Genomic DNA, 496,603 nt, shown 5'->3' on the forward strand with positions numbered 1-496,603 from the left:
ATAAAAAATGCCTTTTATTCAGTAAACTTGAATTTGTACAGATACAAATTATTGCATAAATTGAACTAAAAGATAATAAAAATCAGAGGTTAAAGTTATTCTGTGTTCTTGCCTTCTCTTAACTATAGTCAAACAAAGTTTTTTAAATCTTAACATTCTTTGAGGGTGAGAAGAGAATCCTTAGGTTATTGTTGTTGTTGCTAATTTTAATGTGGTAATCCCTGGGCAGTCTGGGTAGAACTGTGTTTGTGAAAGGATATGTACCTTTGGAGTTTCAGTTGGTTTATTCTTCTGAATTTTATTCCAGGCAAATTATATAGTTGTGGTTATATCAGTTTCCCTCACCAAGATAGCAATAATAGGCTATATCCAAAAAAGAAAAAAAATATGTAATTTAATAGAGATAAAATAAGTTCTAATGATATATGCCTTTGAATTGAGTTGAATTTTTCCACCCCAAGTACATAATTTGAGTAAATAGGATTAAACAGCATTTCATTGCAGATTTGGGGCTGATTCTGTGGATTATCTTACTTCTGTTGCTCAATAAATGCTGGTGTGCTTTCTTTTACTGTATAACCCAGACTGCTTGACATCAGGGTTTTGGGTGTAACTTGTTTTTTGTTTTGTGGGTGTGGGTCATACAGATGGAGTGCTTCTGGAGCTTGCAGTTCTCTTGGCTGCCCTGTTCCTGGAACAGGCTAGAGGTTGTTTCTTCTATGCTTGCGGGGATGCTCTACGCCATTTAGTTCCCTGCAATGTAGTCATTTCCATTTGTGGGTCACGGTCTGTTAATGAATCATGAAATCAACTCAGTTGGCTATAATCAGCATTTTAAAAAAATTGAATAGAAAGACAGGTTAGTACATGTCAGAAGGGTAAATATTGTGAAGGTTGTTTGAATTACATAAGTATGCATGTGTGTACTAGGTGCACGTGGTATAATTATTTCTGCAGTCAATAAAATTTAAACACTGCTGTAATAAATACTTTTCTGCTAAACTAGCCAGAGTGAATTCTGTTCTCCAAAACTGATATCCCTCACCAATGCATAGTAACAATTGAATAAGAAGAAATAGTGTGTGGCTACCAAAAGATATGGTCTTAGTTTACACTCTTATTGTTACCTCCTACTGAAAGTCTACTATATTAAACACTTGACAAACAGCTCATTTCTTTCTCATAGTGTATCTGAGAGAACAGATAAAACATCTATTTTATAGATGACAAAATTTGGCTCAGAGGCCAAATAGCCAAATCTATATTTCAAAAGAAGAACACATTTGGAGGTCTCACTTGCCAATTTGAAAACTTACTGTGAAGCCACAGTAATCAAAACATTTTGGTACTGATAAAAATATTGACATATAGATCAATGGAATAGAAATGAGAGTTCAGAAATGAACCTGTACGTTTATGACCAAAAGATTTTTGACAAGGGTGCCAAATATAATTGGGGAAAGAATGGTATCTGTAACAAATACTGGGAAAATTGGATATCCACTTGCAAAATGAAGTTGGACCTCTCCCTTCACACCATATATAAAAATTAACTCTCAGTGGATCAAGGACCTAAATAAAAGAGCTAAATTCATAAAATATTAGGAACTAAAAAGAAAAAGTCTTCATGACCCTGGATTTGGTAGTGATTTCTTAGATGTGACACTAAAAGCAGGCGCAACAAAAGAAAAAAAAAATAGATAAAGGACTTCACATTAAAACCTTTTTGTATGTCAAAAAACAATATCAAGAAAGTGAAGGGAAACAGATGTGGCTCGACCAATTGGGCTCCCGTCTACCATATAGGAGGTCTTAGGGTTTGATGCCCAGGGCTTCCCGGTGAGGGCAAGCTGGCCCACACAGAGTGCCTGCTCATGCTGGAATGCTGCCCCGCACAGGAGTGCCAGCTGATACTGAGCTGGCACAGCAAGAAGACTCAACAAGAGACAGAGGAAATAAAATAAGATGCAGCAGAACAGGGAGTTGAGATGATGTAAGAGTAATCGCCTCTTTCCCACTCCTGAAGGTCCCAGGATCGTTCCCAGAGCCACCTAATAAGAATACAAGCAGACACAGAAAAACAGACAGCAACTGGACACAGAGAGCAGGCAATGGGGGGAACAGAGTGGGGGCGGGGGGAATACATAAAATAAAACTTTGGAAAAAAAAAAGTGAAAAGAGAGCTAACAATGGGAGAAAATAATTGCTAATTTCATCTCATAAAGGTCTAATACCCAGAATATATAAAAACTGCTACAAATCAACAATAAAAACCCAATTTAAAAATGGACAAAGGACTCAATCATTTTTCCAAGGAAGGTATATAAATGGCCAATGAGCACATGAAAACATCCTCAACATCATTGGACATGGAGGAAATACAAATTAAAACCACAGTGTGATGGCACTTCACACCAACTAGGATGACTTAGTTAAAACAAAAAACCAAGTGTTGGTAAGAATATGGAGAAATTAGAAACCTTACACAGTTGGTGGGAATGTAAAATGGTATAGCTACTGAAAATCAGTTTGGTGTTTCCTCAGAAAGTTAAACATAGATTATCATATGACCTGGCACTCCTACCTTTTACATACCCAAAAAATTGAAGGCAGGAACTTGAACAAGTATTTGTACATCAATGTTTGTATCATCTTTAGTCACAATGTGACAAGGTGGACGCAACCCAAGTGTATTATGGTTCTCTAGGGGAACAATCAACAGGAGATATCTATAAATAGTATGGGATTTTATAAGAGTTACATGATCATGGGGATGCACAAGTCCAGGTTCTGCCGGTAGGCTGCAAACCAGGGACTCCGCTGAAAGTCCAGTGAAGGTCCTTGATAAGTTTCCTGGAGACATTGGCTGTCCAAAGATGAGCTGGGAAATTCTGAATGCTGAAATCACTTTCCCTTTTAAGGTATTCAACTAATTAGATAAAGCATCACTCATTGCTGATGGCAGTCTCCCTGGTTGATCATAGATGTAATCAGACATCTATGCAGTAGACTTATTTTAATGAGTACAGCCCATAAATGTCCTTGTATTACAATTAGCCCCGTGATTGCTTGACCAAACAACTGGGTACAGTTACTTGGCTGAGTTGACACATTAGCCTAAGCATCACAGTCCACCCCTTGTCAACTAGGCAGCCATACATGTTACCTTAAACCATACTTAGTCTTTAAGTAAAAACAGTAACAGACATGCATATCTATATATGTATGTATTTCTGCATAACAATGTTCAACTCTCCTGCATACAACTGGAAATGCATTAATTCTCTACAGAATAGGGTGCAAGTCCTTAGGTAATATTCACTCTTGACATCCTTAAATATTATGAAACTAATACAACTTGTCATACGATAAGGGAAAAGTTTGGGGAAGAAAACATTCGTTTTCTGTACATACACAATCATACTCAACGAAGCAAGGAAGAAAGATTCGTGACTATTAGTCCTCATTTCTGTCACTGTTCACGTGATCGAAGTTAATATTTATCACTACCTTCTTCCTTTACCCATTCCATGTTCCCATTACCCTCAGCAAGTGCTTCAGCTGACCATGGCTCTTTGCCTAGTGGGGTGACGCAAACTTTCATTTCTGAAGATTCTGGGCCCTTGTTAGTTCTGCTGGAATGGGTAGTTGCAAATTTCCATTGACTAGTCACAGGGCATGGCAGTACTAGGAGACATCCTCGAGGATTTCCTATATTCCAGGCAAACTCTTTACCCTCATTACGTAAATGAAGTCCTATTTCCCCTTCATAGTCAGGACCAATTACCCCAGCCAGTATAGTAATTCCCTTCTTTGCCTGAGGATTCAGGGGTAAGAGGAGCCCAAGTGGCCAGGTGGGAGTCTTAACTTCCAGTTCAATGGAATCATTGTTGTGTTCCCTGGTGGAACACACTCATCCTTCGGAAGTAAGACATGTAGACCAACAGAGCTTAAGGTTGCAGGGATAGGAAGCAAAAATTTCCCTAATGTGTCACTAGGGGTAATAGTGGTGCCACTCCCATTTACTCCCCTTGGTTCCTGGACACATGAATCCTGGCTATGGGAGAAACAGCACCATACAGTGGGTGCTGGTTTAGAGCATACACAACCTCCTGGATAACATTGCCCCAGCCCTGCAAGGTATTGCCACTAGTTGGTGCTGTAATGGAGTCTTCAAAATGCCCTTCCACCATTCTATTGATCCAGCTGTTTCAAGGTGATGGGAAATGATAAGACCAGTGAATTCCATGGGCATATACTTATTCCTGCACATTATTTGCTTTGAAATGGGTTCCTTGATCAGAAGCAATGCCATGGCTGTAGAGAAGACATTTGGTAAGTCTGCAGATGGTAATTTTGGAAGAAGCACTACATGCAGGAAATGCAACTCCTATCTGGAGTATGTGCCTATTCCAGTTAAATTGCTGCCCCTTCCATGGTGTAAGTGGTCCAGTGTAATCAATTTGCCACCAGATAACAGGCTGATCACTTCAGGGAATGGTGTCATTGGGGGCTGAGTGTGGGTCTCTGCTGCTGGCGGATTGGACACTCAGCAGTGGCTGTAGCCAAGTCAGCCTTAGTGAGGGGAAGTCCATGTTGCTGAGCCCATGCATAACATCCATCCCTACCTCCATGGCCATTTTGTTCTTGAGCCCATTGGGCAATGACAGGAGTGGCTGGGGAAAGAGGCTGAGCATTAGCCACAGAGCAAGTCATCTTATCCACTTGATTATTAAAACCTTCCTTTGCTGAAGTCACCCTCTGGTGAGCATTCACATGGGACACAAATATTTTTATGGTTTTTGCCCACTCAGATCTATCCACATACCTCTTCCCCAGACCTGTTTGTCACCAATTTTCCAGTCATGTGCCTTTTAAGTCCCTGATCATCCAGCCAAACCATTGACATCAGCCCATGAATCAATGTACAAATGCACCTTTGGCCATTTCTTCCAAGCAAAATGAGCAACCAGGTGCACTGCTTGAAGTTCTGCTTACTGGGAGGGATTGCCCTCACCACTGTCCTTCAGGGATGTCCCAGAAAAAGGCTGCGGCACTGCAGCTGTTCACTTTTGGGTGGTACCTGCATATCATGCAGAACCATCTGTAAACCAGACCCAAGTTTTCTTTTCCTCAGCCAACTGATTGTAAGGGACTCCCCAAGAGGCCAAAGCTGGACACTGGGAAGAAGGGCTGGTGATCATGGGCATTTGGGCTACTTCATCATGACTTGTGCCTTCAGGGCCTGCTCGAATTTTATCATATATACCACTTGCACTTTATTATGGAGTGCTGCTGTGCACACCCAACTTTATGGTTTGGTGGGTCAGACAATACCCACTCATGATAGGCAACTCAGCTTTCATGGTAACTTGATGACCCATGGCTAAGTGTTTAGTCTCTACTAAGGCCCAATAGCAGGCCAAAAGCTGTTTTTCAAAAGGAGAGTAGTTATCTGCAGAGAAAGACAGGGCTTTGATTCAATATCCTAAGGGTCTGTGTTGTGATTCTCCTATGGGGGCCTGCCACAGTCTCCAGACAGCATCTCTATTTGCCACTGAAACTTCCAGCACCATTGGATCATATTGATGTAGGCTATGGGGGGGGGGGGGGCGCTGTTCATCTCTTCATAGATAACCTGAGCTGTATGTGTCCTGAGCTGTGCGTTTTGGGACAGTGAGAACTGCAGCCCTGCCGTTTGTAACCCTGACAACAACTCCAGTCCCAGAAAAACAGTTTAGCAATGCAAACTCTATAAACCTTAAATATTCAGGAAAAATGCAAAACCAAATGTGCTAAAAGCTTACCTAGAATATATGAAGTCCATACTAAAAGCTTACCTAGGATGTGGAAGATATATGTTAATTCAAGCTTATTGAGCACTGAAACAAAGAACCATTTGGCCCTTCCTCTGAATAAAAAAAACTCAAAATCTTGTTTGGAAGCTCCGAGCCTGGCTGGTCATAAATAAATCTTTTTTTCCTTCCCAAAATTATTCCTGAGTCCTGGCCTTTCTATATGTAAATAATTGAGTCTCTCTCGACTTCTACAGCAATATGGCCCCAGGGATAGTGCAACTTGCACAGCTGCACCTGTTGCAGAGCTTCCTCTTGTTCTGGTCCCCAATCAAAACTAGCAGCCGTTCTGGTCACTCGGGAAATGGTTCGGTGTAACACACCCAAATGAGGAATGTGTTGTCTCCAAAATCCGAAGAAACCAACTAAGCATTGTACCTTTTTTGGCCGTAGGAGGGGCCAGATGCAACAGCTTATCCTTCACTTTACAAAGGATATTGCAACTTGCTCTACACCACTGGACACCTAGAAATCTCACTGAGGTGGAAGGCCCCTGTATTTTTGTTGGCTTTATTTCCCATCCTCTCTCACACAAGTGCCTCAACAATAAGTCTAGCGTCTTTGCTACTTGCTTACTAGGTCCTATCAACATGATATCATCAATATAATGGACCAATGTAATGTCTCGAGGAGGGAGAGACAATCAAGGCCCCTGTGTACAATATTATGATATAGTGGTGGAGAGTTAATATACTCCTGAGGCAGGACAGTGAAGGTATATTGCTGGCCCTGCCAGCTGAAAGCAAACTGTTTCTGGTGGTTCTTACCAATGGCAATTGAGACAAAAGCATTTGCCAGATCAACAGCTGCATTCCAGGTACCAGGGGATGTGTTGATTTGCTCAAGCAATGATTCCACATCTGGGTCAGCAGCCGCAATTAGTGTCACTACCTGGTTAAGTTTACAGTAATCTACTGTCATCCTCCAAGATCCATCTGTTTTCTGCACAGGCCAAATAAGGGAGTTGAATGGGAATGTGGTAGGAATCACCACCCCTGCATCCTTCAAATCCTTCATGGTGGCACTAATCTCTGCAATTCCACCAGGAATCCAGTATTATTTTTTATTTACTCTATTAATAGGTAGGGGAAGTTCTAGGGGTTTCCACTTGGCCTTTCCAACCATAATAGCCCTGACTCCACAATTAAGGGATCCAATGTGGGGATTCTGCCAGTTACTGAGTATGTCTATTCCAATTATGCATTCTGAAACTGGGGAAATGACCACAGAATGGGTCTGGGAAACCACTGGACCAACTGGGAGATGGACCTGAGCTAAAACTCCATTAATCACCTAACCTCCATAAGCCCCTACTCTGGCTGGTGGGCTATGGTGATGTTTTGGGCCTCCTGGAATTAATGTCACTTCTGAGCCAGTGTCTAATAATCCCCAAAATATCTGATCATTTCCTTTTCCCAATGCAGTTACTCTGGTAAAAGGCCATATGTCTCCTTGGGGAAAGAAAGGTGGGAGGAAGATTAACAGTATAAATTTTTGACAGTTTAACAGGATCCTTTCCCAAAGGGACCTGACCTTCTCATTTAAGGGGCTCTGGGTCTGTAAACTGTCTCAAGTCTGGGTATTGATTAAGGGGTCATGATTCTCTGAGTCTAATTTGAGTTAGGGTTTTGTTCACTCGATCTAGAACTCTTCTGCTTTACAGATCGAGAAAAAATTTAGTAGATGCCCATCTATTTCACTTCTAGGTACCCCACGATTTATTAGCCAATGCCATAACTCTATGCAACTCAGACTATTTTGAGTGCTGCTTTGAGTCTGCCTTTCATTGCAGTAGCCACTCCCACTTTGTCTTTGGTGATTAACTGCTGATACTTGACGTTTACCAGACTGACATCTGATCATCCCCATAATGTTAAAGGATTTTAATTCCATTACAGTCCTCCCTACAGTAATATCTGGACTCCAGAGAAGAGTAAACACAGAGCTCTTCAGGAAAGATGGAGCTAATCTTACAAATTTATTCCTCACAGTCCTGGTTAAAGATGTGTCCTCTGGACATTCCTGGGTTGGGTAGGCAGATCTTAAATGTTAAATCCATTCTAACATTCCAATCTCTCTAAGCTTTTGAACTTCCTCTTCTACTATATACCACGGCAAATCAGGCATCTCAACCTCAGACATGCTAAGCCATCTTTTGGTCCATGTATCAGTCAGCCACCCAAACAAATTGTTAGAGCCCTTTCTAATCTCTCGAGCATTGAATCCAGAATTTCTGCTTAGTTCACCTATGTCAATAAATTCAGCATGATCCAACTTTATATTCCTTCCACCATTATCCCATACCCTTAGTATCCGTTCCCACACATATTCCCCTGGTTTTGGTCTATATAAGTTGGAAAACTCATGATGAAGTTCTTTTAGAGTATACTGTACTTACTAATGGGTCACACTTTGTGTTTCACTTTTGGGGACTTGTGATTTTAGTCTAGTAATAGGTTTCGAAGACAAGAGGGGTGGTGGGATAGGTAAGGAGAAGGATTAGATATATCTTGCAACCTACTGACCTTGGGGCATTCCTTTGCATTTCATTCTGCTGAATAGGATTAATCTCTTGAGGCAGGGTTTGGAAGGCAGGTTCCTCAGTGCAGGATGGAGGTTGGGCAGTGCAGGCTTCAGTTTGGCTGGTACCCATCTCAGAGCTGGAAGGAGGTCTGGACTCCCTGGTGCAGGCTGGAGGCTGGGTGATACAAGGTTGACAAGGTGTGGTCTCCACAGGGCAGCCATCACAGATTTATCTGCTACAGTCTCAGCAGCATTTAGGGTTCCAATGACCCACCAATATTATCATCATCCCATGTCTCCATCCCAGTCCTTGGGGTTCCACTCCTTTCCAATCAATGCCTTCACATTAACCCTGTAGGGTTGAGATTTTAGTTTCCTTTGTAACTCTGCTACTTGTACAATGAGAGTCTGAGTTTGTTTCTCAGATATCTCAAGTCTGTGGCTGCCAGAGACAAGATTTTCTTTCAGAGTATACATAGAAACTTTCACATCATTCATGTGGCCTTTAAATTTCATATTTGAAGGCTTTAGCTTATCTTTATCTTTTGTAACTGTATCTAGAGTATCTAGGAAGAGCCAGCCAACATAAGTATACCTTTTGACTTCACAAAACTCTGTTATAGTGTTGAAAACACTCTCACCCAGATCCTTACCTCTTATAAGCAAGGAAATAGGGGAATCCAGTGGTGATGTTTTGTGTATCTCCATTGCCAACTCACACCATGGACTCATTATTGGAAAGGGAGTCATTAGTACTCTTGAGTCCAATTAGAGTAGAGAACCAATTGCAAAACTCCCAGAACCACCTCAGACACCCCATGTTTAAGATTCTGTTCCTTAAGAACCACTCCTTGTACCAAACTATATTAGTCAGGGTTCTCTAGGGAAACAGAATCAATAGGAGACATCTAAATAGTATGAGATTTTATAAGAGTCTCTCACATGACCATGGAATGCACAAGTCTAGATTCCGCAGGCAGGCAACCAACCAGGAGTTCTGATGAAAGTCCAGTGAAGGTCCTTGATGAGTTTCCAGGAGACATTGGCTGTTCAAAGATGAACTGGAGGGAAGTGGATGTGGCTCAACTGATAGAGCTTCTGCCTACCATATAGGAGGTCCAGGGTTTGATACCCAGTGCCTCCTGGCCTGTGTGGTGAGCTGGCCCATGTGCAATGCTGCTGCATGCAAGGAGTGCCGTCCCATGCAGGGGTGCCCCCATGTAGGGGTGCCCCATGCACAATGAGTGGCCCCTGGGCAAGAGCTGTGCTGCGTGAAAGCTCAGCCCACCTGGGAGTGGTACCACATATGGAGAGCTGATGCAGCAAGATGACTCAACAAAAGAGACACAGATTCCTGGTGCTACCTGACAAGAATGCAAGCAAACACAGAAGAACAAACAGCACATGGACACAGAGAGCAGACAATGAAGAGGGGTTAAATAAATGAATTAATTAAAAACAACAACAACAAAAAACAAAAACAGAGACGAGCTGGAAAATTCTCTCTGAATTCTGAAATCACTTCCCCCTTTAAGGCATTCTACTGATTGTCATTCATTGCTTACGGCAATCTCCCTGGCCTGTCATAGATGTAATCAGCCATCTATGCAGTAAACTCACTGATGACTACAGCCCATAAATGTCTTTGTATTACAATTAGCCCAGTGCTTGCTTGATCAAACTGGAAACAATTACCTGGCTGAGCTGACATATTAGACTAACCACACCAAGCATCCATCAACAGATGAGTGGGTTAGCAAAATATGGTATATACACATGTAGTCAGCCAAAGGGGTGCTGATGCAAAATACCAGAAATTGATTGGTTTTTATGAAGGATATTTATTTGGGAGAGGACCTTACAGATACCAGGCCATAAACCATAAGTTACTTCCCTCACCAAAGTCTATTTGGAGCAAGATGGATGCCGACGTTGATGTAGGTTATGGGTGGGGGGCTCTTCATCTCTTTGTAGATAACCTGAGCTGTATGTGTCCTGAGCTGTGCATTTGGGACAGTGAGAACTGCAGCCCTGCTCTTTGTAACCATGACAACAACCCCAGTCCCGGAGAAACAGTTTAGCAATGCAAACTCTATAAACTTTAAATATTCAGGGAAAATGCAAACCAAATGTGCTAAAAGCTTGTCTAGAATATATGAAGTTCATGCTAAAAGCTTACCTAGGATGGAGATATATGTTAATTCAAGCTTACTGAGCACTGAAACAAAGAATCATTTGGCCCTTCCTCTGTATAAAAAGAACTTGAAAATCTTGTTCAGGGCTTGGATTTTGGAATGAGAAACTCCGAGCCCTGCCAGCCATAAATGAATCTTTTCTTTTCCTTCCCAAAATTATTCCTGAGTCCTGGCCTTTCTATACGCAAATAATTGAACCTCTCTCGACTTCTGCAACAACATCTGCGAGGGTTCAGTATTTCTGGGTTCCTATGTTTCTGGGGCTTACTTTTCTCTGGGTTCAAGGATCCTTCCTTCCTGGGACTGGCTTCTCTTTCCTCTGCATGCTGGCTTCCTGGGGCCCCAGTTTAAGTCCAACATTAAAACTTCAATGTTAAAAGCCCTTGCATCAAAAGCTCCAACTCTTTCCTTTGCCATGCCTTTTATCTGTTAGTCCTCATCCACCAAGGGGTGAGGAATCAGTGCCCTATGATGTGGCCCAATCAAAGCCCTATTCATAAGTCAATCATGCCCAGATATAGATCAGATTACAAGCATAATCCAGTATTTCTTTTTGGAATTCATCAATTATATCAAACTGCCACAACACACAATGGATTTTATTCAGCTCTGAAAAGGAATGAAATTCTGATACTTGTGACCACATGGATTAACCTTAAGACATTGAATAAAGGAAGCCATACACAAATAGACACATACTGTATGACCTCACTTTTATGAAATAACTAGAATAAACAAATTTCCTAGAGACAGTAAGCTACCGGTTACCAAGAGTCAGAGCAGGAAAGGACGGAAAGGGTGAGTTATTGTTGGTGATGGTGGTATAATATTGTGAATAATTAATAGGACTGAATTGTACATTTGAAAGTGAATAAAATAGGAAATTTTGAATTGTATGATTGTATATATATAATAAAAGCTTTTAAAAATAGCTCAAAATTATTAATTTGCATAACATTTCAGCAAATGAGTGAACATTTTTAAAATTCAGGTCCTTCTGGCTTCAAAACCAGGTTTTTTGTATTTAGTACCTTAGATCTCCTCCAAGTAATAGAAATAGAGAATATTAACTGGAAAAGTGATAAAAGTCCTACTGTGGCTTGTTCATACCTAGAATATTTCCATTTGGACAGTTTTAGTTTGCTAAAGGCTGCCAATGCAAAATATCAGAAATGGGTTGGCTTCTATAATGGGAATATATTAGGGTAAAATCTGACAATTCTGGGAAGCAGTTATGGCTCAACCAGTTGGGCACCTGCCTACCACATAGGATGTCCTGGGTTCAGGTCCCAGTGCCTTCTAAAATAAGGCAAGCATGTGCCACCTCCTGCCACAACAAGCTAGATGCCACAAGCCAGCACACACCGTAGTCCTTGAGGAGCTGATGTGGCTCAGGCCTTTGGGCACTTGCCTCTCATGAGGGAGGTCCTGGTTTCAATTCCTGGTGCCTCCTGGGGAAGGTGAGCAAACAATGAGCAGACATTTAACAGATGTTTCTATTCCTGTGTCCATCCATGTAAGTCCATTTATATCAGACCAAGCAAGGTGATGGGGACACAACATCTTACTGACAGTTGAATCAAAACAGCAAACAAATGAGAGAACCATCTGTCTGGGTGTGGGGGGGCAGATAAATAAAGAAAAATAAGGTTAAAAAAAATAAAATTTTTAAAAAATCTTGCAGTTCCGAAACTGTGAAAATGTCCAAATCAAGGCATCATCAGAGATACTGTCTCGCCAGAAGTCTGCTGCTGGCAGACTTTGGGTTCATGCCACATAGCAAGGCAAAATGGCAGCCATTTTCACCTCCAGGCTCACTTTCTCCCTGTGCTCAGCAGTGGATGATCAGGCATATGGGTCATCTCTTAAGCTTCAGACTGCTCAGATGGTTCCAGCCTTTGGCATCTCAGCTTCTCTGGGTTTCTCTTTCTGTGGCTGTAGGTGATCCTAGAGTCCTCTCACATGGCAGGGTAAAATGGCAGTTCTCTTTCTCTGTGTGTCACTTCATGTTTCTCCCACGCTATGTCATGCCTTACAGAAATATATGCCATTCAAAGGTCTCCAACTGAATTCAAATCAATCAAAGGTTCCTACACCCACAGAAGTGGATTAGCTCCAAGAACATGGATCTTTTCTGGGGTTCACAAAAGCTTCGAACTGTCATGAGTGTGGTACAAAAAAGATGCTCAGATCTGACACTGATATGGACATTAGAGTCTTGGAACTATATACCAGGATATAGGCGAAAGACCTGGAGAAGTTTCGTTTAGAGAAATAATGTGTGTGATGGGAATAGTAGAAATTGCGGGGGGGGGGGGGGAAGAGTGTCTAAAGGAGGTCCCTGAGATATGATAGATATATGATAGATGTTCTTAGAGTCTTAAAGACTCAAAAGGAATTTGACTTGTGTGTGACCTGAGGGATTGAAACTACAATCAGTAGATTTAATGTTTAAGAAGATAATGGGGGAAACGGACTTTGGCCCAGTGGTTAGGGCGTCCGTCTACCATATGGGAGGTCCGCAGTTCAAACCCCGGGCCTCCTTGACCCGTGTGGAGCTGGCCATGCGCAGCGCTGATGCGTGCAAGGAGTGCCCTGCCACGCAGGGGTGTCCCCCGCGTGGGGGAGCCCCACGCGCAAGGAGTGCGCCCCGTAAGGAGAGTCGCCCAGCATGAAAAGAAAGAGCAGCCTGCCCAGGAATGGCGCCGCCCACACTTCCCGTGCCGCTGACGACAACAGAAGCGGACAAAGAAACAAGACGCAGCAAATAGACACCAAGAACAGACAACCAGGGGAGGGGGGGAAATTAAATAAATAAATAAATCTTTAAAAAAAAAAAAAAGATAATGGTATAGGGGCAGACTCAGGAACTTCCCTAAACCAGCAAAATTAATAAAATGAAATAGAAGCAAGGAGTGTGCCATATGGGAGAATATAACGCAAATGTCTTGGGCTGGGATTATTGGAGACTAATTTTCTATGTTATTTCTGTGAAGTCTAATTATGTTAAAGTATTTTTACTTCATTTTATTGTGAAATATATTTAGAAAAGTACATACATAAAGCATAAGTGTACAGGATAATGGTTAGCTCTGAAATATGAACAACCTAAATAACCATTACCAAAGTGAAGAAATAAAATTTTACCAGCACATGAGAAGTGCATCCTCAATCATACCCTTCTTTGTCTCCTGAAGGCAACCATTCTGTTGATATTTACAATGCCATCTCCTTTTCTTTAAAGTTTGCCAAGACTATGTAATATACTTTTCTTTTGCCTCATTTTGAACTTTATATAAATTGAACCAAACTATGTGAATTCTTATGTCTTACTTCTTTGCTCAACACTAAGTTACCCATATTCTATGTAGATGTAATTTGTTTATTTTATTGTGTTATAGTGTGTACTGTGTGTATAGTGTATATTGTGTTAATGTGCCACCTTATATTAAGATGTAATTTGTTTATTTTATTGTGTTATAGTGTCTATTGTGTGTATAGTGTATATTGTGTTAATGTGCCACCTTATATTACTGGTATAAGTCTTGTGTAAACCCACCTTGATCATGACATATTATTTATGACTGAATTTGATTTCCTCATATTTTGTTTAAGGGTTGCTTTTTCATCTATATTCAGAAGAGAGAGTAGCCTGCTTTGTTTTTCTTTTTCATACTGTATTTGTCAGGTTTCGGTAGCAAAGTTTTGTTTCTCTGTTCTTCCCTCTCATTCTCTAGTCTGTGTGTCTTAGTTTGCCAAAGGGCTGCCATGCAATGTACTAGAAATCTATTGGCTTTTTATAATGAGGGTTTATTTGGGGTAAAAGCTTACAGTTCCAAGGCCATGACAAGTCCAAACTGAGACACTATCAGAAATACTTTCTCACCAAAGTCAGCGACTATTGATCCTAGCATGTTGCCACATAGTGAAGCAAGATTGCTGCCAATCTCTGCCCAGGTTTTAACTTCCCCTTCCTGCTTTTCTCTCAGGTTCAGATGTTCTATTCTTCCCAATTTCAGCTGCAAGCTGGCATAGGGCTTGTCTCTGAGGGCTGCCTATATCAGTCTCTGCTCTCTTTCCAAGTTCAGCTGTAATCTATCAGGAAATGGCTCATCTGTCGCTGGGACCGCCACTATTTGAGCCTTCCTTCTGTCATGTGGCAGGATAAAAAATGACAGAGGTTTCTATTCCTGTGTCCATCCATGTAAGTCCATTTATATCAGACCAAGCAAGGGGATGGGAACTCAACACCTTACTAACAGTTGAATCAAAAGCCCTAAAGCAATCTACTCAAAGACCCCTCAACTGAATTTAATGCAATCAAAGGATGTCACACCATGAGGAATAAATTAGTTTACAAACATAATCTTTCTCTTTTGGGGATTCATAAATAATCTCAAACAGCCACCCTGTGTATAATTAAAATTATTTCCTTTTGACTGATTATAAATCTCACCAATGAGATCCTTTGGGCATGGAGATTTCTTTATAGGAAAATCAATTACTAATTCAATTAATTTATTGATTGTTTATGTTTTCTATTTCTTCTTGAGTCAGTTTTGATAGCATATCTTTATAGGAATGTGTCTATTTCATTAAAATTTTCAATGTGGAGATATAGGGTTGTTTAAAATATATGTAAACTTATAGTGATGTCTCCATTTTTTTATTATACTTTCTCATTAATCAAGTAGAATGTAAGAACTTCCTAAGTGAGTAGCTTTCTTTTTTCCCATTTAAAAATTTTTTATTGAAGTATATCATTCATACAGGAACATACGTAAACAATAAGTATATAGTAAAAGTTGTGAACTTACAAAACAAACATGCATATCATCACACAGGCCTCCCATACTTCACCCCACCATCAACACCTTGCATTATTGTGAAACATTTGTTACAAACTATGAAGTAGCATCATGAAAATATTACCAACTATAGCCCACATCATACATTTGGTGTATTTTTCCCCAACCCACCTGATTATTAATACCCTGTGTTAGTATTATACATTTATAATAGTTCATGAGAGCACGTTACCATAATTGTCCATAGTTAGTCTTTCACCACTGAATTCCTTGTTTTGTATAGCCCCATGTTTTGTACAATCCAATAAAGTGTATACTCAGTGGTTCTCATTTTCATCACAGAATTGTGCTGTCATCACCTCAGTCAATCTTAGAATATTTTCATTACTCCAAAAGGAAAAATCCCATACCCTCTTATACCCTCCCTAGAGTTGTCTCTTAGAATTAATGTAATATCTTCTTTGCCATTGCTGTAAAATATTATAATATTACTGTTAACTATTATCTGTAAGTTACATTAGATGTAATTTTCCCATGTGTATTTGTCAGCCAAAGGAGTGCTGATGCAAAGAAACAGAAATCCCTTGGCTTTCATAAAGGATATTTATTTGGGGTAGAAGCTTACAGTCACAAGGCCCTAAGGAGTCTAGCTCAAGGTACCAGAAGAGATAATTGCTCACCCAAAGTCATTTGCCACATGTTGAAGCAAGATGGCAGGCAATGACTATGAGGGTTCAGCCTTCCTTCTTCCTCTTAAGGCTCCATGGCTCCAGCTTCTTTCAATCTCAGCTGTAGCCTATCATAAGGCTCATCTCTCTCCCTGTGGCTCACTTCTTTCCAGGTTCAGCTGCTCTGCACTCTTCACAAAATCAACTGTAGACTATCAGGCTCATCTCTTTCCAGGGCCTCTGCTGTGTCTTTTGGAACTCTTTTCCTTTATGTGCGTCTTCTCTGCATATCTACTTCCATGTGAGAGTCTGTTTTATCAGCCCACCAAGGGTCTGGGACTCAATGCCAAGTCACAATCTAATGATGTGGTTGAATCAAAGCCCTAATCTCAACATAATTTAATCAGATGTCTCAGCTGAATCTAATGCAGTCAAAAGGTTATCATGCCCAGAGGAACAGAGCAGTTTAAAAACATAATCTATATTTCTTTTTGGAATTAATAAATAATATCAAACTGTTACACCATGCATCACCATATTCTTAACACTTTGTAAAAGAACATTCTTATATTTATACTACTAACCACAATCTTCATCTACCATTGAAATTACTATACCATCCCTACTTTATTTTGTAGTTTCCGTTCAGTTGACATTTATATCCACAGACTACCCCTTTCAACCACAACCTCATTTATAAATCAGCAGTGTTAGTTATACTCACTATAATGTGTTACCATCAACTCTATTTCCACACTTTTACAATAAACTTTATTAAAAAGTCTATGAACATTGAGCATCAGTGCCCAATCCCAACCATATTCTATTTCCTAATAACCTATAGTCTAAACTTTACCTCACTGAATTTACTCATTGTATTTAGTTCTGTTAGTGAGACCATACAATATTTGTCCTTTTATGTCTGACTTATTTCACTCAACATAATATCCTCAAAGTCCATCCATATTGTCATCATATATATGCCAATTTCATTTCTTCTTACAATCGAATATAGTTCATTGTATGTATATATCCTGAGGGACGAAACGGGGTCCCTGTTATGGGACGAGCAGGGTCCCTGTTATGGGACGAGTGGGGTCCCGTTGTGGGACAAGAGGGGTCCCTGGTGTGGGGAAGAAAGCCTCGTACGGCCGCTGAGGCTTCCCTCGGGGGCTCCGAAGGCGTGGAGGGCGCACGGCCCAGGAAGGAGTCGCGGAGACAGGCTGATGGCACAAGTCTGGTCTATTGTGAAGGGGATGCAGACTTATAGGATTGGGGAGTGGTGTGGTGGGTTCTGATTGGCTAGGGCAAATGCTGTTTCCATATAAGGCAATGTTCTGGCATTGGGCTAGTGATTGGCCAGTAGAGTATGTGCTAACTCTTGATAGGCTGACACTGTTACTAAGCTGATAGGTGGTTGTAAGCTGTTGCTGGGCAAACAGCGTACTAAGAGATTAGGTTTAAGGGAGGGGGGAGGGGAAGTGAGAGCTGGGCTAGGCGGGAGATAGGAAGGGGGAGGGCGGTGCCGGCTAGCCGTTAGCAGCAAAGGCCTAGTCAGGCATGGTCACCTTGTCTAGGCCCAGTGGGCAGAGGCGGTGTCACCTCTTGCTGCACTGTTTGCCACTGAGGCAAGCTGGGTGCCCCTCCTCCCACAATATCCCATTTTGTTTAGCTATTCGTCAGTTGAAGGACACTTGCGTTGATTCATATATTTTAGCATTTGTGAATAATGGTACACGTATAGGTAAGCAAGGGTCAGTTCATATCCTTGCTGTCAATTCTTCTGAATATATTCCTAGTAACAGGATTGTTGGATCATATGGAAGTTCTATATTCAGCTGCTTAAGGTATTGCCAACTGTCTTCCACAGAGGCTGCACCATTTTACATTTCCACAAACAAAGGAGAGGAGTGGTCCTATTTCTCCACATCCTCTTGTAGTTTTCTGTTTTTTTGATGATGGCCTTTCTATAAGGTGTGAAATGGTATCTCATTGTAGTTTTGATCAACATTTCCCTAATAGCTACTGATGTTGAGCATTTATTTCTTCGTGTGTTTTTTGGCCATTTGTATTTGTTCTTTGGAGAACTGTCTGTTCAAGTCTTTTGCCCATTTTTTAATGAGTTGCCTGTTGTTTTATCATTGAGTTGTACAATCTCTTTATAAAACATGTTTATCAAACCCTTGTTAGATATGTAGTTTCCAAATATTTTCTCCCATTTAGTAGGCTGCCTTTTCACTTTCTGGGCAAAGTCTTTTGAAAAACAAAAGTATTTAATTTTTTAAAAAATAAATCAATTTTGTTGATACATATTAATAAAGCATACAACTCATCCAAAGTGTACAATCAATGGCATTTGGTATAATCTCATAGTTGTGCATTCGTCACCTCAGTTTTTACTAGAGTATTTTCATTATTTCTGTAATAATAATAATAACAAACAAACAATTAAATACCTCTCAATCTTCCTATCCTTCCCCTGCTGTACATGGCTCTATTTCTAGCTATTCTTGCACATTTATTTATTTATTAAGCAGTTTTATTGAGATCTATTCACATACCATATGATTTTTCCAAAGTGTATATTCATTGGCTTTTAGTATAATCACAATGTTGTGCATTCATAATGCCCCAAATTTTTAGAATTTCATTATTTCAAAAAGAAAAGCCCCACACCCCTTAGCAGTCCTTCCCCAGTCCTACATACTCACATTTTCCAACCTCTCACTTTTATCCTGGTTGTGTCCTTACATCTGAGGAGAGTCTCTTGTAGACAGTATATAAATGGCTTATTTTTTTTAAATCCAGTCTATTAGTCTATGTCTTTTGATTGGGGAATTCAATCCATTAACATTCAGTGTTATTACTCTAAAGGTATTACTTACTTTGTCCAGTTTATCCTTTTGCTTTCCATTGTCATATCTTACTATTGTCTGTCTTTTTACCCTTTAAGTTACCCTTACTAATAATTTCCATTTCTACACTCTTCTCCAAGTCTTCCACCCTTGTTTTTTCCTTTCAGCCTTAGCACTCCCTTTAGTATCTCTTGTAAATCTGGTCATTTGTTAAGATATTCTCTCAACCTTTTTTTGTCTGCAAAACTTTAAGCTCACCTTCAGTTTTGAAGGACAGTTTTGCCAGGTAAAGAATTCTTGGCTGGCAGTTTTTCTCTTTCAGGACCTTGAATACATCATACCACTTTGTTCTGGTTTCTGATGAGAGCACTTAATCTTATCGAGGTTCCCTTGTATGTAATGTTTTGCTTTTCTCTTGCCACTTTCAAAATCCTCTTTTTTTATCTCTGATATTTATCATTCTGAATAGTAGTTGTCTTGAGGTAGGTCTATTCACATTTATTCTGTTTGGGGTGTGTTGTCCTTCTTGGATATTGATATTTATGTCTTTCTTAAGAGTTGGGAAATATTTGGTCATTATTTCCTAAAATATTCTTTCTGCCCCTTTTCCATTCTCTTCTCCTGGGACCCCTTTAATGTGTATGTTTGGGTGTTTCATGTTGTCATTCAATTCCTTGAGACCCTGTTCCGTTTTTTCCATTCTCTTTTCTTTCTGTTCTCCTATCTTTTTCAGTCCAGGTGTTCTGTCTTTGAAATCACTAAGTCTGTCTTCAAGCCATCCAAATCTGCTCTTATGTGCCTCTAATATATTTATTTTTAAAGATTTATTTATTTATCACCCCTCATTGTTTTGTGCATTTTGTCTGCTCTCTGTGTTCATTCACTGTGTGTTCTTCTGTGTCTGCTTGTCTTCTCTTTAGGTGACACTAGAAACCAATTCTGGGACCTTCTAAAGTGGGAAAGAAGTGCTCAATCTCTTGCACAACCTCAGCTCCCTGGTCTGCTGCATTTCTTATTGTCTCTTCTCTGTATCTCTTTTTTTGCATCATCTTGCTGCACCAGCTCTCCATGTGGGTCACCTCTCTGTGCAGGCCAGCACTGCTGCATGGGCCAGCACTCTGTGTGGGCCAGCTCTTCACTTGGGCCAGCTCACCATGCAGCTAGCTTGCCTTCACCAGGAGGCCCTGGGAATTGAACCAGGCCATCCTATATGGTAGATGGAAGCCCAATCATTGGAGCCACATCTTCTTCCCTCTAATATATTTTTAAAATCTCATCCAATAAGCCTTTCATTCCCATAATGTCTGTTACTTTTCTTTGAAGACTTTCAAATTGTTCTTTATGTTCACTCAATGTCTTCTTAATATCCTTTTCTTCTTTAGTCATATTTTCTTTTAGTTCTCTTAATTGATTTATGAGAGTTGTGTGATTATCATTGATTAATTGTCTTAAATCCTGTATCTCTTCAAGATAATTGGTTTGTTCCTTTTCTGGGCCATCTCTTCCTGTTTCTTAGTATGGCTTGTAAGTTTTTGCTGATGTCTAGGCATATGAATATGTTGGTGAATTTTCTCTGATGGCCTTTTTTTTTTTTTTCACAGCTCTTCTTTGATTTTTGGTTCAACTTGTTTTAAGTCTTTAAAATTGCCCAGCTTAAGTTATCAAAATTGGTCCAGGGAATCACTAATGGGGTGCAGATTTTCTCCCAGGAGTTAGTGTACAGAGAGAACCAAAAGCAGTTTTTGTCTATGCAATTTCCAGACCAGCCAGCAGATGACGCTCATTGGTGCACCTTTCCACAGAGGTGTTTCTAGCTCCATTTTTCCTGTGTTTTGGTCTGTCCAGGGCCAAGATTCAAATAGCCTCTGCTGGCTGAATTGACTGAAGAAAAGCCCCCTGATTCCTCCCTTTTCCCTGTTAACAATTGAGAAGGAGAAAAATGTCTTTTCCCCCTCTCAGTCAGCAGCTGTGAGCCAGGGGTTTTATCCCTGCTTAATACCTTGGAAGTAGGGAAGGGGAGCCCTTCCCAGCTGCTACAGGGGTTTGGTAGCTCAGATTTGTTGTTTTGGGTTCTACATCTCTCTGTCCCCACCTCCTAGGACTTGTGTAGCACTGTCCTGGTCTGCTGACCCCCAAAGCAGGTCCTTTGGACAGCTTTTGGCTCTTTCTCCATTGTTTTTGTTAGAGATTTGAGCCCCGCTTGCCTAGTCCAATGCCATCTTCCCACAATTGCTAGGAGTATTTAATTTTGAGGAGGTCCTCTATTTATCTATTTTTATCTTTTCTCATGCTTTGAATGTAAGGTTTGAAAAACTATCACTTACCCCAAGATCTTGAAGTTGTCACCCTGCATTTATGAACTTTTATGGTTGTAGCTTTTATATTTAAGTCCTGATACATTTTGAGTTAATTTCTGTATAAGGTTTGCAAAAAGAAATTTCTTCCTCCCTCCCCTCCCCTCCCCTCCCCTCCCCTACCCTCCTCTTCCCTCCCCTCCCCTTCCCTTCCCTTCCCTCCCCTCCCCTCCCCTTCCCATCCAGTTCTCCCGACTGCATTTGTTGAATATACTGTTCTGGCTCAGCTGGGTGGGCCTGACTTCCTTGTCAAAAATCACTTGACTATAGATGTGAGTATCTGTTTTCAAGTACTCCATTCATTTCTATCTGTCTATCTTTATATCAGTACCATGCTGTTTTATACCACTGTAGCTAAGTAATATGCTTTAAAGTAATACTTTAAAGTCAGGAAGTGAGTGTCTTCCAACATCATTCCTCTTTTTAAAAACATATTTGGCTATTCAGGGCCCCTTAACCTTCCAAATAAATTTGATATTTGGCTTTTCCTTTCTTCAAAAAAGGTATTTGGGATTTTTATTGGGATTGTATTGAATCTGTATATCAGATGGGTAGAATTGCCATCTTAACTATATTTAGTTTCAATCCATGAACATGGAATATCCTTCCATTTATTTAGGTCTTCTTTGGTTTATTTTAGCAATGTTTTGTAGTTTTCTGGATACATGTCCTTTAGGTTTTTGTTTTAAGTTTATTCCTAAATATTTTATTATTTTAGTTGCTGTAGCAGTTTGGTATTACTTATGAATTCTGAAAATAGATACTGGATTATGTTTGTATTGGTCTGTTCCTCTGGGTACACTAGATCATATTGGAGCCAGAGGTTTCACTCTTACATGACTAAATTATGATTAAGGCTTTGATTGGGCCATGTCAGTAGGATATTGAGTCCCTGTCCCCTTGGTGCATGGGGACTCACAGAGAAAATGACAAGGCAGAATAGACAGTCAGAATGTTAATGCTGGAGCCTGGGAAGTAAACACAGGAGAAGAACACAAAGGAATAAAGACAGCTCCATAGACAAGGCAGAGGCCCCAGGAAGAGAGAGGGCCTGAGAGTCTACAGCTGAACTTGTGGAGAGAACAGAAGACCTTAGCCTAGAGAGAAATGAGCCCTGGGAAATAAATACACAGGAAAAGAACACAGAGGACTAGAGATGGCTCCATAGACATGGCAGAGGCCCTGGAATGAAAGAGAGTCTGAAAATCTGTAGCTGATCTTGTTGAGAGAATAGAGCAGCTGAGCCCAGAGAGAAATGAACCCCAGGAGAGAGATGAGACTTATCCCAGCCTACAGCTGATATTGGAAGAAGCTGGGACTGTGGTGCCGTAAGAGGAAGAGGAAGGCTGGACCCTTGCAGATGTCAGCAGGCATTTTGCTCCAACATGTGGCAACAGACTTTGGTGAAATAACATACTTTAGGGCCTGGTAACTGTAAGTTTCTACCCCAAATAAATATAAAAGCCTTTATAAAAGCCAACAGATTCCTGGTACTTTGCATCAGTACTCCTTTGGCTGACTAATACAGTAGCTATTTATAAAAGGATTTTTTTTCTGACTTCCTTCTCGGATTGCTCATCAGTAGTGTATAGAAACATTACTGATTTTTGCATATTAATCTTGTAACCTGCCATTTTGCTGAACTTGTCAATTAGTTCCAGTAGCTTTGTTTTGGATTTTTCAGGATTTTCTAGATATAGGATCATATCGTCAGCAAATAGTGACAGTTTACTTCTTCCTTTCATATTTGGGTGCATTTTATTTCTTTATGTAGCCTAATTGCTCTAACTAGAGCTTCTAGCACAATATTGAATAACAGTATTGACAGTGGGCATCCTTGCCCTGTTCCCAATCTCAGCAGGAAAGCTTCCAGTATTTCACCATTGAGTACAATGCTAACTGTGGTTTTTTCATATATGCAGTTTACATGTTGAGAAAGCTTCTCCCTATTCCTATTGCTTGGAGTATTTTTATTAAGAAAGTATGCAGTATTTTGTCAAATGTCTTTTCTGCCTCAATTGAGAGCATCATGTGATTTTCTTCTTCAATTTATTAATGTGATTTATTACAAGAAATGATTTTTTTTGTGTTGAACCACTCTTTCATACAAGGGATACAATTTATTTGATCGTGGTGTATAATTCTTTTACTATGCTTTTGGATTTGGTTTGCAAGTATTTTGTTGAGAATTTTTGCATCTATATTCATTAGAGAAATTGTTCTGTAATCTTTCTTTATAGTATCTTTATGTGGTTTTGATATTAGGGTGGTGTTGGCTTCATAGAATGAGTTTAATTTATCAAAATAGGGTGAGGAACACAGTAATGGGGTGGAGACCAGATCAATGGGACTGGGACAAGAAACACCTAAAAGCAGTTTTTCTCCTTGTAGTTTCCTGGCCAGCCAGCAGATGGTACTCTTTGGTGAATCTTTCCATGGATTTGACTCTTTCAGCCTCCACTTTCCTGTAATTATGGTCTGGCTGGAGCTGAGATTCATAGTGGGCTCCGGTGGCCCAAATGCACTGAAGAGAAACCACTCTCTGCCCTGTGCTGCACCCTTCCTCTTCCCAGGGAATAAGACATTTATTCCTTTCTTAGTTGGCTACAATGTTCCACAGGTTTTATCCAGGCCATTCACCTTGATAGTGGGGGATGGTTGCCATTCCTGGTGGTGGATAGTGTCTCATGGTTTTTGTTTCAGCTTCCTTATCTCTGTGTCCCTCTCCTTCCTGGATGATGCACAGCACCCTCCTGGTCTACAGAGCCCCAAAGTAGGTCCCTCAGACAACTTTTTTTCCCTTCCTCCATTGTTTTTGTGAGAAAGTTGAGCCCTGCCTACCTATTCATATGCCATCTTCCCAGAAGTCTGTGATGTCCACTTCTTATTCCTGATTATATTAGTTTCTGGTGGCTGGTGTAATACATTAGCACAAACTTCATGGCTTAAAAAAATACAAATTTGCTCTCTTAAAGTTATGGAAGTCAGAAGTCCAAAGTCAGTCTCACTGGGCTAAAGACAAGGTATTGGCAGGACTGGATCCTTCTGGAGGCTCTGAAGGGAGAATCTGTTCCTTGCTTTTCTCATCTCATAGAGGAAGCATCCATTCCTGGAGTGTGGCCCCTTCCTTCTATCACTCCAACCTCTTGCTTCTGTCATCACATCTCTACTACTACCTGTGATTCTCCCCTCCCTCTTATAGGGACAACCATGATTACATTGGATCACTGTGGATACTCCAAGATAATCACCTGTCAATTTGAAATTCTTTTATGAATCCCAAAATGAGAAAGATTATGTTTTGAACTAATCCATTCCTGTGGGTGTGAGACCCTTTTTTTTGGACTACATCAGTGAGTTTTGACTCAGGTTTAGCCTCCACCATTTTGCTGGGTCTGATATATATGGAGACATAGAAAGACACAGGAAAAAGGAAGCTGCCATATTTGATTCTGCCATGTGTGAGAGATGACTGCAGGGAAGCAGAGAGGCCCCAAGAGGTTGAGGGAGATCCTGGAGTATGGAACTAGCAGAACAGAGAGGCACGGAAAGATGCCCCCATGGGGCAAGTTCCATGGAACAACTCATGGCTGAGAAGACAAGCCCTATGCCTGGTTGCTCACAGTTGAACTCTGGGACACTGGCTTATAAATTATAAGGATAAGTGTTGTGTGTCATGCCTGGGCAGAGATTTAAGAACCAAAACTTTGTTTACTATGTTATCTTTTTATTCTTGCCTCTCTAATCATGGAAACATATGTTGATATGCACCTCTGATATACAGTTCTGAGGCTATGAAGTGTCCAAATCAAGGCACCATCAGAGATGCTTTCTCACAAAAGTCAGCTACTGTTGATCCAGCGTCCTGCCATGTGGTGGGGATGGACGCTGATCTCTGCTTTCCCCTTCAGAATCTACAGTGTCTATTATTGTCACATATTTTAATTTTATAAGTTTTAACACTATATAAGATATTTTTAATACTGTTTTATGTAGTCAAAATTCACCCTTAAGCTGCCTTTGTGCTTCAGTCCACATTGCATCTCTGACCTGTCTGAGATCATTTTCCTTCTGCCTAAAGCTCATTCTTTAGAATTTCCTTGATTATTGGTCTGGTGATAGTGAGCTCTTAGTTATATATCTTAAAATCTCTCTCCTTTTTACATTCTCTTTCTTGAAAGATATTTTCAGTGGGGTATAGTCTTTAGTTTGTAGTTTGCCAGATGTTTTTCTTTGCACATATTGAAAAAATACCATTCCACTGTCTCTGGCTTCCATTGTTGCAATTGTAGTCAGTTGTCAGTCTATCAATCCTTTGAGGTAACTGTGCCTTTTCTCCATCTGGATGGTTTTAAGAATTTGTCTTTGTATTTGGTTTCTCACAGCTGTACTATTAAAGGGGTAGATTATTGTTTGTTTACCCTCTAAGGATTCATCGGGTATCTTAATCTGTGTGTTGATAGCTTTCATCAGTCCTGCAAAATTCTTTCTCTTTAAAATGTTTTTATTTTATTTAATTTTCTTATTGTGGTACAATCCATATACCATAAAATTTACCCTTTTAAAGTTTACAATTTAGTGATTTTTAATATAGACAATGTCCAAAATTGAGGTTTCAGCAAGGTGATGCTTTCTCCCTGAAGACTGTGGCAATCTGGGACTGCTGGTAATTCTTGGGTCCTTGGATTTCCCATCACATGGCAATACACATGATGGTGTTTTCTTTCTCTTCTGGGTTCCATTGACTTCCAGTATTTTGCTTCTCCATGTTTTTTTCCCTGTCGCCTACTCTATAAGGCCTCCAGTAATAGGATTATGACCCATCCTGATTTAGTTGGCCACACCTAAAGAAAAAAAACCTCAAAAGGTCCTATTGACAATGAGTTTGCTCTCTCAGGAACGTATTAAGATTAAAAACATGTTTTTCTGGTGTACATAATTCCATTTACTACAGTGATTTTTTTGAACTAATTCTGTAAAGTCTGTTTTCTTTGTCCTGTGTGACCTCTCCTTGGCTTGTTTAGTGGTTAGCTATCAAATGGACAGAGGTTTCCTCCAGTGCCTTATACCTATAAGTTTGCTAGCATTTGTCAAAGGCCTGTGTATGTGTGTGTGTGTGTGTGTGTGTGTGTGCTGGTGCAGGTTTTCAGTACTCCAGTTGTCAAGTTTATAATTCTGTTTTGGCCTTTACTTCCTTCTTGCATAGAGTCTTATGATCAGCCAGATGTGAAAAATTAGGGCCTTCTCAGATCATTCTTGATGCAAACAGTCAGTCTTATGCTTCCATCTTCTAGAGTTCCAGGAAAACGTTGGTGCTTTCAAAGACCCTTGTGGACATCTCATACTCCAGATTTGCCTTTAACATTTTTTGGTTTGTGTGGCAGTTTGAGATTATTTCATGAATGCCCAAAAAAGAAAATATTATATTTGTAAATCAATCTATTCCTCTGGGTGTTACCCTTTGATTGCTTTAAATCCAGCTGAGGGTACTTTAATTAGATTACTTGATAAGATCAAGTAATGATATAAACAGAAACACAGGGAAAGACTCACTCAGATAGATGCAGGAAGACAGAGCTCTGCCATTTTTGATCCCAAGATGCGACAGAAAGGAGAGACTCAAACAGCTGAGGCCTAGGGGAGAGGTGAGCCGTTTGTCTGATAGCTTACAGCTGAATTTGGGAAGAGAGCAGAACAGCCGAAACTGATACAGGAAGTCCAGAGAGAAAGAAGCCATATGACAGGAAAGAAAGAACTACAGGATCGCGTAAGCACAAAGTCCCACAAGACTGGGCCCATGGAGCAGCTCAAGAGTAAAGGATGAGCCTGGAGCGGGAGGCTGAAACCTGGGCTGAGATTAGCAGTCATCTTGCTTCACCGCGTGGCAACATACCAAGGTCAACAGTAGCTGGCTTTGGTGAGAAAGCATCTCTGGTGGTGCCTCAGTTTGGACTTTTCATGGCCTTGGATCTGTAAACTCTTACCCCAAATAAATCCCCTTTATAAAACCCAACAGATTTCTGGTGCTTTGCATGGCAGCCCTTTGGCAAACTAAAAATCAGTTGGCTTCTTACTTTCCTCAACTGTTGTTAGCCACAGCCTCAAGGCAGCAGTGACATTAAACAACTTCTGCTGATAGTGTTTGACAAGAGACTCGGGGGAGAAAAGCAGTTTAAGCTCTGACAAGCCCTGTGAGTGCGTGTTTCCAAGGAATTGCTAGACAGGTCATATACTGGTCCATGTTTCCCAATTGCACCCAACGTGGGCTACGTTGTGCTCACCTCTAAGTCATATATTAGATGGAGGTAGAATTTTCTTCTCTCCTCTTATTCTTTTTGCTAACATTACTGAGTTTCATGGAAAGGAGTCATACCAAAGATCACTCAGTGCCATCTTTATTAAAAGCCATCTTAAGAGAACTGTATGCACTCCTGAATAGAAAAGGCAAAAAGAAAGAAAGAGACAGACAGATAGGGACAGATGCATACACATGGGGGGGGGGGGGGGGAGGAAATAGGTCTTAAAGGAGTATCTTCAGCATTATCTGAAGATGGAAGGAGCCCCTCTGAAGTAATTCCAGAGCACTGGCAAAGTGAAAAAAACAACAACAAAAAACATATAGGACAAACTGGACAGTTAATCTTTGTTCGATATCATTATAAGACTTCAAGTTATTTATTGCATTTATTCATTAATATCCATTTTATTTAATTTTGTACTGGGACCTCTTAGAGATCTGGAATGCTTTATTAGGAGGTGAAAACCCTGAGCCCATTTCAGGTTTGCTTCATTCCAATCAGCTAGATCAGTTGATGGCAAAGGGAGACTTTGGAAATGCCCCTTTCTCAAGGCAAGTTCTTCCTCTCCACTAGAAATTCTAGGAAACCAAAATTCTAATGTCGAACTAACGGCAGACAAGGAGCATCATTTTCACATGTAGGGCTGCCCCATATGAGTTTCAGATAAACTACAAATTTAATAGCAATAACAACTCTTATCAGTCTTCATAACTTCACAGGCAGAAACAAGGCAGTTTCCCTCTTCTCTGACAGTTCTGTCTCACCCGCTGGTGATGTTCCACTGCCCATTCCTGTCCTTGGTGCTGTATCTATATCAGTAGTGATAATCAGAGAGTTACCTACAAACGAGTCTAAGGCTCCATTTATTAATACGCCTCCATGGCTAGCTGCAGAGAAGCCATATAGTAGTACTCAGTCTGTTGGCTTAGGGGTGGGGGATGGGAACAAGGCACAAGATTTGGGTTTCATATCATCTCTGTGACCTCCCTACACAGTACTTTCTGCCACCTGACTTTTTATACCCTTCAGGCAGGAGTTATCAAATGAACACTTCCTCAACTTCATTTTCCCTCTTCCTATATCGTATCAATGGAAGAATGGTGAGAGGCTGGAGGATTAGTATATGTGGGCACCCAGAGTTATATGAGGTAAATATGTCAATTTGGGATTAATGGGCCATAAATATAAGTAGCATAATTACATGAGTTTTTAGTCCAAATTGCCATATAGAACATTCTCAGCACGGTTTCTTCCCCAATCCTCTTGTGTTCACTCTTTCCAAATCATCCCTGGTCCTATTTCCCATTTCCCCTTCTTTCCCCCTGCAAACTCAACTTGAGCTCTGCTTCCTCATAGTGGAGAACTGATAGTTTGTACTTTCCTGCACCACCAGATTTCCTTTTCTGCCTACTGCCCACCTTTTGTGTGGTCCCTTAAGAGTGGTAGAATATTAGTCACCAGAACTGCAGATTACAGAGAAGGCTAGAAATTATATGGATTAAAATTCAGTGATAGTATTAGTGGTAATACTTAGAGAATTCTCTTGGATGTAGAGAAAGTTTTACATGCAAAGAGGTGTGTGACCATTTTAGTAAAGATAATGGTGTTATCCTTGATCAGATATTTAAAGCCATTTATCTTCTGTTCAAAATGTAAAATGCACTGTTGTACATAACTGACTTTGTCCTAGCTGATAAACACTCTTTAGTATTGCACCAACATCTTAAGAAGAGAGGTGGGGGTGGAGAAGAGTAACTTCTCAAAAGTGAAAATGAAATGGCTTTTGTTGATAAGACACCTCTCCACCTGGAGGTGGATTATGTAAACCGTGTTTTGATATTGTTCTTTTCCTTACTGAAAAGAGAATGAGAAAAGGGGGAAAAATTAAATGAAACTGAAAATTTCATTGGGAGAATCTCCTCAAGAAGTCTATGAAAAAGTCTCCTTATTAGCAATAAACATGGTTAAATTGGGAGGATTTTTAAACCAATATAAAATCCAGAAGGTCTCATAAATAAAAAGCTTAATAACTATTTGTAAAAGTAAGATTATAGGGAAAATTTAAGATTAATAGGAAAATTACTAATTATGTCTTGGTTTATTCCTAATTTTTAAAAATGGGTTTTATATATGGGATAAAATAAACCTCTAGGAGATTATATACCAAAATAATGATTACTTCTGGCTGTTGGATTTGTTGATAATTTTTTCCATTTTGAATCATCTATATTTTATCTTTTTTCTTTGTATGAAAACTATATTACATGGTAAAAAAACTTAAAATTTGTTATAAAATACATTATTTGATCACATTTACTACTTTGATAAATATTTGTTATGTTGAAAATATTTGGGAAAATTATGACTCAGTTATAAGTTTTGAATAAAAAATACGCAGTTTGGTATAACGGAAGAATGCTAGCTTTGGTAACGGACCAAGTTTAATTTCTGCTCTTCTACTAAATAGATAATCTTGAATAAAGAACATAATACTCCCAAACCTTAATTTCTTCGTAATAAAATAGGAAGAGTGTATCAGATAATCTCTGGAGTCCCTTCTTGTTCTCTGATTTCATTTTAGGAATTTTAGGAAAGATCTAACTATATGGCCATGGCAAACTACTGCCACCTGGTGTTAGTTATCTAGAGCAAGGAGCTGTATTAAGGGATAAAATCACATTCATTCTTAGATTTGTGCAGCATCTATGAGCCAGGTAGCACCATCATTCATTCAATTTTGTGTTTTTCTGGATGTTTTTCTAGAAAAAAAAGTGTTTCTCTAAATGATATGGGTGGTAGCTTGAGCTATGTACCCCAGAAAAAAAACTTGTTCTTAATCTGCATTCCTCTGGGTTTAAACCCATTGTAAATAGGACCTTTTGAAGATGCTATTTTTAATTACAGTGTGGCCTGATTGAATGAGACTGGGCCTTAATCCAGATAACTGGGATCCTTTATAAGCAGAAGAAATTCAGACACAGTCAAAGAAAGCCACAGGGAGGAGCTGGAAACCGCAAGTCATCAGGACTGAAAGAAAAAGGAGAGGACATTGCCGTGGACATCACCATACAATCGGAAAACAAGGACCCAAAGGATTGCCTGCCAGACAAAACACAACCAACCAAGGAGGCAGCAAGCCTCCTAGCTTCCAAAATTGTAAACCAATAAATTCCCATTTTTTAAAGCAACCCATTGTGTGGTGTTTGTCATAGCAGCCTGGAAAACTAAGACCGTGTGGGTGAACCAACAAGACAGGAGCTCTCACATACCAGCTATGCAACCTTGAGCACATCATTGAACCTTTTTTGTGTTTGTCTTCCCATCCGAAAAATAAAGATAATACTCACTTTACATTGTTAAAAGATCTAGTGATGATGGATGTAAAGTATCTCACACAGCTGTGACAAAGACTGGTTGGTCAATAGAAGGTAATGATTATCCTCAGGAAGCTTACCGGCTAGTAAGGGAAGTAAGACAAAGGAAGAGCTATGTGCCGTTTGTGATATCCAGAAAAGGTACTATAGGAGTTATGGAGGAAAGGAGGTTAATTTTGGCCGAGGTGTTAATGGAGGACTTGGCATTTGATCTGAGCCTTGAAACCAAGAGAAAATAAGCAAGGGAGGGTTTTGCAGGCAATAAATAATGCATGAGCAAAGGTACAGTGGTAGGGAGGTACAAGAAACATTCAGAAAATGGTAAAATCAAAGTTCAGTTAGATTGGAGAAAAAAGGACATGTAAAGAAGTGTTGAGAAATATTTTGGCAAGGCAGGTTGCAGGTCCATGTTAGAGGATTTTAAATGCCAGGGAAGCAATGGCCAGCATTGGGGCAAAGGGTAACATTACCAGAACCGAGCCCCAGGAAGATTGCTATAATCCGATGTCTGTGACAATGAGGTAAAGAGGCCATGGCCAACAGCCAAATAATAAGCCCAGAGGATGGCAAAGGAAAGAGATTGAAACAATACCAAGAAACTATAAAACCAAAGTTGCAAATGAATCTAAGATGGATTTAAGGCACTATGAGGGAAGCGGATGTGACTTAACTGATAGAGCATCCGCCTACTACACGGGAGGTCCAGGATTCAAACCCAGGGCCTCCTGGCCTGTGTGGTGAGCTGGCCCATGTGCAGTGCTGATGCGACAAGGAGTGCTGTGCCATGCAGGGGTTTCCCCCGCATAGGAGTACCCCATGTGTGCCCCGCACGGAGAGCCACCCCACATGAAAAAAGTGTGTCCTGCCCAGGAATGGTGCCGCATACATGGAGAGCTGACACAGCAAAATGACACAACAAAAAGAGACAGATTCCCAGTTCCACTGGCAAGAATGCAAGCAGACACAGAAGAATACACAGTGAATGGACACAGAGAGCAGACAATGGGGGTGGGGGGGTGGGGCGGGAGGAGAGAAATAAAAAATAAATCTGAAAAAAAAAAGACACTATGAAATTATGCCTGAACAATCTGAGACAAATGAAGGCTAAGACATGCTTGGTGTCATGAAGCCAACCAAACCAGAGCAGTTGTAGGACTAGACGCCAGGGTTCCTAATTTTCGGTCCAATAACCCCTGCACTGCCATGAAAAATGTTAACCCAGTTTTCCACTGATTCATATACACTGAACCAAATATGAGGATACTTTCACTACACACTATACAAGTACACAGAAAAGAAACAGTTTTTGTGACTGTTTTCTAATGTGCCAGGTGCCAAAAGGGAAATATTATGATAAAACAGAAGCCCATTCACTTTTAGTATTTGAAAGGGCATTATACTTAGAGAAAAATAAAATCCCAAGTGTGCCTCCATTTAAAACCCCTGTGGGATTTATAATGGCTTAACTTTTAGTTGACATGAAATATTTTTCTCTGGCATCTTAGAGAAGCAGGCAATTTCAGAAGGGATGTTTTGACAAATAGTAGCATAGATCAGGACAGATGACAGGAAACTCGCATATAATATACTTGACTAGAGAAAAAGTAAATAGTAATACAGTCCCCTGCAGCTCTCTGTTTAAAATGGAAATGTTATATTGTTGCAGATGATAAGGAAATAATACTAGAGAAACACTAATGCTGTACGTGGGTCCTGTCAAGTAGGGAGTGTAGAATAATTCCATAATCTGTGGAATAATGCGGTTCAGAAAAAAAGTTGTCCGTTGGATGATACTGTTTGATTATCACAGAAGAGATGAAACACTTTTTCGTAGTCAGAAAAATCAATAAACAGCCAAAGAAGAGAAGTCGTTTGATGATAAAGCAATAAAAACTTCAAAGGGTGACTTAAAAATGTTTCCTAATTCATTTCAGCCTAAACTGATCCCTGTACCCGTCTCACGCTCTCCGCCAGCTCTTTCACTGGAATATGTTACCCAGTCTGTTTGGAATCATTACCCGGTCTCCTTGGAATGGAAACTGTGTCAGACTCTGGGGGTGAGTGGGAGGGAAAATGGTGCTGGCAGAAAGAGAGGAAGTGTTTTTTCAATTTAGAGCCAAAAGTGCTGACATTGTCTCATGTGTGTTTGGGGACAATGGCACATGCCAATGGTAACACGTCTTCTTTTCCAAGTCCCTTGCTCAGAGACATTTGGCAAGAGGCTGCAGAAGTCACAGCTACTTCTGCCCCGACCTCAAATCTCTGAATCTCTTTCCTCCCCGCTGGGAATGGGAAGGGGGGCCAACTCACTCGGTTTCCACCTTTGTATTAACAACACAATTATCCATAGTGAATTCTCTTATTCTTCTCCCACACATATTTTGAAATCTGTTTTTCCTTACATAATTTAACTTCCTCTCTTCCTAAACACACCTTTTAGGGGATTAAACACTAACCCCTGCTGACTTCAGAGCTGCCCTAAGCAAAGCCGATGTTAAAGGAACAGTTGCCATTTGATGCTGAAGTAGAAGAGAAACGTGCTAATCAGCTCAGCTTCTTTCCTGGAGTTCCCTCTCCATTCTCACCACAGTTAATCTGGCAGTTCAGATTCATCAGGCTTCTGGCTCACCTCTGATGATCCAGGGTTGTGAGAGCTGTCTAGCCCTTTGGCTTTGGCAGTATAGTTAGGTAGCAGAGACAAAAATACATTTTCTATTTTAAAAAAAAATACTTTTATTTATGTACCACACAGTGTCTACATGGAACGTCTTTTCTTCAGAAGACAAAATCATCCTGTTTGTCACATTTTACTGGTGCTTTTTCTCCAAGGCTTATTTGCTGGCATAGATTCTGATATAATAATCTATGTCAACCTTTGGTAGAATCATTTGAATTAGAGTACACATAGCAGGAGGAAGAGAACTCACATTTTCAAAAGGCTATATGTGCCTGCCACTATACTAGCTATATTACTTTTACCTGAACAAGATGTTTTGTAAAACAGAGGTAGAATTCCTCTTAGGGTGAAAAACAGCTTTGTTAGTTTTTTTTTCCCTCCTATGTGTGTGTCTGTATGTTTTTTTTGGGGGGGGAGGCGGGAGGGGTTGGGGGGAGTGCCAGCAAGCCATTTTGATGTGTTACCCCAGTATTACAGAGGGATACCAAAACTTTAAAAAGGCTTGCTGGGGCAGCCTGAGAAGGAGGAGAGGCAGAGAGATACCTGCAAGGGACTCAGAAGTTAGGAAGGCGATTCTACAAGTAAGGGAGGAAGTTAACTTGGAAGAAGAACTATAGCCAGTGGGAAATGTCCTACATCACGGATAGAGGGAAATTTTTCCTTTTAAATTTTTATTATGGAAATTTCAAACATATAAAAATTGAGTGAGTGGTATAAAGAACCTCATACATTCATCACTCAGCTGCAGCAATGATCAACTGATTACATTTCTTGTATATCCCTTCTTATTCAAGCATCCCTAATCCCCAGCGGATTATTTTGAAACAAATTCCAGCACTGATTACATTTTCATCTGTTTGCTGAGCCATCTGTGCTGTAGTTTCCCTACCATTACCCACAGTTCAATGAAGTCCACTGCACATACAACTTTCACGTCAGTGATACTTTGAAGAGGGACTAAAAGCATAGCAGGGCTTAAGTTTGCACTTGGGCTAAAGTGGGTGAAGAAAAAGATGACAGCAGTATGAAGCAAGAGGCAGCGCTGAAACTAAGAATTATAAAAGCTCCTGAGAATCCTTGAAATATTGGGGGGAAGGAGGGAAGAAGAAAAGATGCTGGCTCTTCTACAGAAAGTCAGATAAGGGCTTCGCCCAGGGTTGAGAGAGTGTGTGTGTGTGTGTGCATGTCCACCTGTGTTTTTTATTTTTAAAATGAAGAGTAACTCTAAAAGACTGGAAGACTTGGGGACAGCCAGACAGCTGGCGTTTGGGTTACAGCTGCTTATTCCAAATTTCCTTTCCTTGAAAGGAGAGAAAACACTAAATTTAAATACCATCTTTAAATTTTTCAGTCAATAATTTCCCTTTCTGTCTCTTTCACAAGTGTAGTCTCTAGCCATCAGTTCAAGACATTTGTTCTACAGGATGCCTTTCAGAAACATGAAATCACAAAAGGAGAGGAGTTGTCCAGCAGTCCCAACATCAACTAAGTTTTCAAATTGATTTCTGCGTAGCCCTGATTAAATCTCTGTTCTTTACCAATTTGAGGTGAAAAATACCCAAACTTATCCAAGGTTATAGAAAGTTTCCCTAGATACTTGCATAAAAATTCTTGCACACCATTCTCAAGGAAAAAAGGGAAAGGAAAGTAGTGAAAATAACTGGACTAAATATGAATTTATCTAATTAAAAATGCTCTTTCAGTTTATAAGAGCAATTTAGGATTTAAAATGTCATCTCTTAAGTACCATCTACACAGTTGACAATTGCACAAATGTACAATGTTGGATAGACAGTGACTTTTTTTTGCATACTTATAGCATAAGATATAGGTAAGTTATTTCCAGGATACTTTATCTTGAGAATTATTGATAATATTCAATGAAAAGAGTTGTTTTTTCTTTGAGAAAAGAAAATGACAACTTTCCAAAAATGTAACAACTTTTCTGTTTTAAGAAAAGACAGGGGAGGTATCTGAAAGACAAAGATTATCAACAATATTCAGACAATATATTGTTGAGAATATTGCTATCTAGAAGCTTTAGAAAAATAATAACCAGACATCCACTAGATGTCACTTGATGTTTGCTTTTTTGTAAAGGTAGTAGAATTCATAAAAAGGTTTATCTACAATTATGAATTGGCAACTCCCAGGGGATTCAAGCTGGCAGAAAACAAGATGCAATGATATTTGAGTGAAAGCAGGCAAAAGTTACTAAATGAGAACAACGATTATAACTTTAAATAAGATTTGGGTGGTTAAAGGGTTTGCATAATCCCTCCTGGCATTTGTAAGGATGAAAAGAAGCCAGCAGCTTTGCCCTCCTGCTGTGTTTAAACAAAAATGGAAAATTGTAATGAACAGCTAGATTTTTCCTATCTTCCATTTTCTTTTTTCTTCTTCCTGCCTCCCCATTTTTAGGAAAATGCAACTTCTAAAATATGTGCCCTTTAATGAAGTGAGTTTGCAGCACTTTAAGACCAATTCTTTGTTCAAATTTATACTGACAAATTAAAACTGTTTTAATCCTCATCTCAGTAATTAGCTGGTGACAAAAGTGAATGAGGAAGATCTCCGGAAATTTTGAGGGTTCTCTGGGGTTATCAACTTCCTGTATTTGCTAGAAATCTAATAATCAGTTCTAGTAGAGACCATGTCTCCTGAAGTTTTGTTTTGTGTAATAGTTGTTTATTTTTTTTAACAGTCATTGTATTTTGGTTTCACGATGGTTAAATAAGTCTCCGTATTAAGTAAACTTTTCTGACCCTGCCTATTTCCTGTCTTGTCAAACCTTTCCTTGTAAGAAAAACAGTGTTCTTTTATTTGGTAGTGTGCAACATGATGTTTTTGGCATGCCCAACATTTTTGACTTGCAAAAATTTGTGACCTCAAGTGTGAGAGAAGTGAATGCTTGCTTCAGTACTTCATAGGGTCCCAAACTTAAAAGTGTCCTTTGGATACATACTAGCTAAAGAATCATTAGCATGTTTATTCCCCAAATGTCACAAATAATTAATAAGAAGTGTTTTTTAGTTTTTTTTACTAAGTTACTTAAATTATTAAACCAGTGAGTACTTGATGAACAGTTTGCTGCTACTAAAATTGCATAATTCCTCAAACTGGCCTAACTATGCAAAACATTGTGCTTTTATTTACTGTGTTCTAGCTAAATAATCCATATTTTGAAAAATATATTTTCAAACCAACACACATTATGTGGCAGAGGTGTTATTGCTATTCCAAGTAAAAGAAGGACTTTTTTTCCCTACCCATACCTGAGCCAAGAAGAAATATCTTTGTTACCTAATCTTTACAAAATCAGATCTAAGTGGTTGCTGAATGGATTCTATAACGTAAGAACCAACAAAATCAAAAGTCTTAATCAAAGACCCCTTTTGATAAGAGTGGCTCTTTGCTAACATTTTATTCTGGCTTTTAGTTCATCTCTTGTTTTCCAATAATGTGGCCATTATAGGAATAAAAGCCATGGTAGATATCTCTTGTGTTTAAACACATAACAGCTCCTAAATATTTATCTTTTTTTTTTTTTAAGATTTATTTACTATTTATTTTTTATTTATTTCTCTCTCCTTCCCTGCCCCAACCCCCCAGTTGTCTGCTCTCTTTGTCCATTAGCTCTGTGTTCTTCTGTGTCCCCTTATATTCTTGTCAGAGGCACCAGCAATCTGTATCTCTTTTTGTTGCGTCATCTTGCTGTGACAGCTCTCCATGTGTGTGGAGCCACTCCTGGACAGGCTGCACTTTTTTCGTGCTGGGCGGCTCTCCTTATGGGGCACACTCCTTGTGTGTGGGCCTCTCCTACATGGGGAACACCCCTGTGTGGCATAGTACTCCTTGCACACATCAGCACTGCACATGGGCCAGCTCATCACACAGGTCAGGAGGCCCTGGGTATCGAACCCTGGACCTCCCATGTGGTAGGTGGATGCTCTATCTGTTGAACCAAATCCACTTCCCTAAATATTTATCTTGAGATGCTAAGAACTAATCAGAACCTGCAGAATTATGGACTGGATCCATTCAAAGGTATGATAGGATAAATTCTTATAATCACATATCAGCAATTGCAAAAATTTTCTAAAGTTTCAGCTAACAAAACTCCACTAAATCTTTGAAGTAGCTGGAATTTGATAAAAATACTAACATCTACCAGTTCTCTGTCTTTTATCTTTAGCCTAGAAATATTGTTCTGCCTGTGATAGGCAATAACAAAGAAAAGGCTAAGGTCTGAACACATCGGTTCATCATCCTGACCTAGAATCCTTTTTCTCTACGGGTCTGATGCATGGAGCTAGAAAGGTGACTCAAGATTTTCTTATACTGGTCATTTCTACCTTCCTTCTATTGTTCACTGCCATTAGGATTTCTTCTTTCCCAGAACTGAATGCAAAGAGATTTAAATAGTATTATCAAGATTTACTTCAACTATACCACACATTTATGCTTTCCTATATTGCAGCCAAAAGATACTATTGTATTCTGTCTTCCTTTTATATAAATAAAAATGAAGTACAGTAAGACTAGAAATTGATTTATCCCCTTTTGCTTTTTAATATAAAGCAATACTATGAAATAATAAAATGAAAAGTATTTTAAAAATTTAAAGCCACCGTGTTTTAAAAGTTAAAAGAAACACTCTTCAAGTAAAAAAAAAAAGAAAAGGTAAAAGAAAAGAAAACCCAAAATATATCCCATAAGTTATTGGCAATCCTAGCTCTTTTTTTTTAAAGATTTATTTTTTATTTACTTCTCTCCCTTCCCCCCTTCTCCCCTCCCCCCAGTTGTCTGCTCTCTGTGTCCATTCGCTGTGTGTTCTTCTGTGTCTGCTTGTATTCTTTGTCAGCAGCACTGGGAATCTGTGTCTCTTTTTGTTGCATCATCTTGCTGTGTCAGCTGTCCGTGTGTGCGGCCACACTCCTGGGCAGGCTGCACTTTTTTCGTGCAGGGCAGCTCTCCTTATGGGGCGCACTCCTTGTGTGTGGGGTTCCCCTATGTGGGTAACACCCCTGCATGGCACGGCACTCCTTGTGTGCAACAGCACTGTGCATGGGCCAGCTTTACCACATGGGTCAGGAGGTGCTGGGTTTGAACCTTGGACCTCCCATGTGGCAGGCAGATGCTCTATCCATTGAGCCAAATCCGCTTCCCAATCCTAACTCTTTTGTAGTGTAGTTGTGGGTATGGGCTTGGCAATCAGACTGCTTGGGTTCCAATCTCATTTTTTGTATGTGCATGATTTATTGTATGAGTTCTTAGTAAGCAAAGAGGTGTTGCTGATACTTTTACCAGTACTATACTGATAGTCCATGGCATGCAGATGTAGTGACAATTTCCATAGGATTTTTAAACAGAAAAATAAGTAAAATGGAGTTGCCTGGTTGCTTCTAAGTATGCTGGAGAATTTTGGAAAGAAAATGAGCTTCAGCTCTTTTTCAAAAAGCATTTATACCAAACTTATTCATAGTAAATAACATCTAGAAAAAATTCAAATGCCCACCAACTTGTGAAATGATTGCATGTATACACGTAATGGAAAGAAGGAACAATCAATATACACAACATGGACCAATCTCAAAAACATGCTAAATGAAAGAAGGAAGCCCCCAAAGATGACATATTATATTATTCTATTTATTTGGTATTCTGGAGAAAGCAAAACTATAGAATCAATTTTCAAATTAAGGACTGAAAGCGAGCAGAGGATTTTTTTGTTGTTGTTTTGTTTTTAAATTTTTATTCTAGTAACATAGATACAACCTAAATTTTCTCTTTTAACCACATTCATATACATAATTTGGTGTTGTTAATTATCCTCAAATTGTTGTACTGGCATCACCATCATCCCTTTCCAAAAATTTACAAGCACTGGTTTAAATCTTAGTACCACCACTTACCAAGTATGGACTTGAGCAATTAATCTCTATGTTTCAGTATCCTCTTCTGGTAAAATGGGGAAAATGAATCTTTTATATTATTTTCTTTGAAAAATAAATCCTATTTCTAAAATGTTTAGCACAGGGCCTAGTCCCTTATAAGAAAGGGTCTATTATTATTATTATTAGTCCAGACAATTATGTCTTAATAGAGTTTGCTGCTTGGTATTTTATATTGTGTTATAGTTCTCTTTTTTCAACACATCTTTCTTTATTTAATTATAGTAACATTTACATGATCCAAAATTTTCCCATTTGACCACATTCAAATATATAACTCAGTGTTGTTAATTACATTCACAATGTTGTGCGACCATTAGCACCATCCATTACAAAAAGTTTCCATTTTCCCAAATATAAACTGTGCATTTTAAAACTGCCTATTCCCTACTCATACTCTATCCCCTGGTAACCTTTATTCTAGATTCTAACTCTGTGAATTTGCTTATTCTAATTATTTCATATTAGTGAGATCATATAATATTTGTTCTTTTGAGTCTGGCTTATTTCACTAACATGATGTCTTCAAGATTTGTGCATGTTGTTGTATGTATCACAACTTCATTCCTTTCTGCAGCTGAGTAATATTCCATTGTGTGTATATACCACATTTTGTTTATCCATTCATCAGCTAATGAACACTTGGGTGGCTTCCATTTTTGGCAATTGTGAATAAGGCTATTATGAACATTGGTGTAAAAATAGCCGATTGAGTCCCTTTCAATTCTTTTAGACATATACCTGTAAGTGGGATTGCCAGATTATATGGTCATTCTATATTTAACTTTCTGAGGAACTGCCATTTGTCTTCACGGTGGCTGTACCATTTCACATTCTTCCTAGCGATGAATGAATGTTCTATTTCTCTACATCTTCTCTAACACTTGTAATTTTCCATTTTTTAATAGTAGCCATTCTAGTGAGTGTGAAATGGTATCTCATGGTGGCTTTGATTTGCATTTTCCTGATGGCTAATGAGGTTGAGCATTTTCTCATGTGCTTTTTGGCCATTTGTATATCTTTGGAGAAATGTCTACTCAAGTCTTTTACTCATTTTAAAAATTGGGTTGTTTGGCTTTTTGTTGTGGAGTTAAAGGATATGTGATTTCCAAATATTTTGTCCATTTTGTACATTGTCATTTTACTTTTATGATAAAGTCTTTTGATGCACAAAAGGTTTTAATTTTGGTGAGGTCCCATTTATCTATTTTTTTCCTTTGTTGCTTGAGCATTGGACGTAAAGTCTAAGAGACCATTGCCTAACACAAGGTCCTGAAGATTTTTCCCTACACTTTCTTTTAGGAATTTCATAGTTCTTGATCTCATATTTAGGTCTTTGATCCATTTGAGTTGATTTTTATAATGGTCTGAGATAGCGATCAACCTTCATTCACTTGCAAATATGGATCCAGTTTTCCCAGCACCATTTGTTGAAAAGGTTAGCCTTTCTCAATTGAGTGGTCTTTGCCACCTTGTAAAAATTGGTCATAAATGTGAGGGTTGATTTGTGAACTTTCAACTTGATTCCATTGGTCTAATATGTCTGTCCCTATGCCAGAACCATGATATTTTGATTCCTATAGCTTTGTAATTAGTTGTAAGATCAGGAAGCGTGAGTCCTCTAACTTAATTCTTCTTTTTCAAAATGGTTTTGGCTATTCAGGGTCTCCTTTCTCTTCCATATAAATTTGATTATTGGCTTTCCCATTTCTGCAAAGAATGTTGTTGGAATTTGTATTGGGAATGCACTGAAACTGTAAATTGCTTTGGGTAGAAATTACATCCTATTATTTAGTTTTCCAACTCGTGAATGCAAAATGTTCTTCCATTTATTTAGGTCTTCTTTTATTACATCCTTGGTTAGATTTATTCCTAGGCATTTGATTCTTTCCTTGCTATTGTAAAAGGAATTTTTTTCTTGATTTCCTCTGCAGATTGTTCATTGCTAATGTATGGAAACTTCTTTTTTTTTCAGAATTTTCTGTATATAGGATCATATCATCTGCAAATAGGGAAAGTTTTACTTATTCCTTTCTAATTTGGATTCCTTTTATTTTTTTCTCTTGCCTAATTGCTCTGGCTGGAACATCTAGTACGATGTTGAATAACAATGTGAAAGTGGGCATCCTTGTCTTGTTACTGATTTTAGAGGGAAAGGTTCCAGTTTTTCACCATTAATTATCATGTTAGCTGTGGGTTATTCATATATACTCTTTATGATGTTGAGGAAGTTTCCGTAGGTTTTAATTTGCTAAAAGCTGCCGAAAGCAATATACCATAAATGGGTTGACTTTTACTATGGGTATTTATTAAGTTGCTAGTTTATAGTTTTTGAGGCTGTGAAAGTGTCCAAATCAAGGCATCATCAGGAAATGCTTTTCTCTCCATAGACAAGCACATGGAGACACCTGAGTCTCTTCCAGGTTTCACTGCTTCAGCTTCTGGCTCTATCTCTACTGGATTCCATTGATTTCAGCTTCTGGCTTCCAGGGCTTTCTCTCTTAGCTTCCAGGTGTTTCTTTCTGTCTCTGTGGCTCCCTCTCTCCAAATTCATCTCATTTATAAAGGACTCCAGTAAGAGAATTAGGACCCACCCTAGGTCACCCCTCACTGAAGTATCCTAATCAAAGGCTCTTAACTGAAGCAATTTAATCAAACAGTCCTACTACAATAGGTAGGAATGGATTAATTTAAGAACATAATTTTCTGGAGTCCACAAAAGCCTCAAACTACCACAGCTTCTATTCCTAATTTTCTAAGTGTATTTATCAAGAAAGGGGTGCTGGATTTTTCAAATGTCTTTTCTACATCAATTAAATTGATCATGTGATTTTTTTCTCTTCATTTTGTTAGTGTGGTGTATTACATTAATTGATTTTCTAATGTTGAACCACCCTTGAATAACTGGGATAAATTCTACTTGATTATGGTGTAAATTCTTATAATGTGCTGTTGGATTCAGTTCGCTAGTATTTTGTTGAAGATTTTTGCAGGTTTATAATTTTCTTTTCTTTTGGTATCTTGTGGGCTTTGGTAAGAGTGATTTTGGCTTCATAGAATGAATTAGGGAGTATTGCTTCCTCTTAAATTTTTTGGAACAGTGTACCCAGGATTGGTATTAATTCTTGGAATGTTTGGTAAAATTCCCCTGTGAAGCCATCTAATTCTGGGCTTTTCTTTGTTGGGGAATTTTTGATTACTGATTCAATCTCTTTACTAGTAATTGTTTTGTTGAGATCTTCTATTTCTTCTCAATTCTGTGTAAGTAGTTTGTGTGTTTTTAGGACTTTGTCCATTTCATCCAGGTCATTTAATTTTTGGTGTAGTCATAGTTATTCAACTCTTATGAAAGTTTGAGATTATTTATGAATCCCCAAAAGAAAAAGATTGTTTGTAAATGAATCTCTTCTTCCAGTTGTGATACCCTTTGATTATATTGGATTCAGTTGAGGGGCCTTTGATTAAATTACCTGATAAGATTAGGGTTTCTATTTGACCACATTAATAATGTGTAATTCAGGTTGAGTCCCCGCCCCTTGGTGGGCTGATGAAAACAGACACTCACTCAGGAAGACACAGGGGAAGAGAGAGAGCTCTGTCATTTATTATCCTGTGGCCCCAGGGAGAGATGAGCCATTTGCCTGATAGCCTACTGCTGAGATCTGGAACAAGCTGGGCCCATGGAGCCTCAAGAGGAAGAGGAAGCCCAGTAAGGAAGGCTGAAACCTGGCAAAGATCGCCCGCCATTTTGCTTCAACATGTGGCAGCTGACTTTTGGTGAGAAAGTACCTCTTGTGGTACCTTGAGTTGGACTTTCTATAGCCTTGTACCTGTAAGCTTTTACCCCAAATAAATGCCCTTTATAAAAGCCAACAGATTTTTCTTACTTTGCGTTGGCACCCTTTTAGCAGACTAATACACCTCTTCTAGTCCTTTTTATTTCAGTGAGATCAGTAGTAATATCCCCTTTTCATTGTTGATTTTAGTCATTTGTGTTTCTCTTTTTTATTTCATCAACTTTTGCCAATTTTATTTATCTTTTCAAAGAACTTTTTATTTTATTGATTCTCTCTAATGTTTTTTAATTCTGTATTTCATTTATCTTCACTCTAATCTTTGTTGTTGTTTTTCTCTATTTCCACTCACTTTGGAATTAATTTGCTCTTCATTTTCTGCTTCTTCTAGTTTTGAAGTTAAGTCTCTGATTTGAAATCTTTCTTCTTCTCCTTTTTTTTTTTAACCTCAGCAACATACATTTATTTATTGAACACTTTCACATGCCAAACACTGTGAAACATGCTTTGCATGGATAATCCCATTTTATTTTCACAACAATGTCATGGGGAAGATATTAAGATATCCATTTCACAGGTGATGAGACTGAAGCTTAAGGTTAAGTAGCTTTTCCAAGGTCAGAAGGGAGCTAATGTCAGAACATGTATCCAAACTGAAGTATATATGACTCTAATAACCTCTCAATGACTAAAACCCTAATCCTCTATATCTCCCCACTCCTTTCTTCCATGCAGCCCTCGAGGTTCCTGCACTTCCATCATAAGGTAGATATATCCATTTATCATGACTATTTAGCTGTTAAACTTCCTGTTAAAATATGGGCTTCCTGAAGAGATGAATTTTCTATCTATTTTGTTTGTTTGTTTTTATTAACACTTTTTAAAATTAAAATTAATAGATAACAAAGAATGTTACATTAAAAAACATAAGAGGTTTCCATATAACCCACTCCCAGCCCCCCACCCCCATCATTTTTGTAAGTTTTTTTTTTTAAGATATATACATCTCAAAAAAAATGTTACATTAAAAAACATAAGAGGTTCCCGTATAACCCCCACCTCCCCACCCCACTCCTCCCACACCAACAACCTCCCCCATTATTGTGGCACACTCATCGCACTCAGTGAACATATTTTGGAGCACTGCTGCACCACATGGATAATAGTTTATCCTGTAGTTCATACTCTTCCCCAGTACATTCAGTGGGTTATGGCAGGATATATAAAGTCCAGCATCTGGCTCTGCTTTAGGACAACTCAAAGTCCCAAAAATGCCCCCACGGTCATCTCTTCTTCCCTTTCCCTGCCCTCAGCAACTACTGTGGCCACTTTCTCCCCCTCAATGCTACAATTTCTTCTATTACTAGTCACAGTATTTTTATGGTAGAATATCAGTAAGTCCACTCTAATCCGTATTTTATTCATTCATTCTGTGGACCCTGGGATGGTGATGTTCATTCCACCTCTAGATCAAGAGGAGGCTTAGATTTCACATGGATGATGGAGGCAATTCTTCTGCTTGCAGTTGTAGGCACTCTTAATTCTCTGGTGTGGTGGTTGGTCATCTTCACCTCCCTCTGTACACATTTTAAAATTTTTAGTGTCCTTATGTTTTACATTTTAGCTATTGACTTTTATACAATTTTGGTGTAAGTTATCATGCCCTATATCCATCATTACATGATCTTATGGAGCACTTCCATTGTCCCCCAGTTGCCCTGCTTCCATCTGTTCTATACCTCTCTCCCTCTCCCCTCAGGGCCCACAGTAACAATCAATCTTCACTACTTGAGGGACCAGATTTACAGATACTTAAACAATGCTGAGGGCTTGACATACTAGACTGCCCTAACCGATTGGGAGCCCCTGATTCTCTCAAGAGACACAATTCCCTCTGCTTGAGAACATCAGGTCTCCCCAGGATGTGGGTGCACCTTCACACTCATTGTATGGGTCTCCACCAATGATATAACCTACTATGACAAAATGAGCCCTGGCACACTCCCTAGAAGCCTGCCCCTGTAATAGATCCTCCCTCCCCCTTAAGCACTTTAGGCATATAATCCTTCCTTATTATATTTCCTAAAGAGTTTTCTCAACATTATAGTTTCAACCATATACCTGACATTCTCCCATATTCAACTGTTCCCCCTATCCCTCCCCCCAATTCCTTGGGCCATCTGACCCATCCTCCCTACCCAAGCCCCTCACAAGCCTGCAGAGCCCCACCCAAAGCTATCCTTATGCCACCATCTTATGCCCTCCCTGTACAAATACTTACTTCCAGCTTATCATAGACTCACCCATGTAGGCATTAGCTCACAACCTTCCTCTTCCACTCAAATTCCTTTAAGCCTATCTTCCAGTCTCTAACTCTCTGAGGCAGCTTGGTTTGCTTGTTTCATATCAGAGAGGTCATATAGTATTTGTCCTTCAATGCCTGGGTTGCTTCGCTCAATATAAGGTTCTAAAAGATTCATCCATGTTATCACATGTATTTGTACTGTATTCCTTCTTATAGCTGAGTAGTATTACATTGTATATATATACCACATTTTATTTATCCATTCATCTGTTGATGGGCATTTGGGGTGATTCCAACTTTTGGTAATAGTGAATAGTGCTGCTATGAACATTGGTGTGCATATATTGGTTTGTGTCCTTATTTTCATTTCTTCCGGGTATATACCCAGCAGTGGAATTGCTGGGTCATATGGCACATCTATAGCTAACTTTTTGAGAAACTACCAAACTGTCCTCCAGAATGCCTGGATCCTTCTGCATTCCCACCAGCAGTGGCTGAATGATCTCATTCCTCCACATCCTCTCCAGCACTTGTAGTCTTCTGTTTTTTATAGCTGCCAGTCTTATCAGAGTAAGATGGTATCTCATTGTAGTTTTGATTTGCATTTCCCTAATAGCTAGTGATTTTCAGCATTTTTTTTTCATATGCCTTTTAGCCATTTGTATTTCTTCTTTGGAGAAGTGTCTGTTCAAATCTTTTTCCCATTTTTAAAAAATGGGTTGTTTTGCTTTTTATTTTCAAGATATAGGAGTTCTTTATATATGCAGGATATAAGTCTCCTATCAGATATATGGTTACCAAATATTTTCTCCCATTGGGTAGGCTCTCTTTTCACTTTCTTAACAAACTCCTTTGAGGTGCAAAAGGCTTTAATTTTGAGGAAGTCCCATTTATCTATTTGTTCTTTTGCTGCTCGTGCTTTGGGTGTGAAGTTCATGAAGTAATTTCCTATTATAAGGTCCTGTAGATGCTTCCCTACATTGTTTTCCAAGGTCTTTATGGTCTTGGCTCTTACATTTAGCTCCTTGATCCTTCTTGAGTTAATTTTTGTGTAAGTGTGAGATGCTAATCCTCTTTCCTTCTTTTGCATATGGATATCCAATTCTTAGGCACCATTTGTTGAAGAGGCCATTCTCTCCCAGTTGAATGGGCTTGGTGGCCTTGTTGAATAGCAGATGAGTGTATATATGAGGATCTATATTAGAACTCTCAATTTGGTTTCATTGGTCAGTGTGTCTATCCTTGTGCCAATACCATGCTGTTTTCACTACTGTAGCTTTGTAGTATGTTTTGAACTCAGGTAGTGTGATTCCTCCAATTCCATTTTTCTTTTTCAAAATGTCTTTGGCTATTTGGGGCCTCTTTTCTTTCCAAATAAATTTCATAGCTAGTTTTTCTAGTTCATTAAAGAATGCTGTGCTGATTTTTATTGGGATTGCATTGAATCCATAGATCAGTTTTGGTAGGATAGACATCTTAATAATATTTAGTCTTCCTATCCATGAACAGGGAATATTCTTCCATGTATTTAGGTCTTCTTTGATTTCCTTGAACAGTGCTGTGTAGTTTTCTGTGTATAAATCTTTTACATCTTTAGTTAAATTTATTCCGAGGTATTTGATTTTTTTTTATTTTTAATTTTTTTTATTTTTTAAAGCATACTTAGATTATATAAAATGTTATACAAAAAAATGTAAGGGATTCCCATATACCCTACACCTCCCACACTTCCCCACATTAACAACTTCTTTCAATAATGTAGTACATTCATTGCAATTGATGAACACATTTGGAGCAATGCCACTAAGCATGGATTATAGTTTACATTATAGTTTACACTCACTCCCACTCAATTATGTAGGTTATGGCAGGATATAAAATGGCCTGTATTTGTCATTGCAGTGTTATTCAGGACAATTCCAAGTCCCATAAATGCCCCCATATAATACCTCTTTTTCCCTCTCCATGCCTTCGGCACTGTCTACACATCAATGATATAATTTTTACCATTGCTAGAATCACAATAAGTCTATATTACAATACTAGTAAGTCCACTCTAGTCCATATTTTATTCCCCAGTCCTGAGGATTCTGGGATGGTGATACCCACTCCACCTCTAATTGAGAGGGCGTCTCACAACTGATGGATTGAACTCTCTTGCTTGCAGTTGTAGACTTTCTTGGTTCCTTGGTATGGTGGCTATTCTTTCTCTCCTCCTTGCTGGTTGTCCTGGGTGTGTCCGAGTTGTCCTGGGTGTGTCCTGATTTTTTAATTTACTATTGTAAATGGTATTTGTTTCTTGATTTCCTCCTCAGTTTGCTCATTATTGGTGTACAGAAATGCTAATAATTTTTGCACATTGATCTTATAACCTGTGACTTTACTGAAGTCATTTATAAGTTCTAGAAGCTTTGTTGTAGACTTCTCAGGGCTTTCTATGTATAGGATCATGTCATCTGCAAATAGTGAAATTTTCACTTCTTCCTTTCCTATTCGGATCCCTTTTATATCTGGTTCTTGCCTCAGTGCTCAAGCAAAACTTCTAACACAATGTTAAATAGAAGGGGTGATAGTGGGTATCATTGTCTTTTCCTGATCTTAGAAGGAAAACTTAGGATTTCACCATTGTATTCGATGTTAGCTGTGAGTTTTTCATATATACCCTTTATCATGTTCAGAAAGTTTCCTTCTATTCCTATCTTTTGCAGTGTTTTTATCAAGAAAGGGTGCTGTATTTTGTCAAATGCTTTTTCTGCCTCTATAGATATGATCATGTGATTTTTTCTTTCAATCTGTTTATGTGGTGTATTACATTAATTGGTTTTCTTATGTTGAACCATCCTTGCATACCAGGGATGAAACCCACTTGGCCGTGGTGTAAAATTCATTTAAAGTGTTGTTGAATACTATTAGTAAGTATTTTCTTGAGAATTTTCACATCTAAGTTCATTAGAAAAATTGGTCTATAATTTTCCTTTCTTGTGGTGTCTTTGTTTGGCTTTGGTATTAGGGTAATGTTGGCATCATAAAATGAGTTAGGCAATGTTCTTTCTATTTCGATTTTTTGGAAGAGCTTAAGCAAGATTGGCGTTAATTCTTTCCGGAATGTTTGGTAGAATTCACCTGTGAAGCCATCTAGCCCATGACTCTTCTTAGTGGGGAGGTTTTTAATGACTGATTCTGTCTCTTTACTTGTGATTGGTTTGTTGAGATCATCAATTTTTTCTTTCATCAGTGTAGGCTGCTTATGTGTTTCTGGGAATTTGTCTATTTCCTCTAAATTGTTGTTCCTGTTGGTATATAGTTTTTCTTTATTTCAGTGGGGTCAGTGATAATATCGCCTTTCTCCTTTCTTATTTTGTGTAGTTGCATCTTCTCTCTTCTTTTCTTTGTTAGTCTAGCTAAGGGTTTGCCAGTTTTATTGATCTTCTCAAAGAACCAGTTCTTTGGGTTTGTTTTTTTTTTTTGAGCACTTTCTTATTTTCTATTTCATTTTGTTCTGCTCTGATCTTTGTTATTTCTTTCTTTCTTCTTTCTTTGGGGTATTTTTTGTCTTTTGTTTTTTTTTTACTAATTCCTCCAATTGTGCAGTTAGTTCTTCAATTTTAGTTCTTCCTTCTTTTTTGATGTATGAATTTATAGTTATGAATTTTCCTCTCATTACAGCTTTTGCTGCATCCCATAAGTTTAGATATGTTGTGTTATCATTTTCATTAGTTTCAAAGTAATTACTGATTTCCCTTGAGATTTCCTCCTTGACCCACTGTTTTTCTAAGAGGGTGTTGTTTAATTTCCATATATTGGTGCCAAATCTGGGTCTCTGGCCCTTGCAGATTTCCAGTTTCATTCCACTATGGTCAGAGAAATTATTTTGTATGATTTCAATCTTTCTGAATTCATTGAGACTTTCTTTGTGGCCTAGCATGTGGTCTATCTTGGAGAATGTTCCATGTGCACTTGTGAAGAATGTATATCTTGCTGTATTTGGGTGTAATGTTCTGTATATGTCTGTTAGGTCCAAATCCTGTAGTATATTGTTCAAAGTCTTTGTTTCCTTATTGAAACTCTTTTGAAATGTTCTGGCCAATGATGCTAGTGGTGTGTTAAAGTCCCCTACTATAATTGTAGAGCCATCTATTCCCTCCCTTAGTTTCTCCAGTGTTTGTCTCATGTACTTGGAGGCACCCTTGTTAGGGCATAAATGTTTATGATATTCCTTTCTTCTTGAAAGATTATCCCTTTCACTAATACATATTCATAGTGTCCATCTTTGCCTCTCACAATAGTTTTGCATTTAAAGTCTATTTTGCCTGATATTAGTATAGCTACTCCTGCCCTTTTTTTGGTTATTATTTGCCTGTAAGATTGTTTTCCAGTCACTCACTTTCAATCCCTTGAATCCCTGGGTCTAAGATGTATTTCTTGTAGACAGCATATAGATGGGTCATATTTCCATATCCAGTCTGCCAATCTGTGTCTCTTGACAGGTGAGTTTAATCCATTGACATTCAGTGTTATTATTTTCAAGGAATTATGTATATTAGCTATATTGTCTTTGGATTTGTGCTTGTCATATGTTGTTTGATTTTTTTCCTCTTTATGTCATTTTAGTTGTTCTTACACTCTCCTCCAACCTGTCTCTCCTGTTTTTTTTTCTTTTCTCCTGCAGAACTCCCTTTAGTATTTCTTGAAGGACAGGTTTCTTGTTGGCATACTTTCTTAGGTTCTGTTTATCTGTGAATATTTTGAACTCTCCATCATTTTTGAATGCTAGTTTTGCTGGATAGAGTATTCTTGGCTGGAAACTCTTTTCTTTAGTACCTTGACTATGTCATACCACTGCCTTCTTGCCTCCATGGTTTCAGATGCGAAATCAGCACTTAATCTTATGGAGCCTCCTTTGTATGTGATGGTTTGTCGGAGTCATGGACCCGAAGGGTATCAGGAATGAAAGACAAAGAGAGATTGGGATCAGGGGATCTGCGAGCATTGAAGCCTCAAGCTCATCAGACAAATTTATTAGTCTCAGGGTCCTGCTTATATACCCCAATAGGTCTGGAGAAGCAGGAACTATTCTAGATAACTATTACCATTACCTTATTCTTACTAACACAATGAATTAGATAGTTACCAAAGCTCATAATGTTTTATTATATTATTGAAACAAATATACTCATTAATCTTGTTGCTCAGGTCGTTCTGTTCTAGCAAGTCCTTGTTCCACCAGAATGTTACATTTCCCTGATAGATTTATGACCTGCACCTATATCTCCAAGGACAGCATGACTCAGTGGTTAAGGAGGTAACTTGCTATTATGGAAACAACATGCCTTTGTTTCCCATATTTCCCCCTTTTTGTTTTAGTCAGGGTGACTGTGCCTGTCTTAGGTTGCCCTCCTCTGAGAGTCTTACCCATCATTGGCCACCAGCCAAGCGCTCTGACCATGAGGAACTATATCAGATTTTTTGCAAGTACCAAATTATTAGCTTGTCCCATCACATCAACATGGTGCAATCTTCGACAGATTTCTCACCCCAGTTAGTAACAACAATGAGCAACAAGATTAACACACAAAGTCCTATTCCTAATGCTGACAAAAAAATGTTGAGACTTCCACCAATTTACTGGATTAAACTTATTAAAATAAGAAATTAAATCATTAAAGATACCTTTATCATCAGCTACCTCAATTTGATTATGAGACATTTTTAATATCTTTTTCTGTAATTCTTCTATTTCTAATGACATATTACCTTTATGACCTATCAAATGATTTTTATTCTTTCCCAGTCAAACATAGAATTATTATAAGCAAGTGGAGTAATACAAAAGTTACTTTCATTCCAATCACATTTCAATCCCTTAAGTAGATTTAAGTTATATACTTGATCTCCAAGATATAAAACTACTGATTCTAAATCATTAACTCTACTGTTTAATTCTCCATCAGTATGTTCTTGACTAGGCCATAAGTCACTAGCATTTTTATGCCATTTGTGCATGTATTGTTGAGTCTGTACCATCTCATGCAAGGCCACGGTAGCTGTAGCAGCAGCTGCAATGACACCAATCAGTCCTAATATGCCAGCTATTATCAGTCCCACAAATTGCTTTGAGCGCTTCAGGATTTCTCATGCCATATGGAACAGCAGTTGACTCTCACGTGACGATTGCCAAATTCGGTTCAGTTGCACTGGAATCCACACTCCCCGCCACCTTTAAGCCATTGTAATGAAATCTCCATTCTTTAAAATGTTCTCAAACAAACAGGTATGCAAAGCCCCACTTTTATAAAATAGAGCATTCTTGGTTATAGTTAATTTTCTGACCACAAACACATAAGGATCTCTTACACATGATTGAAAATGATGAGTTTGATCTAAATGCAGATATTGACCATTCTTACTGTTATTCCCAATCCATTCTATAGTAGGAGCTATTCTTAGAAAAACTTTCCACAAATTCTTCTGTTTATGTATAGATGTAATGTTATACTATGGAGAAGGGATCCATTTCCCTTTATATTTCCAAACACTATTGTTTTTAGTAAAAATTATTTTTTGTTATCCTTTACTGTTTAGACCATACCAAATAAATCTGCCATTATATGGAGAGGGACTCCCCATTGGGGCACTCTCCCACACTATTCCATGGAATCATTAAAAATGACAGATTCTCTTCCCATATGGCACTCTTGCCATTCTTCTTTATCCCTACTGTCTTTTTGCATACAATCATAAGAAGGATTTTTGGTCATGATAAAATTGTAAGAGGGGAAATAAAGTCACAATAAACTGAGTATTATTATTTTTGAAGATAATTATGACCCGATTTTTAACATACGTACAGAAAGGATGGTTACCAATGCATAAGGGTTGATGATCAAATGGTAATACAAGATTATAGATTCTTTGTCCTTCTTCAGGGGGTTTAATTGGTAACCAATCATCAATTGGTCCAGGGAATATATGGGTTTTATTCAGATATATAGGAAAGAATGGATCTTTCCAGGTTAACACTCTAAGTAATGGGGGGTTAGGTATATAGACCCAATAAGTGTAATTACCGGCAGCTTCCTCATTACTTACGATCGCCAGCATCAGAAGTTGTAGGAGACCCCATCTCTTCATTCCGAGGTTTAATCCTCATTGCAGGTAGCCAAATTTGTTCTCCATTTTCTGAAATGATAAAAGCATAGCCTCACCCCCATACTTTAATCCTGCCTTTTTTCCATTCATTACTTAAAATATCTTTCCAGAATATTGGTTGATCTTTATTTCTTGCATTCACTGTAGATGTTTGACATTTTCTAAAGTGACATTCTGCAGATGTCAATGAATTATAAACATTAAGAAAATTTAAAGTAAACAAAGCTTTTGCCAATTGATCTTTTGGTGTTATAATACCATCATCTCCCCCTTTTTGTTTTAAAAGCATAGTTTTTAGGGTATGATGGCTGCGTTCAACTATGGCTTGACCTGTAGGATTATAAGAAATACCAGTAACATGCTCTATAGTATACATAGAACAAAAAGAAGTAAAAGACTTACTAGTGTAAGAAGGGCCATTAGCAGTTTTAATTTTCAAGGGGCATCCCATCATAGCAAAGGCAGACCATAAATGTGAACGAACATGATGAAAATGTTAACCACTTTGTGCAGTAGCCCACAAAAAATGAGCATAATTTACCAAATGATGGTATGTGAGTAACATCTATCTGCCACAATTGATTAGGAGCCAGGCCTCTGGGATTAGTCCCAGCCTGAAAAGGCACTGTAGCTAAGGGTCCACAGGTGGGACAGGTACAAATAATTTCTTGAGCTTGATGTTTTGTTAATTGAGGAAATTTATGTCTAAGTCCCTTAGTATTAATATGAGTTAGTGCATGATATTTACTGACATCTTGCAAACATCCTACTAATAAATCAACTCTTGCATTTTGGGTAGCTAGAGGACCAGGAAGGGAAGAATGAGACCAGATATGAGTAATATATATGGGCTGATTTCTTTGCTGAATGAGGGCTTGAAGGTCAGCAAAAAGTTGAGACAATTCATCAATAATAAAAATACGAGCTGTTTCAATATGACCAACAGTTAAACACACATACTCGGAGTCAGAGACTATATTCAAGGGCTCTTGAAACATTTGTAAAACCTTAATGATGGCTGAAAGCTCTGTGCATTGAGCAGATGAATAAGGAGTTTGCCAACCCTTTTCTTTTTGAGAAGTAACGTATGCTGCTTTTCTATTACTACTACCATCAGTAAGTACTGTACAAGATGTTGGGCTATGCACATAGCCCTGAAAAGCACTGCAAAAGTTCATTGTTGGGTTTTTTACAGAGGAATGCAGCTGGCTTGACTTGTTTAAGAAGACACTAAAGAAAGTTTTAGCAAGTTTTAAAACAAAGTGATAGCAATACAGTTGGACATTAACTTCTTGCAACAAACTAGCAGTATTTGGGATAGCTGCATACTACAGTGTTGTTACTTTAATCTATGATAAGAGGTTGTTTCTGTGACACATACTCTTTTATAATAATTAAAACCATAATTGGGAAACGGACTTTGGCCCAGTGGTTAGGGCGTCCGTCTACCACATGGGAGGTCCGCGGTTCAAGCCCCGGGCCTCCTTGACCCTTGTGGAGCTGGCCCATGCGCAGTGCTGATGCGCGCAAGGAGTGCCGTGCTACACAGGGGTGTCCCCCGCGTAGGGGAGCCCCACGCGCAAGGAGTGCACCCATGAGGAGAGCCACCCAGCGCGAAGGAGGGAGCAGCCTGCCGAGGAATGGCGCTGCCCACACTTCCCGTGCTGCTGACGACAACAGAAGCAGACAAAGAAACAAGACACAGCAAAAAGACACAGAAAACAGACAACCGGGAAAGGGGAGGGGAATTAAATAAATAAAAATAAATCTTAAAAAAAAAAACAACCATAATTAACCACATTGTACTTCTCTTTAATATTATGCTGAAATATTGGTAACTTTATACACTCTTAAGTATTTATTTGAAATTTTTATTCATACAACTTTAATTAACAGAGAGTTGAAGGAAAGAAAAATCTTGTTAATTTTATAACACTTTAACACACCTTCTATTTGACTTATAACATATTAAATGAACTTAACTATTTAATTTTTCTTTCAAGGTAAAAGAACAAATCTTTTATAATTAGTTTGGAATAAAAGGCTACTGTTCAGGATTTGATTTTGAGAAAGCAGATTTGAACGTTATGTTTTTTTAAAAGAGATAAAACTTTTCCTTCTTGGAACACCGAGGAAATGATGAGGTTAAAGCACAAGAAAATATTTTGATAAAACAGACTTTTTTGTATACTGATTATTTAGGATAAAAACTTTTACAAAAATAGATTAATGACTTGAGAGGCTTTGAGAAAGAACAAAATTTTAACTTTGCATTAGTATACTACTTGATACCAAACCTTTTAAAACTTTATAGATAGACCCATTAAATTTTATTTAACTTTAATCATAAAAATTTCTTTTCTATGAACCTTCTACACTTTAGTATTCACCTAGGTTTTGTTCCATACTCTACTCTTTCCCAATAATCAGTCATTTTATCTTAGGACAAAATCATCTCCTGTTTCCTTAATAATAAAAACACATTCCATATAGCCCACATATGAAGTTATCAAGCAAACTTCTTACAATATAATACCATCAACACTAAACAAGCTTGTTAAAATAATAAACTTTTCTTCACTTTAAAGACTTAGTAGCATGCAATATTAGAAACAGTTCCCTAGAAGCAAGTTGGCAGGGGAAGCTGGCTGCTGACAAGTTTTCCTGTTATAAAATTACCTTTTATTATTATTATTATTAATTCAAGTTTGTTTAATAATGACCTTTTGGAATTACCCATTTAAACACTTTAATTTAAACAATGCTTCATAAAACTTCTTATAATTATTTATAACAATGTAGACTATAATTATATTATTTTAAGACAAATTTTACCTTCACAGAACACATTTCCTTACTTAAAATTACCACAATACCTTCTACAACTTGCCACATGCATTTAAGTTCCAAGAGTTTATGAAAATTAGCCATCCTACTTTAGAACAAAACACACTTTTTAGAAAAAACTTATTAAATTTCAGTCAGCATTTCCACAAACTTTTAACCTTCTTTAATATTCATTTAAGTTTACATCCTTCATTTTATCCTGTGAAGAAAAATAAACTATTCATTTCAATCTAGGCAAGAACAACTTTTTATAAAAAGACTTATAGTAATTTTGTTAATCAAGGCTTACAGTTTTTATCATTGTAGAGATCTTATTAACATTTAAACTTAAGTATTATTATAAGTGCTTTTTAAATTTTTGGCCATTTTAATAGAGCTCTTTTTAAAATTTTTATTAATTTATATTACCATCCAGAGGTATCAAAATATATACTGACATTGAATGAACAGACAGACACAGAACAATCACAACACATTAACAGAAACATACAGTTTGCAATTAACTCATAATTCTTACTTTCTTGGTATAGCTGCTTTTAAGTTCTCTGTTATATCACATTTTAGATTTTACTTTTTAAGATTTCTTCTGGAATCCATGTTGCCTGTAACATGCAAGCTTGTGCTTGGAAACATTTTTATTACTTATCAGCAATCAATTAAGATAACTTGAGACAGACCGTTAACACACATTTTTGGATTATTGCTCTGTAAGACTATACTGAGACTTGAAGTTCAGGAGTAAATTATGGATTTAAAAATGAAAATTTCTTTTTAAACCTTGATAAAAATTTTGTACTAATTTTATTATCTTGGTTAAATAAGCCCAATCAGAATTAGCATGGAAACATGGCTTAACTCTGTTAACCCCCACTAGCCCACAGCTACATTGTCATGTAGACAGCAGGGGGTTTGCAGAGTTGCTGCCAGAACAGTTTCCTTATCTTAATTAACACTTTAATAGAGAGTTTTCTTACAAGCCTGATTTCACTAACAAGGACTTTATTTAGTATTTTTACCTGTTTTAAATCTTTCAGTAGTTTAAAAGTTTTTGGCTCAGGATGAAACTTGACACTCCCTTGCAGATTATTTGTATCTGGTGGTATCACATGTAATATTACGGGGAAAGCAGATAATAATTGTTTAACATAAGGCAAAGCATCAGCAACATCTGAAAACATTTCTAACTGAGGCTTAGTAACAGAAGGCAATTCAGTAGGTGCAGAGGGTTGTACTGGATACACAGAAGGTATTTCATTAGGACACTTCACTGAGCTTTTGTTGATGAAAGGGTTAATATCAGGATGAGGGGGAAAACCTGATGGTTCCCCATTCACCTCAAGCTCCTGTTTTTGTTACAATTTACTTTCTTTCATTTCAGATTTACTTATGGGCTTAGAAAATACAGTAATTTCATCTTTCTCTCCTTCTTCAGACTGTAAAGGATCTAAGGCTGCCACTCTCTGGTGGCATAAGGCCCATACTGATAATGGAATGAATTCTCTTTTTTGATATGCTCTTCATAAAGCTTTCATTACATGTTTCCACTGTTTTAAATTTAAAACATTATGTCCCTGAGGCTGAAACCAACCACAATACTTTTGTATTAAAGCAAACAATTCTATTAACTCACAATTTTTTACAGGCACCCCACTAGCTTTTAATAAAGTTTTTAACACTTGCAAATATGCTTCCACACATCCCATTTGATTATCCATTACCCTGATGACTTCTCAGAAATGTTACTTAATCTTGAAGACTCGAGTCACTCTGCTTTGGATGTCACACATGGCCCTTGATGAGGTCTTTTCCGTGGTTCCTGATACTGATTTGGAAGTCTCACTAACTTCTTCAGGCCCCACGTTGGGTGCCATATGTCAGAGTCACGGACCTGAAGGGTATCGGGAATGAAAGACAAAGAGAGATTGGGATCAGGGGATCTGCAAGCATTGATTCCTCAAGCTCATCAGACAAATTTATTAGTCTCAGGGTCTTGCTTATATACCCCAATAGGTCTTGAGAAGCAGGAACTATTCTAGATAACTATTACCATTACCTCATTCTTACTAACACAGTGAATTAGATAGTTACCAAAGCTCATAATATTCTATTATATTATTGAAACAAATATACTCATTAATCTTGTTGTTCAGGTTGTTCTGTTCTAGCAAGTCCTTGTTCCACCAGAATGTTACATTTCCCTGAGAGATTTATGACCTGTACCTATATCTCCAAGGACAGCATGACTCAGTGGTTAAGGAGGTAACTTGCTATTGTGGAAACAACATGCCTTTGTTTCCCACAATGGTTCTCTTTTCTCTTGCTGCTTTTAGTATTTTCTCTTTGTCTTGGATAATTTGACAAGTATATGTCTTGGGGTTGGCCCATTGGGATTTATGCTGTTTGGGGTGCTTTGTGCTCCCTGGACATGTACATGCATCTCTCTCAATAGATTTGGGAAGTTTTCAGCCATTATTTCCTCCAACATCCCTTCTGTCCCCTTTCCCTTCTCTTCTCCTTCTGGGATGCCTATAATGCATATGTTTGTACTTCTTGCATTGTCATTCGGGTCCCTAAGTCCCTGCTGGATTTTTTCTATTGTTTTAGCAATCAATTCTACTATCTGATTTCAGATGTACTGTCTTCCACATCACTAATTCTTTTCTCTGCCTCTTCAAGTCCACTGTTATTTGCTGAGAGTGTAATTTTGATTTCTTGTATTGTGCTGTTGATCCCCATCATATCTGTTATCTTTTTGTGTATGATTACAGTTTCTTCTGTATGCTCTCCAAGTGTTTTCTTAATATGCTTAATCTCTTCCTTCACTTCATTAAATTGGTCCATATTACATGTTTTGAGAGCTTTAATTAGTTGTTTGATGTTCCACTCCTTTTCCTGGTTTTTAGTTTGTTGTCATGTATTTACTTACTGATCTTCTGTTTAGATATTCTATCCATTAATGGAAATGGTATATTAAAGTCTCTTATATTAATGTAGAACTTTTTTTTCTCCCTTCAAATCTGTCAGTATTTGCTTCACATATGTTGGGACTCTACTGTTAGGTGCATATGTATTTATAATTCTGTACCTTCTGTTTGACTTGGTCCCATTATCAGTATATGTGACCATCTTTGTCCTTCATAGCAGTTTCTTCTTAAAGTCTATTTTATCTGATATTAGCACAGCTATGCCCAGTTCTCTTTTGGCTACTATTTACAAGGTAGATATTTTTATACCCTTTCACTTTAAACCTACTTATGTCATTTACCTTAGGTGAGTCTCTTGTAAACAGCATATTCTTGGGAAAGTCTTTTTTATCCATTCTTCCAGTCTCTGCTTTTTTATTAGAAATGATTTTTTAAACAAATCAATTTTATTGATACATATTAATAAGGCATAAGTCCATTCAAAGTGTACAATCAATGGTATTTGGTAAAATCACATAGTTCTGCATTCATCACTTCAATCATTATTAGAGCATTTTCATTATTCCAATAATAAAAAAGTAAAAAAACAAACAAGAACTCATCACCTCTCAATCTCTCTATGCTTCTCTGGCCATACATCGCTGCTATTCTGTTCCCATCTCTCTAGTTTATTTGTATTTATATTTTGTAAAACCAGCTTTATGTATACAATATCATCCATATTTGTATTTCACATGATGTCTCACTATGTTATAGAGTACTATATTACATTTTAAAACTTTCCTTATAGTATTATACATATCCTTAGACTTTCCCTTTCAACCACTGTCATACCCACATAAGCTCTCCTAGATAAAAACAGTATGATGTGCTTTCACCATTTCTACTCATTTCCAAAGAAATACAACCTTTTTTTACCAGTTCTGCACAAATTAAACCTCAGCTTTCCATTCTCTACCCTCATTCTATTTTCTGGTGACCTATATTCTAATTGTTAACCACAACATAATGTTCTCCAGGTTCATCCATGTTGTCGCATGCTTAATGACTTCATTTCTTTTTACAGCTGCATAATATTCCATTGTGTGTATATACACCACAGTATTTTTATCCATTCATTAGTTGATGGACATCTGGATTGTTTCCATCTCTGGCAATTGTGGATGCTGCTGCTATGAACTTTGGGATGCAGATGTCTGTTCATGTCACTGGTCTCACTTCTTCTGGGTATATACCTAGTAGTGATATTGTCAGTCACATGACAAGTCTATATCCAACTCCCTTAGGAACTGCCAAACAGTCAGCCACAGTGACTGTACTATATTCCATATTCCCATCAACAGTGAATAAGCATTCCTATCTCTCCACAACCTCTCCAACACTTGTAGTTTTCTGACTTTTTAATAGTGGTCATTTTAATAAGTGTGAAATGATATCTCATTGTACTTTTTTTTTTCAAATTTATTTTATTTATTTATTTCTCTGCCTTCCCCTCCCACCCAGATTGTCTGTTCTCTGTGCCTATTTGCTGTGTCTTCTTCTTTGTCTGCTTCTGTTGTTGTCAGCGGCATGGGAATCTGTGTTTCTTTTTGCTGTGTCATCTTGTGTCAGCTCTCCGTGTGTGCAACGCCATTCCTGGGCAGGCCACAATTTCCTTCGCACTGGGCAGCTCTCCTTAGAGGGCTCACTCCTTGCGCGTGGGGCTCCCCTACGTGGGGACACCCCTGCATGGCAGGGCACTCCTTGCATGCATCAGCACTGCGCATGGGCCAGCTGCACATGGGTCAAGGAGGCCCTGGGTTTGAACTGCAGACCTCCCATGTGGTAGACAGATGCCCTAACCACTGGGCCAAGTCCGCTTCCCTCATTGTACTTTTGATTTGCATCTCCCTAATCACTAGTGATGTTGAACGTTTTCTCATGTGTTTTTTCATCATTTGTATTTCTTCTTTGGACAATTGCTTTTTTAAGTCTTTTGTCCATTTTTATTTTATTTTATTTCATTTTTCCCTTCTTTATTGTTTTTTAAATGTTACATTAAAAAAATATGAGGTCCCCATATACCCCTCAGCCCCTTAACCCACTCCTCCCACATCAACAATCTTTCATCATCGTGGAACATTTATTTCATTTGGTGAATACATTTGGGAGCACTACTGCACCACATGGATGGTGGTTTACATTGTAGTTTACACTCTCCCCCAGTCCACCCAGTAGGCTATGGCAGGACATACAATGTCCAGCATCTGTCCCTGCATTACCACCCAGGACAACTCCCAAGTCCTGAAAATGCCACAACATCATATCTCTTCTTCCCTCTCCCTACCCTCAGCAGCTACTGTGGCCACTTTCTCCACATCAATGCTACAATTTCTTCCATTACTAATCACAATAGTTCCATAGTAGGGAGTGGACATAACCATCCCAGGGTCCACAGGTTGGAGGAATAGAGTATGGATTAGAGTGGACTTACTTTTCCCCATTTTTTAATCAGGTACTTTGTCTTTTTTGTTGTTGTTGAGTTGTAGTATTTTTTTTATATATCATGGATTTTAAACTCTTACTGGATATGTGATTTCCAAATATTTTCTCCCATTGAGTCATCAGCATTTTCACCCTTTTGACAAAGTCCTTTGAGGTGCAAAAGTGTTTAATTTTGAGGAGGACCCATTTATCAATTTTTTTTCTTTGTTGTTCATGCTTTGGATATAAGGTTTAAGAAATTACCACCTACCACAAGAGATTGAAGATGTTTTCCTATATTTTCTTCTAGGAGTTTTATGGTTGTTTTAGTTAATTTTTAAGTAAGATGTGATATAGGGGTCCTCTTCCTTTCTTTTGGTTATGGATATCCAGTTCTCCCAGCACCATTTGTTGAATAGACTGTTCTGGTTCAGGTGAGAGGACTTGACGGCCTTGTCAAAAATCACTTGACTGTAGACGTGAGAGTCTGTTTCTGAATTCTCAATTTAGTTACATTGGTGAGTATGTTTGTCTGTTTCCATGCCAGTACCATGCTGTTGTTGTTGTTTGTTGTTGTTTTTTTTTTTTTTTACCACTGTAGCTAAGTAATATGCTTTGAAGTCAGGAAGTGAGGGTCCTCCAACTTCATTCTTCTTTTTGAAGACATTGTTGGCTATTCAGGGCCACTCACCCTTCCAAATAAATATGATAATTGGCTTCTAAATTTCTTCAAAAAGGTTATTAGAAATTTTGTTGGGATTGCATTGAATCTGTAAATCAGTTCAGGTAGGCATAATGATATTTAGTCTTCCAGTCCATGAACATGGACAGTCCTCCCATTTATTTAAATTGTCTTTGGTTTCTTTTAGCAATGTTTTGTAGTTTTCTCAATACAAGTCCTTTATGTCCTTAGCTAAATTTATTCCTAAATATTTGATTATTTTTGTTGTTATTATAAATAGATTTTTTCCTGATTTCCTCTTGAGATTGCTCATCAGTAGTATATAGAAACACTACTGATTTTTGCATATTTTCTTGTATTCTGCCATTTTGCTGAACTCATCTATTAGTTCTAGGGGCTTTGTTGTGGATTTTTCAGGATTTTCTAGATAGAGGATCATATCATCAGTGAAGAATGAAAGTTTTTCTTCTTCCTTTCCTATTCGAGTGCCTTTTATTTCTTTATCTAGCCTAATTGCTCTAGCTAGAACTTCTAGAACAATACTGAATAACAATGGTGACAATGGACATCCTTTTCTTGTTCCTGATCTCAGCAGGAAAGTTTTCAGTCTTTCATTGAATACAACGCTAGCTATAGGTTTTTCATATATGCACTTTACCATATTGAGAAAACTCCCTTCTAACCTATCTTTTGGAGTGTTTTTATCAAGAAAGAATGCTATATTTTGTCAAATGCCTTTTCTGCCTCCATTGAGAGCATCATGTGACTTTTCTTATTCAATTTATTAATGTGGTTTATTACACTGATTGATTTTCTTGTGTTGAACCACCCTTACATAACTGGAATAAAATTCACTTCATCATAGAGTATAATTCTTTTAATTTGCATTTGGACTTGGTTTGCAAGTATTTTGTTGAGGATTTTTGCATCTATATTCACTTAAGATATTTGTAATTTCCTTTCTCTTTTTTTTTTTTTTTTTTGTAGTATCTTTATCTGGACTTAGTGTTAGGGTGATGTTGGCTTCATAGAATTAGATTAATAGCATTCTTTCCTGTTTGAATTTTGGAAGAGTTTGAGCAAAATTGGTATTAGGTCATCTTTGAATGATTGGTGCATTTCACCTGTGAAGCCATCTGTCTATGGGCTTTTCATCGTTAGGAGGATTTTGATGACTGTTTCAATCTCTTCAATTATGACTGGTTTGTTGAGGTCTTCTACTTCTTCTAGGATCAGTGTGAGATGATTTGTGTGTGTCTAGGAATTTGTCCATTTTGTCTACATTGTGTAGTTTGTTAGTGTACTGTTGTTTACAGTATCCTCTTATCTCTTATTTCTGCAGGCAATGTCTCCCCTCTCATTTCTGACTTTATTTATTTGCATCTTCTCTCTTTCTTTGTTAGTCTAGCCAAAGGTTTGTTGATTTTCTTGATGTAATCAAAGAACCAACTTTTGGTTTTATTGATTGTATTGTTTTTGTTTGTTTGTTTGTTTGTTTTCAATTTCATTTATTTCTGCTCTGATCTTTACTATTTCTCTCCTTCAGATTGGTTTGGGATTAGTTTACTGTTCTTTTTCTAATTCCTCCAGGTGTGCAGTTAGATATTAATTTTAGCTCTTTCTTCTTTTTAAATGTAAACACTGAGGGCTATAAATTTCCCTGTTGGCACTGCATGTGTGGTATCCCATAGGATTTTGATGGTTAGGCTAATGTGTCAACACAGCCAGGTAATTGTGCCCAGTTATTTGGTCAAGCAAGCACTGGGCTAACTGTAATACAAGGGCATTTATGGACTTTAGTCACCATTGACTTAACTGCAATGGTAAATCATAGATAGCTGATTAGAACTACATCAATCAAGGAGATTGCCATCAGCAATGAGTGACACTTTATTCAATCTCTTGAATGCCTTAAAAGGGGAAGTGATTCCAGCATTGAGTGAGAATTTCCCAGCTCATCTTTGTACAGCCAATATCTTCCAGAACTCATCAATGACCTTCATTGGACTTTCATTGGAGTGCCTGGTTGCACCCTTCCTGCAGAACCTGGACTTGTGCATTCCCACAACCATGTGAGAGACTCTGATAAAATCTCTTACTATTGACAGATATCTCTTGTTGATTCTCATTCCCTAGATAACCCTGACTAATTCAGGTTTCATATGTTGTGTTCTCATTTTCATTGGTCTCAAGGTATTTACTTAATTCTCTTGAAATTTCTTTGACCCATTATTTAAAAGTATATTGTTTAAATTCACAAATATATGGAGATTAAGTCACACACTCTTAAATAATCATTCTTTTGTAGATAGCATATAGATGACTCATTTTTTTAATGCATTCTATCAGTCTATGTCTTTTAATTGGAAAGTCCAAGCCATTAACATTCAAAGTTATTTCTGTAAAGGCATTACTACTCCATCAATTTTGTCTTTGGCGTTCCATTTCTATATCTTCTATTGTCTATCTTTTTACCTTTTCAGTTACTCTTACTAGTAATCTTCATTTTTACACTCTTCTTCAAGTCTCTTGCCCTTATATTTTCCTCTCAGACTGCAGCACTCCCTTTAGTACCTCTTGTAAATCTGGTATTCCCATTAACATACTCTCTCAGGTTTTAGTTGTCTATGAAGACTTTAAACTCACCCTCATTTTTGAAGGATAGTTTTGTTGGATATTGAATTCTTGGCTGACAGTTTTTCTCTTTCAGTACCTTAAGTACGTCATACCACTTTCTTTTCATCTCCATGGTTTCTAATGAGAGGTCAGAACTTAATCTGACTGCTGCTTTCAGAATCCTCTCTTTATCTCTGATATTGTTCATTCTGAGTATTAGGTGTCTTGGAGAATGTCTATTAGGATTTATTTTGTTTGGGGTTTATTGTCCTTCTTGGATGTTGATATTTATGCCTTTCATAATGGTTGGGAAATTTTCAGTCATTATTTCCTCAAATATTCTTTTTACCCCTTTTCCCATTCTCTTTTCCTTCTGGGGCACTGATAATGTGTATGTTTGTGCATTTTGCCTTGCCATTCAATCCCCAAGGCCCTTTTCCAGTTTCTTCCATCTTTTCTCTTTCTGTTCTCCTGTCTTTTCCAGTTTATATGTTCTGTCCTGAAAATCACTAATTCTCTCTTTGTTCAATTCAAATCTGCTGTTATGTGCCTATAATGTATTTTCAATCTCATCCATCATCTTTCATTTCCACAAGCTCTATTATTTGCCTTACAGGCTTTCAAATTGTTCTTTATGCTCATCCAGTGTCTTCTTAATATCCTTTATCATTTTAGTCATATTTTACTTCAATTCTTTGATGTAAGATTTGTGTGATTATCTTTTATTAAGGGTCTTAAATACTGTATCTTATCAGGATATTTGGTTTGTTCCTTTGGCTGGTCCATCTCTTCCTGTTTCCTAGTATGGTTTGTCATTTTTTCTTTTAAAATTTATTTATTTATTTCTCTCCCTCCATTGTTTGTGCTTACTTTTTGCTCTCTGTGTCTGTTTGTTGTGTGCACTCTGTGTCTGCTCATTTTCTTTATTTTCAGGTGGCATCAGGAACCAGACTCAGGATCTCTCATGTGGGAGGGAGGCATCCAATTGCTTGAGCCATATCTGCTTCCTGCTTTATTGTATCTCTCATTGTGTCTCCTCATTGTGTCATCTCATTGCATTATCTTGTGGCATCAGCTTTCCATGCCAGCCTGCTTTCTTCCTTGTCTTCTTTAGGAAGCACTGAGAACTGAACTTGGGACCTACCATGTGGTAGGCTGGCTCCCAGCTGCTTGAGCCACATCAGCTTCCCAGCTTGTAATTTTTTGATGATGTCTAGGCTTCTAAATATGTTAGTAAATTTACTCTGATAGTCAATTTCTCTGTCTTGCATGCGCTTTTTTTTTTTTAATAGCTCTTTGATTTTTGGTTCAACTTATTCTAAGTCTTTAAAATTGCCCAGTTTAAGTTGAAAAAATTGGGCCAGGAACTCACTAATGGGGCACAGATTTTTCTCCCATGGAGGTTCTAATGAGAGACCTAAAAGCCATTTTTTTCCCCTGGGAATTTCCTGGCCAGCTAGCAGATGGTGCTAGTTGGGGAACCTTTCCACAGAGGTGTTTCTTTCAACCTCCACTTTCCCATGTTTTTGGTCTGGCCAGAGGCAAATTCAAAGCAGGCTCTGCTGGCCAAATTCACTGAAGAGAAGCCCTCTGATTCGCCCTCTTCCCTTGTAACAGCTGACAGGGAAGTAGATGTCTGTTCCCCTCTCAATCAGTTGCAGTGAGCCAGGGGTTTTATCTAGGCTTAATGTCTTGACAGTGGAAGATGGGGTCCCTTCCTGGACACTGTGCAGATTTAGTAACTCACATTTGTTGTTTCAGATTCTTCATCTCTCTGTCCTTCACTCTCCTGGGAGTTGTGCAGCACTGACCTGGTCTGCTGACCCCCAAAGCAGTTACCTTAGAGAGTTTTTTGCCCTTTCTCCATTGTTTATGTGAGAGAGTTGAGGCCTGTCTGTCTGCTCTGATGCCATCTAACCAGAACTCTGACTGGAGAGTTTAATTCATTTACATTTAACGTTACTACCATTTTGCTATTTATGCTTTATGAGTCTTAAATTTTTATGTCTCTTAATTCTTCCATTGATACCTACTTTATTTATTTGATGTTTTTATATTGCATCGTATGGAGTCCCTTCTCATTTCTATCTGGTAATGGCTGTATGTATAATGACCTGTGAGTGTCATTGCAATGTTGCTCAAGACAATTCCAAGTCCTGAAAATGCCCCCATATTACACTTCTTTGTTCCTTTCCCTGATTTCAGCACCTCCAGTGGCCACTGTCTCCACATCAATGGTACAATTTCTTCCATTGCTAGAATCATAATAAGTCTACAGTAGAACACCAGTAAGTCCACTCTAGTCCATATTTTATTCCCCCATCCTGAGGATTCTGGGGGTAGTGATGTTCACTCCACCTCTAATTGAGAGGGGACTTCAATCCCATATGGCTGATGGATGGAACTCTCTTGCTTGCAGTTGTAGACTCTGTTCCTTGGTGTGGTGGTTGTCCATCCTCCCTTGTTAGTTGTCCTATGTGAGTCCAATGAACTGGAGAGTATGTTTTGCAACACTGCTGAGGCTCAGGGCCCACCTGGCACATGGACAGCCCAGAGATTCAATTCTCTTGGATACATACCTACTAACTCCAGCACCAACTATAGGTTCAAATACAATCTCCAGAGCTATCTGCCATGACTGTAATACTTGGTTATCTCCAGAACCCTCAGGAGCCCCACTATTTGGGGTAGTATCTACTTTGGCAGTCTATGAGATCCTGCTGAAATGTGCATAAGCATTACCTCTGGGAAGACCTCCCGACTCACTTTGTAGTCTCTTAGCCATATACATTCATTTGTCTTTACCTTTCCCCCCTTTTATTCAAGGTCTTTTTCCAGTTGCACTGCTCATTGGTGCTTCATAGTGCATTAGTCAGCCAAAGGGGTGCTGATGCAAAATACCAGAAATTGGTTGGTTTTTATAAAGGGTATTATTAGGGGTAGGAGCTTACAGACACAGGTCATAAAGCATAAGTTACTTCCCTTACCAAAGTCTATTTCCACTTGTTGGAGCAAGATGGCTGCCAACATCTGTGAGGGTTCAGGATTCCTGGGTTCCTCCCTTCCTCAGGCTTCTTTTTCCTGGGCTCAGGATTTCTCTCTTCCTGGGGGGTTCCTTCTGTTTCCTCTGTGAGCTTACATCCCAAGGCTCCAAATTAAGGCTTTAGCATCAAACTCCAACATCAAAACTCCAACATCAAAAACCCTTAACTCTGTTCTTTGCCATGCCTTGTATCTGTGAGTCCCCACTGACCGAAGGGTGGGGACTCAATGCCCTACTGGCACAAGAGGTTTTCACAATTACTTAATCAAGTAAACCTATGAATCCAATATAATCTAATATGCCCAGAGGAAAGGATCAGTTTACAAACATAATCCGTATTTCTTTTTGGAATTCATCAATAATATCAAACTGCTACAGGTAGTAATCCCTTGGTGCCAGGGAGGCTCATCCCTGGGAGTCATGTCCCATGCTGGGTGGAGGGGGGACAAGGTAATGCATTTATATGCTGAGTTTGACTCAGAGAGAGGCCACATTTGAGCAACATGGAGGCTCTCCGGAGGTAATTCTTAGGCACCTACAATACTAGGCTACATTGCAACTTCAAGAACAAAGGCTAATAAGGATATTTGTAAATACCAAGGGACCATCAATTGACACTAGTCATTGCTCCTGTATTTGGGTGTTTGTTACTATTCCATTAGAGAATATGGTAGAGCTCCCAATATTCTTTCTGTTGTGTGAATCTCTACCTGCTGTGGCAATGCCCCATGAACACTTGAACACATGTATATACCTTAAATATATGCCCAGGTGAACTTCTTCCCATGTATCCCCCATCACTGGCACTCCACACCAATGATCCTCCACTGCCATAGTTGTAACCCTTCATGATCCAAAACTTCTTCAAAAATGAAGCCAAGAATATTGCCAAATACAATTATTAGGAAAATGAAATAATGATATGTTTAAACATAAAAAATAAAATACATAATAATTTAGAAAAACAAATTAAAATAAAGTAAAAAAGTTGGGATATTAAAAAAACAATGAAAAATATTTTTAAAAATTTTTTTACATTTTCCCTTTCATCACTGTAATATCTGTCATCCTGTATGGAAAGTGGCATTTTCTTCCATTTCGTCCCCAGTGTCTTACTTTTTTTTCCATTTTGCCTTAAAAGAAGCTTTAGGTCACAGTAAAGTCATGTATAGAACATAGGAGACTCCTATACATCCAAAATCCTCTCCCCTTTCCCCCCTCCTGTATCAATAATCTTTTTACATGTGTTTGGTACATTTGCCAAGAGAGCTTTCTCAACATTGTAGTTTCAACCATGTACCCACCAATCCCCAATATTCACCTGCTCCCTCCCCCAGCCCTCCCCCCAGTTCCATGGACCATCCAACCCATCCTACCCACCCTATTCCCCTATCAAGCTTGCCCTGCCTAACCCATGTATCACTACATCCCTATCATATACCTTCACTGTACAACTGCTCAGAGATTTTGCCCAGATGGGCATTGGCTCACAACCTTCTTCTCCTTTTTTATTTCCTGTAAACCTATCTTACAGTCTGTAGCTCTCTGGGTTGGCTCAATTTGATTATTAAGGTCCTCAAGAGTCATCCATGTTATCCTGTGTGTTAGAACTATATTCCTTCTTACAGCTGAGTAATATTCCATTGTATGTATATACCACATTTTATTTATCCATTCATCAATTGAAGGGCATTTAGGTTGATTCCAACTTTTGGCAATAGTGAATAATGCCACTATGAACACTGGTGTGCATATATCTGTTCATGTCTTTGCTTTCAGTTCTTCTGGGTATGTATCCAGCAGTGGAATTGCTGGGTCATACAGCAGATCTATAGTAAGTTTTTAAGAAACTGCCAAACTATCCTCCATAATGGCTGAACCATTGTACATTCCCACCAGCAGTGGATGAGGGTTCCCATTCCTCCACATCCTTTCCAACACTTGTAGTCCTCTGTTTTTTTAATGGCCACCAGTCTAATGGATGTAATGTGGTACTCATTGTAGTTTTGATTTACATTTCCCTAATAGCTAATGATGTTGAGAATCTTTTCATGTGCTTTTTAGCCATTTGTATTTCTTCTTTGGAGAAGTATCTGTTCAAATCAGTTGCCCATTTTTAAAATGGGTTGTTTGTCTTTTTATTTTTAAGATATAGGATTTTTTTTTATATATGCTGGATATTAGGCTATCAGATATATGGTTACCAAATATTTTCTCCCATTAGGTAGACAGTCTTTCCACTTTCTTGACAAACTCCTTTGAAGTGCAAAAAGCTTTAATTTTGAGGTGGTCCCATTTATCTATTTTTTCTTTCACTGGTTGTGCTTTGGGTGTGAAGTTCATGAACCCATTTCCTATTACAAGTTCCAGTAGATGCTTCCCTACATTGTCTTCCAATGTTTATGGTCTTGTCTCTTATATTTAGATCTTTGGTCCATCTCGAGTTGTTTTTTATATAAGGTGAGAGATGGTGCTCCTCTTTCATTGTTTTCTATATGGATATCCAGTTCTCCAAGCACCATTTGTTGAAGAGGCAATTATCTTCCAGTTGAGTGGGCTTGGTGGTCTTTCAAATACAGATGACTGCATATGAGAGGATCTGTATCAGTACTTTCAATTCAGTTCTATTGGTCAGTATGTCTATCCTTGTGCCAATACCATGCAATTTTGACCACTGTAGCTTTGTAGTATGTTTTAAAGTCAGGTAGTATGATTCATCTACTTTCGTTTTTCTTTTTCAATATGTCTTTGGCTATTTGGGGCCTCCTGCCCCTCCAAATAAATTTCATAGTTAGTTTTTCCAATTCAGTAAAAAATGTGTTGATTTTTATTGGGATTGTTTTAAATCTGTAGATTAGTTTGGGTAGGATAGTCATCTTAATGATATTTAGTCATCTTATCCATGACCAGGGAATATTCTTCATTTATTTAAGTATTTTTTTATTTCATTTAAGAGTATTGTGTAGTTTTCTGTGTATAAGTCATTTATGTCTTTAGTAAAATTTATTCCTAGGTATTTAATTTCTTTAGTTACTATTGTAAATGGTATTTTTTTCTTGCTTTCCTCCTCAGGTTGCTCATTATTTGTGTTTAGAAATGTTACTGATTTTTGCACTTTGATCTTATGACCTGTGACTTTACTGAACTCATTTATAAGTTCTAGAAGCTTCATTGTAGATTTCTCAGGGATTACTATGTATAGGATCATGTCATCTGCAAATAGTGAAATTTTTACTTCTTCCCTTCCTTTTTGGATGCCTTTTATGTCTTTTTCTTGCCTCAGTGCTTGAGCAAGTACTTCTAACACAATGTTAAATAGGAGCAGTGATAAGAGGCACCCTTGTCTTGGTCTTGATCTTAGAGGGAAAACTTTTAGGATTTCACCATTGTATTTGATGTTAGCTGTGGGTTTTTCATATATACCCTTTATCATGTTCAGAAAGTTTCCTTCTATTCTTATCTTTTGCAGTGTTTTTATGAGGAAAGGGTGCAGTATTTTGTCAAATGCTTTTCTGCATCTATAGAGATGATTGTGTGATTTTTTTTCTTTTGATCTGTTTATGTAATGTATTACATTGATTGATTTTTTTATGTTGAACCATCCTTGCATACCCAGGATGAAACCCAATTGTTCATGGTGTATAATTCATTTGATGTGCTGTTGAATATGATTACCAAGTATTTTGTTGAGGATTTTAACATCTAGGTTCATTAGAGAGATTGGTCTATAATTTTCCTTTCTTGTGGTGTCTTTGTTTGGCTTTGGTATTAGGGTAATGTTGGCATCTTAGAATGAATTAAGCAATGTTCCTTCTACTTTTATTTTTTTGGAAGAGTTTAAGCAGGATTGATGTTAGGTCTTTCCAGAATCTTCAGTAGAATTCACCTGTGAAGCCATCTGATTTGAGCTCCTCTTATTTGGGAGGTTTTTGATGACCAATTCTATTTCTTTACTTGTGAATGGGCTGTTGAGTTAATCAATTTCTTCTTTTATCAGTGTAGGTTGCTTGTAATTTTCTAGGAATTTGTCCATTTCCTCTAAATTGTCCTTCTCGTTGGCATATAATTTTTCAAAGTATCCTCTTATGATACTCTGTATTTCTGTGGGGTCAGTGTGATATCCCTTCTCTTTTCTTATTTTGTGTATTTGCATCTTCTCTCTTTTTTTTTCTTTGTTATTCTAGCTAAGGGTTTGTCAATTTTATTGGTGCTTTCAAAGAACCAGATTTTGGTTTTGTTTATTTTTTCTAGTGCTTTCTTATTTTCTATTTCATTTAGTTCTGCTCTAATCTTTGTTATTTCCTTCTTTCTACATCCTTTGGGGTTAGTTTGTTCTTTTTCTAATTCCTCCAGGTGTGCAGTTTGGTCTTTAATTTTAGCTCTTTCTTCTTTTTTGATATATGCATTTATGGCTATGAATTTTTTTTAAAGATTTATTTTTTATTTATTTCTCTCCCTTTCCCTCCCCCCCCCCCCCCCAGTTGTCTGCTCTCTGTGTCCATTCACTGTGTGTTCTTCTGTGACCACTTCTATCCTTATCAGCGGCACTGGGAATCTGTGTTTCTTTTTTTTTTTTTTTTAAGATTTTATTTATTTATTTAATTCCCCTTCTCCCCCGGTTGTCTGTTCCCTGTGCCTATTTGCTGTGTCTTGTTTCTTTGTCCACTTCTGTTGTCGTCAGCGGCACGGGAAGTGTGGGTGGCGCCATTCCTGGGCAGGCTCTTTCTTTCGCGCTGGGCGGCTCTCCTTATGGGGTGCACTCCTTGCACATGGGGCTCCCCTATGTGGTGGACACCCCTGTGTGGCATGGCACTCCTTGCATGCATCAGCACTGTGCATGGGCCAGTTCACCACGTGGGTCAGGAGGTCCTGGGTTTGAACCCTGAACCTCCCATGTCGTAGGCTGATGCTCAATTTGCTCAGCCAAATCCACTTCCCTCTTTTTGTCTCTTTAGTTGTTCTTACACTCTCCTCTAGTTCTCTCTTTTTCCTGTTTTTTCCTTTCACCTGCAGAACTCCCTTTAGTGCTTCTCAAAGAGCAGGTTTCTTTTTTTTTTTTTAAAGATTTATTTATTTATTTATTTCTCTCCCCCCCCCCCCCCCTGCCCTGGTTGTCTGTTCTCTGTGTCTATTCGCTGCATCTTCTTTGTCTGCTTCTGTTGTCAGTGGCACAGGAATTGGTGTTTCTTTTTCTTGCGTCATCTTGTTGTGTCAGCTCTCCATGCGGGCGGTGCCATTCCTGGGCAGGCTGCACTTTCTTTTGCACTGGGTGGCTCTCCTTACGGGGCGCACTCCTTGCGCGTGGGGCTCCCCTACGTGGAAGACACTCCTGCATGGCACGGCACTCCTTGAGCACATCAGCACTGTGCATGGGCCAGCTCCACACCGGTCAAGGAGGCCCAGGGTTTGAACTGAGACCTCTCATGTGGTAGACGGATGCCCTAACCACTGGGCCAAGTCTGCTTCCCAAGAGCAGGTTTCTTATTGGCATACTCTCTTAATTTCTGTTTATCTGTGAATATTTTGAACTCTCCATCATTTTTGAATGCCAGCTTTGCTGGAAAGAGAATTCTTGTCCGGAAGTTTTTTCTTTTAGTACCTTAACTATGTCATACCATTACCTTTTGCCTCCATTGTTTCAGATGAGAAATCAGCACTTAATCTTATTGAGCTTCCCTTGTATGTGATGGTTCTCTTTTCTTTTGCTGCCTTCAACATTTTCTCTTTGTCTTGAGCATTGGACAATTTGACAAGTATATGTCTTAGAATAGGCCTGTTGGGATTTATACTGTTTAGTGCACTTATTGGTATGTATGTCCATCTCCCTTAATAGGGTTGGCAAATTTTCAGCCATTATTTCCTCCGACACTCCTTCTGTCCTCTTTCCCTTCTCTTCTCCCTCTGGGATGCCTATAATGTGTATGCTTGTGCATCTTGTGTTGTTGTTCAAATACCTAAATCCTTGATGGTTTTTTCTATCTTTTTATCTATATGTTCTATTATCTGTTTGATTTCAGATATACTGTCTTACAAATTACTAATTCTTTCCTCTGCCTGTTTAAATCTGCTGTTATGTGCTTCCAGCGTATTCTTGACTTCTTGGATTGTAACTTTAATCACCATCATTTCCACTATCTTTTCATGTATGTTTACAATTTTTTCAGTATGTTTTCCCAGTGTCTTCTTAATATCCTTAATCTCTTCCTTCACTTCATTAAGTCAATCCATGATATTTCTTTGGACAGCTTTGATGGTCAGCATCTCTTCCTGTTTTTTGGTTTATTCATTTGACTGGGCCATGTCTTCCTGTTTCTTGTATGGCTTGTAAATTTTTGCTGCTGTCTGGTCATCTTTTCATCTTGATGGGCTTATTCTGTTAATTAGCTCTTCTCCCTAGGGTTTTATTTAGCTGCTGGTTTTTTGTGTGTGTGTTAAGTTTTATCTTTGACACTTAGTTCTTCTTGTTGTATTTCCATGCTGACATCTATGTTCCCTTGAAGGAAAAAGATTAGGGCCAGAGAAATAAAAGAGGTGAGAAAAGAAAAGGGATAATAGTAACAATAGTAAAAGTTAGAAGAAGAACTTAAGACCTAGGAAAATTAATATTTAACTCATATAAGCAGTGAAGAGTAATAGGAATAATAAAGTGGAGTACCTACAATGAAATGGGAATCCAAATAGAGAAAAATATATAGAATGAATGAAAAGGCCAGAATGATGAGGAGAGAGGGAAAGAGAAAAGAAAGGACACAAAGAAAAAAAGTTAATAAAAGAAAAGAGAATAGATGAGTTAGAAATATACACCAGAAAAATTGAGGGCTAAACAGAAAGGTGGGATGTAAGAATAACAACTGAAAGCAGAAGATAGGAAAATGAAGGAATGAAAAGAGATAGCATTAGTAGACAAAATAGGTGTACACAGAAAAGGGGAAATCATGGAAGAGGAAACAGAGCAAACAAGAAACAAGCCAGCAGCACCTAATTAAAGAAAAGAAAAAAGAAAAGAAAAGAAAGGGGGCAGGGAGAAAGAGGAAAGAAAAACAAGAAAACAAAAACAAACAAACACACAATCAAGCAGTCAAACAAACACTAAGCAAGAGCAGCCTTCCTTCTTAGGCCCCTGTGGAGCTCCTCAGGCTGTAGGTGTTCATCAATCTGTTACCCTGAAGCCTTCCCTCTGCAAGTTTTAAAGTGAGTTTTAGCAAGTAAGCGAAATTAAATTTTTTTTTAAAGTAACCTATTTTTAGGAAAAATACGAGACCCAAGATAAGGTGGTACAAATACAATGTCCATGTTTTCCCTCTCCTAAAGTATCAGCTGGGTGTTTGATATCCCAGTGGATCACTGCTCTAAGAAGATCTGGGAATTGAACTAGGGACCTCTTATATTCAAGCCATAGTCAAGTCCTCCACTGAACTAAACTTTCTCATTAGGTCAGTTAGCTCTTCAGAAAAGCGATCCAGTCACTTTCCCCTGGGCAGGTTTGTCCCTGCCCCCTTTCTATTCTTACTGCCTTTTCTTCCAGGGCAGCAGGATGCAATAGCCTGTGGGAGGGAATCCTCCCTCACCTGTCTGGGTCAGGTTGATCTCGCTTTTGAAATTCAAATGGGACCCTGGTGACTGAGTTTGCTGTAGAAAAATGACTCTCAACCCTCTTCTAAACCACTCCCTCCTCTCTGGGGACCCTAAATATGCTCTTGGAATCTTATTAAGCACTTCCTGGTGTCGGCCTCCCTTAGGGGAGTTGAAATCTTGTTAGTTTTCAGCATGGGACTAGTCAGTTGCCTGACTCTCCCCTCTCCCAGACCAGGTTCCTCTATCCCAGGTTGGCTAAGTAAAGCAGCCTGCCTCAGCAGATTTGCCTCTTCGCTCTTCCTGGTGCCACCTCAAACCAGCTGGTATGCTCCTCACAGCTCAAATGGGTCCAGGCAAACAAACCCACAGAAAGGAAACCCCTCTCCACCCTTTGCCAGAACCCCCCCAATCTTGAAGAACACTCAGAGAATGCTCCCTCATGCTGGGTGTCCAGTGGGAGTTGGGGCTCACTGCATCTTATTGTCTTAAGGGTGGGCTTAGCCTTCCTTTCCCATAGTTTCCAGCCTTAGGGGCTAGAAACTCAGGGTTTTACCTTGAGCAGTTTATTTGTCCAGTTCTATCCTGATCAATACCCTGAAGCCTCTTGCTCTGTGGTTCCCAAAACAGCTTAGTTGGGCAGGATGTTGCCCCCATTCAGCTGTTGTTGTTGTTGTTGTTTTTTTGCAAGAGCAGTGATGAGTGTATACTTAAATAGATGTCATCTTGCCCTGACTCTCTCCATGGAAGTTTGAATGCCCCCTCTACTTCTTAAGAAATAGAATTTCTCCTTCTCTACTGTGGAACCTAAAATGGATTATCTTTTGCCCAAGCCACCCACCTCATTTGTTTTTACTCTGATTTCATTGTCTCAATTGCCTAGAGGGCAATTTCTGGGAGGCAGAGCACACACACCAGAGAGGAGTTTCTCAAGTCAGTCTTTCCCAACTGAAATAAGACCAGTGACCCACAAAGACAGCATTGGCCAATCCAAACTTTCCTGGGGAAAGCGGTGCTTTCTTGGCTAGGCATATGATTGGCAAATGCAGCCCTTCAACTGCTCTGAGAAAGTGACCCATCTTCAAGTTAACTCCACTGCTTTTGTCAATGGTGGGTTGGAACAATAGCAGCCCTCAGAGCCAGGCCCCTAGTAATCCTAAGTAGCTGATATAAAGGAATGATCAGCAAACGTGCCTCCCTGCCACAAACCTTAGGTAACTGGAGTTTTAAACCCCCTATGGCATCAGCAAGATACGCCAGGGGACAGACCCCCTTCCTGTCTGCCGTGAGAGTGGTCGACGAGCACTAGTAACGATTGCTCCAAGAGAGCAGTTTACTAGTATTTACTGTAATTTACCAGTCTCTCTTTCCTGCTCTTTCTTGGATGCTCTACAGTATTCTACTGGATCCTGGAGTTTCAAAATAGTTGACTCAGGCAGGAAGAGATGAGATGTGGAGGCGCCTTTGGGACTTGGAGTTGCCCTGGATGGTGCTTCAGGGGCAATCACCGGACATTGTAAATCCTCCCAGGGCTCACTGGATGGAATGGGGGAGAGTGTGGGCAATGATGTGGACCAATGACCATGAGGTGCAGAGATGCCCAGAGATGTACTTATCAAATGCAATGGATGTGTCATGATGATGGGAGTGAGTGTTGCTGGGGGGGGGGGGGGAGGGGTGCGGTGGGGGTGGTGGGGTCGAATGGGACCTCATATTTTTTTAATGTAATATTTTTACAAAATCAATAAAAAAAAATAGTTGATTCAGACAGTTTGTGATGGAGGGGCTGATTTCTGGAGCTTCCTACTCTGCCATCATCCCAGAATTCAAGTTACAGTTTTCTGATAAGAACATTGCAAAGAATCGAGTATTTGGGGTCAAATTTTCTATGTCCCTAAACACTGTTAGGTAGAAAATAAGTCCCTCTTAGGTAGAAAAATATTATTTTTAGAACATCTATTCCTCTAGAGAATATTTTGCAAAATAATTGTTTAAGGCAGACACGAAAGGACAAATACTGTATGATTCCACTTCTATGAAATTTCTGGAATAAGAAATTGATAGAGACAGAAAGTAGATTATAGGTTACCAGAGGCTGGTGCCAGGGGCAGAGAGGAAATGTGGAGTTATTGCTTAATGGGTACAAAGTTTCAATTTTCAGTGATGAAAAAGTTTAATAATGGAAGGTGGTGGTAGTAGCACAACATTGTAAAAGTGATTAATGCCATTGAATTGTACATTTAAAAATGGCAAATTTTATGTTGTATGTGTTTCCACAATATAATTTGTATATACACATAAAAATACTTTCTCGCTTAAGAGAAAATACAATAAGATATTGGGCAAAATGAAATCTAGTCACTTGCTATTTATTCTCTACTTCAAAAGATTATTTTAAAACATCACAGGTATTTTGTAAAGCATTGACTAGTGATAAACGCAATCCCTTCTTACAGTCTTGTTCATTACTACCATACTTGAGATTGTTCAGCAATCTTAATGCCTATGGGTTAAAAAGTCATATGATTAATAGTAGAGCAAATTAAGTACTGTGGTTCTACTGTGGCAGCAATCTATCCTAAACAACAGTGGTGCTCATCAAATATTCTGCTACAGTATTTACAACAAGCATATTGACCAAAGTTAATGCAATTATAATAAAAATGATGAAACAGAAACATCTTAAAATGATCACTCTTCTCTCTTAAACACGTATGTATTCCACAGTAGTGTTTTTCACATTTATTGAAATTATGGAACCCTTCTGTGGTCTTCCAATTGTGTGACATTTTCCTTCACTCATTGATTTGCGTTTGCAAGGCTAGTATTATAGATGCTATTTATTTCCTCCTTGGCACCAGACTTGCAATTCCAGTGGACCTCCAAGAGGGCGATGGTGTCCCCTTAAAATAGGGGTGAGTTTCCATGCTGGCAGGCCGGCCTCAGGAGTGAAAAAAGGAGGCAAAAGTACTGCAATTTTCCACAATTTTTTATGCTTAAGGGCTTTACTAAAACAGCTAAATGAAATGTTTAATAGACTTCCTACTGTATGTAAGTGTGTAATATCAAAAAATATAGAAAGATTTTAGTAATTATGAACCTAGGTAGCTTGTTCAATCTTCAGGAATTAATTTTTCAGAGTTTCTCATAGTTACTGCCAGGAACTTTCACGGATATGTTTTAATCCTCATGACCACTATGTGAAGTGAGTATTATTATTCCTTTTTTTTGTTCCTAAAAGTAACTCAACTCAGGAATCTCAGGATAATCCAAACTTACATCATCTGACTTTTAGAAGAAACTATGTCTGTTGTAGCATAACTACTCCTAAGTTACAGCAGTTACAGCTTGATTTACCATGGTTTTCCCCCAAGTTTGAATTGATTTAGGGACTTTCTTTGGGCTTATTTATTATTCTGAGATCACTAAAGGGCCTTTCCATTGTTCAAAAAATCTAAAAACTTTGTTTCACCATAGCATTATATTATACTAATCTTTATTCACACAGAAGAGACCTGCTATTTCCTATGTAAAGCTTATCAGGATAAAGAGCCCATTTGTCCTTTCAAATATCCTGCTCTTATGACTTTTCTCTTTTCAAGGTTCAACAGGAATTTAAAAGATAAGAGGTTTGCAATAGCAATATATTGCACTGCATGACAATTTTAAGATGGTCTTTTGCAGCCAGAGGCAGTTTGGTAACACATTCTGAGCTTCCTTCCTTTTTTCACTATCTTTGGGGAACATTTGTGGTTGTTTCTCCAGATCTCCCCTCTTTGTCTCCCAACAGCTCCTTTTTCCCTTGTAAGGATCCATGTGGTTCCAAAGACAATGCTCTCACCAGGTGCTCTGGTGCGTTTCATCTCCTGGTCAATGATTGGCTCAAGGGTAAGTTTGTGACTTAAGCCTGCCCAATCCAATTAGAATGTGGGAACCTTTGCTTGAGTTAACGGACAAGGATGCTCACTTCTTCTCACTAGATTTGAAAAAGGAAACATTTAGCACCAGCAGAGAGTAACCATCTTAAAATTAAGAGAGGTGTCAGGAGTGCATTACTTACCTTAATTCTTAGCTTGTTGGATACAGTAACTGGGACCTGGTGTCTGCTCCTGTCATCTTGACCTCCTAACCTGTAGCTACCATGCATCTCCATCCACATCGGCCAGGCTGGTGTCGAGATTGGCAATGCCTGCTGGGAGCTCTACTGCCTGGAACATGGCTCTGAGCCTGATAGCCAGATGCCAAGAGACAAGACCACTGGGGGAGGAGATGGCCCCTCCAACACCTTCTTCCACAGTGAAACAGGCCTGGCAAGCATGTGCCAGGGCAATTTTGTTGTTGTTGTTTTATTTATTTATTTTTTTTTTGAGGTACTGGGGCTGGAGATTGAACCCAGGACCTCATGTGAGGGAAGCTGGTGCTCCAAGCCACTTCGGCACCCCTGAGTTGATTTATTGCTTGTTTGTTTTTTTGTTTTTTTTTTAAGGAGGTACAGGGAACCGAACCCAGGACCTCCCATGTGGGAAGCAGGTGCTTAACTGCTTGAGCCACATCTGCTCCCTAGAGCAGTGTTTGTAGATCTGGAACCCACAGTCATTGATGAGGTTCACACTGGCACCTACTGCCAGTTCCTCCACCCTGAGCAGCTCATCACAGGCAAGGAAGATGTTGCCAATAACTATGCCTGTGAACACTACACCATTGGCAAGATCATGCACTTGGTTCTGGGCAGAATTTGCAAGCTGGCTGACCAGTGCACAGGTCCTTAGGGCTTTGGCGGGGGGATCAGTTCAGAAGTCCAAGCTGTAGTTCTCCATTTACCAACCCCTCTAAGGTCTCCACAGCTGAGGTCAAGCCCTACAAACTCTATCCCCACCATCACTCATACCACCCTGGAGCACTCGGATTGTGCCTTCATTGTAGACAATGAGACTACCTGTGGCATCTTTTGTAGAAACCTTGATATTGCATGCCCAACCTATACCAAAGTTAACCGCCTTTGTTGCCAGATTGTGTCATCACTGCTTCCCTCAGATTTGATGGTGCCCTGAATGTTGATCTGACAGAATTCCAGACCAACCTGGTACCCTATCCCTGCATATAGTTTCCTCTGGCCACATGCGCCCCCATCATCTCTGCTAAGAAAGCCAGTCATGAACGGCTTTTTGTTTTTTTCTTCTCTGTTTTCTTTTAAAATTTACATTAAAAAAATATGAGGTCCCTGTACACCCTCCACCTCCCTACCCCATTCCTCCCACATCAACAACCTCTTGCATCATTGTGGCACAGTCACTGCACCTGGTGAATATATTTTGGAGCACTGCTGCTCCACATGGACAGTGGTCTACATTGTAGTCTACACTCTCCCCCATTCCACCCAGTGGGCCATGGCAGGACACACAATGTCCAGCATTTGTCCCTGCAGCACCACCCAGGACAACTCCAAATCTTGAAAATGCACCCACATCATATTTCTTCTTCCCTCTCCCTACCATCAGCAGCTACTATGGCCACTTTCTCCACATCAATATTACAATTTCTTCCCTTACTAATCACAATAGTTCCCCAGCAGAACACCAGTAAGTCCACTCTAATCTATACTCTAGTCCTCCATCTTTAGGACCCTGGAATGGTTAAGTCCAGTCCCCCTCTACATCAAGAGGGGGCTTAGATTCCTCATGGATGATGGATACAATTCTCCTGCTTGCAGTTGTAGGCACTCTTGGCTCCCTGGTGTGGTGGTTGATCATCTTCACCTCCCTGTCAGCTGGCCAGGGTAAGTCCAGTAAACCAGAGGGTAGGAGTTGCAAGTCTGCTGAGGCTCAGGGCCTGGCTGTCACAAGGACAGTCCAGAAATTCAGTTCTCCTGAGTATACACTAACCCAAACACCAACCACAGGTCCAGTAAAAGAAACAGAAGAGGCATGTTTAGAAAGGTCATATCTGAGTCCAACTCCATCACACTCAGGAACACAAACTCCAAAGTAGGGCCAAATGACATGGCCCTGAACTCCAGAGCCATCTACCTTGACCATAGAACCTGTGGGTCTCCGTAGCCCTCAGGAGAACCGGTACCTGGGTTTCTATCTACTTTGACTGTCTCTGGTACCCTGCTGAGGCATGCATAAGCATTACCCCTCTGATGATCACCCAACTCTTTTTTGGAGACTCATAGCTATATAAACTCATTTGTCCTTTCCATTTCCCCTTTTATCCCAGGTCAAAAAGCAGTTTTTAACACCTGATATTACATGTAGGCTAAGATATTCTGCTGGTCTGAGTTGACCCTTTTATTCAAGGTCTTTTTCTAGTTATGTCATCAGCTGGTGCTTGGTAGTAATCCTTCAGCACCAGGGAGGCTCATCTCCAGGAGTCATGTCTCATGCTCTGGGGGAAGGTAATGCATTTACATGCTGAGTTTGGCTTAGAGAGTGACCACATTTGAGCCACATGGAGGTAACTCTTAGGCACCCTGCAGCTCTAGGCCTTGTTTTTATTTCAGGTGCACAGGCTCATAATCAGAGCCGTCAGTATCAAGGGCTCATTGTTGGACCATCCATCTTTATTGGTCTTTGCCATTGCACTTGGGGAATTGTTGCTGTTCCATTGGGGAATGTGATAGAGCTCCCCTGGCTAGGAACTCAGCACTCTCTCAGTTGTTGTTTTTAACTGAAACCACTATGAAAATATCCAAACATTTTTATGTACCCTATATACATGCCCTGGAGAACTCCCTCCCAACCATGTGCCCCCTATCAATAACACCCCACACCAGTGTTCCTCCTTGCCATAGTTGAACCTCTCTGTAGTCCAAAACTTCTTTAAAAAGGAAGCCTAATATATTGCCAGATTCCATTAACAGTAAAATGGAATATAGTGATGGGTTTAAAGGTTAGATATAGAATACATAGTAATTTAGAAAAATTAAAATAAAGGCAAAATAAATTGGGGTATCAAAAAATGAAAAAATGAACAAGTTTTGTTTTTGACATTTTGCCTTTCATCACTGCTATAGGTGTTGCCCTGTATGTACAGTGGCAAGTTAATTTCTTCCATTTCTTCCTCAGTGTCTACATCCTTTCTTTTTTTTTCTAATTATTAAGTTTGTCTTCACATAGTTTTAGATCACAGTAATTCACATATACAATATATGGTACTCCCACATATCCAACATCAAACCCTTTGTCCCTTCCCCAGCAATGATCTTTTTACATGTTCATATTATATTTGCTGCAGCTCATGTACAGATATTGGAACATGGTTCCATTTGAGTTTATATTATTGTTTATATTTTTGACAATACAATTTTCTAAATTTTTAGTTATCTTATGTTTTACATTATGGTTTGCATTTTACCCTATAGACTTTTATACATTTTTGGTGTAATTTAACATGTCCTGTATCCATCATTGCATGATATTGAGGAACACTTCTTTTGCCCCGCAGTTACACTGATTCCATCTATTCAACATCTCTTCCCCTTCCCCTCAGGACCCACCACGACAATCAATTTTCATTACTTGAAGGACCATATTCAGAGATACTTGCAACAATGAGGTCTTGACATACTTGACTGCCCTAACCCACTGGGAGCCACCAATTCTCTCAAGAGATACAATTCCCTCTGTTTGAGAACATCACTCCTCCCCATTGTATGGGTCTCCACCCAATGATATAACCCACTATGACAAAATGAGCACTCACACACTCCCTAGAAACTTGCCCTGTGTCAGATGTCCCCCTTAAGCATCTGAAACAGGTAACCTTCCATATTATATTTTCTAAAGAATTTTCTCTACATTATAATTTCAACCACATACCTGACAATCTCCTATGTTCAAATGTCCCCCCCACTGTCTCCCCAATTTCTTGGGCCATCTGACCCATCCTCCCATCCCTAGCCCCCCTCAAGCCCACAAAACCCCACCCAAAGGTATCCCTATGCCCCCATTTTATCCCTTCCCTGTACAAATACTTACCTCCAGCTTATCATAGATTTCACCCATGTAGGTGTCAGCTTGCAACCTTCCTCTACCCCCCAACTTCCTTTAAGTTTATCATCCCAGTCTCTAGCTCTCTGAGACAGCTTGGTTTACTTATTTCATATCAGAGAGGTCATGTAGTATTTGTCCTTCAATGCCTGGGTTGCTTCACTCAGCATAAGGTTCTCAAGATTCATCCATGTAGGGAAACGGACTTGGCCCAGTGGTTAGGGCATCCGTCTACCACATGGGAGGTCCGCGGTTCAAACCCCGGGCTTCCTTGACCCGTGTGGAGCTGGCCCATGCACAGTGCTGATGCGCGCAAGGAGTGCCGTGCCACGCAAGGAGTGCCCTGCCACGCAGGGGTGTCCCCCGCGTAGGGGAGCACACGCGCAAGGAATGCACCCAGTAAGGAGAGCCGCCCAGCGCAAAAGAAAGTGCAGCCTGCCCAGGAATGGCACCACCCAAACTTCCCATGCCACTGACGACAACAGAAGCAGAAAAAGAAACAAGATGCAGCAAATAGACACAGAGAACAGACAACTGGGGGAGTGGGAATTAAATAAATAAATCTTTAAAAAAAAAAAAGATTTATCCATGTTATCATGTGTTTGTAGTGTATTTGTTCTTAAAGCTGAGTAGTATTCCATTGTATGTATATACCACATTTTATTTATCCATTCATCTGTCGATGGGCATTTGGGTTGATTCCAACTTTTGGCAATAATGAATAGTGCTGCTATGAACATTGGTGTGCATTTATCAGTTTGTGTCCTTGTTTTCAGTTCTACTGGGTATATACCCAGCAGTGGAATTGCTGGGTAATATGGCAAATCTAGAGCCAGTTTTTTGAGAAACCACCATATTGTCCTCCAGAATGGCTGGATCCTTCTGCATTCCTACCAGCAGTGGATGAGTGTTCCCATTTCTCCACATCCTCTCCAAAAATTGTAGTCTTCTGTTTTTTTTGATAGCTGCCAGTCTTATGGGAGTAAGATGGCAGCTCATTATGAACAGCTTTCTGTAGCAGAGATTACCAATGCTTCCTTTGAGCCATCCCACCAGTTGGTGAAATGCAACCCTTGCCCTGGTAAACACATGGCTTCTGCCTGTTGTACCGTGGTGACATGGTCTCCAAAGGCATCAATGCTGCCATTGCCACCAACAAGACTAAGCGTAGCATCCATTTTGTGGATTGGTGTCCCAAAAGCTACAAGTTTGGCATTAATTACTAGCCTCCCACTGTGGTACTAGTGGAGATCTGGCCAAGGTCCAGGGATCTGTGAGCATGCTGAGCAAACCACCAGGACTCACCTGGACTAGAAGTTTGATCTGATGTATGCCAAGGATACCTTGGTTCACTGATACATGGGTGAGCGGATGGAGGAAGGAGAGTATTCTGAGGTCTATGAGGACATGGCTGCCCTTGAGAAGGATTATGAGGAGGTTGGTGTGGATTCTGTTGAAGGAGAGGGTGAGAAAGGAGAGTAATAATAGTACCCATTCTCTCAGCTCTATAGCATATCACACTCCCAGCGCTTCAGCTTCTACATTAGCTGACAAGGCATTTATGCTCTCTAGTTAGATTGTCTTCAATTAATTATGATCATGTCTTTTTAAACACATGTACCACTAAAGTTTTCCATCATGTCTCAAAGTAAAGGCTTTAAGAAAAGTTAAAAAAAAAAAAAAAAAAAGATAGGTGCCAGGCTTAGGATGGAGCTGACACTGTGAAAGGTGAAGCAGAGATCAATGGAAAGGAACTGATTTTTGGTGATATCCTCTGTCCATTCTAGTCTGGTGTCTTTCTATGTCTGAGCATTTTGTCCCTTTCAAAATACTGGTGTGATATAAACATTTTTACATAAGTATAAATGTACTTTTTATATATAAGTGCTATCTGAACTGATAGAAAGAGGCCTACTTTGGTCTGGAAGAGTCAAAAGAATGCTTCACAGGAAAAGCAAAGAATGTGTAGAGATTTTGTAGGAAGAGGAAAAAAGATTCCAAGTGATAGTAATAGTCTATACATAGCCTTAAAATTAAGAAAGAGCAGGCGTGTTTGAAAAATAGCAAATAACTCCATATGTATGGATTGTTTAGGTAAAATTAGAAAAGTTACCAATAATCAAATCACAAAAGATCTTGTATGCTAAGGTAAGGAGTTTAGAAATAAGGCTGTAAATATTTGGGTTCTGGGGACAGATGTTGAGCATGGGGGTGACATGACTGTATTTTAGCATTAAGAGGTAATTAAGCATCAGATTAAACATGGAAAATTAAAAATAAGCATTTATGGGAAGCAGCTGTGGCTCAATCATTGGACTCCCATCTACCATATGGGAGGCCCTGGGTTTGTGTCCCAAGGCCTCCTTGTGAAGGCAAGCTGACCTGTACCCACGGAAAGCTGACAGCCTGCGCCCACGGAGAGCTGATGGCCCACACCCGTGGAGAGCTGGCACAGCAAAATGACACAACAAAGGGAGACAAGCAGATACAGAAGAATGTGCTGTGAATGAACACAGAGAGCAGACAGCAAGCAAGCCACAAAGGAAGGGGGGTGATAAATTAAAAAAAAAAAAAAAAAGACATTTATATATACTCTCTTGAGAAACCTACCAAAAATGACAGTGAAGGATAAAAAGGGGGAAACTCACAGTCAAAGACAACAGTGGAAGAGATATCAGACAAGTTATCTGTCAACTACATTTTTTGTAAGATGGAGAGCAGAAAGGAGGACTGGGCAGAAGAGAAAGCTAATAAAACCTAAAAGCCTAATAAAGTCAAGAAGAGGAAGCCAAGAAGAAGCAAGAAGATTTGCTCTAAAGAATTCTGGAAAGGTCAAGAACTGTTGGATCCTGGTACTTACGAAGAGCCCAAAACAAAGAATTTGTAAAAGCTCTGCATAAATGATAGACCCTCCCCTGTACCCCAAAGCCAGGTGACTAGCACTCTTCTGCCCTGGTAGAAGGCAGGATTTTCGTTCTCTGGAGATACTGAACCAGCAGGGAGCAGTGTGAGAGGCTAGAAAGAAATAGGATTAAGTGAAAGTCCACTATTGAAGGATGAGACTTGGAAACCTTAACTCCATGAATGTTGACATCCAAGCTTATATTCCTCACAGAAGAGATTGGTGAATTCTTCTTTGAAGAATGTGACTAGCTTAAAAGAAAATACCTACTAATAGTGATATGGGAGTTGCCCAGCAAAAGAGCTGGGACCAACCTCTCACTGTACAGTGAAACTCATCTGTCAGAAAGTCCTACCCTTTACATAGGGCTTCCAGTCAACCTTTAGTCTGACACCTAATTATAAAGAGGCAGTCAAAGATATCCAGATTTATGAGGAAATTCTCAAATATGAAAGATAAAAACAAAAGCAACTATGAAAAAAACAGAAAAAATAAGCCAAGGAGAAAGCAGAGGTAATGCAAGAGACAAAACCTTCAAAAAAACATTTATTATAAGAGATACTACATCCATAAGATAAAGGGAATACTATGTGAACAAGAAAAATCTCTTGGAAATTAAAAATATATAACACCTGTAATGTTTTTTAAATCAACAAAAGGATTAGAAGGTAAAGTTTAGGAAATTTTCCAGAAGATAGTATAAAAAGAAAAAAATGATGAAAAATAAGAAAGTAAAATACCCATACTTAGGCCTTTCCTTGTGAAATATTAGAATAGTGGGGATAAGAGAAAATGCTAAAAACTTCCAAAGAAGAAAAAATAAGCTGAAAAAAGGGGGGAGGGGGAGAATAAACAAAACAAAACAAAACTTCCAAAGAGGAAAACAGTTCCCACATAAAGAATCAGAATAACATTCCACTACTTAACAGCAACACAGAAAGCTAAATTACAATATTGAAATGACTTTAAGATTCCAAGGAAAAGAATTATTTTCTACCTAGAATTTAATATCTAGCTAAACTTGCATTTCAGTGTGAAATTAGAATAATGTTATTGCTAGCTATGGAAATGTGGTAGACATTACTTATGCTCACCTATGTCTGGCTCCCCCTCCATCCTTTACTTCCTAGAGCTCTCCAAGTTAGGTGGGCCCATGTGTTCTGTTTAAGTAGCCGTGAGCAGTGTGATATGTGCCACTTCCCAACTGAGAAGTGTGATTTCACAACTTCTCGTTAACCTCTCCCATGCTAGGTGCTATACGTGTTTTTTAATAATTGGAATAAATAAAAATGTGCTTTGAAATGAGTTATCTTCTTTAATTTTGGATTTCTTAGAATTTTCTAAGATGGTTTTTGATTGCTTCACCATAGTACTCTTACTTAACCTATTTTAAAATGGAGTTAAATTTGAGTATCAAATTACTTTATGTGGTTTTAGAAATCAGTAGTACAATAAGGTTTACAATGAAAATAGAGGTTTTCTTCCTACAATTCTCTTCTGAGTCAAAACAATTGACTGCGCCAAAACAATTTCAACTGTTTGTGTTTTATTCGCATTCATGTTTCTAAGGAATATGCTTATGCAGCTATTTCATGTTTTGTTTTGTTTTTCCCCCAAATCTAGGATATTCTCTATGGGTTTTCTCCTGTGACTGATGAGAATTCAGCTTTCCTACCATACCCTCTGTAACACCTCCAGCTCTCCCTCCTCTGAACTTCCCAACTGTATCACAATATTTTGCTAAATTTATAGCTGAGTCATATAGTGTAGTATTGTAATATATTTATGTAACTTTTTGTGGGTTTCTTTTTCCGTTAATAATGCCTCATTTTTGTTGTTGCTTGGTTTTCTATGTATTTATCATTAATTCTTTCCCAAATTCTTTGAAAGAACAGTAACATTTGTTTGAAGAGTCAAACAGAGAAAATCCCCCAGTTTCTCTTTTCCCCTGAGGTGCATCACAGCTCTATACCTTTGTCTCCCATTCCAGTCAGGAAACATTGCTCTCCTAGCCTGCCACACAACTCTTATCCTGTGACTCATCTTTTTTTTAGGAATTCCCTTCATCTCTGTTCCTTGTGGGATTTTCTGTTGCCTGGATCCCATGTTTTCCTAGATTAAGCCCTCATTTTAGTAAAGCACAGTCTCCAACAGCATTTTCATGTATTTTTTATATATTTTTAATTTAGTTTCCCAAGGTTGCCATAGCCAATTCCCACAGACAAGGATGGCTTCTACCACAAGCGGGGATGACTTAAAATAACAGCCATTGTTGGTCTCATAGTTTTGAAGGCTAGAAGCCTGAGATCAAAGTGTCGGCAGGGCCATGCTTCCTCTGTACTTTCCTCTGGTACCTACCTTTTGTTGGACAAATGTACTCATTTGTTTTGGGTGTATCACCTAGGAGTAGAATTGCTAGGTCTTAGAATAGCCATTAACTTCTTTAGAAATGGTGCAGATAAAAATATTTTTGGTATGCCCTCTATTAGGTAAGGCTAGATTATGCTACAGTAACAAATAAACCACACATCATACTGCTTTCATACAAGTCTTTTTCTGGCTCACACAAAGTCTGTGCTGAGGTCAGACAACTCTCCAAGGCAGCAGTCCTCCATGCAGTGATTCAGTGATCCAAACTGTTCAATCTTGTATCTCCACCAGCTCACCACTGAGATGTCTTCAGAGAGCACGGAGTTCACACCTCTCTCTTCAATGCTTCGGTCATTTTTCCCAATCCTGCAGTGTACAATTTCCCAATCCCACCAAGGAGGGCTGCTGCACTAAATGTCAGCTCCTCTAGGGCTAGCATTATATCCTAATCTTCTTTGACTTTTCTACCATTTAGCAAAGAGTCTGCCCTATCTCATCCTCTCAGGTATGTGCGAATGAATGAATGAGGAAGATATCATCTGAGATCCCTTGAGTGTTGTAAAATAAGGACATCAAAGGACAGAAACTGCACCTGTGAGTCAGGATTTCTAGGTTCCAATTTTTGCCTGTCATGGGCTTTCAATATATAATCTGGCATAATTTATTTCTACCTTTTTGCTTTCAAATTTGTTCACTTGTAGAACAAAGATAGCTCATCAAATGTCATCAGTTTTAGAGAGAGATTGAAAAAGCTTCAAGCCCTCTTAGACCACCTACAATGAAGTCACTGTGTCTCTGTTGCAAACTCTGTAGTTGAATTGTTTCCTAAATGTGCTGGATAAGGTCCTTCCTCCCAGATCTCAGGAAAGCAAGGGCACCGTCATTGGTGAATGTCCCCCATCTAAGCAAGACAAGCTACCTGCTCCCTAAGCCATGTTATTCTCATTGCCATTTCCTCCTTTGGTAAATATTACAAAGACTTTTTTACAAGATGCACCCTATTACCCCGATCTTGTATGCTCAGCACTGATCTCAGATGAGGCTACACGCACGTCCCACCCCACAGCTGTCTCTCTTGGTAATCAGGTCTCAGGCCAGGATTTGTTTTATAAAAGATCCAGCTGTATGGAAAGTCCCAACAATTGTAAACAGTCAATAATTCTATTGAATCCTCAGCTCTCTGTCCCTGAGACTTCCAGGCAGGAAAACCTGCTAAAGATCAGTTCCTTTCGGGGCATGTCATCTCAATGCCTATGTGCCTTTTCTGACAGTTAACCTGATTAGAGACTGTTGAGCTAAACAGGGTTTTCCTTCAGGGTGAATAGGTAGGTATAGGGAATTTGGTTCTTATCACAAGCATGAAAACTCAAACTTAAACTCCTATTCTTCCTTATCTCTTTCCATTTATTAAATCTAAAATGGTATACTTAGCCTTCCTATTAAGATTCAAGCAGGAGCGGAGGTGGCTTAAGCAATTAGGTGCCTCGGTCCCACATGGGAGGTAACAGGTTTGGTTCCTGGTGCCTCCTAAAAGGAAGAGGAGCACACAACAAATAGTCACAATGAGCACAAACAATAAGGTGATGGGGAGGACTAAATAAAATAAATATAAAAAAAAAAAAGATTCAATGGTTTCTGTGTCCTCTTTAAGAAACAAGGATTTAGGATACTTCTCTCATCAACGACAAAGAATTATTTCACTAAATTTTAATTTATAAAAAAATTACCCAAAATGACAGTATTTTAACAAGTGGAGGAGAAATGCCAGATGGAGAAGGAGCTATTTATTTATTTTTACTAATTTTTCTCCTATTTGGTAAGAACCATTTGAAAGAAATGGGTCAGTCTAATACTACTGTTGAAAAACATCCCAAAGACAGTGCTAGTTAGTGTTTTAGTCTGTTTTCTACATAGTGTAAGACACACCCAAACAGCACAAGACCAGAGCATGGGAACCTCAGTCTGTTCCAGAAACCAGAGTTCTCACATAATTACATAATGTGCTGCTATCAGGTTACGGCTCACCACGTGGATTATGCCAGTGAGGACCCGACTCTGCTGTGGGAGGTGTAATTACCAGGGGGGATGACTTAGGCTGAGTGGTTGCTGTACTCAGGAATTAACGTGCATAACTCATGGACTGGCCAATGCTCCACCTAAATATTCAACTCCAGGTCCAGGATATCCAGAATTAAACTTTTTAAGGACTTGTACTCTTTTCCTCCTTTCCAAGGTAATATTGTATATCAGCTGTTGTTTCTATGACAGAAGAAACAAGAAAAGGATAGCATTAATTGCACTGCTGGTCTTGTTTTCATGATCTTGTCCTGCCTCTGACATGTCTTGACTTCAGAAGTACCCAAAAATCATTTTGGCAATTCTGTTTTTATGTTTGCAGTGCCAATATTGTTTATTGACTTTCTATAACAGGCCCCAAAAGCTAATGGTGATGATAACAAGTGACTACTTTTAGTCATTTTTTTTAGATCAAATTTCAACCTGTATTGATTCTTGTTCCTAATTCTTGACCCAGTCCTAGCTCCTGATCTGGCATGAGCCAGGCTTGCTGATGAATTCATGGAGTTCATCAAGTCTAGCTAGATGACAAGGTTGATTGTTGATTTCACACATTTATGCAGGTGAAGGGTAAAAGGGGAATGCTTAGACAGCAAGACCAAGTTCTGTTTAATGTGGTTGTGGCATTTCCAATTCAACTGAGCCCATTGAGGCTCCTGGGAGCGAAGCCCAACCTGGTAGGGCTTTGGCATAGGTATGAGAAAAATCTCAAATTTGATTCCCTATAGCCATAGTTCTTCTTTGCACAACCCATATTTCCTGATGTGGTCCTGCTCAGTTCAGAGTTTCCACCCTCACAGCCTTGAGGGGTTACCTACTTTCACTGTAGATGACCAAGTTCTCTGTGGCTTCTAACCCCATGGTTTAAGCCTGAGTAACATCCAAGCTCCAAGCTGCCTCTGTCTCATCTAGGTCATTGTTTACCTCTCCTCAGCCAATTTATTGGCTGAAAATTATCCAGATATCCTGGAGAACTAAATGGGCAAGAGGTTAAATAATCCTGTATAATGATTTTCAAAGATTTTTGCTAAGCAGCAGCATAATTTTTTTCTTCAAATTAAATCTTATGGAGCTGCCCAATATCTAATACAGATGAACTTGACACTGAAGAGATGTCCCACCATACTGTCAGGTCAATCCTGAGGAAACTTCATAAACATGAAGATTCTGCAGAACATGGATTGGAAACCACTATCATACTAGATTCCAAAAGGGAAGAGGAAACCACAAAGTTTGTGGCCTTTGAACAGCTGCTTCAGTCAGTAATTATAGTTTCTATCCCATGACCTGTCTCTGAACCCCAGCTTCTTGAATTATATTCAGAGCAAGTGGTGGTGGTGCACTATAGTAAAGCTATAGTAAACGATACTCCCTTGTTCAATTTCTTGTCCAAGTTCTTTTTTTTAAAACCAGCTTCCAGCTTGTGTAAGTTCTTTGGGCCTCTAGTCAAAGAATCTGGACTTCAGTGTCAGTTCTGCTTCCCAGCTATGTGTAAGGATGATAATTTGAATATACCCTAAATCTTGATTTCTTCCTGAATTGGTGGAGGTAACACCCACATTACCTTTTGTGAGCATGAAAACCCAAATAGCTAACTGTGTAAAAGTATTTTGTAAGTTAGCACTTGATTAGCTAGCTTCCTATGGCTACTGTAACAAATAGCCACAGTCAACGGAGATTTATTCTCTCACAGTTCAGGAGACCAGAAGTCCAAAATTAAGGTATTGGAAAGGTTGGTTCCTTCTGTGTGCCCTGAGAGAGAATCCATTCCATGCCTCACTCCTAGCCTCTGGTGGCTGCTGAATCCTTGGTGTTCCTTGGCTTGTAGATACATCACTTCAGTCTCTGCCTCCCTCTTCTCATCTGTCTCCTTATGGACTTCTCTTCTCTGTGTTTCAAACTCTGTGTCTTCTCCTTTTTTATAAGGACACTTGTCATTGGAGTGAGGACTCACCTGAATAATCAAGAATGATCTCATCTGGAGATTCTTAACTTAATAATATCAGCAAAGATTCTTTTTCCAAATAAGACCACATTCACAGGTTCTGGGTGTGCATATCTTTAGGAGGCTACCATTCAACCTACTTCAACAATATATACTTTTAAATTATTTTTGAGTTATTATTAATAATAATTAGCCATAATAAGCCAGGGTACTGGAGACAAAAAAGAAGTTTGGTTGTCTGTAATCATTGGTCTTAAAACCAGTGCTTTCCCTTGAAGGCTGTGGGGACACATACAAAGGATATAAACGAAGAAGAAAAATCACGTGCTTTTTAAAGCATCTGCCAAGTGCTATGAATGCAGTGTTGACTTGTAACACACAGAGATTAGTCTTGGCATGTGCCAGCAGGAAGTTTAAGGAAGACTGACATCTCCCTGGTAATGTGCCAGAGAGCAGAGGATAGTCACCAAACTCAGGTCCTTGGCAGCAATGGGAAAATGATGTATTTATGGATAATCAGCCTAGGACGTTTGACTTAAGCACTTATATGAGGCCAGCAGACACAGCAAGGTGAGTTTCAGCATGTCTTCTGGGCCAGCAGGGTAAAAGCAGATCGCATGGCTGCTTCAACTAATTCAAGCAGAAGCACTTCGGATGCAGATGAGAGGAATGAGGACCAACAGTGACAGAGTGACACCTGTTGGGACAATAGCCTAAGGCATTGCTGAAATCATTCATATATTATAAGATATTTAAAAGAAAAAAAAGAAGGAATTTTAAAATTATCTGGGGCAGAAGTCAAAAATAGATAGTACCTCTGCTGCCTCTTACCTTTTTCAAGACCATGGCAGACAAAAACTAATCAAAACCTTCTACAGTTCAATTTCTTTATCCATAAAATGGGGATAATAATGAGATAATATATGCAAATCATTTAAAACAGTACCTCTCACATGATACTCAGAAAAATTCTATTATTCCCATTGAGTCATCTGCACTTCTACGTTGAGTCATAATGTGGTCTCAGAATTCCTTTTAACATAGTGTTCTACAAAGCCACTCCTAAGATGCAAGAGGAGACCTATGAGCCATTTCTACTCAAGGTGGCTTCTACCCCCACCCTTACTCCTTGTGGCCATTTTACAGCTCAGGAAACTGGAGTTGTGGGAAAAGGAGAGGCTGCCTATCCACTGAATTCTGCTGCCTTTAAATTAATTGCATCTGCTTTCTAGAGTGTTAATTTACAGTATCTTAACCTCCCTTTTAAATAGTCCTCCAAAGGCAAGAACCTCATCTAAGATTTTGGTAACTCACTCTCCCCATGCTGAAGTCACTGATCACTTGGTCAAATGACTGTGAGGTGAAATGAAGGAATGCTCAAGTTCTAAGGAGAGCAATAATAGTAAGGAAAGGAAACCTCAGGACTTTAGAGGGGAAGAAAAATGAATGACTTAGAGTCTGTGGATTCTCTAGTGAAAAGATGGATTCCATAGGGCTGAAAAGTGACTGTTATAATATTAATCATAATAAAGTTGGCAACAATAACTGGCTCTACCCTTGATATTTTTAATAACTTCTTAATTTGCTAAACTTTTTGGTGATTTCAAATAGTTATTTGCAGCTAGTCCCCAGCATGAAAGATGGTGAGTCACTGCTCTGAGCCTTCCCCAGTGTGTGCTTTTCTGGACTTGGGCCATCCTTTCTTCTGTTAATTCATAACCTCTCCCCAGACGGATTAAGTCCCTTCTGATGGTCCACTCCCTGAATGTGGCCTGCCTGTCTCCACTCCTGTGATTGCCTTCCCCAGGCTACCATGATCTGTTTTGACCCTTCCTTTTGGCCTCTCCCTTCCCAGCATCACTGTCTGCTCATCGGCCATCTCTCTCTGCTTTCACTCCCACCCTCCTTTCCTTAGTCCATTTCTTTCCGTTCTCCTCACTCATTAGTTTCCTGAATTCCACCCTTCCTCATTCATTCCACTTCTTGTCTTTGATGTTTATTCCTGCAGCCATTTTTTCTCTTTTTAAACATCACATTGCTGAGATGTAAATGTGAAGGAAAGTGTCCTTTCTACCTGCACTTCCCCTTCATAACAAATCTCTAGGGTTGGAATTTCTCATCAAGATCTTCATTTGAACTTCTAATTCTTTTGTCCTCTTATAGGTTTTCTTCAATATCTTGTGGCTATAAAATCCAAACTATTCTTTTTTTTTCCTGGAAGGACAGGTGAGGGTTAAAGAACAGTGAGCGTATGAATCTAAAAAATATCTCTGTCATGCCCAGAATAACTGTAGCCTTGGAAGTAGCATATTACTTTCCCATTTGTATTCATATCTTCCCACATTATTTCTCAGAATACACTAATTCCTTTTAGCACAGAAAACCTTCTGGATAGGAGTATAGAGAGAGTGGTCTTCCTAATGAAAATCTTGGGCAAATATCTATTTGTCTATTGAATAAGGGGAATAAAGGGATTTGGATAGAAAGGAGTGGAAGAATGTAATTCAGCTCTCTCTCTCTCTCTCTCACACACACACACACACACACACACATCCTCTTCTACCAATCTGAAAAATGAAGAGTTGGGAGCTGAATTATGGAGATTGGACCATCTTAATCTGGTTCCCAAAGATTGGGTTGAGGGAAGTGGACTTGGCCCAGTGGTTAGGGCGTCCATCTACCACATGGGAGGTCCGTGGTTCAAACCCCGGGCCACCTTGACCCGTGTGGAGCTGGCCCATGTGCAGGGCTGATGTATGCAGAGTGCCCTGCCATGCAGGGGTGTCCCCGCCTAAGGGAGCCCCATGTGCAAGGAGTGCACCCCGTAAGGAGAGCCGCCTAGCATGAAAGAAAGTGCAGCCTGCCTAGGAATGGTTCTGCACACACAGAAAGCTGACACAACAAGATGACGCAACAACAACAACAACAACAAAAAGAAACACAGATTCCCGTGCCGCTGACAACAGAAGTGGACAAAGAACATGCAGCGAATAGACACAGAGTACAAACAACTGGGGCAGGGGGAGGGGAGAGAAAGAAATCAATCTTTAAAAAAAAAAAACAGATTGGGTTGAATTGGGACAGGGTATCTTGGTAGCATACTACTTGTCACTAGGGAGAGTCATTAAATTTTTTTTTTCCAAGAAGCAAAGTTGTTTTCCCTGCCTTATCAGTTTGAACTCATAGAACCATCAGTTTTCCCAACCTACAGGCACAGAGCTGAACTACCAGCCAGCTACCATATGCATGAAGCAGGACCTCAGCCTCACCCAGGTGTCTCTGGGCATCTCCATATGTTCACACCAAGTTCTCATGATCATCCACTTGTGTCATCATCAAAAGGTTCAGCCCTGGCCCCTGTAAGAATTCCTTTACCAAGTGTCAGTTGCCTTCCCTGGGGGCTATTTTCAGATGCTCCCAAAGCTGGAACCCTCAGATGCTTGTTGTAGTTTCCCTGTTGTTCAAGCAAATACCATGCAAGGGGTTGGCTTAAGCAAAAGGGATTCATTGGTTTACAGTTTTGAGGCTAGAAGTCCAAAATCAAGACATCATCAAGTCGATGCTTTCTCTCAGAAGACAGAGGGATTCGGGGACTAGCCAGCAATTTTCAGTCTTTGTCTTTTCTGTCACATGGCAATGTACTTGTTTGCTTCTCCTGGCTCTCCCTTCTCTTCTAGCTTCTGTTGATATTCAGCTTTTGGCTGCTCCCTCTGGCTTTCTACCTCTCCGTGACCTTCCTTACAAGGCCTTCAGTAATAAGATTTAAGGTCCATCTTGATTCAGCTGGGCCACACCTTAAGTGAAGTAACTTCATCAAAAGTTCTTACTGCAAGTGTTCACTCCCACAGGAATGGATTAAGTTTAAGAACATGTTTGTTTTTCTGGGTATTTTAGTTTGCTAAAGGCTGCCAAAAGCAATATACCAGAAATGGGCTGGCTTTAACAATGGGAATTTATTAAGTTGCAAGCTTACAATTCTAAGGCCATGAAAATGTCCAAAGTAAGGCATCAGGTAACACTATTCCTGAAGCCCAACTGCCGTCGAGCCGGGACACCTCTGTCAAATGGAAAGTCACATTGTGGTGTCTCCCTTCTCCTCTGGGTCTCGTTGCTTGCAGCTTCCTGGTTTCCATGGCTTCCTCTCACAGCTTTCATGGATTTCTCCTTGTGCTTCTGTGTTCTGTTGGTTTTAGCTTCTGGATTCTGAGACTCTCTCAGCTTCTGGGGTTTTTCTCTGTCTGCGCATCTGTATTATTCCCATTTATAAAGAACTCCAACAAGAGGATTAAGCCTTCTCCTGAGTTATGCCCTACTGAAGTAATCTAGGCAAAAAGTCCCATCTTCAATAGATTTACACCCACAGGAATGGATTAGCTCTAAGGATATGATCTTCTGGAGTGCATCCAGCATCAAACCAGGTAATTGGGTACACGTCTCCAAACCACCATAGTGCTAAAATGGCCACAGGCACCCTGGGTCCTCACTGGACTCATTAGCCATTTTGTGTTCCCTGCACATAAAAGCCCTGGTCTCCATCACATTTGTTATCTGGGTCTTGAAGCCTCTCTGCTAATGGTCCCTCTGTCTGTGAAACCAGAGAAGGAGAGGGAGTACCTCCTGATATCAATTTCCCTGCTGCTGCCTTCAAACCCCTTGCACAAATAGCCTGTTGAGCAGAATGCCCTTCTACTCTCACTCCCACTTTGTTTCTGCGAAAACCAGCACAGGAAAATAGTTTGCCAAATAAACTCCCAGATAGGCCTCTAACTCTCTGCTTTTCTCTTTCTGAAAATTTCCCTTTTTCCCCTCTGGTTTCTTCCTCTTCTCTCAGACTCTCTGAGCTACTATTCTTCTGGCTCCCATTTTGATCCTGTCCTCTTGCTCTAAAGCTTTCCTTGTTCTTTCTCATCTTACTCAAAATACTCAATTCCTGAGTGCTCAAAATTCCTACATATTGAAAAGTACTTGCTCATTCCAAGAGGAAGGAACAGTTTCAAGGTTGGTCATTACTGTTACATCATGCAGACTGAAAAGAACTTGTTAGATGAAGCAGTTATTAGTGAACTTTGAGAGAACAACTTCCAAGAGTGGTCAAGGGCAGAAGTCACAATTGCAAGGAGACTTTACTGAAACTGCACATTTGGGAAAGCATGTTTGTTTATGAAAAGGTACTCATAATTTTCCATAAGTAAATAATTTTGCGGCTGTCTGTGAGGCTAGGGATTTTGAATCTTGAATTCAGTCAAACTATCCAATTAGTGTAAGGTCTAAGTAAAGGTCTTTTCAGACAAGTAAAGGTATCCTTTCTTGAATTTATTTAAGATATACTTAAGGGGAAAAAATCAAAGTAAGAGGAAACATGGGATTCAGGAAACAGAAGGTCTAAGCCAAGAATGCAGTAAAGGGAAGTCTTAGGATGTCACTTGTGAAACAAGAGGATGCACTTTAGATATCAACCTTGCAATATAATGCAGAGGACGAAAAAACTGGGGAAACTATGAAAGCATTTTATTCTTTTGTCAATAAGTAAAAAAAGTAAAGGCCATTAGAAATGCCAGGAAAAACAAAAATCTACACAAGGAAGTCATGGTTCAAACAGGAAGAAAATAATAATGTGGTATGATTTTTAAGCAACCAGTAATAAGTAAGAAGTAAGAACCCATTTTGTCCTTGATGCCAAAAAACATTTTCCCCCACATGGTCCGGAAGACCTGTTGAGAAGAAAATGCAATACTAGCATGCTTCTTGGTTCAGCATTTAGCAATATGTACTCACAGTAATACAAATGCTGTGCATTCACATTTCTCTTTTAAAATTAACCAATAAACAAAACACAGACACCTGATAATTCAAAAGAAAGAAGTATTATAGCCTTGGTAATGCAAAAACTTTGTAGATACAGTTCATTCTACAAGAAAGAGGAATTAAAATGTTAACTAAGTTTGATGGAAGATGAAATAGTGATATAATTTTGTTATTTAAAATAAAAAACTAGCCAAAGGAGGAATTAAAGGTAATAATAAAACTATTAAAGATAGAAGAATAAGGAGGAAAGGAGGTAAAAAAGGTGAAGGATAGTGTAAATGAGCTAAAATGTCATTTTAAGATTCAGTAGATCTTAAGAGTTGATAGCTCAAGAAATAGAAGTCTATGTCTAGTCCAGGATTATGGATGTCAGAGTTTTTGCCTCTGAGAAATGGGGTGGGGGTAGGGAAAGGGCAAAGAAAGACTAGTGTTTTAAATCTCATCTCTACTTTTAAAAAGAAAAACTATGTATCTTATGTTAATAAAAATATGAAATAAAATTTAAATCATACCCCATTTTATTTATGTATTTATGCCTATTAAAAACAGAGAGCACTCAGGAACCATCAAGATTTTTTTTTCTTTTTCATTTACCACACAATTCATGTTCATTTTCCTGTTTCTTTTCCATGTTTCCCCCAGAAGAAAATGGATGAGGTGGTGACTTCTGGCACAGGAATTTCATATCTTAGGGAAAAAAAAAAAAAAAGAAAACAAATATGACTGTTTCCAAGCTAAGATTTTATGACCAACTAGGAGAGCAGTTTATTTACCAAGTCCAGTGAGGATAGAAATGGACAAGAGGGCAGGGAGCATTGTCCCAAATGCCCACACGCCTTAGTTTTATTTTCTTGAATGATGAAAATTTTGTTTTCACAGGTGGTCTTCTTGCTGAAATATGGTAGGGAAATTGTAAACACGCATGTATACAGAGATGCAGTGTGCTTGTGGTCATGGCAACCTGGAGAGGAGGCTGGGAAGGAAGTGTGGTGCTTGCTTCCCCTTCTAATTTCCAATGGCAAACCAGGAAGCAGTTGAGACTCTCATGCTGCCCAATGAGTGCTGACCTTGGCTCTGGAGCTCAGAAACCAATGCAGAGCATCACAGAACCCCATAACCTTCCCAGGCTGCTGAAGGTCATGTGTAATCACGTTGCATAACATCCTGCCGCCCTTGGGCATGTCCACCTGGCCCATTCAGTCAAAGCAGCAGCATGACCTGTAAGCCTGGGCAAAGACTTAGGATGCCAAGGGCCTGCAGAGGGTAGCGCAGGCCCTTTCAGAAACTCAAAAACAAAAATTAAGTCATTGGTACCCTAGTAGCTTTAAAGTGTTAACATCATATATTAGTTGGCCAAAGGAATGCTGATGCAAATTACCAGAAATTGGTTGGTTTTTATAAAGGGTATTTATTTGGGATAGGAGCTTACAGATACCAGGCCATAAAGCATAAGTTACTTCCCTCACCAAAGTCTATTTGGAGCAAGATGGCTGCTGACATCTGCAAGGGTTCAGGCTTCCTGGGTTCCTACGTTCCTGGGGCTTGCTTTTTTCTGGGTTCAAGGTTCCTTTCTTCCTGGGGCTGGCTTCTCTTTCCTCTGTGTTCTGACTTTCAGGGCTCCAGTTTAAGTCTTCAACATCAAACTCCAACGTCAGAAACCCTCAACTCTGTTCTTGGCCGTGCCTTTTATCTATGAGTTCCCACCCTACAAGGGGTGGGGACTCAACACCCTAATCATAACTCAATCATGACCAGGTACAGATCAGATTACAAACATAATCCAATATCTACTTTTGGGTTTCATAACCATATCAAACTACTACACATCACTTCCTCAAATCCCTAACTTCCTCTAAGGGAATCATTTCTACACCTAGTTCAGTGTTTCACAAATCACAGATAGAGAAGTGCAGCATTAAGTAAATTAATCTTATATCCTCTGAAGCTACCACAAACTTCTGGGTTGCCTCATATTGACATAACACCAGTTGGCCAAATAAATTAGAACACCATAGACTGCATTTTATATCAAATGATTTCAGACCTGGATAGTTTCTCAGAGAGAGGAAAAGTGAGAAACAAGATTTTTAAGAGTCTGAAAAAATAATAATAATAATGGGAGAAAACTATAGAGCCACAAATCCAAATAGGAATTCTATTTTTAAAAGTTAAGTAGAGTTAGAGATAAACTACATTGGACTATGGGGCCTTCTAAGGGCAGGGAGAAATGGGTAGCCTCTATCCCATTCCAGTCTACAAAGTTCTTGCTGATCCAGGGGCCCCTCGAAGGAAAAGCAGTCAGGGTGAATGCTCATGCAGAGAGCAAGACACGCCTGAATAAGAAAAGCCTCTCTGCCTAGCCTGTGAGGAGAGCAGCTCTGCTTCAACTGCTCCTTGACAGCCAAATGGTAGTCTGGTGATGGCACTGGAGTCTTTTATGCTAAAAATTTAATTTGCAAGTGTAGTTCATATTTCCTTAGGGAATGTCACCCTAGGGCAGGGATTCTTAACAAAGTGTCCCTGAGCTTGAATTGAAATTCAAAAAAACATTATTCTTGTGGGTGCAGGTGTGATATATTTATTAAATAATACACAGTATAGTATGGATTTAGTAGGGGGTCCATGGTTTTCACCTAAGTGGCAAAGGGGTCTACAGGACAAAAAAGGTTAAGAAGCCCTGCCCTAGGGTGTCATGGGACACTTGTATTGTAGAGTGTTCAGACCCGAGAAAAGTGGCTCCCTAGCATTTCTGGGAAACCTCAATGTCTTCAATAGCTTCCACTGACTGACAAGATTCTGTTGCTTATCACTGACTAGATGTCAGGGCCTGTCTCCAGCTGTGTCACTCCTCTATCGGAGTTGTCAGCATCCACTACACCACCAAGGCCTCTGTTTCTGGTGTTAAGGGGATATTGTTACTCCTTTTGATACTGAAAAGTGGCTGCTCAAAGAAGTTCACATCCTAATCTCTAGGACCTGTGACTGTGTTTGTTTTTGGCCTCATATTCCTCTAATGGCCAAAGATGGCTGTGGCAGCTCTAAACATCATATTCTCACACATTCATATCTAAGGACTGGAAGAGAGAGCCATCCTTTCCTGAATCTCCTTTTAAGAGTGAGAAAAACTTTCCAAGAAACTTCTCGTCAGACGTCACCTCCATCACAGTGGTCAGAATTGTGTTACACTGCCATTCCCAAACCAACGAATGTCAAAGGAAAATATAATTTTATAACTGGTTTGGGAGGAAGGGACCCATACTTCCTGAAGCCCATGGGCTTCTGGTACCTGAACAAAATCAGGGTTTGGTGAACATGAAAGGAACTGGGGGAATGGCCATTGGATACGCAACTAGCAGTGTCAGCCACAGTGATACCATTGGAGTTGTGCAAGCAACTCAATTTTGCCCTAAATTTTTCACATGTATATGCATTAGACTCCTTGAGAATAGCCACTAAGTCTTCTTTAACATTAGATTCTCCAACACCCCACCCCCACCCCGGAAAAGTTCTCAAATTTGAATTATTTTTATAGTGGTGGCAATTATATGTTTTTCCCAGAGTTATGGCTTATTTTCATTATGGGAACTGAGAGCTCATCTAGTTAATAAAAATAAGATCTCCAGTGGTTTCTGTTTCCTTGATGACTTTTTTAACTTCTATCCTGAGTTAAGAAAGCCTGGAACCATCCTTTTTTAAAAATGAGGTTGAGTATTAGTGTGAGACTATAGGGCAGAGAGCTAAGAAAAGCTCATCATCAGTATGATTTATTTCCAGTCTTTAAAAGTATTCTTATTGAAGTTTCAAATGTAAAGAAGGTAGTGGAAAAGGTGAATATTTTTGCTTGATAGAATCAAGATATGAAAAGTTCTTACTAGAATTGGCCATTGGACTAAAATGACTAAAATTACTTTTCATGAGGAAAACAAATATAAGTCCCTGAATCAGATCCAAAAATTAATTACTGAAATATAAAAAGTTGGTGTGGGAGATGTGAGTAGGGGTGGGAAATCTGATTTTACTTTTGAGAAAAAATTTACACATTGAGTCAGAAAAGTTTAGAGTATGCTATGATGACAAACAACCTCAAAATCTTGTGCATAATGGAACAGAAGTTTATTTTTCACTCAAGCAAAGTGTTCTGCATATCCAGGCAATGTTCCAGGGCAGCTATCACCTGCGTTTTGGGCCAGCATCAGCTTGATTCAATCTATGTGACCTCCATTTTGATGCATATATTGACAATTGCCACAGCAGGGAAAGAATGGAATGGAACACTGAGAACAGGCACTTAAGTACTTCAACCCTGCATTGGCACATGCCTCTACTTATTTCTCATTGGCCAAAGAAACAGCCACAGCTGATGTTAAGGGGTGGAGAAGTGTGCTCCTCCCATGTGCCTAAGTAGTAGAGGAGAACAGGAGGTTGATGATGGTGAATAATGACCATCACATAAATATTAGTGGGAAATAAATTCTTTATGAGCCCAAAATACCATAGTGCTTTTAGAAACATTTAAATATAAGATTCATTAATAGAAGTAAAATTTCCAGATGAAGGCCCTTATAAGGGTAAAGGTAATAACTTACCTTCCCTGAACAGAATTTGCATTGTGTTATGCTCATTTGAAGGACTAAAATTTAAAGTTCTTTTGGAGGTGTTCAGAGGAGACTATCCAAATGCAAAACGATCAAGAACACTTTATATTTAGACTGGAGAAGTCTTTAAGTGCAAAATAGCCATTCATCCTCCATTACATGAATATTTGACTTGTAGAGGTGTTGTGGGTGGTAATTTACAGGAAGACAGATTTTTGCTCCTTTTAAGGAAGAGGCTTTTGCAGTCAGTATGGGTTGCAAATGGACGTTATTGGGACATTTGAAAAAAAAATTGGAATACAGACCAAAGCTTTATATCAATGTTAAATTTCTTGAATTTGGTAACTGTACTTAAAGTGCTTACATAAGTGAATATCCTTGTTCATAGGAAATGTCCATGGAAACATTATGTGTTCAAGGAGCATGATGTACACAACCTACTCTCAAATGTTCCAAAATTTGATAGATAACTAGATAGATAGATTGACAGATGGATAGATAGATACAGCAAATATGGTAAAATTATAAAATTGGTAGACCTGGGTATCTAAGGTATATATTGGACTTCTCTTGTAAGCATGAAATTATTTCAAGATAAGAGTTTTTTAAAAAATTACAGGGAAGCAGATGTGGTTCAAGTGATTGTGCTCCCATCTACCATATGAGAGGTCTAGGATTCTATTCCCAGGGCCTCCTGATGAAGTCAAGCTGGCCCGCATGGCAAGCTGGCCTGAGGGGAGTGCTGGCCCATGCGGGAGTGCTGGCCTGTGTGGAAAACAGGCTCAAGTGGAGATCTGGGCAGTAAGATGACTCAACACAAAAAGAGACACAGAGGAGAGACAATAAGAGATGCAGCACACTGGTAGCTGAAGTGGTGCAAGAGATTGAGCACCTCTCTCCCATTCCAGAACGTCCAAGAATTGGTTCCCAGTGCCATCTAAAAAGAAGATAAACAGACACCGAAGAATGCACAGCAAATGGACACAGAAAGCAGACAATGATGGGAGGGGTGGGGGAGAAATAAATTTAAAAATCTGAAAAAAAACCAAAACTATGGAGTGATATCAGCAAAATGGTGGAATAGGAAGTTCCAAAATTCCAACTTCTCCCCCACAGAAACACTGAAAAACAAGCAGAAACTGGCAGAACCATCTTTCTCAGAACTCTTAAAGAGTCAAAGGTTTATGGTAACCAAGCAAACACTAAATCAAGCAAAACTCAACTTAAAAATGTTAGGAGAGTCCCATGGTGTTTTATTAGCCCTTTCCCTACTTACTTCCTGATTTTGTAAAGCAGCAGCTCATGCTTCCAGTGTAGATCCCTGGTACCATGTCCACAGTGCACAGAGCCCACCTAATTCACAGATTGGGCTGTATGTATTTCTCTTCCAACCTGTCTGGTGGCATTCTAAAAGTCTTCTCCAAGATGGTTATCTCTGTTTCATGTGTCCCAGAACTCACTCTGGATGGAGAATTGGAAGGCATGGCTGCTAAAACACTGAAAAAGAACAATCAAACAGCAGTCCCTTGAGGCAAAAGATTATCTCGTTGAAATATGATAGACTGCCTAAGGCCCAGGATGAAAGATGATAAGTGGGGCATTTAGAGTATTTGACTGTACTTAGGAATTTTTAAAACCATGTGCAAGGCAACTTGCATACAGGGCAACACTTATTTCAGTGATGGAAGGTGAAACATCAAAAACAAAGCTTTTGCATTTTTAAATTTTTTTGATACCCCAATTTATTTTTACCTTAATTTTTCTAAATTAATATGTATTCTATATCTAACCTTTAAATTCATCACTGTATTCCATTTTACTATTAATGGAACCTGGCAATATATTGGGCTTCATTTTTGAGGAAGTTTTGGATCACAGAGAGGTTCGACAATGGCAGGGGAGGAATACTGGTGTGGGATGTTATTGACAGGGGACACATGGTTAGCAGGGAGTTCTCCAGGGCATATAGCCAGGGTACATAAAAATGTTTGGACACTTTAGTGGTTACAATTTAAAACAACAACTGAGGGAATGCTGAGTTCTTAGTCAGAGGAGCTCTATCAAGTCCCTAAAGGAACAGCAACAATCCTCCAAGTGCAACGGCAAAGACCAAAAAGAAGGAAGGTCCAACAATGAGCTCTTGATACTAATGACTATGCTTATAAGCCTGTGCATCTGAAATAAGAACAAGGTCTAGAGCTGCAGGGTGCCTAAGAGTTACCTCCTGAGAGCTGCCGTGTTGCTCAAATGTGGCCAGTCTTGAAGCCAAACTCAGCATGTGAATGTGTTGCCTTCCCCCCAGTGTGGGACATGGCTCCCGGGGATAAGCCACCCTGGCGCTGTGGAATTACTACCAGGTACCAGCTGATGATGTAACTAGAAAATGACCTTGAATAAAAGGGTCAACTCAGACCAGCAGAATATTAGTCTACATATAATACCAGGAGTTAAAAATGCTTTTTGACCTGAATAAAAGGGGGAAAATAGAAAGGACAAATGAGTTTATATGACTATGAGTCTCCAAAAAGAGCTGGGAGGTTATCAGAGGGGTTGCCCTTATGCACACCTAAGCAGAGTCCCAGAGACAGATAAAAGTAGATACAACCCCAAGTATTGGTTCTTCTGAGGGCTACAGAGACACACAGGTTCTATGGTCATGGCAGATGGAGTTCAGTGCCATGTCAGTTGGCCCTACTTTGGAGTTTGTGTTTCTGTGTGATGGAGCTGGACTCAGATGTGATCTTTGTTCACAAGCCTCTCCTATTACTTTTACCGGAACTATAGATGGTGCTGGGGTTTAAGGTATACCCAGGGGACCTGAATCTCTGGACTGACCATGTGATAGTCAGGCCCTGAGCCTCAACAGACTTCAGCTCCTACACTCTGGTTTATTGGTCTTACCCCACTCGGCTAACATGGAGGTGAAGAAGGTCAATCACCACACCAGGGAGCCAAGAGTGCCTACAACTGAAAGCAGGAGCATTGCATCCAGCATCTATGTGGAATCTAAGCCCCCTCTTGATATAGATGTGGAGTGGACACAACCATTCCAAGGTCCACAGGATGGAGGAATAGAGTATGGATTAGAGTGGACTTACTGATATTCTATTCATGAACTATTGTAATTAGTAATTGGAGAAAATGTGGCATTGGTGTGGAGAAAGTGACCATGGTGGCTGCTGGGGGTAGGGAGTGGGAGGAAGAGATGAGATGTGGGGGCGTTTTCGACTTGGAGTTGTCCTGGGTGGTGCTGCAGGGACAGTTTCTGGACATTGTATGTCTTTCATGGCCCACTGGGTGGAATGTGGGAGAGTGTGGGCTATGATGTGGACCATTGACCATGAGGTGCAGCGGTGGTCAGAGATGTATTCACCAAATGCAGTGAATGTCTCATGATGATGTAGGAGGTTGTTGTTATGGGCGGAGTGGGTGAGGGGTTGGGGGGTATATGGGGGCCTCATATTTTTTTTTTTTTTAAAGATTTATTTATTTATTTAATATCCCCCCTTCCCCTGGTTGTCTGTTCTTGGTGTCTATTTGCTGCGTCTTGTTTCTTTGTCCACTTCTGTTGTCGTCAGCGGCACAGGAAGTGTGGGTGGTGCCATTCTGGGCAGGCTGCTCTTTCTTTTCACGCTGGGCGGCTTTTCCTCACGGGCGCACTCCTTGCGCGTGGGGCTCCCCCACGCGGGGGACACCCTTGCGTGGCACGGCACTCCTTGTGCGCATCAGCACTGCGCATGGCCAGCTCCACACCGGTCAAGGAGGCCCGGGGTTTGAACCACGGACCTCCCATATGGTAGACGGACGCCCTAACCACTGGGCCAAAGTCCGTTTCCCCATATTTTTTTAATGTAACATTAAAAAAATAAATAAAGTAAAAAACCAAAACACAACCATGTCCACATCCAGGGCAAGATTCAGACTCAGAATGAAATCACCAAACACAATATTATAACTTTCAACAATAAGGGAAAAAATGCCAGCAAACTCTGGGGAAAGGGGACTTCCAAAGTTAGCACATTAAAATACTCAAATGTCCAGATTTCAAGACCAACAAAAACACACATGGCATTAAAAGAAATAGGAAAGTATGGCCCATTCAAAGGAACAAAATTAAGTAACAGAAACCATCCCTAAAGAAATTTAGATATTGAAATTACTAATCAAAGAACATAAATCAATTTCCCCAAATAAGTTCAATGAGCTGAAGGAAAACATGAACAATGAACTAGAGGAAGTCAGGAAAATGACAAATGAACAAGAAGGAATTCTATAATGAGATAGAAATTTTTAAATAAACCAAACAACAAGGTAAGAGCTTAAAAGTGTAGTAATTGAAATAAAATTCACTAGAGGGATTCAAAAGCAAATTTGAACAGGCAGAAGAAAAAATTAACAAACAAAAGAACAGTTAATGGATAGGACAATCGCCTACCACATGGGAGGGCCGTGGTTCAAACCCCAGGCCTCCTTGACCCATGTGGAGCTGACCCATGCACAGTGCTTATGTGCGCAAGGTGTGCCCTGCCATGTAGGGGTATCCCCCTCGTAGGGGATCCCCATGTGCAAGGAGTTTGCCTTGTAAGGAGAGTCGCCCAGTGTGAAAGAAAGTGCAGCCTGCCCAGGAATGGTGCCACACAAACATAGAGCTGACACACAAGATGATGCAACAAAAAGAAACACAGATTCCCATGCTGCTGACAACAACAGAAGCAGACAAAGAAGAAGCAGCAGCAAACAGACACAGAGAACAGACAACCAGGGCGGGGGGGAGGGAGAAGGGGAGAGAAACAAATAAAACTTTAAAAAAATAAAATAAAATAAATAATCACAAATATATGTTATTGGTCACACAAATTATAAAGATGTAATTTGTTAGAAAAACAACATAAGTGGGGGGACAGAGATGTATAGGAGTAGAGAGTGTATACACTATTGATGTTAAGTTGGTATCAATTCAAAATAATACTTTATAGATTGTAAATCCCAAAGTAACTAAAAGAAAATATCTAAGAAATATACCAAAAGGAAAAGAGAAGAGAATTTAAATGGGACATTGCAAAAGATTAACTAAACACAAAAGACAGTCATGAGGAAATGAGGGACATAAAAAGTATAAGAAATACCAAAAAAATGGCAAAACAACTGAAGTGAGTCCTACCTTATCAGTAATTACTTTGTTTTTTTTTTTTTTTTTTTTTAAAGATTTATTTATTTTATTTAATTTCCCCCCCTCCCCTGGTTGTCTGTTCTTGGTGTCTGTTTGCTGCGTTTTGTTTCTTTGTCCGCTTCTGTTGTCCTCAGCAGCATGGGAAGTGTGGGCGGCGCCTTTCCTGGGCAGGCTGCACTTTCTTTTCACGCTGGGCGGCTCCTCACGGGTGCACTCCTTGCGCGTGGGGCTCCCCCACGCGGGGGACACCCCTGCGTGGCAGGGCACTCCTTGCGCGCATCAGCACTGCGCATGGGCCAGCTCCACATGGGCCAAGGAGGCCCAAGGTTTGAACCACGGACCTCCCATATGGTAGACGGACGCCCTAACCACTGGGCCAGAGTCCGTTTCCCAGTAATTACTTTGAATCTAAGTGGATTAAATTTTCCAAACAGGAAGCGGACTTTGGCCCAGTGGTTAGGGCGTCCGTCTACCACATGGGAGGTCCGCGGTTCAAGCACCGGGCCTCCTTGACCCGTGTGGAGCTGGCCCATGCGCAGCGCTGATGTGTGCAAGGAGTGCTGTGCCACACAGGGGTGTCCCCCGCGTAGGGGAGCCCCACGCGCAAGGAGTGCACCCATAAGGAGAGCCACCCAGCGCGAAGGAGGGAGCAGCCTGCCGAGGAATGGCGCTGCCCACACTTCCCATGCCACTGGCGACAACAGAAACGGACAAAGAAACAGGATGCAGCAAAAAGACACAGAAAACAGACAACGGGGGAGGGGAGGGGAATTAAATAAAATAAAAATAAATCTTTAAAAAAAAAAATTTTCCAAACAAAAGGAAGATAGTGACAGAATGGATAAAAAAGTGTGATCAAACTATATCTTGTTTACAAGAAAGTCACTTTAGATCCAAAGACACAAATAGATTGAAAGTGAAAGAATGAAAAAATATTTCATGCAAATAGTAATCAAAAGAGAGCTGGGGTAGCTATACAAATATCTGACAAAGCAGACTTTAAGTGAAAAAAAAAACTTGAAAAGAACAAAGAAGGGAATTATACATTGATAAAACGATCAATTTATCAAGAAGATATAACAATTAACAGCATCTATGGAACAGCAGAATCCAAAATATATGATAACAATTAACAGCATCTATGGAACAGCAGAATCCAAAATATATGAAGCAAATAATGACAGAATTGAAAGGGGAAACAATTCTACAATAATAGTTGGATACTTCAATAAACCACTTTCAAAAATGGATAGAACATCTGGTCAGAAAGTCAACAAGGAAATAGGGAATGAGAACAATACTAAAAAAGCAACTAGACCTAACAAACATATATAGACCACTCCACCAAGCAATAGCAGAATACACGTTCTTCTCAAGTGCACATGGATCATTCTCCAGTATAGATTATATAGTAGGTCACAAAACAAGTCAACAAATTTCAGAAGACTGAAATTATACACAGCATCCCTCCATTCACAGTGGAATGAAATTCAGAACAGAAGGAAAACTGGGAAATTCACAATTATGTGTAAATTAAGCAACTTGTTCTTAAAGAATTAATGGACCAAAGAAAAAATTACAAGACAAAATAAAAAATACTTTGAGATGAATGAAAGTGAAAAGACAATATGCCCAAAACTCATGGGTGCAGCAAAAGCAGTGTTCAGAGGGAAAGTTACAATTGTAAATACCTACATTAAAAATGAAGAAAGATCTCAAATTAGTAACCTAACTGCATACATTGAGGAACTAGAAAAAGAAGAACAAACTAAACCCAAGTCAATGAAAGGAAGGAAGGAAATGATTAAGATTAGAGTGGAGATAACTGAAATAGAGTATAGAAAAACAATAGAGAGAATCAGCAAAGCCAAAGCTGTCTAAGTGAAAAGATCAATATAATTGACAACACTTTAGCTAGATTCATAAAAGAAAAAAGGGAGGACACAAATAACTAAAATCAAAAACAGAAATGAGAATATCACTACCAATCTTACAGATATAAAAATAATTATAAGAGATTACTTGAGCAATTGTATGCCAATGGATTAGATGACTGAGATGAAATGGACAAATTCCTAGAGATACACAACTTACCTAAACTGACTCAGGAAGAGTCAATAACAAGTAAAGAGACTGATTCAATAATCAAAACCTCCCAAAAAAGAAAAGTTCAACATCAGATGGCTTCACTTCTGAATTCTACCAAACATTCAAAGAAAAATTAACACCTATCCTTATTAAACTCTTCCAAAAATTTAAAGAGGAGGTAACACTTCCTAACTCATTTGATGAGGCCGGCATTACTGTGATACTAAAGCCAGGGGAAGACATCATAGGAAAAGAAAATTACAGACAAATAGCCCTTATGAATATAGATGCAAAAATCTTTTAACAAAATACAAGCAAGCTGAGTTCATCAGCATATTGAAAGGATGGTACTCCATGACCAATGGGATTTATCTCAGGGATGCAAGAGTGATTCAACATAAGAAAATGTATCAATATAATACACTATATTAATAGAATGAAGGAAAATTAAATACCATGTGATCATCTCGATACAGAAAAGTTATTTAACAAAATCCAGCACCCTTTCTTTATACAAGCACCCAGGAAACTAGGTCTAGAAGGGAACTATCTAAATAGATATAGGGCATATATGAAAAATCCAGAGTGAACATCATACTCAGCAGTGAAAGACTGAATTATTTCCCTTGAAACTCAGGAGTAAGATAAGGATGCCTGTTTTCACCACTGCTGTTCAACATTGTACTGGAAGTTCTAGCCAGAGAAATTAGGCAAGAAAAAGAAATAAAGTGCATCAAATTTGGAAAGAAAGAAGTAGAATGATTTCTATTTGCAGATGACATGATCCAACACATAGGAAATTCCAAAGAATCCACAGGAAAACTAATGGAGCTGATAAATGAATTTAGCCAAATTGCTGGTATACACATCTGCAATGAACAATCTGGAAAGGAAATCAAGAAAATAATTCCATTTACAATAGCATCTAGAAGAATAATATCTACAAATAAATTTAACAAGGATATGAAAGACTTGTACACTCAAAACTACAAAATATTGCTAAAAGAAATTAAGGAAGACCTAAATAAATGGAAAGGCATTCTACATTCATGGATAGGAGAACTTAATACTGTTAAGATGTTAACGCTACCCAAAGTGATCTGCAGATTCAATGCAATCACAATAAAAATTCCAGCAACATTTTTTTTTACAAAATTGGAAACTCCAACTCTCAGACTGACACAGAATTTCAAGGGGCCCTAGATAGCCAAAACAACCTGGAAAAAGAAGAATGATGTTGGAAGACTCAATGTCCTGATTTCAAAAGTTACTATAAAGCTACAGTTATCAAGACAGTATAGTAAACTTTTACACTAATGTTCACAGCACCATTATTCACAATAGCCAAAAGATGGAAACAACACAAGTGTCCATCAACAGATGAATGGATTTAAAAAACCCATACAATGGAATATTATTTGGCCATAAAAATGAAGCTCTGATATATGATACAACATGGAAAACCTTGAAAACATTATGCTAAGTGAAGTAAGGCAGATATTATATGATTCCACTTATATGAAATATCTGGAATAAGAACATTATAGAGACAAAGTAGATTACAAGATACTGGGGAGCGGCAGAGAAGAGGGAGTTACTGCTTAAAGGGTACAGAGTTTCTGTTTTAGATAATGAAAAAGTTTAGTAATAGACAGTGTCGATGGTAGCAGAACATTGTAAATGAAATCAGTGCCACAGAAATATACACTTAAAAACCATTTCAATTCATATATATATATACACACATAAATATATATATATATATATATATATATATATAAACTATAAAAAGAAAACCATTTTGGTTGCCTCTCATGGGGGGTTTATGCATGAGCTGAACATCCTTCTTGGCACAAAAGTTTGGTGGGTGGAGGAATTCAAGCATCATATGGTTCATTGGACTAGATGAACCTTAAAGATGCTTCCAGCCTGAAATTTGATTGTTTGATGGTTCCCAAGTGGCCACAGCTCCCATGTGGGTCCTCCAAAACCATTGGCCCTTGCTTGCACTTCCACTTAAAGTTCTGGGGCTATACATTCCTGGGATCTGGTTACATAAGAAGAAATTGATGACTTTTATCTCAAAAGTAAAGAGCATGGGATGGGGTTCTGAGCCCTAGTTGCTCTTCTCTGTTCAGAATTGTATTCACAAGGAGGGTCCAATTCATTTCAGAGCTAGCCATGGAAGCACATGAGAAGCCACACACCCTATTGTCTTCCTGCAATGAATCTGGAATAAATTAATGCAACCAAATTTGATTTAGGTAAACAAAAAAATCAAGAAATTCTTGTCAGGCAGAGAGTTTTTATGTCATTTTATCCTTGAGTGAATTTTTACAGCTGGTTGGAAACTCTATCAAATAGGGATTAGAATGTCTTTGCCAATTCCTGATGTACATCTCAGTCAGGGTGTGTGCACAGCCTATCCGGAGCCACTCTATCTTAGCCACCAGGGGTTAACTGTTTTCATTACTCAGTAACCATTTCCTGACATCCTCCCTCCTCACTGCACTTACACATATATGTTTTTGCTGTTGTTTTTTTATTCATGAATTACACTTTCTTGGTTACTATGGCTGTAAATAGTTGATACTGGATTTACAGTCAAGTTTTTATTCTTTTTTTTTTTTAACTTTTCCCATGAACTAATAAGTCACAGTGGAGTTAAAAGTCTGAGCAAATGTGAACTATACAAAGCATTTTTATGCTCTACTGCCATTTCCTTCTCACCCTTAATCATTTGGAGCTGTGAACATAAGAAAATGAAAACGTTCGGCCTCCTCTTTTCCCCCTCCTCCTCTTTCCTCTTATTTCCCAAGTTTAAGAGGGGAATAACCACAAACTATTTCCCATCAAGACTGTTTGCAGAGTAACACATGTCCTCAATTAGTGGGATCAAAAACTGAAGGCACCTTTTGGGTGGGAGATGGATGACTGGTTGGCCTCTGCCTTCTGTTGGATATGCACCATGGATGCCACGGTGGGAATGGCTTAGCAGGATAACATTTTTCTCTCCTGTGATTCATGTGGCTTTCATCCTGGGCCATGGACCCAGTTCACTGTGGGTGCAAGCCCAATCTCAGCTTGTATAGGAGCCACTCCACAGAAAAATATAAGCTCAGAGCCTGTCTCATGTAAAAAAAAAAAAAAAAGTCAAGCTGAATCAAGAGGGGAAATGCATGAAGTGTAACTTTCCATACTGGAAAAAGAGTGGGTTATACAAGTAATACTGTATGAATTTCATATATATGTATCTACAACTTACAAAGTGCATGAGTTTGGCTAAGCCATACATCTTCTCTTAGCCTCAGTTTTCTTATCTTATTCTTATTGAAAATAATAGACCCTACATCATGGATTTGGCATGAGGGTTAAATGAGATCATCCATGAAAAGCATTTAGCATACTGCATGGTATTGAGTAACTTCTAAATAAGAGTTAGCAACTGTACTAACTTTAAAAATAGTCAGAAATACAATGTAAAGCAACTTAAGTGGAAAAGGTATTTGATCTATTTAAGGCATGGATGGTCCAGGAGTTCAAGCAATGTCAATAGGACTCAGTCTCCCACTCCCTCTCTTGACTCTGCTGTTATGGTAGCCAGCCTTCCAGATAGCCCTAATGAACCCTGCTTTCTGCAATCACACCATGTGTCCTCTCCTACCACATTGAACCAATAGAATACTGCAGAAGAGATGGTATGTCACTTCTAAGATTAGGTTATAAAGGCATTGTGGCTTTCATCTTGGTCTCTCTATCTCATCATTTACTCTGGGGGAAGTCAGCTGCTATGTCATGGGCAGCAGTATGGGGAGGCCCACATGGTAAAGAACAAAGTCTCCTGCCAATAGTCACCTCAGTGAGTCATCATGGAAGTAGATCCTTCAGCCTCAGTCAAGCCTTTGGATGACTGCAGCCTCTGCTGACATCTTTTTTTTATTCTTTATTTGCTTTACTTTTTAAATTTTTATTTGTCTTTTTCGTTTACAGTTATGTAGACCACTAATAATGCTACATTTAAAAATATAAGAGGTTCCCATATACCCACACCCCACCCCACCCCACTCCTCCCATATCAACAACCTCTTTCATCAATGTGGCACATTCATTGCATTTGGTGAATACATTTTGGAGAACTGCTCGACCACATGGATTATAGTTTACCTTGTGGTTTACACTCTCCCCAAATCCATTCAGTGGGTTATGGCAGGATATATAATGCCCTGCATCTGTCCCTGCAATATCATTCAGGACAACCTACCTGCAAGTAAAGCCATTAGAGCAGACTGCTGCATTAGGTATCTACTGCTGCATAAAAAGTTATCCCAAAACTTAGCAGCTAAAAACAACAAATTATTATCTCAAACAGTTTCTGAGGGCCCAGCATCCAAGAATGGCATGACATCTTGACAGCAACTCATGAGAGACCCTGAGCCAGAACCATTCTGCAATTCTACTCTTGGATGTCGGTCCCTTATTTTATCTTTTGTAGGCAAATGTGTTTGGTGGTAATAAAAATGGCTCCTCTTCTATCCCTTACATACCAGAATATACCTGCTAGATCCCACCACCCTGACACTGCAGCCTTCAAGGCCCTGCAAAACTCCTGCACTGCTCCAGCCATCCCTTCTCCAGGAGGGAAAAAATACCCCAGATGCTGCTTTCCTGAGAGATTAGAGGAGGGGCTCACTTTATGCCCTTGCCTCCCTTGCGAGCTCTGGGATCCTGGTGTGAGAGTGCTTATTTTCCATTTCCTGGGAGCCCAGCCCTGTGCTAGGCACACATAGAAGGATTCAGTGGATGTCTGCATTTCCTAGGCACCTTACTCACACGATGTTGCCAAGGAGCAGGGATTTCCTTATCCAATAGCTTTTAGGCTTTCTTATTTTTTTAAAGCATCTTTTCATTTTAAAATGTGAAATCTACATTTTAAAATGAAAAGATAAAGAACTTCAGAGAATAATAAAATGAATCACATTTCTACTACCCCAAATTAAACATTTCTACCACCCCAAATAAAAAATTTCCACTTCCAAGAATTAATGATATATGTCACAAATCTGGGTTTTTTAAAAGAAATTAATTGTCAATACAGCAAAAATAAAATATAAAACCCACAGCTAGTATCATACTCAGCAGTTAAAGACTTAAAGCTTTCCCACTAAGATCAGGAACAAGACAAGTATGCCTACTTTCATCTCTGCTAGTCAATATTATGTTATACTAAAAGGTCTAGCCAGAGAAATCAGACAAGAAAAAGAAATGAAAGGAATCCACATTGGAGAGGAAAAAATAAAACTGTCCTTATTTATAGATGACTTAATCTTATGTATAGAAGAGCCCAGGGAAACCACATGAAAACTATTAGTGCTAATGAATGAGTTCAGCAAAGTGGCAGAGTTGAGATCAACACAAAAATAAATTGTGTTCTTATACAACAGCAATGAATAATCTGAAAAGGAAATTAAAAAACAATTCCGTTTATAATAGCATCTAAAAGAATAAAATATCTAGGAATAAATTTAGCCAAGGATATAAAAGACTTGTACATTGAAATCTACAAATCACTGTTGAAAGACAGACATCCTAAATAAATGGCAAGACTTTCCATTTTCATGAATTGGAAAAGTTAATATTATTAAGATATCAATATTACCCAAAGCTATTTACAGATTCAATGCAATCCCAGTCAAAATTCTAGCAGCCTTTTTTGCAGAAATGGAAAAACCATTTCTCAAGTTCACATAGAACTTGAAGTGGCCCGAAGAGCCAAAACAATTTTGAAGAAGAACAAAATGGAAGACTCACAACTCCTGATTTCAAATTGTGCTATAAAGCTCTAATAATTAAAAGAGCATGGTTCTGGCATAAACAGACAAGTAGAACGATTGGACAGAACTGAAAACCCAGAAATAGGCCCACATGTCTACGCCCATTTTCTTTTCTTTTTTAATTTTCAAAGAGATTTCTTATAAATAATATATTCAAAGATTTTGATCCACTAAATAAAATAAGAATTCCATTCCTTAAGGAAAACATACATGTTTTGGTAAGACTTTAAAGTCAAAGATTCAAGCTTGATACCGAGCCTTTAGAATTCTACTGCTTCAATTCCAAAGCACCAATGGCCAACAATTTTATACATAAAACTCCACTCTGTTGTATAGTTCTTTGTCTCCTGGGTCAAACTGCTTTATTCTGCTTCATTAACCCCTTCTTTGCTCCTTGATGTATCTTGGAATCCAGTTGCCAAGTAGATTTTTGGATTTCCTTTAAGGAAACTTCACAATCATTTCTGGGGATTTGTGCAGATAAATGGAGAATCACATTCTTGCCTGATGTCTGGACACTGTTACTTAAATTGTTTCTGGGAAAAGCAGTCAGTTAGGTTCATACAACCCAGAAGACAGCCTGATAGGAAGTCACTGGGAAATTCTATATCATTCCCATGAATAAGGCAATATGAAGCCTGTAGTTCTGAGTCTTCTTGAGTGGAGGATTTTTTAGCTGTGGCTGCTATCCAAAGTTGTCCTCTGTGAGGGATGTTCCAGGTTCTGCCGGCCACCATTTTAATCCCTCTGACAAGTAGAGAGGCCCAGGGCTGACGCACAGAGAGGCACCAGCTACCATCAAAGCCTTCCTGAAATTCTTGGTCCTAGATTTGTAACCAGTGCCAATGTGAGTTGAGCTCTAGTTTCAGTCCTGCTGAATAGAATGCCTTCCTTTATGAAGCTGCTCCTGTCTGGTCTACCCACTGAGGAGGGGGCTGTTGCAAGTGAGGATTCACAAGAGCTCCCAAAGGCTCTTCAGAAGATCTATCCAAGGTTCCACTGGCAATGGCCTGTGTTGTCTCACCTAGTTTGCTGTGATACTCTGCTAGTGGGTTTTGTTCTTTTAGGATTTCCCTGCCTGCAAAGTCAATGGTGATCTTCTTAGAGAGGTGAGAGGCATGTTGAAGTTCTGTTAGCTCTTCCTCTTGCTTCTGCAGAGTATCCCCTCTCAATTTTGGACAACTACTGGTTAGAATCGCTGGCAAAGAAATTTGACTTGTCATCAATGACCTGTGTCCTTTGAACACTAGTTCTGTCAAATTCAAACAGTTTGCCTTTATGTTTCACAGCCTTTCCCAGACTTAATTTGAGTTTCCTAATGAGAAAGGAGGTCCTTGGTAGAGATTTCCACCTTTCCAGAATTCTCTGTCCCTGACATGAGCTGCTTCAGCAGGTTCTGCCTTTTCTTGAGTCATGCTGCAAAATATCCTGTTCTTCATGAGTACACACCAGAAAGCCACAGAATATGCAGGGGCCAGCGCCCTCTTGTTCACAAACAAATCAGAGAGTTATTGATGAGCTTGTGTTTCTGGTCCAGGTAGTCACAAGGGTGGCGATCAGGGAGCAAGACTTCAAGCCTCTCCTGTTCCTCTTTTGTATATAAATTGACAAACCTCATCTTCTTCTTAAAGGATTTGCTGTTCTCTCTTGTGCCTTGGCCAAATCAAAAGGTATTTTAACCTCTATGGTTCTGCCCGCTTCAGTAAATGCAGGAACTACCTGTCTGTTTCTCCCTTTCCACTACTCCTCTGTAGTTGGTCTCCTGATCTCTGCCCATTTAAATTTCATCTTTTTTGAAGCACTGTTGCACAGGATCCAAAATCAATTCCTGATCATTCTTTTGCCATTTGATTATAAGCTTTTCTATGAATTGACTTTTTTGCCTTCATTTCCCTGGAGGATTTCAGGAACCCATGCTTGTATCTCTTTAGCACTCTGAATTGACAAAATATACTGCATGATCTCCTTGCTGACATCCAGGTCAAAAGTTTTCCACAACTGCTGGGAGCACCAGCATACCAGCTGCTCCCCAGGTGCCCCCGAGCCACTGCCATCTCCCCCAGCTGGAAACAGCTGACCATTTGATATTTAACAAGGACACTAAGTGCATGTGATGGAGAAAGAATAGTATATTCAGCAAATGGTGCTGTGAAAACCGGATATCCACATGCAAAAGAATGAAATTAGACTTGTACTTCACACAATATACAAAAACCGACTGAAAATGGATCAAAGGCCTAAATATAAGAGCTAACAGTATAAAACTATTAGAAGATAATGGGGACAAAGCTTCATGATCTGGAATTTGGCAATGGAGTCTTACATATGACACCAAAACCACAAGCAACCAAAGAAACAACAGATAAAATTGACTGACTCTTAACAAAATTAAAAACTTTTGCACGTCAAAGGAAATCATCAAGAAAGTGAAAAGATGACCTATAGAATGGGAGAAAATAGTTGAAAACCATATATTGATAATGACTTACTAAGCAGAATATATAAAGAAATTTTACAATGCAACAAGAAAAGCATAAAAAATTATTAAAAAATAGGTGAAGGACTTGAATAGATATTTCTCCAAAGAAGTGAAACATACAGCCAATACACATATGAAAAGATTTTCAATATCATTAGCCATCAGGGAAATGCAAATCAAACAGAAGGCACTCCTGTTCCCCAAAAAAGAGAGGGCTGTTAGGAGGGTGTACAGAGGGTGACCAATACATTCTCCTTCTTTAAAAGTGGGTCTGGGAAGGTAGATGTGGCTCAACTGATAGAGTATCTGCCTATCATGTGGAGGGTCCAGGGTTTGATACCCAGGGCCTCCTGACTCGTGTGGTGAGCTGGCCATGTGCAGTGCTGCCGTGCGCAAGGAGTGCCATGCCACACAGGGGTGTCCCCTGCATAGGGGTACCCTACATGCAAGGAGTACACCCCGCAAGGAGAGCTGCCCCACACAAAAAAAGCACAGCCCACCCAGGAGTGGTGCTGCACACACAGATGTGTGTGTAAGATGACACAACAAAAAAGAGACACAGATTCCCGGTGACGCCTGACAAGATTGCAAGTGGACACAGAAGAGCACACAGCGAATGGACACAGAGAGCAGACGATAGGGCAGGGGAAGGGGAGAGAAATAAATTTTAAAATCTTGAAAAAAACGCACACAAAAAAAGTGGGTCTGTGGTTGGCTAGCTCTAGATTCTGTTCTCACTACTATATACTAGGTATTGCCCACCATTTATGTCACTTTTATAGAAAATTTAATTTTGAGTTGAATGAAAATTTGGGACAACTATATTGATTCAGCGTTAGGAGGAAGATGGAAAGTTACTAAACCGATTGGTGTCCTTGCCTCAGGATCTTGAAACTCGTAATTATTCCATCTCTATGCCCCAATTTCACTGGGAAAAAGAGGACATCAATTTCATCAGTTATGAATGTGTAAGTAACTTACATAGTTGGCCATGTTATTTCAGGAATAAAAAGGACCAAATAAAGAACTAGGAAATGCCAAAATTATTCAAATGACCAGAGCTGAAAAGGGACAACACACCGTCGTTTTCCCTCCTCCTTTCTCCTCTTTGCTTCTGTACTTGCTGCTTTGGGTGAACATATTGCTTATTGTTAAGGATTAAGATCCTTGGCAAACCATTTCCCTTTTGTGGCAAGGCTAAGAGTATTGTGAAAGGTGTAAGCACTAAGCTAGTGTTGATGATTTTCCAGCAAATATGAGAATTTCTAATTAAAAGTTGGCAGCTGCACAAAACAGCCTGCACCATGTGGGAAACGAGGACTCAAATGTTGGGTGGGATGAGGAGGCCTGATGCAACTACATTCCATTGAACGCAAATCCTTTCCTGTGGGTAAATATTGTCCTGGGAATAGTATGTTCTGTTCCTAATAAATTTCAACAGGCAAAGACACAGACATATCACCTAAAAAAGATCTTCAAATGACTGTGGTTCCTGCAAGCCAGGAAATAGAGACGATTTCCCATTAAAGCAGGCCTGACTGTTCAGCAGGGTTCCTAGGTCGCTGTCATGGAGAAGTTATTTGCTGACTCATCTTGAAATTGGAGAATTTTCAATTTTCCATTGCACATAGTTCTGTTTCTTTCCAGAGTAGTTTTAAAAAAATAATTTTATGTAACATATGCGAACTATGTTTCCCTGGTTTATATTCTAACAAGAAATGTTACTTCTTCCCAATCCTAATAAAGGGGAAAAACACCCTCCGTTTTTTAATCTTTTTCAACTCATAGTATAAAAATGCATAAGCCAAGGCAATTGGTGGCCTAGTTTTTTAAAACAACCTATTAAAAATATGCATCTTTTCTTTAAGTTTTTTCAAATTTTATAATGCTTCTTAAAAAAAATTTTTGTCCTCAGAAAGTTTTTATTCTGTTTTTTGTTAAACTCTTGGAGCTCATGTACCTATGTGGCCAGATAAATTAGTTTCCAAAAAATATATTAATATATATCTTTTTTTTTTTAATAGGAAAGAAAATAACTTCCAATAACTTTTCATTACTTTTAAACAAATGCTTTCTCCCTGCTCAGACCCAAGATTCCACGTTGTCACCCTGCCCCCAGTCCTGGCCATGGCCAGGTGACTGAATCCTAGGCATTTGGCAGTAGAAAGATCCCCTATCCCAAATCACAACCCACACCCTTCACAACTGGTCTTGAGGCCTCTACTTAGACACTCTGTGGGGTCAGTATTTTATGAGGCTATTTCCTGGAAGAGTCAAACTCATTTTCAAAGATGGCAAGGGCAGATAGACTGGGTATCTTTGAATTATTTGTTCATTCATTCATTTATTCATTCATCCCTTAAACAAATATCTGTTGAGTATTTTCTTTCTGCCAGGCAAGCTTTGTTGTTGTGGGACATATTGACCTTGCAGAGGACTGCAGACACTCAAAGGGACTAGTGGAAACTTGCTATGCCTCCAAACTTCTGTTCAGTTGCTGCATATGACAATTCTGCTTGCATTCCATTGGCCAAAACAAGTCAAATGATTAAGCCCACAAAAAAGGGGCAAGAAGTATATTCCTCCTGTGGAAAGCACATGGGAGGGAGAGCAGAATGAATACTTTGCTGAGTAATAATACAATTTACCACAAGCACTTCTGTCGTTTCATTGGCCATTTGGATTTCCCCTTTTATTTATTTATTTTTCTTTTTTTTAAAATTAAAGTTAATAGATCACAAGGAACATTACATTAAAAAACACACAAAAAAACAAAAAGCATAAGCGGTTCTCACATAACCCACTCCCCACCCCCCCACCTCATCATTTTTGTAAATTATATTTTTTTGAAGATATATACATCAAAAAAGTTACATTAAAAAATATAAGAGGTTCCCATGTATCCCCCACCCCCCGACCCCACTCCTCCTACACCAACAACTTCTCCCATCGTTGTGGCACACTCACCACACTCGGTGAACACATTTTGGGGCACTGCTGCACCACATGGATAGCAGTTTACCTTGTAGTTCACACTCTCCCCCAGTACATTCAGTGGGTTATGGCAGGACATATAAAGTCCGGTACCTGACCCTGCAATATCATTAAGGACAACTCAAAATCCCAAAAATGCCCCCACATCACATCTCTACTTCCCTCTCCCTGCCCTCAGCAAATACTATGACCACCTTCTCCACCTCGATGCTAAATTTTCTTCTATTACTCATGACAATAGTTTTATAGTAGAACATCAGTAAGTCCACTCTAGTCCATATTTTATTCCTCCATTCTGTGGACCCTGGGATGGCGATACCCCTTCACCTCTAGATCAAGAGGGGGCTTAGATTCCACACGGATGATGGATGCAATTCCTCTGCTTGCAGCTGTTGGCACTCTTGATTCCCTGGTGTGGTGGTTGATCATCTTCACCTCTCTGTTAGCTGACCTGGGTAAGACCAATGAACCAGAGAGTAGGAGTCGCCACTCTGCTGAGGCTCAGGGCCCAGCTGGCACATGAGCAGTTCAGAGATTCAAGTCTCCTGAGTATGGACCATCCCTAGCACCAACCACAGGTTCAGTAAAAGTGACAGAAGCGGCATGTGTAGAAAAGTCACATCTGTGTCCAGCTCCATCACACTCAGGAGCACAAATTCCAAAGTAGGGTCTTTATTAAGGGTTATATCGAGGTTTTTTTTTTTTTCAGGGCGGGGTTTGGAGTTTTTTTTATTGTTGGTCAATTTTCCTGTTGTGTTGACTGTCTTTTTTTTGTTGATTCATAGAATTTCTTTATATATTCTGCTTAGTAGCCCTTTGTCAGTCATATATGTTGCAAAAGTATCCTCACACCAGTAACTTTTACCTTTGTGCTCTTTATATAAACATAACTTATGACTAAAAGTTCTTAATTGTAATGTATTTGAGGTTATGGATCTTTTCTTTTAGGGTTAGTGCTTTGAGTGCCTTATTTAAGAAAGCTTCCAGATACCAAGATAATGAAGATATTCTTCCATTTGTTTGCTCTAGGCCTTTTAGATTTTAGACTTAGAACTTTAATCCACCCAGATTTTTTTTTTGATGATGATGGATTCAATTTCTTTTCCCAAACGGAGACCCAATGATCCCATCATTGTTTATTGAAATGTTCACTTTCCTCCATTGATCCGTACAGGCAGTTTTATTATAACATAAATTTCCATATAGTCATGGGTCTATTATAATAAACTATTAAGTTAATAAGTAAATGATTTCCCTTTTCTTCTTCATACTTTTCTGTATTTTCCAAATTTTCCACAATGAAGGTATGTCACTTAAGTAATTAGAAAAAAACACATTGTATCTAGAGGGAAAAAAATAAAGATCAAGGGGGCGGACTTGGCCCAGTGGTTAGGGCGTCTGTCTACCACATGGGAGGTCTGCAGTTCAAACCCCAGACCTCCTTAACCCGTGTGCAGCTGGCCCATGTGCAGTGCTGATGCGCGCAAGGAGTACCGTGCCACATAGGGGAGCCCCACGCGCAAGGAGTGCGCCCCGTAAGGAGAGCTGCCCAAGAATGGCACACCGCCCACACGGAGAGCTGACACAACAAGATGACACAACCAAAAGAAACACAGATTCCTGTGCCGCTGACAACAACAGAAGCGGACAAAGAAGATGCAGCAAATAGACACAGAGAACAGACAACCGCGGGGGGCGGGGGGGGAAGGAAGGGAGAGAAATAAATGTTAAAAAAATAAAAAATAAAATAAAGATCAAGCTTGCAAGACACTTAGGTATCTCCAAATTTCTAAGGAACATTTATCTTTTGCTGCTTTTTGCACCTCATGTCCCATTATTCTTAGCACCAGGGACAAGTAGCCAAGAACCTGCTCATCTCTGTAGCATGGAACAGAGACAAAGCCTCCTTCCCAGCCCTCTGACGAGACTGAGTCCCACACACTTGTTTCTCCAGGTTCAGACCGAAGTGTCCTTCCCCACTCTCTAGAGCTGCATTTATTTTCTGGACTTTGGCTCTTATCTAGGTCCAGAATTTGTGACTCTAGGAGCAACCCAGTGTCTTCATTAAGTAGAAGGTTCTCACTCAGTGCCCAGGTTCTACTAACCTAATAATTGATCCATCTCTCACATCCACACTGCTCCCCTCCCCCATCGTTCCATCTTCTGCTTCTCACTAAAACAGGAGGTTCTTTCCTCCTGTTCCTCACACTCTCCATCGATGACACTTGGACTCTTCCAGGGGATCTAGACAGGCACTAATGGTGAGCACAGGTCTGGAGTCAGACTGCCTGGGCTTAAATCCCAGCCCTGTTATTTATTAGCTGTGTGCCCTTGCAGAGGTTACTTACCATTTAACCTCTTAATAGAATGTACTAGTCTGAAAAATGGTGATAGTTGTGAGAATAAAATGAGTTAATCCACATGCATTTCTTAATAGTGCCTTTCACATGGTGAACTCCTAATAAATGTTAGCTGTAATTGTACCTATGATATAAAATAGTTATACTAAAAAATCCATCAGCCCAGGGTCACATTTAGGCACATGTGGTAGCAAATTGTTCAGTACTTAAAGAAGTCCAAAGCAAACAGATGTAATAAGAATAAAACTTTGCCCTAGATAACAACCATTTTACATCACTGTGATGAATCCTCTCTCTCATCTACCCTCCAAACAAAACCCTTTAAAGTCTACTTTGGGAGGGGGAAGGCAGAGGTGTAGAAATTGGAGAAGGGTCATTTTATTCCACACCTGGGTCAGTATGGTGCACATTAGAGACAACACACTGCAAAGTAGAAGCTTAAGTAACAGAGGAGACTGCAATAATTTAAGTCCTCTGGAATTCATAGAAATCCAGAATAGAGTTTTGAATTTCCATCGGCTAGGGAGGAGTGTGGGATAGGACTCAAGCCCATTGTTCCCATATGTAAGGGGCAGAGACTCCCCATCTGAGTTCCTCAAAAGGGACTGCCCACGATTCATCACTGGCACCTCCTCTCCCAGCTACTGGCTGCTAAACCAAGGTGCTGCGAATCTCCCACTCTTCTCCTTGCTGTGTTCTCTCTTGGCAACATTCCTTATGGACAGGCCATATGGGCAGCTTTGGATACTGTGTTTGCTTTGGCCTGCTGGTTCGCCACTTACTTCCTGTTAACATTCCTCCACCCCCCTCCTCAGAATATGGGTCTCTCTCAGCCCCACCTGCTCAAAGCCTCAGCTCTTTGATTTCTCCATCAGCTACTTGGCTCTTGACTGGGACACAAATCTAACTTCTATTCAAGTATTTCCCATCTGAAATTCTTCTTTGGAACAGATACTGTTTCACAGTGGTGGGCCTTTATTAGGATAGAAGGGGATGATCAGGATTATACTTCAGAAAAGTCAAGTTCATATATCCAAATGACTTTCAAGTGAGACCATAAAAAATCCTTCTTCCCTTGGCTTTCTGTCCAAAAAGCATCAGGCTCCGTGCAGAAACAATTATGGCCAAGGAAGCTGGTGCTGAGTATGAGGCCAAAAAACAGTTTAGGAGTGGACAGAGGCTCAGAGCTGGCACACATGCCTTTGAATTTGCTTACATTTATCCTCCTGTGTCGTCTTAACCCAGGCTCTTGGCGTAGTCAGAGTGCCAGGCCAGACCAGGCCACTGTCCAAGGCCAACACGTGTGCTAATCTGCCACACCCCACATGTGGCATGCCATGTTCTGGCTTCTCACAACTGACTGTGGAGTTCAGATAAGGGCTTTCAGCTTGGCTGCCTTCATCTGATTTTCTTCATCTTTCCCAGGTCCAGTGGCCTCATGGAGAAACACATCTATCTACCCCAGCAACCTCTTCTCTTTACACTCAAATGGACATCCTGACCAAGACTTCTACAAGAGGAAGCAACGCTGTGTCACGTTTCAGAGTGTTGGTTTAAATCCCTGCTCTACCATTTATTAGCCATGTGACCTTGGGCAATTCTCTTAACCTCTTACTACCTGTTTCATCATTTGTGAAATGTTGCTAATAAGGCAAAGACCTGTGATTACTCAAAAAAATAATCCACAAATAATAAGTGGGATGATTTCCTGAAAAACATACCCACAAACCTGAGACAGGAAATGGGGTGTGCATGATATCTGGAGAGGTGGTGCCTTCTCCATTTAGGGAATAGAAGTCATAGCTCCGTAGAGAGTATGATGGGTAGCTAAGTATGGAAAAATGATTTTGTGTGTGAACCCAGAGAGCTGTGTGAAAAGAGGAAATCTGTGTCCGGGCTCTTGGTGTATGACATTTAAGAGTCCATGAGTTGAGATGACATAGACAGGGACAGTGGAGCATAGCAGGGACATGTTCTGACATCCACAGGGGTTTGGTTTTGTTCCCATTCCTGGAACAGCCTGTTTACAGGGGTCTGGCTCCTGGAATGGACTGAGGCTGTATTAGGCACAAGGTCATTGGTTTCACTGGGGAGATATCTCCAGTGGGGGACTCCGTGGGATCTGGGTCTCTACAGTGACTTCTGGCAGTGGCAACCACCATCAAAAAGAATGAGGCTACTTGGGGGACTAACCACTATACAAAGTTTAGGGTGAACGCCCTAAAACAATATTAATCTGGGCTGATCATTTGGACCAAAGAAGCCTTCCTAGGGTTTTGGATCTTTCACGTAGATATAACAAAAATGGGCCCTTAAGCATTTAATTTTTGTGTTTGAGAGAACATGATGGCTTTTTATATGCCAAACTGGTGAATCGGGTTTGTATAGTGGTTAGCACTCTGCTTGGAACCTTTACAGGGCTCCAGAAACAATGGTAGTTAGTAGTAAGCACGTGTGCTGCAGCAGCCAGAGGGAGAGCAGTGCTTGGCAGCTGGAGCACCCTAAGGGGAAGGCCAGGGATGGGAGAAGAGAATGGAATTAATTAGCAGTTGACACATACCCAGTTGCTCCAAGGAATCTCCTGTTCCCACACAGAAGTCTGACCCAGTTCTGCTCAGCCCTTCTCCTGAGACTCTCAGGTTCCAGCTACCATTCGGAGCCTAGGAGCTCCCTTCCTCTTAGCAGGCTGTGGCTGGGTGGAGGGAGTAGGGGCATCCTTGAGCTGGACAGCAATTGAGAGCCTTGAACACTAGCTCATCTCCTCCACCATTCCCCAGGGGCAGGGCGGCTATGAGAATGAGAGGAGAGAGGGTGTGAGTCTCCTCTCTTGGTGAGGGAGTCTTCCCTTCCTTGGAACACTCAGCAGCCAGGCCATGGGCTCATAGGGTTGTTTATAATTCTCGGTCTCAGGGAGAACATGCCAACATGACGGTGCTTTTCAAGAGGGAAGGTATTTTCCAAAAGTTCAAGACCTTGGCCTGGGGTTTAGCTGTATGATTTTTCAAACCTTGGAGCGTAGGGTCTTGTATCAATTCCCTCAAAAGGCAATTCGCATTGCTTACGTCACCTTGGGGTAGAGGTGCCACACTAGCCAACTAGGTAAGGGTGGAAAATCTGAGACAAATATTCCTGGATTTTGTCTAGGTTCTTAACTAAACTACAATAAATGAATTTCAAGAGCACGTTAGTTAGATCAATAATTTATTAAGGAATGGTGAGAAGAGAAATGGGAGAAAATAACAGATCATAGGTCCCAGGTAGAGAGGAAGGGGCTGAAGAGTGATAAAGAGGGCTGATTCATAGAATACAATTTTCCATTATATATTATAAATCCCCAGGTTTACTTACATAATGATCCAGGCAAGGGTGAAGAAGGCCAGAATAGGGCACAAACAGGCACTGGGACAGGCATCAGAACAGGCACAGGGACAAGGCGAAGGCAAGAGGGAGCAAAAGGCCTTTGTGCTTGTTTTTTAAACCATTAATCATTCCACCCATTTGCTAATGGTATGGGAGGAATCCCAGCTGTTTGCTGTTTTGATTTATTATCCAACCCACCAATCCCCAGGAGGACCCAATGATAAGGTCCCTGGAGAATATCCTGGGCTTCTTCTGGCTTCCAGAGGAAATCTCAATCTGACTGGTATTTCTCATGAGGATCTTCCAGCAGCCATCTTGGGGGTACTGAAGAACACGTGTTCAATGGCGGCAGTTTTTCTGCCAGGTTCCAGATCCATCTATTGATTCCCTATCTGACCTGCTTCACAAGGAGAGAAATGACTTTCTCAAGATCCCTCAACAACAGGGCAGGGGCAAAGACCTCTTAATTCACATGTATCCAGTTCTCCAAGCACCATTTGTTGAATAGGCCATTCTCTCCCAATTGAGAGGGTTTGGTGGCTTTATCGAATATTATACGACTATATATATGAGGATCTACATCAGAAACCTCAGTTTGGTTCCATTGGTCTGTGTGTCTCTCCTTGTGCCAATACCATGCTGTTTTCACCACTGTAGATTTGTAGTATGTTTTGAAGTCAGGTAGTGTGATTCATCCAATTTTGTTTTTCTTTTTCAATATGTCTTTGGCTATTTGGGGCCTCTTCGCTTTCCAAATAAATTTCATAGCTAGTTTTTCTAATTCCTTAAAGAATGTTGTGTTGATTTTTATTGGTATTTCATTGAATGTGTAGATCAGTTTTGTAGGATAGACATCTTAATAATATTTAGTCTTCCTATCCATGAACAGGGAATATCCTTCCATTTATTTAGGTCTTCTTTGATTTCCTTGAACAGTCTTGTGTAGTTCTCTGTGTATTAGTTTTTTACATCTTTAGTTAAATTTATTCCTAGGTATTTGATTTTTTAATTTACTATTGTAAATGGTATTTGTTTCTTGATTTCCTCCTCCTGAGCTTGCTCATTGTTGTACAGAAATGCTACTGATTTTTGTGCATTGATCTTATAACCTGCGACTTTACTAAACTCATTTATGAGTTGCAGAAGCTTTGTTGTAGACCTCTCAGGGTTTTCTATGTATAGGATTATGTCATCTGTAAATAATGAAATTTTGACTTCTTCCTTTCCAATCTGAATGCCTTTTATTTCTGATTCTTGCCTCAGTGCTCAAGCAGTACTTCTAAGACAATGTTAAATAAAAGAGGTGATAGTGGGCATCCTTGTCTTGTTCCTGATCTTAGAGGGAAGGATTTTAGGATTTCACCATTGTAAACGATGTTGGCTGTGGGTTTTTCATATATATTCTTTATCATGTTCAGAAAATTTCCTTGTATTCTGATCTTTTGCAGTGTTCTTATCAAGAAAGGGTGCTGTATTTTGTCAAATGCTTTTTCTGCATCTATAGATAGAATCATGTGATTTTTTTCCCCTTCAATCTGTTTATATGGTGTATTACATTAATTGATTTTCTTATGTTGAACCATCCTTGCATACCCAGAATGAATCCCAAAAGTTGGAATCAACCCAAATGCCCATCAACAGATGAATGGATAAATAAAATGTGGTATATACATACAATGGAATACTACTCAGTTTTAAGAATGAATACACTACAAACACACGTGATAACATGGATGAATCTTGAGAACCTTATGTTGAGTGAAGCAACCCAGGCACTGAAGGACAAATACTACATGACCTCAATGATAGGAAATAAGTAAACCAAGCTGCCTCAGAGAGCTAGAGACTGGATGATAGGCTTAAAGAAAACTGGGGGGTAGAGGAAGGATGTAAGCTGACACCTACATGGGTGAAATCTATGATAAGCAGGAGGTAAGTATTTGTAAAAATAAGGGATAAAATGGTGGCATAAGGTTACCTTTGGGTGGGCTTTGTGGGCTTGAGGGGGGCTAGGGATGGGAGGATGGGTAATATTGCCCAAGAAATTGAGGGGAGGGTGGGGCAACATACGAACATAGGAGATTGTCAGGTATTTGGTTGAGAGTATAATTCTGAGAAAACTTTTTAAAAAATATAATAAGGAAGGTTACCTGTTTAAGATGCTTAAAGGGGATAATTTGATGCAGGACAGGCTCCTAGGGAATATGTGAATGCTCATTTTGCCATAGTGGGTTATATCATTGGATAGAGACCCATATAATGAGAGTGAAGGTATGCCCACATCCTGGGGAGGACTGATGCTCTCAAATAGAGGGAATTGTATCTGTCGAGAGAAATGGTGGCTCCCAGTGCATAAGGGCAGTTGAGTAGGTCAAGCCCTCAACACTGTTGCAAGTATCTCTGAACATGGCCCTTCAAGCAATGAAGATAGACTGTCACTGTGGGCCCTAAGGGGAGGGGAAAAGAGGTATTGGATAGATGGAACCAATGTAACTGTGGGCAATAGAAGTGTTCCACAAGTGTACGCAAGGATGGATATAAGACATGTAAATTACAACAAAAATATATAGGGGCTGATAGGCTAAAATGTAAATCATAATGTAAAACATAAGATAACTAAAAATTTAGAAAATTGTATTGTCTAAAATATAAACCACAATGTAAACCCAAACGTTACATTGTTTGAAAGCTATTGTCTCAATATCTGTACATCAGTTTCAGTAAATATAGTATGAATATGTAAAAAGATTATTGTTGTGGAAGGGAAAAGGGTTTTATGTTGGATATGTGGGAGTACTGTATATTGTATATATGAATTACTGTGATCTAAAACTTTTGTGAAGATAAGCTTAATAATTAGAAAAAAGAAAAGAAAAAGATAGGACATAGACACTGAGGAAAAGACGGAAGTAGTTGCCTTGCCAATTTGCATACAGGGCAACACTTATTGCAGTGATGGAAGGCAAAACATCAAAAACAAAGCTTTTGCATTTTTAAATTTTTTGATACCCCATTTTTTTTTACCTTAGTTTTTCTAAATTAATATGTATTCTATATTTAACCTCTAAACTCATCACTATATACCATTTTACTATTAATGGAATCTGGCAATATATTGGGCTTCACTTTTGAAGAAGTTTTGGATCACAGAGAGGTTCAACAATGGTAGGGGAGGAATACTGGTACAGGATGTTATTGACAGGGGACACATGGTTGGCAGGGAGTTGTCCAGGGCATATATCCAGGGTACATAAAAATGTTTGGATATTTTCATAGTGGATACAATTAAACACAACAACTGAGGGAGTGCTGAGTTCCTAGCCAGGGGAGCTCTATCACAGGCCCTAAAGGAACAGCAATGATCCCCCAAGTGCAATGGCAAAGACCAAAAAAGAATGACGGTCCAACAATGAGCCCTTGACTAATGACTATGCTTGTGAGCCTGTGCACCTGAAATAAGAACAAGGCCTAGAGCTGCATGGTGCCTAAGAGTTACCTCCTGGGAGCCTCTGTGTTGCTCAAATGTGGCCAGTCTCAAAGCCAAATTCAGCATGTAAATGTGTTACCTTGCCCCCAGCATGGGACATGACTCCCGGGGATAAGCCTCCCTGGCGCTGAGGGATTACTACGAAGTACCAGCTGATGATGTATCTAGAAAATGACCTTGAATAAAAGGGTCAACTCGGATCAGCAGAATATCTCAATCTACATATAATATCAGGAGTTAAAAATGCTTTTTGACCTGAATGAAAGGGGGAAATGGAAAGGACAAATGAGTTTATATGGCTATGAGTCTCCAAAAAGAGCCGGGAGGTTATCAGAGGGGTTGCCCTTATGCACACCTAAGCAGAGTCCCAGAGACAGATAAAAGTAGATACAACCCCAAGTATTGGTTCTTCTGAGGGCTACAGAGACACACAGGTTCTATGGTCATGGCAGATGGAGTTCAGTGCCATGTCAGTTGGCCCTATTTTGGAGTTTGTGTTTCTGTGTGATGGAGCTGGACTCAGATGTGATCTTTGTTCACAAGCCTCTCCTATTACTTTTACCGGAACTATAGTTTGTGCTAGGTTTTAATGTATACCCAGGGGACCTGAATCTCTGGACTGACCATGTGATAGTCAGGCCCTAAGCCTCAACAGACTTCAGCTCCTACACTCTGGTTTATTGGTCTTACCCCACTCGGCTAACATGGAGGTGAAGAAGGTCAACCACCACACCAGGGAGCCAAGAGTGCCTACAACTGAAAGCAGGAGCATTGCATCCAGCATCTATGTGGAATCTAAACCCCCTCTTGATATAGATGTGGAGTGGACGCAACCATTCCAAGGTCCACAGGATGGAAGAATAGAGTATGGATTAGAGTAGACTTACTGATATTCTATTCATGAACTATTGTGATTAGTAATTGAAGAAAATGTGGCATTGGTGTGGAGAAAGTGGCCATGGTGGCTGCTGCGGTAGGGAGTGGGAGGAAGACATGAGCTGTGGGGGTGTTTTCAGGAGTTGGGGTTGTCCTGGGTGGTGCTGCAGGGACAGTTTCTGCACATTATATGTCTTCCCATGGCCCACTGGGTGGAATGCGGGAGAGTGTGGGCTATGATGTGGACCATTGACCATGAGGTGCAGCGGTGGTCAGAGATGTATTCACCAAATGCAATGAATGTCTCATGATGATGGAGGAGATTGTTGTTATGGGTGGAGGAGTGGGGTGAAGGGGGAGGGGGGTTTATGGGAACCTCACATTTTAAAATATTACATTATATTACATTATAATATTATAATGTAATATTAAAAAAATAAATAAAGACAAAAAAGAAAAAAAATTTCACATGTATCACTTGAACCCTTCCCCTTCCTTCTACTCCCCAAACTTTGCTTTAGGCATTCTTACCTGGACTCCTGCAGGATTTCATTCTTTTAAGAAATGAATGAGACAGACACAGCCCCTGCCTTCATGGAATGTTAAGAGGCCTCTCAACTTGGCGCACTGCTTCAGACTCTCAGCTTCTTGGACTTATCCTACACCCTCCTGCTGGATTAATATTCTAATATTTCTAAAGCAACCTGCTGTATTTCAAGTAAAATCCAAGCTATTCTATTCTTGCCACAATCACAATTTCATGACTTTACTCCCTTTACACACTGTTCCTCCCAGCCAACCTGCCCTACTGCCCACGCTATTCTTGCGCCCTTCAGTGTCATCACTCAGGATATTCTTTCTATATAAAAGCCAGCTTGGTGGGAAGCAGAAATGGCTCAACTGATAGAGTGTCTGCCTACCATGTAGGAGGTCCAGGGTTCAAACCCAGGGCCTCCTGGCCTGTGTGGTGAGCTGGCCCATGTGCAGTGCTGCCATGCGCAGGAGTACCATGCCATGCAGGAGTGCCCCCCATGTAGGGAAGCCCCATGTGCAAGGAGTGTGCCCTGCATGGAGAGCTGCCGTGAGTGAAAAGCACAGCCCGCCCAGGAGTGGTGCCGTACACATGGAGAGCTGACGTAGCAAGATAACACAAGAAAAAGAGACAAAGATTCCTATGCGCCTGACAAAAATGCAAGCCAACACAGAAGAACACACAATGAATGGGCACAAGAAAGCAGACAATGGGGCGGGGAAAGATAAATAATTAAAGAAAAAAAAGCCAGCTTGGCTGCCACAGCTCCCAGATGCTTTCACTGATATCTCTACCTCTCACCGATTCCTTACACTCCTATGCAGATTTTTAGGATTTCTGTGGAAATGTTACAAGATTCAAGGACTTTATAACTCCTTTCAGGTAGTGAATAGCCCAATAGTAGAATAAAACTGAAGACCTTGGGCCATCCATCTTTCACCATATTTCTTTTTGAAAGCCCACTCTTGTCCATAGAATGCTCACAATTTGTCTTTTTTGAACAATTGCCAAGTTCTGGGTGTTGAATAGCAAAATACAACATGAAGAGCATGGTTCTTGGCCTCTGAGTTTATATTTCAAGAAGTTTCTGGAAAGGCTAGAGTCAGAATCAGCTGTAAAGCATTTATAAAACCCTATTTTTGCAGAGAGCTACCCTCCCTGGGAGTTTAGCCTGTGACATAGTTAATTGCATGTGATATAACTTACAAACATATCTCATAGCATGATCTGTGATCTTTTATCTTCCCCATTCTGTATGTTCACTCTGGTTCTTCTCAGCCAGAAACATCTTCCTCATTCACACTTTCCAGCACATTCCTCAGGTTTCCTTCTACCTGCTCTAGCCTATGACCTCCTTTGAACTTCTATCAGTACTTGTAATTTTGCATCACGTATGTTAGCTCTTCTTTATACATGGTTTAGAGCAGTGATGTTTTGTGACTTTGGAGTTTGTGGCAGAGAAAGCTAACTGACCAACAGAAGGTGTGTGCTCTCCTTCCAGTAAGTCAAGTTGTTTTGGGAGCATAGCTACCGAGCCTCTGCATTTCCCACCCCCTTGAATCTTCTTGGGCCCTTGTAACTAATTATGGCCAATGAAACTGAAGTGCTATAGATCATTTCTGGGCAGAGGTTGTTACAATATCTATTGTGCCTTTATTACTCATTCTTCCCCTCCTCAAAAATTTTGATACAATATATTGGAAATAGCAGAGCTTCAAAATGGAAAGGACCTGGGAAGCAGCTGTGGCTCAATCAGTTGGGCTCCCGTCTACCATATGGGAAGCCCTGGGTTTGCATCCCAAGGACTCCTTGTGAAGGCAAAGCTGGCCCGTGCACTGCAGAGAAATGATGGCCTGTGCACCATGGAGAGCTGATGCAGCAAGATGACACAACAAAAAAAAGGGAAACAAGCAGATACAGAAAAAACACACAGCAAATGGACACAGAGAAGAGACAGAAAAGGAAGGAACAAGCCGCAAATGGTGGGGATGGGGGGAATAAATAAATAATTAAATCTTTAAAAATAGAAAATAGAAGAGACCTGGGTGCTTGAGTTACTATTTGGAGAATAACCTCCCAGGAAAGCCCATCTAACCAGAAACATCTAAAGAGGACCCTGGGCAAGAAATAAACTTTTATGAGGTTAAAATACTGACATTTTCCCTGACCAAAAACAGAGATAAATTTTGGACTGAACCCCATCTCTGCCACTTATTAGCTGTGTCATGTTCAGAAGATTACTTACCCTTTCTGGGTTTCAGATTCTCTATCTATAAAAAAGGATCAAAAGTACTTAACTTCACAGGACAGTTGTAGGAAGTAGATGTTTCTGAAGCGCTTGAGATGTTGTAGAAACCAAATACTTTATCTCTTTCTGTGTATGTATGTCCTCCCATGCAGTACTTCATGTGTGTCACTGAGTAGCTATTCAATGTAGGTCTCTTTCTCCATAAGGCCTAGCACAGTGCAAAGCAGATGGAAGGTCCTGATACATATTTACAAACAACAACAGCAAACAAACAAGCAAAACCTTGGTTAAAGTCATAAGTAAAACTACCTTGCCACCTCTTTGATGGCATCCCAACCTATGCCATCCACCACACACCCCGCCACAAATCTCTCTCTATTATCTTGCACTTATTACCCTCTCCCACTGGCCCTGTACTTCCCTTGGCTTCTCATTGACCCATCCTTTCAAAAGTTGACTTTTGTGTATACTTGTTGCTCAGTGTGTGAGTAAATGGGCGTGTATCTATTTGGATAAAGTGTTTTTGTGGTTTGAAATGGAGTGGAGGCCAGGAGGAAAGGAGGAGGCAGATTACTGAACTCTTTGTAAGTAGATGGTGAGGGAACCATGCTGGAGGTGACCTTATTTCATATTTTTATAAATGAGCTGTGGACACGAGCTGCATGATGAAATCTCTAAGTTGGAAGATGTCTCTAAGCACTTCTTCCCAGTATAAAATATCAAGTTGATGAGGATCAACCATCTCATCAGATTGGTATGTTGAGACTTTGGAATTTTGTCAGTGTGTTTTTAAAGGGAGACACATATTTAAAAGATAAGACCAATGAAGGAATGATGAATTACATGAGGTAATCTTAAACCAACACAGTTTTGCTTATCTTAAAAAAATAATTCGGACTCTGCCCTCCACTATTGAAGAGGCAATTGAAGCTCCTTAGGTGTGACAGTGTTTGACATGCTTTTTGATATTAATATTTCTAGCCTCTTCTAACAAAAACTCTCTAAGAAATGGAAAGTAACAACAAAGAATATTCTGATGATAGTAGATACAGAATAAGTGCTTAAACAGTACGTAATAAAACGTTTTTGCATGAGGTATCACTAAGGAAAAAACTTTTTAAGTACAGGCTTCATTTAAAAAGGGAACATGCACACACACACACAAACCAGGAAATGTAACAGCTGCAACTGTTTAAAAAAAAATTCTTTCTCTGACATGGAAAAGTTTTCACTGAAGCAAGATACAATTTCAGAAATGAAATATAATTAGCATACATTCAAGTGCCTTCTTGAAATCTGGATCTTTGAACTTATTTTGTGTGGGATGAGAACTGGTGGTGTTGGGTAGAGGCAGATGGGGGGATTTGGGGAGGTGGAGTGTGAATCAGTCACAGACCAGGATCAATAAACCAACAGCCAGTCCACCAGATCTCACCACCCAAACTGTGGTCTGCAGGCAGCACGTGGGGCTGGGACTAGGGTAGGGCAAGTGAGGTTGTCTTCTGGGAGTGCAAAAGTAGAGGGAATGCCAAAATACCAGTAATCAAGATAAATAATATTTCAATGCAATGCTAAAACAATTCAAATCAGCACACTATAAATTGTGGGCTGGTGGCTACCTGTTTTTGTACATGAAGTTTTATTGGAGCAGCGTTTGCATCACCTGTGTGTGTGTTAGAAATGCAGAACCTTAGGCCCCACTCCATAACTTCATACTTAGAACTGCATTTTAACAAGATCCAGAGGTGATGTTTGTGCCCAATTAAGTCTGCTATAGGAGATAATAATCTGCTATAGGAGATAATAATCTGGTGTATCTTAAGTGGGTATTTAACATTTTTTTTTGACATTTATTTAGTAGGGGCAGGAAGAAATTGAGGCTTGTTTTTTTCTCAATTAAAATGGATCTCTTTCTTCATATTCAACATAAGTAATTCATTACATGCATTGAATATAACATAACACTTAACATTATTTGGAATAACTTTATTTCATATCTTCTCCATCATTTATACTTGGACAGCATTAGTCACTCACACATGAAGCACAGAGGCACAGGGTTATACTTAAGCATTCTATTCAAAATGTATTTTAAAGTTTCTTTTTCTGATTTTTATATTGACAACAACATCCCACTTTTTTGTCTCCAGTTTTTGTCTTTTTCTGAATCAGAAAGCTTTGTGGCGGACATATTAAGGAGTTTGAAATTTAAGTATCAAAATTCAACACCTTTTCCTAGGAAATGGCACTGTGAGGTGTTCAGCATTTCAAGGTTGGGTGACTTGAGCCCGGAGGCAGGTCAGCCAGCTACTTGGTGGCCCAGCCCCTATCCTACCATGTAACTTGCACAGACTTAGCCAAAACTCATCACATCGGAGAGGAAAGAATTTCTATTTTTACTCCAGAGAAACTGCTTCCAAGGAACTGATTTATATTCTATATATTCTATATATATATAATATTCTACCAGTTCTTTGTAGTGGTATGAGAAATTCTGAGTTAACTGGACCATATTTCTGATTGAGATATTTTTTAGAAGGTTTCCCCAACATTTTGCTATAAAAGATCTCCCACTGGAGATGTTGACTCCTGAGAACTACTCAGTATGGAGGCAAGAACTACTCAGTATGGAGGCAAGAATACATTTCCTCAAGGCTAATGTGAGACAGTGAAGGAGCAGGTTGACCCAAGCCAAACACTATGCAGTATCCACAACTCACGGCTGCTTACCTGTTCTCTACTCATGGCACACCCCAGACTCCAGTGAAAAGATACAGTATGCAGAGTCAGGATATATCATGGTGAATGTCATTATGTGATAACATGATGTCCTCTAGACTAAGAATGTCAACAATGGATGGGGTGCATATCAGAATTACCTGGAGGATTTCCATAAGAAAACACTCTCATCTGCCTGGACTTCAAAATGGGCCTAAAGATTTAGAGCAGTGGTTCTGCAAATTGAAATCATCTAGAGAGCTTTAAAAGTGATAATGGATGGGCCTCAATTCCAGAGATTCTGAATTCATTGGTCTGGGGTACAGCCTGGATAGCAAAAAAATTTTTGAAGCTCCCAAAATTGAGAACTACTGTGTAGATTCTTTGGAGTGAGAAAGAGGTATATATATTTGTATTAATCAGGGTAAATAATGGTAGCTACTATAACTAATAATGCCTGAGTATCAGTGATTAAATGCAATAAGGTTTATTTCTTGTGAGTATAAATGATTGCATATGTGGCTTTCTGAGTAGAACTGGGAATGGTATATATCCCTTCTAATAGCATGCCATTGTTCAGAATCCTACCACATAGTCCCAGCCTAACACAGAGAAAGTTAGGAGATGTAAAGTTTTTGTGGGCCCAGGAGGGAAAAGAGAGGATTGGTGAGTGTATTAGCCAGGATTGTCCAGAAGGGCAATTTGGACTTGCCAGTCCCCACAATTGTGTGAGTCAATGTCTTAAAATAAATATATATCCTGTTGGTTCTGTTTCCCAAGTTTTGAGTCCAAATTTCTTAGAGGAAGCTGGCAGACTGGAAACTTAGAGAGCAGTAGAGGACTTAGTCTTGAGGCACAATTTCTTTCTGGAACCTTCAGTTCTTTGTTTTTAAGGTCTCCAACTGATTGCATGAGGTCCACCCACACTACCCAAGGTAATCTTCACTTAAAATCAACCATTGTGGGTTGCCTGCCTGAAGGGAGCCCACCCCTGGGATGCCTCTGCATCCCCAGGAGCTGAGCTAGACCTCCTGCCATGAACTCCAAGCAGCTACAGCAGGAGCACCCCTAAACTCCCAGGGAGACTATGCATGCAACCCCTAGAGCTCCAGGAACTTCCCTGCCCCCGCGGGCTGCTGCCTTACCCCTACCTTGTCACACAAATACCCAACAACACCCCAGGGTTGGCATGTTCACAGTCGACCTGTTGCTGGGTACCCGGCAGATTCCATCGTCCTTGGAGGCTGCCCAGTCTGTGAAGTCCGGGTTTTAGAGGACTCCTTCGCCTTCCTAAGCATCTTTTTGGCCACCATCTTGTTTCCCTTTGGATTCATCTGCTGTTTTGCCTTGAAGTGAAGATGCCCTAACCATGGCACAAACTTTGCTTAAAGGGAACAATACACCAAACTTTCCTACATTCAGTTATAGTTTTCTAATGTAAATGTTATGTGCAATAGTTTTAGTTGATTAAGCTTTCACCGGACTGTTTTGCAAAGTGCCATGGGATAAATTTGGTATTTTCCAGTTGAAGTCTTACCAGCATGGAGAGGACAAGCATGGCACACAAGATTAATAATGACTCGATAAAAACACTGCTTTTATTTTTTGCATTCTTCAATTTTTTTGAGAAGTACATTTTAATAAATGAGATTATTACCATAAAAAAAGAGTCAATTGATTGTAGATGTAATATCATCTACAAAATACCCCCACGGCAAGATCTAGGGTATTGTTTGACCAACTGGACACCATAACCTAGCCAAATTGACACATAAAATTAACTATCACAGTGAGTGTCAAGTGAGTTTCTGACACATACAAATATCAGGAAAATATTTGTAACTCTCTTATTTGAGAACAATATAGGCTTAGTTTAAGGAGCAACACTGAAAAAAAAATATATATGTTCTCTTACATTTGTAGAATGAATACAACTCTAAAGGATGTTTCAGTTATATTTTTCAATAAGGATTTTCTTGGAGGGAGTGAGAGAAGAAGAAGGAGAAGGAGAAGGCGGCTGCTTCTTCCTGTTTTCCCAAGCAACTCTGCCTTCATTTTATATATTGGATTATTGGATTTCAGGGTAATATTTATTTAAACTTAGGACTCTAATTCTAAAAATGAACTCACCACTGAAAATCACCCCTTTTCAACATTTTGTGGGGAGAGATATGTTAGAATGGCATTTCTAATTTTGACAATTCACAAAGATCTAGACGTGGACTTTGTAGATGTCAAAAGTAAACTTACTATAGGATCATCTCTTCCCTCCTGTCTCCTTCGACTGTGGGAACTGAGACTCCCAGCATTCTCCTACTTCCTACTGGAGCCTGCAGAGTCTAACCATGTCTCCGCTGAAGCTACAATTGGGAGACAGTTGGTCAGTTACCCCCTAATTTTAAAGTTCCTATAGATTAAGGAATCTGGCTTTGGTCATCTTGTCCCTATTATGCAACACTGGCACAGGGAAGGACTTGAAAAATATTTGTTTAGAAAAAACAAAGAAAGAGAGTCAGAGGAGAGGGGGAAGAGGCTTAGAAGAAACGGGTTGTTCTTCTGCATTGGTTTTCCCGATCTCCACTTGTGTTTTTATTGCCCCACTCGGTAACTGATCCAGTCAATACATATTAAGTGGCCCCTAGGTGCCAGGCACCAAGCTGGGTGAGGGAGAAGCCCTGTCTTTGCTGCCAGAGACCTCGCATGGCCCAGTGGGGGCAGCTTGGAGAGCACAAGGCTGTGCAGCTGCGGGTTACAGGTGCCATGGCGAGCCTTTCCTAGGAGGCAGAGCAGCGTGCGGCTCACTCTGTCATTGGTCTTTTTTTGTGTGTGTGTGAGAAAAAACTGAGGGGAGGTTAGTTCTTGAATCACAGATGTAATTTGCAGCTTCACAGTTCCCATTTTCTTTCGTATATTGTGTTTTATTCATTCCTTTCAGCATGGCACTGTGAATTGCGTACACGCTGTGTCCATGGAAGATCTGAGTTTTTAGTCTCAGCTCCACCTCTTCAAGGTTGAGAAACTTCTGGCAAGACACCCAAACTTATGCAAAATGAGGATTATAATAACCCAGAATTTAAATAATAATAATAATAATAATTGAGGTTCAGAGGGTCCATGTTTCGCAAGTGCCTTTTTAAGCCATAAATTTTAAAAAATATTATGGTGATTTTCCCAATTTCCTGAAGTGGAAAGTGAGGCTTAGGGACTTCGAGGAGTTGCTATGGGCCAAATAGCTAGGAAGGCGAGGAGCTAGGACTTGAACACACCTCTGATTCCCAGCAGGGTCAGGACTCTCCCAGGGCCCTCCTCACAGCACCAGGCTGAGCCCTCAGCAAACTTGCTTTGCAACTCCAAGAAAGGTCAAAACTCTGTAAACGGATTCAAGGAAAAAAACCTTGAGATGAGCGCTTTTAGGAACCATGTACCAGGCTTCCAAGTCTTCTTGTGGAGGGAGGCGTGGGTGGGTGGGCGATTTTTCACTGGGGGTGCCGGGTCCACCGCAGGCTGGTGGCTCAAAGCTAGACGTGGATGTCCCACAGGAGAACCTGCTGGGGCCACTCTGCAAAAGTGTAGAAAGCGGCAGGCCTCGGGGCAGAGCTGCAGCCATGGTCAGGGGCACCGGATGGCTGGAGCTTCATTAAGGCACTGCCCTGGACAGATGCAGTTACACCAGAAGAGGGTAAACTCGGTGGGACAGAAGAAAGAAAGGCATGGCAAGCTGATTTTATGTAGTTACAAAAACACACAAAAACAAACCCTATGCCATCTGTGGTTCCTTTGCACTTCTGAAATATCAAGATCCCATTAACCCAGGAACCTTTTTTGTTCCATGGAGCCTTTCTCAGAATGTAGTGGCAGATGTTATAGTTTTATAAAACTCAACATTGGCATGTCTTTAAATTAAATTTTGGGATTATTCAGAATTAATTCAAGCTCACGGACCCTCTGAAATCCTTTGGGGGTCTGTGGACTCCTTGGTTAAGAACCCACGCCTTAATCTTTCCTGACAGGCCTGGTCTTCTACTTAGCTGAGCTGTTGGGGACACCCAGGGCTAAGCTCACTGTCTAGACACAACTGCTCAGACCTGTGGCCTTCTTCTGTCAATGACTGGTAGATCAATGGGATGTGTGATTTCATCAGGATGTTTTGAAATGTCTCCATTTCCAGGAGAAGAAAAGCTTAATCGTTTAGATTTAATTCTCCCCAAGAGAGTATTTGATGGTAAAAATGAAACAGACCTCTTCTTTCTGCAACTCCAAGCACAGCTGCAAAGAACACATCAGGTGGGATATGGAAGATAAGCAGAGCTGTTGAATGGAGTGGCTGCTTTCTGCCAAAAGTCTCTACCTCTGCACTGCTTAATTTTGAAGCTGAGTTACAGAGTCTAGAAGGCACTGAGCTACCAAGGGAAAAGGGGAACATGGACACAGGATGATTGCATTCATTTGTGAAATGGGAATAATCACAGGGATCCAAAGCAACAATGAATTCTCTTTTGTGTGTAAGAAAAATGATTAGTGAGTGGCTGGTTGAGCAGGGTTGAGGTAGCAGCAAATGGCACTCACTTACCTGCTATGACAGCTCAATTAAAAAGGATGTACCTTCCACAATCCAACAGTACAATGAAGCTGTCATCCATTTTTAGAGGACATAATTCAATTTGGGATCAAGAATGCATAACAGCCTATGTTCTAAAAAGAGGTTTATGACTTTGCCAAGAAAAACATTTTAGATTAATTAGCAGTTAGTTGAAATAACTGATTTTGTGATATAGCCATGTCCTGCCAAAAGTATGTCGGATGTCAAATATACATGATACCATTGTAAAACCCTCATGTTTATGCAGACATTTGTAAGTATGTCAGAACCTTCATTTGAGACCCAATTCTGTAAATGAAACCTTTTACTTTTACACGTGGAAATGTGCAATCAAATCCACAGCCTTCTTTCTCTGAAACTCAGAACAATACTGTGCATGCTTTTCTTTTTTAACTCCTATATAATGTTAGGCTCACATTGATTTTCAAAAGTTTAATTGGTTTGCTTTCAATAAAGTGTTATTTAAAATTGGCAAGTTGCAAATATCTTACTCTTCGGCTTTGTGAAAAATAATCTTTCTACTAGAAACAACACTCTAGTATTAAAAGATATTGTCCTTAAACCATTTAATAATTTTATTTCTAATATAAAACCAGAATAAAATATATCATGGGAAAGCAGACTCTGATATAAAAACCTCTAGCAGTTTGTGGGTATATAGCTTTTAAGTATTCCAATTAATATAGTATCACCCTAATTGTCCTTAATTTTGGCTCATTTAATTTACAAACATGATTTCTGAAGTTTAAAAAGTATTTATAATAGTAATGTCCAAAGAAATTTTGGCTCAGTAAAGAGCTATTTGTTGAACAAAATGTAGTTGCTTGTGCAAGTTTAAACATTTCACAAGGCCAGCTAAGATCATTTCAACCCTACTCACGAAATAATTATTGGCAAATGAAATGGGCTTGGGGTAGAGACAAGATACTTTCAAGCTTCTGAAAGATTTGCAAAACCAAGTTCTTCAACCGTTGGAAGTAAAATTGAAAGGTCACAGACAATTAGAAATCATAGGTTTACATCTCAGGATTAAAAGGGTTTTGACAAGATGGATATTTACAGTGGAACAATGAGGAAAATGTTTTGTTACAATACAGTCAGATACATGGAAAATATGCTGTTCAAAATTGTTGGCTCTGGAATAAATAAAACCCAGACTTAGACTATTAAAAATATCAAAGTGATCCTTTATGTGCCAACTCCATTTTCTCTTGTTGTTTGTTATAAAGAAAATCCATTATTGAATATAATGTAGTTCTGGTTAAATTTTCAAAGACCTTTTCCATATGCAATCTGCTCTTTACCATATGCTAGATATTCTTCTGTAACATTTTCAGCACATTCCCGCTGTTGATCCATAAGCAGAATTAGAAAGAATCTTTGAGTCAAATTCTAGCCTCCTACCCAAGATGAATCCCTTCCAAAAACAGCCATTCAACTCGTCTTTTTTGAGCACCTCTTATGAGCAAGATTTCATGGATGGCAAAATAAGAGATAAAAACGAAACAGAACAAAAAACTGAAAAACAACTTCAAGACCTTCCCAGCTGGTTAGGTGAAAGAAAGCATCCCTGTCTAATGGCTGCTGGTAAGCCTACATTAACACCCCATGACAGAGAGCACATACATTGCAAGGAAACATTCTCCTCTTCGGTAGATCTATCATCAGGGAGGTGTTTGCTATATTGGGACACACATCAACATGCCTATTCCTTTTTCTTAAGCCTAGCTCTTCAAAGAGTTTGATAGCCCTTTCCTGTGTCCTTTAGGGTTTTTTCTCTTTCATGCTAGCAATCTTATTTCACTTTTATTTTCACTACTACAAAATGCTTTACTGCTCACAGGGATTTTTCACATTGTTTCCTATCATTTGCATGAACTCAACTTGCTAAATATTCAATATTACCTTTAAAATAAAACAGCATTCTCAAATTATGACATTCATAAAATAAGAGTTACAGCTTTCAATTGGATTCAATTTGGGATTATCCCTTTGTAATTAGACTAGCATTGACTAACAACAGATGTTTAAGGGCGTAAGCTTGCCAATATTGTGTGTATATCTGAAGGGAGGGGGGGCATGATAAATCTTTTATAATGAAACACATGTGTTCTAAGACAACAACTGAACTTGATATTTGAAACTATTGAAATCTACGGTGATTTAAAAGTCAGAGGATTAATCAGGTCATGTTTCAGAAATGATACTACAACCTCAATTTCTTATTTGCACATCATGTTAATGAAGTTGTTTCAGAGGCTATGGCACCAGATTCTGCTATCTGCAATGAATGAGACAGGGGATTGACTCAAATACGTTAAATTAATTTTCTCTAGTGATTATACATTTGACACTTTTAGAAGCTGCAGCTAACAGGCCCAGGATAATTTAAGTCCAGGAGACTTTCTTCGTCTACCAATTGGCCCCTCCAACCCCAAGTCCATGCAAGAACACAAAACCAAGGGTAAACAAAAAAAAAAAGAGACAGTTTTATTGTGACATTTATGACATTGACCCCTTGTTGACAGGAATGAGTGAGGGTAATCTTGTCATATTGCACAGGTCACGATGAAGGATGTATTGGTGATCCTCTGGCAGCTAAAGCTTCTTTCTGGTCCTTCAAGACCTCAGTGAACATGTGGGCCAGTCACAGAAATTTCATAACCACTTGGTGTATACATTTAACAAGTCTTTGGTCTTAATAAGCACCATTACAAACCCTCACATTAAGGGCATTATTATTCTAGTTTATAAATGTTTCAATGATAAAAAATAGCATGATTACAGTATACACACACTTAATTTACATGTAATGTATTATACTCATAACTGAGATAAGCTACTGAACTAACTTTGGTTGATTGAAATTAATGGAAGTATTTGAACTGAATACTTGTAATTTGGGTTCTAAGTTGTGTAAATATTACAGTGCATTTATAAATCTAGTTTGAAATTTACTAGCACCAAATAGATATTATAAATGGCTGACCTAGTACTTGTATTTGGAGAAGCAACACTTACAAATTTGAAAAAATAGAACAGTCCATCAACTGAAAGCACATTCCATACATTTGCTATAGGGGTGGCATATCAGCATGAATAGCCAACCCCCAATGGAAATACATGTCCCAGTTTTCAAGAATCAACATATATGACAAGGTAGCTTAGCTACACTCATGAGAAGCCTGAGAAAGTGGTTGCTTTGAACTAGGGTAGTAAACCTGTACCTTGCTTTTGTAATACAAGAATTGTGCTTATTTATACAAATTTACTTGGCAAAAGATTGTACCTATGACATAGAGATTCTGATTGAGAGAAAAATTCAGTTCTACCTATCTATCTTTGTTTTTTTAATTATTTGGTCTCTGGATGGTGAATTAATGAAGCAAAATCTGAATTTTCATCTTCAGATTATCACCCAATTCACCACTGAGGTAGTCTTTGTCATATTTGTCTTCTAGCTGGTTAAGTTCTTTTGTTTTATAAAGTGGAGTACTACTGATTTGTAATGAATAGGTTCCAGCCACTGGCTTCTTCTTTGTGAAGTGGAGGTAGCTGATCCCTTCCTTTTGGTTGATTTTAAAAAAGCCGTCTTCGTTTCCAGATTCAATCAAGTATCTGTTGTGATTTGTCAGAGTTGTAAGGGCTGGAAGGAGTTCTAGAATTCGGACCTTCTTACTGACCCGGGAAATATTGAAAGCGAAGGTGGCTGTCTTCTCAATGTCCCAACTTGCAAGACTCATGCTGGCTTCTATCTCAGGCTGATCCTGGAAAGAAACATGAAGATGTGTTAAATAAGATGAAAGGGTGACACTTGTTGCCCATATTAAAGAAAAAGTGACTTGAAAGTCACACTGATACAACTTTCTGCCCATGTCGTATATACCATATTGAAAATGTATATTTCTAAAACACTTTGTTCAAACCACAAATATGTTAAATAGGTCCACATTTATAATATTTAAAAATATTAAGCTGATGTCAGGAAGTAAGTCAAGTTGAAACCCCTTGTATTTGGGATATTTAATGCCATGGGTCACATAGTATTATTCTTGGACCAGGGGCATCAACATCACCTGGGAATCTGTTAGAATTACAAGTTCTCGGCCCCACCCATTCCTACTGAATCAGGAACCCTAAGGGTGGTGCCCAGAATCTGTTTTAACAAGCCTTCCAGGTGATTCGGACATGTGCACAAGTTTGTGAACCACTGTTTTAACAGATTATTTTCTCTTCAAAGATTTACCTCATTTCCAAAACCACAGCAGATGGGTTGCAGCACCAACAGGAAGAAAGAACTAGTCTATTTCAATTTTGTTCACTGACACAAAACCACCCCCTCCTATGGACACACCTATCGATGAACCTACTTCCTGACTCTGATGATCTGCTAATATCCAGGGCTTTTCAGCAGGCTTCTTGCTTGCCTCTCTGGGACCATATGGGCTGGATTCTATGGGCCTGGAGCCAGAGGTCTGGGTGAATATCTGTGCATCTCGGAGTTGACTGAGAGGCTGCAACAGTCATAGGCAAAGAAAACTGGGCTGCTTCAGCCTCCATGTTGTTTCTGTTGATTGTCCAAGTTCCCTCACACTCCACATGGCTCACTTTAGTAGAGGAGCCTCTAGCCTCCAGGACTCCCTGTGCACGCAGCACTATGTCACTTCACTATTCTGCCTACTTGCTCTCCTGGATCTCAGACCTTGTCCTTTCAGCAGACTTTGGGTGGGTGTTTGACTTTCTTTTTGGCAAGACAGAGAAAATGAGCAAGTATGTGAAAGCCTTCGAGGGACCACTCCTTAAAAAGAAACTTCAGGAAGGCCCACAGACTCTTGTAAAATGCAGCCTGGAGCCCAGGGAATGTCTGGATTTTTTCCCTGGGGAGCTTTTTCACACTTTGGAGTATCCTTGGAGGAAACCACAGGAATCTGAAAGACCTTGCCACAAAAGGAAAATCAGAGGAGAAATCACCTTCTGACCTACCTTGATAACGGAGGCATCTGTTTCATTGGTGCTTCTCCGTTTCCTACCCCTTTTGGGGTAGCCATTGATCTTACACTCGTAACAAGCCTCTGGGGAGAGTGAATTGTCATCCATTTCACCACTGACAGGCGACTCTGGACCTCCTCGGCTCATGCCCATTCCAGAAACACAGTGCCTGCAGCAGAAGGGAAGAACAGACGGTCTTCATTACAGCTGGGAGATAACAAGGAGGCAAGGCAAGTGTTCTGGTGAAGTCTGGCTCTTGCACCAGTGACATATTCAGCTGTTAATTATCTGACCATTGGATGCTCTGCTGGCTCTGAGAACCATACCTGAGGTCCTCTGTGTTTGGCCTCTAATCTCCAGTGCTCTGAGTTATTGATTTTTTTTCTACTATCGCTAAAGGCCCTGATTTGCATATTTATTTAGCCCCGTTTCCCAAACCTAATGTGGCAGGTATTCTGCTCTACTTATACTGGAGAGGTGACATGGAGTGAAAACAAGAGAAGAACAAAGGATGAGGGAGGCCATGGTGATTTGGGAGATTAAACGAAAATGTCTTCTTTTTTACAAAACAGACATCCACAGGAGTGAAAAAGACATGAAAACTCACCATTTCTTTCCTTAACTGAATCCCACTTAACTGATGCTATCACTGTAGCCACCATTTGTACACCATTCTTATCAGTACCACCACCATCCCCATCCTGACACCACCACCACTATCATCACCACCAACCACCACAGTCATTTCCAAGACCACCATCACTACCACCATCCCTCAGCATTCTAGCCTTCTGAGCAATCTATTATTTTTCTGAAGCTACTGAGGAAAGAAAAAAAGCTCTAGGTGATAACTGAGGGTTGATTTAGTAATCAAGTGTAAAGATATGCAATATATAAAATACATGTTTCAGAGCTCGCCCAATTGTGGGAAATCATTTAAGGCATTCAAACCCAATAGGGCCATTGGTCTGACTCATGAGAAACTGGAAAAACAAACCCATGCCCATGAGAGAAATAGTTCAGCTGTTTTTCTTCAGCTTTCAGTTATTAAAGCCAAGTTATAGTGGGAGGCTTGCATGTTTCATAAGTCCTTTGTTTTGTTATTTTGCTTACTATTTCATAGGCTACTTGGAATGTGTATTTACCGGGCTCCTTCTTCAAAGTGTGCTGAAACATTTGAATGGTTCTAAAAGAATCTTTATTTTGGGGCAGGGTTTACTCTAGTAATTCACAGAGACCAAAACTATTATAAATAGGCAGATTTCTATTAATGGGCCTTAAAGTATACCAAATATTATTTACCTATTTTCTATAATAACTGGCTACTCTTTATAACCCATTTTCCTTTATGCCCTTAGGATTCAAAAGTTGATGCCAACAAACATAATTTTTTTGTTTTTTGTATTTTGCAGCAATTGACAGGTCCCTACTATTCTTCTCAATCTTGCCAAAGTCCGATACATTTTCTTTCCTCTTTCTTTGTCTTGTAACATGTAAAAGTTAAAATTTAACTTTTAAAAATCAACTTGAAGAAAGAAAAATGAATGAAATGATACTCATTCTGTTTGTATGTATACCCCACATAATGATTAAATTATTGGGAGGCAACCCCTAAATTTGCAATCTTCAGTTCCTTTGTCAGAACTTCTTTTCAGTATTTTCATTTCTCAGGAGCACCATTTATTAGAAGTGTGACTATAAAATCCCACTGGTCATGAGCCAGCTTGGAGTGTCACAATTTTTTGCTGGGAAAAATGGTTTTGGCATTGCACTTATAAAGAATGAGTCTACTGAGAGCCAGACACAAACATCTGGGAATTTTTTTCCAATTGCTGGTATTTGTGTGCTTCCCATGAAACATTCTTTCACCTTCAAGCCTACACAAATCCAAAATGAATTCACTTGATATCTGTGTGCCAAAAAATCAAAGACCACTAAGTTAATTTGATGTATGTGGGTATATGTGTGTGTTGGGGGAAGTTATGTATGTGTGTGTGGGTATATGTTTTGGGGGAAAGTGTCTAGAATATGTGAATGTGTGTGAGGGTATACGTGTGTATGTATATGTGGGGAGTATATGTGTGAGTGAGGGAGTACATGTATGTTTCGTGTATACTCAATGTCTGCATATTTTTAATTAAAAAGTAAAATTTTTGAGTTCCTTCCCATATAACCTCAGAAAAGCTAAAACAAGATGGAGGGACAAAGTATTTGCAGATATCTAAGGCCAGATTAATTCAGCAGGGATAAAGGCCTAAACTTTAAAAACTTAACTTTTTTTTTTAGGTACCAGGGTCAGGGATTGAAACCCAGGACCTCATGTGTGGGAAGGTGGCGCTCAATTACTGAGCCACATCCACTCCCCACCATTAAGCTTTTAAGTCACTGAACAAAATAAAAATATGTCTTTTCCCTACTCCAACTCTTGTACATAAAATTTGGTAAAGTCTTCTACCTGGCGAATAACAATTATAACTCTCACATTTAACATCTTTTTGGTAATTTTTAAATGTAAATTCAAGACTGAAATGTAAAATATATTTTAAAACCCTAAGGAACACCCCTCCCCGCAAAAAAGGTATCCCTTCACCTTATCCTAACACAAACTAGAAGAGAAGGCATTTTATGTCAAGATAGAATCCCGCTTGCCCCAGGGAAAGGATGGCTGAGCAGTATGTAGTGTAAGCCCAATTCTGTCATGGCTGGACCTCTGTATTTCTGGGGAGGTGAAATCACTTTCCAGTAAGTTATGACAACCAAAAGAATAAGATGGAGAAGCCACTTAGCAAGGTATTTACAATGTGGCTACATTATTTTGTTTGATGATTTATGAATTTCAGAAATCCAGATGTTCCCTTTTAAATAAGAATAACCTAAAAAATATAAAAACTTTTGCAAAGCTAACTGGAATTAACTCAAGGATGATATCTACTGAAGTTCCATTTAACTTTGAGTTAAATAGCCTTCATTATACTATGACTGAGGGAGTCTCCAAGCACAACCAGGAAGAGTAGTGCTTACCCCTGGCCAATTCTGAAGTAACCAGGCGGACAAGCGCACAGGTAGCCGCCCTCAGTGTTGGAGCAGCCATAACTGCAGGGGGCCTGTGAGGAGCCACACTCATTGATGTCTTGGCATCCTCCGCTGAACTGCTCATACTGGAAGCCGGCGGGACACATGCACTTATAGCTCCCCAGGGTGTTGTGGCAGGAGGCTCCTCCGCAAATGTGCGCGCTGAGGCACTCGTTTTCATCTGTGGGGAAAAGAAGAAGATACACTATGTTTGAGATGGGCCAGTGATTTCTACTGAGGAGTCCTGGTCAGGCCACCTGCTGTGGGGCAGCTGGGTCCTTGGCTTGACTCTCAGGAAGGCAAGGCAGGCAGAGGTTGCTGGGTTGGGGGAGAGAAGCAGGACAGATAAAGATGTGAAAATGGATGTGGCCACTTGTCGTGTTGTGACTAGAGGTGGTAGATGAGGTCATATACACCAGGAGGACAGTATTAGAGGATGTCATTCTGAAGGATTGACGGGCTCCAGTCCTCCTCTTAATGCATCACTCGTATGCCCTACTCCTCATGAACACGTCGTAAAGAACTGTGGGGCTGAATCGGGGCAAAGATTCAGGCTTCAGGGTGGAAGGGAAGGAACCATACAATTGTCTGGGATTTTGCTGCACAAGTGCCCAGCAATGGGACAAATACCTCAAAAGCAAAGGACAGCCATATTCCTGGAGTCTGCTCTCCCTGACCTCTTTTTTCAGGATGTGCAGACCTGGCAAGGACTGGTATCCTGTAGGAAGTCTGTCCCTCTTGGACTTCCTTTAAAAGAAAATCAGCAAAAGCCCCCAGGTGCTTGTTCCGGGGGATGAACAGTGTCTTCTGGCACGTCTGCTCCCTTCTCTGATGCCCCCCACTCCTTATCCTAACCAGCCTCCTGCCCACAGTGTCTGGGCTGCGTCAAAAGCTAAGTGTGCCTGGAAGAGGTCTGGCTCAGACTTCATGAGCAATAACTGGAGAAAACCCATGGGAGAGACAGATGCTGCGGGTCTGACTACCACAGGGGCCTGCTAAGTCTGAGGGGAATAAGCAGGAAAAAGAAATTTAACTTTTAAAAATCAACTTGAAGAGAGAAAACCTTGAATTTCTCATTCTTTCTGATTTATTCTTTTTTGAAATCTCCAACATATTTTGCAGACCTGCCTTTGTGGAGCAGGTAGGAAGCTTGCTGGTAAGGTACTTCCTAACTGCTGCCACCCATTTTCAGATGTATGTTCATTTGTATTTGGGTAGACTGGCCTTCTCCTCGCTTAAGGAGTACCTACATCCAATGCGAGGGAGGAAGGGCAGGGACATGAACGTTCAGGAGGTACTTCATGACACCTAGCATGCTAGGTGCTTCACATTCCCTAGTCTACTTAACCCCCCTAACAATCATGGGAGGTAGGTATTATAATCCCTGTTTAACCGATAATGAAAGCGAGGCTCAGGAAGCTTCTCTCAGATCTAAGTGAGCAGCAATATTCATTCACACCCAGGTCTGTCTGACTGCGAAAGCTACATGCGTTCCTTTATTCCACAATGTCTCTCAAGAGACTCACTTGTATTTAAACCGGCATTTCCTTTCTCCTTGAATTAGTTTTACCTTATTACAGTAGATTCGTCTATAAAGAAAAAAGTTGTATTAAGAAAATCCTACAGTTTTTATTCTTAAAAAAATTGGAATATAGGTGGAGAAAGGTGGTGGGGGCAGGGTTGCTTGCTTATACATACTTATTATATACTCATCTCCTTCCCTTACTTTCTCCCTTTCATCTTTTCTGTGTTTCTGTGTATAGTTACAGTGAGAAGAAAAAGCTTGGTGCACAGTAAGAAAGCCATTCATTGAGCTGCCTGCTATGGCTCAGTGCCCAGCTATGGGTCCATGAGCTCAACTCTGCCTTTTTGAGAATCCTTTACGACTGCAAAATCTCAAGTCCCACCAAGGTCACTTAGCCTCCGGGGTTCCTAAAACAGAAATAATTCAACCTCCCAGTATCTGTGTTCATTTCCCCTTATTTTCACTTCGAGATGAGGAGCACATAGAGCCCAATGGAGACCACGAACAGAGAACCCTCCGACAAACAAGACAGGCTGAAGAATGGAGGATGTCTGTTTGGGAGGAGAGAACACCTCTGGGCTGGCTGTCTTCTCCTTGACCCCCATGTCCATCCTCCACCCTCTTCCACCTGCCGTGGGCTCCAGAAGGCTGACCTGTATGGAGCATCAAGAGGTTCCAATCCTGGCCTCTCTGTTTAGCTGGGTTCAGCCAATAGGGAACACTGGCAGGAGATGAGTGGGCGGCAGAATGAGGTCAGGGTGTTTATTCCTCCAGCTCCTTCCCTGCACAGTGACTGCCGTTTGGGGGCTCTAACACACAGTAGCTTTCCCCTGCCCCTTCACACCCACTGTGGGCTCCCAGCTCTTGCTAGTTTGGGGGCTGCTGCACCATGCACCACAGGGTTCCCTAATACCTACCCACACCTTACATAGCTGATTCATTCAATTGTCCTTAATTATCCAATTTCAATGTGCCATCTGTTTCCTGCTGGGCTCCTGACTGATAAAATCTCTCAGGATGGGTGTATGTGGGGGAAGACCTGTCAGTACAGAGCTTAGATTTTTCTGTTTAGTTCCAAGGGGCAGAAGTTAGAGAGGGGAATAGTCTAGTTCCCAAAGAAAAAGGTATTTCCAAGAATTGAAGCTGTCTATACATAGTTTGAGCTATACTGAGAGAAAGTGAGTTCCATTTAAGGTGGTGATCAAGCCAAATTAGGATGCCCACAGAGGTTGGAGAGAGATTTATATATTAAGAAAGAGGTTAAGATAGATAATATCCAAAGTTCCTTTTAACTTTGAGCCTCTGCATTACTATAATTAATAATATTTATTTCTGTCTAAACTCTCTTCCCTTTCACATCTATTTTTGAATTTAAAGTAATTTTACTTTACTTTTTACTTTACTTTTTTTTACTTTATTATTTTCTTTTCTGAGAATCTAATGAAATTTAAATTAAACTTGCTTTTCCAGATTGGAAAGGTGGAGTGGAGCATCAATTATTAGATAAGAAACTGGCAAACATTTCGAGTGTTTACTGCTTGGAAACAGTGTGGTTGTGCACTCATGTATTTTATCAATATATAAACACCACAATTTGGTTAACAGGCTTTCCATTTTTCCTGAACTTTTTTATACTGTGCACCATGGAACAAATGGATCCATAAGGAATTTTTCTCTACTCCAAAATATTTATTTTATTATTTTAGTTGGTACTTAAATTGGTGAGGCTTAAAAAAAAATTTTTTTTTTTTAAAGAGACAATTCTAATTTTATCAAAAGAGTATCAGAGTTTCTAAAGAACACTCCCTGCCAGCGGACTGAACCCTCCCCATGCTGGCCTCTAAAATCAAAGGCTCCAGCATCAGGTTTGCAGGCTGTGTGTCAGCTCTGGCATTAAGGGGGTACCACTAGGAGAATTCTGAAATACTGAATGGACTTTCTTTAATAAATCTTCTCCAGGTCAAAATGGGCCTACTCCAACTGTATGCTGGAAATTTGATATTTTGTAGAAAGCAATGAAATCAGGGGCCTCTTGCGCCAAACCCATCCATCTGGGAAGAATGATCTTCTGATTGCCTACAAGTGAGGATTTCAGGCAGGGTGGATCCAAGAGATCTGCTTTGCAGGGCTCTGCGGAAGCCACCCTGGCCTCAGGAAATGCTCATTGTGGATAACTATCCCCTCTATGAGAACTACAAGGCCAGACTGGATCAGTGTCTTCTGGTCATCAAGAACCCTCCAACGTCTTCTTAACTTCTTAATCAACTTATCTTCTAGAACCCCCAGCCAGCGGAAGATTATCATGGGATCAAAGTAGAATCTCCAAGCAGCTGGACATGGCCTGGCCATCTTTGGCTATTCTTGGATTTAGGGTAGCAAGTGGAGGGCAAGTTGCAGGCGTGATGTACCTCACCTCTTTTACATTTCCCCCATAGCTGCAATTTCATTAATGAGGCTCATATCATAAGAGCCAACAGGCACATATACTAGATATTGAATCAACAAAGCTTCTTCTGGAAATTCTGCAATGTCAGAAACTGGTGATCAAAATGAAAGACCTCCCTAAGCTGAAATGAACAAAGGCACTGTGATTAAAACCAGATACCTAGTCAACAAGTTATGTAGTCTAAATTCCTCTAAGTACTGGGATCATTTTAACTAACTCTACTCACCTCCGCAAAACTGTCTTGTATGGAAACAAACCAGATAGAGACACAAGTTTGACAAGTGAAAACACACCAAATGAGTCTTCATTTGGAGTACAGCGAAACCTTGCAATGTGGAACATTAACCCAGGAAGCAGAAGTCCTTTGCATTTTTGCTAAGGAGGGCTCTCTACCCAAGGGCGTGGCAGCTGGGCACTTTCTAAATGCTTGCTGTATGAAAAAACAAGAGAATGTGATGCTGAAAGGCTGGCCAAACCAGGAAGGTAAGAGACTTAGGTTCTAGTTCCAAGCAGGCCATGTAATAACTGGGTAATGCAGATTATCGTCCCTCCCTGAGCTCAGACTCCTTGCCAGTAGAACAAAGGGCTTGGGCTAGACTGCGGTGCCTCCAAACTCTTGAGGCTTTGGTTCTATGGTCTCCATTAAGCACTATTATCCCATGGCACTGCTGAATCAGAGATAACTTAATTTTAATTTAGTGACAGTATCTGTGGATCTCCCTTAATTATCAAAAGAATTTAGCAGTCCTAAACAAAGTTGCTGTGTCTGCCTTTTGTACTCTGCCCCCAAAGATATACAGAGCCGAATGGAACCACTGCTGAGTCTTCAGACCAAAAGTTGATCCAAATAGTCTCTGGCTGGTATTTTTCAATCACGAGTAGGATTTTTTTGGCCTCTGATGTGAACAGAACTCAAGTGGGAGTAGATTGCTAGCAATGCAGCAGAAGAGCAGGGGAATATTGGGAGGCAAGGGATACTAGGGGCATTTCAAAGCAGAGGATCTTAAAGTACCCTCTATAATGAATATTTTCTTGGTTTGCTGTTTTGCAAAGGCTGTAACTGCCCTCTGGTTTAACCCAGTAAAATCCATCTTAATTGAATATTTGCTTCTTCAAGAACAAATTTACTTAGAAAGAAAGCAGAATTTTGACACTGACAGCAATTCATCTCGTGAATGAGAAGAAACTACTTGCCAACACACTGATTCCACTGGTAGTGCTGAAGATAGCCCTGGGGACAGCTGCACCTGTATCCCCCGATGATGTTCTGGCAGCCGTGTTGGCAGCGGTGGTTTCCTTCACACTCATCCACATCTGAAAAAGAAGGCAGAGTTGCCTTGAAGCCACGCTGACACTTTGTCTTCTGAACTGTCAAAATGGGCTCAGAGTAGCTGCCTGAGAGGCTCTCTGCAGCAACATTTATATGCATGCTAAGGGGAAAGGCAATTTTAATTAGAAATCTGACCCCTAATAAATTATTCTGCTACCTAAAATTTCAACTGTAGCTTCTGTATGGCTTTTGATAAGTCCAATGAGAAAAACATTAAGGTGTCCTGGGTAAAAATCCTCAAATAAAAATGATAAATTAATGCAAAGCACAAGAGCACTCTAAGGGATGGCTCTTATTTGCAACAAAATTAGAAGCCAAATGGTGTAAATACAAAGATGAAATCCTAACTGAAAAAAGCTTCATCTTCTAATTACACATTATTGGAAAAGTCACTCCTCCTATGTTTAATTCAAATTTGAGAAAATTATTTTATGCCTCTGGACCCAATGGCCACAAAAGTATTGAATTAAATTTAGAGATCTAGCTCTTTGTCTTGACTGAGTTATTCTATATTAGATTAAATTAATAACTGAGCAGAAAAAGTCTTGATATGCCTAGGAAAGGCATGCATTACAGATACAATCAAGCATGAAACAAAAGATGAATCTCTAAAATATGGGACTTGTGTAATTCGGACAAATTATTTCGATCTTCAGTTGAGTGCTCAGTTCTGATAGCTCATAGAGGATAATGATGAGGGTGTTGATAGTCACGTAAGCCACCACCACCACAATCCACCAGCGGGATTACAGCTGAGGCTCAACCCACCTTCACAGCTGGCGCCACTCTGATCAAGTGAGAATCCCCGCTGGCATTCACAGGTGAAGCTTCCGGGAGTGTTTTGACAAATGCCCTTAGCTCCACATAGATTGATGTCAGAGGTACATTCATTATTGTCTATGAGAAGCAGTGGAGGAAAGGAAAAAATTAAAATGGTCCCTCTTTGTGTGGTTTAAAAGAAAGTGAGAGAAGAAATGAAATCAGGATGCATATGACAACATGGATGAGCCTTGAGGACATTATGTTGAGTGAAATAAGCCAAATACAAAAGGAAAAATATTGTATGGTCTCAGTAACATGAACAAAATAGGATAAAAGTAAATTAGTGGAGGTAAACTCTATGGCATAGGTTATTAGAAGATAGAGTGTGGGTTAAGAATGGGAGCTGATACTTAACATATGTAGAATTTTTAATAAGGTTGATTGTACAAGTGTGGAAATGAATAGAATTGATGGTAACACACTGTAGTGAATATAACTAACACTGATGATTTAGGAACGTGATTGTGGCTGAAAAAGGGCAGTCTAAGGACCTAAATGTCAATTGAAAGGAAGCTAGAGGATAATCTAGGGATGGTAAAACGGTGATTTTGGTGGTGGATGAAGATTGTGGTTAATAGCACAATCTTAAATCTTTAAATATAAAAATGTTCTTCTATTATAAAATGTTAAGAATATGAGGATATATGGGAAAATTACATCTAATATAACTTATGGACAACAGTTAACAGTAATATTTTAACATTTTTGCAGCAATGGCAAAGAAGGTACTGTATCAATTCTAAGGGTCAAAAATAGGGGGTATGTGGGAATATGGGATTTTTCCTTTTGGTGTAATGAAAACTTTCTAAAATTGACTGAGGTGATGACAACACAACTGTGTGATGAAACTGAAAGCCGCTGGGTGTATGCTTTGAATGGATTATACAAGGCATGGGACTGTATAACACTGTGAATCCTGTGGTGGATGATGGACTGTGGTTAACAGAACAAATATGAGAATGTTCTCTCATGGACTATAACAAATATATAACACTAATATAGGGTGTAAATAATAGGGTGGGTTGGGGAAAAAATACCCAAATGTAAGATATGGACTAGAGTTAGTAGTAATATTTTGATGGTCCTCTTTCATCCTTTGTAACGAATGTTCTACAACAATGTGAGGTGTTGGTGGTGGAGTGATGTATGGGAGCCCTGTATGATATGCATGTTTGTTTTGTAAGTTCACAACTTTCACTATATACTTATTGTTTATGTATGTTAATGTATGAATGATAATACTTCAATATAATTTTTTGAAATGAAAAAAAAAAGAAAGTGAGAAAGAGGACTCAATAAGAAGCCAAATAAGGCCAATGTAATTTCACATGTGCGCACACACACACACACACACTCATATTTTTGGAGTTTTTGTCTTCTTATTCTAGCAGCAGAGAAAAACAGGAAAAAAAGTAATCTTTTAAAGGACTAACTACATTTGCTATTGTTTTTTTCCCACTCCCACTTACCAATGCAGGCGGTATGATGTTGCGTAAATCCAGGAGGACATTTACATGTGAAGCCACCAATGGTGTTAACACACAGGAATTGGCAATTGTGCTGCTTAGTTGCACATTCATCAAGATCTATAGAAAAGCAAGACAGACATTAGATTTGAACTGACAACACTGACAGATACAGGAAGTAGCTCTGAAGTCTGATTTCTAATTCTCAAGTGACCCTTGACAGAAGAGAGTCCCCCAAAATGGCTAGGAGGAACCCAGGAGATAAACTTTTGAAAAGATAAAATGTGGTCTCATTAAAGGAATTTTAAATAAATTATAAAGTCTTAAACAAGCTATAAAATGAAGTGAGAGCTTAGGGATTTTCGAAAATTTCCAGAGCACTGGAAAGAACTATTTAAGTTGAAATATAAAAATATAACATGAACCGTTGAGGCTGGAAATCAAATTGTTCACTTAGTTCTCTGTTTGCTGTTTTTAATCTGCTTAAATGAGGTCATAAAAAATTTGACTCCGTTGGTTAGGGATTCTCCTTTGGATAAAACAAAACTGAAAAATCAGGAAAGGAAAAATGGAAAGAAGAAACACATTCTGTTAAGCTAAGAGCACTTAAAAAAACAAACAAACCAAAAAAACCCACAACTGTCCAGGGCACTTTTCCAATATTCTCCCCCACATCTCAATAAAATTCTCTGCTTTGAAGAGGCCTCTTTCCTCACTGCCACAAGTTCTAGACTCATTCTCAACTCTGACATTATTTTAAAATATTAAGAGATACAAAGTTCATTATAGTTTTTAGTTGAAATTTAGCCAAAAATCCCCTAAAAACCAAAACGAAACCCAAAACATGGGTGTGTATTCAGGAAGCTTTCTTTCCTGATAGTGCCCCTTCTTTGTCATAAATTTAGTTACTATGCACCCACTTCATACAGAGTTGTGCTTGGAGTGGCAGCTCAGGCCTCCTTTTCTGGTGACTGCATCTACCCCACAGATCCTGGGCCAGAGTAATCTCTGGAGTGGACACAAAGTGTGAGGACACTCCTACATTTCTCCCGGTGCTGACTTCTTTTAAAATGGAGCCAGATGTGCTCTTTCCATGGAAGGAGGCTGACTGATGCAAACTCTGAGCTCAGTTTCCTCAGCGCCTCACTGACCTGCCTGAGCGGAGCAGAGGGGAGATGGAGCGCGGTCTCTGCATTACTGATCGCTTTGCTCCTCCTGCCAGTAGGACAGCTTCCCTATTTCTGACCCTGAGTACTTTTCGAGAGCATTGTCACACATGGCTGAAGATGACCTGCAAACAACTTGCTATTCTTAACTCCCAGAATGTCTTCTCTCCCCTTCTCCTTTTATCTGGATCCTACCCATTTCACAGGGGAAGTGCTGTTCCCCATCTCCCCCAGAGCCTGCCTCCCAGCCCCTTTCCTCTCAGTTTGAACAGTATACATACTTGCACGCACATTTTGATTTTTAGTCGTACATGCTGAACATGTGGAGTAATTTAGACCCTATGAGAAAAATAGGAGAAAGGGACTTACGTTTTAAAAGGACCTGTAAAAGGTATGTAGTTATTTTATATTCCTACAACTATAAAGAGAGTGTTACTGATGCTTTTTACGTATTGTGAGAGAGTATAATGACCACTAAACATTTAATTTCCATTTTTCATCTCTTGATTGCTATCAACTTTTGAGGATTCTCTGCCCCCTCAGTTCAAAAAAGTGCTGTAAATTTGTTCTGTTACAGATAATGTGAACAGTGAGAGGCATTTCCCCTGAATTTGGCTCTTCACTCACATGAAATTTATGGCTCCAAGTTATAGATTCACACTGCTTCAAGGTCACTGTGATCCACAGATATAAAGAAAGTCCCATGTTTGAGAAAAACAGAGCTATAAACAACTTTTCATTTAAGATGGTAGGGATTTTTGAGTAGGTATCTCAACTTCCTCTTCCCAAACTACAGGATTATATAGGATTAGTGCTGCAAATGAAACTTCAGAATGTCACCCATTCAATCAGTCTGTATTACAGACTTCTTGATTCTCTCTTTTCCAGCAGATACAGGGAAGAGGTCTCCCTTCTCCCATCCTACCCTTTACTTTCCCCTATTGTCTTCTCTCCCCTTTAAAGCTTCACAATAAGGACTCTGCCTCTATTCTGCCATCTGGTCTACCCTTCCTTCGCCAAATTCCTCATTTTCCAAATTATCATTAACAAGTATGACTCACTTTTCCTGTTCACTCAATGTGAAGTACTTATTGTTGAGGAAAGTGTTCACAAGAGTAAATTTACACCTAAAGAATTTTGCAAAAAATAACGTCTGGTTGAGAAGGGATATTCACAGATAGTTTTGCTCTTTCTTCATTCTTTGTCACATTTATATCTCATATAAGCTCTTACAAAACAGGAATGACCTTATTTGGCAGACTACAAACCGGGACACAGTGTTTAATTGGGCACAATGTCCTCTGAGGATCATGGCACCGATTATTCTGAGGCAGGACTTTGCCAGAGATCTGGGCTCTAAACTTATTGAAGAGATAGATGGAATAAATGAAATAAATAGGAAGCAGAAGAAGAAACAAGCCAGTCAAAGAGGAGGTAAACAATTTAGGATCCTCCCCACCCAAGTCCTGGAGAGCTGGCTCTGCCATCTGAGACGCTGGTGGGCGGCCCCCAGGAACGTCCATGGGGCATGCAGTGAGGATAGCTGCTGTGACTGTTCTCTGCAGCCTCCAGGCCTCAGCCCCCCTCCATCTAGCATTAGAGGTGAGGAGAGGAGGCCTGAGGCAGGCACTACCCTAGTTGTACCTCTTGCCTATAGAGCATGGCGTTCAGCTTGTCTGTTCCTCAGAGGTGTGAGGAATGCAAAGATACGCCCAGGTGGCAGGTGAGTGGGTGAATGCAAAGTCTACATTACCCTTGCAGCTCCTTCCATCTTCCTGCAGAATGTAGCCCTTCGGGCATGAACACTGGTAACTCCCTTGTGTGTTTTTGCAGATAAAGTTGCAGGGTTTCGGAGCCTGGCTGCACTCATCCAGATCTACAATCAAAGAGATATGTTGTGACTGCCCATCTAAAGAGATGTCAAAATGCTCAAATTTTTTTCTATCTGGTTGCATCATCATGTTTTTGGTATGTTGCTTCGCCGTGCGGGGGCCTGCACCTCTCTGCACCACACAGGTCTGGAAAGCCTTTTTTCTTTTTCCTTTTTACCAGGAGGTCCTGGGGATCGAACCTGGGTCCTCCATATGGTAAATGGGAGCTCAACTGCTTGAGCCACAGCTGCTTCCCCAAATGCTCAATATTCAGAGTCTAAACAAGAATTTTTGTTTTGGGAAAAGAAAAATCAACTCTGTTTTATGCTTCTCTTAAGGTTTAACCTTTGGTCATTTTCCTATGGAATTACACAGGTTAAGGTAAGGGCCTACAAAGAATTTTAGTTTGGGGATTTTATTTTTTGCTTGCCCAAACCTAACATTTCCACTAGGAATAACACCAGAAACAGAACACTTACCCACACAGGCAGTCCCAGTTATATCTGGAGTGTAGCCAGTTTTACAAGTGCAGTGATAGGATCCTCTATCATTGATACATTCCCCATTTCGACAAACGTCATGAATAACCTTGCATTCATCGATATCTGAGATTTAATTAAAATAAATAAAATAATAAAGATATAAAATGGACAGAACTTACTGCATGGTGAGGCACCAGTACAAGTACACCCCAAGTGAGTTTTTAGCTGTTGATTGCCAGGTTTTATACCGACAGTTGGGTGTACCTGATCTTTTCAAGTTTGCTTTGAAATGTAATTTAGTACACCCACACTGGTCTCAAGAAATGTGTCTTTTTCCGCCACCTCATTTTCACCTCACGTCCTCCAAAGAATGATAAATAGCTTTTGGTTATGCCATCTTATCTGCCCGCTTCTGTCTTTTCCCACACTCACTTCAGTTATTCCACTTTCAGCCACATCTTTCTAACATGAATAGAAATTATTCTTAAGCTCCTTCTTTCCCTCCTGCTTACAGTGCCCTCCCAAAGAGTTCCAGAAATCTCTCTCTTTTTCTCAGGCTTTTTATAAATTGAAAACAATTACAGTTACTGCTGGTAACCAGAGGAAAAGAACTGGTGATAGGCCTGGAAGTCTCCCTCCGAGCTGCCTCAGACATTTGTGACAGTCGCCTCAAATTTCTCTAATTAAAGTAGCTTGTGCTTTTGTCAGATGCAATTATGTTTAATTGCCAGGATACCAGCACTGTTTATACTTCTTTTATGCAGTCAATTCCAGCCACCGTTATGAGTTAAAATATGTATTTATTGACTTGTTTGGGAATTTACTGAACCCTTATTTCAAGGTTAGTCTAAAAATTATATTCTGGTAGCCACAACTGACTTACAACTTCCATTTAAAATGTTGGGGACTCCTTTTAATGCAGACACAGAGACCCAAGCACAACTTAATAGGAGGGCCAGGGACAACTTGGCAGTGTGGCTTTGAATGTCTAAAAATACCATAATGAAGAACTGTTGGCCTCAACTATACAACTGAGCCTCGACCCATACTGTGGCTTCCATATTCTCATCTTTCTTATAAAACAATGGGATTCCCTGACAAGAACTTTCACAACAAAAGTAGGCACGCCATTGGTCAGACATCAGAACATAATGAAGTACCTGCTCCATTGGTCATAAAACCTCGGCCATGGGGGCAGAGTTTTTTGAAAGCCACGGTGCCTTGGAAAGGGCAGATCTCACAGTGTGGCCCCCAGCCTCTCCCACCATCACAGCAGCATTCAGACTTTGTGACGGGGTTCCTGTTGCTCGAGCCGATCTGACACATGTTCTGCAGCACCTCCGTGAAGCAGTACCCTTCCCGATTGTCTAGAAGGGACATTATATTGCAGAGAGGATTTTGAGAAAGGGACTTTTATAAGTGTAACAGGAGAGTAATAATTTGGTCAGAAAAAGGATGTAGCACTTTACCCTGGATGAGAAGGAGCGAGAAGGGGAAGCTGGAAACAGCAGAAGAAAGAAAGGATGGTATCTGAGGGAAACGAACGAGACAAGCATATCAGTAAGTAGCCAGAGAGGCATTGGCCTAGACAAGGTTATAACTCTATTTGCTCCCAGACATATGGGGAAATAGTTGTGCTATTGAGAAGGACCCGCAGAAAAGCATATTGAAACTGATGCCGATCACCAGGGGCTTAAAAAGGCAGCCAAGAAAGAAATTCCAAACAAGTGATTCATTGATACAATTAGCAAAGGAAGAATTTAGTTGCAGGGTGGTGCTAAGCCCAAAGGACACAGAGTCACTGAGTCATCTCCAAAATATGAATGCTTTTAACCCTTCCTCAAATCTGACATGTTTACTTATTTCAAGTAAAAGGCCTGGGTTTAAAGGTCCCAGAAAGGAGGCAGAGGTTACAGAAGCCTCCTGCACTCACCAAGGCACTCGTCCTGGGTGGGGCTGGCCGTGAAGCCGTCGTTGCACTCGCAGGTGTAGCTCCCCCGCGTGTTGAGGCAGCGCCCGTTCTCGCAGATCCCAGGCTTGGTCTGACATTCGTTCTCATCTGTTCAGTGTAAGGGAAGGACCAAAAACAAAAGGGTTCACCTGGCTGCTGTGCAGAAGGATGGCTCTTTTCTTTCTTTCTTTTTTTAAAAACTCAGGTTCTAAAGGGTGTCCTGCTAAAATCCTTCCCCCCGGCTCCCCAGCCACCCAATTCCCCTCCCTGGAGGCAACCAATGTTGCTGTTAGTTTCTAATGTATCCTTCCAAAGATGGATTATGCATGTAAAAGTAAAAGCAGATGCTTACGCCTGTGTGCATCCACCCACCTCTTAAAAACATAGTTGATAGCATTTTTAAGTACATAAACATAACTGATACCATTTTATGTAACACACTTTTCCACTTGATAATACTTAAGCCTTTCTATGTCAGTGCATAAAGAAGATTCCAAAAGGATTATTTCAAGTGATGACAAGAAACCATTATAGTTAAAACATCAGAAAAATGTCAGCGATGGTCAGTCTTGACCGGGAGGAGTCTGTCTGGACCAGGCGTTCTTAGTCAGGGGTCCATAAGCTTGAACAGAAGTTTAAAAAAACATTATTCTTGTGGGGACATGTTGGTCCAGGTGTGATATATTTATTAAATAATATACAATACAGTGTGGGTTTAGTAAGAGGTCCGTGGTTTTCACCTAACTGGCAATGGGGTCCATGGAATACAAAGGTTAAGAACCCCTGGTCTAGACTAATCTTCAGAGTCAATACTATCTCTATCATAATTTTTTTTTAGGTACTGGGGCCAGGAATTGAACTTGGGACCTTGTATGTGGGAAGCCGGCACTCAACCACTAAGTGCTCAACCACTACGCCACATCATTTCCCCTGAGTTGGTTTTTTCGTTTGTTTGCTTGTTGTTGGTTTGTTTTTTTCCCTTAGGAGGCACTGGAACCAAACCTGGACCTCCCATATGGGAAGCAGGTGCTCAAATGCTTTAGCCACATTCACTCCCCTATCAAATATTTTAATAATATTAAGATAATAACCATAATTGTCTCCTTAGTTAAACATTAAAATGGTTGGAAACTCTTAGAGTTATCTGAAGATTATTTTAAAAGGTCACAGAGTAATTTGCCTAGGTGTTTCTCATCATTAGAGAATAGTTCAGAGTCTCTGAGACAGCGATTTCATTATGAGACTAGAGAGAGTCAGAAGGTAACATCTAGAACAGTGTTAAAACAGGTTAAAAATCTTGATTCCCACCCAAAAAAAAGATCCCAATGCCTGGACCATCCATAGAAGCAGAGGTCAGGAAGACTTTTCTGAAAGGACCAGATAGTAAATATTTCTGGCTTTGTGGGCCATCTGGTCTCTGTTGCAACCTGTTGACTCTGCTGTTGTAGCACAAAAGCAACCATACACAATATGTTGATGAACGGGTATAGCTATGTTCCAATAAACTTTATTTACAAAAACAGGTGCCGGGGTTCCTCAGGAAGCTAAATATATAAATGCCATATGATACGGCAATCCCTCTACTGGTAAGGAATAGATCCAGAAGAACTGAAAAAAGTGATGTGAAAAGACAATTTGCACACCAATGTTCATAGTGACATTATTCACAATTGCCAAAAAATGAGAGCACCCAAGAATTCATCAACCAATGAATGGAAAAACAAAATGTGGTATATACACACAATGGAATATTATGCTGCTATAAGAAAAAATGAAAGTGGGACACATATTATAATATGAATGAACCTTAAGGCCATTATGCTAAGTGAATAAAGCAGACACAAAAGGACAAATATTTATGGTTTCATTAATATGAACTAAACCTGAAGAACATACACATAGAGTTTTAACACAGAGAATAGATTACTAGGAGACAGGATGAGGGCTGAGAAGGGGTACTGACGTTTAATGTAGGTAGAATTCTTTTCTTTTAGGAGGTACCAGGGATCAAACCCAGGACCTCATACATGGGAATCACGCACTCAACCACTGAGCCACATCTACTCCAATGAGAGTTGGCTTTTTGTTTGTTTGCTTGCTTGTTTATTTTGTTTTTAGGAGGTACCAGGGATCAAACCCAGGACCTTTACATGGGAATCAGGTGCTCGACCACTTGAACTACATCCACTACTGTGTATAGAATTTTTAATTAACTTGACTGTAAAAGTTTGAAAATGGATAGAGTTGATGGTAATACATTATAGTGAGTATAACTTACACGGCTGGTTTATAAATGGGACTGTGGCTGAAAGGGGTAGTATAGGGACATAAATGTCAATTGAAAGAAAGCTAGAGAATAATCTAGGGATTGAATAACATAGTGAACCAGGAGGTGGATGAGGATTGTGGTTAATGGTACAAATACAAGAATGTTCTTCTACGAACTAGAACAAACGTATGTCATTATTACAAGGTGGTAAGAATATGGTGATACATGAGAAAAATACAATTTATGTAACTTATGGACTACAGTTAACAGCAATATTGTAATATTTCTTGTGTCATTGTCAAAGAAGATACTATATCAAAGCTAAATATTTATAATAGGGATGTATGGGATTTTTTTCTTTTGCACTAAGGAAAGTGTTCAAAAATTTACTGAGGCGATGACTATACAACTCTGTGATGAAAGGAAGGGCCACTAAGTGTACAAGGCATGGGACCACATAAAACAGTGAACCATGTGGCAAAAGATGGACTATGGTTAACAGTACAAATATGAGAGTGTTCTCTCATGAGCTATAACGAAAGTACAATACTAATACATGGTGTTAATAATAGGGGGTGTACAGGGAAAAAAAACCAAATGTAAACCGTAGTTAGTGGCAATAGTCTGATGATGTTCTTTCATAATCTATTATCAAATGCTCCATAACAATGTAAAGTGTTGTGGAGGGATGATGCATGGGAATTCTGCACATTATGTACGAATTGTTTTGTAAGCTCACAGCTTCATTAATAAAAATATATATTAAAAATAATAAGATAAAATAAAATAAAATGTTTAAAAACCAGGTGCAAGGCCAGGTACTTTGCCAAACCCTGGTCTAAAGGTGTGATTTTCAATGCTGGATCCACATCGGAATCATGTGGAAAGCTTTAAAAAATACCAGGGCCAGGCCCCATTTGACTCAAGACTAATTTCTCTGGAGGTAGATCCCCTTGGTTTAAAGAGTCTCCTAGTTCAGAGAGACCTGACATTAGTACTCAGTGCCATGGCTCTCAGCAAAGCTGGAGCAACTGGGAGGCAGTCCAATGTGGGGAGAGAGCTGACTCTCCCACCCACACAACAAATGAATATAAAAATTCAAGAAAAGAAATGGAGAAAACACTTGGTGTTCCATTCCGGGGAGCAAGTTGGGCTGAGAAAGGAGATAAAGCCCAGCTCAGAAGACTGAATGACAGTAGTCATAGAATTCATAGATAATCAAGAGGAAGGTTTTCCATGGAAAGTCATGACATAGAAGAGAGGCAAATGGTTTCAGCCAAGAACACAAAACCAACAAGTCCTTTCTAGCACCTCTGACTCACATAAACTCCTTCCACAGGGATTCACTTACCTATGCAGGCTTCTCCATCGGGTCTCCGCTGATAGCCAGGTCCACAGATGCACATGTAAGTACCGATGAGGTTCTTGCATTCCATTTGTTTTTCAGCACAGTCATGTTTCCCCTCTTCACACTCATCCTCATCTGTAAAGAATGTACAATCACAGATTTTATAAAGGAAGCTGCATTAACTACATGTCTTTTAAAAATAAAATGGCATTTGGTAACCAATTTTCACTTGTTATTTCAGTGCTGGCCTTTATGCCTTTTGCATTTTTTTGATGTTGGCTCCTGAAAATGGGGTTGTCTTTTCTCCACTTTGAACTTGAATCATAACATCAATCTCTTTTTGATGAATTGAACTGAAAAGGTTTTGTACAAAAATTTCATAATATAACCATATATTATAACATATAATAGGATCATAATTACAATGTAATAATTAACCAGAGGTTTTATTAAATGATAATTATAATACAATAATTTTAATATTGTAATATTAGGGAATATTATATATAATAGTAATTATTATTATATAACTAAAGTTTTGGTGTTTCTACTTTGATGAAAAGAGAAGCATCCACAAATACCTTATTCTCTACCTGCTTTTCCCACCTTTACTTCCTATTCTTTGGAACAGGGTAGATCTTCCTTATTTTTTACTTTCATACCCACTGCGTTTTCCTTTTTCTTTATTCTCTCCCTTTACATTATCTAACCTGAGAAACTTGGATTTTAAAATCTTCCCACCTTCAAGCACAATCATATTTAAACCATTTTAAGAGAACAGGTGTCTCCTTATTTTAGACCCGGGGAGAGGCAAATCAGAAATTCCTCAAGAGCTTATTCAGTTTTGTTAAATTGATCCTACTTCAGTTCCCTTTTTTTAAGATGCCTACCATGGCATAGGCATGAAATACATAGTGAACTAATAAAGGATCCCCAATTCAGCTTGATGATGCTGGGGGAAGGGTGGCAGTGACAACCCCCATGTTATCCACAGAGTGAAGAAGCATGCCCCAAGCCCCACCCAGCCTCCACCAATGGAAGATTTGTAGGAAGCATATACCATATGCCATATGCCATAAAGAAAGAGCTGGGGCTCTCTGGTTAGATGACTGTGAACATGGATGTCTCACCTTTGCACATCCTCCTGTCTTCTCTCAGAATGTATCCAGTGGGACATTTGCATTCATATGACCCATAAGTGTTTACACATCGGAAGGCACAGAGCAGAGGATTCTGGGCACACTCATTTATATCTGCAGCAGATGGTAGTGAGAAAATAATGGAACACAAGCAGCAATAAAATAAGGAACCTGCTTTTTTAAAAAGTTGAGAGACTTCATTGCTTTAAACAAGGATAGACCAAGCAATCTCTGATTTTCAGGGGAATTATAAGTGAGTTGATTACTTTATAATTGATAATGTTGGGTGACTATACATCTTAGATCTCCCAGCACAGTACTAGTTTATGCTTTTTGTCCTGGTATAATTACTAATTATTATTTAGGTGGATGATAAATTATAGGCCACCCTACATATAAGAGATTTTCCTGAAATTCTGCCTCTGGAACCTCAAATTGATGATTTTCTATTCTCTAAAGTCATATTGAGAGGGTATCAGTTTTATACCATTCAGTCAACACAGCTGCAAAGTGAGCTGTTGTCTGAATAAAGCTGACCCCTCCAATATCATTAACCAACTCCCTTAACACCCTGCTGCCCCCTTTAAAGGAGGCCCTGTGAAATAACTGCAATTCCTCTGTCCAAACAAATGGTATTTTGGATCACATTACACTCACGGAGATACTTAATTCACATAGAAGCTCAGGTTCTATCCTTCAATAAACACAATTATAGCATGAGGAATGGACAAAAATGATATCTGTCAATTTCAAACTGAAAGCATCTGAATGTGCTTGGGAAAAGCAGGGTTTAAAGAGACCATCTCTATTATCATGTTGCTCTGCAAGGCCAATGATGCTGACTGGGAGCATCAGTGAGATGCCAGATCATGATTTAGTCACAACCTTCAGAGATACACCAACAACTCCAACAGCGGATATCGATGGGTCATAGCTCTAGTGAAAAGCTTACTTTAATACCAACGGTATCTTTGCTCTTTACCTCCCCCTTCATTTTTTTTTTCTTGTTCAGTGGTTCTCAGCCTGAGAGTTCTGGTTAAAACACAGATGACTGGGGCCCACCCCACTCTTAGAGTTTCTCTGCTGATTCAGGAGATCCGGGATGGGGCTACAATTTTGCATTTCTAACGAGTTCTCAAGTGATGCTGATGCTGCTGGTCCAGGGACGACACTTTGAGAACCACTATTCTAGCGCCCCCCTTTCCTTCTTCACCATGTATCCTACCAGGCATACTGGGTAGACAGTTTTCAGATACTTATATTGAATAGGTAATCTCTTTAGCTGTGATCGCCCCCCAGCGAACAGGATGTTGGTGGGTATCGCAGTGTGCACGTGTTTCTATGAGTAGAGAAGAGGAAAAGATAGAGAGAGAGAAGGAAAAGAAAGGGATCATGGTAGAAGAAAAAAATTGAAGGGGAAAATAGAAAATAAGAAAGGAAGTAGTTAACAAGAAGGGAGTTTTATTCAAATATAAGTAGCAGGGAGACACCACCAAGGGTATACTTCATGACGTATGACATGCCTTGTGTCATGAGCCATCTGCACCATTGTTGGATACTCCCTGCAGAGAGAAGGCCACACAGAAAAGAAACGAAGAAATGACACATCAGGCCCAGATGTTCTTTATTCTAAACACCCTAAGTGGTATTTAATATTAAGAATTGTAATCAACCAACTGCTATTCCCACAATCAGATCTTGTAACCAATTCTATGTTTAAGAGGCTTACCTTCACAAGTCATCATTGGACCAGGCTCAAATCCCTCCTCACAGGTGCATTCAAAACCTCCAATCACATTCTTGCAGGTTCCATTTCCACAAGGATTGCCCACGGAACATTCATCAGTATCTGCAAGTGAACAGGAGTGTATGCAACAACTGATGCATTGAGGTAAAATGGACTTGGTCTTGGATAATACCTTTCATGCTATGAGTATTTTAGTCTATAGTGTCTCATTTTGTTCTCATCTGGTCTGTGCCTTGTTATCACAGATTTATAGCCATGAAAATTGACTTGCTCAAGGACTCCAAATGGGAGTGACAGTGACAGTAGCTGGAGTGACAATGACAGTATCTGGCTCATACAGTATTCTTTTCCATTAGTTTCCCCAGTATCCCACATTATGCACAAGTAAATCCTCTACTGGGAATAGATTCTTTAAGGGTTAAAACATAAATCCTCTCACCAGTCAAATTTTTTTGCTTATTTAAAGCTGGAAATACATCTCCAGTTTGGCCTTACATTACATCACTCTCCAAGAAGCCTTAAACATGATGGATTTTTGCCAGATATAAAATAGAAGACTAAACTTATGCAAAATAAGAGACCAAGGGTTAAGCAAAATTAATACACTGGATAAAATCAAGATTCAAGTAGAATTTGTTGATTCTGTTGAAACCAGATGGTTTACATTAGTCAGAAGGAAGACTAAAAAGAAGTATGTTTAGGGTTTGATCTCTCTAAACAACTGTGGAGAGTGAACTAGTCTTACTAGGAAGACTTGAAAAAGTATATATGCCTCCTAACCATCCATTTAGAATACTCACTGTTCCTATTCTGACACAGCCCTTGGGAAGAATGTCTTCCCTTGGGAAAGGAAAACTGTTGAAAGATAACACTGTTATTTTAGTTTTCGAGGGGACAGAAGAGTAATGGGCTACAGTAAAGGGTTATATCTTATGTTGTCAGGTTTTCAAGTCTGAAGGCAAGAGGATGCGATGGAGAGAACATGGGGAAGGAGGCTCATTTCTCAGGTACACAGTAGCAGTAACTATAGATTCCAAAAAGTAAAAAGACTAGCTTTATTTGCTTTGTTTCTGCTTTTAAATTTTATTTCACTGTCAAGAATATAATTTCCTTTCAAGTAAATCACAATACCATTGCTTTTTAGAGCTGTGGGGGTAGTTAGAAATAATTTAGTTCACCTGCAAACCATTATATTCTAAGCCCTAGAAAAGCAAAAGGACTTGTTTAAGCAACCACAGCTATAGCTGGGCTTGAAATCTCCATGTACTAATTTCTTGAATGGAAAGAACACCTTCTAATCTACACAGCATCTATGCTATTATTAAATCAGTTTACAATGAACTACGTTGGAACCCTTGCACAAATAACATATAGTACATGCATATGACTTGGAGTTAATATGAATCTATAATATGGTCAATCATAGCCATTCTTTGACATTTTAAGAAGAAGATTAAAACATGAAGAATTTATACTGGGTACATAGCCCTTCTGTCTGCCAAATGGAATAAAATCCAGATACATTTAAAAAATTTTATATACTGAGAAATAAGAAGACTATGGCCATTAAAATTTTTCTTTTAATTTCACAACCTTCATTACAATGTTCTCTTTTCCACTATCCCTTCACACGTGTCCAGTGTCTGCCTGCCCCCAATAAAGTGTATATTGTAAGCAAGGAAGGCCCAAGTCTGCTTTGCTCACTGCTACAGCCCCAGAGAGTAGCAGTGCGCCTGGTACAAAGTGGGGATTCAGTGAATATGGCTAAATTAATGAATTTATTTAAATTAATGAATGGATAAATACTTATTACTGTTCCATTTTGGTATTTCTTCCTTCCAGCATGAATGCTGTATAGCTTAATTTCTAATTTGCAGAATCCCAACAGAAAAGACCAACTTTTACTCACCCACACATTCATTCCCCTCTAGAATGTAACCAAAAGGACACTCGCAGCGATAGGAGCCATCCGTATTGATGCACTGCCCATGTTTACAGACATCAGGCTCTTTGCACTCATCCATATCTTAAGCAAAGGAGGAAAAAATTGTGATTTACAAGGTACTTTAAAAAAAAATAAAAACACTTCAGTGTTTAATCAATGGAACACCTAAATATCTAATTGGTATCCAAACAAAAAGGCAAAATGGTAGAGTTTAATTTTCCAAGATAGGTGTGGAAGAATAACAACAACTGTTCAAAGGGTAAGGAAGAGGCTGGTTGAGACTATTAAGAAAAGCTGACAACTCAGCACAGTCCACTCACCCACTGCTGAATCATCAGGTCCCACAATGATTCCACTTCCATAGGGACAGATCTGGCGAAAGGCCTCTGCAGTGGAGACACACACTCATTAATCCAACGATACACTTGTTAATACCAACGGCAGTTAGCCATAGTCTCCTCCCCAAGCCTTCTGTGGTGGTCAAATTGCCACATGCTGCCCTATTGAGAAATGATGAACCAGACAACCCTAGAAGCCAGAGAAAGTTAGCAAGGCTCCCAAAGTGGTTGTGCCTATTCCTTGGAAGGCTCTGATTCACAGCATAATTAAAAAAGAACATACCTAGCTCCTGAGAAAAATAACTTTTAAAGAATATTTTAATTAGATTTACAATAAAATTGAATTGTCCCATTATCTTTAAGGCCTATAACCTTACTTATTGCATGGCCAGGCTGCACCTTGAATGGTCCAGAGAGAAATGCAGATGAAAGACATACCATCAGGTTCAGTGGGGCACAGCTCACAGGGATCTCCCCAACCTTCGCCCTTCAAGGCACAGCAGCATTCTTGTTTGGAGTGATTTCTGGATTTGGGTGATGAGCACTTTCCTCCTTCAAACTTTGCATAACAGTAGCTCATTCGCAAATCTGCAGGATAAATTAATGATAACCTTCAGTTGATTTCCCCACTAAATCTTTATTGTATAATATTGAATAAGAAACTACCCACTATATTAAATGTGCTCTCCTCTCATTACCATAGCAATGCTCCTTAAGTGGTTAACTATAATAACTGAGCTGATATCATAAAGTCGTAGGTAACTTCTGTAGTGAGATCTAATGAACAAGTCCATGTGGCTTTAACTATGTGATGTGAGTGATAAAATTCAATACTGTCACTCTTCAAAATTGATATCCATTAGGGACTTCAGGATTGGAATATTCACAGATGAAATCAATCACAAATTCCCTTCATTGAGTACTTTGCTTGCAACACGTTTTGGATAACATTTGGTGAGAACCCTGGGTCAAGGTAGCCTTCAGTTTTTGTACTTACTGTGATATGATACTTTGTTGTTTATTCTGAGTCCCCTAAGCCTGAGCCAACTTAAAACTGCAGATCCCAAGCATAGAGCAAATAAAGAGGTGGCAACTTTGTAAACTGACGAAAACACAATATAAGGGTTTCACATTGAAACAACTCATTGAGTTCCTGGCTACACATGTATGAGGGACTTTCTGCAGATCTCAGACACACATAGCCATGGGCAATGTTAAATTTTCAACTGCAGCTTCTTTAGCTCAACAGAGAAAGGAAGGAAAGAGAATGGCAGGGAGGTGAATGGGTGGGAGGGAGGGAGAATAAACCTTCTTTCAAAGAAAGTATTTCTTTAATATCAATTATTGCTTAGTGGCACCAAACATGGAAGACAGGTCAGTTCATACAAAATTCTTTAATATTGCTTGGCATTATTTTAGAAACTGACTTTCCCAATATTTTTACAGAAAACTGGGTGACTCAAAAAAGAGAGCTCATCCAAGGGCCTGGAGTGTGATTTCCCTCAAAAACTCTGCTCTCATAACACAAGCTAAAATCTGCAGGTGTTAAGGAAATGCTTTCATAGCCATTTTGAACAATTCCTTTTTTTTTTATGACTGACCAGGCCTGCTTTTTATTCTCTCCTGTCACTGCTTTTAAATTTCAGTTAATATAATATCATAGATACCAATTTTGTTTAGAAAATTTCACCACCTCTTATTCTTACAACTGACAAGAGAGAAAATAATTGACTTGCCAACATTTCATGAGTCAAATTAAATATCTACCTATAATCTATATTGCCTATCAAATATACAAAGCCCTGGTAAGACAAATTCAGCAGGACTCCCAAATAAACTTGTTCAACTCTTCATGGCTATCAACTCTTTTGGGAAAATTCTCTCTCTAGTTTTTACTCCCTTTTCACATCTTTTGTGTCCAGGACCTACCAGGTACTTTTCTATGAATTATTCTGAAAACCAAAGCAATAAGTTAATCCTTGCCTGGAGCATGATGTGTGTCATTCAAATTTATGCTTTGCTAAGAAGCTTCAAGATTTAACACTTATTCTTGGTGCTCATCTTGTGGTTTCTTTTATTCAAGTTCATTGTCACAATGTTTTGTGTTTTTCTGCCCTGTTTTTACATTTGCCTGCAACTGTCTAAAGATAAAATTCAGTAACTACTCACAATAATGTCTCAACAAATCATTTAAACCTTAATTGTCTCCTTTGTATCCTGCTTGTAACATGTTTCTTTTAAGCCTAGATACATGCATGTTCTTATATTGGTCTGTTAAAATTCTCATTCTCTTTTCATTTTATTGCTGACCATGCTCCATACCCCAGCCCTAACCTTCCCCCTCCCACCACATGCCTGCACTCCCCCCTCCCCAATCAAGGCATTATATAGAGAATCAAATGCATAAGTTTAAAGGGAACCTAAGTGACAAATTCGCTTCACTGAACTTGGCAAGAGGGGGTGGCTCATTTACAGCTGTGGCCTTCAGGTGACTCGGTCCACAGAGTTCCATGCCATTTGTTCTTTCAAAAATAGAATCCATGCTTCCATGGAATTTTCTTATTTTATGGTCAAAAGAAGCCTGACTCCTAATTTGTCATCTTACAAGGAAACCTCGGCTCTTAATTCTCTGGATTCAGCAAAATCTGTGCTCTGTGGGCAATTTATATTTCCTTGTGGTGATCCACTAGAATTGGTTTATTAATCAAAGATGCCTTGCATTGGGGGAGAGAGCTGTGCTCGCCACATGATTTAACCAGGGCTTGCACCCTAGGATGCCTGTTTACCAGCCCATCTGCAAAGAGCCCTTTAGGACCTCTGGAATTTCATCAGAACAACAAAAGTCACTTTCCCTGCTTACATTCCTCAATTCTGGCTCTGCCTCCTGGACCTGAGCATGTGGCAGGGCTGTTCACAGCTGGGCTGATTCTTCCTGCAGCATGAGCTTGCTCTGTGACAGGCCAGTGCAAATTGAATTAATAGTCTGAGTTTCCTCTGGCCTGCCACATCGGCAGATTCACACCTGGTTTCTCACTGCTTTCTTTCCAAACTCAGACCAAGCCAGAGGCACACAAAAACAAGGGAGTAGGAGTTCAAATTCATCTGGCTGGTCTGTACCATTTAGACAGAATATCTGTTTGCACCAAGTCCCACCTCAGAGGCAACCCTGAAATCCCTGGGGGCCTCTCACTCTAGCTCTGTGAGATTCCTCAATTTGCTACCTACAAAGATTAAACCATCCAGAGAATTCATCACTTCCACCCCCCCTCCCTGCCCTGTCACCCTTCTAAATACTGGGAAACAAAACGACCTGCTGAAAAGTGAAAAGTTAGACTATTATAATAACAAGAGTTTATAAAGGAACAAGTAATTAACAAAGCTTTTTCACATATTGAATAAGATTGACTGGGCAGGGAGGAAACTGAGTTTGGAAAAGGTTAAATGACTGCCCAAAAGACTAAACAGCATAAAAACGTCAGAGTTGAGATTCCCCCAGACCCAACTTCTGGACTCTTAAATTCAAAGCTTTTGCCTGAAATACCAGGAAAGAAATATAAATATATGTTTGTGGGTTTTTTTCTTATTGAATTTATTCAAATTGGTTTGTATAAGTAGATAGATGAAAACAGTTGCATTATTTAGAAATATCTAATAGTCCCCTTCTGGTACTTAAGCATTAAATGTATTAATATTATTCTTAAATTCAGGTTCCCAGTAGATTTTTTTTTTTTTTCATTTGAAAACCCACCTGGCAAGACCTTCAAAGTCCTTATTGAAACAATTCACAAGGATTATCCCTGAAAACAGAACATGGCCCAGCAAGAATACTGGTCAGCTAAAATTTACTTCTCTGTTTTCTTAGAGAACTCTTCTGTCCTAAGAGCATATGGGCAAATCTGCATTTTTCTGTCTGAAAGTTTTGCCCCATTTATCCAGGTGACCTCTTCAAGGCTGAGGCTGTGTCCTTGAATTTTCCCCAGGCTTTGCTGTATTCACTGGCTAATGGAGAGGCTAAGTGGCCTATCAGTAGCTGTGTTCTTAGAAAGAGATAGGTTTAAGTGCCAGGAAAGTTGTATAAGTAACCATAACTTGATGGATGAGCTTTTAACTATAAAAGTAAAGCAGATACTTCTGACATAAGGTAATTATGAGACATCTGGGTGAATGAAAATTCTCCATCTTCCTTTTACAAACAATCAGAGCTCATTCATGTTTTAAAAGAAAACCACAACAAATACACTCAGAGCAATAAAAGTCCAAAGTCTTCAAAAGCACTAACCTTGGCATCTTCTTCCAGTGGAGGACAAAGAGAACCCTTCTGGACACAGACATTTGAAGCTGCCTTCAGTGTTACTGCAAGTGCCCAAGGCACAAATTTCTGGTTCTTCAACACACTCATCAATATCTAAAAGAATTACACATGTCAAAGTCAAAGCACAGAGGAGACACTGTCAGATACCAAATGCAAAATGAGGAAGTATAAAGTGCAACTGACCTTCAAAACTGCCAGCAATAAAAACATGCACCTGCATCATAATGCTGTGAGCTGGACTACTAAATTGTGATGGCTTTTTCAAAATGAGTTTTGACAGTTCTTGATATACAAATGGAATCTGCAAGTGTCTTCTAAGGGGTGCCATGAGAAACTTTTCTTAGCCAAACTGAGTTCTGCTTGGCTATTTAGAAAAGTAGTGATTATTTCATACCACCTTAAGCTAGGAAAGCAGCAAGAAATCAGAGTCCTACCTTATCATTTTACCGTAAGTGGAAGTGCTGGGATTTTACATATGTTGACATAAATCTAGGCCACTGAACCAAATTTATTTTTCTCCACCTCATTCAATGCTTTTCCCAATTCCCCATGCTATAGTCCTAAAACTAAGAATTTTACAAGAACACCAATAATCTTAAAAATTATGCAAGACAAACTAAAGATATCAGAGAAGATGAGGTTCTAACCTCTCATTTACAGGATAATTTGTCTCAACTCACAAAAATATCCTCTTCATAGAGCAGAGGATGTATTTTTTCTTTCATCTTACAGATAATAAGAACGAGATACATTTAGATTGTGGCATCTTTCCTTCACTATTTCCTACTTTAAAACATCTTAGCTACTACAAAGGAGATGGAAGAATGGTTCAGCCATGAAGTTGTGAATGGCTTGGACAACCATATTCCTGGTTTGCCTGAGAGAGGCAAACTTATGCCGTTGGCCAGGCTTGATTATTAGTAGTACCCTTTTCACTTTCAAAATTGTCTTGGTTTGATCAATAATTTACATGGTCACCCTTCTTACAGAAAATGTATGTCCACTCTATTCTGACAAACTCACCCATCTTTTCTCCCTGACTTTCAGTGGGAATTTGTAGTGAAGAAAATAATAAATCTTGACTCGAAACCATGTTATTTTTATGGAAGTATTTTTTTCAACAAAACACAAAACATCTCCTGTGTTTTGGGGCCCTCCCTTTCTCTTCACATGTTTGTGCAAAGAGTTCTACCCACAGCAAAACGTATTTGCATTACTCAACTTTATTCTCAAGAGATCCAACTGAGGGGAAGTTAAGAAATTAACTCCATTATTTTGACTTAATATTTAAAATACCACACATTACGCATTCTAGAATTGTGTAATATAAAGGGGTTTTCTTTCTGTACATTGCAAAATTAGCCTCTTCATCACTCTATGTTACTAGGTTGTGTTTAAAATTGTGTTGTTTCCTGTAGTTCATTAATGAATCTTAGCTGCTGGTACACTCCCTCTGCTTCCATGTTCAACTTCTTCTTAAAAGTCAGCTTTTGTAAAAATGCTCAATTACTCTGCTTGGGATATTGTTTTTTGTCATTGTTCTGATTCCAATATGATAGAAATTAGTTTGAAGGTGCCAACTTCTTAACAGTGGATAGAAAACTGAGAAAATGGGAAAATTTATTGTCTATTTGAGAGTTTATTTTTTCTTTCTGTACATCTCTATTATGTTCATTTTAGGGGAACTGTGTATTTACTGTGGAGTGCATAAAGGCAATCTTTAATCAAAGTAAAATAACATTTTAAATAGTTTGCATTTAGTACTAACTTCAATAAAATGTTTCCATTTAGAATATATCACTTGATTGTGATTTAAAATATATATAATAAAATTATATAGCCACATTCATCAAATCTGGAATGTGGTCATTTAATGATTGCAACTGGAATCAGTAAGTTATTTTTAGCTGTAATCCACTGGAATTTGGAAATGTGCAATTCATGAATACTGCAAGTGGGACATGGTAATTTCACCAGCTATATAAAAGCCCAGTGAATGAGTAAGGGTCATATGACCACCCAAACGCCTAGAGCAAAACAACTTTGGCAGAAATTCATTTGAGAATTTGATTTCTTATTTTTTCATCTAAAGATGAGGTCACAAGTCACACCTTTTGGACTTGTTTCTGAGCGAACATTCCAAAACGAAGATACCATCACGAAAGCTCTGACTTTGGTAATTCCAGGGTAGTGACCGATGCTGCTCATTTCCAAACACTGTCAACTTTCCTACCTTCACACTTGTCATTCTGCAGGCTGTATCCAGGTGGACAAATGCATCTGTAGGACCCATCCAGGTTCTGACAGGTGCCTGGAGCACACTTTCTAGGGTCCAGAAGACATTCATTGATATCTTAAAAAGAAGAAAAGAAACTGGAATCAAGTCAAAGAAATACAGAAAAAAAAAGTCCACCAGGAACAAAAATACAAGACTAATAAAAATAAACTTATCAGGGAAGCAGACTTGGCCCAATGGATAAGGCATCCGCCTACCACATGGGAGGTCCACGGTTCAAACCCCGGGCCTCCTTGACCCATGTGCACCTGGCCCATGTGCAGTGCTGATGCGCACAAGGAGTGCCGTGCTATGCAGGGGTGTCCCCCGCGTAGGGGAGCCCCACGCGCAAGGAGTGCGCCCTGAAAGGAGAGCCACCCAGCGTGAAAGAAAGTGCAGCCTGCCCAAGAATGGCGACGCACACACAGAGAGCTGACACAGCAAGATGGCGCAACAAAAAGAAACACAGATTCCCGGTGTCGCTGATAAGGACAGAAGCAGTCATAGAAGAACACACAGTGAATGGACACAGAGAGCAGACACCTGGGGGGGAAGGGGAGAAAGGGAGAGAAATAATTCTTAAAAAAAAAAAAAAACATAAATGGAAAAAAAAAACTTATCAGCTTTCTGAAGTGTGCAATTTAACAACAATATTTTATGTTGCCCACCACAAATTATTTCTAGAACAATATCATTTGAAAAGTCAGTGGGTATGAAGAATTTTAAGGATAACCAAAAGATTATAGGATTGAAGTATTTTGAAGAAAACATAATTGTTCTTTGAGAGTACAACTTAATTTTAAAGCTGGAAAGGGGAAAAGGTGATACTTTTATATGTATGTGTATATATATTTAAAAACTAAAAACAAAGTTTTAAAAGGCAGCACCAGTGTAGTTCTACTCTGGCTTTTCCTTCAGGCTTCCTGAGAAAGGACCGGGATAGAGACCGGACGATTCCTGCAGTGGGGGTCTTCCGAGGCTGTACTCACCCACGCAGGTTCTACCGTCTGGAGCCACCTCATAGCCTTCATTGCACTGACACTGGAAGGACCCCACCGTATTGATGCACTGGCCATTTCTGCAAAGGTTCCCATTTCCAGTTGCACATTCATCAACATCTGTCAAAAAATTAACCACTGATACATTGCAAAGAAAATATCACAATCCCAACAATGACGAAAATCTCTCAAGGGAAAAATATTTATTCTGAATTTCAGTGGCCTTTTCTGGCTCCATCAAACTAAGAAATTCCAATGAAGATGTAGATTGTAAAAAGAGATCTAGCTTTAAATACTGATCACAAATCTAACAACACAATTACCTTTATACTAATGAGGAAAAGATAATTTATATTGAAATTTTATATCATTTTCACCTGGATCTTCCATTAAATTTTATTTTTAAAGGCTAAAACTGAATTTACTAGTATACAATACAGCTGAGGGCATTATTAACTATTCTTGCTATTAGAAATATATAAAATTAGCGGCTAGCACAAGATTTGGTTCATTGCCCTTGCCTACATATAATAGCATGTTTTATAAGGTGGATTTTATCGATTCAATAATTAATTTCTTTTAACAGAGGCTCTAGTGAAATATTTGGACAAGGAGATCCACATTATTCCTCAATATATAATTTCTGTACAAAGAATCCCCTTTACATGCTTTAAAATATAATCAATTCAACTTATTTTGAAATTAACTTACTTTATAGCAAAACAGACATAAAAATTCTAATGAGCATTTCAAGAAAAGGAAAGGGTATGGGTACTATATTTGACATTTAATTAGCACATTATGTTTGGTGAATACACTAACCAATTTTTATGCACGAGATGGTATATATTTTAAAAAGACAGCTGGCACATTGGAGATGATGCTAATGATGAAGAATGCACATAAAATGGACTTCCTTTGCTGGTGTCCCACCCCTCACACGTACCTATACAGTCATTGTTGTGAGAAAGGATGAAACCATGATTGCAGCGACAGTTGAAGGAACCAATTGTATTTCGGCAAGTTCCGTTACCACAGGCATCTCTTTCACATTCGTTTATATCTAGTAGGAATAAAGGCCACAGAGAAACATAATTTTTAATGGTAAAAGAGAGGTTACGTGCTTATCTGGGGTGAAAGGGCATTTGGGGGTTCACGAAGTCTCCACCATAGACTTAGAAATTCTTGCTGTTGGCATTAGCTCTATTGTGGTAGCTTCTGTGAGAAACCAGTAAGTTTCTAAATCTTGGGAATCAACTATTTCCTTGGATGGCTTGGGAAAGGAGGCAAGCTAAGGACAGGAGAACTGGACAGGAATTATTTTACTCTATTTGCTTGTAGAATTCACCACCCTTGCCACTTTTCTCAAATATTTTCACTTGAAAATGGAAAAAAAAAAATCTGTGCACATCTGGGTCTTGATTTTCTTCCACCAAATTTCAGCCTTTAAGATTCTCATTCCAATACCAAAAAGCACTGACTCACCGCATATTACCCCACAATCAGCAACACAGCTTTCTAACTCACCTACCATTTAAGACACTTTTTGCCTTTCCCCAGTCTACCTCTCAAAACATATTACCCCTCCAGCCCATGATGACTCCTCATTCTTCTAAACTATTTCAACATGATAGCACTGACTTCAGTTCTTCTCATATACTCTTGCATTACTTGTATTTTAATTTGTCTATGTCTCTTCTTTTCAGTATTATATAAAGCTATTCTGGCGTCTTGTGCTTTGCATCTCCCACAGCAGTGGATATGTATCTTATAAAGAGTTGGTGTACATTATATTAAGGAATAAATTTTTAAAAATTTTAAAGTGAAAGAAGGTCAATACCACTGGTTTGCAAAAGTAAGGAAGAAAGAGGAGGGCGAGGATGAAGGGAGGGAGAATAACATCTAAGGCTAGCAAAATGGAGTGTTTACAGTTAGGATTTCTTTTCCTTTCAAATTTTGGACATGAAGACAAATTATCTGAGATCCTAAAGCAGGAAGTTATTGCTGACCCCAAAGTGACTACAATGTGTGAATGGTTAAAGACTGCATTTTGGGTGAGTCACCCTGCCAGCAACCAAAACCTTCATCCTTGGTTCATCTTTTGCCAAGTTGGTGAAGTTCTCTGGTAGGGAAAGAGGTGGGTTCCAAATAATTTGAATGGAAGAAGGAGAAAGCAGGTTGAGTTTCATGGCTATGCAGGGGTTAGACTCCAGTGAAGAGCCAGGCTGATTATACTTTTTAAATTTAAAACTCATTATCTGCCTGGAGAGGACAAAACTTTATAAGAATGTTCTTTAATGGATGAATCCAGTTATGGCCAAAGGCAAGCACTTTAAACGTTATTGCTATTGATTGTTCTCTTTCCAGCTGTGAAACTGATTCAAGTTCTTACAGTCCCACAAGACTAAATGGATGTTGCTTTAAAGCAGGAAAAGAAAGGAGAGAAAAAGAGAAAATGATTGATTACGTATTTGAAATTTATTCTAAATCAGCTTCCTAAGTCCATACTGAAAACATGGGAGAGAGTTACAACATTGATCTTTAATTTTTTTAAATGTAAATTTACCTTTGGGGATCTGGTACAAACTATAGACCTTTCTCAAAAAATGCTCATATTTATACTCAAAAGCTAAATTCTCTGCCAAGGTAAAATAAGGCAAACCTATATTTTATGTAAATATTACAAAAGAATAATAGGCTTTTATCATTAATAAACATTATTTTTACCTTATTATCTTTCTCATTTTATCTCAGCAAAAAGTTTGACTGTTCTGACAGCCAAATGAATATGAAGGAAGATGTTTATTATGTTCAGACTACCAAAGATTAATTGTGTTTTAGTTTATAAATAACAAAGCAACAACTGAGACATAGTATTAAATTTCAAATATATTCAGATGCAAACAATTTTTGATAGGTTATGAAGAACTGAAATGATAATCACATACTCACCTAAGCACATGGTTTGATCAGCATTTGTTTTAAAGCCAGTGTGGCAAAGACAATAAAAACTTCCAACTGTGTCAATACACTGTCCATGGCTGCATATGTTGGGGATTTCTTGGCATTCATTGCGATCTGTAAATGAAAAGCATCTTCAGTATCTTAGCGGAAGCTTAGAAGGCAAAATCTAATTGAATTAAGGCAGTGAAACAGACATTGAAATTCTAATTATCTTTGCCTCAAATTTGGTTAAAACTTCCTGAATATTCAGAGTATGTTAACAAGACATGAAACAATGTAAAATAGAGGGAGTATCCAAAAAATGTTCTGAAGGATTGAGAGAACTTAGAAGTGGAACGCCCTTTTCATTTGATTATCTGCCTAAGCAGTATCATAGCCTGTGGGATTAAGTATTTTGTCTAGTCTAGATTTGTTGCCTCAAATCATGGACCTTTCATGGTTTCCCCTGAAAGTGTATATCAAAGTTAAATAAATTCCATTGCTTCAATAAAGTTTCTTGATGAATAGCCCTCATTGTTTCTTGTTCAATTTTCACCTCATTGTTTTATCTTATTCTTATAACCTTTTGGACTATCTTAACTAAGTCTTCATACTTACATATGGCTATTTTTAGGACTTGACAATCACACTGATGTTTCTTTCTTTTTATTCAGATTAATTCAAAGGAAAGCCCTCTCATCTTGCTTCTGTAGCCTTTAAGCTCTAAATTATAGTTATTGTCAATTAACTTATAGTTGCTCCCCTGAAAGTCTGATTATCTGAGAGGCAGAATTTCATATGCGTATCCACAAAGAACATGATTACATGCCTACTTATATCTCTAATTTAATTGTTTAAAGTTCTCAAGACTTTGTTTAGAGCAACTGTAAGTTGAAGAGCATCGATCCAATCAGATTTTACTATTGTCACAAGACAGCAAACAGCAGAATGCCACCTATGCTGTCAATGCTGTTAGCTGAATAATCTAGATATGCTGTTTGCCTGCCCTGCCTGCTGAGAAAACAGCCATTGATATTTTCAGCTGCACAGAGCATGCCATCTTGCCTGTGCCAGAGGAAAAGATATCCCACCCATTTCAAGTGCCCAGGCTGCCATGTTTGCAACTACCTCCTTCTAATATATAGACTGTTCAAGGCTGACAAACACTGTACCATTTAAAAGTCTCAAGTAAGGTTGAGTATATCATTAGGAGGGGAAATTGAAATGGAGAAGCTTAGGAGCTACTAAGCTAGCCCATGCAGAAATGCTGGGTTTAACCTAACAAATTATGATTATTACCAATTGAAGAATGAATTTAAAATGAGCAAATGGCTCCCCAGAATAGTCAAAGGAAATTGAATTCCATTCCTAAACTCAGTGAAGGAAGCTGGTATTGAGGAAGAGTTTCTTGATGCTTACTGTGGTTGGCTCAAACCTTGGGCACCCTGAAGCATTGCTGGATCTGGGTGTATGGAGGAAACCAGGTCTGTCTTATGTCTGGATCCCACAAGAAAACGGAGAATAATAAGGATCTTCTTAGAAAGGGATCCCCAACTAGGAATTGTCTTTCCTACATTGCCATTGTGATGTTTTTAATTAATTTATTTTTTTTTAAAAGAAGTGTGAAGTACTTTGAGGTTCTAGCAATGAAATATAAAGTTACAATGCTAGGAAAATTAATTATGTGTGTCTTACTTTATCTTGAGACTAGAATACTAGGTTTCTACAAGCACCAGAATTTGAACTCCCAGGAGATTATATCTGAAGTTGGGAAAGAAGGTTTGAACAGGAACTGGGGGTGGAGAGCAAACAGTCAGCAGAGGGAGAGGAGCCCATGAAGAAGTGGGCGGGAGGAAGTTGTCTTGGCTTTAGTGGGATAAGACATTTCAGAAGGGGGTGGCATTTGCTCTGACTGGCTCCTGAGGTCAAACTGGTTTCTTGGGCTTAGAAATCTAATCATTCTCTCAGATTTCACATCAACAATGCAAGTGATTTGGGGTTTGAAATGACTTATTTTGAATAAAACAACAATTTTATAATGACGTTTTCATTGTTCTCATCTTTAACATAGGAGGAGAGGAATATTTTGTAATATGCCTGAAAAATGTCAAGTATAGGATGATATATAAAGGTCTTTAAAAAAATTTTTAAAGAAAGATGTAAATGAAGTCATTACCAGAGTGAAGTATTCAATCCTAGATGCTGAATAGTTGCAAGTACATTCCCCTCTCTTGAGGATTTTAATGAATAAGGGAAATTGAACTTTGGCCACAACATAATCCACAGTACTTGTTTTATGTATGTTAATGATACTATGAAAAAATATATTAATATATATAAAAGCTTAAGCTGGACACCTTGTCTTGATATATTTAAAGCTCAAAAGCCTAAGCATTAAGTGGTATGAAATGACAGATTATCAGCAATTCTTTATTTTGCCTGGAATTATTTCTCCCAGTTTCAAAGAAACATGAATTAAGAGCAAAATACAGGGAAGTGGCAGCACTGCCAAGTTGTACTAGGGTGATGTGATTCATATCAGAGGCGTCTCCACTCTTCCTGTCCTGTTTTTTAAATAACTGGGTAACAACAGCTCTGTTGATGAAATGCTAAACACTTACACATGTTTCTTTAAGCTCAACAAAACAAGTCTTGACTCTCAAAGTGATTTTTGTTCTGCTGTTAAACTCTCTTCCCACCAAGGTCTCATAAAACAATGCAGAATGCCCTACTGAGAGCTGTGCACTTCCTACCACTTAATCACTGGTAAGCAAGGAAATCCAAGGAAAATCTGACCAGGTTCCCTTGTGTTGTTTCATTCACAAATGCATAAAATATCCAGGAAACTCCCTGTGAAATTAACCATAAGCAAAACAACACATTCTTCCTGACCGCTTTGCTAAATACACAATGATTTATAATTACTCCAAAACTTACATAAAAATTATTCTGAAGTAAGGCTTCACTTCTAGCTGAAACCCCAATGTTTTAAACCACTGGCTGCGAGACATCATCAGATACTTAAAACAACTTTACACCAGTTTAAGTTGATAGCACTCATGTACTTACTTCCACACCTCCCTGACAAAAGTGAGCAACAAAAAAATCTAACTTATAGTGGACACAGTTCCTGATTTTACTGTGGGTGATTTATGGCTCCTAGAGGGCCGGTAATGCTTGCAGCCCTCGGTGAGTGGCCTTTTGCCTTGAAGACGTTTAGGAGAAAATGGGGTGTGGGGTGTGTGTGGCTAAGATGGTGACAACGCCCCCTGCCTAAGGGGGATTATGTAGAAGAAGGCAAGAAGAAAAAATTTATTTGGTTCTGAATATTGGTTAGGTGTGTGTGTGTATATGGGGAGGGGGAGAGAAGAGCAGCCCATATGAAATCCATTCACGTAAATGTTTTACTTCTTATTTTGAAAACAAGTCATCTCTAAGGAGGGAAAAAGCTAAATGTTTGGACACTTCAACAACTTTCCTTTTTTTGTAGCTTATTTATTAGAGCTCAGCCATCTAAGTCAGGCACTCTTCAACCTAACCCTCTCAAAAGAAATCCAGTTATCTGAAGCCCGGTGTGGATGGTCCTCTGCAGCAGACACGGCCGGCCAGTGGTGAGCTACGTACCATTGCACTGCCCCGTGGAGGTGAAGCGGTAACCGGGCTTACAGTCACAGCGGTAGCTGCCCGCGGTGTTGATGCACTCGGCATTGCGCTGACACACCGGGCCGTTCTGACACTCGTCAATATCTAAAAGCAGAAGAGAATTTAATTCAAAGGAGAACCAATTCTGGTGTTGAGTCACTGAAGCCTCTCACATAAAAAAACAGATACAGATTTTCTTCCTTTGAATGCCTCTATTGAAAAGATAATGATCAAAAACCTATTTAAAAATTTTTCCACTTTATTAATATTTTTCACCAATATTGACTGCTTGATTCGTTACCATACATAGACTCTACTGATGCTTAAGTCTAAAAAAAAGTCACAAAACTCAGCTGCTTGGGCCAGGACTTGGTACGGATATAGACTAATGTTCAGGAAGGCTTAATCTGTATTTACTTGAAGTCCCAAGAGTTTGTGATTCAATAAGGTTCCTTTTGTCTGAAAGACTGTAAGATTTGTAGGGCAAAGTATCTCGAACTTGAATGTGCATGTGAATCACTTGTGCTCTTGTGAAAATGCGGATTCGGACTTAGCACATCGGGGGATGGCCTGAGATTCTGCACTTCCAACAAGACTCCAGGGACATGGTGCTCCTGCTCCATGAGCTGGGTTCCTGCATAAATGACTGCCACATGGCAATCAAATCAAGGAAAGCCAACACAGGAGGCTACACATAAAACTACTGAAAACAGCTCGACTCTCATCATCAATGAAAAGAGGAAAATGATACTGTGTGCTCCAGAGATTTATGTTCAAGAGTTGGGCTCTACCTTTTTTTTTCTTTAAAAGGTACCTGATATAGTTCAAAATTCACGACTTCACAAAAGTTACTGCACAGTCCAGGCTACGCCAGGGGACAAATTACATTCCCTCCCCCCTGTCCCCAACTCCAATGAAACAATCTAATTCAATCTTAGTCCAGTAAAAGGAGATTTACCTGTAACACAGGTGAGAGTCAGTCCTCAACGCCAGGGCTGAATTTTCACACAGAAGTTGGCTCGGCCAAGTTCCCACAAGGGGGCGGCAAATACACCAACCAAGGTTTCACGGATACCTCTTAGCCTATGTGCTCAGGACTGCTCACTTAGCTGGTGGAGGTTCTTGTCTAACGGGGGTGGGAGTAGGATGGGACCAGGTTGGGACTCTCTGTGTAACTGATACAAGAGCAGGGGTATGTCTGCCTCGGGTTACCAGGTCTGGCACCACCTCACCCACTAGGTCTGCCCTGCTCTTAATTAAGGGTGTATAAAAGCACAACAAGGGCAGCTTGTATCACTGGAGAACCCAAAGATGTCACGGACAGGCATTTCTGTGCTGTACCATAAACACTTGATTATATGCATACTCAGGGGAGAGCAGAGACACGGATACTCCTCAAATCACTTCTGGAATCCATTCCAATTTCAGCGTCACTGAAGCATGTATTAAATCAACGTTTAATTCCTAATTGAGAGAGCTAAGATTGTGTTTGGAAGCAGCAGAGCTTGGATTAAACATTCACCATCAAGGTGGATATTCTGAGAAAGGGAACCCAAAAGATGGAGCACTTAGTAATCTCAATATGCACTGAATGCAACCCTGAAAGCCAAGTACCTTATGTGAGCACAGGCACATGTTTTCAGTCTCATGGGTGTAGCAAGGTCTAGGATGAACTTGGTGGTCATAGATGATGTTGCCTATTGGATCAGAACAAGGCTGCTATTGAGCAAATGTAAGGACCAATAAGGCAGCTGGGTAAAGTAACCATTCACTTGAAAACCATCTCTAAATGGAAGAGAAGGGGAGATGTTCCAAGAAGGTGGCAGGCACCCTGAGGCATAAATGAAAGGGGGAACCTGTGGCTGTCATCTGCAGTGGGCTCCCTTCTTATCTTCCTTGCCAAACTTCCTCGCCACGGGAATCAGCTGTCTCCTCAGGAAGGCTGTGAATGGCTACCACCTCATTCCCACTAACCCACAGCGCAGTCAGTGTGAGGGCCGTGAGCTGAGCTGACTACAGGAGCTGGGAGCCTGAGTGAGGAGGATTTAACCAGTGTGTGCTTAGGACTATAACTTTACTCATGGTTATGAGTAAGACAGTTGTCTCTGTCTTAGGAGGAAAAGGGTTTTAGCATTAAAATGTTGATGTATGTGCTATATAATATATGTTCAAAGGGGTAACAACCTTTTGAACATGAACAAAAACTCGGTTAGAAGCCCTGAATTTAAGTATTAAACAGAGACTTATTTCAGCTCTCCTAGAACAGATGGTATAAACTAGTAATGTCCCTCTTACTAAAATGTAAAAGAACACTATCCTCACCAGATGGAGGGAAAAATATGAAGTGCTGTGAGGAATGGCCAGACTCACAGTACATACACATGGCAACGAGAGGGTAATTTGAAAATGAGAAAAGGACCATTTGCATCCTGGCCAACATTCTTCGTATAAAATCAAATTTGCTGTTCTTGCCATTTGGAATTCTCTCATGTGTCTGGAATATTTGCATTAACCTTGTTTTCACTTGGGAATAGCAAAGTCTCGGGAAGAGAACTTTGATTTTGAGATTCCACTAAAGAAGACTGCCCACGACTCATGTTCACTTTGAACAACTGTGAAACAAAAGCAATCAATCTGACACACCCAGGAACTCAAGCCTTTTTCAGATCAGCTGAAAAATCTAATACATTGTGTGTGGGGGGGTGGGGAGCAGCGCTATGGGGGAAGTGGATCAGGAATGCACACACATCCTGCTTTTTCCACTTGGGAGTTAGCGATTTTTTTTTTGCATGAAATTTCACATTGTTCCACACCATGTCCTTCTCTATTACTAGAGCCGAATACATTTCTAAAATTTCAATGTTGTGAAATTCGCCACGTGCATATGGTTAACTAGCTCATCGACTGGCTCATTTCTGGATATGACAGTCACAACACCACTTACCTTCACAAACCAACAGCTTGTCATTATAGAAGAATCCCACTGGACATTCGCATCTGAAGCTACCAACCATGTTGATACACACTCCATTTTCACAGACCCCTGGGATCTCCCGGCACTCATCGATATCTAGAAACAGAGTAGCCACGCATGAGTGACAGCAAGCACACAATCCCTTTGAAGAGTGAGTCAGGACTGAATGTCAGCTGTTTCTAATGGGATATTCTTGGAGAGGTCTAAAACCAAAGAAGAGAAAAAGTGCATGTGTACATGTGTGTGTATGTGTTGGGGGTGGTGGTGGCAGTGGGGTCACATCCATGAATGAATAGCAAACTAAAATAAGCAACCTTCTAGACACTGGTGTGTCTATCTAGATTTAGTCTCTGTCTTCTGGGTTTTGTTTCAGAAAAGTTAGTTCTGCACTGGGCACTGGAACCAGGTAAGGAGAATAAAAGTGAACAAAGTAGGAGTCCATGGTCACAGCCGACTTTGATCTTTCAACACCACTTCAACTCGCCTTTCCTCCTTCCTATGGCTTTAGAAAGGAAGTCAGTCTGATCTGAAGATGCAAGCCGGGCAGCGCTGCCTTTGAAGACTGAGTCAGAACTGAGGCTGCAGCCCACGCTCCCTCGGGATGGGGGCTGGGCCTGGCTGCTGCACTGCTGGGTTCCCCGCCCCCTAGCACCCACTGACACACGGTAAGTGCTCAAGGCAAGGATGTTACAGTAAGACCCAGAGTCTGAAAGTGGAGTTGGGGAGCATTTAAAAGAGTACCAAAGCAGGAGTGAGAGCAGAGCCAGCACGAGGGCTGCTGGAGTGAGGGAGCCTTGTAGGAAGGCCTCTCTTCTTCACCAGCCAGGCTTTGTCCGCTCTGCTTTACCTGCTTGACTTCCTGGCCAGTTAAGTGTCCTCTAGGATAAGAAGACTATCAGTAATACTACTGCTACTAATAATAGTATTATTAGTGGCCTCCTTGCTGCGTACCCCAATATTTCGACAGCATTCAATTTGCTCTCCCTGACTGAATCACTGCAGCCACCCTGCGAGATGGTCTCTGGGTAAAACGACTACCCTCACTGTGCAGATGGTGCACCTGAGGCTGAGCAAGAGGATGGAGTTACCAAAGACCACACAGCCAGTAAGAGGCCAAGGCAGGATTTGAGAGCAGGGATCCACTAACAGGCTCTCACAATCACACAGTCTTCACAAGACCATTATCAAAGTGCTTGCCATCCTGGAGGACACCTCTATCAGCGTTCTGGCAGGACTTGACAAAGCAGCCCCAGAAATCGGGACGAGATGTAAAGTTTTGTCTATGTCACAGGTCTTTCTAGTTCACTGGGTTTTTGTTGCAGTTGTTGAGGTACTTTAACTTACATATTAGAGTTAGGAGCCTATGCAAGGTCTTCGTTCACCTAAGCCGTTAGGAGAGGGCCTCAGACTCCCATGGAGCCTACTAGACCTGATGCCTTTTTAATAGACTAGCATTCTAAAACGGACCTGTTTTAAATTGGAAATTTGATAGGCCATAGATTTATTTTAGACTCCTTTCTAATGGGCTTGATTTTGTTTGCATGCAAATAGATCAGTTTAATGGAAAAACAGCTTAGAATTTCAAAGGGTATACTATTCATTTGAATATAGACAATTATGTTTTTAGATTTTCATACATTTATCATTTATCCATAAAAAGCTAGGTGATGTAGCATCACAGCTGTGTATCAGCAATCCCCCCATCCCCACCCCATTCAGATGCCATTCTTTTAGTGTTGGTTAAAACATGAAATAGTATATTCACATTCATTTGTTTTAGAAATAAGTGGTATATTATTATCAAGTTTAACAATAATAGGCTGAATCAAATTTCTAGCCATTGTAAGTAAAATAACCTAATAGGAAATATTGAAATTATATTTTCTTTTTCTGTCTGGATTTTATTTGAGCTGCAACTTGGAGAAGTTTATATTTCAAGACAAGATTAACAAACGTGCTATGTTTTACCCCATTCAAATAGACTCCATATGCCAACAATCCTAAGACCTTTCAGAAGGAGAGTATAAAGCTTAATAAAACAAAGTTTTTCAGTCATCTAAATATTTTGTCATGGTGGAATTTCGGAACAATAAGTATACTGCTAAAGATCACATTTCCAGTACTCCAGAGCTAGAGGAAAAGCAGGCTATGAGTCAGGACTGGATTCTGGTCCCAGCTCTGGTATTAATTAGTTAGGTGACCTTGGCTGAGTCCCTTTCTCTCTGGGCCTCTGTCTCCTCAACTGAAAAGCAAGGCGTTTGGACTGGATGATGTCTGAGGCTTTTCCAGCTCTACTAGTAGGTGATGCTAATATTGTTTTGAACCTGTGCTTGCTGCCAACCAACCTGGAAGGCAGGCGTTGCTGGGGTACACCCCAGTCCGTCCATGGAGAACCATTACTAATACAGACCACTTATCTTCGGATTAGAGATTCTAGGGAGATTAAAAGATCTGTTTTGGGAAGGAGAAAAACAAAGCAGCAAGGGCCAGGTGTTTCATGCCAATGTCATTTAGCAGTTTTTCTTTCCAAACCATGAAGTTTCTTTGGACGTTGACTAGACTGTGGAGCCATATGGATTTGGCACTAAGGAAGCCCCAGGCAGACTGCTGGACCAGACCCTTGTTTTCTTAAACAAGGTCACTGGGAAGGCTGATGTGGATTTGAGTTTACTTATTAAGAATAAGGTGGAACAAAGCAAGTGGTGATGTTTGCTACTAGACACAATTGCTCAGACTTAAGAGGGCATCTAAGGATGCATATAAATCACACTAGGGAAAAACTCTGAGAATGCAATAGCTTTCCATCCTATTTGTGCGTTATTTAGTTTAAACCACAAAGGCATTGACTACATTGGCCGAATGCTGCGCAATACTTTTGAATCTTGCACAAACATCTCTACCACTGTAGCAGTCTCTGCTCCAGTTACCACATGGAGCCTCAGATCGAAAATATATTTATTTCACATCTGCAATTCTCAAAGCAGATGACCTGAGATTCCATGTGAGATAAAAGTGAGTCACAAAAAATGATTTATGTAAACAATATATACATATCGATTGGTGTGAAAAGTCACATTAAACGCATGTCTTAGAAGGAAGGTCTTGGAATTGCAGTCAAATCAAACGTCAACTGGCCCCACTCCCAGAATCTCTCTCTCTGTTGATGCCTAAGGTTGGTTCAACTAAGCTTGATTGTAATTCTGTGAAAAGCTTTCCAATCCCCTTAATCATGAACAAAAACGTTGCTGCCAGAGAGGTGGGGCTAAACAGGGTGTTTGAGCAGTGTGTTTCAAATTAAGAACCTGGGTTTCAATAAACCGAAATGGTATTGTTTAATGACTTTTCTTTTTAAGAAGAAAAAAGAAAACAAACAGAAAATAATGGTGTAGAAACTCTCTTTTTCCAACACAAAGGCAAAAGCCAGAAATTTCCAACGATGCCATTATAACTCACCAACGGGTAAGCCGGTGTAGATGTCAATGACAAAGCCTGGCCTTTGACTTCCACAGAGTGTAGCAAATTCATCTGCAGTGATTAAACAAAGGTGTGTGGGACAGGACAGTGGTCAATAAACAGCAGTGACTGGTCTGAAAGAAGTTAATTTGCAAACACTCTTAATTGTTCATTGTATTTCTATGTATTGTGAAGAAATTAAACTAAAAGTAAACTGAAACATTCCTACAGATATTGTAAACTTGTTCTTAAGACAGACACTGAAGAAACGAGGCTCTCATGTTGCTCTGCTAATGATGGAAAAGCAGAGGTCTACATGTCACACTCCACTCATCTTTTATTTGCTTGCCTGCAAGAGTTTGGGATTCTAAATGGATGCTGTTAGTTCCAAGCCCAGGGACTAGTAAGAGTGGCTCTTTCCACTCTGCATTAAGGGTCCTAAGGGTTTGAGAAACCCGTGCAAAAGCCATTTCCTCAGGAGACTGGAGAGAAACAAAGCAGACCTATCCAAGTTCTTGCCATCAGGTCTATTAATGGCTGAATTTGGGTCAAACAGCCAACCTTGGTCATTACTTCAATTTTTGGAGCTGGATTTCTATTGGTACAGCTGTATCATTCTCTGAAGCCTGAATTTATGGAAGTTCATAATAAAGGATGAACTAAATGCCATCTGATGTCCCTCTAACCTTGAGAGTCTATAATTCCAGAACACCACTGTAACTGGTATCCAACTAAGCTCAAGAGAGCCACTGCCTTATTAGTCAAGCCCAATGAAAATTAACTGGATTTGGCCAGTATTGAAGAAACCTTGCATTTTACAGTAAGAATGTGTAGATTCTTAGAACTCAGACATTTCTAAGAGTGCATGTTAATCCAAATAAAGCGTGTCCAAAGTGGCCTCCAGGGGAATGTGTAATGATCTATTAAGACAGAAAGAAAATACTAAAGCTTCCATCTATATTTGAAAAATCTAATCCTTTGAAAAATTTTAAATTTTATGTATATTTTATGATGCACTTAATCGAAGTTTATGAAAATAACTAATGTATTTTTGATACAATTGAAAACATAGCTAGAAACACATATACACATGTACTTTTACATATAAAAACATACACCAAGAGTGTTTGCCCTCTAGATTTTTTGCTGATAGATATGTATGATTAGAAGGTTTAAAGACAACTGGTCAAGATTAGGGGCCAGCAAATGTTTTCTTAAAAAGCCAGAGAGTAAACATTTTAGGCTTTGTGGGTTTTACATCTCTATCATAACTATACAACTCTGCTATGAAAGCAGCCAAAGAGAACATATAAATGAATGAGCATGGCTGTGTTCTAATAAAGTTTTACTTATGGGCACTGAAACTTGAAGTTCATGTGTTTCACATGGCACGAAATAGTATTGTTTTGAATTATTTCAGCCATGTAAAAATGTAAAAATCATTCTAAGTGTGCCATACAAAATGAGGTGGCAGGCTAGAATTGACTCACAGATATTGTAAACTTGTCCTTATGACAAACAAACAGGGGCTGCCAACCCCTGGTCTAGAGACATTTTGCATGATGAAGGCAACTCATCATTCAAGTGGTGGTAACGGTTACATTATTTCTCAAATAAACAGTGGATGAAATGATGTGTTTCACTAAAAAAAATCTTCCCTTGTGTGCATTGTCAGGTGGTGCCAGACCACAAATTTGATATTTTACATATCACTGTGGGGAGTGAGGTAGGTGCTAGAGAATATCTTAATCTATACCCTGAATGGATGATAGTTCATTTAATACACAATTATAACATTAAAACAAATGATGATATTGTCATACATGGGCTAATAATGTACTCTGTGACAGAAGAACAGTGCACCAAAATCTTCACACCTCATTTACTATAATGCAGCCTTTAAAAGAACAAAGAAAAACCCCCAATAACATCATATAGTTTTTCCATATGAGGATGTATGAAGAAATTTCACTGTGCACTTGTGTGATATGCCAGGTCTACAAATCTGGTAAATAAATCAGTATATAAATTAGGAAGCCTCTTTTGTGAATCAATTTTCTGCTGGAAGTAACCAGGATCAGCACTGAATTTAAATGTTCTTGTTTGTGAGTTAATTTTTTCTTTTGAACTTAACACAAGTTTTTCTTCCTTTGCTGAAACTGAATTGCCCAACAACTTACATTTTTGGTAATGGGGAAACTAAAACTCACCAGTGCTCGGGATAGGACACTGCTCACAGGGCTTATTCCAGGCCCGGCCAATGTTGTAGGAACAACAGCACATCTTCTTGGTCATGTTGAACAACAGTTCTCCATCACAGGTCTGGTTGTCAGCATAATAGTTTCTGTAGCACAAACTTCTTCTCATATCTAGAGGAAAGGAGGAAGAAAAGGATTGGTGATAGCGTAGGAGATCACAAGGGACCTCAAAGAATGAGTGTCCATGGTTAAGTTCAAGGAGTCTTCTACAATTGAACTTGACTTTTTCACCAGCTCATGCAAAGCCCTTTCTTATACAACTTTCCATCTACCTATACTGCTACAAGAAAAAGTACTTTGAGAAATTTATTCCTTAGCATTTTGTGCCACAGAACTAAGTCATTATGTAGCTGCAGCATTAATAAACTTTACATGATTCTCTGCCCAGTCTCCTAGTAACAATTCTCCCCTGCTATTTGGCAGTAAGTTTCTCATTTCCGACTCATGATGTTTTAATACTGTAGGTCACTGCTGTAAATATGATTTTATAAAGATACACCCAAAAGTCAAACAAAAGAAGTACTATTAAACCATTGTTTGGGATTTTCCAAAATTACATTTTAAAGAAAACTCCCAACAACCCATAAGAGGTGGTGAATAACGGGAGGAGGCTCTCACAAAGACAGCAAAGGGTTGGCAACACTCATGAGTATCACAACACACTAAGGACCAACTGCTAAACTTGTAAGCTCTTTATCATTTTGCATATGAGGACTAAACATGCATTACTGAGGAAAGCTTGGACTTACCCATGCAATTATTTCCCCCATTCACTTGCATGTAGTCTGGAGGACAAATACAGGTGTAGTTGCCAACAGTGTTGTAACATGTCCCTGGACCACAGATTCCAGGAGTATCACATTCATTCACATCTATAGTCCAGAGAGAAGGTGGTATGTTAATTCAAACACTCCACTCTTTGAAACAGCCCAGTACTACGTGTCAGTTTAAATGTTGACAATGGAGGAAAAGATCTACAGGGCACTCTGAAATCTTGGTAAGAAAAACAGGTGCTTAACTCACTAGTGTCCTTTATGTGTGCTTTTAAGTGCATTTTTAGGGAAGAAGCCTGTAGAAATGAACTCTTGCGTTCTGATACGAATTCCTAGTAAATAAGTCCAAGTCATTCTCAAAGATATGCAGAAATAGAAATATGGAGAAATTGTAGTTCTAAAAAATGTTTCAGAAAGACAACTATGTACTCCATATGTTTACAAAATCTACAGAAGGATATGCTATGTCCCAAAGCCATCAATAGCTGGCTTCAAGAACCTTCATGTGTAATGCAGCATGGAAGTAGGTATTTCAGCCCTGCCCCCACTCCCCATTTTCAAACAAAGGGGTTTATTCTAACTTTGTTGACTCCAGGGGTCTTAGAGCTGTGTCATATATACTGTGATGCTTAATTAACACTCAACCACTTAATGAGCCATTCAGAGAGCCAGGGGGATGTTTCTCATACAGAATACAAAGTCTCTTCCCTAACTCATTTGACTGCTGTATGTAGACAGAAAATACCTCCCTCATCCTGGTACATGCCCAAGTGCTCAGAAACCTAAAAGTGGTCAAAATTCTCTTTCCAGCAAATCAGGATACACTGGGACCAACACTTAAGTCATAAAGCCAAAGGGACTGCTTTCTAAGAGTTCATTTAAATGCATTAGGTACAGGTGGTAAGTGAAGAACAGGAAGGAGAGGAGCCCAGAAGTGCCCAGCATATAGAAGTTACTAAAACGAGCAGGTGCTACACTCATAAAAAATAGCTTTTCTTCAGAACATGGACAACTCTTTTGTAGGCATAATCAAGACTATGGCCCAAGATAACAAACTTCCACTTTTCTCAGGGAGAGAGGGAGATTTAAGAGTCTACTAAAAATGATATCCTTTCAGTAACGTTAATGCAGCTGCCACATGTGCCACATATTTCCCAGGTGCTTTGTTTTTGTTTAGACCATTGTGCTGTATTGCTAAATTCTCCAGTTTTCCTGGTAATTGCATGCTGGCTTTTGAGGACAGTTCTTAATATTATAGAGAATTTATCATCCAAAAGGGCCATTTACCATCACACACTCGGGAATCTTCATTCAGGTAGTAACCAGAGGGACAGCGGCACTGGAAACTACCAAACGTGTTGATACATTTCCCACCTTGGCACAGCCCTGGTAGTTCCTGGCACTCGTCAATGTCTACCAAAATGGAAACAAGAGCATTTTTTCAGCACTTTAAATATATTCAGGAAAGTTCAAAAGATGCATTCTTTAAAGTAATGGCAACAAATTACCTTCCAATATAACAGTGATAGGGTTTGGTCGAAAACCTTCTCCTCCAGGACAAAGGATTTTGTACTCGGCTATAGAAACAAAAATGAAATTGAGTTCTTTGACATCTAAAATTTCTAGAAGTGGTATCCTCAAGAGAAAGACTGACATATCCACCTGGAAAGATTCATTTTGAGGGATCTTTAGCAGGTACTCCACCCATCTGAAGTCGTTTTTTGTGTAAACTTGTAATTTTCAAATGGCTTTTTACCACGTGTGCCAATGGTAGGCAACTATTTCAGTCTTTAAATTCTCCACCTACCTTAGCTTTATACTCTTGAGAACTGTTTTATTCCCTATCTCCTTCATCATTATTTCCTCCTAAAAATCTTCATTCCCTGTTCATTTTCTAATAATCTCCTCCAATTCTGTTTTGTTTGCCTTATAGCCTGGGAACTACAGCCTTCTTTAATAATGTTAATTGGCCTGTCTTCTGTCCTTCAGGCCTTAAGAAAAGTTGGTCTCTCTTTAAGAAAAGTTGGATCCCATTTATCTCCTCTATGCCTAGAGATCTTTCTTGCCCTTCTGTTTCTACTGATGGCAATACTGATTGCCCACTTTCCACAGACACCTTCCTGTACTTTCCATTAACTGTCCTCCATTAATTCTTCTATCCAACTATTTCACTCAAAAGCATTTATTTCAGTGCCATGCACCAGCATCATGATAGATACTAGGACATGGGGATGAGACTGATCCTAATCTGCTGTCTAAGCTTGGTGAGCACCTGTGGGAGATAGTCATTTCATAATCATCATGTTCTTTCCAAAACTGATAATCCCTGCCATGGTTTCCTGACATCTTTTATATATATATAAAATTCTAGATACGTACATATTCCAGTTCTAGCGCTAATTCAGATTTGAGGTATGGTGGATCTCTATTGCTTTGCTAATCATTAAGTTACAGAGCTGGCTTCCCCACTTCAAAATTTTAGTTTACTTCTTTTTGCATCAGTGCAAGTAATTATCCTCTTTTCCTTTTTCTCTTCCCCTCTTTCTACAATCATGCGCTCTTTTAAAGTCTCTTTTCCCACCCTTCCTTCAAAGCTCAATTAAAAAATTCACAGTGTTGTCACCACTATCTCCTAACCTTCATTTCTACAGAGGAGGAGTTCCTTGTTAGGCATCTCTGGATTGGGTGCTCTACATTGTGATTTTATTTAATTCCATGAGGTATTTTACAAAGGAGAAAACCCAGACTTAAGTAATTTGATCAAGGTTACATGGGTGGTAAGCAGTAACTTCCTAATTTGAAACCAGGTGTGTTCTTTCTACCAAACTACGCTTGATCAAGAATCATGGCATTGCGACTGCTCTTCTTTGTTTTCTTGGGGTACTTATTGAGCAACACATTGAACTACTTTTGCTTACTAAATGGTATGTTCTTAGAGGGAGAATCTAGACTAATTTACCTTTGTACTCTCAAAGGACACACTCAGGGAATTCACCAAATATTTTCAGAAGAAATATAACTAACTCTTCAGTAAAGAAAGAATCAGTACCTATCCCACATACTCTATGAGCAGCAGCCACTTAACTTTGCCACAGAAGTAACATCTGATTCTGAATCATAACACAGATCCTGCTTAGGAAAATGGAAAGCCTTTTATTTTTTAGAAGCCTTATTATTTATTTCCTTAAACATCCCATTCTACAACTTTCTTTTAAGCCATATCATGAGAATGGAATAATCTTCCATTCATTATTTGCCTTACTAATTGCTGCTTCTTCTGAACCTGTTCTACAGCTTCTGACACTAACTAGTGGATGAAAAGAGGAAAGAGCAATCATTGCGTCCCTATAAGGTAAGTAAGATGATATATATAACCCAGGCTGGAAACTCCTCTCTAAAATAATGCTATCTCCTTTGCACTCAGATAGAAGAGGGATGTTACCTGCCCCACTTGACACTCAAGGGTCATTTTCTGACTCCCAAATTGAGAGTGGAGTCCTTCAGCAGTGAAGGATTTATCTCCTCTCTCTACCTGGTGCTTCACACACATGATTTTCTGGTTTTCTTTAATCCTATAATGTAAATTAAGAGTAGAGACTAGAGAAAGGTCCCTCCCTCTGGGCTTCCCTTCTGTGGGTCTAGAAAGGAGAACTGGGCTGAGGAGGGATAATAAGAAAGAAGACAGTGCCAACTTACATGTGTTCACCGGAGGGCAGAGCTCACAAGGAGTACCCCAGGCTTTACCCAGGGAACAGCAGCAGGAAGCCTTGGAAACACCAACTCCAATTTCATTGCTACAGGCTGTATCTCCATTGTCTCCTCGAGGTCGAATATCCAAATAGCAGTTCCCAGAGCGGGTGTCTATTTACCGTGCACAAATTTAAAAAGTGTTAACTAGATTCTTTCACATGAGGGCTGAAAATTCAAACCCATTTCAGAAAGTGTTCAAAGCCCATAATTTACTTTTACACAGAAACTAAATAGTGCCCAAGAAGGTACACTGGGGATTTACCTATAAGAAGGTTTATACCTGGATGTGTGAACCCTATTTAGGAAATATTTCAAATTTTACATGACTGTCTTTTGAAAAGAATTGAGAATGGAATGTGAAATGCTGCTTTAGAAATAATAGATAGTATGCTTCTTTGAAAGGTTTTTAAGCTCTTACCAACACAGCCAACTCGAGTTGGATTTAGCTCAAAATCTGGTGGACAATCACAGGTATAGCTGCCTGGAGTGTTGACACAGTTCCCACTGATACACGTGGTTGGATCCAGACACTCATTAACATCTAAAACCAGACAGCAAAGGGAAGAATGATCACTGAGCCAATGCAGGGCTCACATCAACACAGATGATAGGACCAAATCTAGGGCTCCGGGCAAGAATTTTTCAGAGCTACTAGTTATAACTATACCTAGAAATGTGGTCTTCCACTTCTGAAACAGAATCCCTCAGGAAGGAAATATGTCATAGTCTTTAGTCTTTTGGTCTTTTTCCCTTGGAACACATTTTGCATTCAAATTTGTCATCAGGATAAAATATAGCTTTGGAGCTAGGAAAATTATTCCAGTCAAGGTAACAAGGCAAAACACTGCTGTGACCTCGGTCAACCAAAAATTCAGACACAGGTTTTAAGAAAATACATTTACTATGTGTGGCTTGTTATTTCAAAAAATTAGAGCAAGATGTCCCAAGGAACCCTCAGAAGCAGGCAATTTCTGCTGCTTCCCCACAGGACATGCTTGCCTCTGGGTAGCAGACAGCTAATGCACTCACATGGAGGCTTAGTGTGTTTCAAGACTCCTAAGAGTCTCTCCCCATCAGTGATGCTGTATTGACTATTTCCTTCAGTTTCTATTTTTAAAATATGTAATAGAATTCCAGATATTTAGGACATGGATTTTGGCAACTTCCACTCCTGTACAGTCCTTTTTTCTGTTTCAAACACTCATGAATACTCAAGAACTGGCAGACAGATTTCTAGAGGATCGATGCGGAATGGAAATGATACCTTCTCCTCAGGTCCTGCTCTTGGAACTGGTAAGCCTTGGTGGGTTGCTCAAATCACATGTGAACTTGGGTGAACAGGGCCAGACTAAGAAAAATGAGGTTAAATATAATGATGTTTATGGTGATGTGGGGCACTGATGAGAGGATGTGGACCTTGGAGAGATGACTTCCTTAGGTATTTTAGAGACACCACTCAGTGTCATAATCATTTCTTTTAAAAAAACAACAAACAAAAACAAGGGAAGAATCTGTGTCTGGGGAAGAACATCCTGGTCTAGAGCAATTGTAGGGGAGGGGATCAAAATCTAGGGAGCCATGGGGTCATGCATTAGATGGTTGAAAAAGATAGATTCTTCCCGAAATACTGAGCCCATATGGAACTTGTTTTCTTAGTAGCCTTGATCTGAAGGGTGGACTAGGAAGGAGAATCACAAATGACTTTTAAAGTCTTAACTCGGTGCAAAGTGAACTGAGTGGCCATCTACTGGGTGCTTTCAGCTTTTCTAATGTGTTTTTCTTTTATGTTCCTTGAGAGTCCCTTGTTCTACAGGAAAATGATTTGTATAGAGAAATGGGTGGCGGAGCTCTGTGCACGTTTTCCGTTCTCTGGTGACCACTGGTAGGGTAGGGCTGAGAAAGTATGTGCATTGCCAACAAGTGCAAGGAGCAGACCCATGATCCCAGAGCATAGCCTTCCAAAGGAAACTTTCTGAGAATGTACCCAAGAAGAAAAGGAAATGGCTGGGAAACCTTACAGTTGAGCACCCCTGGAACATTCCTCTGTAGCCACGAACTTGCTTCTAAGGCTCCCAACTCTGCTCCCACAACTGTCTTCAATTGTTCCCTGTGCACTGCTCCTATCTAATCAGTACCAGGTCTGAGGACATTTATTCTGTGATTTCCAATGCTTCAGTCCTACTTTTCTTTTCTTCAGTGACTACACTCTGTGGTTCTAGCCAGACCCCAACAGCTGGGTGCCCTAGGGACCTGGAGGAGATTTTGACCCAAGTGGATCTCTTACCTGTGCAGTTCCCACCACTTCTGTCCAGTTCATAGCCTATCTCACACTCACAGCGGAAGAGGCCGGGAAGGTTGCGGCAAGTTCCAAAAACGCAAATGTTTGGAAGGCCGCACTCGTTAATATCTTGGGGGAGAGACAAAAAGGGGGAGAAGTTAAATTTACTTTTCACTAAGGAAGGTGCCTAATTTCTTTAGGTAGTTGATGTTATTAAGAAAAGGAAGAAAGGAAGACTACTGGATATCAATCCAGGCACTTCTCCTGTAGACGTTAAGAGGCTTTGTCATGCACAGGGAAGGCTCATAGGTGAGAACTTACTTTTCTTAGCCCTTATTATATGCCAAACAGTATGCTAGGCTCTTTATATCTGTGTATCTTATTTATGATGTTTCACACAGGTTCACAATACTTTTGTAAAGTAACAGCAAACCAGGTCACCTTTGACTCAATTCTTTGGTTGTTTTTATCTATGTATTCACTGTTTTTTGCTATGGGTTAAAAGTCTCCATGGTAACTTTGTTTTCTAATCCTTTACATGCCCAGTTCTATGGTTGTTGTTTATTGTTGATGGAGATCTAAAAGCTGTAGACTCTTCTTCCAGGGCTCTATCACTGCCTCACATCAACGTTAGGCTTATGTAATTGACACGTAGGCACATTTTCAGCCTTGAGACACTTTAAATAGCCATGATCGCTGTGCCAGCATGGATTTATATTAAGAATAAACAAACAAACAAAACCTTGCTTTAGAGCATTAAGAGAAGCATGCCTTTCACTGTGACTATTTATATTACCAGAGGTGGCACAGTACCTGTTTTCCTTGGATGTTCAGAGCAATAAAAGTAAACAAGACATGAGGCACGTGATTAAGAGCATAATCTGGTTTCTTGCCTCGTGGGAATTTTATATCAAACTCTGCACACTTAGCATAAACTGTATAAAGAACACTGAATAGTTCCATAACAAAGAAAAGTTGTTATACAGAAATATATGAGGGAATTAAGAATGATTTTGACTTAATGTCTTGTTAACAAGGAGCGAGTATTAGCTAAGTCATTAATCAGGGGTTTGTTTAAACTTCTACTGTCAATCATTACCATTTGTTTATTTCTACTGAAATCTTTTTACTTCATTGCAGGTAAAAAGAAGAATCTTGTATTTCCTAATGGGACCCATTCCCAGCGAAAAGATTCCCAGGACTCTTTCTGCAAACATTTCTCAAAGACAGAGTCTCGTACTGAGAGACATTATGGTATATGATATTATCTCAAAAGGCTCCCTACTGAATCAATTTGCAAAAGACTGTTCTACGTTCACATATATTAGATACTGATAAAACACTGTGAAGACATACACTGAGGCATTAATATACTTCTGGAGAAGACTACCTGCTCTGCTCTTATTTTAAAGCCTTTATTTCTAGAAACCAGATCCTGGCAGAAATTAAAAATTGTGATTCCATATTTAAAGCTAATCCTCCAACAGGACATCACAAGAGGACAGGGTACACACGGGTTGCTTTGAGTTAATCACACTTGGTTGTCCTCTCTCTGCTATGACCAACAGGAGGTACACATTCAGATCATCTGGCTGGGGTTAGATGTGAAGCTTTTTGCCAGGGAGCTCAGACTTTCTCTGCACAGGAAGCTGGCCCAGCTGGAGGTCTAACCCCTCCACAAACTGAATTGACCATCTTAGATGTGAAGCCAAAACACACCTCTGTTAAAAAAAAAACAAAAAACACACACGCATCGGGAATGTTTGAATAACCTAATAGCATCAGGCCCCACAAGGCTGGCGGTGGCTTCCCCATCAGTCACCTTCACAGGCTTTCCCATCTGCACTGGGCACAAAGCCCATGTCGCATTCACAGCGGTATCCTCCCGGGGCATTGAGGCACTGGCCGTTGCCGCAGAGGTTCAGATTTTCCGAGCACTCGTCAAGATCTACAGCCAGAAAGAAACACAAGTCATTTTCCCTCACTTAGGAACTCTCCAATTCCCCAAGTCTAAAGATTTTTATGAATGTCAACTTCCTGAGTGTAATGGTGTTTTGTCATAATTTCTAGTTGACGCATTCCAACCCAGTTTGCTTTTCTCTTTTGAATGCTAATACTGAATATTCAAGAGGTTTGGAATCCTGCATGGTAAATGATCCCTAATGATGTAAAACGAATAATCAGTCAACTGAATCATCTAAATGAAGGCTTTTTCAAGATGGGTCATTCACATGAAGATGTGTCGATGACAGGAAGATGTGCCTAGTTTTCAACTTTCAGGCTCAGATCAGCTGGGCAGCAAAAACAAGAATATCAAGTAGAAAGTCAAGCAAAAATACCTGTCTGCTTAATCTCTACCCAGTTTTGTTAATAATCAGAAATTAAAAATATCAAATACATGAACCATATACTTCTAATATTATTACATAAAGCTTTGAATAGTTTTTTAAAAAGCAATAGAAAGTTTATGAGGACAAAAGTCTACTGGGTCAGACTGAAAACCAATTTGACATACATTTAAACTTTCAGTGAGTTAAAAAATAAAGTTCCAGTTTTATCACTTAATGGGCCTTAGCCTCTTTTATGCTTAAGTGAACTATTATCAAAGTTCTTAGAATAAATTAATGCTTCAAAAGTTCTATGAGAAGCTATACTACCTAATGGCCAACAGGTAATGGAACTTCCTATCTTAATCCACGAGAGCCCTGACATAAAAAGCCTTCTCTGTATGTACATTTATATGTAAGTGTATGTGTATGCATACTTTATAAATCACATGTCTCTAATCAAATATATTTAAATATATTTAGCCGTTCATGTTACTCTATGGCTATTAATTATAGCCAAAAAGATAATGCCATTCATATATTATAAAACAGGAAGTGAATGAATTCCAAACAAAGCAGTTATGAAATTTGTATGTCAAAATGATCTGATGATGATGATGGCTAGTGGGAGAAAAATATGTATTGTTGACTTGCCCTGATACAGAGCATCTATGTGCTGAAACTATTGTTTTATTTTATCCCTTTTCCTTAGAGAGCTTCCTATGGGAAGGTCACTGTTGGATTTGGTATGGAAAACAGAGAAGTAAGTACAAAAATATAAAGGCTAGAGTATATTGAAGGGAGTGTGATTTGTTTTAAACAAATGACATCATTACATATGGTGCAACACATATGGGGAGTCAGATTCTGAGGCTTTCCTAATTGACCCGGGGCAGGGGGTAACTCTAGTTTCAAATAACCTAATGGTTTCTGTTAAAGATTGTCTGTAATGGACTCAGCTTTCAGAAAAGAACTGGTGGTCTGAAAGCTATGGAACACCTGGCTTCCCAGACGGATGTTCTCACAGTTGATTCCAGGGTAAGCCTACCTGTACAAGTGAAGCCGTCGCCTGTGTATCCCTCCTTACAGAGGCAGCGGTAAGACCCCATGGTGTTCTTACAGTCTGCATGTTGGCTGCACAAGTGGGTTCCATTGGAGCACTCATCCAGGTCTTAAAGGAAAAAGTTACATCATCATTAAAAGAAAGTGTGATATTTAAAATCAATAATGCACAAATTAAGTTTTTTACAGAATTAATATTTTGATATTTATAATCCAAGAGATCATGATAAGGAATTTCTGTTATTTTCTAACTCACCAGTGCATTTAATGCCATCTCCAATCCAGCCAGGGCTGCAGCTACATTTGAAACTTCCCGCTGTGTTGGTACATACAGCATGCCTATCACAGTTGTGCGCTCCAATTTCACATTCGTTGATGTCTGGAAGAATAACCAATGTCTTAAAAAAAGTTGAGTACAAAGGCCTTTTTGGTCTTAAGTAACTTAGTAATGTTCGAAAGTTGACTGGCTTTCATACTTCCCACAGTAGAAAATAGACTGACTTAGCATCTACACATATACTCCACGTATATTGAACAGCTTTAAATTTCTATTCATAAAGAGCAATATGATGCTATTGCTATTATAGCTTCTAATTATTTCTCCTTATTTTAACATAAGTGTCTTTTCAATGCAAAGCAAAATGAACCTCTTTTTCAGTTGAAGTCTTTAAAAAGTAAGGTCCCTAATATTCTATGGCATTAACACTCACAGGCATATGTTTCTACTCCCAATATTTTTATTACATCATCTATAGAATAAAGATGCATGCTGTTTTCATATTTCCTGCAGACAAAGGAATACAGAGTTGTCAACATATTAGAAGACTTTTTCAGTTATATTTTATATATTCTTATATATTTTATCCTTAAACTGCATTAAATTAGTTATGCTTTATTTCTATAAAAGCTTTATGTAAGGTATTGTTAATTAAAGCATTTTCAGATAATTTCCCTGAAGGCACTGTATGGACCATCTTGTCCCTAGCTTCTTAGAATCATAGCACATTGGAGATCCAAGTTTTCTAGTATATTTCCTATAAAGTTTAAGTCAACCCAATGGGGATTTTGTCAGAATAAGGAATACAAGATTAGGGTCATATTATTAAAAAATTTTGCATTCTCCAAAACTCTATTACCAAATTTAGCCAAGATAGATTCTGTAATATAAAAGGCTTATAGAAAAGAATTTAAAGAAATAACATTGAATATGTTTTGTTTTCCAAAATTAACCTATTATATAATGGAAGAGAAGGACTGAGCCTCATAAACAAGATTTCCTTCATTAAGAACAAAACTTGTAGAGATAACAGTATCACTATTGGAACCCCATGTCTAACACAAAACTGAGGTCAAGAGGACTAGTTTTTGCAAGAATTTTCAGTGATTCCTTGAGTAGTGGCCATGACAAAAAGAACTGGGCAAGGAACTTGTGTTTACCCTTTTGTTTGCTTAAAAATACCAATTAGGCGGCGGACTTGGCCCAGTGGTTAGGGCATCCATCTACCACATGGGAGGTCCACGGTTCAAACCCCAGGCCTCCTTGACCCATGTGGAGCTGGCCCATATGCAGTGCTGATGCACACAAGGAGTGCCTGCCACGCAGGGGTGACCCCGCTTAGGGGAGCCCCACGTGCAAGGAGTGTGCCCCGTAAGGAGAGCCGCCCAGCGCAAAAGAAAGTGCAGCCTGCCTAAGAATGGCACCGCCCACACGGAGAGCTGACACAATAAGATGATGCAACTAAAAGAAACACAGATTCCCGTGCCACTGACAACAACAGAAGCGGACAAAGAAGATGCAGCAAATAGACACAGAGAACAGACAACCAGGGTGGGGGGGGGGTGGGGAAGGGGAGAGAAAGGAATAAATAAATAAATCTTTAAAAAAAAAAAAAACAATTAAATAATTTTTGAAAGTGTTTGGAAAAAAATGCTATTTGCCTAGTGTTCCATCTAAAGATCTGAAATGGTCCTGAGATCTTTGGCTTCTTCACAACTTTGAGAGCAAGCACAAAACACAATAATGGTAGATTTCTCCTACAAAAAATATATCACTAATGATCGCAAAATGAAAACATGCCTGGAAGAATCTTCTTACTGTTAGAATGATTGTCCAGGTGATTTTTAATGTAAACTTGGCAGCCACATGAACCTATCCCTCTGTGAGGGCTAGGCAATGGAGACACATATCAAGCAGCTCTTGATTTGTGACTGGGAGCTTGGACAAATGGAATAACTGAGTCTGACACCTTCCAGGGACATGAGGAGGAAGTACAACCCAGGGATAAGAGAGATTAAGTAGGCTTTGGAATTCAAGAATGTTAGCCTTCTCATACCTGACCTAACAGACCCTCTGCAGAACTTCTGGAGATGTTCCCAAACAGGGCCATGGACACTTCTTTATTCCTCAGATAATCACTTACCTCACTTGGAATGACACAAATCACCACTTTTGCAGAGTACTGCCATAATTTCTACCCTCCCCCGATTTGTCATGATTTCTGAGTTAGGAAGAAAGGAAGGACTCCAGTTGTCTAAGTGGTGAAGCCTCCCGATATCACAGAATTGAGGAATTTTCTAAGTGAAGGGAACTTAGAGTTCCACTATCCCAATTCCCGGTTTCACAGAGGAGGACATGGAGGTCCCTAAAGGTGTGGGAACTTGCGGGGGCCTCTCTTGTCAGCGAAGGCAGAGCCAGGCCGGTCTGGGACTCATTTCTCTGTCCACTGCTCTTTCCTTTGTGCCATAGCTTCCTAATGAAAGCTCATTTCTTTGGTTACATCAAGATTTTCATTCTAGGTCCTGCTATATGGAGTTTTATAAAATATGGGCATTAACAGATTTATAGAAATATTAACTAATCTTTTATCAGTACAATTTTGAGGTGATCATAGCTTATCAAGCTACACATACTGAAATATTTTCCTTTACAGTTATCTAATCACAAAAGGTACCTTTATTTTTACATGGCTTTTACTTTACATATTTAGTCTTGAAATTAAGAAAATCACCATTTCCTTTAAAAGGAGAGTCTCCCTGCTTTTATTTTCATTAATAATAATGAATGCTAATGTAAATTTCTAATTAAAGAAAATATAACTTTACTGAAATGTCTTCAAGGTGAAACAAAATTATATTTGCAAGAGACTGTGTATCATGGGCTTTGGGGTGTTAGGGGAGAATAACTGAGAAGCCAATACTGAATTATCCATTTTGTGAATATTTGTATAAGTTATCTTGATGTCTTTCATTTTTAGTACATAACAAGTGAATTAGGAAGACTTGGTCATAAAGTGTATAGTCATCTTCAAATAAAAGGTTTTGTGTGTACATACATCAACTATTATTCATTAATTGTGTCCATGGTTGACTTGAGCCTATACTTGAGACTATACTTAATTACAAAAGCAAACAGAAGGGGAAACAGCCACAGGAAAACAAACAAACAAAATGCTGTATTCAAACATTCTAGTCTTCAACATATGAAAGAAACAGCAAATGTTTGCCAAGAACATCTCTTTCTGTACAAATGTTCCCTTTCCCCCACAAGTTTGCTCCAGACAGAAAATTCCTTTTTAAGATTAAGTTTAAGTGCAAGCCAAGAAAAGCAAAGAAATTCAAATTTTAGGCTGACACTGCAACCTCCTTAACCCCCACCAAACCTCCCACACAAAGACTCTCAAACATTTTACTCGCACAGCTCTCTTGAAAGACAAGGTTGGGGTCTGCACAGAGCTGGGCATAGTTTTTGGGTGTGTCCCTCATGAGTCAGGGCTGTACTCTGACACAGTTAAAAAGGGAGAAAGCTGCATCACCACCACAAACACCTGCCTTCCCAGCAATCTGGGCCTCAGTAAGTAAAACCCTAATCCAGCACAGTTGGCACACTGTGGAATCTCCCAGATTAAGCATTGGGGAAATGGGGTTAGAGTAAATGGAGAGACCAAACTTGAAGGCTACTTGGATTTCTTAATTTGAATGGAAAATTGAGCCGACTGTTTAAATGAACACCCATGGCGTTTTCACAGGCTGACAGCCAGTGGAGGAGAATTAGCAGTGATAAGAAGCTGGAAGGAAATGGACCCAAATTCCCACTGACAGCAGATGGTTTTGAAGTATATGACTCTCTCCAATGGACCAAGACCCACCAGCCACATTTCTCATGAGAAAAGGAACCAGATAATTTGAGAAATGGAATTATCCAGAAATCCTGATTTTAACTGAAAAAAAATCTGATTTTACACCACTCAATGGTGTGCTACAACTCTAACTAACTGCATGCACACATGATGGGAGGTAGGTTCTTACACTTTAGCCTGTGAAAAGCTAAGTCTCTAGAGCTTCTACTAGGGACCTAGTTTTTTTTCTTCCAATCTGTTATCTAATTACAATTATGTATAGTAAGCAGGAGAAGTTGTAGATCGGGGCACAGAAAAATAATAATCCAGCTCCAATTGTAATCCTGCCCTCTTAAGCCAAGGATAGGGAAGCTGTATTCCAAGTGTGAAGCAAATGTTCATTCTCCCTCCGTAAGATTGGACATTCCCCTCTGTAATACCCACAGTTTGGACAAGGTTTAAGGAGAAAAAAAAGAAATCCTTAACATCTGTGTGGGCTGGGAATGTAAGTCAGTGGGTGGATTCTGAACACTGCTAAAGTGATTGGGGGAAAAACATGTTTATTTGTTAAAATGGAAACAATCAGTAATGACAAGGGAGCTGAAATATTTAGACAAAGCTGTAATGGAACCCAGAGAGAGGACTTTTTTTTAGTTCTCACGAAGCAAAGTTCCTTCCCTATGAAATAGCATACATAGTTTTATAATTCCTTTGCAGGGTACTCACTATGTATACACACACGCACACATATATACATAGACATATTTTTTTTGGTCTGTGATCAAAACAATTCCAAGTCTGTTCTTTGCTGTTATTTGTTGTGTGGCTTGCTTATCCACTTAGGAAAGATACATATCTCTATTTTCCCTAGTTGCCTGGGCATTATAAACACTTTCCTTTAATATGACCATCACCAAGGTAACCTGATGGTATTCTAAGCTACGAATGACACTAATTTCAAGCTAAAAGCAGGCTGTAAGAGCCCTAGTTACATGGGATTAAAACACATCCTGGCCCAGATTTTTAAAAACTTGTTTTTAAATATACCACATTTTCTGCCAATTACTGTTGAAGTCATTTCCAGTCAAATGTGATACCCTTGATTGTTAACTGTTTACAGGGGCCTCTTTTCCTCCCTCCCTGAGACACCCTCCTTCTACACACCACAGCAGGGTTGCTTACTAAAGAGAACGCTTCCAGATTATTTTAGGCTTCTTACCATGGTGATTTATTCAGGATCGTGAACCAGTGGGAAAGTGAGGGATAAAATCCAGGGCTCTCATCTCCTGGATGAAAATATCACATGCCATGCTACTATGCTGTCAAAGGGGCCATGAAACTCAAGTCTTCTTCTGACAGTGTGAACTAGTTTTTATCAAATTGAAACATCATTTTAGACAATTTAAAAGTGGGGAGATGTTGGCCCTTGAAAAGGAGAAAGTATTTCTTGGACTTCAAATCTGTTTCTATTCATGTGATTCACCAAAAGACTGCTGTTCTTAAACCTGGTGTCATCTCATCTGACGTGGAGTGCACAGCTCTCAACAACACAGTGTCAGTATCTGTGCAAACTAAATTACGAAAAACAAGCCTTTTAATACACAGATAAGATTCTCCTTTAAACCGATTTCAAATAAATAGTAGTCTAGCATTTTGCTAGACTAAAAGTTATATCTTTAATTAAAGTGGCTTCTAGACACTGTATTTGTATGTATCATTTAATAATAATGTAGGTAGTTACAGTTTATTGGCCACCTACTGTGTGTCAAGCACGGTGTCAAGGGCTTTATATATATTGTATCTCATTTCCCTAAAGCATATTACTATTTCATGAAAATGTTATGTCTTCTTCATGGTAAGAAGCCTAAAATAATCAGCTTCTGCACATGCCCCTGTAAGCTGGAATTTGGAGTGTGGAATTCTAAAGATCCTTTACTTACAGGGAAAGAAGAGAGTCCAAATAGGCTAACTTCCCCCTTCAGAAGCATCACTGCTCTCCGGGATGAATTTCAGGGAGCTCAGTTTAGCCAAACAATAGTATTGGCTTCTATTAGGCAAAATAAAACATGGAACTGTTCTGCCTTGTTCTTCCTTGCTACTAGACCACTATCCCTTGCTCAAAGTCCTATATCTAAAGGCTTGATGAGCAGAGCTAAACATCATTTGTATATCAAAGATCACACGGGGAGCTGACAGTATAAATACTGTGCCATTTATTAGAGTGGATCCCTAATTATCCTTCATAGGAAGAGTATATAGTGAACATGAAAACATTTTAGCTTCATGCTTTCTTTCAAAATCTGGCAACAATATATAATTTTTGCAAATAGTAATGTTATTGCCATTATCTTATATAACCATAAATTTGAAATAGCACTGGCCAGTTTGAGATGATAAATATATTGGGGGGATTTCTTGAAATGTTCATAGAATTAAGGGAGTGATATGTACATTTACCACACTGCCAATGTGCAAATATTTTAATGCTCATTTTAATTCACTAGGGCTTGCCAAACTGGCTTTTGGAAATAAAATCTATTAATTTGAAAAGATACGATACAGTTACCTAATTCAAACTCATCATGGCTTTATTCTGTTTTAAACTATATTTTATGCCACAATGTATTATATTAGTATAAGTAACTACAGTAAAACTTTACTATATTATTATCCCATGTATTTAACATCATCATCTCATACTTGAAACTACCAGCTAAACATTTATAAAATAATGTCATTCGCACAAAGTTGACTTCTTTCATTTGACCTTTAATACAACAAAAATATTGTGAAAAATGTTATATGCTATTGGCCATTAGACAAACACAATTACAATTGGTTCAGTTATCACTTCATAAAATTTGCCAAGTCCCATGAATAAAGACTTATTCTAGCTAAAGCAATTTAATACATCAAAAGCACACTAATTTCGAGGAACAAGTAAACTGGTAGGAACTGATGAGGTGTATGTTTTTCTTCAAAAAAATAATATCAGTTACAAAACCTCAGATGAAATGTTGGCACTAGAGGTCATTGGGAAATGCATTAAAAAAGATATAGGACTGATAATTACATATTAATTACTTTGATGTAAAAATATAAGTTTAACCTCATAAAATGCATTGTTTATAGTGCTCATTTATTTTATATGCCTTTCTCACAGGGAAAGAAAAATCCTCAGCTTAGAGCCAATCAATAGTATAACAAACTTCAAAGAAGTGGAGGGTAAATTAATGAAAATGCTATACAAAATGCTTTATAATGGAATTAAAATATTAATAGTTTATAACTTGCCATTAGTCTGAATACAGGAGCACCCTTCTAACCACTTAACATTTTATCGTTCACTTTGAAAAACACACCTGTACAGCCAGTTTTTCCTTTTTTGCCTGAATATCCCATATCGCAGTGGCAGATAAATGAGCCTTTAGTGTTTTCACAGGTTCCACTTAGGCAGATATTTGGATTCAGGTCACATTCGTTGACATCTGTAAAATGTAAACATTATACATTTTTACTTGATACATATTTACTTGATATCTTCAAATGACTTTTCCTGAGATAAAAACAACTAAAAAAATGAGAAAAGGTAAAATAATTTTCACTCAGAAACAAATTATCATATTCAAGGAGGCCAATTTACATTTGCTTCTAAATTGCAGACTGATCGTGCAGACTGGATTTATCTGAACAACAAGTAGGGGATCAAATAATCAAATGAACTTATTGACATCAGGCTGAATAAAAGGCATTCCTTCCCCTGTTTAGGTGATGGTGTAGGGAAATTTTTAATACAGTATATTCTGTTGCAAGATGAAAATTTTAAATCAGTCTGTATGATGCTAACAAATCATTTTCCATATTCTAAAAGAACTGATAGATGAACTGATAGTCTTAGTCCAGGTAGATAAGAAACTTCACTTCTTTCCCAAATTAAATTTTATTTTTTTTTATGGCATTCACTTTAATTTCTAGGACTTCAAATATTCAGTGAGGATTTTCGGAAGATATAAATGTGATAAAATTCAAGGGCAATCAATTTTAGATTCCTGCTTTTGGACAAGATGGAGTAACAGGGACCAGATTTACCTTCCTGCCTGAAACAACTGAAAAAAACAGGCAAAATATATATAATACATGAAAAAAAAAAGGTTTTTCTAGACATTGGACATAAAGCAATGAAAGTAGTAATACCTGAGAAAAAGAAAACCAGTAAGTTCTATGATTGCCTCAGCTTATGTCACAGAAAGAGTTCTGGGACCATGGTGTAGGGAGGTAGGTGGATGTCAGGTGAAACCTGGTAGTGACATTGAACTGAGGAGATCAAACAGGAAGTCTGGGAAGGCCAAGGCATCCAGAGTTCACAGGGAAGAGTAAGGACAAAAGAAATGTGCAGACAGAGAGAGAGGGAGCTTGAGAGGTCTGCAGAGTATTCAGATGAGTAGTGATCAGTGCAAGCATGTAAGGAAACTACTTGTGGCTGGAAAAAGAACTACCCAAAAGAATTAAGAGGGAACAATCCCCAGAGTTCACAGAAGGCCTGGAACTATGCTTGTTTCCAGGAGTGAGCCTGAAAAATCTCAAAATTCATAGGGCACTGGGAAGAGTACCAAGAAGGGTTTTGCCTCAGCAACAGGGCAAAACTAGCCCTATACTACCTGCTGCTTAAAAGCTTAAAAGTAACACTTGAAAGGATCAGACTGTTTCCAAGTAACTCAACTGTATTCCAGAAAAAAAGCTCAAGAATATTCCTAGGAAAACAAAAGTATCCAACGTCCATTAAGGTAAAATTGACAATGTCTGGCACCTAATTAAAAATTATCCGACAAGCAAAGGAAAATATGGCCCATAATGAGGAGGAAAGTCAATTTATTGAAATGACCCCAAACTGACACAGATGATAGAATGAGTAGATAAGGATATTAAAAGTATTATAACAATATTCCACATGTCCAAAGAGCTACAGGAAAGACTGAACGTGTTAAGCAGAGACACAGAAGAAATTTTAAAAAGACCCAAATTGGAAATATTAAATACAAATGAGCTTTTATGGGTAAGAGATTTCAAAATGAATCAGGAGGTCATTCCAGAGGTTAAACTTAGGCCTGTCTCAGCAGGATCTCATTGACTGCCACAGTATACAGTGCCTCAAGCAGGGGGTGCTCCTGAGGGTGCTAGAGGCATCTACACTTCAGGCAGGGCAGATAACACCAGTCTGTGGGTCTTACCTTGGCATATATGATAACCCATCTCCCCAGTGTATCAGAGTTAGCTCATTTATACATGGCTCTTTTGCCCCACTTATTTGAACCTATAATTAGCACTATACCCATTGAACATGTGTCCTTGAGACTTAAATCTTCCAGCTGTTCACATGCAGGGTGAACCCTGAATCTTAGCAGAGTTGTAGCCGACACCTACTCTCCAGTTCATTGGACTTGCCCAGGACAACTAATAAAAGGATGATGATGGACAATGCCTGTCCCAAAAAACAGAAAGTATCTACAAATGAAGCATGACAGTTTCATCCACCTGCCCCATGGGATCTAAGCCCCCTCTCAACTGGAAGCAGAGTGGGTATTGACATCCCCAATTCTCAAGATAGGGGAAAAAACAAACATAAGGCGGGACTGCAACTATGGACTACAGTAGATTTGTTATAATTCTAGTAATGGAAGAACTTGTAGCACTGATATAAAGGCAGTGGTTACCAGGTTCTGAGGGGAGGGAGAGGGAAGAATTGGTATAACAGGGCATTTTTGGGACATTGGAATTGTTCTGCATGATACTGCAATGACAGATACAAGCCATTATACATTTTGTCAAAACCTATAAAATTGTTGGTACAAAGTGTAAACCATAGACCATGCTTAGTAGCAATGCTTCAATGTGTGTTCATTAATTGTAACAAATGTACCACACTAATGAAAGATGTTAACGGAGGAAAGTGTGTGTGGGGGTGGGTTATATGTGAATCCCCTATATTTTTGATTTAACATTTATGTAATCTAAAGCTCCTTTAAAAATAAAGAAGAAAAAAAGACCCAAATTGAACTTTTAGAGACAAAAACTATAATTTCTGAGATGAAAAATATACTAGATAAGATTAAAGAATGGTTAGATACCACAGAAGAAAAGTTAACTTGTAGCAACAGACACTATCCAAAACAAGCATTATCAATTTCAGGGTTTACGGCATTCTTGTCAGTGACAAATTTGCTTGCTTTTAGCCAAACATTTTAAAAATCTGAACTCCAGTCACAGCATAAGGAGGGTGAAGTGGGCAGAAATAATGTATAGAAAGAAAAGAAATGTCCATTATTTTAACTAGAAAAGTTGACGTTATACAGAAAAACCAGTGCATAAAATAGAGTTCCCATATACTACCCTATTATTAGCACTTTACATTAGTGTGGTACATTTGTTACAATTCATGAAAGGACATTTTACTGAAATGTCCATCTTGAGCTGACCAATGCCCAACTCAGTCCAACAATGTATATCTGACAAGAGCATGACATGACAGTCATAAAACAGTTTCATGTTGGAATGCTAACTTTAAAATATCAGTACTATGTCCCTAAATATCCTTATTTTTCCTTTTTTTCCCTATCAACTACCCAAACTAACTTTTACATAATTTAATAATACTTGTGAATAAATGGACATATTTGAAAATTCTGCCTTCTTCGCTTACCTACACAAGTCTTCATGTCTTCAGATGCCATGAATCCATCATAACACAAGCATCTGTACTCGCCAGGTATGTTTGTACACTGACCACCATCACAGATATTGGGATTATCTTCACACTCATCGATGTCTGCAGAGAGTAAAACCAACAACCGCCTGTTGTTGATATTGGTTCCAATATTCAGTGGTGAAAAGTTAACTGACCCAAGATAAATAAACTCAGCCTATCCCTACAAGACAATTAGCTTTCAAACATAAATGAAGCTTTACATAAATTAGCCCATTGGGTTATTTCTTGGGTAGAAAAGGAAAACAACTGTTTTCAAGATTCACAACATATTATTCAAGGACAAAGTCCACACCCACTTTAAAGTCCATTATTTAATTAGCAATTTATCTCTAATATGAATTTGCCATTCAAAAGTGATTTTGAATCTTATTTGTCTCATTGTCAAATTCTAAATACCTAAAATCTAATATCTTCAGTTTTACTGATATTTTATGGTGAAAATTGGCTGAAATAAGCATAGGTAACTAAAAGCGATTCTAGAATCACTGTTTATTATCAACATTTACTTTTCATAGCCAAATTTATAATTAGGGATTTTTAGGGGGATTTTTCTAGATCAGATAAAATAAGTTTGGTTCCTAAACCCAAGTCTCTTGTGAGCTAAAAGAAAAAGCTAGGTTACCCACATTGTTTTTCACTCCAATTCATTGCATAGCTCTTCTATCCCAGGGTGACAGTGCAGGAAGTATAAATTAGAACATTTGCTCCCAAACTTTAGCATGCATCTGTACCTCTTGGAGGGCTTGTTAAAACACATATTGCTAGGATCCACACCAGGAGTTTCTGATTCATGGCTCTGGCGTGGGGCCTGAGAGTTTGCATTTCTAACAAGCTCTCAGTGATGTTGATACTGCTGGTCCAGGGTACACATGCTGACCACTGAATTAGACCAAATGATCAGAGAAGGAAGTGAATGTGATATCGCATTTATTGAGCATGGCATGTATTATGCTAAGTGCTGTACATACTCTTCCACATGGCTCTCTGAACCCCATTTTACAGATGAAGGATCTGATACTAAGAGTTTTGACTAAGGACACACAGCCAAAATAAGTGGTAAAATAAAAATTTGAGCCCAGGACTACCTGATTTCAAGCCCAGGCCCAGTAGCACTTCTCCTTTGGGATCTGTTATTGAAAACTTTCAGCACAAGGCTTCAGCCTACTCACCAGTGCATGATCTTTGGTCAGGCATTAGTGCATATCCTGACTGACAGCTACATTCATAGCTGCCTTCAGAGTTGGTGCAGAATGTTTCACAACCACCATTCATTATGCTGCATTCGTCGATGTCTAGGAAAAATGAAAACAACATCATCTTTCTCTCTTTATGATCATGGTACGTGTTTAGGTGCAGGTTAATGTGATGGTCAGCTTTATGTGTCAACTTGGCTAGGTTACAGTGTCTAGTTATTTGGTCAGATACTGGCCTACTTGTTACTGTGAAAGCATTCTGGAGATGGAATTTGTATCTACAACCAGATGATTGCATCTACAATCAATAAAGGAGATAACCCTCAAAAATGTGGATAATTTCATCATCCAATCATTTGGAAGTCTTGAAAGCAAGAACTGATGGTTTCAGGGGTCAGAAGAATTCCTGCTTCAGCTTCAGCATTGCAATAGGTTTTTGCTGAAACTTCTAGCCAGTGAGCTTCTCCTGGGGAAGTCAGACTAAGGACTTCAACATCATCTCTACTGGAGTTTCCAGCATGCGGCCTGCCCAACAGAGTTCAGACTTACCATCCCTACAATTTTATGGGCCAATTTCTTAAAATAAATCACCTTACACACATACATACACACACATTCTTTTCTGTTTCTCTGGAGAACCCTGACTAATACAGTCAAGTAAAGCAAACAAAAAGCATCCTAGGGCAACTGGAAGTCATGGTCCCCTTCCTTCAAGAAATAGTAACTGCATATCTACTATGTGCTAAAAGGTGATCTAACAGTGAATAAGATAGATGCCATCCTGCCTTTACAGTGCTTACAATGCATGAGAGAGATGGATAAAGGATCAATTACACAATAAACAGCATGGCACAGACTATGCATAAGTATTGGGTGCTACGAGAACATATCCCAGCTATGATAATGGGGCATGTGGGTGAAATTCTCTGGTCACAGATTCAGTTATAAACTTGAAATTCAGTTTGACTGGCTAATGTTCTAATCCTTTTTAAAAACCTGAGTCGGAGTTCTGAGTTGTTCAGGGCCATGTTTCAGAAAAATTTGAGCTTGATTTATGGTTTGGGGTGGAAACCATGTGAGACTTGGCAGTTCCACATGGTTTACACCCCAAACCAGGCAAAAACTGGCAGTATCTATAAAGTTTCACTTTGGCTTTGGGCACAATAAAGCCACAGGGCTTTTTATGCCACTCTTCTCCCACCACTAAACCTACAATAAAGCCACAAAACAAAATGCTTGCCCCACAGAAACCCATCTTTTAGAGTCCCAAATCTGGCCTCTATTTCGAAGTAAGGTATGAACATACCAGGGTCTTCTTTCCAAAAATTGTTCTTTAAATCCTTTAGCTAATCTAAACTACCTGATTTTAAATGAGTTTGAATCCTATGCTTTTTTGTCTTTTCCACCATGCTTAGTTCATCTTAGGTGGTTAGTAATCCTGTGCTGATTTGCCTCCATGTGCATGGGCAAAAACAAAGGGCAAACTACTCTGTTCACTATTCAGAGTAGTGCGGGTCAAATCAAGCTTGTGAGAGTTAAAACAGTCTACATCTTTCACCTAACTCTTCTTTAAACAGACAAGGGAGGTGTGATCCAAATATCATGAGCCACTATGAAAAGAATTTTACTAACAGGGAAACAATAAAGATTAAGTAAAAGTAACTAGTGATGGGAACAAAACTCAAACTATGTTGCTTGAGTGTTTTAGAAATGAAAAGAAACGAAACGAAATGAAATATAGAACTTACCAACACAGAAGAGCCTGTCAGGAGTTGAATGATAGCCAGGGTTGCAGGCACACTGGTACTTCCCTATGAGGTTCACACAGCGGCCGTTGGGGCAGAGGTGTGCACTCAGTTCACACTCATTGATGTCTGGTTAGAAAATAAGAATAGCAAAGATCCAAACTTAAGTGTCTGACTCTGGCAAAGATGCAGGTCTGAGGTAGTCTGACAATCTTCCTTCTTACCTATACACGCTGAGATGTTGGGGGACAGCTGATGCCCAGGAGGGCATTCGCAGCGGTAACTTCCTTCGGTGTTTAGGCAAATGCCTCCTCGGCACAGGAGAGGGTCTCTCTGACACTCATCAATGTCTGCAAAATGGAAACAACGCACAATGTAGATGTCGTCTGTGTTCTGCCCAGTTCCCCAGTACTAGGCCAGAGCTCCCACCTCCCAGTCACTGTGTGTCCTGGCTGCTGGTGGCTCACTGAACGTCCTCCTGGAGGACTGGTGTCCACCTCACCCCACACTGAGGACTGCTTATGACCCCAAATCAACTGATGTTGATTACACTTATCACAGAAGTATAAAATCTTGGCCTCCTGGCTTCAAGGTGGGACAACTTGGTGGTGCCATCTGCACTTCTGAGCTCCCTGTTGGAACAGACTATGGCTAAAATATAGCTGAACACTTGGCTTATCTTTTTCCCCTGCCCTATCCTGCTTCCCTCACTTCCTCACAGGTTCTTCCTAGAGTAGACTCTTAAAAAAATAATTTTTGCAAGAATCCCCATCTCAGGTTTTATCTCTAAGGAAGATATCTCTAAGACAACCTGCTTAGTCAACCTTCTTTTCTAGAAAGGTTGGACAGAAGTCCTGCAATGTGATCCTTAATACAGCTTATGTTTGAATAGTTCTCCTTTCCCTGGGGTGCTCTTCCAGGTGTTCAACTCCCTTCCCAGGTCCCTGAGGCCACCCATGACCCCAGAATTCCCTTCTTCCTTCTGTATGCCTGTCTCCCTCTGCCTCAGCCTGCATCCTACTCACTGGTCAAGAGACCAGTACACTGGGAGAGTAGGACAGACCCAGAATACATGCTATGAATCAGCCAAGTTTTAGGGAACTCTTGTTTCCTGGGCTGATAAAATGATCAAAAACTTACCCATGCAGTTCTTCATCATCATGAATCCACTTTCATAGCCTTCATCACACTTGCATTCAAAGTCCCCTGGGGTGTTCACACACTGGCCTCGGCCACACAGGTCAGGAGAGATGCGGCATTCATCAATGTCTGCACAAAAACCAAATGGCAGTAAATGAGTATCAGGGTAACCGTCATTCCTGTGGCAATACATCAAAGATGAAGATATCTAAAGGGCAGCCCCCACGGGGAGGCCCAGCCACTGACCTGTGCAGTTCCTTTCCTCAGAATCCAGAGCGAAGCCACTGTCACACCTGCACTTAAAGCTGCCAATGGTGTTTCGGCACTTGCCGTGGGTACAGAGGCTTGGTATCATCTTGCACTCGTTAATATCTTCAAGAAAAAGAAAAGGGCCACAATCCTGAGCTGCAGAATCTTTATTTCTAAGTCTTTTAAGATTTCACAGAAAATTATAAGGATGTGGCAGTACTCATTTTAAACACTGCTTGATGATCCATGAGAAATATGACTGTAAACACGTAAAGCCTTTTAAACTTCTTTAGAAAGCATCATTAGAGAAGCAGAGTATGTCTAATGAAACTTCTGCAGCCCAGCACACTTCCTGATTTGTAGTGAGCAGTTAATAAATATTTGCTCAATGAACGAATATTCTAAACCACTAGTTCCTATACTTAAAAAAAACAGAGGCGATTATTGAAATAGATTTCCCCACAACAGCCAGTTGAACACCGAGGGGAACATGATATGCATGTAATGGTTTGCTCTTTTTTAGGATTTACCTAAATAAAAGAATTTGAAGATGTCATTTGTGACTTAAATTATTTGTCAATAACATATACTATTTGTAATATTTTCTCAATATTATATACAACGGAGTTTTCATTAATATACTTCTTAAATACTGGGGACTGCATACATCACATGTGGCTTGAGTTTCTCCGACAAGGACCTTTCCCCTATCGGGGCCTTCCCAAAGTGAGACCTAAAGCTCAAGAAATAAAAGTAATTTCATGTCTCTGTGATACCATGAGAGGCAGACCTGGCCCACTGGTTTCTCATACCATTCACCCTTTGTTATCGGTACTCGTAGAAGAGAGTAACATGAGTGCTCCAAATCAGAAGTAAAAAAAACACATTACATGGCTTTAGTAGAGGACATAAACATCTCCCTGCACATATTTTTCTTTCATTTATGTTTGGCTTAGCATCTTTAATACTTCCTAATACTAGATGGGAGAGGCAAGTGACCCCAGAAGTCCTGAGATACAGGAAAAAAACAGTCCAGCACAGAGGGAACATTCTGCTATACATAAGCCAGAAAGCAAAAAATGCACACTGAGATGAGCAAGGGTGGACCACACTGATGTTATTCATTGTATATTTTCTATTCATAGAAACCTGGGCTCATGAAAATGTGTCCTTTTGGCCAAAAAAGAAAAGTAACCAACCACTGGGAATATTGTACCTTTGAATAAAGGTTTTCCATTTGTAATATCTTTTGTGGCAAATCCAGGGCCTTTGGGACAGAGCTCCTCATACGCAGGTGTATTTCTCACAGGACACTCATCACATTCCTCGGTCCCCCAGGCTGCCCCGACAGAGCAGCAGCAGGCATCCATGCGGTGGCGGCCAGGGACGGGCAGGGTGCACTCCTCATCCTCATACCTCAGGAAGCAGGTTTCCAGGCGAATATCTGCCGGGGGGACACAGGGAGGCCTGCTTCGTTAGGCACAGTACAATGAATATAGTAATTTGCTAAAAACATATTAATATTTATGAGAATTGATTTTGTTTTCCTTGAGAGGAACTAGGTTTTGGGGGAGAGGTATTCCTGCCTAATAGAGATTCTCTTCTCTTTGTCATCCTACATGTGTACCTCATATTTGTGGAAAACTCCCTTTCAACATGAGGCATTTTCTGATAACTTTATGTGCGGAGCTGTATTCTGAGAAATCTCAAGATGCCCTTTGGGAGATGTTTTTTCCCTTGTACAGACATGCCTATCGCCAATGCAGGCATTTGGTGACTTCCTGACATTCCCTCTCCAGCTAAAAGTACACAGCAGTCCCTATTGTTTTTTTTTAAAAGATTTATTTATTTATTTATCTCCCCTCCCCTCCCCCCGACCCTGGTTGTCTGTTCTCTGTGTCTATTTGCTGCGTCTTCTTTGTCCGCTTCTGTTGTCAGCGGCACAGGAATCTGTGTTTCTTTTCGTTGCGTCATCTTATTGCGTCAGCTCTCCGTGTGTGTGGCGCCATTTCTGGGCAGGTTGCACTTTCTTTCGAGCTGGGTGGCTCTCCTTACAGGGCGCACTCCTTTTGGTTGGGCTCCCCTACGCGGGGGACACCCCTACGCAGGGGACCCTGCGTGGCAGGGCACTCCTTGCGCGCATGAGCACTGTGAATGGACTAGCTCCACATGGGTCAAGGAGGCCCGGGGTTTGAACCACAGACCTCCCATGTGGTAGACGGACGCCCTAACCACTGGGCCAAGTCCGCCACCGACAGTCCCTATTGTTGGCACCCATCTTAGCCAGCTTTATCACCTTTTCCTCAGACCCACTTCTTTTTTTCTGGAGAGCTGGAATGTTGAGCTCTGGTATGAGGACTGCCCTTCTTGAAATTAGTTGAAGAGTAAAAATAGCAAAGAAAAACCATTTACTCCTCTTCCCAAGTGCTTCTCTCACCTCAGAATGTGCTTTCATGCACATTCTTCAGGAGACATTTGTGATACACAAGCCCCAAGCCCAAACTGTGGGGAAGAAAGCACAAGGGACAAGAAGCAAGACGACCTGAATTTTGGTCCTGTGCTGATACTAAGAAGCTATTTGTCATAGCAAATTATTACCCCTAGGCATGAATTTCCTGTCTTTAAAATGAGGCCCCACCCATCTCTCAAGGGGTACTGGGAAACTCAAAAGAGATTAAGCATCTGAAAAGCATAAAGTGTAATAAAAATGTAAGGCATTGTCTTTCCTCTCTTTCTCCTCTACGATGTGTTCACCAACCATTCACCTAAGTGCCCGAGCTACCTCTAAGGTTAAACAGCTCCTGGGCCCTTCTGGACAACTTCACATTCAGGTTGCCAATATTAAGATGGGTTTTTAAAAACGAATCATACATTAAACATTGAAGCCTCTTTCCATTAATGAACCTAAGAATAAGACTCAGTAAATCCTGACCCTTCCTAAACAAAGGACCTAAGACTCAGAATGGGATTAACTGACATCCTTAGTTATGAAAAGACTCTGAATTTTGGCATTTCTATTTCATAGTGCTTATACTACAAACCATAAAGTTATGTATTTAAAAGTCTGTCAGCTCTAATTTATAAATGACCCACATACCACTCTTTAACCACCTACAGTGGTCTTTACTAAGGATGCTGTTCAGAGTAATGTGGTTTCAAACACACAGTACGGCTGACCAATATTTCCAGGGTGATCCAAGGGACATACTCTTGGCTGTCAGAAGCCACAGCAGTAAAGCCAGAACAAGTCCCAGACCCCACAAGCATGACTGTGGGGCCTCAAATGTGCTGCAACTACGAGCATGCAGGGCAGCATTTTAAGGACTTAAGGTTCTTGGTTCTGTGTGCAGTTTCTCCTAAATCATTGCCCTTTGGGTCCCAGCACTTGGTGGAGAGAATTATGCCATGACTGGCAGCAACAACAGCCCTGGGCTCCCTCAGGTTCAGGCTTCAGGGATGTGGCATCTTCACGCCTGACAGCCGCAGGAGTTTCCTTCAAGGACCTGACTTTCCAGCTGGTCATCCCTATCAAGCATGGGTACAGTTTCCAATTAAACTCAAATGATGTTTTTATCCCTTTCCAACCCCATATCCTATAGTCCAACATAGATAGAGGACAGATTTAAGAGTCCTGGAGTAACAATTGGATGGTGGTGATTTATGCAAAATAGTTACACACCCACAGAGGTTTAAAGTTTCTTTTCATTAGCATGTTCTCTATTCTTTTTACAAAGAGTAAATAAAGATGTTGAATCTGAAAGGCTATTTGTCAAGGAAACCACAGTGGCTCCTAATGTACTTGCTGGATTTGGGGCTGTGTGCCTGTAACTGGAATTAAATATTCACCTATAACTTGTTAAGTGCATTTTGAATAATCTTTAAGAAAATGAATATTAGGAAAAAATGAGCTCATTATTTACCAAGACAGATCCTTCCTGTAGCATCCAATGTCATCCCGTTGGGGCACTGGCACTTAAATGAGCCCTGAGTGTTAACACACAGGCCGTTTTTGCATACTTCTGGGAACACTTCACATTCATTTATATCTATGATGAAAAGAGCATGACATTAATATAACTGTATAACATGATACATGTCATTATAATCATGCAGTCATACTTATTTCCACAAAAGAAAAGACCATTTTTAAACTTGATAAGTTCACAAACTAATTTGCCCTAAATAGTTCATGTGGAATTTACGGGATGCCTGAATAACAACCAGACTGAGACTACCTATTACTACAGATTGACACTTTCTGCTTATCTCAAGGAGTAACTTATAAGCTGTAGAGACAAGGAGCAGGTACAAATTTTTGGGGTCAGCTCTGGGAATTGCTGTCATCTCAGGTGAGACTACCAGGGGTTGCATAATTAGCTTTATGAGACCAAATGGAAGTTAAGTAGAGAAGCAGAAATCTGGTCGTTCAAACTAGCAAGAAAAAAATAGCTTGAAAGAACATAAAAAGAAATCCCACTGAGGAATACGTTGGGGCCAGTCAAAAGCCCCTCTTTTGAGCAGGGCTGAGAAGTCCACATTAAGTGTGTAACAAGTTCTAATTCAGCAATGGCCTTAGACTATTCTGTCAAAGCCTTGGTGGCCCCACCTTGGCTCGGGTTGGGAAAGAGGCCATGTTCATTCATTCATCATTCACCCAGTTTCTCTCAAACATACCAGTCCTTCCCAGTGTGCTAAATAGTGAGCACCATGTTCTTAGCACTTAATTTGGAAAAAGAGTCACCATCAAGTTAATACAAAGAAAGGCACTTACTTAACAATGCCAAAAAGGGGGAGCATTGGTGAAGAAATGCATATAAACCATGTCTCTATTTAGAAAAAATAACTTTCCAATCCAGTAATGTTGGAACAATATTCTGAATCTTTCTTGGTAAAAGAAATAGAGGGGCTGGGGCAGGAGGGGGGTGCGTCTACCTTCTGGGGTTTTTTTTGCTCTGGCCACTGGCACACCAAAATGTGCTGCTGAGGTCAGATAAGTTATTAACAGAGGGTCTGGACCAGAGAAAGGCCAAAGGATTCAGTCATCATTTGGAAAGCAAGATCTTGGGTGGGGGTTGTGGTGCTCCTCTTTGTTTTAGCAGGGGGAAAAAAACTTCATTTCATCCCACATATGGGCCTAATTGCTGTTTTTAAAAGTTTTCAGCTGCTGTGTCATGTCAGGTTGAGTTAGTCACGATGACCTATGTCTATCTTGGTCTCTGTGAGAAAGAATCAGCACAACCTGGAGAGAATCCATGTGGACTTTCAAAAAAAGAGGCATTAGGGTGTGTCCTTCTAAATCATCTGTGATCACAATACATTAAAAAAAAAAAAAAAGGACAAAACAAAAAATGCAGATTTTAAAGTTACATTGAAAACTTCCATTTTTTTCTCTTCCTGATAGACAGCATTTTGAAAGCACAGTTACTCTAAGCCACAGGTCCTTAATCTTTTTTGTTCCATGGACCCATTTGCCAGTCAGGTGAAAACCATGGACCCCACTAAGTCCACACTATACTGTGTATTATTTAATAAATATATCATACCTGTTATATCATACCCACACCAACACGTCCACACAAGAATAATGGTTTTTTTTTTAATTTAAATATAAGTTCACAGACTCCATGTTCTCCCTGCTCTAGCCATAGTCAGTACCTTGTCATTTTGAAATAGTGATCTGACACTGGCAAGAGCACATATATGCTGATGAAATGAACACTGTTCGGTATGCAGTTCTTTTTTTTTTTTTCTTTGCTGTACATTTTTCACTGTGAAGTTATATGACAGCCTGATCCAATACAAGTTAACACAAGCATTCTTCATACACACAGAATCTATGATTTATAAATCACTGGAAATACCTTCACATTGTGTTCCTTTAATTCTTGAGTACCCTTTACCACATATGGGATCTGCAAAATAAATAAATAAATAAATACAAATGTGAAATAACAATATCCAGACTTTGTATTTATGACATAGTACAAGAAACATGAAAGAGGAATCAAAACGTGGTTTATAGTTTGCTGCTATGAATAAGTCTGTGGGACCAGAATGTATCTGAGATTATATAGGTGAGGAAGAATAGTGATGAACTGTCTCCCTGAATACAGTTCAGTTCCTCTAATAAATCTTAAAAGACCCCAAAGTACCCTATGGCCCATACTAAGGTGATGGGTCAAAAGGGAGTTAACTATAGATTTCTCTCTTGCTATTAGTCCTAAAATAGGAATCACACTACAGGATTACTGTAGCATGAACTTGGAAAACAAAGTCCAGAAATTGGATGTCCCAAGCCATGCAGCATAAACAGTGGATAGACTTTATTCAAACATTTAATCAGCACAATTATGAGAAAGGCTCTCAAACTTCAGCCTCACAATAGATTTAGAAGTTCTCCAGATACCCTTATGAACTTTAGCCACAATACTGGTTTCTTGATGTCAATTATTTTACTTTTATGGAGGAAAATTTGCTTCTGATAAAAGATCAAGCCCCATAATCATAAGGTTCCCAAGACAGCCTGCAGGAATAGTAATTCCTGCTCCTGGAGAGTGACAGCAGCTAAATACATTACAATGTGGTGATTGAAAAGAAGAAATTAACCAAATCATATAAAATTATTGCCCTTGAACTTCTCTTAGCTTCCTACTCAGCACTACAGTTTCATTGAGGTCATCAGAATTACATATTTTTAAATTACTTTGTGAACCTAAATGAAACAATTTCTGGGCTTCCTCTTCCCTCTTTTAATTAAAGCAGTCAATGGGAAGGGCACAGGGCCCACAGCACCTGTTTCTCTTACCGACTTGGCATAGAGTACATGGGCTCCCCCAAGCAGCCCCAAGGGAAGAGCAGCACTGAGACTTTAAGGTGGCTCCATTGATGTTGACCTCGCATCGTCCATCGATGACAGTCTGCCAGCAAGTACCTCTGATTGTTTCTGTGGAGTGAAGGAATGGAATCAGAAGCCTTCAGAAATGATATTTCATAGACGCTATATCAAACACTCAATTGGAATTACAGCAAGAAGAGCATCATGAAATAAAGAGTAACGGTCATTTCCAAAATTTTGTTCATTCTTAAACTCTTTCGCAGTAAAAGCTGGTATGAAACACAGCAGCACTAATAAACATGGGAATATCAATCTCAGAAAGAGAAATACCTATGCAGATGGTTTTTGTTGGATCCAAAGTACTCTCAGAAGAACATTCACAAATAAAAGAGCCTGGGCTGTTCTTACAGACACCATTAATACAAGGACTTGACTCACATTCATCGATGTCTGAAACAAAAACAGGATTACATTACTGCTAAAAGCAAGTCTTGTGCATGAATGACTACTTAAATTTGAGCTCAGTTGCTATCACATATTCTTTATTAAATAATAGCTGACATAAATAGTTTTTTCCCTAGATTAGGTGAAATGTCAAAAATAGTAAGAGAGCACATCTCTACGTACTTGAGAATTCTAACTCAAATAGCTAATACATAATGTTTTCTTCATCTATTAAATGATGGCAAACAAAATGTCAATTGCAAGTAAGTCCAATTAATATTTTTAAATGGCATTGAAATGCTACAAAAATGGCAACTAAAATGCCAACAGCAGGTAAATATCAGCAGTGGCATAGAAAGTACATACAGGTGCCTTTTAGACCTATAGAATTTCAAATAAAGTGGTATAATTGTCTAGGTTAAAATTGATTTTACTCTAATTTGTTCTTATATTTTTCTGAATGGCATCCCAAAAGACAGCAAAGTACACAGCATAAGTACACAAATATTTTTTACCTTCACAGGTTTTTAGATCTGGTTTGTATATAAATCCCTTGGGGCAGGTACAGACGAAACTTCCAGGAGTGTTTCTACACTGTCCATTGTCACAGAGTAGAGTGTTCAGTACACATTCATTAATATCTGGGAAGTAAATGAAAATGAACTTTTAAAAGAGTCCAACCCTTGTATGTAACTTCTTTACTCTTTAAAGTTGGGTCTTTAAGGTCATAATGATATGGATAATTTAAGCAAACAAATAAGCAAATCTCTTATACTGTTAGTCTTTGCCTAAATTAACTAATTTTAGAAAAATAAGGGTTTGAACTGATTATTTAAACTAGGTATCTACAAAGGACAAAGCCACCATGTACTATTCAATTCAATTTTTCTTTAGCAGGAAGGAAATTTGGACTTGCTGGAAGCCATTAATCTTTACTTTATATAATTGTTTCATTGTGCCAGAATCACAGGACTAATCCTACTGATTTAAGGAACCAAAGAAGTATTTAGAAAGTGTGGTCCATATTTCATGTGTTAGTTCCAGGATGGGTGTTTCTTCCTTAAAACAATTTACATACTCTCATTAGGTTTATGAAGCATGAGGCAATGTGTAGAATGTGCAATTGTGCAATAAAGCTGGAGAATTTAGACTTGTGATTCAGAAAGTTGAGGAAAACTCCTTGCTTTCAGTTCAATTATATGCCTGTCTGAAGCAAAACCCAACTTTTAGATATGTACTAGAAATGTATTACTTAGATAATTTAGAAAGTGTGGAAATGACAAAATTTGTTATATCTTTATGGGCTAAATTATTTCCTACCACCACAAAATAGCCTATACATTCACAAGGAATATATTACACATTAGAGAATCTGATTAGAGCAAAATTTTGACAAGTTTACATAAAGGGTACACAAATTCAGCACAGGAGAATTACACAGGCTCACAGCAGTATATTTACTTAAATTAGCAACACATTTCTAATGTACTTGAAATATGGGACAATCACATATGATATTATATTTCTGTCTGAGCAAACAGCATGATGAGAATTCTATCAAAATGTAAGAATGTTAATACTGCCCTAAAAGGTCATTATGACAGTCCTAAACTTTGATGATGCCAAAAAAATCTGGAAACTTAAATTGAGGAAATGACTATTAAGATTAAAAAAACAGCCAGTGAAGTTCATCAAAAAGTTAAACAGAACTACCATATGACCCAGCAATTCCAGTCCTAGTTATATACACAAAAGAACTGAAAACAACAAACAAATACGTGGGCACGCATGTTCACAGCAGCTCTGCTCACGCTAGCCTAATGGTGGAGGCTGGAATGAGGGAGGATGGGAACAACTGCTTAATGAGTGCAGGGTTTTATTTTGGGGTAATGAATATATTTTGGAACTATATAGAGGTGGTAATTGCACAACATTGTGAATTTACTAAATACTACTGAATTGTTCATTTTAAAATGGTTATGTGACTTTCACCTCAATTAAATAAATAATCACTGGAATCCTGTGTGAGATCTGTGGTTTACAATCTCATACCTCTGAACATAATCAGGCTCTGATCTGATGATAATGGATCAAAATGGAGTTTTCACTAGAGCTTTCAAGGAAGAATCCCCACGGCCTCCTAAACTCTCCTTTTAGCTTCCTTCGGGTGATTTTTTTGTATCTTTCTGGACTGCTCAAATATTGATTTCTCATTATCAATTCATGTCTGCCAACGAAGAAAGGCTCTCATAGAAAAATGAAACAGTAAAATCTGATTTCAGCTGAGTCTAGTTTAAAAATTCCACTTGTCCTCAATAACAACTGTACTCTAAAAGGTGGCCCTAAAATTAAGGGTATGAGACATGAAGAATTTCTTTCTCAAAAGACAATCGAAGTAAGGCAGGTATAGCTCAGTGGTTGAGCGTGGGTTTCACCTGTGTGAGGTCCCAGATTCAATCCCTGGTACCTCCTAAAAAAATACTATTGAAACCACAACAAAGAAAGGTGCAGGTTTGGCCAAGCAATAAAAATTAGAGCAAGACAAGGAAACATGTAGCCTAGAGGAGAAGAGGGCTTTGTGGTAAGTTTGTAGCTCCTCTGACCTGTTCCATCCTTCATTTTCTTATGCACTGCTTTAGCCTGAAACTCAGATGAATGCTGTTTTAAAATGGGGGCAGAGAATATGTTCTGATTTATTGTTAGCTGTTTTTATGTGTATGTAAATGCCACATGTTAACAAGCAAAGCAGGCAAAATATTTAAAAAAATAGAAAAGATTTCTACTTCTCCCCAAATAACTGAAATCTCTACATTGACCCTAATGATAGTCAGTCATCATGATTCCAACAACAAAGCTATCTGTCAAGTTCTGGCCTGCTAATGTTACTCTGCTTCATCCTGCAAGATTAGAGAACTGTATACTGTATGAGAGGGACAGTACTCTTGTCATATTCCAACCTTTAAGCAGTTTAACAGAAGAATAAAGTAAAAATTATTGATGATGAACAGTAAAAGGGCTAGTACTAGAGAATGCCTGAGGGAGTGAGAATAGGGCTCCTATAGAAATGACTCAGAGAGGGCCACCGAGGGCTGGAGGGGGCAAAAACCACTGTGGGTCTATTACGGGGGGTCTGGAGTGAGCTTTCCTCTTCATTCGTCTCCAGGACCCATCTCCTTTCCTTCACTTGTACATGGATAGAGTTCAGACCTTCACCATGTTTCACCTAGATAAAAGTGCCCCAAATCTTTCAAAACTGATATTAGAGGTCAAGATAAACAGAATTTTGTGGGAAAAGGAGCTATGGAGAAGAAGGAAGAGAAGGAAGGGAAATGGCCAGGTATAAAAAAAAGTTGAATTTGAATAAAGGCCCTTGTGATGGACTTATAGAACTGTAGAGGATCAGAGCTCCTTCTGTAGTACAAAGATTCCTGAAAAGAGTCAGAAATATCCTATTAGGATCCAGATGCTTTGGAAAGAATGTGCACAATGCCAAGAGATCACAGGAAGGCTTACTGGGTATTTCAGGGATGGTAATATGTTTATTATTTGATATGGTACAGTCAATTAAAAATACTTTTTATATGACCATTTCTCCTTGTCTAAGGGAATACAGTTCTATATAATATAAATTAATCCCATCCCTTTATATGTTAATTCATTGTTTGTCCAATCAAAGGAAACAAGCTTCTTGGAAGGGGGCCCAGCATTTCAGCAGGCTCCCCAGCACTAGGGGACTTTAAATGGTGAAGTAAGGGGCTGTGAGAAATGGATAGTCTGATGTTCAGGAATACATGACAAAGGGCTTTTCTTTCTCTTGGGTAACCAGTCAGGATCTACCGAGGCTCTGAAGGTCAAAATGGGAGGTAGTTGAGTCCAACCCCCAAAAGCTTATATATTAAAAGAGTGGAAAGGATATTATTGTTTTTTTTCAATCTACAGAATCCCTGAATAATTAGATATTCCAAAGACTGATCACAATCAACTTTAAGTACTTTTCAAATACAGCCACTAAAATACTATTTTAGAAGAGAGAAATTAACTCTGAAAGCAATAAATGGCTTTCAGAAAGCAAAAGATATATTTAGTGCCTCCTGTTTTATCTTAAAACTTATTTATTTGCATCCTACTCCATGAAAGTAGGTTTGCTTTTATATAAAAAATATTTCACTTCCAATTTTAAAAGTCACACCATCTTACTTTTTTGTTTGGTACTCCCTGGCATATTCTGAGGAGTATGAATATGCCAGTTTCAGAAGCCTAACTTTAGGGAACCTAAGGTAGTATGTTACTACACCACAGGATGGATAGTACAGTTTAGAAAATATTAAATGAGGCAACTGGAGAATGCTGAAGAAAAATAACAGTGCCTATGTTGACCATGTTTTTCCTTACTAAATGATTTATCTAGTTGCTGGCTGGTACCTGCATTAAAGATCGTTAGAGCATCAAATTAGTGTTTGTTAAACTTCCCAGAGAGATGTTATTGCTGTAAAGAAGCTGGTTTTTCTTCCATTAAATTTAGTAAGGGATTGGGAAAAAAGCTGCTTCTCTCCATACATTAAAATATTAGGAATGACTTTGTAGACACAGGAGAATGGCTCAGAACCTTTGCATATTATATCCAAAGGAGCTTCATTTTTATGGAATGAATCTGACACATGATCACTCATTAACTGTCAGGATTCTATTATGTAAATATGTTATGCTGACAAGATGGAATGCTTTATACATGAAATGTCTTAGAAAAGAGGTAAAACTTCTTACCAACACAGTTTTTCCCAGTTGAATCTACTTCATATCCTGAATTGCATATACATTTATAAGTCCCACGGAGATTTTCACAAATTCCATTTGGGCAAATATCAGGATCCAAGGCACATTCATTTATATCTGTACCACAAGAAAGTTAAAAATCACTATCATTCTACAATAAACACCAAAATGAACTATTTCTAAAATTATAAAAATATATAGTGACCCTGGGCCCTCTTGGGGGGAAATGGTTTTATTTTGACCAGAAAGTGAAAAAAAAAAGGTTTCACTATGATCCTTTTTTATTGCTACAAAATATTCTGAATCAAATCTTCCTTCCATCAGTCCCTGAGAAGAATTCAGCATCTAAACTGGAACTACAAGATGACCTATCTTTAATCAAATTGAAGAAAACCTCTTGGACTTTGCTTGGTTGAAACATCGAGATGGAAAATGGGTCAACCACAGAGTCCAATTCCCTACAACTGTTCTTTCCACTGGCCTATCCCTCTTTAATCTTCTTTCCATAATGCCACCAGACTTAACATCCTAAAAGTAAGCTGATAATGCCACTCTCATGGCTCAATTTTCAATTCAAAGTTCTATCCTTAGTTTATTCTCCCCAAATGCCTCACTCTTCCATGAACGTACAATGTCTTTTCTTAACTCTGTGTCTAAAATGTATGGAGCGGGATTTTCATTCATCAAGACGCAGCTCCAATCCCACCTTCTCTGGAAAAGCCTCCCCTACTCTATCTCCACAGTCACTCCATACCCCCCCACACCCCCGAGGCAGGTCCTACCTCTTCAAAATTCTCACAGACTGAGAAGAGCTCTAATAGTCAAGGCTGATGAGTCAATCAATGAATGGTCAGTCTCAAATTCTAGTGCCTTACTCTTTATGAATCAGAATTGGTTTTTATTTTCTTCTCAACTTATTCACTCTCCACTCACTCCTTATTCATTATAAACTTCCTTATTCCTTCTTCTTCCTCCAAATATTTCTAGTCTTCATCTATATCTAATGATGAAATCAATCACATTTAATCAACTGATAATCAATTCAGTCAGTCCCCTTTTTTTTTCAGAACTCTCCTAAATCGAATCATTTATTTTTATAAATAAAAAGAAAGTTGATTCTTCCTTTATCTATTTTTACATTTGTTCCAATTCTTCCTTTTAACTTTCATTCCTTTTATGGAACCACCAATATTTCTCTAGTGTTAACATCTACCCTTAAATCTTTCATTCCCTTTCAACTTTCAATTAATTACCATCACTGCTTGCAGCAAAATACAAATGGTTTCCTATTGCCACTTTATAATGACTGAGTAGCTGATAGCTAAGAAATTGTTCAGAATTGTTCAACAAGCCCATAACCCAGAACTATCCTTGATAATGGGAAATCCAAAGGCAGGCCAGGCTGCTTCTCACTCTGCTTCTCACGTTTACCCCTTTAGGAACTAAGCCCTGCCCCCACCAGCAATCCCAGAGCCCACTGTGCCAGAGCTGCACTGTCACTGGGGACTTCTAGGAGTCCCAGATACGTTATGCAGAGGTGAATGGAGAGGGGATTGGGCATACTCTTGTAAAGGGACCAACTAGAAACCAATAGTGCGGCCTGATGCTGTCTTCACACATGCTCAAGGTGGTAAATTTCAAAATAAATCCTTACCACTGCCTGCTGAGGTCATTCCTGGCCCACTGCTGCAGAGTGCCTGATATTCCGCTGCAATAATAAAGTAACAGATAGTGAATGATTCCCTTGTTTGCAGAAATGGTAGATACTGCCCCTGGCTTTGCACATATCATGTCTTCCAAAGCGAGTGGAACAGAAATAAAGTGGTAATGGAAAAGGAGACATTTCCCTGGGGAGTCACCATTTACACCAGGCTGCACATCCCTGAGAGAAAAATTACTCTTAATGATACAAGCAAGTTAAAGCAATTCCTTGTGCAAAGCACTTTCGGAAATGGTGTTTTACTCATAACTTGATCTTTTTCACCAGGGAACAATTTACACTTACAGTGAAATGTGCCTGTTAAAATGTGGTTTCTTAACTGTTAATAACACTTTCTCCCACCGTCATGGGAATAATTTTGTTTCTTTGTGTGAGCTATTTTTGTTTTAGTCCAACCAAGTGATTAACATTTTCTCATTTTTCTCTGTAAATTTGCTACCCTCTACTCATAAGCCCAATAGCATATTTACTCTTGTATTTAATGTATATTTTAAAATCTAATATGTATCAGAATAGAATGAATTCATTCCATGTTTTAAATCCATAAGGAAAGTATTGCTTAATGTTAAAACTGTGAGATCCTATTGAGGAAACAGAAGTATAACAAATAAATTCTCAAATTTGCGATGGACTCATATTTTTGGTTCTTAAAATTCATGCAATGTTTTACATACAAGTGAAACAATATTTTTAAATCATCTTAAAAGGGGCCAAAAGGGGAACACATGGGAGGCTGCCATTGTATGCTTACAAGCCAGAGACTGGGAGCAAAAAGAAATGCTTCTTTTTTTATTCTCTCACGTCAGCAATTAATTAAAAGTCTTGTGAAATACTGTACATAATAAAACAAGAAAAATAAAATCATGCCAGTTTTGTAGAAAGCACTTTTATAGGTAGGGCTAAGTTAGCTGATGCTTGGCCTAAACGGAAGCACATTGCAGTCACGTTTGTTTTCCATTCAGGCAAGATCTGGGTACTAGACTATTCTTTGTAGTGAATTCAGACCAGCATGGGTTGAATGTTGGCAACAGCCCTATTGCTAGGGTCTTGGAGCAAGTCCTTGACCTCTGTTAGACTCCTCTTCTATGAATTGGAGATAACAATTACCAACTCACATGGAAGTTGTATGGATTTAATGAAATAACATGTAAAGTGCTGGGCACAATGCCAGGGACATCACAAGCACTTAATATAAGAGAGGCATAGCTATGAGCTAACTCAACATCATGCTATGGAGACAGCAGAAGGCGAACACATGAGAGAATTCCCCAGCATTGCATTCCTGTGAGTTTAACTTCCTGATTACAGGGAGGAGTAAAGATTATTATCTAAGGCTAAGGAGGTAAAAAGCCTTCCTAAAGAATGTAAATCAGTTTCAGCAGTACATGAGAGATATCTTCATATGTTGCTTGCTTGACTTCCAGAGGATACAGATGAACTTTAGATGTTGCACAGTTGGAGTTTCTCACTAAAGTGACCAAATGTATCCTTCTGGATATTTTCAGTATCTTAAAGAAAAAATTCCCTCTCTCTCCTGAAATGAAGGTTATCCTCCTTCATTCTGATTCTTCATGATTTGGCATTTTCATCCACTAAAGAGGGGGAGAAACCAGGCTGAATGAAACCACTTCCACATGTGTAACTCTTCTGTGCACATTCATTCAAATGTGAAACAGAAGTTAGTAGAACTGGGCTTCAAGTATAGAAAATATTTTTAACTCTCTTTAAGCTTCACTGCTTCAAGAAATCTGGTCTCTCCAGGTAAAGTTCTAATAAGCCCACACATTTTCCTATGTATCATAAGAATTCTTTGTAGATGTACTTTATCCAGAGGAAAATACAAACACAAAGAACTATATGCAACAAGGATCCTGGATTCGAGGTCTTCGCTCTTCCACTCATTCAGTACATGAACAAATCACCTATACTCTAGTGTGTCAATTTCTCCATAGTAAAATGCAACTCATGATACTCATATATCTTATAAATTCAAAGAATGTAACAAAAGTACTTCGAATAATTAAAATAACATAAAAGGATATTAATAATATACAACATAAAGTTATAGAAAGATTATTTGTATACATTATAAATACTGTTGTAAACATGTATTTAACTGATGGGTGATCATATATAAAATGATAATTTATATATTATTCAATATGTGAAATAATCAACCAGAATAAAGCTTTCTTTCTTTAACTGGCTTCCCCCATTTCTTTTAAAGGCCCCCATTTAACTTTCATGATATATTGTAAATTTATAGCTCTGTAATTTCAGATATTACCATTTGCAAAGTGACAAATCTTTAAAAATTGTGGTTTAATCTTCAATCAATTTTATCCAGGTCATAAATGAACTGACTGAATCTTAGATGTAAACCATCCAATCAGAATTACATGTTTTCAGTAGTAGATCTAACTCCATTTTAGAATAGTTGAAGTCAAATGTCAAGCTACCTTAAAATTACGTTCAAATGTTGACAGTCTATTGCTTTAATTTCAATAAACTATTTTTACTTTACAAGTAGAAAGAATTTACAAGTGAAGAGGACCTCATGAATTATCTAGATTAGCTTCATTATTTTGTAGATGAGAAAATTAATCCCTTTTCCATATTATACTATTTTATAATTATGCTAACGAATATAAACAATCTCAGATTCTTTTGAAAGAAGGTGACTAAAAATCCTAAATAAACATATCCCTCAAAAAAACTAAACCCTAAAATTAAGTAACTTGTCTGCCTATGAACTCATTCTGACTTGTAGTCCAGTTCTCTTTTCATGATGCATGCCACTTTGATTTGAAAAAATACTTTTTCCTTGAGGTTAAATAATATCATTTAGGAAAAAGAGTCCTAATCAACATGTAGGATGTCAATAAAATTCACAAATGGCCTTCTGGAACGGAAATTGGAAATGTTTAGGTAAGCTGAAATTTGTTTACATTTACATTGTATAAAATTCTGCTTCTATAATTGTCAGTTCTTGCAAAATGCAGACATAATGAAGCTGCATTAGAAAACAAGGCAAATTTCCTGTAGTCCAAAGAGCACAAATATTATTGAGGGTGGGGAAGGAGTGGATGTTCAGATGGGAGGCACAAACGAGCTGCCTATTCCAATTGATTGTGAAGTTAGCATGAATATATGATTAGACACTGGCTAGCTTAAGCCAAGACTCCTGGAGGGCACATCATGTACCTGGAGAGCATAATGAATTACATTCCTGTGACTTTCATGTATGGAAAGACTGTAGATGGCAGCAAAAGGCTGGCAGTGTGAGGGCATTTCCATACCACCACATACCTGAGTTCTGTGCAGGACACGGCTGGCAAGGTTCCCCAAAGGCATACTCAGTGCTGGCACAACAGCATTCAGATTTAGTAACAGCACCAAATAAGGGTTTGATGCACTGGCCTCTCTTGTATCCACCATAGCATGTGCTCCGCATATGAGTGTCTAAACAGGAAGAAGCATCTGTCATTGCACTTTAAACAAATGAGAACCCCCCAGGTCAAAGTTGAAGCTGCCTTTATTTATCCAAATTCACAGAGAGTGGCTCTGTATTAGGATTTAAGGGAGAAAACCAACAACAACAACTTTAGCTTCTAAGCACTGGAAACTTAAAGATGGCCAGACTCTTTTCAATTTCCTAGAGGCTGTCATGGTTTACCCTTAAGTACTGGGATTATATATAGCTCATTCATTTTTGTCTTTTCCAGGCCTGTAAAGAGCAGGCATTTAATAAATGCTGAATGTAGGAAGGATGACTGCTGAATCTCATGCTATGATAAATACAAGCTTTATAAGAATTGTGGCCTACCTCAAAATAAATATTAAATTATTGGGTGTCTAAAGTAAACATAGTTTCCGAAAAAGAAGGAAGTTTGATCTGTAGAAGATTCATTATACAAAATCTATGGATGCTGGTCAATTAAACAGTGTCATCTTTACCACCAGGGTCTCCGATGATGCCCAATCCTTTCCTAATTCAAAGGATTTGCTGAACACATTTCTTAGATACAATTTGGAAAAAATTCTTATTGTTTTATAACATATCTCAAACTTCTTATAAAGCCATAGAAAACTAGTATCATATAATAAATTTGTGGATTACTCATATTCTCCTTTGCATTCCATACTCCCCTTTGGCAATTTAATTCTCTACTAAAATCCTACCATTAGACAATGATGTCTACAGGTCAATTTCAAAGACCATTTGCAACAAACAAGGGTTGGATAAAATTGAGTACAACTACATGATTAGGGAAGAAAAAGAAGAAGAAGAGGTGGAGATTCTCATGTCTTCATTTATTTCACTCAGTTCGTTGTTCTGTCCCTTAAATGAATATCCAATTTATTGAAGAAGGGAAGTGGCCCTTGTTGGTTTGTTGCTCCACAAACATTCATTATAGCTACTGCAGTAGTGTATATGTTATTGATGGGCTTTGTGGATTGACAGAGGGTAGATCACTATCACAAGTCTAACCATGGCTTTATCTTACCAACACACACACGTCCATCCAGACCCACTGCCAGTCCTGGAAAGCATTCGCATCGGTAGGAGCCATCTGTGTTCACGCAGCGTCCATTCATGCAGATCCCCGGGGTTTCACACTCATTAATATCTGTGGTGGTGAAAAGCGTTTATTAAAAATGAGGTGACTTTTATATAAAACCATAACATGTTTACAGTTCTGTTAGGTACTTGGAAATGGGGAAGATGGAAAATAATGCTCAGCATCAATAACCAAAAACTCTATGGGATTCACTTGCATTTTTTCCTTTGAGAAAATATAACAAAATTGAGAGAGATCAATTTTGTCTGGGCTTACTGCTTTCCCATAAAAAAGAAAATACTTCAATAATATTCTCTGAGGAGACTTTTTAAAATCCAAAATAAGAATCACAAAGGGATATAGAGAATTGGAGGAAGAAGCCAAGTGACTGCTAAAAGACAAAGGGTCTTATGTAATGTTTCACATGGCTGTTCTTCCAGGACTTCCAGAAATCTAGTTCGATAATAAAGTGCATCTTTGGCAGGAAGATTTTCATTTTGGCATTCAACACCTAGACTGGTGTCCATTCTGCTATCTCCAAGGCCATTGTTCACTTGGACACTCAGCATGACATTAGGAGACATACAACTAAAACTTTGATGGAACACCTTAGAAAAGGAACAAAAGAAGAAACAGACATGATTTTGATGATCATTCCTGGCCAACATCAGCACCATAAGCAACTGGAACCCAGCCAAGAAAAGCCTTTATTAAACAGTACAAATATTTTATCCTATTGTATGTGTATACGTAGGAAGAAGTGGTAGAAGACTTTTTTTTAGACACATGGCAATAGCAGATTCCTCAACCAGGAGAAGTAAGAACTCGTACCAAAACTGTGTTTTGGAAAACAGGTAACACTTAGAAGCAAATCATTTTTATAACAACTCCTTTTATAACATACAACTAGTTTATGTGACTATTTCCTCCCTTCTGACCTTAAAAAGGCAAATTGAGAGGGAAACACCTCCGTGTTTTACTTAGCTTGTGTCATTTGGCACAAAATACATTCAGATGGGCCAAGGTTCCGTGTACAGATTGTATTTTAAAATAGCAGTTATATTTAAATGCATGAACTCAAATTGGTTCTGTTACTCGGGTGATCTTTTTGTTCAAGTTGCAAATGTACAGTACCACAGTGGTGACTGACTACAGTCTGTAAAGTTCCACGAAGGATTTCTAATGAGGAGAGAGATATACAATGCAGATCCAGAGGGCTTTGCTCAAAGTTACCAGCCTCAACCTTCCAAGAGTGATCAGATCAGAGAGGCCATGCCGTCCGTAAGATGAGTTAACTTTAGAGATGGAATTAGCTTTGCTTATTCAGCTTCGAACAATCACATCTTTGTGGGCTCAGAACTAAGTGCTCAGCACTAACAAAATCTCGTCTCATGACTCAGAAAGAAAAACCATGGGACAGAAGAAATTCAATGTAGAAGGGATTACTTTCTTTTTTTCTTTCCTTAGTCTTAATACAGTAAGTGTATGACATTCCCTATACACTAGAAAAAAAAAAAAAGATAAACGTAATAAGGAGCATCCTTCCTCCTTACCTCCCTATCTCTTTCTCTCTCTCTCTAATTCTTAAGCCAGCATGCTAAAGTCAGAGCAAACCTTTCAAACCGTCAGGTACTTTCAGAGGAACGGAACAATCTATTTATTGAAAAGGCACTATTTCACTGGTTGCAAAGCCTGCAAAACCTAGTTTAACCAATGAGGTCATAATGTCTTCTGAAATAGTTACATAAGCATTACCTATTGGCCATACTGAAAGTTGAGAGGCTGTAGCCAGGGTCATCGGCAGCCAGGAGGCACTGAAAGTGAATCTAGTGTGCTCTGTGGATAGGTAAGAGGAGCATTTGTTCTCACAGAAGTTCTGTTCACAAAGGGGCTTTCACATTTCCTTCTGTTATTTTGTTTGGAAGCCTAATTCCAAATATTCCAGTAATCATTCCTTTTCCCCTTTCTTTTTTTCCCTTGTATGGCACTTAATCTGCACCATTTGGCAGTTTGTTTCATGCTGTCTTACATTGTAGAATATTTCCATGTGTTAATCTTGTCTTCCTAACTATAAGTTCCTCCCAGCACAGGGCTCAAAAATAGAGAAATCATTTTCCTACTTTGAATTTGAAACACTCAACTGTTTTCTCTTGCGATGAAGACAGATTTGCACAATATTAGGAGCCATAGATGTGAAGGTCATAGAGAATGTAGGTAAACAACCAAGGACTAGAAGCTCTTTTAAACCTGGAGAAAATGAGCATCTTTGCCAAAGACTTAATACAAGGCTTTCTTCCATAACCTCTTTACCAAAGCTGTCCACCTGGAGCTCTCAGAGAAGAGGCACCAAATGACTTTATTCTGCTTTCTCAATCTGGGACAGCTTGGACGCTCGACTCTTCTGCGTCTAAACCTACAAACAGAAAGTTTTGAGTGCAGCGTTTTAGCAGATTTCCTGGACCTGTCTTAAGTATGAGGTTCTTTGAGAAGTCTGATTCCAACTCAGACTTTGGACCCAGGCACAGCAATCACTCATCCCTGACTATAGAAGGCAAGAGACACTGAGCACAAATCTATCTCCAGTAACTCTTCTCAGGACCCCAATTTTCAACAGCACAAATAAAATTCTCATTGTTGTGTCAATACCTGGAGCAATGAAATTATTTCAAAAGTTACCAAGCTGGACAATGATACATGGTTTGTTTATTTCTTCTGCTTAATTCCGTTTCTTTTTGCTATGTGCCTGAATAAATAGTCTATGGAAAACTTTTTGTTCCTTAAGATACTTGGAGGAATTATGAGAAGAAATCACTGCAAATAGTCTTTCCAGGTGAAGATGGAAGAGGTAGCAAATGACAGCCATCAAGAAATCTCACTGCCATTATTTCCCAACTGAAAGCGTGCAACCGAACTCCGCTTACTTAGAATTATGTCCCCATCTGTTTGCAGACTGTGATGGTTGGCCTTCTGATTCATACGCTGTGTAGCTTCTCAGGTTTCTTTAAGAAGACCCCAAATACCCTTTCTGAAATAAGAACAGCTTTCTGGGCATAAACCATAGCTTTCTGGATGGCTGTACTCAAGAAGGAATTCCAGTCATGTTTCCGAAACCAGAATTAGAGTTACTTTAAAGGGGGAAAACACAAGGAAAGGTGGCAATCCTAAACAATGCAGAAAGAAGAAAAGGCATGTGAAAAATATGATTTAGAGTTTTACAGCACAAACCTTTGCAATAACGCCCATCTGATGCCAGCTGGAATCCAGGTTTACAAATGCATTTAAAACTGCCATCTTCATTGATACACATTCCATTAAGGCACATGTTCCTGATGCTGCATTCGTCCATATCTGAAAAATACAAAAAGTACACTTTCTTATGACCAGAAAAGTAAGCTTATAAAGGAAGTCAACCTGAAGGAACATAATCCAGCTTCTTCACATGTCTTTTTTCTTTAGGTATTATAGTATAAGTCTGATATCCATAGAAATTATAGCATCCAAAGAGAGGCTGTATGACATGTATCTCAACGTCTCAAGTTTTGATGTGTGCATGCAAACCATAGAACTAAACTTATTTGTATGTGTGTGTATGTGTATATCGAATTCAATTTATTTAAAGCTACTGGGACCCTTTTTGGGAACAGCAGCTTACAAAATGAAAAGTGTTTTAACAGCTTGATGTGCATATTATCTCACAGATTCATATTACTTCTAACACACTGAAAATGAATAGAAAATTAAAACTAAGAGTAACAGAATCTCAAATGTATTTAGACTACATCCTGATTTTTTTAAAAAATGGAAACCAGAAGACAGCTTATAGTTTCAGGCAATATTAAATATAGGTAGGAAAAAAATGGACTTTTTAAATGCAAGACTCAGTTATGGCTTATAGCTGTGTCAGCTGACTGCTAGGATCCCTTAATCATAGAGACATTTCTTTAAATTCATCAATATGGTTTTTAATTTAATATTACAGCTGTCTTGGGAGGCACTTGCTCTTCCAGACATGGTGTGTTTTCACTTACAGGCTTTAGTCAGACTAAAGTAATTTATGATTTTTTTTAACAGGACTCTATCCCAACTGAAAATTTTGGCATAAGTCTTTGAATTGAATCACTGAGATAATATTTTGCCAAAAATGTTTCTAAGAACAATTTTGAAATTCTTTTAATGTATGAATAGATTCTTGGGATCTTTCCCAAAGAGATTGGAAGACATGATAAACAGCACTATTCATTTTCTTCTAAAGGTCTACGAAATAGACACTCATCAATAATATTCATATTTTCTATTCAGGAAAAAGTCGCAGGGAAAAAAAGGCAAAATGTTTGAGACAGCCCAGTTCAAAGAAAGGTGATTAATTCAAGAGGTAATTAAAAAGGCTGACTCTGGTAGAGACCAGCACTGCTCAGCTCAATCACACTGCTGCACCACTCTCACCCCCATCTACTGCCCAACCACATCCTTCCTCCTTATAGATTTTGCCCATATGGGCATCGGTTCAATACCCTCTACTCCCTTTATGCTAGTCTGTAAGGGGGGAGTAGGTTGGAGGGGTTGGTTGGACTATTCATCAAACTGGGGGAAGAGTTGGAGGAAGGAGCAGGTGAACTCTGGGGATTTAAAGGACTGCGGTTAAAACTACAATGGTGTGAATATGGCAAATATGGCAGGGGATGGTTATTGGTGTAGGGCATTGGGTATGGGAGGGTATGTGGGACAGGGTATACCTAGGCCATGCCTCTATGGAATATATAAGTGTTCATCCTGTCATAATGTATTATCTCAGTGGGTGGAAACCCACACAATAAATAAGAAAATATTAAACTCCCCCAAAAACAAAACAAAACATGCTGACTTCAAATAGTCAATGTGTCTCTCATAAATTTTACATTTTCAGATACTAATTAGTAACGTTTTTCTTACTGGGCAGAAACTTTAAGCAAAAGAATTACAAATAACTAAAGACTATATGGATTTAGGTGTGTTTTTAAAATAGTACAAATTTTGATTGTGTAAAATTACAAGATAATTATGTTACAAGGGTTTTATCATCACCAAATATCATTAAATGTCAAGTTCCCTTACAATATTTAAAATATCATTTGACTCACACAAATGTGAATAAAAAACAACTTTATGAGGAACATGAGTATTGTGGAAAATTAGGATTGCCTCTCAAATAACAATATGAGAAATAATACTTTGACCCGTCATTTAATAGTTGGCAGCTTGGTCTTGTTAATGTCTCCTGACATTGACACGCAACGGCAAAAGGGGGAATAACATTTTTCTACTGTTATTACCTTCACAGTTCTTTCCATCTCTTGTAACATGAAAACCCGCATTACACACACAATGGAAACTGCCATCTGTGTTGATACAACGACCATTATTGCAAATCCGGCCATTCTGTAAACATTCATCAATGTCTAAAATCAAAGGTAAAAAGAAAGAAATAGCTTCAACTTTGGAGATCTAAGTTTATTTTTATTTATCCCTCCCTCCATTTCCAAACTCACGATCTTAGCTTTGAGTCTTAATTACTGAGCAAAATTCATCAATATAAATTGGGTATCAAGTAACGTGATATCCAGGATTCCTAATTAGTGGCTAAAAGACATGTCAGGAGGGAAAAAACAATGCTATAATAGCATTTAATCTAACTCTAAATTCTAGTAAGACTTCTTAAAACTCAATTTTGTTAACAAAATACATTCTGTTTCTACATTTTCCTAGCTAATGTCATGAGTCAGTATATATCATTATTTATATTGAACTTTGTTTGGTGTCTTTCAATACATGATTAAAAAGGCAGATCTTATAACTGATAATTTCAGAAACAATAAAATAGATACTTTTTAAAAAAAATATTGTTTAGATTTCTGGTCAATGAAATGGTAGCATACGCTGCTCCAAATTGCCCTTCTCACACTAAATCTTTGAACAACTAGCAAAAACTCCAGGGAATAAAGCATTGCCTTAACTGGGTGATGCCAAATCAAGAAAACAAACTTTAGAAAATGGTAGGTGAAGCTCACAGAATCCTTGTTGGCTGGCCCCTTCCCTACTGCTTCCCAGCATGGAATGGTGTGAGCCTGTGTTCCCATTACGGGTCCCTGGTCCTGTTCCAAAGGTAACAATGTAACCTCTCTGTGCATACTGTGGTACTTGTATATTGGTCTCTGTCAGGGGGTGGGGAGTGGTAGGGGAGGTGGGAAGAGGGTAGCCTGAAAGACTGAACCAGGAACTCATCTCTGGCTCACCCTCCAGAAGTTGCCCTTCAGATAGAAGCAGCTTAAAGGCAGCTGTAGCAGTATAAGAAACAATTAAACTAACATGGCCTGGAGCAAAAGATTACCTGCTTTAAGTCATACAACAGAGTACCCAGGAGGGGGTGAAAAACTTATTTCACAGGGCATAGAAGGCACATTCAAATTACTGTAAATGGGGGAAATTCTTGGGCCATGGAAAAGCACGAGCCCTGGGAAAGACATAGGCTTAATTAGGTGATGGAGAGGACCCTGGACTTCCCATTCACCTTGGACTGATCTTCTTGATAAGAGGGTTAAACTCTGAAGGAGAGCACCAGCCAATGCAGAGCCAAATGGCAAAGACTATAAAAGGTGTTTGTCATACAGTTTGTTTCTATTAGCTCTTAGAACATAAGGAATTCTGTATCATAGCACTAGCTGGATATGAACTTAAGGAACAGACAGCTTGGGGACTAAATCCCGGAGTTAGAACTTTAAAACATTAAAATATACAGTGCACAACAAAAGATTACAAAGCAAACAAAGAAACAGGAAAAAAATGGCACATCCAAAGGAAGAAGATAAAAATCCAGACACCATCAAGAGGGAAACACAGAGAAAGAACTAAAGGATATCAGGAAAACAATGAAAAAACAACATGAGAATCTTAAGAGAGAGAGAAAACTTTTTTAAGTTACCAAACAGATACTGGATTTGAAGACCACAATAAATGAAATGAAAAATTCCCAGAGAGTTACAATAGCAGATCAGAGGTAGCAGAAGAAAGAATCAGTGAAAATCAAAGAGAAGACAATGACAATGATTTGGACTGAGGAGCAGAAAAGGAGAAGGAATGAAAAAAAAAAAAAAGGATCTAGACAAAGAAGAGCAAAGTAAATCTAAAGTGAGCAGAAATAACAAACATTAGAGTGGAGACAAATGAAATGGAAATTTAAAAAATAGAAATAATAAAACCAAAAGTTGGTTCTTTGAAAAGATCAGTAAAATCAACAAATCTTTAGTATAATCAACAAACCTGAAAGAAGTAAAAAAGAGGACACAAAAACTAAAATCATAAAGGAAGAGGGGTCATTATTAACAACCCCACAGAAGTAAAAATGATTATAAGAGGATACTATGAACAACCGTATGCTAACAAATCAGATCATTTAGATGAAATGGTCAAATTCCTAGACACTCACAAACTGCTACACTAACTCAAGAAGTAGATGATCTTAACAAATAAAGAACAATTAAAGATATTAAATCAGTAATAAAAAACCTCCTTACAAAGAGAAGTCTAGGACCAGATGGCTTCATTGGTGAATTTTACCAAACATTCCCAGAATTAACACCAATCCTACTCGAACTCTTCCAAAATATTGAAGAGAAGGCAACACTTCCCAAACAATTCTATGAGGCCAACATCCCTCTAATACCAAAGCCAAATAAAGATACTACAAGGAAAGAAAATTACAGACCAATACTGCTTATAGTAAAGGGCATATATAAAAAATTCACTGCTCTTATCATAATTAATGGTGAAAAACTGAATGCTTTCCCTCTAGGATCAGGAATAAAACATGGATGACTGCTGTCACGACTGCTATTCTACAGTTTACTAGAACTTCTAGAAAGCTCAATTAGGCAAGAAATAGAAATAAAAAGCACCCAAATTGGAAAGGAAGAAGTACAACTTTCCCTATTTACAGATGACATGATCATGTATATAGAAAGTCTTGAAAAATCTACAACAAAGCTACTAGAGCTAATAAAAAAATTCTACAAAGTGGTGGGATACAAGGCAACATGCAAAAATCAGTAGTGTGAACCAGAAATCAAGAGAAAATTCTAGGGAAGCGGACTTGGCTCAATGGATAGAGCATCCGCCTACCCCATGGGAGGTCCAAGGTTCAAACCCAGAGCCTCCTTGACCCATATGGAGCTGGCCCACGCGCAGTGCTGATGTGCGCAAGGAGTGCCATGCCACGCAGGGGTGTTCCCTGCGTAGGGGAGCCCCATGCGCAAGGAGTGCACCCCGTAAGAAGAGCCACCCAGCACGAAGGAAAGTCCAGCCTGCCCAGGAGTGGCAACACACACACGGAGAGCTGATGCAGCAAGATGACGTAACAAAAAAGAGACACAGATTCCCAGTGCCACTGACAAGAACAGAAGAGGACACAGAAGAACACACAGCAAATATGGACACAGAGAACAGATAACTGGGGCGGTTGGGGGAGGGGGGAGAAATTTTTTTAAAAAACTAAAAAAAAAATAAGAAAAAAATTCAATTTACAATAGCAACTAAAAGCACCAGAGATAAATGAAACTAAGGATAACTAAGGAAAACTGAGGATAATTAAGGATATAAAGGACTTATACATGATAAACAACAAAACATTGCTAAAAGAAACCAAAGAAGACCTAAATAAGTGGAAGGACATTCCATGTTCATGGATTGGAATAATAAATACTGTTAAGATATCAGTTATAGGGAAACGGACTTTGGCCCAGTGGTTAGGGCGTCCGTCTACCATATGGGAGGTCGGCGGTTCAAACCCCGGCCTCCTTGACCCGTGTGGAGCTGGCCATGCGCAGCGCTGATGCGCGCAAGGAGTGCCGTGCCACGCAAGGGTGTCCCCCGCGTGGGGGAGCCCCACGCGCAAGGAGTGCGCCCGTGAGGAGAGCCGCCCAGCGTGAAAAGAAAGACCAGCCTGCCCAGGAATGGCGCCGCCCACACTTCCCGTGCCGCTGACGACAACAGAAGCCGACAAAGAAACAAGATGCAGCAACGCAAGAACAGACAAACGGGGGGGGGGGGGGGGGGGGGGGGGAATTAAATAAATAAATAAATCTTTAAAAAAAAAAAAAAAAAGATATCAGTTATATGCAAAATGATTTAATGATTTACAAATTCAATGCAATCCCAATCAAAATTCCAACAGACTTATTTTCAGAAATGGAAAAGTTAACCATCAAATTTATACGGAATGGAAAGAGGCCCCAAACAGCCAACACTGTCTTGAAAAAGAATGAAGCTAGAGGACTCACATTTCTCAAATGTAAAATTTATTATGAAGCTACAGTAATTCAAACAGCATGGTACTGACAGAAGGAAAGACATATAGTCAAATGGAATTGAATTGAGAGTTTGGAAATAAATGCTCTCATCTATGGACAGTTGACTTTTGACAAGGGTACCAAGTCCACTCAATGGGCAAAAAATAGCTCTTTAACACATGGTGCTGGGAAAACCAGATATCAAGAAGGCTGAATTCTACCCTCACACCATATATAAAAATCAACTCAATATATCAAAGACTTAAATTTAAGAACCAAAACTATACAACTCTTAGAAGAAAACACAGAGAAGCATCTTTGAGACCTTGTGTTAGGCAATAGTGTCTTTGACTTTATACCCAAAGCACAAACAACAAAAGAAAAATAGATAAATGGTACTTCATCAAAATTAAAAACTTTGTGCATCAAAGAATTTCATTATGAAAGTAAAAAGGCAACCTACAAAATGGGAGAAATGATTTGGAAATCACAAATCCAATAAAAATTTAATATGCAGAATGTATAAAGAAATCCTACAAATCAACAACATAATTTAAAAATGGGAAAAAGTCTTGAATAGATATTTCTTCAAAGAGGATGAGCAAATGACCAATAAGCACATAAAAAGATGTTGAACATCATTAGTCATTAGGGAAACACAAATCAAAACCACAATGAGACACCATTTTACATCCACTATAAGGGTTACTATTTTAAAAATGGAAAATAAGTGTTGGACAGAATGCAGAGAAATAGAAACATTTAAACATCATTGGTGAGAATGAAAAATGGTGCAGTTGCTGTGGGAAACATTTTGGCAGTTCCTAAGTAAGTAAAGTACAGAATTTCCATATAACCTGGCAGTCCTGTTTCTAGGTATATACCCAAAAGAATTGAAAGTAGGGATTCAAACAGATATTTGCATACTGATGTTCGTTGTGGGATTATTCACAAAAGCCAAAAGATGGAAGCAACCCAATTATCCATCAACAGATAAATAAACAAAATGTGGTATATACATACAATGGGATATTTTTAGCTGTAAAAAGGAAGGAAGTCCTGATACATGTGACATCATGCATGAACCTTAAAGACATCATATTGAATGAAATAAGCCAGACACAAAAGGACAAGTAGTGTATGATGTTAATAATATGAAATAATTGGAATAAACAAATTCACAGTTCAGAAACTAGAATAAAGGTTACCAGTGTCTGTAGTATAGGGAATAGGGATTTGATGATTAATTGGTACAGTCTCTGTTTGGGTGATGGAAAGAGTTTTGGTCATGGTTGGTAGTGATGGTAGCACAACATTGTGAATGTAATTAACACCACTGGCTCATATATTTGAATGTGGTTAAAGGAGGAAATTTAGGTTGCATATGTTATTAGAATAAATTTTTTTAAAAATGTAGGACAGTACAACACAAACAGTGAATCCTAATGTAAACTATGAATATAGTTAATAGTATAATTCTAATAACATTGTTTCATCAATTATAACAAAGTACCACAAAAACGGAAAGCATTACTAATAGGTACATGGGTGAGGGCTGATGCTTCCAGGAACTCTCTAGTTCCTGTATGATTTTTCTGTAAATCTATAACATCTTCAATAAAAAATATTGTTTAATATTAACTGCTTGAAAACCATCAGTCACGTGACACTAAAATGTCCACCTTCCTTACGGTCCAAGGACAGTTTTATTGCTTATATATTGTCTCTTTTATGGCCTTATAACTATTTCACCTACCAAATAAAATATTGGTAGTATGGAAACATTTCTCTCCTTTTTTTCTGTCGTGTTCAACATTACGCAAAATTAAGCAATGGAGCTTGATAAGGGAGTATTTAAAATGGCAATAATGTGAATAAACTCCACCTGCTCTCTCATTTAAAGATGAATAATTAACCAAAAGTGGACAACATGGCACTCTGGATTATCTATGTTTCCTTCAGCTTCTCCAAGAGAAAGAAACACAAACATCCTTGTCTGTTCAGTACACAATCTTTCCAATAGCTTACCTCCCATAAGGTGGATTTTTCCCCAAAAGATGGGCTAGGGAACTGTGCAGAGTTGAATGTGGGCAGATCTATCTATGCACTGTCGAGGCCACATTTGCCTGAGCCTAAGACACCCTGAACCTCCCTGGACGACAAAAATTTGCATTCTTAGCATATTAGGCTTTTTGCCTGCCTACCCTGTGCCTGCAAAGTGTCTTGTGGTTGACCCTCATTTACGCTTTCTTTTTGTGCAGATCCAGCAGTGGTTTCCACACGAGTCACTGGACGAGCTGAGGCAGTCTGGACTTTTCTTCTGTCTGATCTTTGTGCCAGCAGCCTATGATCTTTTTCTCTCTCAATTATTTCTTAATCCTTGCTAAAATCTGACTGTTAGCAAGACACACTCCAAAGAACAGTAAAAGCCACATATTCTGGAACAGACTTTGCTTCAGTATTCTATAATCTTTTGAGCTCCAAGGATAAAATACACAGGCTAAAGAGTTCAGCTTCTCTCCTCACCAATTCTAGAATGCCATATGGCTCCTTGCTGACGTAGAAGAAAAATGTAAAAGCTTGTCAAAATTTTCCTTCATTGTGTTCCAGGCTATCGCTTAGGTCACTTTCTATTCAGCTTCTCATCTAATTCATCTCCATTAAATACTTAGCCTTTTGACCATTCCATGGCCACTTTCATCTACCTAAAAATGTGAGCATGTTTTCAACTTCTTATGTTCAGAATAAACTTAACACTATCTTTCAAGGGAGACAGTGCTTGAGGCTTTTAGGTGATCTCTAGTCTCTAATAGCTGGCCCTTACCCCAGCTGAGTGCTCTCCAATAATCTCTTCTGTTTATTTAATAGTGCAGTCTCCTAGGCATTGATTTCATTTTGTTCTCTGCTAACACAAAATGCCTATATACTTGCTAATTATTTTAAATAGATATAGTATTAAGAAGCTTAGAAATGTAGCTAAATATTCAAATTATCCATATTTATAATTCAGCAAATATGTCATTATTAGAAATATTAGCAGGTGGAAATGCCACGCTCCAGTTTTTTTCTGCTTTTTTTGTAGTTAAGTTTTTGTTTGTTTTAGATTTTGTTTTTTTATTTATTTCTCTCCCCTTCTCTCCCCTCACCCCCTGCTGTCTGCTCTCTGTGTCCATTCACTGTGTGTTCTTCTGTGTCTGCTTGCATGCCTGTCAGCGGCACTGGGAATCTGTGTCTCTTTTTATTGCATCATCCTGCTGCGTCAGCTCTCCATGTATGTGGCGCCACTCCTGGGTAGGCTGCACTTCCTTCTCACAGGGTGGCTCTCCTTACAGGGTGCACTCCTTGCACATGGGGCTCCCCTATGCAGGGGACACCCTTGCATGGCACAGCATTCCTTGCACGTCAGCACTGCACATGGGTCAGCTCACCACACGGGTCAGGAGGCTCTGGATTTGAACACTGGGCTTCCCATATGATAGGCGGATGCTCTATCAGTTGAGCCAAATCTACTTCCCATAATTAAGTTTAACAGAGAGCCTGCTTGCTTTTATCTGACTTTACTAAAATAATGATATAGCTCATTTTATGCCAAATTTATAGATGATATAGATCCTTGAGTTCCCTGGGGGAGGAATACATCTTATTTGTGCCCCAGGAATTTAGTACATAAGACCATTAAAAAAAGACATATTGGGGAAGCGGACTTGGACCAGTGGTTAGGGCATCCGTCTACCACATGGGAGGTCCATGGTTCAAACTCCGGGCCTCCTTGACTCGTGTGGAGCTGACCCATGCGCAGTGCTGATGCGTGCAAGGAGTGCCGTGCCACGCAGGGGTGTCCCCCACGTAGGGGAGCCCCACGCGCAAGGAGTGTGCCCCGTAAGGAGAGCCACCCAGCGTGAAAGAAGATGCAGCCTGCCCAGGAATGGTGATGCCCACATGGAGAGCTGACACAACAAGATGACGCAACAACAACATAAAAAGAAACCCAGATTCCCGTGCCACTGACAACAATAGAAGCGGACAAAGAAGAAGATGCAGCAAATAGACACAGAGAATAGACAACAGGGGTGGGGAGGGGAGAGAACTAACGAAATTAATTAATTAATTAATAAAAAGAAAGTTATTTAAAAAAAGACATATTGGGTGAGTCATAATACAATAAGCAAACCTGAAGGGAAATTTTTGTGAGGGGACATTTAAAGCAGTGCTTCTCAAACTTTAATGTGTGTATAGATCACTGGGGGACCTGGTAGAAATGTTGATTCCGACTCTGTAGGCCTGAGGAGGGGCCTGAGATTCTGCATTTCCAAAGAGCTCCAACACTAATAATAAGCAAGTCTTTATAGTCTAACTTTTTATCCTTTATACCTCATTAAGAAATTAATTACATACAATTTCACCAGAAACCTTTCTCAGGTTAAAAGCATGTAACAGTGATGAGGCAAATAAGCCCCTTGCTTGGCAGAGATGCCCTGTATTCCATGCTGAGACCTCACCTCGGCACTCTGTCCGCGTCAGCGTGCTTTGATAGCCAGCTCGGCACTGACAGGTGTAAGAGCCCTGGCTATTAAGACACTCTCCCCCGGCACAAGGGTTTCTCTCACATTCATCGACATCTGCAAAACACAGACAGTATGTTTTAGTAAGAAGTTAGAAGAAATAACTCATAACTCTAGGACCATTTTATTGGTTTCTCTTTTACATGTATAAAATCACTCCTTTCAGAAACAAATAGCATAATGAAAGGATTTTTTTTTCTCTCCATTACAACATACTTTGTCACTAGCAATTTGAAGACTGGTTGAACATTTAAAATGTTCCATTGTCATGTGTCATTTTTCAAAGAGAAATACCAAGCACATAGCAACTCAACATTCCAAGCTAATAAACATGTTGTCTTCACCAAGTCTGGCCTCAGAGAAACAAACAAACAAACATTTTAGAAGTGGTTTCTGGATAGGATTCTTATTGGAGCTTTACTGTTCATGGGAAAGAAGGCCTAACCATGTTTAAGCATCCCCCGGTTGAACAAAATATAAAGCAAGCAGGTGTCATTGAAAGAAGACCAGAGAGTCCCCACATATCCTCAGATGTCCTTAACACACCAGCTCCCACTAGTTTCATAGTCACTTCAAATTATTAATATACATCTTGGTAAGATGTTTTATAGCCCTCTATTTGTAAATACGAGGAAGCTGAGGCTTAGGGAAGATGACGCATTTGTCCAAGGTCACCTGCTTCTTAACGGCAAATGTAGGTCTGCCCTTATATCCCCCATCCTGGGCTATGTGCTCCCTGTTGCACCCAGCTCTGATGGCCCCTAAGGATTGAATGGCTGTCTGCTAATGCGCCTTCACATCAGCAGGCCACTAAAGAGTACACAGAAGCAAAAACAACTTATTTCTACCTCATTCATAATTATAGAGTTGGAATTTGTAACAGAACTGATTGACAGATTTATTTTTTTAAAAAATGTAGATAGGAACTGGGTGTTTTCCAATCCAACAAATTGATTATTCTTGTGTTGTATTTTCCTCCCTTCAGTTGCTTAAATGCCTTATCAACAATTTAAAGTTTTTCTCTTTAGACCTTTAATGACTTATTAGAGAGAGTTAGTAAATTATCCATTTGGCCTAGTAAAATGGAAAAATAGTCATAACTTGGAGATATTTTTAATGCTCTCTTAATGGCTAGGCTTTTGTCAAAGTGACTTAAGTTGGAGTTTCCAACAATTACTTGCATTTTATAATGAAAGGCAGAATAACAAACCCCCAAAGATGTTCACCCCCTAGTCCCCAGAATGGGTGCATATGTTACTTAGCAAAGGGGGATTAAGGATGCAGACGGAATTAAGGTTGCTAATCAGTTGACTTTAGGATGAAGAGGTCCTGATTCTATATAGGTGGACCCAATGTAATCACAAGGGTCCTTAAAAATGGAGGCGGGAATTGGAGGAAAGGATCAGAGAATCAGAGAAAAATTTGAAGATACTATACTGCTGGCTCAGAAGATGGAGGAAGGGGCCACAAACCAAGGAATGCAGGCAGTCTCTGGAAGGTGGAAAGGGCAACAAAATGGCTTTTCCCCAGAATCTGCACAAGGGAATGCAGCCTTATCAACATCTTGATTTTAGGTCAGAGAGATCTGTGTTGGGTTTCTAACATATAGAACTGCAAGACAATAAACGTATATTTTTTTAAGCCACTACGTTTGAGAAGAAAACTAAGAGCCACAGAGCAGAGTTGCAATAACTAAGTTTGAGAAGAAAACTAAGAGCCACAGAGCAGAGTTGCAAAAGCCTCTTGGTGCCAGCCTCGTAATCACATACCAATGCACTCTCCACGGAGGTCCAGCTGGAATCCTTTGTTGCACTCACACCGGTAGCTCCCAGGGGTTGGAATGCAGCGTCCATTTTGACAAAGATAGCGGAACAACTGACAGTAATCAGTGACATTGACTGGCAGTACTCCTAGAAGAAAAATATAAAATCATTATAACCACAGCACCTTTCAACAGTACTTAATCCAGTAATAATGGATAAGATGCTGAACAAAAAAGGTAGGAGGACACTCTTTGCCAAAGATCATCTAGCAGCAACAGAGCACAGTTCCATTCCTGCCTGCAGATATCACATCTGCACGGTGATACACCTGGAGACATACTGCCATCCAATTCCAGTCTGTTCCTTCCTGCCTGCTTTTCGCCACTCATTTCTCTGCCTCACTCTCAGGCCTCCACATTAGGGAAATAATAAAAACAGTGAGTGACTGGTATTTAACTACTTGCAAAACTGCTTTACAAGGTATATAGCCCAATACCTACTCTATTATCCTGTGAATCAAATTTAAATCTTTCCCATACTTCTCTCACAGTTGGCTGAAAACATCAATAGCAAAAGGACACTAAATCTTTGGAGAATATGAAAGCCTTCCACTTTTCTCTATGTAATAGGCAAGCTGAGAAACGTATTAATATAATTTATACAACACTATGTACACTGAAAATCTATTCTCACTACACTGCTAAACTTATTTTAATGATGAAAGCAGCATAAACAAAAGATGTTAGCCTGATTAATGCAAGAAACATAATTACATGACTTTTAAATTCTTACTAGGTGGTTCCCGAGATGGATAGGGATATTCCACTGGTGGTCGAGGTACTGGAGGTTGAGGTCCAGGAAGAACAGGGTGAACTGGAGCAATGGGGGCAAGGGGTGGTGGAGGGTATTCTGGTCTCCCAGGAACTACCATAGGGACAGAGCACAGCTTGTTGAAGTCCTCTGGAAAAACAACACAACATAACACAATAGTTAAGCTATAGTTTATGTCATAGACTCATGGAAGTCATTCTTATTTTTTAAAGAAATCTTTGAATAAAGTTGATCTTCAAACCCCATAGGTAACTTGGAGGAAAGCAAAAACAGCCAACTGGCTTCATTCCCATTTCTAATACCCATAGCAGCAGCCATCTTGGAACAATAATTCAAAACCAAAAACAAATTCCCCAGAGCAGGAAGTCTTTACCAATACCAAAATTCACCTCGAGGAAAACATATAAAATGATGCTTTCTCCATTCAGTCCCACCTGCAGACCCCACGGGGCTCTAAGGGCACACTAGAAAGTCTGGATTTTAGTTTACATGTAAAGGGAAGTCACTAGAGGTTTTTAACAGGGCAGGATGTGGTCAGATGAACATTTACAGAAGCTCATTTCTGCAGAGGTATGGGGAATGCACTGGGGAGAGAAAAGGCTGCTGCGGAAGTTGAAAGGGAAGATGGTGATGGCTAGATAAGGGAGGCAGTGATAGCACTGGGCAGAAGTGGACAAATTTGAAGTGTGTTTAGAGATAAATGAATAGTGCTTGGTGATAGAGTAAATGTGGGGACTGAAGGAACAAGGAATCAAGAATGCCTTCCATTTTTCTGGTTGAACAATTGGGTGGATATTGGTGTCATTTATGAGATGAGGAAAACTGTAGTGGGGGCGGGTTTGGAAGGTAAATATCAGTCATCCAAGTGGAGATATCACCTAGCACAGTTTTTAGAGAGTTTAGAGCCTAGAGAAGTTAAAGTTGGTTATAAATCTGGGCATCATCAGTAGCTGGGTAGCATCTAAAGTCATGGGAATTGATGAGCTCATTTAAGGAAGGTGTGGAAGGTAAAGAGAAGGTTAGTGTGGAGGCAGAGCTCTGTGGACTACCCAACATTTCTTTAAGATAACAAAATCGATCAAGAAGAAGTAGCCTGTGGGGGAGGAGGAGGACGAGCAGGTGGCGGGTCTGCCTAATCACCCCCTACACTGGTATACCCTGATTTAAACAATTATTACCTACCACTGCACATTTAGGCTAATTCCCATTTTTCACAATGCCATTGTCTTTATTAGAATCTTTCATCTTTTAAGTTTGTGATACATTTTTTATAAGCTTCCAAAATAGGTGTTTTTAAACAGTATCCAGGTTTCCAGGGAGGTATTTACTTTCACCACGCCATTTCATGTTTTCTAACAAATAACCACATTTTATCATACTCTCCATTTGTAATAGACTAACCATATGATTTTTAAAATTTCTTTTTTGCTCTTCTGCCAGAATGCTGATAATTTAATTATTATGGTCACATAGTAATTCTCACATAGATATTTGCCATGCTAGTTCTTTCCAGATTAGGCAACATGTTTTTTTCCCTCAAAACTAAAATTTGACTTACACTGACACACTAATATGTCTTACTTAAATACATTCATATTGACATTTTGCCAATGCACGTGGAGAAATACACCTGGCTACCATGTACCCTGTTGTTGCTTTTTGGTGCATTTCTAAAACATCTTCAGTCATTTGACACTCCAGCTCAGGTTAAGGTTTTGCTTGTAGAGAATTCTATTCCCACATTTGAAATACTACTTATGTGAAATTTTTTTTTTTTTTTTTTTTTTAAAGATTTATTTATTTATTTAATTTCCCCCCCTCCCCTGGTTGTCTGTTCTTGGTGTCTATTTGCTGCGTCTTGTTTCTTTGTCCGCTTCTGTTGTCGTCAGCGGCGCGGGAAGTGTGGGCGGCGCCATTCCTGGGCAGGCTGCTCTTTCTTTTCACGCTGGGCGGCTTTCCTCACGGGCGCACTCCTTGCGTGTGGGGCTCTCACGCGGGGGACACCCTTGCGTGGCACGGCACTCCTTGCGCGCATCAGCACTGCGCATGGCCAGCTCCACAGGGGTCAAGGAGGCCTGGGGTTTGAACCGCGGACCTCCCATGTGGTAGACGGACGCCCTAACCACTGGGCCAAAGTCCGTTTCCCACTTATGTGAAATTTTGACCCACACAGAGATTCTCTAGAATTTTACTGTTTTTGGCAAGGGTTTATAGATTGTTTATGCCTCCCTGACACAGCCTGCTACCATCCCTCTTGTCAAACAAAAGTGATCCTTCTTGTAGAGTTATTTCCTGAATGCACTATATCTGTTATTCCCTGGCTACCTGCTTTCCACCGAAGTTCTACCAGTCAGACTGTGCAATCCCTGAAGTCAGAAGCACATCTAACTCATGTCTAATTGTACTCTCAGCCTAGCTCTGCAAATTGTACACAAGAGGAATTCGTTAACTACATGTTGGAATTAATTGAATGACAATTATGTAAGGGACAGTGATTCCAAGCACTGATTCAGCCTCCCTTTTTGAAGTCTTTTAGGATTTGTATAAAAGAACTTGGATATTCTATGAGCATTTCTGCTAATTAGATGTATAGATTAAGCATAGCATTAAATTCATCTTAACTTTTCTAGGAAAGTGTATCAGATTGGAGTTTATCTTCTTTCCTACTTTCTATAGCTTAAAAATGTTCCCATGGCCTCCTTTACACTCAGGATTAGCAATCTGGGGCTAATTTTGTTCAGCTAATGTCCATCTTTTCTATCTAGGCCCCTCTTAACCCAGAGATAACACTGATAGTTTTTTTAAAACAATGAACACCTGACCAATCTAAAATGATCCCCCTTTGTATTATCACTCTCCCTAAGTTAAAGACTCTGTAGCACTGATACAAGCACTACCTACACATTAGTTTGTTTTATCTGTCTGCTTTGCCCTGGGCCTATTTCAGGGTTGTATGTGATTCAGTGGTACATGTAGGAGAGCAGCTCCCTGCAAAGCCACCCAGTAAAACCTGGCATTCTTTCCAGCTGTCCTAAAGTAGGTGTTCCCGCAGGCACCAAACCTGCTCTTGATCTGTCTCCTCTATTCAAGTCCTTAACACGGGAAAGAATCTATGTCAATGCTGCTGATTCTTAAGTCAACACATTCATTTAAAAGCAATTCTCCTGCTACCCAAACCATACATCTTTGTCAGAAGCCATGCACTTCTGAATAGTGACGTACAAAACAGTACCCTAGTGAAAAAAAGAGGTTGGGTTATATTTTCAGTCCACAGACAGTGGACAAATCAGATAAAATATAGGACTTTTTAACTGTTAAAATACATTGATTTTATTGCTTCTCTACTCCCAATAAGTAATTTGCAGCAATGAACAAAAATTTTATAACAACATCTGCGAGCTGGTCTATAACCATTACGATGGGAAGTTTGCATTCTATGAATAGCACATTCTAAACTTCACATAAATTCTGTATGGATCCATATTCACAATTCATTTTCTCTTAAAGTTCCCCAATTTAAAGACACTTTTCAGGAATCAAATTAAGAGGGAAATACAACTCCAATTTTTACCTAGAACTAGTAGAAAAGATGCCACTTAATAAATTGTTCACTCTATCTAAATGCCTCCTATAAGCAAGATTTTACTAAGTACTGTGCAAGTGTAAAAAGCATAAAGAATATGGGGCTATAATGATAAAGTGAGATGTCCTAAAGAAATTAACAAGTAAGAAAGCACAAACACAGATAACCACAAAACAGAACAGTGTGGGGTCTGTGCCACAGGATTACTACAAATCAGAATCACTGGAGCACTCAGGCAGAAGGGAGCTTTCGAGCTGTGCTTATCCTGGTACCTTCAGGGAGTAGGTCATATTTGAGCTGGTCCCTAACGGACAAGAAGGTATAGAACAAGCAAGGATGGCAGGGGAGGGGAGTAGGGCCTAAAGAGCCTGAGCTCGGAAGAAGTTCAAAGTAAAAAGATCATCCTGAGCTCAGAAGTGCTCAGACTGAGTTCAAAGAAAGCTTGATAATATAATTTAATTAGAAAATAAAGTTATTCTGAAGAACAAGAAGTAAAAGATGAACTGGGATCAGATTTTGGATTCTAAATGCTAGTGCTAAGCAATAAAATTTTATTTGCAAGAAATGGGGTGAATTGAACCACTGGCTATTCCCTGCATTCATCCTGGGAAAATTTCCTAAACATCTTTCTCTGTTTCTCCCAGACATAATTTTTTTTTTAAAGATTTATTTATTTCTCTCCCCTTCCCCCCTGCCCCAGTTGTCTGTTCTCTGTGTCTATTTGCTGAGTGTTCTTCTTTGTCCACTTCTGTTATTGTCAGCAGCATGGGAATCTGTGTTTCTTTCTGTTGGGTCATCTTGTTGTGTCAGCTCTCCATGTGTGCAGCACCATTCCTGGGCAGGCTGCACTTTCTTTCGCACTGGGCGGCTCTCCTTTTAGGGGCACACTCCTTGCGCGTGGGGCTCCCTTATGCAGGGACACTCCTGTATGGCACAGCACTCCTTTGCACATCAGCACTGTGCGTGGGCCAGCTCTACACAGGGCAAGAAGGCTCAGGGTTTGTACCGCGGACCTCCCATGTGGTAGACGGACACCCTAACCACTGGGCCAAGTCTGCTTCCCAGACATAATCTTTTTAACTGAATTTCAGATGAGTTCTACTTTGGGAAATGTATGTGGCAGCTGTGGATTGGAGCCAGGAAGAACAGTTAAGAGGCTACTGCCATGAAGAACAATTAAGAGGTTGCTGCAATAGCCCAGCCTAGAGAAAGTGAGCTTTTGGACTAGTCTAGTAGTCCCATGTGGTAGGCGGGTGCCTGACTGCTTGAGTCTTATCTGCTTCCCAAGTAGTAGTAGAAATGAAAGGAAGATAACAGATAAAAGAGATAATGTGAAGTGGAAAAAAAAAAAAACAGCAGAATTTGGCAAAAGGAAGAGGAAAGAGTCAAATGTTGGGCAAGGGGAAATGGGGACCCAGAATAACTCATCTGAGAGGCTCTGGGAGAGCAATTTCATTCTATTACACTTTTGAGAACTACATGCAAGCCAGGAGAGATAGATGAGAATAAGAGGGAACATGTACTTCCTGAAAAGGTTGCTAGTCACTGGTAATAAGCAAGCTAAAGAAGAAGCATTATTTGTATGGATCGCTGTATTTTTCCTATTCATCACCTGGGAAAATTTCCCTGGATGTTGTCTCTTATATCTTCTGGGATCTTATTTACTGACCGGGGCTTCTACTTGAGCTACATCATGCACATTGCCATTTGGGCTTGTGAGGGTTGGGTTGGGGTACTCTGCACATTACCGGAAGGGCTCTTACCAGTTGCTCTGATCGGACACATCTCAGGGACAATGGTGACTCCTGGAGACCAGCATCGGCCAATATCACAGCAGCACTGCATTTTGGTTACAGACTGAGGCAGCTGGTTAGAACAGCGCCCATTTGTCAGAGCCGTGTAACAATACCCTGGGCGAACATCTGAGAAGACAAAGAAACATACACACAATTGAGATCAAACTTCAAACATCACTCCCTTACACCAACATCTCCACATTTCACACTTGGGCTTTGTCAGGGTTAATTCATGATTCCACACCCTGGAAGGGAAGTTGTGTGCACTGCTCAGGAACAATGCCCAGTCAAAAATCCCTTGTCTCACACCTTTTGCCCCTGTGTGCTGGTACACTTGGCTAAAGTCCCAGATTCCATACCCAAGGTGGGAAAGAATGATTAAAAACATATGTGCCACAGGAAAAGAGAAACTACAAATATCACTGGTGGTGACAGTTAATTACTTATAAAGACATGCCTCTATACTGTAGAGAGACCATGTTGTCCTTGGTTTCAAACTACTTAATTCAAGCCACTTAAGGCAAATATTTATATAAACCTATTTTAAAAAAACATGAAGTCTGTGCTATCGTCTACATTTCTAAAAGGTATTTCTTGTTTTCAGTCTGAAACTTAAGTCAGACACGTGAATTTTTTCTTTTTTCTTTTAAAGGAACGAGTTACTTTGCAGTCAGATTCAATGCTTATTAATCAAGATTTCCTTGTGTTCTGGGGCCTTAACAAATTTTATTAGAAAAAAAATTATTTACAAGTTCAAAATGTGCACAAATCCATGTTCTTAGTCCTATAGGATACAACAGTTCTTGGAGAAATTTTTTTTGGCAGAAAGGTATCTTCTCAAAGCAACACTAGGTAAGACACGTTTCTAACATCACTTTTATTGGGTTACATCATGTCTGAATGTCATGACAACATCTGACACACTGTAGTACAACTCTAGACTACCAAAAAAGAGCCCGTGAATAGGGAAAACCCACCGCCTCGTGGGGCCTTTGTGATATTACAATGAAATAGAAGAGCCAGGTAGAAAATTTTAAGACACCTTTATATACCTGACATATGCCAAAGGTATATATGTCAGGTATACATATGTCAGGTATATAAAGGTGTTTAAAAGTATAGAGGTGGCAATTCTTTTGTAAGGCAAAGAATGTTTTAGGGCTAACAATCCATCCCTATGTTTCCTGTAAGTCTGAATACTAAACATCATGCTTGCTCTGCAAGGTTCATGCCTATAACTGTCTTCAACTACAATGCAAATCTTGAGGATATCAAAACAAATTACCACGTGGTAACATTAAAAGAGCTGAAGAGTCTTAGCTGAAATGTTCGTTATTGCTGAAATTGGTATTAACTGGTTATAATGCTTATGGAATATATGTTCAAGAATAAATGTGAATATCAAACAGTAGAGTATAACAGCTAAGAGGGCAAACCTTAGAAGCAGGACATCTGGGTTCAAAGCCTGGCTCTGTCAGGTTCTAGCCGGGTGACCTTGAGCAACCTTTCTGTACCTTAGTTTCCTTATTTTTAAAATGGGGTTAATACCAGCCCCTCTCTGATTGGGTTGTTTTGAGGATTAAACGAGGTAATATTTGTAAAGATTTTAGAACGGTACCTGTCACATAAGTATTTTAAAGTTTAGCTGTTGTTATTATTGTTACAAATTTTAAATGTGAAAAAAGAGTAAAAGTCCTAACTTAAAAGGAAAAATAGAATATAAGAAAGTAGATTCTATATATCCCAAATCAGAAGTGCTCAGACAGATAACGAGGGTTCTATGTGTTCATAAAATGTAATAAAATACCTCACAACCAAAATATTACTTAACAAGGGTAATAGAGACTAAGGATTGGAGTTTTTTTAACCTTATATTTTCTAGAAAATATGAAACAATATACAGACGCATTTTTTAGCCAGGCAGTTAGGAAAGGATGATAATTTTTACCAACATGGTTAAAACCTGACCTTTTTCCAAAAATAGTAGATCCTGGGAAGCAGATGTGGCTCAACTGATAGAGTGTTCACCTACCAAGTGGGGGGTCCAGGGTTCAATACCCAGGGCCTCCTGACCCATGTGGTGAGCTGGCCCACGTGCAGTGCTGCCACATGCAAGGAGTGCGCCCCACAAGGAGAGCCACCCCACGTAGAAAAAGGGCAGCCCGCCCAGGAGTGGCGCAACACACATGGAGAGATGATACAGCAAGATGACGCAACAAAGAACAGGCGCATTTTCCCGGTGCCACCTGGTAATACAAGCAGACACAGAAGAACACACAGCGAATGGACAGACAGCAGACAACGGGGGGTAAGGGAGAGAAATAAATTAAAAAAATAAATCTTTAAAAAGAAACAAATGAAAAAAAACAAAAATAGTGTATCCTACATACTCCCTCATAATCAACTGCAAAAGAAAAAATAAGGCTAATAGAAACATTTGAATTACTAAAGGCAAGTGAGGAGGCTAACACAAACCTAAACAAACCCCATAAAAGAAAATCATGGGTCAGCTTTAAAGGATATGAAATTATTTCTGAAAAGAATTTAAAACCACTAGCAAGGGTAAATGTGCTTTCCAGAAATTTTTTGTGGTTCCAGTTTCTGTACCTCTGGTCAAACTAAATGTCTCAGCAAAGAGGTCAAACAAGTTTGATCCCAGATGGGTAGGTCCAGGGTAAATGGACTGGAGAAGGGAATGTAGACAAGGTATTAATATTTCTCCACGAAGCCAGGGGTAGCACCTCCTTGTGAAGAGGGCAGAGTAAGAAATGGAGATGCTCAACTTCCCACATTCTAATTTGCATTTTTTAAAAGCCATTAATATTTGATATACTGAGGGATTAGTAAATGTTTTGTATATGGAAACCAAAGGTGGTTAAGAATGGCTTATGTCCCAGCTTCAAATGAATTTAGTGGTCACAATCCAGTGTTATGCTTGACCAAATTATGAAATTTGCATATATAATTTTCAGTGTCAACTTGGGTCCCACAGCTGCTGATGGCAAACACTCAACCAGCTAATGTCTATTACTTAGCAAATTTAATTATATTACAATGTTACTGCTCTTCTGGCTGACTTATTTATTAAATCAATGGCTCAAAGACTCTCAATCAAATGAAAATTGTCAGGGCTGGAAAAAATTACCAGTCACAGTTGGGTTACCAGGAGTCCCTGATTTACAGGTCATTCTTCAAGACCCCTAGGAGTTGAAGACACAGAACATACTTAATATAAAAAGACAATCCTACACAAGGTATTGTAAAGTGTCAAAGGGTATCACAAACAAGCAAACAAAAAGAGAAATTAAAATAATACTGCCAGAGCTTAGAGAATAAAGGAAGTGCCGGGCATGGGAAGAGAGTAGTCACAGAGAACACAGGACCTGAGCTGTGGCTCAGAGGCTGCAGAAGTCTCAGAGTAGTGTAGGTGAGGAAGATTTCCCACAAAAGAAGAAAAGATTTGGGATTGTGTGCCTGACCCCAAGAAATGCCCAGGAATCTCAGGAGTCTAGATGACGGAGGTATGCTGGCACTGTGCAGTTAAACAGATCCTGGACGGCCAAGGTGGAGTGTAGAGTTTACCTTGCAGACAGTGGAAAATCAATGAAGGTTTTTGAGTGGGGGAATCAATTCCAAATCTAAAATTCTATTAACCCAAGAAGAAGTATTTTAGGATGGGTGTAATATGGACTAGAAAGTCAGGGCATTCAACAAAGAGGTTGTTATAAAATCCTAGGCCAATGGTAGTAAGGTAAGTACACAAAAGAAAAGATGGGGCAGATCATCATTACAAACATTGAATAAAATAAGCAAAATAGGCTGATGCGGGAGAAAGGAAGGAGTCAAAAATATTTTTGAGAGACACAGAAAATGTTTTGAGAGACACAGAAAATGATGGTACATCTAACAAATAAATATGTGGCAGATTGAGGAGAGGTACTTCATTTTGGAGGCAAAAATGAAACATTCGGGTGGAAATCTGCAGCATTCTGAGGGATTACGTGAGGTACTAGAACTTTAGAGAGTGAGAGCAATGCTGGAGAATAGGTATAAGAGTCTCATAATTTGGTAACAGAAGGTCACATTTGGATTTCCATGGTTAAAAGAGATGTACAAGGAAGAATAGCACATGCCATTCTCTATATATGGAGTTTCTACTGGTTAGATTTATTAATTTCGAACAACCAACAATCAACTTACAAACAAACTTTGGATTTCTTGTAAGCTGGAAACTACTATTTTCTTGTCTCTAGGGATAATTGGAGGTGTCACTATGGCTTCCATGGCAAGAAATAGTAGCATTAGGGAAAGGCAGAAATCTGATTTGGATCACTTTATATATAATTTTTTAAGGAAGGAGAAGCTGTTTGCCTAGGGATATGACAGGAAAGAGTTTGCTTCATCCAGTGTTGATTTGGGAGGAAGCAGTGAAATGTGGTCCAGACTGTGGACTCAGACAGAGTCAGGTTGGAATGGAATCCCAACTGCATTACTTCTTACCTGCCTGAACGACTGGACCAGATTATTTATCTAACCTCTCTAAACCTCAGCTTCTTCCCATCTCACAGTACTGTTGTCAACATTAAATCAGATAATTTACATAAAACACCTCACACAGAGGATGTGAACCATACATCTTAGTTCTCTCCCCCTTCCCTTCCTTTGTAAAAAGATAATATATAAAATAAAGTAAAATAAATAAAATGAAATAAATATAGTGTGTATATATTTGGTCAAAAGAAAAGAATTATATATATATATATATATAAACCATGTTATATGTAAGTTCATTTAAATCATTTTAATATAACTTGGGGCTCTTTTCGAGGGTTGTGGTTTTTTTTTTAACTACCTATTCTCTGGGCAGGAAAGAACTTCTGATCTACTTCTCTGCTAAACATATGCATTGGAGGTCATATGCTAATTGGGACCGTTTGGGGACAGAAAAGGGAAGTACATAAATTGCACGTGCCATCCTTCCACTGCCATTCCAGTATCTATGGTAGATCCCAGAAAAGTGACAAGCCAACATCATTGTTGTTTCTAAGGAAAAGTCCACATATTTTCCTTCATTCTGTTGTGCTTATTCAAGTGTCAACTGTAAAAAAAACTGCCCTTGGGTTTTATTATATGTGACCAAGGAAAAGGGAATTAGAAATTTAAAATGCAGTTCTACTTTGGTCTGAAATCCATGGCCTGTGATGAGGATGTAAAGTTGACTGCCTTTGAAAATATGAACCAAAAACAAACATTGAAAGGTAGCTCTGTCTCTCCCTAAGGCTAAGAGCCACAATCTTCCTAGTCTTGCCCTAAAAATATGGACCTACTCATTTAGATAATCAATAAATACTTATTAAATGACTGCTAGGTGGAAGGAATTGTGCTGACAGTCACAGGGATTCAAGGATAACAGTTACTACTAGTCTCTAAGAGATCTTACGACAATTAGAGACAAAAATATACAGGCACATAACTTTCTTGTGAGGCCACCAATGAGAAGTACATTCTCAAGTAAGGGAGAAACTACTCTCAGGTAGGCTGACTGGTCCTCTTCACTGAATAGAAACTGAGTAGAAGGGTGAAAAATTCAGTTGGGAAGAAGAGTACTCAGAGTGGTATAACACTTATGATCAAAGGCACAAAGGAATAAAAATAATTGGAACTCTAGGTCTGTACACACAGGTTAGTGAGGCTGGGAAGGGTCAGAAAGACAGGAAAGCACTGTAACTATGAGGCTGTCCACTCCAGAGCTTGAACTTTATTCTAGAACACTGGACTTGGAAGGAAATCTTAGTATTCATTAAATCCAACAGTTCTCTAATCTTTTTTTTTTTTAACAACAGACTCTCTTATTTAATAGACATCTTACATGGAAGCCTATAACAGATAAAAGTGGAATTGCCACACCTGGCATTTCAGGGGGTCAGCAGGAGACCTTTTAATGCGGGTCCTTTCCTTTTCATTGTCCCTTTTCATTGTCCATTCCCCAGCAGCCCTTGAGGGCTTTGCAGTAGCTAAAGGATCTATGGGGCACAGACGGAAAACCACTGTTTTCCAAGTTCTAAAGGAAAACTACCAGAGGCTTTTGAGCAAAGGAGTTATTTAATCAACATACTATTTTAGGAAGATAAATCTGACAAGATGGATTATAGAGAAGTCAGGAAGTAAGGAGACCAATTAAGAGATTATTGCCAAATTTCAGACCTAAATTAGCATAAATCCTGGAAATGACTGAAGATGGGGCCAAAAGAAAGGCATCAAGGATGGCTGACACTTGCGTAAGTGGAATTTAATTTACAGAGTGAGGGTATTTGTAGGGTCTCCTGAAGTATCCCTCTTTTATGGGAGGGAAAATGCCAAAACCAGACCCCAAGGAGTCTGTTTCTCAAAAGGGTGCTCAATTGTATAATACTCACGTTTCTATAAATGTATATTTTACCTCAAGTTAGCCATTATATGTCCCCATAAAAAACATGTTTAGAAAGATGTTCATTATGGAACTGATTTACACAAATCATGCACGCTGTTTGTAATTAAACGTACCTATGCATCTGGTACCTTCAGGAGAGGTGTAAAAACCTGGCGGACACTTGCAAAAGTAACTGCTGACTGTGTTTGTACATTCTCCCCCATCACAGATTCCAGGAATAGTACTGCATTCATCGATATCTGTAAAGAAGAGTTTCAGTATTCAGAGATCACAGTGGAAAGTTGCTCATCATTACATGGATTCAGATGCAACACTAGTCAAATCATTTCCCTGGAAAGAGCCATCTGTACAGAATAAAAGCTGCATATAGAACAGTCAATTCAGGTGTAGGTGCTTCTTCTCTTCTTCTCTTCGCACAGACATACCCAAGAGATTTACCAAATTCAAGAGATTAGAGCAAAATGAAAGAAACCACTCCTGAAAATCTGTGTACTGTTCATTTGCCAAGTAACCAGCTTGCTAATATTCCAAATGACATTTATTTTATAGTTTTGTTTTCCCAGTTCTCTTCATGTTTTCCATTTAAACTTCCATTCTAACCACTTTGTATTCTGCATCACTTTCTGCCTTTCTTTTCAACCTGCCTTTCCAAAAAGCAGATACTGAATTCCTATCACCTATTAAGCAAATATAATTCCATTCAGTATGTGCATATGTACGAAATTGAGGCCACTGCAGTATGACTCCCTGTAGCTGAGAAGGTTACATGAAAAAGCCCACCTGCTGGTAAGCAGAAACTTTTACCCCCATTGCATCTGGGAATTAGCACTGGGGTAAGAATTTGTTTTAGGAAGAAAGAAGAAAAATAGTTCCCTACTATAGCTGTTTGATATTATTGATGAATTCCAAAAAGAAATATTGGATTATGTTTGTAAACTGATCTTTTCCTCTGGGCATATTAGATTATATTGGATTCATAGGTTTAACTGATTAAGTAATTATGTAAACCTCTTGTGCCAGTAGGGCATTGAGTTCCTACCTTTTGGTAGGTGGAGACTCACAGATAAAAGGTATGGCAAAGGACAGAGTTAATGGTTTTTGATGTTGCAGTTTGATGTTGGAGTTTGATGCTGAAGCCTTTAGCTGGAGCCCCCGGAAGAGAAGAACCCTAAGCCTGGAAAGAAGTAAGCCCTGGGAAGAGAGGAACCCAGGCAGCCATCTTGCTCCAAAACGTGAAAATAGACTTTGGTGAGAGAAGTAACTTATGCTTTATGGCTGGTATCTGTAAGCCCCGGCCCCAAATAAATACCCTTTATAAAAACCCAACCAATTCCTGGTATTTTGCATCAGCACCCCTTTGGCTGACTAAGAGTCTGGAGTGAAGGGACTATAAAGAAATGACATCTGTAGAGTTAATTTTGTTGATTACTAAGGTATTCACATATACCTTTTTCCAATTATTTTCAGGGTTGCTACCTGATCACCAGGCTGTGTATTAAGGGAGCCTGTTCCTTCAAGGGCAGATATTCTATTACACTGCAAACCTACTATAGAGGGCTCAATTTTCCACTTCCAGGCAGCCACTATTACCCACGTCAGGTTGACCAGGAAGTTAAATGCTGAACTTTTTACTGTTTTGCATTTCCATTGTGCAATTATTAGTTTGTAGTTTTAGGCAACATTTTAATATAAACATTCTCACTACAATGGAAAAGCAGTGCAATTTAACCTAAAAATTCTAATTCAGCAGCACCAATCTTAAAAACACAGTATAGTAACCAAAGCCAAAAAAATGAAAACACATTTTAATATTTGACAAAATTTTTCAATTTAATACCATAAACTGAAAAAGCAAGAGAAACTGATGTGTACATGTTGTAAGAAAAGCAGTGTCTGAAATACCATCCCCAAAATGTTAAATATTTGAGAAATTATTAAAAATACTTAAAAGCAGAAAAAAATTCAGGTCTGGAACCAAGCTCTTAATTTATTTAGAATTAAACCTATTTGAAAAGAATGCCCACTTGAGATGTCTAGTTAACACTCCTAAATTTAGTCCTGGGTTACTTGCATTTACATTTTGAGTATGTATAAAATCTTTGGCTATTCACCAAAAGTCTCATCAAGGAGAAGAGAGAAACTGTAGCATGCTTTTCTCTATGCCTCATGTTAATGAAATTAATGGCCATGAAGAAGTATCACAGGGTCACTGAGTCATGCTCTCTTTTCCACTGATCACTTCAGTACATGATCTTCAATGTGACTGATATGGTGGACTGCTATCTCTTGGTACTATCTTGTTTAACACAGGCAAACCCCTTTGAGCAAATCAAATACAAGAAAAATAATTGGTTCTGCCTTGCAAAATAATCTATTAACAAATTTCCATAAAGTTTTGATGATATAAAAAAAAAAAAGTCATTCAACCCTTTCAGAAAACTTCCTGATATAATTCAAGGAAGTCCTGAATATTGCCAAGCCTCCTGAGTATTTGACCTGACTGAGGCACAGAGAGATGACCGTTTGGTAAGAGTGCTGACCAAATCTTTCTTAACTTGGATGACAACCCTAAATGGAGGAAGATCCTACATGGTGCTCTTAGTGGCACCCCAGACAGCGATAAGGATGGTTCTCTGTGGGTTCAATGAATGCATTGTGGTGGACACTGGATGCACCACAGATCCCCCTTCATGGAAGGACTTGTTGCCCTAACATGGCTGGGAATTCTGTCAGCAGATGGACTTCTGCCCTCACCTCTTCAGGGACTGCCTTGGCTGCAGAGATCCAGCCTCACCCAAGGTCACTGTCTTCCCAGGCAGCCCACCCCCAATGGCTGACTGTGGAGGAGCCTTGAAGGCCAGGCCATCTTGACCCGAAGGCACCCCAATTACCAAATTCCCCGTGGGGTTGGTAGACCATGTAGTTAGGCTCCATCACAGTTCACCTTCTCCCCTTCTCTTCCACAGGTGTAGATCCCAAGGACATCTCTGAATAACATCCGGAATGTTACGAAAGCAGTAATAGTCCCTTAGGACAGCGCCTACCCTGCGCAGCAGCTCAGCTCCAGTAAGGGTTGCCCATGCCAGACCCAACAGCGGGTGCTGGAGCGCAAGGCGAGGGAGGGGAGGGGGTTGACCCTCGTCACAGGATGACAAAGCCTAGCAGGGCTGTTGAGGATACTCATTTTGTAATGAGTAAGGTGAGCCACAGAGGGACTAAAAATCGTTCCAGATCACTAGCTAGGGATTGAGAATAGAGCCTAGGTTTCTTGAGTTCCAGTTATATATTCTCCCATCTTCCCTTACAGAAAATATTTACTGAACTTTATATTCTTTTAATAAATGTTAATTATTAATTTTTAAAAAGTCTCTTAGGACAAATATGACCACTTCCCTTAAGGGTAGCTTTTCAAGTGCCAGACTGACGACTGTCAATAAATGTGGCACCAGGGAAAGAAGAGAAGAAATTGAGAACTTCCTGGTCAGGCTAAAAGTTAATTCAGTTTTCTTTGGGGTGGCAAAAATCTGGGGAGTGAATGGTGATGATGGTAGCATAACATTTAATGCAATTAAAGGCAATGAATTAAGGGTACACTTAAAAATGGTTAAAATGGAAAAATGTGTTACATATACATAAAATCACAAATTTTTTTTTTTTGAAACGTTCATTCAGGGCACAGGGTATCTGCATGGTCCCATCTCTAAGAGTAGTAGGGCTTTCTGCACTGACCTAGGGAGACTGTTGAAACCTGAAAGACTCAAGGTCTAAAAATAAGAACACGTCTGCTTCAGCCTAAGAACTGCTCTTAATTTGTAAGACAAAATAGAGTTACAAATGGTTCAGTTTCAAGTATCTTCTAACTCAAGTTCACCCTGTTGGTCAAAAAGGCAGCAGTGACACTGTTTACATGCCGTTTAGCCTTTTAAAAAGCGAAATCACCATTTTTCTATTCTAGGCTAGAAGCTAAACCAAACAATATTTCATTGCTTATATTAGAATCAATGCTAACCTAAACAGCATTGTCGTGGTGAAGTTTTGTAATGGTAAAGGTGCACATTCTATTCCTCAGACATAAATTTCACAGGAGTGAGTGAACTGGTCAGGCTGAGTCTGACAAACAGCCAAAGACTGAGACTAAGGTTCTAGAATTGAAAAACATCTCAAGGCATATTTTAAGATAGTTCTCTGACATTGATTTTTCTGTATTTACCCAGGCACACTCTGACATAAACAAACAAACAAACAAAAATATATCAAAGTGCCATCAGGATTCAAATGCCTCATTTAAGGACAGAGGAGATATAACACACAAGTATTAATTAAGATATATGTGTCTCTCTAAAAGTATCTCTGAAAGTTAATATATGAACCATGTAATGCCTATCAAAGAACATGTGAGGAGACAGTAGCTATTAAAAAATCTTTTCTCAATCTGTTAATATACATGACTGCCACTGTCCTTACTAATGTGTGTGTGTATATATATATACTGTATATGTATATATACTATACAGTGTATATATATACACACACACACACATCGATATCTACAGAAACTATTTAAATATCTACATAATCAGAAGCTATTTAAAAAACAGAATTAACTTTCACAGGATAGGGGAATGTCCTCTTTTACCATTAACTAATGAAGATGATGATAATGAGGATGATGATAATATGTACTAGTGTGCCAGGCATTGCCTAAATGCTATGTGTTAACTTATCTAATCCTGACAATATAGGCGTAATCGTATGCCTGATTTCTATACCTCTGGTGCCCAGGCATAGCCCTTATATTACACTAAGGCCTTCAAAAAACTGGCCTGAGTAAAACCCAAAATAAAAGCACAGAGATTTATCATTTAGAAAGTGATGTTAAACCAAAGTCTCTAATTGGCAGGAGCTGGAAAAGGTAGGAGAGAAACAGATTGTACCTAGCCACATGCCCTCAGAGCCAAACAGGTCAGGAAGTACATTCTAGTACAGGCCTCCCTGATTTCCACACACATAAAGATAAAATCAGACTAGGCCAAATTGTTAAATTTGTGGAAGCTTATTTAATGACTTTGAATTCTCCTTAATGGCCTCTCCTCAATGGCACACCTTCTACCTTCAGATGTCTAGTGCCTTTCAACTTTCCTGAATCACCTTCTCACTCTCATTCTTTCATGGATGCAATCAATGAGTTTAGGGTGAAAGCAAGATTTTGGACTTCATTATCAGGCTGTTTGGAAAGTTCCTGATAGTAAAAGGCCAGAAAATGTCATTAGAAGTGGAATCACTTCCACTCTTTGGAATACATTCATACTCATTTATTATTTCCCCAGGCTCTTACCACTATGTATTGTTCAATCACCTTTTAATAGATTGTTGGGAATCTGAAGTAGGAGAGAATTTGAGAGAATCTGGAGAGAATCTGGCTTTCTCAGAGTTTCTGTAAGTCAGACTGTATCTGATGTTAGGCACTTGGAGGTCTGGTGGGGAGTGGGGCTGGGAAGAGCTATTTGCTCTGTATACTTCCCCCTGTTTTCTTGAGGCAGGAGGGGAGAGGCAGAGCTGCTGGGATGTAGTTATCGCTGCCCATGGCCTCACTGGCTTCTTGCTGTGACCCTGCAAAAGGACAGGATCCCTTTTTTCCTTATTCACTGCCCTCATCCATTGTTCTTTTTTTCATTTATCTTATTTATCCCCTACCTCCCCCCCCATTGTCTGCTCTCTGTGTCCATTCACTGTGTGTTCTTCTGTGTCCACTTGCATTCTCAGCGGCACTGGGAATCTGTGTCCCTTTTTGTTGAGTCATCTTGCTGCATTATCTCTCCATGTGTGCGGTGCCACCCCTGGGTGGGCTGCACTTTTATTCGCACAGGGCAGCTCCTCTAGCAGAATAGAAGGAAAGGGTGTGGAGGACATATGGGATGGAACTTGGTCTCCTTAGCCCTAGGCAGGCATCACTGGGAAATGTGGCTCTCCAGGAGTCCAAGGTCCTGGACTTCTACTATGAATGTGGGGCATGGGAACACGGTTTACCTGATACTGACTGTCGAGATTACAAACAAAGTGAGAAAAAAATAAACTAAAAATTGTGGCAGCTGCTAAAAGTAACATGTGACACTAATGACTACAAATGCCATTAAGTCTGGAAGATTAACTTTGCTTTACTATAAACACTAAACTAAGTATAAAATGTTTACTAAAAAGAGAACAGACTGATGCTTCAAATCATGTACCCAAAAAATCAGCCATGGATGCCAGTTTCCATGGCTTCTGGTTCACAGAGAATAAGCTGTCTAATCACAATCTGAAAATAATTAGAAATGAAAAGATGGAGAATAGGTTGCAGAACAGGAAAGACCCCAAGATATCATCTTGTTCAACCTCCTCACTTGACAGATGAAATAACTCAGAGGTAGGAACTGACATGTCCAGTATCATAGAGTAGGGACATTACCAGTCAAGCGTTCTTCTGTCTACCCTGCATTGTTTTGTTCAACTGAACCTACAGAGAACTGGTTAGCTCAAACTGTGTTGGTTGAGGGCTTGCAAACAGTTGCAGAGGATGGAGGCCCATTTCTGGCAATGGGATAATTAGCCCAGGCATTCTCCTTGGTGCCCAAGAGGCATTCTCCTAGGTACCCCTGATAGCAAGTGGTTATCAGATAAATACGCCATTATTTTGGAAAGAGGAAGTTCTGAAGTTTTGGCTCACATATTAGGGACTTCATGAACTTAAGAGATCTATTTTTTTTAAAAAACATCATTTGCATCCTGTAGTGCTATTATAGTTGCTAATGGCTGAGCTGGTGATCATCTAAATCCCGAAATATAAATGGTTAATTAAGAATCCAAGAATTTCTTCTAGAAATAAAATGTAATCCCTTAATTACACTTTTATTTCTTAACTTCCTCCCACAATAACCTATGCATATATGGGCTTGGTTTTCAAGAGGAAAAGGATATGGTGTGCTTGCCATGTGCATACTCTACAGACATCAGAAAAATCAGCAATGGAGGTGGGCATGAACTCTGTGTCCATTTGTTTCAAATCACAGCTATACATCTAAATGTTTTACTTCTGAAATTTGTGGAAATTTAGTAACTGTCATTTAGAGACCTTTAGCTTGTTGACTTGCACCTCAAATCCACCTAATTTATATGTATTTATTTATGACTTGGCACATGACTTTTTCTTAAAGTTTGGGGAAAAGAAGGGCTATTTTAGAAAGGAAGGGAGAACTCTGAAAAAGAGAACCACGAAAAGCAATTTGAATAAAGCCATTCTTGCATTTGAGGGAGTCATGGTTAGCATCTTTTAAGTTTGCTGGCACCAATTGACAGCATTTTTTTTAAGTACTGTGATGTTCTAGGTACCCACTTTATTCCTCTCCGAGTCACTAGAGAGATGCATTTTAAAAGTCATTCAAAGTAATGGCAAAGGTTCCAGCACAATTTTCACAAGGGCACCGAGCCCCACTGCCTTCTGGCCATCTTCCTTGGGAAGATACACCTTGATCCTTTCACTCCCTCTATTGATCATCGGAAGACCATCCTTTCCTCAGAGTTCTGCCATTGCCACAGTGAGGCACTGGAACTAGAGAAGAGCAAGGGAGTTGAAGGAGGCGACCCAGCGCACTCAGACCTCTCAGAGGATTTTCTGATTCCTTTCCTATTGGAGAAAGATCAACAATGCTCAAACCAGCCTCCAGGCCAGAGTACATGTAGTTCTAACAGAACATTCTCTTCCAATATCAATTTTGCATAGAAAAATAAAAAGGAAGGGGGGAAAAAAACACCATCTAATCTTAATGTAACATTAGATGGCAAAAGGGGAGGGGGAGGTCTAGCCATAAGTATTGTTTTTATCTTGCTACAGGATTCGGTATGTCGCCGAGAAAAAAAAATTATAGAAAAGAAATAGGTAACTGTAGTCCAGACTGAATTTTCAGTCCATTGGGTATTCCACTACAATAGGTTTCTTAGCATTAAGAAAAGGATTTGAACCTTTTTCTTTCATTCTGAGCACTGAATCTGTGTTTTCTGTCTAGTCTGTGGCAAGGTGACCATTTCTGACAATGTTAACTGACTGGTCTGAGTGAAAAGCAAGATCAAATCTAGTCCAAGATTAAAGCTAGCATAATTCCAGAAAATGAAACAAAGACCAGACAAATCATACTGACCATATTACCCTAAATCTTGAAACTGACTGTATCTTTTGAAGCTGAGCCTACTAACTGAGGAAACCTAAAAAACTTAAGACACAGCCCATAGTTGATGCGGATTTCACACACAATAAACCTTAACAACTTAAGAAACTAATGTCATAAAAATGCATGATAATACCCTAAAACCTACATTGTAATATTTAAAATATTACAAAACTATTACTAAAATACTACTAGTTGTTAACAAAGTAGAAGCAATGGCTTACATCTAGGAAAGAAGATGTTGTAATATAGGACAAAGAGCACTAGGATGTGACTTAAAAGGGGTAAATTTTTATCATTCTCTGAATGACCTCAGACAGAGCACTTAATATACCCAAGCACTTAGTTTTCCTTAATTTTCAATGTGAAAAGGTGAAACTAGGTGAGTTATTTTCCCCTTTCCGTATTAACCTCTGCTTCAAACTTAGAGCTATAATAAAACTTCTAAATACATTGGACTATAGAGTCTACTTTCCTGTTCTTTGAAACTTATGTTCTTAAGCTCTACTTTTTAAAAACAACTAAATTATTTATCACAGCTACCTCAAATAACTGTTTATAATATGTTCAAGAACACAATTTCAAAGATAAATTCTGTAATGATTAATAACCTAAAAACAATTCCAACCCACAAAGGTAATTCTATCAGTGTTAAAGTCTTCAGTTTCAGGGCAAGCAGATATTATACTTTTTAATACATAATTTATTAATTGCACTTCAAATCTAAAGCAGTCTTTCATCTGCCTGATACACTATGGTGATCGATAAGGAAAGATGAGGGATTCAAGCCTAGGCAAATAATTTAGAACAAATGATATTTCATTACTACAGTCTTGAAATATAAATCCAGCAGTAACTGGATTCAACAAAAATGCATTTGCCTGAATGAAACCTCAGAATACACCAGGCAAGAAAAGTGCGTCGGAAGGAGAACTCTGAGAAGTACTTACATTATTGTCAGACATTACCACATACAAGGTATACACTCTCAACAAACAAAGGAGAGCTCAATGCCATCTATTTATTTTCTGAATGCTTCACTCTCACGAACAAATTATGGTACTTGGAAGTTAGGCCATTTTTTGGTAAACAGCAGTAGTAATCAATATAAACACATCCTCTGTACACACATTTTTAAATGCTCAATTTACAAACTAATCTCAAATAGAAAAACTTACCTCAAATTATTTTTCTATTTGATTAACATTAAAAGGTTTCCATCTGATAAGCATATATCATCCTCCAGAAAAGAAAATCTGAAACCTTGTACTAGAAGCATAAATATGAGATAATTCCTACCTCCAAACAAAAATCAAATATATATTTTAACAAGAAAAATTATTGAAAGATATATCATTTTGAATGATATCTAATGATCAAATTTAAATTCATGTCTCTAAAACTATGCAAAAACATGAGTCTTGAGCATTTTAAACCAAATATTGGTTCAAAATATTTCATGTTTTAGTATTTAATTTGATTCAGATGTACCTCTTATTTTGGGTTTATGAAAGTGGAAAAAGCTCCAGGGTTTTTCTGGTTCAATAGCACAAAGGCATATTATTCCTGGTAAGAATATTACATTTAAACATTCACAGAAGTAACAAAGATAGAAGGATTAAAGAACAATTGCAAACAAGCTTGTACTACTGATAATGAGTTTTGCCTACTCCTGCCCCACTTAGCTGCAAAGCATAAGATTTCTTACCTTCACATTTTTGTGACACTTCATTAAATTTGTGTCCAGCAGGGCATTTGCATTCAAAAGACCCAACAGTATTAATGCAATTTCCTCCTTGACAGAGTCCAGGGATCGCCTGGCATTCATCCACATCTGTCAGATTTTAGAAGAGGAAGAGAGATTCATATAAAATTCATTGCAGAAGAATATGTGAGTTTGTCCAAAATTATATTAACATAGTCATGTCAATTATTATTGTCCATCATGTAAAGCAAACTATTTGATTAACACAGTTTGGTCAATAATTTTCGATTAGAAGTTCCAAGCTCCCTTTATTTTCCCAGCTTGAAAGGGAGACCTTTCCCCATGTAAAGGGGAATATTTTTAGTAACTTTTGTGGTTTTATTATGTATGTTACACAGTACGAGGATACACTGACAAAAGGATCATTCTCTACTACCTCGTTTTTATCTCTAGGTTGACAATAACAACGAAATAAGAGTTATTCAAGCCATCCTGAAAATCAAAATGCAACATATTTCTACAATAAAACTGTTTTTAAAAAAGTTGTATTGGATGATTTAATTAAAATAGAATTTACCTAAGATAACTTAGACTATACAAGAACACTAATGTTTTTATACAAATGAAAAGGAAAATGTTCATCTTATGTTTTGGAGAATTGTCTTTCAGAGAAAAAATTAAGCAGTCCAGAAAATCAGGCCAAGTGACTGTTATCTTCAGACTAATGAGCAATCTCAGCAGCAGACTTACCTTGAAGGCAGAGAAGTTGCCAGAGGGAATGTTTTTAAAAGTAAGGCAGATCATACCCCTCCACAGCTCAAAACTCAAGTCCATGCTAAGTCCTGGAAAGTTCCACATGATCCCTCTACTCTCTGATCTGGTCTCCTAACCTCCTCCCTCTCTTACTCCTCTCCACACTGGCTTCCAGCTATTCCTGAAATAGGCCAAGCTTGTGCCTTTGCTGTAGTGGCTCCTCTGCTTGGGATATTCTTCTCCCATATAGCTGTGTGGTTCAGTCTGTCCTGTCCTTCAGGTCTCTATTTCAATGGCACTTTTGCAGTAGGTCCTGCCCTAACGAGTCTAATATAACAACACCCAAGCCCCTGACACTCACCACCTTTCTTATCCTGCTTATTTTTAAACCATAAAACTAATCTCCAACTGATCTACTATATATTCACTTTATTTTATTTTATTTTTTTAAAAAATACTGACTGTCTTATATGGGTTTCCATTCAGCAGGGACTTTGTCCATTTTGTTTAATACTGTATCCTTAGGACCTAATGACTAAGTATCCTGTATAGTAACCCTTCAGGAACAAAATTAGATTATTACAGACTCATTACACTGAGTTAGAAATATTGTAAAAATACATGTCTATTCACTTTATCTTGCCACTCAAAACACACATATGTCTGGTGGTCTAATTTAAAAGAACCCCCCGAAGACAGACTAACTCTCCTTCCTCTACCTCAGGTATATTTATTTTTTTAGAAATCTAGAAGCCTAATGTACTATTTGCTTTTACTCTCTATCCTGTGAAGCAGAAAAGTGAGTGTCATTTGTAAGATCTCTAATAATCTGAGTTCTTAAGAAATGTCAGCATGCAGGAAAATGGATACTAAAGGGAGCAGCAATTAATTTTCGGTATGAAGTGTCACTTAATGTTTTAAATGGAATGTCCTGACCCACAAATGAATGACTGCATGTGAAATATAATTAGATTATGTTCTACAGCTGATTTCAATTTTGTCTTAGACCAGAATTTTCCATTCTCTTGATATGTTGGATATATTTATTAAAATGTTCTTTGAAATCAGGATTTTATTTTACTGCTAACTGGTCATTAACATATAAACAAAACTACAGAGTCTTGTTGATCATAATTTTTGGTCAATAGAGGCATCTATGAGGGCAATTCTCTGCTGACCACATATTCTAGGACTGGAAGACAGAATAAGCTCCTTTCTGAGCCCATCTGCCTATAACCCTTCACATTAGGCCCAAGGACCAGCAAGGAGAGGAAGCCCCACACTGATAGCAGAATCTATCTGGGCCAAACAAAAAAACAGAACAACAAAAATATGACGAATTTTCATTTTCAAAGGAGCAGTATAACTGCCATTTTGATTCCTTGGGCTTTTAAAAAGTACCTCAGAAAAAACTCCTTTTTTTGGGATGTTGAATAGTAGAGATAGGAAAGGTCATGAAGCAAATGCTGGAAGAATCCAGATCATATGAAAGGAATAGCAAAGTTAAAGAGAAGCAGCTCTTCCCTCCCCATTCATTCTCTTTTCTCTCAATTCTGTTAACCTTAACCTCTGACAATTACTTAAGGACAGGCAGCTGTGCAACTCAAACTCTGGCTTTTTGGCCACTGTTAGTGAGTTCATGGACATTAGCTAATTTCAGAACACCAAAACCAAGAAATTCCTGAAAAACTCACAGTGATTTTTTAAGAATGAGAAAAATTTTAAAAGGCACCAAAGAAAAGGTGAACTAAACTTACTTTTAATTTTTAAAAGTTCTAAAATCCATCCCTTCATAATTCTAGGATTTCAAAATAACTTCTTACTACTCTTGACATTCCAAAGAATACATGTAAGGGCACACAAAGAGGTGTATATGGTACAGGATCAACAGTTTTTTCAAAGTGAAATTTATTGAAGTGTAATGGAGACGCACAGAACTGCGGGATTAAGCTCAAGTTCTGATTTATTATATCTTATCCCTAGAATTACCATATAGAACAAAACCAAACTATTATCTATTTGCCTCATGAAAGCATAGCTTGAATTTCCGAAAATATTGCAACTCGCTAAATATGCACTGAAAATGTCTAAAGGAAACAGGCACAGCCTGGGAGTTTTCAACCCCATCAGTTTAGCGTGGAGCTGCCTCTATTCACTTCCTCCTGTTTCCTGCCAGACGTCCAGACAATGAAAGAATTTGTACAGCTGGAAGAACAGGAGTCAAAGCCAAAAACAGAGTAAGGGCTTTGAAGGGACGCAGGAGAAGCAGCAAGCAGGCAACATCTGGGGATATTTAAAACTGTGAAACAAATCCTAATTTATTTCTAACTTGTAAAAAATATGCATAATGTAGCATGCAAAATGGAACAATTTTCTTCAGGTCAACTAAGTACAACCCATTTGAGGCAACTCCAACAGTTTCAACTGAAGAAAGAAAATTATGAAAAATAAACCACCTTGTTCCCAAATCATGCTGTGTGTTTATACTCAGGCTTGCTGTAATACACAGCATGGCTGTAAACAGAATCACACTATACCTGAAGTTAGAGGTCGAAAACAGCATCCCTGAGCTGCTGGCAAGGAAAAATCCAGTTAAGGCTTTGGCGGCTCCTGTGTGAGCCAGGTTCCTAATTGTCTTAGTTGGATATCGTGCAGTCAGCGAAATCGGCAAGTTATGTCTCTGACACTGCTTTTCCATTCTCTTCAACCTCATTGGAGAATGGCTCTCCAGAGCAAACAAGATTAATACATTAGTAATTCCATGAGTTCAGGGTTTACCTTGACAAGCTCCTGTGCGGATATTGGGAATGAAGCCACGGCGGCAGGGGTGAGGCTGGGCAGGGCACATCTCACAGGGGTGACCCCAGGCTCGACCGACAGTGGCACAGCAGAGAGTTTTTGTGCACACAATCCCACTGAGCTGTCCTTGGCACATCTGGTTGCTGACCACAGTAAAACATGGGCCTGTTCTGTAATCTGGAAATAAAGAACAAGAATTCCATGAAAGTCCAGAAAAGAAAGAGCCATCACACAAAGGAACAGCAGTGCTACATCTCGCCTGACACCAAGCTGAGAAATGGACTTCAGGTATAAAATCACTCGTTAACTTACTCGGTGTGAAGTCTTGGGCAGACCATTCTATGTCTGAACCCCGTTTTCCTCAACTACAAAATGGGAATAGAAACACAGGTTCCGATCTACTATTATGACATTGTTTGTAAAGATTAGGTAAGTTCATAGAAAATTCTTTACAACTGCAAAGTGCTAAACCAATATAGCATAGCATTCATTCATTCATTCCTTTATTATTCCATATTCATAGAGTATTAATTATTCATTGATTCACTCAAGAAAATGTATTAGGTGCCCCTATATCTGATGTAGATGCTTCAGTGACTAAAACAGACCAAATCCATGCCCTCATGAAGCTTACAATCTATTATTATTTAGGTTGGAGAAAGCAAAGAATACCAAAATTTGTAATGAGGTAAGTCATGGCTCTTACTCCTGGGAGTTCCTAACAAAAGAAACCGTTACCTGTTTCTTTTGAATTGGGTCCATTCATATTTCAAATAAAACAAAAACCAAAAAGCATTGCAAAGTGAACAGTGATAAAGTAAGGCTACAGGAGAACTTCCAAGCAGTCCAACAGGATGAAAGATATGCCTGTTTCGGTTTATTTTTCCTAGAGAGAAAGTCAGAAAGTCAATCTGAATGCAGCAGCCAACAAAGAAAGGTTCAAGATGTAGTGAGTTCATAGAGAACCAAACAGACTGTACTCTCAGTGTCCCTGTGTGGATAACCGGGGCCCCAGTACCATTCCTGGTCATGACGGGTAAGGAGGCTGGACCGTGGCTACTATTCACTATTCAATATTTGCACACTTCCTTACATCGTTTTCAGAAGTGGACTTTACATAACAGAGACAGAGTGTTTCCTGTGTATGGCGATGGATTAAATGACAATGGGAAGTTCCTCTCACCACTGACTTAAGCGGTTTTATGAAAATCGCTGATTGTTCTATTGAAACTACTGGACCACCGGGCCATGTTTTCATTTTTATTTTCTTCTTTCCTTAGGTAGTCCATGTGACATAGACACACAATTTACTAAGGACGACTCTTCATTATAATACCAGCAAGAGTGAAAAGGCTGGACTGTGACAACATTTGGCAATAGTTGACTCCTCCTGGCATCCTTCTGTTCTATATATTCTCTTCTGTCATCTCTCTGTTGCATCCCTGTTCTGACCCTATCCCTGCAACCATGGCCCCACCTACTCTCTACACTTCTGCTCCCCATCACTGAATGCTCTCCCTCACTCTCCCTTGCTATCTGGCTAGAATGAGCCACCTTTGGCCAATGGCACTGAAGAAATGTCCACACTGCCCTAATGCCCATGATGGAAAATTATCCTTCTAAGGAACTCCAAAAGCAAAACTCCACCCCATTCAAGTACATCAACAGGACCATGATTCAAACCATGGAGCACTTGAGAGACAAAGGATGCCAACACGCCAGTTTCCCATCTCTACATCTCCCTTCCTTCATGCCAGTGCTGAACAAAGGATGGTAAGCATATTACTGACAGGATGCAAGATCATTTTACATTTTCTTATTTTAATAGTTATTTCTTGGATGTTTTTACTATGATGAGGCTGAATTAAAAAATTAATTCAATTTAAAGAAAAATATCGAGTAAATGATAGTATAGGGGGTATGCAAACAGGCTAAGAATTACCACCAGAATTATCTTTCCAAAAGACTAACTTTATCCTTTCATTTCTCTCAAGTCTCTATATGATCTGGCCCCACCTACCTTTCCAACCCTCTATCTTAACACTTCCTCAGTTTACATTTTGAATTTGAGCATATTGTTATACAACTCCATGGACTGGCATCAGTTCCTCCACACAGGACCAACTTCCCCAACTCTGCTCAAACCTCACCTCTTCTACTCATCATCCTCTTTGGACCTCTCCATTCTACATTTTCCCATGAAGTCTTGAACATAAATCTATTAGACATTATTAGCTAGTTGTATTTTGTATCTTTTAAAAATATTTTATTTTTCAATAGACAATACATGTGCAAAATACAAAATTCAAAACACATAAAAGAGAGAATGGTGAAAAACTAGTCTCCTTTTTGCCCTTATTTCCAGCCTACCAGTCTCCCTCCTCAGAGGCAACTACCATTAGAAGTTTCTCTGTGGTTCTTCCAGTGATATTCTGTGTGAAAGAGGATATTAAAATGGAAATTTCTGCTAACTCATGGAGATAATAGGTATCACATTGCAAAGTAAAGCCTAAGTTCTTGGCACAAAATCTTCAAATGAAGATTAATAAAAACTGGTTAAGGACTCTACACCCCCTCCCCCCAATCTATATCTAGGGTATGAAAGAGTTGAGGTTAATGAGATGAGAAGTATTTTGGAGGAGAGTTGTAGGTAGGCTGGGATTCTCACCCACCCCTCAGTGGGGGAAGGTGGGAGTGAGGAGTTTCTACCCTAAACTTTAAGCCTAGAGAAAGGGCTGAACCCCTTAGAGAACTTAGGTGTGCTTGCTAAAGTTGGAGAGTTTCACTGCCCTAGTGTCTGACTCATGCCTGAGAAACAGAAAGAAATATACAGGGTGGATGATTAGTTGGCTAGCTGTTTTAATGGCACAACAAAGGAGATGTTATTGATGCTCTGCCAAAACATGTGTGATGATTTTCCATGAACTAGATGATGACCATGTATGAGATAGAGCCAGTATGTGGTTGTTTTAGGTGATGGAGGAGGCAGAAGAGTAAAAGTGTTCAGTGAGGAAAGCAGGAGGAACCCAGTATTCGTTATCCAAACTTCTGGTTTCCCATCTGTAGCAGGCTCAAGGTAGGGAGGAGAACAACATTTAACTTTAGAGTGTGACTGTGAAGTTTTTTGGTTTTTTTTAAAGATTATTTATTTCTCTCCCCTCCCCCTTCCCCCCACCCCAGTTGTCTGTTCTCTGTGTCTATTTGCTGTGTCTTCCTTTTGTTATCAGTGGCATGGAAATCTGTGTTTCTTTTTGTGAGAATATGTGTTTCTTTTTGTTGCGTCATCTTGTTGTGTCAGCTCTCCGTGTGGGCGGCACCATTCCTGGGCAGGCTGCACTTTCTTTCACACTGGGCGGCTCTCTTTACGGGGCGCACTCCTTGCGCATGGGGCTCCCCTATGCAGGGGACACCCCTGCGTGGCAGGGTACTCCTTGCGCGCATCAGCCCTGCGCATGGGCCAGCTCCACACGGGTCAAGGAGGTCCGGGGTTTGAACCGTGGACCTCCCATGTGGTAGACGGACACCCTAACCACTGGGCCAAGTCTGCCGCCCCTCTGACTGTGAAATTTTAATTAGTGTTTGGAGCTGTGCATTATTACTAAACAAGACTGGATCCTATGACTTAAACAACCTAGAGAATTGATTGTATTATCTAAGACTGATTAGAAAACTCACAGGGATGGCTTGAATTTTTATACACTGACAGCAGAAGAACTAGTCGTACAGAAGGGATTTGAAGGACCACTGGGAAACAGAAAAGAATATTTGTGAATATTTCATGGTAGCAATGCTTCTTCAATGTGAGGAAAATATCTGCATATATATGGTACATCCCTTGCGCACAAAGATGCAACTTGCTTTTTCTCACTAGATATAACCTCACACAGTTCCAAAGAAGACCCATGGAGCTACCGCATTCTCTTCAATGGCTACAGATATTTTATTATTTCATTAATTTATTTATCCAGTCTTCTATTGATGGATATTTAGGTTTACATTTTGAGGCAATACAATCAATGGGACAATAGATCCTTACATGTATATCATTTTTTCTTATGTGAAAGTGTACTATGTGATAAATTCCTAGAGGTGGATTTGCTGGATTAAAGTGCAAGTGAAATTTAATTTTGACATATATTGCTAAATTGCTCTCCACAGAGGATGCGCCAATATTCAAATCTCACCAGCAATTTATGAGAGTCCCAGTTTCCCCTACTCAATTGACAACAAAGTGAAATATATTTTTTAAATTTATGCTAATTTCAATAGGTAAAAACTAGTTTAACATTTTTAGCTTTTATTTGTGTATCTCATTATGAATGAAGTTGAACATCTTTTCAATCTTTTCATATAATTGGTATTTGCATTTTTCTTATACATGGATTTTTAATATTTTCCCTTTTAAAAGAGTTGTTGATATTCTGCTTATTGACTGTTGGAAGGATTTCTAAACAAAGAAAATTAGCTGGTTGTAAAATCAAATGCATTTTTTCAGTTTATTATTCAGCTTCTTACTTTGTTTATGCATTTTACCCTACTGAAATATTTTTACTTTCATACAGTCAAACTTGATATATATTTTAACTATTTCATAACATATCAGATTTATTCAAAATCTGTTCCCTTTTACAACAGATAATGAATCTAAATGAGAACACAAATATTAAATGCCGAAGTGGACTTGGCCCAGTGGTTAGGGAGACCGTCTACCCCATGGGAGGTCTGCGGTTCAAACCCTGGGCCTCCTTGACCCGTGTGGAGCTGGCCCATGCGCAGTACTGATGCACGGACAGAGTGCCGTGCCACGCAGGGGTGTCCCCCGCGTAGGGGAGCCCCACGCGCAAGGAGTGCACCCTGTAAGGAGAGCCGCCCAGAGTGAAAGAAAGAGCAGCCTGCCCAGGAATGGTGCTGCACACACGGAGAGCTGACACAACAAGATGACGCAACAAAAAGAAACACAGATTCCCGTGCCGCTGACAACAACAGAATCGGACAAAGAAGACGACGCAGCAAATAGACACAGAGAACAGACAACTGGGGCAGAGGGAGAGGGGGGAGAGAAATAAATAAATTTTTTTAAAAGATATTAAATGCTGAGCTGCTGAATGAAATCTCAGCACTCATTTTGTTCTGTCAATGAAGAAAAAGTCACTCAGCACCATGGCAGCTACTTACACAAAGTGGAATACTGAAGTCATTTTTATTTCTTTGCTCAATTCTTCCAAATAATACTTACAAGCATTTAATCAATATCTCTCTGATATATGGTTTTTCTTTTCTCTTATAATATTTTATCATGCATTTTTCTGATTCAAAAAGGAATAAATTATTTTAGGCAATTAGGAAAAGGCAGTAATAGATAAATTGGAAAATAAAAACCACATTTAATTGAATCTAAAGAAACCCCTGATAATACACTACTACATTATTTTACCTGTGTATATTGGGGTGTGTATATATGGTATATATATAGGTGTGTATATTTATTTATATCACAAAATTGAGATTATACTAAAGACCAATTTTTAATCCTGCTGTTTTTTCACTTATTGTCAAAAGCATTTTTCCATCTCATTAAATGCTATTCTAAAATATGATTTTAATTACTGCATAATTTCCCATTGTTATAATTTATTCAACTATTTTCACTGTGGGTCATTTGAATTGCCTCCAAATCTCCATTATTACATATAACCTTTAGTGACATTACCAATAATTCTTTTTAGGAAGAGAAATTTTTAATATCATGCAACAGTCACCAAGAATTCATGACTATACATATCTTATATATGAAACAAGAAAGATCACAGCAACATAATCTGTCATTTAAAAAAATAAATAAAACCTCCCATGTTAGGTAACAAAGAAGGGAATTTAGATTTTTTTCCCCACTCTTAATTTAGTGAGACAAGTGCAAATGCTTTAGTCAAACAAATTCATATGTGCCACTTTCAACTTTTTTTAAGAAAGCATAGTTGAACATGAAATTTAATTTATAATCTTGTCTTTGACACTGCTTTGTTTTCCTCCACATTTTTCTAAGATACCTTGTGGAATTATCTCTACATTTGAGAGTTGCAACGATTCAGAGTAGATGCAAATACAGTCTTTTTGGGAGTGACACTAAGAAAATCCAGGCACACTACAAAATACCAGGAAAAATCTGATTTAGTCTGGTCTAACACTGATTCATGACATTAGACATAAATTCCTCATTGGAAGGTCATCATAAAACTTAAACATAACCCTTAAGACTTTTCCAGGATAAACAAATTCTTGCCCTTATTTCGATATGAAATACATGGAATAGTCATGGCACTTGTTAATTCTGACATTATTCAATAGGCAGCTCTAGAGCCCACAGGGACCCATATTTATTAAATATATTGGCTATTTGACAAGTAGTTTGAGGATATAGAACAGATCTGTGGAGTTAATATTTCATCATTAGATACTTATCACTAAATAAACAAATTAGAACCAGCTCATTTCACAATGACGACTAGGAAGAGGACATAAATGTATCTTTCATATTTTCAGTAAAAATTGCTGACTGCAGAGAGAGAGGTATAATCTGGATGGAACAGATTTGGATCCAAAATCTCTTGGAAGGTAAATGCTGTATTAATGTAGTTTTCAAATGTCATTCTGATTTGGCAGCATGTGCTTTTCTGTCCTGTGCTTCATTTAGATTGCCAAAATTTTGCTGGTTTTAGTCCAATACCACAAACACAGAAAAAAATCTGCTCGCACTCCCAATTCCTTTCTAATAATCCAATTATTTACAATTACCCCCATAGCATTTACATGATATTAAGCTAAATTTACATTCTCTTTTTTTCAGATAATTCCAGCACTAGACAGAGAATGTGCTTAATTCAATGCTTGTGTAACGTCTGACTCATTCCTGGCCTCAACATAAATCATTATTCTTAATGCAACTAAAATATAGTATTAAAAATACTTTCTATTTGCAAATTACTCTACAATCACTTCCTTATAAGACCTCCCTGAACTGAGGCAATAGGCCAAACCATTTCAAAATTAAAAAGCAACTTTAATTGTTTTGAACTGGCTTAGCCTAATGTGACTAGTTCATGGGAAATTCTGCATCTACGTGTTCCCATTCTGAGTGGTTAGACTCAAGGATCGGTCACCAGTCCAGTCCTATGAGATTTGGCCGCACGGCTTGGGAGCAGACCAACATGCGTCTGCAACCTCTGATCCCCAGCTCACTCCTGGGCCTGCACTCAGAATGCTGTGGTCTACAGCATTATTTCACTTTCATTTGTAATCAGACTTCATCCTGAAGCAAATGCATCACTTACAGAGAAAGAACATTCTGTGGTACAATGAATTCTTGTCACTCCTGCCCAGTCACTAAACCACAAACTGCAGGGAAGGCACAAGGATATAATTTTGGGTACTAGGTTCCAATTATTTTAAATCCTTCTTTTCATAAAAATTATAAACAAAAGAATGAGATATCAATTCATCCATAACAGAGAGGATCACAGCATGCTTCTTTCTCCCAGGTCGGTTGGTCTGGGCCACGGTAGGCACCTAAGTAGAATGATACAGGCATTTAAGGAAAGATCAGAGACATTTTTGTCCTGATGAAAATTAAAGAAAAGAAGTTCATTATTATAATCAGTCTCATAAATGCTGTTATTGAAATCATGCTTAAACTTAAGACGTGAGAGAAAAATCTGGGGAGGTTTTCAATGCTGATGCCAGGGCCTACCCAGGTCTGCCCCAATGCCTCTTCCATGGAATCGGATTCTGTAGGTCTGACTTGGCATCCGGGCATTTGTATTTTACAAAAGCTCCCCAAAGTGATTTTGCCTGCTAAGGCTCTAAATGGTATGTCTCTATTTTTTCCCCTTTATTGAGGAGTGCTTACATTTCATGACTAATATAAGGTGTTTACAACATAGCTGATTGTTTGTCTGAAAGTCTAACCTTAAAAACATGAGAGGGCCCACAACCTGGGATCACTACTGCCCATCATAATCCAGTACCTCTCAACCATGACTAATATCCTAATCATGGCAAAATAATATTCATTTCCACAGTGTCATGCTGATTTCTAATGTACTTTATGTTCTTTATTATATGAACAATAAACTCACCCAACTAAACTAACCCAACAAAATCCAAATTTAAGAAGGCAAATCATTTATTACTGCACTATCCTAATAGTTAACTGAATTCATATTTCTAAGCTCTTGCCTCCCAGTTTTACAAAGCACATTCATACACATCTCCTGCCCAGTGCTAGAGCTTGCGTCTGAGTGGAATTTCAGAGGGGATTATTCAATTGAAGATCCAAATATAGACATCAATAAATATGAATGTCAGACCTGAGGGCAGGAAGAGAATAGAAGAGATGCGATGTGGGGACATTTTTGGGATTTTGAGTTGTCCTTAATGATATTACAGGGTCAGATGCTGGACTTTATATATCCTGCCATAATCCACTGAATGTACTGGGGAAGAGTGCGAACTACAGGGTAAACTATTATCTGTGTAGTGCAGCAGTGCTCCAAAATGTGTTCACCAAGTGCAATGAGTGTGGCACAATGAGGGAGGTTGTTGGGAGGAGAGGGGTGGGGTGGGGGTGGGGTATACAGAAACCTCTTATATTTAATGTAACATTTTTTTGTGATGTATATATCTTCAAAAAAATACAATTTACAAAAATAATGTGGTGGGGGGTGGGGAGTGGGTTATATGGGAACCTCTTATGTTTTTTGTTTTGTTTTTTGTTTTTTAATGTAACATTTCTTGTGATCTTTTAACTTTAATTAAAAAAACAAAAAACAAAATATATAAATGTTAGACCAAAAGTTAATTTCCTCTAGTATCTTTATCATCACAGACCACTTCAAAATCCTTCTAAGCCTTCCACCATGATGAAATATAAAGTATACAACATTATCTATGACATTTCTTTCCAAAAATAGTTAAACATTACTCTAATCAAACTTCTAGATCTAACTTCCAGTAGAGAGGAAATACAGGAACAGAAGACCAAGATAAATGATGCCAGGAGGAAACAGTCCAAAAACCCAGAATGTGTGATAATCTCTAAGGCAATTGTCCTAAACTTTTCCAAAAGTAAGTGACCAAAAAAATTAAAATCAAAAAGGTAGCAAGATTATTTTAGATTAAAATGACATAATAATCAAACCTCGATTGAATGCTGTTTCTTAAAAAAAAAAAAAAGACAGGAGCAGGTATAGGTCATTTGAGTTCCTGCTTCCCAAGTACAAGTTCCTGAGTTCAATCCCCAGTACCTCCTTAAAAAAAAAAAAAAAAAGACAAAAATCAAAAAAGTTCTAGAGGGGAGTAGATGTGGCTCAAGCAGCTGAGTGCCTGCTTCCTACATGGGAAGTCCAGGGTTTGGTTCCTGGTGCCTCCTAAAACAAAAAACAAACAACAAGTAAAACAAATGAAAAAACCAATTCAGAGGAGCTGATGTGGCTCAATGGTGGAGCTCTGGCTTCCCACATACGAGGTCCCGGGTTCAATCTCTGGAACATTGGAAAAAAGGGGGGGGGGGCAGTCTTGAGACAATAGGGAATTTTCTATTTGGACCACATGTTACATGATATTGTGGACTGTTTTCTTAGGTTTGCTAATGGTATTGTGGTCATATATAAGAATGTCATTGTTTAGAGGTGAAGTGTCATAATGTATGCAACTTAATTTTCACATGATTCAGCAAAACAAACATGCATATACTTGTTCATATATTCGTATATACACATATACAGAGCTTCCTGAATATAAAATAGGAAAATGCTAACAATTATTTAAACTAGGTAGAAGGTATAAGGGTATTCTTTATATTATTTTTTTAATTTTTCAGTAGGTTTGGAATTTTTCATAATGAAACTTCTTTTGGGAGATTCCATTCAAGGCTGCTTTTACTAAACAAAACTGCCTCTCCCTTTCCATTCAAGCTATACATATTTTTTTTAATGACACAATAAATTTCAAATATACTTTTCATTCCATACATTTCTATAAAATACTGTATGCAAGACAAAATATTTAACATGCTTTATACAATGTTGCTTAAATAATAACAGCCTTTTGCCAAAAATTCCTCAACTATATTAGGTAAAATATTTATCTTTAAGCAGCTGCATATGAGGTATAAGTTAATTTTAACTAAATGTTTTTAGACAGCATTTTGGAAATAAATGCATCAAAATAAACATGAAACTATTTCTAGGTCAATATTTTCCCAAACTTTTAGTATTTGTGTTGCCAAAGTGAGCACTTTTCCTGACTTTTAACTTCTTTGATTCATGAATTAAAAGCATTAGCATTATAAACTTAAATTTAAATATCACTCAAAACTACAGAAGTGAGGTGATTGGTTGTACATCTTTTAATCTAACATGCAGACTAAGCACTTCAACAAAATCTAGGCTTTAGTTCTGTGGGACCCAATTATATGTGGCAGGGATACAACTACAGAAAATTGTTACCACATTTTATTCTTTCCATGATGAAGAAAACAGTAAGCAATCTTGTTCAGGTTAGGAGAATATTTCATTTCCAAATAATCATTTACCTGACATTATTTGTTCCTTCACTGTAAATCCTACAAGTCATTGCTGACCTTCATTTTCCCCTAAAATTAACTCTAAACTACCTTTACTAGAAAAAAATGGGTGCCAGGAGGAGAGTAGTCATCAAATCCTGGTTTGGTGATATATTTACCATTAAGATAATAAAGTCACAGAGTGCCTTCATTTTTAATAGTCTGCAAATTCCACTCCTAAGAACCAGCTGGCTTTGATTTATTCATTTTTTAAATGGCTTTTATGAAGTGCCACGTTAAACCAAAATCTGCAGTTTCACCACAGAGCAAGACAAAAGCAATAGTATTATATAACAACTTGATTCACTTATTGTTTTTTATTTTCTTCAAAGCCAACAAGTATACACTATCTATAGTCCAAAAGAAAGATTAAGGACATAAGAGTAAAAGACCCTATGGTCAATATTAAATATAAACATTCCCAGGACCAAAATATTCTTAATTCAACCCTTATAGCCTAAAACCTTTGTAAGATTGTTTAATTTCCAAATACAAATTCTATAAAAAGTGACTTAAATATTTAAAGGTCCCAATAGAATGTTTTATAATTTAAATTGGAACATTATAATTATAGCTGGGATTTTCTGGAGCAAGCCAATATCAATATTGGATGCTGTACACATAGTGGATAAAGACCTCTGTTAATAAAGAGGCAACAAAAATAAATGAATGGGGGGCAGTATATGAGAACTTTGTACTTTCTGCTTGATTTTTTTGTAAACCTAAAACTACTCTAATAAAAAATTCAAAAAAATATATTCCAAAATATAAAATAAAATTTAAATATCCTGGCCTCAGTGTTCAGGTTCAATAAATAAATTCTACAACTGTGAAGCATAATCATGGGTTTCTTTATTCATTCAACAAATATTTTTTGGGCTAATGCGCTGTGTCAATGATTAAGAAAGGCAAGGTCCCTGTTCAGATAGAGTTTACAACGTGGCAGGGAGGTAGTCAATAAATAGGTAAATACACCTAAAAATAATTTTAGATTTTTAGGTTGTGATGTAGTCTACAAATAAAATAAGCAAGGTGCTGCAAGAGAGAAAACTAGGGATTCCTTACCTCAGTAAGAGTTGTCAGGGGAGACCTAGAGCAGGTAACATTTAACGGAGGCCTAAAAGTGAGAATAAGATAGCTGTGGAAAGTGGGGATAAGTACTTTCCAAATATAGGATACAGCAAAAAAGAGTGGCTCTGAGCTGGGAGCTAGCCTGGCATGTTCTAGTAATGAGAGACATCCACGGTGACTACAGCGTAGAAAGCAAGGGGGAGAAGGACACACCACAAGGCTCGTATATTAGGCAGGGACCATATTACCCGGCACATTCCGGGTCCTGGTAAGGAGTGTGGATTTGGCTCTGAGTTTAACAGGAAGCCATTGAAAACACAAAATACTTGAAAGATTGCTACTCAGAGGGTACAAGAGTAAACATGAAAGGCTTGCAAAGGAGCGCCTGAAGTATCTGAGGTGAAAGAAGGTAGTGGCTTGGCAAGGGTGGTGGTGTAGAAATGGAAAGAAGATGACATGTAGAGGATGTACTGGTAGATTACTGATAGGTGGATATCTGGGTGAAGGAAATTGAAAAAGCAACAATGACACCCAGGTTTCTGGATTCAGAAGCTGGGTATACTGCCAGTCACTTACTGAAATGGGGCAACCGAGGGAAGACTAGGTTCAAACTGAATTATGATGCTGGACCTGTATAAAATAACATTATCTGTAATCTTGAGGCTATTAAAAAAAACTATATAATGAAATTATAACTCGACCTATGTATTTTAGGTCTCTCACTAAACTTCTTTCTTTCCCTTCCTCTTTGTGAGCAGGCATTTATTTACTCATATCACATTCAGATATTTATATGTAAATGCCATGGTTGAAATTCTTACTTCCAACACATTTGGCCAGTTCTTACAAGAAATCTGCCCAGACCAACCATCTGTGACTGAATCTTGGCATGGTGGGTGGGATTTCCTCCAGAGTAACTTCCAAGAAATAACAGAGCAAAAGAATTCAAGACCACTAGCATTGTAGCAGCCAGTCATGAGCCCATTCTATAGGAAACAGATACACACTACATGCTGGTGATAGCATCAATTTTGAAAGATCTGGTGAAAAACTTAAAGCAAGGACAAAAGTTCAGTCATTTACTATAACTGAGAAAAACCTCATAGAAATCTAGACTATTCATAATACAAGATTAAGTGCAATGAGACAGTTTCGATACATTAGTTGGCAAATGTTATTTCTAGAACTGGTTTTTTACCAAATATGCATAAGTTTATGGGTGTGTGTACATAGGTTGCTCACACATTCTCTTTCTTTGTGTCTCTGCCTTCCCTTCTCTCCCACATACATACACACATACACATATACATACATATACACACAGTGAAGTAAGGGTCAAGGTGACACTTCTGTTTCCAGAATTTTTCTTTGGAAGAAAATGATGAATGAAAAATTCCTGAGACTGTTCCAGATCAGGGTCTGGTGCTGAGTTCTACTGAAGAAAGACACGTAGGAAGAAAGTACAAGCACTGTTCAGAACATGTGAGTGATCTATGCAAAAGGCAGGCACGAAGTTGAGAGTGAGGCAGCAGTACCTGAAACCCGATTATGTAGATTTAATTAGTCAACAAAAAAAGACTCCTGAAAAAAAATCTGTACATGGTTGGATATCAAAATAGTGGCAGATCAATTTTCTGAGAGACAAAGACCAGAAACCTTGGAACACAGAGCTGAGTTTTTCCTGCTGTTGCTTTAAGGACATCCTATTTTTAAGATAGCCATGTGGACTGGCAACACATCACTTACTGGGACAGTCATCACGTTCTCTTGGCAGCTTCATTGATAACACATAGGCTCTGATGTTCTGGATCTCTTAGAGGTTTTGTGGGTGACACCTATTTTACAGCATAGAATAGCACTTATGCAAATCTTCATTACTAATTATGTTCCAACATCCGAAGTAAATGATCTTCATGAACAGCTAAATGTCAATAATACTAAACTATATAGGCAGATAAGCCAATTTAGTATTAGCTACATTCTGCCCAGTGCAGCCAGAGGGAGAATAATGTATGGCTCAGAAACTTCCATTCTACAGAAAAAGAAAAAACCTAAAGTTGCTCCTAAGACTACAAAGTCTGCAACTATTAAATTCTATATTGCCTTAACACTAAAGGGGTACTGTGTTACTCTATTCCCTCTTACCACATACTAGAGATTTACATCAGCTTAGCCAAACATTAGGGTTTCATCTGAGGCAGCTAGTTAGATACATGCGGAAAGTGTATATGGTTAGAAAATAATGAGAGACAGCATTAAAAGTGGTTTAACATGCCCCAAGAGACAAGGCAAACACCACAATTTTCTCCAACTGTGGAAGGGAAAATCCTGAGCCAGATTTTGGCTCTTCAGATGTATGAACAGGTCTACATTGTATTCCCTTGGATATTTGTGATATATGTTAACAATAATTAAAATTGAATTTTCCAAACCTTGAAGGGTAAAAAGTAAGATTAGAATATCAATGGCTTTGGGAAGTGATATAATTTAAAATACATTATAGTCACTATCCTGGGATTTAACCACTGATATTCAAAATTCACAACTCCAAGGCTCTATGCTCACACAAATACACTCTGTTCAAATGTATTTTCCATTTTCTACAGCAGATTCATCACTAAAAGGTAGGGCTCTTGGGCCAGCAGCATCCAAATTTCTCTAATTCTACCACTGTGAACTTGAAGATCACAGTTGGGATACAGGGGGTTCAAAGATTCTCTGATATCATACATAAGATCACATGTATAAATAAAACACATCTAGGCACGGTTAGGTGGAACAGGTGTGTGGGTCCTAAACCCAAGCTGAAGCAATCAGATTCTTTCTTTCAGAAATCTGGATTTGGGATTAAGAAGCATTGGTCTTCACATCTGCAGGTGGCTAGATCTGTGGTGATATGTGGAGAAGCAGAGGGCAGAGCATACGCATGGAGAAGTAGGGACAAGGTCTGCAGGGTGGACCTGGCAGGGAGGACCACGTGGCCCCAGAGAGAGACTGAGACAGCATATGGCTCCTGATTCCAGCCCTCAGTAAAGCCCTGCTGCTCTCCCTGCCCTTGAGTTCCTGGGACACCTCAGGTTCCTTACAATAAATTCCCCTTCCTGCTCAGGCTAGTTTTGTTACTTGTCACCAAAGGAAACTGACCCAGTACAGTGTGTGCACATGGGCATTTTTGGAGGAAGAGTTCAAGGCTTTTACCAGATTCTTAAAAAGTGTTGACGGCTCGACCTAAAAGAACCAGCAAGATGGTGGCACAGTAAGGAGCTCCTAGAGTTGACTCTTCCTATAGGGCAGTTAGTAAACACCCAGAGCCCTCTGAAGCTAGCTGCAGCACCTGTTTGGGGGTTCCAGGAGGCCAGAAGAGCATCCTGCCACATCCTTGAAGGAACAGAAGGAGTAGGCTACACATCTGCAGAGAAGACTCATAAGTAGAGTGCTCCATGCCACAGAGGCCAGTGCCCATCCGCCACTGGAGGCACAAGCCACCTCAGGAGCTGTTCCGCAGCAGGAATTGAAAGCTCCACTTCCCAAAAACAGGGGAGGAAGAGATGGTTGGGCATCAATTTCAGCTTCTGATGAGTAAATTTAGTGGGCTAAAGTACAATCCTGAGAACAGCTAAGGTTTGAGTCTGTCCAGGTCAGAAAGAGGCCGGGAGCCGCCATCTTAACTCTGCACCTGGCACAAGGGGAAGCGAGGTGGACTGAAAATCACAGTGCCGGTGGAGACCAGCTTCTTTCCATCCAGATCAGATTGTAGGCCCAGGCTAGGCCCCAGTGCCACCTCCAGCAGGAGGAAGCTGTGGGGACCTGCACTAGCCTCACAGGAAATTACTGGCCAAGCCACAGAGGCCAGTGATTGTTCTACTCTGGCAGCATGAGCCACCCCAGGGACTATTCTGTTGCTGGAATGGGAAGCTCCATTTCCCAGAAACAGGGGAGAAGGAGAGCCTTGGCTGCCGATTTTGGCTACTAATTGGTAGACTTGGCTGGCTAAGATAAAACCCTGGGAACAGCTGGGGTGTGAATGAGCCCAAGTCAGAAATAGGCCAGTGGCCGCCATTTTGACTCTGCCCCCAGCCTGAGGAGAAGTGTGTACTGAAAATCACAGTGATGGTAGGAACTAGTTTCTTTCACGCAGATCAGCCTGCAGCCCTAGCCTAGGCTTTAGCCCCACCTCTGGCAGGGAGGAGGCTGATGGGCCCTGCACCAGCCTATCCAGGTAACGCGTGCAGGTCACCTTGGCTGGAACAGACTGAAAAATCAGAAGTCTACGAGGGCAACTGAGATCATCTTGGACCCACACTGCATCAATTGTTGCCCACACCTGCAGCTCCATCCCTGCCCCAGGCAGGGGAGATTGGGGCGTGAAGCTTCATCAGTCTTTCTGGGCAACAACAGTCTAGGCCTACACAACTTTGATTATTCACACAGCTCTGACTCTGTCCCTACCCCTGGCAAAGGAGAAAGCTGGAAGAAGCTTCACTGGTCCTGGTGCAATCAGGGCAGCTTGAGCCTCCACAGTTTATAGCGCCAACTACATACTTGGCTCCTACTGTACAAAAAGCAAGGGAGAAAGGGCAGGAAACCCTAAAGTAAAGAGAAAAACTGCACCCAGAATAAATATTCTGGTAAGCCAGATGCCAAGACATCAACAAAAAATTACAATCCACACCAAGAAACAGGAAGTTATGGCCCAGTTAAAGGAAAAAGATAAGCCTCCAGATGACATGAAGGAGTTGAGACAACTAATTACAGATGTTCAAACAAATCTCCTTAATAAATTCAATGAGATGGTAAAGAGATTAAGGATATTAAGAAGACAATGGATAAGCACAAAGAAGAATTTGAAAGCATACATAGAAAAACAGATCTTATGGGAATGAAAGGTGCAATCAATGAAATTTTAAAAACATTGGGATCATATAATGGCAGATTTGAGGAGACAGAAGAAAGGTTTGGTGAACTTGAAGAACTGGCCCCTGAAAGTGAACATATAAAAGAACAAATGAAGAAAAGAATGGAAAAAATTGAACAAGGTCTCAGGGAACTAAATGACAGCAAAAGGCATGCAAACATGCGTGTCATGGGTGTCCCTGAAGGAGAAGAGAAGGGAAAAGGGGCAGAAGGAATATTTGAAGAAATAATGGTAGAAAATTTCCCAACCCTATTGAAGGACATAGATATTCATGTCCAAGAAGCACAACGTTCTCCACCTGAAAAAAATCCAAATAGACCAACTCCAAGACACATACTCATCAGAATGTCAAATGCCAAAGACAAAGAGAGAATTCTGAGAATAGCAAGAGAAAAGCAATGCATTACATGTAAGGGATACCCAATAAGATTAAGTGCTGATTTCTCACCAGAAACCATGGAGGCAAGAAGACAGTGGTCTGATATATTTAAGGTATCACAAGAGAAAAACTTCCAGCCAAGAATCTTATATCCAGCAAGACTGTCTTTCAAAAATGAGGGCAAGATTAGAATATTCACAGATAAACAGAAACTGAGAGAATTTCTAGCAAGAGACCAGATTTTCAGGAAATGGTAAAGGGTGTGCTAGAGTCTGAAAAGACAGGAGAGAGAGGCCTAGAAAAAAATCTAGAAATGAAGATTATATCAATAAAAGTAACAAAAAGTATCAAAAGAGTGGTGAAAATAAAATATGGCAGATAAAACTCAAATAGTCAGGAATAAACTTAGCCAACAATGTGAAGAACTTGTATTCAGAAAACTGCAAGTCAGTGTTAAATCAAAAAAAAGACCTAAATAACTGGAAGAACATACAATGCTCATGGATTGGAAGACTAAATGTCATTAAAATAGCAATTCTACTCAAATTGATATATAGATTTAATGCAATCCTGATAAAAATTCCACCAGCATTAAAGAAAAAACTGAAAACACGATCATCAAATTTATTTGGAAGGATAAGGGGTCCTGAATAGCCAGAAACATCATAAAAAAGAAAAGTAAGGCCTCATCTCCAGACTTTAAATCATATTACCTAGCTATAGTGTTAAAAACAGCATGGTAACTGGCATTAAGACAGACACAATAGACCAATGGAACCAAATTTATGGTTCAGAAACAGACCCTAACACTTATGGTCAAGTAAGTTTTGATTAGCCTGTCAAACTCACACAACTCGGACAGAACAATCCATTCAACAAATGGTACTGAAAAATTGGATATCCATAGCCAAAAGAAGGAAAGAGGACCCCTATCTCACACCTTATCCAAAAATTAACTCAAAATGGATCAAAAACCTAAAAATAAAAGCAAGAACCATAAAACTTTTAGATGAAATTACTGGAAAATATCTTCAAGACCAGATGGTAGGTGGTGGATTCTTAAAGGAGGTAAGAGGATGACTGAGTGGACTACTGATGTTCAATGTACGTAGAAGTTTTAATTAGCTTTACTGTAAAAGTGTGGAAATGTATAGAGTGGATGGTAACACACAGTGAGTACCAGCTAGTTTATAAATGAGGATGTGACTGAAAATGGTAGTCTAGGTATGTAAATGCCAATTGACAGAATGCTAGAGAATAATTTAGGAACTGAATAGCACAGTAAACCAAGAGGTGGATGAGAATTGTGATTGATGGTACAGATGCAAGAGTTTCCTTTGTTAGTTAAAGCAAATGTACTTCATTACTGCCGGGAGTTGGGAAAGTTGAGAAGCATGGGAAAAATACAACTGGGGTGATCTATGGACTGTGGTTAGCAGTAATAATATAATATTCTTATATTATCTATTCAAAAGATGTACCGTGTTGATAATGAGGCAGTATGGAAAATGTGAGTCAAATGTACACTATGGACACGATCACAATCAGGTGATAGTATCTTACCTATAGCAAATGTTCCACCACATTGTGGTGTGTTGATGGAGGGGTGTTGTTTGGGGATTCTACACACGTGCATGATTGTTTTATAAGTCTACAACTTCTGTCATTAAAAATATATTTAAAAAATAATAATAGGGTGTATTGGGGGGAAAACACACCAAATGTAATTAAGGACTATGTTTAGCAGTAAGATTTTGACAGTATTTTTTCATAATTTGTAACAAGCGTCTCACGACTATGCAAGGTGTTGGTGGAGGGTTGATGTATGATGTTACGCATGTTTGCTGTGTAAGTTCACAATTTTTACTATACACTTAACTGTTTATGTATGTTCATATATAAATGATATAAAGATAATAATAATAGGGGTGGTTGGGGAAAAATACTTTGGTTAGTAGTAATATTTTGACATTAGTTAATCATTAGTTAAAAAGGTTTAAGCATTAGTTAAATCATTAGTTAAAAAGGTTTAACAACTATGCAAGTTATTGGTGGTAGAGTGAGATGAGAGTCCTGTATGATGTTATATGTTTGTTTTGTAAGTTCACAACTATTATTAAACTTATTGTTTATGTATGTTTATGTATGAGTGATATACTTCAATAAATTAATTTTTTAAAAAATACACCTAAAGCAAACTATGGACTATAGGTCTTAGTACTATATTAATATTTTTCTATCAATTGTTAACAAAAATATTATGCTAAGTGAAAGAGAATAGACACAAAGTACTACATATTGCTTGGCTCCATATATATAAAATACAAATATAAATAAATACACATAGACAGAATTAGATTAGCAGTTATGTACCTCCGTGGCAGGTTAGAGGAATTGAGACATGACTGCTTAAGGGGTGGATATTTTTTAGAGTAATGAAAATGTTCCAAAATTGATTGTGGTGATGAATGCTCAACTCAGTGAGCATACCAAAGGCCATTGATTGTACACTTTGGATGGATTGTTTGTAATGTGAATATATCTTGATAAAATTGCTTTTAAAATTATAACAAGAATTTGCAATATTGATAAAAAGATAGTGGTTACTAGAGGTTCTGAGTGGAGGGGGAGGGAAGAATAGGTATAACATAGGTCATTGGAACTGTTCTGCATCATACCACAATGACAAATACAGGCAATTATATATTTTTTCAAAACCTATAAAGCTGTACAGTGCAAAGTGTAAACTCTAATGTAAACTATAGACCATGGATTGTAACAATGCTTCAACATTGGTTCATCGGATGTAAAAAATATACCATGTTAATGTGAAATGTTATTAATAAGGGAAAATGTGGAAGGGGAGGGGGTGAGTTGTATGGGAATCCCCTATACTTCAATGTAACTTTTCTGTAATCTACGTCTTCACAAAAATAAAGTTTATTATTATTAAACATTTTTTAAAGTGTTGATGGCTCAAAAAGGTAATAAACCTCCACACGATTTAATAAGAATTAATTAAGAGTGTGGTGTTATCTACGTAGCCAACTAGTTCAGATTTATCAGAATGGGTTTTACATTTTCTTTTCATTATCAGAGAAAAATGAAAAAATAAAACCCTAGCTAATAACACCAGTGCAAACAAAAACTACTCCAGCTCTCCCCTCACCTTAATTGTAACTCTAAAGGGGGCAACAGACAGAGAAACCTGAATCAAAGAGATCACAGCCATATATAAATTGGTAGCTAATTCTCAGTAACATACGAAACTTCTAGTTGATTTCCCTCCACACAGAAGCAAACATTTACCTTGATTTTACCTTGTCTATTAAAGGCAGAATACTGTGATGAGGTCAAATTTAAAGGCAGTGGGTTTAAAAATCAGAAGGCCTGTGTTCTAGTCTCAGTTCAACAACTAATTTGCTGGGTTCCCTGAGTCCGTCACTCCACCTGTCTGGCAAAGTTTAAGCGGCTGAGCCATTAACGCTTTAGAAGCCCTGGTGGCCTTTCAGCAGGCCTGCCACCAGGTCAGAGAAAGGAGGCTGCTTCTACTGCCTGGGAAGGACAGTGGTGTTTAGAAAGATGTGTTTGGCAGGAGCTTGTTTTTCCACAAGACTTGCTCCTCCAGTATTTCTTTTGGTGAAGGGCACCACCTTAGGCCAGATTATCTGGGGCACAAACCTGTGAGGTCACGGTCTTCCTCACATCCCACACTTAATCACCCCACAAACCCTGTAGCATTTACCACCTCAAAAGCACCCAAAGATGCTTTACTGTAGATCCCCATTTCCGCTCCCCCTGTGTGAGAGAGCCTGACCTCATCTTAGAACCTAGGGCATTGGCGTGAGGGTCCCTGCCAGCCTCGTCTGCTGCCACTCCCCAAAGTGTAGCCCTGTCCAGCTACGGTGGGAGACTGTAGTTCCTCAACGGATGGGACTGCTTCCTATCCATATGTATCTGTAAATGCTGTTCCTTCTGCCTGGAATGACTTTCCTCCCCCTATTTTTCCAGCAAATTCCTCCTGCAGGTCGCCTTCCCTGACCACTTGTCCCTTCCCTCTCTGTGGGAGAAAGTCAAGCAGCTGAAAGCCGCAAAACCCAGAAAACAAGGGAAAGACCAGCAGATGCCGTCATGTGCCTTCCCAGGTAGCAGAGCAGACAACGACCGCCGGCAACTGATCTCTGGGAAGAAAGCATCGCCTTGATGATACCTTGATTTGGATCTTTTCCTTGATTTGGACTCTAACCATGAGTGAATAAATTCCCGTTGTTTAAGCCAAACCATTTCATGTATCTGCTTGAAGCAACCTGGGAAACTAAAACAGGTACATAAACTGATTTTGTCCAAATTCAAAAGGGAATTCCAGATAATATTCTTTCATAAACTCATATTCTAGAAATCAGCTTTTCCTTCTTGGCAACTGGATGAGATGTCTAATGTTGGAACATGACTAGATTCTGATAACCTGCCTTAATACACTGCTCTCACACATCTGATATACCCATATTTTTTTCAATTAAATCAACATAAAAAAATGGTCAGATGCATCATTATCACCATAAATGTTACTTTCAGTTTTCATTTGTAAAATGATCTCACTCATTACTCATTTACAGGCCAAGTGTCTCTATTCTAGTCTCTTAACATCTGAGATGTTTTGAATGTGATATCCCCATAAACTACCCTCACAAGAAATAAAGACTACTCTCTCTTCCCCTAGTTTCCTAAATATTATGTATTTGAGTTGTTACCATAACAATTACAGAACAATATAAATAAATATGGTGAACATCTGGAACTAATGGAATTCTGGAGCTATTCCCAAACAGTGGCAATTTCAAACTACATGTCAATAAGAATGTATTGAGAAAAAAGCAAGGAACTATGTAAATGCCCGGGAGGTTTATGGGCAGGGCGAGACTGGAAGGGCACTGAAGGGTAATTATTCCATTCACATCAACATAGGGGATTACTCAACTTTTAGACAGGGCAATAGTACTGATGCTTTATACAAACACAGATGGCCCATATTACCAATCAAAACAAAGTCTTACTTTTATAACCTAGTGTTTTGGATCAGGAAAGGGGAAGGGAAAAGGTGATAAATGAACTTTTATCATACTTTTCTTTCCACTACTTTCCCCTCACTCTTTAAGGAACCATTTAAGAAAAAAAAAAAAATCCCAGATGTTGTTCTTAATTTGAAAAGATTCATCCAGACCTTGGAAAGTCTCTGATGACAAGTCTGATTTGAGAGGAATGCTTAAGTCTTTAATACAGGAAATTCCATAATTATGAGCTGGTTGTGTTTCAAATGTTTACGTATAAGATGAGCATTGGAATCTCTCATTTTAGAACTGGAAAGAAAATTACAGCAGAAGGGAAAGAAAACCAACATTTATGGAGCACTGTGCTAGGTACTTTCACATGCTATCTCACTTAATTGTTACAGTTCTCGAAGGGAGACCTTTTATCCATTTTACAGAAAAGGAAACTGAGACTCCGAGTAAAGTTAAGAGACATGCCCATGTTCACACAAAGAGTTAAGTGGCAGGATGCAAACTTAAATATTGTGTGATGCTAGATTCCCACTATACTACTGTGCCTTTCTCAAAGAGATCATACAATTTGCACAAGGATATATATTAAGACAGAGAGGGGAATAATTTTCTCAAGGTCACAAAGCAAATTAATGGCAGAGATAGAATCAGAACTTAGATCTCTCATATCTCGGCCCAGGCCCTGTTTGCTACTTCATAACAACTCTTAGGCCTAATTTTTTTTTGCCTTCCTGCACCCCAGATTAAATCACAGCCTTCAAGATTAAAGCCATGCTCATATCAACTATCGTGTCTGGTCCCCATGCTCCTAAATTTGGAGCTTTCTTTAAACCCTCAGAATAGTGTTTAAGTGTTGTTGGTATGAAATGCAAATCATTACCACTTTGCTTTTTATAAATACATTCACCTTAAATCATGACAACACAGAAGTAATCTTCGTGTCAATTGAAAATAAATGTATTAAAATTTACAACAGAGATTACTTCTGTGGGAGAAAGCAGGGGATATTACCAAACAGACAACTTGGTATTGATAACTTTCTAGTGCTTAGGTTGGGTGGTGCTTTCATCAGTGCTTTATCACTAAAGTATATATTACATACATTCTGTAAATGAGTCATATATTTTACATCAAAAAAGTACAATAAAGAGAAAAGTCTAAGACACACACACACACATACATTTCATCTATAAACTGAGTTGAAAGAACCTATACCACCTATGTGACCCTTGGCAAATTACTTATTCTCTGATTCTCAGGTTTTCCTCATTAGAAACAGAGAAAATAATAGACAAAGTGTTTGTAAGACTTACATGAGATACAATGATATTGTAGATAGAAGAACTCTTTTTACATAAGATACATGATTTGATTGGTTTCTTCTACATCAGACAGAATTGGCTGTTGTGCATTAATCAGATATAAGGCCATGTCTAAGATGTCAGGTTAGTGTCCCACGTAAATATGACAGGTAATGATGATGTATAAATTTCACATACTGTTCCTTTGTGAGGTATTCGCTCCCTTGTCCTTTTCTCAAACCATGGCTATTCTCTTCCAGCTCTGAAAACTTGTACCCAGTTAAAGGCTGTCCTGCTAATCCCAGCTATTTTCAGATCCCAGCTGCCCATTTCTGAGGGTGTACAACTCCCTTTAGCCCAGTGTTGAGTGTCTAGAGCTCTGATCCACCTCCACAGACCCAACTACCCCAGACCTACACATGGGGCAGAGATGTGGGAAGGCTGTTTGGCACTGTGTGTGTTACCCAAGAACATATCTGGTTGCTCCGTACTTAAACGCTCCATTTTGGGAGAAGTATGTCCAACCTTCTCAATCAAAATGAACGCCTTCATCTTCTGAGCTCCCATGGTGCAACACCTATGCATCACCTATTTGGCACTGGTATATTTGGCCTTCTGGTACAGACAGAATTGCCTATTGGACGATAATGTAGAGAGTATAGTTTTTTTTAACCAAACTGGTAATTAGGTACAAAAATTAGTTTTTGCCTTCCACTGGGCCATGAACAACTATCAACAATTGCAAACATTCCTTCGGTGAGCTCATGTGAAATTAATTAGACAAGTTAATTAATTCCCCAACTCAGCAAGCTATCAGAACTGAATGTCCCCAACTCATCTAAATGCAAATATAATGAACAGGCTTTTGCCTTCTCCATTTCTAATGGGTATCTCTTAAAGAAACTTTCCATTAGCCATATAACTTATCTGTTCCAAATAGAAGGTTCTAAACTAAAAAGATTTCCCAAGGCAGTAATACACCTGTCCTCCAAATTCTCAGACAATTTTATTCTATACCAATTTCAGGGGAAAATCTATGAACTTAGGGTTTTTTCCCTCACAGATCACATTGACATATAGTTCAATTACTTGATGGGATAAGTACTGTAGGTGAGTACAACAAATCTCAATGTTTAGTGACCTTCTTTATATCACTGGAATCTTGGTGCCATTTTGGAAGAGGCTTTATGACTCACCTTCAATTTCCATCTGCTCACAAGATGAAACCATAATAAAACAGTGGTTGGAAAGAAGGATCTAAAATCAAGTTTCAACCATGGCAGACTCAAAATGCAGCCAATGCCAGCCAAATATGAGCTCAAATATGCTCAAAAGAAGAGACTAAGGTTTATAAAACAATCCTCTTTGATGAGTTAACTATAAGTGAATCAGAACCATATGGGTTAAATTCCCCTTGAAATACCCATGGATTTAAAATTAAGTGGAAAAGTGTTTGGCAAAGCATAAACTCCAAGCATCTGAAATACTTAGAGATCATTTTCCTGGAGAGGGGTTCCCTGAGATCTCTTGCATAAAACACGAGGTACTTCTCAGACAAAGCAAAGGCAGGTACTTTTCATAGCAAAGGGAGCTCAGGCTGTGGGCAGAGACAAGTCTAATCTGAATTCCAACCCCACTACATGGGAGCACTATGCCATTGTGCAGGTCAGATAACCTCCGTGAGCTTCACTCAATTCTCTCATAGGGCTAGTGGACATAATAACAATTTCTTCTAGGGTTGTTATGTTTTAATTGAAATAATGTATGCATAGGACATAGAATCTCCTAGGCACATAGTTTCTATCAATGACATTTTTTAAAGCAACACCCAGAAAGAGGCTGATAACAGATTGAACTAATTTAAGAAAAAACTTCTGAAAGTAATATAAAACACCCAAGAGAGACAAATTAATAAGCAAAATCACCTGCCCCAATTTATAGATTTCTAGGATGCCCTTCTTCATAGCATACTGTACCAGGAAATGAAGGGTTCTGAGGTATGTCCAGGGTTAAAGGGTGGATTAAGTACACACTACAGAACCATAATAGAAAGGGTTCATGTTTTGTGGCAAGATGCAATGTGGTATGTGGAAAGAAAAACATTTGGAACCAAAATTTTTATTCATTCAAGTTTGTTAACATTACTTGAATTACTGACTTTTAGGATCCAAAAGGCCCTTGGAGAACATCTGGTCCAATTTTTCTTTACAAATGAAAAAACTGAGGCTAAGGTGGTGAAATGATTTACCCAAGGTCACACAGCTATTGAAAAGCAGAGCCAGCACTGGAACTTAGCTTCTGCCCCCTAGTCTAGTACTACTCTCCCTAAATCATGTTACTGCTTTGGATGCAGGCCTGATAAACTGGTGCCAAGTGGCAACCGGTTTCCCCCTCCAGAGGAGCAGTAAAAGGGGCAGCGGAGTCCTTTTTCACCTTGGAACATGCCAGAGATGGCGTCAAGAAAGCCAGGTTTAAACCAGGTCAGCCAGAAGGGTTTGTCTAAAACACAGCTGAGCAAGCTTCACTGAAGCCAGGATTCCATCAGTACAATGGGTGTGGCAACGACAAAATTGAGTGAACGAAATTCCAGCCAAGTATTCATTGAGAAGACTAGCCAGGATAGGTCCAGGTTGGGGAAGGCAAGAGTAAACGATCAAGTGACCTGAAGGTTGAAGAAAGCATATAGGACTAAGGGTTTCCCTCTACAGCATCTTTTCTACACTGGAGCTGCTCTGAGCATACTTAGCTGTCTGCAGCAGGCCCTTGTGGCATTAATTAAGCCATCATTAGGAGATGAATTTGCCAGAATCAAGCTTCTGAAAATCTAGGCTTCCTCCTTAATGGCTAAGTCAAAACTTAAGAGTGTTTTCCCCCATTCAAATATGCCACAAAAGAAGTACATGTAAACAAGCTGGGCATAAATAATAATCAGCATCTCTAATCCTCTCAGCCAGGCCATGCGACCAAAAAAACCCGTTTCCTAATCTCCCTTATTCAAATTCTCTTTGCTCCACCAAAACTTCAATCTTTAAACCCACAACACATTTTATATATTTCTATGCACATACCTTTGCTTCTTTTAGCTATTTTCCATCGCAGAACATCTTCCACAAGTTTATTTAAATGATTTAGTTTAGGATATAAAGAAATATGAATGCTTGGGTATAATTTTGAACATCATTTCAACATTATTACCATAAAGATTAATTTGTTTTATATCTTGTAATTCTAAGAGGGAGGGTTCAAATTATTAGATCCATTCCAAGCCAAGATATAAAACCCTTTCGAAGCAGGTACTCCCTCAACTGTGATGAAGGGAAGCATAAACTATGTAAGTCATTTTATAGCCCAGTTAAGCCAAGCATAAAGTTATTTTGCTAAAGTAAAGGCTGTTTTGGCACACTGACATCTAGCTTTGGAAATCCTATACCTAAGAAGTTGGGTAGAATTATGAAAAGGCAATACATATACAAGCAAAATATCTGGCTTCAGTACGCATTAATACAAAAACAGATATGCAAATAGCAGAGGAATCAGATTGATAGAGAAAAGACTGAGTAGGAGTGGATACCAAATGTATTTTCCAAAAAGCAAAGTCAAGTAGGATAAGATGAATAGCTCTGTTTCTCTGGAAGCTAACATGCAGCAAGCCATTTAAATCTTTGAAGGTAATATGGAGCACCTGTAGTTGCTTTCTAGCTTTACTTCCTGGTGAAAGCTTACTCAGTGAGCTATGAATCACTACACATACATACATATAGATGTCTTCTGGGAAAATGCCTCTTAACTGATTTTCCACAAAGAAAGCCGTTTCAGAACTCTTTGAATACACCCTGGGAACAAGAACTGTTGATCAGCTGAAGTTCAGAGACTAGGAAGAGGTGAATAAAGAGGCCCACCCAGATTCAACAGACCCCAAGAGTTTTGGTAAATGCAGAGAGCAGAAACCAGGGGTCTGCTTAGAATTAAGCCTCTACTTCAAGTTACTGGAAATACTGAATGCAGCACCATAGAAAAGGGAGTAAGAGAATTGTGGACTGTAAGCCATTTTCTCTATCTTAGCTATGTGCTCATTTGACAATTTATTGGCTGGAACAGCCCGGTTCCTTTCTTAACAAGTTGTAGCCACCAATATATTATGTCTAAGAAATTCTGAGACTCTATCCAATCCTCAGGGCCCCAGGCCCTATCAGCATCAGCAGAGAGCTCTCCAGGAAGTCTGGCGCGTAGAGGCTGGGTTCCCCCAGACTGAAACCCAAGATTCCTCTCATTAGAGGAGTCTGATTCAAGTAAAAGGCCTGCCGAGGACACGGACCAAGGACACGTAGGCAGACCTCTGTGAGGAGCCAGGGTCCCAAGCAAACACAATTTTTACAATCCTTAAAAACCTTCTGCCAACCTAAGCAAGCTTTGCACCTTGCCTGTGTCCACATGAACTGAGGAAAATGAAAACTTCCCCTCACATCCCAGAACAACTGACTAAATGCTAAAATTTTTAACTGCCAATAGGTATCTGCAGCATTCAAGAGCAGAATGGATTTACTCTGGTAATGGGGAAGAGTTTGAAAGAGATGACGACAAATAAGAAGATAACAGTAGAAGAAAGTTTTCATATCGAGTAGATGAAAAATAATGAACAAAAGATATTCAGTAGAAGGACTAAAAGTATTTTATCCACAAAGTTCTTATTTTATGGGAAACCCGTCAAATTGTTCAGCATGTCCATTACTTGTTTTCAGTCATCTAATATCTGTAAGAGTAAGTGCATCTTTTTCTAGGTAGTACATGTGGGAGACAAAATAAGGTAATAGATGCTGCAGGGGAGAAGCCAACTCATATAATTAAGAGTTCAGAACAAGCATGCAGAATTCATGGGCGCTTTTTTACTGATGGACCCACAGAAGATGACAAATTATAATTGAACAAAACCAAGCATGCCAGGGATGTTGGCAGGAGACAGTAAAGTTTTTCCCTTCAACCTACCCTTATCTGAAACCACAACACTTACCTTCTAAATCTGCAGACAAGACAGGCTTGAGGTGAAGCTCACACACCTATAATGAGCAAAGGACCTGGCTGGTGCCCTGGTTTTGCCACCTATAAGCCAGTTATTCAAATAAATTGATTTCTAAGTCTTGGCTCCTTATCGCCAAAACTGGAAGGGCTGAAGGGAAAATTAAATGAAGTAATATATTAATATAACAAATGCTGATCTCAGTGGGTTCTCAAAGAGTGGTCACTATTATTTTTCATGGAAAGGATGAGAGAGTTGAATGTTACTCCTTTTGGTAGTTAGGTGCAGTTTGTGCAATGTAAATATAAGAACTTCTAGTTACATTTATAATTTGCATTTGCTATATTCTTTCGTTTTCTTCAATGAGCATTTTCTGATAATCTCTAATTGCAGTGTGAGCTCCAAAATTTGTGGACCCATGGCTTCAATTTCTTTTGGATATTTCCAAAAGACTTCAAACAAATGTTGACTGAGCCCTGAATAGCTTACATACTTGAAGATTTTCATGCTGGAAGGGGCCCTGGAAATTGTATAATTCATGCCCTTTCATTTCTCAGTCAGAAGGGCCCAGTACTGGAAATTAGCTGCTCCAGCCCTGTGTGACAACCCTGGTCATAATTTCCTCATCTGAACAACTGAGGCGGTAGGAAACCACCTACCCCACAGGATTGCTCAGAAGATTAAAGTAAATAATGTATTCAGAAACTGTCAGCAAATTGTAGAGCAGCGAGTTTTCACCATTTTTACAGACCAGTAAACTATGTCTCAAGGGGGCTGAGTGATTTGCCCAAGGTCACCGGAAACCCCAGTGATGAGTGGTCTGTCAGGAAAGGGCTTTAAAGTCATTGGTATACGTGCTAAATCACAATGACTTATCTCTTGAAGCCAATTAGTGATTTACTTAAAACCAGCTGAATCTGCCCTCTTTCCCTTCCTGGCCCTGACTTTTAGAAACGCTCGTTACCCATGACACAGGGAGATGCGGATTCTAGAACACATCCATGTCCACAAAGAACCTACAGCAAATACGAAAGCTTTAGAAATTCACATTAATTTTAAGTTTGTGAATAAACAACATGTTCACAGGGTTCAAAAATCAGGAAGCATAGAGTATCCATGAAAAAGTCTACTCCACCCCCTCTTACTTCTGCCCAGTTCCTCCCACCAAACAGGTAGCTACTTTATCAGCACCCTGAACATTCTTCCAGAGGCTTTTATGAAAACACAAGCAAATGTTAATGTATTAAGCGTAAACTCAAGCTCCATTAGACACAAATCAAAATTTTAAAGAATCAAATTTATCTTCTTAGACTTTATCAACAATTCCCAATGGGTCCACTGAATAAACAACCTTCAAATGAAAAAGGTCCTACTGATACACTATGGAAAAATAATCTCTCTCTAAATTAGAGGCTTCACCTCTTAACTATAAAGGTCATCTTTAAATGGTTTATATAGTCAAGCTATTCAGCAGAACAAACTATGAAGGCAGGTCATTCCATAGGGCAAGCATTCCAAAAGACCAACTCAAGCATAAAGCTTTTCCTGGGAAGGGGATCTAGAGGTTTGCTTATTACATACAAATTTCAGTGAAGGTAAGAATCACTAATTGATTCTTATTAAAATGCAAATTTCAGCAATGAATCACCAAAGATTCTGATTCTATGAGGTTCCAGGAATCACATTTTTATTGAGCAACCCTGGCAATTTCAATGTGAGTGGTCAACAGACCACAGTTTGGAAAACATTACATTGGCAGCTAGGAGAATAGATTCAATTCTGGATTCCCATAATTAGCTGTGTGAGTTCTGGTTAGTAACCTCAGTTCACTGGACCAGCACAGCAACCTCTGCAAAAGGTGGAGGCTAAGCCAGATAGTCCTAAGTTTCCCCTCCACAGGTTCATGCTGCAATGCTGTGACAACTTGGGCACCTGTCGTGGATATTGGGCCACAAAGAGACCTTGAGTTACTGTAATGTGGTAATGTTTTTACTTCACAGGCATTTTATGTACTCTGAAAGGGCATGCAACACTGTAATGGACAGTTTTCTTTGTTTTAATAAATTTGTTTTTGCCAAATGGTGGCCAGGTTGTGTTTAACAAATGGGGAATTGAGTCAGTGCCCAGGGACTCTAAATGTTACAGACCTACATGCACAGGCATGAAAGTTTTGTTTTTGGCCATCAGCAATGGGAAAAGTGCGTGACTGTAAACTAACCCAAGCCTTGGATTCATTAGAAACAGAAACATATTTTTAAAACCAAAGCATTTTCATTTTCAAGGATAAAGTTCTGCTATTTTTAGAGATGGCACTTTGTGGGTGATGGCCCACTGGTGGATTACCACTCACAAATAGACACGCCAACCTGCAAACAGGCAGAAAACTCTGCTCATGGTTTGGAGGTGCTCTGCCCCTGAAACGGGCGGCTCCCAATCTCAGCCAGGTAAAGGTAGCAGCTCACACAAGCCCTGTACCAATTATCTCTCTATGGCATGTAAGTCAGAAGGAACAAATTATGTATTGTTTTAATAAATGTTTTAAAAACGAAAATTTTTAATAAAACATTTTAAATCCAATGTTTATTAGTTTGCCTCTTCTTTAATGAAGAGATCGTATCTCATTACATTAAATGCACTTTTCTCTGCTTGTACACCCCTTTAGAGCACTTAGCATATACCCAGGACTGAGTTATTTAGCATTACACTACTACAATTCCTGGCAAACACCAGATCCTCTATAGATGTTTGAGGAATGAATGAATGAATGATCTAATGAACTGAGAAGATTTTCTCCTCATTTTGTGTACCAAGTTTCACTATCAACATTTATTGAGCACCTGCTATATACCTGTCACTATTACAGGCACTGAAGATAGAGTAGAAAGAGTCAGCCAGCTCCCACTTCCCTGAAGCCAATTTTCTAGGGGGCGAGACAGTCACTAAACAAGCAGCCAAATACATAGCTACAGGTAAGTGTCAACAATATATATACGGTAATGTCATAAAGAGGGACTTGGGAGCAATATTAGGCAGGGTAGTGAGAGAAAATTAAGAAGTTAGGATAAATAACAAATTGAGTCTCTTATGAGGAAGATTCCCTCATAAATCAGCTGTCCTATGTAGGGAAAAGGAAACAAAGGTCACAGCTATTTAATCTATTTTGGACAAACTGTTGCAAAGCCAGACATCACCAGATGAACCACTGCAAAGATGCCAAGTGGCCTAATTCCAAATATATTTCCAAAACATGTATAAAATGATTTCTTTTAAAAAAAATTTCCAAGCAGTTAGGCCTTAAACTGTAGTAAGTTATCCATAGTGAGCCAGATCTCTGCCGCCATTTTGCAAACAGATGATCCTCATGTACTTGTACCCTTTTCCTGGTGATCAATCCATGCCCTCCAAACTGTCCTCTACTCTCCTCCTATTCAACTATCTTTATGCATCCTGTAACAATTTGTTTCTGTCTTATTCTCTGGGGAATACTGAAGCAAAACCCACAGAGAACCTTGAATGAAGTACTGTATTAAAGACACACGTTTGTGATACATTCTAATCCTGATATATTTCTAAGAATGCTCTAAAGGGGGGTCTTGGGGATGAACTTTGACCTCTCTAAGTGAGCCCCCTAAAACAATGCTCAAAATCTAGCAAACGAGAAGGTATCACACGTGCTCAACACTTCACTCTCCCTCACTTTCCAAGCATTTGCATCCTTTTATAAACTATATTGTTACAGTGGGTAGTCTAGAAGTCATAGGGGAAGGCTGTAATGAGTGATGCTGTTGCTGCTTAACTGTAGAATAAACTTGTGATGAACTGAACTTTCCTCACCCATCATCTTCATCATCACACAGACACCAACACCACACTGATTATTAAATGGTCACCCGAGATGGCGTTATATCTTATAGGATTATTTGTTGGACTGCACTCCTTGCAACCTGATCAATACAACAAAGTATTAGAATCATCTGCTGGGACAGGGAAGTATTTGTGTGATACAAAGCCAGTGAGGTTTTATGTGTGCTTTTTTGAAAAGTCAGAGAAAACACACTTTGGAAGGAAGAGTGTTCTGGTCTCAATATCTTCATCTAAACCACTGTAGATGCTCCAGGACATATTTTTTCCTAGTTACACCTTTGTCTTCTCAAATGCCTATTTCCTATTAATTGCACAGAACTAATTTAGTTCATTTAAAGACAAACACCGTAGGTGGCCCTTCCAGATCTACAAAATAAATATCTATAGTTGCATATTTACAAAATAAATCCTAGTTTTTCACTCTTTCATGTATTCTCAGAGAAAATTCCCAGGAGAAACTCCGTTTGAAAGGAGTTAAGGGGACAGCCAAAACTGCCACTAGTGGTATTTTGAAAGGATGCCATGTGGCAGAGCAACTGCAGGAATGGAGAAGTCTCCTTGGAGAAAGATTTCACCTGGGTATATTGTTTCACTTTCTCCCTGAGCTGTCCAAACACACACTGTGGCTGCCTCTGGAGGTAATGAGTTCCCATCACTGAGTACACAAAATATACTAATCATGATACAAGCTTCCTATGTGCCAAGAATAATACCAAGCACTTCACATGCATAATCTCATTTATTTATTTTTTATGTATTTCTCTCCCCTTCCCCACACCCCCCCCCGCCCCCGCCAGTTGTCTGTTCTCTGTGTCCATTCGCTGTGTATTCGTCTGTGTCCACTTATATTCTTGTCAGTGGCACCTGGAATCTGTGTCTCTTTTTGTTGCGTCATCTTGCTGTGTCAGCTCTCCATGTGTGCGGCGCCCTTCCTGGGCAGGCTGCACTTTTTTCACGCTGGGCGGCTCTCCTTACGGGGCGCACTCCTTGCGCATGGGGCTCCCCTACGCAGGGGACACCCCTGCGTGGCAGGGCACTCCTTGCGTGCATCAGCACTGTGCATGGGCCAGCTCACCATATGGGTGAGGAGGCCCTGGGTTTGAACCTTGGACCTCCCATGTGGTAGGCGGACATTGGGCCAAATGCGCTTCCCCATAATCTCATTTAATCCTCTTTAAAACCCAGGTGAGAGGCATGGAATTATTAACGCTTTATAGGCAGTCATGTTCTACTGGTGGGTACCATGTATTGGCCCCAGTGACGACACTTTCATGAGAAAAAATGGTAGAGTCTGTCATCCTCAAGGGCAACAGCTACATCTCACCTACCTCTGTCTTCCAAGGCCCAGCAAAGTGCCTGGCACACACTGGGTGCTCCATATACACTAAGTAAATACTTTAAAAGTTCTCTTTCTCTAGAGATGAACAAAGCTAAAATTTCCTAGCTTTTATTCATTTTATTTCTGTGGTCTTTTTTTATTTTTAAAATTATAGCCTTTATAGAACATTCAAAAGATGCAGAAAATTAGAAAGCAGAAAGCAAACATCAACTATAATCCCACTACCCAGAAAGAACCACTGTAAACATTTTGATACATGTCCTTCTCAACATTAATGGATGTGTCTTAACACATAACACAATAGTTAATTAAAAATCAAAAGGTCTGCCAAATTGCCCTCCATTATTATCAAAAGAATAAAAGGAAATTCATAAGTAAAATCTCTTGCAGTCAAGCCAAAGATAACAGTAATACAGTAACTATATTACATTCTTAAAGTGATGTTTAATGTGTTAAATGAAAAAAGAAAAGAAATTCTAACTTTCTAATAATCTCCACATATAAAAACTCCTATAGATTTTTTAGAGACTTCAAATCTCTGTACCAGGGGACTCAAGTGCTCAGTGGTATATGAAACTAAAATAAAATTGTTTTACAGTCTGAGACCACTACAAACTCAAATGTAACAAAATTGTTCTATTTTTCTTCAGAATTCTACACCACCATTTTAAGAAACTCTGGGGACAGAAGTTTGTCCTTAAATTGAACTGAATAATGGCATCTAATGCATGCTTTGCATTTGAGTCTGAGGAATTAAAAATTTGAAAGAGCAGCTGAGTATTATAAACTTTTTGGAAGAATTGAAAAAGGGATGTGAACTCTTACACACTCCGTGAGCCATAATTTTTTTTTTTTTATTTGCCCAAAGAATATGTTATTCATGTGCTCTGTACATTAGGTCAATTATTAGTCACTTTCTTTGGAGGCTGACCAAGTGCCTCCACCCTTTATTTCACAGTTTGCTGTAATCATCTGTAGAGTAAGAATAGCAGAATCAAACTAATATGAGTTAAAGACTGAGGATGCAGTCCCTGGAGGTTTAAACAGCACATTTCTACCACTGATCTACCATCCTTTTCATTTGCTGTCAAGCAACAGGGGAAAAAGTTTCAAGTATCTCAGTAAATAAAATTAAATATAAAGGAAAATGAGATCATTTCAATTTGGCCAAAACTGAACCCTTTCAGCTATTTTCTGTCAACTTGAATTTCATAATGTAAACACCTATTTTACTTGTCTCTCCACATTTAAGCAAGTCAAATTATTTTTGAATTGGATTTCCAATTATAAGGTTAAACAAGATCCCCACCCTTTTTTTAAAAACTTCAACATGGAAAAATCCTTGAATGTTGATTCTAATGTTAATCTATTATCCAAAACATAGTAAGGCATGCTTACTGTTATTTTTAATATTGTGTTAAGAAATGCTATAACATAAACCTTTGGGTTCATGTTTTATTAGGTGTAGATAAAAAGAAAATGCAAATGCACCATAATTCTCTCTTGACATTAATGCTTACAGTCACAAACTCTGAGAGCTGGAAGGGAGGAGTTCAGAGATCTAATTCAAGTCCCTCGATTTATAGATGAGCTTCAGAGGCTCAGAAAAGTTAGAGGCCAAGAAAAACAGCTGAAATCTAGAGAATTTTGACTGATGAGCAACAATCCAACAATTTTTGAAAGACCAAAGAGTTGTAAAAAGTATCAGAATGGTTTTAGTATTTTCGTCATATTTCCCAGCCTTGGTACTCAAATGTGCGATGTGGTCCAGCAGCAACAGCTTCACCTGGTAGCTTGACTGCAACACATAGTTCAGGCCCTGCCCTACACCTACTGAATCATAATCTGCATTTCAACACGATTCTGGGTAATTTCTGTTCCCCTTAAAGTTAAAAAGCATGGCTCTTCATCAGGTTGCTCACGGCATGGTTCACAGTCTTGGGTGAACTCTTTATTTCCAGTCTGTGATGAGGTAAGTACAGAAATAGAGTAAATTTTTACAAATGTTTCTAGCAATTTGAGCATGTAATTTGATACTGGCTGAATCTCTTTTATACATTTGTCTTATATTTTCATATTTTTGTTTTTTTTTAAATCTTCCCAATGATTAATTTTTATTGTATTTTTATAAAAAGTATCAGTTCACCACAGACTGCAAATGATTTTTTAATGGAATTTCACCACAGGAAGAACACTGCTCTACACCATCTTTCCCACCTCCTGCGACTTGTTGACAATCAAAATGTCAACTGGACTGACAATGTGATAGCCAGATCCTGAGCCTCAACAGACTCCAGCACCTACAATCTGATTTATTGGACTTACCACACTCAGCTAAGATGGAGCTGAAGAAGGACAACCACCACACCATGGAGCCTAGAGTGATTACAACTGAAAATGGGAGGATTGCATCCAGCATCCAGGTGGAATCTGACCCTCCCCTTGACATAGAGGTGCAATGGACACAACCAATCCAATGTCCACATAGAAGAGGTGGCATTGGAATGGGAAAAGTGGACATAGTGGACAAAGGGTATGGGGAAAGGCAGGAAGAGATGAGAGGTGGAGGCGTCTTTGGGACATGGAGCTGCCCTGGATGGTGCTTCAGAGGCAATCACCGGACATTGTAAATCCTCACAGGGCCCACTGGATGGAATGGAGGAGAGTATGGGCTATGATGTGAACCAATGTATATGAGGTGCAGAGGTGCCCAAAGATGTACTTACCAAATCCAATGGATGTGTCATGATGATGGGAACGAGTGTTGTTGGGGGGGGGAGAGGGGGGGTGGGGGGATGGGGTTGAATGGGACCTCACATATATATTTTTAATGTAATATTATTACAAAGTCAATAAAAAAAAAATTAAAAAAAAAAAAAAGAATTCAAACAATAAAAAAAAAAAAAAAAAAGTCAACTGGCTCCCTTCTCAATTTCTTCTACGAGGTGAGTATTACCCTGACACCAAAGCCAGACAAAGACATCATAAGAAAACTACAGACAAATATCATCTATGAATATAGACATAAAAACCTTCAACAAAATATTAGCAAACCAAATCCAACAAAATATCAAAAGGATTATCCATTCTGACCAAGTGAGATTTATGCCAGGAATGTAAGGTTGGCTTAACATTTGAAAATTGATTAATGTAATATACCATTAATAGGATAAAGGACAAAAACCATACAATCACCTGAATAGGTGCGGAAAAAGCATTTGACAAACTCCAACACCCGTTCATGATAAAACTCTCAACAAAATTGAATATAAGGGAAGTGCCTCAACTTGTGAAGGGCACCAATGAAAACCCTACAGCTAACATTATACAAAATGGTAAAAGCCTAAATGGTTTCTAATATAAGAAAAAAGGCAAGAAAGTCTTATTCAACACTGATTGTACTGAAGGTTTAGCCAGTTTGAAAATACAAGGAAAGGAAAGCAAAAACATAGATTGGAAAGGAAGAAGTAAAACTGTCTTTATTCACAAACTACATGATCCCTTATGTAGAAAATCCTAAGGAATCTACAAAAAAATCATTACTAGAACAAGTAAATAACTTTAGCAATGTCACAGAATATAAGATCAATATACAATGAATCAATTGTATTTCTATATTCTAAGAATGAACAATCTGAAAGTGAAATTAAGAAAGTAATTCCAACTGAACAAATGTACTTTAATGTTATAAGATATTAGTATCAGGCAAAAATATAACCAAAGCAAGCTATGGACAATATTATATAGTAATAAATTAATAATTTCCCACTAAGTGTCTTAAAAAAGGAAATATACTAAGGGAAGGAAACTAGCCACAAGGTAATACATATTGCTCTTGCATTGGAAAACTCAGTATTGTTAATATGACCTTTCTCCACAAATTGGTGTCTAGATTTAGCGCAATCCCTGTCACTATCCCAGAACGAATTTTTTTTTACAAAAATTTACAAGCTGATCCTAAATTTTATATGGGAATTAAAAGGACCCTTAATAACTCAAACGATTTGGAAAAAGAATAATAAATTTGGAGTCCATCAAGACTTACTATAAAGCTAAAATCATCAAGATACTGTAGCACTAAGGTGAGGAGAGGGATGTATAATGAAACAGAATGAATTGCTTTTCAACGAAAGTGCCAAGGAAATTCAATGAGGGAAAAAATAGTCTTTTCAACCAATGGAGCTAGGGAAATTGGGTACCCACATGCAAAAAACAATAATAATATAATATCCACCCTTACCTCACACTGTACACAAAAATTAATTCAAAATGGATCATTACCTTAAATGTAAGAGCTTAAACCATACAACTTCTAAAAGAAAACTCTGAAGACCTTGGGTTAGATAAAGACTTCTTAGATGCAATACTAATAGCACAATCCATTTAAAAAACTGAGAAATCACACAGTGTCAAAAGGTACCATTAAGAAAATAAAAAGAAAAGTCACAGACTAGGAAAAAATATTTGCACTATCTGCTAAAGGATTTGTATTGAAAACATACAAAGAACTCTCACAACTCAACAATAAGTTTTAAAAACCCAATTAAAAATTGGGTAATGATAGGAATAAACATTTGTCCAAAGAAGATATATATGAATAAGTACATGAAGGGATGCACAACATCATTAGTCATCAGGGAAATAGAAATTAAAACCACACTGACTGGGTTATATCTCCCTGTTTCTTAGGATGGCTTGTAATTTTTTGCTGATATCTAGGCATCTGACTGTGTTGGTGATTTTACTCTATTGGTTAATTTCTCTCTCCTGCCTAGTGGTTTTGCTTCACAGCTCTTTGATTTTTTGTTCAATTTTTTCTAAAACTTTAAGATTGCCCTTTATAAGTTATCAAGACAGGGCCAGGGACCTATAGTGCTGAATATTTGGAGAAAGTTTAACAGGGCTGATTGTAAATATGTGGAAATGGATAGAGTTTATGGCAACACATTACAATGAGCATCACTAACACTGCTGACTTATAAATGTGATTGTGGCTGAAAGGATTAGTGTAAGGAGGTTAATGTTAATTGAAAGGATAATTTAGGAACTGTATAATGTAGTTATTTCAGTGGCAGATGAGGTTTTCGGTTAGTAACACAAATACAAGAATGTTCCTCTGTTTCAAGGTGTTAAGAATATGATGATACATGGGGAAAATACAATTAATGTAATATAGACTTTAAGTAATAATATTGTAATATTTTTGTAGCAAAGGCAAAGAAGGTACTATACCAATGTTAAAGGTTAAAAATATATATATGGGATTAAGTTTTATGATATTTGAAAATGATAAATCATATTTTTCATTTTCTTTATTACCAAGGAGGGCTTTGTCATGTCATTTGACCAAACTGTACTCATTTGCTCACCTTTCAGAACACTGGAGAAACAAATGAATTTGTTTTTAGGATTATATAAGACAAATTGCCTGGATAGGATTTTTTAAAATAATGCTTCCATAATTTGTTAAGTTGCCTTTTGTCTATTATTTTTTGAAAGTGGAATAAAGTTTGAAAAAGAAACCATATCAAGACACCATTTCATATCCACTATAATGACTATATAATGACTGTAATGAAAAAGACAAATAATAACAAGTGGTAGTGAAAACATGGAGAAACCAGAATCCTTATCCATTGCTGGTGGGAATGTAAAATAGTACGGTCACTTTGGAAAACAGTTTGGTAGTTTCTAAAAAGTTAAACCTAAACTTAGCACATATGAGGCAGCAATCCCATGACAAGGTATTACCCCAAGAGAAATAATACATTAGACCACATAGAGGCTTGTACGTAAAGTTCACAGCAGGTTTATTCATAGCCTAAACCTGTAAAAAATCCAAACACTCATCAACAAGAGAATGTGGTAAATCCATACAATGGAATATTATTGGGTATTAAAAAGAAACTATTGATAAATGCTACAGCATGGATGAAACTCAAAAACATGCTATGTGAAAGAAGACAGATGCAAAAACTACCTATTATAAGATTCCATTTATAGAAAAGGTACAAAAATAGCAAATCTATAGAGATAGAAAGCACATCAGTGATTGCCTGTGGCTTGAGCTGGCATTAGAATTCATTGCAAAGGGGCACAAGGGAGCTTTTTGGGGTGATGGACGTATTCGAAAACTGCACTCTGGTCATGGTTATATAACTCCGAAAATTTACAAAAAAATTACTGAATTTTCCTTTTAAAATGGTAATCTCATGGTATGTAAATTATACTTCCATAAAGCTATTTTTAAAAAGTCAATTGGCTTATCAGCTGACTTACATTTAACTCAAAGAGACACACATCATCAACCAAGCTGTCATAAATTAACTCTACAAGTCTACAGTTAGATAGCTACTCTGCTACTTTTTGTTTCTTTTATACACTGGATAAATAAAAATAAACCTTATATTTCTACCCACTTGGGTCAGATAACGTAACTATTTTCCAATAATATTTTTCCTACTTTTTTAAGAATCAATTTTTTTCCAAACTGATGCCAGACATAAAATTTTGTTTTGGGCCACTGCTACTGAAATTGTTGAGAAAACTTTGAGAAAAACAAAAGAGATGTTTGTACAACTTTAGAAGCTTTGGGTGAGGTCACTGAGGAAGACTATTCCTGAAACACTAGGCTCATCTCTATGACATTTCTTGAAACGTTTTCCTATCTCTTTTGAACTCTCTGGGTAACAGGGAGTTCATAGCATTTGAACTGGGTAGTTCCAAATGCTGTATTACCTACAAGGTCTTACTTATTTTAAAGTCAATGCTTGATCAGTTACTGAATCACTTGTCCCATACTCATTTCTTAAAACACAATGTTGTTGCTATAAACAGCATTTTTATTTATTCTGGAGAAGGGGAACTAGAAAAGAAAGGCCTTCAGCCAACTAAGAAGGAATTGCTGGCCAGAATGTGCTGACCCTCCAGGAGAACTGGCATCTGCAGGCCAGACTGCAGGGGATGGGTGAGCAGGTCCTGGAGGAAAGGTAACTGGAAGCCACCCACGGTATTTTAGACCTTCCAAAGTCTGAGGGAAATGAGTATGCATTGTTTGCTGGAAGGCTGAATTCAGGAATCCCAGAGAAAGGATAAACACCTAGTGTGAACCAGCTGGGGGCCTCAGAAAGCTAGGCAAAGCACCTTTCAGGACAAATGCCAGGTTCCCTCTGAGCCCCAGAAGGGCTGGAGTGGGGATGGGAGTTCTAGGATTATCCCAACATTTTAGTAACATCCATTGTTTGATTTAATTAACTCTTCTAAAAAGAGTCATGTATGAAAACATAAAATGAATTCCGGAATTCATGTACGCACCACTGCATATATCACTGGCTTAAATTAAACATAGCAGAATATTGGAATATTGGTACCTCAGCAGTGCCTATTTAGGCCCACAAAAAATGCAAATTGGACTAAAGCATTAAAGATATTTAAAAATCAAACTAAGAAAAAAAAAATCAAACCAAGAAAAAAAAAACCAACCACAAAATATTCATCATATCTTTGGAAGCAGGAGCACTCTTTAATCTCAAAAGCCATAGACAAAATCACAAGGACAAGATCCACAATTATACAAACACACGTGATAACATGGATCAATCTTGAGAACCTTATGTTGAGTGAAGCAACCCAGGCACTGAAGGACAAATACTACATGACCTCAATGATATGAAATAATAAATGTTGTTCAGGGACCCATAAATAATTTTTTCTCAACTTCCTTGTACTTTTCTGACTTTTAAAATATTTTTTACATTTTCAATTATGAATATATATTATTTTGATATCAGGATTTTTTAAGTAAAGAATTGAAATTTTAAAAGATCTTCAACGAGAATTCTGAACACCATAATTGAAAGAGTCTCACTACTAAAACTGTCAAGCAAATAAAAACAAGGAACATGATTTCTGTAAAAAGAAATTATGAATAATTAATCTCTATATTTGGGGGTGGGGGAATATCCGAAAAGGAAAAGGTTAATCAACCTTCCTATAAAGTGCAGAATGAAATTAAAATTTATATAAACTTTCCCAGATTCTCTGAAGAAGCACCAGACCAGAAAAAAACTTTGAACTGCTCTTTAAAAGTAAGCAACAATTGCATTTGTTTGTTAAAAAAAACAAAGCAAGAAACAAAAACAAAGAACTCTCAAATATCAGGAAGCAAAGGATAAAGGTCAAGGAACACAACCAAATAATGGAGCCCCCGGGGAGCAACGCTGGGATTATCTAAATTAGCATTTTCTAAAAAGCCAGGAAAGAAGTGGACAACAAAATCTACACAGTTACATATGGTCATGAGCTCCTTTGCTTAGTAGAGTGTTAAGATGAAAAATTACCTGACAAATCCATGACAAGAGTTGTCTGTGGAGAGAAAAGAATGGAAAAAGAACCAGGAAGGGGGAAAAAGGGAGCGAGAGCAGCTTTATCTGAGATCTTGCAGTTTGTCTGTTTAATAGAGAGGCAAAACTCATAAAAAGTTTACATTTTTTAATCCAGAGTGGACAGTTTACATGTAGTTGTCATATTTTTCTCTGCTTCCTATACTTTAAAAACCCTAAAAAAAGAAAAAAGAAAAATAGGTGAAGAGCACCAAAAGTATCCTGAAGGTAGACCAGTATACTTTCAGTGTTTGCGAAAGCCTGTAAGTGTGAGACAGCATGGTGGGTGGAGGAAGTGAATGAGATATGAGATTCACCAGGTGAATAAAGGGCACCTGCTGGCAGCAGTGGAGAGAGGCAGGTAGGAGTCAGATCAGGAATGGCCTTGCCTGCTAAGCTAAGGAGTTTGAACATTATCCTAAAACAGGAAACTAATATAGCATTTCAACCAAGGAAGTAAGCTATCTTTGAGAGCTATCCTTTGTGATGATCTGGAACTGATTTTGAAAGTTGAATATTTGCATATTTATTTATGTTCATTTATACATAGATATAGTCTGAGCTATGTGAAGTTTATAGTCCAGAAAACACAACACAACTCAAATTATATACTGGCACAGCATATCTGTAGCTTGTGTGGTGATGCACATTAATCTCATATGCCATAGAATGACATCATGTTTCTGCAGTAATCACCACCATTATCTCATTAGACCTATTAGAATAAAATAATTAAACAGTATGGTTTATCATGCAATAAAAATGAAAAACATAATGCCAATTAGAAAGATATTAACAGTCATTATAATAAAACAGAAAGGTTTTACAAGGCTAAGTGACTGGGTAGCTAAGTATTAAATAAGCTTCAACAAATATAAAATCACCATTCTATGGGAAGCGGATGTGGCTCAAAGGGAAGAGGATGTGGCTCAACAGATAGAGCATCTGCCTACCATATAGGAGGTCTAAGGATTCGATATCTAGGGCCTCCTGGTTTGTGTGATGAGCTGGCCCACGTGCAGTGCTGCTGTACATAAAGAGTGCTGGCCCGCGCAGGAATGCCCCTGCGTAAGGGTACCCCCTGCACAAGGAGAGCCGCCCCATGTGAATCCACAGCCCGCCCAGGAGTGGTACCACACACACACGGTGATGCAGCAAGATGACACAACAAAAACAGACACAGATCCCCAGTGCCACCTGATGAGAATACAAGCAAAGAAGAACACACAATGAATGGACAGAGAGCAGACAAGGGAGGGGGGGGAGAATAAATAAATCTTAAAAAAAAAAGACACCATTCTAGGGGAAATAATCTAGTTACACTCCTAAAACATTGCTATCAATTACAATTCATGACTGCCTGCAAGCAACCCAGCGTAACACCAGCCAAGGGTTCTGCTCCACAGAGGACTGGCTGGGCAGACAGGCTGGGACCCCATGGCTTCTGAGTGGCCTAATCACCCCATTTGTTCATTCCAAATACAATGTTGAGTCTTTATTCCCATCAAAGGCACAATATTAGATCCTCAGTATATAAAAGTAAAGAAGACAGAGCCTCTGTCTCAGAGTACAACCTAGTTGGGGAGACAAGTACTGAAAGTGAAATGAGCCAGTATGGTATTATTATGCAAGTGCATACACAATGTTTTTAGAGTACTGAAGAAGTCATTATTCTTTGGTGAGACGAGGAGCAGCTCCCATCTGACTGATCAGTAAGGCTATGTCAGATGGAAGGGATAGAATGAGTAAAGGCTTTGAATATATTGCAAAAAACTGAATGGTTCGTTGTGACAGCAAGAGATAAGGGCAAAAAAGCCCACTGATTCTATATTGTGAATGGCCAGGCAGCACTTGCTAAGGAGGTTGGACTTTTTCCTAAAGGCTGTGGGAAGCTGCTATTGATCAGTTGTATGTTTTTAAAATATAATTCTCATCCACCTATTCAACAAAAAATGTATTAAGCACTTATTTTGCACAGGCACCATATATAGATATATCGATACCATACACATTTCCAATCATTCCAAAACAAGACCAATAAAAATTTAACAAGATATAATTCTAAGAAATGTTAATGAAATGATTAAGAATGTAGAAAAGTAAAAAGTATGGTGGACAGGGTAGAGCTCAGTGGTTGAGCATGTACGATGTCCCAAGTTCAGTCCCCAGTTAAAAAAAAAAAAAAAGAGCAAGGAGTAGCTTCAATCATTTAATTTAAATACCAATTTTAATGAACAAATATCAGTAATGAATGAATCCATCACATATAAAGATATTAATACTAAAAATTGGTTAAAACTTGGAGGCAATATTAGATCAAAATAACACAGAGGGAAGCGGACTTGGCCCAATGGATAGGGTGTCCACCTACCACATGGGAGGTCCACGGTTCAAACCCTGGGCCTCCTTGACCTGTGTGGAGCTGGCCCATGAGCAGTGCTGATGCACGCAAGGAGTTCCAGGCCGCATAGGGGTGCCCCCGCGTAGGGGAGCCCCATGCGCAAGGAGTGCACCCCATAAGGAGAGCCACCCAGCACAAAAGAAAGTACAGCCTGCCCAGGAATGGCACTGCCCACACGGAGAGCTGACACAACAAGATGACGCAACAAAAAGAAACAGAGATTTCCGTGCCGCTGATAAGAATAGAAGCGGTCACAGAAGAACACATAGCGAATGGACACAGACAGCAGACAATGGGGGAGGAAGGGGTGACAAATAAATAAATAAATAAATAATAAACTTAAAAAAAAAATAACACAGAACTACTGCTTTACTCAACAGATAGGCATCTGTCAGAAGCTGAATAGACAAACAGGTTCCAGAACGGTTTCGATACATGCACAGATTAGAGATAGGAGTCGTGTATGATATGAAGTATAAACTCAAGTAAATATCAGGAAAGGTAACAAGAGTTTTCTCTCAGGGATAACTCCTACCCATAATCACAGATTACAAATTAGACTGAAAGAGCCATTGACCATAACAGACTTTATGGTCTTTTACCCTGTTGCAATAAGTTTAAATGAAAATCTCCATGCCCCAAATAATGTGCTGGCAGGGAGAAGGCGACCAGGCTGTAGAGCTCTGTTTAATTCTTAACCTAGAATATCAAGCAGGCAAAGGACAAATAGGAAGTAGAGAAACGGAAAGGTAAGATGACCAAATGAACTGAGTGACTTCAACTATTTGTCTGAAGTATTATGAAGTCTCAGTATATTTGACTCACCCAATGAAGACACAACTTCTAAAGCCAATTATTTTTAATTTTTGATCCATTTTGCTTATCTCCAAATTCCATTTGCTCTGATATGTCATCTCTTTCCATTCATAGTGAACTATCTGCAATTTCTCTGATTAAACTGCTTTATTCTTCCATGCCTTATACTTTCTTCAGTCTTTTTCTTAATTAACTCTTAAAACTCTTCTAGTCTCTGCAAATCCTTAATTTTCCATTCTCAAAAAAAAAAAATACCTTCCTTGACCTCTCAGTCAGATTTAAGTGCTTTTTCTTTATAGTCACTCTCAAAACCTGTGTGCATATGTCTATCGTGCACTATCACCCTATGTTGGGATGTCCCATTTACTCATCCATCTGGCCCAATGGACTGTAAGTTCCAGGAGTGCAGGAAGCTTGTTTTCCTGGCCTTTGTGCCCTGGTATATTAAGTGCCTTCTGGTGGAAGGAAGGGAGGGAGGAAGAAAGAAAGAGATAAAGAACAGGCAAACTATTACAATGAATTTTTAGCTTAAAATTACACCATTCATCCACATGGAAAATTTTTATGAAGAGCTTACTATGTGTCAGGCACACTGATCTAGGAGGTGGGGAGACAATAAAGAAGAAGGGGTGGGAAAAATAATCCCTGCCTTTATGAATTTTAATAACATGTGGAAGAGCTAGATGCTATGTAAGCCATATATTACATTAGTTGGGAGCAGGGCCATGGAGAGTTAGAAAGCAGAAAAGGTGGAGAAGGGTCTTGGAGGAGGGGGTTCCTGTGGAAAAAAGAAAGACTTTGCCCCCTGTCCAGTGCCTCACCACCAATTTTTATCATTTTTATTTCCCTTCATATAAGGAATTCGTATTTTCTTTCTTCAGCATCCTGTCCAATGGCAATTCTTTTAGCACTCATAATTCTCAAGTCATTTTTTTTAACCTCAGCCTTTTTTCCTGATGCCCAACATCAATTGGTCTATAAATCTGTCATATACTACTACTAACTTAGGTCTCTCCAAGTTATAACCCATGTGTCCAGCCAAGGTACAGAGATTTCCAAAAATGCTTTCATCACATCCCAGCTGGAATCTCTTAATTCATTATTCTCAGCACTTGCAGTACAGGAATAACTAGGTCACAGTCATGTTCTCAAGAACCAGAATCCCTAATTATAATTCTCCTATGATAAAGGAATCTGTGTACAAATTTACATGAACCACGGTTTTTCCTTTCTCAAGTCAACTAATATTTTCTCCTGTGTAACTTGAGTGAGAAATTCAGTTCTCATGATAAAAAAAGCATTTTAGTTTTATGAACCACTGATCAATTCCAAAGGGGCATTCAAACACTTTCACTCTTTCCTGGTCCACTTAAATTATATTCTCCCCACCCACCCATTTTTTCCATTGTAATACACTCTGGCATTTTCACACTAAGAATGCAATCAGGAAACAGATGAATTAGCGTTTTAAATAAACAAAGCCTGTTCTTTCTAGAATTAAGGGGTCCAAAGTATGCTCACTGCCCCTCCTTTCTCAGAAATTCTATAATCAACAGCTTGTAATTACTCAACAGTGTCATTTATACTTTTATATTTCAAGTGTTGGTAACTCTCCATCATGCATGAATTTATATAACTTAGGAAGTAAGTTGGCTAATACAGTATACTCATTCCATTGGCAACTCCTTCCCATAAGGTCTAAGATTAAGATAATTTAGATTAATATATTTCTAAACTCTCCTTTGTTGTAAAAGAAGTTGTTAGTTGATACCAAATAACTGATTTATGAAGCTTTACAATTCAATTAAAAATTATATATTACAGTATTACTGTACACTTATTACTGAAGTAATATATTTCTTTATATACCCACAAACAATCTCAGTACATCCTGTCTAAAAGAAGAATTTAAAAATTAGAATGGGCATTTTTGGCCAGGGAGGAGCCAAAATTCTATTGATTCAAATATTTGAAAAGAAAAAAAGATTTTGAATTCAAATCTCCCTGGGTTGTCAAATAGTTCCAATTCATTCTTAGTTCACTCATTAAAAGAAAAAAAAAAATTGAGGAAAATGTCCAATCCTTATTTTCAGCGACCAAGTATGCACAGCTCTGAAAGCAGCAGAGAAAATGCAATGCAAGAACCAGGTATTTCACCATGACCGTTGAAAAGCTTGCAATATGTCATAATAAATGTCTGAATATAGTGCTCATAATAGAGGACATTATGGCTTACATGCTTGTAATGGATAATTTACTGACAAAAACTAGTTCTTAAAAATACCAAATTGAATTTATAATAGCAATAATTCTACTTATCAAGCAAAATAAAGTAGTTATGTGATAACCACTAAATCTGCTGCTTAAATTTGAAAATGGGCATTGTTTTTCCTTTTTCAATCGTGGTTTCAACTATATATAGTTGAACACATATTTCTACCACCCTCTGAAAAAAATCAAGGAAGGAAGAAAGTTGGTATTTTCATTTTTATGTTCTATAAAACCTCAACTCCCCAGAAGCTAAGCTTTCTAAAATCTATGGATGTCTGGAACAGCTCAGGACTCTAAAGAAGGGGGGGGGGGCAGGGAATTCTTCTTGGCAATCTTCTGATTTAGATGCAGAGGTTTTTTCACTAATCTCTAAGTTCTCTCTTGATCCACATTGGTCCAGGAAAAGCTATATAAAAAAGAGAACTCTACGTTCTCTTCATAAAATATTAAAGATTAAACATTTTTTTAATTATAAATGAAACTCTTCAAACTCATATATCCTTAAGAAGAACTCTTAATTAATGAATATCTCTTACATATTAATCAAATCCATGCATACAATAGGCTCAAGTCATCTAGATTGCCTTCATAATGGCAAAGTTTATATCTTTTTTAATCATTAGTATTAAGAAAGTTATCATGAAGAAGGACAACCACCACACCATGGAGCCTAGAGTGATTACAACTGAAAGTGGGAGGATTGCATCCAGCATCCATGTGGAATCTGAGCCTCCTCGTGACATAGAGGTGCAATGGACACAACCAATCCAATATCCACATAGAAGAGGTGGCATTGGATTGGGAAAAGTGGACATGGTGGCTGATGGGTATGGAGAAAGGCAGGAAGAGATGAGAGGTGGAGGCGTCTTTGGGATATGGAGCTGCCCTGGATGGTGCTTCAGGGGCAATCACCGGACATTGTAAATCCTCACAGGGCCCACTGGATGGAATGGGGGAGAGTATGGGCCATGATGTGGACCATTGACCATGAGGTGCAGAGGTGCCCAAAGATGTACTTACCAAATGCAATGGATGTGTCATGATGATGGGAACGAGTGTTGCTGGGGGGGGGGGGGGAGAGGTGGGGTGGGGGGGTGGGGTTGAATGGGACCTCATATATATATTTTTAATGTAATATTATTAAAAAGTCAATAAAAAAAAAAACTTTCAAAAAAAAAAAAAGAAGATTTCAGAGGAATAGTGAGGCTCATTGTATGTGTGTGAATTTGAGAATTCAGGAGACTAGTCAACTATTTATTCACTTAATTGTCTTGTGTGTTTACTATAATTATGTAAAACTATAAAGGAAAATACATATAAAAATGCTTTCTTCCATTTCTTAAACAACTACAAAATCAAATGAATATATTATTCAATGAAAACAAAATATTGAAACCAATATAGTTCACATCAATAAAATCAGTGAAGCCAGAAAAAAAAAAAAAAAAAAAAGAAAGTTATCATGGTATTAACTTCCTGAAGTTAAAATATATATCATTAAATAAATAACATTCTAAAATCAGTCCTATATTCAGAGAAATGTTATTCTAAGATGGAAAGAGCTAATGAAAGATAACAGGAAGAAAAAAGCCCAAATGATAAAAATCTAGGGATAAATCTGTGATGGATAAAGGAACAAGTTCTTCCTTATTTCTCAAGAAAGTAATTGTTCTGCTCTGTAATTCCTTTTAAATATTTTGGTCAGAAAACTTGCTGTGATAGCATAATCTCACTTTAACATCTTTTACACTTATTTGGTGAAGAGAAAATTCCTAAAATATGTTTAATATTGTATAATTAGAATTTGAAGAAGAAACAAGAGTCAGTGAATACCTACAAAATGTAAATTTTGAAGTTGAAAAGGCAGATTCTGACATTCCTCTGTTTTGTTTTGTTTTTTGGAAGTTACTGAAGTTAAAAGAGAAAGTTTGAAATTTCCATCCTGCCGTATTATTTCTCAATCCAACATCTTATTTTAATTTCCTTTTTCTTCCTCATCCAGTCTTCCCATCACTCCTCAGCCAATAGTTCTTTATATCTACACACTATGCTATGTCATAATGCTATGAAAGATGAACATGCATCTCCTATACACACATGAAGGCTAAAAGAAAACATGGCATCTTTAGGACCATTAGTCCCTGACCATGTGAAAATAAGGCATTTTTATTTGTTGGGGTAACTGAAAAACATCTGTTAAAAGTTCACAGTTTTCTAGCACTATGAAACATGTAATATAACCACTGCCTTTACTTTATTTTATTTTATTTATTTTTTTTTTTATTGACTTTGTAATAATATTACATTAAAAATATATATGTGAGGTCCCATTCAACCCCACCCCCTCACCCCACCTCTCCCCCCCCCCAGCAACACTCATTCCCCTCATCATGACACATCCACTGGATTTGGTAAGTACATCTTTGGGCACCTCTGCACCTCATAGTCAATGGTCCACATCATGGCCCATACTCTCCTCCATTCCATCCAGTGGGCCCTGTGAGGATTTACAATGTCCGGTGATTGCCTCTGAACCACTGCCTTTAGAGATCAATCAGTCCTTCACTTTTTCTCTCCCTCCCCTCCTTGGAACTCCATATTATATCTTCTCTGACATTAGTATCTGGGACTTGTTGAGACACTTCAGCACAGTATTAGGTACATACAAGGGCACGCTGTAAACTGGCTTCTCAATATGACTGGTACTTGATGCTCAGTCTACGGATGACAGATAACCCTACAGTCAAGAGACTGGGTATTTCTAAGTATCCAGAGTAAGCCATGGGAAAAAAGAAAGAAAATCTATCTTAGACCATTCCAATGATGCCACACCAAGCCAAAAGCCACACACCCAAATTTGAATTTCTTCTGAATGCCAGATCTCCTTGTGACCAAATGTTTTCTGAAGAAGAAAATTGATAGCATATTAATCCACACCACTTTAGGCTACTCAAAGCAATCCATTTTAATTCTTTTCATTCTTACCACTTCATTTTAAGCCACAGATTAGCTACAGTTACTATTCTGTCTTATAGAGCTAAACTAAAGCCCATTATAATTTCATAATCAATTACAGTGAGTCAGAGATAAGTAACTACCACTTGAAAGAAGGAATAGAGCTATGTGCATTTGTACATTGAGGCCAACAAGAATCAAACACCAACTACAACTTAGCTTGAGCTTGTTCTCATTCAATAATTGAGGCAGGGTTAACTGAGAACATGCTTACACATTGGCACTGGCAAGTAATTCCATCTACTCTGCACCCAGTCTTACTGATACAAGTGGTATGCTGGGTGTCATCCAGATCCATTCTTTTGTTCAACAGAAATTTTTTGAGAATTGTCTATGTGCATTATTCTGGGCTCTCTGATAAGACAGACAAAAATTGCTATTCTTCTGGAGCTATATTCCAGAAGTCCATTCTACTACAAACACCCAGGAGGTTTAGTTTTTTTTTAATAAGAAAGTAATTTCAAATCCCCTGTCATGTACCTCAAGAAAACAAACTGATCACAAAATAAAATCAATTCTCAAGCCTTTCCTGAACACACACACACACATATACACACACATACCAACGTGCCTGGCCTAGCTTCATGCTACATGCATTATATCAGAAGCGGTTTCCCGAGCAGAAGGACACAGCAGCAGTGCATTCATATATCCAGATTCTCGATGCCTGTGTATTCTCAGGCTCCAGATGGACGACATTCTCTTACATTCTACTCACACTCAATTTCTGCTAAACTCCCACATCCATCACTAAATTCATCACAGACTCCGCCAAAATATTTTCTTGATATGACATCTACTTATAACTGAAGACAAGCTCTCCCCAAGAAATTCAACCCAAAATACTTGCCAAGTCATCAAAAATTCAAAATTTTAAAAATTTATCTTGAGACTGAGAGACCAGAAAACAAGAATCAGCAGCACAGGTGGGACTCAAAAAGGTGTGTGAGGGAGTGAGGAAAGAAAAAGATAAAGGGAAAATAAAAAAACAATAATATCTAAAATTTAACGTTAGAGTCAAAAGTGTGCTTTAAAATAAGCAGGGCAAATATTTGTTGGAGAATATGACGTGCACCATTGTCTACAGAAGAGGACTGGACTGAGTTAGAAGACATAGAGCTCATTCCTAGACACCTGCCTTAGGAGAGACACAGAGGTTCCCTAACTCAGTTTCCTTCACTATAAAATATGAGACTCCTCACAGGTTACTTCAGGGACCATCTGAGGTAGTGCAGGTTTATAAAGAATGAAGTATTGCAAAAATAGAAGGGATCACAGAATTATGTCTTCTCTGAGGTATTAGCACGTCACAGAATTCACTTGCCTATATATGACACTTTTCATGATTTATAAAGGTCAAGGAAAAAAACTACCCATTAAAAGTAGAGATGGTAGATCAGTCATTTCTTACTTCAGTTACAAGAAATTCAAGAACTAAACTGCCTGAAAATTCCTCATTTATTCATTCACCCATTCAACAAATACTGGGCTACGAGGCACCAGGCATTGGGGATAAAATGGTGAACAAGACAGAGACAGTCCCTCTCCTCATGGAGTAGAAAAGTACTAATAAACCAGCAAAAACTCATTTGTCATTCTTACATAAAGCCACACACTGTGAAGTATGATTCCCTGTATTTTTCACAGTGAGTCTCCAATAATATTTGCTGTTTAATTTTTAAGATATATTAGACATAGTAAGTAGCCTTCCAAAGCCCGCAAAACTGCATGTGGTATTATAAAACTGACATGACCAAACAGTATGTTGCTAGGTGGTTGTTGTTATTGTTCGCATAAACCATTACAAATGGTATCTAGTAACTGAGGTGGTGGCTATGAGTTGTCCAAACAGCAAGTGATTTATTGAGACCAGAATTGCTGTTATGACATCCAAAGGCGTCCCCTGGGGACAAGCCTGTATGCGTCCACTCAAAGGCATGCATTATCTCAAAATGTTTGATGCCTGAGCAAGCGGTTTTCATGGTGTGTTTGTTTTATGTATTTTAAGGGCATCTGAGTTCCAGTTTAATAACTTCCCTGGGGGGAATCTAGGGAAGCCCAAGGATTAGAGGAAAAGGAACCTAAGTAATATATGACTCAAGATCCCTCTGGTGTTCAAGGGCATTGGAAACCTACATGACAAACTCTCCCACCTTGATCAAGTCAGTATTTGGAGACTTTTCAGGGCAGTCTCATGAACAACTTGAGCTATCAGGCTTCTAAAGGGCTGTAGAAAAACCTAAAGTGCTCTTACTACTCCCCAGTGTTGGTGTCACACCCAGAGCATATCCATAAAGTGCTGCATGCAGTGTTCCCCAATGCAAGCTCTTCCAACCCCTGCTCCAACCTCTTCTCCCATCACTCTCCCTCACTTTCTGAATTCTCACCATAAAGGTTTTCTTTCATTTCCTCAAATTCATGGATATTTCCCATCTTAGGATGTTTGCACATGTTCTTTCCTCCACCAAGAAAGCTTTCAACCTCACTCCTTGCATGGCCGTCTCATGTTTCAGAGTCCCTGCCTGACCATCAGTCCACATGCATCATTATTGCCTGCTGCACAGCCACAATTGGCACTTAAGTGTTTCTGTGCTTCCTTGTTTAATCTCTGCCTCCCACACTGGAACATGACTCCATGAAGACAGGGGCAAGTGTGTTTCAATTAATATTTATCTCCAGTCATTAACACAGTGCCTGGAAAGTAATGAATGCACAATAGAGAAACACATCTTTTCTCCTTGGAAGAATTTCTTTTCAGCTCAATATCATTCTGTTTTGTGACTAAATTTATGAAAAGTGTTCTCAGAGGAGTACTGCCTGCAATTTTTGCATTTAAAATATTCTAGCATTTTGGCTTTTCTACCTTTGGTCCTCTTAGACTAATGTGTTCAAGTCCTTTGCAACTAAGAGAGAATAGTGTGTGGCTTCTACAAGTCAGAGCATCATTGCCCCCCACCCCCAAGCTGACTATGCCACATTTATAGGCTCAAGCTCCCATCACCACTCAGAAAGCTGAATATATAATTTATATAGGTAATTTATATAAACCGATAAAATGTTTATTTTGCTGATGCATAACTTTCTATTACCTCTTATTACTTTTAGAATGCCATTTTCTTTTTTTTTTTTATTGATTTTGTAAAAATATTACATTAAAAAAAAATATGAGGTCCCATTCAACCCCACCACCCCCACCCCACCACTCCCCCGCAGCAACACTCACTCCCATCATCATGACACATCCATTGCATTTGGTAAGTACATCTCTGGGCATCTCTGCACCTCATGGTCAATGGTCCACATCATGGCCCATACTCTCCCACATTCTATCCAGTGGGCCCTGGGAGGATTTACAATGTCCGGTGATTGCCCCTGAAGTACCATCCAGGGCAACTCTAAGTCCCAAAGGCACCTCCACATCTCATCTCTTCCTGCCTTTCTCCATACCCATCAGCCACCATGTCCACTTTTCCCACTCCAGTGCCACCTTTTCTCTGTGGACCTTGGATTGGTTGTGTCCGTTGCACCTCTATGTCAAGAGGAGGCTCAGATTCCACATGGATGCTGGATGCAATCCTCCTGCTTTCAGTTGTAGGCACTCTAGGCTCCATGGTGTGGTGGTTGTCCTTCTTCAACTCCATCTTAGTTGAGTGAGGTGAGTCCAATAAATCAGATTGTAGGAGCTGAAGTCTGTTGAGGCTCAGGGCCTGGCTATCATATTGTCAGTCCAGAGATTCAAATCCCCTAAATATATCTTAAACCCCAACACCAACTACAATTCCAGTAAAGTAGCATGAAAGTCTTGTGAAAAGAGATCCCATCTGAGTCCAGTTTCATCACGCAGAAATACCAGCTCCAAAGAAGGGCCATCTGACATGGCAGTGAACTCCATCTGCCATGACCATAGAACCCGTGGGTCTCTTTAACCCTCAAAGGAACCAATACCTGGGGTTGTATCTACTTTATCTGTCTCTTAGACTCTGCTCAGTTGTGCATAAGGGCAATCCTTCTAACAGCCTCCAGACTCTTTTTTAGAGACTCATAGCCATATAAACTCATTTCTCATTTCCATTTCCCCCTTACATTAGGTCAAACAGCATTTTAAAGTCATGCTATTATATGTAGACAGGGATATTCTGCTGATTCGCATTGAACCTTCAATTCAAGGTCATTTTCCAGTTGCATCATCAGTTGGTACTTGGTAGTGATCCCTCGGTGCCAGGGAGGCTCATCCCCGGGTGTCATGTCCCACGCTGGGGGAACAGAATGCCACATTTCTTAACCAGCTAAGTACCTCTTATATTTCACTGCTGACCTTTTATGGAGAGACAAATTCATTTCCCTTTCTTTATCTGTGTATGTGTCAATATACGTAAACAAGACCTCTTAGGAACCTTTTGTTTGTTGTTGTGGAAACAAACGCCTTTCTGGACCACAGTCCTCATTACACCTTACAGAAGTGGTTTTCACTTGCCCCCTTCCCCTTATCCTTTCTCTCTCTCTCTCTTTTTTCACCATTGGAGTTTTAGCCTTTGTTGCAACTACAACAGTTGTGTGAATAAAGTAAAGCATATAGTTGCTATGATATACAATTATGAATCTTAAGCTTCAGCTGAGTAGGGGAGCCAAAAACTATCCTGTTCTGATAAAATAACAAAACCACTAAATGGAAAAAACTATCACAATGGGGCCTCTAAGTATAGGTCTAAATTTGGTGATAGTTGAAAATTTCATGATAGCATTTATGAAACAACTCTTTTCAACCAAGATTACACTGGACCTGTGCTAACTACTTTATGGATTATCTCATGTAATCTTCTCAACAATCTCACTAAATAAATACTATTATGATCTCCATTGTAGAGATAACTGTGGCTGAGAGATATGCAGTAACTTGCTGAAGACACCACAGCCAATAAATGCCTAAGAGATGCCCAAGACCCCACAGTCAATAAATGGTAAGACTTGTCTTCAGAATCTGAGCTTTTAACCATTATTCTAGGAATGATCTGGCAATTAAATTATATAAAACACAACTCCTCCTAATTAGGCATTTTAAACTGAAACATTATAATGCTGGCAAGTGGGAAAGAGGTCTCCTTTGGGATAAAGTTTAGTTATGAAAACAATTCCCCTATCATTTCCTCTCATTCATAAAAAGTAAAGCATAACAACCAAGCAACCATGAGAACAGGGGAGTCCTGTGCACACCTCAGGTTGGCTCAGTAAAGGGCTAGAACGACTTCTCAGAGTCGTTGCCTTTTGTTTGGTTTTGTGATAACTTGTTCTGCTTGGCATGTGGAAAAACAATGTAGAAAGAAATGAGGCCTAAATAAGGTCTGAAAAGAAATAGCCTTATCCAACTCCAAACTATGCTATTTAAAATTTCAGAGAATTTTCTATGGCATTTAAGAGTTACACTCAAAAAGGAAATTTAAACTTCTATTACATACTGCTTTCCAAAGCCATTTTTAATATATCATTAAAAAGGTACATATTCCCCTGCTTTTTATTTTTCCCATAGTACAGCAAGACAGTCCCAAAATATTCCCCACTTTATAAGTTGCCAAATCATTATACAAAGAATGAATCAAAATTTACTTCTGGAGGGCCATGGCTTTGCCTTGGTCTTTTTAAAGTTCACTGGTTTTAATTTAAAGAATATATCATTGGGATCTCTAACAGAATACAAGCTTGTCCTGTTCATAAAAAATATTTTCAATTTGGACAAAAGTTGCACTCAACCATTTCAGTCTGGCTCAGTGTCCCTATAGTGAAGGTCAACAATGCCTCCTATGAGAAAGCAACAGGACAAGGGGTCTCCAAGGACAGAGACAGAAATGGTCATATTTTATGAACTGCACCATGACAACATTCTTTATTTCCTGAAGAAACAAATATACCAATCTACTGTTTACTTATAAAGCTCTTTTGAAACAGTTAAGGGAAAGGGGATTATTGCTGGGGGAATATGGTAGGAAAGTTGGAGTACATTTCTGTTCATGTGCTCCACAGAATTCATTTCCCACACATTTCAGTTATAAATATCTACACTCATATTTCTCTAAGAAATGCAGATGGATTGATATTGTTTTCATATTACCTTTTTCTAAATGTTGTATTAACAAATATATTTAACATTTAAATACTCAACTTCAAGATCACAATTTAATTAAGTAAGTCAACAAATACTAAACCCCTACTCTCTTCACAGAACTGGGCTAGGTGTTCAGCGTGACAGAAAGAAGGATCAGACATGGTTCTTGGTCTTTGGTCTACGGAGAAAGCCATTGTCTGAATGGGAGACTATGTAAACCAGTATCTGATTAACCACAAAACCAGATTAGCAAATTTTATGATTCCTAGGTCATGGGGTCTGATAGAACAAATTTACTTTAAAAGAATACACCAGGAAGCAGATTTGGCTCAACTAACAGGGCGTCCGCCTACCACATGGGAGGTCCAGGATTCAAACCCTAGGTCTCCTGACCCTTGTGATGAGCTGGCCCATGCGCAGTGCTAATGTGCACAAGGAGTGCCATGCCATGCAGGGGTATCCCCCGCGTAGGGGAGCCCCAAGCACAAGGAGCGCACTCCAAAAGGAGAGCTGTCCCATGCAAAAAAAGTGCAGCCAGGGAAGCGGACTTGGCCCAGTGGTTAGGGCGTCCGTCTACCACATGGGAGGTCCACGGTTCAAACCCCCGGCCTCCTTGACCCGTGTGGAGCTGGCCCATGCGCAGTGCTGATGTGCGCAAGGAGTGCCCTGCCACGCGAGGGTGTCCCCCGTGTAGGGGAGCCCATGCGCAAGGAGTATGTCCAGTAAGGAGAGTCGCCCAGCACAAAAGAAAGTGCAGTCTGCCCAAGAATGGTGCTGCACACACAGAGAGCTGACACCACAAGATGACGCAAAAACAAAAAAAAGAAACACAGATTCCTGTGCCGCTGACAACAGAAGTGGACAAAGAAGAAGACGCAGCAAATAGACACAAAGAACAGACAACCGGGGCTGGAGGGGGGAGAGAGAAATAAATAAATAAATAAATAAATAAATAAATAAAATCTTAAAAAAAAAGTGCAGCCTGCCCAGGAGTGGCGCTGCATACAGAGAGCTGATGCAGCAAGATGACACAACAAAACGAGACACAGATTCCTGGTGCTGCTGACAAAGAATACAAGCAGACACAGAAGAACACACAGCAAGTGGACACAGAGAGTAGACAACTAGGGGGGGAAGGGGAGAGAAATAAATAAAAAATAAATCTTTAAAAAAAAAGAATACACACACATAATTTTTTCATAATTAAAAATTAATAAATCACTTGTTTCATTTAATAAATAAAATATTAAGAAAACAAAATATAACTTGAGTATGAGGCTTCCTAAAAGCCATGAAATAGGATCCCTAGTATTTTTATGCAGATATAAGTATTTCAACACAGGAATCAATAAGTATACATGAGAAAAAGTTTTTTGACAAGGTGAATATGTTCATTCCTTACTGTCTTAGTAAACATCATTAAAAACCAGTATAGGGAAGTAGATTTGGCTCAATGATAGAGTATCTGCCTGCCACATGGGAGTCCCAAGGTTCAAACCCAGGGCCTCCTGACCCGTGTGGTGAAGCTGGCTCATGCACAGTGCTGATGTGCACAAGGAGTGCCCTGCCATAAAGGGGTGTCCCCCATGTAGAGAAGCCCCACGTGCAAGGAGTGCACCCTGAAAGGAGAACCATCCCACGCGATAAAAGTGCAGCCTGCCCAGGAGTAGGGCCGCACACACAGAGAGCTGACGCAGCAAGATGGCGCAACAAAAAAAGATACAGATTCCCAGTGCAACTGACAAGTATACAGGCAGACACAGAAGAACACACAGAGAATGGACACAGAAAGCAGATGCCTGGGAGGGGGGGCGGAGAGAGAAATAAATAAAAAATAAATCTTTAAAAAAAAAAGAAAACCAGTATATATCTCAGAAGACAAGGACTGGGTCACCCAATTATTTAAAGATGTAATAAAATATAAGAAAAACAAATATTCATTAGAAAGATTTAAAAAATACTAAAATGGTCATTGAATTCCCTAAAATGAATTCAAAAACCAAAAGTTTAATAGATGTGTTTATTAACAAATAGAAATGTAGATAGGGTCCATGCAGCCAGAAGTGGTGATAACAGTAAAGTTGCCTGGGAATTGATAGGGATGGATGGGAGAGTTCTCTATTGTCAGAAAAGCCTTGGGAAAGAAATGAGCTTGAAACTTGTCTTTGACCTTGAAAGAAGAGGACTTAGCCAGTGTAGGAAAGGGAACTCTAGTTCCAAGAATATCTGATACTCCAAGATCTGGTAAGTAGTATCCCCAAAGGCTGACGTGAACCAGGATGGCATGCAAGCCAACCACATCAAACCACTCAGAAGCAGGAATTAATCAGTATTGAACAGGATAGTCCAGCTTGTCCAGATGATACTTTAGAATATTTGAAAAACAAATCCCGGAGAATGAGTGAATGAATGCTGCACTTCAATTTATAGTCAAATGAATTCTCTTAGGAACACAAAGGGTGAGTTTCTACATGATGAAACTTGTTTTCCAAAAACTTCCAGACATATTACATAAATATCCTCATTCATATTCAGAATGAGAATTTATATGGATTTAAAATACCCATCTAGAATATGAAGCTGCTTTCACAGAGATGTCACATGACTTTCCAAATTACTGCCAAATTAATCAGAATCCACATCATCAGGTTAAGGATGTTACAGGTGTTAAGGGAAAGTGGGGGTGGGACATTCTAAAATGCTAAGTTACACTAAGTCAAAAAAGTTTCCTTCCTGCAGAACTCCCAAGAACTAATATGCTTATGTGCCCAGTGTCTCTCCAAAAAGAAGGTAGGGCAGAGTTTCCAAAATGATACCAGAGACTTCATTTCATGGAACACCCACAGGACTAATGTGCCACCAAAAGTACTTTGGCACATCCTCTGTACCACAGAGCCCCATGTATTTGTTCAAAATACATTCATGAACCAAAAACAGCATAGGCTCTCTAGAGGCAATAAGTACAGGGAACATAAAAACCCTAAGTATTCTGAAGTACTTTCAATTGAGCATGTAAAATTAGTAAGGTTTCCAAGACTGCTAGCCATAGCATTAAGCTAAAACAGTTTCAGAACTAGGGCAGTACATCCACAAATATTTACTAAATACAAAATACAAAGGAGAATTTTTAACATCTCAACACCTTGCCTCATACAGATACTGTGCAGAAGCACAATTACATAGGATGAAAGAGCACCACAGAGAGTCTTGTAATAGACCTTCCTAGCTTTGGAATTAAGCAAGTTGAGGTCATGGCTCCCCCTCTTCTCTCATAAAAGGTCTCCACTTAGCGCTGTGAAGGCTGGCACAGCAATGTTCTAAGGAGAACTAAGTCCTCCCTTACCCCCAGACGAATTCCAGCCTCTGCATCATTGCACTCTCTGTTCCTTTCACCTGAAACATTTTCCCTCATCTTCTCCTCCTAGCTAGGTCCTGGCTAGTTATTGCCTCAAGTGTTTATTGAATGATTTCATATGTTCATTTCTGTCTTTCCATGTAATTATTTTAAGGCTCTGATGATAAGGACTATATACTGCTTTCTGAGTCTATCATAATGCCTAGCTCAATGCTGTGCCTTTATGAAATATTAGTTATAGCTGTTATATTTAACTGACATGACTTTACTGAAAGAGGTAGTGTTCATCATTCACAGGCGAACAAAATTCCGCTTAAACAGAGATCCTGAGAAATTATACTCTGTGATCTGGGGTTCCTAGTTCTACTTTTTTCTTAATTGATTTAATTTTCAAACATTGACATAATCTCTCTTTGACTCGCTCTCTAAAATGCTGCTTTCTTAAAAGTTGAAGTAGGAGAAGGTGAATTACTGGAAACAAACTACATATGGCTATTGGCTAGTTCAGCTGAGGTGTGATATACACATTGGATTTCAAAGACATAATATGAAAAAAAAGAATGCAAAATATCCCATTAATAATTTTAATATCAGTTATCCATTGAAATAAAATTTTTGACAAATTTGGTTAAATAAAATATATTACTAAAATTATTTTAATGTGTTTCTTTTTACTTTTGGCTACAAGAAAACTTAAAATTATATGTATGGCCGATATTGAATTTCTATTGGCCAGTTCTGCTCTACTGTTTTGAATACCCAAGGCTGAAAAGTGTTTCAAACATTAAATATGGCTCCTAACTTATAAAAAGTAGTTTTATCTTCTAAATGCTTTTAAAGGATAGTAAAGTTGAAAATAAAACTATCTTTGAAGATGAAACAACCATGACACCAAATTTTGCATCAAATTTTATATTATTAGCTTTGATAATGTAAGAGGATGCTAAAATGGAAGTTTCAGATGAAGCAACAATAGGACAGATGGCACATTCTAAGTCAAGTGTGAGACCATGAGGCAGAACTTGCAAAGGAGAGGATGATGATCTGGTCACAGGGCACTTAAATCCTTACTCACATCAAGGGTATTAAAGTGTGTGAGGTAGTAAGAGATGGAAAGGAGATTACTTGGGAGAAAGCTTGGCTGTGACTAGCTCTTTCTGGGAAATGGGTAGAGGGCCACTTTATGATGCCAAGTCATGAAAGAGGCCTCTGGGAAATTTATCAGATTCCATGATAATCATATGTGTCCCTTGCAGTTTGGAAGACACTGTAGAATGGGATTGACTAATGCCTCAAAACTGGCTGTCCAGAAGCTTGGACATGGTACAAGGGTAAGTCTACTGTGTTGAAATTAGTTTTCACTTCAGCAATTTATCAAGGCAAAAAATGCATTAGTGTAAAAGTTTTTCACCAACTACAAGAGAAAGCTGATATGGGGCTTTCTCTCATAGAGGACCTACTTGGTGCAACAAAGAGGGCTCAAAAGGAAGGTGCTGCAGGTACCACTGGATGCCCAGGGATTGAGGAAGGAAATGTTAAGCAACCAGTAAGAACACAGATGCCTATGCCCACATTAAAGGACCCATGGGGAAGAAGTTCTGGAAGTGATGAGAAAATTTCATCCACCAACAGGGGAGGAACTAGCCCACTGAGTGTGATGAGGCAGTCAAAAGGAGATGAAAATGAAACTGCTTTCTGACTGCATCCCATCAGGCCTGCTAGTTCATACAAGGCATTTGCATCCTGAAGGGGCATGGTAACATGTGTTCTCTATGTGCACACTGTTACCCAGTCACAAAAACTACAGGTCTATATCAACAGATGTAATTCCTGGGGACTATTCTAGGAAAATCAAGTTTATTCAATGATCCAACAGCTCCCAACTATTGCAATATCACTTTAGATGCATTGTAACATTTAGGGCATACTGTCTTTGCTACCTACACATTGTCATTTACTCTCCATTTTGACTAAATAACAAAAGTGAGGCACAGGCAGGGCTTCAATATATTTTAGTAACAACAGTTTATTGTGTGTTACCTTTTGGAAAGAAGAAAATAAACAGTTCAACAGAGCTCTGCTTTCCAAAGGCACTTTGAGAATGGGAGTTAGTGACTGGAATTTACTCTGGGAACTTCAAAAATAGCCACCTATAATTTAAAGTTGTTACTTCTGACAAATTATTGTCAGAAATATACCTCTGTAAAACTGATTTCAAAATACAGAAATGAATCTACATTTCATCAAGGCCTTCTAGAAAAACTCCAGGATAAAAAGCAAGAGAATATCAGCTCCTGCTTCCATGCAGCTCTCTAGAAAGCTCTGTTTCTACTTTCTGTTTATGAGGTAAATGTGTCAGAAATGCACCATCTAATTATATGTTTGCATCATGTGGTTAGTCCTTTGTTTTCATTAGACACACTGTAGACAACGTGTTTTTGGAAATAAAAGTGTATCAATTGCTTTCTGTGTTCACTTTTCAAAACTGTTCAATGAAATTATTTATTTAAATGGTTGAAAAATAATCATTTTTATATCATAAGGGAAACCAAGGTAAGAGGATAACAATTTCTCAAATGGCAACCGCATATATGATGATAAGGTTAAGTTACAACCAACCTAGCTGCCATTTTGTTGATTGTTTCATTATTATGAAAGAAAAATCTTTTTCCACCACTTTTAATACTGTAATTCCTTAAAGGAGGCAAGAATGATGGGTGAAGAGCTAATTTACCTTCTACTGTTCTGCTTGTCTGATGGAGTATGAATTATTTCTACATTTTCATTTAATTCTACTTCATTTTTGCCCCCCCTCCGCCTTGTTCCTTTTTCTTAAGGCTATCAGTTCAACAATGCTTTACCCCTTTACTTTATCTACTGATAGCTAGCATAATAGCCAACAGACTTTCCTGATTTGGCAAATATCCAAGTATTGTATTCACAGTTTGGACAGGGTAGAAATTTAACATAGAACAAATGAATCAGGATTTAGAAGAATCCATGTACAGGCTTACATTCTGACAGCACGTGATGAAGATCTCCAGATGGAGAAACGACAGAAAACTTCTTGTTATTAGTGTTTTATGCATCCAAAATGCTTCATCCTCTGGTTTACATAAAGTTTGACATTAAAACATTAATCCCTTTCCATGTGCTTTAACAGGCCATCCAACAAAAGTATTTTCACTGCTTTTTAATCGAAGTCAATTTTGGACCTCAAATAGCTAAAACGTTTGATTATCCACTGTAGCCACCCGAATTGACACTAAATTATTTCAGCCTAATCCTAAAAACTCAAATGCCTCTTCAAAGGGGAAAAAATGGACACATATTTATTTAAACGTATTGCTGGCTCTTTTAAGGCAATTCCAAAAAAATAGATTCCAGATATGTTTTGAACAGTTGAAACACTGTAGGAAAACTATATAATCTTCCTTGGTGTGGTAGCTTGAAGCAGTATATACCCCTGAAAAACAAGTTCTTAAATTTAATCCATACCTGTGGGTGTGAACCCATTGTAAATAGGACCTCTCAATAAGGTACTTCAGTTAAGGTGTGGGCCAGCCCAATCAGAATGGGTCTTAATTAACTCTATTACTAGAGTCCTTCATAAGTGGAATGAAATTCCAACAGAGTAGGAGGAAGCCACAGGGAGCATCCAGACGCGGAAATTCAATGGAACCTAGAAGAGAATGAAGAGGCCAAGAGAGGCAGCCATGTGTACTGCCAAGTAACAGAGGAGCTAAGGACCAGCCACCAGTCCGAGAATGCCAGTCTTTGGGGAGAAAGCATCACCGTGATGATGTCTTGATTTGGACATTTTCTTGACCTCACAACCACGAGCTAAGAAATTCCCATTGTTTAACCCAACCAATTTCATGGTATTTGCTTGAGTAGCCTAGAAAATTAAAACAGATTTGGGTACTGGAAGCAGGGTGTTGCTGTCACAAATACCCAAAAAAATGTGGAAGGAGCTTTGGAATCAGGTAGTAGGTAACAGCTAGAAGAATTGTGAGATGCTTGACAGGAAAAGTCCAGATTGTTCTGAGGAGACTGTTGGTAGAAAGAGGGTACTAAAGGTACTTCTGACGAGGTCTTAGAAGGAAATGATGGATGTGTGATTGGAAACCGAAGGCAAAGTGATCCTTGTTTTAAAGTGGCAGAGAACTTGGCAAACTTGTGTTCTGATGTCAGACGGAAGGCAGAACTGAAAGTTATGAACTTTGTTATGAAGCTGAGATTTCTAATCTACATATGGAAAGTGCAGCCTGGTTTATCCTTGCAACTTTTAGTAAAATGTGAAGAGGAAAGGGATAAGCTGAGAACTAAATTCCTGGGCACAAAGAAATCAGAAATTGAGGGTTTGGAAGACTCTGAGCTTCTGGAAAGCAAGTCCCCAGAGAATAGTGCTCCATGTGAGGGTTTATCTGAATGTAGCTCCAATCAGCACTTTCCATGGAAGTCAGGTCTGGAAGTGTCATCATACAGGAAGGATCTATGGAAAATCCTACCATCTGATGGTGTGGACCCCTGTGAACTACATGCAAAACCAGCAGGTTTTTTTGGTGAGATTTGTGTGGGTGGAACCACAGATAGCCTGGCTAAAAGCAACAGAGAAAGGACAAATTGTAGGAAGAATGCCTCCAAGGGCAGAACCATGGAAACCAAGGTCTGGACCAAGGATAACTCCTTGGGCCAAGAGAGTGGGCCCACCTGTTTGTGTGGAAAGGGCAAGTCTGCCTCAGTGCTTGGAAAAGGTAGGTTTTCTGCCCCACTGTTCTGGAAAAGTGCTGCCCGCCTCCACCCCCCCACCCCACCCCCAATGTTCAGAGAGGGTGGGCCCTGTGCTCTAGGAATTTCGGAGGGTCTGGCCACCACTCCAGTGCTTGGAGAGGGTAGAGCTAGTGCCCCAGGGTTTGCAGAGAGCCTGGCTGCCATCCCAATGCTTGAAAAGGGTGGAGTTTTACCCTAGTGTTTGGGGAGAGCATGGCCACTGCACAAGCACTTGGAAGGCTGCCATTCCATCAGGCCCAGAGGACAAAACATTGTTCCATAAATGATTTTCAGACCTTGAAATCTAATGGAATTTGCCCTGCTGGGTTTCAAAATGGTTTGGGACCCGTGACCCTGTTTTTCTTCCAATTTCTCATTATTGGAATGGGAATGTTTATCCTATGCCTACCCCTCCATTGTGTAATGGAAGCAGATAACTTTTTCCCATATTTCACAGGTTCAAAGACAGAGGGGAACTCTGCCCCAGGATAGACGACACTCTTAACAGATTTGAATGAGACTCTGTATTAAGTATTATGTCTGAAATGACTTAAGGCTTTAGGGAATATGTGATGGAATGACTGTATTTTGCATGCAGAAAAGACATGTCTTTTTGAGTCCAGAAGGTGGAGTGTGGTGTTTTGAAGCTGTATGCACCTCAGAAAAACATGTTCTTAAACCAAATCCATTCCTGTGGGTGTGAGACCATTGTAAATAGGACCTTTTGATGAGGTTACTTCAGTTAAAGTGTGACCTACTTCAACAGAGGTGGGTTTTAATCCTATTGCTGAAGTCCATTAGAAGTGGAATGAAATTCAGAGAGAGTGAGAGTAAGCCACAGGGAGCAGCCAGAAGATGAAATTCAGCGGACCCTGGAAGACAACGAAGAGGCCACAAAGAAGCTGTCACATGCACTGCCATGCAAAAGAGCCAAGGACCAAGGATCACAGGCAGCCAACCCCAGAACGCCACAGGCTTTGGAGAAAAAGCATCGCCTTGATGATGCCTTGATTTGGACATTTTCCTGGCCTCAAAACCACGAGTTAATAAACTCCCACAGTTTAACTTAACCCATTTCATGGTATTTGCTTGAGCAGCCGAGGAAACTAAAAACACTTGGTAACTGCAGTAAATGGCAATATTCATTTTGTGGGTCTGCATTTAGGCACACTAATTCAGTCTTTTGGAGTCCACTTACATGCTAACAGACAGGAATCAGCTACTGTCTAAAGAGTGCATTGGTTTCTTTAAAACATGGAAATCAGTCAAACAGAAGAATATTCCAAAACCCTGTATTAGATATACCTCAGGAATACTCAAGACTCCTTCCTCTTGGCTTTTTAAAATGATTTAAAACATCTTAGCCAAACTCTACAAGGAAGGAAAATTACCTACCCAGCCAAATTTCTTTGAATGACTTTTTAAAAAGTATCTATTACTTCTACTCTAAAATGCATAGATTCAAGGTTTCTTCTTATCCTTCCTCAGAAACTTCTCTATGGTCACTGATGACACTTCCCAGTGAGATCCCAGTAGAGCAAACTGGTCTTATGCACAGGCTAATGAGCCAGACTGGATCTTGAGCACTTAAAGCTTGTCTGACCTTGGGCAAGCTATTTAACCAATCTGACTCTATTTCTTCTTTAAAATGAAGATTCATAATAGGACTGTTCTAATAAGATTGTTGCAAAGATTAAGTGAATCACCAAAATAAAGTGCTGGGCACAATGCCTGGTGCACAGGACGTGCTAGGCACATGTCAACTGTGGTTATATCTCAGGCCTCTTCATGTTTCTCATTCTCTCTTGACCCTTTGATATGTCTGATTATTGCCTGGCTAGTTCCTGAATCCCTTCTGTCTGTAGCTTCTCCAGCTCAGTGTTCTCCTGGCTCTCTTGCTTCTCTTCCCATTTTCTTAGTCTCATTCCTTTGGTTATCTTTTTCCCCCAGCCTATTCGTTATGACCCCCCACCTCCAAGTTCAGATCTATCCCCATAATTCTTCTCTCTTTTTCAGTACCTTGAGAAATCTCATCAATTCACATGATTCACGGTGTTCAATACAACAGTATTTAGCAAGATTTTAAATGGCCTGCATTCTGAGGCAAGAGGAAAAAGAAAGCATGATTCCATGTAGTCTTTTGTTGGCAGTAACTATGGCAACACACAACTAGCTACGCTGTCATTGCCAACACAGACACTGATATCATTTCAATACTCTGATAACAAAAACTAACATACTGTACTATGAGCTAAGGCAATGATAAGTTAGTTCTACTGGTTGCTCAAAGCCCAAGGAGAAAGAAGGCAAAAGGGGGAAGGGGAAGTGATTAGGAAAAATATAAATGCAAATTTACAGAAAGAAACAATGTTTGAGGAAGAATAATGAAAGAAAACTCAGGGTTTAAAAGAAAGCACAAATAAATGCAATCTTTGATAGAGAATGAAGCAGGGGGTGGCAAACTCAAGTGCCCACATGGGCCAAGAAGCAAGGTAAATGAATGAATTGGGCAGGATGTACAACAATAGGGAGTGATGGCATCTGTGACAAACCAAAGAATATATCTAAAGGTATTTACACTCAATTTTTAAAAAGTAAACACTGCACACCAAACAAGCCACAGGGCTCTCCTTTTTTTCCTCTGAGTGGAGAGAGGTAGGCAAGCATATAATATATTATTGACCTCATTATCTACCCGTAAGGCTAACTAGACAAGAAAAAAATTTTTAAAACTACTTATTTTACTATATAAAACCTGTTGAGACAAAATTTCTTCATAATCTGATTGCATTTGCTGAAAGAATGTTGTAATTCATAATTTGAGCATGGATCCACTGCTTATCTCCATCACAAATCAGAATACTGTATTTATGGATTATTAAAATTCACTTATTGTGCTATATCAGACCTGTTTTTAATGACATTATTCTAGAATGTTTTCTTTCCAGATTATAATTGAGAAGCTAATAAAAAATGGTGCCAGGTACCATAACAGTAACAGAACTTGCTGTTTTCTGGGATTTTTGTTTTTTTACTTTCTTTGCTTTTATTTTTATTTTTTTAATGGAGTATGCTAGATGTCTCTATAATTTTGTTCAGATGACTGCAGAACCTGGAAAACTTGTTGCTGCTATTGGTGCATAACATACTGCTATTAGTATATATAATTTATACATATATATATAATTTGAATTTTTGGAAACTTTAGCTGCATTGTCAACTTTGGAAAAAGTATCCCAGTTGTACCATGTTAAGTTGGCATTGAACAGAAATTAACAGCCATATTGGTATAGAAACATTAACTTAATTTTTTTTCCATTTCTTCAGGGGTAATGCACTATATTAAATAGTAAGGTCTTATCTACATGGGTTTGGTTATAGAAACTAATAAAGTATTCTCTAAATAATGAAAAAATAATGATATAAAATTCTCTTGATGACTTAACATGATCTAAATCTTGCCAATACCATTCATTCCACATTTGAATTAGGTTTAAGAGATTGTACAGATGTACAAAAGTGCCAAGACTTCCGGCAGGGACAAAGCTGAGTATCCTGAGAGGTACATGTAACCGATATTCTAAATGCTCCCCCCATGTGAATTATATCATGATATAAAGTGTTTTTTTTCCCTATTGTCACCTGATTTTGGTCAAAACACACCTTCTTTTCAGCATCCTTGCCAAATGAAAAATGATAGTCTTGTAGCTCTGAAAGATCATACTTCTGAAATGCAGGGTGAAGGATAATTCAATTAGGTATCAACATTATGATCCATATGGCATAACAAGTAACCAGTGAAAAATATCTAGGATTGTCCATAGGGAGGTAAACAGCAATCACTTCCAGGAGACACTTAGGTATATCTGATAATCACTTCTCTAGGTTTTCTGATACTTTAAAAAGTAAGTATGGTTCAACATATACCAGTCACCTACTATACATCAGGCATCAAACATGGTATGGAAATTTTAAAGGGATTAAACTGCAGTTTACTTTAGTGGGGGAGAAGGACATGGACACTTTGCTGTTTCATTACAATGTGGTCAGTGTTTTAAAAAGAGGCATGTAGAGGGAAATGGATGTGGCTCAAGTAATTGGGCTCCTGTCTACCACATCGGAGGTCCAGGGTTCAATTCCTGGGGCCTCCCAGGGAAGGCAAGGTGGTCTGTGTGGTGAGCTGGCCCTAGCAGAGAGCTGGCCTATGTGAAGTGCTGGCTGGCACAGGTGTGCTGGCCTGCACAGCAAGTTGGCCCAAGCAGAAAGCTGGCACAGCAAGATGATGTGACAAAAAGAGACACAGAGGAGAGACAATGAGAGATGCAGCACAAAAAAGTAAGCACCTCTTTCCCAATCTGGAAGGTTCTGGTATCAGTTCCCAGTGGTGCCTAAAGAGAAGATAAGCAGACACGAAAGAACACACACCAAAGAACATACACCAAAGAACACACAGAGAGCAGACAACAGGGTGGGGGTGGGTGGTAAATAAATAAATAAATCTTTTTTTTTAAAAAAAAAAGAGGCATGTAGACAGTGTTACAAAAGAATGCAGGCGGAATACCAGGCTTGGCCTCCTGGAAGAGAGGGAAGGAATTACTGAAGGCTTCCTGGAAGTTCTTTTATAAAAGTAAAAAGCCACATGTCCATGAAATAATAATGCAACTAGCCTAGGTACTTATCCTTTAATAAGCAATTTTACAGCTAAGTATGCTGAACCATCATCAGGAGAAATCACACTGAATACTTCCCTATGCTTCAGGATGTATTTGTTCCGATTCACTACATTTTTTATTAATCTCTCTTGAAATCACAAACACACATTTGAGTAAGGGAATAGTTATCGCTTATAATCACTAAAAGAGGCAAGCAGATGACTTTCACAAGAACAGAAAACAGTAAAGATTCTATAAACGGGAACACAATTCTGGACTCAAAGTGATTTCCTCTCCTGCGTGCTGTGGGAAATTACACCCATTTCCCTTCTTCCATTGAAAGCCTGGGACTGCACTCATGGCTGGAAGAGGCTGAGGATAATGATTAAAGAGAGCCTGCTTCCTGCTCCCCAACCTCCAACACCTCAAGTGCTTAAAGTCTGTCATTTAGGGATTCATTTGATTTAAATAATTGCCACTGTGAAAATTCTATGGGACCTTGCTACAGATATCAGGATAGCCCTATCATGGAGGGGAGCAGTTGAAGATACCCCAAAATATGCAGAAATGCCTGAATACTATGCAAATTTTGATTAGTAGTTTAATTTTTTTTTTAACTTTTAAAATTTTTTTTGGAGGTACCAGGGATTGAACCCGGGACCTCATACATGCGAAGCAGGCACCCAACTACTGAGCTACACCCACTTCCTGATTAATGGTTTAATTAGCTTAATGCATTCATGCCATTTCTCAGTCATGGGTAAAGATCAAGTCTTTGAAGAAATAACTATAGCATGGTCCAATATAATACTCTTTTTTTTTTTTGTCTTTATTTTTTAATGTTACATTAAAAAAATATGAGGTCCCCATATACCCCCCACCCCCCTTATCCAACTCCTCCCCCCATAACAACAACTTCCTCCATCATCATGAGACATTCATTGCACTTGGTGAATACATCTCTGAGCACCGCTGCACCTCATGGTCAATGGTCCACATCACAGCCCACACTCTCCCACAGTCCACCCAGTGGGCCATTGGAGGACATACAATGTCCGGTAACTGTCCCTGCAGCACCACCCAGGACAACTCCAAGTCCGGAAAACACCCCCACATCTCATCTCTTCTTCCTACTCCCTACCCTCAGCAGCCACCATGGCCACTTTCTCTACACCAATGCCACATTTTCTTCAATTACTAATCATAGTAGTTCATGAATAGAATATCAGTAAGTCTCTTTATGTTATCATCAATACCTGAACTAGAGGAATCAGTATTCTCTGGAGCAAATTAATAACCACTTTGTTAGAGGTAAGATGCTTTGTAACTTCATCCTATCAGTGATTTTTCTGAAATAAACTGGGAACAACATTATCATCTGAGATAAATATTTCATGTTACATGTTAACAGTCTTAATTTCCTACATCTTAATTGAGTAACTAGCAAGGTCCCCAGAGTAGTGCTGCCTAATAGAAAGAGTTACCTTTGTTACTCTGGACACCATTAGACATATATAAACTCCATGTCAATAAAATGCATTTGTGCAAGTTGTAAAGAAAAAGGTTTAAGAAGGGACTCCAAAAATATACCAAAATGCATTACACATCAGTATCAGCCAGTGGTCTTATTAGCAGAGAAACACAGTAATTTTTCTGGTAAAAACAGTAATTTATATATACTAAGTATATATGTTGCTTTATTAGGAAATAACTGAGTTTAGATGAACTTATAATAAGAAACAGAAAATAAATTTCTCACATACCATACTGTTCTTTGATTTTAAATGACATATATTCAACATCTGTTACTGAATCTTTATTTTCCATCTTGGAATAAAAAGATCCTTATACAACTTTGGATTTTAAAAGTGATAACTGCAGTTAAAAGGTCATGAGTACTGTTCAACTGCATTTTTATATGCTAGAGTTAAATGAAATGAAACCTCCTTATAAACTTTCACTATAAAACTAGTAACAGTAAGAAAAGGGTTAAGAATGTAGAGACAAGATGATGAGTAAAGTCAAAGTTCAGAGGAAAAAACATAAGAATATTACATACTGTAGCAGTTTAATATTGTTTATGAATTCCAAAAAGAGATTTGGATTATGTTTATAAACTGATCTGTTCCTCTGGGTGTATTAGATTGTATTAACTTTGGAGGTTTCACTCTTACGTGATTAAATTATGATTAGGGCTTTGATTGGGCCACATTAGTAGGATGCTGAGCTCCCACCCACCACAGAGAAAATGACATGGCAGAGGAGAGAGTGGGAGTTTTGATGCTGGCACCCTGGGATACTATAAAAAGTAAAGGAGAAGAACACAGAGGAACAGCAATGGCTCCACAGACATGGCAGAGGCCTTGGGGAGAGAGGGAGCTTGATAGTCTACAGCTGCCTTGTGAAGAGGCCAGAGCAGCTGAGCCCAGAAGAAACAAGCCCCAGGGAGAGAGAGATGAGCCTTATCCCAGCCTACAGCTGAGAACAGAAGAAGATGGGACCACGGAGCCTGAAGAACAAGGCTGAACCCTCACAGAGATCAGCAGCCATCTTGCTCCAACACGAGGCAACCGACTTCGGTGAGGGAAGTAATTTACTCTTTATGGTCTTATGACTGTAAGCTTCTACCCCAGATAAATACCCTTTATAAAAACCCAACAGATTTTTGGTACTTTGCATCAGCAACCCTTTAGCTGACTAATAAACACACTTACATGTATCTCAATATCCTATTTGCATTTATAGGTAGGCAAATCAGGCAGAACATTTATTTAGTAGCAGCAGGATTATTTAGACTTGAAAACAGAAAACCCACAATCAAATTAAGGCTCATCGTTATTTGTGTGATTGGGGCAGATCTCTGGACCTCCCTGACCAAGTCTTCTCAACATGTAAAAGCGAGGATGATTGTATATACTTCACTGAGCTGCAGGGGATATTGAATAAACTCCATATGTGAAAGCACATTTTCTAAACAGACACTTGATCTTTTCAGGGTGAATTCTGAATGCTGAGCTGGTATACCACTGAAGCCCTCAACAGGTCCTAACGGATTCTTAGATGCATTTTTCTTCACTCTAAACTACTCCTTTTCCATAGAGATGGTTGATTTGTTTGGGGCCATTTTTCTAATCTACTATGACAACAATGAGCTAAATCCTTTCCCTTATGGGAAATTCTCTTTTGTCTATCTTGATGACAGCAAGTACTTGTACATATGCTAACTCTTTAGTCCTTCAGTCCACAGACAAGAGTTGCTGAATAATATGCATGGATTTGGAACCACTGTGCATCATCCTAGGAACTGTCTCAGTGAAGATCCAGAAAACCCACCCAAAACTAAGTAAAATTCTTGAAGTAACAGCACAAACCCAATGCCTGTTCAAATCAGTACTATCTTAGCCATCAGCACACATTTACGCAAATGATAAGAAGCCAATACCTCTTTCACACTGGGGTCCAGTAAATCCGTAAGTGCAAGCACATCGATTTGGGGCCACACACCTTCCTCCATTGAGACAGCCACTTTCACAGACAGCTGCAAAATAAAGAGAAAGAAACCATCTGAGAGTTGGTAAAGGAAGTAACCTATGAATGAATGTAATGAAGTAATACTTATTGTTCCCTGAAAAGCAATAGATTAAAAATCTAAATAATCACCCTGGCATTTCTTCTGAACAATCACTCTACAGTTCCAACCCCTTAAATGTTCCTCAGTCAACTTGTAGCTAAAGCTACCTGGTATAGAATGCATTGTACTTGTGTTCATCCTTCATTCCCTGAAGCATCTAAGCAACGCTTTCATTTCTGTATTTAAAATGATGAGCTATATGATACTTTACTGGATGAGAAGTGCATTGTAGCAAGCTGAATATTTTGCTCTTGATTTATGTTATAATTTTGAGGATATCCCCCATGAGAAGAAACATCAGCCACTCTGACGTCATCCTTGCAGAAATACAGCATGCTAAATTACACAATAAACTGCAAAGAAAAAATATTAAAAATGACACTCAGTAATTTAAGCACCATAATTGAGACCAAAGTGAGTATCATAGCAGGACCTATGGAAACTAGTGGTGAGATAAGTTGAGAGATGCTTAAGAGAGAGACATTTCATTTGTGATAAAAATAAAATAAAATAAAAAAACTTTAAAAAAGAATTTAAGGGAAGCAACTGTGGCTCAAGCAACTGAGCTCCCGCCTATCACATGGGAGGTCTGGGGTTCCGTTCTCAGTGCCTCCTAAAGAAGACAGGAAGCTGGCACAACAGGCAGGCATGGCAAGCTGACACAAGAGGCACAAGAGGAAAAACATAATGAGAGACACAGCAAAGCAGGGAGTAGAGATTCCTGGTGCCTCCTAAAGAGGACAAGCAAGACAGGTAGCTGACGCAACAGGTAGGCACCGAAAGCTGTTGCAACAAGAGACACAAAAAGAAAAACACAATAAGAGATACAACATACTAGGGAACAGAGGTGTCTCAAGCAATTAGGTGCCTTACCCCCCTACAGGAGGTTCCAGGTTCAGTTCCTGGTGCCTCCTAACAAAACAAGGAAGATGCACAGACACAGCAAGTGCAAACAACAAGGGCGTGGGAAGAAATAAATAAATAAAATAAATCTTAAAAAAAAAACTGTAAAAAAAAAAAAAAAGAATTTAAAGCCCATGTTCTGAACAACTCTTCTCTGTACAATCTCCTGCAACTTTTTCAAGCACAGCCTTTCTCCAGGGATCTTTACAATTGGCAGTAGGTGCACTCCCATCAAATCTGCCAGTTCTACCCACTCTTCAATGCTCAGCTCAACCCTTACTCTCCCTCAAGTTCTCCTAATACTTCTGGCTAAAATTATTTTTACTGCACTTGTTTCCACTACATTTTGCTTTTATCCCTGTAGAGCCGTGGAGGTGAGTCATTCAGATCTCCTTTCAAGGGAACCTAGGTGAGGAGTTTCATTGGCAGAAGACATTCAACTGCTATACCTCTGGATGTGCCATAATGTTTACACCAAAGACATGTGCGCTCTCCCAGGCTGCTGCCAGTACGGTAACCTGGCCATTTCTGCCCATCAAAGAACTCATCTGAGGAGCAATCTTTGCTCTGGGCTCCCCATTAGCCTGACCAAGACTTTCTCCGAGCTGCACTGCAGTCTGAAACTCCTCTATGCAACTGTCCTTCCATGACTCTCTCCCTTCACCAGGGTCAGCCCTGCATCATGGTCTGAAAGCATTCCTCTCTTATGCCTGCTTCCTCTCCCCCTTATTCTTCACAGGAGTTGTCCCCAATAAATTTCTTGTACATCTAATTCTGTCTTGGCACTTGCTTCTCAGAGGAACTGAACTGATACCCCTACAGCCAAAAATTATAGCCGGAATCTATTTCTCATGACAGAATTAGAGGGATTTATATGTATTCATTGTTCTATTTGCTTCTTAATTTATAGGAATGACAGGAGAATAAAGAGATTTTTAAGTAGGGTCAAAATTTTGAGATTGCCTAAGCCAAACCCCCCATTTTACAGATGAGGAAACTGAGGTCTAGGAAAAGTTTTCTAATTCTGCAAACATTAACAGCACTGCTGCATGCTGGGCTTTGGGCTAACCTACCTCATGTAGCACCAAAGGGAATGGGAAGACACTATATCTTCTCTTGATGCTCCTTTCAAAAATGCTTTTGAATCCAACCCCATCTCACCATCGCTGAAGGCACAGCCTTCATTAGGGCTGGTCTTCCTGCTTCCTGTTTCTTCCTCCTCCAGTCCCTTCTCCACACTGTGGCCACAGTGATCTTTCTCCTTCGTAAATGCAGTGTATAAGGCCAGTAGTTCACAGCAGATGAACACAAGGGCTCTGGAGTCGGACTGCTTGTGTTCAAATACCAACTCTGCACTTGCTACCTGTATAACCTTGGATAGATTGCTTAAGGTTCTTGTGTTCCAGTTTCCCTGTCTGTTAGAAAGTAATAATAATAACCTCTAACTCAAAGTGTTGTTGTTATATTTAGATGAGTTAATGTATGTACAATTTGCCTAGCACATAGTAAGCACAGAGTAAGTAACTAACTAGACATAAGTTATTATTGCTGTGGTTGTTAGCTCACTCCCATTCCCGGGCTCTCCTTTGGAATAAACCACACTATGCATAAAGGCACTCAAAAGCCTGGCCCATGGCCTCCTATCCACCTCACTTCCCTTCCCACCACTTCTCCCAACATCTAAGGTCTAGCAACACCAAAGCACCTATTACGCCTGACATCCCAAGTGGCATCATGTTCCAGGGCTTTGGTCCCTGTTGTACTGTCTTCGGAGAAGGCCCATTCCACATGAACTGACAGGTGAACTCCTACCCATCCCTCAAGACTAAGCTCAAGAGCTGCCCACACTGGGGAGGCTCCCTGCCTCTCCTATCCATGCTACTGCATGGAATACACACAACGCAATCATTGCTCTTACCACATTGCAGCACATTATATAATTTTAAAATTCATTTGTAATAACGTTATTCATCATAGCAAACATATTTACAATAGTAAAAGTTGGAAACATCCTAAAGAAATGCTCATCCTTAAGGGATTCATTAAATAAACAGTAAAATGTCCATGAAACCATTAATGAAATTATAAAACATAAATGAAAAATTTTAATAACATGGAAGATACTTCTAATAAAATATTAGGTAAAAAAGTAGTATCAAAATTATATGCACAAGATCTGATGTACCTAATATGCATTAAAAGACTGAACAGTAATATCTGGAATGATTGGATTAAGTACAATTTTTTTTTAAGGAGGTACCAGGGATTGAACCAGGGACCTCATACATGGGAAGCAGGTGCTCAACCACTGAGCTACACCCACCCTCCCCCTTTCTATTTTGTTTGTTGTTCGTTTTGTTTTTAGGAGGTACCAAGGATGGAATCTGGGACCTCATACATGAGAAGCAGACACTCAATTACTTGAGCTACATCCGCTCCCCTACGGACAATTTTAATTTTATTTTTTATGTTTCCAGACTTTTCCAAATTATCTGCAGCGTGTGTAAAAGCATTCTTCACCTTCTGCAGAGCATGGGACTGATAGAGAGTAGATGCACAATAAACGGTGTTCTTGAATGAACCAACAAACTGAATGCCACATGCTAAATACTACATTAGCAGAACCTAGATTGGTCAACTGGAGAGATGCAGACACCACTGAACAAGGGAAAAGACATATTTGGGGAGAAAGGTGAAGGTTGAATTCTGAAATACTTTATTTGAGAAGCATCTTGAAAATCCAAGTGGAGATGTTCAACAATCAAATGGAAATTAAATGTCCAGAATGAATGAGAATTCTCCACCTTGACTGGTGACTGTGAATCAAAGGGATGAGGCAAGCAGGGAGGTGAATGTAAATGAGAGAAAAATTAATCAAACAACACATACCCAAGGTGTCATTTGAAAATTTGGCACTAAGTGTGCTGGGTGAGTGATCTGCTCACCAAAAGGGTCACCAACACGTAAAAATGCCCAGCCCCAGGTAATTCAAGAAAATCTACCATCACTTGTTTCTTTATTCAACCTGTCCAAACATAGGTTAAAATTTACAATACTTAAAACTGGTCTATTTACTTACGTTGCCCACAGTGTGTCCCTGTGTATCCTTTCTGGCACAGACAGTGATCTTCACTGCAGCTACCTCCATTCATACAGCGAATATTACAATGTTGTACTTGAAAAGAAAAAACAAAAATTGTATTTTTTACAGTTTAAGTGCATAGATTCCAACAGTTCACTGGAGTTGGTTTGTAGATTTTTTTGAAGAGAAGATAAAATGGTTTCTCAGGATTCATTTATTTATGTAGAAGTGACCTAATTATAAACAATATGATAGGCACACTAACAATGCTTTCAAAATCACGGCTATTCCTTAGTCCTGTAGAAATAATAACTATCCTTGGAGAAGACTAATGACTTGACTGAATTAATCTCTAACCCTTGTTATCACATACCCTATAAAGGAGGGCAGGAGTGTGCATTGGAAGTTTGGCTTATTCCACCCTGTTCTCCAAGCTGTGGAAATGAATTCTCAGAGGGAATAAAAAAAGCCTCAAAATTTTTACGTAAGAAGAGAACCCCTTCTTTCCATGCAAGAGCAGAAACCAGCTGCTTAGCTCATTCTTTTTTTCTTTTTTTACACTTCTTTTATTAAAGTTAATAGATCACAAAGAACATTACATGAAAAAACATTAAAAAACCATAAAAAACATAAGAGGTTCCCATATAGCCCACTCCCCACCCACCCCACCCCATCATTTTTGTAAATGGTATTTTTTTTGAAGATATATACATCACACACAAAAAATATTACATTAAAAAATATAAGAGGTTCCCATATACCGCCCAACCCGCCCCCCACACACACACTCCTCCCACACCAACAACCTCTCAGTATTATACTCAGTACGCCTGGAGCACAGAAGCCAAATCTCCCAGAAGTGGAGAGAAGATGCCTGCCTCTTCAGGACTGCATGCTAGGGGTCCTCAGCACTGTACCACAGTATCCCACTGACCTCACAAGAAAAGGCCATTCTTACAAGAAGCTACACAAATCTTAGCATAGCAAGAGGGAAAAGAAGGTGCCAGAACACAATACTTATTATGTTCTCTTCAATTCCAAAGCCTTAAATCAAGTTTAAAGAGATATAGCTTTTCAAGAACATGAAACACCACCAGAGGCTCCCAGACTCAACTGGACTAAGAACTACTCCCCTCTCTCGGCACTCAAGGATTTCCTCTGCACAGCCTGAGATGCCTTTCCAAGCTCTTCTGCACACTCCTAATATGTCTTTAATTCTGACCCCTGATCTACTTAGCAGTCATTCACTCACAAATATTTCTCAGTGCTTACTACATGCCTTGCAAAATGCCAGGCACTGTATTTACCAAGTCTTTCCGTCTGTTGGCACAAGTCTCTCTTAACGGAATGTCCCTTTGAACCTATATCTGTGCCTCTCTGCCCCTAACTCTTAACCCCCAAAACATACCACAAATTTTTCCCAAATACTGAAATCCTATCACTTGGATATCCATTTCAAATGTCTCTTCTTTCCTTCAATTATTTCTGATGTCCATTACTCCCTTCCACTTCAATTTGTTATGAGCCCTCTTTCTTCTTTCTCCTTTGAAGCACGTTAAGTGATCTAACCTCATGTTTTGGTCCTATCTCCAATCCATCTGTCTAAAACTTAAAAGTGTGAAATGTCATGTTTATTATTTATATTCCCAAGTGCCTAGAGTAGCACCTTGCCTATATGTAAGTTCTGTATAAAAGTTTGCTGAATTAATTTCTATTTAATGAACTCATGCCACCTGATAATAACCATTGAAAGCTATGCTCAAAGCCCGAACTGAGACCAAAAAGTTGTCCAGTGTGTATTGCACTTTTACAGCCCTAAGCAGGTTGCTATTATGAGTATTTTATCTTTGTTTCCCCATGTATAAAAACAGAAATAACTCTTTTGTTGGAGCATTGTTATAAAAATCAAGCTTCCCAGAAAATTCATTAAAACAGACTGTTATTTTAGGCTTCTGTGATTCTATTAAAACATCTCAACCAAAATGCTTTTTAACTAAAAAATTATCTACAAGTATACAAAATAAATAATTTGGTGAAAATTTTAGATAATATTCTAAGTTGGCCAGGAAAAGGTGTCTAGCTGCTTTAAAACTCATAGTTAAACTTAGCTTCATCCTATCTTAGAAAAACAGCGAGGATTAGGAAAAGCACAGGAAATGATGTCATCTGTCAAGCAGCATAGGAACTCAACCCACAAACTGATTTCAATTAAAGTGGTTCATGCCAAGAGTTAATTTCCATTCCCACATAAGCAACAAAGCCATTTAGTTAGTTTGTGATTTTAAAAAAAGCTAATAGTAGTTTAAATGGTGACTTTACATTATTTGTACATATTGAAAACCAGAATGCACTCTCTTTTCAGGGAAGAATGGTAAGTTTATATTTAAAAGCAATATAATAAAAACCTCCCTGAATTGCTTTCACATTTTCCTACCCTGTCTTTTAGGTGAAACTTTTCCAGGATAAACTAGTTCTTCTCCTTTGAAAAATAAAACCACTGGATCAGACTTATGAAACGTGAAGTCATGGTTATTCCAGGGGCCCCGCCAATCAATGAACCATGAGTATGTCGGCAAAGAGCAACCTCATCAACAGATAATGGGCTCTTAATCACCTGCTTTGCCACAAACATGTTCGCCATGAAAAACTGGCATTTTGAGTCTTAGGTCTTTGCTGGGAAGCTGGGGGGGAGGGGATTCCATTAAAGGCAGGAACAATCACTCGGGATTTCTGTGTGGAAATAAAGGAACAATCTAGATATGCTGCTTGGTTACACAAGTAGAAAACATTTGAAGGAGTGTCTATACACAAATTGGTTTTACTTTGAACTGAATCCTGCCATTGTCGCCTGTTCGAAATTCACTCTGATCAGGCTAAGAATTCTAGATGCCAGGCAATTAGGAGACCAGGTCCTATGTCTCTAGAAAAAGCCAACTGAGAAACAGGGGCCCCACCTAAATCCATAATGATGATACACCCTTTATTAAGGCTGCTACATCCTTTATTGGATGCTCCAAATACCCCAGGTCAGAATATATTTCTCAACTCAATCTGCATTAAGATTTCACCAGAAACTGAAAATACTTGGGATGCCAAAGGGGCAGTGTGCTGACCCACACTGCCACGCCAAGTTATCCCTGAGCTCCTGAGATCCTCGTGAAGACTTTACCTCAAAGATGGGAGGACAGTGTCAAAGGATTCAAGTAAGGCTCAGCATCCTAAAACTAACACAAAATGCAGCCATTTACTTGTGTCCATATAGGATCCCAAACTAAATTTTATATTCATTCCAGAAGATGTCAGTGAGTCATTTCAGCCGTTCAAAAAGCCTTAAGGAACATCTTCCATTTGCCAGGCATGAGAAACAGTAGAAGAAAACTTTTTATATTATAGCCTAATTCTTTTTTCACTAGAGAGGTTGAAGGTTTAAAGTAAAATCATGCAGAAAATAGAGTTCCCATACACCCACACACATTCATAGTTCTCCCTATTATTAACACTTAACATTAATGTGGTATAAAACACTATTACTATAATTGATAAAACACTATTATTACAATTATATTATTAATTGTATGTATGTCCATACTTTACATTGAGGTTCACTGAAATGTATAGTCCTATGGGGTTTCTTGAAAATTTTTATCCTAGTAACATATATACCTAAAATTTTCTCCTTTTAGCCACATTCAAAGGTATAATTCAGTGGTATTAATTACATTCCAAATTAATTCTGAAAATGACCAGAAGAGAACCATGTGATCATGCTTGGAGAATGAGAAAGATGCAGGCTGGCACTTAGGTATAAATACCTCAGGTAATGGTTTTACTTGGGATATATTTTGTCTGGATGATTTGAAAGACCTGCCATCATCTTGACAGGCACAAGCAGCAAAAAGAATATTGGGAGCGATTTGCAAATAAGCATCCATATAGCAAGCATATGATTTTAAGGTAGGCCCTAAGAAAATCATAGACAGACAGATTAAACAGCTGGACTAATTCCAGTACTCTAAATCTGAGACAACAGATCCACAGGGGCATCTGGGATCACTGCAGGACAAAAGCAATTTTCACTGGGAGAGATAACAGCGTGGACTTTTCTTTTAAGTGCTTAAATGTCCTGTGGTGCCTAAGGATATATAGCCCAGAGGAACAACTTCACTAAAGTATCTTAAGAAAATTTAAAAAACCAGCAAAGCTGGAGGAGGTCTAGGGAAGGACAAGTTAAATGAGAGTAATGAGGGAAGCGGACTTGGCCCAGTGGTTAGGGCGTCCGTCTACCACATAGGAGGTCCGTGGTTCAAACCCGGGGCCTCCTTGACCCATGTGGAGCTGGCCAATCCCAAAAGGTTCCATACTGTATGATTCCACTTATATAACATTTTTGCAATGACAAATTACAGAAACCACAGATAAGTGGTTGCCAGAAGTTATTGAAGGAGTAGAGGTGGGAGGAAAATAGGTGTGGCTATAAAAAGGCAGCATAAGGGCTCCTTGAGGTGATGAAATGTAGCAGGGGGGAGTTGGGTAAAGGGTACATGGGATCTCTGTATTATTTCTTCCAACTATGTGAATCTATAATTAACTCAGAATAAAATGTTTACTTTTTTAAAAAATTCTTTAAAAACAGTGTAAAGGATAAGACTGGATAAACATGGACTTGATCTTCAAATTCTAGAATATGAAAAATATGGGGCAATTTTTATAATAAATATATATATATAGTCATAAAAAAAAAGAAGACATACATCTCGTGTCTTTTTAAGAAGACAGTTTTAGGAGTAATAAAAAAAAGTAATGCACCTTTACATAGGAGGTGGTAAAGTCGTAGAGTTTGTTAAACCTGGTATTTTTAGAAGCTAACATGTGTGTGTGTGTATGTGTATTTAAGAAGAGTTTGAGTAAACTCTTGAATCGGTAAACCATGATAGGTTCTTAGGAAAAAGGATTGCCCAGGATCCACCTCTAACCTCAGAGACTGATAGAGCAGAAAACAATCCTTGTGCCCCACTAGGACTGGAATTAAAATCTAGAAAAACCACTTCTTACTCAAACAATCTTTTCTTTTTGCCTCAGTGCCTCAATGGCCACGTCAAAAAGAGCTCTGACCAATTTCACCAGGTCTATGGGAAGCCATGCCTTCCCTACATCCAAGAGAATTGCTAGCCAACAGTTTAGACCTTCTGGAAGTGCAGTCTCGCAGTCAGACAATAAGAGATCATTTCCTGTTTGGAGTCACATGACACTCAAGTTGAAAGCAACCCAGAGGAACACCTCTTCCATCCTTTCCTTTTCTGATAAGAAAACTAAAGCCATCTGAGGTCCCACAAAATGCCCTAACCTCTACCAAATACCAATGGACAGTGATGACAGTAGTATATCATGGAATGAATGTAATAAACGCCACTGAATTATATATTTTAACATGGTTTAAAGGGGAAATTTTAGAATGTATATATGTTACTAGAATAAGTTTTTTAAAAACCCATTGGACTGTATAACACAAACGAAAAAATAATTATAACAATTTTTTACAGATGAATAAATGATCTATACTGACCCCCTTTTAGAACCACAGGTAGTGAATGTATACATTTCACTGGATTGGGTTGTCCTTCTACTAGCAGAAAAGTTAGCAAAGCAATCTATCCAAACTTATTTGTCTAGTACACCATGGCCAGGAAAGTTCTACAGGATTGCACAGCTGCCCCATAGAACATCACTTCTAAAGGTCTTATCATCCCCAGTTACTCTTAATTATAACACACCATTTTTTAATTTTTCAAGTTGTTTAGACAGTATCAGTTCAGGTCCAAGCCAATGATTTTAAAGGTTGCAACGACTTCAAAGATCTTGACAAAACTGGACCCTCCTCTACACCACTCTTATCCACTCACCTACTTGGGACCTTGTTTAATGTCCAGGTACCATACATGGGACCCAAACCTCTTCAGAGAGTACCACCCACAAGTACTGAACTTCATCCCTTAGCTAAGAAACTTAAATCTGACCTACCTCACCACTACCTCCTCCCACCTCACTACCACCATCAAGTAAACTAGGACCATGGCTTTTCCCCTCATTCATCTCATGAGTCCTGCCATCTTTTTATTTGACAGAGAAAGCATTAATAGCTTACATTATCATTAAAGACCTTTCCAGGGAGACACCCAGTTTTTCCATCTGGCTATATTTTCTCCCCCCTGATGAGTACAGTGCTCTTAGGTGGATCAAAGACAAATCTAAGAGATGGGGTCTATTTCCACATTCATATCTAGACTACACCATCCCCAAGGCTCTTGCTCCTCAGCAGCATCCTGGAAGTCAACCTGATGGAGGCAGAGCTGTCTGACAATGTTCCCGGAAATGCCTCCAGTTGACCTCTCCGCCTCTTTCCAGTTCTCAAGCTCAGGTACCCTTACTATGTAGAATGAACCTGCTGTTGCTAAGCTGATGCACACTCAAAACTTAGTTGACATCAAGGAAGAACATGCTGCACACAGTAAAATATGCAAGAGTCCTGTCCTATGATTCACTGCATTTAGGAGTAGGCTATCTTTATATGAGTTCTTCCAGAAGCAGATTCTGAGACAGAATTTGAGTGTAAGTAGTTTGTTTTGGAAGTAATCCCAGGAAATGGTGTTAGCAGAATGGGGAAATGAGACAAAAGAGAAGAAAGCTAATAAAAGTACACTATCAAGCCTATCACCCCTGTGGGCAACTGGGGCTCAATCCCACTAGGGAACTTGAGGAGACATGAAAACACATATAACTGTTACCCAAACTGACAGACAAGGAATTTGGGGCATTTATCCAACAACTTCTTCTGCCGCCCAACCCTCACTGGTTAAGAGTTCTTTCTAGGGCCATTAACCCTCCAGCCTTCCAGCTTGCCCTGCGTGCAAACTGGCATGATCCCTGGACAGAAAAATTTTATAAAGCTCTCAGGCAGAGAGTCACCTGTGTTCACCTATCATTGCCAAGGGATGTGAGTGGGTATCAAAAATGCATGCTACATAGGACTACTAGTCTTGCTCTGGTAATTGGCTTACCAGAGCCACATTTAAATGTTAGGACTCTAACAGGCAATGAACCTTGGCCACAATGATGGTTCTACTTGCAACAGACAAAAGAATGCACTTATTACCATACATTTTTTTCTTAAAACCTTGCCAAATATAAGGGGATTACATTTTCTCAATGGAAATGGAAAACGGTTAAAGGACATTTAGTTTTTTGCCTTGTGATATTAAGGGGCAATTTAATGATACCCCACACCAGTGCTCCTCCCCTGCCATAGTTGAACCCCTCTGTGGTCCAAAACTTCTTCAAAAATGAAGCCTAATATATGGCCAAATTCAATTAGGACAATGAAATAGTAATGAGAGGTTTAAAGACTGGAAATAGAATACATAATAATTTAGAAAAAATAAAATAAAAAATAAATCGAGGTATTAAAAAACGAAAAATATCATAAAACTTTGTTTCTGACATTTTGCCTTTCATCACTGTAATAGGTATTACCCTGTATGTACAGTGGCAAGGCAATCTTTTCCATTCCTTCCTCAGTGTCCACATGTTTTTTTTTTTAATTTTTTATTATGTCTTCAAAAAAGTTTTAGATTACAGTAAAGTCATATATAAAACTGGTGTGAGGTGTCATTGATAGGAGATGCATGGGCGGGAGGGAGTTCTCCAGGACGTATATATAGGGTTTGTAAATATGTTTGGATATTCATTTGGTATTGTTATAGTAGGTAGAGTTACACAGGACAACTGAGGGAGTGCTGAGTTCCCATCCGGGGGAGCTCTGTCACATTCCCAAATGGAACAGCAACAATCTACCAAGTGCAAGGGCAAAGATCAGTAAAGAAGGATGGTCAAATGATGGACCCTTGATACTGATGATTATGCTTATGAGCCTGTGTACTTGAAATTTCAACTAGGCCTAGAGCTGCAGGGTGCCTAAAAGTTACCTCCCAAGAGCCTCCATGTTGCTCAAATGTGGCCACACTCTAAGCCAAACTCAGCATGTAAATGCATTACCTTCCCCCTAGTGTGGGACATGACTCCTGGGGATGAGCCTCCCTGATGCAAAGGAATTACTACCAAGCACCAGCTGGAGGTGCAACCTTGAATAAAACGGGGAAATGGTAAAGACAAATAAGTTTATATGGTTAAGAGACTTCAAAATGAGTAGGGAGGTCATCAGAAGGGTCATGCTTATACACGTCTCAGCAGGGTCCCAGAGACAACCATAGTAGTGGTGCTCCTGAGGGCTATGGAGACACACAGGTTCTACAGTCATGGCAGGTGACACTGGAGTCTAGTGCCTTGCCAGCGGACCCTACTTTGGAATTTGTGCTCCTGAGTGTGATAGAATTGGACTCAGATGTGACCTCTCTACACATGCCTCTTCCGTCACTTTTACTGAACCTGTGGTTGCTGCTGGGGTTGGTGTATGCTCAGGAGACTTGAATCTCTGGACTGGCCATGTGCCAGCTGGGCCCTGAGCCTCAGCAGAATTACAACACCTACTCTCCAGTTCATTGGACCTACCCAGGTGAGCTAACAAGGAGGTGACAATGGTCAACCATCACACCAGGGAACCAAGAGAGTATACAACTGCAAGCAGGAGATTCGCTTCCATCAGCCATGTGGGACCTAAGCCCCCTCTTGATTTAGAAGTGGAGTGGACATCGCCATCCCAGGGTCCATAGGATGGAGGAATAAAATATGGATTAGAGTGGACTTACTGGTATTCTACTATAGAACTATTGTGACTCTAGCAATGGAAGAAATTGTATCACTGATGTGGAGACAGTGGCCATGGAAGTTGCTGAAGTCAGGGAGAGGGAAGAAGAGCTGTGATATGCAGGCATTTTCAGGAATTGGAGTTGTCCTGAATGATGGGACAGATGCAGGACATTTTATATCCTGCCATAACCCAGTGAATGGACTGGGGGAGAGTATAAACTACAATATAAACTATAATCCATGCAATGTTATCAGTGCTCCAAAATGTATTTATCAAATGCAGTGAATGTGCCACACTGATGAAAGAGGTTGTTGATGTGGGAAGAGTGCGGGGGCGGGGGGTAGGGAGTAGGGAATATGGGGACCTCTTATATTTTTTAATGTAACATTTTGTGTGATCTATGTATCTTTTTAAAAAAAAGACGATAAAAAAATTGGGGGTTGTTTGGAAAAAAAAGGGGGCAATTTATATAGACATGAACCTCAACTCTTTTAACAACTGATAATGACTCAACTCTAACCCCCACATTTCCCCTAATTAACTGCTGAGGATCCCACACTAAAAAAAAAAAAAAAAACAGAACAAGGAAAGTCTCTGAAGAAGACTTTGTGGATATTTCTTTGGCATCACAGAATGAACAAAGTGGCAAAATTATGAAAAGAAAAATACATTTCCCAGAAAATGCTTAAATTACTTCTTACATTTATCTTCTTGCAAAGGCAGGGATATTGAGTTTGAAATGTATTTAATCAGTTCATATTTCAATACCTCAAGGAAAAATGCCTGGTTGTTTTGAGTCAAAATGTTCACTAAACAGTCATTTTACTAAGCATCTTCTTTGGTGTTTACATTAGAGATACAAAGATGAATTAGCTGACACCTACATTCAAACTATAATCTTAATATTATTCATAGCAACCATACCCTTCCTCAATGGATTGAGGAAAGCCATTCCAAGTATTTTAAGTTGAACATAGAAGGCAGATGTTCTAGCAGAAAAACAAAACAAAACAAAACAAAACAAAAAAACGGGCAAGAGAAAAGCCGAAAAGGAAATTTAGGAAAAAATAGTGTGTAACCACATAAAATAATATTATATATAATGATATGTTATACTCACTGGATCTGGAGCCACAGGAAGGAGATATCTGACCAGAAGGGCAAGTGCACATATTTGGCCTCGAACAAAATCCATCCCCACAGGAATGCCGGCAAATGGCTGTGAATAAAACCAGAGATCTGTTCACACACAGCTTAAAGCGTGGTGAGTTCCAAGGGCACCATCCTCGAATTAGGAGCTCTGGGGTCTCAGACCCCTCATTGTCTTTGCCGTCAGGACTTACATGGACATATTCAGACTTAACTGTCTAAAAAACAAGTCCTTTGGACTAAATGGACACTGACGTTTAAAGGCTGTAACTCCCTCATCCTTATCAGTAGTTCTCAACCTCTCTTATTTCATGCACTCAGTCTGTCAAAAAGTCCTGAACCTCTAATAAAGGGGAAAAAAACAAGCAAGAAACCTGCATCTAAACCTATTTATATGTTTACAAGTATACTGTTTTTATATTAACCTTAAGATGTAATGACTTAAAAATTGCAACAGTATTTTGGGGAGTCAATTTTCGTATGAATATTTATTAATTTTTATAAAAACACTGTGCCCTGCTAAGACTACTTCTCTAGCTTTCCTCAACTGAGAATATAATCCACAGAACAGCTCTTACCCTAGAGTTTCTGTCCTGAATTACAGTGATATTCCGAGAGGTGAATGATAGAGTCCACTGCTAGAGTACTTACTGATCCTACAGTCAGGAAGCCAATCATTTTTTTTAGAAATATTAACGGGTTGTGTCACCCAAAGACTAGTATCACACCAGTACCAAATGCTCTCCTGGTGGCCAGAAGAATAAGTTTAAATGGCAAATGATTCCTATTTGTCAGCAGACTAAGATTTGGTCATTACTTTTGTATTTATAGGCATGACCCTTTCCTCAAACTTCTGCACAAGGGTCCAAGAGGAAAATGAAATGAGCAAGGCAAAAATAATACATGAAGAACTTGGGATGGAGTCTGCAAACTATGATGAAATCAACTGTCAAAGGATCATGTAAGTATTTACTTAAATACCTGAAGATAGCAATCCCAGAGTTCTACAAAACACCAAGGAAAGGGTTCTGTTCTCAAGTTCATTTAGAAATCCCTGCATACCATCATATTCCTGGGATCTTGAAATAAAATACAATGCGCCAAGTGAATATGCTATTTTCTGATCAGAATCAAGAGTCGGGAAATGGATTAACTTTTTCAGATTCCCGAGTGAATACTGGCTGAACTGTTCTATTCTCCATAGACCATTCTTGGCCAAGTGAAAGTATATATTCAGTGACTCCTTAATATCCTTTCAGCTCTAAATTTTACTCATTGTACTAATGGAGTTTTCTGAAAAATGAACATTATTTTGTAGGTAGGGTGACTGGAAAAGTCATGGAGGACAGATGCCCTAAGAATTTGACTTGGTATCTCCATTAATTAGCACCTTGTCTGGCATGAGGTTTGGCATTAAATGGGGTTTTATGAGAACCTAGAGGTTTTCCATGGCAGTCGAATCCACAGAGGAGTTTGGTACCATCTGAGTTCTTCATCTGATGATCTGTCCCTCTCCTTTGCCCCTTGTCTAGAAGTTAGGTCTGCCTTTGGTTTCTACAACCCAAAGTCAATGTATGAGATTTGAGTAGGTTTGTGGGTTACCCACCAAGCCAGAAAGCTTCAAGGCTGGAAGCTTTCTCAAAATCCCATCAAAGTAACTACATATTCTATATAGTCATGCACCCCATATATAAATGACATGTCACATTTATAAAAGTATTCCTGTGGATCTATGCCCTACAACTCAAAAATACTCTAAAGGAAGTCACTGAATTAAGGTGTAACAGTGGTTTGACCAAGGTAATACATTCCCCAACAGAATTAAGAGAATGTAGGAAATTTTAGAGCTAGAAGGCTCAGATATGAACATATTAACAGTATATGGTTACAAGGGAAACAAATACTAGTAAGTAGATGTGGCTCAACTGATAGAGCATCTGCCTACCATATAGGAGGTCCAGGGTTCAAACCCAGGGCCTCCTGGCCCGTGGTGAGCTGGCCCACGTGCAGTGCTGCCACGCCCAAGGAGCGCCATGCACGCAGGGGTTCCCCGTGTACCTCTAGAGTGCGCCCTGTGCGAAAAGCGCAGCCTGCCCAGGAGTGGTGCCACACACACGGAGAGCTGACACAGCAAGAAGATGCAACAAAATGAGACACAGATTCCCAGTGCCACCGAGAAAGTAAGTGGACAAAGGGGAACACACAGTGAATGGACACAACAGGGAAAGTGGAGAGAAAAAAAAAAAATCTTTAAAAAAAAAAAGAATCAACATGCAATCCAAAACAACAAAAACTGAGCACACAGAATGACAATTTGTCTATTTACTTACGGACAATACACTGATTTCCACCAGGTAAAGTTTTCCATCCAGGGCAACAGTAAGCATTATAGCGGGATCCACAGACATTAGGTCTGAAATAAAAACACAAGAATTCCATTCTTTTTTTCCAAAGAAGATATGTACAATTAAAAGGGAAAAAATTCACAAAGGAGAAGAGCAGGAAGAATCTTGGCAGACAGAGAAAAGCAAACACACGGGCCTCAATGATGGCTTTATAGTTAGAGGCACTTAAATATAATGATACCAATAGGGATATCCCTTTATCACCAACGGATTCGGACCATCAGGAAAGTGAATATAAGAGATGCAAAACACAGTGCATTCAATCACAATGCACAGATGTAAAGCCTTACAGAGCTTTATGAGTCTAATCTTGACCATAAGCTTCCTGCCAGCCTGGTTAAGGAGGAGAACAATAAAATCTACTGAACATAGGTGTTAAATTTTTACTCTTTGAAGCTGTGTGTAGTTTTTTTCCCTTTGGCCCACCTCACTTCTAAAATATTACTGCATTCTTCCTTTCTCCAGAATTACTGTAATACAAACTCTGACATTAGTCGGAAAAAGTAAAAGCCAAAACATGTAAATATTTCTTTAGCAAAAGTTTGGAAACACAGTTGATATAGGCAGTTACAAGAAAATAGTATCATTCTGGATTTCATGTTTACAGACAGTCATTGCATGTCTCAGAGCAAAGCTTTTTTTTTCAGAAACCAGATGACCCATATTTGACAATTTAAGGGAGCCGATATATAAGATTCTAGCTACATTTATACTGGTTAACTGAGACAGAGGATGGAACTCACAGAGACCCAAAGAAACCTTTCATTTTACTTTGCCTTAGCGTCAGAGCCAGAACATTGATGCTAGTTGGAGTTCAGAGACTCATAAGAGAGGACAAATGTTCTACAATCAATTCCAAAACTCGGAGCTCTTCCAAGTCTTGCTGGTATAAATACTGTAGTCCCATAAGCATAGGCCTTTGAAAACAACTGCATAGCTAAAATGTATTTTTGAATGGATGCACTCACACATTTTCTCCCAGTATATGTAGACCACATGTATATGCAATGTGGTGTCCTCTGCATTTCCACTGAACTCAGTACTTCAATTACATTCAGTACCTCAGGCACAAGCAAGGTATGGTCATAACTCTGCCCTTTACTCATTTCATAGTCCCGGAGAACCTAGAATGCTCTGCTGGGAACAATGCATACTTCAAACAGACTGCTGCTGAGGCCAGAAAGAGAAGAAAGAAGGAAAATGGAGGCTCCAGGGAGACAGCCCTAACTAGGTACACAGCAGCCCTGGCTTCTCCAAGGCCCAGGCAGAAAGTGAATGGACAGAGGCTTAATATGCACAGGTTTTAGGGCTTCTCTATGCCTTCATTTATTTCTCCATAAATTTCTCTATGACATTACTACCATATCTACATCATGTGTGTATATCTGTATATATATTTGATGAACTAATAGACATACAAAGCATTGTACATTAAAAAGGACAGTAAAAATGTAAGCAGAATTATCATCATGGTAGAATCATCTTCTGACTTAAATTAGCTGCTTCAGCCCAAGGAACTACAGGGGTCAAGGAAGAGAGAAAGATTTTATTTAGAATTCTAAGCAATGGCTCCCAATCCTTTGTCCCTCCTGTGACAAAGCAGGGCCACAAACCTCTGTTCAGAGTATCCAGCACTTCCTAGAGAAACACAGAATCTGAGAAATGGGAGTGATAGGAGACTGGGTATGGGGTTAGGATGGGGGTGGGGGACATGCAACCCTTCCAAATTTTATAGTTCTAATATAAAATGGCAACCCAGGCCAAAGTCAACCTCCTCAAACCCCCCATTACAACTTCATTGAATTCAGTCCAACCTCAAACCAAATCCTGGAATAGCTTCAGAGGCCCCCTGAGCCTTTGGAGGATGCCCTGTGGTTGGAGTAACTATGTTTTTCAAACAAAAACTAGGACACGTTGTCTGACAAGAATGAGCATATTTAAGGAGTAATAACACATAGTAACAGAGTGAAAAAAGCTAAGAAAAAAGGTCCAGGATCAGTAATTTCAGACCTACTAAGCAAGACATTTGAAAAATTTTCAAAATATTTTTTAAAATTACAGAAATATAAAATTTTCTATTTTTTCAACATTTAAAATCAACCTACAGCCAAAAAATGAAAGGTTTTAAAATAGTTACAAAAGAAACATAAATGTTTTAATCCTCTGGTATGTAAAAATAATGGCATAGATGATATAAATTGGGAGGAAAGGTGGAAGAAACTGCAAGAGAGCTTACTTCCTCTCACATTGTGGAGGTCAATAAAGCAGAAGAGCCCAGAAATAGAGCTTTAAGTACATCATAGCATGTTTTAAAATAACCTATAGAAAAACTAAAGTAATACTATAACTAAAAAAAAAAAGTATTAAGTAGAAGAGGGAGAAAAGGGATAGACAATCTAAGTGAGCTAAGACCCCTTCTTCCATAGCAAAGAGCCGATGAATACTATCAAACCTAGACATGGAGGTACAAGCATAGTAGATGGTATTCTGGATATAGACATGAGAAGAACTAAAAACAGAAATATTTAAAAGTGGCTGTCAGAGATTTTCTGCAACTGTAAGCAAGACAGTTCCATCCCTCTGCCCTATGAGATCTAAGCCCCCTCTCAATCAAAAGCAGAGTGGGCATCACCATCCCCATATCTACAAGATAGAGGAATGAACAAACACAAGGGGGAAAAACAACAAAGAACTAAAGTAGATTTATTATTATATAGATGGAAAAACTTTGTAACATTTATATAAAGACAGTAGTCATCAGAGGTTCTGAAGGGAGGGAGAGGGAAGAATAAGTATAACATGGGGCATTTTTGAGACATTTGATTCATTGTACATGATATAGCAATGACAGATACAACCCATTATACATGTTGTCAAAACTTACCAAATTGTGCAGTTCAAAGTATAAAACATAATGTAAACTAGTCCATGCTCAGTAGCAATGCTTCAATATGTGTTCATCAACTGTAACAAAAGCACCACACTAATGAAGAATGTTGTTGATGGGGGAAAGTATGGGAGGGGGAAGAGGTAGGGCATATAGGTCCCCTATTTTTTATGTAACATTTATGCAATCTAAAACTCCTTTAAGAATAAAGGGGGAAACCTCTTATATTTTCAATGTAACATTTTTGTGATCTATGTATCTTTAAAAAAAAAAAGACAAAAAAATTTTAAAAATTTTTAAAAAGAATAAAGGGAGGGGGTGGAAATGGCTGTCTTAAGAGAGCAGGACCTAGGGAAGTAGGAGAATTCTTTTGCTTACTCACTTAATGCCCACCATATTTTCCATTTATTAAATATGTGTGGTTATACTTCAACCATCGTCTCTTATTTAAAGAGATTATACTCTTTAAGAGTATGATCACCTAATCTCATAAATAATGTCTAGTCCCCACAGTGTCCTTTCATTATTGCATCACATTTCACTTCACTGAATTTCTTAAAAGTTGACATAATCTTGGATTGTGAATGTTTTTAGTTTTATAACTTTATCCTGCTGTAATATGGTATTTGATTTCAATTGCTTCAATCAACAACCTCAAATGGCAATGTTGGTTTTTAATCTCCTTACCATTTGCTCTTTAACAACACTAAATACTACTGTGTTGTATGGCTCAATGCAAAGTATTACCGGGATATAAGATTTTGGTCTTAAGAACTGCAAGTTAACAAAACTTGTTCTACTTATATACAGAAAACACAGCTCCAATTACAGAAATAAATGAATATCTTATTTTAGTTGGAAAGTACTAAAACTTGTAAAATCTAAAGGAGATAATGTTGGATTATTTCCATTATAAAAGATTTTATTCTAAGGTTTCAGCACAAAAAGCATTTGCAAAGAAGATAAATCTTTAATGAAGTTACTTTTTTTGTGAAAATGCAGTTGCAGCATTCATACCTTTTCTTCTTCTTTTTCTCTTCCTCTGTTATTCCCACTCTCCCACCCCCACGCCCACAACATCAAAATAAAGCCCTGTTAAAGCTTGGTGCAAGTGGCAATAGGACTCAACAAATTAAAGGTCATATTCAAAGGGAAAAGAACTTCATGCTAAGTGCTAAAGACATATTATTTTATTTCTTCCTTATAACAATCCTTTGAGTTAAGTTCTATTACTATTATCCTTAACACTTAGGAAACTATGGTTTAGGAAAGTTAAATAAATTAACCTTGCAAGTACAGAATAGAGATTTCAATTCAGGAAGCCTAACTCCAATGTGTACCCTATGCTAAGGGAAATATGTGTTTGGGGACAATTTGATACATTACCCAAGAACATTTATGTTGACAAGAGTAACATAAATCACAAAAGGTTCATCAACAGACCAAAAAAAAAAAAGGATAAATCATTTTTTCTGTATTATAGTCTTCACCCCTGTATATTATATTTTTAAACAGTTAATCATCTGTAACTTCTCTTGCCAGCTACTTTTAATTTTGTGCTCCATAACAATGCAGCTCTGATCACTGGGCAGATGTGAGCCTCAGTCAACTTGATAATTGGATCCAGTTCAGACATAGCCCTGAAAATTAGGCGGGCCAGCTAAAACCTCTCTGAATAGAGCAAACAGCTGGGCTCCACCACATCTTACCACATCATTGCAAGAATTGGCTTCTTTGCAAGATGTCTGCAGTGTGTCCATATCCCTTCGCCAGAGCCTTCTCACAAAAAGATAGCCTTTCTGCTTCCTATCCCAAGCACAAAATTCCTTTTCAGACAAGACTGGGATAAAAACAAGTTCAGGGGCTCTTGTTTCTTATGCATGAGTTTCTCAGTCTATGAAGTGGTTAAATCCTTAGGCAAGGAGAATTGGGTTAATGAGATTGAACCCTATTCCATGTGTTGCCAGCTTTCTTTTTTTTTAACTTTGGGAGGAAAAATATGATTAGCTCCTTGAATACATGTATGGAGAGACATGTAAAAGCATATACCCCCAAGTACCTATATAACATGCCCCCAGGTAATATCCTAACATACCACTGCACCAGGCTAAAAATATTCTAACTTCAAAAACATGATAGATCATGAAAAAATTATAATACACAAAATGAGTTACATAGACAGTGAACACATCATGATTTTAATTGTTTTTGACAAATTTTTATCAAGGAAAAAAAAGAAAAACCATGGTACTATCTGATGATATGATAGCACTACTCCAACAAACAAGCTTTGAACTCCTCAATACACCCCTTATTTGAGAGTCTTTTATTCTGGCCCTCTTTTCTGAAGGCAGAGGTCAAGTCTCTCAGCAGTGATTTGAATACCACATGTGACTATTCCAGCCCATCTGCCAGTCACAACAACTTGGGTAATGAAACTTCAAACCATGGTAATGAAACTTCAAACCATGGCCTCCTCAAGCTTGTGCTGAACTCTCCAGACCCAGAGACTCATTCTGGATTGCCTGGATCAACACTGCCTGGGATGCAGACAATCCTGGTTTCCTCCTTTGAGGATGCAAGTCTGCCAACCGTTCTAACCTACTTCATACAGTTTTTCTTAACAAAAGTAATCTCAAAAAAGACCAGAAAGAAGAACAGTTTGTATTCTGTTTTGCAAAGACTTATCCCCTTCGTGCTTTCTCCCATCACAGGTAGATTAGTGACTCCATTACCTCTTTCTCGAAAGCCAATGTCTGTTTTTTCTTTCTCCCTCCCTCCTTCCTCTCCTTCCCTTCTTCCTTCTTTCTCTTGCTCCCTTTCTCCACCTTCCTGTCCCTCTTCATTCCCTGTTTTCAGGGGGTTAGAATGGAAAGTTCTCCTCCTCCCTCAAACTCACTTTATCCAACGTGATATGCCTCATCTTGCTGTAGGGGCAGTAAGTTCACTGCCAGGCACACAACATTGTTTACACAATTCATCACCCTGTCCGCAAGCACAAAATAGTTCAACAATATTTACTGAGAATGTATGACACGCCTGGCACTGTGTTAAAAAAAATAAAACAGGGAAATAAAAGTGACAAAAATGAACATACCTGTCACCTACTCTTGGTTTTAATACCATTCTCCAATGAAAGGAATCAGGGATCCTCAGAGAAATGGCTGATTCGAGGACTGAGGCAGGAAATACACAAGATGAACATGGAGCATCTTGTGATGCCAGAAAGTAAAGAAGAGCTCCAAAAGAAAAAAGAAAAACAGAAAGAAATCCACAATGACAGGAGTATGTCAGAAAGCTCCCAATGGTCAAAGCTTGAACAATATGAGCTGCAAAATAAATAAAGTAGTATTGAATTATAACCCAAAGTAAAAAGTGAATATCCATGATTCCATACTGACATAAATAAATTATTAAATGTTTAAATAAATAAATGGAATATAACTCCCTACCCCTTAAGTGTCAGCTGTGCAGAGTGACCCCATTCCTTCCAAAGAGCACAGTATGGAAGGGGGTGGGGGGAGGAGTAACTTCACAGTGGAGAAACCTGACAAACACTACCTCAGCCAGGATATCAAGGTCAGTATCAAGTGGTAAAAGTCATGTTGATAGTATGAAGTCTTGATCTGATGTGATGAAAATGGAAACTTACCTCTCTAGTCTTCCTCCCTAAAACCCATATCCCAGTCTAATCATGAGAAAAACAGCAGAGAAATTCCAATTGGAAGACATTCTGCAAAATAAATATCTGACAAGTACTCCTCAAAACTATCAAGGTCATCAAAAACAAGGAAAGTCTAAGAGACTTACACCACCAAGAGGTGCCTGAGAAGACATGATAACTAAATATAATGTGGTATCCTGACTGGGATCCTGGAACATAAAAAGACAAAAGATAAAATCTGAATAAAGAATGGACTTTAGTCAATAATAATGCATTAATATTGATTCATTCATTGTAACAGTTATACCATGGTAATATAAGGTGTTGACAGCAGGGGAAGCCGGGTGCAAGATACATGGGAACTCTCTGAACTAGCTTTGGAATTTTTCTATAAATCTAAAACTGTTCTTAAATACAAAGTTTATTAAAAAGTAAAATAATAATAAGACTGCAGCCACACAACAATAAGTAAACTGGTATATTTTTATTTAAGTGACTAAGATAGATTTTGCCCTTGAGGACTTTACAATCTAGGGAAGATAAGCACATACCCAAGGAGTGCCCACAATGCAGCTAAAATGCTAATATTGAGGTATGCCCAGGGGCAGCTAACAGGATCCAGAACAAGGCCCTTGGCCTCAGAGCTACGACTTGATATTTCCTGGTTGCTAAGGGTAGTCACTAGTTTTCTTTCATCCCACTGCTGAAATTGCTCTTAAATTCTCTAACTCCATTAGCAAATTCCTTGTCTAAACCCTGGTGATTTCATGACTGGATTAGCATCACATTCTTTTTTCAAGGTTTCCCAGTTTCTCTTTCCTCTGTTAGGGCAACATAGCTAAGTATCTTTTCGTGTTCACCTTGCTAAATTCTGTTGCCCTGAGTGCAGAGATGGACCTTCATCCCCCTTAAAATGATAAACATCTTACTATTAACTTCAGAGCTCTACCAGGTAAACCTACCCTACCTACCCACTCCCACCTACACCTACAACTTCCACTCACCTGCTCGGCTTCTTTTCTACCAACTCAGCCTTCGCACACGAGCTACACCCCCTCTCCGGCCCCCCACCCCTGCACACAAACCAGACTCTCCACCTTTATAGAAGCTCATCCATCTTGCCCTTTCAATATACAATTCCATCTCCTCCCATAGTATTTCCTGATTAATCTAACCCACTTTTCAAGCTACCAACACAATTCCAGATACACCTCTCAAAAACCTACATATGCCATACTGTAGTTACATATTTTCAATAATTACATCTAGACTTTCACCCCTGCAAACACTTGGCACATTTGCTCCAAATCCAGACCAACAGTTCTCCAAGCACAGAAACAATGTCTGTTATGCCTAGAATATCACGGAGTCTATTTAGAAGCACAGAAGACAAATGACAAAATGCCTTAGTAAGTACAAAGTGCAATTAACAAAGATTAACTATTTCTTCGGTGTCAAAAATAGGCCAGCTGCAATTAGAGGCATAATAACAAATGCCTCCAACATGGAATACGTCTAACCATTAGCCGTATTCCTAATAAATTAATCTAGTGAAAAGAATATTTTACCCCTCTTTGAAAGGCTGCAAAAGCAGTTAAGTACTCATGTACAATGGTCTTGTTCCTTGGTTATTTCACTTGTCATTAATTTATTCTGATCAGTGAAGATACCACTTTTTATACCGCAGGGGGTCAATTTACTTCCTTCAAGGAAAAAACAAGATCATAGTAGACAAATAGCACTTATATATGAGCATCTAAGTGTACTATTTCTTTAGCAAAATGAAAAAAAAAATGCAAAAGGCAACGAAACAAAAAGATTTCAACTCACAGACTGGAATTTTATTATGGCAGGTTGTTACAACCGCTCAAGACTACCGATTGTGCCAGCTGTATGTGACCAGTTCCTAGAAGACAACCATCACAAAATTCAAAGGGCAGCCTTGAAAACAGGTACCCCGGCACACACTCGCACACACACACACAAACACAAAGCTAAGGATACAGAAAGCTGCAAAAGCAGTTCCCCAAATCTGGACAATCATTTTAGACAACTGTCAATTGAAATCCTATTGGAATCTTTTCTGGGTGACTGTAATATGTGTGTGTGTACATATGTGCACTCTCTTTGAAAGGAGGAAGAATTTAAAGCTCAGAAAGCCACAGGGTGCACTATAACAGAAAAGTATACATTGAACCACAAAGACCAGAAGCTCAGCTTTTAAATACATCACTGTGTGTAGCAGGTCCTGATTCCTCTGGAGCAATGGACAATTTATGCTTCTGGTACTGGATTAAATATTGCTAAGGAGCCTGCACAGAATATTTATTAAACCATTCAACTGGGCCCCCCAACATTGTAATGGCAATGATTTGACTAATTTGCTGACACAGTTGGCACTGACCTACTTCTCTCTAAGAGAAGGGATCAAATTCTGGCCTGCTCCATCATGACCCCAGTCAGTTGTATAAAAGCTGCTCCCATCTGAACACCTAGAGAGGGGTACATTTGTATACCAGGTTCGCACTTTACTACTTGACCCAAAAGGATGCAGAGGGGTTTACTCCAAACAGTGAAACCTGCACGTCTCAAATTCGTGCAATGATGTAATGAAAACACATGGTGCTTCTGAAAAACTGCTGCCCAGAATTCTGCAACTCTGTGTGATTTTATCAATGAGTTCAAGGAGCACTGTGACATTTTCTCTGACTGGGATATTTGCTCCATTTCTTCAAAATGGAACAAATGACGAAATTATGGCAATGACTAAAAACACAAACAAGTCGACCAAGGAGAGCCAGGGCCTGGTTTAGGGAGACAGGCGGGGGGTGCCTGTGGAGCTCGCTGCTCCCATTCACTCTATTTCCTTCCCTCCTTGTTCTCACCCATAGAAGACAACGGACTGAAACCATGATTTCCACTACCTCCCGGAAATTCTCAAACCAAGAGTTCAGTCCAGGTAGATGGCATCTTCTGAATTGTACTGGCAGCTCCAAGAAAAGACAGAAAAACCAGCCAACAGATTCAGGCTTAGGGGCGGAAATAGGGTCCTTCAGAAACTGGAGGTACAGTGATTCCTTACTTAAGTTCCCAGTACCTGCAACCCCCAAATGACAGACAAGTTGGGCTCCAAAATTTCATTTCTATGTTGGTATTTAGAACTTGGAGTGGCTTTTCCCATAGAAATAATTTTAATAGCTCTCAGCTTCATTATCAGCTAAATGGGCAATTACAGGCTGGTCTGGGAACCTGACCACAACTTAAAATACTGTTTCTATGGGAAAACACTTTCCACAGCAGGCAACCAGAAGGAACCTTGGCCACCCAAATCCACTGTCCCTGCAGCTACACTGAGCTGCATAGTGAGCTACGAGAATGGAAAGCCTTAAAAACTTAGGTAATTGGTGGGGTAGAGACTATGGGGTGGGGGACATGCTTTCCCAGTCCCAGATCCAACGCCCTGTCGGCCCCCAGCTCCAGCCATTAGCACATGCAAAAATGGGGCATCCATTGGTCAGGGGCTTGAAAACAGAGGAGTACTTGGGTGTTGTAATCCTTGATGTGCCGGATTTCTTTTGAAGACCAGAAGATCCCACCCCATCAGTACTATAACATAAAAGCTGTGCCCTGAATGGGGCCAAAGATTGAGAGTGCCAGAAAGAGTGGCTTCCAGTTGAAGCAAGGAAAAGGATCCATTCTGAGCCCTACTGGTGGCTTCAGTCTCATACCCAAATTATTTGAACATTCCAGACACCCCTAGAACTGAATAATTACCTTCTCTTTTCCAATGTCAGTTCCTTAAAGATAGAAAGTTAAGATTTATCTTGACAACCTCAGCAATGAGCATAATACCTGAACCTTAAATAGTACATGAAGGCTAAGGGGTTCAAATGTGCTTCCAACTAAGACAACATAACCTAGAGAGAACTCTGTCAGAGCAGTGAGTATTTAATTCATTGAAAAATGTAAACATGTTTAGAAGAAACTAAATAATAAAGAAATGAAAAGGATATTTACTATTAAGTCAATATCATTGCACTTCATTTTAATTAATTTTAGAAAATTTAAATGGAAAATCAAACACGTAACAAAGGATACCCATAAATGGAATAAATGGGAAATGAGAGTGAAAATTTCTTCCATGTTCCAGATGGGTTAAGTTAGAAACATTTTACAGCTACAAAAGTCTCCAAAATCTGGTAGCCCAAACTCTACTTCATAGCAGTCATCAGGCAAGCCATCTTCTAAACCATTTTTCTACCAAGCCCTTCCATCAGGACAGGGACAACATTGTTGCTAAGGAATAACAACAATAACAACAAATAATAGATTTTAAGTTTCTCAAAAACCAGGCAAGGAAGCAGATTTGGACCAGTGGTTAGGGCGTCCGTCCACCAAATGGGAGGTCTGCGGTTCAAACCCAGGGCCTCCTGGACCCGTGTGGAGCTGGCCCATGCACAGTGCTGATGCCCGCAAGGAGTGCCCTGCCACACAGGGGTGCCCCCGCGTAGGGGAGTCTCACGAGAGCAGCCCAGCACGAAAGAAAGTGCAGCCTGCCCAGGAATGGTGCCGCACACACGGAGAGCTAACACAAGATGACACAACAAAAAGAAACACAGAGTCCCGTGCTGCTGACAACAACAGAAGCGGACAAAGAGGATGTTGCAAGAGAACAGACAACCGTGGTGGGGGGGAAGGGGAGAGAAATAAATAATCTTAAAAAAAAAAAAACAGACAAAATTAGCAAAGGCAAGCAGTTCTTGATATTATTTCCCTGAAATTAATAATTCACAATAGTAGGAGTCAAGAACTTGACAAGTTTTTTTCAACTTTGCAACAGAAACAAAATGATAAGCATTTACTTCCAAACATTCAGATATCTGGAAAATTTTTAACAAAAATAGTCTAATTTAAATCTGAGAGAATCTGATTCAATAAGGAAAATACAGAATCCATGTAAAGTCACACTATAGAATATTAAAAATATTGATAGGCAATATTTAGAGAGCTTTATAATTTACAAAATGATCATGTGAACCTTCCTCAAAACCCAATCAAGAAAAAGGTTATCAGAATGTTCGTTTCCAGATGAGGGAAACTGAAATTCAGAAAAGTTAGGAAATTTTTCAAAGGTTATACAACAAAACATGGCATAAATCAATCAATTAAAAACCAGAAGAATTTATTAATAAAGCTAGTACTAAAGCTTTTCAAATTTGAGACTAGAAAGATGTTTCCACAAATACCCTAAAACGATTCTGTTCTCCTTGAATAAACTAAAATTGCACATAATATTTTTGCCCTGGTTTTCTTTTCTTAGGTCTGCAAAAACAGTATTTTTAAGACAGATTTTACAAAATATATTGGAAAAAATGAAGCAATGCTTTGAATGTAAAGGGACTACATTTTAGGAACACTAACTCCTATAGCCTGGTTCTTTCTGTCTTGAAATAGTTTCTACACAAGGAGTATCCTGTCCCGCTCCCTCTGGTAAAAATACATCATGTTCCTAACATGTTCAGGGTTTGGAGGAGTAGGCAGGTGAACAACAATGCAGAGATTCAAAGTGAATTCACTTCCTACTCAGGCATTGCAAGGTGTTTTGCTGATGCGTCTCCTACTGGAATTACACATACTACTTATAAAATCTTGCTGAAAAGCTGATTCTGAAATGGGTCAAGCCTCTCACTCCACCTATCAATTTACGGGAAATACAAGAAGAACATAAAAAGCCCCATCACCCTGGAATGCAGGCATCACAAGACTGAGAAACTCTACAGCAGTGCACTCCCCATGTGCTCCAAGGACTGCCGGTGCCAGTCCACCAGCTATATATTAGCACTGTTCTGTAATGAGTCTAAAGGCTTTCATCAAGAAAGCCTTGTTCAAAAAAAAAAAAAAGTCAGCTGAGCTAAACAGTGTGCTTAGTCCATACTAGGTTTACATTCTGCACATGCTTCTCATCTTACCAAATACTGCTAACAAGCAGTTGTGGGTTGGCAGTTTGAGTAGCACTCACTACTCTAAAGGACATGACTGGTTTCTTCAATAAATAAATTAGAAGGGGAAAAAAATAATAAAGAGTCAAACTATGCAATAAAAAAGATTTAAGGACATATCAACCAACTGTAAAATAAGGATTTTATTTGGATCCTGATTCAAACTTTAACTGTAAGAAACATAAAACTTATAACCCAATCGGGGAAATTTGAATACTCTCTGGATATATGAAGATATTCATGTTAATTTAAAATGTGTTAATGATATTGTGTTTATGTTTCCTAAAAAGCCCTTATCTTTTAGAGATACTTACTGAAATATTTACAAATGAAATGATTTTTCAGGGCTTTACTTCAAAATAACCTGTGGTGGGAGAAAGAAGTAAATGAAAAATGACTATTAAATGATAAATATTGAAGCTGGGTTTCATTGTACTGTTCTCTCTAGTTTTATATATTTTTGAAATTCTCCATATTGAAAAATAAAAATAAAAATTTTTGCAACAGCGCTTAGCCTAGTTCACATGAATAGTTCACTCTCTTATATAATACCATCAGGACACCACACTTGAGTTTTCTTTTTTCATTCGCTTGAAGAACCACCTTTATTATGCATTTCAGTGTTCCTGAGAGGGACTGAGGGCCCCTTTTCAGAGATAATGACAGTCTAATCCCAACATGTTTATCATCTTAAACAGGGAAAAGTTAAAAAAAAAAAAAAAGAACTAACCAAAGTGTTATGAATCTCAAGTATCCAGCTATTAAATAACACTAATGTCCACTGGACAAGGAATCCAAGAACAAATGATTTAATCACAGTTGTGCAAATAATTAAACATACCAGCCCAGACTGATGTATTACCCTTGTACATTATAATTACTTTTTGCCATGATTCATTCATACGAATAGCTTATCTTTCCTTAAGACAAACACAAACCTATAAGTTAACAAAACATAGGTTTGGTGGGGGGGGATTGTGTGTATCATGTCCTTGAAAGGGTTGAGTTTTGACTTTTGTGTACACAAACAGAATACAGTTGTAGGAAATATGAATAGGAAAGAAATCAGTTAGTAAAGAAACCTGCTATGTTTGTTTTTTCCTCCTCTCCCCCTTCCTGTTTTCGCTGTGTCCATTCGCTGTGTGATCGTCTGTATTTGTTTCTCTTTGTCTTCTCTTCCCGTTTTTCTCCTTTAGGATTTACTGGGATTCGATCTTGGGGACCTCTGATGTGGAGAGAGGTTCCCTGTCACCTGCACCACCTCATTTCCTGGTTTCTGCTGCACTCACTTTGACTTTCGCCTTTGTCTCTTTTGTTGCGCCATCATCTTGCTGTGTGACTCATTTGTGCAGGCACTTGGCTCACCGTGCCATCACTTAGCTCGCAGCGCGGGCACTTGGCTCACCACGCAGGCACCCATGTGGGCACTCAGCTCACTGCATGGGCACTCAAGCGGGCACCCGACTTGCTGCGCGGGTACTCATCTCGCCGTGTGGGCACTGGCTCACTGGGCGGGCACTGGCTCACTGCGCAGGCATGCTTTCTCTTGTTTTTCATCAGGAAACCCTAGGAATCAAACCGGGTCCTCCCATATGGAAGGTGGAAGCCCTATCACTTGAGCCACATCCACTTCCCCTGCCATGTTTTTTGACTCTTCAGTGTGTAACTGTATGAGTCTTAACCTATTTTCAAGGAAAAGCCCAAATCCAAATGGGCCCATGAACCAGTCCAAGGTCAAATTAAAACCCTGTCATCTTCCTGTCAATTGTTCTACAACACACATAATAAGTTGGAAGCGCTTAGGAGAAAAAAATGCCTGTCTATTCTTGTAAAATTTCTGAAAGATTTTCAAAACTTTGAGAAAAGTTTATTTTGTTATTTAAGGTTTATTTCCTTCCTGGGAAGTTCATAAGAGCAGAGAAAACACCTGGTTTTGGTTTTTTTGTTTGTTTTTACTTTTTATAAACTTGGTTGTATTGGTGGTGCTGTGATATACCCAAGGGGATTAGAGATAGTAGGTAATTTGAAATTTTTTAATTGCACACAGAAAAATAACTTTTGTCTGTTTAAACCATTCTTTATTTAAAATAGTTTATTTTTATAGATTGTAAATGAATATGAAGCAACCACAACTTCTTAGTGTTTATTGCCAATCAGTTAACCAAAGGGTGGCATGTAAGGGTGGATAATACAGGAATTCTATTCCAGCTTTGCCTAAGACAAGATAATGTACATTTTGTTCCACTTTCTTAGAGGCTCAGTAGTTTAAGATCTCTCAGAAACTTAACTCTCATTAAAATCAAGATGGGAATCAAGAAAATGAAAGAATAGAAAGATTTTCAATTTCCCAAGGGGGAGGATGTCATGGAAGAAAGACTACAACAAATAAGAATCCCTTTGTACTAAATGAATATTACGCTGTTGGATGGCAAGCGGCCAGAGAAGAGAATGCTAGTTTTGGGAAATTAAGGCGATGGTTCTTCTCAGAAGTGGCCAATCTGAGTCAGCCTGACCCCAGCTCACACAAGTGAGGCCTACCCACAAAACACCCAGAGAGAATTGTGAGTTGAGGGTGTGCCAATGCCATTGAAGAGAGAAGTTTCTGGGTTTGGGCCTGGATGTGTTGTTTTTATCCACCCAGTATCCCTGCCCCTCTTTTCTACAAGGAACCCATTCCACAAAACTCAGGAGAAGACGACAATGTCTCAGGCCCGCCCAGCTGGGTGGCCCATTTCTTTGGCCACAGTGACAAGCATGTGACCAGAGCAAGGTCAGAGAACTCCATGAGATCTGATCTGTGGAAGCTCAGGAAGAGAGCTTACCTCTTTTCAAAAACTCTGAGATCATGAGCCAAAGGGCAGGATGGTTTGGAATTGCCAGTGGCCATCCTATCTACCTGATCATAACCAAATGCTCACTCTGATAGCGCCAAATATAAGAGCATTTCAATAATGGCCAGCTATGTTGCCACAAAACAGTCCTAACTCCCTGGGTATCTCTTTGTATTCCTGCCCCCAAAAAAGTAGTTTTCAGCCCAGTCCTTCCATTTTCTAAAATCTAGATTCCTTTCACAAAGGTTCTCAGAAAAAAATGTGTTTATCAGGAAGGAGACAAGGCTTATTTGCCAGATGTGCAAAAAAATAATAATTGGAGGGGTTGAGGGGAGCAAATTAATAATAATACTTAGTAGGTTTAGTTTCCAATAAAGGCAATACAATTTGGGGAAAAAGGAAATTTAAAGATAAAAGTTTATCCACACCCTACCTTTAAGTATAAGCAGAAGTCCACAGACAAATTAAATTTCCATTAAAATTATATTTTTTATGAAGTTCAGCTTTGCTTCCTATGTTTCTGAAGATAATCAGTTCCAAGAAGAGAAACTGGAGACCGTGGTATCCAGATACTAGTGATTATCTACTTATTTGCTTTGGCCATTAAAAAAAAAATTTTTTTTAAGTCTCTTTATATGACCTCAGTCCTCACTTGCCTTAACAGCATTAAAAGTATCTCATCACCACGGCTAAATCATATGTCAGGCTCTGTACTAGGATTTTGAAGTATATCATCTCTTTTAAATCTGAGGATTGGAGTGGATACTACCATCTCATCTTACAAATGAGGAAACCAAGGCTCAGAGAGGTCAAGCCACTTGTCTGAGATTTCTTCCTAGCAGGTAGCAGAGCCAGGATCTGACTCCAGACATGTCTATCTCCACACTTGCAAGCCTCCCTGAAAACAGGACCAACCTTTATTACCCTTCATGCTGAAAATGACTCTTCAGGCCTCCAAAATACAAGCAATACTACTCTACCCCACTACCCACAACCAGGCTCAAATAGGAAACAGTGTGAGGTAATTATAACGTACACCCCAGCCACCAGTTCTGGGTTTTTATGACTGCACTGCCAAATTGCTCCTAGCCAACTCTTCAGGAAATGTTCAGACACTTTCTCAGATTCCAGCTAAAACATGAACTATGTGGCTCTGGGGAGTGCAGAGCTCACAGGGTGGTAATGGGATATAAAATTTGCAAACTTGAGGTCAGTGGCCTAAACTCTGGGGTGTGAAGCAGCAGCAGTCCATGAAAGGTTATAACTTATTTGGAGATTTGAACATTGCATATCAAGTCCTTCCTTGCAAAGTGCTTATCCACATCACCTCAGACTTTAACTCCACAAGAGATTCCAAATGATAGTTCTGCCTAGAATCTTTGGAAAGATAATAATATCAACAGATTTGTGACAGTGTGCTCATTCTGGGAATTAAGCATTAGATAAGATGCAAGCACAGCCAATGCTCTATAAATTGTCATTGGATTAGGCAGATATTCTACAAAATTATTGGGGAGATGACACAGAAGAAAAGATAAGTATTTAAGAACTGTTTTCTTCATTTTCATGCTTGTGACATGTAATCTAAATGTATAAATTTGTCGCTTGGCTAGCAGAATAAGCAAGTTATAAAAGAAGGGTCCACTCTTACTCATGGCCCCAGAGTTACCACAGCCCTATCACTGGGCATTTTGATAGTCTAAGAGATAAAGAAAACTGTGAGTCGGGGGGCGGTGAGGAGAAGGGCAAGTTACCCTTCAGATACCCAGAGAGACTCTTGCTCTTCTTTCTCCCTTCCCCTCACTGCTACTCTCACTGGCAACTATCTACCTTTAAAAGCTCCACCCCACCTTCCACTGACTGCACGGTAGCATTGGGGATCTAAAGCTCTAGTGTCCAGCCTCAGATCAGGGTTGATCACTGAAACCGATCAGACTTCCAAAAACCAGATAACCTAGAGAAAGCAAAATGTTTGTGTCTGCACTATGCAGGAGGTTTACTTATTTCTTGGGATTTGCAGATAGATTCTAGTCACCCGCTCCTGGGAGAACACCAAGAGGAGACACAGTCTCCAACCCAGTAACACACTTCTCCTCAAGTCATCACCCCTTGCCCCCAGGTGACTCGGCTTCCACACATGTGCACAAGTACAGAATGAAACAAACACACCGAGCACTTGTTACTTAGGATTTATTTTTCTTAGAGTTTCAACCTATATTTGACATTTCTGTGCTCCCCATTTTATTTATAGTACTGCTTATGAAGTTTGTTAGACATAGGAGGAGGAAGAGAAAACAAAATAAAACCTGCCCTGGAATCCATTCTCTTTATTAGTAGAGATATTATCATACTTCAGTTCAAAACCTCAATACTTAGAAGCAGACATAATGTGCCCATAGGGCCGACATAAATCCTGTCTCCCAACACCAACATCATAAAACAGTTGTACTATATTTGGACTTCGATGTGTTTGGATACTTATATTTGAATGCAAGTATGACTGATGGTCTAGGAATTCGCAACCCTTCAAAACCCTGAACCAAATCACTTGTCTAATGGGGTAGTTCTCCCATTCCGAGTCTGCTTGCTGTCTGGAATACATCTTCAGCTGGGAATGGCGGAGATAGGAAATTTTCCTCTTTCCCTTCCGGCTCTGAGGAGACTGGATAAATAGATTCAGTGATAACTTCAACAACAAAAGCCACTTAAGTGGAGAAAATGGCAAAGTCACAAGTAACTTAAAACCAGGATTCAACAGAGTGTAGGACACGCACAGTTCATATTTGACTGTACTTCTAATCCAATTTTATTCTTTTAACACTGTGGCTACCTTACTTATGACAAAAATAATTCAGTTCGGCTCATCATAACCTCAATTCTACTGGCAATTGCACCCTATTTTTATGTATTCCAAAAAAATTTTTGAGGTGGATTACACCAAAAGATATATGAAAATGAGGCTAATTAATAGAAATTGAAAGTAAAAGTCCATATAGAAGGAAAGCAAAACATACCAAATACTTAACCTAACAAATTAGAGTGGTTGTGCATTAAATTTGACCCTGAGTGCCTTAGAAACTAAAGAAAAAAGGGGTAAATTGGGGTTTTATAATTCTTGTATTCTGACAAAATAAAACGTGCCCACTTATAAGGATGTATACTTATTCTTGGGGTTTGTGAGTTCTTTATATGTGAAACTGTGGGAAAATTATGAACCATGCCCTTAAATGAAGCAAACAACATTTTAGACGTGTTATTCCTTCACTGGGGAACCAAGCCAATCGAACATGATCGAGTTAGAATCAAAACTTAAAATATCAGATCGTCCTTCTCAAAGACTCCCTGGCCCACTGTGGTAGCCAGTCTCCTAAGAGGACACCTCAACACTACCCTCTCCCTGTATGCACACCCTGCTCCTCACACCAAGAAGCAGCCCTCATCAGTCCGCATTTTGAATCGGACGGGGCCAGTGACTTGCATGGACGTGACACTGGGTCGTTTCCAATCCAAAGCCTGAAGAAGGTCTGGCAGCTTCTGTATTTGTGCTCTTGGGATCCTGAGCTTCCACGTAAAAAGTCTGGCTATGCTGCTGTAGAGAACATGTAGAGAGGCCTTGTGAAGAGGGAGACGATCTGAGACTACATGCAGAAGCAGCCAGAGACCAAGTTGGCATTGAGAACGGAGATGACAGGCATAGGAGCCCACTCAGGCCCTTCGGGCCAGTCCCCACCCATTCAAGTCAGCTCAGCAGGCAGCAAGAAGGGCTAAAGCCAGTGGACCAGCAGGCGGCGTTTGATCGTTTGATCGCCAGCCCCAGCGCACACACCCTGGGCAAGGCTTGGTTGCTGCTCTAGGGCACATCAGTGGCTCCATCCCCAGAGGGAGTCCAGGCAGGAGAAGACAAAAGAGAACCTTAAAACCTGGAAGGCCCCAAGCTATGTCAAACAAGTAGCTCTTTGTTTATTTCCCTGGTGCATTTAGATAAAACACACCCAAATGAACATAGCTGCAGGCGCCAGCTAACAGTCACAGCACCAGATAAATACATGGAAAAGTCATATTGCTCATTCCAGGCCCAACAGGCATCATCGGTCTCAGAGACAAGATTCCCTGCTGTGTCCTGTCTAAATTCCTGACTCCCCAAATCAGGAAAAATAATAAAATGGTTATTCTTTTAAGCCACTAAAGTTTGGGATAATTTGTTACACAGCAATAAGATAACCAAAACACTCACAAATAAAAATAGGTTGTTTCACTGTAGTAGACAGACTAGGATTTTGTTTCTCTCAGTTTCTCATTAATGATGCTATAATGTTTTTATGTATGCTAAGCTTTTATACATAGGGAGGTAGAACCTGCTGTTTGTCAACGCAGCTTCCATTTTCCTTTTCCTCTTTCCTAAGAAAACCCCACTTTGGTTTAGGAATTCATCTCTTCCCTAGGCAACAATGTGTCTCAGGGGCAGCTGACCCCTCCCTCAGCTCCTAGCATGGGTATGGGCTGAGGGTTCTATCCACCTGACTTGCCAAAGACTGGCTGGTTCAAAAGGGCTGAAGATGATTCTGGTCAGCAAGGTGCACGAAGAGATCTGCCAAAGAATTCTGGAACTGGCCTTCCTTACTCTCAAGAACATACGCTAGGAAACCATTCTCTCATTCCCCCTGCCAGAAGGGGAAAGGATGGAGTGTCAAATGACCACAAGAACTTAGAAGCCACCAGTTCAAAATCAAGCTCACTTAAAGTCCAGAGCTAACTGCTGCTTGCACTTGCAAAATTCAAGTACCTATGAAATATAATCCACTCTTCATTTGGTTGTCAAGAAGAATATTACACGTTTTACACAGGTGGTGAGAAATAAAAATAAAATATCCCTGCCATAGACAATATTAATTAATGTAACCTTGACTTAGAAAACCTTAATTGTAAGAAAATATAATTATACAGGAAGTGCCTCAGTTTCACAAAAATACGTAAACCACTTTCCTCTTTCTTTTTTTAATAAAGTGTCAGAATTCATGAAATTTCCAGTGGGCTGTTGGAAATTACACTAAAAGCAGTGGAACAACAGCCTCTAAGGGATGAAAATGACTTTGGAGAGAGAGAAATATAATCTCCTCATTTTAAAGGTGAGAAAATTGGGACCCACAGAAATCAATTTCCTGGCCTAAGATCACATTATTTATTAGCTGCAAAGACACTATTAGAACAATGACTTTCTTATTCAATCCCATCTTGCCAAAACTAAATTCACCTTCCTTGCCCCCAACTATTTGTACCTCTGACCATTCCCCACCCCCTCGCCCCAATTCTCCTGGACTCTTATATCCAATCAGCCCAAAATTCTTTTCCTATATCTCCTTCCAATTCACTCCTTCTTTTTAGGATCAACACCCATATCCAGGCTCTAATTCCTCACACTTATACAATTGTAACAGTCCCCTCCACCCATCACCACCTAAATCTAAAACAGACTGCCTTTCTTCCTGTCCCCGTCTCCGTGCAGGACATCTCCAGTCTTCCTGTGTCCAGGACGCGAATGAGGGAAACATCTTGGGTGGCTCCTCTTCTTTGCCCTTCATAACAAATGGTTGGATACTGCTCATGTTACCTCCTGACCCTCTTCCCCCTTCCTGACCCCCTCCACTGCTTTTGCTCTGACTGTCATGAACCCAGGAGGCCTGACTCTTGCATTAGCCTCCCAACTCTCCCTGCCTCTGGACTTCCTACTCTCTGAACCATACAACTTCCACACCTCTGCCAGGGTGGCAAAATCTAATCATGTTCCCATCTTAGAATCTTTTACTAGCTCTGCCCCCTCACCTTTGACAACAATCAGAGCTTAACTTTATGTTTACTTTAGTCCTTCTCCTGTTCATGATAATGTTACTGCCTATGTGCAGCCACACAAAGCTGTACACTGGACAACTTCAGAGAGCACTAGTTTCATAGATTACACTAAAAATAGTGCCCCCTGGAGCCATGCAATTCAAACTATGCCCAACTGTAATCCCAAACACTTCATATTCTTTTCACTTCATGCCTTTTTCACTCAAGTTCTTCTTACATTTCTCTCCTATACTTCCTTAACTTTACCCAGAACCTTGGTAAGAGTCAGTTAATCAAAAATGATTTATTGGGAAGTGGACTTGGCCCAGTGGATGGGGCATCCGTCTACCACATGGGAGGTCCGCGTTCAAGCCCTGGGCCTCCTTGACCCATGTGGAGCTGGCCCATGCGCAGTGCTGATGCGCGCAGGGAATGCCATGCCACGCAGGGGTGTCCCACGTAGGGGAGCCCCACGCGGGGGGAATGCGCCCTGTGGGGAGAGACACCCAGAGCGAAGGAGGGTTCAACCTGCCCAGGAATGGAGCCGCAGGCACGGAGAGCTGACACACAAGATGGCGCAACAAAGAGAAACACAGATTCCTGTGCTGCTGACAACAACAGAAGCAGAAAAGGAACACTCAGCAAACGGACACAGAGAGCAGACAACGGCGGGGGCGGGTTGGGGGAGAAGGGGAGAGAAATAAAAAAATTTAAAAATGATTTATTGAACACTTACCATGTGTCCATTTCCTAGGGATAAAGTGAGGAATAAAACAAACAAGATATCCCTGCCCTCAAGGAGCTCTTAGTCCTAGTAGATAGCCTCTTATCTATCACATAGACCAGGGATCAGCAAACTTTTTCTGTACAAGGCCAGTCAGTAAATATTTCAGCTTGGTGAGCCACAATGTCTGTTGCAACTAGTTTACACTGCTGTTGTAATACAAAAAAAAAAAAAAAGACATTATGTAAAAGAATGGGCATGGCTGTGTTCCAATAAAACTTTATTTACAAAAACAGACAGCTTGGCCCAAAGCAGTCATTTGCCCACCCCTGGTAGACTTTCACTGTGAAGTCTTAATCGATTAATCTCATCCTCACAATGCTTGTAACTGAATCTGCCTTCAATAAATGTTGCATCTGTCCCCCCAGCAAAGGTAGGAGAGGACTCTTGAGAAATGAAGGTATCAAGGGAATGAAGAGAAGAGAAACTTACCAACTATAAAATCTATTATAATTGAGAATCAGTAAAATATAGTGGTTAAGAGCATGGCTGAGAAGTCAGATTTCCAGCTCCACCTCATACTAATTGATGTCCCTGGAGTCATTACTTAAATTCTCCATCCCTTAGTCTCTTCATCTGCTAAATGGGGCAAACAGGCACTAATCTCCCTCATAAAGGAGTTACATATTAAATGAATTAGCAGATATACAGTGCAATAATAAGCGATATATCAGAGCTTGCTCTTCTGTATTAGTTCTGCAATATACTGTAAAAATTGGCTCTGAGCTTACAGGCAACCAAGGCAAAAAAAAAAAAAAAAAGAAAAGAAAATTAACTGCCGTATTGGTAAGGACTTAAAACATACAATTTCTCAGGAAAGAATAACATCTCTTGCAACTCTGTTCTGAGAGAAATTTCTGTTCTGAGAAAAATTAAAATATCATATAGTACCATCCAAGGTATCTGCCAGCTCTGACATTCTATGATCCTTCCTGTGTTGTATAAGTGCCTTTGCAGAAATGGTTGAGAAAGTTTCTTTATCTGACTAAATATCACTCTATGATTTATCATACCTAGAATTTGTGCCCTAGCATGAAAGAATATTAGGAAATTTAAGTAGAAATTTACCAATATCTTAGAATCCTGTATTTTCATTCAGTGGAGTGGAAAACCAAAACCATAGCTAAAATAAATGGAGAAAGAAAATTTAACATTAAGAATTTGTGTTTAGAAAATAACTTTGGTGTACCTCAGCTCTCAAAGCAGTAAAATGAGGTTAATAAAAAGACCCAGCTTCTAGAGACGTGCGGATTACAGGAGCTGACACACGTAAAACACTTACAACAGTGCCTGGCACACTGTCTCCGTCTTCTTCATTTTAAATATGGAATTGCTGAAATCTTCTATTTAATAATATCATTTTCTAATGGCATCCCAATAATTTTTAGCTATATGTTAGCTGCCACTGCTACTATTGTTACTTATTGTTTGTTTTTACTTAATACTAGGTCTCCAGGTCCTCTGCTGTCTTTCTGTTGATTCATGGTTATTGGGATGGTGTCCCCATTCTCCTACTAACAGATAAGCTCCCCCAGGCGAAAAGCTCTACATCTCTGGCATTCCCCAGAGCCAACTTCAGGTTGGCATTCAATCAAGGTTTACTGAATTAATGAATTCTTTGAAACCATATCAAATGATAAGTTAGTGTTAATTGCTTATATTAGGATTCTTGCCTTTGATAATCTTATAATCCAGTTGAAAAAATCATGTTTAATAATCTTGAAATTTTCATATGCCTGCATAGAACCGAGGGATTTATCTATTACTGATTTCAGTTTTCTCATAGAATTTCATGGAAAAAATAGAAAGTTGCTTGAATAGATCCATTTGCCAGGTTAGTTGCCAGAAACAAAGAAATTGTTTAAATATTTTATTTCTCCTTCCCACTAAAAATTAAAACTAAAATTAAAACTGGCTATTTGATTTATAATAGGAAAAGCAAGCACTAGTATCTGAATACACTAATAATTTGTTTAGTATGTTTGCTTGACTGGAGTGGGTGACATAACACTGTAATCTTTTTAAATATTTGCTACACAATTCAACAAAAGAACACTTCAATATTCTTTAAAATTCCAAATAAGTTAAAGGGGCATCTAGACTTCCATTTCCATTAGCATGCACCTCATCTCACTTCATCTCAATTCATGATAACAGCAAGTTACGGTTTTAGTAAACAATCTATATCCTAAATGTTATAAAATGAGTCACATAAATATTCTGTCTTTGCCTTCTTTATTTTAAATCTGGAATTGCTGAAATTTTATAAATGAGAATATCTTTTTTAAAAAATGGCTTCCCAATATTTCAGCTTAACGTTTCGAATAAATGCAAAGACAAACCACACCATGGCAGGAGTCTTTTCCCCATATTTAATTAGTCCATTGACTTCAGATGAAGTCTTAAAGTCCCCTTTGTGAAGTAAAATGGACTTTATAAAGTCTACAGAACTTTTCCTGTGTTCCCTGTTAAAGGTCTTTAATAACAGACTTCTTTGTAATTAATCCCTCAGAGTTTGCCATCACATAATCTACCCTGTGTACAAACTGTTCCATGTGTATTTTTCTGGTAACAAGACCTCTAGAAAAAATAAACAAATAAACAAAGACGAAAGCAATCAGGCACAATGAGACAAATTGTGCAAAATACAACCAATCTCATATACCTATAAATGAGGCAACAGGGACAGAATTCTCAAACCATCTTATCAGAGAATTGTAAAAAAGAGTTTCACTGTAAAGAATTTTTCCCTTTGACAGGAAAACCGTAAAATTTCTTTATTTGGGAGCTATAGCAATAAGGCAATCATAAATGAATGGTGTGTAACTAGTGTTCAAGTAGCAGTTTTCTTTTTAGAGACTGAACTATTTCCCACACTTTTTACTTAATTGCAGTTCAGAATTTAGTTGAAAATATTAATAATTCTTGTGAACTGAAATTCAAGCACCAAAGCTAGGGTTTTATTACACCTCATAAAGTTATTTCACATATATGAAGCAATGCCCAGGCAAAGGAAAACCACAATGCATTTATTATTTGAAAATGTTTTTTAATGTTTTTGCAATATTCTCATTTTAAAATAGAGCAAAACTCAAGTTTTGCAGAGTTAACGGGGGCCACACTCCATTAAAAAAAAAAAGGATTTCCTGTAAAAACAGAAACTGGCGATTTACTATGAGAAAACACAATGGAAGCTGGAAAGGAACTTGAGAATGCTTAAATTTCCACTGTAGAACAATTTCTGCTGCCCAATGAGGAGGGGAAGAAAAAAAAAACAAAGACCTGCAACAGTATGGGAGGAAAGGAAGACAGCTGGGACTACCAACATAGAAAGGGAAAACTACACAGGTTCCTAGTCTATGATGAGAGGGAGCTGACAAGAAAGAAATACATAGTCAAAGAAAACTACTAAAGCAAATTTCATATTCACCTGTTAGATCAGAGTAAGACAAGAGGGCAGTATTGGGGTGGGAGGGGGGATTAGACCAGGGCACAGCAGACACAGAGGAAGTGAAAGCATCTTTTAACTAAAGGAAATATTAGTGAGGTGCTAAAGTTACTGCCACCAACTGGGCATCAGGCAGATTTGGGGGCCACAAATCACTTTCACTTCATAAACTGTGCATTTCTATCAAAATGGTAAACAGGTTTTATGGCAGTCAAAGAGGTGAGTTTTGAAGCTGGTAATATTTTACTAGCAAAAGTAGAAATTTTAAGCAGTAACTGAAAAATGTAATATATAACTGCTTCTCCTGATGATTTTATACAGCATGACAAGGTTAAATGGCTTATTTGTATGAGCCTATAATGGTAATCAGCAGAAAGAGTAAATTTTAAATGTTATTTAAACTGAACATCAGAATTTGTGTTTATTTAAAATAAATGGAAAAACCTTTGATCCAGCTATTCTATTTTTATTAATTTATACCACACATATACATGCATATGCTCATATATGCACACACAGGTATACAGAAGAACGATGATAATAGCAAAAGATGAAATATAATCTAAATACCCATCACTAAGCATCTGTTCCAGGCACACCACAAGATTCTATATGCCACAAAATGCATGTGGTAGATCCATATGGGTTAATAAATGGATGTATTAAAAATATTTAAAAGAAAGCAAGGTCCAGAACCGTATGTACAATACATTTCATATATTTAAAAGGTTACACACACACACATTATATACATATATATGTGTATATACAATATTTCTAGAAAAATACACAAGAAACTTGTCTTTGAGAGGTAGAAACTGAGTGGGAGGGAATACTTTTCATTGCCTTTCCTTTTAAACTATTAGAATATCCCATCAACATACATATATTTATATATGTATGTGTGTACATATGTGTGCATGAGTGTATATGTATGTACGTATATACATATATGTTAAATCTTATAAATAATAAGAGAATTAGGAAAACATCTAATTACTATTCTATTAGCACCATGTTTTTAGGAAGGTTTTATAGTTTGCAAAAGGGTAAAATCTGATCAAATACTGCCAAAAGCATGAAGAGTGTCTCTCTATAATCATAAAATAAAAATAAAACCCAATAATAATAAGTGCTGGTATGCTGGTAAGAGTAAAAGTGTGGATATCCCATTAAGCAGCAAAATAAGACAGCGATATGAGACTAATGCCTAACCAGGCCTAATAGACCCCTGCAGGTTTTCACCACAGAACTAATCCCTCGTTTCCCAAATAGAGGAGCAAAACCATCAAGCATGGATATTAAGATAATACTGTATAACAGAAATATATCCTTGAAGGAAAAATGCTGGACTTCATCAGCTTCTTTTAAGAACGTATAAAAAATCTTCATTTATTGGCCTGTCATGCCTTGCACACAGGGCAGCAGACATCTGCTGCATGATCAGGATCAGACTTACCATGATAAGCAAGTTTCCTTTCCAAAATTGTCACAACCCTAGATTTATTTTCAACAAAGGCCAAAATGGAACGAAATTAATTATAACTATTTCCTGGGGTGAGAAAATCATGCATATTTTACCATGGCCTAAGTTCCTTAATTCTGACAAACATCTTGTCCCTAGTCCAGACTAGGACTCAAAATATCTGGTCAGTTCAGTTCATTGCACTTTTTCTTTCTAGCACCTGGGCCACAAAAACACAGACTGCACTACACACACATAATTAAAACAGCCCATAGCAAACAAGAATGAGTGAAATGTTCAGCCCACATCTGAGTAGACACCATCACTTGGTCACCAGGGCCATATAATGAAGCTACACAACCACTCAGGAAAGAGTGACAGCAAGAATGGTAAGAATTTAATAGAAACCCTCTGTATATTTTCTGTCTGGGTTCATTTAACAGGCTCCTGCAAGGAGATAAAAAGGGGTCATTTGCAGTCCATCCAGCTACTTCCATGAAGGCTTGAATTTAAACAAACTCAGATTTCTCTTTCAATCGAAAAAATCTTATGGGATGTACATTGCCATCTTCTTTCCCTTCAGGAAATGGACAACTCTTAGGCACAGTCAATCTGCCTAATTTAAATCTTTCTGCCTGAAATATTTTTGATGAGGGGGGAATGGGATGGGGGGCGAAACGGTCAACTGCATGTACAGAGCACATATTCCACTGGGTAAAAAACACTTGCCTAAGGTGGGTCACCGCAGCCCATCGCCACAGTAAAATGAAGAGCTCCATACAGCTCCAAAGAAAGCCCCCAGAAACACCTGCCCTGTTCTGTTTCCAGGGTAGACACCTGAAAGCTAGCAGGATCGCCCAGAAAACTCAGTCCCTAGTCCTGATAAACATAACTTAAAGGGGAGCCAACCATTAACCGTGTGACCTCTCCTTGGACCATGGGACATTGCGGTCCCTTCCTTTCTTCCTTCCTTTACAGGTAGAGCCTCTGCAAAAATGCCCACGAGGAAGGCACTTTCTTCCAAACACAACCTGATTTAGTATGGAAGAAAAGGAATTCTTCCCTTCTTGCTCGCACTGCTCCTCCCCTTCTTCCTCAAAGAACTCTTCTCCACTCCCAAAATCTACCTCGACAATGGACCAAGATTCCTTTTAACAGTGACCCCTCCTCTGGGGCAGAAATCCTTGAGGAGTAGGAGCAAGGTAGATGGGCGCAAGGACTGGGTAGCTCTTGCACCTTTGTTCTGGGCCCCCAAAAGGTCTTGCCAAGGATCCATCTGCCATCCAGAATCTACCCTGTCAACTCCTCTGGATCTTGGTACTCGGGAGAAAGAAGAGAGGAGACCCACCCAAATGAGCTGCCCAGCTCCATTACCCTTTAAGCGCGTCGTGTCCTCCGCCGCCTCTTCTCTTGGCCCGGCTGGCTCTGGTTTCTTTCACGTTCCCAGCCTCCAAGTTGGCGTCCGCTCCATGGCTCGTGTAGGATGCTAAGAGCACGGTAAATCCCAGGGCGACCTCCAGCAGCCCCCCTCGCCGCATGATGCCGAGCGGCGCGGGCTCTTGCCTCGCCGCGGGCTTGGTCGGCGGCAGCCGCTGCGCCCTTGAGAGCGCCGCGCCGCCGGGGTCCCGCTCTCCCGCCGCCCGTCGGCCGGGCCCGGCTCCTCCCGCCTTGTCCAGGCGCTGCCTCCCACTTCAGGCGGCCCTTGCCAGCTGCAACATAGAAACAATATTCAAAACGGGGGAGACATTAAGGACATAGGGATGCTGAAGCCTCAGTCCCCACTCCCGAGCCCACCAGCGCGCTGTCTGCGCGTTGCGCAGTTAATCTGGATAAGTGACGGCGGTTTGGTCCACATCTGGCTAAAAAGCCCAGGCCCCCGGCGAGAGCGGGTCCTCCCGACCCCTGGGCCTCTCGAGCGCCGCCAAACCCCACGTCCCGAGCTGTCCCAAGCCCGGGGCTAAGCTCGCTGGATTTATTTTTTTAATGGCACGAATTGCGCGCAATGCGCGCTCTGAACGCCTCGAATCCCCAGCCGGTCCTCTCCGCCAAGCCGCCGGGCTGGAAACCCGCCGCGCCATCCCGGCCCGACTCCGGGCACTACCACCGCCCCCCGGGAAGCTGTCAGGCAGGGGAGGGCCAGCGCCAGCCGCGGGCGTTCCGGGACAGCCCCTCACCCCAATCCCTGTCTCTGCCCTCGGCGCAAACGCAAAAGCCTCGGTGGCTGGAGCTCCAACCCCGGTGTACGCCCCGATCCGGTAGGAACCCCGGCTGCACCCACTGGAGAGACGTTGGCTCCGGCTCCTGAGAAAGTGGCGGCGGCTACTCTTCGAGGGGTCCTGCTCGCGGCAGCCTCTGCTTCGCTCTGCTCCGCTCCGCCCGCAGCTGTCCCAGCAGTGACCGCCCGTCCGCCGGTGGCACCCACAGCCTTTGCCGCAGCTCCCGCGGCCCACTCCTCTCCCCACCTCTTCAAGTACCGTCCGCGCAGCGGTTTCTCGCGAGAGAAATACTTTAAGAAAAAAAAAAAAAAGGGAAAAAGAAAACGACACCCCTTCCTACATCCCCTCATCACCACCCCACCCCCTCCCCATCCATCCTCCCTTTCCACTCCCCTTTGCCAGCCACCGCCTGGACTCTGGGGCCTCCGTCGCTGGCCGGATTAACACAGTGGGAGGAGGCAGTGGTGATCGCGACCTGCCCGGACCGGAATTTTTCTTCTTGGGGTGGGGAGGAGAGGGAATGGGCAGAGGTGGAGTAGCGGTTTCGCCCGCTCCGTGACTGGAAAGTCTAGACCCGAGAGTAAACCCTCCAGTGATCCTGCAAGTCCGGTCCGCGCGGGAAGCCGCGCCACCTGCACCAAGAACGCGCTCTGGAGGCAAAGCCCGGCAGGCTCCAGAGGCCCCGGAGACCCCCGCGCGAGAGGAGACCGCCTCGCGTCCGCGCCCCGCTGCGCAGCTTCTCTGCGTCTCTCCCGACGGCACTGAACAGCGGGGTCCGGAGGCCGGGAGGCCGGGGCCGGACTCCTCGCCGGGCCGACCCGCGGCAGGGGCTGACTTGCCGGTGAGGGCGAGGGCTTCTACGCCCTCGGCTCTTTCGAGGTTCAGTTCAAGTCACCCAAGCTAAACCCAGGATGCTCCAAGAATCTGAGTCGGATTTCGACCCAGGGGCCTGTTCTTTATATATCGGAACCTGGGATTTGGGATAAGGGCAATGAAAGGATGGATGCTCTGCTTGCTAACAGTTAATATTGGACTTCCCCTGGATGGTCCATTTCACCTCCGCAAACACACACACGCACACGGCTGCCTCTCCAGCACATGCAAAACAGAGTGAATCTAGTGACTTTGGAGGATGTAGAATTTATGACATCATTATATGAATAAGAGCCGGTTGCCAGCATCCTATATATAATGGCTTAAGAGGGCAGGAAATTTCACCCTCGGCCCTGACTACTGGAACTGGAGATCCCCCCAAAAATCCCATTCTAGCAACCGCCAGCTGTGAAAGCCAGTAATAAGAGCACAGCACAGAGACCCTAGGAACACATCCTGTTGAAGGGATTCTGTGTGCAGATAATACGGTGTAAGGACTGGGGCAAGTTTTTCAACTTCTCCCTAAATGCAAGCTGAGAATAATAATGTAGACCCCACAGTCTATAATGGTGATGATGAAGCTGTTGAACTGTTATGATACAGAATTTGAGGCTGGAAACTGTGGTGCTGCCAAAAATATGATCTGATTTAAAGTCCTAGTCCTGTAATTATATGGTCTAGTTTAAGCTGTTACCTGCAAAAACATTTTTAGCAGATTTATAAATTGGAACCTTGGCCACACATACCTTTGTTAAGTAAAGATCATTCATTCAGTATGTATTTACTGAGCACCAACTCCATACCACTTGGTACATGATTGAACTCAGCTCACTGGTGTGTGTGATAGATTGAACTATGTATCCAACATAGACATGTTCTTAGTCTTAATCCGTCTTCCTGTGGGTGTGAACACATTGTAAATAGATCCTCTTGAGGACATCATTTTTAGTTAAGGTGTGGTCCTACTGAATAAGTGTGGGTCTTAATCTGTATAATAGAGGACTTATAAAAAGAAGAAACCAGAAGCCACAAATGTAAATAGGTCACACAAAGAAGACAGGAGTCAGCAGAAACTGGAAGAGCAGGTACAAAGAGAGGAAAAGAGATCTCTGATGGGAGACAGAGATACAAACCAAGGAACCCCAAGGATTGCCAGCAGCCAGCACCTGAACACCACAGCCTCCAGGAGAAAGCATGCTATGCTGATATCTTGATTTTGGACTTCTAACACCAAACCACAAGCCAATGTGTTCCTATGTTTAATCCAACCCATTGTGAGCTATTTGTCATAGCAGCATGGTAAACTAAGACAATAAGGAAGAAATGTTTCTCTCATCACACAGCAGGTAATGCACAGGTTAAGGCAGATTTGAAAAAGATAATCACTCTATAGTTAAGTGTGAAGAACAAGTACAGGGTGCTTGCTTGAAGGATATATGACAGGGGGACTTTACCTAAGCTGGGTCTGGTAAGGGACAGCTTCCTTGAGGAAGAGATGCTTAAGTCCCAAACTATAAATAGACTTTAGTCAGGATACTGGTTCTCAGCCCTGGCTACACAGTAGAATGACTGGCAAACTTTAAAAAATATATATGGCACCAAAATGCAACCCCCAGAGAATCTGATGTAAATGGTCTGGAGTGGGGTCCTGGCAGACATATTCTTTCAATCTCCCAGGTAAGGCAAGAAGGTCCCCACGGAGGTGAAGGTAAGAGAGTCATTGAGATTGGAAAAAGGGTCTGAGCAGAGGGACCATGGGTCAGAAAGGAGCAGGACTATTGGAGGTTCAGAACGACCTTGTCCTGTCCACCAGTTCTCTGGGCTTTTCTGTACCCACTGGGGAGCCTGCAACATCCATCTGTTTTCCCTGCACTCCAACAATGTGCGAGGCACTGCGGACATCTCCTGTTTAGATCTACTGACTGATATATCGAACAACAACAGCCAAACTCAGGGCTTTTATAAGGCTTTTACCTAAGAAGCAAGGGGCTCTGGTGCTCAGCAAGTCTCCCTTCCAACGTATCTAGGACATCTTTATTACTCCCCACCAGCCACCCAGGGGTTCACCTCTAAGGGAGGGATTTAGATTAAATGCTTACATCTGGCCTTTGCCTTTTTTTCTCCTCTCTTTTCCTCGCCCCCTCCCTCCAGTAGATGGGAACTCTAAGCCATATATTCCCCTCTTTGGACAGTCGGTCTCATAGCTGAACCATAATGGTGATGGATCTGCAAGTGAAAGGGGAAAAAAAACAAAAACCTGGGTTGTTTTTTTTTGAGGGGAAGTACATTTTAAAATATGTAAGAAAAATCTCCATTATCTAGGCAATCAACATATATTAGAACATACTACTCAGAGACAAAATTCTGTAATAAGAAAAAGCTGTGTCTTTGCATAAGCTTTTCTTGATGCCAGATGATTCAGGACCCACTGATTTTTAGACTTATTACAGTTCATACCACTGTTTGCACAATAAGTCCACGGACTAAAATTCCCTTGTCCCTCATCTTCACTTCAAAGAATTCTATCTATTCTAAGAGAATCTATTCAAATTCTCCAGTGTTCAAAAGGTGTTTTAGTTCATGCCAGTACCTCTTCTTCAAACCTCCCTGTAATTAAGTTATTTAATAAGTAATTAATTTTAATACATAATTAGAGCAAGCCTACTTGTATCAAGCACTGTTAGACACTGACAATTGAGATACTTACTATAAGGTTAAGTGAACTGTATATTTTTTCCTGTAGTTATTGTGTTTATTTTCCCTAGCTAGATTATAAGTTTTATTAAGGAAAAGCTTGCATTCCTTATTCAAGGAAGTTTCCATAGTGTCCTGAAAATTGTACTGAAAGACAAATAATTAGTTGGTTGTTCTTTGATCAATTGGAATCTTCTGGCATTTTAGCTATAAGACCACAGTCACCATTACTTTATATCTTCTGAATAGATCTACCAGTGTCAGAAAGGACTCTCAGTTTGCAAGAAAGAAAACCACCTCTGGCCAGTCTAAGCAAAAAATTAAAATATTAAGTATATTAGGTTTTGAGATGGTTCATGAACATGACTTTGGGATGAAAAGGGGAATAGAGCATATCAGGGTAGAATCAGCAGAAATAGTTGGAAGACCTCTTCAGGGTCATACCATTTGGATGATTCTATTCAAACCATTTTGGTTCCTCTGCCCCTCATTCCCTGCCCCCCCCCCAAAGGTTCACGTACTGAGGATAGGATCCAATTGCTTAAGGAACCTGCCCATCATCCTGGCCAGAGGATGGTGGAGCATCTTGATAGATTATCTCAACAAGAATACATGCTATGGGAAAGGGGTTACTCCATGAAGAATGATCAAAATACTATGACCAGTTCACTGTTGGTGGGAATGTAGAATGGTACAGCCACTGTGAAGGATGGTTTGACAGTTCCTGAAGAAGTTCAATATAGATTTGCCACATGACCCAGCAACGCCACTACTGAGTATATACCCAGAAGTACTAAGAACAGTGACACGAACAGACTTCTGCACACCAATGTCCATAGTGGTGTTTTTCACAATTGTCCAAAGATGGAAACAACCCAAGGGTCCATCAATTGATGAATGCATAAACAAAATGTGGTATACACATAAGATGGAATATTATGCAGCTATAAGAAGAAATTAAGTCTTAAACATATGACAACATGGATGAACCTGGAGAACATTATGTTGAATGAAGCAAGCCAGGCACAAAAGGACAAATACAGTATGATTGTGCTATTATTATTAACTAAATATATTGTGTAATCTAATGGAGCTAATAAGTTGAATACAGGTCACCAGAAAATAGAATGAGGTTAGAGAATAGAAAGCTGAGGGTTAACTAGTACAAAATTGGGAAAAAAAAAAAAAAAAAGAATGTGTGTTAATCTTTGGAAATGCAAAAGCACAACATAATGTTTATAAGTAGCAGTACTGTTACATGGGTTTGACAGTGGTTGAAAGGGAAGGTTTATGGTCATGTAAGTTACTAAAAGGAAAACTAAAAATGTAACATGGGACTGTACAGCAGAGTAAAATCTCATGTGAAATATGGATAATATTGAATACATAAGAGTGTTTTTCTTTGAAACTGAACAAATGTTACAAGATGGTAATATCAGATAGAAAAAACCATTATGCTAAGTGAAAGAAACCAGACACAAAGTACTACATATTGCATGATTGCATTTATACAAGACATAAATATAAATCAATTTATAAATATGAAATTAGATTAGTAGCTGGGAAGGAAAGAGGAGTTAAGAGGTAACTGCTAAGGAGTGTGTAGTTTTTCTTTTTGGAGTAATGCAATTGTTTTAAAAATTTTTGTGGTGATGAAGGCACAACATTGTGATTATACTAAAACCACTGATTATATACTTTGGCTTGACTGTATGGTGTATGAATTTATCTCGGTAAAACTGCTCTAAAATGAATGAATAAATATTAATTAATTAATTAAGCAATAACATCTATGTCCAGCAGGGGAAGCATAGAGAAATTGAAAGGTGATGAATTTTTTTGTCAGTTTGTTTGTTTTTCTGTTTTTTCTTTATTATTATTATTATTGAAATAATGAAAATGCTCTAATAATGACTGGATTCATAAATGCACAACTATGTGGTTATGCCAAATACCACTGACTGTACACTTTGGATGGATTGTATGCGTCATTAATATGTATCAGTAAAATTTGATTTGTTTAAAAAAAAAGAATATTTAGGAGCAGGACCTAGAAGGAAATAGATATACATGAAAAGATCTGAAAGAAGTTTCCTAGTACAAGGCTTTGAGAAGAACCAATTCCCTGGTATTGCTACTAGGGAAGAACTGGCTAAAGAAACAGGCATTCCGGAATCAAAAATGCAGTGGTGGTGTGAGTGGTACCAAGCTGTGATTGCAGAATGGGAACTTCCTGGGGGGACACTTGGACATCCAGGATCCACTGAGCCAGACCTGCAGCAGCATCTGGCACAGTCAATTGAAGACCCATCTCTTTTCTTTGACCATCCGCACCAGCAATATTTAGAAACATTAAGCATTTAGAAACATTAAATCAGCATCTGCCAATCATATATTTACAATAAAATGCACAACGTTTTCCGAATCCAGATCCACAGGAGCAGGATTCTCCACTACCCGAACCACCCCTTAGCAAGGAAGATTTTCAGTTTCTGCTCCACGTGCTGTAAAGTTCAACAGATCTTCAGCTTCAAGAGGATGAAAAGGTCATTATCATCCTTTAGCTCAGGTTTTCTTTCTTTTTGTGCAGAATCAGTGGAATTTAAAGGATAAACAACATGAAAGGCTCTGCGTTCTGGAGCAAGATTAACACGCGAGGAAGGATAAACCACTTGGAAACTCAAGTGCAGACTCTATTAGTCAGTCGAAGGGGTGCTGATGCAAAATACCAGAAATCGGTTGATTCTTATAAAGGGTGTTTATTTGGGGCAGGGGCTTACAGATACCAGGCCATAAAGCATGTTACTTCCCTCACCAAAGTCTATTTTCATGTGCTGGAGCAAGATGGATGTAGATATCTGTGAGGATTCAGGCTTCCTGGATTCTGTCCTTCCAGGGTCTTGCTTCTCTCTGGGTTCAGGGTTCCTTGCTTCCCTCCAGCTTCAGCATCAAACTCCAGGATCAAAAGTCCAACATTAGACCCCTCAACTAGGAAAGCAGAGTTGGCCCAATGGATAGGGCATCTGCCTACTGCATGGGAGGTCCACAGTTCAAACCCTGGGCCTCCTTGACCTGTGTGGAGCTGGCCCATGCACAGTGCTGGTGCATGCGGAGAGTGCCCTTTCACACAGGGGTGTCCCCCGAATGGGGGGGGGGGGCATGCGCAGGGAGTGCGCCCCATAAGTAGAGCCACCCAGCGTGAAGGAAGGTGCAGCCTACCCAGGGGTGGCGCTGCACGCAAGGAGAGCTGGCGCAGCAAGATGATGCAACAGAAGGCAACACAAATTCTGGTGCTGCTGATAAGGGTAGAAGCGGTCACAGAGGAACACACAGACAACTGGGGAGAGAGGGGGAAAAGGGAGAGAAATTTTAAAAAAAAGAACCCTCAACTCAGTCTTTTGCCATGCCTTTTATCTGTGAGTCCCACCAAAGGGTGGGGACTCACCACCCTACTGGCACAAGAGGTTTACATAATTACTTAATCAGGTAAACCTATGAATCCAATATAATCTAATATGCCCAGAGGAGATCAGTTTACAAACAAAATCCAATATTTCTTTTTGGAATTCTTCAATAATATCAGACTGCTACACAGACTTTTACTCTGCTGTAGGCAGTGCTTAGCTTCTCTATTCACTTCAGTGAATAAGTGATTGTTTTGAAACTGCACACTACCTCTAGAGGTACTCTGGGCACCAAGCAGTGTACACATTTACTGAGTCCTTGATAAACAAAATCATTTTCATGATGAATACTACCTTCCTCGCTGCAATCATAATTTCCTCAGCAATCTGAGAAATGCACAAACTGTAAGTGAACTCATAGTAGGAGAAAAGGTTCCCCTGCACATCCTTACCTTCTGGCCAAGAGGAAAATCAAACTTGAAATGAGAGGTTGATGTGTGGAAAGTAAGAGCATGTTGTATTTCCTGATGATGTGTATCTTCGTTTGCCAAAAGGCTGCTAAGGCAAAGTACCAGAAATGAGTTAGCTTTTATAACGGGAATTTTATTTAGGTTAAAAGCTTATAGTTCCAAGGCCATGAAATGTCCAAATCAGTGCATCAGTAGAGATGCTTTCTCACTGAAGTCAGCTACTGGTGATCCTGGAGTCCTGCCACATGGTAAAGTAAGATGGCAACCAATCTCTTCCAAGGCTCTTACCTTCCCCTCCAGGCTCACCATCTCCAGAAGCCCAGCTATGGACAACCAGGCATAGAGTTTGTCTCTTTCTGGGCCTCCTCTTTCAGTCTCTGCTGCTCCAGTCACTTCTGGAATTCAGCTGTAGACCACCAGGCATATGGCTTGGCAAACCTCTTCAGCCTCTTCAGCCATTGGCCCAGCCCCTCAGGGGCCTCTTTCTGACTCTGTGCTGTACTGATTCCAGTTTCTGGAACCTCTCGCATCCTCTTGGGGCTTCTCTGCTTTCCTGCAGTCCTCTCTTTCATATAGCAGGATCAATATGGAAGTTTCCTTATTCTGTGTGTCTTTGTTTGTGTCTCTGTTTATGTACAGCTCCAGTAAGAGGGCAGAGACCCAACTCAATCATGCCTCACTGATGTAGTCCAATCAAAAGCTCAAAAGCACCCCCCCCCCCCAAGAAATGGATTAGTTCAAGAATATAATCTTTTTTTATGAATGTGCATTCATAAAAATGAATTTTTCCCTAGTGTGAGGGTTGGAATTGGGACCTGGAAACTACCCCAGTACCCAGTGATAATAGAAAAATTAAACATATTATGATGTATTCTTTTTTATTTTAAGATTTATTTTTTATTTATTTCTCTCCTTTTAACCCTCCCCACCGCCCATTGTCTGTTCTCTGTGTCCATTCGCTGTGTGTTCTTCTGTGACGGCTTCTATCCTTATCAGCGGCACCAGGAATCTGTGTTTCTTTTTGCTGCATCATCTTGTTATGTCAGCTCTGTGTGTGTGATGCCATTCTTGGGCAGGCTGCACTTTCTTTCGCACGGGGTGGCTCTCCTTACAGGGCACACTCCTCGCGTGTGGGGCTCTCCTATGCAGGGGACACCCCTGTGTGGCACAGCACTCCTTGCACATCAGCACTGCACTATGGCCCAGCTCCACATGGGTCAAGGAGGCCTGGGGTTTGAACGCAGACCTCCCATGTGGTAGGCAGATGCCCTATCCATTGGGCCAAGTCCGCTTCCTATGATGTATTCTTGATGTATAATATTATTTTTACCTTTGATCAATTTAAAACATATAGAAAATTGCAAGGAAAATTATAATAGCAACATCATACAGTCAGAGAATAGAGTCTATTGATGTGAATTAAAAAAAAAAAAAACTATGACCAAAACCATAAGGACTTGGATGCTTATCAGGCACCAAAAAAATGTCCAAAGGACCACTACATCATCCACACTATCTCAAGAAGTTTTGAGAATGTTTAGAGCTTACCAAGATAAGGCATTTCCAGGAGCATATGAAGCATATTCTGAACTCACCTTCTAGGTTCTACAGCAACTTAAAGCATGACTTCATTTCAAAATTAAACTTTCATGCAGCCCTGATTCCCTCGATTGTTGGTGGCAAATAGACCAATCACAGCATACCCAGCTATATCATCAAAAACTAGCCTTTGAATTTCAGTGTTATAGATTTTTGTAATTATGAAACATAATGCATATATGACAGGTGCCAGAAGCCAGACCTACTCGTATCAGAAAGGCAATAGTTTCATGTACGTAATCTCATTTAAACCTCACCAAAACCTAATGGTGAATTGAAAATTATGACCACAATAATTATCTTCTTCTATCAAGAAGTAGAGTTGATTTCCCAGCCCTTTGAATCTAGGCAGGCCTGTGGCTTCCTTTGGTCAATAGAATATAGTAGAAATGACATTGTGTGATTTCCAAAGCCAGACATTAAAAGGCCTTGCAGCTTATTTCTCCCCTTCTTGAAATGCTGCTCTGAGACTGCAAACCTTGAAGAAACCTATGATGAAAGACTATGTGGAGAGAAAGTCCCAGATACCCCACCTGAGTCCGTGCCCTAGCAGAACCACCAATTAAATGCAAGCATGTATGTGAGCCCAGGTGAGATCAACAGAACTGCCCAGTCGACCCACAGAATAACTATACCATTGTTGTTTTAAATCACTAAATTTTAGGGTGGTCTATTATGCAGAAGAGATAATTAAAAGAAACCTCATGAGGAAAAATACTACTGTCTCAGTTTTTTAGAGGAATAAACTCAAATTCAGAAGGTTTAAGAAACTTGCTAAAATTAATATTATCAGTACTAGTGTCAGGGCTGGGATTCAAAACCATGCCTTTGGGAACTTCTGGGAAAGATGGCAGGGTAGGGAGCTCCAGCACTCAGTCCTTCCACCAAAATGACTATTAAACAGGCAGAAACTATCCAAAACTACTATTTTATAATTCCAGAGGCAAAATCCAGGGAAAATTCCCTGAAAAATCCAGGGAAGAGCAGGAGAAAGAGGCTGATAAATTATGGTATAGAACTATAAATTGTTTTCTCTACATAGCGGCTGCTGGTGCCCATCTGCCATTCTCTTGGCATGCCACCACAGGGTCTTTCCTGACTAGCAGCTGACAAGATAAAGGGACAAAAAATCCTCTTACCTAAGAACAAGGGCGTGCATGACTGATCATTGATGGTGGGTTTCTATTCGAATTCAGATCCCTGGATCCCAGCTGTGAGGGCTGCTATTGTTTCAACTTGCTCAAGACAAAGGCAGCAGCAGCTATTATTTCTATCCTTCTTGTGACAGTTTGTGATTGTTTATGAATTCCAAAAATAGATATTGGATTATGTTTGTAAACTGGTCTGTCCCTCCAGGCATATTAGGTTATATTGGATTCAGAGGTTTCACCTTTACTTGGTAGGCGAGGACTCACGGACAAGACACAGAAGTTAGTTGGAGTTTTGATCCTGGAGCCCAGGAAGTAAACACACAGAGGAGCAGAGAGAAATCTTCATTAAACACAGGCAGAGTCCTCATGGAAAGAGACAGAGCCATTTGCCTGATAATCTACAGCTCACCTTGTAGAGAAACCAGAGCAGCTGAGCCCAAAGAGAAACGAGCCCCAGGAAGAAAGGAGCCCAAGAATCCTGAGTCCCAGCAGATATCAGCAGCCATCTTGCTCCAATATGTGGCAACAGACTTTGGTGAGGGAAGTAATTTATGCTCTTTGGCCTGGTAACTGTAAGCTTCTACCCCAAATAAATACCCTTTATAAAAACAAACCAATTTCTGGTATTTTGCACCAGCACCCCTTTGACTGACTGATACTCTTCCCGAGAAGGGGGTAGAGGCAGTGGAGATTTAAAGGCACAGTGATTCTGAGATTGATCCAAGATGGCATCAGAGTAGCTCAGACAGGGTGCAGCTCTCTTTCAAATAGGGAAGAAGGCATAGAAGTAGTATAAGGGAGCCACTTCGGGGACCCCTACAGGCCAGGACAGTGCTGCATGCATTGTCCAAAAGGGACTGGGGTGTAGAGATGGAGAGGCCAAAGGGAAAACTTTGAGTCAATAACCCTGATGTTGGGAGTGCCACCCATCCAACACCCCAAGGTAAACAGCCTCAGGAAAAAAGTGACCAATGGAGAGGGGAAAGGACAGATTCTTCCCTGGAAAGAGGGAGGGTACAGTGGACGGCTGACTGTTTCTCTTCCCAAATGTAACTACCATAGCTCACTAATCCAGAAGAGGTAGTGGAAATTGAAGGATTCATGTCAATGGAAGGGGTTGCCAAGGAACACCATTTGCAGGCCAGCCAGGAAAGTGAAGGAAAACAGACTTGTCTCTCCCAGTTCTTTCCCAGGCACAAGAGACTTAGTCAAGCCCCATTAGCATCTCATCTCCCTGCCACAGTTTTGACTACTTGAAGAGAGAAATATTAAAGTTTTAGAAAAGATTAAACTGAAAATCAAAGAAGAGCTATGAAATAAAACCACTAGGCAAGAGAGAGAAATTGATCAACAGAGCAAAATCATCAACATAAGCAGATGCCTAGGTATCAACAAAGGATAACAACCCACACTAAGAAACAGGGAGATATGGCCCAGTCAAAGGAACAAGCCAAGAATCTAGGTGAGACTCTGGATTTAAGACAACTAATAAATGATGTTCAAACAAACCACCTTAATCAATTTAAGGAGATGAAGGAAAATATGACTAAAGAGATAGAAGATATTAAGATGACACTATGTGAACATAAAGAAAAATTTGAAAGCCTGCAAAAAATGTAACATAGCTTATGGGAATGAAAGACACAATGGATGAAATTTAAAATACATATAAAAAGCAGGAAAGTGGCTGTGGCTCAAACAATTGAGCTCTTGCTTACCACAAGGGAGACCCCTGGGTTTGGTTCCCATTGAGTCCTGGAGAAGACGAGTAAGACAGCAAGCTGGCGCAATGGGTGCAGCAAGCTGACACGTCAAGATGATGCAACAAGGAGACACAAAGAGGAAAGACAATGAGAGACACAACAAAGGAGGGAACTGAGGTGGCTCAAGCAATTGAATGCCTCCCTTCCACATGGGGGGGGGGGGCGGGGTTTGGTTCCCAGTGTCTCCTAAAGAGAAGATGAGCAGACACAGAGAGCACACAGCAAATGGACAAAGGGGGCAGACAGCAAGCACAAACAACAAGGGAGACAGATAAATAAAATAAATCTTTTAAAAAATACATGTAACAGCAGATTTGAAATGTTAGAAGAACGAATAAGTAAATTCTACAATAAGACATTTGAAATTGAAAAGATAGAAGAGAGAAAAGAATGAAAAAGTTTAAGTGTCTCAGGGAACTGAATGACAACACTAAATGCACAAATATAAACATTATACATGTACTAAAAGGAGAAGAGAATGGAAAAGGATATTTGAGGAAATACTGACTGAAAATTTTCCAGTCCTTATAAGGCAAAAATATCAATATTCAAGAAGGACAATTTACCCCAAAGAGAATAAATCCTAATAGACCTATTCTGAGACATCTACTAATCAGATTGTCAAAGGCCAAAGATAAAAAGATCTTGAAAGCAGCAAGAGAAAAGCAATGTATCACTTACAAGGGAGCCTTAAGAAGGCTTAAGAAGGCTAAGTGCCTATCTCTCTTCAGAAACCATGAAGGTGATGTTAATGGATTGAACTCCCCAAATAAAAGGCATAGACTGATAGAATAGATTAAAAAAAAATAAAACATAAGAAATCTATTGTTGTCTACAAGAGACTCCCTGTAGATGCAAGAACACAATCAGGCTGAAAGTGAAAGGTTGAAAAAAGTTATTCCATGCTAACAGTAATTTTTAAAAAGTGGGTGTAATGATATTAATATGAGATAAAACAGATTTTAAATACAAAACTGTTATAAGGGATGAAGAAAGTTACTATAGATTAATAAATGACAATTCACCAAGAAGAAATTACAGTAATAAATATTTATGCACCTAACATAGGTCCCCAAAAATACATGAGATGCACACTAGCAAACCTGAAGGGAGAAATAAATGTCTCTACAATAATAGTTGGAGACTTCAACACTGTACTCTCAGTATTAGATAGAACATTTGGACAGAGGATAAATGAGGAAACTGAGACTTTGAATAATATGATAAATGAACTAGACTTAGCAAACATTTATAGAGAATTACCACCCAAAACAACAGGATATGCATTCTTCTCAAGTGCTCATGGATCTTTCTCCAGGACCATATGTTGGGTCATTAAGTCAGAGCCCAATAAATTTTAAAACATTGAAACTAAACAAAACACTTTCTCTCATCATAATGGAATTAAGATGGAAATTAATAACACGTGGAAAAGGGAAAATTCACAAATACATGGAGATTAAACAACACACTCTTAAATAATCAGTGTGTTAAAGAAGAAATTACAAAAGAAATCAGTAAATACCTTAAGGCAAATGAAAACAAGAGCAAACATACTAATACTTATGGGATACAGCAAAGGCAGTGCTGAGAGGAAAATTTATAGTCCTTAATGCTCATATTTTAAAAAGAATAAAGAGCTAAAATCAAAAGCTGAAGTTAGCTGAAGGACTGCCTTTGCTGGGTGGGCCAGGAAAGCCCAGTTTTGGAGAGCCATAGGATACTTTCTTTACTCCTTCCACAGAACCAGATGACTTTACAATGAATTCTACCAAATATTTCAAGACTTAATTCCAGTTCTGCTCAAATCTTTCCAAAAAAATAGGAGAGCAGAGAACAGTCCCTAACTCATTCTGTGAGGCCAATATTGCCCTCCTATCTAAGCTGGATAAAAATATTACAAGAAAAGAAAATGATAGATCAATTTGTCTTGTAAATATAGGGGCAAAAGTCCTCAAGAAAAATACTCTCAAACAGAATCCAACAGTATATTCAACAAATTACAGGGAAGCAGATATAGCTCAAATGGTTGAGCTCCTGCTTGCCATGTTGAAGTCCTGGGCTCATTCCCTAGTACCTCATGAAAAAAAAAAAAAAAAAAGAATTATACACATTGGATAGAATGTATAGTGTGTGAATATATCTCAATAAAACTGCTTTAAAGAAAAAGAATTTTGCACCATGATCAAGTGGGATTTATCCCTGATATGCAGGTTGGTTCAACGTAAGAAAATAAGTTAACGTAATACATCACATAAAGAGAATGAAGGAAAAAAAAAACATGATCATCTTAATCAATGCAGAAAAGGATTTAACTAAGCACAGTACACTTTCTTGATAAGAACACCCAGAATCTTAGGAATAGAAGGAAACTTCCTCAACATGATAAAAGGCATATAGGAAAAGCTCACAGCTAACCTCCTATTTAATGATGAAAGATTGAAACATTTCCTTCTAAGACCTGGAAAGAAGACAAGAATGCCCACTGTCACCACTGTTATTCAACATTGTACTGGAAGATCTTGCCAGAGCAATTAGACAAGGAAAGGAAATAAAAGGCATCCAAACTGAAGAGGAAGAAGTAAAACTTTCCTTACTTGCAAATGATATGATCCTTTATACAGAAAATCCTGAAAAATCTGCAACAAAGCTTCTAGATCTAATAAATGAATTCAGCAAATTGGTGGGGCACAAGATCAACCTTAAAAGGCAGTAGTGTTTCTGTCCACAAGCAATGGATAATCAGAAGGCAAAACCAAGAAAAAAAATTCCATTCACAATAGTAGCTAAAAGAGTAAAATATCTAAGAAGAAATCTAACCAAGATATAAAGGATTTGTGCACAGAAAACGACAAAACATTGCTAAAAGAAATTAAAGACATAAATAAAAGGAAGGATATTCTATGTGCATGGATTGGAGGACTAAATATTGTTAGCATGTCAAAACTACCCAAAGCAATTTATAGACCAATGCAATTCTAGTTAATGGTCCAACAGACTTCTTGGCAGAAATGGAAAACCCAATCATCAAATTTATATGGAAGGGTAAGGGACCCCAAATAGCTAAAGCAATCCTGAAGAAGATAAAATTAGGAGACCCACACTTCCTGAATTTAAAACTTATTACAAAGACACAGTAATTAAAAGACCATGGTGGCACAAGAACAGACATATGGACCAATGGAATATAATTAAGAGCTCAGAAATCAACCCTTGCATTTATGGCAAACTGATTTTTGACAAGGAGGCAAAAACCATTAAATTGGGAAAGAAGAGTCTCTTCAACAATGGTCCTGGGGAAAGTGGTTCTCCAAAAAAAAAAAAAAGGATGACCCCTACCTCACACCATATTAAAAAATCAACTCAAGAAGGATCAAAGATGTAAATATAAGAGCTAGAACTATTAATCTCCTAGAAGAAAACATAGGGAGGCAGCATCAGGAACTTGTGTTAGACAATGGTTTCTTAGATTTTACACCCAAAACACAAGCAATAAAAAGAAAAACTAAACAAACAAACAAACAAAACCTCACCAAAAAAACACCTTTTTCCTCAAAGGAATTTATCATGAAAGTAAAATGACAACCTACACAATGGTAGAAACTATTTGGAAACCACATATGTGATAAAGGATTAGTATCCAGGATATATAAAGAAATCCTTCAACTTAACAACAAAAGGACAAATAACCCAATTTTTAAAAATGGACAAAATACTTGAGCAGACATCTCTCCAAAGAAGATATGCAATGGTCAGAAAGCACATGAAAAGATGCTGAACATCATTAGCCATCAGGGAAATGAAAATCAAAACCACAGTGAAATACTATTTCATACTCATTAGAATTACTATTTTTAAAAATGGAAAATAGCAAGAGGGGAAAGGCTGCAGAGAAATAAGAACACTCATTCACATCTTTTTTAAAAAAGATTTATTTTTCATTTATTTCTCTCAAATACTATGATTTCACTAATTGGAAACAATTAGAATAAGCAAACTCATAGTCAGAATCTAGAATGTAGGTTACCAGGGAATGGGGAAGGAATAGGGAAGTGGAAGTTAAGGCTTAAAATGTACAGGGTTCCTATGTGGAATAATGGAAATGTTTTGGTAATGAACGTGGTGATGGTAGCACAACATTGTGAATGCAATTAACAACAATGAACTATTTATGAGTATGACTGTATTAGTCAGCCAAAGGGGGGCTGATGCAAAATACCAGGAATTGGTTTGTTTTTTATAAAGGGTATTTATTTGGGATAGGAGCTTACAGATCCCAGGCCATAAAACATAAGTTACTTTCCTCACCAAAGTATTTTCACGTGTTGGAGCAAGATGGCTGCCAACGTCTGCGAGGGTTCAGGCTTCGTGGGTTCCTCTCTTCCAGGGTCTTGCTTCTGTCTGAGTTCAAGGTTCCTTTCTTCCCAGGACTTGCTTCTTCCTGGGTTCAGGGTGCCTGTCTTCCTGGGGCTGGCTTCTCTTTCCTCTGTGAGCCTTCTTCCCGGGGCTCCAGCTTAAGACTTCAGCATCAAACTCCAGCATCAAAGCTCCAACATCAAAAACCCTCAACTCTGTCCTTTGCCATGCCTTTTATCTGTGAGTCCCCACCCCTTGGTGCCTTAATGACATGGCCCAATCAAACTCTAATCATAACTTAATCGTGCCCAGGTACAGACCAGATTACAGACATAATCCAATATCTATTTTTGGAATTCATATCCATATCTAACTTCTACAATGAATAAAAGGGGAAATGTTATATTGTATTTATGATAACTGAATATAATTTTTTAAAAATCCATGGAACTATACTTCATAAACAGCGTACTGTTAAACCATGGACTTTAATAGTACAATTTTAAAAGGTGCTAACATCAATTACAACAAATATTCTGCACTACGACAAAATGTCAGTGGGGTAGTATATGGAAATCCCATATTTTATGCATGATTGTTCTGTAAACTCACAACTTCTCTAATGAAAAAAATGAATAAAACCATGCCTTTGACAAAAAGTCAAGGATATTTGCATTTCACCACAGCTACCTCATTAGTGGCCACAATATATTAGTTAAGGTCTAAGGTTGATGCAGACTGGAGCCATTCCCATTGTCTATAACACTTCTCTTGTGCCTTCTGTGCAGCAAAGATTTCATCCCTTGAGTTTCATTTACTATCTTGAATTTACGTTGTATCCTATCAGATAGCTCCATTTATTCCACACTGCAATCACCAAACATGTCTCCCAGGAATGAATGGATCATAAGTGCCGCTGGAGCCAACTTCCCTGTCTCTCTGCTTCAGTTTTATAGTTCGTAGTTATATCCCTATCACCTAGAACAATTCCTCTCATAATAGGTGCTCAATAAGTATCTATTGGATGAATGAAAAAATGATATGTGAAATTCCTTGATATGATGGAGAATTTAAGACCTCATCTCATTCTTCCTTATTACTTTATGTGTTAAATAAATGCCTAAGCTTTTCTGAGCCATTAATGGAGCTCTGGGATGACATATTGCCTCTTTGTGCCTCAGTTTTCCCTATCACTCCCTTTCAGAACAAGAACTTAAGGTAGGGAAGCAGACATGGCTCAACTGACAGACCATCTGTCTACCATATGGAGGGTCCAGGGTTTGATCGCCAGGGCCTCCTGACCCATGTGGGAAGCTGTGCCATGTGCAGTGCACCATGCGTGAAGACTGCCCCACGTGCAAGGAGTGCACCCTGCAAGGAGAGCTGCCCTGTGAGGTAACAAGCATGCTACCATCGTTGGGCAGGCCCAGCTCGTTGAGATGAGGCCTCGTCTCCTGCTGGGTGAGTGCTTGGTGCGGGGAGATTGTCGCCCCCCTGCTACTCTTGCCCGTAAAGGCTGCCTCCTCTATCTCCACCCAGCATCCGGTCTCCATAGGGGCCGCCCTAGGGTAATCGGCCTGCCTCTCCCGCGCCTCACCAGAACCCAACCCACAACTTCCCCTTATCTTCTGCCCCAGCCCCCATATACCCCCCGCCAGAATAATAACCTCACCTCTGCCCCTTTACCTAACAACAGCCTCCAACAACCAATCGGAGGTCGCCTTCAGCTTAAGCCAATCTGCACCCAACACGTCGCCCCTTACCCTCGTACCTCACCCCCAACCGTCCCCCAGCCAATTAGCGGCCTCCCCTCAAATACATTGCCTTATTTGGCTTAGCCTTGCTACCGCCAGCGCCCTAGCCTATATAAACGCTTGTCTTCCTCAATAAAGCAGACGCGTTGCCACCACTCTCTGTCTCCGCAGCATTCTTCGCGCCGCTGTGCGTCCGCCCTTGACACCGCCCGCTGGCCGCCGTGCGCCCTCAGCCCTGCATGAAAAATTGCAGCCCACCCAGGTGCCACACACATGAAGAGCTGACACAGCAAGATGATGCAACAAAAAGAGACACAGATTCCCACTGCTGCCTGATAATGCAAGCGGACTCAGAACACACAGTGAATGGGCACAGAGAGCAGACAATGGGGGGAAAGGGGAGAGAAATAAATAAAATAAATCTTTAAAAAAAAAGAACTTAAGGTAGAATTAAGCTATTTGATTGTTTAGCAGAGTACCTCTGTGTATACCCCACATTTTTTTGTATTGTTTAGTCAATTGTCCATTTAACCGATTTTTGATTGAAAGATAAATACCAAGTGCCAGACGCTTTGCAGAGCTAAGGTTTCAACCATGAAGGAGATGCCATTTCTCATTTCTGCTTGTAAGAATCATAAGAACTAGGGGGTTAGAAGAGATCCCTACTATGGTGTAAGTCCCAAAATTAAAGTTCAATATTATAATATATGCTGCCTTGACATCTAGTAAAATTGAGAAGAGCGCATCTAGCCTAACCACAAGTTCCCTCCCCACTCTGCTCCAACAAATAAGAGCCCCTGGCCAAGCAGCCCTCCTTATCAAATGGACCAGGTGCAGTTCCTGTGTATCCCTGAGTAGCAGGTTTCAGTTCCCTGCATCTGAAGATTTACTCAAACAAACTGATCACATTCTCCTGTGGAAACCAGAGGGCATCCCACCCTCTTGTTACTACAAAGCTTGTCTTCCACAGTCTACGGTTGTTCAGTCTGTTCTCAAGTACAAACCCCATGTAACCCTGCATGGTGTGTAGTGTCTCCTCCTCTGGACTGTGAGTATATGTGACGAATAAACTGCTGTCAATCTCATCTGCCCAGTGTTGGGTGTCTTGTGTTCCACCATTCACTTAACCCTAGGGCAGAAATACCTTCCTCACTTGAATAGAAGGCAATTAACACACTTATAGTGATAAATACCATTTATTGAGCATTTGCTTGGTGTAGGTACTGTGTTAAGTGGGAGGTTAGTCATGTTCTTCCCATTTTATAGTTTCATAGAGGTTAAGCTTTAATGAATAGCTTATATTGATTTAAAATGACATAAATAGATATTTCTTTTATCTTGCATATGTTTGCATCTGTATGCTGTACTCAGTATGGTAACTTGGAGTTATGTACCCCAGAAAAACACGTTCTTAATTCATTCCTGTGGGTGTGAAGCCATTATAAATACATGTGGCCCAACTTGATCAGGTTGGGTCTTAATCCAAGTACTGGAAGAGAGAGAAGCCATGGGGAACAGCCAGAAGATGAATGCCAATAAAGACATGGCCATGTGCATGGACAGAAAAGCCACCCCAAAGATTGCCAGCCAGCTGGAAAATACCAACCCAGGGAGGAAGCAAGCCTTCTAGTCTCTGAAACTGGGAACCAATAAAATCCTGTTGTCAAGTCAACCCATTGTATGGTATTTGTCTTAGCAGCTGGGGAGATAAATAATTTCCACTTCAATGTAAAATTCTGGTTTCATGATGGGGAAAGGTGAAAAAGGTAAAAATTTATACATGCTAGGAAAGGATCATTTTCATTATTTTCAGCAGACGTATTTATGGTATAACTATTTTAACTAGTTATAGAAAACTTTTGTTAAAAAGTATTTTCCCGTAATACCACTATCCTAACACAAGTGTTTGGACTTTTTCTCGGTTCCCCTCCAATCTTTGTCCATATGGTGCATTTTTCATAGTCATAACCATGGTGTATATAAAGTTTTGCATTCTGCTGAACAGGGAGGAGAATTTGTTCAGCACTTCAGTATTCAACATTTACATTTTGCAGATGGGGTCCCTGGGTGAGGTTTGCCTAGCCGTACTTCTGGCAGAAAGCATGTACAACTGTTGAATTATGTTATTGAAATAACTTTCATTACCTCAATCCCCCAAAGCAAACAGTTCCTCTCCACCCAAAACAAAAGCTCTGGTTCCCAGACCTCATTTCATTTGTGTTTTCCATGAGTTCTGTGACCCACCCTGGTATTCCCTGTCATTTTTTTCTACCAGACATAACAGATACCAGCCCAACAGCAGAAGGGAATGAAAAGGAGGCCTGGACAGCAGGAAAGAACATAACACTGGATCTATCACAAATTAAAAACACGTTCTCTCTCGACTCCATTCAGCAAGTGTCTACCAAACACCAGCTCCGTGTTCCAGACTATGGTAGGTCCTGCAGAAGCCACCCAAAGGTGTCAGATACTGTGTCCTACGCTGAAGGGGTGCACCCTCTTTGGAAGGGAGAAAGCAAGTGAATTTCTGCATACCCTTACCTGACAAAAATAAAAATATTTATTTATGGATGCTAAAATTTGAATTTCTTATAATTTCCACCTGCAACCAAATACTATTTTTCTTTTGATTTTTTTCCAACTATTTAAAAATTCGATAATCGCTCTTAGTTTGCAGTAAAAACAGGCGGTGTGGTCAGGTTTGTCCTGCTAGCCCCGGCTTCCCAACACCTGTCATGTAAGAAATGGCTTGGGATTACTTTCCAAAATGGGTGCAATAAGACAGGAGTCCAGAGAGGAGAGAGGTGGGGTGGGGTAGGGTAGGCTGGCCCAGCCAAGAAAATTAATGGGAGAGATGGGATTTGAGCAGAGCCTTGAAGGGAGGGTAGGATTTGGCTGCCTAGAGCAGTCTGGGAAGAACATTCCAGACAGAAGTGATGAGCATGAGGCAAAGGCACAGAGGGAGGAGAGATCATGAGTCAAAGGAGAAAGACGAGGTGTTTCCTCATCCTTTACTGTGACAAACTAACAGTTCTCCAAGGTTTTGTGACACACCCTGGGCTGGGCTGGATGTTTACAAAGTGGAGGGGTATTGTGGGCCTGTGGAAGTTGGCCTTTAAATGATTATGATGAATTACACTATATGAATATTTATTATTTTCATCACCCAAAACTTGTTGGAAACACTGAGAACCATCTGAGCTCTAGTTTAAAATGGATGGAGGGAAAACAAAACTTTATTTTTCCTCTATCAGGAGACATTCCAAATTTCAAATAGTCACCAATTTTAAGGCATTTTTGTGGAGAAGGGGCTTTTTCTCAGGACTTTAATTATATTCTACTTACACCAGGAAATGGCACTTGCCCTAAGCCAAAATTTTCATGGCCAGTCTGAAAATCTTAGTTAAGGAGTGACATGTAGCTTTGGTTAGTGACATTTTTTCCCCTACATCAGTTTTTGCTTTTACTTTAAATCTCATTTCTCTAAAAAGTTAGTGAATAGTGGATACTTTCAGACTTCCTGAAAAAACATGTTTTTCCTGGTTAACTTTATTTCCATGATTTTGCCCCTCAGCCTATAACATGTTACAAACTCTGGGATCTGTATCTCCAGCCCAGACGTCTTCCCAGAGCTTCAAATTCATATGTCTGAGTTCCTGCTGGACTTCTCCACCTAGTCCTCCTACAGAATTCATCTACGGTAGGCAGCTTCTAAGATGGCCGTTATTCACATCCTTGGGTAATCCCCTTCCCTTGAGTGTGGGCTGGTTCTAGTGACTCAATTCTGCAGAAAAGAGGGTGATAGAGATGATGGGATATCAACTTCCTATATTAGGGCACAAAAAAGACTATGGCTTCTGAAGGAAACCAGCTACCATCTTGTAAACTGCCCTATGGAGAGGCCTTCAAGGTGAAAAACCAAGGAAGGCCTTGGCCAACAGTACCAAAGACCTGACGCCTGCTATCCAACATCCTTCAATGAGTTGAATTCTGCTAACAACCATGTGAGTGACCTTGGAAACCTTCATATGAGACTGTGACACCTTAATTGCAGCCTTATAAGAGACCTTGAAGTAGAGACTCCCAGCTAAGCTGTGCCCAGATGCATGATCCACAGAAACTGTGAGAGAATAAATGGATGTGTTATAAGCCTCTAAGTTTCGAGGTAATTTGTTTCACAGAAACAGGTAACTAATACATCAGCAAACTCCCTAAACCTGTTTCTTCCCTGAGTTCTCATTTTTAATTGCTAGGTCCATCATGCATACATACCTATGCCACCCACACTGGGACCCAGACACCATACTGAATATCCTTCCACAGATAATACACTCCTGGGAAGTGTCCAGAATGATAGAATGGGAGAAGGGAGAGGTTCAGAATCTGTGAGGCTAGGGAACTCTAGAAAATTACACCCATAGCTTGAGAGTCAACACCATTAGTATGGATTAGATGACAAGATCGGGGTCCTGGTCTGAGTTTTGCCACTAATCTGTGACCTCTAGCAAATCACTTCACTTCTAGAGTTTGCAGTTTCCTCCTAGAGAAAACGAGGGGGTGCGATTTCATTGGTTTCCTAAAACAGAACCATCAGTGGGTTGCTTTGGAATGAACTAAAGAGCTTGTTAAAGGGAAGTGCATGTGGCTCAAGTGATAGGGCCTCTGCCTACCACACGAGAGGACCCAGGTTCAATCCCTGGGGTCCTCTGGTGAAAAAGAAGAAGAGAAAGCATGCCTGCATGGCGAGCCAGTGACCACATGGTGAGCTAGTGCCTGCGTGGCAAGACTGTGCCCATGTGGCAAGCTGAGTGCCTGCATGCCAAGAGTGCCCAAGTGGTGAGCCAGTGCCCATGAAAGTGAGTCATGTAGCAAGATGATGATGCAAAAAAAAAAAAAAAAGAAGAGAGAGAAGAAGGGGAGAGTCAAGGTGAAACGGAGAAGAGACCAGGAACTGAGGTGGTGCAGCTATCAGGGAAACTCTCTCCACATCAGAGGTTCCCAGGATTGAATCCTGGTGAATCCTAGAGAAGAAAAAATGAGAAGAGAGGACCAAAAAAAAAAAAGAGAGAGAGAGAAATAGATACAGAAGATCACACAGCGAATGGATACAGACAGCAAAAAAAAACAGGGAGGGGGAGGGGGAGGGGGGGAGGGGGAGGGGGGAGGGGGAGAAGGGGGAGGGGGAGGTGGAGAGGGGGAGGGGGAAGGGAAATTTTAAAAAATTTAAATTTAAATTTAAATTTTAAAAAAAAAGAGCTTGTTAAATTTTGGACTCCTGTTTCTAACCCTGATTCAGAAGGTCTGAGATGAGGACCAGAAAACTCTATTTTTAAAGTCTCCAGCTCCCTGAAGTATATTCACATGTGGAAATCCCTAAAGTAAATAATCTCAAGGGATATTTACAATTCTAATGCCATAATTGCCAAACAATTTTTATTACATATCAATTCTGCTTTTCATGTATATTATGAAACATACAAAAAAAATACATTTTTAAAGGGTGATTGTGTGTTTGCTTGTTCCTTTTATTTTCTTCCCCAGCCCTAATGGATCTCCTTGCATAGGCCCTGGGGTACCTGCCCTCACATGGAGACCCACTGCCAAGGTATCATGACAAGTCTTTGGGATTGGGTGAAGAGGGGCAGAAAGGTCTAGGAACACCAAAGACAAAGAAACAGCCAGGTCAGCAGGTGGGTTTTTTATATTCACAGTACTGCCTGGCATTGTATGGACTACCAAGAGATATAAGATATTGTCTTAAGAGAATTTACAGACTAGACAAGGAGATTAGATATATAGCTCTTCTTAATCTCACCAGAAAACCTATCTCAGCACAGTGTCACATAAAAAAGAAGCACAGAAGCTGACTTTACAAGAAAACATCTGACATGATCATTAGTCATTAAAACTAATGTAAGTCTTTACTGAAAGTCTCTTGTGGAGGTATGAAAAGAAGACGGTGGTGTACCTAAAGCACTAAGACTTTGTCTCTATTGTAGAAACCCCATTTCTCCCTGCAGCTTCTCATCTCAAACACATTGCTCCTCTCTCCAGATCTCTCAGCTCAACCACTTCACCTGCTCTCATCCTGGGTTCTCCTTTCTTCCTCTTCCCTCTCTCCTAGGATTTTAAAGCCTACCCTCCCAGCCTAGCTAGATATTGCCCACAGCCCTTTGGTATGTAGAGTTATTTTACCCTTTCCTCAGTTTCTCCCATTTACTTCAGAAAAGCGAAGGATCATCCTGGGATCAACCTGCAGTTGAAGGGGGAGTACGAGGTCCTTGTCATGTCTAAAATAATATTTTTCACACCGGACACCAAGAAAAAAGAACTAACAGTATGTTGAAAGGAAAAAAATCTACAAGAAATTAATTTTTAGGATCTCATAGCTTTATTAAGTGACTCATGAATCCCGCAGCACCCAACCATAAAATGGAGAGGAACTCTGAAAGGTGAGAAAAAGGTACAAGGCAGAACAAGGGAGTCTTAAAGAAGATAATCTCTTTGATTGGTACAGGATAGTTTTCCTTATTTGGCTTAGCCTTCAGTTAGAGGACCTAGGCTGTAGGAGAAAAAGGGGAGCTGGTCACATCTTGTTGGTTGTTCTCAGGTTTCAGGTTCAGACAGAGCAGAGCATTTTACAAGATTTAGGGAGGTGCTATTTGCCATGGTGGGGCTTAGCGTGTGTGACTCCATCTTGGGCCTACTTAATTTATCTGACAAATATAAGGCAATGAATACTAAGTAGACAGATATTCAGGGTTCTAGATGTTTAGAGGAGAGAAAGAGATCTCTCTGCCAGGAAAGTTCTCATGGAAAAAATAGAAGACAATCTGAGGGATGAAAACTTGGGAAAATCCCTGACAGGCAAATGGTAGAGCTCCTGCTCCCCTGTTCCAGATAGGAGGAACTCTTAGGCAAAGGAAGGCCAAAGACACCCTGTTCAAAAGGGTGGAAAAAACTGGGTGGGTCTTAAAAAGGAAAAGACTGAGGGATTAGAAAGTAAGTTGGTGTTTTTTTTTCCTGTGGGGAAATAGAGATCATTAAAGAATTTAAACCACAGGAGTGACCTGATTTAGAAAATTATCTTTTGTCACCATGCAGTAAGGATGAAAGAATGGAAAACCTAAGAGAAAGGAGGTCAGAAGGCTAATTTACCCTCAGGGTCCTGGTAACGAGGGCCTGCTCTAAGGCTGTTGTCGAACACATGAGAGCACAGCACAGCACAGCACAGGATTTAATGGTGCAAGCTTCATGGCTGGGGGATAGAAAACGAAGAGTTGGGGAGAGGAGGAAGACAAAGATGATGCTTGTTATATGTGGCACTTGTGAAAGCAACTTAACCAAGTCAAGTATCCAGTAGGCAAAGGAGATGCAGAGGGAAGATTGGAGAGAGTTGGAATTTAGATTTGGGAGCTATGTAAGAAATGATATTTACCAATTAATTAAAATCACACTTGCTTCTGGCTTAGAGTTTTGATTCTTAATAGGCCTACAAATTGACCTGAAAGGGATAAGCCTCTTGTTCACTGGCATTTATTTTTTGAGTTTTAGATATATTCTTCAGAACAAACCCTGATGCCAGAAAGCTTAGGATTTTTAGTAATTAAACGGGGAAGGCAGGACACTGTCTAAACACAGGAAAAAGACTGTGCTCCTGCAAAGACTAGGAGAAAAAAAGACTTGCACATCTCCATTTGGAATGACAGAATTTTGGTGGGTAATTAATAACTACATCCATTGACTTCTGGATGATTTGTGGATAATGAATATTATAATTGAATATGGATACTCAAATGACATCAATTAAAGAAATCTGCAAAAAAAAATTTTTTCCTTTAAAAAAGAATTATTTATTTAAAACCTGTCTAAAATTCACAGTAACAAATTCACATTTCCAGAGTCAAATTTTTCAGTTTTGGACTTTTAGATTTGAGAATTCATTATAATTATTTCCTCAGTCAGGAACCTAGAACAATCCTGATTTTGAACCAGAGTGCTTTCAACTGATGTTCCAGGTCAGTAGCCTCCCAATTTTCACCACCAAATACCCCTTTATTAATTTTTCACCAGAGAGCCCAGAATTTGAAAGATTTTATTCTCCATTTATTGAGCAAAAATGAATATCCATTCCCATTTGTATAGGTGCCAGTCAGGATGAGATAAGCAGCACTAGTCCACAGAGCTGATCTAGTTAGATGAGCAAACTTAGCACTGTTTATAGGATTCATACTACTATGTTCTTAGGCCCTTAGGGATACAGAGAACCCAGGTTGTGAAGCTCTTGTTTGTGTCCTTTCCATATTAATTTCTTTACCCTTATCTGGCTAAATTCTATATTATCTCTTCAAATCTCTTGATACCCTTCTTTTGCCCAAACTTTATCTCACACTCAAAATGTGTTTTCCTTTCTCGATAATGTATTAGTCAGCCAAAGGGGTGCTGATGAAAAATATCAGAAATTGGTTGGTTTTTATAAAGGGTATTTATTTGGGGTAGAGGCTTATAGTTACCAGGCCATAAAGTACAAGTTACTTCCTTCACCAAAGTCTATTGCCATGTGTTGGAGCAAGATGGCTGCTGATGTCTGCAAGGGTTCAGGGTCCCTGGGTTCCTCTATTCCCAGGGTTTGCCTTTCTCCAGGCTCAGCTCCTCTGCGGTCTCCACAATGTCAGCTGTAGACTATCAGGTGAACAGATAATCTCTCTTCCTATGGTCTCTACCATGTCTAATCGAGCCTTCTCTCTGGTCCATTGTGTGCTTACTTCCCCAGCTCCAGCATCAAAATTCCAACTAACTCCGGTGCCTTGTCATTTTCTCTGTGAGTTCCTACTTACCAAGGAGGCAGGGATGCAACGTCCTATTGACATGACCCAATTAAAGCCTTAATCATTATTTAATCAAGTAAAAGTGAAACCTCTGAATCCAATATAATCTAATATGCCCAGAGGGACAGACCAGTTTACAAACATAATCCATTATCTATTTTTGGAATTCATAAACAATATCAAATTGCCACAGAAGATAATGGTGTTCTCTGCTAAGATCTCCTCTTCAGGGCTCATGCACCCATCCCCCAGGGAATGTTAACTGTTAACAGCTCACAACTGCATCCCTCACTGAGCATTGCCCCTGGTGGCAGAGAACCTCTTCGCCAAGGTGACACCTCTTCCAGGGTATGGCCCAATATTTTCAGCATTTCTAAAAGTCTGTTATGGTTTATATAAAATAAAAACTCTTCAAAATAAAAGGAGAGAAGATACAAATTACCAATATCAGGAATTAAATGGGGGACATCATTAAAGATACTTAAAAACATTAAAAGGATAAGGAAATATTATGAGCAATTGTGCTGTAAATTTAGCAACTTAAATGAAATGGAAAATATTTCTTGAAAGATGAATATTACCAAACTGTTGCGAAGATAATAGAAAAATTGAATAGAACTGTAGATATTAAAGAAATTAAATTTGTAATTTAAAATGTTTATACATAAAAAACAAATGCTTGGCTAGTGTTTTTTATCAAACAGTTATGGAAGAATATTAAAAATTCTACAAAATTTCTTTCAAAAAATAGAGGTGAAGCAAAAATTTTCCAACTCATTTAATGAGGCCATCATTACCCTAATAACAAAACCAAACAAAGGTATTACAAGAAAAGAAAATATAGGTCAACATGGATGCAAGAATTTTCTACAAAATATTAGCAAATCCAATCTATCATTATATACAAAGAAAAAAATATTGTGAACAAGTGAGTTTTATCACAGGAGTATAAATTTGGTTTAACATTCAAAATTCTTTATAATTCACCATATTAACAGATTAATATGTTAATAACACAATCATTTTGAGAGATACAGAAAGACACATTTGACAAATTTAAATACCAAATTGTAATTAGAAGCTCTTAGCAAACTAGGAATAAAAGGGAACAGCTTCAAACTCATAGAGGGAATCTACGTATTAAAAAAAAAGGCAACAACCATTCACTAACACCCCAATAATCGTGAAAGACCAAATGTGTACCCCTTTAGATTAGCAACAAGAGAAGGATATTGGAGCTCACCCCTTATATTCAACATTATACTGGAGATTTTAACCTACATTATCAGACTAGAAAAACGAAGGCATATGTATTGGAAAGGAAGAAATAAAATTTTCACACACACACACACACAAGCTGATCATGTATCAGAATATTCTAAGAATCTGCTAAAAACAAAAACAAAAAATCTAGATCTAGAAAGTAAATTCAACAGGGTCACAGGACACAAGATCCTTCTGCAAAACTCCGTTGTATACATTCTAAAAATTAGCAATAAACAATTGTATAATGGGGAAGCAGACTTGACCCAGTGGTTAGGGCATCCGTCTACCACATTGCAGGTCCGCGGTTCAAACTCCAGGCCTCCTTGACCCATGTGGAGCTGGCCCATGCACAGTGCTGATGAGTGCAAGGAGTGCCGTGCCATGCAGGGGTGTCCCCCGCGTAGGGGAGCCCCATGCAAAAGGAGTGCGCCCCATAAGGAGAGCCACCCAGCGCGAAAGAAAGTACAGCCTGCCCAAGAATGGCACTGCACACATGGAGAGATGACGCAACAAAAAGAAACGCAGATTCCCATGCCACTGACAACAACAGAAACAAAGAAAAAAACATGTATCAAATGGACACAGAGAGCAGACAACAGGGGTTAGGGGGGAAAAGGGAAAGAAATTTAGAAAAAAGTTAAAAAAAACAAAAAACAATTGTATAATGGAATGTTTGAAAAAACACTTTTTCAAACAATGCCATTGGATATTTCACTTTCAATGTGACTGAGTAGGCACCTGCTGAAACTTGCCAAAACTAGCAATTATAAACTCTAGAAAAAGTATGAAAACAAAACAGAAAAACTTGACAAAGGCATGGAGTGTGAACAAAAGTAGGCGTCTCTTGGAAAGGAGTAAACACCTAGAGGAAATAAATGGCACTTAGTGAGTTTCCAATTTCTTATGGCTTCTAGTGCAGTCAGCATTGTATGGGGTGACTTAAAATACTGAGAGAAAAGTTACAGTATTTCTGGATTAAAGAAATGGGGGAAGAGGGAAAACAACACATCTTGTATATAAACTCTGCCCAAATATCTGCCTGGCCCCTGAATCTTGCATAGATGACATGAATTACAAGCAGCCCAGCTGAGGCTGCTAAGAACTAAAATTTGATCTACTGCCCAAGAGACAGAATTTACAGTTTGAGTGCAACAAAGTTTATTTTCTGTTAAAGAATACAAAAAAAAAAAAAAAAAAAAACCTCTTTGGAGGAATCTTACAAAAACAAGAATTTTCACAACAACATTCACAATATTCGGCCTACAAAGAAATAGGAAAATGTGAGCCACTCTCAAGAGGAAAGCAATAGAGACAAACCCTGAAATGACACAGATGTTGAATTAGCAGACAAAGGTCTTAAAAGTAAGCATTGTCAATGTAGCAAAGGGAAATATGATTACAAGGAATGAAAAGGCAGCGAGATATAAACTATTTTTAAAAATAGAAATTCCAGAACCAACAAATACAATATTTAAAATTTAAAATTATTGGATAGTCTTAACAGCAGAATGGAAATGATAGAGAAAAGAGTACATGGTGATCAATAGAAATTACCCAATATGAAAAACATAGGGAAAGAAAGATAACAAAAAAAGTAAAAATAAAAAAGAACAGAGATCAATGACTATGAGAGTCATAGAAGGAGAGGAAAGAAAAAGAACAGATCATAAAAATTACGAATAAATAATAGCCAAAATTGCCCTAATTTGGAGAAGGATATATTTACAGATTTAAGGTGCTCAGCAAACTACAAGCAGAATAAATGTGATGTAAACCATTCTAAAACTGATGAAAATCAAAGATAAGGAGAAATCTTGAAAGCAGGCAATGAAATAATACATTATATAGAGAGAGCAATGACTCATTATTTATCATCAGATATAATGGAGACCAAAAATTAATGGACCAATATCTTTAAAGTGGTGAAAAAAAACAAACAAAAATTATCATTGAAAAATTTTATATCCAGCAAAAATATCCACTGAGAATGAAGGATAAAGACATTTTCAAGAAAACTGTATTTGCAATAATATAAAAAATATGAAATACTTAGGGATAAATTTTATAAAATATGATCAAGATCTGTATATCGAAAATTATAAAACATCACTAAAAGAAATTAAAGGACTAAATAAATGGAAAGATACAACATAGCATGGATTAGAAAACAATAGTGTTAAGAGATTAATTATTTCCAAATTGACCCATTGATTTGCAATCTATCGATAAGTGCAATCCTAATTAAAATCCCAGCAGGCTGTTATGGAGAAATTGAAAAGCTGATTCTGAATTTATGGGGGGAAAAAAAAGCATTCAGAATAGGCAAAACAATTTTTTATCTAGTAGTTCCACCGATTGCTGAGAGTGGGGAGCTGAAGTCCCAAACTATAATTGTAGATTTGTTTATTTCTCTTTTCAGTTCTATCAGTTTTTGTTTCTTCTACTTCTAGGTGTTTGTTGTGCACACATTAAAATTGTTATGGATTCCTGGTGATTTGATCCTTCTTATCATTATGTAATGTCTGTTTTTGTCTCTAGTGATTTTCTTTGCTCTGAAATTGATTTTATTTGATATCAACTAGTACTCCTGCTTTTTTTTGATTAGTGTTTTCATGGTCTATCTTTTATAGCCTTTCACTTTTAATCAACTTATGTCATTGTATTTGAAGTGAATTTCTTGTAGACATTGTTGAATCATGCCCATTTATCCACTCTGCCAATCTCCATCCTTTTATTGGTGTATTTAGATCATTTCCATTTAAGGCAATTATTGATATATTAGCTTTTAAGTCTGCAATTTAATTACATTTCTCTTTGTTTTCTCTGTTTCTTCTATTTCTCTCTTATCTTCCTCTAGGTTATTTGAGCATTTTTTAGGATTTCATTTTTATTTATTTATAATATATTTTAGTATATTGGCTTGTAGAGTTTTCTTAGTGGTTCCTCTAGATATGACTATATATATACATGTATATACATGGCTTACCACAGTTACTGGTATAGACATTTTATCTCTTCAAGTTAAGAGTTTATTGATAAGTAGCCCTGTGAGTCAGGGCTGGTCCAGCAGCCAATATAATGCATTAATTCTAATTTGGGAATAGTGACTTCTAAGGGCAATCAGGATCTGAAGTTCCAGAGGAATATAGCTAAGCCCCCTCAGGATGACCTTGGTTCCACATGCCAGATAGTATATCTGTTGGTGTCTCTGGGTAGGATGCCAGGGGATGAGATGTATGTAATCCAGCAGGTGAAAGAGGACCCACAAAACAATGTGCATTTAAAAACCCCCCTCCACATGAATACTAGATCATAATGTTCCTTTTACATGATCCCAGCTCTGCTGACTGCTTCTCAAAAACCAAGAAGTAAATAAAAATGAAAAAGGAACAATTTTTTATATAGCAATTAAGACAACCACCCTGACATACCTGGGTACCTACCTGGGTACACCCTATTAGTCACTGAAAAGTACATTCCAGCAGTGGGAAAAAAGTAGAATTTACTGCATGGTGCACTGTGCTGGTTTGAGTCTTTTTTGGAACCCAAAAAATTAGGTTCTTAAAGTAACCCATTCCTGTGCACATAAACCTATTGTATGTGGGACATTTTAGCTAGATTCAGTTAAGGGATCTTTTTATTAGATCACTTTTGATTAGATCGCTTCAGCTAAGAGCCCTTGATTAGATTGTGGAACCCAGGGTGGGTCCTACTCCTCTTTCTGGAGCCCTTTATAAATGGAGGACTAAAAAGCCACATATCCACAGAGAAAAAGCTGCAGAAACATACAGAAGGAACCCAGGATTTCAGAGAGGAATCCAGAAGGGAGAAAAGCTAAGGAAAAAGCAGCCTGAAGCAGAACTACCAACAAGGCCTGGAGGAGAGGAGAGAGCCTGACCTTGTGCCCTACCATGTGCCCACAGCTGAGCTTAGGGAGAAAGTGGGCCTGGAGGTGAAAGCAGAGACCCAGACCTGCAGACACCACGGTTGTGTCTTACCATGTGGCAGGAGTCCAGGATCACCAGCAATCGACCTTTGGTAAGCCAGTATCTCTGATGATAACTTGATTTGGACATTTTCAAAGCCTCAGAACTATACGCTTTTAGCCTAATAAAATCCCACTATAAAAGCCAGCCCATTTCTTGTGTATTGTTCCCAGTAGCTTTCAGCAAACTAAAACATGCACTGCAAGAGCCAAGAAGAGAAATTTTGTCCAAACTTCTTTCCTTACTCTTCATTGCCATTCTCTGCCCCCTTCTCAGCCCTCAGAGTCCCAAAATTCCACAATTAGAGATTCCTTCATTTGTAATAATTCTTAGGGAGAAGCAATACATTAAACATTAATAAATACGTTTCATGTATTACTGTGTAAGTTCAGCTCTATTGGGGAGATCAGAGTTTTTGAAATTCTTTTTTTATTAGAGTAGTTGTACATTTACAGAAGAATCATGCAAAAAGCACAGAGTTCCCATATAAGACTCCCTCCCACACACAGTTGCCCTTTTATTAACATTTTGATTGAGTGTGATACATTTTTTACAATTGAGAAAACAATATTATAATTGTATTATTAACTGTAGTCCGTTTATATTAGGGTTCACTTTTTGTGTTGTACAGTTCTGTGGATTCTTTTTTATTTTCATTCTGGTAGCATATATACAACCCAAAATTTCCTATCTTAACCATTTTCAAGTATACAATTCAGTGGTATTAATTACGTTCAAAATGTAATGTGAAAACTATCACCACCATCTATTACCAAAACTTTTCCATCACCCCAAACAGAAACTTTGTACCCTTAAACATTAATTCCCATTCCCCACCCCAACCCCTCTTCCTTGTGACCTGTATTCTAATTTCTTACTCAATAAATTTACATATTCTAATTATTTCATACAATGAGATCATTGAATATTTGTTCTTTTGTGTCAGGCTTATTTCACTCAACATGATGTGAGACCGGCTTTTGATAAGGAATCCTTGGTTGAAAAATCACAGATGCAGAGGGGTAAGTCACAGATGGCCAAAAGCAGGAATTTTTAAAGACCACAGAAACAGAAGGCTGGACATAATGAAGATAATTTGGAGGACTTCACCATTTAACAAAAAAGTTAGGCTTAATTTAAATTTTAATAACTTTCATACATATATAATTTCAAAACAGTATGATTATTCAAATGAATAATTTCTGCAAATGAAGTTCTCTGTCACTTCCCAGATTTCTGATCTTGGATAAATTACTTAACTTCTCTGTGAACCAGTTTTTCCCAGCTGTGAAATAAAGACCTTGCTTGCTCACTGCCAAGGCCATTCCTGGGGGAGTGTGGAACCTGGAATAAATCATAGTCGTCTGGTCCCACCCTAAATATTCTGACATAAATGAAGCCTAATTCAAATAAATATCAAATGTAACTTTGAAGGAGACAAGAAATCACAGAAAGGCAATCTGTAGCCTCAGGGAAACCCAAAAGAAAATAGCATTGTCTGTGGAACCAGTGTAGCTCAGTGATTGAGTGTGTCCTTCACAAGTATGAGGTCCTTGGTTCAATCCCTGGTACCTCCTTTAAAAAAATGGCATTGTTTGGCTGGCACATCTCATGGTAATATTTCATGGGAAATAAGTAGGCTGATCATGATTTAGCTGTGCTTGTCATTAAGCAAGTTAATAGCAACTCCCCTCTCTTATTCTATTGTCCCCATTTCATTACCACACCCTTCATCCTGAGTTGATTTGCATGTCCTCTGAGTTTACCAGGGTTCCTGTTCATATCCATAATTTTCTCTAACTTAAAAATAGATTCATCAATCAAACAAAAGGCAATATGAAACTCAGAAATATCTAATGTTTTTTTTCATAAAAGGTATCTTTATCAACTCTAGAAGTGACAAATCATTGGGAAGCAATAATGCACATAACTTAGTTGAACCTGAATGAGAAGTATGAAAAACAACCATGAGAACCTACCTCAGAATGTAAAGGAAAAAGAAAAAAAAATGATGAGAGTGAAGGCAGGGAGGATGGGGAAATACAGGTGCATGCCTAAAACTTTTAAATGTTCCTATGGGAGAAATGAGAAAACAGTACAAAAATAACAGTCAAAACATGACTAAGGACAATTATACTGAACTGAAAAGAACAGTGAACAAACCAAAAGAATTTACCTTATTTTAGACTAAATAAAAAAGAGACCCACATCTAACATGAGCCAATGAACAAACAAATACCAGAGAACATGAAGAAAATATGTACATAGCCAAGGTTTCCTAGAAAGCACAGCCTGAGATGACTTACTATATGTGAACACTTCATTGAGTGTAAGTCTAGGGAGTAGGGGTGAAGATGAGGGTGGAGTGGGATGTAGAATATGTATTAGTTATCTATTGCTGCATTACAAATGCTACATTACATCCCAAAACATGGTAGCTTCACACAACCCACATTGATTATCTCACAATTTCTGAGGGTCACAAATCCAAGAGGGGCTTAGCTGAGTGCTTATCACTCAGGGTCTCTCATAAGGCAGCAATCAAGCTATCTGCTGGGACTGCAGTTGTCCCAAGGCTGGACTGGAGGAAGATTTGCTTCCAAGCCCACTTATATGGCTATTGGTAAGCTTCAGGTCCTCACTGGTTGGAGACATCAGTTCTTGCCATATGGCTCCTTCATACGGCTACCCACAACATGGCAGTTTGCTTTCCCCAGAGCAGAGCTATGAGAGGTAGAGAGGGGAAGAGAGATGGAAGTCAGAGTCTTTTAAAACCCAATCCCAGAGGTGACATCCTATCACTCTTGTCATAATGGGTCCAGCCTATAGTCAAGGGCTTGAATACCAGGAGGCAGGATAATGGGTTGGGGGCATATTTAAGGGTTGCCTTCCACAGGAAGACTGAGGGCACCACATAGGGAAAGAAGGAAAGTTGATGCAAGAGGTGTTAGTGAGTGGACTAAGAACCCTGAGCAATGCTTATCAGAACTGTGTGTTCTGTCTGGAAGAGAAAAGAAGGAAGATTTGTCCATTAAAGTTTTACCCTACAAGGCATTAACTCATTCATTATTTCAAGTTGCCCAAGCATGTGTTTACAGTTAACTTTCATGGGAAGTTTCTGTGCAGGAGGTGAGGAGTGCATGAAATAGACATGGGGTCACCCCGATGTAGACAGTTCTGAGAAAGACGCTGTAACACTGAACAGGGATGAAGCTGGAAGGAATCTGCAGAGAAATGGTTGCCACAAAGATAAGTGAGATTGAGAGAGTTGAAGTATTGCCAGTTGTATAAGGGCTGTCTGATGTAGTCTGAGTTCTAAATATAGATGTGATAGAAACTGAGTTTTCTGATTTGAGAAGCTAGTCCAGTCAAAAATTTCACAAACCTTTGTAAATTATGACGTCCTAGTCCCCAACATTTTCCATGTAAGTAGTGACTTTCAGTAACCACAGGACTGACAAAATAGTATTTTAGTAATCAGGCAAACAAGCACAACTATCGTTCATTTAAATAACCTCTTCTTGACCTTGACCTGATATCCCATCTTTATCATGTCTTCTTTTTCAGTTTTAACCTAAAAACCTATATTTAGTCATCAAGAAAAGTCATAGACTCAAAAATTCAACAGGTGGAAGGAACTTTAATGAGTCATTTAATTTAACCTCTTCTCCCCAGGTAAACCATCTGAACCAAAACTACACATAATTTTTTAAAAGACCTTCAGTTATACAAATTTTAGATCTCACTTAATGACTGATTTTGAGAATATATATCTTTCTCTATCTGTGTTCATAATACAGATCTAGATCCAGATTTAGATAGATATAAGGATATATTCCTGAATATATGCCTTCATATATAAATATAGATGCTGACACCTGTAACTATATTGTTTCTATCATCGTCTATATCTACCTATCTACCTAGAGAGAAAGATTACTTGCTGGTATTGCACTGAAAATAACTTCTTTTTTTTTTTTTAAGATTTATTTATCCCCCCCTCCCCCCTCCTGTTGTCTGCTCTCTGTGTCCATTCACTGTGTGTTCTTCTGTGACCACTTCTATCCTTATCAGCAGCACTGGGAGTCTGTGTTTCTTTTTGTTGCATCATCTTGTTGTGTCAGCTCTCTGTGTGTGTGGCACCATTCTTGGGCAGGCTGCACTTTCTTTCACGCTGGGCTGCTCTCCTTACGGGGTGCACTCCTTGCACGTGGGGCTCCCCTATGCAGGGGACACCCCTGCATGGCAGGGCACTCCCTGTGTGCATCAGTGCTGTGCATGCGCCAGCTCCACACCGGTCAAGGAGACCCAGGGTCTGAACTGAGGACCTCCCACGTGGCAGGTGCACACCCCATCCATTGGGCCAAGTCTGCCTCCCTGACAATAACTTCTTTGAAACAGATTGGACACCTTCCATAATCCTTTTGAAAAAGGTGAAGACTTAAATAAGATGAATTTGTTATGACTTGTTATGGGAAATGGTCTTAAAATAGTTACCAGAACTATCAGATATTTTCTTTAGGCAAAGTGGGCAAGACTAGAAGTGCAGAAAACAATTAGGAGGCTGCTAGAGTGGTCCATCATGGTAGCCTGGACCAGAGTAGGACACCAGTGGTAATGCAGTAGAAAGGAGTGGACAGAGTCAAGGTATATTTTGGAGTTAAAACTGACAAGATGTGCTGATGGATTAGATGTATGGGATCAGGGGAAGAAGTCAAGGATGAGTTCCAGGATGGAATGGCCAGACATCTGGTATTGGCTTCAAAATAACCCAGAAGGTGGTAGAGAAGAAAAACGGTGGCCCATAATTTGAAAATTGTTGAAGCTAAGAAATCTGTGCAGGGGTTTCATTTTACTATCCTGTCGCTTTTCTTCATGCTTAAAATTGTCAACAATAAAAAATGTTTTAAATGCCAATACACCTTTCCTTATAATTGCAATTCCAGAAATAAATCACAAGAAAACAATCAGAACTATCAGTAGATAGATTTTTATGTAAGGATAGTCATAGTTATATTATTTATAATAGTGAATTATTAGAAATAATCTTGACTGATAAAAAGGCAATAGATACATTGTGGTATATTCAGGACTGTACAACACAAACAGTGAACCTTAATGTAAACTATGGACTACAGCTAATAGAATAATTATATTAATATTGTTTCATCAATTGTAACAAAGGTACCACATCGATGCAGAGGAAACTACGCATGTATATGGGAGGTATAGGGGAATGCTCTGTTTTCTGCATGACCTTTCTGTAAACATACAGCCTCTCTAATTAGAAAAAAAGTCCACAAATCCAGACAAATATACAGGTAACTGAAGAATAGCAAGCTAAGATACTTTGATTTACTATAATTTGGTATTCAAACATTGAGACTGACATTTGATTTCTTATGTTTCTGTGTTCTGGGACAAGAAATAGAAACAACCTGTTAAATAAGTTCTTTAGACTTGGATGGCTTTGATATTAGTGGGACATACTTGATATATTTTATGTATCCTGCATGTGACAGATGATGAATATGGTTTATGAGGTAATGCTATACAATACATGGTGTGCATGAATTAGAGAAATATGCAGGACATAATCATTTGCTACATAGATTCTTGACAATCAATTTGTGTTCTGAAGGAAACAGACTTTAATTTAGTGGGTTTAAAATCACATATATTGCCAAAAGATAAACAACCATATTTCATTTTCTTCTAGGCATATTATTTTCTACAATGATGAGAATAAGGTGACTTTTCTTCTACATAAATGTTTATAAAGCCTGAGCTGCTTGATAGGAAAACAACTTGAAGATGACTGAACCTTTTTTGTAATCTATTTAAATTATCTTTCTACTTTGAGATACAAAGCTAGAGGATAAAAAAGAGTTAGACTTTTGCATAATTAACATTTCAAATTAATATAAAAGAGTGACCAAGAAAACAGGAATAAATTTTGTGCCCAAAAATTTTTAATCTGTGTACAGAAATATGGATTCTAAAAGACAGGATAAATATGTCTAGTAATAAATAGAATTTTTTTCTGAAAAAAGAACACAAAAAAACTTCTATTTATTTTGACATGGTGGAGTTATGAGGAGGGATGAGGTTAAATGGTTTATTTACTGGGAGGACATTGGGTGGGGCAGAATCCACTTAAATACAATCAACCAAAGATCTTAGTCTCTGTGAGGAATACAAAAATATATGGTATAGTAAAGTAGGGTAGAATAAGAAGTGTGCAATGTAGTATATATGGTACAGTATAATCTTAGTCCTTGCCCCCAGGAGCTTACAATTTAATTGACTGGACATGATTAATATGTGAAACAATGAGCAAACCATAAAAGACTAATACAAATTTGTGATAAATAGTATGGTATAAACTGCAAGCCTGTGGAAACACACAGAAAAGGGATTTTTAGTTGATGAAGGAGGTAAAACGTGAGTTATACCTCAATTGACAGGGGTGATCTATTTAGGCTGAGGGAAGAAGAGGCTGTCTAGGCTGAGGAGAAAAAACATGAACATAAATGGAAATGAGCTTTGTGTGACTGAGGAACAACAAAGAGATCTATCTGATTAAGAGCAGAGAGTATGGGGTGAGGAGACTGGAAAAAGCTGTTGGATCAGTAACCAGGAATCAGACCATGAAGGGCCTCAGAAACTTGGCAAAGGGATTTGTGTTTGATATGAGCAGGGAGTGGTGCGATGAAAGCAGTGTTTAAGGAACATTCGTCTGGTGTCCACGTGCAGTTTAGATTGGAGCAGGGAGAGCCTGAAGCCAGGGAATTTCCTTGAGAGGCTGATATACTGATGCAGGGATGAGGTGGAGAGGAACTTGGGGAGCGAGTGAGAGCAAAGATATTGGAACAGACTCAAGAGATAAGAAAAGAATCAGTAGATAAACTGACTGGGTGTCAGAGATACAAGGAATGAGTGAAGATAAGATTTTTAACGTGGAAAATGAGAGAGAAAAACACTGGTTTTGATGACTGAGATATTTCTTCTTCCAAAACCAGATCCGATAGCTGGCTGTGAAGATAAGACCAGTACACTGTAAGACATCTTGAGTTTTCAGGTAGACCTCCAAGTAGAAGGGTCTTTAAACTCTAAATATGAACCAGGGGTTGGAAAAGTCCATTCTGGCATGAAGCAGTATAGGGTGGATGTTGAGGCTATGGTAATTAAGCCTCAATGCTCCTCAATATGTATGAGATTGGAGGAAGGAAAAGAGCCATAAAAGAGACAAGAAAAAGACCCAGGATGATATAAGGAAAAGAATTTCAAGATAATAATGCCATTGGACCTGACTCAAAGGAAGTTGGGCAAAGAACACATTTGATGGAAGCCAAATTAAGACAGAAAGTTGAAATAAGAATGACTAGGAGACAGGAGATCTAAGCATTTCAAGAAGCTTGGCAGAAAAGTGAAGAGAGGTAGAGTGGTCAAGAGGAACAGCAGGTTCAAGGGAACGCTTATATAAAGTTCACCTGTCCATGTTTATTGGCAGAAGCAAGGAACTAGATGAAAGGGTCCTTTCAAGATTCAGTTCTTATAATATCATGGGATAGGGAAGTTTACCCCATGTCTAAGAGTCATGCCCTTGGCTGCATTTCTCCTTGTTTTGTGCTCCTCCCGGCCACCTCCTCCATGGGTCAGTGCTGCTGGACTACACTGCTGGACACTCCCTGGGATGCCTCTTGACCCAAATCTGCTACTGCTGCTGGGGCCTCAGTAAAGAGTGGAATTCTCATCAGGTCATTATCCTTTATCTTCCCTTCTTTAATTCCCCTCAGTACCACCATGTGAGAAACTAGAGGTATGTCAGTCTTCACTGGTAGAGTGAGGTAACTAAGGAGATTTAGAGTTGCCAAGGAAAGAACTAGAAATTGAGTGAATACAGTCCCCAGGGGGCTTGGCCTCCAGAGCAGCTAAGGTTGAGGAGACAAACCCAGTCTGAAGAAATGAGCCCCACACCTGGTAGCCCACAGCTGAACTCAGGAAGAAAGCAGAGCAGCCAAGACTGAGAGAGGAGGCCCAGAAAGAGACAAGCCCTATGCTTGGCAGCCCATAGTGGAGTTCCAGGAGACCGTAGATGCTGGAGGGGAAGGCAGGGACATCAGCAGAAATCAAACACCATCTTCACCACGTGGTAGAACTCCAGGATCACCAGTAGTTGACTTGGGGAGAGAACATCTCTGATGGTGCTTTGATTTGGACATATCATGGCCTCAGAACTGTAAGCTTTTACCCTAAATAGAATCCCCATTATAAAAGCCAGTCCATTTCTAGTACTTTGCATCAGCAGCCCTGTGATACACTAAGACAAGCCACTCTTGAAATGGAAGAGATTTATGGGAAGAAACACATGGATAAATTAAAGCTGGAGACTACCCTCCCCTGAATATCAGAGCTGTTCAATACACACCGGTTTGAGTCTTACCCTTGTCCCTTTGTTTGTCCACTCTGTGGTAAAGCTGCAAATGAATAGCAGGAAGCTTTAAAATTGGGCAGTAGGCACCAATCTGGAACAGATTATCCAAGAACAGAATCTGGATAATTTGCAAAATATTCATCCCCTGCACAAGTAAGAGTTAGCTATCTCTTAATTATGGACACACAAGCCAAGGTTATTCAGTAATTTCAAAGGAGGAGAAAAATTAGGACACATCAGTAGGGCATATCATTTAGGACAGGGAACTGACTTGACGAGGATTATTTGCAAGTCCAGACCTCATCTTCTAGCCTTTTACCACAGAACTCACAATTTTGCTCCTCACAGTCACTGTGAATGTGAGGAGAAAAACGAGAGAAGGCAAAGTGTACTAGGCCCTTAGTATTCCTTAAGGTGTCACCTAAGAGCCTGTCATATAGCTAAGAGATAATTACGAAACTTCAGAGTTTTTTAAGATACATACAAAATAGCCCATCTCTTGCCTAGACAACCTGAGCTCTGTGAGGGCTTCATTTGTTCATTCACGTATCCCACACACCTGGAATAATGTCCAGTACATAGGAGGCACTCAATCAATATTTGTTGAATAAATGAGTAAATGCATGAATGAACAGAATCAAGGTCTTGTCACTCAGACCACAGGGTCCTCCTACAGAGCAGATCACACAGCAATCAACACTTCCACTGCACAAGGACATGAGGGGAAACCCTCCCTGGAGGTGCAGCCGGGTGTTCTACAGACAGGGGTGTAGCAGAGTTGGAGAGGGAGTTTCACCCCATGGGGCAGGGTAACGGCTCCCTGGGATGTTTAAAGTCATTGCCTATTGTATCCCCAGTTGTAGATAACAGGCCATGTGAATAAAGTCCAGCACAGGCGGGGTGATCTCAGTCTAAGTGAAATTCCCTAAAGCATGCAGAGTCATTGTTTCATTCGAGGCCAATATCTGCAGCCAACACAGCTCCTCCCAGCTGTGAGCTTCAAACAGAATCCACTGGGATGCTGCCATTCCAGAAGACACGGTGTTGTAGCCTCATATACTTTCTGCATGTGTGATGCAGGGGTCTCCCTGAAAGGGTAGAGTTTTAGCTAAAAGGGGCCCTTTTTTCCTAACCCTGGAGGGGTTTGCCCTCCTCATCTTGCTTGGTGGTTTTCTGTGAGTTAAATTTAATAAACTAAGGAGGCCTTTAGTCAGAGTTTGGCCTCTCTGGATTGCGATGACTAAACTTTTATGATTTCTCGCTCCCCTCGGATTCTATGGGTGGGGTTTCTGCCAGAAGAGGTCAAAGTAGATCCAAAGGAATCTCTTTTCCCATCAGAAATACCCTGCCTGCTGTCTGAAAATCTAAAGGGAGAAGTCTCAGGACAAGACATTGTCGGTTCAGAAGAGATTTTCTGGTCCAGCGTCCTAAACTCAGGCAAACAGAAAGCCTGGGCAGATGGCACGGACCTGGGAATAGGGAGTAGCGAGGTCTGAGAAAAACTGGAGATTTTATGACCCACCCAAAGGAAGGTTGAAAGACTTTACAAATCCTTTGCTGCTAGGAAAAGCACTTCTGCTGCACTGATTAGGTGGATCCCCGAGCCAAGTGAATCCCCTTCAATTTACAGGCGGGATACCTGAGGCCCAAGGAAAGAAAGGAGAGTATTCTGTAACAAAAAGAACACTGCACTGGAAAGCACTGAGACCTGAGGTTCTAGACCTGACTTCTCAAGGTCACCAGACTAATTAGTGACAGATCCCTCACTGGAGTCCAGGTATCCTAGCAGGGTATTCTTTTCACTAAAGCGAGCTGCTTGTCAACACAAAGCAGAAGGAGGAAACAGAAAAACACCTGGAAGCCAATGCTTGCTTTTCATGGGATTTGCTCATACCTTAGGCAGGCTGTGAAAACCAAGGAGGAAAGAGGCCTGGAACACCTTGGAGCCACATGTGGGGCACATATTCTTTCCTACCCACACATCTGTGTGTACCCATGTGTCTCAGGGCAGACTTATGAAGTTGGGGTGGGGAGGGGGGTGTGGGCCGGTGGCCTCAGAAGTCTGGGCATTTTTTCTCTGCTCTGTAGAGTATGGATCAGCCATCAATAAAAGGATGACCCAACTGAGAAGAGATGTTGGATTCCTCTGATTTTTCTCGTTTTGTTTTGTTTTGTTTTAGAGGATTTTTTTTAATGATTAGAGGTAAAGTAAAGAGCTATTCATGAGCCTCTGCTGCAGCCCAAGGTAAATCCTCATTCCAAGGCTCACACATCCACTGACGGATCTTATCCTTGTAACGATGCTACTGTAAGTAAAGCCAGTATGTTTGCCTTGGCCCTAGAGATTTGGCCAAATCTTACTTAGTACAGCTCTCCTTCTAGCTACAATTTTCCAGCCTCACTGGAACATTCTATTCCTTAAACATATTAAATCCGTTCCCGTATCATGTCTTTGCATTTGCTGTTCCCTCCTCCAAGAACGTCTTTCCCACCCACCCTCCCAGCCCCAGGTCACTACATGGACTTCCTTCCTTCATATCTCAGCCAAAATGTCAACAGGAGCTGATTATCGTATCTAAAGTGGCCCACAAAACTACTGGGCACACCTCCTGCTTTTATTTTATTTGTCTGTGTGTAGTGTTCCTTATTATCAGAAATTATCATGTTTATTTATCTATTGTTTGTTGTCTGGGCCACCCTCTAAATGTGAGTTTGATAAGAGCAGGGACCCTGTTTGCCTTCTTCACCATTGTATTCCCAGTACACAGAACAATGCCTAACCCATAGTGGGTGGAGTATTTGATGGATGAACAAATGGTTGCTGAAGTTTTCATAGTGGAAGATTGCACCAAGATTGTCTAACTCTTTGATCTTTTGGCTTAAACTGCTGAGTCCCAGAACAGTGATTTGTCAGTGAATTTTCTAAGGATTAAAGACAGTAATGCAAAAACTTAGTACAATGCCTGACACAAAGTGAGTGCTCAATAGCTCTTATTATCAGAATTACCATCTTTGTCATTACCATACCACCTTACCACGTTAAATATCACCATCACCCCCTCTTCACTACTATGTCTTCTCCTCATGGAACTTTTGGGCTACTCAGAAAGCAGCTAAGTATATCAATAAAATCAACACATTCTGATAAATTCTGTTACAGAGGTCTACACTAAATATGTCCTAACATATTCAGCAAAAGTGTATGATGCCCATTTTTTCCTTCACTATGCCTTGAAACTTTCAGGGTCTTCCTGGCCATGCCAATTGCAATGATTTATGTTCTATAACATCTTGCTACACGTTGTGTGGTCCCTGGACTAGCAGCATAAGTATCATCTGGAAACTTGTTAGAAATGTAAAATTTCAGGCTCCACTCCAGATTGACTGTAGCAGAATCTCAAGGTGCTTTCCATGTTACAGTAAAATTTGAGAAGTCCCCTCTAAGTTTCAGCTTCTTCATCTGTGAGATGGGGAGATGACTGTTTGCTCTGGGATTCATGGGAAAACTGAATGGGATGTTGGACATAGAAGCACCTGGAAACAAATCAATTGTGCATTCCTCAGTGCCTATCATATTCTTTTACACATAGAACTTGTAGGCCACTGAAAGACTTATGGAAGGACTATCCAAGCACACAGTCTTATTTGAACTCTGTATCAATTATTGAATAACAGTACCTTCATACTATCTTTGTCTTAAAAACTACATATGTTTTCTCTGAGCTCCAAGAAATTCCATTAAAATGATTTCTGCCTCAGAGCACATTCACATGCTTGAGTCTGCCTGGTCCCTGTGTGGTCATCTTTCAGAATTCAATTTGACCAACAGTTATTACTTCCACTCTATATTTTGGAATGCTTTCAGCCAGCTACATGATTTCATGGATTTAAACACATCATTATTGGTATGATTTCATAGCTCACATGCCTAAAATAATACATGACACATTTTTAAATGCATCTTAAGACATATTTTTTATTTTATGATCTAGAATTAATAAAATCAATGTATTAAATCTTGCCACCCATGATATTGAAGTCTTGGCTTTAGCTGGGAGTTGGGTGGTCAAAACAAATTTTAGCAGGATGTATCTTGAGGAATTATAAGATGGCAGGGGCCAGATACCACCAAAGGGAAAAAGGAAACCCTACATATTAGTATAGCCAACACCCTCGTAGGTAGCCCAACATAAAAACAAATGATCCAATAGTTCCAAGCTCCCAAATGATTTTAGAGATGACCATGGCAGACACATTTAAAATAAAATATTTCTGAAACTCTCCAGAGGGTCAGTCATGAGTCAGATGTTATCAGGGAAATAACTGAAAAGGGTCAGGAGTCAGCATAGGAAGGCAAAATGACAAAGATTCAAGGCAAAGGGTCACAAAATCAGGAGTAAGAGGTGGTCTCTCCAGGCACTTAGCAATGGTATTCACTACCCCATTTAGCATTCTCTTTGTTATAGAAAAAGGGCTGCTAAAATATTATCAGTAACATAAATACCAGAAAGTCAACATTGGGGAAACCAACACATGACCATCTTCTCCATTCTTTCTGGATCCTCTCTTCTATTACAAAATTCCCACATTTTCTTTATTGACTTCTGAGTGCAGCCCATTCCACATGTAGTTTCAAAGCCAGCTTTATCCCTGGGACCTCTGATCTCTCTTTTTAGGGTATACTGGAATTGAAATAGCAACAACTTTTCTCTGTGGAGACACAGCAAATATTCTGGCTCTGTTATGATCAGAAGTGGTGCCCAGCTCTCTGTGGCCTGGTACTCACTGGACATGCTCAGAAGCCGGGAGAAAGCTTGAGAGAGAAACCAGTACTTGGATTGGAGATCTTACTGGCCTACTGCCTTCTTACCTTTAACAGCTCCATCTGTTATTTCATAGTCTCAATGATTAGATGGGATATAGAGCTCATTTAGTTTAAACTCTTATTTCACATACTGCTTACTCCCTGGTGACCACAACTGTGGCAAGTCTACCATCTTAACTCTTTGAGCTCCACCTCTTTTGTTACTTGTCAAACTAAAAGCTCAGAACTTTCCTCACAGTCAGTTGTTATGAAGAATCTGAACAGTCAAAGACATCCTACCTTTTCATAAAAGTTTCCTTTACCTCTATGTTTGTTTTAACTCTATTTTAATTGGAATGTTCAATATTACATTTAATATTATGATGCATTAAGAAACCAATGGTATTATGGGAGCATAATACAAATTGTCCAGTCAGATATGACTGGATATGGAAATGCCTTTGATGCAAATTACAAATCCCATGCAGACATAAGAAAAAGTAATGGTGAGGTGAGACTTGGATTAAAGATACTTCCTTGAAAACCACCTGTGAGTTTTGGAAGATGGTTTTCTCATGATGAGCCAACAGTGTAATGTAGTTGTCAAAAAGCTAATGTGACCTTAACTTACATTAATAGAATAAAGTGTGAAGAACGGAGAAGGTTACAAACTCAGTATTGATTTATTATAAAAAAGTAAAATGTGGAGAGTGGATGTAGCTCAGTGGTTGAGCACCTGCTTCCCTTGTATGAGGTCCTGACTTCAATCCCTGGTACCTCCTTTAAAAAAAAATGTTCAGTTTGAGTATTTTAGCTTTCTATTGCTGCATAGAAAATTACCCAAAAACTTATTGGCTTAAAACAACATTTATTATCTCAGTTTTTGTAGGTCGTGAATTTGAGGACAGCTTAGAGGGGTTCTCTGGCTTGGCATCTCTCCAGTGCTGCAATAGAGAATGCTGTCATCTCAAGGTTTGACTGGGGAAGGATCTGTTTCCAAGTTCATTCACATGGTTGGCAGGATTCAGATTCTTGCAAGTTCTTGGACAGAAAGTTTCAGTTCCCCACTGGCTGTTGACCAGAGGCCACCCTCAGTTCTTTGCCACTTGGGTCTCTTCCTAGGGCAGCTTACCATATGGCAGCTTACTTCATAAGAAATGAGCCAAAAGTGAGAGCAAATTAGAAGTTCAGAGTGTTTTGTAACCTAGTCTTTGAGATGACATCCCATCATTTCTGCTTTACTTTATTTGTTAGAAGCAGGTCATTAGGTTCAGCTCACATTCAAGGGAGGGCATGAAGACCAGGAAGCAATTTTGAAGCTATCTACCAAAGCTCCAGTGGCTCAATGTGTTAGCATGCAGTACTTATAAGAAACTATCATTCACAGGGTCTACATCTAAAGAAGACAATGATGAGCCCCTTGAAGGAAGCAAGCAGGGATTGGAGAATCTTGTCCTGAAGAGAAGTCTTGAAGGAATGTGATTCATGTCTGCAAATATTTGAAGAACTCTCATGAAAATATGGGATTAGACTTGTCCTGTGCCATTTGAGAAAGGGAATGGCAAGCACAAATATTCCAAGTCTGGTAACTTTGCTAGGTAGAGCTTGCCTGGGCTTTAGTCAATAGACTAAACTTGGAGCATGCATGCCCTCTGTCAAGGGTACAACCATCCTATGGTGTCAGCTAAGTATTGTCCTATGCCTATGCAGGCCCAGTGTGGCTGCAGCTCCCTATTTTTCCCAAAGAGAAACCAAGCATTCATATCTTCCAATGAAGTCCTTGTTTGTAAAAAACACTGTGGAGACTAGCCAAAATGCATTTTCAGGCTTATTGTGGCCTTCTGGCTGCCAGTTTATGACCTCTGTCTCAGAGAGAAGTAGGACCAATGGGTAGAAGTTAGAACAGGCAGACAATTTTCTGCCAATTAACTCTAATAGTGGAACAGGTGCCTCAGAGAAGTGAGTTTTGTGACACTAAAAGTATTTGAGAAGATCCTGGGTGATCATCGGGCAGGGATGTGATAATAGTGATTTCTGCCTTGAACAATACTTATAATTAGAGTTAGTACTTGTTTATGAGTCTTCCAACTATCTAATTCTGGCATTTCCTGGTCAAAGTTGCCCTCAAATTTGATTGTCAATCAATAATATTGGCTAAAGGAAGGAGACAGTCCTTCCCTAAACCCCCCTGATATGTGCTAAGAAGGGTGTGGATATGGAGAACATGTGTGGGTGCTCTGGCCACTTCCACTCTTCTATTCTTCTCAGCAAGGAGTTTCTACCAACTGCCATGCATATGCCCCTTCTTCCTCAGGCTGGGATAATAAATTACCAACAGCTGGGAATGCGTCTTAATATTTTAGAGCAAGCAGTGGATTCATTTCTGGATGTTCTCTCTCCAGATCCATCCTCTCTGATCTTTTGAATAGTTTTTGAGATATTGTTTCTATTCTTTTCTTTCGTTTACAATCTCCTGACATATTTCCAGCTTCTAGTTTCTTTTCAAGAATCTTTTTGTCTTAGCTTCCTACTCTAAGTATTTGATCTGTCCTAAGAATCTCTTTTAATATGCCAGAATACTGGTTGTTTCTTAAGCCTTATTATCTTAACTTTAAGCTCAGTCTTTAGATGGTTAGTGATTGCCTTACACATAAAAACAAACCTAATCCAAAATTTCTGGGGCGGTTTTGTGTGTGTGTGTGTGTTCAGGCTTCCTGAGGATTAATTTATCATCCTGGTTTCCTTTGAAAATGCCTACTGAAATTTAATAATAAAACTCCCTAGTTAGTACTAAATCCATCATGCAGGGACTTCTAGAAAGTGTCTTATTAAATATTATTCAAGTATTTAACGATATACCCCCCCAATTTAGAAATTTATTGTGTATGTTAGTATATCAAAACTCCTTTAAATTTATTTTAATACTGTTTCTTAAAAGTATTTCAGCAAGAAGTTTTTGTGACAAATTATTTAATATCTATGGAAAACAAATTAGGAAATATTAGTCTAATTATATCAAAGCATCTGAATATATGGGAAGTATTTTAAATATCTTCTAATTTACAGTGATAAACATTTGTGGATCTCCAAAGGTAAACGAGACCAGTAATTGTTGAGCGTGGGAAATAAAGGCAGAACACCTGACAGGCCTTCTTGGAATCCCTAGGGAAAGCTGAATGGCAGAATTTGTACCTTCTGTTACGCATCCACATTGTAGCCTGAGGCTACTCTAGGCCTCTGCTACTAGAGAGTACATTTGTTGTGATAGAGTTAAATGCTAATTCTATGTAGGGCATGCAAAATGAACCCAATTCAGTGACAAATAGATGACTGAGTGAATCGCTTACAGGAGTTTTAATGTGTTATAATGAGCATATGCTAATTTTACAATAAAAATAAAGATTAAAATAGAATTTTAATAGTGGAATATGGGTAGAAAGTTATGGCGTGATAGACATACTGGATAAGGAAAAGCATGGCAATCTTTGCAGGCCATGCACTGGTAAGAGTCATTTTAAATACACTCTCTGAATGCCAGCATTTAACCTTATGTAAAATTAACCATATTCATCCAACAACTGCTTAGATTAATTGCAAAGTCTTAAAGCTTTATGGTTTATGCCTTATATCCAAACTAACATTTGACAAATACACCTGAAAATTAGACTGTTCCAGTGGGGGGTAGGTGGGGAGCCAGAATTTGCCTGACTTCTAGGATATAAATTATATGATTTCCACAAGGACTTAGTATCATTGCTTATCAGAACATTAAAATGCCATTGGTTTATGTGACATATTAGTAACAAGTATACTAGCACAAATGGATTTCGAGTTCAAGTGAAACTGACTGTAAGCATACAACTCATCTAACAGGAGTGTAAGCTTGGCAGGGGACTAGAAGCAGCACACTGAACCATCTGTGAGTATGTTTAGAAAGAATACAGTGTAGTTTAGACAGAATCCATGAATTTCATTCATTCACTCAACACATGTGTGTTGAGTGTTGAACATTTACCAAATACCAGGGAGACTAGTGCTTGAGGCCACATCGGTGAAAGAAATAGACAAAAACTGTGCCATCATGTTGCTTCTATTCTAGTCAAAACAAATAATAAGCCAAAACAATGCAGATGGATTCTTTTTTACTTGAAATATTTCATGGACCATAAAATTCACCCTTTTAAAGTGTACAATTCAGTGGTTTTCACCAGTGTCATTACAAGGTTGTACAACCATCAGTACTACCTAATTCCAAAATATTTTTGTTGCCCCAAAAAAGAACCCAGTACCCATTAACTGTCATTTCTCATTTCCTTGTCTCCTCTGCCCTAGTAACCACTAATCTACTTGCTGTGTCTTTGGTTTTTCCTATTCTGGATACTTTCATCATATAATATGTATGTGGCCTTCTGTATCTGGCTTCTTTCACTTAACACCACATTTTCATGGTTCATCCATGTTGTAACATGTATCACTACTTAATTCCTTTTAACAGCTAAATAATATTCCATTGTATTGTTAGACTGTTTTGTTTATCCATTTATCAGCTGATAAGCATTTGGGTTGTTTCCACTTTTTGGCTCTTGTCAAAATGCACTTGATTGTGTAGAAGTTTTTGTTGAAGCACCTGTTTTCAATTCTCCTGCATAAATACCTAAGAATGGAATCTTGTAACTCTTGTTTTTTGAGAATCCTCAAAACTGTTCCACAATGGTGGCACTGTTTACATTCCCACCAGCAATGCAGAGTTTCCATACACCCTGTACCAAGTTTCCCCTATTATTAACATCTCATATTAGCATGCTACATTTGTAACAGTTAATGAACCAATATTCATACATTACTATTAACCGAAGTCCATAGTCTATTAAAATTTCCTTGGTGTTTATCTAATGTCTTTTTCTGTTCCAGGGTCCCCTCCACGATACCACATTACATTTAGCATTGGGCATGTTTCTTTAGGCTGTTCTTTACTTTCCTTCTTTATAACAACCTTGACAGTTTTAAGAACTGTTGATGCATTTTGGATTTCTCTAATATTTTTCTCATAGTGTAGTGATTTAGAAAATGTGTGCCCAGAACATCATGTTCTTAAACTTCATCCATTCCTGTGGGGTATGGACTCATTGTAAATAAGATCTCTTCAGGATGTTACCTCAGTTAAGGTGTGGCCCAAATGAATCAAACTGGGTTTTAATCCAGATTACTGAGGTCTTTTACAAGCAGAGCGAAAGTCAGAAAAAAAGTGACAGGAAGGAGCTGGCAGTGAAAGGAACCCAGAGAAACCAGGAGAGGCTGTTTTGTGCACTGTCATGTGACAGAAAAGCCAGGGACCAAGGATTGCCTGCAACCAGTCCCAGAACACCACACTCTTGGGACAAAACATTACCTTGATGACACCTTAATTTCAGACTCTCCTAGCCTCAAAACTGTGAGCCAAATAAATTAAATAAATAAATATTTTTTTTTATTGTGCCTTTCATCACTGAACGATCTATTAACTTTTAATTAGCCCTATACCCATTAAATATATGTCCCAGAGACTTAAATCTTCAAGCTGTTCATATGCCAATGGAGCCCTGAACCTCAGCAGAGTTGCAGCCAACACCTCCCCTCCAGTTCATCAGATTCACCCAGGACAACTATCAAAAGGATGATGACGGACAGTACCCATTCCAAGAAATAGAGATTATTTACAACTGCAAACAAGACAGTTCCATCCATCTGTCCCATGGGATCTAAGCCCCCTCTCAATCAGAAGCAGAGTGGGCATCACCATGCCAAAATCCTCAAGATTGAGGAATGAACAAACATAAGGGGGGAATGCAACTATGGACTGAAGTAATCTTATTATTATTCTAGTAATGGAAGAACTTGTAACATTGATGTAAAGGTAGTGGTCACCTGAGATTCTGAGCGGAGGGAGAGGGAAGAATAGGTGTAACATGGGGCAGTTTGGGGACATTGGAATTGTTCTGCATGATATTGCAAAGACGGATACAGGCCATTACATTTCTTTATCAAAATCTGTAAAATTGTGTGGAGCAAAGAGTAAACCATAATATAAGCTATAGACCATGGTTAGTAGCAATGCTTTAATATTTGTTCATCAATTGTAACAAATGTACCACACTAATGAAAGAAGTTGTTAATGGGGAAAAGTGTGGGAGGGGGAGGAGGAGGGGTATATGGGAATCCCCTATATTTTCTTTTTTTTTTTTTAAGATTTATTTTTTATTTATTTCTCTCCCTTTCTCTGCCCCGCCCTGCCCCCCCCCCAGTTGTCTGCTCTCTGTGTCCATTCGCTGTGTGTTCTTCTCTGTCGGCTTGTGTCAGCGGCACCCAGAATCTGTGTCTCATTTTGTTGTGTCATCTTGCCGTGTCAGCTCTCCATGTGTGCAGCACCTTTCCTGGGCAGGCTGCACTTTTTTCACACTGGGCGGCTCTCCTTATGGGGCACACTCCTTGCTCATGGGGATCCCCTACACAGGGGACACCCCCGCATGGCACAGCATTCCTTGTGTGCATCAGCACTGTGCACAGGCCAGCTCATCGCATGGGTCAGGAGGCCCTGGGTTTGAACCTTGGACCTCCCATGTGGTAGGCAGATGCTCTATCCATTGGGCCAAATCCACTTCCCCCCTATATTTTCTATGAAACACTTAAGTAATCTGAAACTTCTTTAAAAATAAAGAAAAAAATTAAAAATAATTTTAAAAATATAGAATAATTCCCAGTTACTTGTAGCAGAAAGTTATTGAGTCAGTGTACACAGGAACATTGACTAGGAAGGGGATGTGGGTGGAGTCTCAACAGCTCCCATAATCACAAGAAAAATTCCTTAAAATAAATCTCTTTATGTGTAAGTATATATATATGTATATGTATATGTATATATAAAATTGTGAGCCAATAAATTTCTATTGTTTGGGCCAAGTTATTGCATGGTATTTGCTTTAGCAGTCAGGAAACTGAAACAAACTGGTGTTACAGGTTTAGGTGAGGAAGATCATAGAGGTGAAATGCCATTCTCATCACATTATATTAAGGGTATGCAATATCCAACATAATATCATTGTTGATGTTAACCTTGATCACCTGATTGAGGTGGTGTTTGTGAGGTTCTTCTGTTGTAAAGTTACTATTTTCCCCCTTTCCTTGGAAAGAAGGCACTATGTACTGCCTACTCTTAAGAAGTGGGAAATTTTATTCCATCTCCTTGAGGACAGAGAATCTACATAAATGATTCGGAATTCTTCTGCATAGAATATTTGGCCTTCTATTTATTTCTTCAATTACATTGTTTAGTATGGACATATGGCTATTTATTTAATATTTTATGTTACAATACAGTACTACTTTATTTATTTTCCTGCTCAAATTATCCCAGTTCTGGCCATTGGGAACTCTTTCATTGGCTCCTGTTTACCTTTGACATATTCCAATTATTGTGGTTGCTCCCTTCCTTCCTCCCTCCCTCCCTTCCTTCCTTCCTTCCTTTCTTGCATTTCCAAGCTAATCTTGCATATTCCCTGCCCTGGTCATGAAATCCATCATTCTGACTGATGGTATTAGAAATCAAGTTCTGGGCAAATAGGAGGGCTCATGGGTGCTGGGGCGTTATTGCTTCTAGGCCCTCTCAACTGACAGAATAAAGAAATGTATATGTTTACTAAAGGATATATAGGCACATATTTATAAATAATTCTATATGTGACTATCTGCATCTGTATTAAGCTAAACATGAGTTCACATATTGATTTCTACTTCATTATCATATAGGTCATGCTGGATTTTCCCATTGCCTATCTGTAAATTTCCACTCCAACAATGAGAAATCTGGATCCTATCATCTGTCACCCATTTATTTAATTGGTCAATTCCAGTATACCTGTATTTAACACCCCATAGCAATGAACTTTATCAACTAGAGCATAATATTTAGGTACAGTTGTTTTTGCCTTTTCTCTTACAGAATCCACACATTTCCAAAGTTCCTTAGGTCAGCACCCTTTTTCCCACTTCATTCAGTGAGGTTATTTTATATATCTGCAATACAGTTAGATTGTTTTGTCACATTCTGCATTCCATTCTTGGATCTCCTGATCTTTTAAGAGATTTTTAAAAATTTGCCTAAAGTAAGGTTCATTCTTTATGCTATAAAGTTCGATAGGTTTAGACAAATGCATAGGATCATGTATCCAAAATAGAATTGTTTCACCACCCTGAAATCCCTGTCCTTCACCTGTTCAACACCATCTTCCCATGCTCTCAGACTCCTGGTAAACATTGATCTTTTTAACATGACTATAGTCTTGCCTTTTCCAGAATGTCATATAGTTGGGATCATACAAACTGACTTTTTTTCATTTAGCAATATGCATTTAAGATCCATCCATATCTTTATAGCTTGATAGCTCATTCTATTGTATATACCATAATCTGTTTATTGATTCACCAATTAAAGGACAACTTGGTTGCTTCCAATTCCATGTGATTATGAACAAAGTTGCTATAAACATACATGTGCAGATTTTTGTGTGAACATAAGCTTTCAGCTCATTTGGGTATATACCTAGGAGCATGATTTTTGGGTTATATGGTAAGCTTATGTTTATCTTTGTAAGAAACTGCCAAACTTTCTTCCAAAGTGGCCGTACCATTTTGCATTCCCACTAGCAATGAATGAGCGCTCCTGTCGCTCCACATCCTAGTCAGCATTTGCAGTTATCAGTGTTTTAAATTTTAGCCAGTATGTGTGTAATGGTTATCTCATTATTGTTTCAATTTTCAATTCTCTAAGAACATCTAATACTGAGCAAGTTTTTATGTGCTATTTGCCATTCTTACATCCTCTTTGTGAGGTGACTGTTCAGAATTCTGTCCATTTTTAATTGGGTTGTTTATTTTCTTATTGTTGTGTGTTAAGAGTTTTCAAGTTTTTTTTGGATACAAGTCCTTTGCAGATATGGGTTTCACAAATATTTTCTCCCAGTCTTTGATTTGTTTTTTAATTCTCTAAAAGTTCATTTTACAGAGCAGAAGATTTTAACTTTAATAAAGTCCAACTTATCAATGTTTCTTGCATGGACTGTGCTTTTGGTGTTTTATCTAAAAAGCCATAACCAAGCTGAAGATTACCCAGATTTTCATGATGGCAATTTATCCTGTGACCTCAGTTCTCTGCTTAATCCAAAAAAAATAATTGATTTTAGTTAATTCAGATTTTTCTTGTTTTAAGGACAGCAGTGACAACTGCTAAGCTTGTGCTTGTCAGAGCTGACATCAGAAGTAGGAGCTATATTATAAAAAGGGCATCCGAGATTCCAAGAGATACTAGCTGAAGAAATAACAGAATTTTTCAAGCACCCCTCTTCATTTTTGATAAATTGATTATAAATAATTCTTTTTAGTAGCTCAGTAAAGCAAAGATCCAAGAAAGCATTAAGAAGCCCTTGAGAGTGTGTGAGTACTCATTTTGTCATAGTGGGTTGTATCATTAGATGGAGACCCATATAATGAGAGTGAAGGTATACCCACATCCTGGGGAGGACTGATGTTCTCAAATAGAGGGAATTGTATCTCTCAAGAGAATTGGTGGCTCCCAATGCATTAGGGCAGTCGAGCATGTCAAGCCCTCACATTGTTGCAAGTATCTCTAAACATGGCCCTTCAAGCAATGAAGATTGATTGTCACTGTGGGCCCTGAGAGGAGGGGGAAAGAGGTATTGAATAGATGGAGTTAATGTAACTGTGGGGCAATGGAAGTGTTCCATAAAGTTATACAAGGATGGATATAGGACATGTTAAATTACACCAAAAATGTATAGGGGCCTATAGGCTAAAATGTAAATCATAATGTAAAACATAAGATAACTAAAAATTTAGAAAATTGAATAGTCTAAAATATAAACCACAATGTAAACCCAAGTGTTACCATGTTTGAAAGCTATTGTCTCAATATCTGTACATCAGTTTCAGTAAATATAGTATGAACATGTTAAAAGATTATTGCTGTGGAAAGGAAAAGGGTTTTATGTTGGATATGTGGGAGTACCATATATTGTATATATGAATTACTGTGATCTAAAACTTTTGTGAAGACAAGCTTAATAATTAGGAAGAAGAAAAAAGAAAAAGAAAGGATGTAGACACTGAGGAAAAGACGGGAGAAGTTGCCTTGCCAATTTGCATACAGGGCAACACTTATTGCAGTGACGGAAGGCAAAACATCAAAAACAAAGCTTTTGCATTTAAAAATGTTTTGATACCCCAAATTATTTTTACCTTAATTTTTCTAAATTAATATGTATTCTATATCTAACCTTTAAACTCATCACTATATTCCATTTTACTATTAATGGAAACTGGCAATATATTGGGCTTCATTTTCAAAGAAGTTTTGGATCACAGAGAGGTTCGACAATGGCAGGGGAGGAATACTGGTGTGGGATGTTATTGACAGGGGACACATGGTTGGCAGGTAGTTCTCCAGGGCATATATCCAGGGTACATAAAAATGTTTGGATATTTTCATAGTGGTTACAGTTAAAAACGACAACTGAGGAAGTGCTGAGTTCCTAGCCAGGGGAGCTCTATCACATTCCCTAATGTAACAGCAACAATCCCCCAAGTGCAATGGCAAAGACCAAAAAAGAAGGATGGTCCAACCATGAGCCCTTGATACTAATGACTATGCTTGTGAGCCTGTGTGCCTGAAATAAGAACAAGGCCTAGAGCTGCAGCCTGCCTAAGAGTTACCTCCTGAGAGCCTCTGTGTTGTTCAAATGTGGCCAGTCTTGAAGCCAAACTCAGCATGTAAATGCATTGCCTTCCCCCCAGCGTGGGACATGACTCCCAGAGATGAGCCTCCCTGGCACCGAGGGATTACTACCAAGTACCAGCTGATGACGTAACTAGAAAATGACCTGAATAAAAGGGTCAACTCAGACCAGCAGAATATCTCAGCCTACATATAATATTAGGAGCTAAAAATGCTTTTTGACCTGAATAAAAGGGGGAAATGGAAAGGACAAATGAATTTATGGCTATGAGTCTACAAAAAAGAGCCAGGAGGTTATCAGAGGTGTCACCCTTATGCACATCTCAGCAGAGTCCCAGAGACAGCCAAAGTAGATACAACCCCAGGTATTGGTTCTTCTGAGGGCTACAGAGACCCACAGGTTCTAGGGTCATGGCAGATGAAGTTCAGTGCCATGTCAGTTTGCCCTACTTTGGAGTTTGTGTTTCTGTGTGATGGAGCTGGACTCAGATGTGATCTTTGTTCACAAGCCTCTCCTGTTACTTTTACCAGACCTGTGGTTGGCGCTGGGGTTTAGTGTATACCCAGGGGACCTGAATCTCTGGACTGTCCATGTGATAGCCAGGCCCTGAGCCTCAACAGACTTGCAACTCCTACACTCTGATTTATTGGACTTACCCCACTCAGCTAACATGGAGGTGAAGAAGGTCAACCACCACACCAGGGAGTCAAGGGTGCCTACACATGAAAGTAGGAGAATTGCATCCATCATCCATGTGGAATATAAGCCTCCTCTTGATATGGATGTGGAGTGGACACAACCATTCCAAGTTCCACAGGATGGAGGAATAGAGTATGGATTAGAGCAGACATACTGATATTCTATTCATGAACTATTGTGATTAGTAATTGAAGAAAATGTAGCATTGATGTGGAGAAAGTGGCCATGGTAGCTGTGAGGGTAGGGAGTGGGAAGAAGAGATGTGATGTGGGAGCATTTTCAGGACTTGGAGTTGTCCTGGGTGGTACTGCAGGGACAGTTACTGGACATTGTATGTCCTCCCATGGCCCACTGGGTGGACAGGGGGAGAGTGTAAACTATAATGTGAACCATTGACCATGTGGTGCAGCAGTGCTCAGAGATGCATTCACCCTAGTGCAAGAATGTCCCATGATGATGGAGGAGGTTGTTGTTATGGGAAGAGTGGGGTGGGGGGGGTGGGGGGTATATGGGGACCTCATATTTTTTTAATGTAACATTTAAAAAATTAAGACCAAAAAAAAAAAAAGAAGCCCCTGATTCAATGTCTCTGAAACAAGTGTTTGTGCTTGCTTAAGCAACACATGTACTAAAATTGGAACGATGCAGGGAAGATCAACATGGCACCTGCACAAGAATGACATGCAAATTCGTGAAGTGTTCCAGATTTTTAACTTTTGTACCTCAAAGGAATTTGTGAAGAAAGTGAAAAGGTAGCCTATTCAATGAAACAAGTGCCCTAAATACCCTGCAATTCAATCTTTCCACTTATCCAGAATTGTCTTTTCCACAATTTGTTAGTGATGACATAGTATAGATTGAGTTGAAAAGATGTTTGTATATGATTATGGCTTTGCTAAAATTAATACATCTGGGTAAGGGCTGGAATAGAATTCAGTGAAATGAAAGAGTTATTACTTTAGTAATTCTTTTTATAGTTTAAAAAAAACACCAAAAGCATCCACAGCTGGTGGTAGGAATTTCAGATTGTTTAACCAAATAAAAGAACCATTAATCTGACATCATCCTCACCAAAAATGAGTGCCTTATTGTAGATGGCCTTCCACTAAGTGTTGTGCGACTATAGTTTCATTCTTTGTCACCCACTAAGCTATTGATTTGAAGATAGTTTTGACATCTGCAGGGAAAACGTTAAAACAATTCTCAAAGACAGTAAAATAAACATCATATTTAAATCCTGAATTGTGAATTTGTGAGAGAAATATTGGCTTGAGAAATCCAATATTCAAGTAAGGGAAAGTCATGAGAACCACTCACTCTCGCTTAGATTGAGCAAGAAAGTAGGAAGATTTTTAAAACAAAAAAGATTTCAAATGAAGATTCCATGGAAAAGGCACAATGTGTCAGCAGATTTGGTACAAATTTCACATTTCCTGGGGTGTAGAGAAAATAGTTGAAGGTGGAGAACATGGATTTGGTTCTATGCCCCAGGAGATTATTAAGCAACAGAAAAGTCATTAATAAAAAATAGTGAGGATTATGGAACTTTATGACAAGGCAATGCGATTGTTAGATTTTCTTTAAATAGAAAATAGATTTACCCTTGGTTATGATTAAATTTGGTTTTTAAAATGCATGCTTTCAGGACAGACAAGGAGACATCTCTTAAAAGAGCCTGATTTGGAAATGATCTGGAAGACTGAAATTGCTGCTGGTAAGGATTCCAATTGCATACAGATTCAGGAAATCAACCAGTAAACATTTTCTGCTAAATATCTGATGATAGAGAGAAATACAGTGTGTGTGTGTTTTTAAGACAGAAGAGAACTGTTTACAACTAGAAAAGGGTCAGGAGGATCTTGCTTTAGTTCTGCATTCAAAATTTACCTGAAATTGCTATTTCTTAATTGTTTTGTCAGGCCACAGGTGAAGTGCCAGAGATGGGAAGGGATAATTACACGGTTAGAAATTTTATGTCATCAAAAATCTGTCAGATAAAACAGAAGCTAAATAACTCTTCTGAGAATATAAAGCCTTGCTCCCTATAGGCCTAGGAATCCTAATCAAACTAAAAATAACGAGGTAAATTGTTTTGCACAAGTTTAAGGAAAGAATTAAGTTATAAATAGGCCATAATTGTTAACAGCTATGAGTTATTACAAAAGGTAGAATTTTAAAAATAGCAGCTATTGGGTTTCTTTTTCCCCTAATTTCAAGAGCAGTACATGCTCAATTAAAGACCTTGAGAACCATAGAAAACCTACCACAAAAAGGAAAAATAACCTCTGTAATGGAACCAATCCAACTTAATTACTGCATATATTTCCTTCTGGTATTTTTTCTTTTCAAATAAACCTATACTGTTTCTTCAAAAAAGTCTTATAATAGACTTACTGCTTTTCCGTTGGTAATATATTATGAATATATTTCCATGTCAATAAATATTTTCCCATGTCATAATTTAATATCTGTATATTATTCCATTGTATAAATATTCTATTATAATATACTCAATAAATATATGCCCAATGGCATTTCTCCAAATGTTACTATTGTAGGTAATTTTGTGGTAAGTAATGTGAACATACATCTTAGTACACATTCCTTTTTTTTTTTTTAAGATTTATTTCTCCCCCACCCTCGTTGTTTGTGCTCGCTGTCTGCTCTCTGTGTCTGCTTGTCTTCTTTCTCTTTTTTGGAGGTACCAGAACTGAATCCAGACCTCCCATGTGGGAGGGAGGCACACAACTGCTTGAGCCACATTCACTCCCTGCTTGCTGTGTTTCCTCGTTGCATCATCTTGTTGCATCATCTTGTTGAGTCAGCCTGCTGTGCCAGCCCATCACGTCAGCTCACTGTTTTGCTCATTGTCTTTAGGAGGCAATGGGAACCGAACCCAGGACTTCCCAAGTGGGAGGTGGGTGCCCAACCGCTTGAACCACATCCACTCCCCCACATTTCTAATTATTGTGTAAAAGTAGAATCCCTGAGTCCAAAGGGAGTCTTCATATTTTCTTACATCTTGCTTTAAAAAATGACTTCTTATTAATTTATTAAGTTCATGATGTTTTACTATATTTTTAATAATATAATATTTTATAAAAATACTTTTTAATAACCAAGTAGTCAATTATCTGCAACCAAGACATGCAACCAAGGCATACTTCCAACATTATGGGGTCATTATTCAATAACCACCAGGTCACAGTTCATACCCATTATGGCTTATTACCCCCAATTAAATTCTTTTATAATCTCAATCTCAAGTATTCCACTTTCTGTCTATCTACATTTCATCTCTCCGGCTGCCTCTCTTTAGCACCTCAAATCTGTCAGTCAGTTCTTCAACACTACCAGGATCTCCAAGCTCTTGACCTTGCTACCTTTTTTTTAAAAAGATTTATTTATTTATTTATTTCCCACACACACATTCCCCCCACCCCCGGTGTCTGCTCTCTCTGTCCATTCGCTGTGTGTTCTTCTGTGAACGCTTCTATCCTTATCCCCGGCACCAGGAATCTGTGTTTCTTTTTGTTGCATCATCTTGTTGTGTCAGCTCTCCTTGTGTGCGGCGCCATTCCTGGGCAGGCTGCACTCTCTTTCACGTTGGGCGGCTCTCCTTACAGGGTACACTCCTTGCGCGTGGGGCTCCCCTACGCAGGGGACACCCCTGTGTGGCATGGCACTCCTTGCACACATCAGCACTGCACATGGCCAGCTCCACATGGGTCAGGGAGGCCCCGGGTTTGAACCATGGACCTCCCATGTGGTAGGTGGATGCCCTATCCATTGAGCCAAGTCTGCTTCCCACCTTTTTTTTTTATTTATTTCTCTCCCTACTGCCCCCCCGCGCCCCCCCCACCCCCGTTGTCTGCTTTCTGTGTCCATGCTCTGTGTGTTCTTCTGTGTCTGTTGAATTATCCAGCGGCACTGGGAAACTGCATCTATTTTTTGTTGTGTCATGTTGCTGCGTCAGCTCTGTGTGTGTGTGGCACCACTCCTGGGCAGGCTGCACTTTTTTTGCACGGGATGGCTCTCCTTGTGGGGTACACTCCTTGCAGGTGGCGCTCCCCTACACAGGGGCACCCCTGCGTGGCATGGCATTCCTTGCACACAGCAGCAGCACTGTGCGTGAGCCAGCTCACCACATGGGCCAGGAGGTCCTGGTTTGAACCCTGGACCTCCTCCTATACGGTAGGCAGATGCTCTATCAGTTGAGCCATGTCCGCTTCCCCTTGCTACCTTTTCACAGTCCATCAGTCCTCTAGATTCTAATTTCCTTTCTGTCCCAGCTTGGATACAATGAATAAGCATTGAAACTATTCTCTTATATTCACCCCAACTCCCATACCCTTCTGTCTCTCTGACGAAGGTGCCCAAAAAATCATTCTTGTGCTTGCCTGGCTAACAACAAGCCTCGCAAACCCAGCTTTCCTCCAGACCTGCACCTGAGCAGCTGATCATGACTGGAGAAAATCATGACACCATGTTCACTTATCTTACTTTGAATTTAGGACCCAAACCTTGAGTGGACTCCCAATGCTGCCTGGAACTCCTTCATTTCCAAGTCAATACAAATTTACCCCTTCTCTGCTCTTCTCAACTCACTCTCCTTCTTAACTCTTAATTGGTAACCTTGCTTATTATTTTACTGAGAAAACAGAAGCAGTCACAAGGGTAGGTCCATATGCTCCCCACCCCCCCACAATCCTACATCCCCTTGCATTTATATCCATGTACACTGTCTTCCCTCTCATTCCACAGGTGAACAATACACACTCCTATCTAAGGCCAACTCTCCACCATGCACAAGACCCCATCCTTTCTCCTCACACATTGTCTACTCTCTATTGTATCATTCCCATCAACAAACAAACATGCTGTCAGTTCTCCCATATTTAAAAGCAAAGTAAGACAAAATTTTCTTTATTAATATCCTTTTCCAACCCATTTCTCTGCAAAGCCCACACAAAGAGCTATCTCTACCTGCCCTTTCCACCCCTCGTCTCATTCTTTCAGTGCTACTACCCCCCCGACAGCTCACTAACAATTTCAAATGCTGCCAAATCCAATGGTCAATCCTCAAATGTTCAACACATTCTACTCCATTCAGTAACATGTGATGTAGTCAATCCTTCATTCCTTCATGAAACACTTTCTTCACTTTCGTTTCCAGGATGCCACACTTTTTTGTTTTCCAGCTCCATCACCATCCTTTCCTTCTCATTCCTTCTGGCGGGCTCGTTCTCATCTTTCCATTCACGGTGAGTCCGTGGTGAGCCTGTATTCCATAGTTGAATCCTAGGACCTCTACTTCCACATTTACTCTCCAAATGATCTGACTCAATTCCATCTCTATGCTAGGAGTTCCCCAGGAGAATCTCTAGTCCTGACCACTCACTGAACTATGTATCTAAAACTCACTAGATAGCTCCTTTTGGACAACAGACATGTCAAATTTAATATGAGCAACACCAAACTCTTGAAACCACCCCTACTCCTCTCCTGCCCCCTGCAAAAAAAAAAAAAAAAATCTCATTCATACCATAGCCTTCCTCTTCTGAGTACATGGCAGCTACATTCTGGTAGGTTTTCAGGCCAAACATCTTTGAGTCATTCTTAACTCTTCTCTTTATCTCATGTCACATAAAAACATGAGAAATTCCTACAAGCTTATCTTCAAACTATATCCAGATTCCTATCACTTTTCTTCAACTCCATCATTATCACACTAATCCAGTTCATCTCACACCTGTGATACTGCCATAGCATCCCCTCTGGTCTGGCTTCTGCTTCCACCTTCACCTCCCTGTTTTATATTATTCTCCTTCTGAAAACTAAGTCAGATCGTGTTAGTCCTCTGATCAATACTCTATAATGACTCACTCTCCATAAAGCTAAAGTCCTTACTGGGCCCTACAGGATCACATATCTTGCCCCTTATTCTCCCCTCACTCACTTCACTGCAGTCGTGCCAGCCTCCTTGCTGTTTCTCAAACAAGTCAAGGTGCATTTCTATCCCAGGGCCTTTGTACATGCTCTGCCTGGGAAGCTCTATCCCCATATATCCACAGGACTCTCTCCCTCACTTCTTTCATGTTCTTGCTCAAATGCCTTATCAGAAAAGCCTTCCCTGACCACCTTACAAAAAATATACGTCCAGTGACATATATATGAAATTCTGTGTGAGCAGGAACTTTGCCAGTATCCCCAGCATCTGAAACTCTGCCTAACAATAGTAAGTGTGCAAAAAAAAAAATTTAAATAAATGAACAAGCAGATAACTAAAAATTCTTATTCATTCTAACTGCAAATAAAAGTTTAGAGAGTAAAGGACAATGTTTCAAGTGATTATAATCTGAGGGAAAGTTTTCCTTGGACATCCATGTAAGTGTTTTCCAATTATAGTATATGAATGTGGACTCATGTCATGGGCCTTGAACCACAGGAAAAATTAAAATAAATTCAGGCCACAAAGAAGCAGAAAGTAATGATTAAGGTCTAGAAAAAGGATTAGACAACTAGTCACCACTTGTTATGCCAAAGCAGTTGAGAGCATAGGCTCAGGGGTTAGACAAATCTGGGGTTGAGTCCTCCCACCAGACACCAGCACTGCCACCTTAAACAGGTTAGTTATGCTGAGTCTGAGTGTTCTGGTCTGTAAAAATGGGGTTAAAACTCTCCAGGGTATTGTAAGAATTACATGAAATAATGTTCTTAGCACAGTCCATGGGGCACATAACTAAATCCAGTCTAATGAGATCACTATGAAATGTAGGCTATACATCTTTGGAATGTGTTCTCCGTGCTTCCTAGTCCCCTGCGTGAGTTCTTGGTGATCAGCCTTGGCGGGGAGGTTGGGGAGTTATCTCTCTGCTGATCTGTCAGAGTTTCTGCTCTGTGGGCCCATGATGCTCTTGCTGTATATTACCTGGTACATCTATGCTGGGCTCTCTCTTACTTTGCTTCAGTGCCTTTGTTACTAATCGTCTTTCTAGCTTATGCACTTGTTCAAAACCTCCTCTCAATCTTGAATCTACTTAATAATCCCAGGAATTACTGAGTGATGCCAAAGACCATAACAATCCCTCCTTCCTTTATTCTTCAACAGGTGTATAAAAAGCATCTATGCAAAAGACCTTGTTGCCAAGACCTACAGAGCAGACCAAGAACACCTGACTGCAGGGAGCCTAAAGTGCAGTGGGAAGCACACTGAACACATGTGTAGTGTAATGTCAGCTGCGGGGAGGGAATTGCTCAGTTCCATTTGACAGGAGAGATACCACACCCAGATGTGCAATATCAGGAAATTGAGGGAGTAACATCTAAAGGAAGATCCTTTAAGCCTTTTGACCGTGAAAGACTCTAAGAAAATGTAGAGTATAATACAACACACACACACACACACCACACACAGCCAAAACAGACATTTTATGAAACAACACTTAATATTTTCTATTCTATTTCCTCTTATTCTATACTTTTCCCCATTGCTGATTAATATCTACTGTATTGATTTTATGAGCCTTTACTTACTGACAACCCATGGTTTGAAAAACACTGATGTAAACTGAGTGCAAAAGATGAGTATTACTCTGCCACTTCTGGGGTAGAGTGGGGATTGAGGGGAGCAGGCACATGTTCTGGGCAGAAAAAAAATGTACAAGGCCCCTAGAGGGGATGCATGTTAAATCATTCCCTCCCACCCCTAGTGCTGTGATTAGGATCAATTGGCAACTATTTTCCATTTCCACTTTCTTCTGGGATGTCTTCCTGCACTGCAGAGACTAGAAAATAAAAACTACATTTCCCGGATCCCTTTGCAACTAGGTTTTACATTTGAAACAGGCTCTGCCAGTTAGCTTCAGTAGTGAGAACAGGAAGTTGGAAATGCATTAGTTACTGCCCTATTACCCATTTTAGGCTGTAACGGCCAGAAGCAAAGTGTTAAAGATATGATATCCAGATGACAGTGGCCAGGTGCAATGTTCTGCTGTCTGGTGATCATCTTTGCTTGCAGAGATATAGGTGTGCTAGTGGTAGTAGTAAATTTGTGACCCTTGGATTGTGGCTATGACACCATATTTTTAAACGTAATGGTAGCCTCTTATTCCTGTTCCATTTCAATGAATTTGTTAGCAGTTAATTCCATATATTAAATCCTTTCCTTCTTTTTTTTTTCTGTTTATTTCTCTCCCCTTCCCCCCTGCCCCCTAGTTGTCTGCTATGTGTCCATTCACTGTGTATTCTTTTGTGTCTGCTTGTATTCCTGTCAGTGGCACCTGGACTCTGTGTCTCCTTTTGTTGCGCCATCTTGCTGTGTCAGCTCTCCATGTGTGCGGCGCCACCTAGGGCAGACTGTACTTTTTTCACGCTGGGCGGCATGGCACGGCACTCCTTGCATGCATCAGCACTGCGCATGGGTCAGCTCACCACACGGGTCAGGAAACCCTGGGTTTGAACCCTGGACCTCCCACGTGGTAGGTGGATGCTCTATCAGTTGAGCCAAATCCGCTTCCCAATCCTTTCCTCTTAAAATACACGAGTCAGATTCCTCAGAAATAGACCCTGTGATGAGAATTTGTGTGCAAGTGACTTTTGAAGAAAGTGTTTCCAAGAGAAAACAGTACGGGAGTGGGAGAAGTAGGACTGGGGAAGGGGAAGAAACAAAGTGAGGATGTGATTTTAGGCAACACCCCAGCCATGGCCAGATCTCACAGAAGGGCTCTGGAGGGTAAGTTACACCTCAGAAGATGGCCAAAGGTGAGGCAAGGGAGATGGGCTTTCAAACTCCCACAGAGTCTGTCACTGGCTATGGGCCACACCACTGGTCAAGGGGGAAAGGGTGGAGTAGGGATTGCAAATTCTCTTTCAGGTACTTATTAAAATTTTTCATGTTTTTATAATTATTTTTTTTTTTTATTTTTAAAGAAGCTTAAGATTACATAAATGGAAGAACTGGACTTGGCCCAGCGATTAGGGCATCTGTCTACCACATGGGAGGTCCACAGTTCAAACCCCCGGCCTCCTTGACCTGTGTGGACCTGGCCCATGCGCAGTGCTGATGCACACAAGGAGTGCCCTGCCACATAGGGGTGTCCCCGTGTAGGGGAGCCCCACACGCAAGGAGTGTACCCCATAAGGAGAGCCACCCAGCCCGAAAGAAAGTGCAGCCTGCCCAGGAATTGTGCCGCATACACGGAGAAATGACACAAGATGACACAGCAAAAAGAAACACAGATTCCCGTGCCACTGACAACAACAGAAGCAGACAATGAAGATGCAGCAAATAGACACAGAACAGACAACCAGGGTGGGTGGAAAGGGTGGAAATAAATTAATTAATTAAAAAAAAAAAAGGTCAGAGCTAAATTTTTTTTAAAAATTACATAACTGTTACATTAAAAATACAAGGGATTCCCATATGCCCCACTCCCTTCCCCTTCCTCACTTTCCCACATTGACAATATCTTTCATTAATGTGGTACATTTGTTACAATTGATGAACCCATATTGAAGCATTGCTATTACCATGAACTACAGTTTACCTTAGAGTTTACACTTTGTACCACACAATTTTGTTAGTTATGACAAAATATACAATGGCCTATATCCGTCACTGAAATGTCATTCAGGACAAATCCAATGTCCTGAAAATGCACCCATAGTATGCCTATTCTTCCCTCTTCCATCCCTTAGAACCTCTGGTTACCACTGCCTTTACATCAATGATAAGAGTTCTTGCATTGCTAGAATAATAATGTCTATAGTAGAATAATAATGTCTAATTTAGTCTATTGTTCATTCCCCCATCTTGAGGACTTGGGATGGTGGTGCCTACTCTGCTTTTAATTGAGAGGGGGTTTAGATCCCATGGCGTAGATGGATGAACCTATCTTGCCTACCACTGCAGACACTTTCTGTTCATTGGGATGGGCGTTGTCCATCATCATCTCCTTGTTAGTTGTCCTGGTGAGTCCAATGAATGGGAAAGTAGGTGTTGCAACTCTGCTGGAATTCAGAGCTCAACTGGCACATGGATGGACCAAAGATTTAAGTCTCTGGGACATATATTTATCAAGTATAGTGCTAATTATAAAAAGGCGCAGAAGAACCCTGTGTGGAGAACTTATACATGAGTCTAACTCTGTTTCACTGGGGAGCATAAATTCCAAAGTAAGTCCTACTGACAGGGAGCTGAATTCCTGAGCTGCCTGCCCTGCTTATAGTTTCTGGATATCTCTAAGCCTTCAGGAGTCCTGTTATCTGAGGCACTATTTACTGTGGCAGTCAATGAGATACTGCTGAGACTTGCATAAGCATAACCTCTAGAATGACTTCCTGGTTCACTTTGAAATCTCTTAGCCATAAAAACTCATTTGTATTTACCATTTCCCCCTTTTAGTCAAGGCCTTTTCCCAGATGCATTGCTAGTTAGTATTTGGTAATAATTCCTTGGTGCCAGGGAGGCTCTTCCCCAGGAGTCATGTCCCACACTGGGGCAGAGGCAGGTTGGTAGTGCATTCATATGCTGAGTTTGGCTTAAAGAGAGGTTACATTTGAGCAACAAGGAGGATTTTAGGAGGTAACTCTTACGCAATATATAATATTAGGCTAAATTTCAATTTCACAAAAAAAGGTTCATAAATATAATCACCAATGTCAAGGGCCTAGCATAATGGTGTGTCTTCTTTCATTAGACATTGCCATTGCACTCAGGGGATACTTGCCCTCCTATTAGAGAATGTAGCAGAACTCCCCACAATAGGAATTCAATATTCTTTCGGTTATTATGTGGAGCTCCACCCACTGAGAAAATATCCCATGTACACTTGAACATATTCATATGTCTTAAAGGCATGCACCAGGTGAACCCCTTCCCATGCATCCCCACATCACAGACACCCCACAAGTGATTTCCCTGCCACTGCTGTGACACTTCCATAATCTAAAACCTCTCCAAAAATGAAGACAACAAAACAACCAAATAAAAGTAATAAGAAAATGAAATAATAATTTAAAATATAACCGATAAAATACAAAAAAAATACAACAATTTGAAATTTTAACTTTAGACATTGTGTCACTGTAAGATCTGTTGTCTTGTACGTATAGTGACATTTTCTTCCTACATTCCCCCAGTGTCTTATTTTTTTTTCATTTTATCTTCAAAAGCCTTAGGGCAGTCCTTTGGAGAAATGAAGATGGTTTATAGAAACTGGAGAAACATTAAAATGGGTCTAGGTGGAGCTGGGCAGAACATGGAGGACAGTGTCCTCTACATGGTGAATTTTTGTTACTTGCACCGAACAACAAAAATACAGATACAACCAGCAAAAATATTTCACATGCTACTGATTATGCAAGTAGGCTCACTGTTGTGAAGGTTATAATTACATGCAATAAAAATTCTATTGAAGTTCTAGGGAAGTGGAACTTGCAACTAACAATTGATTTGTCTCCAGAATTGCCATTATATATGCAACTGTTATTAAGCAAAGGGTAGATCAAGTCCACTGTACTTAAGATTTTCCACCTAAGATGTAGGATTTTGTTGAAATGTATTGGTGTTTTGTTTTATTTTTTCATTTTCATAGATTTCTTAGAAGAAAAAAAGAGAACAATAAAAAACCAACCCTGGCTGTCGTTAAGGGATTTTTGCATTCTACCAAATGGTGGAAGAATGCAGCCATATTAACCACAAACTCCAATTTATCAAGCCTGTGTACCACTTGGCCCCCTGGTGGCTCCCTCCAGGTCTGTGCAAAGAAGTGTTTCTTCCAAAAGAGAAATCGGAATCATTTCATTTTCTCTTTATCTATTTCAGAGTCCAGTGAGGATTTACTGTTGCATTATACACTTATTTCTCCCAAAGTTCTTTTCTTTCTTTAAATCATCCATTTGACAGGTGTGTCTTGCTCCAGCTGATTAACAAATCATTAATAATTCCCTGCTCTTCTAATCTTTCATTTTAAAACCTAGCCAAATTGGATACAAAATGTGTTTTTAATGTCAGTAATAAGAGAATAAAGTGATTCTATTATTAATAGTGAAAAGACCTGAACTCTAAAAGAAGTATAAGAGTAAGCCTTATGAAAACTATAATTTTCTTTTCCCTTCCTTTTTGTTCTTCTCTACCACTCCCTTGAATCCCTTGAAGAACACTCAGACATTTCACCATGAAACCAGCAGTAACTTATTTGGCTTAAATATGTCCCATTGTACAGATGTGCCCTTTGTAGATGTTATATAGTAAATTGATGAAAATAGATCTGTTGAATCAGTTATCTGCCTGTAAATATTTAATGATCCAAATATTTTGGTTAGTAAACAACTGAAAGACTCAAATCAGAAAATGCCAGAATACAGTTTATCATGTAAAGCAATCTCTCCTTATCTTTTATATACTATATTCACTACAAAGCTATTTGAAGAACGTTTATTGCACAGTAAAGCAAATTCAAGGTTTCTAGGTAATTTTCTCTTCTTAGAATGCACTTTAAAGCATTTAAGTCACATCCTTTAAGTTCCTTGGAAGGATGGAGGTATTCATTATTTTCATTTGTTTGTTTTGTTGAACTTATACCAAAGATATTTGCTCATTTCTTTAACCAACATTAAAGATTTACAGTTCACAGTACATGGTCCCAGAGCTCTTCCTATGCCTGGTGGCCTCATCAAGCATTCCTTCCATAATTTATCATATGTTGAAAATTTGCTTCAAATCTTTTGTTGACAGTGATGTGAATAGCAAAAATGTCAACTGGGATTATTATCAATTGATTCCCAAAATGTAGTTTCTTTTCATTTCCCATTCATAGCAAATGAAATAATGTATTTGAAAAATTGTGTAAATTCCAAAAAGTGTGTGTGTATGTGTATCTGAAACATTCGCAAGGCAATCCTTTTGGGCGCCAGAATTCCTAAAACAAATGCAGCTTTATGTAAAAACTTCCTCCTTTTTATCACTAGACTATCTCTAAGTTAGTTGTGCCTTTAAACCTTTCAAAAATGCAGCTTTATGTAAATACTTCCTCCTTTTTATCACTAGACTATCTCTAAGTTAGTTGAGCCTATAGACCTTTCAATGCAAGCAAAAGCATATAACTTGCTGTAGTAGTTTGAACTCCAGGCACAGATACCATGTTTACTGTTGGCAATACGATTGGAAAGGATTGGGAGGTTACTTGTATCTAGACCATTATAAGAACTTTACTGTTCTTATTAAAAGCCATGATTTCCCAGTTAGCCTCCCAAAAAGGAGAATCACATAGTTTCCTCCCGAGGGCAGCATAGATGACAGAATTCACACTCAGGTCCATTCCATAACCATTAAACCTGTTGGCAAAATTGCTATCTTTCCTCAGATGGGTCCCAAGTGATAAAAACTTTATTTCTTTATATTCCCCTGTACCAGGGATGGGTGAAGACAACATTCAAGGTTTCTTTTTATTTCTACAGTCCTTGAGAGTCTTTGCTCTCTGTGTAAAGAGCCAACTCAGAGGAAGAAGAACCTGTTCCCACCTTCTTCTTTAACCAAACTAAAACATTAAGGCAATATTATCAACAAAGCTTGAGGCCACCCAGGATTTCTTTTCTCTTCCTGCTTATCCTGTAATTCCATCAGCATTTCTTGTGCTCATTTCCCATTACCTCTTTCTTATTTTATAATTCTCTTCTATTAACTGCTAAGTGTTCTTGTGTACCCCACCTATAAAAAGCTTCATATTTTGCTGATCCATGATTTAACATGCTTTTGGTTGAAAATCAAGGGGTTTATTTTTAAAAAGTAATTCTATCCCAGGCAAAAAAAAAAAAAAAAAAAAAAAAGCTCTATAAATTATCAAAATTGTAAAAATATTCTCTGACCACAGTGTCATAAATTATAAATTAACAACAAAAGGAAAAGTAGAAAAAGTAGAAAGTCAGAGACTTAGAAACTAAAAATCCATTTCCTATATAATTTTGTGGTGAAACAACAAATGAAGTGGTTAAAAATAAGTTTAGATATAATGAGATATAACAAGAATGACCTTGTTATACCTTAAAACTTGAGATTCTGCCAAAGCTGAACTGAGAGGAAAGTTCATGGTTATAATGCAATTATTATTAAAGAAGAAATAACAAAAATGAACCAAACATTAAATCTAAAAATCAGTTTAAAAATCAAAAAAAGTAAATCAAAGGGAGTAAGGAGAAAAAAGTAATATAAGTATAAATAAGAGAATTACATGCCAAAACAGAGAGGTAAGTATATTTAGGAGTGGACTTTTTGAGAAGACCAATAAAATAAATAAAACTTTGCCAAGAGTAAATAAACACATACTCTCCCACAAAGGTAACAAGTAAAAACATTAGGATTAAAAAAGGAGATATTCCTAAATTAAACCATGGAATATAAGTAACAGTACAATTACAAAAATGTGCTTTCATCAAGTGTAATAAATGCAAGATTTTAAAAATAGGGTGGCATATTTTATAGCATCTGTATTTTACACATGACTTTTCTGTAAAACCCAACTTCTCTAATTAAAAAAAATGAAAGAAAGAAGGTATTGGTGAAGATAAGGACATTTAGAAAATTCATAATAGAATGCCATACAAACTACTACAATAAAATTTGAAATCTCCTTGTGAGGCTGTTTTTCCAAAGAAATATAACTGTGTTAGTTAACTGTTGCTGTGTAATAAACTCAGTAGCTTAAACAAATAAGCATTTATTATTGCTCTTGCGTATGAGTTAGTTGGGTGGCTCTTCTGGTACTGACTGGGCTCACTCAGTCTGCAGTCAGCTGCAGGTCAATTAAGCAGCTCTGCAGATGTTGGCTATAATCTTGCATTTAGTTAAGAGATTACAGGCTACAGGATGGTCTGGGATGTTTTTTATTGGAATATCAGGGTTTCTTCCATGTAATTTCTCATTCTTCAGACTTGTTCAGACAGAGGTGATGGGATTTGAAGAGCAAGAGCAGAATTGCGCAACACAGTTTGAAACCAGGTTTGGAACTGACACACTGTCATTTTTAACACATTTTATTGTCCTAAGCAAGCCATAAGGCCAGCCCAGATTCAAGATATAGGAAAAGAGAATCCATATCTTGGATGGGAACAGCTGCAGAGTCACACTGTGAAGAGAATGGATACAAGGGGGCCACTAAATGGGTAATGTAATCAACCCACTACAATAACTGACTAAAGAAGTAGAAAATTGGGATGGACCATGGAAAACACTGAGGTTATTAAAAAACTAACTTCCAAAATATGTGTCAGATCAATATGTTTCCACTTACATTGTGTAGGGTGGCTCTCCTTGCAGGGGCGCACTCCTTGCACATGGGGCTCCCCTACACAGGGGACACCCCTGCGTGGCAGGGCACTCCTTGCGCGCATCAGCACTGTGCGTGATCCAGCTCATCACATGGGTCAGGAGGCCCTGGGTTTGAAGCTTGGACCTCCCATATGGTAGGCGAATACTCTATCAGTTGAGCCAAATCTGCTTCCCAGAAACCAAATTTTAAATGCATCATTTTTTAAAATTATGAAATAATATATCTGAACATTATATAACTTCTTTATCTATTCCCTTTAAAATGTCCAACTAATTCTCAAACTTTTATTTTTGAGTCAAACTACAAGTGGTCAACCTTCCTTCGACTGCAGGGTTGGAAAAGATCCTTTTTCATCCATACCGGGTAATAATTTATAGCAAATAAATATTACTTTACTTACTTTCTTTGTGTTTTCTAAGGGAAAGCAAGCTGGTTAATTCCAAAGTAAGCCAGTGCGTTCTATATATTTTCTTCCATTTTTCATAATATTCACAAAGTAGCAAAATACTACTGAAATAAACACTTTTTGGTGGTAAAAATGTAAAGATGATTTCAAATATTAGTCTGATGAAGAAATACATTTCAGGTTCCAAGAATGAAAACAGTTCCTTGTCTTCTGAATGAATATTCCTCTATCGAGAGAAACAAGACTTACGTATGGGGAAAACACAAGCAAGCAAACAAGCAGTAAAGTCATCTCCTATCCTCCTGGGGCTCAGTGAGAAAGAAAAAAGGAGAAATCCTCACCAAACAGGGGTCTGAAAGATCAGTTTCCATCACTTCTTACAGGGTGGGCAGGTACTGATGGCAGATGTATAGGCAGATGACAGCCTTGGGTCCCCAAGGAAACGGACTCCCTCCAAGTTTGTCAGTCATGTTAAATGGGTTAAAAGATGTAAAAGTTAAAATGCTTCAGACACATATATAGAAATCATTATGCATGTCAGCTTCAGTAGATAAGGAGGAAATATCAGACAGTGAGTTTGTTTCTTGTTGTCTCCAACTAACCCAAGTAGTCTCTCTCTACCTATTACGCCAGCTGGGTTTAACCTTGACCCTTCTCAGGAGTGGCCAGGATTCTAAAGTAGAGATGAAATGCTATAATGTCAGGAATTTCTTTTAAAATACTCCAGAAAATAATATCTATAAATATTATCTATAATAATAATTATAGATAAAACAATCGACTAGTATATAATTAAACACCAACCACACCTTAACATTTCAAACATACCCAAAGTCAAGCTATTGTATTGTAACCAAGTTAAATTAGACCAGGGGCCTCATTGACCAGATAGGGCAATCACTAATTTCTCTTAGGGAAATGCCAAGCCCCATAAGCAGATTGTCCAGGAGCCCCCACCAAAAAACATGTCCAAAAACCTGTAGTAAGATTTAGCCTTGTCACTTTCAGTATCAACTTAGAATTTTTCATATAATGGGAGGTCTTTACAAAGAACAGCTGGCTAGTGATCCACTACAACTCTGTTTTTATTTACCTCAAACCCATCTAGAGCCTCAATTCTAGTGAATACGCAACCCCTCAGCTTACTCTGACAAATGTGGCAAATCCAGTTACCACAGCCTGTTTGCTGTTCACCAAGATATTACTAAGGACATTTTAAATTTGGGGTCTTATCCCTGTTTTCTCCACTTAATATATTGTCTAATGTCACTAACCAACAAACTGTGAACCCACCTGATGGGGTTTTAGATCAGTCAGGCTAAGTCATTACTGTTAAGAGAATTCCATGAGTTTCATTTTCCCTAGCTCCATGGCTATTAAGTGGGAAATATGCTAAGACTCTAAGTCCCCAAATTACTATCTTTGTTTCTCCTTCACTCTAATATTAACCAAAGGTCACTCTCATTAAAAAGCCTCTGAGGTCTTTGGTAAATGTAAGATTTATACTCGCTGAGAGATCCTTGGCCCTTTGCGGTGGTTGTGCTCAGGCCTGTCATCCAGCTGCTATCAATTAACATTCCACCAATTTCTCTGTCACTTTGGGTTAGGCTTGACTGAGTCCCAGGTACAGTCTGCTTGGCAACATTTTGATGTCATAACGTGCTCACCATAGGGGAGTTAGGACCTTTAGTGAAGTTTCATTCAAAAGCAAAAACATTTATTGAGCACTTACTGTGTGAAAAGCACTATAGTCAATAAATCTGATCTCATTCCAATGATATAAGACCCGATTTTTCTAACTAATGATGACTAAACTAATTTTTGAAGAAGAGATTATTAAAATATTATTCTGTGTTGGACCAAAAATAAATTTTTTGCCTTGTTGAAGAATGACATAAATGATGGAAAGAAAAAGGGAAGGAAGAAGGGAAGGGTGATAAAGATAGCAAAGAAAGAAAAAACATAAAAAGAAGAAAGAGAAAAAAAGAAAACAATATCCATGGGAGGTTATCAAGTGTAATCAATGCTGGTAAAATATGTAAGAGAGGTAAAGAGATAACATCTCTTTCTGGGGTCTAATCCCCACCCTAAATACCAACTAACTAGTAGCAATTGTAAAGAGGGCCTGAAGAAAAAAACTGAGAATCTCAAGGTTTGGGTTGGGAGGGACTTCAGAGTCACCTGCTTTAACTCTATGCCTAATATAAAAGTCTCCACAGCATCCCCCTTGAGGCTTCATCCAGCCTTGGGTCCAACTTCTCCAATGACAGGGAACTGTGATGGTCCCTGGGCAGCCCTTCCCTGCCCAGGGCCTCCCAGCCTTGATCTGACTGGGTGTGCCTGGAGACCAGTCACTCTTTCACAGCTGCAATTCAACTGCATTTCTGAGATAGCTCGTCATTACCTTAGAATCTGTGGACTATGTCACAAGGCAGGGCTGGCGATGATGTATGAAATTCTACTGAGAACCCAGATTTTAGGTCTAGGTAATGGGACTTGCTAAAAGCAGTTTTGTAGCCATATAAGACAAATATGTGGCGTTTCAAAGTAATGTGTTCAGACTTTTAAGCCCTACTCAGAGCTTCTTGCAACCTGGAAGGACCTCAGTTTGGACTGGCAGAACACATACACATATCCCATTAAAGAGTTTTAAGAAATGATCATGAAAAACACATATAATGAAAAACAACAAAACCCTGCCCCAACCTTTCCTACTCACAGTTCTTGTTCCCAGAGCAACAACTCCCAACTTCTTTAGCTGTTTCTGCTACTACTTATTTCCAATTTCTAAATAACATGTTTATTCTGCTTTTTCTTAGTTTTTTTTCAATTTTAGATTTTATCTATTTCCAAATAAGGCTTTAGCTTTTATATGCCCTGTCTTCCCCACTTATATACACTTTTCCTCCCTAAATATCACAATATAGCTTTATTACTTTTTTATTACATCAACATAAAATGTTTACAATGCTATGATAAAATAAATATTGTTCATGGATGAGCCCATAGTATACAATGATAGTTTTTTTCCATGTACAACACTTTTTTTCCTCCATTGGATAATATGTCCTCAATATTTTTTATAAATCTCTTACTGCTTCATCCATGAGTCTCAAACAGAACTAAAAATCTTCTCTCAAGCTCAAACATACCAGGCAGTCTATATAAGTTTTATTTTTTCTTAACAGACTCCTTCTTGGGTCACTCTATCCTTTTCCATTATTCTAGACTCATTACATTCCTGGGCTGCTGTACAGCTGGGTCTTGACCTTCACAGCCCTCCTGGGGATTTCTTTTTCCACTCTGTTGCATTGGATTCCTGTTTCCTGGATCCTGTGTCTTCTACTTTCTTCCTTTGCCACCTCCGTTTCCTGAAAACAGTATGTTCTTGAAGATGTTGCATTATTTTGCACACACACCCCCAAGTTTATTGACAGTTTGGTTGGTAGTTTAGTTTGCCAGTGCTTCTGTAACAACCTCAGATTAGTTAGCTTCAACAGCAGAAAGGTTTTGTCTCAACTTCCCAGGGGGCTAGAATCTAAAGTCAAGGTGTCTGTAGACTGTGATTTAAAGTGGAGAGTCTGCTCCTTGCCTCTGGGTGGCTGGCAATCCATGATGTTCCTTGGTTTATGGGATAATTCTATCTCTGCCTCTGTCACATAGTGTCTGTCTGTCTTACTGTACCCACATTTTCTTTGCCTTTTTAAAAAAATTTCTTCCTGCCCCCCTCCCCAGTTGTCTGCTCTCTGTCCATTGGCTGTGTGTTTTTCTGTTTCCACTTGTATTCTTGTCAGTGGCACCTGGAATCTGTGTCTCTTTTTGTTGCATCATCTTACTGTGTCAGCTCTCCGTGTGTGCAGCGCCACTCCTGGGTGGGCTGTGCTTTTTTCACGTGGGCAGCTCTCCTTACCGGGCACACTCCTTGAGGATGGGGCTCCCCTATGCGGGGAACACCCTGCATGGCAAGGCACTCCTTGTGTGCAGCATCACTGCACGTGGGCCAGCTCACCACACAGGTCAGGAGGCCCTGGGTATCGAACCCTGGACCCTGCATATGTTAGGCAGATGCTCTATCAGTTGAGCTACAATCGCTTCCCAACCAATAAGTTTTAAAATCTTTTTTTTTTTGTTTTTAAAGTAGCTTTAGATTACATAAATGTTACATTGAAAATAAAGGGAGTCATGTCCCATGTTGGGAGAAAGGTAATGTATTTATATGCTGACTTTGGCTCAGAAAGAGGCCACATTTGAGCAACAGGGAGGATCTTAGGAGGCAACTCTTAGGCACCTTACAACACTAGGCTACATTGCAACTTCTCGAACAAAGGCTTATAAGGATAGTTATAAATATCAAGGGCCCATCAATGGACACTAGTCATTGCCCCTGTACTTGGGTGACTGTTGCTGTTCCATTAGAGAATGTGGCAGAGCTCCCCAGCATGGGAACTCAATATTCTTTCAGTTTTTGTGTGAATCTCTACCCACTGTTTCAATGTCCCATGAATACTTGAACATATTTATATATGTATGCCCAGGTGAACTTCTTCCCATGTATCTCCCATCACTGACACCCTACACCAATGATCCTCCCCTGCCACAGTTGTAACCCTTCTGTGATTCAAAACTTTGGAGTTTGTGCTCCCTGGTGTGACAGAGTTGGACTCAGATATGACTTCTCTACACATGCCCCTTCTATCCTCTTTATCTCTCCAGTTCATTGGACTCACCCAGGACAAGAAACAAGGAGATGAGGATGGACAACCACCATTTTAAGGAACCAAGTGAGTCTACAATTGCAAGCAAGAGAGTCCCATCGATCAGCCATATGGGACTGAATCTTCCTTTCAATTAGAGGTGGAGTGGGCATCACCATCCTAGAATCCTCAAGACTGGGGAATAAAATATGGACTAGAATGGACTTACTAATATTTTACTATAGATTTATTGTGATTCTAGCAATGGAAGAAATTACATCATTGATGTGGAGATAGTGGCCACTGGAGGTGCTAAAGTCAGGGAGAGGGACAAAGAGGTATAATACAGGGGCAATTTCAGGATTTGGAATTGTCCTGAGTGACACTGCATCAACAGATACGGGTCATTATATATATGGCCATAACCTACAGAACTGAATGGGAGGGAGTGTAAACTACATTGCAAACTATAATCCATGCTTAGTGGCAATGTTCCAAAATGTGTTCATCAATTGCAATGAATGTACCACACTAATGAAAGAAGTTGTTAATGTGGGGAAGGGTTGGAGGTGTGGGGAATGGGGCATATGAAATCCCCTATATTTTTTTATGTAACATTTTATGTAATCTAAGTTATCTTTTAAAAATAAATTTAAAATATACTAAAAAACAAACAAGTAAAAAAGAATATATAGGGGATCCCCATATACTCCACCCTCTCCCCTTCCCACACTTTTCCCCATTAACATCTTTCATTAGTGTGGTACATTTGTTACAATAGATGAACACATATTGAAGCATAGCTACTAAGCATGGTCTATAGTCTACATTATGATTTACACTTTGCACAGTACAATTTTATAGGTTTTGACAAAATGTATAGTGCTTTGTATTCACCATTGCAATATAATGCAGAACAATCTCAAGGTTCCCAAAATACCCCATGTTACAACTATTCTTCCCTCTCCCTCCCCTCAGAACCTCTGGTTACCTCTGTCTTTATATCAATGTTACAGGTTCTTCCATTGCTAGAATAATAAGTCTACTTTATCCATAGTTGCATTCCCATCTTATGTTTGTTTGTTCCTTAATCTTGAGGATTTTGGGTTGGTGACACCCACTCTGCTTCTGATTGAAAGGGTCTTAGATCCCATGGGTCAGATGGATGGAGGTGTCTTCCTTGCAGTTGTAGATACTCTGTTTCTTGAGATGGGCATTGTCTATCACTGTCCTTTTGTTAGTTGTCCTGGATGAGTCTAATGAACAGGAGGGTAGGTGTTGGCTGCAACTCTGCTGAGATTCAGGGTTCACTGACATATGAACAGCAAGAAGATTTAAGTCTCTGAGACATATATTTAATGAGTATAGTACAAATTATAGGTTCAAATAAAAGGGGTAGAAAAATCACTTTAAGAAAATTATAAACAAGTCTAACTCTGATACATTTGGGAGATGGGTTATCATATACTCCAAGGAAAGGTCCACTGATGGGGTGCCAATTTCCTGGGGTTGTCTGCCCTGAATGTAGTGTCTCTAGAGCCCTCAGGAGCCCCCTGCTTGAGGCACTGTGTACTGTGGCAGTCAGTGACATCCTTCTGAGACGTGGATGAGTGTAACCTCTGAAATGACTTCCCAACTCAATTTGAATTCTCTTAGCCATAAAAACTCATTTATATTTAATATTTCCCCCTTTTGGTCTAGGTCTTTTTCCAAATGTATCACTAGTTGGCACTTGATAATAAATCTCTCAGTGCCAGGAAGACTCAGTCCTGAGAGTCATGTCCCATGCTTGGAGGAAGGTAGTGAGTTTACATGCTGAGTTTGACTTCTAGGGAGGCCATATTTAAGCAATAAGGAAGCTTTCAAGAGGTAACTCTTAGGCAATACATATTACCAGGCTAAATTTCAATTTCACAAAGATACGGTTTATAAGTACAATCATCAATATTAAGGGCCTGGCATATGGGTCTGTCCTCTTTTGCAAGACACTGTCCATGTACTCCAGAGATTCTTGCCATTCCTTTAAAGATTGTACAAGTACTTCTGGGAAGATGGTGGACCAGAAAGACATGGGACTCTCTTCTTCTCCAGCAAAATAACTAGATGACAGGCTGAAGCAGCCTGGAAAAAAGATCTTCTAGGGTTTAGGACACCAGGCAAAGGCTGGATACTGCCCAGAAGAAGAGAGGGACAAAGAAGGGGAATCACAATGGCAGAACTACGAGTTGAAACCAGGGGCTGCTGCTACCAGGACCCTCCCACACAATAAAGATACTTTAGAATACTCAGGCCTCTGTGCCAGCAGCTACAGACAAAGGGGACTCCAGGAATCTACCACCTCAGGAAAGAGGAGAAAGAGGGTTGACTAAGGCCAACTAGGCCTCTGACACACAAATTTGGTCTGCTGTGTCCCACCAGACCTTTCAGGCCAGGTAAGACCACACCATTTTTTGCCCTGGGAGATAGCATGGGACTGGAGAAATCAGACCCTCTCAATCTCCTTCTATTCTAGCTGGGACTGATTGTTAAGGATAAACCTCCCCAGGAAAGGGGAGAAAGAGGGACTCAGCTTTTCAATCACAAATTGGTCTGCTATGTCCCAGGAGCCCTTCTAGGCTGGGGGGCAGGGGGAGGGGACACACCATGGTTTGCCTTGGGAGTTGGCAAGGGACTAAAAAGATACAACCTCCCAATCTCCTTCTCTACTAATCAGGAATGACTGTTGAGGACACGGAAGGGAGTAGAAATATTTCCTACCCAGGAAAAAGGAGTGGGCTGCCAGAGAAGGCTGGAAAAATGTCTCCAGTCAGCAACCTCTATTACACTGATCTGGTCTATGTTGCAACAAACACACTCTGACCAGGCATTGAACTGAGAGGGCTGTGAAAAAGTGCCATCTTCTGGCAGCCCAAGGAAGTGCACAGGAGAAAACTAAAAATAAGTAAGAGAGCTTTTTTCCTGCCTTTATAGCCTCCCTCCTCAAGACCCTAGGAAGTGGGTCTGTAACCAATTACTAGATCCAGAGCCCAGTTTTAAGCAACTAGTAGGGACAATCCTAATGATCCAGGTTGAACCAAGAATCAAAGAACAGCAGTAACACACAGCCTCCCACCACTAAATACTTACAAAAGAGAAAGAAATTGAGTATCTGAGTAAACTACATCCTAATCAGATGCCTAGACATCAGCAAAAAATTACAAGCCATACTAAGAAAATGGAAGACAGGTCCAAGAAAAGGAATATGCCAAAGCCCAAGAAGAGAGCAGGATTCGAGAGAACTAACTAATGAGATACACACAAATTTCCAAAATCAAATTAATGAGTTGAAAGACAATATGGCTAAAGAGATAAATGACATCAAAAAGAAACTGAGGAAAGTGGATGGGGCTTAAGCAATTGAGCTCCTGGCTACCACACGGGAGGTCCCAGTTTTGGCTCCCAGGGTCTCCCAGAGAAGACAAGCAAGACAGTGAGCTGGCGGGATGAGCAGGCACAGGGAGCTAATGCAACAATATGATGCAACAAAGAGACACTAAGAGGAAAGCCAATGAAAGACACAATAAAACAGGGAGCTGGGGTGACTCAAAGGATTGAGTGCCTCTCACCCACATGGGAGGTCTCAGGTTCAGCTCCCAGTGCCTCTAAAAGAAAAGATGAGCAGACACAGGAGAGCACACAACAAATGGACACAGAGTACAGACAATGAGCACAAACCATGAGGAGAGCAAATAAATAAATAATATAAATCTTTTAAAAAAAATACATTGAGCAAACATAAAGAAGAATTTGAAATCTTGAATAGAAAAGTAACAGAACTCATGGGAATGAAAGACAATAGGTGAGATCAAAAACACATTAGAGGCATGCAGCAGCAAACTCAAAATGATAGAAGAAAGAATAAGAAATAATGAAGACAGAACAGCTAAAATTGATGAGGGAAAAGAACAGAGAGAGAAAGGAATGGAAAAAAATTGAACAGGGGCTCAGAGGGTTGAATAACAACATGAAACACAACACAACACCATACAGGTCAGGGAGTTCTAGAAGGAGAAGAAAAGGGGGAAAGGGCAGAAAGAGTTATTTGGGAAAATAACAGCAGAAAATTTCCCAACTCTCATGAAAGAAATAAATATACATGTCCAAAAAGCGCACCATACCCCAATCAGAATTAATCTGAACAGACTTACTCCAAAATATATACTACTCAGAATGTCAAAGATAAAGAGAAAATTTTCAGAGCAGCAAGGGAGAAGAAAACCATCACATACAAGGGACACCCAGTAAGATTTAGCATGGATTTCTCATCAGAAACCATAGAGGTGAGAAAATAGTGGTATGATAGAACTAGGATACTGAAAGAGAAAAACTGCCAACAGAGAATTCTTTATCCATCAGAACTGTCCATCAAGTATGAAGGTGAGTATAAAATATTCACAAACAAAAGAATACACTTTTGAAGGAAATATTAAAGGAAGGTTAGAACCTGAAAGAAAAAGTCAGGAGAGAGCGGCCTGGAAGAGAGTATAGAAGTAAGAATAGCAGAAAGGATAACCAAGAGTAAAAAGAGAGACAAAAATAAGATATGACATATGAAAACCAAAGAATAAATAATGGAAGTAAATAATGCATTTACAGCACTATCATTGAATGTGAATGGATTAAGCCCCCAAATCAAAAGATAAAGGCTGACAGACCAAATAAAAAAACATGAGCTCTCCATATGCTGCTTACAGGAAATTCACCTTAGACTCAGGGATATAAAGCGGCTGAAAGTAAAAGGTTGGAAAAAGATACTCCACGCAAATAGTAACCAAAAAAGAGCAAGGGTAACTACACTAATAGCAGACAAAACATACTTTAAATGCAAAAATGTTGTAAGAATTACAGAAGGTCACTATTTATTAATAAAAGAGACAATCTGCCTGGAAGATATAACAGTCATAAATGTCTATGCACCTAACCAAGGTGCCCCAAAATACATGAGACAAACTCTGGCAAAACTGAAGGGAGAAATAGACATCTCTATAATAATCATTGGAGACTTCAATACCCCCACTCACATCATTAGATAGAATAACTACACAAAAGATCACCAAGGAAAAAGAAAACTTGAAAAATATGATAAGTTAAATCTAATAGACATATATAGAATGTTGCATCCAAACTGAGTGGGTTATACCTTCTTCTCAAGCACCTATGAATCTTTCTCCAGGATAAACCACATATTAGGGCACAATGCAGCTCTAAATAAATATAAAAAGCTGAAATTATACAGAGGACCTTCTCAGATCACAATGGAATGAGATTGGAAATCAATTATAGACAGGAAAAAGGTAAAATCACAAATGTGTGGAGGCTAAACAATACAATCAGTGGGTCAAAGAAGATACTGCAAATTAAATCAGTAAATATATTAAGAAATATAAACAAGAATACAACTTACCAAAACTTAGGGGAGGGGAAGCAGATGTGGTTCAAGTGATAAGGCCTCTGTCTACCATATGGAAGGAACTGGGTTTGATCCTTGGTGCCTCCTGGTGAAAAAGAAGAGAAAGTGCTACACAGTGAGTCAGTGCCCGCATAGCAAGCCAAGTGCACACATGGTGAGCCGAGTGCCCACGTAGTGAGCCAAGTGCTTGCTCAGCAAGGCGAGTGCCCATGTGGGTGCCCGCACAGTGAGCCAACTGTTCATGTGGTGAGCCGAGTGCCCACGCAAGTGCCTGCATGGTAAGCCAAGTGCCTGAATGGTGAGCCGGGTGCCCACGAGGTGAACCAGTGCCTGCACAGCAAGTCATTGCCCACGTGGTGAGCCATTGCCTGCATGGCGAGCTGAGTGCCCATGCAGCAAGCTGAATGTCCACATGGTGAGTCAGTGTCTGCACAAGTGATTCATGCAGCAGTTGATGACTCAAGGGGAGAGTCAAGGTGAAGCACAGCAGAGACCAGGAACTGAGGTGGTGCAATTGACAGGGAACCTCTCTCCACATCAGAGTTTCCTAGGATCAAATCCCAGGAAATCCTGGAGGAGAAAGACAAGAAGAGACAAAAAGAGAAATAGATACAGAAGAACACAGCAAATGCACACAGACAGCAAAAACAGCAGGAGGAGAAGAAAAACTAAATAAATGTTTTTTAAAAAAACTTAAGTGATACAGTGAAGGCAGTTTTGAGAGGGAAATGTGTAGCCCTAAACACCTATATTAAGAAAGAAGAAAGAGCTAAAGTCAAAGATTTAACTGAACAACGAAAGAAATTAAAGAAGAGCAAACCAATCCCAAAGCAAGTAAAGGAAAGAAATAATAAAGATTGGAGCAGGAATAAATAAAATTGAGAACAAAATAAATAGAGAAAATTAACAAAACCAAAAGCTGGTTCTTTGAAAAGATCAATAAAATTGACAAACCCCTAGCTAGAATAACAAAGAAAAAGAAAGAGAAGATGCAAATAAATACAATCAGAAATGAAGGGGGGATGTCACAACTGACCCCACAGAAATAAAAAGGATTGTAAGAGGGTATTATCAGTAACTGTATGCCAACAAACTAGACAACCTAGTTAAAATGGACAAATTCCTAGAAATACACAAAACAACCTACACTGACGCTACAAGAAATACAAGAACTTAACAAATCAATCACATTTAAAGAGATTGAATCTGTCACCAAAAATCTCCCAACAAAGAAAAGTCCAGGACCAGATGGCTTCACAGGTGAAGTCTACCAAACATTTCAAGAAGGATTAATACTAATCCTGTTTAAACTCTTCTAAAAAATTGAAGAAGAGGAAAACTTACCCAACACATTTTATGAAGCCAACCTCATCCTAATACCAAAGACAAAGATACTACAAGAAAAGAAAATTACAAACCAATCTCTCTAATGAACATAGACACAAACATTCTCAACAAAATACTTGCAAATCAAATCCAACAGCATATCAAAAGACTTATTCCTCACAACAAAGTGGGATTTATTCCTGGTATGCAAGGCTGGTTCAACATTTAAAAATCAATCAACATAATACACCACCACATTAACAAATTGAAGATTAAAACACACATGATCATCTTAATTGACACAGAAAAGGCACTCGACAGAATTCAGCATCCTTTTTGATAAAAAGCACTTCAGAAGATAAGAATAGAAGGAAAATTCCTCAAAATGCTGAAAGGCATATATGAAAAACCCACAACCAGCATTGTACTTAATGGGGAAAGATTGAAAACTTTCCATCTGAGATCAGGAACAAGACAAGAATGCCCACTGTTACCATTGTTATTTAACATTGTACTAGAAATTCTAGCTAGGGCAATTAGACAAGAAAAAAAATTGAAGGCATCCAAATAGGAAAAGAGGAAGTGAAACTCTCACTATTTGCAGATGATGCAATCCTATATTCAGAAAATTCTGAAATGTTTATTAGCTACTTGAGCTAATAAATGAGTTCAGCCAAGTGGCTGGATACAAGATCAGCATGCAAAAATCAGTAATGCTTTTATAAACTAGTACTGAACAATCTGAGGAATTAATTTAACCAAAGAAGTAAAAGACCTATATGCAGAAAAGTACAAAATAATACTAAAAAAATCAATGAAGACCTGAACAAATGGAAAGACATTCCATGTTCATAGATTGGAAGATGAAATATTGTGAAGATATCAACCCTACCCAAACTGATTTATAGATTCAATGCAATACCAATCAAAATTCCATCAGCCCACTTTATAGAATTAGAAAAGGCAATTTCTTAAAAGAGAAAGTGCACCCAAATAGCCAAAAACATTCTAAAAAAGAGGAGCAACATGGGAGGGGTTTCAATTCCTGACCTTGAAACATATTACAAAGCTATTGTGGTCAAAACAGCAAGGTACTTGCATAATGATAGACACATCAATCAGTGGAATAGAATTGAGAATTCAGAAATAAACCCTTACCTATATAGTCAACTGGTTTTGACAAGCCTACCAAGTCCATGTTAATGAGACAAAATGGTCTCTTCAACAAATAGTGCTGGGAGAACTGGATATCTATAACCAAAAGAATGAAAGAGGATCCCTATCTCACTCCCTATACAAGAACCAACTCAAAATGGATCAAAGACCTAAATATAAAAGTCAGGAGCCTAAAACTATTAGACGAAAATATAGGGGCACATCTTCAAGACCTTATGGTAGGTAGTGGTTTCTTGGACCTTACACCAAAGCAAAAGAAAAATCGATAAATAGGACTGCCTCAAAATTAAACACTTTTACACCTCACAGGACTTTGTCAAATGGGTGAAAAGGCAGCCAACTCAACGAGAGAAAATGTTTGGAAATCACATATCTGATAAGGGTTTAATATCCATGATATATAAAAAGATCATGCAACTCAACCATAAAAAGACAACCCAATTGAAAAATGGGCAAAAGACTTGAATAGACATTTGTCCAAAGAAGAAATACGAATGGAAAAAAAAAAAAAAAAGAGAAAACGCTCAACATCACTAATGATTAGGGAAATGCAAATCAAAACTACTATGAGATATCATTTCACACCCATCAGAACGGCCACTATTAACAAGACAGAGAATTGCAAGTGTTGGAGAGGATGTGGAGACATAGGAAAACTTATTCACTGTTGGTGGGAATGGAGAATGGTACAGGCACTGTGGAGGACTGTTTGGCAGTTCCTAAAGAAGTTGAATATAGATTTGCCACATGACCCTGCAATATCACTACCCAGAATAACTGAGAGCAATGCTACAAATAGATATCTGTACGCCTATGTTCATGGCAGCATTATCCACAACTGCCAAAAGTTGGAAACAACCCCAGTGTCCATCAATTGATGAACAGATAAACAAACTGTGGTATATTCACATGATGGGATATTATGCAACTGTATGAAGAAATGAAGTTGTAAAGCATATGACAACATGAATGAACCTGGAGGACATTATGTTGAGTGAAACAAGCCAGAGACAAAAGAACAGATACTGTATGATTGCATTACTATGAACCAAATGCATTGTGTAACATATTGTATGATTCCCTTTATACAAAATGTAAATACAAATCAATTTATAAAGATTAAGTTTGATTAGTGGTTATTAGGGCTAAGGAAGGCAGGCTAAGTGTTGTGGAGTTTTTCTCTTTGGTGTAATGAAATAATTCTAAAACTTTTTGTGATGATAAATGCACAACATTGTGATTATACTAAAAGCCATTGATTATACACTTTAGATAGATTGTATGTTATGTGAATATATACCAATAAAACTGCTAAATAAGTAAATAAATAATTTTACAAGAATAGCCAGGAATGGTAGCAATGTATGGGGAAACACAGAGATTGAGGAGTGAAGAAGTTTCTTGTTTGTTTCCTTGTTTGTTTTTTGTTTATAATTAGTAGTAGTATTGAAAAAATGAAAATGCACTATTAATGATTGAAGTGATGAATGCACAACTATGTGATTATATCAAATATCATTGATTGTATACTTTGGATGGATTGTATGATTTATTAGTATGTATCAATAAAACCAATTTGGAAAAAAAAATTAAAAGATTGTAGCAGTATTCCCCAGGATGGAATTCAGTATTCGGTCTGTGATTGTGTGGATCTCCACCCACTGAGACAATACCCATGACCACATGAACACATTTATATTCCATAGAGGCATGCCCCAGGTGCACTGCTCCCCACACCTACCCCCATCACCCACACCTCACACCAGTGATCCTCCCCTGCCACAGTTGCAGCCTCCACAAAAAACAAAGCCAAAAAAATAATAAAATAAAATCATGAAAAATATTTTTTGCATTGTTACTTTCATCACCGTAAGATCTATTATCTTTCATGCATATTGACAATTCATTCTGTATGTTCCCCCAATGTCTTACTTTTTAAATTTATTTTCCAAGAAGAATTAAGTCACAGGTAAGTCACATAGAAAACATAGGGAATTCCCATATACCCTGTCCCCACACACACACACATCCTTCACTATGAATAACATCCTACATGAGTATGGTACATTTTTTACAATTGGTGAGCAAATATAGAAGCATTGTTACTAACTGTGGTCAATGGTTTACATTTTGCATCGTACATTTTTATAGGTTCTAACAAAATGTATAATGGCCTGTATCCATCAATGCAAGATCACGCAGAACAATTCCAATGCTCCAAAAATATGCCCTGTGTTCCATCCATTCTTCCCTCCCCCTCCCCTTAGAATTTATGATAACCACTAAGTTTCAGTTTTTCAAGAATAAGGTTCATAGTTACATGCATCAGTATTGAGGGCTTGACCTATTGGTCTGTTTTCTTTTATTAGGTACTGCCTATGTATTTGAGAGAGTTTTGCCCCTCTATTTGAGAACACAGCAGGACTCTCCAGGATTTTATATTTTCTTGTTTATTTTGTGGGTCTCCACCCCCTGAGATGACACCCTATGACAAAATGAACTCATTAATATTATATAGAAGCATATCCCAGGTGCAGGCTTTCCCACAGAAGCCTTGCACCAGTGACCCTCCCTGCCATATTTACCAAAAGTACATTCCCACTATTGTACTTTCAACCATAGACCTACAAACACCCAGAGTTCACCTGTTCCTTCCTCCAGCCCTACCCTCAGTTCCATGGATCATCCTACCCAAACCCTCCCAACCTGCTTACCCTCACATTCCAGTACTGTTGACCCCACTTACATCCCTGCACCACCATCACCCCCATCCACTACCAAACCACCCCCTTCCACCTTATCAGAGGTTCTGTTCATATTGAGCATCAGCCAACCACACCTATAGTGTTTAACTGTACTTGCTTTATCATATATCTAACTATCCATTCATCCCTCTATCCACACATCAATTTCTCTTGATGTTTTAAAATTAAATTATTTATTTAATTGTATTTTTGAGATACAGCTCACAAAAAATGTTACATTAAAAAATATAAGAAGTTCCCATATACCCTCCCCCACTCCTCCCACATCAACAACCTCTTTCATCATTGTGGTACATTCCTTGAATTTGATTAATACATTTTGGAGCACTGCTGCACCGCATGGATAATAGTTTAGTAGTTTACACTCTCCCCCAATCCATTCAGTGGGTTATGGCAGAATATATAATGTCCTATATCTGTCCCTGCAGTATCATTCAGGACAACTCCAAGTCCCAAAAATGCCCCCACATGACATCTCTTCTTCCCTCTCCCTGCCCTCAGCAACTACTGTGACCACTTTCTCCACATCAGTGCTACTATTTCTTCCATTACCAGTCACAATAGTTCTATAGTAGAATACCAGTAAGTCCGCTCTAATCCATATTTTATTTCTCCATCCTGTGGACCCTGGGATGGTGATGTCCACTCCACCTCTAAATCGAGAGGCTTAGATCCCACATGGCTGATGGGTGTGATTCTCCTGCTTGCAGTTGTAGGCATTCTCAGTTCCCTGGTGTGGAGGCCCAACAAACAGGAGAGTAGGAGTTGCAACTCTGCTGAGGCTCAGAGCCCAGCTGGCACATGGCCAGTCTGGAGATTCAAGTCTCCCAACCCCAGCACCAATCACAGGTTCAGTAAAAGTGACAGAAGAGGCATGTGTAGAAAGGTCGCATCTGAGTCCAACTCTATCACACTCAGAAGCACAAATTCCAAAGTAGGGCCCACTGACAAGGCACTGAACTCCAGAGCTATCTGCCATGACTGTAGAACCTGTGTGACTCCATAGCCTACAGAAGCACCACTACCTGGGGTTGTTTCTACTATGGCTGTCCCTGGGATCCTGCTGAAGTGTGCATAAGTGTGACCCCTCTGATGACCTCCTGATTCTTTTTTGAAGACTCTTAGCCATATAAACTCATTTGTCTTTGCCATTTCCCCCTTTTATTCAGGGTCTTTTTCTAGTTGCATCACCAGTTAGTGATTGGTAGTAATCCTTCAGCACCACAGAGGCTCATTCCCTGGAGTCATGTCCCACATTGGGGGCAAGGTAATGCATTTACATGCTGAGTTTGACTTAGAGAGTGGCCACATTTGAGCAACATGGAGGCTCTCAGGAGGTAACTCTTAGGTACCCTGCAGCTCTAGGTCTAGTTGAAATTTCAGGTGCACAGGCTCAAAAGCATAGCCATCAGTATCAAGAGCTCATCATTGGACCATCCTTCTTCACTGGTCTTTGTCCTTGCACTTGGGAGATTGTTGCTGTTTCATTGAGGAATGTGACAGAGCTTCCCTGGCTAGGAACTCAGCACTCCCTCAGTTGTTGTTTGTAACTATAACTACTATGAAAATACCCAATGAATATATGAAATTTTTATATACCCTATATACATGCCCTGGAGAACTCTCTCCCAACCATGTGTCCCCCATCAGTAACATCCCACATCAGTGTTCCTCCCCTGCCATAGTTAAACTCCACTGTGGTCCAAAACTTCTTCAAAAACAAAGTCTAATACATTGCCAAATTCAATTAATAGGAAAATGAAATAGTAATATAGGTTTAAAGAGTAGAAATAGAATACATACTAATTTGGAAAGACTAAAATAAGGTAAAAAATAAATTGGGATATTAAAAAATGAAAAAATCATAAAACTTTATTTTTGACATTTTGCCCTTCATCACTGTAATAGGTGTTGTCCTGTATGTACAGTGGCAAGGCACTTTCTTTCATTCCTTCCTCAGTGTCTACCTCCTTTTTTTTTTTAATTTAAAATTTTGTCTTCAAAAAAGTTTTAGGTCACAGTAAAGTCACTTATACAATATAGAGGACTCCCATATATCCAACATCAAACCCTTTTCCCACTTCCCCAGCAATGATCTTTTTACATGTTCGTGTTATATTTGCTGTATCTGATGTACAAATAATGAAACATAGCTGCCAAACATTGTTCCATTTTGGTTTACAATATGGTTTATATTTTAGACTGTATAATTTTCTAAAATTTTAGTTACATTATGGTTTACATTTTAGCCTATAGACTTTTATACATTTTTGGTGAAATATAACGTCCTATATCCATCATTGCATGATCTTGTGGAACACTTCCACTGTCCCCCATTTACCCTGCTTCCATCTTTTCTATTCCTCTCACCCCCTCCCCTCAGGGCCCACAGTGACAACCAAACTTCACTGCTTGAGGGACTAGATTCACAGATACATGCAATAATGCTGAGAGTTTGACACACCAGACTGTCCTACCCCATTGGGAGCCACCAATTCTCTTGAGAGACAGATTTCCCTATGTTTGAGAACATCAGGCCTCCCCAGGATGGGGGTATACCTTCCCACACATTGCATGGGTCTCCACCCAATGACATAACACACTATGACAAGATGAACACTCACACACTCCCTAGAAGCCTGCCCCTGTGCCAGATGCACCTCATTAAGCACCTTAAACAGGTCACCCTTCCTTATTACATTTTCTAAAGAGTTTTCTCAACATTATAGTTTCAACCACATACCCAACAATCTCCCATGTTCATCTGTTCTCTTGATTTTTTTAATGTATTTCAAAGTAAATAGCAGACATTAGTGCTAGATGTTTCAGCATGACTATTATTAGAGTTCAATATTTGTTTTTAGTAGTTTTCTTTCGAAACAAAATTTACAGTGAAATGTACAAATCTGAAACATACATTTGTTGAGTTTTTACAAATGCATACATCTGTGTACCCAAACTACTATTAAGATATAATACTCCATCACTTCATTTAAAATGTAGAAACCTTGCACCCATATGGGTTCACTTATCAGCTACCCTCTATTCTTTATGCTATAGTTGTCAATTTGTATTACATCTACATACATTATAAACACCATGACACAAAGTTGTCAGTTTTGCTTATAAGTATCATATGTATTTTTTAAAAAACAAGAAAAAAAAATACTTTATATTTACCAGTTCTGATGCTGACCCTCCCTCCCTCCTTTCCTCCTTCCCTCCCTCCCTCCCTCCTCCTTTCCCTCCCTTCCTTCCTTTTTCCCTTCCTTCCAAGAGCTAGGTTTCCATATAGTCTTATTTCCTTTCAGCCTGAAAATGTTCTTTAGCATTTTGTATAGTGTGTTTCCACTGATGACAACTTCTCTGAAATTCTCTAAGTTTTCTTTTACCTGAAATGCCTTTACTTGCCTTCATTTCTTGATGAATATTTTTGTTGGATATAGAATTTCAGACGATTAGATATTTTTCTTGTAGCTCTTTAAAGATGTTGGTCAACTGACTTCTGACCTCATTGTTACTGATAAAACTTCAGCAGCCATTCAAATCATTGTCCCCCTATATGTAATGTGTTGAGCTTTTTTATCTGTATCACTGTTTTTCAACATATTCCTATCCTGTGCCTGGGATTTGCCGAACTTGTAAAAACTATAAATTGATCATTTATATTCAATTGTGGATATTTTTGCCATTTGTTAAATTATGTCTTTCTGCCCCATTCTCTTTCTTTTTTTCCTCTGGGCCTCCAATTATACATATATTAAAACTTTTGAAATTGTAGCACAGATCCCTGAGGTGCTATTTCTTTTCTTTTTAAAGATTTTGCTGACTATACTTGATTAGATAATATTATTAATCTAACTTCAAGTTCATTAACTCTTTTCTCTGTCTTCTCCTTCTGATAAACCCATTAGGTGATTTTCTATTTCAGATCATTTAATTTTCTGTTCAAGAAGTTGCATTTGGCTCTTTCATGGTTTGCTTTTAGCTGATCTTTCCTATATTTTCATTCATTATAAGCCTATTTTCCTTTATATTACTGTGCATAGTTGTAATAGCTGCTTTAAAAATCTTTGTCTGCAATTCCAACATCTAGATCATCTTGGGATTGGTCCCTGTTGATTGGCATTTTTCTTGAAAATAGACATTTTTCCATTCCTATATGTTGAGTAACTTTGAAATGTTTTGTGGACATTGTGATCATTACATGGGGAGACTGGATTCTATTATATTCCTCAAAAAAGTATTAATTTTTGTTTTGCTTTGTTTTAGCAGGTAAGTAACTTAGACTCAGATTGCAAACTCTTGTCTTTTAGGCAGCAATCAAAGTCTTAGTTTAGATATTTTATACTTGTTAGGCTACTTCAAATATGACCCACACATGCAGAATTGAAGGATCATCATAAATTTGGAGACAGTTTTTATATAGGACTTTTTTGGTTCCCCTCTCTGGTTTCCTCATTTCTAGTATTTTCCCCTCACTTTCCAGTGGCTATGGTTACCATGAATTCAATTCTCTGATTCCTCAGACCAGAAAGACCACTGGTTTTCTGTGGGCATTTTAGTTGCCTCATCTGGTCAACTGTGGCCTGTCTTCAAGCTCAAAACTGTAAGAACACAGGAACTCGTCCCTTGCCACTCCCTTCTTCCCAATGCCACTGCTCTCTAGAAACTTTTTTATTTTGTTCAACCTCCTCTGTCTTTGGGTAGTTGTTTTTTTTGTTTGCTTATTTTGCCCAGAGTTTACAGTTGTTGTCTGTGGGAGAGCCAGTCAACTACGAGCTGACTCAGCCATTTCTGAATGCAACCAATATTGTGGGAAATTTTTATTTTCTTTTTATACTTTTCTATATTTTATACAATGAGTAAGAGTTAGTTTTATAATCAAGAAATTTTTTTTTAGTAAATTAGTATTTTATCACAAATGAAAAGTTTTCATAGAAAAAGTAAAACATGGAGAGCAAGAGGAGTGGAAATTATTTGGAGAATGATAGTGAAAGTTTTAGGAGAGTGAAGCAGAGTTGAAAATTACCCAGGAAGAATTCAGACTATAGAGCAGGAGAGTTCCCCAGACCAAAGGGCATCTTTGAGCAGGTACTGCATGTCACTGACAGCAAGGAGGAAAGCAAATCAGAGCTTACTTGCTCAGTATTTTCATCTCTAGGTGTCCTTTTCAACACTTCCCCTCCCCTTCCTGGCGCAAGCCCTCCTCTCCCAGAGTACCTGCAGCCTATGGTATACTTATTGGATTTGATTTACCATTTCTTCCAGGACATGTCTTTCATTGGTTGGTGAGCATTTGAGAAGACAGGCTTAGGCTTTCTACTTAAGCTTCGATGAGAACCACAGGTGTATATGTTCAATATTGCTATTAGTGATGAGAATGATCAGAAACTAACTGTGATCTTGGCTAAGTCATTTCCTCTTTCTGGGTCTCAGTCTCTTTATGTACAAAATGAGTAGCGTGAACTAACAGACCTTTCAGCTTAATTTTTGATCTCTGAAATTCTACAAAATTTTATAGAATATGAGCATGCTTTAACCATATTTTTTAAATCACTTTTTTCCCCTAAAATTTGCCATCCTATACCATATTCAGGGTATCATGTGGTATATAAAAATCCACTAGAGGGGAGTAAAACATTAGATGACAATATACCACAACTCGGGCATTCTGTATAACTTATATTTGCAAATGTCATCTAAAGGCTATTGTTTCCAATAAACCCCACTTAATTGCTTTAAAAATCCAAAGACGTGAGGGAATCACCATTTCCCTGTGGAAATCTTGTGCTCTGTGGAATAGAGCTCCAAGTCTGGAACTGGGAAGTCTTTGTATCACTAATGGGGCAAGAGCAATTCCTTAAAACAAGCATGCCTACTTAATTTCTAATTTTCTTTGTATGTACAAAAGAGTCAGGAGAACAAAAAATATACCCTATCCCTAGTGAAGCTTCATCCTAACAACTCTCAACTCTTGCATACACCAATATTTAAAAAGGCCTCAGAACCTTGTCTGGGTTCCAAGTTCTTTCAACACCAAAGACTATGGAAAGATTCCTAAGGTGATTAGAGACCCCTGGTCCACTAAGTTAGTATTTTTATTTTAAAGAATTATAATATTCTCTTTCACAGTAATGTTTTAAAAGATCTGGGCCTCAGGTTCTTGTTCTCAAGAAACCTGTTTCAGGGGGAAAGGAGGGAGAAAGACAAGAGAAAGGAAAATGGTGCTGTGGCAATCTCCGACACATTATCAATACATCCCTGTTGGGGCTCCACTAGAGAAGCAGCTTAAAGGATCAGGTATTAGGAGGATACAGTCCAGTCACACACCTGTTCTTTGAGTTCTATTTCCAGAGGGTTTTTTGGTCGAGTTGCAGAATGATAAAGTAGAGAGAGTATTAACTTTGTATTCAGTTGGATGAGAGTTTTAATCCTAGATCAATTAATTGACTTATGGGTGACCTGGAGATATTTATGTTACTTTTCCTGAGCCACAATCTATTAAGCAGGACTCTGGTCACAAGGAAAGAAATCCAATTCAAATTAGATTAATATACAATGTCATACGCTCTCCCCCCACCCCAGCACCTCCTCTTGATTGTTGAGTCCCTCTATCATTATTTCATTCTAATAGCACTGTTTCCTTCCCTTAGCTAATGGAGGAGGATCTCAAAACTGACATCATTCCCAGAAAAAGAGTTCCTTTCAACAACCATCTATAAAATCTGTGAGAAGACTGATTGCTCCAGCATGAGTCTTTTGCCCATCCTTACCCAGGCCTAAGCCAGGTTCCTTTATGATCAGAGAGGGAGAGCAATAATCAGGGTTGCCAAAGAAAGTACATAACGCCCTATTAAATTTGAATCTCTGATAAACAAATAATTTTTAAAGTGTAAGTATATCCCATGGATATTTGGGACATACTTATTCTGAAAAGTATTTACTGTTTATCTGAAATTCAAATTTAAATTCTAATTGCCCAGTGCCATATTTGGGACATACTTATCTGACATGCATGTGGGTAAATGTGGGATATTGCATGATGTCCTGATGTCCACATGGTTTCTACACATCTGCAGAGCACTACAGATGTCTGCCAGGAACCTGCTACGCCCTTTTCTTCGCGTATCATTAGAGAAGTCGTTAGGTGTGTTGCCTCGTACAGCTGAGGCATGAAGAGGTTTTAGGAAACTAGCTTTTAGTGATTGCAATGAACTGTACTGTCTTCCAAAGGCTTCACGCATTACTCCAGGAGGCCTGGACCCAGAGACCCATCCAAAAGGCAAACACCAAGCCACACTCAGAATTTCTACTCCAACACTCCCCTTTCTCTCAGGGTATATTATCTCCTAAGAGGCTCTTCCATCCCTCATCCCTCCTGTAAACAGGCCTCAGGAAGACTACTGATCCTCCTTTGGTAGCTCAGACTCAAATTAGCACTCCCTGTGCCTCGAATCCCCTAGATTCAAGGCATGTTCTGAGTTGCCAGAGCTTATGATCTAAAGAACTCCATTAGAACTGCAAATATTAAAATAAAGATATACACACACACACACACACTTTAATGAGCTATATAAGTTAAAAGATGAATGGAAAATGAGTTGAACCAGTAAAACTATTTAGGTCTGCAGCAATAACTGTCATCTGGGGTGTCAACAGGCCAGTGTACCTCCATCAATTGTTAGATATATCACGAGTGATTTGTTACTAATGGTAATGAATGTTCTGATAGTTTCATACGCTTTGAAAAAAAATAGATTAGGGTAATGTGTCAGTAACAGGAAACATAATAATTGAAACAGAATAGTTTGAGGTTGGCTTATTTTCAAACATTCTATTTACAAAGGTGTAGATACAGGGTAACCATAGAGATAGTTCAGGAACCCTCAGGCTAGTAGCAATTGATCTGATACCACCCTTCTCTTTGTTGTAAGAGCTAAGGGGAGCAGGAGGTTACTGGGACCCAGAAAGAGTCGTGGACAGCAATGCGACTCAAAGTGTGGCCAGTGAACTACTGCCAGTTGGCAAACTTCGTGATCTGCATTGAGATCAATATAGAAATTGAGGGTAAGGAATTTAAGGAATTTTCATAACAATTTTACTTTGCTGAGACATCCAAGCCTGACAGTGATCAATTTATTTTGCAAAAAGGATCAATTCATGATGCAATGGAAATAAAAACAAAGCAAAAAGTGGTCCTTTCTGTATATGGTTTGAGAAGTGCTGATGCAGAGAAGGCTGTTTAACCTTTAGGTAAGGAACAGAGGTAAACTTGCAGAACTAGAACCAGAGAATTAAACACCTGGACTTCACTCTTCTCCTTCCCTCCTTATCTCCTGCCAGTGCTGCTCACTGTTCAAACCCAGAGGCAGGATGGAGAAGGGTGATGGGAAGGTCTGGAGAAGAAAGCAGATTTCTAGGACAAGTAGACCGAAAGGTATTCCTCTAACATCTCCTCGTTCACTTACATTCCAATATGCCAATGTGGGAGAGAAAGCATATCTATTTTAGCAGAACTGCCTTCCCCTGAAGGTTTAGGGAGGCCTTTGAGGAGGGGTATAGGGTATATTGGAATGCTCTGCTCCTGCTCATGCATTTCCTCAAGGACAACCACAGAGGGCCACCGCACAAGAAGTGGTGGAGCAATAAACCGCTGCAAGTTCTTCCAGGACAACAAGGCCTGGGGTATTTGCCCAGCAATTGCCTACCATGTTAACTACTTGTGATGGCTTTGTTGTGTTTCAGCTTGGTTGGGTTAAACTGTGTTTCCCAGAATTCTCTTTCTAGTATGTTTCTAGAAGTGGTGGGCTACAAGAGATATTCTCTTGAGAGAATTGGAAGATGGAAGGGAAGCAACAGCCATTTTATCGCATACACACACCTTCTCCCAGTTATTTAAACACTAACCTAGCTGCTGCTGTGAAGGAGTTTTGGAGATGTAAGTAAAGTCCCTAATCAGATGACTTTAAATTAGGGAGATTATCCTGGGTGGGCTTGACTTAGTTGAAACTCCTTACAAAAGGGATTAGGCTTTTCCTGAAGAGAGAGAACTTTGTCTGTGGACAATAGCTTTGGCCTTTGCACATGGAATTCCAGGCTGCCTGTGATCTTTCCTTTCTGACTGCTTGTCCTGTGGACCTTGGACTTGCTTATCCAGTCCCCACAACTATATAAACAAATTCCCTGTAAGAAATCCCTTAATTATATCTATCTATCTATCTATCTATCTATCTATCTATCTATCTATCTATCTATCTATCTATCTATCTATCTATCTGTCTGTCTCTGTCTATCTATCTATCTATCTGTCTATCTGTCTATCTATCATCTATCTATAATCTATCATCATCATCTCCTACTGGTTCTGTTTCTCTGGTTGAACGCTGACAAATATATTCCTTCTTACAGTTGACGAGGCAGGGCAGGCAGTGGAACTTAGTGCTGATTCCAGCCACTGGACCTCCTCACTCTCGCCTCCACACCACTACCAGCTCAGTGCCACCCTCTCCAGACCCAGCCTGCTGGGCCCTTACCCTCCTTCTCATGACACTCCAGTGTCACAGGCAACTCTTCCACTCACAATAAAGAAGGAAGACCTCAAAGGCAAGGAAGGGCAGTGGTCAGGGAGTTCAGCAGAGTGGCCTGGTGGAAGGGAGGGAGGTGGGGAGGGTGGATGCAAAGAACTGAGGGATTGATTAGCAGAAGGGAGAGGAAGGAGAAAAGGAACAAGAGGAGTGGGGAAGCAGGATGGGCGTCTGGGAAAGGCACCGTGGGGAAGATCTGGTGCAAGGGGCAGTGTGGGTCAGTGAGGAGGGGAGCGGGCCTGGCAGGGGCTACGTGTGTTCTGCTTTGTCTTCATTTGCCAGACTGCCTCCATCTTCTCATTGGGTTAAGGATGGCTGTCCCCACCAGACGGTCACCCCACATTTCATTTTTCAATGATCTGTGGAAGACAGCCCCATACTTGTAATTCCTTACCTTTTTTACCCAGTTTTCATGATTTTCAGGTTTTCATCATATTTTAGCACTCCAAAGGCAAAAAAAGAGACAATCTGTTGTTCACATACTTGCTTTAAAGGTTTCTATATGAAAATATGGTGCAGAACAGTGGGTATAATATGCTACTATGTATGTAAAGTAAGCAGTATATGTGTGTGTGTATGTGTGTGTGTGAATACATAGACTCTCAGTATCAGATTCTGCCTCCAGGGTGGAGAACTAGGGGGCTGAGGGTCAGGGCTGAAGGGGAGACTTTCACTACACCTCTTCTTATAATGTCTAAATCTACTTGCATATATTAATAATTTAAAAAACAATAAAACCTTTATCAATGATTTCTTACCATATATATCAATCATTCTATCTGCTGCATCTGTAACATGTCCTTGGGTGTAAGAAAATGCACAGAGTAGGCAGGTATGGCTACCCTTTTCTCTCTTTCCAAAACCAAGTCATCTATTTTACCAGATAACTCCTCTAAAGTTCAATCATAATGACAGTGTTACAATAACCCCAGTAAAGGTATTTCCACTTAGGATTCTATTCCACCTAGCAAATAAAATATCTGTGCCAGTTAACTTAGCAGGACAGCAGTGATCAC

General features: G+C 39.2%; 2 protein-coding genes, 1 non-coding gene and 2 pseudogenes across 3 annotated transcripts in view; 3 read left to right on the forward strand and 2 right to left on the reverse strand.

Moving 5' to 3' along the window:
- DUT (deoxyuridine triphosphatase) overlaps positions 1-1,002 on the forward strand; it is a 17,727-nt gene extending 16,725 nt beyond the window's left edge. The window contains exon 7 of the mRNA XM_004448076.5: positions 1-1,002. This exon is cut by the window's left edge and continues 388 nt beyond it. The gene's annotated coding sequence lies outside the window, so the exon portion shown is untranslated.
- Positions 1,003-78,788: 77,786 nt separating this feature from the next.
- Positions 78,789-84,430, forward strand: LOC101414551 (tubulin alpha-1B chain-like; annotated as a pseudogene).
- Positions 84,431-116,082: 31,652 nt separating this feature from the next.
- Positions 116,083-119,349, reverse strand: LOC105746758 (activating signal cointegrator 1 pseudogene; annotated as a pseudogene).
- Positions 119,350-143,849: 24,500 nt separating this feature from the next.
- FBN1 (fibrillin 1) lies at positions 143,850-398,252 on the reverse strand. The gene is made up of 66 exons (XM_004448075.5): positions 398,050-398,252; positions 397,146-397,480; positions 368,793-368,875; positions 366,434-366,532; positions 356,550-356,645; positions 352,379-352,474; positions 279,594-279,791; positions 276,066-276,191; positions 266,270-266,395; positions 259,694-259,852; positions 254,309-254,476; positions 253,523-253,663; positions 251,691-251,810; positions 243,184-243,309; positions 241,100-241,222; positions 237,821-237,943; positions 236,622-236,774; positions 233,247-233,300; positions 231,584-231,709; positions 227,335-227,460; positions 226,706-226,825; positions 226,346-226,483; positions 225,402-225,452; positions 223,461-223,586; positions 220,757-220,984; positions 219,538-219,663; positions 219,292-219,420; positions 218,376-218,501; positions 218,155-218,280; positions 216,383-216,505; positions 215,148-215,273; positions 211,813-211,938; positions 204,592-204,714; positions 204,322-204,444; positions 202,769-202,894; positions 200,953-201,075; positions 199,087-199,209; positions 198,615-198,779; positions 196,427-196,495; positions 196,206-196,331; positions 194,895-195,017; positions 194,098-194,256; positions 191,888-191,959; positions 188,405-188,530; positions 185,443-185,565; positions 181,828-181,953; positions 179,822-179,938; positions 178,867-178,995; positions 177,836-177,955; positions 175,570-175,695; positions 171,729-171,878; positions 171,273-171,338; positions 170,917-171,033; positions 168,990-169,109; positions 167,252-167,374; positions 166,125-166,256; positions 162,487-162,612; positions 161,714-161,920; positions 160,551-160,676; positions 159,954-160,076; positions 157,038-157,154; positions 155,515-155,643; positions 154,611-154,730; positions 149,395-149,626; positions 146,368-146,542; positions 143,850-145,151 (listed from the first exon to the last, which is right to left on the reverse strand). The coding sequence occupies exons 2-66, from the start codon at positions 397,307-397,309 to the stop codon at positions 144,762-144,764; spliced, it is 8,604 nt and encodes a 2,867-aa protein (XP_004448132.2). The 5' UTR covers positions 397,310-397,480; positions 398,050-398,252; the 3' UTR covers positions 143,850-144,761.
- Positions 398,253-455,459: 57,207 nt separating this feature from the next.
- LOC111765795 (U6 spliceosomal RNA) lies at positions 455,460-455,566 on the forward strand. The gene has a single exon (XR_002798026.1). It is a non-coding gene; the product is annotated as a U6 spliceosomal RNA (small nuclear RNA).
- The last annotated feature ends 41,037 nt before the right edge of the window (positions 455,567-496,603 follow it).

Source organism: Dasypus novemcinctus, chromosome 3, assembly GCF_030445035.2.
Source record: "Dasypus novemcinctus isolate mDasNov1 chromosome 3, mDasNov1.1.hap2, whole genome shotgun sequence".
NCBI classification, from domain to species: domain Eukaryota; kingdom Metazoa; phylum Chordata; class Mammalia; order Cingulata; family Dasypodidae; genus Dasypus; species Dasypus novemcinctus.

Coding starts and splice junctions, on each gene's coding strand:
- FBN1 (XM_004448075.5), bottom strand. CDS start 397,309: ATGCGGCGAGGGGGGCTGCTGGAGGTCGCCCTGGGATTTACCGTGCTC. Junction 241,223..243,183: donor AGATGGAAAGAACTGTGAAG/GTAATAACAGTA, acceptor TGTATTTTTCAG/ATATGGACGAATGCAGCATC. Junction 177,956..178,866: donor AGACGGTAGAACCTGCGTGG/GTGAGTACAGCC, acceptor CTTCTTTTTAAG/ATATCAATGAATGTCTTCTG.